The sequence below is a fragment of the Pongo pygmaeus genome, chromosome 3, assembly GCF_028885625.2.
Source record: "Pongo pygmaeus isolate AG05252 chromosome 3, NHGRI_mPonPyg2-v2.0_pri, whole genome shotgun sequence".
Taxonomy (NCBI): domain Eukaryota; kingdom Metazoa; phylum Chordata; class Mammalia; order Primates; family Hominidae; genus Pongo; species Pongo pygmaeus.
The window spans coordinates 131,843,948-132,420,663 of NC_072376.2; the positions used below are offsets into that span (position 1 = coordinate 131,843,948).

At 36.8% G+C, this 576,716-nt stretch overlaps 7 protein-coding genes, 1 long non-coding RNA gene and 1 other non-coding gene across 38 annotated transcripts; 5 read left to right on the plus strand and 4 right to left on the minus strand.

Moving 5' to 3' along the window:
• The first annotated feature begins 4,949 nt into the window (after positions 1-4,949).
• On the plus strand, positions 4,950-57,976 carry MYOZ2 (myozenin 2). The gene is made up of 6 exons (XM_054486072.2): positions 4,950-5,879; positions 6,408-6,497; positions 20,783-20,952; positions 27,902-28,031; positions 34,092-34,275; positions 56,130-57,976. The coding sequence occupies exons 2-6, from the start codon at positions 6,422-6,424 to the stop codon at positions 56,362-56,364; spliced, it is 795 nt and encodes a 264-aa protein (XP_054342047.1). The 5' UTR covers positions 4,950-5,879; positions 6,408-6,421; the 3' UTR covers positions 56,365-57,976.
• A 24,946-nt stretch (positions 57,977-82,922) lies between these two features.
• Positions 82,923-162,621, plus strand: USP53 (ubiquitin specific peptidase 53). Of its 5 annotated transcripts, XM_054486064.2 has the most exons (18): positions 82,923-83,276; positions 84,465-84,623; positions 87,969-88,092; positions 109,675-110,360; positions 115,788-115,880; positions 118,940-119,074; positions 126,417-126,530; positions 126,612-126,694; positions 129,999-130,104; positions 130,698-130,844; positions 131,950-132,099; positions 137,576-137,738; positions 138,212-138,364; positions 139,634-139,780; positions 141,231-141,969; positions 143,564-143,640; positions 154,996-155,092; positions 156,169-162,621. In XM_054486064.2, the coding sequence occupies exons 4-18, from the start codon at positions 110,217-110,219 to the stop codon at positions 157,040-157,042; spliced, it is 3,222 nt and encodes a 1,073-aa protein (XP_054342039.1). In that variant the 5' UTR covers positions 82,923-83,276; positions 84,465-84,623; positions 87,969-88,092; positions 109,675-110,216; the 3' UTR covers positions 157,043-162,621. The 5 variants fall into 5 exon arrangements, with proteins under 5 accessions (XP_054342039.1, XP_054342040.1, XP_054342041.1 ...); XM_054486065.2 differs by lacking the exon at positions 130,698-130,844; XM_054486066.2 differs by lacking the exon at positions 109,675-110,360.
• Positions 160,905-164,487, minus strand: C3H4orf3 (chromosome 3 C4orf3 homolog). Its single transcript, XM_054486073.2, has 2 exons — positions 164,182-164,487; positions 160,905-162,623 (listed from the first exon to the last, which is right to left on the minus strand). Coding segments are annotated over exons 1-2 (201 nt in total). The 5' UTR covers positions 164,382-164,487; the 3' UTR covers positions 160,905-162,622.
• Positions 164,055-276,786, plus strand: LOC129035560 (zinc finger protein 283-like). 23 transcript variants are annotated; one of them, XR_010126107.1, is made up of 13 exons: positions 164,639-165,036; positions 213,547-213,619; positions 219,330-219,420; positions 222,564-222,803; positions 237,209-237,309; positions 237,449-237,562; positions 237,907-238,007; positions 244,405-244,508; positions 253,810-253,859; positions 256,372-256,493; positions 268,799-268,891; positions 275,143-275,207; positions 276,649-276,786. XR_010126107.1 is itself a non-coding variant. In XM_054486075.2 (6 exons), the coding sequence occupies exons 2-6, from the start codon at positions 237,965-237,967 to the stop codon at positions 270,876-270,878; spliced, it is 414 nt and encodes a 137-aa protein (XP_054342050.1). In that variant the 5' UTR covers positions 237,321-237,562; positions 237,907-237,964; the 3' UTR covers positions 270,879-272,765. The 23 variants fall into 23 exon arrangements, 1 of the variants encoding a protein (XP_054342050.1); XR_010126109.1 differs by adding an exon at positions 218,236-218,341 and having other exon boundaries at positions 164,527-164,725; positions 237,907-244,508; positions 253,810-256,493; XR_010126113.1 differs by lacking the exon at positions 244,405-244,508 and adding an exon at positions 218,236-218,341 and having other exon boundaries at positions 164,576-165,036; positions 219,330-222,803; positions 237,907-238,015.
• FABP2 (fatty acid binding protein 2) lies at positions 179,401-186,035 on the minus strand. Its single transcript, XM_054486077.2, has 4 exons — positions 185,933-186,035; positions 184,566-184,738; positions 183,440-183,547; positions 179,401-182,994 (listed from the first exon to the last, which is right to left on the minus strand). The coding sequence occupies exons 1-4, from the start codon at positions 185,997-185,999 to the stop codon at positions 182,944-182,946; spliced, it is 399 nt and encodes a 132-aa protein (XP_054342052.1). The 5' UTR covers positions 186,000-186,035; the 3' UTR covers positions 179,401-182,943.
• Positions 219,300-353,308, minus strand: PDE5A (phosphodiesterase 5A). Of its 4 annotated transcripts, none has more exons than XM_054486069.2 (21): positions 352,916-353,308; positions 331,107-331,695; positions 320,730-320,819; positions 291,521-291,592; positions 289,838-289,927; positions 287,350-287,487; positions 284,817-284,884; positions 278,385-278,493; positions 277,306-277,393; positions 267,522-267,697; positions 264,017-264,076; positions 250,653-250,799; positions 246,037-246,162; positions 244,152-244,246; positions 236,119-236,206; positions 232,549-232,649; positions 230,804-230,881; positions 229,487-229,550; positions 227,535-227,609; positions 226,105-226,188; positions 219,300-223,632 (listed from the first exon to the last, which is right to left on the minus strand). In XM_054486069.2, the coding sequence occupies exons 1-21, from the start codon at positions 353,065-353,067 to the stop codon at positions 223,495-223,497; spliced, it is 2,628 nt and encodes an 875-aa protein (XP_054342044.1). In that variant the 5' UTR covers positions 353,068-353,308; the 3' UTR covers positions 219,300-223,494. The 4 variants fall into 4 exon arrangements, with proteins under 4 accessions (XP_054342044.1, XP_054342046.1, XP_054342045.1 ...); XM_054486071.2 differs by lacking the exon at positions 352,916-353,308 and adding an exon at positions 352,391-352,523; XM_054486070.2 differs by lacking the exon at positions 352,916-353,308 and adding an exon at positions 351,545-352,132.
• LOC129035976 (small nucleolar RNA SNORA11) lies at positions 294,145-294,271 on the plus strand. The gene has a single exon (XR_008502451.1). It is a non-coding gene; the product is annotated as a small nucleolar RNA SNORA11 (small nucleolar RNA).
• Positions 352,186-352,922, plus strand: LOC129035559 (uncharacterized). The gene has a single exon (XM_054486074.1). The coding sequence runs from the start codon at positions 352,197-352,199 to the stop codon at positions 352,626-352,628; it is 432 nt and encodes a 143-aa protein (XP_054342049.1). The 5' UTR covers positions 352,186-352,196; the 3' UTR covers positions 352,629-352,922.
• A 175,080-nt stretch (positions 353,309-528,388) lies between the features above and the next one.
• LOC129035824 (uncharacterized) lies at positions 528,389-533,800 on the minus strand. The gene is made up of 5 exons (XR_008502346.1): positions 533,735-533,800; positions 532,051-532,219; positions 530,651-530,693; positions 529,924-530,049; positions 528,389-528,525 (listed from the first exon to the last, which is right to left on the minus strand). It is a non-coding gene; the product is annotated as an uncharacterized LOC129035824 (long non-coding RNA).
• Positions 533,801-576,716: the final 42,916 nt, after the last annotated feature.

Genomic DNA, 576,716 nt, shown 5'->3' on the forward strand with positions numbered 1-576,716 from the left:
CTACAGGCGCCTGCCACCACGCCCGGATAATTTTTTTGTATTTTTAGTAGAGACGGGGTTTCACCGTGTTAGCCAGGATGGTCTCGATCTCCCGACCTCGTGATCCGCCCGTCTCGGCCTCCCAAAGTGCTGGGATTACAGGCGTGAGCCACCGCGCCCAGCCTGTAGATACTCTTTTTTGAACAAACAGCTTCACGTTTTCTTTATTGAACTTTTTAACTTAATTAGGTCATGCTAAATTTGTATGTAAGAAAAGGACGAGATTTTCTTGCAGGTGAGAAAACTTAAAAAGTTTCAGTATTTTGAATCTGTACTATATAGGAAAACTACAGCCTGGCTCTAATTGTGAAAGGAAATGTGACAAAGTTCTGGATAAGTGTTGGGATTATGTAAGCAAAGGAAAAAAGTGACTTGCGGTTTGCTTTGGCAGCTTGTTTCTTAATATTCCTGTATTTGAAACTTTCTTTCCAAGTTCCCAACCCTATTACGTTAGCTCGTGTCCTCGACAAGCTGGTCATCAGCCTCTGCTTATCCCTTCTTCTCCCTAGCTTATCTTAAGGCTTGACTTAAGAGCTTAGAAGGAAACACTTCGGTAAAAGAAATAAATTTACAAAGAAAGACATGGGGCTTCCATATGAACAAATTATTTGGATGGAGTTAGATTTAATTCTCATTGTTGGCAGCGAAGATGGTAAATGTGTTTGTGATGGTGTGGTACACGGGCCAGGAAAGGAAGGAGAGGTCTGCACAGCAAATGGCTTCCATTTGTTTATGTTAGGCATTTTAATCACTTTAGTATTTGCACAGCTGAAGGAAAGGAAAGCACCCTGAGAATAGACACCATGAGGAACTCTAGAAGTTTGCAAACAAGAAAAACATGAGTTGGAAAAGAGCCACAAATATTATAAGTAAAAAGCACCTCACCCCAAATAAACCTAATATTAGGATGTCAGATTCTAGAGGAAATTAGTAAGGAGCACATTGCAATAATTTTTCTGACAATTCTCAACTCTGCTTCATTTTTGTTATGTAGATATCAATACAGAGGTATTTAGAGAAGATGAGGGAAACAGAGATGTCTGCACAATATGGTGAAAAAAACAACAACCTTCAGATCAGACAGAACCAATTTGTAATTCCATCTCTGTAACATACAAGTATGACACTTTGAGGGTTTTACTTACTCTCTCAGAACTTCAGTTTTCTTATCTGTAAAACAGGGCTAACCGTGCCTAGCAAACATTAACTGAATAGTGGTTGGAATTTTTCCTCTTAACACTCTTGTTACCCTTAGGCATTTATGGTAATGAGACCAGTTGAAAACTCATCTGTCTTTTTTGTACTGTCCCACATTAGCTGGTAGAATGATTACCCCGTCAATGCCTATTCTTATTCTGCCCTTGCTATGGCCTGCTAAGGAGGTCAGTTATAGGCTGGATCCTCCTCAGTATAGGAAAATAGAAACCATGGAAGACACAGCAGGCCAATTAGGCATCAAGAAGAAAGCACAGAGTATTTTGCACAAACCAAAGGCCATGCTTCCACAGACAATCTCACCAAAGGTGAGTTGTTTACACCACCTTTGTTATATTTTCAAACAGATTCCTTCCTCCCAGAGTTAGCACTGTAACTGAGGCCCTGAAGGCTGGTAAAGAACTGATGGTCCCCTCAGACTGGTCACTCAACACTGGTCTGGCGGCTGTCCTGTTTGGGTTATGTGTGCCTCAGTCCAGAGCCGAGCCTCACTAATGGCAATGTTTTGTCTGCCCACCTAGCAAACAGTGAGTTCCCACATTCTGCCTACCTCCCCAATCCTCCCCTAATCTCTAACTGCCCACAGCCACCTAATATAGACTGTCAATGGTACAAGAGAAACACAGAATTAAAAAACAAGTGCTCAATAGAGGAAGGTCGATGTAGACTTTGTTTACCAGTTGGCTAAAGTGCTCATGTTTACCACTGGCTGAATAAGGTTGCCTTTCATGAGTCCTCATGGTGTGGATTTTTGTTAGGTAGCAATATAGCAATAAAGGTCACTTTATTTAATCTTTTTTTCTCTTTTGGCAAGTGGTGAAGGAGTTGGAAATGCAACTGTGGCCAGCCCCAGCAGTGGAAATAGTTTGGTTATAGAGGTGTTGAAAATCTCTGTCAAAAACTTCTTTCTCACTAGCCTCCTAAGGCACAAGTTTCTACCATTAGAATCCTATTATTTTGCCTGTAAGAAAAGATCGTATCTTCTGTCTTTAGCACCAGTTATTTTAAAATACTTTGGGCCTTGAAAGAAAGATAAAGTACTACTCTGCTTAAACTGGGGTGAAGGAGAAGCTTCAAGGGAAGGAATGAGTAGTAGGACAAGCGTAGGAATCGAGTCTCTGGGGATAGGAGACATCCTTTTCTAGTCTATAGTGTGTGTGTGTGTGGTCATGGGGAGGAGGGTGTGAGCTGAGGACCAAAGATGATCTCAGTATGATGAATTTGGGCTGAATTTTAATTTTGTCTAGTACCAGATCTCTGTGCAGATGAAATAGAAATCGATTAACTGTGACTTGATTTAAAATTAAAAGGCATTGGCTTTCAGTATGGACCACCTGAAAATGCTTTGTAATAACCATTAAAGTTCTGTTTAAAGTTCACCATTTGTGCTGTGAAGCACATGGATAGCATATCCCATCTTAAGACTGCAACATCAGTGACTTGTTCTTTCTTCTTTTTCAGAACAGATGATAACTCAGAGACCAGAAAGCTAGATATGTATAAATGAACTTACAAAATAAGGCAAGAGAATTTTAAGTACAATCTATTTGAAAAATAGACAGAAAGGTGTAAGACCTTATATTCAGTAAAACTTTTACAGTCTTTTAAAATACAGTATCTATTTTCATTTTGGACAACAAAATTAATATAACAATGATTATCTGTTGAGGACACCATTTCAACCTTTAGAACTGTACGTAACATAAAGTTGGAAACATATGAAGATGATCAAATAGGAAAACCAGAACTCTCTTAATCTATGGTTTTTTTAACTGAATAATGCAGTTGATTACTCTAAAATTCTAAATCCTACCATATTGCAGAAATAATAATAGCAAAAGGAAAAAAAATCATTTATTAAATTTTTACTAAGTATAAGGAATTTCTAAATTGTCCCATGTAAAATGTCCATGACTTTATGTGATAGATACTGTAATCACCATTTTACAGATGAGAAAACAGAGTTTAAAAGACTTGTCTAATAGCATACTATGGTAAAGGCTACAGCCAGGAACATACGGACACTCAAGGGATTTTGAGAGATAATTTAAATTTATTTGCTTTGGCAAAACAGTTTCTCATTTGATACCTAATTATAATTTCAATGCAAATGTTTGCTTAGAAGCAATTGCAATAGGTTAGCTAGATTAGCTTAAACCTGCTATCTACAACCTTTAGCTTTCTCTCTTTTTTTTTTTTTCAAACAAGGTCTGGTCTTGCCCAGGCTGGAGTGCGGTGGCTTGATCATGGATTACTGCAACCTCTACCTCCTGCACTCAAGCAATCTTCCCACCCCATCCTTTGGAGTAGCTGAGATTATAGGTGCATGCCACTCACCTGGCTAATTTTTGGGTTTTTTGTTTTTGTTTTTGTTTTTTTGGTAGAGGCAGAGTTTTGCTAGCTGGCCTAGGCTGGTCTCAAACTCCTGGGCTCAAACGATCCACCCACCTTGGCCTCCCAAAGTGGTATGATTTACAACCTTAAACTTTCAATCCTATGATCAGGCACCAAAATGTATAACCTATTTCAATCTTATAAAATACAATTCCTCCCACAAATAGCCACCACCTTTGCATATTCAAGCGACTGTTCATTTGAATTCTAAACTCATGCCAAACCTTTAAGGCATTCTGCAGTTAATCTCCAAGCTACCATTTATTCATTCATTCAATGAATATTGAGTGCTTACCATATGCCAGATACAATTCCAACTGCTGAAGATACAAAGCCCAAGCCATTATAGGATTCATAGTTTAGTAGGAAAAAGAGATATCACATAAATAGATGCAACCTCTACCTCCTGGACTCAAGCAATCTTCCCACCCCAGCCTTCAGAGTAGCTGGGATTACAGGTGCTAGTAAAACTGTTGAGGATGCCATTTCAACCTTTAGAATTGTACATAACATAAACTTTTGCTAGATAGATAGATAGATAGATAGATAGATAGATAGATAGATAGAATAATGTTGACATGTTCTTAGTGAAAAAACTGAGTTGTCACTCAGCAGCAATTATTTCCTTTGTTAGTAAGTTATGTATGAATTTTAATTGGGCTCATGACCACTTAGAATAGAAGCTACACTTCCCAACCTTTCTTGAGTTATGTACGGCTGTATGGCTAAGTTCTGCCCAATGGGATGTAAACAGAAGTATGAACAATATCAGACATGTTCTGAAAAGAAGACAGTGTTCCCTTCTCACTTTTTCTTTCTTTTTCCTGCTGGTTGAAATATATGCATACTGACTGGAGCTGGGGCAGCCAATTAGGCCCAAGGGGTCTGCATTTTAGGGATAGTGGAGCAAAAAGTTAGAGGGTAACTGAGCCCTTGATAATTATGTCAGTCATGCAAACCCTCAATTACTTACCTCTAGACTAAGCTTACCTGTGACAGAAACATCTTCCATCTTTTTACAGTTCTGTTTTGGGGGGATTTCTGTCACTCCCATTTGACTTTTATCTTAACTAATACAAAAATATAAAGAAAATGAAGCAGAGTAAGGGACTAGAGAATGGCACAGTGTGATATTTTAGACAAGGTGATAATTATCAGGGAAGGATTTTATGAGGGATTGTTATCTCAGCAGAGTCCTGAATGCATGACTGTGCCATGTGAGCAGAGTTTGGAAAGTATGGAAGGGGGAAATAGTAAAAGGAATACAGTATCTATTTTCATTTTGGAAACCAAAATTAACATAATGATTATCTGTTGAGGACACCATTTCAACCAGGGAAAGGGGGAAATAGTAAAAGGAAAAGGCCAGAGGTGAGAACATGTTTTTGTGTCCAGGGACCATCAAGGAGGCCAAACCTTTTGACAGGCAAACCTTTCAAATCTTGTCATGCCTGCAAATGAAAATCCTTGACCCTAGACATTGTAGAGACTGGTCAACTTTGCAGGGACTGGTCTCTGTAGGCCCTTCAAAAAGCATGACCCAGTTATGAGTCTCAGGTTTTACCCAGCTTCGTGGCTCGTCCTCTGATGGTGCATTTCAAAATGCTTCCTGAGTTCACTATTCAAATATTACATACTTTTCTGAACCTAGCATGAGTTCTCACTCCAGCTTAAGAACTGGCTCTATTGATGCACCCCACATTACTTCCTTTCTTCTTGAGTCTACATAGATATTACTGCCTATATTGTTCATTTTAATTATGAAAAATCTATCATTCTGTTCTGATTCATGCATGTGTCTCTCGCCACCTCAATTAACATGTAACATAAGAGCTAGATGTTTAAAAGTGTTTAAAATCCCTTTTGGCTACTATCTGTTCAACAGAAAGTGCTCACTAAAAACTTTCTGCATGTCCAATGAACGTTTCATTTAACCATCTCACAAACTAGAAACACAATGGAGAGAGCCTAATCTTTCCCTGTTCCTCCCTTTCGCCAGGAAGATATGAGTAGCTAAAGTATTTGGTGCTATATATAGCCAGTTGATGTCAGCTGAATGCCAGTCTCTTCAGAAAAGCTCAGTCCCCAGTTTGAGTCAGAGTAGGGACCATGCTGTCCCAGGTTCAAGGATAAAAACCATCAGGCTGAAGTGCCATCCATAGTCCATCTCCAGAGTCTTCCTCCACAAACTGGGATTCATCCCCGCTGAAAAAGCACAATCTAACAGCAAGGTGAGTATGTTGTTTCCTAAAATGTTTTATTAGTCAGTTGTCCAAGGAGATTCAGAGTTGTGACTCATAAATGGGCATTCTCTGCTTTAAAGGGCAGCTGTTGCCAATATTAAAATGCTACCACCAGAGAATTCTGGTTAGTCTAGTGTCTTCCTCATTCTTACGGTTTGCTGGAGTTGATGGAGTGTGATGCTGGTACAAATGAAGGCCAGTGAGGAGGCAATGATAGACTAAAATACCGTGGAGAAAAGAGAGGGAGGGGAAAGGAGACCAGCAATTTCATTGTTTCTCACTGCCTGATGATCATTGTATTAATGTCCAGACTGGGTCTCTGTTCACTGTGACATTGCCTGTCAATGAATAACATACTCTGTCACCAGATAAGGAATGCATATTGAAGTCTTTCAGTAGCAAGTGATAATAACTTTTTAATAAAGAACAAAGATGTTGTCTTTCAAAACAGTGATTATGAGACACTCCAAATGAGTTCTTCACATTGCCTCAATAATGTCCCTTTGTTTTTAACAGCGAACAAAAAAACCATGCTATCACATAATACTATGGTGAAGCAGAGAAAACAGCAAGCAACAGCCATCATGAAGGAAGTCCATGGAAATGGTATCAATAAAAATCCTTCGTAGCATTAATATAGCACAGCATGAATGTGGCTCCATCCTGACATTGTTCAATATTCCCTAGTTTACTTCCTTTAGATTCTTGCTGTTCTGTCATAACAAACCTGGAGCTCTAGGGGGTGTAGAAAAGCCTATGGTAACTAATCTTTTTGTAGTCATCCTTTCTCATTTGGAAGCTATTTTCAGAGGAACAACTGCTGTAAAAGGCATGAAGCAATCTGACAGCTGATGTACATTCTGCTTGGCCTGCCTTCCACATTATAAGTTAAGATCACTCTCGATTCTTTTTTTTTTTTCTGGACAAGTCTTATACAATCTTGTCTTCATTGTCCATCCCACATGGTTTAGCTTGATTTCTTTTACCTTACATTGTATAAATCACTCAAAATAAGTTCTATCATCTTTTTTATCAAGCTGTTAAGTTGGAATTCATATTTATTGCTTATTATTTAACTCCATTTCTATTGCTTATTTATTTAACCCTTCATATTTGTTAATTGATTTACTAACATATTTTGTGTGCAAGGTCTACTTTTATTTGTAACTTCTGAGAAAATATAAAGTTATTGTAGTCTCAAAGCATATGACTCAAAAAAATTTTAATATATATTACATGCAAAGTAATATTTCACTCTCTCCTTTTCTTTAAATTCTAGCAAATAACTTGAGAAAGCAATGCTTTATAACTTGCATTTTGATTCTTAGAAAGGAAATTCAACTTTGTTTATAAGCAAGGTATAGCATCAATTTTAAAAGTTAAGAAAAAATATTCAGGTCCTCTTAGGAGCTGATTTGAGCCATTCCAGATATATTTGTGGAATTTTCAGAATGCCTCCTTATTCTCCTGTATTGACAAGGAATGCAGCCTTTCACCACTACAATATTGAGACCTAGAAGCTTGAGACCTGGAAAGAGTATTGAGCATAATGTTTTCATATTACACCTTCCATAAAGCAAGAGGAACAGAATCAAAGACTTTTAGATGCTCCCCACACAATGTAGTCACAACTAAGAGGTCCTGTTGTTGTTTTCTATTTTCTGCAATACAAAACCACTGTACTGGATTCAACTTGGTTCTCATGTTTTACTGTAATGTCAAATTAGTTTGGAATAAAATGAGAATAATTCTGAATCAGATACCAGAACTGAATTCATACCAATCCAAAGTTCCAAAATTCATGCCTCATTTAAAATTTCATGCATCTTTGTGTTTCCAGCTTCAAGTAGTTTACTTGAAATTATTTTATAGCTTTTCTGATCAATGTGGCAAAAATCAGATGATCACTGGAGTTTGTGACAAAATTGTTTACCTTAAAATAGACCTTTTATGTTATTATTTTCTAATGACATCCTAATCATAAAACAGTCAGTCCATTTAATGTATTCCAGCCTAAGTCATGTGTTGGAGTCTACTCTGTTAGCTCTGACATAGATCTATAAGGGTAAGAAGTTTTTTTTTGTTTTTTTAAATAAACATAACTATTGTTTTTATGAAAAATATTTGGGAGAAAACACAAAATTATATATCAAAGTGGGGGAAACCCTCAAAACCACTATCTCAACACCAGTAAAACCTAGCCAAGTCAAGTCAGCTGAAGCCCTCCCTCCCATGTCACTGGATGAGTACCAGCTCCCTTAAGAGGAGTCACATGCTCTGTCTTTGTTGGAATGTCAAGTATTTCAGATAACGTGGGGATAATCAGACTCTTTCCAAGCTCATCCCAGATGAAATAACTTCAGTACTTTATGAAACAGCTCAAATATTTTTCTTCTCTTATTTCCTCTGACATTTTATATGGAACTTTACTATTTGTTTACAGCATGATGTTTAGAGATCTGGAGCTAGGGGAGTATAATTTTTTCTTAGGATGCATAATAAAATGGACTTCAGAGAAACTTTTTTGGGAATGATCCTCCAAACTTTCAAACATTTTACAGGAGTAAAAATCTGGATAATTTAAGATAAAACATGCAACTGCTTTGATCTTAATTGTAAGACTAAATAAATCAAATTTTGACTGGATTGTCCTTTATAAAGATAAATTGAAAAGGATGTTCCAGTGGAAATCCCCTTCTCCTGCCTTCTCTCCTTTCCCCTTGTGCATCAGAATTTTTTTTCAGCATCATAACTCATTTAATTTTTATTACTACTTACCAAAAACATTTAGCTTGGAGGAGTATAAAATGTGACAATGAGTTGGCTAAATCACTTGTTGTCCTTTTAACGTGAGATGGAAATTCAATCCCATTCTTGTAGGGGAAAGAGATTGCAGCCGGTGAGTCTTTAAGATAAATCACTAGAAAAATATAAGAACCAGAAATGGAGAGTTTTACATCAGAGCCCTCACTCCATCAGAAGGAGTGATAACCTCAAAGAATTATTGAAAAATTCTCTTCATATAGATTATAATGCTAACTGCATAGAATGAGTAAGAGGTGGACAACTCCCAGCCTCCGCTAATCACAACCACAAATTGTTGCTCATTTTGAATCCATTATGATTTGGTTTCAAATTATGTACTAGAAGCAAATATACCACACTCCCAACAAATGACTAATAAAAAGCATCCCAAACATGAAGGCTGCCTGCTTTTAGATTTACCTTCCTCATTATATCACAGTTATGATTACCATCATCATCACCTTGGCAGGAAGCAGAGCTAATGGTAAAGCTGTCCTGGTTACTCTTGTGAGACAAACCTCTGTGCTTTATATAAAAGTATCTCAGCCACAATTGTTACCATCTAACAAGGGCTATTGTAAAAGGCAAAAAATAATTTGCCATTATCTGTGCATGAATTAGTTATGGAGACAAGAAAAGATGGCCTCACAGTCCCCACCCATGAGCCCTGTGCAATTTACCCCTAAATCTGTACATATTTTCCAGTATTAATCATATTTTTCTCTTGTTCAGTACCTCATGTGAAACTTGAAGTCTGAATGAAGAGAGAGAGGTAGGAAAGGATAAAAGGATAGGAAGTATTAAACTGATAAAGAGATGGGGCAATCAGAATGAAATAAGGAGAGGCACTCTAGAGAAACTGGCATCTGTTTAGAAATGCTGGGGGAAAGGAATTGGAATTTTAAAAACCATAAGAAGAACTGGGAGTATGATGTTCCCTGACTTTAAGCATGGATATTGCTGACAGTTTAGAATAAGAGCTTCATAAATAGAGAAGACCACAGTGCCTCCTAAGTAAGCTTCAGTCACCTTACAGTCCTCTCACCTGGGTTCCAGGAGGGCTTTTTTTGGTATGTTTTTTGTTTGTTTTTTTCTCCTCATGACTGGGCAACAGCTTTCCCCAGCACACAGAAGAGAACTGGGCAGGTTGTTTTTTTAACTTCAGGAAGAGAGCTTAGCTTTGTGGTCTAAAAACAGGAAGCCCAGGTTCTAAATGGAGTGCTGTTGTTAATGTGGTACCAGGGGTCCTGGGTTCCAGACTAGACATCAGGTTTCACACAGAAAATGAGGAAGGGTGGATTTGCTGATACAGCTAATTATAAAATTCCATAATTCTAATTTACTGAGCTATGTGCAGAAACCAAACATCAATGTGTTTGAGTTCCTCCATCAGTAACAAAGGAAATGATAATATTGACATAAATTGCAAGGACTCCTTGAAAAAGTACAAAGTCTAGAATTTCAGATGAAAGATTACATGAAAACCGCTTTTACTTCTCTTGTAGGAGCGTACCTTAAACTGTAACTAATCAAATCTTTAAAATCAAAATGAAGATGCCAAAAAGGCCTTTCATACCTCCTATCAAATATATAAAGTTTATAGAAGAACTTAATGATTCAGTGTACAAGTTTGGTAATTTTCTGTGGTTTGTTTTAATTTTCACATTAGCATTCTCATAGCCCCAGGAAAAATAAGAGCTAGAAAGGTTTGCATGTTTTATTTTGAAAACTGGTGTGCAGTCATATCTTGTAAGTTCATAAGTTTTCTGAGCATCTAACCTCTAATAAGGCACTCCAGAAAACAAGTACAAGAGAACTAGGCTAAATTGTATTTTACACTGAAGCTGAAATTGCAGAGTTCAATTCTAGCTATATTATTCCATCATCCTAACTTTCTTTGAAGGCTTTTTCACTCAAATATGTTTTAGACATACATCCTATAAACAGAACTAGATTATTCTGTTTGTATAATTCAATACATTGGTAATGTCATTTTTTGAATGTTTATAGATTTATAGTTTTTAAATAATATTTTTATTAATGACAATTTTGAAAACTTTATAAAATAGCCTTAGAACTCAAATCAAGACAAAGACATATAAAATAAGAAAATAAAGAATCACAGATGGTATTCAAAATCAACTTTTTTATTTAGAGATAATTATCACAGAAGTTTTTATCAATTGGAGTTTTAAGGCATTATCCAAAGTCACAGTCTGGACTATGATCTTACATGTTATATGTAATATGTACATACATGTTACTTTATAGAAGAACATATTTTATGGACTATTATTCAATTACATAGGCCAACTGTCCAGGGACAGGAGGAAGAGTTCTGTGCAAATGCAGGTAATCAATAAGCCCACCCTAAAGCAAATAAGCTTCAGCTAGCTACCCTCTAGTAATTGCAGTTGCCAATCATGGTAGAACAGTTTTAAAAGGTCTTTTGCCGTACTACAATTATTTGTAAGTGAGTGTCTTTGCAAACTATGGATTAGATTAACTCATCTAACTGAAGTTCTGGATCAGTATAAATGACACCAATAAGAAAGTACACCTAGCCATATTATTTTTTTTCTTTCTTTCTTTTTTTTTTTTTTTTGAGATGGAGTCTCGCTCTGTTGCCCATGTTGGAGTGCAGTGGTGCAATCTCCGCTTACTGCAACCTCCGCTTCCTGAGTTCAAGTGATTCTTCTGCCTCAGCCTCCTGAGTAGCGGGAATTACAGGTGCCTGCCACTACGCTCGGCTAATTTTTGTATTTTTTAAGTAGAGACAGGGTTTTGCCATGTTGGCAGGGCTGATCTTGAACTCCTGACCTCAGGTGATCCACCTGCCTCAGCCTCCCAAAGTGCTGGGATTACAGGCGTGAGCCACCATGCCCGGCCTTATTTTTAATAGATGATCTAATGCCACAAAGACAACTTTCTAAGCCATAAAGGCAAGGATATGTATTCTAAATAAAACATATCATTTATCAAGCATCAAGATTAAACACACCATTAAGAACCTGTGCAAGAGTTTGCAGTGAAGGGCAGGCAACAGCTGAAATTGGAATCTGTGTGCTCAGCTGACAGCGTTCTTGACTCTGAAAGTTTAAGTAATGAGAGTGATCATGCATTAGGTTCCTTAACTCACAAATGGTTCTGAAACCCTTGCTCCAGTGACATCATAAATTTAACTATTAGAAGGGAAGGGAAGAAAACCTTGGAAAATTTTGTTTGTGTGTTTTATTTGTTTATGCAAAATATCCCTGACACTGATGGATGTGTCCATTAGTATGCTATTATATATTTAACAATTGGTTCTTGAATGGGGCAGCAGAAGGGATGTTTTGATTTGTAGAATTTGCAAATTTCTGTGGTATAAATGCTTCCACCATGGCCGAATTCAAGCTACCACCATGGAAGCACTAAATGCAGAGTTGGAAAGAGATATGCAGTAGTAGAACATTACATATTTTCCCCATACAGTTACAATGGATATAAATAACCTCAAGAGCGTAACGTCTCTTCTATCTTTTATAATCTAAATGGAACTTGCTATTTTGAATCCAGAATCAAAAAGTTGAAGTATCGCATCCCCATCACACTGTCTAGTATGTTGAGGGATATCATAGACACATTAAAAAGTAAACTTGCTCATCCTTCCATGGTCCAAACACATAGTGACAGAGACTCCAAACACTTGCAAATAAGCAAGGGTGAATATTCCCTGTAGAACTCAGCAAAGCTGACGAGCAAATCCGGGGAAATTGTTGTAAAATACCCTCATGTACTCTGCTCTGTTTTTCTTATGCCTTTTCCATAGGCTATTTCTACCATTCCTGGGGACTGTGAAGTACAGCATTTTGTTATGTTTTGTTTGGGGATACTAGAGAGCCAGACAGAGCTGTTCTGCATTGCATTAGGAAGAGGTATAAAAATTTTTAAACATTTTTAATAATAGACTTTGTTTTTTAGAGTTTTAGATTTGCAGGAAAGTGAGGGAGAAAGTACAATGAGTTGCTATATAAACTTCTTCCCTGCTGCTGTTTCCTCTATTATTAGCATCTTGCATCAGTGTGTATTTGTAACAACTGATGAACCAATATTGATAACTGTCACACTCCATTTTGTGCTGCTATAACAGAATACCTGAGACTGGGTAGTTTATACTGAAAGACATTGATTCATGGTTCCAGAGGCCAGGTAGTCCAATATCAAGGTGCCAGCATCAAGGGAGGGTCTTTTTCCTGAGTCATCACATGGCAGAGGACAAGAGAGAAAAGGGGGCTGAATTCATCTTTTTATAAGGTCACAAATCCCACCCATGAGGGTGGGGTACTCATGGCTTAATTACCTTTTAAAGGTCTGAGCTCTTAATACTGTTACAATGGCAATTAAATTTCTTTCTTTCTTTTTTCTTTTTTTTTTTGAGATGGAGTCTTGCTCTGTCGCCCAGGCTGGAGTGCAGTGGCCTGATCTTGGCTCACTGCAACCTCTGCCTCCCGGGTTCAAGCGATTCTCCTGCCTCAGCCTCCCGAGTAGCTGGGATTACAGGCGCACACCACCACACACGGCTAATTTTTGTATTTTTAGTAGAGATGTGGTTTCACCACATTGGCCAGGCTGGTCTCGAATTCCTGACCTCATGATCTGCCCACCTGGGCCTCCCAAAGTGCTGGGATTATAGGTGTGAGCCACCGTGCCTGGCCTGGCAATTAAATTTCAACATGAGCTTTGGAAGGAACAGACATTCAAACCATAGCATTAACTAAAGTCCATAGTTTACATTAGGATTCACTCTTTGTGTTATGCACTTCTATGGGCTTTCACAAATGCAGTGGCGTATATCTGCCATTACAGCATCACACAGGATAGTTTCTCGGCCCTAAAAATCCTCTATGCTCCACTTATTCATCCCTCTCTCTACCTCCTTCCAAGTCCCTGGCAACTACTGATCTTTATGCTACCTTCTAGTTTTGTCTTTTCCAGAATGTCAAATAGCTGGAATCATACAGTAAGTAGATTTTTCCGACTAGCTTCTTTTACTTAGAAATATACATGTAAGAATACTTCATGTCTTTTCATGGCTTGATAGCTCTTAATTAAATTTTTTATTTTGAGTTTTTTAAGATAATCATCGTTTCACATGCAGTTGTTAAGATATAATATAGGGCTATCCCATGTGACCTTTCCCAGTGGTAACATCGGGCAACACTATAGTACAATATCACAACCAGAATATTGACATTGATACAGTCAAGAGACATAATATTTCCATTCCCATAAGGGTCCCTCATGTTGCCTTTTCATAGCCATACCCACTTCTCTCTAGGCCCCATCTCTCCTTAAACCCTGACCAATCACTATTCTGCTCTCCATTTCTATAATTTTTCTGTAATTTCAAGAATGATATACAAATGGAATCATACAGCATGTAACCTTTTGGGAATGGCTTTTTCATTCAGTGTAATTCTCTAGAGATTCACCCAGGTCTTGTTCTCAATGATTTGTTCCCTTTTGTTTCTGAATACCATGCTGTGGATGTACCACAGTGTTTTTAATAGTTTACCCATTGAAGTACATCTGGGTTGTTTTCAATTTTTGATTATCAAGAAGGAAGATGCTATGAACATTTGTGTATATGATTTTTCAAGAACACAAGCTTTCATTTCACTGGGATAAATGTCCAGTATTGCTGGGTAGTTCTGCATTCAGTTTATAACAGAATTTATTAAACTGTTTTCTAGAGTGTCTGTACCATTTTACATCTTCAGCAGCTATGTACGAGTGACCCAGTTTCTCCACATCCTCACCAGCAAATGGTGCTGTCATCATTTTTCATTATAGACATTCTGATAGGTGTATAGTGATATATCGTTGTGATTTTAATTTGCATTTCCCTAGTGACTGATGATGTTTACCATCTTTTCAAATGCTTATTTGCCATCTGTATATCTTCTTCAGCTCAAATGCCTCTTCATGTTTTGGCCCACATTCTAATTGGATTATTTGCTTTTTTAATAGTGAATTTTGATAGTTCTGTATTTATGCTAGACTGTTTTCAAGGTTACATGTTTTGAAAATATTGTTTCCCATTCTGTAGCTTGTCTTTTCATCCTCTTAGTAGGGTCTGTCTCAGAGCAAAAGTTTTTAATTTTGGTGATGTCCAGTTTATCAATTATTCCTTTTATGGATTGTGATTTTGGTGTTGTTTAGCAACTCTTTGCCTAGCCCTAGGTCCCAAAGATATACTAAAGTGATTTTTCTTCCTTAGCCCATTAACATGGTGAATCTTTGCCTAGCTCTAGATCTCAAAGATATAGTAATGTGATTTTTCTTCCTTAGCCTATTAACTTAGTGAATTACATTGATTGATCTTTGAATAGTGAAACAGCCTTGCCTCCCTGGATTAAACCCCACTGGCTCATGATATAAAATTCTTTTTATATATTGCTTAATTATATTTGCTAATAATATGTTAAGGATTTTGCTTCTATGTGTATGTGGGATATTGTTTTGTAATTTTTGTAACTTTTTCTGTGTATGTGTGTGTGGTTTGTTTTTTTTTTTTTTGGAACTTTTTCTGTGTATGTGTGTGTGGTTTTTTTTTTTTTTTTTTTTTTGAGATAGGGTCTCACTCTGTCACACACATTGGAGTGCAGTGGCCTGATCTCGGCTCACTGCAGCCACCTCCCAGGCTCAACTGATCCTTCCACCTCAGCCTCCCAAGTAGCTGGGACCAACGCACCACCACGCCCAGCTAAATTTGTGTGTGTGTGTGTGTGTGTTTGGTAGAGACATGGTTTCACCATGTTGCTCAGGCTGGGCTTGAACTCTTGAGCTCAAGCAATCCACCTGCCTCAGGCCTCCCAAAGTGCTAGGATTACAGGCGTGAGCCACCCCGCGTGGCCTGTCTGTGTGTGTCATCTTTCTCTGGCTTTGGTATCAGAGTATTATTACCTTAATGAAATGAACTAGGAAGAACTCTCTTCTATTTTGGGGCAGAGATTATGTGGCATTGGTGATAATAGTTCTTTAAATATTTGGCAGAATTCTCCAGTGAAATCATTTAAGTCTGAAGCCTTTTGGGGGGTGAGGAGATTTTTAGACTATAAATTGAATTGCCTGAATAGTTATATAATTAATCAAGTACTCATTTCATGTTGGGTGAACTGAGGTAATTTGTGCTTTTTGAGGAACCGGTCAATTTTTTCTAAGTGCTCAAGTTTATGTGAATTTATATGTAGAATTGTTTGTAGTATTAATATTCTTATTATCTGTTTGCTATCTGTAGTGTCTGTAATGATATCTCTTATTTTGTTCCTAATATTGTTAATTTGTGTCTTCTCTATCTTTTCTATGTTAATCTTACTAGAGATTTATCAATTTTACTGATCTTTTAAAAACCAGCTCCATACTTCATTGATTTTCTCTATTGTTTTTCTGTTTTTTATTTCATTGGTTTCTGCTCTTATCTTTATTATTTCTTTCCTTCTGCTTGCTTTGGGTTTGTTTTGTTCATCTTTTTTTTACATTTTCTGGGGTAGACATTTAGTTTATTGATTTGATACTTTTTTCTTTTTTAACTGTGCATTTAGTGCTATAAATATTCCTCTCAGCACTGTGTTAACTGTTTCCCATAAATTTTGATATGCTGTATTTTCATATTCATTTAGTTCACTGAATTTTTCATTTCCTTTGAGACTTCCTTTTTGTCCCATGAACTATTTAGAAGTATGTTGATTAGTTTCCAAGTGTTTGGAGATTTTCCTGTTATCATTCTGTTACTAATTTCTAGTTTGGTTTTATTGTGCTCAGTGCTAACACTCTGAATAATTTAATAATTTTAATTTGTTGAGGTTTATTTTATAGCCCAGGATATGATCTTGATATATATTCCATTGGCACTTGAAAGAAATGTGTGTTCTATTGTTGTTGAATAAAATATAAATGTCAATTAAGTCCTGTTGGTTGCTAATATTGTAGAATTTTGTATTCTTACTGCTCTTCTGCCTAGTTGTTCTATCATCTGTTGAGATGGGGGGATTGAAGTTTCCAACTATAATTGTAAATCTGTCTATTTCTCCTTTTAGTTCTACATTTTTTACTTTAAATATTTTGTAGCTCTGTTTTTGGTGCATATACATTTGGGATTTCTAGGTAATCTTTGTGGATTTGCACTTTAATCATTATATAATGCCCTTCTTTGTCTCTGGTAATTTTTGTTGCTCTGATTTTATCTGATATTAACATCAGATAATATTTGGTTGATATTGCTTGATATGTGTTTTTCCAATCTGTTACTTTCACTTGCTTATAATGTTATTATAGGCAGTGAGTTTCATGTAGGCAGCATAGTTCAACAAACCACAGTTGGTTCACTTTTAATCCAATCAGACATCAATTGATGTATTTAGATTATTTACATTTAATTTATTAATGTATTAGATCTTAAGTATGTAATTTTATTTTTAGTTTTCTGTTTGTCATCTCTGTTTTACATTCCTGTTTTCTTTTTTCTGCCTTCCTGGAGATTACTTCAGAGTTTCATTTTGGTATAGTGTTTTCAAATGTATCTGTTCATATAGCTTTCAGGAGTTGCTCTAAGTATTGCATTATATATGCATAACTTATCACAGTCTACTGATGTTGTCATTTTACCAGTGCAAGTATAGAAAATTTATCTACTTTTGGCCAGGCACAGTGGCTCATGCCTGTAATCCCAGCACTTTGGGAGACCGAGGTGGGTGGATCACTTGAGGTCAGGAGTTCAAGACCAGCCTGGCCAACATGGAGACACCCCGTGTCTACTAAAAATACAAAAATTGGCTGGGCGTAGTGGTGGCAGGCACCTGTAATCCCAGCTACTTGGGAGGCTGAGGCAGGAGAATCACTTGAACCTGGGAGGCGAAGGTTGCAGTGAGCCGAGATCGGGTCACTGCACTCCAGCCTGGGTGACAGAGTAAGACTCTGCCTCAAAAAAAAAAAAAAAAAAAAAAAAAATCTACATTGATGTCTTTTTATCCTCTCCTGTTTACAAAATAATTGTCTTAAGCATTTCTTCTACATACATTTACATCAGTCAGTGTTATAATTTTGGCTTCTGCAATAAAATATAATTTAGAAAGCTCAAGAGGAGAAGGGAAGCCTATTGTATATACCTATATTTCTGCTTACTATATACCTTCTTTATCTCTGATGTTCCAGGCTTCCTTCTTTTATTGTTTCCTTTCTGTTTTAAAAAAACTTCATTTAGCCATTCTTTTAGGGTAGGCTTTCAGGCAACAAATTCTCTTAAGTTTTCCTTCATCTGAGAATGTCTCAAGTTCCCCTTTATTTCTTGCAGGATATTTTTCACTGAGTATGGGATTCTGGGTTGACAATTCTTTTCTTGCAGCACCTAGAAAAATATGGTACAACTTCCTTTTGGCCTCCATGGTTTCTGATGAGAAATCCACTATTATTCTAGTTATTTTCCCCTTATAAGTAAGTTGTTTTCCTCTGGTGGCTTTCAATATTTTTCTTTGTCTTTAGTTTTCAGAAGCTTGATTATAAGTCTTGTTGTGAGTTATTCAGGTTTATTATGTTTAGGGTTCTCTTAGATTCTTGAATCTGTAAGTTTATATCTCTTGTCAACTTTAGGACATTTTTCAGCCATGATTTCTTTAAGTACTTTTCCAGCCTCCCCTTATTTTTCCTCTCCTTCTGGAACTTCAATGACATGAATGCTGTATCTTTTATTAGAGTCCCATGAATCCCTAAGGATACCTTGTTCATTTGTTTTCAAGTCTATTTTTCTCTGTGTTGGTCTTATTGGGGAACTTCTATTATTCTAACAGCTAAGTGATTTTTCTCATTTGCCCCCTCTATTTTACTACTGAGCCCATTCACTGAGCTTTTTACTCAGGTTATTATATTTTCAGCTCTAAAATTTTTATTTGGTTCTTTACATCTTTTATTTCTCCGCTGAGATTTCTTTTTTTTGCTGCTGCTGATGGAGTCATTGGCAAAAAAAACCTTTCCATTTAAAGAATTTGTTTCAAGTGGTTTCCTAACTGCTTTCTGAAGCATTGTTTTAAATTATGGGTACTTTAAAATCTTTGTCAGATAGTTTTAATATCTCAGTCATCCCAGTGTTGGCATTTGATTCTTTTTTTATTTTTCATTCAGTTTGAGATTTTTCTAGTTCTTTGTATGATAAGTGATTTTCAAATTTAAGCCTGGACATTTTCACATTATGTTCTGAGATGCTTGCTCTTTAAATAAACCTTCTTTTTCATCTTTTCTTATCTGACACTGCTCCAGCAGAGAAAGGGGAGTGCCAACTCATTACTGCCAGGTGAATGTAGAAGTCTGGGTTCCCTATTTGGCTACACTGAAACTTGAGGGGAGCCTCTTTGTTACTGCTGGGAGAGGACAGGAGTTCAGACTCCCACATAGTCTTCACTAAGACTGCGGAGACAAGGAGCTAGTTACTGGCCAAAAGGAATGAAAATCTCAACTTCCCACTCGGTCTCTCTGACACCACCCTAGTGGGAGTATTGGAGAGATTTGTTACAGCCTCACAGGGTGAAATTCTGGGCTCCCCACAAGATCTTAACGTGGGTGAGAGCGAAGTCAAAGTGTTTTCTGTGGTGCTTGGCTAAAGTAGCGCAGCCATTGTCTAAACATTTTCTGTCTTGCAGAGGCAGCTCCTTTCCTGGTCCTTTAGCTGGAGAGAACAGCCTTTCGTTGGTGCTTTGTTTGTCTGGACCTCTTGGTGTTTCTGGGTTGCCATCATCTTCAGCTTCAAGTCTGAGATTTAGGGGCTAAAAGAACACCCAGAGTATTAACCACCATGTTGTTCCTTGGGTCCTGGGGTCCCTAGCTTGTCTGCCTATTTCTTTACAGAGTCTTTTATTTATTTATTTATAATGTCCAACATGTGAGGTTGTATTTAATAGCTTTACAGGAAAAAACACATCTACTTCATCTTCTCAGAAGCAAAAATCTTGATATTGTGACTTTTATAATTAGTGGACTCCTCTAATTTTACCTGTAAAAACAAAACAGGTAAACTAATTTTTCTCTCAAAAGAAAGTGGGGAGAAAATTTAACAAGTAATTCTGTTGTTTTATTCTAAACATTCCCAAAAGCTTAATTGTTATGGTTAACATATCATCAAAGAATGTTGCCCCAATCAAAATAATTATTTATTTTCCTAATGGCCCAGTTTTTCTTCCTATGCATTTAACGGTAGTCAACAGTGGCAAAAAAGACTCTGTGGGTATTACAGAAATATATTAGTGAGTAAAGAAGCAAGTGGAAAGATTGTATCTCTTTTGGATTTTGGAAAAACTGTTTAGTAATAGAAATAGGAAATAACACTCATTTACTGAATATCTGATATATTTAAGGTATGGGAGACACAGAAAGTAAAACCTAAAGAAAATGCAAACCATAAAACAAATAAAGCAAAATCAAATATATGTGATTCAGTGTTATGGGAATATAGAGAATGAATGAGTAATTATGAATAAAAATTTTAGGTAAGAAATTAATATAAATGGCATTTGAGCTGGATTGGGGAAAAAGTTCACTCAATACTTATCATCTGCCTACTTTATGGAGGTTACTCAGTGCTAGATGCAGAATAAATAGTATTTTGACCGAGTCTGGGAAATGGGGTGGGGTGGAGTGGGAGGGTAGGCATTTCAGTAGGGGGATAGCTAAAGCTGACACATAAAAATGTGGGGAGCAAAACAGAGTTTATGAATATAACTATGAAGCCATGCTATTTGAAAGCTCATTCTATATGGAAAGACTAAATTGTACTAGTAGTAATTACAGCTAACTTTTTTATTCACAACATGTGCCAGGTACCAGGCTACATGCTTTACATGAAGCATTTTTATTTCATTCTCATATTAATGCTTTGCAATAGGTATTAGTATTATTAGCTCCACTTTAGAGATGAAGGAACTGAGGTTTAGAGAAAATAAGTAACACACTTATGATCATGCAATTAGAAAGTGGTGGAATTTTAGAATTAAGAAATTTATAAAAGCATTAAAAATGCTTACCTTGGGATTTTTACTCATATGAATATTGTTTTACAGATGTTGATGGCATGGACCTGGGCAAAAAGGTCAGCATCCCCAGAGACATCATGTTGGAAGAATTATCCCATCTCAGTAACCGTGGTGCCAGGCTATTTAAGATGCGTCAAAGAAGATCTGACAAATACACATTTGAAAATTTCCAGTATCAATCTAGAGCACAAATAAATGTAGGTATAACTTGAATGGGTAGTATCCAAATGAATGAGCAGTATTTCTAAATTTGTATGTATGACTAGTTTCTCAAGCAAGTATTCTATATATCTTCTTTCAATTTATTGTTAGGCTTTTTTTTTTATCATAATGAATAGTTTAGGTGGGTAAACAAAAGAAGCATTATGTATGATATGAGTATGCTTTTAGTTCAATAGGGACATTGTAAGCTTGTAGATTTGGCACTGAGGAACTTGTCTGTTCCACTAAGAGGACGGAGAAGGAATGGAGAGAAGTGGTACTAAAAGTTTCCATGGTCTTATCACAACCAGTTAAATGTTTGAGATGGAAACACTTCCAAAGCACATAGCGCTCCACAGGCGAGGATAAGCATTTTATTCGCTGAGTAAATCTTGGCACTGAAACATGCCTGGGAACTACAAACACATTCAATGTCCTCTCAAAGCATTTATTCCACATTGTGTAGGGAAGTCTGGTACTCACTAATGACAAAAACTAGTTTGGATATAACTCTTTGGACAGAGATTTCCCCAACTCAAAGCTAATAAACAAACAAAAATTAAACTACATTTTACATTTTGTATTAATATTACATTCACTTAAACTGTCATTTAAAGAGAGTGTAGAGGAAAAAGTTGATAGTAGAAAGGCAACCAGCTTTGGGAAAATGGCTTTAAAATTCAAATGGCTGGTGTGAAGAATCAAAAACGAATAGTGCATTCGTCCTAAATTTGAAAAGATCATAATGACGTCAACAAACATGTTTTATTTACTGAGAGTTTCTTCCTAGAGCTATGAAAGATTTACTTACAAATTTAAGCCGAAAACTTACCAGCTCCCATCACTAATAAGTTGTTTTGAATGGACAGCTCACTTCTTTACAGCAAACAGACTAATTTCCCTGATTTATTTTATCATAATTACTAAAACACATTATAGAAACTAATATCTACATCCACAAACACCAAAATTTTGTTTCCCATATTTCTATTTTCCTTGTTATGTTTTTTCTTAACAAAAAATGTTGAGAGGACACTTAACAAATTTATTTTCATATTTGTGAGCATTCTTTAGCCATCCACTGATTAAATCTAGTTTTAATTGTGAATTCAGTTAGCCATCAAATCTTACTCAACTATAGTATTTATACTTGTGAGGAATGATTTTTTAATTGAAGTCAATGTACCCTATAAGTATGCCCAGTAACCTCTTATCAAAAACATCTTGTAAGTATGAGTCAAAAATAATCCCTACCCCATCTGCTGGAGTCTATGTAATCATATTCTTTCAATAGTGACAATAGAGAAGGCTCTCTATGGAGTAGTACAAAATAAGGTGGCTTAAGGAAGTCTTTGAAAAGTCATCTACAAGTTTAGACATTTGAAAAAATGAATAATGTCAGTTTTTATAACTTCCACTTACATCTCTAGGAATAATGCTTTAACTACAATTCTGAAGAAAGGTACAATAAGATTTAAAATGTCCCTATGAACACAACATATTGTCTTACCACCAGTATTTCAAATTATTGATTATAATTTTATACACCTGTGCTCGAATGTGTTCTGGTTACACACAATATATATAAGAACATGTCTTGACAATTTTTCACTATTCCCAGAAGACTGGGCACTGAATAAATAAAATGACCCCAAACAGGTTTATTGAAATAAATAATTAAATATTGATAAATAACACAAAGCAATAAGCAATAATAATGCACGCAATAAAGTCATATTTTATTGAGTTACATACATATTCTAAAGTGTGATGAATTTTACTCTTCTTTCAAAATAAGGAAAGTAGTATTCAAGGAAGTATGTTCATTTGACTTAAGCAACACCATAATAAAGAAGATTGATACTCAGCTGTCAGAATTCTAGAGTTCTTGGCACCAACTTCTCTCATGGTGTAATTAAAGGAAAATCTTGCCTGGGAATCAGGAGACCAAGGTTTGGTCCTGGCTCTCCCACCAGCCATGTGATTTAGCGTTAACTCAAAAAGGTTGCTTTTTTTTTTTTTTTTTTTTTTTGCCTTTCCGAATTTTCCCCCTCATTTTAAAATTAAAGATACGTACTCCAAGGCTCTCTCAGGTGCCTTCTGTCTTTAATGATCTGTGTGTTGCCTGATCTTAATTCAAAATATTACCTGCACAATAAATCATTAAGGAAGATAGTGAGCCACGTTGTACAATGATACATTTACTGTCAAGGCTGTAGATTGTAACTTGAAACGTTAATATGACAGGAATTCAAAAATATAATTAGACTCAGGTCTATTTCCATTCATATTCATTTATACTTTTGGCAAATATTTATTGGGTGCCTATTATGTTCTAGATACTATGCTGCAAGCTCAAAGATAAATAAATACAGGCTTTATCTAGTGATAGAGAGACCAAACGACATTGAAAGATAAGAGAGCTTTTATTTACCTATAATCTAGTTCTTGAATGATCCTTATATGATTTATACCACATTAATCTAATTTATTGACTACATTTTCTGGAACAAGCTTTTACTGCTTCCCTTGAGCAATAGATGTTGTCAAAGTAATAATTTAACTCAGCTTTATATATTTCTTATTCTAGTATAATGTTGAAGACCTCATATAAATGAAAATATAAACCACCCCCCTGGTAATTAATGCCATTTGTTCAAATACTACCATTTTAAAAACAGAAAAAATAAGTGTAGCTTTGAATTCTACTGGTGAGGGACACTGGCAAATTCAAGCTACATATACTTTCTATGACACAAACAGTAATAATAGTAAATATGTGTTCCTAAAAAGAAATGAACATTGCTTGCTACATGAGCCAATTTTGAAGCTCTAGTTCATAAACTATTTTTTAACCAAAATGGCAAAATGGAGATGGGTGAAGAAAACAGGCCACCAAAAATAAAGTAAAATGGAAGAATGCTTCATGATAATTAAAATTCTCTTCTTATAAGTTACTGCAAAAGGATATTATATTTTTTGAATCACTAGAAATCTTAAATACTACTGGGAAAAGGGGAAGTATACTATTAAAAGTAAATCTGAAATAAGACCACTCTAAATAATTGGAACTCTAAATATATATTTGCTTTGTTCAAAAAATAACTTCTACCATGTATTTGGCACAAAGCATACAACAAAGAAGCCTTCTTTTTATTTCTATTGATATTTTAACAGAAATCATGTAAAGCATCTTCTATATGTGTTTAATTTACATAGTCATAATCTATAGGATATGGCTCTAGTTTTGTTTTCTTTACGGTCAACTTAACCGAGGTAAAAAGAGACATATTTTCATTTGTCTTTCCAACTTTTCTGAAAGGAATTGCAGATGATGGAATGCTATGATGTAAAGCTTATAATTATTTAGGTTACTACCTAACTATTGTAAGGCTCTGCTTATTTTCTTAATGATGATGTACAGGTACTGGGTGTCTCCTGATAATTAATGACTAATGAGAAAGAGTTGATTTTCCTGCTCATCATTAATCCCCAGGAAGAGGTTACAGAAAGTATTACAATTCCTAGAAATTAATGTAGGTAGAATTATTTGTAAGTTTAGGTGAAATTCATTTAATGAACACATTCTAGGAACTTTGAAAATGTTATTCTTTGTGCATTATACATTTAAACTTCCTAAATTTATCTCAAATGCCTTTTTATTTATAATTAAAGTTATCAGGAACTTTACACTTTTTAAAGAGGTAGTATAGGTTTAGAAGTAAAAACATAAAGATACTAACCTAGTCAATTATTAAGTCCAACACTCAAGATAGGAGCTGAGTTCAAAATGCAAAATCTTATATTACACACACACACACACACACAATGCCTGTCTTAGTCCATTCATGTTTTTATAAAGTAATAGCTGAGACCAGGTACTTTATAAAGAAAAGAGGTTTATTTGACTCATGGTTCTGTGAGGTGTACAAGAAGCATGGCATCAGCACCTGCTTCTGGTAAGGGCCCCCGGAAACTTCCACTCATGGCAGAAGGGAAACGGGAGTTGGCATCACATGGTGAGAGAGGAAGGAAGGAAGAGAGAGGAGGGAGGAGGTGCCAAGTTCCCTTTAACTATCAGTTCTCATAGGAACTAATTACTGCGAGGATGGCACCAAGTCATTCATGAGGAATCCACCTCCACGACCAAACGCCTCCCATTAGGCCCCAACTCCAACACTGGAAATGAAATTTCAACATGAGATTTAGAGGGGACAATATCCAAATCACATCAGTGGCCAACTAGACTTCAACCAGATTATAAATAGGGTGGGGACTCCAAATGACATAAATGCAATACCAGAATCCAGGTAACAGGAACAAATAAAGAAAGAGCATGAGAAGGTGGCATAGGTTTTATTGAAGTATTGAGATAATACAGAATATGGAGTCATTTCCAGTAGATTAAGTTAGTTAGAAAGAAGAGGGAAATTCTAAGATGGGTCTTAGAGGAAACCTAGGATTTGGTTTAGTAAAGAACAGAAAGGAGGGCATTCCAAGCAGGTGAAACAGCTTGTGGGGCTGAGGAGGGACTGAGGAACTGGCTTTGGAAGTTTGCAAGGGATGAGAGGTAATGTTTATGAGGTGAGTACGACGTCTACATTACCAAGCAAAAGAGTTTGCATTTTATTCACTAGGCAATTAGGAACAATTTCTAAAGATTGGAGTAATGCCATACCAGCATTTGTATTCGGTCTGACTGAAAGGAAAATGCTTGGTGGAAAATGAACAGAAGGTAGATGATGACATGATAAAGTATGAGCAATGAGGATAACAGGCGCATGAAAACTAAAGTGAAAAAGGAAGATGGCATTTTAAAAAATGTCATAGTGAAAAAGAATCAGCTGGGTTTGGCTATTTATTCACTAAAAATTCAGCTAATATTCGCTGACTGCTTGTGCTATATAAGGCACCATCTTAGGCTTTGCAAAAGACATATGGGCAAAATGAAATTCCCTGTTCTCAAGTAGCTAACAAACTAGTAAATGAAACAGGACACAAAATATTATTTTAAAGGCGAATTATAGTAAATGATATGGGAGCAGCAAGAAGAAAGACAAAAAACTTTTTATTGGAAGGAAAGGAAGAATAAGGGAAGAGGTGTTTTTTAAATCAGGACAGATCTGACCATGGTAATGATGGAGAGGGGGCCTCTTGCTAGGGGAACTCCTATGATCAAAGATCAAAGGTAGAAAGGTGGAAAAGCATACAAGATAATGGGGGAATCTTGATCTATGATCAAAGGTAGAAAAGCATACAAGATAATCGGGGAATCATACGTGTTTTGGTTTTAAGCTTAGGGTACATCTTTAAAAACTGATGAAACTAGGTAGGCAGGTCTCAGTGCAAGGCTAAAACATTTAGGCTTATTCAGTATGCAATAAAGTGTGAACATGATGATGAGTTTGCAATTAGGCATGTGATGTTTAAAGTTTTAAAAATGTTTAAAGTTGTAATATTTTTGCTATAAGTTTTAACCTCAGGCAGAGACAGCTCTAAGAGAATTCCTTCCCAAAACAGATCTTTTAAAATTCTAATAGAGATTAAGTATTTTTGTTTAAAAAGCTATTCGTTGAAAATATATATATGTTCCTGGGAAGTTAGTATATCATCAGACTATCACTATTTTATAAGTATAATTTATTCATGAATATTTTATTTTATCATTGGCATTTTCTGCCCTGTCCAAATGCGGCTTTGATGAAGCAGATGAAAGAACAAAGGCTCAAATTTGGACTACTGCTTTGAAAGTAGGCTTTTTTGGGATGCTGCAGAGATTAACATGAATGCAAAAGCCCTTGGGGAGGGGCTGTGTGGGTGAAGCATAAAAATGGAGATAAACTTTTTTCCTTCATAATTTTATTAGGTGAGGATCTTAATTTATGGCCTTTAGTTACGGTAAGTATTTAAATTTTAAAACAAAATTGTATTCTATCCTGAAATTGCTATAAAGTTAAATAAGTGTTAAAATGTAAGGGTATATTTCATTACAGAATCTTACAAACAAATATAGAAATTAAAAAATGAAAGATTTTCTGTATGTCACACACAAAAGAGTCAAAATCAGTGTCTAATTGCTATGCTTTTTACTAAATTTTTATTTTTGAAGTTAAAAGATAATTTGACCTAATCACGTCTTTCTTAAAATACACATATTTCCTATATGCAATTAAAACAATGATTTATTATGAGAATAAAACTTGGCTATACTTTTGAGGACATAACCTACTACGATGTCTATTTTTTTTCTTAAAATGCAAACTGAACATTTTAAGGTGCTACATTATTGCCATAGAATAAATCCTGTAATAGTAAAACAAATTTATTGAAATTTAAAAGACAAATGCCTTTTTTCAGCATTTTATTTTCTAAAAATCACAAATTTTTCCTTTTGCAAGTCTATGCAACTTAAAATATAAATGATTTTTGGGTTTTTTTGGAGTACATATGATTGCCGTTCAAATTTCAGGTTAGATTTTTAAACTTTCTATACTTGAAAAGATCTAATTAAAGCCCAAATATAAATACAACGGAACATAAGATTTACTAGGCCAAATGCTTGGCCAATATGCTCTACATTATTAGATTAGTAAGGATTCAAAAATTAAATACATTTATCTCATAGGGATGTTCTGAATTGAAAATGAAATGATTGGTATGAACCACTAGACACAGTGCCTGGCACACAGTAAGTCTCAATTAATTTCAGCTCTAATCATTATTAAGTGGACTGTCATCATAAAATAGATCTTAGACTGATATCAGTAAATCTCATTCAAGTGCACAACCATCTTACTATGAAAAAAATTATTGAGGTCCCAGGAAGTAATGAAGCGACATTGCATTTAAATTATAAATACACAATTGAAGTTTTGCATATATAGCTCCTATTATTGGGCTTACATTTTTGAGTTTTCAGCAGAGTTTACTTTTGATTAAATACAGCACAGTATTGCTATGCAGAATGGGAAAGTGGATGGAAGTAACTTGGAAGGTGGTTCGCAGCAAGCCCCCTTGACTCCTCCCAACACCCCAGATCCACGAAGCCCTCCAAATCCAGACAACATTGCTCCAGGTAACCAATCCCCTTACCAATAGAGCAATAAAATTTCTGTGTACCTAATGATATGACTCAAGGCATTTAAAGCCTTTATTAAATAGTATTTAAATAATATATCTTTTCTCATTAAGTATGTTTTTTGGGCCCCTGGCACGGTGGCTCACACCTGTAATCCCAGCACTTTGGGAGACTGAGGTGGGTAGATCACCTAAGCCCACAAGTTTGAGACCAGCCTGGATTACATGGTGAAACCTAGTTTCTACAATAAATACAAAATTTAGCTGGGTATGGTGGTGCACACTTGTAGTCCCAGCTACTTGGGGGGCTGGGGTAGGAGGATCATTTGAGCCCAGGAGGTGGGGGCTGCAGTGAGCCATGACCACACCACTGCACTCCAGCCTAGGTAACAGAGTAAGACCCTGACTCAAAAAAAAATTTTTTTTTTGGATAAATACAAGATAAATGCAAAAATTCAGACCTAAAGGAATCACATAAAACATTTATAGTAGCCATACGTTCTTTGCTTTAGATGGTCGTTAATCACCTGCTATATTGAAAATTATAATAAGTAATTTGTAATTATATTGAAATCCTATTTGTATAGGACTGTACAATATATAAAGTGCTGTGATATATATTGTCTTCTTTAATTTCGCAGTAACTCTATGACATATTAATTACAATCCTCATTTTATAAATTAAGACGTTGAGGTTATGAATGTCTATGAAGCAGCAAAGAATGAATAAGACCTAGTATTTGACAGCACAACAGGGTGACCATAGTGAATAGTAACTTAATTGTACATTTTACAATAATTAAAAGAGTATAACTGGATTGTTTGTAACATAAAGGATAAATGCTTAAGATGATGGATACCCCATTTATCCTGATGTGGTTTTGCACATTGCATGCTGTTATCAAAATATCTAATGAACCCCATAAATATATACACCTATTATGTACCCACAAAAGTTAAAAATAAAAATCTTTTAAATTAAAATTACAAGAGAAAAAAGAATTAGGGCCAGGCACAGTGGCTCACACCTATAATACCAGCACTTTGGGAGGCTGAGGAGGATCACTTTAGGCCAGGAGCTCGAGACCAGCCTGGTCAACATAACAAGACCCTGTCTCTACAAAAAATAAATAAATAAAACAAAAAAGAATTAAGCCCAGATCTGGTACCAAATTTACAAGTGCCTCATGTCAACAGACCTTATGGAGATTGTTTTTGTTTTCTCTGTTCCCTCAAAGGACTTTCAATGCTGCTCCTAAAGAGTATACATTTGTTTATCATTTTAAAAGAGAATCAACTCCTTATTCAGTCAGTTTATAGTCTTTATAAATAATGTTGGGTATTAAAATAGGACATCTTTCAAAAAATTACATTATCTAATTAGAAAACTTTTCAAAGTAACCTATAGTGTCTTTGAAAATTCAAGCATTTCCTCAAGAGTAGTGTATAGATTTCAAAAATTTAAAATAGTTATATCTTGAAACTAAAGATATATGTCTAATTTTTGTAAAATAAACAGTAAATTTAGCAAAAGTACTCCTAGCATTCTTCTCAAATGTAATACTATTTTTGAAAATATGTAAATATTTTGAGATAATGTTATACAGGTACAGCACCTGTACAACATTAAATATTATTTTAAAATACGGTATTAGAGCATTCTTAATGAGCACGATGAGAAAAACTATGGATAGACTTAGCAAAATAACACTGAAGGAAACCAATTAGGCACAATTAAAATGCATACAATTCTGAAATGGATTATTTTAATAAAGTTCTCTGGTAGCTTTCAACAAAAGTTATGGCAGAAAAGCAGGTAATAGGGTCTGTATCTACATCATCAACCACATGAGAAAAGAAATAAGGTTTAGAATCAGACAGATCTGGGTTCAACCCTATGGCTCTTCCCGTTTTACTACCATGCTGGGAAAGGAAATACATCTCTTTGGGCCCTAGTTTCCTCAATCTGTAAAATAGAGAAAAGAAATCTCACTTTACAGGGTCACTGTGCAAAGTAAGTGTAATGGTATGCGTATAGTTCCTAACATATAATAAGCACTCAGTTAAAGTTAATTCTTTCCCCATCCACCTTTACATCCTTCTTATGCAATAGAATACACAGATACTATCTGAGCTCCAACCACTGTACTACAACCCCTGCTTACTTTTTGGAGTTTTTTTTTTTATTAAACAGGAAAGAGAGAGGACATATGGAAAAGTGAATGTTGATACAATTTAGTGCTGTCATCACTTAGAACTTTTATTATGTAGTCTTTACTGTACACTATGGAATCACAAAATGAATAGAAGAATTAATCTCTATCTTCAAAGAATTAATTGACATAGAGAGATAGAGCAAATGTCCAAAGAATATTTATATTTTCACTTTCTGTGTATATAATTCAACATCATACGTGCATTTTATTGACCATCAGGAATAAATATGTGTGTGGTTGTATATGTATGTTTATATATATCCAGAGAGAGACTTTGTGGGGGGAAAACTGCATGCTTTATTAAATGGTATATTCAACACACTTTTCTGTATCTTAATTTTCTCATTTAACGGAACCTCAAAGATGTGCCTCCAACGCAACTCTTATAGCCCTAATTAATATTGTTTAAATTGACGTGTAATAATTGTACATATTCTTGGGGTACATAGTGATGTTTTGATACATATCCATCATCTCAAATATTTATTATTTCTTTTTGTTGGAAGTATTCAATATCCTCCTTCTAGCTATCTGAACTATATATTATTCTTATTTATATATAAATTTATATATAAATAACTATGTATTATTCTTATAACACCCTACAGTGTTATAGAGGACTAGAACTTATTCCTCCTGTCTAGCTATAATTTTGCATTCTTTAACAAATCTCTCTTGTCCCCACTTCTCTCTACTGTTCCCAGCCTCTAGTATGCTCTGTCCTACTTTTCACACCTAGGAGATCAACCTTTTTTAGCTTCCACATGTGAATGAGGACATGCAATGTTTAACTTAAGAGAAATTTTTAAAGCACTAATTTATGTACCTATTTAGAGCTAGTATCCAATTATTAAATATTAGAAAATGTTTATGCAATATAGAGTAAGAAAACGGGGAGTTTGGTTATTATGTACTTTACTACGAGGCAAGAGTACAAATGGATTCTTTCTTCTGAGTAGATAAGTTGAAAAGTACAATAAGCTCAGTAAACAAACTATAATTATTCCAATTTAGCAAATTAATTTGTTAGTGATTAGCCAACTATGTATCAAAAAGCCAACTTTTTTCATACATGAATAAATGAGTATGAAAATGCCATAATACTGTAAAAATAAAATTTATCTAAATTTCAGTTATATTAAAACATATTTAAAAATCAAACAAGAAATGTAGACATATGGCATTGCTGAATTGTAATATTTCTGTGAGGTTAAATATAAGCACATTCTTTTCTGTAGATAAATGAGCATATCAAAAAAGAAAAAAGTTGTTATTTAATGATATCTATAAAAAGAAATTAGAAAACCTTGCATGTTCAAAAATGGGAAAAGATTACATAACCATGGTTCCTTAATTTAATAGATTATTGTGAAACCCTTAAAATAATTATGAACATGATACAGAAACATTTAAAAGTATTTTAAACAAATTTGGGGGAAAAACATAATATTACACTAGATGTTCTAGTTATGTGATCATTATGTTTATGGGTGAAGAAAAACTGGAAGAAAATACACAAAACTAAATACTTATGTTAAGGTGGTAGGATTTTGAGGAATTTTAAACAAATTTTATAAAACTTAAAATTTTCCGGTTTTTAAAGGTCTTACCTCTGTTCAACTCCAGGAAAGGAATAGGAAATAAAATGTGGTAGTTATGGTTATAGAGTTACATATAATATACAAAGACAAGACACAGGAAAGAGAACTCTTTCCTTGGGGAGGTAGGAATGGCTGCATCGAAGGGTAACCTGAAGCCAAGGCTTACAGTAGAAATTCGCACATGACAAGAAGTAGGGAGAACAGTCCAGGCACAGGAAATGAATGGACCAAGTAGGGGGGCATAAGGGGCACCCCAAGCAACAAGTAACTAGATCCATAGTCCTGGAGCAAAGAGTGTGAAAGGAGAAAGCAGGCGGTGAGGCTGGACGGGCGTAAGGGCCACATGGGTCATGCTGAGCGGTTGCGATTTTGTCCTGGGAGGCATTAGGGTCCCCTGAGCAGGGGAAGAGCTGGCCAGTTAGGAAGGTCTCCTGGGGCAGCAGTGTGGAGGGTGGCTGGGAGAGGGTTCCAGCTAAAGGATTAGTGTTGAAGCTGTGGTGAACACCCAGGCAAGAGACAACCTGGGCCTGACCCAGGGCAGGCGTAACGGAATGTAAAGAGAATTTTTTAGAGCAATGTTCCTCGTTGTTCTGTTTGTAGACCACCTGCATAAGATTTATATGAGAGTTTGCTAAACATTGGAGTTTTAGGTCATACCTGAGACTCACTGAAGCCAGACTTCTGGAGGGAGGATCCTATTATCTACATTTTAAATACGTATCCAAGATAATTCAGATAAACAATAATATGAGAGCCACTATTTTAGACATCCTTAGGTAGTATAGTTGGTAACACTTTGTGATTTGTTGTGGGGATGAGGGAGACTTTCGGATAATGCTCTGTCTTGGGCATCTGAGAGTAAAGTGATAACATTTGCTAAAATGACCAATATAAAAAAAGAAGCAGAATATATTAGAAAATGGCTGCATTTAGGTCTAGACAAGTTATAAAGGGTGCCAGTGGATCATTTATTTTGATAAATATAGTAAATAATTGAGTAGACGGCTTAATTTTTTTTTAAAAGTCAGAATTATCAATACATAGGTCACAAATGAAGCTATGAATATAAATGGAATTTTCTAGGTAGAGTGCATTGTGTAAGAAAAGAGCTTTGAGGAACAACAGGATTTAAGTGGTAAGCAGAGAAAAGGAGCCTACCCAAAAAGACTTCTATTAGATACTGGAGGCAATCTGAAGAAAATTAAATAATCACAAATAACTGTTTAGACATGGAATTATCAGGAAGGGGCTTTTTTTTTTTTGGAGGAGACAAACATTTTAGTGTAAAGAGAAGATAGGCATGCTTTGACAGAAGAAAATCAAAATTATTGCAGAGATGGGAAAGAGCATCAGAGAAATCTAAAAGTAGAAGTCATCAAATGGTAAAGGGATTTGACATGGTGGAAGAGAGAATTGCAGGGATATAATTAGGTAATATGGCAGTGTAAACAGAAAGTAGATAACTGTGCCTTAGAAAACTGGAAGAGTGTCACTCTATGCATGTGAAAAAGGTTTAAAGATCCATGCCAAGAATTTCCGTGACTTTTAAACAGTATTTACAGAAAATTCCCAGCTGTTATGGGAAGAATAAACTGGGGAGGTGAGATCAGAAGCAGAAAAGCTAGGTAAGAAATCTTGAGGAACAAAATAAACAGGGGATGGATACATTGGGAGATAAGAAGATCTGGGCCTGAATAAGGCCGTGGGAACAAGTTACTTCATCTTCTTGAAGCTCAAACATTTTACAGAGCACTCAGCAATTGAAAATAGACAAGACCCAAACATCACCTCTAAAGAATCAGCTCTGGGAGGAGGGAGATTTTGTCTGCATTGTGATTTCCCCTACCTTTGACTACAATAGGCACTCAATATTAACATTTTTAAATTAATTAATTGTGGTATCTAAAGTCTAGTGTGAATTAATGCAAGGAGCACAATTTTTAGAAAACTAAATGAACAGTTTTACTGGAAAAATATATATACTAAGACAGTCAAGAAAAAACTGTATAATTTGGAAAAATTAAACATTAAGAAAAATGGTTTCTTTTTAAAGTTCCATAAGTTTACAGGAGCTCTAAAATGTCTAACACTTGAAGACTGCTGTTTTCTAAGGGATCATGAAAAGGATGCATACTTCATAAATTTATCCCAGCATGAAAAATCAAACATGGTAAAATGTTAGGTGGAGGTTAGTAACTCTCGGGCACAGTGTTTACTTACTTTTGCTATATTTTTCCAAAGGATATTCTGGACCACTGAAGGAAATTCCTCCTGAAAAATTCAACACCACGGCTGTCCCTAAGTACTATCAATCTCCCTGGGAACAAGCCATTAGCAATGATCCGGAGCTTTTAGAGGCTTTATATCCTAAACTTTTCAAGCCTGAAGGAAAGGCAGAACTGCCTGATTACAGGAGCTTTAACAGGTAATTCAATGATCCTGGGTGACACTGTTGGCATGCAATACCAAAATTTTTTCATCATGGTACAGATAACTGAATTCCCTGGTAGAAAGCAATTTTTTATTTTGAGAAAAGAATCTAAATAGCAATATAGGATATCTTCTAAGCCTAGGCAAAGACTCATTTTTGTAATATTACTATTATTTTCAAACTTGGTCATTTTAGTATAAAAATGAAGGAAATGATTCAGAAACTATCATTGGTATAACATCAAGATTATCCCCTCATACTTTAAAAATGTTATTTTAATAATAGTTTCAAATCCAAAGATTGATCTGGGTTTATGCATTGTTTCAAATGGCAATATTGTTCAAGAATTTAGTAAATAATTCACATGCAAGGCTATGAGAATTACTGTGTAACTCCAGATTCCATCTTATATTTTTGCAGGCTTTAGGATTAAAAGTAATTTAGAGACTTAATGGCCCAAGATTCCAGAAGAGGTACAACCCAAAACTTATGTTATCAAAAATATCACCAAATGATATCTGTAGTATAGTTTATAGAATGGGCATCTATTTTTCTCTGTTATTCAGTTTTTATAATTTCCATGGATATTTTGAATTTTTAATAGTCTCATAATCCATTATTTGGTCACTTGACCTTCATTTTAGAGTAAAATATCTAATATCTAGTATGCTGTCTTGCATTCAAAAAAAGATAGACTCAATTTATAGGCTGCTTAATAACCATTCGTTTAAAAATGAATAAATTAATGAGTAAATTTTTTTATTTAAAAAAAGAATGCCAAATAGACTGCATTTAAATAGTGATCTTCTTAAGTGTTTTTAAATATTGTGATCGGATGTGGTGGCTCATGCCTGTCATCCCAGCACTTTGGGAGGCTGAGGTGGGTGGATCACTTGAGCCCAGGAGTTCAAGACTACCCTGGGCAACATAGCAAGAACCCTGTCTCTACAAAAACTACAAAAATTAGCCAAGAGTGGTGGCATGTACCTGTAGTCCCAGCTACTTGGGAGGCTGAGGTGGGAGGATCACTTGAGCCCAGGAGGTGGAAGTTGTAGTGAGCTGGAATCACATAACTTCACTCTAGCCTGGGCAACATAGTGAGACCTTGTCTCAAAAAATAATAAATAAATAAAATAAATAAAAATAAATATTGTACTATTAAGATTTTAGTTTTTACACGCTACCATTATTAGTAATACATCCCTTGCATGAAAGAGGTGTACCATAGAATTTAAAGAGGGGTTGAGGAGTGGCAGGGGAAAAAAAGTTGGAGGCCCATTCTGATCAATATTATAATTTTTTTTTCAAAATGAGACTGTAGAAAATTATAACAAGTAAAACATTAGGGGAAAATGGAAATTAATGGAATAACTTGGATTTGTTTTTGAGATTAAGTGCTTAAGACATGCTGTAAGACTTCTCTGTCTTGTGGCTTTGGTGCCCTGTGCCTGCTGAGCAGCTTGCCTGTAGTTCTACACACACTGGTGTGGTAATATTTGAGTTAGTTATAAAGAGATGCCTATTGACTGTATAAATACCAGGTGAGTACTATATCAGTGAGCACAATACCATTCAATAGGAAATGTAGCTCCCTGTGTTAATCAAAGCTTTTGTAAATATTACATGCTCTGTGTGTGTGTGTGTGTGTGTGTGTAAGAGAGAGAGAGAGAACTTAATCTGCTAATACTTCTCTTTTACTTTAGAACATTTTATTCCTCTGCATATCTATATCAACATAGAAATAAAAACTTAGGAATTAAATTCTTTCAACATGATAGTATATTCTTAGACTTCTTATTATTAAATAACATTAACAGATGAAACAAAACATGATGTAATACATAGACAGCCCAAACAGATAGCTGTAAGATCCTTTCTAACCTTGAAGCATATGTAGGCCAGGTGCGGTGGCTCATGCCTGTAATCCCAGCACTTTGAGAAGCCAAGGTGAGCTGTGCCCAGGAGTTTGAGACTAGCCAGCACAACATAGTGAGAACTCAAAAAGTGAGGCGAGAGGGTTGCTTGAGCCCAGGAGGTTGAGGCTGCTGCAATGAGCTATAATTGCACCACTGTACTCTCACCTGGGCAATGGGAGTGAGACCCTGTCTCAAAAAAAAAAGTATATGCACAGGGATACACAAAGTTTAAGTCATTGTCTAGTACATGCATTGCTTTAGAAGTCCACGTAAAAAACAACTAAACAGTGTACAGGCATACCTTGTTTTATTGCACTTCACTTTACTCTTCTCTGCAGATACTGCATTTTCTCACAAATTGAAGGTTTGTGGCAACCCTGTGTCAAGCAAGTCTATCAGTGCCATTTTTCCAACATCATGTGCTCACTTTGGTAATTGTCACAATATTCTGGTTTCATTATTATTATATCTGTTATGGTGACCTGTGATCAACAATCTTAGATGTTACTATTGTAACTGTTTTTGGGACGTCATGAACCATGCCCATGTAAAAAGGTAAACTTAATCAATATATGTTGTGTGTGTTCTGAGTGCTCCAATGACCAGCCGCTCCCCCATCTCTCTCCTTTTCCTGGGCCTCCCTATTCCCTGAGACACAACAATATTGAAATTAAGCCAATTAATAACCCTATGATAGCCTCTAAGTGTTCAAGTGAAAGGAACAGTCACAAGTCTCTCATTTTAAATCGAAAGCTAGAAATGATTAGACAGTGAGGAAGACATGTCAAAAGCAGAGATAAGCTGAAAGCTAGGCCTCTTGTGCCAGTTAGCCAAGGTGTGAATGCAAAGGAAAAATTCAGGAAGAAAATGATAAGTGCTACTCCAGTGAACACATGAATGATAAGATAGTAAAACAGCCTTAGTGCAGATATCAAGAGTTTGAGTAGTCTGGATGGAAGATCAAACCAGGAACAACATTTCCATAATTTAGCCAAAACGCAATCCAGAGCAAGGCCCTAACTTTCTTCAACTTTATGAAGGCTTAGAGAGGGAAGGGAGTTGCAGAAGAAAAGTTGGAAGCTAGTAGTGGTTGGTTCATGAAGGCTGAGGAAAGACACCGTCTTCTTAACTTTTACAGTGCAAGGTGAAGCAGCAAGTGCAGATGTAGAAGCTGCAGCAAATTATCCAGAAGATCTAGCTAAGATGATTGATGAAAGTGGCTACACTAAATAACAGATTTTCAATGTAGATGAAACAACTTTCTATTGGAAGAAGATACCATCTACGACTTCCATAGCTAGAGAGAAGTCAATGCTTGGCTTCGAAGCTTCAAAGAACAAGCTAACTATCTCGCTAGAAACTAATGTAGCTGGTGAATTTGAGTTGAGTTGAAGCCAATGCTCATTTACCATTCTGAGAATTCCAGGGCCCTTAAGAATCATGCTAAATCTCTGACTGTGCTTTATAAATGGAATAACAAAGCCTGAATGACAGCACATATGTCTACAGCATGGCTTACTGAATATTTTAAGCCTACTCTTGAGACCTATTGCTCAGAAAATATTCTTTTCAATTTATTACTCTTTATTGACAACGAACCTGGTCACCCAAGAGCTCTGATGGCAGTGTACAAGGAGATTAATGTTTTGTTTTCTTTTTTTTGAGATGGAGTCTCACTCTGTCACCCAGGCTGGAGTGCAGTGGCATGATCTCAGCTCACTGCAAGCTCCACCTCCCAGGTTCATGCCATTCTCCTGCCTCAGCCTCCTGAGTAGCTGGGACTACAGGTGCCCGCCACCATGCTCGGCTAATTTTTTGTATTTTTAGTAGAGACAGGGTTTCACTGTGTTAGCTAGGATGGTCTCTATCTCCTGACCTCGTGATCCGCCTGCCTTGGCCTCCCAAAGTGCTGGGATTATGGGCGTGAGCCACTGCGCCCAGCCTAATGTTTTTTATGCCTGTTGACAACATCCATTCTGTAGCCCATGGATCGATCAAGGAGTAATTTTGACTGTCAAGCCTTATTATTTAAGCAACACATTTCATAAGGCTATAGCTGCCATAGAAAGGGATTCCTCTGATTGATCTGGGCAAAGTAAATTGAAAACCTTCTGAAAAGAATTCACCATTCTAGATGCCATGAAGATTATTTGTGATTCATGGAAGGAAGGCAAAATAATAACATTAACAGGAGTTCGGAAAAAGTTTATTCCAACTCTCATGGTTAACTAAGGGCTTCAAGACTTAATTGGAGGAAGTAAATAAAGATCTGGTGGAAATAGCAAGACAACTAAAGCTAGAAGTAGAGTGTGAAGATGTGACTGAATTGCTGCAATCTAAAAAAAGAAACAAAACAACAACAACAACAAAAAATACCTGAGCAGATCAGGAGTTGCTTCTTATGAATAAGCCAAGAAAGTGGTTTATTGAGATGGTATCTACCCCTGCTGAGGATGCTGTGAATATTGTTGACATGACAACAAAATATTGAGAATATTCCCTAAACTTAGTTGATAAGGCAGTAGCAGGATTGGAGAGGATTGACTCCAATTTTGAAATAAGTTCTACTGTGGGTAAAATGCTACCAAACAGTATCATATGCTACAAAGAAATTTTTCATGAAAGGAAGAATCAATTGATGCAGCAAAAATCATTGTTTCCTTATTTCAATGAATTGCCACAATCAGTCCAACATTCAGCAATCACTACCGTGATCAGTCGGCAGCTATCAACAATATGGCAATCACTCCACCAACAAAAAATTTCAACTTACTGAAGGCTCAGATGACCATTAGCATTTATTAGCAATAAAATATTTGAAACTAAGTCATGTACTTTGTTTTTCAGACATATTGTTCTTAAAGACACAATGCTATAGATACTTAATGGACTACAATACAGTGTAAACATAACTTTTATATACGCTGGGAAATAAAGAATTTCATGCAACTTGCTCTATTGTGATACTCTATTGCAGTGGTCTGGAACCAAACCTACAATATCTCCAAAGTATGCCTGTAATTATATCTTTGGCTTAAATGCTTGCTAAATGAATAAGATCAAAGAACATAGGTAAGATTTTCACATCCAGCTATGGCAGACTACTTTATATCAGAACAACTTCATAAAAATAACCAGAAAAGCTAGTTTTAAAAAATGAGTTTTAAAAATGGTTTAAAAGCTACCAAGGACGTGAGTACTTGAGGCCAGGGTTCTGGAGATGAGGGAAATTTAGAGATTTTAACCCAACATGTGGTACCACTTTTCTCCTTGAGGCACTTGTTGATTCATCAGCAGCACTAAAAGGCTAAAAAGCTGAGTAAACCTTTTGGCAGCTTCAAGTCTGGGAAGACCAAATAGGAGTATAGGGTCTTCCAGGGAGGAGGGGTCTTGGTAAATATTCCATACTTCCAGCTGGAAGTCCTAAAGGGCTATACCATTGGAATAAAGGTGAACGAGTAATACTTCAGCCTTCATAAAACTAAATATTGCTCTCAACCAACAAAATCTTAGATTGGATAAAGGCTATCTCCCCTAAATCAAACTGCCTGCTCTGACAAAAATGAATCCCTTCTAGAAAGAAGATGACACCTCTTAAAGACTTAAATCATCCTACAGGTTTTTTTAAAAATATATTTTTTGTTGTTGTTGTCGTGGTGGTGGTGATATACACATAACAGAAAATTAACTATCTTAATCACTTTAAGCATACAGTTCAGTGGTATTCAGTACAATACTTCATAATGTCGTGCCACCATCACCACCATCCCCCTCCACAACTCTTCATCTGGTAAAACTGAAACTCTGTACCCATTAAACAATAACTCCCCATTCCCTCTCTGCCACCATCAATTCCTGACAACCACCATTCTACTTTCTGTCTCTATGATTTTTACCACTTTAAGGTCCTTGTATAAATAGAATCCTACAGTATTTGTGTGTGTTTTTTTTTTTTTGTGGCTGGCTTATTTCACTTATTATAATGTCCTCATGCTAAAAAAAAATTTCGTAAGTTTGTATTACTATAAAAGTCAAAATATTGACTACCACTAGGGGCTAGAGGGTATTGTGATTGGGCAGGGACCATGGATAGAGCTGGAGTGGCTCTTGATATGTGTAGTCCCTTTCCAAGGTTATTCATTTCATAGACATTATGTATAGTTTCTTAAGTTTTCTGTACTTGTGTTATATTAAATAATATAAATGTTTTTAAAATTCCATAAATGGAATTAATAGCAGATCAGACATAGCTGAAGAGAGAATTGCTAAATTGAGGCAGAAAGTGTTCAAGCTGCAACATGGAGAAAATAGGATTTAAGATGCAGAAAAATAGCAGAAGACATACTTGGAGCAGTAATAAAAATGCCAATATATGTGTGTGGTTGGAGCCTCAGAAGGGAATAAGAGAGAGAAGCAATATTGAAAGAATTCATGGCATAAGATTTTTCAAAATTGACAAAAGACATCAAGCTTCAAGTTCAAGAAGTACTACAGCACCCAAGAAGGGTAAGTGCAAAGTAAACCACACAAAAGGCACATGATTGTAAAATAAAGACAATTAAGAAAATCTTAAAGTGAAGGAATAATAGACACATTATCTTAAAATGAGTAAAAATAAGACAGTTGATTTTCCAACTGAAATGATGGGAGAGAGTGGATTAACACTTTTAAAATAATGAAATAAATAACAGCCAGCCTGTAATTCTATATCCAGTGAAAATATTATTTCAATGTAAAAGTTAAAACATACTTACATAAATGTTTTCAGAGAAAGATGCTGTTTGTTTACCCCTGCCAAACAATAATACAAGAGTAATAAATAAAAGGGGTAAGTATAGGAAAAGAAAAAGATGTCATTATTCACAAATGACATGATTATATCCATAGAAAATTTAAAAGAAGCTACCAGTAAATCATTAGGATTAATAAGTGAACTTAGTGAGAGCACAGAATAAAAGGTCATCATTAATAGTTATTTTTATATACCAGCAATAATTAGAAAATAAATAGTATTAATTAACTTTTACCTTATGTTTTGTGCACTTTCTGTATCTTACACTTCAATAAAATTTTTATTTCAAAAAAATCACATAGGCAAAATAATCTCAACAGGTATCTGGGTCTTTATAAACTAAATGTGACAAAAGCCATTCTTTGAATTAGTCCAGAACAAAATCTAGTCATTTAAAATAGAGGCTAAAATAATTTTCAGGTATAAAATAATTTTCAAGTTATTATTTTAAATTTATTATTTTCCCTATTGTAGGTTAATATGATTTTATTTTATCAAACTACTTAAAATTATAAGAAAGCCATTTGGCCAAAGATTTATTTTGTCATACAACTATTATACATATATATTTTTAATAAAATATTTTATTTTATTTTCTGATTATTAAATAATTTAACATAATATTACACGAAGACTTTATTCTGATATATCTATTTTTCACATTTTTTCCAAACACACACACACACACCCCCCCACGAAAACAAAACAAAACAAAACAAAAACAGAAGAAAGAGACAAAGAGAAAGAAGCAAGCAATTTCCAGTTATTTCCAAAGTCCTTGCAAAGAGTAAAATAATATTGTTTGGTAGTTTACATTATGATAGGTAATTATTAGATATTGCTGATAAAGCCTAGAGAGGTAAGATATAGTCAAATGGTATTCAGCAATGATAATGAGTGGATGAAAATTGGCTCCTAAGTCTAATCACAATTTCAAAATGGCCCAGAGTTTAGTTCAACTTTGAATTTTTGTAGTTTCTCTGAGTGTATTCAAATTTTATGTTACATTCAGATAATATTCCATTAAACCCATGAGAAAAAGTAAACCAGGAGCAAGGAGGCTTGTAACCCCCCCAAAGGGTTCTCCTTGCCCACTGCCTAGACAGAGCTGATTTATCAAGACAGGAGAATTGCAATAGAGTTTAATTCACGCAGAGCTGGATGCATGACGGGAGACCAGAGTTTTATTATTACTGAAACCAGTCTCCCTGGGGATCAGGCTTTTTAAGGAAAATTTGGTGGGTAGTGGGGACAGTGAGTCAGGAGTGCTGATTGGTCAGGTGGGAGATGAAATCATAGTGAGTCGAAGCTGTCCTCTTGCACTGAGTCAGTTCCTGGGTGGGGGCCACAAGATCAGATGAGCCAGTTTATTGATCTGAGTGGTGCCAGCTGATCCATCGAGTACAGGGTTTACAAAATATCTCAAACACTGTTCTAAGGTTTTACCACAGTGATGTTATCCCCAAGGAAAAATTTGGGGAGGGTCAGAATCTTTCAGCCTCCAGTTGCAAGACACCTAAACCATAACTTCTGATCTTGTGGCTGATTTGTTAGTCCTGCAAGAGCAATCTAGTCCCCAGGCAGGAAGGGGATTTGTTTTGGGAAAGGGCTGTTATGGCCATTGTTTCAACGTTAAACCATAAGTTTCTCCCAAAGTTAGTTTGGCCTATTCCTAGGAAAGGAAGAGGAACAGCTTGGAGGTTAGAAGCAAGATGGAGTCAGGTAAGATCTCTTTCACTGTTATAATTTTCTCAGTTATAATTTTGCAAAGGCAGTTTCGGATTCCCAGTTCTGCTTCAAAAAGCTGTATGACTTCGGGTATGTCACTTAACCTCTTATCTTAATTTCCCCATCTGCAAAATAAATTCTATAATGATATGATTAAGTACATTTAAATATAGTACATTCATTAGCTACTTAGTAGAATATTTTAACTTTTATACAATCATTTCACCTACTTCTTTACCTTATAGAATAATTAGTAATTATTATAGGTGTATTATATATCCAGTACTATTAATTTTCACAAATGTAATCCATCACTGACCCATCAAAATAAACAAGAAAGTATCTACTAACTGTGAATCTGAATGAAACAGGCTTATTTTTCACTACATAGATGATGAAATAGAAAAATCATTTTAAGTCAGACCTATGTTTGAAGAATTTCTATGTTATGGGAACTGGGGGGAGAGATGCACAGGTATTTTTCAGTAGACTATTTTAAATCTTTCGTTGGAAACGTTGGCTTCACTAACTTTGACTTAAACTTGAAACTATTTTCAGGGACCTTAAAAATCTTATGAGTAGTCTCTCGCTTTGAAAACTTAACATTTCTATTAATGGACTCTCTTTTAATTTGTGTGTTGAGGGCAATCAAATTCAAACAAACAGGATGTAGCCTCAATGACGCCAAAGAAAAGAAAACTGCTTTCCAAACATTAGCTCTTCATTGTATCTGTGGTAGTGAGAGGTGACAGCGTGTTGGCAGTCCTCACAGCCCTCGCTCGCTCTGGGCACCTCCTCTGCCTGGGCTCCCACTTTGGCGGCACTTGAGGAGCCCTTCAGCCCACCGCTGCACTGTGGGAGCCCCTTTCTGGGCTGGCCAAGGCCGGAGCCCACTCCCTCAGCTTGCAGGGAGGTGTGGAGGGAGAGGCGCCAGCCGGAACCGGGGCTGCGTGCCGCGCTTGCGGGCCAGTTGGAGTTCCGTGTGGGCGTGGGCTTGGCGGGCCCCGCACTCGGAGCAGCCAGCCGGCCCTGCCTGCCCCGAGCAATGAGGGACTTAGCACCCGGGCCAGCGGCTGCGGAGGGTGTACTGGGTCCCCCAGCAGTGCCAGCCCACCGGCGCTGCACTCGATTTCTCACCGGGCCTTAGCTGCCTTCCCTCGGGGCAGGGCTCGGGACCTGCAGCCCGCCATGCCTGAGCCTCCCACCCCCTCCATGGGCTCCTGTGCAGCCCCAGCCTCCCGGAGGGGTGCCACCCCCTGCTCCACGGTGCCCAGTCCCGTCGACCACCCAAGGGCTGAGGAGTGCAAGTGCACTGCGCGGGACTGTCAGGCAGCTCCAACTGCGCGGGACTGTCAGGCAGCTCCACCTGCATCCCTGGTGCAGGATCCACTGGGTGAAGCCAACTGGGCTCCTGAGTCTGGTGGGGCCTTGGAGAACCCTTATGTCTAGCTCAGGGATTGTAAATGCACCAATCGGCACTCTGTATCTAGCTCAAGGTTTGTAAACACACCAATCAGCACCCTGTGTCTAGCTCACGGTTTGTGAATGCACCAATGGACACTCTGTATCTAGCTGCTCTGGTGGGGCCTTGGAGAACCTTTATGTCTAGCTCAGGGATTGTAAATACACCAATCAGCACCGTGTGTTTAGCTCAGGGTTTGTGAGTGCACCAATCGACACTCTGTATCTAGCTGCTCTGGTGCGGCCTTGGAATACCTTTGTGTCCATACTCTGTATCTAACTAATCTGATGGGGATGTGGAGAACCTTTGTATCTAGCTCAGGGATTGTAAATGCACCAATCAGCACCCTGTCAAAACAGACCACTCAGCTCTACCAATCAGCAGGATGTGGGTGGGGCCAGATAAGAGAATAAAAGCAGGCTGCCTGAGCCAGCAGTGGCAACCTGCTGGGGTCCCGTTCCACATTGTAGAAGCTTTGTTCTTTTGTTCTTTGCAATAAATCTTGCTACTGCTCGCTCTTTGGATCCACTCTGCTTTTATGAGCTGTAACACTCACCACGAAGATCTGCAGCTTCACTCCTGAAGCCAGCGAGACCATGAGCCCACCGGGAGGAATGAACAACTCCAGATGCGCTGCCTTAAGAGCTGTAACATTCACTGCGAAGGTCTGCAGCTTCACTCCTGGGCCAGCAAGACCACGAACCTACCAGAAGGAAGAAACTCCGAACACATCCGAACATCAGAAGGAACAAACTCCAGACGCGCCACTTTAAGAGCTGTAACACTCACCGCGAGGGTCCGCGGCTTCATTCTTGAAGTCAGTGAGACCAAGAACACACCAATCCTGGACACAGTAGGAGATGGGAGGTGTATGATAAAACGGAAGGAAATGTTTTCATTTATAAGAGAAGAAAATGACCTACAAATCGGTAGGAAAAAAAACAAAACAGAACTGGATAAAAACAGGAAAAGCAATCCACTAAATGCCAACCCAAATTCTGTATTTTAGTGCAGAGGGATGTATCTTCTTTGATGTAATTCAGAAAACAAAATAACTGAATAAATTCATTTCTGGAATAAATAAATGCAAGATTAATTGATCAATTTTACTTAAATTTAGAAACGTTCAATTGCAATCTATTGCATCTAATGGATAACTATTCATTCTTAAAAACTAAATAATGGGCCAGCTGCAGTGGGTCACACCTATAATCCCAGCACTTTGGGAGGCTGGGGCGGGTGGGGTTAGGAGTTCAAGACCACCCTGGCCAACATGGTGAAACTCTTTCTACTAAAAATACAAAAATTAGCCAGGTGTGGTGGCAGGCGTCTGTAATCCCAGCTACTTGGGAGGCTGAGGCAGGAGACTCGTTTGAACCCAGGAGACAGAGGTTGCTGTGAGTCGAGATTGTCCCACTGCACTCCAGCCTGGGTGACAAGAGTGAGGCTCCATCTCAAAAAAAAAAAAAAAAAAAAATTCCAAGTAATGGTTGTGTGACCTGTGCAATTGCATGGGGCCCCACATTTATTTATTTCAAAGGGCCATGTTTGGTTTGATGCTCTGCTGTTTCTTTCTTCAAATTCCTAATAATTTCTAAACAAGGGGCATTGTGTTTTCATTTTGCACTGGGTTCTAAAAATTAGGTAGCTTGTCTGGGTCTTGAGCTCAAAAGTGAAGCAATGTGTTCTGACCTGCCAGGTAGGCTAAGGTGCTTTTTACCCTAGGCTCCTCTGCACTCAGGACATTCTTCTCTTACAGTAACTAGCTTATTCCATGTTGTATTTTTTCCTCATGTTTCACTGTCTTTGAGTTCATTGAGGTTAAGACCTACAATTTTTTTGTGTTTGATTCCCTAACATGCAGCATTGTGTCTAGACATGCTAAGAAATCAGTAATTTGTTGCATGAATAAATGGGTGAATCAACCATTGAACAAACTTTTTTTTTTAAACAGTCTCACTCTTGTCGCTCAAGCTGGAGTGCAGTGGCGTGATCTCGGCTCACTGCAACCTCCACCTCCCAGGTTCAAACGATTCTCCAGCTTCAGACTCCGGAGTAGCTGGGATTACAAGGGCCTGCCACCACACCCAGCTAATTTTTTTGTATTTTTAGTAGAGACAGGGTTTCACCATGTTGGCCAGGCTGGTCTCGAGCTCCCTACTTTGGGTGATGTGCCCACCTCGGCCTCCGAAAGTACTGGGATTACAGGCGTGACTCACTGTGCCTGGCCCTGAACAAACTATTGATATACAATGGCAAGATTTTAAAATGATAAAATATCATCTTGAACATCTTGAACATCTGAGATAAGAAGGGTTCTTTTGTACTGAATCAAATTTGAGTCGTAAAGACCCCTCAGTCACTAAACCAGATAACAAAATGTGGGACCCTGAATCATCTAGTGTGTAAGAGAGATTAATTTGAAAAAGAACTTTAAGAACTTAGATTATCATTCAGGTACCTTGTGATTATTAAACTTCATAAGGCATAGTAATGATGGAAGCTAATTTATTGAGTGAGTGCTATGTATCAGGCACGGCTTTAAGTGCTTTTCAAACTCTATTAGTATGGGAATTATCTTGAGCTCTTGTCAAAGTGCAGACGCCAATTCAGTAAGTTTAGGTTGTGCTCTAAGATTCTGTAGTTCTAACCAGTTCCCGGATGAAGCCAGTGCTGCTATCTGTGACCACACACTGAGTACTGGGAGGCAGAGGTTGCAGTGAGCCGAGATTGTGCCACTGCACTCCAGTCTGGGTGACAAGAGCGAGACTCTGTCTCAAAAAAAACAAAAAAGTTTGTTCTTTATTTCAATAATGCTTCAGTTCCACATACCAAAATGACGCCATTTTTTAAAGTCCATCAATCCCTTTGCTCACAATTTCTACCTAGACAGATTTTGTAGTTCGCCATTATGATCATTCCATTTTACACACATCTCATCTTCCTCTCGTCTCTCTCCAAATGTTGTACCCAACTTTTAAAGCTCCAATTCTGATTAAGCCCAGAATCCATCTACTTTGCACTCATATTTAAGCAGCTGAATGTGGCTGGATAAAAACACATAGTTTTGCCATCTCCCCTTGAAGTGATTACCACAAATCTCAGCACTGCCAGACAATCCAACAACATTCTCTAGCAAATTTGGTCTGTCAACCTCCTAGAAGACAATTCACACTTTCTCCTCAACATAGGATGTTTCAACAAACATCCTATAGCTCACCCTACTCCTCACTGTCAACCAATGGGATCACTTTTTATTTTTCAAAAAAAAAGTGGAAGCAAATTGGAAAACACCTACCTTACCTTCTCATTATCAAATTTGCCAGTTGAGTACATTCGGAACCACATAGCCTGCCTTTTCTCTTAAAAGAGCTGATAAGTTGCCTGCCTTGTTCCTAAAGTCAGCCTCTCTAATTGCATACTGATTCCCAATCCCTCTCATCCACTCTAGGGTTATCCTGCAATTATTCCTTCTCTTGCAGCATCACTTGTTTTTCTCTCTATTGGGTTATTCCTATCAGCATATAAACATATTAAAATGCTTCCAATCTTTAATAAAAATATCTTTTCCCCAGGCTCTCTTCCAATTACCTCAAATTTCTATGCTTTTTCTTGACAGTAAAAAGTTCTTAAATATTTGTCTATATTTATTGTCTCTATTTCCTAATGTCACATTCTCTCTTGAATTCATTTTTTTCTTTATTATTATTTATTATTATTATTATTATACTTTAGGCTCTATGGTACATGTGCACAACGTGCAGGTAAGTTACATATGTATACATGTGCCATGCTGGTGCGCTGCACCCACCAACTCGTCATCTAGCATTAGGTATATCTCCCAATGCTATCCCTCCCCCCTCCCCCCACCCCACAACAGTCCCCGAAGTGTGATGTTCCCCTTCCTGTGTCCATGTGTTCTCATTGTTCAATTCCCACCTATGAGTGAGAATATGCGGTGTTTGGTTTTTTGTTCTTGCGATAGTTTACTGTCTTGAATTCATTTTAATCAGGACTGCATCCCACCATTCCACTTAAAGAGCTAATCCCCATGTTGTCACATCCAATGGTGAATTCTCAGTGATCAATTTACTCAACTTCACAGCAGTATGTGAAATGGCTGATCATTCCCCCTTCCAAGAAATAATTTTGTTCCTTGGCTTTTTGATCATCAAACTCCCCAGATCTTTCTCCTTCTCAGCCTTCATTGCTGGCTCCTCCCTTTCCAAACTCCATATGTTAGGCACCAACTTCTCTTTATTTACACCCATTCCAGGCTGTGATGGTATGCAGTTCCAAGGTTCTAAATATCACCTACATGCTGATAATGCCAATGATATACTCAGCCTGAACTCTTCCCTGAGCTTCACTCTGCCACCGGACATCACCCATAGGATGGGTAACAAACATATAAAAATTAACATGTCAAATGAAACTCAATCTCTAGCTCCAAACGGGCTCCTTTTCCAATCTGCCTCATCTCAGTAAATTGCATATTTATATTCCCTGTTGCTCACATAAACAATCTAGGGCTTACCCTTAATTGCATTTTCAGCTTATACTCTATACCATCAGCAAAATCCTATTAGGTCTATTATTTATTTATTTATTTGAGTCAGAGTCTCGCTCTTTCGCCCAGGCTGGAGTGCAATGGTGCAATCTCAGCTCACTGCAATCTCTGCCTCCCGGATTCAAGTGATTCTGCTGTCTCAGCCTCCCGAGTAGGTGGGACTACAGGCATCCACCACCTCGCCCGGCTAATTTTTGTGTTTTTAATAGAAACGGGGTTTTGTCATGTTGGCCAGGCTGGTCTCCAACTTCAGACCTTAGGTGATCCACCTGCCTCGGCCTCCCAAAGTGCTGGGATTACAGGTGTGAGCCACCGTGCCCGGCTATTCGGTCTATTTTCAAAATACATTCACTCTAGTACGAACTGCCATCATTTCTTATTTTGATACTGCAAAAGCTTTCAGACTGGACTTGGTGCTTTCACTTTTGCCCTCCTTTAAGCTGTTCTCCATAGAACAGCCAGAAAGAAATCATTTAGAAATGAAAATCAGGTCATGTCCCCTTCCACCTAAAAACTTTGTAACTGTTACACGTAAAATACAATCCAAACTTGTTATCATGGCCTGGAAGACCTCACAGTGCTGGCTCCTGTCTGTCTCCAGCTACATCTTGCAAGGCTTTCCTCAAGCTCACCCAGCTGTATCCACACTGGGCTTCCACTGTTTCTTACATAATAGACTGCTTCTCACCTTGAGGCCTTTGCCCTTGTTTCCTTAGGCCTGAAATGCTTTCCTCAGATTTTCAGTAGATCATTCCTTCACATCTTTCAGAGTTTTGCTAAAATGTCATCTCACAGAGCACTTCCTGAAAATTTATTTAAATAGTACTCTTTCTTCTGGACTAAAATTCAACAGTGATATGGATACGTAGAAAAAACTCTCATCTACTCATTCTCCTTTATTTTTCTTCATAGCTCTTTTTTTCTTTACCTTATAATATTATGAATTTATCTATTCCTTTCCTAAAAGTGAGTGTCCCTATCTACAGGGTAGGCACCCACAGAGAGCTGCAACTTTATCTGTTTTATTCAACATTGTGATCTTAGTGTTTGTCTTAGTTTGTGCTGCTGTAACAAAATACCTGAGACTGGATAATTTATAAAGAACAGAAATTTATTTCCTCACAGTTCTGGTGCTTGGGAAGTCCAACATCAAAGTGCCAGCATTTGGCGTCTGGCAGGGTCTTCTTGCTGTGTCCTCACATGGCAAAAGAAGTGAACACTGTGTTCTCACATGATGGATGCAAGAAGGGCAAAAAAAGGCTTAAGCTAGTTCCTTCTAGCCCCTTTATAAAGCACTAATCCATTCATGAGGGCAGCACCCTCATGACTCAGTAATTTCCCAGAGGGCTCCACCTCTTAATACCACCACAGTAAAGATTAAGTTTCAACACATAATTTTTGGAAGACATTCAGATCATAGCAACATCTGAAACAGTACCTGGCACATAGTAGGCACACATTAAACACGTATATTAAAAGGTGAATGGATTTTACATAATGACTGGGGAATCATGTGCTGTGTATGTCAAGTAGTTTACCTTTGATCAAGGTGGTGTTTCAGGCTAGCTAGTCTGACTCCTGAATCCTATCTCTTAGACTGTTCTATTTTATTTTTTGTCCAATGCTCTATAAATTCTACCTTGTTTACTTTTATTGCCTGTGGTGATCTGGAGGGAAGAAATCCTGTTTTAACTTCAACCCATCATTGTTGTTAGATCAGTCAACTGTATATATGAACAATATACCTAATAATTAAATTCAAGAACAAAGCAATAACTTCTGATTCCCACCTATGCATGGGAGGATGAGAAATATGTCCTCTTTACTCCACCCTCATCCCCTGCCTGCCAGTTAATACTTGTTAATTTAATCTGCATACTACTATTTGCCTTTCTGTCATATATTTTAAAGTAGATAAATATTCTTTTCCAGGAATAGCAGCTTGCATTTGTATTTAATTTTCATGATTATATATATTTTTTGAGATGGAGTTTTGCTCTTGTCACCCATGCTGGAGTGCGGTGGTGTGATTTCAGCTCACTGCAACCTCCGCTTCCTGGGTTCAAGCGATTCTCTTGCCTCAGCCTCCTGAGTAGCTGGGATTACAGGCACCTGTCTCCACACCCACTAATTTTTGTATTTTTTTAGTAGAGATGGGGTTTCACCATGTTGGCCAGGCTGGTTTCGAACTGCTGACCTCAGGTGATCCACTTGCCTCGGCCTCCCAAAGTGCTGGGATTATTGGCATGAGCCATTGCGCCCGGCCTATGACCACATTTTTAAAGTGGCTTTTATTCTTATTGCCAGTACTTTTTATATTATGCTACTTGAGTTATTTATCCAAAAGTTATCTGGAATATGTCTTCAAGTAATTCTCTTAGGAAGGGAACACCAATATGAGTCCATGCACATCTGTAATACATATATATTTTTTACCTTGGTACATGAATAATTACCTGGTCACAGTCTTTTCTCCACAACACCTATTCAATACTATTTTTTGGTATGTACTGTTTTGGAAAAGATTATGGACAGCCTCATATTCGTTCGTTTTATACATTCCTTCCGGCTTCCCTCCCTGTATGGCTCATTATATTAAAAACATTAAAATTCTGACAAGGAATGCCCAGGTAGCATCTTTTTATTTTTTCTTGTTAACTTTGTCTAGCACTTGGTAACTCCTTTTCCTCTATAATTTCTTCTTCCTTCAACTCAGGAGAGTTGTTTTCCATATCTTTGGTTCATGATTGTGATCATAATGTTCTGTTTTCTTCCTCTGGAAGCTTGAGTATCCTCATCTGGACTCTAGTTTATTTTACTTTTCATCATATTGTCTGCTCCCTGTGCATTCTGGGAGAGTTATTCTACATAGTTTAGTATGCCTTTCTTATGAAAAATAACATAACATTTTATTATCTTCTCAATAGATTACAAGTTCTTTGAGAGTAAAAACCATGACTTTCATTTCCACTTACTTGCTTCCAGCATATTCCTGGAAAATAGTGGCTATTCAAAATAGCCATTTGGTTTCCTTAGATGGATAAAATATATGTGATGGAGGCATATCAACTTAGTACAAAAACTATGGCATAGTACTGAAGAGGTGGAATTTGGAGGCTATCTTGAGGAGTATATATGTATTAAACATTCTGCAGGCAAGAGCCCAGAATTTAATACATACAGAAAAGAATGAACAACTATAAGTTACACACATGATAAAAAGAACATAAATTTAGCAAATTTGGAATCTGATTTAATTTATATAAACTGAATTTTAGAAATGTATTATTATTATAAAACTGTAAATATTGCAGAGTTCAAAGAGTACACTGAAGAACAGAGTATCCAGTAAATATTATAAAACAAGATTTTATTGTTTTAGAAGTTTGATAGTAAATTTTCAAATCAACATTATAAAATTTCAAATTTTAGGCTTCTGACCTAACCTAATACAGTATTCAGAAGCTTTTGGGATTATTTTCTCCACTGTGCATAATAAAAACTTTTTAAAAGAGGAAAGTGTCAAATTATATTGCAAGTTAAAAGCAAAAGAAAACATTTCTCATGCCACTGAAATAATTTTGAAACAAAATGTGACACAGTTCACCTGCAGTTCTCACTGGTTATGGTAACTATTGTCAGCAACTAACATATTTAGCTTCTAGCAAATTGGCTGGATAAAGGATGTAATGCCTGATGCTTGAAGTATTGTTGGCTTTACTCTACTTCTAGCAGTCTGAGTGCTTCTTACACAGGGCTTTCTAGTGAATTAAGTCTCCTTCTGCATCCCCAACCTGGATCATGGTACCTCAGGAAGGACAGAGTAGTTATCAGTCACAAAAAGGCAACTTCTAATAAGGAAGTTGCATGACACTGTAATACAATGGTCCTCAACCTTTTTGGCACCAGGGACCAGTTTCGTGGAAGACAATGTTTCCAAGAATGGGGGAAGGGGTGTAGCGGTGGCAGCGTGTGGGGAGATGGTTTCGGGATGAAACTATTCCACTTCAGATCATCAGGCATTAGTTAGATTCTCATAAGGAGCCTGCAACCTAGATCCCTCACATGCAAAGTTCACAACAGGGTTTGCACTCCTATGAGAATCTAATGCCCCTGCTGACCTGACAGGAGGTGGAGTTCAGGTCGAAATGCTCACTCACCCTCTGCTCACCTCCTGCTGTGTGGCCTGGTTCCTAACAGGCCATAGATGGTTGGTCTGCGGCCTGAGGGTTGGGGACCCTTGCTGTAACAGATGCAATGGGAATATACAAATGAAATTGAATATGACTTTCCTTTTTACAGACTAAAATCTGTTTGGGGAGGGAAAAATTTAATTGAAACGAAAGTAGTAGAATCAAATTTGTAGCAGACTGTATATATTTATGTTTTTATTAATTCTTTAATAAAAAACACACAGAAATTAAGGTAGTCAAGAAAGATAGCAGAGTGATTGAACTATAAAGAAAATAAGATCTCTTCCAGGTTTTAAATAATCACAATATTAGAGAATCTATATAGTCTTGCCAGGTCCTGTGGTACAATGCATTATATAAGTATATTGCAATGAATTACAAACATACATCAAAGAGAATTCCAATCTTCTTAGAGTACAGTCTGGTGAGAAAAAAGGCAGACATACAAATGGATATAATGAAAGATATAAAACAGGATCGCAGGGGAGATGAAAATAGAAGTCATGGAAACTTCGGAGTGGAAAGCTTACTTCTGGCTGTGGGAAATTGGAAAAGCTTCAAGAAGAAAGTTAAGTATGAATTAGGGCTTAAAAGGGATTTAGAAACGCAGTTGTAAATATCAGAGTACTCCAAGCAGAGAGAGAGAGAAAAAAAAAGAGTATGAGTAGAGGCCAGTGAGGTAGGAGAGCATAAATGCAAAGAGCAAGCAGTTAAAGGATGCGTGAAAGTGAATAGGGCAAAACCTGCATGATTGACCTCTCCACTGGGATGTCTAATCGTGTTTTCCACCCACACACCAACTCTGTTCTTTTCTGTCTTCCGCCAGCCAGTTGCTACAACTCTAAAGGTAGGAGTTTTCGTTGATTTTTCTATTTTCCTCATGGTTTTAATCTAATTTATCAGCAAATCCTGTTGACTCTACCTGTAAAGCACATCCTGACCCACCCACTTCTTTCCATCTTTACATAAAACACCTGAAATACAAGTCATCATTTCTTGCCCGAGTTACTACAATAGCTTCCCTCCTTCCACTGTTGTCTTTTTTTTTTTTTTCAAAACTGAGTTTCGCTCTTATTGTCCAGGCTGGAGTACAATGGCGCGATCTCGGCTCACTGAAACCTCCACCTCCTGGGTTCAAGGGATTCTCCTGCCTCAGCCTCCTGAGTAGCTGGGATTACAGGCATGCGCCGCCATGCCCTGCTAATTTTTTGTATTTTTGGTAGAGATGGGTTTCTCCATGTTGGTCAGGCTGGTCTCAAACTCCCGACCTCAGGTGATCCATCCGCCTTCTCCTCCCAAAGTGCTGGGATTACAGGTGTGAACCACTGGCACTGTTGTCTTCTTATAATCTGTTCACAAAGCAATAGCAGCCAGAATGACCCTTATAAAATGTAATTAGGTTATATACTCTCCTGCTTACCATCCTACAATGATTGCCCTTCACATTTAGAAGGAAATCCATATTCCTTATTTAGAAAAAGTCCCACACAAGTTTACCTCTCTGTCTCCTCGTCCCTCTGCCCCACCCTCACCTGCTAGCCTAGGAACATAAGCCTTCTTTGTTTCCTTGAACATGCCAACATTATTTCTGCCTTAGGGTTCTTGGCGTCAGCTATCCTGTCTACTGGAAGTGCTGATGTACCTTAGCCATACTGTACATGTCTAACTTCTGACCTTCAGATGGCTGTTTAAATGTCACCTCTTCAGAGAAGTCTTCCCTGGTGATTCTATCTGAAGTAACTTTTTAGTAATTCAGTTATTCAATGTTATAACACCCTATTTTAACTTTATGCATAGCTGCTATCACCATTAGATATTTTTGTATATGGTTATGTTTAGGGTCTCTTTCACTAGAATGTAAGAACTAAGACTTTGATTATACTGCTCACTTGAAACTATGTCTGGCACTGAATGAGTAATCAAATGCTTAAATCAAACAAAGCGAAAAAATTATGTGGGCTCTTGAATGACAAGATAAAGAAGTTGGGCTTTATTCAGAAGACAAATGGAAGAATGCTAAGGTTTTTGAGGCAGAAAGATGCAACAGACATACTGCTTGCCCTAAAAGAGTTTGTAATTCACAGATAACCCAAACAGATAATCCACATTCTTAAAAGGAGAAGCTCAATACAAAGTACCATTTCATTAGTAGCAAATGACTGACATAGAACAATTGATGCTACAGGAATGTGGCTAAGAAAGTGGGCAGGGATAGTTTGAAGGAAGTTAGAACTGCAAGACTATAGGACATACACAAGTGGAGAAGTCAGGGAGGAAATTGCCTCTCTTTTATTTTCCTTTTCTTTCCTCTTCTCCCCTCTCCCTTCCCCTCCCCTCCCCTTCCCTTTCCTTTCCTTTTTTCCCTTTCGTTTCCTTTCCCTTCTCCTTTCCTTCTTTCTTTCTTTTTTTCTGAGATGAGGTCTTGCTATATCACCCAGGCTGGTCTCAAACGCCTGGGGTCAAGTGATTCTCCCGCTTCAGCATCCCAAGTACTTGGGATTACAGGTGTGAGCCAATGCACCTAGCAGGGAATATCCTTTTTTTTTTCTTTTTAGACAGGTTTCACTTTGTCACCCAGGCTAGAGTGCAGTGGCATGATCTTGGTTCACTGCAACCTCCGCCTCCTGGGTTCAAGTCATTCTCCTGCCTCAGCCTCCTGAGTAGCTGGGATTTCAGGCACCCGCCACCATGCCCAGCTAATTTTTGTATTTTTAGTAGAGACAGGATTTTGCCATGTTGGCCAGGCTGGTCTTGAACGCCTGACCTCAGGTGATCCTCCTGCCTCGGCCTCCCAAACTGCTGGGATTATGGGCATGAGCCACCACGCCCGGCCTAGAAATATCTTGAATAGGGGAAATATTGTTGGTAAAAGTACAAAGGCAAGACATGTCTGTAATGAGCTCAGTGTACAGGGAATAGATTAGTCCAAAATTAATAGTATATACAAAGGAACTTCAATGAATTTGTTATCAATATTTGGTTTTTCATAAAAACATGGTCTTTAAAGCAGAAATGCTTGCCTCAGAGGTAAGAAAATGACAGTCATTCATAGAATGAGTAAGCCCATAAAATCATGAATTAAATACACCCATAAAATCATGCCTATAAAATTATGAAATTGTTTTCTATTTTGACAAATAAATTTGAATATTAATTGAGATCTGTTTTATTTTTTTATTTCTCACAGGGTTGCCACACCATTTGGAGGTTTTGAAAAAGCATCAAGAATGGTTAAATTTAAAGTTCCAGATTTTGAGCTACTATTGCTAACAGATCCCAGGTTTATGTCCTTTGTCAATCCCCTTTCTGGCAGACGGTCCTTTAATAGGACTCCTAAGGGATGGATATCTGAGAATATTCCTATAGTGATAACAACCGAACCTACAGATGATACCACTGTACCAGAATCAGAAGACCTATGAAAAGAAAGTTGTATGTGCCACATAAAACTCTGAATATAAAAGTTGCTGTTCTACTATTTTAATTACTGGCAAAGCCACTTGCATTTTTCATTAGTAGCAATAATAGCAATTTAGTGATTTTCCTTTTGTGACATTCAATTTCAATCTCAGATCAAATACTAATAAACAATTAGAAATCTTACTTTAAAAAACTTATAACTCACTTGTCTTCATTCATAATTTTGTTTTCACCTGGTTTAAAGAATCTAGACATTTTATTGCAAAAGTTCAGATGGAAAAGTAATTGCAAACAGTTTCACCTTTGTCTCATTTTATATGATTTATTGCAGGGTAAGTTTTTCAAGTGGAATCTAGAATCAAAATACAGGGAGAGATATGAAGACCTATTCAGAGTTTCATCTAGGGATGAAAGCTATGGAAGATGATGTACAAATGTTATTGATGGAGAAAATGGTTGGGTGTGTCCTTTCTGGTGACCATGAGAAAATAATATGTCTTGATGAAGTCTTTTCATTAGTCACTCTTAGAATTCTAAAGTGCTTTGCACTTTTCAATATGTTTTGAATCATTAGGTAATTTATTCTGGATGATATTCTCCAAAGTTCAATTCGGTTATTATATTCATTTAGCATTAAGTCAAGGAGACTGAGAGACAATGACTCAAGGGACGTCATAGTACCATAGTTTTAAGGACCAAGGTGTGCCCAGAATTCAAGTTTCACAAATCCCAATGCTGTGCATTGATTATGTTCAACTTTACGTGTGCATTTTTAGAAGAGTAAGAACAAATAAAGTACACACTAATATACATATAAATACATACATATTTGTGAGAGAAGGAAAGAGTAAGTAATTTGAATAGGCAGCTTTCTTTGCTAAATCTTTAAATTCTGTTAAAATCCTCAAGTAACTGGGGAGTACATGCTTTAGGACACAAACAAAAACAAAGGGCATGAAAGTATCTGAAAGCAATGTAGCACACATCTATCATAATATATGTAATATATTGACATAGAAGACACAAACTAAACTAATATAAAGTTATAGTTATATCTTAAAATATGATTGAAGAAGTATATGACATATAACTTATAGAAATCAGTATCAATTCCTCCCATTTCAATTCAGTTAAGACTTCTGTGATAGATGTTTATAGCAGAGAAGAAATGTCTCATCAATAGAAAACTATCAGATAAAGTTTAGGAGATAGGAAGACAGACTGTGTATAGTAATGAAAATACCAAGTTGCAACATTACATATTTACAAAAAAAAAATCTGTGTTTGTAGTGTGGAAATTGGTGACTGTTTTAATCATCATCTAGACTTGTAAGTAGAAAAATTCTAAAAATTTGCTTATGAAAATATAACCCTCAGAAAGTAACAATGACAAAGTATTATATTTATACATATTATTGTAGAGAATTTGTATATTTTTAAATATGTCTTAAGATATCTTAATTTTATTTATAAGTTTTGGTGTTTACCTGTTTTAAAATGATAATGTTGGCATCTGTGATAAACTATCAATGAGGCTCCCATCATGCCATTTTTTGTTCATTTTAATCTTTAAAAAATAAAAATTAGGCATATTCATTATGCATTTTGATGAAATGGTTTAGTTCATTATTAACATCATGAAATGAGTCATTATTTTTAATGAAAATGAAATATTTTTGCATTATTTCAACCATTTCCAAATATAAACTATATGATCACTGTCCCTATTCTGCCAACCACTGAAAGTAGAGGCCAGCAATTAAGTATGTTAGCTACAGAACAGTACTCCCCAGTATCATAAAAGATAATTTAAAAAGGAAAATCCTGGCCGGGTGCGGTGGCTCACGCCTGTAATCCCAGCACTTTGGGAGGTCGAGGTGGGCGGATCACAAGGTCAGGAGATCGAGACCATCCTGGCTAGCACGGTGAAACCCCGTCTCTACTAAAAATACAAAAAAATTAGCCGGGCATGGTGGTGGGCGCCTGTAGTCCCAGCTACTTGGGAGGCTGAGGCAGGAGAATGGCATGAACCTGGGAGGCGGAGCTTGCAGTGAGCTGAGATCACGCCACTGCACTCCAGCCTGGGCAACAGAGCAAGACTCCATCTCAAAAGAAAAAGAGGAAAATCCTAAGTGATACTTTTTTTTTTTAACAGATTAGGTAGAAAAAGAAAAAATAACCCTCTGTTCACTATTTTATTTCTTTCTTTCTTGGAAGTGTCTATTAATTCTAGCTCAGCTGACACCTTTAGAAAGGCCAGCATTTCACTCTGGTTGTTACACAATTCAGAATTCAAAAGGAATTTTGAATGGGTTTTCCATTAACCTGAAAAACAGCTAAATCTTTCAAAGTAAAAGAAATATGATAGTCTCTTTAGAACAACAGAAAGACTGTGACATTTTTTCCACCTGCTTTGTATAAATAAGATATGGAAAAAAGGAGAAAAAAAATTTTTTAAAAAGGTAAAAGAATAAAAATTTGTTGCTGGAGTACTAAATGTCAGACACTCTAGTCATTTCCTTATAAAGGCAATTTAATATATTTAATATTGCATTTTCATAATTATTCTGTAAGGATGGCATTACAAATAATCTCAATTTTATATTGAAAAGACTGAGCCTCGGAGAACTAACGTGACTTGAAATAAGCCTAGCTCATAATTGGAAGAACTTGGTGAGTCTGGCTCTAAAGTACATGCTCTAAGAACACATGGTTCATAACTTTTCCTAAGAATAGAGTTCAGCCTTAAAGTATTTAGACAAAATAATTAAAATTCTCTGTTATCTTAATTTTAAGCAAATACATCTATTCGCTGAGTAATTTTAGAGTCACTATCCAAAGTTATATAGGCATTCATAAAGAAACTGAACTTTCAGACTGTGTTGAAAGCAAACTAAATAAAACAGCAGTATGCAGATTTAACTTTGAAATTGGAGAAACACAAAAGTGCACTCTGATTAAACCTGCTCATTTCTGCTCAGTATTGTACACCTGTTTGATCTATGTAATCTTCCTTTTCTAAGGAGAAAGAGTGGGGAAGCAGGAGAAAGAAAGTTAACAAATGCATGACATAAGGCTGAAAGAAATCATCTAGTTAATAACATACCAAAACCACTCCTTGAAAAGAAAACATTTTCTACTTTTTAAAACGTTAGAGGAAATTCTCTCAGTTTTCATTATACTGTTCAATAGACTTCTGGGTCATGAAATTATATCTTCTATTTTAAGCCAATTTCTTCTAATATCATTGGCAGGACTGATGATCAACTTGCCAACTGCCCCCTGGATGATAACTACAGCTACATTAATAACCCAAACTATGGTTAGAAAGACTGTCTTTGGCTTTTAACTCTCCACTTCCTTTCATCATTTCTCAAACGTTTTATTTTTCATCTCGTAACTCAATATTTAAGAGGACTTGACAATTAAAAATAACGAATTATTGGTTATTACAAAATCAAGCCAAATATAGACAAAATTTTTAGTCAAAATGATCATTTATTGCATCTACTTTAAATTTTACATCCTCTAAATAGACCCATTTATAAATATTTTAGCAGCTTGGAAGTGGAGGGAGCCAATTAATCTTGCAAAGGCTAATAGGGAGCAAAATGTCCAGTCGTGAGTATGAAAAGAACACCCTGAACTTTTCAACTAAGGGCACAGCTGTACCAGCAGGCTTATTAATTCTGGAATTTCTTCACTCTGCTGCTTATGCAAGATAAAACTTACATGACATGATTGCACTTTTTAAGCCACAACTGTCTTTTATTAAGCTTAGAAAAGTATTACTTTGTCCCTTTTCTTATGAAAAATAATTTTGCCCTCCACACTCTATTCTGTAGGAAGAAGGGTCGTTCACTTTCTATGAAAGGAAGAAAAGTGCCATGCTTTTACCAAAAGACAAGCAAAGGGAATCCATTTCAAACTAACTGATCAAAGCACACTGCAAATATATAAAATAATTTTTTAAACATTATAATGTCTTTTACAAGTTAAACTTTCCAGAACTAACAAAAAAGGAAGTAAAAGTGTATAAGAATTTTAACAGCTTAAACTAAAATGTTATTAAATAAAAGTAGGGGTTCTTATTTGAATTTCTTAAATGGAGGAGCTAGATTGCAACCCAGGATATAAATTTGCCCTGACTTCTTAATGTAATGTGATTTCAGTGGGAAGATTTGGTACATACAGGCAAAGAGAGAAAAAAAGCTATTTGAAAAAGCTTATAGTTCAGATCAAAATAAGAATGTGCTTGTTATTTTGTATTGTGTAATTTTTTTTAAGAGACAGTTTCTCATTCTGTCACTCAGGCTGGAATGGAGTGCACTGGCCCAGTTATAGCTTACCACTGCAGGCTCAAACTCCTAGGCTCAAGTGACCCTCAGCCTCTTGAGTAGTTGGGACTATAGGCATGCACTACCACAACTGGCTAATTTAAAAAAAAAATTTTAAAAGATAGGGTCTTGCTATGTTGCACAGCCTGGTCAAGTGATCCTCCCACCTAGGCTTCCCAAAACATTGGGATTACAGGCATGCACCACCAAGCCCAGCCTGCATTGTGTGATATTTTGAAAAACATTTTAATGACAACTCAGGGCAGTGGAGATGTTTCAGGAAACAGGACTGGAAAGTTAGAAGGAAAAAAATATAAAGTAAATGTCATTCCCTATTTTGAAATTACTCATTAAAGAAGTTGCATCACTAACAAAATAAATATAAAAGAAGGGGTGTGGATAGGAGGGAAAGGAAGACCAGAGTGAAGTAGGCTGGAAGGAAATACAATTCAGGCTGTACAAAAGCTAAATGCGTTATTTTATGGTTTCTGAAGCCTTTTATTCACCTCTTTTAAAGTAATTTTGGTCTACATAGATACAATTATTTGATGTGGATTGTTATCTAAACAGATACTCTCATTACATTTATCATCACTCACAAATAATATATTAAAGCAGTTTTATTTAAAGATTCTAGCTTCACAGCAACAAATTTTCATGCTGATTTACCACAAATCAATGAATAATCTCAAGCAACTTACTTCACTCTGTAAATCACAGTTTTCTCCAACCATTTATATGGCTCAAACATCACCTCCTCCTAAGACCTTTCCTGACCACCCTTATTTAAAAGAGCACACTTCTAATACCTTATTGGGCTTTTATTTTTCTTTACAGCACTTATTACTCCCTAACATGTGTTAGTTCAGATCCTCTGAGAAGCAGATGTCAAGATGGGATTAAACATGCAAGAATTTTATTAGGAGAAATGCATGTGTGAAAGAAAATAGGGAGGGAGTCAAGAATGTCTTGGAGATATATATATCCACTATGTACCCACAAAAATTAAAAATTAAAAAAAAAGAAAGCGTGGGAGAGCCAGCAGGCCTAAAATGGAAATGTGTGCAAGTGTTCTAGGCTGTCATGCAATCTCAGGAAGATTCAGCAAGGCTGTTGGGAGATCCTGAGCCAGTCAGCCATCCTCAGAGGGGTCCTGTGTTTCCTAGAAACAGTCTACCTTAGTGGCACTGTCACAGTCATTAGCTACGAGTGGCCTGTGAAGGCAGCCTCTGCACCAATGCATCGTGGAGTTCAGAATACAGCAGAACTGGGGCCCCTGGCCAATTATGTTGCTGGTGTTCTACAAGGAGCATTCCAATGACTGCCACACATATTTTTAAATGTATTTATTTCTTTATTGTTTAATTCTTTCACCAGAATGAATGCTCTCTGAGGGCAGGGATTTGCCTTATTTATTTATTTAACTGACAAATACAAAATTGTATGTTAATCATGTATGACATGATGCTTTGAAATATGTATACATTGTGGGAATAGTTCAATTGAGCTATTCCAACAATTAACATAGGCATTATCTCATATACTGATCATTTTTTGTGGTGAGAACACTGAAAATCTCTCTTCATGATTTTCAAAATACAATGTTATTATTAACTATAGTCATCATGTTGTACACTAGATTTTTTGAACTTCCTCCTACGTAACTGAAATTTTGAATCCTTTGATCAATATCTTCCCAACTGCTGCCCCCTTCCCAGAACTACGATTCTACTCTCTACTTCTGTGAGTTCAACTTTTTTAGATTCTGCATATAAGTGAGATCACTTTTATTAACTGCTATATCCTGTATGCTTGGCCATTCTAAATAATAATATTGGCCGGGAGCAGTGGCTCATGCCTGTAATCCCAGCACTTTGGGAGGCCGAGGCAGGCGGATCACGTGAAGTCAGGAGTTCGAGACCAGCCTGGCCAACACGGTGAAGCCTCCTCTCCACTAAAAAATACAAAAATTAGCCGGGCGTCGTGGTGGGCACCTGTAATCCCAGCTACTCAGGAGGCTGAGGCAGGAGAATTGCTTGAACCCAGGAGATGGAGGTTGCAGTGAGCTGACATGGTGCCACTGCACTGCACTCCAGCCTGGGTGACAGAGTGAGACTCCATCTCAAAAAAAAAAAAAAAAAGAACAATATCTATTTGTGAAATAAACATATCTGAATTATGGCAATAACATAAGCTTCTATATTTAAAATAATGCATTATAAAATGCATTACCCAATACTTGGTTAAGTGTCCAATAAATGGAAGGTATTTTTATTAAAAAAATGAAAAATTCTTAAGATCACACAGTAAAAAAGCAATGGTATTCAGAACTAAGTTAGAGATGACACTGGAATTACTTTGGGATAAATATACCAATATGATCTGGCTCTGTGTTCCCACCCAAATCAAGGGACGGACCTGGTGGGAGGTAAGTGGATCAAAGGGATGATTTATCCCATGCTGTTCTCATGATAGTCAGGGAGTTCTCACAAAATCTGATGGTTTAAACGTGTTTCCCAGTTCCCCCTTTGCTCTCTCTCTCTCCTCCCACTTTGTGAACAAGGTACTTGCTTCCCCTTTGCCTTCTGCCATGATTGTAAGTTTCCTGAGGCCTCCCCAGCCATGTGGAACTGTGAGTCAATTAACTCTCCTTTCTTTATAAATTACCCAGTCTCAGGTAGTATCTTTATAGCAGCATGAGAACGAACTAATTCATATACCTAGCCTGGATTTGGAATATATGTTGGAACAATGAGTATATTAAACATACACAGAGAATCAGAAACACTAAATTAGCCTAATTTTTAGGATAAACATTAGCATTAGCTCCATTCTCCAGACTCAAAATTGTCATTAAGATAGCCTATTTACAGGTCAGGCATGGTGGCTCATGCCTGTAATCCCAGCACTTTGGGAGGCTGAGGCAGACGGATCACATGAGGCCAGGAGTTCCAGACCACCCTGGCCAAGATGGTGAAACCCAGTCTCTACTAAAAATACAAAAATTAGCTGAGTGTGGTGGGGCGCACCTGTAATCCCAACTACTTGGGTGGCTGAGGTGCAAGAATCCCTCGAACCTGGGAGGTGGAGGTTGCAGAGCCGAGATTGCACCACGGCACTCCAGCCTGGGTGACAGAGTGAGACCCTGTCTCAAAAACAGAAAAAGGTAGCCTATTTAGGAGCTTGCTAAAATGGTCTTATTTCTTGTGAGCATTCACATTTTGTATGTTATGTAAGAATTTTAAAAAATCAATATGGTGGATACTTTCCTTGATCAGTATACCGTAACTCTTTGGGAAGTGTATTACATAATCACAAGGGAGTTCCCATGGGATTGACACGTAGTACAGTACTGCCTCTTTTTTTAATACCTAAAATGGCTTTTCATGTAAATACCTGTTTGGAATGTTTTGAATCAAGAAAAATATTGCACCTGGATTCTGATTCCTCAACACAACAAAACAAGCATATAGTGGATAAAAACAATAATCTCCAAGTCCCTTGCTTTAGGGTGTTTCCACCTTGCTTAAGGAAAGTAGGCACCTGGAAGTTATAACCAATGAAAGAAGGTGACTCCTCTGTCAGCTGAAATAATGACAAATGCATTATTTAACCAACCTGAAATAATGTTTTTTTCTTCCCCATGTTACCTTGAAAAAGCAAGCAGGAATACTGATCAATTTCTACATATATTCCACTCTCAAACTTAATTTTTAAACTCGGTTTCTAACATCCATTTTTCGTTAATCCTACCTATGTAAAATATAAGGGTTCATGAAAGTTCTACAACATAGCTAACTGGCCTCAGGTCCCATGCCTCCTGGAAAAGACCTCTTCTAGGTCCTGTAGCACTCCAGGATCAGTATCTATTTTAAAACATAAAGTCAAATATGAACATGGGCCACATTTATTTAAGAAATACACATATATAATATTTTGATTTTTTTTATTGTTTACATTTTTAACATACCTAAAAATTTGTAAAATATTGGATATAAATCAACCTGAAAGAAAACTAACCATTTTTCAAGGACACATCATCAACAAAGCTGCTAAATATTTCTGGTTTATCAAGTTCAATCAACTTGTTTTTTCTTTGATCTTCCCAAATGAAATTTACTTTAATGACAAAAGCAAACCAATTTTCTTCTGGGAAACAGAGGGTCACCATTATTAACTATTTCCTTACTCTCTCCTAGTCACTCACACTTTACTGGCCATTTGAAAGTTAGAGTTCCTTTATTAAAAAAAACTAGATCAAACAATAGACTTTGAATATGAAATTATTTTTCACATTAATTTTACAAATAGTGTAACACAAATATATTTTACAAGTTTAAATAAAGTACCTTTCCACCTTCTTAAAAGATTCCTCACCTCCTAAATAGAAATCACATGGGAAAAAATGCTATTAAGGATCATATATAAGATAGTAGTGGTGCACCTGTAGTCCCAGCTTCTCAGGAGATTGAGATAGGAGAATTGCCTGAGCCTGGGAAGTGGAGGTTGCAGTGAACCGAGATCGCACACCACTGCACTCCAGCCTGGGAGACAGAGCAAGATACCGTCTCACCAAAAAAAAAAAAAATTAGAACGGATGAAAGGGGCCTAACAGATAGTAGAGACTGATTAAAATATAACTAATTTAATTATTTCCCAGAAGCCAATAGAAACACTGTAACATTTATTTTCTGGGTAGATCTCATGAATCGATCCTCAAAGGCAATTTAAAAATCTGTCGTTTGGAGGATCTAGTTTCTTAAGACATCTGTGATACTGCCCATGAGGATACCAGGTGTTTAGTAGGAAAGAACATTTTGCCAAGTTGTTCTGTCATGGGTTTCTCAAGATGCTTACCTTTATCTTCCAATATAGTTTTCAGCACTTGAACATATGTTTCTTCATTATTATGCACAGAATCTGGTTGAGGGTTTGTTTTGTATGCTCATATGAAATGTCCACAGAATGGTGGTAGTACACTATTGTTCTGCCATCAGATATCACAGCAAGCTCTTCTTTGCAATTATAGTCACCTGGTAGAGAAGAATATGGAGATTTATGACAAACAATATAAAACTCTGTTTTGGATTGGTAATATTGGAACTATTCAAGATAGTTCTTTTTGATAGCACCCATTTTGCTGATGCTACAGCCATGGTGTTTCAAGATGCTTATCAAGTGGTATAAAAAAAATGTTCTGAAGAGAAACTGCTTTTAAAATCTGCTTCTATATTTCCTTTGAAAACCAGCACAAGACAAGGATGCCCTCTCTCTCCATTCCAATTCAACATAGTATTGGAAGTTCTGGCCAGGCCAATCAGGCAAGAGAAAGAAAGAAAGCGTATTCGAACAGGAACAGAGGAAGTCAAACTGTCTTTGTTTGCAGATGACATGATCCTATATATAGAAAACCCCATCATTCAGCCCAAAAGCTTCTTAAGCTGATAAGCAACTTCAGCAAAGTCTCAGGATACAAAATCAATGTGCAAAAATCATTAGCATTCATATTCACTAACAACAGACAAGCAGAAACCCACATCATGAATGAACTCCCATTCACAATTGCTGCAAAGAGAATAAAACAACTAAGAATACAGCTAACAACAGAAGTGAAAGATCTCTTCAAGGAGAATTACAAACCACTGCTCAAGGAAATCAAAGAGGACGCAAGCAGATGGAAAAACATTCCATGTTCATGGATAGGAAGCACCAATATCGTGAAAAATATTCCCATTGCACTACCTACCATTGACATTCATCGCAGAACTAGAAAAAAAACTATTTTAAAATTCATATGGAACTGAAAAAGAGCACACATAGCCAAGATAATCCTAAGCAAAAAGAACAAAGCTGGAGGTATCAAGCTACCTGACTTCAAACTATACTACAAGGCTACAGTAACCAAAAGAGCATAGTACTGGTACAAGAACAGACACATAGACCAATGGAACAGAATAGAGAATCCAGAAATGAGACCACACACCTACAACCATCTGATCTTTGACAAACCTGACAGAAACAAGCAATGGGGAAAGGATTTCCTATTTAAAAATTGGTTCTAGGAGAACTGGTTAGCCATATGCAGAAAATTGAAACTGAACCCCTTCCTTATACCACATACAAAAATCAAAACTCAAGATGAATTAAAGACTTAAATGTAAAACCCAAAACTATAAGAACCCTAGAAGAAAATCTAAGCAATACCATTCAGGACATAGGCATGGGCAAAGATTTCATGACAAAAACACCAAAAGCAATTGCAACAAAAGCAAAAATTGACAAATGGGATCTAATTAAACTAAAGAGCTTCTACACAGCAAAAGAAACTATTATCAGATTGAACAGACAACCTACAAAATCGGAGAAAATTTTTGCAATCCATCCTACTGACAAAGGTCTAATATCCAACATCTATACGGAACTTAAACAAATTTACAAGAAGTCAAAAACAGACAATTTCATTAAAAAGTGGGCAAAGGACATGAACAGACTTTTCAAAAGAAGACATACATCTGGCCAACAACCATATGAAAAATAGCTCAACATCACTCATCATTAGAGAAATGCAAATCAAAACCACAATGAGATAACCATCTCACAGTAGTACTAGGCGATGGAATGATCTGTGCAGCAAACTACCATGGCACACATTTACCTATGTAACAAACCTGCACATCCTGCACATGTACCCCAGAACTTAAAATAAAAATTTAAAAAATACAATAAAATAAAATCTGCTTCTAAGCATACCAATTTGTATTCCTTGACAGCTCCTCACTGTGAGACCACCATCTTGTTTCAAGAAATATATTCTTTACTTTTGATATAGAGAAAGAGATGTGAAGATAGTATATGATTAATCACAATACATTTCCTCACAAACTCATTGAAACCTATTAAAAATTCTTAAAAACTCAAAACTTTTAACTTTGTATTAAAGTACTGGTCATTATAGTTACACAGAAAAAAATATGTTTTCAGATGAATACATGTATAAATGTATATATTATAGTTAATGACCACAATTATCAGAATATATTAGGCTATGCTACTTGTACAACTCCATACTTTGTTTACTTAAGTGTCCTCTTGCTAGCATAGCAAAAAGATATTAATATTTTACAAATAGTAATAAGAATAAACAAAGAACAGAGTTCCAAGATGGCCAAATAAGAACAGCTCTGGTCTGCAGCTCCCAGTGTGATCGACGCAGATGATGGGTGATTTCTGCATTTCCAACTGAGGTACCTGGTTCATCTCACTGGGACTGAATGGACAGTGGGTGCAGCCCACGGAGGGCGAGCTTCAGAGGGTGGGGTGTCACCTCACCCAGGAAGCACAAAGGGTCTGTGTATATCCCTTTCCTAGCCAAGGGAAGACGTGACAGACTACCTGGAAAAACGGGACACTTCTGCCCAAATACTGCACTTTTCCCAAGGTCTTAGCAACCGGCAGACAAGGAGATTCTCTCCCATGCCCTGGCTCCACAGGTCCCACGCCCATGGAGCCTTGCTCACTGCTAGCACAGCAGTCTGAGATTGAACTGCAAGGCGGCAGCCTGGCTGGGAAGGGGCATCCACCGTTGCTGAGGCTTGAGTAGGTAAACAAAGCGGCCTGGAAGCTTGAACTGGGCGGAGCCCAACGCAGCTCAACAAGGCCTACTGCCTCCACACTCCACCTCTGTAGGCAGGGCATAGCTGAACAAAAGGCAGCAGACAACTTCTGCAGACTTAAATGTCCCTGTCTGACAGCTCTGAAGAGAGCTGTGGTTCTCCCAGCACGGCGTTTGAGCTCTGAGAACGGAGACTGCCTCCTCAAGTGGGTCCCTGACCCCCGTGTAGCCTAACTGGGAGACACCTCCCAGTAGGGGCTGACAGACACCTCATATAGGCAGCTGCCCCTCTGGGATGAAGCTTCCAGAGGAAGGATCAGGCAGAAATATTTTCTGTTTTGCAATATTTGCTGTTGTGCAGCCTCTGCTGGTGATACCCAGGCAAACAGGGTCTGGAGTGAACCTCCAGCAAACTCCAACAGACCTGCAGCTGAGGGACCTGACTGTTAGAAGGAAAGCTAACAAACAGAAAGGAATAGCATCAACATCAACAAAAAGTTCATCTACACCAAAACCCCATCTGTAGGTTACCAAATTCAAAGACCAAAGGTAGATAAAACCACAAAGATGGAGAGAAATCAGAGCAGAAAAGCTGAAAATTTTAAAAATCAGAGTGCCTCTTCTCCTCCAAAGCATCACAGCTCCTTGCCAGCAACAGAACAAAGCTGGATAGAGAATGACTTTGACAAGTTGATGGAAGTAGACTTCAGAAGTTCAGTAATAACAAACTTCTCCGAGCTAAAGCAGGATGTTTGAAACCATCAGAAGGAAGCTAAAAACCTTGAAAAAAGATTAGACAAATAGCTAACTGGAATAAACAGTATACAGAAGACCTGAAATGACCCAATAGAGCTGAAAACCATAGCACGAGGACTTCGTGACATATGCACAAGCTTCAATAGGCGATTCAAACAAGTGGAAGAAAGGGTATCAGTGATTGAAGATCAAATTAATGAAATAAAGTGAGAAGACAAGGTGAGAGAAAAAAGAGTAAAAAGAAATGAACAAAGCCTCCAAGAAATATGGGACTATGTGAAAAGACCAAATCTATGTTTGATTGGTGTACCTGAAAGTGATGGGGAGAATGGAACCAAGTTGGAAAACACTCTGCAGGATATTATCCAGGAGAACTTCTCCAACCTAGCAAGGCAGGTCAACATTCAAATTCAAGAAATACAGAGAACACCACAAAGATACTCCTCGAGAAGAGCAACCGAAAGACACATAATTGTCAGATTCACCAAGGTTGAAATGAAGGAAAAAATGTTAAGGGCAGCCAGAGAGATAGGGCAGATTACCCACAAAGGGAAGCCCATCAGACTAATGGTGGATCTCTCTGCAGAAACTCTACAAGCCAGAAGAGAGTGGGGGCCAATATTCAACATTCTTAAAGAAAAGAATTTTCAACCCAGAATTTCATATCCAGCCAAACTAAGCTTCCTAAGTGAAGGAGAAATAAAATCCTTTACAGACCAGCAAATGCTGAGAGATTTTGTCACCACCAGGCCTGCCTTACAAGAGCTCCTGAAGGAACACTCAAGATGGAAAGAAACAACTGGTACCAGCCACTGCAAAAACATGCCAAATTGTAAAGACCATCAATGCTATAAAGAAACTGCATCAATTAATGGGCAAAATAACCAGCAAACATCATAATGACAGGATCAAATTCACACATAACAATATTAACCTTAAATGAAAATGGACTAAATGCCCCAATTAAAAGACACAGACTGGCAAATTGGATAAAAAGTCAAGACCCTCAGTGTGGTGTTTTCAGGAGACCCATCTCTTGTGCAAAGACATACACAGGCTCAAAATAAAGGGATACAGGAAGATCTACAAAGCAAATGGAAAGCAAAAAAAAAAAAAAAAAAAAAAAAAGCAGAGGTTGTAATCCTGGTCTCTGATAAAACAGACTTTAAGTCAACAAAGATCAAAGAGACAAAGAAGGCCATTACATAATGGTAAAGGGATCAATTCAACAAGAAGAGCTAACTATCCTAAACATATATGCACCTAATACAGGAGCACCCAGATTCATAAAGCAAGTCCTTAGAGACCTACAAAGAGACTTAGACACCCACACAATAATAATGGAAGACTTAACACCCCATTGTCAATATTAGACAGATCAACAAGACAGAAGGTTAACAAGGATATCCAGGACTTGAACTCAGCTCTGCAACAAGCGGACCTCATAGACATCTACAGAACTCTCCACCCCAAATCAACAGAATATACATTCTTCTCAGCACCACATCACACTTATTCTAAAATTGACCACATAATTGGAAGTAAAGCACTCCTCAGCAAATGTAAAAGAACAGAAATCACAATAAATTGTCTTTCAGACCACAGTGCAATCAAGTTAGAACTCAGGATTAAGAAACTCACTCAAAACTGCACAACTACATGGAATCTGAACAACTTGCTCCTGAATGACTACTGGGTAAATAATGAAATGAAGGCAGAAATAAAGATGTTCTTTGAAACCAATGAGAACAAAGACACAACATACCAGAATCTCTGGGACACATTTAAAGCACTGTGCAGAGGGAAATTTATAGCACTAAATGCCCACAAGAGAAAGCAGGAAAGATATAAGATCGACCCCCTAACATCACAATTAAAAGAACTAGACAAGCAAGAGCAAACAAATTCAAAAGCTAGCAGAAGGCAAGAAATAACTAAGATCAGAGCAGAACTGAAAGAGACAGAGACACAAAAAGCCCTTGAAAAAATCAACGAATCCAGGAGCTGTTTTTTGAAAAGATCAGCAAAATTGATAGACCACTAGCAAGACTAATAAAGAAGAAAAGTGAGAAGAATCAAATAGACACAATAAAAAATGATAAATGGTATATCACCAATCCCATAGAAATACAAACTACTATCACAGAATACTATAAATACCTCTACACAAATAAACTAGAAAATCTAGATGAAATGGATAAATTCCTGGACACATACACCCCCCAAGACTAAACCAGAAAGAAGTTGAATCTCTGAAGAGACCAATCCCAGGCTCTGAAATTGGGTCAAGAATTAATAGCCTACCAACCAAAAAAAGTCCAGGACCAGACGGATTCACAGCTAAATTCTACCAGAGGTACAAATTGGAGCTGGTACCATTCCTTCTGAAACTATTCCAATAAACAGAAAAAGAGGGAATCCTCCCTAACTCATTTTATGAGGCCAGCATCATCCTGATACCAAAGCCTGGCAGAGACACAACAAAAAAAGAGAATTTTAGGCCAATATCCCTGATGAACATTAAAGTGAAAATCCTCAATAAAATACTGGCAAACCAAATCCATCAGCACATCAAAAAGCTTATTCACCACGATCAAGTCGGCTTCAACCCTGGGATGCAAGGCTGGTTCAATATACACAAATCAAGAAACATAATCCATCACATAAACAGAAACAATGACAAAAACCACATGATTATCTCAATAGATGCAGAAAAGTCCTTCAACAAAATTCAACAGCCCTTCATGCTAAAAACTCTCAATAAACTAGGTATGATGGAATATATCTCAAAATAATAAGAGCTGTTTATGACAAACACACAGCCAATATCATACTGAATGGGCAAAAACTGGAACCATTCCCTTTGAAAACTGGCACAAGACAGGGATGCCCTCTCTCACCACTCCTATTCAATATAGTGTTGGAAGTTCAGGGCAATCAGGCAAGAGAAAGAAATAAAGGGTACTCAATTAGGAAATGAGGAAGTCAAATTGTCCCTGTTTGCAGATGACATGATTGTATATTTAGAAAACCCCATCATCTCAGCCCAAATCTCCTTAAGCTGATAAGCAACTTCAGCAAAATCAATACAAAATCAATGTGCAAAAATCACAAGCATTCCTATACACCATTAACAGACAGAGAGCCAAATCATGAGTGAACTCCCATTCACAATTGCTACAAAGAGAATAAAATACCTAGAAATCCATCTTACATGGGATATGAAGGACGCCTTCAAGGAGAACTACAAACCACTGCTCAATGAAATTAAAGAGGACACAAACAAATGGAAGAATATTCCATGATCACAGATAGGAAGAATCAACATCATGAAAATGGCCATACTGCCCATAGTAATTTATAGATTCAATGCTATCCCCATTAAGCTACCAATGACTTTCTTCACAGAATTGGAAAAAACTACTTTAAAGTTCATATGGAACCCAAAAAAGAGCCCGCATTGCCAAGACAATCCTAAGCAAAAAGAACAAAGCTGGAGGCATCACACTACCTGACTTCAAACTATACTACAAGGCTGCAGTAACCAAAACAGCATGGTACTGGTACCAAAACAGAGATATAGACCAATGGAACAGAACAGAGGCCTCAGAAATAACACCACACGTCTACAGTCATCTGATCTTTGACAAACCTGACAAAAACAAGAAATGGGGAAAGGATTTCCTATTTAATAAATGGTGCTGGGAAAACTGGCTAGCCATATGTATAAAGCTGAAACTAGATCCTTTCCTTATACCTTATACAAAAATTAGTACAAGATGGATTAAAGACTTAAATGTTAGACCTAAAACCATAAAAACACTAGAAGAAAACCTAGGCAATACCATTCAGGACACAGGCATGGGCAAGGACTTCATCACTAAAACACCAAAAGCAATGGTAACAAAAGCCAAAATAGATAACTGGGATCTAATTAAACTAAAGAGCTTCTGCATAGCAAAAGAAACTACCATCAGAGTGAACAGGCAACCTACAGAATGCGAAAAAATTTTAGCAACCTATCCATCTGACAAAGGGTAATATCCAGAATCTACAAAGAACTTAAACAAAATTACAAGAAAAAAGTAAACAATCCCATCAAAAAGTGGGCAAAGGATATGAACAGACACTTCTCAAAAGAAGACATCTATGCAGGCAATAGACACTTGAAAAAATGCTCCTCATCACTGGTTATCAGAGAAATGCAAATCAAAACCACAAACAAATACCATCTCATGCCAGTTAGAATGGCAATCATTAAAAAGTCAGGAAACGGCTGGGCGTGGTGGCTCATGCCTTCAATCCCGGCACTTTGGGAGGCCAAGGTGGGCGGATCACGAAGTCAGGAGATAGAGACCATCCTGGCTAACATGGTGAAACCCTGTCTCTACTAAAAATACAAAAAAAACCCCCAAAAAAATAGCCTGGTGTGGTGGCAGGTGCCTGTAGTCCAGCTACTTGGGAGGCTGAGGCAGGAGAATGGTGTGAACCCAGGAGGCGGAGCTTGCAGTGAGCCAAAATTACACCACTGCACTCCAACCTGGGCAACAGAGTGAGACTCTGTCTCAAAAAAAAAAAAAAAGTCAGGAAACAACAGATGCTGGAGAGGATATGGAGAAATAGGAATGCTTTTATACTGTTGGTAGGAGTGTAAATTAGTTCAACCATTGTGGAAGACAGTGTGGCAATTCCTCAAGGATCTGGAACTAGAATTACTATTTGACCCAGCAATCCCATTACTGGGTATATACCCAAAGGATTATAAATCATGCTATTATGAAGACACATGCACACCTATATTTATTGTGGAATTATTCACAATAGCAAAGACTTGGAACTAACCCAAATGTCCATCAGTGATAGACTGGATTAAGAAAATGCGGCACATATACACCACAGAATACTATGCAGCCATAAAAAAGGATGAGTTCATGTCCTTTGTAGGGACATGGATGAATCTGAAAACCATTATTCTCAGCAAACTATCACAAGGATAGAAAACCAAACACTGCATGTTCTCACTCACAGGTAGGAATTGAACAATGAGATCACTTGGACACAGGGCAGGGAACATCACATACTGGGGCCTGTCAGGGGGTGGGGGGCTGGGGGAGGGATAGCATTAGGAGAAATACCTAATGTAAATGATGAGTTGATGGGTGCAGCAAACCAACATGGCACATGTATACCTATGTATCAAATATGCACGATGTACACATGTACACTAGAACTTAAAGTATAAAAAAAAGAATAAACAAGAACAAGTTATTATTTTGCTAGGTACAACCAACTAGTACTATATTAACAGCATGAAGAAGGCCAGTGCAGTGGCTCACACCTGTAATCCCACCACTTTGAGAGGCCGAGGTGGGTGGATTACCTGAGGTCGGGTGTTGGAGACCAGCACCCAAGATGGCAAAACCCCTTCTCTACTAAAACTACAAAAAAATTAGCTGGGCATGGTGGCATGTGCCTATAGTCCCAGCTACTAAGGAGGCTGAGGCCGGAGAAACGCTTGAATCTGGGAGGCGGAGGTTGCAGTGAGCCAAGATCGGGCCATTGCACTCCACCCTGGGCAACAAGGGTGAAACTGTCTCAGAAAAAAAGAAAAAAAAAGAAAGCTACTGTTCTTTCTTGTGCTAGTTGCTGCTTACAATTTAAATGTCAGCACTGTTTTTAGCAACTGAAATGTCTTCCATCACATTAACACTATTAAAACTTGATAAAGAGTTCTTTAGAGTTAAAAGTATTTGAAACATTAGCAGAATAAAACTTGTAGAAAGCAATTTAATCAAAACACTTTGATTTAATAATGTCTAAAAAGGCTTTAACACACATACAAGGGATTTTACCTGCTAAGAGTTGGTTTGTGTTTTTCCTCAGCACAATTTAGGGTTTAGGGCTTGTTTTACAGATAAGAAAATGAAAGATTCAAGAGCACAGTTAAGAATTGGAAAAAAATTCAGTACTCTGGTATTTCTGCTTTTATATATACATATAAGTCTTGAAAATATTTTTGCCACTGAATATTTTCCGACAATTTTATTACATTATTTAAAATTAAGTGTTATTTTACTTTTTTCTTTTGACTGTGAAGTGAATTTCAACAAGGAAGTTCAACTTGAAAACACTGTGCCCTGAATATTTTTGTCATCTTTACAAGAAAAGTGCTCTCCAGGGCAACTTCCTTTGGGTGTAGTATTTCAGCCAATACGCTATGAGCAAAAGACACTGTGTTACTTTACTACTGTATTTCTTAAAGAATTACTTTAAAAACAAGTCAGTCCAAGGTGTAAAGTGAGTGAGTGTGTGTGTTTGTGCATACGTGCAAGTCACACAGGCTTGGATTTGTTATATTTCCAAGGAGTGGGAAAATAAGTTTGATAAATTTGCAAACAGGATGGTTGTTTTTTATACAGTCAGAGAACTACCACGGATATCACAATTCAGAAAAAAGAAAATATTCGCCTTTGAAATACTCTTGACCTCCTTATGTTCTCTTTCCTTTGTCTTATAAAAGGGTACAAAAGTGCCAAGTATGTTTATCAATATTCCAATATTTGAATATATAAGAAATTTTACTGTACTTTAAGAAAGAAAAGAGTTCCATCTTCTATGAAACTTCAGAATACTTCATGGAAAATTGTTCACACTAGGCAAATTCCAAATGTTAAGGAATTGGATTTCAGTTCTGGTTCTGCCAGAGTCTAGAATGACCTTGGGTAATTTTTCTTCCCTGGGCTTAAGTTTTCTCATATGTACAGTGAGGGATTTTAACAAACTAATCTCTGAGGTCCTTTCCATCTCTAAGATTCTAAGGCATCTTATATATAAAATAATTTTATAAAACTAGTTTTATAAAAAGTTGAAGAGAATTGATGTTCATAGAAAGGAATCCTAGTGAATAACTTTATGACAATTAAACCTCCAGATATTTTTGGCCATTACTTCTGGACCTATTATTAGTACAGTACATACTGGCTTTGTTCATTTCTACTTACTCTACTGTATTTCCATGGCTGTAACTTGACAGCATATTTAACTGCTATGGTCTTTTATTTAGTCATTCATCTTCTGTTTATTGAGTGCTTCCTATGTTCTAGACACTATGCTAGGTACCTCATTTTCATTATTTCTAAAATAAGGATATTAGTAATATCTAAATATTAATATTTAGGGTCACTGAAAAAGTTAAATAAAATAGCCTGCATAAAGCAGTTTGTTTCTAACACATATTTAGGGATTAAATAACAACTGAGAAAAGGCACTTTCATGCATTTAGAACAATGTACTCTAATTCTTTCATTTAAGCATGAGGAAAGAGGTTAAAAGAGGTTAAAACTGACCTGCCCAGTCATACAACTACTTGTTGAGAGCAAAGAACATTCAGTGTTGTTTCTATCATATGCACATTGCCTCTGAGCACAAATAATTCCACAATTTGTTTTTTTTTTTCATTCTTTTGCTCAGATTACAAAATATTGCCAGAAAAAAAAAATTACAAAACTAGGCAAATAAATGTCCAGAGGGGTTGGCAGTCCTACTTAATCCTGTTAACAGCAATCCAGTTAGCTAGGATACCCTGCTACACACAGATGAAGAAACTGAGATTTATGGAAGTTAATAACTTTTCAAGATCACACAAACAATAAATGGCAATGTCAGGATTTAAATCTGTTTCTGTCCAGGTACAAAAACCATACTATTTTATGACACCATATTGCCCTTAAACATTTCTTTTCTTGGCTTTCTAACAGTTTTAGTTCTGCCATTAGGATTAATTTCGGCTGCAGCTGGGGCAGAATGTCAGGAATCCAGCCTTTGTCAACATTTTCCTTAATGACATAGCTGAAGACAAAGAAGATATTACTAATTTTTGCAATACAAAAATAGAGGAAGAATAGTGAATCTTATGAGATAAGATGAAACTTATTGGCATGAAACTTCAAAGCAAAACAAGATACTTAAAAGAAATGAAGAAAACCAATGATGGGGTTGCTTGTGCTCTGAGACAGCATAAATATTTGTGTCCAAAAAAGAATAATGGCATTAAGATTTGGAAAACCTGGCTTCCTATCACTTTATAAAAGAAAAATAAATTAAAAATTAAGTATTTTGAACATAAACTAATATTGGTTAACAAAGTGACACAATTGCAAAACAATCTCGTTTAAACTATCCTGATAAGAAAACAGTCTCTGAACTATGGGAGGAAGTAATTTCTCCAAACCACAATTGGGGTAATTGGAAAAATCTGTTTTTATTTTTGGGCACCACGTATTTTTCTGAAGTTGACAAGACAGCATCTTGAATTCAGTCACATGGATGGTATGTGAGGCTTGTTACTGCATTTGCCAGGAACATGTTGATGAAGCCATTGTCAGTGAACATAGATAAGGGTCTCCTTAGATACAGGCTCACATGGGGGAGAAAAGCATTTAAAATGATGACAGAAAAATGTTTTCCTGTTACTGATAACTTAAATATCTCATTCACTTTTGGTTTTAGAACATAGCCAAACTGAAGTTTAAGTTACAGGCTCATGCATATTTCTGTTCTTTTGCTCTCGTTCTTTACCTTTTACTCTTATTTTAATTCCTGATAGCTCTGATTGTTTTTTCTTATTTATATTTGACCTCCATTTTTTATTATATGCTAGAATTCATTTAAAATCATTTAAATCATTTGTAGGATGAGGTGAAGTACTGTATAATAAATGAATGAATATGTGGATTAGTGTAATATTTACTAGGCTTTCAAAAATTGTTGCTAGAGTGGAGTATTTTAGCTTAAAAACACAAAGATATTTTCAGTGTTAACTAGTGTCTTATGAAAAAGGAGAATATAGATTTCTGTTGTTTCAAAGGACAGAAATAAGGCTAGTATGTGGAAATTACTAGGAGATAGATTCCAACTCATTGTGATGAACATTTTTTTAACAGTTAGTCTTAAAAGGGCAATAATAGGCTGCCCTGCAAAGCATTAGGTTTTCTATCACTGTTACCATATTTGAACAGAAGCTGATAGCCCACTGGTGAGGATGATCCTCCATTGAGTGGGAGCCTGGACCAGATGAAATCTAAAGCTTTCTGTATTTTTGAGATTTTAATTAAATACATATCATTGTCATCAATGATAATGGGATTCTATAAGAACCTTTTTTTTTTTTTTTTTTTTTAGTAATCAGTGTTAGTAATCACAATAATGGCACTAATGGCCATCATAACCTAGTGTGGGACTTTACAGTTGCTTTCATCTAGGGCCTTATAAAAAGATATTTGTATAAGTATTTCTTCTCACCCCAATTTTACTGATAAGAAAATTAGAATGTTTCAATGTGACATTGCAGGACAGCAGTTGCTCCCAGAAAATTTGTAGTCGGGAAAGTCACAACAAGGATTTAAAATATATTAACTCTTACTATTTGTCCTTGAGGGACATGTGTATGGGTTTGATTCACTAGTTTCTGACTGGCTGGACCGAAATTTGTGAAGACCAATCTCTGCACCTCACACAGGTAAAGAGATCATGAAACGGAGCAGGCTTGGCATGCCAAAGAATACCCTAGATGGTTCAGCTGAGGCTTAGATCATACAAGGGTAATGAAATTGCCTACGCTGACCCTAAGTCAGCAAAAATTAAAGAGGCCACTAGTTAAACCACCAGCAGTGATTTACTAGCTAATGATGACCTTGTTATGGCAGAGCCTTAGAAGGTCTGGGATGGATGGCCAGAAAAGTTTCAGCCAAGGAAGAGCTAGCTAAGACATCATGGATATTGAATTTGAACTTCCAGTGTTTAACAAAATGTCATGCTGCAGAGCTTTGAGGAATCCAGTAAATACTCAAGTCCAGAATTCCTTGTAAGAGGAGAGAGGATCCTCAGGAACTCTCTCCTTCCCACTTCATCTCTGCCTTATTCGTTCAGACCAGCTACTTTCAATGACAAGGCACATTACTACAGCAATCACTTAGAGACCCATGGGAAGAATGTTCTAGGCCAGTAATTCTCAACCTTGATCCTACTGACATTGGGGACTGGATAATTCTTTGTTGTGGGAGACTGTCTTGTCCATTGTAGGATGTTTAGCAGCATCCCTGCCCCCAACTGTGACAACCAAAAATGTTTCCAACCACTGCCAAATGTCCATGGGAGAGAAAACCACCCCTAGTTTAGAACTAGTCTTCCAGACATAGGGAATAGAGAATGCAAAGCCTTGAACAGCATATGTTGTTGCGGAAGTAGGAACAGATCATTCAGGGGTCTATAGGCCTTGGCAAGAATTTTGGATTTTATTCTATGTGAATGGAAAACCATTGAACAATTTAAGTTGGGGAGTAACATGTCAATATTTTTAAAAGACTATTTGGCTGCTGTGTGGGAAATAGATTTAAAACCATGAGGATAAATGACATCTCAGGATCAGGCACTAAGGCACATCAACATTTAAAGTAGATTGAAAAGTATAAGAGAAAAGGAGGCTGAGAAAGGGAAGCCCATGAGGCAGGATGAAAGCCATAAAGGAATGATGTCACAAAAATTGAGATGAAGATGTCAAGGAGGGAGTGGTCAATTGTGACTAGATTTTTCTGGTTGGCTCATTCCTGAGTCACAGCCTAGAGATTTCTCTTCTTGCCTAGCTATAGTTTCCCCTACAGTTCTTCTGTATCTTATTCCAAATGAATCATTCTGCCCCAGAACTTACAAAGGCTTCCCATTGTAGTCCTGTACTGGCCTTGTTCAATCCTGTTTCTAAAACTTTGCTCTTTTAAGTTACATATCTTCCTCAATGCCTTCAAATATACTTGCTTATAACCCTTCCAAGCTGAAGTTCATATTTGATCTCCCACAGAAGCCCTCTCCAACTTTAGCCCACACTGATGGCTCTATTCAAAAAAATCAACAAAACTTCCAATTTTTACTCCATCCAATAAACACTACTTGTTAAGCATCTGTGCTAGGCACTGTGCTATGACTTCGAAATATGAAAAAACAGAGGGCTCAGGTAGTAAGGAAATTCACTTGTCAGTCCTCATGGATGCATTTAGGAAAAAAAGGATTCTGTCCAGTATCTAACCCCGAGTCAGTCATTCATCTACTACTTCCCTATGCTATATTTCACTCTACCCCACCCATTCACTCTACCCCACCCAGCTCAGTCATGGTTAAGCTGTTGATTACCTCCTGGAACTACTGGGTTACAGCTCCGCAGGACACAATGTTGCTATTCCTACCAGACATTAGTGGCAGGGTGCATCTAGTCACAGGGTAGCACATTTCTCAAAGTATGAGTTATAATCAATCCAGAGTAACACTAAGAGGTGTGTATATGTGCTGGTGGTGTGAACTTTGGCTAAGCCTCAGCTGAACCATCTAGGGTATTCTTTGGCAAGCAAAGCCTGCTCCCTTTCATGATCTCTTTGCCTGTGTGAGGTGCAGAGATTGGTCTTCACAAATTTGGGTCCAGCCAATCAGAAACTAGTGAATCAAACCCACACACATGTCCCTCAAGGACAAATAGTAAGAGTTAATATATTTTAAATCCTTGTTGTGACTTTCCCGTCTACAAATTTTCTGGGAGCAACTGCTGTCCTGCAATGTCAATTTTCCATTTTTTCATGTTTGCTTCAGACTCTGCCCTCTTGATGCTTAAATTGGGTCCTATTACAACTCTACTATTTAAGGATCGGTACACAGATATGCTAAAAACTGGTAGAAAGTATGAAATTATATAATTTTAAAAGTTTATAGTCAGGGTTTAGTCAAATTCTTGAGCAGGGTGAACAGAAGGGTATTCTTCTATAATTGCTAAAGAATGGAGGTAGTATAAGCCATTATTATCCACAGTTCAAATTATTTCTCAAGGGTGGAGGTGGGGGTTACTCTGTCAGGTACATTTGCATAGAAATAAATATAGTACAACATAATTGTTATAAAAATAAGTCCCAAAAGGGATGACAATTTTGTCTCAGAAAGTTATGAAAAGATCCATGGAGATAAGCATTCGAGAGAGAACCAAAGGATCTTGAGAGAACCAAGAACATAGAAAGCAAGGACTTTAGAAAGAGTAATGTGGAGGAACTGGAGGAAGAATGGCGATGAGTTTAACAGTGTGATCATGAAAGGCCCTGCCGGTAAGTAATGAAAAATTCTTAGCAGAGAAGCATAATGATCATATTTTCACGTTAGAAAAATTATTAATAGAATGGAGGTTGGATTGGTGTGGGAAATAACTAGAGGATATCTTGTGAATATTGCAATAGTACGAGGAAGATGAGTCATAAGGGATGGTGATTACTTGAAGGACTAAGACAGTGAGAGTGGAGGGGTGGATCTGAGAGATACTTAAGGAAATAAGAGTCAAAATTTCATATTAGAAAAGCGGAAATGAAGGAAAAGTAACAGGGGTACTTATAGATTTCTGACTTGGGCAGTTGCGTGTCATTTTCTGAAACAGGGAATGGAAATGGTGTAGGTTCCAGATGGGTGAAGAGGGACATGGCATCAGGAACAGATTAAAGATGTCCATGCCAATTTGGGACATATTTAAGGTACTGTGTGAAATCCAAATGATGTTGCTTAAAAATGTCTGACGTATAGATATACATCTGAGAGTTCTTGGTGCACAGGACACGTGGTAGGTAAGTCCATGATGGGAAAGAGACTGCTCAAGGAGACATGGATTAACATTAAACAGAAACAGCAAAAGAAAATGGAGTGCTGACGAACAGAGACCACGCAGCAGAAAAACAGTATTTAAACTGCACCAGAAAAGTAGCTGCAGAATGAGGAGAAAATGACATTAGAGAAACGGAGGGAAGAATTAATGGTGTGCTCTTATTGTTTTAAAAATGCAGAGTAGGATCTTCTTTTTCCCCACCCCTCCCAAAATTTTTAATATTTTGAGGGCAGAAACCACGGCTTCATTTCATCCTATTTCCTACAGTGCCTAGTTCAGTAAAGGGAACATAGTAAATGCTCAATAAATTCTTAATGATTCAGCCAAAGACATTACAAACGGGTCCTATTTGTCTCCTGTATCAACGTCCAATATTTCTTCCCCCTATTTCTTCAAATAAACTTTTAGAAGTGCCTCTGGGTTTACTGAAATCCATTTTTACAATTAGTATGTTCAACTTACACCAGCTTCGGAATGAGTTCCAAAACCTTCTTTATTTACTTGAGATATTTGGTATCAGTGACGATGGGTTTTTCTTTTACTACTATTCCTAGGAAACGTTTTTCAAAATCAAAGTTTAGCCCAATTCCCAGCAGTACCTTTTAACTTAAAACCTGTTCGAAAGCACGGCAAAGAGGCGGACAGACTTTTCTGACAATCATTAACCAGGTCAACAGACTTATTAAAGCTATCTAATTAAAGGCAAGAAACAACTGCTTGGGGAATACACATTCACGCCACAGGAAGCCATTTAACTGCAAATAAATCGTCTAACGACTCACGGAAATCTAAAGGAAACTGCGTGTCCGCATGGGGTTCTGATGCCAAACTACGGATTGTTCTCTCAGGTAACACCTAACCTAAGTGAAGTCCTTGGTGGATCCGCGTTCTTGAGCTTAGAAAATACCTAATGAACTACCAAGAGCACCAGAATAATCGCCTGCTCCTAAAGAACTAGCCTCTTTCTCGCCACACCAGACAGCACGTCCTACAACCACCTTACCCCCAACAACCAAATTCCAGCGCCAAGCTGCCGCTTTTGGGGAAATGTTCTATCTCTTGGTCTCGCGCGATCTCGCGCCTCCGAGGAAGCCAACTGTATCGCGCACGCCATCAAATCCCCGCGGGAATAGAATTCCGCAGGTCCAGAAAGCCGGGAAATCGCGAGCGGAGGCGGAGTTACCTCGGTGAGCGTGAAGGCGGAGCCCGCTCCGAGGGGCGGGCTCGAGGCGGGGAGAGGGGCGGGGCTCCAGGGACCTGTTGATCGCAGGTGTCACTGGCCTGACTGGTCCCTGGGTATTGGGGCGTATGCGCATGCTCCGCTCACAGGGTCGGGCTCTGGGCGGCGGAGACCAGCCGCCTGTGCTCCAGTTCCCGGTGAGCCTCGGTACTGTGGCAGCAGTCAGTGTGTCTGGCGGGTGTCGGCGTGAAGCGGGGCTGGGCCAGCGGGAGGTAGCTCTGTGGGAGTGGAAGGCCTGTATTTCTCTACCTGGATCGCACGCTCCTCGCGCAAGGAGGGTAGAGCTCAAGGTAAGTCTCCGAAACTAGCCCTCTGGTTGGAGATCCAGCGACCTGCGACCCCGCGGGCCTGACCGGGACACTCTCATTCTAGCCCCAGAGCTCGTCTCTCCCCTCGCAGCCCGGTTACCTCCTCCGGCCCCGGCCCTCTGGGCACACACACACTGTCTTTGCTGGGCGGTTCAGACGCCAGAGGTCACGCAGCCCTCTCGCCCCTTCTCGCCGTGTCTGGCGGAGATGCCTCTGACCAGGCTGGAGGCGAGCGCGAGGCGGGAGGAGGTGCTGTCCTTGTTGGGTCCTGGTTGTTATTGCTGCCGTGTTTGAGGGCGGCGACAAGCTGGAGTCTTGCTGGGGTTGTGAATATTACCCTTACTTGGCTCCTGCCCCTGGCTGTCCAAGCCACATTGCCTCGCCTGAGCACACAGTTTTTTACTTAAAGGGGTCCAGGATGGTTATGCTCCCTCCTTGGAGAAGAGGGATGACTGGACTCGTGAGATTCTTGGGGTGGTGGTTTCTCAGTGGTAGTGGTGATGTATATAAAGTTAATGTTTAGCTTCTAAAGGGCGGCTTACGGGGCATTTACCAAACTATTTTTAAACAGTGCTGGAGAACAGGAAGTACTTGCACAGGTGTAATAGGGAGGGTTTCTAAAACCCGCAATCTGAGGATGTTTTGAGGTTTGTAACCCTGCTACAAGGTTTTCTTTATCAATGCAAAGTATGCAGGGAATTACCAGTTGGACAGCAAAGTTTTCCGAACGTTTCCTTATCTGGAAATAGATATATATATATGTGTGTGTGTGTGTGTATGTATAAATATATATATTTTGCAAAGAATATCTAAGGCTATTTTTGAGGTAGGTTTAATAGTAAACTTAACCTGTAGTCCCAGCTACTCGGGAGGCTGAGGCAGGAGAATTGCTTGAACCGGAGGTTGCAGTGAGCCGAGATCACGCCACTGCATTCCAGCAGGGGCGACAGAGCCAGACTCCGTCTCCAAAAAACAAACAAACAAACAAAAAAACGCAGTACACTTAGGAAGGAAGGTTTTTGTGATTAAGATCTGATTCACTTTTAGTTATTTAAAGAAAAGGCTTGCTGGTTTTCACTATTTAAAATGAGTAGCAAGTGCTAACACAAAATGTCTGTTGGAAATGAACTTTTAGTTACGTTGATAATTGTTATTTTCTGTTCTTTTCAGTTCCGTGATGATGGTCTAAGCAAAGACCCTTCGTCCTGTTAAAGATAAATTAAAAAGAAAAAAACAACAAAAAAACCAAAGGGAACAAAACTTACTCTGCAAAAGTAATATATGATTTATCTGCTGTTGTCATAAGAATTCCAAATAGACAAACTCGGTGTAAGTAGGAGTTAATTATAGTCTGAGAAATAAGGTTTTTGTTTTGTATCTCAAAGGCTTTTAAAATAAGCTCCTTGATACAATTTGTGCAGGTTCGTGTTTACTGCTGATAAACCATGAAAGTGATTTATTAAGATTTTTTCATTAATGAAATTGGGAGGTGTGTGTATTTCTTCCTAACGTGTAAAAAAGAGACTAAGAACTGGCCTTTCCTTTTTCCTAAGAATTTTAAAAAATATTTTAAAAAATGTATGTGGATTGTGTAAGTTCATGGAATTTGACACTAATAATCAATTCGTTAATATTATTTTCACTAAACGATGCACAAGATAGTTTTAAAAAAGATATTTTAATGGGAAGGTAGACTTTTCCAACTAGTATATTCTTTTCCTTAAAAAAAAAAAAATCACAATACTCTTAAGACCTGCCATATGTGCTGTGATTCAAGTTCTTTTATATTGTTTAGTGTTAGATGTTTATTTTAAACTGCAGTATCAAGAAATACAACTTTGGTACCATATGGTTTACAAGTTTATTTTAGCAAGACAAAGTTTAAAAGTGAAAATTTTATCTCATTTAAAGTTATATATAGCTTTAAAAGCCAAAATCAGAATTATTTTCCCTCCTGGAATTGTTTGGAACTCTCTTACTTACTGGGGTAGGAGGGGGTACATTGCTTTACCCTACAGCTTTCCGAAAACATATTTGATCTTTATGAAGTGATGGAATAAACTATCCTACAAAGATGTTTAGTTACTAAAATACTTAGAAGATCCTTTTTGACAGCTTTAACTACAAGGTATTTCTTGTAGAACTCAAAAACAACCTGTAGAAAGTTGGGTAGTTCATATATTGCATCTGGAAGCATTTTTAACACAGTGTGCTAGGCGTGCTAGGGCCAAAATGATTGCCAGTTTAGCTTACTCTGCTCATGAGCTCTTGTTTTAAGGAAGGAAGTATGCTGATTTATGTCATCTTTGCAGAGCTAGGTAGAAATTAATGATGTCACAAATATAGTATTATTATATTGTTAATTTTATACTGATGATTTTAGAAAATTTTGCATTACGGTATTTGCACATAATAGGAACAAGAAATGGATGCAACCTGCTCTACTACAAGTAAAAATCCTCAAAGGTTAAATTTTAAATAGCTTTATGTAATATCGTAATCTTTGCAGGTTATACATTTTTCAAAATTAATAATAAGAATACCATAGATACCATGTACAGTATATAGAATATTTAGGCAAATAATATTCTGTGCTCTTCCAAGTTAACTCATGTCCTCTATCAGGAATTGTTGAACTAAAAGCCCATGATTAGAACTGTGGTCTGTGGTTAGAACTGAGTTTTAATATAATTGGTTTTCTTTGTGATCTTAGTATTTTTTTTCTTTTTCTTTTTTTTATGCTATGAATTTTATTTTGTTCATTTACAAACATTATTCATAGGGGGCTTCATTAGGCCACCAAAGATGTCCATGATACAAGAAAAGGCTACAAACCATTGCATCTGGCTAAAGAATTATGATTTTACATGAGACTTCAGAAGAGTTGCTTCATATACTCATCTTTGTAGTTCATCAGAATTTTTTCTGCAAAATAAACCTTATTCCAATATCTTAGCTATTTTTATGAACAAAATCAGTTATTTGAGGTGTCATGGTATTTTTTAATTAATTTGAAGATAATAACATTAGTTTTCAATTTTACACATATTACACAAAAGAAGTTTTAAGAAATACCCTTCCTTTGGAAGTTTTTTACTGCTGCGCTTCTCTGAGTTAGAAGTATTGAATAAACATTATTGACCTCCTATTTTATGCTAGGCATAGTGCTAAACACTAGAAAGTCAAAAGTTAATTTAGACAATGTTGGCTGGGTGCTGTGGCTCACGCCTGTAATCCTAGCACTTTGGGAGGCTGAGGCAGGCAGATCACTTGAGGCCAGGAGATTGAGACCAGCCTGGCCAACACGGTGAAACCCTATCTGTACTAAAAAATACAAAAATTAGCCAGGCATGGTGGTGCACACCTGTAGTCCCAGCTACTAAGGAGGCTGAGGCAGGAGAATCACTTGAACCCAAGAGGCGGAGGTTGCAGTTAGCTGAGATTGTGCTGTTGCTCTACAGCCTGGGCGACCGAGTGAGACTCTGGCTAAAAAAAAAAAATTCATTAAGTAGTTATTTTTCTGAAAACTTGTACATTGGTTGAAAATTTCTAAATCAGATCTCTGTTGCTGACATTGTTATTTCAGTCACTTTATCTTTCTTTCTGATCCATTGGCTGTTAACATTTTAACTCATTTTCTCCTTCTCTCCTTTCTAGTCCAGAAAAGTTTTGTAAATGAACATTTACAACAATTCTGTGGTGGAAATCCACTTATAATGTGAAGTATTCCCAAACATTCATTTTATAAATTAGGTTTTTCATATGCTAGTTTTTCTTAAACTAGGATAACTCCATAACAAAATTGCTTATCATTTACTAAGAACCGTTACTAAAATTTTAAAATTAAGAAATTGATATTTCATTGAACAATTTATCTGATCTCATTAATCTGAATTAAAGCAGTGGTTAAGTTTAATATATCAGTTTAAGGTATTTCCTTAAAGATAGCAAAATGGAGTATAAAATATATAATACAGTGTCTGCTTTTTTCTAAATCCTTGTTGACATTGTTAAAAATCATTTTATGTGGAAGATAATGTTATTATAATTAGCCTGCATTCGTTGAATGCCTATGTTTTGGCCATTTATTAGGTATTTTATACATGGTTTATGATTCTCACAATAGCCCTATAAACCTTTTTATATTGATTTTGATTATAGATGATGAAACTGATACATTTTTAATGATTGAGTAGTTGAGCAATGTGCTGTAAACTTTATATCAGCGGAGGAATAAAATATCTATGGGAATTATAAGGTCACTATCAGGGTATGGATTCCATCCTTGTCAAGAAGCCATCGGGGTATTCTTTGCCCATCAGATACCTCATTCTTTGGCTTTTTCTTAACTCCTCAGCCTGTATAATAAATTGTTGCCCCTCTCATGGTGCCCCTCCCCACACTTAGGTGAGCAGATTGAGCCCTATATTTTTCCTTCTATATGGTGCTACCATCTAGGCATGAGATAATGCTCCTCCTTTGTCAGTGTGGTACTGACACTGACCTACATGCCAGATGGTAGGAAATTGTCCTATACTTTAGTGCCTAGGTTGTCTTTGTTAGTAACACTGTTTTTTTCCAAAGGGTTTGTTGTTTGAGATTTTACTTTATTTCCTGAGCTTCCTTTAATAAATATTTGATGAAAACTTAACAATGCACTGTGTTCTGTTCTAGATACTTGGGATTTGCTTTACATTCTAAGTGGATTTGAGGAAGAGACAATAAAGAATAAACAGTCAATTCTATAATATATTTAGAAGGAGAAAAGTGCCAAGGAGGAATGAAAAAGTAGAGCAAGGTAAGAGGAATTTGGAAAGTGTGGTAGAGATTGTGATGGTTTGCAATTTTAAATAAGTGTAGGCCTCATTTAAGTGATTTTTTTGGCAAAGCAATTATGAAGGGAGGGAGGGCAAAGCCATGTGGGCATCATGGGGGGAATGTATTCCAGGCAGGGGAATGGCCAGTGCAAACAATATAGAGAACAGAAGTTTGTATAGTGTGCAGGAATGAGAAGGAGGCTGATGTGGCTGGAATGGGAAAGCCAAAGGTTGAGTAGTTAGATGAGGGGCTGGGCAGATAGTGACATTATGATTTAATTTTAGAAAGATCTCTGTCTACTCTCCAGAATAGACTTATATGTTACTGTGTAAAGGGTAGAAGCCAGGAGACAAGCTGCTATTTTTTTTAATCCGCACAAGATGTGATGATGGCCAAGACTAGAATTGTTGAAGTGGAGGTGGTGAAAAGTGGTCAGATCCTGAAATATGAGAGAAAAAGGAGTCAAAGATGACGTCAAGATATTTGTTCTCAGCCACTGGAAAGATAAAGTTGCCATTGGCTGAGATGGGGAAGAAGGTATAGATAAAGTAAGAGTTCAGTTTGGGGCTTTGTCAAGGCAAATAAATATTAGGTTATTGCTGACTTGACATAATTTTCTTCTGGAGATCATGTCTTAAAGTAGACTGCCGTAAGCCATTTTCTTTAATGACCATGTCCTATATTCTGGATACATGTGTATGCTTGTCTTTTGCTAGTTAGTTACTAGTGGAAACTAGTGAATAGGTAAAAGCAACATGAAATATAGCATGGTTTTTTGTTAGACACAAAGAAATAGAGCAAAAAAGTGGAAACATTGAAAATTACTTAAAATTTACTGTTTTTTTGTTGGCAGTATTATAGTCTTTTTTCTTATTAATTTTATTTTCTGTCTTTGTTTTATAAATTTTCTACTGTAGTCTTCTCTAATTCCTCCATTTCTAGAGTGACAATGGTTTTACACATCAAAGAATATTTATTCTTCAATTATACCTTCCTTACTATAATCCTTTAGCTTTATAAACACAAAGTTACTTCTGTAATGAAAGATATATTTTTTCTTTTTTCTGACACTGTCTACTTGAAGATAAAGAGTTTTTTTGTATTACTTCAACTTGGTATAACTCTTCTGTTTGCTATCTAGTTATCTAAAATAAAATCTTAAATACTTCTAGTAAGATGAGCAGTTGTAGCATATCATCAGAAAGTCCTCAGTGTATCTCTGAGGTGCTATATTGTTGGTGAAAAGATGTTAATATGAAGTTTTACTTTACAGTTTGATGGCTAGGACTGTGTACTATTAAGAACATATTTGCATAGCAGTGATTCTCTGCTAATATGGAATTATGGATATTTCTAATTTTCTTTATGTAGTATTTCTGTGGTATTTCAGAAATCTAATGAACAAGTACTGTTTGATAATCAAAAAAATCCATACACATAAAAGAACAAAGAGTCTCATGGCTTTATCAACTATTATATTAGTTTCCTAGGGCTGTTGTAACAAAGTACCACACACTGGGTGGCTTAAATGACAGAAATTTATTCTCTCACAGTTCTGGAACTAGAAGTCCAAAATCCAGGTGTCAGCAGGATTGGTTCCAACTGAGAGCTCTGAATAGAATCTTTCCTTGCCCCTTCCTAGCTTCTGGCAGTGGCTGTTCATCTTTGGTGTTCCTTGACTTGCAGAGTCATCCTTCCAGCCTCTGCCTCTGTCATCATTCTCTCTCTTTCTCTTCTTATAATGACTGCTACCAGTCACATTGGATTAGGACCCACCCCAATGACCTCATCTTAATCTGATAACATTTTCAAATACCCTGTTTCCAAATACATTGACATTCGCAGGTCTGGGACTTGGACATATGTTTTTGGGAGACACAATTCAACCCATAATAGGTATAATGAATCAGGTTTAAGATGCCATTATCATTTACCCAGACCATTCTAGTAGCCTGATAAAGTTATTAGATGTTAGAATTTGAACAAATTCCATATAGTGTCATCCCCTTTTGGGGGAAAACACGTATTAAATAATTTATATAGCATGGTGTAGATTACCTAACTAATTATGTATTGGGCTTAAGTTTTGGAAGGAGAAAAGATAGTTTGATAGTCTTGTCTAGGGTAATGAAGGAGAGTGGCCCTGGAATCTTGCCTTTTGGGATAAAATTATTGCTGGTAAAGCACTGACTCATAAGAAAACAGCAGTGACTGATTTCCTTTTCTTTTCTTTCTCTCTCTCTCTCTTTCTCAAAACTTCTCGTTCATTTTAAAGTTCAAATTTTTTTATTTTAAAATATTTTATTGGAAAGTATTAGTAACTGATATTAAGCACTTAATAAAGTTAAACATTTTGTTTTTTCTTATTTAAGCCTTACAGAAATTTTAATAACAGTAAATGTTGTAATTATCCTTATTTTACAGGCAAATGTGGATATATGTTTATAACTGCACAAATGAATTCTGAAGGGACACATAAGACATTGGTATTGGTTGCCTATGGGGAATATAATTGATATGAGGGAGACCTGGTTTTCCTTATATGCTCTTCTATACTGTTTAAAAAATTATTTATGAAAATTAAATATATACTAAAAAAGAGAGAAATTGCTGAGTTTTTCCTTTTAGCCGGACTATCAACTCTTTTAGGAAAAAGCAGTGATCTATCAAATTGTATTGATATATTCAGTAGATCTGCTACTGAAGTACTTATTTACATTGGAGTTAAAAACACAAATGCAGTTTGACAAATATAAATTCTTAGAAAAAGTAAGTTCTACTCTTTTATTTGGGGATATAATATTTTACCTATTTCATATTTGCAGTGTTGTAGGGTAATGCAGTTGCTTTTAACAAGCCGTAAGTGAACTTCTGAGAATTTCATTCAAAGTAAACAGTTTAGGAGAATATAAGATCCTTTGAAGTGATTCTGCCATTTTTCTAATTTTTTTCTTTAAGAATTTCTTAAGCATTGTGAAATATATTTATGTATTTAAACTTTTAGAAATTTATGCTGTTAAGGAAAAAATTATTCATGACAATTGTTAAAGATGGTAAGGAAGACACTTGTTAAAGATAGGTACAGGGAGCACTGCAGTGGAGTCTCGCAGTTGGGGAGAGAGATTGGGCTCTACTCTATATACTACAAGTAAAAGCGGGAATTTATAGACAAGGATGTGGGTGTGGTTGGTGGATGGAAAATTACTAGGGGGCAACATTAGGAATAAGAGAGGATTCTGGCCAAACTGACCTAACAGGATTCTTGTTGAAGGCAGGCCAGGGTGATCAGACATCACCTGGAGGATGGTGAAGGATGAGGAACCTAATTAGATATGAGGGTGATCAGATAAGGAGAATGGCTGACTTGACTTAGTAGGACTCTTGCTAAAATTGGACAACATAGAGACAAACAAGGAAGTCCAAAAGTTGAGGAATAGTTGAAAAAGAACATGGAATAGCTCGAGTAGAGTTTGATCAAGGAGAGAATCTTTGTTAATATTTTCTGACACCTGTATCTGAAAATATCAAATAGTTACTTGTATTAGGCCCATTCAGAAAATCAAAACTGTTGTATTACATTAGAATTAGTATTAGTGGCAGGGGCACAGTGGCTCATACCTGTAATATCAGCACTTTGAGAGGCTGAGGCAGGAGGATCGCTTGAGCCCAGGAGGTCAAGGTTGCAGTGAGTCATGATCAGGTCACTACTCCAGCCTGGGTGACAGAGTGAGACCCCAGCTCAAAAAAAAAAATTAGTACTAGTATTGAATTAGAAAGAATTTAATATAAGAAAAAAATTTAAAAAGCTGTTAGAAGACCTTAAGGAGCCACCAGGGGAAGATAAATTATCTGGTGTTGTAAGTTGCCACTGTCCCTAGGCTTAAGTTCCAAAGACAGGAGCCCAAGAGCTGGAACCACCAAGCCTGACCTAGAGCTTTAGAGGCCTTGCTGTAAACGGGGAACTTGAGCCTTCGAGGAGAATATGCCAGAGATAGCAACAGGGCAGAGAGAAAAGGGGAGAAATACCTTGGCTTCTCTCCTTTGTCTTCGATTTTCTGGCAGTGCCTCTGATTGGCTGAAATGGGCCAGAAATGGATTCACAAGGGATCCTGGGAAATGGTGTTTGCAGAGATCAGCTCTGTATGGTCGTCCCATACAGAGCAGAGCAAAGGAGAGAGGGGGATGATTTTGAAATCAAACATGGACATAAACTGCGTTGCACTGAAAACTTACCACGATACAATAGCACCTTGTGCTTCTCTTTCCTTATAGTGCCACCCTGAAGAAGCAAACACTTTTAAGTCTTTCAGCTGATTATTCTATAGTTTTATTTATATTTCTAAATATGAATCTGTATTGCTATTTGGTGATTTTTCAAGCTTAAATTAACATTAATTTTCTATGATGATGGATATAGATTTAGTTTTTTTATTTTCTTCCCTATTCTTGCAATAGAATTGTATCTTTTTTTAATTTTAAATTTCATGGATATGTAATAGTTGCACATCTTTATGGGGTACATGTGATATTGTGATATAAGCATACAATATATAATGATCAAATCAGTGTTGTTGGGATGTCCATCGCCTTAAGCGTTTGTTTCTTTGAGTTAGTAACATTCTAATACTATCCTTGTAGTTATTTTGAAATATACAGTACATTACTGTTTAGTCACTGTATTGTGCTACTGAACACGAGAACTTATTCCTTCTAATTGTATTTTTGTACATTGACCAACCTCTCTTTATCCCTTCTCTCCACTTCCTTTCCCAGCCTCTAGTAATTGTTATTCTACTCTCTATCTCCATGAGATTATTTATTTATTTTTTAGCTCCCACATATGAGTGAGTACATGGGATATTTGTCTTTCTGTGCCTGTCTTATTTCACTTAATATCCTTCAGTTCCATCCATGTTGTTGCAATTGACTGGATTTCATTCTTTTTTATAGCTGAATAATATTCCATTATGTATACATACCACATTTTCTTTATCCATTCATCCATTGGTGGACTTAGGACGCTTAGGGTGATTCCATATCTTGGCTATTGTGAATAATGCCACAATAAACATGGGAGTATAGACATCTCTTTGATATACTGATTTTCTTTCTTTTGGATATATACCACTAGGGATTGCTGGATTTTGCATTGCTCTTTTTTCTCCTGGAACACATGTAATACAAAAAATAATGAATATTATATTCCCACTATTTTTATAATTATTTTTATGATTTAAATCATTTCAATCACTTTATTACACTTCTTTATAATAAAATAACAGATGTATATTTTTCCCTTGTGGATTATGTTATACATACAATTACTTTGGTAACCAGTAAATCTGAACTTTCACTGTCTCTATTTTCAGTATCTATATGCACATAATAAATTTTGAGAAATAACTAAAACCTAAGAAGTTAAAAGTTTATTATAAATGTATCTTTTAGTGAGATAAGCTGAGCATGAGTTAAGGTGCCCAATTAAAGGAAGCTTAAATTGCACCAATATTTTGAGTTGTTCCTTTATTTGGCACCTGGAGATTTTTGTAATAAACCTAGAAAATAGAACACAGTAAGATGTAGGACAGGTGAGGGGTATATGTCATTGTTTTATAAAGTAGGAGGAAAGCAATTGTGAAAGCAGAACTGGGAAAGAACTACAGACTAATCGTTAGCCAGATCAATTCTAGGAAAGTGTACATTTGGAAGTGGCAGATCTGTAAATTAATTCCTTTAAATCTAACCATACCTTTAATCTCTGGGAAAATCATTATGTTTTCTTTGATGTGCATATCCCAATTTGAAGATTGCTGCCTTTAAATATAAGAGAACCAAGATTGTAGGATTGGTGAAAAGTCAAAAAAGGAGAAGGTGACTTGATAGAGGACAAGTTAGAAATCCCGACTAAGAGTTTCCTCCCTGGTACTTCTGTGTTCGTGATCTTCCTGATGTGCTTCTGGAATCTTTACCATCCACATTATTTTTCTTATTGCTACCAGGGTAATCTTAAAACAGGTCTGATCATCATAGGTGGTTTGGTTAGAGGTAAAAGTGTTAAATTGGCCCTTAAAGTATATAATTCCTAATTTTAGCTCTACTACTTACAGTCTCTAAAAACGAGTCCATTACTAAACTTCTCCTGACCTGATATTTCTTACACTGTCAAAAGAAGGAAAAAAGTTAGTTTAGTTTAGTGGTTTTCATACTTTTTTGACCATGACTCAAGGTAAGGAAGATGATTTGCATCACAGTCTAAGTACCTATATCCACATATTATTTTATTGGAGACCTGAATTTCTTTCTAAATATTTTTTATTTATTTTATTTTATTTTTTGAGATGGAGTCTTGCTGTGTTGCACAGGCCGGAGTGCAATGGTGCTATCTTGGCTCACTGCAACCATCACTTTCTGAGTTCAAGCAATTCTCCTGCCTCAGCCTCCTGAGTAGCTGGGATTACAGGTGTGTGCCACCACATGCGGCTGATTTTTGTATTTTTAGTAGAGACAGGGTTTCACCATTTTGGCCAGGCTGGTCTTGAACTCCTGACCTCGTGATCTGCCCACCTTGGCCTCCCAAAGTGTTGGGATTACAGGCGTGAGCCACCACATCTGGCCTGAATTCCTTTAAACAGAACCGATGTATAAATGCTACATTAAGCCCAAAGCAGCCATGTTTTATTATATTACACAGTGTTAATAATGAACTGTTAGAATGCAAATTACTGTATACTAGCCAAAAGAATATCACAGCTATCACATTTTAAACTTGTGTTTCTTAGCATGTATGAGGTTTAGAATTATTTAACAATGTAACTCAGTGCATTTAAATGTTGTGGAGTTAGGGAGGGAGGTTAGTTCTAAATATCTTTATAGATCTGATTTAAAGCTATGGTTGGGGAGGCTGAAGTGACTAGAATTTGTGGAGCAGAATGCTAGAAGGGAAATAATTTCACAGAGAGGAAACTCTGGCAATCTGCATAAGAGTGCCCTTGAATCTCTGGCTGGGAACTGGGTACAGGGAGAAACTCCAGGAGGCTGGGGAAAGGAGTACTTGAACAAGGGAAATTTGAAACTATGTTGAACAGAATAAAATTGAAAACAGTATAGCAGACTGTGTGGGATTTAAACTAAGGCAGTGTGGAGGGAAATTTATAACACGAAATGCTTATATTAGAAAAGAAGAAAGCTTTAAGCTTTTATCAGAAAACTGGAAAAAGAAGAGCAAATTAAGCCCGAAGTAAGCAGAGAAAGAAAATAATAGAGTTCTGGAAAGCAATGAAAGAGAAAACAGGAAAGCAACAGAAAAAAAAATCAGTGAAATGAACAGCTGATTCTTTGAAATTATCAATAAAATTGATAAAATCCCTAGCCAAGACTGATCAATAAAAGAGAAAATACAAATTAACAGTATCAGGAGTGAAAGAATGGACATCATTGCAAACCTTACCAACATTAAGGGGATAATACAGAGTATTGTAAATTTTTTTGCCAATAAATTTGACAACTAGGTGAAATGGGAAAAGTCCTTTAAAGACACAAACTATGAAAGCTCACTCAAGAAGTAAAAACCTAAGTAGCCCTTTCTATCAAAGAGATTGAATTTGTGATTTAAAATATTCCCATAAAGAAAATTCTAGGCCCAGATAGTGCTATTGATGAATTCCACCAGCCTTTTAAGAAGAAATAATAGCAGGTCTACATAAACTCTTCCAGAAAATTAAAGAGGAGAAAACACTTCCAAGTTCACTTTATGAGATGATTATAACTCTAATAACAGTCAGGCGTGGTGGCTCACGCCTGTAATCCCAGCACTTTGGGAGGCCGAGGCGGGCAGATCACAAGGTCCAGAGATCAAGACCATCCTGGCTAACACGGTGAAACCCCATCTCTACTGAAAACACAAAAAATTAGCCGGGCGTGGTGGCAGGCGCCTGTAGTCCCAGCTACTCAGGAGGCTGAGGCAGGAGAATGGTGTGAACCCGGGAGGTGGAGTGAGCCAAGATTGCACCACTGCACTCCAGCCTGGGCGACACAGCGAGACACTGTCTCAAAACAAACAAACAAACAAACAAAAACTTTAATAACAAAATCAGACAAAGATATCACAAGAAAACTACAGACTGAAAATCCCTCATGAATACAGATGTAAAAAATTATTTAAAATTTATTAGCAAATTAAGTCCAAAATGCATAAAAAGAATAGGTTTTGATAAATTGGCATCATCGACAGGAATACAAGGTTGATTTAACACTTGAAAATTGTAATGTACTGCATTAAGACTCAGAATCATATAATCATCTCAGTATTTACAAAATTTAAAAAGTTTTGACAAAATTCAACAACCATTTAAACTGTCAACAAATAGAATCATATAATCATCTCAGTATTTACAAAATTTAAAAAATTTTGACAAAATTCAACAACTGTTTAAGATAGAAGTTTCAACAAAGTAGGAATAAAGGGGAACTCACCCAACCTGATACAGATACCTGTAAAAATTTACAGCTAACCCTATACATAAAGTGAAAGACTGAATGATTTCATCTCAGATTGGAAGCAAGATCAGTATTTCTGTTCTCACTTCTTCCTTTTGGCATTGTACAGGACGTCCTACCCAGTTAAATAGGGCAAGAACAAGGTGAAAGAGGCATACAGATTAGAAAGTGAGAAGTAAAAGTATCTGAGAAATCTATACAATAGCTCCTAGAACTAAGGTTGCAGTTTTTATTGTCAGTACACAAAATCAATTATATTTCTGCATGTTAGTAATGAAAAATTGGAAACCAAAACTGAAAACATCATTTACTATAATGTCAAAAAAAGATGAAAAACTTAGAGATAAATTTAAAAATATATACATATAACCTGTACACCTAAATTGGCAAAACACTTCTAAGAGAAAGAAGACCTAAAAAACTGTAGAAAGACATAATATTCCTAGATTGGAGGTCTCAATATTGTTAAGAGGTTATTTATTTTTTTGAAAGAGTGTGGTTTTGGTATAATTGTAGACATACCTGAAATATTTATAATTCATTTAAAGTCATGGCAAAAACCACAATTACTTTTGCACCAACCTAGTAGAATAGAGAGACCAGAAATATATCTACTACGTAAGTAATCAATTAATTTTGTTTTTGTTTTTGTTTTGAAACAAGGTCTCACACTCTGTCACCTAGGCTGAAGTGTAGTGGCACAATCACAGCTCACTGCAACCTCTACCTTCCAGGCTCACTCGATCCTCCCACCTCAGCCTCCTGAGGAGCTGGGACTATACAGGCATGTGCCACCATGCCCAGCTAATTTTTGTACTTTTGTAGAGATGGTTCTCACTGTGTTGCCCAAGGTGCTGTCAAACTCCTGGGCTCAAGTGATCCTCCCACCTCAGCCTCTCAAAGTACTAGGATTGCAGGCATGAGCCACTGTGCCTGGCTATAATCAATCAATTTTTGACAAAGTATTCCAAAGCAATTTAGGGAAAGCATACTCATTTTAAAAAATGGTGCTGGAAAATTGGATTTTGTTTGAACAAAATTAATCCAAAGCCTTGTCTAACACTATACACACACATACACACACACAAACTTGAAATGAATCATAGAGCTAACCATAAGAGCCAAAACTTTAAAACCTCTAGAGGGCCAGGCGCTGTGGCTCACGCCTGTAATCCCAGCACTTTGGTAGGCCGAGGCGGGCAGATCACGAGATCAGGAGATTGAGACCATCCTGGCTAAAAGGATGAAACCCCGACTCTACTAAAAGTACAAAAAATTAGCCGGGCGTGGTGGTGGGCGCCTGTAGTCCCAGCTACTCAAGAAGCTAAGCCAGGAGAATGGCGTGAACCCGGGAGGCGGAGCTTGCAGTGAGCCGAGATCGCGCCACTGCACTCCAGCTTGGGAGACAGAGCGAGACTCCGTCTCAAAAAAGAAAGAAAAAAAAATTGCATAGTGTTCAAAAACTTAGGAAAGCACTTTGGCAATTTTCTATAAAGTTAAACATACATTTACAATACAACCTAGCAGTCCCACTGCTAGGTATTTACAAGAGAAATGTATCCACAGAAAGACTTGTACTTGAATGTGTATAGTTACTTTATTCATAATAACCCCAAAATGGAAACAACTGCAATTAATCTCCCTACTGGTAAAGAGATAAGCAAAAGAATATTACTCAGTAATAAGGAATGTACAACTACTGATTTGTGCAGCAATACAGATGAAACTCAAAAGTATGAGTACATTTATGAGAAATTCTAGAAAAGTTGAAACTAGGACAGAAAGTGTATCAGTGTTTTCTTGCAGGTTGAATGTATTAATTTTCTATTGCTATGTAACAAATTACCACAACAGCTTAAAACAATGCACATTTATTATTTCACAGTGTTAGTAGGTCAGAAGTCTAGGTCGTCTTTAACTGGATTCTCTGCTCTGGATCTTACAAGAGTGGTCAAAGCATCAAATGGGCTGGCTTTTTATCTGGAGGCCCTAAGGAAGAAGAATCTGCTTCTGGGTTCATTCAGGTTGTTGGCAGTAGTATTTCCTTGTAGGAGTGAGTTTCCTGTTTCTTTGTTAGCTGTCAACCAGGATCTGTTCTCTCATGTTAAGGCCCCCTCCACCTTTAAAGCAGCAATGGCACATCAAGTCTTTCTCATGTTTCAAATCTCTTTTTCTGTCACCAGCCAGAGAAAGCACTCTGCTTTTAAGGATTCATGTGATTACATTAGGCCCAACCAGATAATCGCCATATTTTTAGGTCAACTGTGCCATATAAGATAATGTGATAATGGAATAGATATCTTGTCATATTTACAGGTTTCTATAGGGTATGAAATCTGGGGATGGGGGCGTGGGTGCACTGTGGTAGAATTCTGCCTACCACAGTGGGGAAGGTTATTGACTGTGAAGGGGCACAGGAGAGCTTCTCAGGGTGATGGAAATGTTCTATAGCTTGGTTGTGGTAATGGTTACATGACTGTAGGTTTGTCAAAACTTACTGAACTGTACACTAATGGGATTAATTTTATTGATTGCAACTTACACCTCCAAAGCTGGTTAACTTAAACATCCTACGTACAAAAATATTGTATATAGGAAAATTAGCTGTCACTGAGATACTAGTGACCTCTGAATTGTTTAATTTGGATCTTATTGGATAGAAACTAGACTAAAATATAAATAGAAAAAATAATATAAAATAGAAGGAAGAGTAAGGAAAACTACAGTTGTGTGTGTAAGTAGATTTAGATGAATAAAAGGGAGGAAGGAGTTAATTACTAGCTGTTCCTCTAGACCTTCTGTTAGAGTTAGATTCCCTCTACTCTGCCTTCCTTTTTGCTACCCAGGTATTCAGCCTGGGGATTATAAATCTGAATGGTCTTAGCAACATCAGCTCTAGACCTCTGTCAGATACAATAGCAACTGCGTGCAACATAGACTGTAGTGGCTATCTGCTGTCATCCATCCAGCCATCTATATATGGTGCTATTATGTGAAATAAAGACTAAAATATTGTCCTTTTGGCTCCAGTATAATAATTACTACCATAAACCTGGTGTTTCTGATATTCTTTCAGGCTGCCACTTTTCTCGCTCGCATGCCCTTTCTTTACCATTTCATCTATTCTTATGGTTTCTTATGTTTATATGTTCATGACTTGAAAATCCATTATGTCCAACCCTAAACTCTACCCCAGGATTACCTTTTGAATCTAAATGTTTACTGGGTCTCTCCCCTTGAATGTTCTGTAGAAACTCATTCATTTTATCCCAAATGGAACTCAATATTTTCTCTCAAACAAGCTCATTTTCCTATAAATACTATTTGAGTATTTATGCGATACTCAGTATATATAACAGTCCTACTACCATTCATTCTAGAAACCTGGGAACTTTCTTTACTTTCCTCTCTGCTTCATAAAGAGTGTCATATTCATCCCCTGTTTCTGCTACCACTGCCTTGGTGCAGGCCTATGCCATCTCTCCTCTGCATTCCTTCACCAGCCTCCCAATTTACCCCTTCTACTTGCAGATTAATTTACCTCAAATTCATCTTATTCATTGCCATGGTCTATTTATACCACAAGTCTGATTGTAATTTCCCTGCTTAAAACCAACAAAAGCTTTTTGCCACCTATTAGGTAAAGTCTAAATTTCTTATGTGACCTTCAAGACCAGCCATGATCTGACCCCTGGTTCTGTCTACTTCGTACTTTATTGTGTATATTACTTGATTACTTGGTTCATAGCATTTCTTTGAAATGCATCTCGTCCTCCCAACATACACATGAAACTTATGCTCATTTTTCAATATATAATAAAATGTAACCTCTCCAAGAAACCTATTCTGCTTCCACATGGATCTTATGCTATAATATGCATATCTCTGGTTTTGCGTATTTACATGTTTTGTTCTTTTTTTCTTTGGGCTTCAACTGCACATAACTGAGTTAATCTTTTTTGTTGTCTAAGTTGGCTGTCTAGCCCTGTTTCAATTATACATATATACTCCTCCTTGCTCAAGTGATCATATAAAACATATATGTTTTCACACATACATTGTTTTACCAAAGTGAGATCATATTAAATTCCTGTATTTTGCCTTTGTCACTCAAAAACACTTGTGTTTTCCTCTAATGTGGTCCTGTGGTCTGTCTTTGGAGAGTGGCTATAAACACTACCCCTTCCCTGCCAGGGCTTCGGGAGATCTGGTCATGAGTGTTTACAATGTGCCTTTCACAGGATACTTCTTTATCCTGGCATATGACCTAATGCCTTAGTGTCCATGACCCTTGATAGGTGTCCCTCTCACAGGAAACTTGTTTATACTGGCAGATACCCTTGTAGCTCTTGTCTTACCTGTGTTGAGTTTATTCCTATCAAGATAGCCATTCTCTAGGAGAGTCCTGACCAGAAAAGAAGTTGGATTCAGGTGTAACTGGGCGAGACACACAGGATACAACTCACCAAAACACATGAAATAACAGAAGCAGTATTACTTACAAATCGAGAGAGAAGAGGGCAGCACGCCTCCTATGGCCAACTGGAAGTGGGGAGCCACCGAGATATGCACGTTCAACCACTGGGTGGGGAGCAAGAGACAGTGAGGGGAACCTGTGGGCCAAAGCCTTTATTGGGGTCCAGGGTATTACCTAGGTGGGTTTCCTGCAGGGAGGTCTAATTGGTGGGTTTAGAGTAAGTGGGTACATGTTCCATGAAGTCACTGTGACTGAAAGGTGGTCACTGTGGCATATCTGCACAGCCCATGCAGGCTGTGTGAGTCAGTAGGTCAAGTCAAGTGGGTTGTATTTCACTGACCACCTATAAAGAGGTGGTAACTAGGAAGCAGTTATATAAAGTAGATATCTGGATTGACCATATTGAGGAACTAGGAGGAGGTAGAAAACTGGAAACTGTCAGGGGTAACTGAGCACTGCTTCTGGAATGAGAAAGTCCAACTTATGTTCAAAGTGGATGCAGAGGTAACATAAAATTATAGGAATTCACTGTGAATACCCTGTAGCAATTATGTTCCTACTGATGGATATTTACTTTATTTCCTTCATTATTTACTGGTACAACCTAATATATCTCAATAAAAATCTCAATAAATCTCAATAAATCTCAAAAATCTCAATAAATATCTCAATAAATATGTACTTTTATTTCTGGAGTATAGATTCTCAGTATTGGGTTTTGGAGGTTGAAGTGTGTTTTAATTTTTAATAGTTGTTGCCATGTTGATCTAATATTGCCAGAGGGTATAATAGTATGATTACATTATTAGCAGTGAAAGAAGGTACCTCTTCCCTTTTATCCTCACCAACAGTATTTTAATATTTTTGCCAGTCTGATAGAAACGAAGCTGCTTTCAACTACTGTACTATAATGCCTCTGGGTTGGAGGTCCCCAAGATCCCTCCCACCTGACAGATTTGTTGATTCTCTAGCAGGACTCATAGGGCTCAGAATATAGTTGTATGCATTGCTGTGATTTATTACAGTGAAAGGATGTAAAGCAGGATCAGCAAACAGAGAAGGAGCAGGAGGTGAAGTCAGGAGGAAACCAGGCACAAACTTCCAATTGTCCTCTGCCAGTGGAGTCACACAGGGCACACTGATTTCTCCAGCAATAGATTTTGTGATGACATGTGTAAAATGTTGTGTACCAGGAAGCTCATTAGAGACTCAGTGCTTAACATTTTATTATGGGGTGGTCACATATGCATCCTCTGCCTGGGACGTACCAAAATTCCAGAGTTCCAGAAGGAAAACAGGTGTTCAGGATAAACATTTTGTTTGTGCAGTTTAGGTGCAGTGACCCACTCTTATCAGGGTGGTAGAAAGCCTCCCCAAATCTTGAATTCCCAAAGGTCAGCCCTGCAAGCAGACCACTGTAAGGATGGCAGTCTCAGGGGTGCTATGTAAAGTCTTTTCTTTTGCTCTTTTTAAAAAACAGCTTTATTGAAATATAATCACGTGCCATACAATTCACCCTTTAAAAGCATAAAATTCAGTGATTTTTAGTATATTCACAGAAATATATGTACATTACCACAGTCAATTTTGGAACATTCTTACTACCTCAGAAAGAAACTCTACCTTTAACGATCACCCCTCATGCTCCTATAGCCCCCACTTCTCCAGTCCTAAACAAACATTAATCTACTATCTATCTTAGTAGATTTCCTAGTTGTGGACATTTCATATGAATGGAATCATGTAGTATGTGGTCTTTTGTGACTTACTTCTTACACTTTGCTTAGTTTTTTTAATGTTCATTCATGTCATAGTATGTGTTGCTACTTCCTTTTTATGGCTGAATAGTATTCCACTGTATGAATATACATAACACATTTTGTTTATCCATTGATTGGTTGATGGACATTTGTTTCTGTTGTTTCCACTTTTTGACTGTTATGAATAATGCTCTGTTAGCTATTTTCTTCACAGCCTCCCAAATATTTATTGAGAGAATAAATACAGACTCAAGTTTGCATTCTCGTAATAAATTGCAGTATTCTTTTCAATAGTATGTTATTCCTTTGACATATTGGTAGATTCTGTTTGCTAGCATTTTATTTATAATTTTTGTACCTATAATCATGTCACATTTGTATGAGGTTTATCATGTTTTGATATTAAGGGTATGTTAGCTTTATGAAATGATTTGGGGTTACTTTCTATTTCATTTTCCCTTTGGCCTGCAGTGATCTAACACTAGAATTAACTGTTATTTGAAGTTTAGATAAAAATTTAACTTTGAATTTGTCTAATCCAGATGCCATTTAAAATGGGAGAACTTTTCTCTCTTTTCCATTTTCTTCTAAACTAGCCTTTTTAAGCTTTTCATTTTTTCTTGTATTAATTTTGGTAATTTGTATTTTGCTAGGAAATTACCTGTTCCTTTTAAGTTATTGCCATAAGAAAGAAAGTAATATTCTTACCATTGCTTATGTGTTTGGTTATTTCTCCTTTAACAATTTCGTTAGTGTTTATGTTTCTCTCTCTTCTTTTTTTTTTAATCTTAATCAGGCTTTTTGTAAAGATTTTGTCAGTTTTTGTAAAATTTTAGTTTGGGATTTATTTTTTCTAGTGTTTGACTATAAATTGACTTGGAAATCTCCTTTCTTCTTTTTAGTATAAGGTTTCACAGTTTTCATCTTACTTCTCTTTTTTCCTACATCATGTTTGGATTCTTTGAGTTACACATCCTGTTTTTATCTGAGTTTCTCAGTCTCTAATTCTGGCAAATTCTTAATCATTTCTAGAGATATTTATTTATTTCCCTTTCTGGGAATCTTATTAGATATTGACATTTAAATATTTTAACCATGTCTCATAGCTTTTGAGAAGTGTTTATATTTTCTACTTCCTTATTCCTTTTTTAATGCTTTGTAGGAGAATTGCTTGACCTGAACTTGTTGCTCACTAGCATATTCTTGCCCTATATTCAATTTGCTAGTTAACCCATCGGATTTTTTATTTCAGCAGTTTAAAAAATCTATACATATCTTCAATTGGTGAATATTATGTTTGTTTTAAATTTGTGATCTCTTTAGTCTTTTTTCTTATGGTATAGATTGTTCATTTGTTGCCTTTGTTTCATTGTGCTCATACTCTCCAAGTGTCTGGTTATATTTTTCTTAGAAGTTCCAAGTTATGAGCTAGTAATATTTGCCTGGGGAGCAGGGTGGAAGACTAGGCTCTAACATGTGTCTTTGTGTAATTTGATGAAGTAGAGGTGGGGGTGTATGGGCTGATTCGGGATGATGCAGTTCGACAGTTGGTGCCAAAAAGGAACTTCCTATTGACCTGCCTAGAGGCATGATCTTCTCCAGGACCTGCTATCCTTTTTGTATTTATGCAGTGCGGGTGAGGACAGAACACACAGGGGCCTTGCAGGTCACCTAAACTTGTTACCATTTCCCAAACTGTTTGTGCTCTGGTGCTTTCCTGATATAATAATCTCCTGTACTCTTCAGATGGCACTGGGGTGGTAGCAGAGCTTTTCTGTCTCATTGCATCCTGTGGGGTAGAAATTCTCTGCCCAGAGCAATGTAAGGACTGGAAAAGGTCACAACTAGGTCTTTTCCAGTTGGTAGCATTTGGCCTGCTCCATCTCTTGGTTGCCATTTCCTTAACACTCTAGAAGCCAGTTGCTTTTAGTGTCCCCAAGGTTTTTCCTTTATTAGACTGCTTTTTGCTTTTGTGTAATCTATAGGGTTGAGATGGAGGGAGGGAAGCAGGAGTTTGAAATCTTGTGCTGGAATGGAAGCCATAATATTTTTAAATTATCTGTTTGTGTCTGTGCCCCTCAGCAAACTAAGCCCCTTAAGGGTAGTGATTTTTATATATACGCTAAAGTGTATATAAAAATAGTTCATGGGGCAGACTTGGTGTCTAATAAAGTTTATTGAAAATATTTCAAAAAGATTTTTTCATTAAAAATAAAAATGTACTACCAATACAGAACTTCCTTAACATTATAAAAACATGATTAAATTTATTAAAACCTTAATTCGTATGCAAGGTTTCAGGATCATTTAGATCACTTTAGAAGAGGTTATAAACTGTAGAGTAAAATAAAAAGAAGAAAACAACTAACATAATACATTTATCCCTCAGTGGATTGGTTCCAGGACCTACTACAGATACCACAATCCATGGATACTTAGATCATTCAGTGGGCCCTGAGGAACGCATAGATACTAAAAGTTGGTCCTCCACAGCTGAGGTTCCGTATCCCAGAAACACTGTATTTTTGATCCGTGGTTCTTGAATCCACAGATGCAGAACTCGTGGATATGGAGGGCTGACTGTATAGTGTTTTATAACTCTCAAAACATTTAACCTATGTTAAAGCAGGGCTGTTATTGTTATCCCCATCTTAAAAGTGAAGAAACCATGAATCAGAGATGACAAGAATGTATCTAAGACTAAGCAGCCAATAAATAGGCCTGGAAACAAAGTCTCCTGACTTGGATTCTTTTAGAGACTGATGCTTCTTTATTTTTCAGTGCTTCTCTAATGGCTATTTGATTAATGACATTGAACTAATCTGTGTCATTCTGTCTCTCATCTTTTTGTACTGTGGAACTCAAGGACTGTTACCCAGAGTTTTTGTTGTTGTTTGTTTTTAGAGACAGCGTCTTGCTGCCACTCAGGCTGGAGTGCAGTGGTGCAGTCTTAGCTCACTGCAGCCTCAAACTTCTGGGCTCAAGTAATCCTTCCACCTCAGCTTCCTGAGTAGCTGAGATTATAGGTGTGTACAACTGTGCTTGGCTAATTTTTTCTGTTTAATTTTTGTAGAGACAAGGTCTTGCTATGTTGCCCAGGCTAGGCTTGAACCCCTGGTTTCAAGTGATCTTCTGAACTTGACCTCCAGAAGTGCTGGGATTACACACGTGGACCACCCTGCCCAGCCATCATCCAGAGTTTAAAGCCAGAGTTCTTAAAAAGGGCTTGTGAGATCTCACATGATCTGTCTTTTTCCCATTTACTTTTCTCTTTGTTCACATTTCTCCTGCCACACTAGGCTTTATATTACTATTTCTCCACTATACCAGATATGCTCCAACTCTCAGTATCTTTGAGGTTTCTGTTCACTGTGCTTGGAATTCCTTCTCTCAGGTGGCTTCTTCATCCCTTCCCAATCTTTGTGCAAATGTAACCTCAATGAGACCATCGTTCATTATCCTATCTAAAAGCACAAACCATCCCACATTATATATACTTCCTATCCCCTTTTCTTAGATTGCTTTTGTTACTACGTATCATGTAACCCTTCTGGTACACTCTATAATTTATTATTCATTAAGGTATTGTCTGCCTTTCGTCATTATAATGTTAGTTCCAGTGACTGGTTCAATACATGGCTCAAAAAATGTTGAATGAAATAATTCGTCAACAAAATTCAGTTGATTAGACAAAACTGTTAGTAATACAGGTATACCACTGAGGTATTGCAGGTTTGATTCCAGACCACTGCAATAAAGCAAGTTGCAGGAATTTTTTTGTTTCCCAGTGCATATAAAAGTTATGTTTACACTGTACCACAGTCTATTAAGTGTGCAAAATAGCATTATTTCTAAAAAGACAACTTATATATCTTATTTAAAAACTATTGTTAGAAAATACTAATGATCATTTGAGCTTTCAGTAAGTTGTAATCTTTTTGCTGGTAGAGGGTCTCGCCTTGATGTTGATGGCTGCTGACTGAATCAGGGTGATGGTAGCTGAAGGTTGAGGTGGCTGTGGCTATTAAAATAAGGCAACAATGAAGTTTGCCACATTGACTCTTCCTTTCACCAAAGATTCCTCTGTAGCATGTGACACTGTTTGATAGCATATTCCCCACCACAGATCTTTCAGAATTGGGGTGGAACCCTGGCTCTGCAATAATGATTCTAAACCCTTTGTTGTCATTTCAACAATGTGCACAGCATCTTCACCAGAAGTTGATTTCATCTCAAGAAACCACTTTCTTTGCTCAGCCATAAGAAGCAATTCCCCTGTTCAAGTTTTATCATGAGATTGCAGCAATTCAGTCACATCTTCACACTCCACTTATAATTTTAGTTCTCTTGCTATTTACATCCAGTTACTTTCTCCACTGAAGTCTTGAGCCCCTCAGAGTCATTCATAAGTGTTGGAATCATTAACCAAATATCCTGGTAACGTTGATATTTTGCCCTCCTCTTGTGAATCCTGATTGTTCTTTATGGCATCTAGAATGGTGAATCCTTTTCAGAAGGTTTCCAGTTTACTTTGCCCAGTTCCATCAGAGGAATCTCTTTCTTTGGCAGCTGTGGCCTTATGAAATGTGTTTCTTAAATAATGGGACTTTAAAGTCAAAATTACTCCTTGATCCATGAGCTGCAGAATGGTTATTGCAGGGATGAAAGCAACATTAATCTCTTTGTACATCACCATCAGAAATCTTGGGTAACCAGGTGCATTGTCAATAAACAGTAATATTTTGAAAGGAATATTTTCTGAGCAGTAGGTCTTCAACTGTGGGCTTAAAATACTCAGTAAACCATGCTGTAAACAGATGTGCTGTCATCCAGGCTTTGTTGTTCCATTTGTAGAATACACTCAGTCTAGATTTATCATGATTTTTAAGGCCCTAGAATTTTCAGAATGGTAAGTGAGCATTGGCTTCAACTTGAAGTCAACAACTGCATTAGGTCCTAATAAGAGAGTCAGCCTGCGGCCGGAAAGGTGGCCGCCCCCTCGCCCGTCACGCAACACATGTTCGTGGGGAACTTGGTGCTAAACCATTCATAGATGACCTGCTTCTGGGTTGGGGTTTTGTATGTAGCAGAGCAGCTCCCTCGCTGCGATCTATTGAAAGTCAGCCCTCGACACAAGAGTTTGAAAAAATTAAAAAAGAAAAAAGAAAAAAAAAAAAGACAGAGTCAGCCTGTCCTTTGAAGCTTTGAAGCCAGGCATTGACTTCTTTCTGACTGTGAATGTCCTAGATGGCATCTTCTTCCATCTGTCAATATCACTGTCAGTCTTCAATTGTTTCTTCAACAGATGACAGTCTTCATCTGTCAAACAGTTGATGACTGTTTCTTCAACACTGAAAATCTGTTAATTAGTGTAGCCACTTTCATCAGTTATCTTAGCTAGATTTCTGGATAATTTGCTGTAGCTTCTCCATCAGCATTTGCTGACTCACCTTGTATTTTTATGTTATGGAGATGGCATCTTTCCTTAAACCTCCTGAACCAACCTCTGCTAGCTTCCTACTTTTCTTTAGCTTCCTCACCCTCTTTTTCTCAGCTTTTGTAGAATTAAAGAGTGTTAAGGCCTTGCTCTGGATTGGGCTTTGGCTTAAAGGAATGTTGTAACTGGTTGGATCTTCTATCCAGACCGCTCAGATTTTCTCACTATCAGCAATAAGGGAGTTTCACTTTCTTATCATTCAGGTGTTTACTTGAGTAACACTTTTAATTTCCTTCAAGAGCTTTCCCTTTGCATTCACAACTTGGGTTACTTACTGTTTGATGTAGGAAGCCTACCATTCTGCCTGTCTCAGCTTTCAACGTGCCTTCCTCACCAAGCTTAGTCATTTCCAGCTTTTGACTGAAAATGAGAGACATGCGACTCCTTTTACTTGAACACCTAGGGGCCATTGTAGGGTTATGAACTGATGTCATTTCAGTACTGCTGCATCTCAGGGAGTAGGGAGGCCTGAGGAAAAGAGAGAGTTGGGGAAACAGATGGTCAGTGGAGCAGTCAGAATACACACATTCATGGATTATGCTTGCCATCGTATATGGGAATGGTTCATATTGCCTGAAAACAATTACAATGGAAACATCAAAGATAACTTATCACAGATCAGCATAACAGATACAGTAATAATGAAAAAGAATTACTGAAGTGTGACATAGACATGAAGTGGGCATATGCTGTTGGGAAAATGGTGCTGGTAGATTGGCTTGGTACAGGGTTGGCACACACCTTCAATTTGTTAAAAAGGCAGTATATCTGCAAAGTGTGATAAAGTAAAATGCTATAGAACAAAGTATTCTTGCATTTGTTTGTTTTTAATTCATAGGTTTAACATTTAAAGTCCTTTTAATCAGGAGTGTGCATTTGTTGATACCATGGAAATTTAATTCACCAAGATTTATTTATGACTTAAAGGTTTCTTTTGAATAATTATACATATCTATTTACATAAAATCTGTCTTTTTTTGGAAAAATATAATTCTGTGTAAGAAGGATAACAATATATTCTAGAGCAATTTAGTGTTGACAGATATAGCATACCAGCTGAAATATAATTTATTCTAGATTTTTGGATAATATTTTCCTTATGAAACCATCTTTTGAACATTGAGCTTAAGGTACATAGGGATTGATGTCATATTGATATTTTAAAAATGTAAATGATGAAATTTTTTAAAATTTATATTAGAATGCTATCAGTTCTAATCCTTTTTATGACAAATTTTAATTCTATATTCAATATTTGTGTTCAAATGGTAAAGTTAAGAATTTTCTTATTGCATTTGCTTTTATTTAAATTTTTTTTTTTCTTTTTTGTAGATTTGCTTTGAGGTCACATTGATATGAAATATGGAGTCACCTTTCATAACTTCACCTGGGAAAGAGAGAGAAAATTTTCTTGTTAAAAAAACATAAGGAAAACAAACAACCAAAGGAATCATGCCAAATGCCAACTCTACATCTTTTTGTATTATTAACATATTTTATGCATCAAGACAAATGGCTTACGCATTAAAGGGGATGATTCGTTCATCAGTATTTTTAGCCATTAAAAAAAATTGTTTTCATATTAACCTTATACAGCTCCCATAAAATTTAACACATATAAACATCTTTAACGCCTTGTTTAAAATAGCTTTCTTTTTTAGTGCTTAGAACTTCAATGTTTATGCACCCTATTGTTACTTGTCAAAGTCTTTAAGAGTTTATAACATCAGGAAAGATATGGACTTGGAAACTTACATTATTAAAAGAGACTGCAGTGGATTTAAGTGGACAATTCAAGACATCCATTTTATTGTCCAAAATATTACATAAAAGTGTACAGTTTTTAGCCTAAATGCAAACAAAGTTGCTTAAAAATGGCATGGGTAAAATTCTTACGCAAACCTGGTGGCAATCTTGGAAAAGTTTATCAGCCTGGAAGTATGCTATCACTAGCCCCTACCAAAGGCTTGCTAAATGAACCAGGACAAAACAGCTGCTTTCTTAATAGCGCTGTACAGGTGAGACCATAATTACTTATTACATTAAAAAAAATACTTTTCAGAAAATCCTTTGTTTAATACTTCTTTAGCTCATAAATTAAAAATAAAGTTACTATAGACTAGAATGACTTTTTAATATAACTTTTAATGGGAGCAAAAGTGTTTTGGCTGGTCATTTTGGTTTTTATAATAAATGAAAATGGTTTTTTTCAACAGACTGATGTATCACTATGATATAAATAATCTTATTTAAAAGGTTTATTTAGTAAATTAAGGACATTTTTCTAACATACACAAATGTTTTGGTTTTAATCAGCTAACACCCCTCCCTTAAAAAAAATCCAGTATATGGATCCCTGTAGATAGAATAAAAAGACATAAGCTGCTTGGATTGAGATGAGAATGCAGAGTTTTTTATTTCAGTACTCAAACTCCCTTCACCTCCCACTGTGGTCCTTAAATTACCTCTGTGGAATCATCATTTGGGCTGCACTGTTTTGGTTAAATGGAAGGATAATCCATTTTGCCTCAATCCTTGTTGAAAATCTTAATTAACCTGCTTTTCTGCCTTAAATAACTATACTTTCTTATGCATAATAAAGTTTTTATTCAGCAGTTATAGAATTTATAGATCCTGTGTCCTTCTGACCATTGTGGAGTACTAAAGATGAGGAAGATTTAGAATACTGATAACTTTTTCTATTAACCTTAGAATATACCTTAGAAGAATTCATATATAATGATTCACTTTTCATATGCATTGTTTTTTCTTTAGAAAACTAATAGAGAAAAATATTTGTTGATTAGCTCATTTGACAAATAAACACATGTAGAATGTGTCGAGTGCACAGATAACTGACTCAGAGCTGTATTCTCAGTTGCCTTCTACCTGAGACAGATGCCAAATTTGAACGTTCTCTAACTCACCCAGGGAAAGAGAAGCAGTTGGTATTAAGAAAGCATTTATTCTAATTTACTTTAGGACACTTAAATGCTAGTGTACTGCCCTGGCTCAAAGATCCCACTGACATTACTGTGACAAATGCAGAAAAATATTTGTTCAGTGGCATTGGATATAGTGAAATATTAGATACCAAAAGACCTGGAATTAAATGATTTTGATAGAATCAGGCTGTGAGAAAGGGTTTCTGGCATTTCAGATATTTTTCTGTTTACCCTTTTTCCTATTCTTTTTACCTTTTATATTTTCCCCTCTGTTTCTGTCCTTTTCATTAGCACCCAAAATACTATGTATAGTTCAGAGAAACAAAACGCATATTAGAACAGGTGAAAATTTTGAGTAAGGAAACTTACATGGATCAGAACATTGAGAAGTATTCCTATGGTGATGTATTTTTTTAAAAAAGAACATTCTGCTGACATTTACCATGAAGACTGTTTACTTATACATATCTGCATAGTTGCCATTTCTGGTGCTCATCACTTTTTTGCATAGATCCACATTCCATCTGATATCCTTTTCTATTGCTTGAAGGATCTTTCTTGTAATACAGGTTTATTGGTGATGAATTCTTTCAGCTTTTGTATGCCTGAAAAACATCTGTATTTCACCTTTATTTTTGAAAGATATTTTCACTCATTAAAGATGGTCCAAGTTGACATTTTTCTTTCAGTACTTTAAAGATATTGCTTCTCTGTGTTTTAGCTTGCATTATTATAATGAAAAATCTAATATTCTGATCTTTGTTTCTCTGTATGTAATTTGTTCTTTTTCTCTGGGTGCTTTTAAGTTTTTCTCCTTATCATTGGCTTGAAGCAATTTAATGATGTTTCTTGATATAGGTTTCTTCATGTTTCTTGTGTTTGGGTTTGTTGAGCGTCTTGGATCTGTGGGTTTTGGATTTAAATCAAATTTGGAAACACTTTGTTATTTCTTCAAATAATTTTTCTGTCTCTTCCCTCCTTTGGGGTTTTCCAGTTACATATTTAGTGAGTTGCTTGAAGTTTTCCAGTTGTTCCACAGCTTACTGATGCTCTCTTTATTTTCTTTCTCAGTCTTTTTTTCTCTTTGTGTTTTACTTTGTGTGGTTTCTGTTACTCCATTTTCAAGTTCATTAGTCTTTTCCTTTGCATTGCCTATCTGCTATTAATCCCATCCAGTGTATTTTTTTGTCTTAGACATTGTAGTTTTCACTTTGAGAAGTTTTATCTTGGTCTTCTTAAAATCTCTTTCATGTCTTTACTTAGCATTTGCTAGTCTGTTAAACATGTGAAGTATAGTTGTAATAATTGTTTTTATGTACTTATCTACTAATTCTGTTATTTGTATAAATACTGGGTACATTTCAATTACTTTGTTTTTTTTGTTGTTGTTGTTGTTGGATGTCAGACAAGTTTTACCTTGTCAGGTTATGGATATTTTTATATTCCCTAAAAATAATCTAGAACTTTGTTCTGGGACAGAGTTTATTTATTTGGAAGCAGTTTGATCATTTTACTTTTAAACTTTGTTAGGCGGGACAGAGCTATGTTTATTCTTGGGTTAATTTCTCTGCTATTGAGACTCTTCTTTTTCAACCATTGCTCTGTGAATTATGAAGTTTTCTACTTTGGCTGCAGGAATAGGCACTATCTTGGGCCTGTGAGCTCTGGGCACTATTCCCTCTAATCCTTTTGGGTGTTTCTTTCCCAGGCCTCAGACAGTTTCCTCATAGTACACCCCCAAATACTGGAGGAGGATCCTGTACTGATCCCTGATGTTAACTCTCTGTGCAGCTCTCTGCGGTACTCTGCCCTGCCAACTCTAGCAGCTTTGGGGGATCTGCTGGTCTCTGTTGTCTGCCATATAAACTAATTTACAAAGCCAATTCTTCCTGATGAAACAACTATTCAAATAGATTTTCTATGAGATAAGACCTTTCTTTTTGAAAATTCAGAATACAAATGTTGATTTGCAATTTGATGAATACATTTTCAAAAATGCTGAGAAATAAATTGTAGAATATGTCTTGTAAGAATTTACTAAACACAGACATTAAAATGTTTGGATCTAAGACAGAAAAATGAATTTATATGCCATTTCTTATTAATATTTAAGCTATTTCTTACATTATTTTCAAGTAAAGAATGTATGATGAAAGGTTTGTATTTAATGTGTGTATAGATAGGTATCGATCTTCTGGGAATAATATAAGAAATATGTATAAATATTCAAAAATAACTACATTAATTTTGTTAGGCACCATTTAAATTGCTACATGCAAATAATGAAAAAGTGTATATTGCTAGAAACTAGTTCAACAACTATCTTAAACCTTAATTTTTTAAAATAAGTGATAGAATATAATCAACATTTTAAAATGAAATGGGACCAGGAACAGTGGCTCACACCTGTAATCCTAGCACTTTGGGAGGCCAAGGTGGGTGGATCACTTGAGGCCAGGAGTTTGAGACCAGCTTAGTGAACATGGTGAAACCCCGTCTCTACCAAAAATAAAAAAATTAGCTGGGCGTCGTGGCAGGTACCTGTAGTTCCAGCTACTCAGGAGGCTGAGGCACGAGAATCGCTTGAACCCAGGAGGTGGAGGTTGCAGTGAGCCAAGATAGCACCATCACACTCCAGCCTGGGCAACAAAGCAAGACTCCATCTAAAAAATAAATAAATAAAATAAAATGGATGAAGACTCACTATAATTAGGATAATTATTTTGTGATAGCGATTTGTTAAAGTAGCCTTTACACTATTGTGTTAAAGACAGTAATGTACAGGGAACTTGAAATAAATCACATAAAACATTTTATCTGTAGTTTGATCCAGTGTAACTCAGAGTTTTTGTAATCGTAGAAAATATTCTGGTTACATTTGGAAGACTTCACTAAACTTTATAAACAGATTATAGAGGGTATTCTATTTTAGCTGAATATTTTAAACTTTTATCTAATGCAAAAACAGTACAATTAGGTATAACATATTAGTGTGATTTTAATGTCTGAGAAGGAAAGTTATTTAATACTATAATACTATTTAATAGCTCACATTTATTGTGTTCTTACTGCTTGTTTCAACATTGCATATGTCACCTAATTTAATCCTTACAACAGCCCTAAGAGGTAAGTACTACATTTATCTTTATTTTACTGATGAGAAAACTGAGTCCCAGAAAATATTTTGCCTCAGTCAGTCCAGGAGTTGGTAAATAGTAAACCCAGAATTAGAACAGACACCTGCCTTCAGATGTTTTTTATTAACCTCAGTGGTACATTGCTTCTAAAGTTGTGCTGTCATTAATCATCTTCTTTGTTGGTAAAATGGATTTCAGTGTATTTTTTAAAATATGCTAGGATATGATACTCAAGAAAGTTATTAAACATCATCAAGTGCTTTGCAAAAACACTGAGTTATCTGTGACAGAAAAATTGATCCTATTCATTATGCTTTAATAAAAGGCAATGTTTAAAGAGGAATTTTGAAATGACCTTTAGTTGTGGAGTAGTTGAAAATATAGGAAATATTAAAACCAGTTTGTTTTTATTAACTTTTTGTTTTTATTTGGGAGAAAGGAGAGATCATGAATAGATTTTCTTAGTTACGTTATTTGAGGACACGACTAAAAGAGAAATTTGAAGATCTTATTTGTTTGTTGTAATAGTAGTAACAGCCCCAAATAGCAGCTGGTACTCATTGCATGCCAGTTGAGTACCATACCCTGCTCTAGAAACATTACATATTATTTAATCCTTACAAGAACTCTATGAGATGCAAGTACTATTCTTATCCTCATTGTCTAGAATTCAGGTTTTTCAGAATGATTTTAAGTATTGGACTGATTTGTTTTGACAGTTGCTGTCTTTTTGGGTTTGTATTGTCTTTGTCTGTGTCTTTTAGTAGCAGAAGATAAGTGGATAATTGCAGCAAGTATATACTTAGGTAATTTATTAATGGCTGCTGCTTACTATGCTGTACCCCCATTACCACACAGGTACCCCCTTTCTTGTTCCATGTACAGTGACCACATACACCTCTGCTCACCCCTTTTTCTTGCCATAATGTGCAGACCCCAATTTAGTACACTCTGGTTTTAAAGTCTTATTATATTTCCTTTCAAAATTTCAGTTTGTTCCAAATATTATAATCACTTCCTCTTTCATGTCTCTGCCAACTTCTCTGTTTAGTATTCCTTGTTTCCTGCTCAGACCAAATCTTTAATGAGGAGTTGGTTTTTCCCTGCTCCATGCTTGTCATAGTTTTTCATGTGTACCATTAAGAGTATCTTCTGAATCCAACTTTTATATATGCACAACATGCATGTAGCAATTTTATACTTGCTGTTATTTCCAGTGGTTATGTGTGTCTGATTATGTACAGGCGATTAAAAAAAGTTACTTGTTCGCCTTTTGCAATTTGTAAAATATCTAAATCTGTCTTTTGTTACAGTAAGAAAAATCTGTTTGTTTCTTTTTCCTTAACATCTCCCTGTTTTTTAGGTTTTATGGCAATTGGATATATTCCGACGAAGCTTGCGGGTTTTGACTGGGCATGTTTGTCAGGGAGATGCCTGTATATTTTGTGCATTGAAGGTAAGCTTTTAATAGCTCTGAAAAACTACTATCAATTGTTCCTTCAAAAATTTAAGTTTGATATATTGGGTCAGTTTGTTGTAACTAAAGTTCACTGTCAGGTGATTAACAGTTTTGAAGATGAATTCTTAACAGTATGACTTATTCAGGTTTGTGTTTTCATTTTCCTCTTTTATATAAGACAGTTAAAAATTAATATTCTAAGTATAAAATTGTTAGGAACATTATCTTTTTCATTATTTTGCAATTATTCTTATTCATTTTAACAAATGTTTTTGGAGCTACTACTGGGTTCTGGGTACCAGTGTAGTTACTGAGGATACAGCAGTGAACAAAACTGATAAAAATCCCTCTTCTCATAGAGCTTGTATTCTTATAGAGGAGGAGACAATAATAAGAAAGCAAAATATTATAGAGTATGTTAGATGGTAATAGTTGTAACAGTGGAAAAATACATCAGGGAAAGAAAATAGGGAGTGTTGTATAGGCAGGAAAGCCTCACTGAGAAACTGATATTTGAAATGACACCTTGAAGAGCCTTCCAGGTAGACAAAGAAACAGCAACTGCAAAGGCCTTGAGGTATGAGTATATCTGACATATTTAAGGAACACCAAGGAAATATGGATGGCAGGAGCTTTATGAGCAAGGAAGAGAGTGGTGGAAGATGAGCTCCGAGGTGAGGGTAGCCGAGGTGGCTTTAAAACATGTCTGTGGATTCTTTTGCATGCTTCCTTATCCAAAATCTAATTCCTTGAATATAGGCTGGCCTTAATGACTGATTTCTGTCAAATAGACCATGGCAGAACTGAGGCTGCAAGCAAGATATCTGAGGTTAGGTTAGTTTAGAAAAGGTGGTATAGCTCTCACCCCGCTCTGTCTCTTGAGTTGCTCAGTCTTGGAAGTGAGCCACCATGATGAGGAAGCCAGGTGGCCATGCAGAAAGACCACGTGGAGACATTCTGGACACAGCTAGAGCTGAGTTCCCAGCCCACAGCCAGCATCAACTGCCAGACATGAAAGAGTGACCTTCAGGTATTCCAGGTCCCAGCATTCAAACTGTCCAAAATGACTTTGAGTGGAGCAGAGACATGCTGTCCCCACCCAAATTGCAGATTTATGTAACTACATTTTGGGGGTGGTTTAGTTACAGAGCAATAAATAACTAGAACAGGGGTTTAGATTGTGTAGGGCCTTATAGGCCTCTGTAAGGATCGTGGCTTTTTCTCTGAGTGATTTAGGGAGATGGGGGATTTGAACTAGATCCCTGTGGCTGCTCTGCTGAGGAAAATAGAAGGAAGACAAAGAAACAGAGCATCCAGTATATATTAGCAACTCATTCTTGTCACTGAAATCTTTTGCCAGAGAACTTAAGATTTTGTTATACATTTTAGAGATAAATGTGTCATTTTTTTACATTCTTGAATATTCATAATGAACACACACACATAGACACACAGAATTTTTTTTTTTTAATGTCTGTGCCTTAATTTCATTATGTTCCTGAAAAGGCTGTTTGAGTAAATCACCAAAGGAAGAAATTTTATATTCTCTTTTTCTAAGAACATGGCCAAATAGGGTTATTATTAGGAAATGAGGAATGAACCTAGATCACATTACAGTATCACATTTTATTTATTCCACAGTAAATTTTGAATGTTTTGTCTAATTGTAAAACCTAGGATTATTAATTTCCTAGACCAACTCTCTTGTAGCCCTGCACAGTCACCTGCCTCTTTCCTGTGCTTGCCTTCCTCTCCTTCCCTGTCAAAAACACACAGAAATACATTGCATTTTAGCCAAACTAGGCTCTATTTCTCAGAGCTGGTCCCCACCTCAAAGTCTCCTCATTGTTATTCCTTTTGTCTGGAATGCTTTTCTTCCAGATGTCCTCATGGCTAACACCCTTATTTCCTTTATGCCTCTCCTCAAATATTACTTTTCCATCAGTGAGGCCTTCCCCAACTACCCTAGGTAAAAGATAAGCTGCTTCCATCTGTAATATCCCTGCCATTCCTATCCCCATTACACTGCTTTATTTTTCTCTCGTGTATCTCTTTATTTTTCTCTACTGTACTTATCACATTCTGATGTTATATAATTACTTCTTTGCCTTCTCATTACTATAACTAGAATATAGTCTCCATGTGGGCAGGGTTGCCATCCATTTTTCTAGGGTAGAACAATGCCTAACATATACTAGGGAGGCAAAAAATGTATGTTGAATGAATGAGTGACAGTCTCGCATAGGATTAAAAATCTTAAACATTACCTGGAAGTTAATTGCCTAAATAAGAGATAAAATCTGAAAGTTATTTTTCATCTTTTACTATTCATAATTTTAGCTATTATAATGGCTAAAATAATTATAGTTCTGGGTATCTAATATCAGTTGACATCTGTGTTTTTTAATTTCTTATTTTATTTATAAATTGTATTTTTTTGCTGTAGTGAAACAGATTTGTGAAATGTTTTCTTTGTATGTTGATCTTAAAAATATTTTTTTTGAGATGACATGACCCTTTGAGCTAACATGGGACTGAATGTGACCAATACTACTTTGGTGGGCTGTCATTGAAAACTTTTCTTTCTTCCATGTAAGATGATTGTCATAAAATTGGAATTTATTAAAATGTTTTTTTCTTGCTTAAGTTTAATAAGGAAAATTGAAAATCAGATTAACAACTATAATCTCATGTTTCCAGTTTCTTAGGTTTAGATTAGAAACTGAATGATGTTTCCAGTTTCTTAATTTAGATTAGAAATACAGGTTGGGTATCTCTTGTCTGAAATGCTCAGGACCAGCAGTGTCCTCTGAGGGTAGGACCTGGGAACCCTACATGTTTAATTCTTGTGTCTGCTAACATTTGATTTAGAGGCTGGTGCAAACATTTCTACACTTGATGATACAAATAATTAATTTTTGTATGAAATTTTAGAGCAAAAGACTTCTGTATTATTTTCCAAGTATAGTGTTTTGAGTTTCTCTGTGTTGTAATGAAATTACTGAAATGTTTTTAAAGCTGGCATTAAACTTACTGATTTTCTTGTTGATTCCCAGACGATATTTGCACAGTTCCAACACAGTCGAGAAAAAGCACTTCCCTCAGATAACATAAGGCATGCTCTTGCAGAAAGTTTCAAAGATGAGCAGCGATTTCAACTTGGCCTCATGGATGATGCTGCGGAGTGCTTTGTAAGTATTTCTGATATTCCTTAAGAAGTCAGGATAGTAGTTTTCATTCCTTAGATGGTACAAATGTTGAGACAAATGAAACAAAAATTTAGAACAATAGAAAAATGTCAAAACTGGCCAGTAGATCCATATCTTACCCATCCTTCAAGCCTCAACTTCAATCCATCTGTGTTTTGTGTTGTACTTTTGGTTTTGATTATTTGTGTTGCTCTAATTTTTACTCTTAGGCTACTAAAATATTTTAAAACTTAGTTGGAGTAATAAGCTTTGCTGAATATAAATGATATCACTTAAATCAGTGTTCTGCCACTATAGGGTTCACATATGCAGCACATTCCTAGCAGTAATAGTTTTCATTGCATGCAATGATTCTCATTGGGAGAGAAGGGGATTTTGGTGGGATTTTGGTGGGTAACAGGGGCAACAGCCTGTTACCCACATTCCAGGTTGAAAATCACTGAGGTTGATGTTCTCAGGCTCTGTGTTACCACCATATTAGTAAATAGAGCATTCCTTTGATCAGGTACATACTTTATACATGTAAAATAGGTATGTTAATTATTAAATGTCTCATTAATACTGATGTCACCTATAATTAAGTTGTAACCATTTCTTCTCTCTTCTTTCTGTTTCTAGTCAGCAAATTTTGTAAATTCTTTAATCAGAAACCCTTTCAAAAGCTTTTTCTTTCCGTATTAATCCCCTACCACAACTTCTTCCAGTTCAGTATATTTAAGCCTCCTACTGATGTCCATTCAGCCTGTTTATTTATGTCCTTTTTTTTTGTTTGTTTTTTTTGAGACGGAGTCTCGGTCTGTCACCCAGGCTGGGGTGCAGTGGCGCGATCTCGGCTCACTGCAAGCTCCACCTCCCGGGTTCACGCCATTCTCCTGCCTCAGCCTCCCGAGTAGCCGGGACTACAGGCGCCCGCCACCACGCCCGGCTAATTTTTTGTATTTTTAGTAGAGACAGGGTTTCACTGTGTTAGCCAGGATGGTCTCTATCTCCTGACCTCGTGATCCGCCTGCCTCGGCCTCCCAAAGTGCTGGGATTACAGGCGTGAGCCACCGCGCCTGGCCTTATGTCCTATTTTTTAAATAACCACCATATTAATATGATTTTATTCAGGTTAATGCTTACTCTTCAAATATTTCTAAGATTTAAATCTAGACTTTTTATTCTGATATTTAAGGCCCTTTAGATTAAACTCCACCTTCCCTCAGTGCTTCATCCCTGGATTTTTCTTCCTAGTGAGATTATTCCATTCTGTTCCTCACATATATTTTTATATTCCTGTTTATACTCCTTATTTATAAGGCTGTTCTACTAGCAGCCTTTGCTCAAGTTCCTGAAATACTCAAAACTTTAAAAATCTATCATTTTGTCAAGGTTCAGACTAAGTCTATGTCTACCAGATAACACATGACCAAACCACCCAATCCATTCCCTGTAGAATTTACTGTCTGTAGAATTCATTTGGCATTTTTATATTATTAATTGCCTTTTTAAAAATGAGCATCTTCATGGTTTCCTTAGATGGAAAGCTCATTGACTAGCATCTTGCCTAGCACACTTGCATGTTGATTAAAATATCAATAATGGCACACACAGTAATGAAATATACTTTCCATATTTCTTCTGTTTATAATTGATTTTTTGCTTAAAACAAATATATTTTGAACAATGCTAAACTTTATAGTTTTACTTTCACTTAAATGAATTATTCTAATACATGATGTGATAATTCACAAAATGTCTAGAAATCTAGGCTTAAATTATTAAATGGTCTTAAATATCCTGGGGCAGAGGAGAGGGAAGTTAGCTAATGAATAGAATCCATTGGTTAAGCTTTGGTAAAAAGAATTCTGTTAAAGAAATAAATGCCCCTTGTTGATCTATATTGTAAATCAACATTTATATGAAATTCACGGCAGATTGCATTGCCTGCATTATGGTGTTAGTGTAGATACAGAGCCTTTGTTTTGCTGTTATTTGTACAGACTACCTAGATGATTCAAGTAGGATTTTTTTTTTTTAATTATACTTTTAAGTTCTGGGTTACATGGGCAGAACTTGCAGTTTTGTTACATAGGTATACATGTGGCATGATGGTTTGCTGCACCCATCAACCCGTCACCTACATTAGGTATTTCTCCTAATGTTATCCCTCCCCTAGCCCCCCACCCCCCACAGGCCCCAGTATGTGATATTCCCCTCCCTGTGTCCATGTGTTCTCATTGTTCAACTCCCACTTATGAGTGAGAACATGTGGTGTTTGGTTTTCTGATCTTGTGACAGTTTGCTGAGAATGATGGTTTCCAGCTTCATCCATGTCACTTCAAAGGACATGAACTCATCCTTTTTTGTGGCTGCATAGTATTCCAAGGTGTATATGTGTCACATTTTCTTAATCCAGTCTATCACCAATGAACATTTGGGTTGGTTCCAAGTCTTTGCTATTGTGAATAGTGCCACAATAAACATACCTGTGTATGTGTCTTTATCCTAGAATGATTTATAATCCTTTGGGTATATACTCAGTAATGGGATTGGTGGGTCAAATGGTATTTCCAGTTCTAGATCCTTGAGGAATCTCCACACTCTCTTCCACAATGGTTGAACTAATTTACACTCCCATCAACAGTGTAAATCTTCCTATTTTTCTGCAACCTCTCCAGCATCTGTTGTTTCTTGGCTTTTCAATGATAGAGTTTTCTAAATATACAATCATGTCATCTGCAAACAGAGACAATTTGACTTCGTCTCTTCCTATTTGAATACCCTTTAGCACTTTCTCTTGCCTGATTTCACTTCGTCTCTTCCTATTTGAATACCCTTTATCACTTTCTCTTGCCTGATTGCCCTGGCCAGAACTTCCAATACTATGTTGAGTAGGAGTGGTGAGAGAGGGCATCCTTGTCTTGTGCCGGTTTTCAAAGGGAATGCTTCCAGTTTTTGTCCATTCAGTATAATATTGGCTGTGAGTTTGTCATAAATCTCTCTTATTATGTTGAGATACGTTCCATTGATACCTAGTTTATTGAGAGTTTTTAGCATGAAAGGCTGTTGAATTTTGTTGAAGGCCTTTTCTGTATCTATTGAAATAATCATGTGGTTTTTGTCATTGGTTCTGTTTATGTGATGGATTACATTTATTGATTTGCGTATGTTGAAGCAGCCTTGCATCACAGGGATGAAGCCGACTTGATCGTGGTGAATAAGCTTTTTGATGTGCTGCTGGATTCAATTTGCCAGTATTTTATTGAGGATTTTTACTTTAATGTTCATCAGGGATATTGGCCTAAAATTCCCTTTTTTTGTTGTGTCTCTGCCAGGCTTTGGTATCAGGATGATGCTGGCCTCATAAAATGAGTTAGGGAGGATTCCTTCTTTTTCTATTGATTGGAATAGTTTCAGAAGGAATGGTACCAGCTCCACTTTGTACCTCTGGTAGAATTAGGCTGTGAATCCATCTGGTCCTGGACTTTTTTTGGTTGGTAGGCTATTGATTATTGCCTCAATTTCAGAACCTGTTATTGGGCTATTCAGAGATTCAACTTCTTTCTGGTTTAGTCTTGGGAGGGTGTATGTGTCCAGGAATGTATGCATTTCTTCTAGGTTTTCTAGTTTATTTGTGTAGAGGTATTTATAGTATTCTGTGATGGTAGTTTGTATTTCTGTGGGATCGGTGGTGATACCCCTTTATGATTTTTTTATTGCATTTATTTGATTCTTCTCTCTTTTCTTCTTTATTAGTCTTGCTAGCGGTCTGTCTATTTTCTTGATCTTTTCGAAAAACCAGCCCCTGGAACCACTGATTGTTTTGAAGGGTTTTTTGTGTCTCTATCTCCTTCAGTTTTGCTCTGAACCTAGTTATTTCTTGTCTTCTGCTAGTTTTTGAATTTATTTGCTCTTGCTTCTCTTGTTCCTTTAATTATGATGTTAGGGTGTCAATTTTAGGTATCTCCTGCTTTCTCTTGTGGGCATTTCATGCTATAAATTTCCCTCCACACACTGCCTTAAATGTGTCCCAGAGATTCGGGTACATTGTGTCTTTGTTCTCATTGGTTTTAAAGAACGTCTTTATTTCTGCCTTCATTTTGTTATTTACCCAGTAGTCATTCTTGAGCAGGTTGTTCATTTTCCATCTAGTTGTGCGTATTTGAGTGAGATTCTTAATCCTGAGTTCTAATTTGGTTGCACTGTGGTCTGAGAGACAGTTATTTCTGTTCTTTTACATTTGCTCGGGAGTGTTTTACTTCCAATTATGTGGTCAGTTTTAGAATAGGTGCTGCAAAGAATATATATTCTGTTGATTTGGGATGTAGAGTTCTGTAGATGTCTATTAGGTCCACTTGGTCCAGAGCTGGGTTCAAGTCCTGGATATCCTTGTTAATTTTCTGTCTTGTTGATCTGTCTAATATTGGCAGTGGGGTGTTAAAGTCTCCCATTATTATTGTGTGGGAGTCTAAGTCCCTTTCTAGATCTCTAAGGACTTGCTTTATGAATCTGGGTGCTCCTGTATTGGGTGCATGTATATTTAGGATAGTTAGCTCTTCTTATTGAATTGATCCCTTTACCATTATGTAATGCTCTTCTTTGTCTCTTTTGATCTTTGTTGGTTTAAAGCCTGTTGTATCAGAGACCAGGATTGCAACCCCTGCTTTTTTTTTTGCTTTCCATTTGCTTGGTAGATCTTCCTCCACCCCTTTATTTTGAGCCTATGTGTGTCTCTGCACACGAGATGGATCTCCTGAATACAGCACACTGGAGAATCTTGACTCTTTATCCAATTTGCCAGTCTATGTCTTTTAATTGGGGCCTTTAGCCCATTTACATTTAAGGTTAATATTGTTATGTGTGAATTTGATTCTGTCATTATGATGTTAGCTGGTTAATTTGCCTGTTAGTTGATGTAGTTTCTTCATAGCGTCAATGGTCTTTAAATTTGGCATGTTTTTACAGTGGCAGGTACTGGTTGTTCCTATCCATGATTAGAATTTCCTTCAGGAGCTCTTGAAAGGCAGGCCTGGTGGTGACAAAGTATCTCAGCATTTGCTTGTCTGTAAAGGATTTTATTTCTCCTTCACTTAGGAAGCTTAGTTTGGCTGGATATAAAATTCTGGGTTGAAAATTCTTTTCTTTAAGAATGTTGAATATTGGCCCCCACTCTCTTCTGGCTTATAGAGTTTCTGCAGAGAGATCCACCGTTAGTCTGATGGGCTTCCCTTTGTGGGTAACCCAACCTTCCTCTCTGGCTGCCCTTAACATTTTTTCGTGCATTTCAGCCTTGGTGAATCTGACAATTATGTGTCTTTCGGTTGCTCTTCTTGAGGAGTATCTTTGTGGTGTTCACTGTATTTCCTGAATTTGAATGTTGGCCTGCCTTGTTAGAGGTTGGGGAAGTTCTCCTGGATAATATCCTACAGAGTGTTTTCTAACTTGGTTCCATTCTCCCCATCACTTTCAGGTATGCCAATCAAACGTAGATTTGGTCTTTTCACATAGTCCCATATTTCTTGGAGGCTTTGTTAGTTTCTTTTCAGTCTTTTTTCTCTAATCTTGTCTTCTTGCTTTATTTCATTAATTTCATCTTCAATCACTGATATACTTTCTTCTGCTTGATTGAATCGGCTACTGAAGCTTGTGTATGCTTCAAGAAGTTCTCGTACTATGTTTTTCAGCTCCGTCAGGTTATTTAAGGTCTTCTCTACATGGGTTATTCTGGTTAGCCATTTGTCTAACCTTTTTTCCAGGTTTTTAGCTCCCTTGCGATGGGTTAGAACATGCTCCTTTAGCTCGGAGAAGTTTGTTATTACTTACCTTCTGAAGCCTACTTCTGTCAACTCTTCAAACTTATTCTCCGACCAGTTTTGTTACCTTGCAGGTGAGGGGTTGTATTCCTTGAAGGAGAAGAGACGTTCTGGTTTTTGTAATTTTCAGCCTTTCTGCTCTGCTTTCTCCCCATCTTTGTGGTTTTATTTACCTTTGGTATTTGATGTTGGTGACCTACGGATGGTGTTTTGGTGTGGATGTCCTTTTTGTTGATGTTGATGCTATCCCTTTGTTTGTTAGTTTTCCTTCTAACAGACAGGCCCCTCAGCTGCAGGTCTGTTGGGGTTTGCTAGAGGTCCACTCCAGACCCTGTTGCCTGGTTTTCACCAGCGGAGGCTGCACGACAGCAAATATTGCTGCCTGATCCTTCCTCTGGAAGTTTTGTCCCAGAGGGGCACCCGCCTGTATGAGGTGTCTGTCGGCCCCTAATGGGAGGTGTCTCCCAGTCAGGCTACAGGGGGGTCAGGAATCTACTTGAGGAGGCAGTCTGTTCGTTATCGGAGCTCAAACGCGGTGCTGGGAGAACCACTGCTCTCTTCAGAGCTGTCAGGCAGGGACATTTAAGTCTGCAGAAGCTGTCTGCTGCCTTTTGTTCAGATACGCCCTGCCCCTAGAGGTGGAATCTAGGGAGGCAGAAGGCCTTGCTGAGCTGCAGTGGGCTCTGCCCAGTTCAAGCTTCCCTGCTGCTTTGTTTACACCGTGAGCAGAGAACCAGCTACTCACGCCTCAGCAATGGCGGGCACCCCTCCCCACAACCAAGCTCCCGCATCCCAGGTTGATCTCAGACTGCTGTGCTAGCAGTGAGCAAGGCTCCGTGGGTGTTGGACCCGCTGAGCCAGGCACGAGAGGGGAACTCCTGGTCTGCTGGTTGGTAAGACCGTGGGAGAAGCTCAGTATTTCGGCCGGAGTGTACCGCTCCTCCAGGTACATTCACTCACAGCTTCCCTTGGCTAGGAAAGGGAAATCCCCTGACCCCTTGTGCTTCCTGGGTGAGGTGATGTCCTGCCCTGCTTTGGCTCGCCCTCCGTGGGCTGCACTCACTGTCCAACCAGTCCCAATGAGATGAACCAGGTATCTCAATTGGAAATGCAGAAATTACCTGTCTTCTGTGTCAGTCTCGCTGGGAGCTGTAGACCAGAGCCATCCAGGATTTTTTTTAAAGCTATCTATTTTTTCTTCATTTGAGAATGTTGGGAACACAGGAAACTGTTTTCTAATATTAAATTCTAGATGTCAGTCACCATGGGTTTTTAGAAGGATTAAAAATAACTTTATTAAAGATCATGTTATAATGTTTGTTTAAACAACATTTTCTTTTAAGCTAGTGCTGTAAAAGGTGAATAATTGAACATTCGATCAGTGTTGATTAGAGAGGAAAGCTGAAAAGCTAACAATATGTATGACACTCTTAAATTTACACTTTGGAAAATCTGCAGGTAAAGAGTTACATTTTGCTGTGTTCCCTGCAAGATCAACAACTCATTTATCTATTTTATTTTTAAATTAGGAAAATATATTGGAGAGGATTCATTTTCACATAGTGCCAAGCAGAGATGCAGACATGTGTACCTCTAAATCTTGTATCACGCACCAGAAGTTTGCTATGACTCTGTATGAACAGGTGAGATGGCTTGATTATTATTTAGATATTATAGTTCTGTTTTATGATTGATAGATTAAACATACGTTTTTACCTATATAGTGTGTGTGTCGTAGCTGTGGAGCATCATCAGATCCTCTACCTTTTACAGAATTTGTGCGGTACATTTCTACAACAGCCTTATGGTAAGAACCTATTAAAGCTTAATTATCAAAGACATTAATAACATATTTAAGCACATTGAGCACTTATTTTATAAAATCATAGCATACATGAATTTCCCCTCTCTGTCTGAGGCTACCAAGTATGCTGCTGTGAGATGTATTAAGTGATGTCTATCAAAGTTGGATGTTTGTAATTTGGCCTAATATATGTGTTACTTAGTGAAGTGTACATAATACTAGTTAAATTTTATACCTATTTAATTTATAACAAATTTAGAACTGTGAAGGGGAGCATGAAATGATAAACTGAATGTTAAATGGAACTATACATGGTTGCTTCATTTATGAGATGTTCTGTTTGTAATGGCCATATTTTCAGTCAGCTCCACTATGTCCCTTTCTGGTGATAAAAGCTAGGATAAGCAGAGAAGAAAGAAAAATGTGAGCGTAATTCTCAGGTTATTGCATTTGAGGACTCAACATTCACTTTAAATAAAAAATTTGCCATGCTTGCCTGCTCAGCTGCCCACTCCCTCTCTCCCTTTCTGTCCATGAAAGATTAGCTAGTTAAGGATCTAAAAGTTATCCCTAGACCTTACATAATGTTCTTTGAATATTTTCCAACAGGTATTGAAAGTATAAATATTTGGCATGTGGCCGGGCGCAGTGGCTCATGCCTGTAATCCTAGCACATTGGGAGGCCAAGGCAGGTGGATCACCTGAGGTCAGGAGTTCAAGACCAGCCTGGCCAACATGGTGAAACCCTGTCTCTACTAAAAATAAAAAATTAGCTGGGTGTGGTGGCAGGCACCTGTAATCCCAGCTCCTCAGGAGGCTGAGGCAGAGAATGGCTTGATCCCACGAGGTGGAGGTTGCAGTGAGCCGAGATTGCCCCACTGCACTCCAGCCTGGGTGATAGAGCAAGATTATGTCTCACAAAACAACAACAACAACAAAAAAGTTGGCATGTGGTAAACATTGAGTAAGATCATAAACATTTACATACATTTTAATACAAAATATATAATATGGATCAATAATTATCAGTCAGAATATGTTAGTGCAACAGTTGATAAATGCTGCCAATATTTGTGTCAGTGTGCAAAGTGAATATCATGTTCATTCATTTGATATTATTTATCTTCCTGGCTTTATTGAGTATAAAACGTTATTTCATAAAGATTATTGAATAATAACAATTTCGTTATTTGGGTGTGTTTACTATCTTTCTTACATTTACAGACAAGTAAAAAACACTGATTTAGAGAAACATTCCTAAACTTCAGTCAAATTGTAGTCAGTCGTCAGTCATTTTTAAAAATTTCTATGAAAAGTAGGATGGTGTTCAAAGACAGACAATAAGTTAAAAACTAAAATTTTAATTCTACTTTAAAACTCTTGAATGAAATGACAGTGTTCTGAGGCAGAATGTTAGATAATAAGAATTACAGCCCCATCATTCTCTGCTTGGTAAACACTGCAAGTTGCAGGAGTGCACGCTTTGAATTCTAATTATAATATCCTTATTTGTATTGGTGATCAGTGTTGAATACCAGTTACTGAATGCTTACCATATTCCAGGCTTTATGTTAAGTTGTCACTTTTAATCTTAACCAAAATTCTATTTTGTTGATGAAGAAATAGGTTTAATGAGGTTAATCTAGTAAATGGATGAATTAAGATTGAAACCCAGATCTGTCTGACTTCAAAATTTTTCTGGCTAACCACTACTCTAATGCTGTAAGTTTTGTAAAAGCAGTATATGCAATTTGAATGAGCTTATCAGATTTAGGGCTTTCTAGTGTACTCTTGAAGTGTTTGGATGGGTAAATTTAGTTGTTACCAAATGCTTGGAGATTATTTAAACTATTGAACTGTAAAATATATCCAGCTCTAGAATAGTTTATATTACCGTTAAGTACAATCAGAACATCTAGAATGGAAACTAGTTAGTGTTTCAGCTTACATTACATTCCTTTTTGGAAATATTTAAATAGTTGTTTAAGTATTAGTCTGTTCTCATGCTGCTAATAAAGACATACTCAAGACTGGGTAATTTATAAAACAAAGAGGTTTAATTGACTCACAGTTCTATGTGGCTAAGTAGGCCTCACAGTCATGGCAGAAGGCAAGGAGGAGCAAAGTCACATCTTACATGGTGGCAGGCAAGAGAAGGGAACGAGAGCCAAGCAAAAGGAGTTTCTCCTTATGAAACCATCAGATCTTGTGAGACTTATTCACTACCACCAGAACGGTATGGGGGAAACTGCCCCCATGATTCAGTTGTCTCCAGCTGGGTCCCTCCCACAACACGAAGGAATTTTGGGAGCTACAATTCAAGATGAAATTTGGGTGGGGACACAGCCAAACCATTTTAGTTACTTAATACCCTGATACGTAAAAATATGTCTTTTAAGGAGGTTGAATAAAAAGTATCACAGTTACCCTGTAGTGTATTAAAAGGCCTGCCTGGGCTCTAATAAAATGATTAGTATCCTGGCTGAGCGCAGTGGCCCACACCTGTAATCCCAGCACTTTGGGAGTCCAAGGTGGTTGGATCACTTGAGGTCAGGAGTTCAAGACCAGCCTGAGGAACATGGTGAAACTCCATCTCTACTAGAAATACAAAAATTAGCCAGATGTGGTGGCACGTGCCTGTAATCCCACCTCCTCGAGAGGCTGAGGCATGAGAATCACTTGAACCTGGGAGGTGGAGGTTGCGGTGAGCCAAGATTGCGCCATTGCACTCCAGCCTGTGCGATAGAGCGAGACCCCTTCTCAAAAAAAAAAAAAAAAAAAAAAAAAAAGGGAGTAATATTCAAAATAAGAACAAAAGGAATAAGTCTGGCTTTAAAATCTTTGGTTGTGACTTCTGCATTTAATCAGCAAAGGACCTTCTCCTAGCTGAAATTGATAACTTTGCTTCTAGGAGCTTTGGGCCAGAGAGGGAGCCTTTCGTACAGTTTGTTGTTCTTGTTAGGGTAGGGTTTAAACTTAAGTTTCTACTCATTAAGTAATAGTATAAATAAAACATTTGCTTAGAATTACCTCCAGACAGAGCATCTTAGCCTCATTCATCTAGTTCCAAACATATAATTTTGTGTTACTTTGTTCTCTTTATTTGAGCTAATTTTTTTCGTCATATACTTGCCAAATTTAATAATTTTTCACTTTATGGAAATGTACTTTATGGTTAGTTTTTCAGTCATGGTCATGTTTTAGATAGAAAAAGTGATGCACATCTAAACTGACAATATTTTTCGTGTGTAATTTATTAAGGTTTTAAGTTCATAGGCCAGATTTGGGATTGCTTCTTTTTTTGTAGCAATGAAGTTGAAAGAATGTTGGAAAGGCATGAACGCTTTAAACCTGAAATGTTTGCAGAATTGCTACAAGCCGCAAATACAACAGATGACTATAGGAAATGTCCTGTAAGTATAGTTTGGAGAATATTAGTATGCTTCTTGTTTTGTAAATTTGAAAATAGACATTCAGATATTATCATGTAAATATTGATTCTATATATAGAATTAGCTTTAAGAATTTTTAAAAAATATTATTTCAGATTATACCATGTATACCATTTATCTTAGCATAATTTGTTTAAAAACTCCTAAGTTTGTGAAGGTTTGAAGGTAGCACATATTGATTAAATTTTTTCAAAGTTCTGAAATTTGTCATTTGATTAAAGAGAAAGTTTCTTTTCAGTAAACTTGATGAATGATGAATGATACTCTTTTCTCATCTAATATATTTGTTACTGACTTCAAGGGTTTTATTTCTGCTTTTTTTAGGTTGAATTCTTACTTTAACAGATTTACAGAAATATCAAAGAATACTTTTATTTAAAATAAACTTCTTTTTTAATCAATAATTAAGACAAATAGCTTGTTAGAAGTCAATTTTTAGTATACTGAATAAATTGCAGATATGTGTTAAAATTGTCATTATATAATACAAACTGTGTAAGGCTTTGCCTGGTTTATCTGTGTTCATAATTTTAAACTTTTATGTTTTTCTGTAGAGTAACTGTGGCCAAAAAATAAAAATTCGCCGTGTTTTAATGAATTGCCCAGAGATTGTTACAATTGGTTTAGTCTGGGACTCTGAGCATTCTGACTTGACCGAAGATGTTGTTCGGAATCTAGCAACACATCTTTATCTTCCTGGGGTATCTTATCTATTTTCATTCCCTTCCCTTTTATTTTCAAATTCTTCTAAAACATCATTCTGATGTTTTATCTGATAAAGACAAGTTTAATCAAATCAGGCTAACTGGAATGCCTTTACTACATAGACTAGGAATAGCTTTCAATTACAAACTAAACTGTCTCATGACTTTTGCTTCTTTCACTGTAAAATCATGATGATTGATGATTTTTTATGTATGGCCATGATTGTAAATATAAATATTGTTAACTTAGAAAGGTTTAATATTTAAAATTCATCTAAAGCACTGATCTCTTTTTTTTTTTTTCTTTTTTTTTTTTGTGGCAGAGTCTTGCTCTGTCACCCAGGCTGCAGTGCAGTGGTACAATCTTGGCTCACTACAACCTCTGCCTCCCAGGCTCAAGCAATTTTCATGCTTCAGCCTCCCTAGTAGCTGGGATTACAGGCATGCACCACCATATCCAGCTAATTTTTTGTATTTTTAGTAGAGATGGCTTTCACCATGTTAGCCAGGCTGGTCTCAAACTCCTGGCCTCAAGTAGATCCACCTGCCTTGGCTTCCCAAAGTGCTGGGATTACAGGCATGAGCCACCACACCCCGCCATGATCTCTTGATATGCTTGTTACTTTCTTGGTATATTTTGAATTGGTTCATGTTACAATTAAAGTTTTGGATATTTAGATAATATGTTTATCTAAATAAATATCTAAATATATTATCTAAATAAACATATTTAGATAATATGTTTAATGAACATTCAAATATGTGATTCAGTCAAGAATTACCAGAAATGTGGAATTTATCTCATATTTTGAATTTCTTTATGAAAAGTGTCAGTCATGTGTCATTAGAGATACTCTATTATTGCTAAACTAATTTGTAGTGAATTCGTTTTATTGGACTTAAAGTTTTATGAATGAATTAAAAGTGGTAATTCTGTTAACAATGTGATGTCAGTGGTGCCTTCAAGTAATAATATAATATTAGATTGGGGCAGTATGCATGAGAAATATTTCATTATGTGTCAAATACATGATTCATCTAATTATTTCTCATTTTACAAAAGATTTAGTATTAAGTGTACATTACCAATTTTTTTAAACAGCTTTTTTATAGAGTTACTGATGAAAATGCCAAAAATAGTGAACTTAACCTTGTTGGTATGATCTGCTACACCAGCCAACATTATTGTGCCTTTGCATTTCACACCAAAAGTTCCAAATGGGTATTTTTTGATGATGCAAATGTGAAAGAGGTAAGTGACACTTTCTTTAATTGAAATAATTACTGTGATTTTTACTTTTTGTTAATCAATGATATATTGATATTAATAGTCAAAAGGATGATATAATTATTATGTAAAATAGTAATAAATGAACATGATGATAGCATCATTAAGTTCAAACTTTCTTTTGTTATTCTTGAAATTGGCTTATTTTGAAGCCAGCTTTTGAACCAGTCCATTTCCAGAATAATAATAAGTAGACTAATGAATATTAGTATACAAATATGTAACTATCAGTGATCTGTATGTCAGTGATGATCCTTTTTGCCTGATGCATACTTGCTATATTTACTTTTTTGTGGATGATTCACAGTAGTTTTGTATAACTAGTGATGAAAATATGCTTGCCTTTATTTTTATTATGACAATTTTTTCAAATTTTGTGTGTGGAATACGGAAATAGATATGTCAGTTATATCTTTTGGTAATTACAGTTGACCCTTGAACAACATAGGAGTGCCAAGCCCCTGTGCAGTTGAAAACCCACATACCACTTTCAACTCCCTCAAAACTTAACTGCCAACAGCCTGCTATTGACAGGCAGCCTTACCAAACACATAAACAGTCAATTAACACATATTCTGTATGTTCTATATATTATATACTGTACTCTTACAGTAAAGTAAGCAAGAAAAAAAGTTACTTAGAAAATTATAAGCAAACGAAAATATATTTACCACTCACTAAGTGGAAGTGGATCATCATAAAGGTCTTCATCCTTGCTGTCTTCACGTTGAGTAGACTGAAGAGAAGGAAAAGGAAGATTGCTTTTGCTGTCTTGGGTGACAGAGGCAGAAGAAAATTTACATATAAGTGAACCTGTGCAGTTCAAACCTGTGTTGTTCAAGGGCCAACTGTAATTTATTTACTCAAATAGTAATAATATTGTCTAGAAAAGTAGTGAACAGTAGTTCTTAATAAGGAGTATTGGAATCACATGAGGAGCTTTTAAAAAAACATATATTCCTGGATTCCTAAAGTTTTGATTCAGTGGTGTAAAGCCAGGTATCTGAAATTTTAAGTTCTACGGGAAATTCAGACATAGCGCAGTTGAAAACTATTGGTCTTGTCAAGGCTTACTGGCTTTGGCAATCTTTATTAAGTAGTAAACTCATTTAAAAATACAAGTTCTTTGGTTGTTATAAGCAAATGATGTAGAATTCTATTTAGTTCCATTTTATTAATATATAAGAAAAGGCCATTTATCAGCACTGTGATTAAGACAATACAAATTCAAATATTTGGTATTTAGTGGACTTCTGATTCTACCCATGAAGGATTAACTGCTATAGAAATAGCCATTTCACTGTTTAAAACTAGGACATAGGTGAAACAACTCAAGACATTGAACAACATGCAGTTGAACAGAGAAAAGGGAAACAAATGAGGTCAGCTCTATAATTACCCCTGCTTACTGCCTAGAGGTAGTTTCTGGGTTGCAGTGCAGGCAGTGGGAGCCCGAACAAAGCCTAGTAGTGTCACTGAGTTCTGGAGACTGAAACTGGTGTTCAGGGAGGCCTAGATGGCTAAAATTTGCAGGACAGAATACTAGAAAGAAAACTGCACATGGGAAAAGTTCTGGAAATTGACAGAAGGGTTCCCTGGAATTTTTGGCTAAATTGTGATTTGTGCATGTGAGGGGTGAACCCACACACGTTTGGGGTTAGTTGGGAGAGATGGGAAGCATCACTGGAAAACAAAAGGTAAAACAATTCTCAAAAATCATACAAGGTTAGTAATAGTTTGTATCCCCACCATAAAGAGTGGAGAGATGATATAACATGTAGGCATTAGCTGGAGCCTTCAGAAAAGTATTACCTTGATAATGGGGCTAAGTTATTCCTAGGCTGAAGATTCCTCTGGACCTGATATTAAAAAGCTTAAAACAAGGCCGGGCCGGGCACAGGGGCTCATGCCTGTAATCCCAGCACTTTGGGAGGCCAAGGTCGGCGGATCATGAGGTCAAGAGATCAAGAGCATCCTGTCCAACATGGTAAAACTCCGTCTCTACTAAAAATACAAAATTTAGCGTAGTGGCACCCACCTGTAGTCCCAGCTACTCAGGAGGCTGAGGCAGGAGAATTGCTTGAACCTAGGAGGCAGAGGTTGCAGTGAGCCAAGATCACGCCACTGCACTTCAGCCTGGTGACAGAGTGAGACTCTGTCTCAAAACAAACAAACAAACAAACAAAGCTTAAAGTCTTGAAAGTTCAAAGCTAATCCCACTTTTAAAATAACAGAACAAAATTCAATACCCAAGACTACAAAGTTCAATGAAATTCAATATGCCATTTCAAAATAGCATTCAATAAAAAAATTACCAAATATTCAAAGAACCTGAAGAAAAATTAATAAAAACAGACCAGAAATGACTGAGATGGGAATATCAGGGAAGGATAGTAAAACTACTATTTATATATAGGGATTTCTTAGATAACATTTAATAAGCATGAACCATAAAAATAGCTGGTAAATTAGACTTCATTGAAAGTTAAAATTTTTGTTCTTCAGTAAGATACTATTAGGAGAATAAAATGACAAACCATATACTGAGAGAAAATATTTGTGAAGCATTTATCTAATAAAGACTGTATCCAGAATATTGAAAGAACTCTTAAAATCCAATTAAAAAATCAGCAAAAAATGTTGACAGTTCACCAATGAATATACATGAATGGCCCTTGAAATGATATTCAGTACATCATTAGCCACAACAGAAATACAAATTTAATTCATGATGAGATTGTAGTACTCACCTGTTGTGATGGCCAAAATTAAAAAGACCAATAGTTGGTGAGGATAGGAACAGCTAGATCTCTCACACGAGGTTGATGGAACCACAAAATTGAACATTCACTTTCAAAACTGTCAGTTTCTTATAAATTTAAACATGTATTTTCCATATAACCCAGCAAATCCACTCCTGTGAAAATGTAAGTCCACGTAAAACGTGTACTTGAATGTTCATGGTAGTTTTCTTCATAATGCCCAAACTAGAAATGACTCAAATGTCAACAGTAGGTGAATGGATGAACAAATTGTGGTATAGCTATACAGTGGAATATAATACTCAGCAAGAAGGACTGAACTATTGAACTGATACATGCAATAATGTGAACAAATCTCAGAAGCATTATGCTAAGTGAAAGAAGTGAGATATAAATGACTACATGCTATGATTCCATTTATATGAAATTCTAGAAGGAAAAACAAAGGTGTGGAGGGTAGATCACTTATTTCCAGGGACTGCAAAATGGGGTACAAGGTAAGATTTTGGGGTGAGGATTACACGATTGTATTGTCAAAACTCACTGACTTGTACACTGTAACTAGATAATTTTACTTCATATAATACACCTCAGTACAGCTATTAAAATTTTTTGGTATTTATATTTAAAATCAGCACTTTGCTTGAATTACTTAGTACTTTGATGTAGGAGTTTATTAAGTTTCATCTTGAGTCGATGTGTAACAACATTTGCAGCTTCTACTTTGCTTTTACGTAGTTTAAATTGTTCAAAATTTGGAGGAAGAACTGGGTGTATTAATCACCCTGTGAAGTTTTTTATTTTATATTCACATTGACTCCACAAAGCCTGGCCAACATGGTGAAACTCTGTCTCTACTAAAAATACCAAAATTAGCCAGGCGTGGTGGCACATGCCTGTAATCCCAGCTACTCAGGAGATGGAGTCATGAGAATCCCTTGAACTTGGGAGGTGGAGGTTGCAGTGAGCCGAGACCGTGCCACTGAACTCTAGCCTGGGCGACTGTGAGACCTTTTCTCAAAACAACAACAACAACAACAACAAAAAAAAAAACAAATGGACTCCTCAAGTCTCTTGGAATCCCCAGTGAGGGGGTAAACAGCTGAATATGTGTAGTTCAAAAAAGCTCATCAGAATTGTTCTTAAAAGTCCCCTTCCCTGCAAAAATACTCTAGAATGCTTTGTGGTGTTTTTGTTTGGTTGGTTTTGTTTTGCTTTTAAATCAATTTTATAGAGGTATAGTTCACAAACATTAAAATACACCCATTTTAAGTGTACAGTTGGAGTTTTGATAAATGTATTTACCTATGTAACCACCATAATCAGTACACAGAACATGTCCATCACGCTAGAAAAATTCTGTCAGGCTTCTTTGTTGTCATACTCCCCACACCACCCCAGGCTGAGGAAACCACTGGTCTCATTATAGATTAGTTTCACTCATTCTACAATTTTATATAAATGGTCTCTTACAGTATGTACTACTGTGTATCTGCCTCCCTTCCTTTAGCATATTGTCTTTAAGATTCATTCATGTTGTTTGGATTCACACTTTATTTTTATTGTGTGTTTTATGGCTGTACAACAATTTATCCGTTTACCTATTGAAGTATGAGTAATCTGTTTGTGAACATATTTTTTTCTGTTGCTGTTAGATAATACCTTGAAGTGGGATTTCTGGGTTGTGTGGTAAGTGTCTGTTTAACTTTACAAGAAACTATCAAATTGATTTCCAAAGTGGTTATACCAATTTGCATTCTATGAGAGCAATGTATGAGAGTTCCTGTTGTTCCACATTCTCAGCAGCACTTCGTGTTGGTATTCTTTTTAATGTTAGCCCTTCTCGTGTATGTATAATATTATCTCACTGTGGTTTTCATTTGCATTTCCCTTGTGATTGGTAATGTTTTGAGCATCTTTTCATGTGCTTGTTTGACCATTCTTACATCTTTCTTTTGGTGAAATGTTCAATTTTTTTGCCAGTATTTCGCATTGGATTATCTTCTTATTAATGTGTTGTAGGAATTCTTTATTCTGCATACCAGTCCTTTATTAGCTGTATGTTGCTTCTCTTTTTTCAGTTTCTTAATGGTGTCTTTCCAAGAGCAAAAGTTATTAATTAATTTAGATTAAGTCCATTTTAAAAATATTTTTCTTCTATGGTTTGGTATGCTAAGAAATCTGCCCTTCCCCAAGGTTGCAAAGATTTTATCTTTTGTTTTCTTCTGTAAGTTTTAGTTTTTGTGTGAGCCATTCTGAGTTAATTGTTTTTTGTTGTTTTATATGAAGTCAGGTTAAAGTTATTTTTCTCATAGTAAAAGTTCTTTTTCTCCAGTTGTAGCACCATTTGTTGAGCTGACTCTTAATATTTCTCCATTGAATTGCCTTGAAGTCTTTGTCAAATGTCAGTCAACCACATATTTGGAAAGCTTTTTAAAATTTAATCACCTTGATGTTTATAATCTTTGCCCATCAAATTTTTAAATGATAATGTTTAAAATATTTTTGTTTAGACTAGTTACTAAATACAGTTAATTATATGATACATACTTGAACTACTAGCAGCTGCATATCTAAATTTTTAAAAAATATAAAGTAACTCAGAGTCTCTGTCTTTTCATGTAACACATTGATTACAAGGTTTTGTTTTGTCTTTATTCATTGTGTTTTTTTGAAAGATTGGAACTAGATGGAAAGATGTTGTCTCCAAATGCATTCGATGCCACTTTCAGCCACTACTTTTGTTTTACGCAAACCCAGATGGCACAGCAGTTTCTACTGAGGATGCACTCAGGCAGGTCATCAGCTGGTCACATTACAAATCTGTTGCAGCAAATATGGGTAATTCTTTCTTTTAAAAATTCTCAATGTTTTTCTATTATCACAGTCAACTAGGAATACTAATACTCTGAATATAAAATGAATATAGAGGATAATTTCAAATTTGACTTTCAATAGAGCTGAGGAAATTTTAGTAATTTTTGTTAGTATTTTGGAATGAACCTTTTCTCATCGGTGGCCTCAGAAGCACCTTCAGGAGTTACCCACTACTGTGGTCACACAATCACAGAAGAGGCTTCATTAGTAGCTCTTTCTAGAAGTACATTTTAAGTGATTTAGTAAACTGGAAAAGTCTGAAACAGCTAGGTCATTTTTGGATGCATTATAAAGCATTTCGAAATTCTTAAATGATGTCAATCCTCTTAAGTTTTAAGTAACTTTTTTTACAGTTAAAAATAATCTGAAAAAAATGATTCAAACATCTCTTCTCATGGGATGGAAAGGAATGATACATTTTTGCTTTTCTTTTTAAGGATGTGAAAAGCCTGTAATTCATAAGTCAGATAATTTAAAAGAAAATGGATTTGGTGATCAGGCAAAGCAGAGAGAAAATCAGAAATTTCCAACTGATAGTATTTCATCATCTAATCGGAGCCACAGTCACACAGGTGCAGGGAAAGGACCAGGTATGTGTTTAAATTGTCATTTTTACATAGTTCCAAGTGAGTGTCCTCCTTTCTTCACTTATCAGAGGATGCTTACCTAGCTTTCCTTGGCTATGAAAAGATAATAACAAATAGATAACAAAATTCGTCTTTTGATTTATGCATTTCTCTGAGAGCTGTAGTTTTACCTGACCAGTTTGATTCCATGAGTTGTTTGAGTTTCTTCATGCACTCAGACTGTGGTAGGCCTGAGGCAATCTGGACAGTTACCAAATAAAGCAATAATGTGGCATTTCCTTCAAGGAGTTAATTATCAGCTTGGAGCAGAAAAACATGAGTTAGTAAATTGACCTAAATGCCAAAATTAAATTTACTGGTAGTGAATGCAACAGCAGTTCAAAGTTACTATTGCTGTAGTTTGTTCTTAACCTCGTTTTTATTCAACTCTGTCTTGTTACTGTTATCCTATAACTGATTTTCACGAGCCAGTTTCTGTAACTTGGGTCCAAAATGAGACCTCACAATACTGTGTACCATTACAGTTTAGAAATACATATAACTCTTGTGTGGATGTTCAGGATGATTTTGTAAGCAACCTTTAAATATATTAATGAAATAATGTGTAATCATAAAAGTAACTCATTTAATCAAGGGTAGTAAGATTGAGAATTAACAGTTATCCACAAAAAACTAAAATAAAGGCTTTTTAAAAATTCTTAATGAAGCTGTTTCTCTTTTCCTTTCACAGATTATTGATATTCTTAGATTAAAACATTTTATGTTTTTCAAAAGACACCTAGTTTTAAGCCCAGAAATAGTATATATGTGTGTAAGAATAGAAGCATTGGAACCAGACAACTTGGGTTCATATTCCTGGTTCTAAACTTAGAAACTTCTGAACCTGGGCAAATTTCTAATTTCTCTCTGCCTCAGTTTACTTACCCAAAATAGAGACAATAATTGTACCTCAAAGAAGTAAATGAGTAAGACACCTGGCAAATAGTGACCATTCAGTTACCTTTAGCTCTTATTATTTTAATGGCAGATCTCTTTCTTTTTTTATACTTGTTTTAGGGGCTATACAAGGAGTTTTAAAAGACAACATGCATCTCCAGTGTCAAGAAAAATCACATCTAGTTTTTAATCATAAAAATACCATTGTATACTATATATCTACGTATCTATGCTCTTTTTAAATATATCTTAACATTTTTATATAGATCAATTTTTATTTTTATTGGGCAATTTGAAAAATGATCTGTATCCTAGTAAGAATGATTTCTTTTACAGCTAAGTTAAGTCACATTGATCAAAGGGAAAAGATAAAAGACATTTCCAGAGAATGTGCTCTGAAAGCTATTGAACAGAAAAACTTACTTTCTTCACAAAGGAAAGATTTAGAGAAGGGACAAAGAAAAGATTTAGGACGACATAGAGGTAAGTTAAGATCTTGTACTATTGATTTTAAAAGGAGCTTCTAGAAATCTTATTTTAAAACTGAATTTTATAACTTTAATTTCTGTATATGTTAAATTATATTAAAAATACATAAATATATAAGTTATATATATATCTCTCATAGAAATATATAAATTATACATATTTCTGTATATGTATAAATCTATAAATTATATATAATTTCTATATATAGTTTATATATAGAAATTAAATTATATTAAAGTTATTTTTAATAACTTTATTTTTAAGAGGTGAGAGTTCACTCTTGTCCAGCCTAGAGTGCAGTGACCCAATCATAGCTCTCTGCAGCCTTGAACTCCTGGGTTCAAGCTATCCTCACATCTTAGCCTCCTGAGTAGCTAGGACTACAGGCACATGCCATCATACCTGGCTAAATTTTTAAAAGTTATTTGTAGAGATAGGGTCTTGCTATGTTGCTCAGAGTGGTCTTGAACTGCTGGCCTCAAATGATCCTCTTACCTCAGCCTCCTGAAGTGCTGGGATTACAGGGGTACCCAGACCTATTATATTTTATGTATTTATTAATATGAGTTCTTTAATACACCTATACTAAATCTAAATATGCAAAATATCCTGGTTCGTTCTTAATTCTAACCTGGGATACTTGTATATATGTGTTTCGATGTTTTAACTTAGTTACAGATATAATTCACTCATGGCACATTCAAGTAATAAGGAAGTTTATAAAATTAAGTGAAGGGACTCCTTTTCTGGCAATCCCTGACCTTCCCCCTCTTTACTTAGTATTTCCATTTCCACATTATAAGCATGTCCCTTTATGGTTCTATGCTTTTTTCTTTATGGACAGAGCATAATTTAACTGATAGTGATAGACTTTACAGGCTGATTTAAGATTTTTGCTTCAGCAACATCTTTTTTCACACATACCTTTGTACATTTTTGCCTATAGCCATAGCATAAAATTCCTTCAGAGGAATTGCTGGGTCAGGATATGTTTACTTTTAATTTTGACAGATGTGGCTCAGTTGCCCTCTTCAAAGACTGAACTAGTCTGCACTCCCACCAACAATGATTGGATGTCTGTTTGTTCACACTCTCAGCAAAAATTGGTTTAACAAACTTTTAAATCTTTACCAATATAGGAAGTGGAAAATATTTTTATGATTTTTGTTATGAGTGAGATAGAGTGCTTATTTTTTTAAAAACTGCCTCAATTATGATCTACCTTAGAGATCATTTTTTAAAGTTTCTTTTATAAATACCCCTTATTAAGCATACATAAGGACTGGAAAAGCACTTTTTAATCTCAAAGCATTATGTGATATGTACTTGTAATTACTATTTACCTAAAACTGTTTAACATTTTATCTCTAACAGGTATCTGCCTTGTGACTACAAGGTGGCTCTGAGGAGTAATTCATGTGTATCTTTAATTTTTTTTTTTAAGATTTGGTTGATGAAGACCTTTCACATTTCCAATCTGGATCACCTCCTGCCCCAAATGGTTTTAGACAACATGGGAATCCACATCTATATCATAGTCAAGGAAAAGGATCATATAAACATGACCGAGTTGTACCTCAGACTCGAGCTTCTGCACAAATAATAAGTTCAAGTAAATCCCAGATTCTTGCTCCAGGAGAGAAAATAACTGGCAAAGTTAAGAGTGACAATGGCACTGGATATGACACAGACAGCAGCCAAGATTCTAGGGATAGAGGAAACAGCTGTAATAGCAGCAGTAAAAGCCGGAACCGAGGTTGGAAACCTATGAGAGAAACATTAAATGTTGATAGTATTTTTAGTGAAAGTGAAAAAAGACAGCATAGTCCAAGACATAAACCAAATATCAGTAATAAGCCTAAATCTAGCAAGGATCCAAGTTTTAGTAATTGGCCAAAAGAGAATCCAAAGCAAAAATGTTTAATGACCATATATGAAGATGAAATGAAGCAGGAAATAGGAAGCAGAAGTTCCCTTGAATCTAATGAAAAAGGAGCAGAGAAAAATAAAGGCCTTGTAGAGGGTAAAGTGCATGGTGATAATTGGCAGATGCAAAGGACTGAGTCTGGATATGAAAGCAGTGATCACATCAGTAATGGATCTACTAATTTGGACTCACCTGTTATCGATGGAAATGGTACAGTAATGGATATCAGTGGTGTTAAAGAAACAGTATGCTTCAGGTAATGTAAAAGTTGAGTGAATCGTTTTTCCATCACTCTTCTTTTTTGTTAATTGCATGAAGTAATTTTCGAAGTTTGGGGTCAATTAAATAGGATGGAAACAGCATGAGCTGTTTTAAAGAGCTTTAAAAAGTTTGTTTCTTTTAAACACAAATATGTTTCTGTAAAGAAACCTAGGATATTGTAGTTTATTTGATATTTTAGATTTCCATTTTTAATAGTTATTTCCTGATTCCAAAAATAGCAGCTTTTTATTTTTAGAAAATTTGGAAAGTACAGAAGTTTTTTATCATTGTTGTGGCACTGTCAACAATTGATTGGTTTTAAAGCACAGACTTCAGTTGGTATCATCTAAGTCATTAAGTTGGTTGTTTAATTCTTCTTTTTTTGGTGGGAGGGGAAGGAGTCTCACTCTGTTGCCCAGGCTGGAGTGCAGCGGCGCAATTATGGGTCACTGCAACCTCCACCTCCCAGGTTCAAGCGATTCTGCTGCCTTAACTTCCCAAGTAGCTGGGACTATAGACACGCACCACCACGCCTGGCTAATTTTTGTATTTTTAGAGATGGGGTTTCGCCAGGCTGCTCTTGAACTCCCAACCTCAGGTGATCCACCTGCCTTGGCCTCCCAAAGTGCTGGGATTACAGGCCTGAGCCACTATGCCCAGGCTGTAGTTTAATTCTTCAATCTATATAATGTTTATAATCCCATCTCTAACATTTGTAACTCAGAACTGAAGCTAGTTTTTACTGTCATACCTCATTCTCATGGAAGAGATATTTTCCCTTTAGCAAATATAAAAAAAATCAGCCAAATAACTTTGTGTTCAATTAATTCTAAATACATTTATTATATTACTGTTTAATCCTTCTAACAATGTGTTTGTTTGATATTAGCTGATATTTGACCACATTTGTTATTAAAAGGTAGATTTGCAAAAATCAACTGCTCATGTTTTATGAAAATGCTTGTTTCAATAAAGACTTAAAGAAAGGGCCAGGTGTAGTGATTACACACCTGTAATCACAGCACCTTGGGAGGCTGAGGCAGGAGGATTGCTTGAGCCCAGGAGTTCAAGACTAGCCTGAGCAACATGGAAAGATCTCACCATCTCTAGGAAACAGTTTTAAAATATTAGCCAGGTATTGTGGCATATGCCTGTGATTCCAGCTACTTGGGAGGCTGAGGTGGGAGGATCTTTTGAGCCCAGGAGGTCGAGGCCGCAGTGAACCATGTTTGTACCACTGCACTCAATCCTGGGCAAAAGAGCAGAAAGTCCTGGCTCAAAAAAAAAAAGACTTGACAAGGTAATTTTATAATTCTTCGTGGAATGGAGTAGCCTAGGGTAGTAGAAAGATCAGGACTTTATAACCAGATAGACTTAGATTTTAATTATTGGGCAAATTAATTTGACTTTTATAGTCTTTATCTTCTGTAAAATGAAGATAACAACTACTTTTAAGTATTAAATAATGTACATTAAGCCCTAGAACAGCACATGGCATATAATAAATGTTTAACAAATTTTTTTTTTTTTAGAATAAACAAAGGCAGTCCATAATAACTGATGTGTTTTGTGTGTATTTTATTTTCTAGTGACCAGATTACGACAAGCAACCTAAATAAAGAACGTGGGGACTGTACCTCCCTTCAGAGCCAACATCACTTAGAAGGTAAAAATCTTATTTGAATATAATAGTTGCTGTAAAAAATGAATTATAGTAATTTATTGTTTGCTATTATGTATCTGAGAGAAAATCCTATATGACTATAAAAATTATTTTTAAATAATCCTAAAATATCAATAAACAAATTTTATTAAGTTAATGTATGTTTTAATGAAGTACATGTGGAAAGAAGGAAATCAGCATTCTTTTTTGTATGTGTATTGTCATACAAAAGAAAGCATACTGTACTTTCCACATTGACTTCACAAAGTGTTAATAATGGTTTTGTATCTTACTTTTTATTTGATTGGATAACTATTGCTTTTGAAGTTTGCAGCCTTTTTTAATGTGCTGTTTGGATATGTCTCTGATTAAAGATAGCGTTAGATTGCTTCCTTTTTTGATTTAGATGATGAAGTCTTTCAATTTTTTTTTTTTTTTTGGTAGCAGTTTGCATTTTAAGTGTCCACATTAGGGACCCTTGAACACATTGCTTTTGATACTAGCCCTTAAAACTGTGATTTGAGACCCAGATAGGCAGAAGTATCTGTCTATGGTGGCTTGTTAACACTTTACTTTTACTTAACAGAAGGTATATTTCTATATTTGCAAAGAAAAATGTCATGTTCTGATAGTTTAGAAACTGTCTGTAGACTGTTGGTCTTTCTGACTTTATTTACCCCCTACCTTTTATGCCTATGGGAAATAGGCATAAAAAGAGAATGGTCCATTGAGGTAAGAGTAAAGAAGATAAGAATGGTCCTGTTACTGATAAGTTTATGAGTAATGATGAGGGAAGTTGAGCATTCATACTTGAAGGCTTTTAAAAGATGGGAAAGCTATGAGAAAAGGGGAAACTCTATCAGGATAGGTAGGTTTTAGATTATGCAATGGTAGTATCTTCAAAATCTCAAGGTGTTAACTCAAGTTTGTTTCTTGCTCACAATACAAGTCCAGAGGTGGTCAGTGTAGTCTCTTCTTAGGAGTCACTCAGGATCCCAGGCTAAGGGGATATGGGTGAGGAGGACATAAAGGAAGATTTATTGTGGAGAATCACCTGCCAGCTCTTAAAACTTCAAACCCGAAGTGACACATGCACTTCCACTTCTGTATCATTGACCAGAGCTAGTCTTCTAACCAGGCCTGATTTCAGAGAAGGTAGAAAAGTGCAATTTTACAGGTGCTTGGAATAATGGAAGTATGTGTGAACAACTCTAATGACTGCCATAGTAGTTAAGAACAGATAGAAAGATTGATAAAGAGCCTTCTGGAAAAGTTCAGTTTGGCACCAATAACTATGCAATGGTGTGGGATTATTATAGGCGATTTGTTAGCAACACATAACAGCCCAGAAGCAAAGAAAGTTAGATACTTGAATGTATACAGGATTCAGGGTTGCTATTGGGAGTATATACCTGAAGAATTTGGGTGAGAGAAGTCAAGGAAGATGATTAGCAAAGGGATTATTATGTTGCAATCAAAGACAATGTTTTCAAATTTTATAATTCAGAGGAGTAGAAGGGATATAATTTTTCACAATATAAAAGAGCATTGAACAGCAAATTTTAAAGTTTTTTAGTCTTTGTTATGCTTAAGGCTTTTATGGGGATTATTTTTCAGTTTGCAGACAAAGAATGTGATTAAATGTTAAATTATTTTGTTTTCATCAAATGGTATACTATCAGAAGGAAACACTTATATTAAGGAAATAACCTTCTTTTCCCATATTAGAATGTCTCGCCTGATAAAATCTGATAAGTTTGGTAACCAAGTATTACAGGAAACAGTAAAGGGTTGGCCAGAAATCATAGCAAAAGTCAGTGAGATTGAACAATAACTGCAAGTTCAGTACTTGTTACAAAATGATGCTTGCTTCCTGATAGTTATAAAAACACAAGATCGTAGAGATTTTGATGGTCAGAAGTACATTGCTATAAGAACTTTGCAGGTTTCCTCATTTAATATGAAAGTGTGTGTGTGATGCACTTAAAAATTCTTTTTTGTGATAAAATATGTATAACCAAATTTACCATTCTATTTTTAAGTGTACAGTTCAGTGGCATTAAGTATATTCACACTGTTGTGCAACGATTACTACCATCCATCTCCAGAACTTTTCTATCTTCTCAAACTGAAGTTCTCTACACATTAACAGCTCCTCATTCTCCCCTCCTCCCAGCCCTTGGCAAGCACCATTCTACTTTTTGTCTCTGTGAATTGGACTATCTTAGGTACCTCATATAGGTGGAACCATATGATATTTGTCCTCTTGTGTGTGAGTTATTTCACTTAGCATGATGACTTCAGGGTTCATCCATATTGTAATGTATCAGAATCTCATTCCTTTTTAAGACTGAGTAACATTCCATTGTATTATATACCACATCTTGTTTATGCTTTCATCTGTAAGTGGACATGTGGGTTGTTATTACCCTTTGGCTATTGTGAATAATGCTGCAGTGAATATTAGTGTGCAAATGTCTGTTTGAGTTCCTACTTTGAAGTCTTTTGAATATATACCCAAAAGTGCAGTTGCTGGGTCCTGTGGTAGTTGTATGTTTAATGTTTTCAAGAACTGCTGTACTATTTTTACAGCAGCTGCACCATTTTACATTCCCACCAGCAGTGCATAAGGACTCCAGTCTCTCCATATCCTCACTAGCACTTGTTATTTTCTGTTTTAATAGGTATCGTATTGTGGTTTTGTGTAACCCACTCTTTATTTAACTAAATAAATTATACTATTTTAAAGTTATTTCTGATTTCATAAACTTTCTACTTCAAAGCCTACCACGGTTCTCTAAGCCAGTCTTTGACTTGAGAACATCTGTTTGTGTTGTGTCTTATGGTATTATGTATTCCCTTCCCCCAGTCTGGGACTGAGAATATGTGGAAAAGTGATATAGGAATTTTTTTCCCAAATTAAAAACTTGCTGTGCATGTTTTTTTCCCCCAATAAGGGACAATTTATTATAATTTTGTGACTATATATGATTTTCTTGGTCATTCCTATTTCTTATTTATAAAATGAGGGCACACTTACATTACTGACCTATAGAATCATTTTATATCAATAGCTAAAAGACTTAAAATTTAAAGAGCCTTAGAAATTTCTTACTTTCATATTTTCTTGACATTTTGTCAATTTTTAATATTAGTCTATGCAAGTATATTTAATGGTAGAGGACCAAAATCTATAATAATGCCACCATTATTTCTGCTTTTTTTATTCCATTAATAGAGATATTATATAGGCTTGTCTGCCTATGTCATGATGAATTCTGCTGCAAAAATCCATCCCTACACTGCCTAAAGTTGTTATATTTGGGAACATTGTTTAAATTGCCACAATGCCATTTGTAATGTTTTAGCCCCCTTTTTAAAATGGAATTGTAGTGGAGGGATTTCACATGCCTTAAATTACATTCAAGACAGAAGAAATGATATGTTTAAAACACACTGTCAGGAGAAAGCATCACATATTTGAAGAACACAAGTAGTTTGGTATATGCAGGGCAGAAGTGCATGCATGGAATTATGGGATAATGGCAACAGGGATAGATAGAAGCCACATTATGATGAAAATTTGTGCTATTTTTTAATCATAGAGGAAATGGAGAGGCACCAAAGGATAAGAAAAATGGTATACTGTAATTTGCATTTTGGAAAAGACTGTGGTGGTGGTAGTATAGAGGATAAATTTGGGACAGTGAGAGAAAAATTAGTTAGATGATGATTGTAACAGCCTAGGAGAGAAAAGTTGGGGGCAGTACCAATGTCAAGAAATATTTGAGAGATGATAAACATATGTGGGCAGGATAATTAGTTAGCTTTTGTGACATGTACCAAATGAGAGAAAGGGAAGCAGGGATAGATGTATTTGGGATGTATACAACTAGATTTACCATTTAGCAAAATGGGGAATATAGGAAGAAGGAACAGATTTTGGGGGTGGAAGGATGCCAAGTTTATATTTTAATTTGTTGAGTTTATCATCTGGGTAAACAGCATTATTAGGCAGTTAGGAACATAAGTCTAAAACTCAGGAAAGATTATATATTTAATAACCATCCACCTATATAGGAATTGAATGCCATAGACACAGACAGGATCCTTCAGGAAAATTGGAGATCGAAGGGCAAGAAATAGACAAAGTAAGGAACATTGGCTTCGCTGAGGAAGAGAAGTGAGCTAAAGCTAGAGAGAAGGAGCAACTGTAGAAAGGGATGAGAAGGGGGAGCTGGAAAGATATGAGAAAATATTGGAGACGGGGTTATCAAAGGAAAACCAGAGAAGTGTGGATCTTTCAGGGGAAGAGTGTCCATAGATTAAGCAGAATAAGGATTAAAAAGTGCCAGTTTGATTTAGCATTTATTAGTGGTATAGTAAAAGCAGTGTTTGAGGAACATTAGACATAGAAGCAAGATTGAAGTAGAATTGAGGTATTTAGAAGTAAAGGGCCATGTTTGTAACTTAATCTCAAATGGTCCAGAAAAAAAAACCCCTATTATTAAAATGTTAATAATAGCTGAATCTGGAGAAAGGATATAATATATTGCTTTTTTTCCATTAATAGAGATATTATATAGGCTTGTCTGCCTATGTCATTATGAATTCTGTTGCAAAAATCCATCCCTAAACTGCCTAAAGCCACTATATTTGGGAACATTGTTTAAATTGCCACAATGCCATTTGGAACGTTTTAGCCCCCTTTTTAAAATGGAATTGTAGCAGAGGGATTTCACACGCCTTAAATTACTTCAAGACAGAAGAAATGATTTCTTCTTACAAAAATGATTTCTTCTTATAAAAAGTATGTTTTAATACTTTTTAAATCTTTCAACTTTTCTGAATTTTGAAAATTTATTTCCAAGTAAAAAGTTAAAAGATTACAGTAGACTAATGGTTGCACAGCAGTGTGAATGTACTTAATGCCACTGAACTGTACACTTAAAAATAGTTAGAATAATAAATTTTGTTATGTATATTTTACCACAATAAAAAACCCTTGGAGTGCATTACTTACTTTTTCATATTAACTGAGGACACCTATTGCAAAATTCTTAGAGCAATGTGCTTTTGACCATGAAAATCTCTATGACTTTATGTTTTTATAACAGGAAGCAAGAGAAGTAAAGAAATGAATTTTTGTCTGTCTTTCCAAACATTTACAGTGAATAGCATACCTAGAGGAGAAAATGAAACTAAATGCTTAGTTTGCGTTTTGTTTTGTTTGTTTTCAAGTGGACATGCTTGGTATTTATATTGCAGAAGATAAGGAACTAATGATGTACAGAGGGAGAGAAAGGCATGAAGAATAGAACAGAACAGTGATTGATGGAGTAAGACCCTTGAGGCAGAGTGAGAAGGAAACAAGGTAGAGACAGGATTTGAATGAAAAGGATGGCAGCTTTTCTGTGATGAAGGAGAGAAAGATGAGAGCAGATACTGATTAGTGTGTATTTGTGTTAGGTAGAACAGTTGAAGTGTTTATACCTAATGGACTTTTTTTTTCTATGAGGTACGGTTATCTACTGAGGTAAGTACATAGTAGGTTAGGGTATTTATAGATCATACATAACAGATCACAAAAGAATTATTAGGTCTTTCAAGAACTTTTGCCATTTGCTTCTGGAGTCTGCAATATTTGGCTTAATCTCAGTTGATCCTAGAAGTCAGGATTAGTTAATGCTGAGAGTCATGATCTGGGACATAACAAATAGGAGTGAAAGAAGTTAATCAGTGGTTTAAAAATCTGTTAAGTCCCTTATTTCTTCTTGTACAAATAGTCTGTACCTCCACTTTCTTAAGTGAAATATACTGTCCTTAATGTTGTTACATCCTAGAATTAAGTCAATAAAAAATTTTGTCAGAAGTGTTTGTACATATACATAAGTTTTCTCTAAGATGTTTTTTGGCAAACTACAGAGTTTGTTCATTTAAGATAATTACATTAGAAAGTATATTTAGAGAAGTACTTTTGTCAGCCAATTTTTTTTCTATGCATATTAAACATTTTTTCTCTAAGAATTTTACAAACTGGTAACACATAATCTTCTCTTGCTGTAGCCTACCCAGGACCACCAAATGGCTACCTATGTACTTTTTTAAAACTAAACTTCTGGGATTGACATTTACTTTGTAGCAAAATAGCAATATTTGCTTTTCCTTTAAATTATAATCCAAGTGCAAAAAGCAGTTATTGACTCCTGCTTTATTATTTTGTAAAATCCCCAAATTTAGGTTTCAGAGAGTATAGATTATTACTACATATTAAAGTATCCTCTACTTCTTTTAGTATGTAGTAAATTTAGCCATAAATATTTATCTAGTTAAAGTTTTCTGATTTTTCTAAAATATTCAAATTTATTTCAAATGTATTTTTATTGTAAATTCAGTCATTGATTTGATTATTGCTGTTGAATGTTTAGGGTTTGTAAATATATATATATATATATATATGTCTTTTAAACGTAGGTTTTTTTTTCAGATGAAATATATATTGTGATTTCTTGAATACTCTGCTTTGGGTTTTTTTGTATACAGAATCAAAATGGGCATCATTAAAGTTTCTTGCCTTGATACTGAGGTTTTTTTTTTTCTGTGTCAAAGCGTTAAAATTGGACTTAGATTTGCGAATAACCTGGAGCCAAAATTCCTCACAAAGACACATGGATGTCTATGTCAGCAGAAGAGAAAAATAACATATCTATTTTTAAGTTAGTTGGAATTCTGAAGTCAAACCACTTGGTTGAATGCCTGCCACAGTGATATTAAAATTTCAAACATGCTCATAAAACCTATGCTGCCTCCTGCTGCCCATTGTGTGAATAATTTATAAAAGTAAAGATTTACTTAAGAACTAAATATTTACTTGTTTCTTGTTTGTGAATATTAAACTTGAAATTATGAATTGGCAAATAAATTATGAATTGGCTAATAATATGAAGTTAAAAATCACACTGGGTAGCAAATTACATTTCAACTTAAAAATTAAGCTGTAAACATTGACAAATTATTGAAGTTCTTTTTGACATCTTATTTCTTGTCACATCTTTTTTTAATCATAAAATAGCTGTTGAAAAGATTGGCAAAGGTTTCGAGCCTCAGGCAGTGTGTCAGGCTTACCCACAGTGATTTTCTTAAACATGAAAAATAATATATTCCTTCTAGAGAGACTCTGGGATAAATTTTACTGCTTTTTAAAAGTGTTATGAGTATAGCACTTATAGACTTGAGATAAGTGGGAGAGAAAGATAAGATTTATCTCAATTCATACTTAACTTGTCTTGCACCACTGAGTTGGGAACATGATGGGCAGGGTGGAGGTGACTTAAAAGAAGTAAAACTGTGTTTTTGAGGCAATTGTTTATTCTGTAGACCTTCATTTGAATGTCTTTTGTGTGCTAGATACTGTGCTAACTTCTGGGGAAATTTTTTTTTTTTTAAAGGCACATATATAATCAGAACGCTTACTGCAATTTAGGGGAAGTAAACGTGTTAAATCTTAAATGAATGCCAGATTTATAGTTCCTCTCATTCTACCACCTTAAGTTTTTATTATTTACTATATGGAGCGATGTTGGCATAGAGGGTATTAAATTCCCATGTATATTACATGACTCTTTCTTGGAAATTGCTTCCAAGATTTAACTTGCAGAGCCTGATCATAATCAAATATAGATTATTTTTCCCCTATAGGGCAATACCTAAAAAATATCTAAGATAAAGAACACTTATTGTTTAAAAAAGAAAATCACTGCTTTAATAACTTTGTTTTCTTTGCAGTCTTCATAGATTTGGTGTACAGTAAAGTAGAAGCAGGAGAATGAGAGGAAAATGAGATAAATGAACATGATGAAAATGTCAACTAAAAATACAGGAGAATGCAGAAAAACTTACTAGAAATGTTACAGAAGTGTAGACCACTAATTGACAGTTCATGCTAATGCCATATATTTTGCTATCTTCTATGGGCATCAGCATGTTATTTGATGTTCATACTAGTGGCCTAGTTTCATCAGAAGGAGATTTAGTATAATGACTTTGTATATTAATGGCATAGTGCAGTGGCATGAGCACTAGCTTTGGAGTGAACCCTGGATTGGTTTAAATGCTCCTACTTACCAGATATATAGAATATTGATTAGGTCACATAACTTCCCTGAGCCTAACTTTCCTCAAGTGTAAAAAGGGGAATTGTTTCACAGAACAGTTGTGACTGATGTTTTAAAAGACAACTATTACCAACTAGAACAGTAGTTTTCAAACTTTTGGGCCTCAGATATCTTTATAATCTTAGAAAAGGATTTATGACCTAAAAGAGCTTTTGTTTCTATAGGTTATGTCTATCAACATTTGCTAGATTAGGCACTAAAACTGAAACTTTCAAAATATTTATTCATTTAAAGAAATAAACCCAGTACATGCTAACACAAGTAACATTTTTAAATGAAAATTAACTATTGAAAACAAAAATTTAGTGAGACGAATGGCATTGTTTTATGCTTTCAAATCTCAGTTAATGCCTGGCTTCATGTAAGATGACTGGATTCTTGTTTTTGCATTCAGACTGTTGTGATGTTTTCATGTATGAAGAAAGCCCATTTACACACAGATAATACAGTTGGAAATAGGAATATTTTAATAGCTTTTCCTAAAAATTGTGGATATTCTTCTTTGACACTACACCAAGTAGTAGTTTCTTTAATGCAGTGTGAAATCTGAAACCATAGTATTTAACTTTTCGTCCTCCATTACATTAAAATACATTAGTCTGTCTTGCACTTTGAATGGATACTTTACTCATGCATGATTTTGTAACATCCATGTATGGTCATTTAAAAAATACTGGTTTGCGGCCGGGCACGGTGGCTGACACCTGTAATCCCAGCACTCTGGGAGGCCGACGCTGGCGGATCACCTGAGGTCTGGAGTTCGAGACCAGCCTGACCAATATGAAGAAACTCCATCTCTACTAAAAATATAAAAAATCAGCCAGGCGTGGTGGCGCATGCCTGAAATCCCAGCTACTCAGGAGGCTGAGGCAGGACAATTGCGTGAGCCTGGGAGGCAGAGGTTGCAGTGAGCCGAGATCGTGCCATTGCACTACAGCCTGGGCAACAAGAGCGAAACTCTGTCTCAAAAAAAAAAAAAAATACTGGTTTGCTGAGTTATGCGGGGCTTCTAAGTGTTGATACATTTCACTAATATCTTTCTAAAAACTACTTTTGTTACTATCACCATAGATACTAGCAGAAAGTCTTTATAAGTATTGGGAAGTTGCAAAACTCATGGTGGTGGATACAAGTTTTCTTCAAACAGCTGTCATGCTTAGTGTTACCACAGCAAAAGTGCTTTATGCATATTTCCCATTTCCTCATATAGAATAATAAAAAGATGTGCAAATGAAGTAAATTAATTAATTAATAAAATAATTGTTACTGTTTCATCAAGCATTCTTTAAGTAAAACTGGCTTAAAAAAACACAAGTATATGGCAATGAAGAATACAGTTAGTACAGTTTAGTGTTACTGCCTTGAATTATGCTAACAGTTTTATCCATTATTGTTTTTGTGCCATCAGTGTAAATGGCAACACAGTCAAAAAGTAAAGTAACATCTTAATATTATCATGAAAATAGTTTGACTTCATAGACCCTCTGAAAGGGTCTTGGGGACCTCCAGGGGTCCAAGGCCACACTTCGAGAATTGCTGAACAAGAATAATCTTAAGACTTGGTACATATTGGGTATTCCATAAACTGTAGCTATCATTATTGTGGTGGTACATGACTAAAATAATTTTATACAGTTTTCTACTTCTCATTTCTACGATAAGCGGGTGATGATGTTCACAAAGTAATTAAAGATACTTTTGTGCTTTGTTGATACATTGGTGGTTGTGACTTTTCTATCAGTATATTGGTGCCCCAGGACCCTTGTGCCTTAGTAAAGGAAAAAGCTCCCTGTAGACCTTCAGGTTCTCAGATATAAAGCACTTGCTCTCCCATAAGGGGGAATCAAAAACTGAGATGGTGTTAGGTAAACTGTACAAATCCAAATGTCTTAGTTCCCTTTTCTTCATCTCTACCTTTTAAAATAATTTTTAGTTTTCAGGGTTTTGTTTATTCAGTTGGGCCTACTTTATCTGTAGTCTGGACATTAATTTCATTTAATTGTATTAAAGATTAGAGGACAATAGTCGTTTTTATTAGAGCTGTTTTAGTTAAGGTCATGTTTTGTAGAGAGAAATCCAAATGTAGATAATGTTTTACTCTGAACATTAATATTGTTAAAGGCTCTCCAGAGAATTCTAGAATCGTTGTTCAGAGGGAAATAGACCTGCTGTATTTTATGTGGTGCCATATTGACCTTTAGGCTCTAATCAATAGCTAGCTATAATTAGAGAGAAAATGGTTAATTTGGTATCTGAAATCTCATGTAGCAGGCTTGGAAGACACTTGGAAGTAACAAAAGTCACACTGTAAATTAGTATAACTTTTTTCATAAGACTTCATTAAAATTAAATTCAAAAACTATTTGGTGCCTATTAAATGTCAGAACCAGGGGAGAAGTTAAGTATCAATTATTAGGAAGTATTATGGCATCATGGTTAAGAGCACGGACTTTGAGTCATAAAGATCTAATTCTGTAGTATATCGATATATATACTTAACCTTTCTAAGCCACTGTTTTCTCATCTGTAACATCAAGTTGATAGTCATTTCTTTATAAGGTTATTGTAAAGATTAAATGAAATATCCATTTCTCACAACTTGAGTAAGCAGTCAATAAATGGTAGCTAATTAGTAGTGGTATATTTTATATGCTATCATAATAACCTCCTACCAATTTTAATTCAGTTTAAATTCCTAATATTCCCATGAGGTAGGTAAAATGGATTATCATTATCCCATTATATAAGTGAGGGAACTGAGATTTTACGAGGTTAAGAGGCTTGTTTACTTACCCATAATTAGTGAGTCCAAACTTCAACTCAAGCCAGCGATCTTCAAATGCAGGGTTTTTTCACTGTTAACACTTAGTCAGTAAAGATCTTGTCTCAAGTAACAGGAAAAACACATACACAGATCTGCATGACCCAGCAGGAACAGCACTATTCCATCATGGATGACACCCTCAAGTGATAATAAACTGAAGAAAGTTTGCATGAAGCGTTCAAAAAAGAACTGTTATTTTGAGTTGGGTCTTAAAGAATTCATTTTTTTAAATTGGAAGAGATTACCTGTTTATAGAAAGCTTTATGTAAATATAGAAAAGTATAAATGAAATAAATTCTGTAACATAATTTAAATAATTTTGTTTTCCTCATCTCTTCTCCCCACCCCACCCAACCCTAGGCTTTAGAAAAGAACTCAGGAATTTGGAAGCAGGCTATAAATCTCACGAATTCCACCCAGAATCACATTTACAAATAAAAAATCATTTGATAAAAAGGTAACCATATTTTTTTCCCCTAAATACATGTGTTACAGGCACATTGCTTATCAGAAGGGTGTAAATACATATTATTACTTTGAAAGCAATGGGTCTACAGTATTAAGATGCCTTTCTTATTGGGAATCATTAATAGAATGTGGATCTAAGGATAGAGAGCTTACAAAGTACCAGGTACAGTATCTGATTGTCTGTTTCAATCCTCACAGCATTCTTATGAGGTAGGTGATATTTTACAAGAGAAAATTTGAAGCTTAGATTAAGTAATGTGACCAAAACAATCGAGCTGAGATTTTATTATAGTTCCATCTACCTAGCAAAGCCTCAACTCTCTTTAACCATTGCATTCAAATTCAATTCCACGTAATTCATATGAGAAAAATAATTTGCAATATGGCATCATTTACCCTCACCTTAGAAAGTAACTATTACCTAAACGTAATCTTGATTACATTATTTTAAACTAGTATACAGCCAGGTGTGATGTGGTGGTACATGTCTGTAATCCTAGCTACTGAGGAGGCTGAGGCAGCAGGATCACTTGAGGCCAGTTTAAAGCCAGCCTAGGCAACGTAGCAAGACCCTCAAATATAATATAAATATATTTGCAAAATATAATAAAGTAATTAATATACTATACTGCTACATATCAAAATTTAAGTACTTCTACCTCTATTGCCTTTAAAGTTTGGAATGTTGGTGGGGAGATGTTTTAGAGTATTGTTTGACTGTTAACACTTTCCTCAAGTTCCATATATTGTTACAAATAAATGTAATTTTAGTGTTTTGAGTTGAAGTGAGTTTTTAAAATTACATTTCTAATTATTAGAAATGGGATTCTGGTAATGATGGGTGTTTCTGGTAAACACTCACATATTCTGACATAAAGAGTTTGGATTTGGAGAGAGTTGAAAATGTTAATGGTTGCAAATATCTTTCCATTTTTGTGGTTTTGTTGTAAAAATAATATAAACTGTATTTTGGGAAAATCAAACTACAAAACAAATGTTTATTTTCCCCTAGTTTCATATATTTGCATAGGGTGTTCTAGCTTTGTTTTTATTTTCATATTTCAGATCACATGTACATGAAAACAATGGAAAGTTATTTCCTTCATCCAGTCTACAAATACCCAAGGACCATAATGCAAGAGAACATATCCACCAGTCAGATGAACAGAAACTTGAAAAACCAAATGAATGCAAATTTTCTGAGTGGCTTAATATAGAAAATTCTGAGAGAACAGGTTTGCCTTTTCACGTTGATAACTCTGCTTCTGGGAAGAGAGTGAACAGTAATGAACCATCTTCATTATGGTCTTCACACCTAAGAACTGTTGGGTTAAAGCCAGAAACTGCTCCTCTCATCCAGCAGCAAAATATCATGGATCAATGTTACTTTGAGAATTCTCTATCCACAGAATGTATAATTCAGTCAGCCAGCAGATCTGATGGGTGTCAGATGCCAAAACTTTTTTGCCAGAATCTACCACCCCCTTTGCCACCAAAGAAATATGCTATAACCAGTGTGCCACAGTCAGAGAAAAGCGAATCTACACCTGATGTCAAACTTACAGAGGTGTTTAAAGCTACCTCTCATCTTCCGAAGCACAGTTTAAGTACAGCTTCAGAACCAAGTTTAGAAGTGAGTACACATATGAATGATGAAAGACATAAAGAAACATTTCAAGTGAGAGAATGTTTTGGCAACACACCAAACTGTCCATCCAGCTCCTCAACTAACGATTTTCAGGCAAACTCAGGTGCCATTGACGCATTTTGCCAACCAGAACTAGACTCTATTTCTACCTGTCCAAATGAGACAGTTTCATTAACTACCTATTTTTCAGTTGATAGCTGCATGACGGATACATATAGATTGAAATACCATCAGAGGCCCAAGCTCTCTTTTCCAGAGAGCAGTGGCTTTTGTAATAATTCATTATCTTAGAGTGAAAAAGGACTAGACCTGTGTTACATAATAATCTTGGTTCAAGCTGCCCTTCTGAACAAAGATATAAACCTAGCATACATTCTAATAGATAACTGGTAAAATTGACCAACTTTTACTTCTGAGAGGCCATTTAAATAAAATAGGAACCTACTGACCAAACCTAGTGATACATAAAATTAAAGCCCGTGGCATTTTTAAAGTTGTTAATCACTATACATACGTATGTGTATATGTGTATACACATATATAATTTTATGATCAATATATTAGATATTTTAGAAATTCTCTTTGAATAGTCTTGGCGTGCTGTGAAAAATAGAAAATCAGGGAGATATAATAATTCATTTGTCATATGCTACAGTTGAATAAAAATTAAATTTGTCACCCTATTTTGTGGCCAGTAGACTAGGAAGTATTAAACTAACCAGTACTCATCTATGGAGATTATAAACTATGCTAATTGAAAAGTACCAGGTGATATGTAGCCTGGTACTTTTTTGTCAAAGAATTGCTTTATGAAGAAGCACTTTCTAATGGGTAACCAGAAAAGGGCTTCACCCATTTGTTTTTGACTTCTATGATAGTCACTGCATATGATCGCTTTAAGTGTCTTAAAAAAAACGACTTATGAATTTGATAGCATTTGGGGAAAAAAAAGCCTTATATGATTAACAATTTGTAAGTTTTCAAGATCAGATGGAATTTAATTTTGCTCCTAGAACTTTTGTCTTCAGAGTATCTAGTTAAGATAAATTAGGCCTTTGACTATTATAGGTATTCATAAATGCTACTTTAGCCATGTAAGTTAAAAAGTTAAAATACTTAAACTTTAGTGTATTTATTTATCTCGTTACTTTTTTTCTAATTTTGTATGAAATGTGAAAGGTCTTTATTTTGGTTTGGTTTACTTTGGGCTGCTAACCACCAGTGTTAGGAATTAATGTAGGGCCCCCTCTTATTGGGAATGTCACTGTAATTGCCTACATTTTCTTTGCTGTAATATTACCTGCTTATAGGTTGTCAACCCATTTTATCTGAATTTGAAAATCTATCTAGGTTTCCAGATTAAATTTCTACCTTTCATATAGAGAGTTTAATTTTAATAAAGTGTTTAATTAGAGCATCCTTCCCTTTTATTCTACTTTGAACAAATAGTAATTTTACCCCAACTACTTTTCATGAAGAGTGCTTTGAAAATTAAAGGAATTTTTATTATTATGGTAACCTTATGAGTAAAAATAAGTTACTTTAATTGCTTTATTTCATTAGTTGTCATTTTATTTTGTACTATGCTGGTAAACTAATTGTGGTTTAGAATAGTTTTATGTTCACTCCTGATAACTGAGAAACAGAACTAAAGTTTTCCTTACATTCCTAAATGGATAAACCTCATAAATATATTCAATAAACTAGTAAATGTAGCCACTTGACTGATTGCGTAAATCGTGTTAAAACATTCTAAAATGTTGTAAATAATTTAATGTGAATACTGTTAGATAAACAGAAAATAATTGCTTATAAAAGTCTAACTTCACCCAGTTACGAAGTCTTGGCCAAATTTTATCTTCTGCCTATAGTTTTTACTAGCCTTTTTTAACTATAATAGTGAGTGATCATTACTTTATATTCTTGTAAGTTAGAAATACTTGAATGCTAAATTAATTTTATCTTTTAAGAAAGCTTATTTTTAACATAATTTTTTAGTATGGAGGGTTTGTAAATAATGTAAAGTTTGTAAACCTGTATTTAAAATACCAAAGTTTTTACTTCTTTTATAACATTGTAAGATACTAGAAAAATGGGCTTCAGGTTTTTTAATAGCTTTCACAAAGTTTGTGTAGTTTTGTTTTTTTTCTATTTGGTTAAGATGTGAGTTGGAAATGTATTATTTGAAACATTTAAACTAACTTTTGTATTTAACAGCAGTCTCAGAGATTTGTCTTTTCAACTCAGTTGAGTTGTAGACATCAAATAGAAATGTCCAGTTTTGCCTCTTTTAAGTACTGTCCAGTTGAAACCTCCTGACTCATGTAGTACTACACAAACTAGAAACTGACCATTTATTTTTATGTTGATTCAACACTCCAAATACAGATTGATACATATATACTAATCATTTTATTTCATGTAAAAGTTTTACATCTAGGGTGCCTATTTATTTTTATAGATGTTTTCATCCAGTTATAAGCTTATTATAACTTTGTAAATAATTCAGCCAACAGTTGTAATGTTTAAAATACTTACCTTCAGAATGTTATATTTTCATGTGAAATTAATTTCTTCTAATTCAAAAAAATTTTAAGATAAACTGATTTTTAAGTTTATATGATTGGACTTCTCTTTGCATTCATGAACTGTGTGTCACCCTCCCACCAATGTGGATTATTATGGGACATGTTAAGTCACGGGTACTTGAATTTCACTGATCATAAAATGTTATCTATCACAGGAGATCCTAGGAGTTAAACTCCAGCAAGGTCTAAAGCACAGCTCCTTAGAAAAGGAGTTGGCAAACTTTCTATAAAGATAGAAAGTAATTTAGGCTTTGTGGACCATAATATTTCTGTAATAACTACTCAACTCTGCCTTTGTAATGTGAAAGCAGCCATAAACAATATGTAAATGAATGAACATGGCTGTTTTCCAGTAAAACTGTCAACATAGAAATCCAGATTGCATATAACTTTCATGTAAGTTTTTTTTTCCCCCATATTAAAATGTAAAAAATATTCTTAGCTCACAGGCTGAAGTCTCCAAATGTACTCCCATGCCACTTATGGACTGAGTATTTGCAGCTCCTTACATCCTAAAACGTTCAGGTTAAGCTCCCTAAAAACTATCCCTTGCAACGGCTAATAAGCCAGTTCATTTCAAAAGGAACTACTAAAACAATCATTTCACTTTATATAAAATGGTGTGAAATTTACAAAAGAATTTATCAGAGTAAAGTCACATTTTCTTTTGATGTCTTTTATGTTTTGTTATCTTAGCAAGTTTGCAACTTTTCTTGGTGTTCCATTTATCCACTTCTTAAAAGCCTTCAAACTGAGGGCAATGTAAGCAGTCACTATACTTGCTATGGCACAGTTTAATGGTAGGTACAATTTCTTATCTATAGGAAAGATTCAGCCTTCATACTGCCACCATTTTTAAAATGCCAGTTACAGTCATGTCATATTACTAAGTCAGGGTTCGCCATAGAAAGAGAATCAACAGGATATATATAGAAACAAATTTATTATGAGGGATTGGCTCACGTGATTATGGAGGCTGAGAAGTCCCACAATCTGCTTTCTGCAGACAGTAAGCCCAGGAAAGCCAATGGTGTAGTTCCAGTCCGAACCCAAAGGTCTGAGAACCAGGGGCCCTGGTCCATGTCTGAAAGCCAGAGAATAAGGAGAACCAATGTCCAAGGATAGAACATGGATGTCCCTGTTCAAGCAGAGAGAAGACAGAATTTGCCCTTCCTCTGCCTTTTTATTCCAGCCAGGCCCTCAAGGGATTGGATGATGCCCACCCGCAGTGGAGTGGGTGGCTCTTTTTTTTTCAGTCTACTGATTCAAATGCTAATCTCTTCTGGAAACACCCTCATGGACAAACCCAGAAATCTGGGCATCTCCTAGCATAATCAAGATGACATATAAAATTAACCTTCACACCAAGATCTCTCCATCTTCACCATACTAGAAATTTTCAGAATATTTGGTAATTGTGGTAGTAGGCTGATTTTAGGCTCAAAAAGGCAGTATGGATTATGATCGGAAGTCTGTGTGTGACCTAACAGTAAACTATGTGAGAACTGTTAATCACCTCACAATTACACCACGAGGTAATTTGTTACAATAAAACCAAACTCAGCTATGTAAGTAAACATTTATTAGATGAAACCATTAGCAAGCAGTGCAGAAACAGTTCACACAGTTGACTGGGTAAACTCAGTGAAATCCCAGTTCTGTGTTCCTACAGATGTTTCAACCATACCTTCCATAGATGGTTCTCTTTAGCTTGATGTGACAACTCCTTAAAAGCATAATTGCTAACTTTATAGTCAGCAATTATATTCCAGACTTGACTAACCCTAAGAATGATTTTGAAAGGTAGGAAGATATACAGAGAGTTTACCAGATCTTATGCCCTGTTTAAAAGCGGGGGGAATATCCCCAAAATATTTAAGACAATTCATATATACTGAATGCAACTATTTTAAACAAAAGACCACTTCTACCATTCCTCATGTAAAGCCTTTAGGGCTAACAGGAATATTTTCTTTTTGAGACAGGATCTCTGTTGCCCACGTTAGAGAGCCCCATCTTGGCTCACTGCAACCTCCACCTCCCGGATTCAAGCAATTCTCGTGCCTCAGCCTCCCAAGTAGCTGGCACTTGCAGTGAATGCCAACATGCCCAGCTAATTTTTTTGTATTTTTGTATTTTTTAATAGAGACAGGGTTTCACCAGGTTGGCCAGACTGGTCTCACAACTCTTGACCTCAAGTGATTCACCGCCCTTGGCCTCCCAAAGTGCTGGGATTATAGGCGTGAGCCACTGTGCCCAGCCAACAGTAATATTTTTTATTAGTCAGTACAGCTTAGAGTAGCTGCTATGGGAGTGTAGCCTTTTTGATTAAATACTAGCTGATCAACCCTAGAATATAAATTCTTGTTTTATAACATTTAGATTTAAATAACAATAAGAATGTAAGCTCCATGAAGGCAAGAATGCCTTTTTGTTTTGTTCACTGCTGTGTCTAAAATAATGCCTGGCTCAAATATTTGTTGAATGAGTAAATATGCTGACTTTGCTGAAGTATTTAAGCAAGTTACAGATATTATACAAATAAATGTTTTGGGTACAAGCACACTTAATGAAACAGTAATAAAAAATAGGTTTGAAACACATAATCCTTCGTTATAGGAGGCTCAAGAGTTTAAAAGGAAAAAAGGGGGAAGATGCCCAGGTTAAGAGGGCATGCATGCTAGCTTTCCAATACTTTGATATTACCTGCTTTTTCTAAGACTGTATCAACCTGTCGCCCACCCATAACCTATCTTTTCATAACAGAGTCCAACTAAACCTAAAAATTAAAACTGGAACCTAGCAGCGTCTATGCAATCTAAGAATACTTTGTTCCCTCTCTCAAAATCTTTCCCTGCTTTTGAATAATTGACTTTTGAATTCATAAAAACCTTCCCTTATTAATCATCCTATTACTTGCATCATAGTAAATCCTGATCAACTCTTAAAACATTAAAAGACATTACTATATTTCTTAATGAATACACAAGACCTTTAAGTACAATGCTTTTATATTCAGCCCCTGTAAAGCCATCAGATGTTTGAAAGTTTTTAAACACGAACCAAAGGGTTTAATTTTAAGAACTTAGCTAGGAATGGGTAAAATCCTACTCATTTAATAGAGTTCTGCAAATTAGTAACAAAGTGTAAAATGAAAGGAAGGGTCCCTTGGAGATGTGAAATTCTTCTGTTGAGAGTCCTGTCTTCTTTATTCAAGAAGTTTGTAGCCATTTTCAGAATTCACTCAAGAACCAACTTCTTAATTTAGATATCAGCGAACAAGTCTGTAAAAAGCAAGTATTTGTCAGCAATATGTACTTTATCTTCCCAGTTTTTAACACTTTATGCCTATTTACATATTGATAAAAGAAAAAGCCTAGAACATTTCTTGTAAGGCCTCTATTTTCTATCCAGAGCTGAAAATTCAGGTCATAAAAACAAACACACACACACAAAAAACCCACTGTATTTGAGATTATCAGTCTCTACCAAAACAGGGAGGGAGAGTAAAACTCTCCCTTTACAAATGGCTTGACAGATAATTTTATAAAAATCCCTATCCCTTTTGCCATCCTCACATTAATCCCTCTCGCTCCCCTGCCCCCCTTTTTTTTGAGACAGGGTTTTGCTTTGTCTCCCAGCCTGGAGTATAGTGGCACGTTCACAGCTCACTGAAGCCTCGACCTCCCCAGCTCAAGCAATCCTCCTATTTCAGCTTCCCAAGTAGCTGGGACTACAGGCGTGAGCCACTGTGCCTGGCCCTGTCTGTCTTCTCTAACTTAGCACACAATCCAAGAAATCAGACAGTGAGGCTTAAGACACCCAAATCTTGGTGAAAATATAGGATGGGGGTTGGGGGTGCGGAAGAAGTGACTGCCTATCAAGAAGTGAGAATTTCAGAAGTAACTCATAGGCATGGTGACTAACAGGAGTTAACAGTGAGTGAACAATCAACTCCAAAGTCCAGGAGAGCTGTCTAGATGGGCTACACTGCTCTTCTCCCATAGGAGCCCTGTTTCATCTCACTGCTTCTCCTTAGCTTGTCTCTTACCACCATCTCCATTCGATGTCTGCTTTCTCCTGCCCTATTCTCTTAAGTTCCCTTCCTTTACCCTCTGCCAGAATTGTCTTTTCAGAGCGAGTGGCGATGAAAATGGAGAGCATGAGTTTTACAAGTAAACTCTACAGAATTTTGTGACTTGGTGTTTTAGGATATGTGGATGTGTGTAAGAAAAGGGCAAAGTGTCTCAGGTTTCTGGGAGGTAACGGTGGATAAAGTTGGCGTTTACTGAAATGGTAACACTGCAAGGCAAGTAAATTTGGGTAAGATGCTGCTAAGAGTTCAGTTTTGTACATGTTTTGTTTGAGACAGCTGCGTGGTCTGCTCATGGTTAAACAGCTGTATAGTAAAAATATCTTTCGTTGAGCACTTACTACTGCCAGGCAACATGCAAATCACTACGATCTCAATCTTCACTACACCCCTATGACCTGGGTTACTAATGGTCCCAAATGGCAGATGAAAAAACTCCAAAAAGCGAAATAACTTCTCCGATCGCTTCATGGTGCTGCAGGAAGTCAAGCCTAGCTGGTTTCATTCCAAATCATGAGAAAATATGACGCCAACTTTTCTCCACACTTCTTTGGAGACTCCCACGGACGTGCTAAAGAAAGACATTTTACTCCTAGTCCTTCTCCCCCACCCACCCGACTGCGCCACTCACCAGCTGTGTGATCTTGGACATATATAAACTCTCTGGAATTCAGTCCCCACCCCGCCCAAAAGGGAACAAATGATCTCTAAGCACCTTATCACCCCAATTTTGCATTCAAGATACTCACCATGGCAAAAAATACACAAAGAGAAACACCACCACATCGAAAAAGATGAAAAGCCAGAGGTCCAACCAGTAGGAGTGTTTGGGAAGCCCATTTGCCCCAGACTGAGGCCTCACATCGAGGTTCTGCCTCCCTCCCTCGCTCAAGCCTCGCCGCTCCCGCAGACCATCTCGACCATCAACACCCGGTACGTCCACCTCCATCTCGCTCCTGCAACTTCGTAACAACCCTAGAAACCGAAAATGCTTAAGTTCCCGGACTTCGGTGTCCGCCGCACCGGAAACTGAGCGGAGTCTGGCCGCCTGCGCACTCCGCGGCGCCCCGGGTTCCGGAACGGACTCCGAACCTACTCTCCCCAGCGCGCAGGCGCCTGGCTCGGCTTTCCGCTGCCTCCGTGACCGCGGGCATGAAGCGCGGCTTCCGCCTTGACACTAAGTTAATGGGCCCGCCTACTTCTGCCTCGCGGCGTCCCAGGCCGAGAGCTGGTTATTCAGGTTTCTTTGGAAGAAATACACGCTCGTCCCACTGAAAGGCCCAGTCCAGTCAGGTGATGGACTCCTCTCTGAAACTGCCCAAGGTCACCTCTCCTATCCCTGTATTCCGTTTGGATCCTTATGCCAACGTGTTAGGAAGGCCCCCTCTGGTGGGTTTTGTACTGTCTCTAGCATTTAACACTTAATATTTAAACACCACCAATGAGGTGGACGTCCTACTCACGGGACTGAGTTTCCAAACGGGCCAGAGAGCAGCACGTGAGCATTTTGCAGGTACTTCAAGGGAGCGGGTTTAAGAATAACCTGGCCGCGCCCCGCTGTAATCCCAGCACTTTGAGAGGCCGAGAAGGGCGGATCACCTGAGGTAAGGAGTTCGAGACCAGCCTGGCCAACATGCTGAAATCCCGTCTCTACTAAAAAAAAAAAAAAAAAAAAATACGAAAAATTAGCCGGGCGTGGTGGCAGGCGCCTGTAATCCCAGTTACTCGGGAGGCTGAGGCAGGAGAATCGCTTGAACCCGGGAGGTGGAGGTTGCAGTGAGCTGAGATCACGCCACTATTGCACTCCAGCCTGGGCAACAGAGCGAGACTCCGTCTGGGGGGAAAGGGGGGTGGGAAGAATAACCCAAAGGTTATTTGACTTCGAGTGTGAGCCTCAGCAAGAATAGAATGCTAGTAGGAAGAAAATGACCAATACTGCCTGGATTTTACCTCGTGGGTCCAATTTCAAATATTCTCTTTCTTGTCACATTATGATTCCTGAATTGTTCAGAAAATACGGGCACCCAGACATATAAGTGGTTCTCTTAGTGCATGGTAAATGGAGATAAGACTGTAGTTGTGTTTTTACAAAGTCATTAAATCGTCGTAAAACCTCTTTGAAGGGGCAGTACTCCATTTTATAGAATTAGGAAATGAGACACAAAAGGAGTGAATTGTCCAAGGTTACTAAAAAAATTATAAAGCCTTAAATTAACTCCAAATCCAGCACTCTTAAAGCTGTTCCGTAGCTTCCTAACCTTGCTCCAATTTGCCTCCAAATCAATTGCCGGGTTTTAGAGACAAAGATAGTATATGACCTTTCAAGAAAAATGCTTTGTAGATTCTGGGATGAGAGGGCCATTACCTGAGAATTAATTAGATTGTGTGCTGTAATGCAGATTGTCTGATGGTAGTAGGCAAAAAGACCCTGGGCTTAAGTGGCATTGAATCTTTACAAAAATTAGGAAAGGCAAGTAAACAATTGCCCCTACCAGAGATGGAAGCATTCTTCTCGCTGACGAGGTAGGATCAATTACTCCTAGTTATTGAAGTAGGATTGATAAAAAATTATTGAGATTATTAGTGTTGAAGAAGCATGACATAAACTGAACAGGTCTTGAAATGGTTTTAAACTTGTCTTTGGCCCAGAGTCACATGCTCATCATGAGGGGATGTTGATAGTATGATCTGATCTTGAGTCAGGAACGTCTGTCAGACTTGGAAGAGCAACTAATGCAAATAAGGAGGGGTTATTTAAACTAAATTCAGTTGAAAGATTCTATTTCTGACTTTACCCTTGTAAAAGTCCCACTGATTGTTGATTATTCCACATTACAGAAATGAGTTTAGAGTGTGTTGTGGCTGGTTCTGAACTACTGGCCTCAAGTAATCCTTCTGCCTCGACTTCCCAAAGTACTGGGATTACAGGCATGAGCCACCTTGCTCAGTTGGCATTTGCCATTATCAAAGCAATTTAAATTTTAAAAAGTACTGTACTGAAATCCAGGTTCACTGTCAGTCATGCAATACCTCTGCACTTGTCCAACCACCTTGAACTTTCTACTTCACATGTTCAAGTGAAAAATATGCACCAGGGACTACAGATTGAATCATTGCACTGCAACCATGATCCAACACTTCCATAATTCTGTCAGCACAATTAATCTGATTGGGCTGGGGTGGAGAAGGTGGTGTATGAAAATGCTGTAACCATCAGGCCAAAGACAGCTAAGTGTTTTTAAGAAGACGTTACAGATCTTCTGAACTTCAAGTGCAATAAGTTTTCAGGAGGGAGACGATGATGAATTTTGCTTTAACCTAAGGGATAATGCAAATTTTTTGTATGCAGCTCTCAAGCCAGTATGTCCATGTGATAAAGCATCCTCATGATCATCCTAGGAATTAAATTAATTTTATAGATAACCTCTCCAACAGTGGAGAATTTGGTTACTGTAATTTTCATCTGGAAATATATGTGTTTATCTGAAATTATTCTTTCTCATCTTAACTTCATCTTTTCCTCCTTTTCAAATTGAGTACCTGTCCTAACAACAGCCCTGTTGATTGGTACCACAGGTTATTTCTCCATCTTCTGGGTCATTTTATTTATTCATTTTGTTGTTATTGTTCTCTTCAATTCTTTTTTTTTTGGAGACGGAGTCTTGCTGTGTCACCCAGGCTGGAGTGCAATGGTGTAATCTTGGCTCACTGCAACCTCCACCTCATGGGGTCAAGCGATTCTCCCTGCCTCAGCCTCCTGAGTAGCTGAGATTTCAGGCGCCTGCCACCACGCCTGGCTAATTTTTGTATTTTTAGTAGAGACAGAGTTTCCCCATGTTGGCCAGGCTGGTCTTGAACTCCTGACCTCAGGTGATCCGCCTGCCTTGGCCTGCCAATGTGCTGGGATTGCAGGCATGAGCCACTGCACCCAGGCTGTTCTTTTTCATTCTTACTCCTTTGTATATCTTCGATAGTTTTCTTTGTTTAAGAGTTGTACTATCTGCTGGGCGCTGTTGTTCACACCTGTAATCCCAGTGCTTCGGGAGGCCAAGGTGGGTGGATTGCTTGAGCCTAGGTGTTCGAGACAAGCCTGAGCAACATGGTGAAATCCCATCTCTACAAAAATTAGAAAAGTTAGCTGAGTGTGGTGGCACACACCTGTAGTCCCAGCTACTCAGGAGGCTGAATTGGGAGGATCACTTGAGGTCGAGGCTGCAGTGAACTGTGATCGTGCCACTGCACTTCAGCCTGGATAACAGAGCAAGACCGTGTTCCCTCCACACTCTAACAAAGAAAGAGTTGTACTATCATCATAACTAGGTTGCAGCTTCTCTTTTATCTTCATCTTGGCTTTAGCAGTTCCCACCTTTATACCCACTATTAATCTGGCTCCACTCTACTCAGCCAACCTGGTGCCCAGGAAACATTCTTTGCTCCAGTCAGAGTGCTTTCTTCCATCTTCCTCATGGAAACTATTCTCTTGGCCTCTGGGCTTTGGTGCATGTTTTTCCTGTTAAACTGGAATGCTTTCTCACCTGTCTAAATCCTACTCATCCTTTGGGGCCCAACTTAAGTGCCAACTTCATAAAATTTCCTTTGCTACAATTCACATTGATCTCTCCATTCTTGGTATTTCTAACATACCAATTGTGAAAACTTCACATTTAACTTGTCTCCACCTTCTATGTCATGTTTTCTTCTTGGGGAGAGGGTTATTTTCTCAAGATCAAGGCAGTGAATGAAGTATTTGTTTCCATAGTTTTTTGCCTTCCTTTGGCACCTATTATTTCCCTCTACATTCTGTAATGGCCTCCTATTAATGGGGCTATTTATTAGACTGGTCATCTTTCAAAATTTCCCTACCTCTGACTCAAAAAACACTGAAATTTTCTTGATATTGTCTGGCACATTGGCTTGCTTTGTAGCAATTTTATGTAAATTTTCTCCCCTGTTAGAGTATTAAGTTTTGTTCATTTGGTTTGAGACAGGGTATTGGTCTGTCACACATGCTGGCGTGCAGTGGTGCAATCACAGCTCATGGCAACCTTGAAACCCTGGGCTCAAGCAATTCTTCCACCTCAGCTTTCCCAGTTGTTAGGACTACAGGCACACACCACCATGCCAGGCTTGCTTTTTGTTAATGTTTATTTTTGTAGAAATGGGTTTTCACTATGTTGCCTAGTGAAACTCCTGGTTTCAAGTGATCCTCCTGCTTCAGCCTCTCAAACTGCCAGGATTACAGGCATGAGCCACTGAACCTAGCAATTATTAAGTGTTCTTTAAAGGAGAGACAGTATTTTTGCCATCTTTGCAATCTCCACAGCTCTTTAAACAGTGTCTTCCTCATGGAAGAAATTTAGTACGTATTCAACAATATTTTGTTATATTCTGCAACCACTAACACAATCCCAGTCAAAAAAATACTTGTAAAATTGTGTGTTTTAGAACATAATAGTGTATGATACCAGTGGGATCTAACACTATTGACCTATACTCTTAGCGGGGATACTTTCTGAGGTGTTTTGAAGTACTAGTAATGAATATGTGCCAATCCTTTCCCCTTTGTGGATTTTCCTTCTTTAATTTCAGTAAATACATTTTAATACCTGCTGTGTGTCAGGCATTGTCCAAGGAGCCATAAGAGATACAGAAGCAATACCAACCGATTCATTAAAAATACTGACTGAGGACATATAACAGAGCAATGAAGTTTTCAAACAGTATCACAGAGCCTGGGGTTCTGCATAATGATTTGGGTTTTGAAAGGCTGAGCAGAACTGGCTGTGAACATACTAGTCAGATACAATTAAACCTCTTTATGCTTATACATGCACATGTATTATACATGTACATGTACATGTCTGTACTTATATGTGTACAGATAGACTTCAACCATAAAAACTTAGTTTTGTTTATATTTTAGAGTTACATACAAGATTTTATTTCAAAACAAAGCATCCTTCTGCTTTTAAAAGTTTAAAAACAACTTCAGTAGAGCAGAGTTTAACTAGTAGGCACAAATGACAAAGATGTTGAAACCTACAACTTTGAAATTTCATTAAGCTAGTCATCAGCAATCAACCTGTTGTTTGTTTTATTGAAAGATGTTAGAGAGGCAGTCATTGAGGATGGAGTCTCAAAGGTTAGTCAATACATGACATGTTTTTATCTCATAAGATTATAGGTTTCCAAGCATAGGAAACCTGTGCTTGGAATTAAAACCTATGCTTGGAATTAAACAGTTGTTAATTTAGAATAAATAAATGGATGCTAAGGTGATCATTGCGATATATAAAATATTGACCAGAATTAGACTTATAAGTGTGACAAATGTAACCGTGTTAACAGAAGTTATCCTTGGAAGATGGGATCCCCGATAGTTTCATTCTTTGTGTTTTTCCATATTTTTCAAATTTTCTCAATGAAAATGCATTTTATTAACTAGAAGTTGGAAAGTTTGTTGAAAAAAAGTAAATTAGAAAATAAACAAGACACAGTCTAGTCCAAAATTATTATTTAACTGTTTATGGCATCAGATCACAGACAGTAGACGCATAAGTATCAAGGGGCTTTAATGATTTATAATAGTGCTTTTTAAACTAAATTTCATGGAATGCTGTGATTCCTCGGGGATTACTCAAGGACCAACGTGGAATGGAAGAGATAGATGCAGGGAATGTGGCTTAAGGCATCTACTGGAAAAGCTCAGCTTTCTTGTTCATATCTATAAATATGCCTGTTGGAGAACAGATTTATTGTTGTTGTTCTTGTTGTTTTTTCTGTTCTAGTGAAAGCTAGTGTCAAAAAGTCACCTTGGGTGACCCGTGTCCAAAATGGTGGAATAGCAGCTCCAAGTTCCTGTCCCTCCACAGCAGCATTGAAAAACAAGCAAAAGCTGTCTGAAATAACTTTTTCAGAATGCTGGAAAACAGTCAAAAGTTTACAGCAACCAAGAAAATACTGAATCAAAATATATGAAGCAGACATTGACAGAATTGAAAGGGGAAATAGACAGTTTCACAAAAGTTTTTGGAAACTTTAATACTTCACTTTTAGTAATGGGTATAACATTTAGACAGAAGAGCAATAGGAAAATAGGGGACTTGAACAACACTATAGACCAACTATACCTGACAGGCACATACAGAACTCCACCCAACAGCAGCAAAATATCAAGTCTTATCAAGTATACATGAAACATTCTCCAGGATATATTATATATTAAGGCATAAAACAAGTTTCAATGAAGTTTTAAAAATTGAAGTCAGAAAGATCTGACAACAATGAAATGAAGTTACAAGTTAATAACAGAAGGAAAACTGGAAAATACACAAACGTGGAAATTTAACACACTCTTAAACAACCAGTGGTTCAAAAAGGATATCATAAGGGAAATTAGAAAATACTTAGAGACAAATGAAAATGAAAATGCAACATAGGGAAACTTGTAGATTGCAGTGAAGACAATCTATAGCTATAAATGCCTATGTTAACAAAGAAAGATCTCAAATCAACCTAACTTTACAACATGAGGAAATAGAAAAAGGAGAGCAAAGTAAACTCAAAGCTATCAGAAGACAGGAAATAATAAAGGTTAGAGCAGAGATAAATGAAATAGTGAATACAAAACCCATAGAAGGAATCAGTGAAACCAAAATTGGTTCTTTGAAAAGATGAACAAAATTGGCAAACCTTTAGCTACAGGAAGAAAAAGGTGAGAAGACACAAATAACTAAAATCATAAAGGAAAGTGTACATATTACCACCAAACTTACAGAAATAAAAAGGATTATAAGATAATACTGTGAACAATTGTATGTCAACAAATTAGATAACTTAGATGAATAGAAAAGCTGAACAGACCTATAACAAGTAAAGAGATTCAATCAGTAATCAAAACATTCCAACAAAGAAAAGTCCAGGAGTAGATCACTTCTCTGGTGAATTCTATCCAACATTTAAAGAAGAATTAACACTGTTCTTTTTCAAACTCTCCCGATAAATAGACCTGAGGGAACACTCTCTAACTCATTCTATTAAGCTAGTTCTCTGATACCAAGGCAGATAATGACATCACAAGAAAAGAAAATCACAGATATTGCACACCCATGTTTATAGCAGCACTTTTCACAATAGCCAAGAGGTGGAAGCAACCCAAATATCCATCAACAGGTGAATGGATTGAAAAATGTATTATATACATACAATGGAATATCATTCAGCCTTAAGAGGAAGGAAATCCTGTCAAATGCTACAACGTGGATGAACCTTGAGGTCATTATCCTAAATGAAATAAGCCAGTGACAGACAAATACTGTATGATTCCACTTACATGAGGTATATTAAGTAGTCAAATTCCTAGGAACAGAAAGTAGAGTGGTGGTTACCAGGGGCTGGGGACAGAGGGAAAAGGCCAATTGTTTAAAGGGCGTAGAGTTATAGTTTTGCAAGATGAAAACGTTTTGGAGATCTGTTTCACAACTGTTTGAATATGTTTCACACTACTAAACTGACTTTTGAAAATGATTAATATGGTAAGTTTTATGTTATATGCTTTTACCACTATAAAAAAATTGCAGACCAGTATCCCTTATGAATATAGATACAAAAATTCTCAAAAAGGGCCGGGCACCGTGACTCACGCCTGTAATCCCAGCACTTTGGGAGGCCGAGGTGGGTGGATCATGAGGTCAGGAGTTCAAGACCATCCTGGCCAAGATGGTGAAACCCCGTCTCTACTAAAACTACAAAAATTAGCCAGGTGCAGTGGCAGGCACCTGTAATCTCAGCTACTTGGGAGGCTGAGGCAAGATAATTGCCTGAACCCGGGTGGCAGAGTTTGCAGTGAGCTGAGATCGTGCCACTGCACTCCAGCCTGGGCGACAGAGTGACACTCCATCTCAAAAAAAAAGAATCCATCTCAAAAAAAAATTCTCAAAAAGTACTAGCAAACCCAAACCAACAGCATATTAAAAGGATTATATACCATTACCACGTGAGGTTTATCCCAGGAATGCAAGGGTAGCTCAACATAAGAAAGTCAATTAGTATAATATGCCACATTAGTAAAACAAAGTGAAAAAAGACAAACATTTCATTTCAATTGAGCAGAATAGGCATTTTATTCCCTAATAAACACCAGCAGAAAACTGGGAATAGAAGGGAACTTCCTCAACTTGATAAAGGGTATAATGAAAAACCCACAGCTAACATCAAGCAACAACAACAAAATAGATAAATTGGATTTCATCAAAATTAAAAACTTTTGGGCTCAAAGAACATTATAAAGAAAGTAAAAAGACAATTTACAGAATAGAAGAAAATATTTGTAAATCATATGTCTGATAAGGATTTAACATACAGAATATATGAAGAACTTCTACAACTCCACAACAAAAAGAACCCAGTTAAAAAAAGTACTGATCAAAGGACTTGAACAGACATTTCTCCAAAGAAGATATACAAATAGCCAACATGCAATTGAAAATGTGCTCTACACCCTTAGTCATTAGGGAAATGCAAATCAAAATCACGATGAGATACCATTTCATATCTACTAGGATGGCAATAATAATATAATATTAATACAGAAAATAACAAGTGTTGGCAAGGATGTGGAAAAACTTAAATCCTTTAACGTTGCTAGTGGGAATGTAAAATAATGGAGCCATTATGGAAGATAGTTTAGAGATTCCTCAAAAAGTTAAAGAAGAACTATATGACCTAGCAATCCTGCTTCTAGGTATATATCCCAAATAATTTAAAACAAAGACTCAGATACTTGTACACCAAGTATACACCAAGTATGCTGCTTCATCGCAGCACTATTAACCATAGCCAAAAAGTAGAAACAACTCAACTGTCCATAAATGGATAAACAAAATGTAGTTATACATATCTTGAATTATTACTCAGCTATGAAAAGGAATGAAGTTCTGATACGTGCTACAACATGATGATTCTTGAAATAATGCTAAGTGTTTTAAAATAATGTTTGAAAAAACACTAAATGAAATAAGGCAGACACAAGTAAAAAGACAATCTATAGAATGGAGGAAATATTTGATTTTTCAGGGGTTTAGGAGATGGGGGAATTAGGTGTTACTGCTTAATGGAAAGTTTCTGTTTGTGGTTATGAAAAAGTTTTGGAAATAGATGGTAGTGATGATTACACAATATTGTGAATATAATTAATAGTCACTGAATTGTATATATAACATAGTTAAAATGGCAAATTGTATATTATATATATCTTACCACCTTAAAAGAACCCCCCTCAGAAAGAATGTTAATACTTGACAGTCTTCACCTTCCCCACAACAAAAAGTCACATTGGTCTTCATTAGGGGACTAAATCAACCTTAAAGTTCTAAAACAGATAATTCCTGTAATTTATTAAGTTGGACTCTCTGGAAGCAATCAGGGTAGCAGTTCTTAAGTAAATAATTCTCTTTATGTATTTTTATATATAGAGAGAGGGAGAGACAGGGTCTCACTGTTGCCCAGGCTGGTCTCAAACTCTCGGCCTCATGTGATCCTTTCACCTGGCCTCCCAAAGCACGGGGATTTCAGGTATGAGCCACCACACCCGGCCCTTGCCTTTATGTCTTAAGTGGGGCTCTTTAAGGTCTTAAAAGGTGAATTTTTTAGATGCTGAGAAAATTAAAGTAGAAAAGCTTAGAAGACATTGGGTCTGTGAGGTAGAGGACACTTAAGCCCTTTTGTCCCGCATGTTCCAGCTGATAGCCAAAAGGTAGCGATAGATGTGAAAGGAGGAGGTTCTGCTGCCAGCTAAACCCCAATATTCCAGGACCTATGGTAAGACTTTGAGGACACCATCTAGTCCAGTACTTTGTTCTCAGATCTGATTGAACAAGTCCAGATGCTTCAGATAATTGCTTCTTGTGACAACTTCAAGTTATGCCATTCTTTACTTCTTGAAAGGAATATTAAAGTGGAAAACCTCAAGTACTGTTGCATTAAGAATGAGCTAGTGTACCCTCTTCTAGGTGCAGAAAGTAGAGTTGACAGTGTAGGTATTGTTAGGCTTCCATGAGGATTTCTTTTGAAAAGATGTTCCCATGCTTAAAAAATAAATGACAAATTTAGAGTATTCTCAGAGTTCAAAAGAAAAAGTTTATTTTCCCCTATTTTCTATGTTGGCAAATGGGCCACATAAAGGTGTAGTTCTGTTCATTTAAGCTGTTGGAGTATTGCAACAGGTACCTCAAAGTTGGGGAAATGTTACTTGATTTTGAAAAGCATGAGGCATAGGAGGTAAAAGATGACACCAAAAAGCTAACCTAAATCAACTTAAGAGGGATACAGGCTCATGGTTCGTTAGTGGTCAGAGTTAAAGAATGTAGGAATAGTACAGCTGTGGTGTTTTTCTCTTTCTTCATCATTCCCATGCACACTAAATTTCATAAACAACTTTATTTTCATAGAGTGACTCTTGGCTGGGGATTAAAGGTACTCCCTAGGAACCTAAGGGAATGAGTAAAATGACACCCACAGGAAGACGGCTACTCTCCCTGGTGTGAGAATGACTTCATCAATTTGTAACCCAGGCTGACTAAATGTATCAGTCACGTGTTGTTTTTATAACAGCTAGAAACTGGGAATAATAGAGTTCATAAAGTTTTCAGTATTGTTACCTCACAAAATAATCCTTCAGAAATTCTGGTTCAAAACATAGAAGGAGTCTATTGTTTGTTTCATAATGCTTATTTTGTTACATTACTCTGTTCTTCCTTAGCTAGCAACTTTGAGCCCCCATAGGCTATGCTAATTAGGCTCTTTATTTATTTTTTTGAGACAGAGTCTCTCCCAGCCTGGAGTGCAGTGGCGTGATCATGGCTCACTGCAGCCTTGACCTCCTGGGCTCGAGGGATCCTCCTGCCTCAACCTCCTGAGTAGCTGGGATTGCAGGTGTGAGCTACTGTATCCAGCCCTAGGCTCGCTGTGTTACAGAGCCCAGAAACACTCAGTGTAATTCCAAGGCTCTTTTAAGACTGTCACTGGCTCAAGGATCCAAATCCAGGGCTCTGACTAAAACGTATTTAGAATGGCTCATTCTCTTACTCCCTTCAAGGTGTTGCTCAAATGTTACCTATTCAGTGCTACCTGACTCTCTATTTAAAACTGCACCCATGATCTCACCTCTGACGCTCCACATACCTCTTTCTGGTTTTATTTTTCTCAATAGCGCTTATATCATCTAATGTACTATATATTTTACTTCATTCTCTTGTTTATTGTCTGTATCCCTTCTATGATGACAGGGATTTTTGTCCGTCTTGTTCTTTGTTGTATCTGTAACACCTAGATCAGCACCTGGCACATAGTGCCTGCATAGAAGACATGCTTAATATATATTTTGATGGATGATATTTCGAATGAAAATTTACCTACATAACCACAGTAAGTAAAATTGAATTCGGACTCTAGGACGACTGCTTGGGTCCAAATCTTGGTTCAGCGACTTATGGCTGTTGACCTTGGGCAAGTTATATAACCTCTCTCCGCCTCAGTTTTCTCATGTGTAAAATGAGACTAATAATAATTGTTCTTATTCTATAGACTTTGTTGTGATGATGAACATGAATTGGTATTATAAAGCACTTTAAAAAATACCTGGTACATTGGAAACACCATGTATTAATAAATGTTAACTTGTAGTGGTAGAAGGAGTTGTATTTAACTGTATCTGAGTTAGTGCTATGTTTTATAAATAAAGCATTTATTTAGATTTTATGATATCCCCCTTGGGTGTAGGAACCAATTTGTATGAAAATAAAGATGACAGGAGTCTGACATGTGAGTTAGGCCCTTTAATAATTCAAGAAAGTCTGTACAATCAAGCATCTTATGAAAAATAGTTCGATGGAAAATATAATTCAAGATAGCATATATTTCTCTGAGAGCCTACCCTTACTCCTTTATAATACTTATCACAATAATTTTTACTTGTTCAATATGTCTTCTATGTCTAGATTCTAAGCTAAGCAGATTCAAAGTTCCATGGTAACAAAATAGATTTGTCTTGTTCACCACTAAAACTCATGTCATATTTAGCACATGGTAGGTGCTTGATTCATATTTGGTTAAAGGAATATGTATTCTTGGCTACTCAGAATATGAGGAGCCTATACTGAACAAGTTATCTTTTTATCCACCAGAAGCAAGAGTTCATTATTTCCACATCTAAAAATGTTATCTCACCCCTCTTCTACCCAGTTTTTGTTTACTAGAGCTCATCATGACTGCTTTTACCTCATGGCCTCTGTTGTTTGCTTTTCCATCTGTATCTTTTAACTTTTGCCCATCATTACTAGCTAATGACTTTTTCTGTGTATTGAAGTCAAATTCTCAACAGAGACCCTACCTGGTTTTAATTAATGAGAATTATTGGTCTTGTACAAAGTTCTCCTATCATTGGCTGCTCTCAAGTATAGCAATTGACTGCCCCTGGGTCAAGTGGCCATTTTTGACCTAATCAGATATGGCTAGGGTGATCTGGTTCAGAATAAGTTTATCTGTTTGTAAAGAACAACAAGGACTTACTCCCTCAGTAGATCTTCTGGGTTTAAGAAAGAATGGGGAAAGCTGGCTTTCTGAGGCTGGGGCTGCCCAGCATGCCCCAAATTACAATCATTAATATTTACTATGTGTTAGAGGGATACAGTGTGGGGTATAGATATAAGACCCTATCCTTGCCCTCATATAGCTCACAAACTAGAGGAGGCAGGCAAGCAGATTGAATACAGAGTAATGGTATTGCTGGAGTTGAACACCTTGTGCCATAGGAACATGCAGGACAAACACTCAGTCTGGACTGGGATTGTGAAATAACCTCCATCTTCACTGAGGTTTCTCTGTTCCGAGTATATGTTAAAGAGAGGAAGTTCTGTGTCACATTGATGCCCTTCAGTATCCTTTTTTTTAAAAAAATTTTGTTTAAAAGTTTCTAAATTAAAACCAAGAAATGGCATTGAGCATATACTCCTTTACCTAAAAGACATTTTGTTTTCAAGTTTAGGATGTGTACTGTTCTTTGACTTTCAGGTGTTTTCTCCAGTGAATATAGTGAGTGTGCCAGAATCATTTGATAAGAACCAGTTACACTACCTGTAATCTGAGGGATGTGGCTTTGAAACTGGGCTGACATTTAGGGAGCACTTCCTTGCCTGTCTTCCTTCAGAGTTCTACTACTCCTTCACTTCACAGCAGTCCTAACTACTAATTGTTTAAGCTCCCTCTTTCATTCCTGGAAATCTTGATTACATGGCAGGGAGGACATCTTGCAATCCGTCATTCTAATGGAATCTTCAATGAGGATATATATGGATGAGAGAAGCCCCCGGAACACTATGCTTTATCCATGACTATTGATTTCCACCATTTGCTTCAAACTTTCATCTTCTGCCACTGTCTTGCATACTCTTCTTTTCCAGTCAATTCTCCAGTAAAATCTGTTCCAGACAATAGCTTGAAGGTTGGTCATCGGGCCTGAAGGCAATATACACCACCCTGCATATTAGCACACACTGAGTGAAAGTATAACCCTATTCTAGATGACCATCCAATGCTGAAGATGATGATGCTATTCTTGGTATTTTGATTCAGACCCAAGATGAGCCTGAGAGTTTGTATCCATTTGGGGAAATTCTTAATGACCTAAATATCTCTACCAATAGTGTTCATCGTTAAATACTTGCTGTCTGGCACATAGTGCTTTTTTAAAATTATCTTTTGTTCAATAAATGAAAGCAGTTTTAGTGGATCGGTTCAAGAGGAGTCTTTGTATTATCTTTGTTTAGTGTGGATTTTGGAACTGAAGAAGCATTTAATAATTAACATTTTAAAGTGTAGAATATGGTATATCAGACCTTTCTGGAACACTCCCTAGACACTGAAATGCAGCAAAGACACTGCATTGGAAACCTCTGAAAGAGTCTATATCCTTGGCCAGCAGATGGCATTCTTATACTATAGTTTAGAGAAAGCAAGTAGCAAAAGGTAAAGAAGCACTTCATAATGATGAAGTGACCATTTACCTCCTTTTTCCCCTCCCCTTCCCCACATAACCTTATCTCACTTCCATTTTATCCCAGGCAACTATCTTTTCCATCCATCCATTCACCCCTCTTTAGGTGCCTAGAGATATCTTGCTACCATTCTCTCTAGTTGTTCATAGGAAAATATCTTTTGTACTTATTAATAGTCAATCCATAGAAATAGAACAAGACACATAATTTTCAGGGCCCTGTGTACAATGAAAATGCAGAAGTTGTTCAAAAAGCATTGAGAATTTTAGGACAGTAAGAAAAGAGCATTAAACCAAGCACAGGGCCCTCTGAGCCTGCACAAGCCGTACACCCAGGAAACCAGCCATACTTTATAATGTAAATATTTCCCTCTTCCCATCCTACCTTCCATTATTCTAATGTCCTGTCCCCTGTGACCCACACCAAAAGGGCTGCTTAAGAAAGGAAGGAATCACTAAATGTTATTCAGACATCATAGAATCTTAGCACTGAAAGAAAATTTAGAGATCTAGTTCAATCCTCTCATTTTAAGGATGATTAAACTACATTCCAAAGAGATGAAGAGACTCTCCCAAAGTCCCCAGCTAGTTATGTCACAGACTGGACTGGAACTAAGTATTCTCATCTACCAGGCCAAGGCTCACTCTCTCACGCAGACTCCATGAGAGGTATTTTAAGAAAAGAGTTTTCCCGTCTGTTCAGGATATACTTTGCCCCATTTTCTCTACAGGAGAAGGGTACATGTTTGTGTTACATTTGAGTACCAGGTATATGCCAGGCATTACACTCGATGTTTTATACGTAATACCTCAATTAGCAACAAGCTCAGAAAATCATTACATTTTCCCCATTTTTCAAATGAGAAAAATAGAGAATCAGAACTTGAATTTTAGTCAGTAAATGGGCAGACAAGAATTTGGGCAAGTCTGTGATTCTAAAACCCGTTCTCTTTCACCACATCATTCCTAAATTTTAGGAAAGCTGAGTCAGCCTGTATTTCCTGAACATTGGTCTTGTTTTTGGTCAGCTTTGGGTGATCTTGGGGTCTCTTTCCAGGCTATGTTCTTCAAATTTACCAGGTTTGCTACTGCCTTGATGTCTTTGCTCCAGGGTGTTTCCTCTGCTTGAAACACTCTTCCCCCAGATATTTCATGAAAAACAGGACCACGTGTTGGAGAGGTAACAGGGCATCTGATCATATAGGGTCTTACAGGTCATTGTAAGAACATTGGCTTTTTCCTCTGAGTGAAAATGGGAGCCATTGCAGCAGTTTGAGCAGATAAGTGATGTGATCAGATTTAGATTTTTAAAGGATCCTTCTGGCTGCTGTGTAGAAAAAGAGACTAAAGGGGTGGAGTAGGGAAGGTAGAAGTTTGTAGGCTTTTTAGAGAGTTATAACAGTAATTCAGGAAAAAGATAATGGTGGCTCATACTAAGGTGATAGCAGTGGAAGTGATGGGAAGTGGCTGGATTCTGGAGTTATATGTGTATGTAAATACTATATTTTTAACTTCTTGTTATGGAAAATCTCAAATACTTACAAAAGTACAGAGATGAGTTTAATGAATTCCTATGTTCCTATTCAGTGAACCTATCATATTTTATTATGTGTCAGGCACTTTGCAACAGCTTCAAGAATTGCCAACTTGTATCAATCTACCTCCCCAACCCTAGATTGGGGAGAAAGCAATTTGAAGCAAATCCCAGATACCATATTGCATGTGTAAATATTTCAGCTTCTACTACTCCAACTGCTTCTGACTGCCCCGACATTCTGCTATCTACCTTATGGTTTCTGCTTGTTCGTAGTATCAGGTACTCATGACTTCTACTTATTGTCTGCTCTATTTGTCCTCCTTAAGCCTTTTTCCTTGCTATCAACTACTAACTGTGTACTTCTCAAATTCAAACTCCCTAAAAAGAGGTTTTTGCAGGTTCAGTTAGTTGTCATTTTTCCTTCTACACAGAGCTTGCAGGTTCAGTTAGTTGTCATTTTTCCTTCTACACAGAGCTCATCATCTGGCCAAATTGTGGTAGATTGGCTGCTGTTGGGTCAGGGACCCTCTTTTGGCCAAGCAGGGTGGTGTAATGACAAGGTTAGTTTTCCCGAAAAAGGGTTGTTGAAATGGAAGTCACTTAACAAATAATAGGCTGCTCTCCAATACTAATAAATAGTGGAAATTTAATTCTAGAAAGGATATAAATGGTGAAAAAAGTCAGCCTGCAATAAGACTAGAAATAGATAAGTGTCTAATCACTGAACACCATTATTTTGCAGTCTGACCTGACTCATTTAGAGTGTATTCTTGGGTGCCACTGAGGAATTAAGGACATTTTTTTTCTTAATATATTTTTGTTTATAACAGGCTGAGTAATAGCATAGATCATAATGATCTAGGCTGAAAGTCAAGACCTACATTTAATTCTTCCGTTCATCATGGACTGTACAATATTAGACAAGCTAATAAACTTCTTTGTGCCTTTGTCTCTCTCAGTTTTTGTATTGAGATTAATACCTACCTTTTCCTGATTCATATATGGTAGACACATAAGATTAGAGGGATAAAAGTACCTTGAGCTTTTATGAAGAGAAGCATGTGAAAATCTAAATAATTACTATTTCCTATGTGAAGATTTTTATGAAATTATAAAATGAACATAGATTTAAGGTATTTTTGTATAAATTTAAGGAGTACAAGTATAGTTTTGTTACATGGATATATTGCATAGTGGTAAAGTCTGGGCTGTAACCATCACCCCCTGAATAATGTACATTGTACCCATTAGGTAAATTATCATTGCTCCCCGCCAACCCTCCAACTCTTCCAAGTCTCCAGTGTCTATTATTCTACACTCTGGTGTGTCCATGTGTATACATTATTTAGCTCCCACTTATAAGTGAGAACATGCAGTATTCAACTTTCAAAGATTACGTACTCTCTAATCTATTCATTTTCATCAGGTACTCAAACATTTTTCTTCCTGCATTTTAATGTATATGTCATATGTTTATACCACTTAGAACAGTATGTGGCAAGTAGTAAGAACTATGTAAATGTTAAGCTGTTATCTACATCAGTGTGAAAAAGAATTTGTCAAAAGTCTATAGAGTTGCAGCTGCAAATGCTTAAAAATTTGACCCCTCTCTCCATCCCCTAATATATACCCTGCTAAAATACAATTACGTGAAGCACATACAATTTTACGTCATGTGAAAATATGAATAAAAGGAAACTTTTTGAGCCCTGGGAAAATTGGCAATGTGTGTGTTTATGTGAAAAAACCCACAACAACAAAAAAGAAGGGGGTGGTTAAAAATAACATTGATAACTGATATCTCCATTGTTCTCAGAGACAAGTTAGTGATCAGGCTGCATCAGAATCACCAGGAAATTTTCTAGAATTCTTGGTTCTATTAGCAATTCTGATATAATAGAATAACAGTGGAGATTAAGAATGCAGAAATTGTTTAAGTTTCTCAGATGATCCTGATTTTCAGCCAAGCCTGGGAAAGACTGATGTGTACAAAAATGTAATACAATAATTTAATTTAACATAGTACATCATTTATTTCCTATCATCCTATTCAAAGTGGTATGTATTGGGAAATATCTACCCCTAGGGAAGAGGGCTGGGAGGATATCTATCAAAATCAGAATGGCAATTATCTCTGGATTATGAGTTATGGAAATACTTATTTTACATTTGTGTTTCTTATTTCTAAGTTTTCTGGTTGAGCAGATATTATTTTTATAATAATAGATATTACTTACAACCAGTGCCAGAAAATTATTCACAACCAGTGCAAGATGTTAAAGACTCATATGCAGCCTATGCTTTTAGTTTATCAAATGTAAAGAAAAAGAAAACAACTTGAGAGGCTGAGGCAGGAGGATTGCTTGAGGCCAGGGGTTCAAGACCAGCCTGGGCAATATAGCAAGACCCCATCTCTAAAAAAAAAATAAAAAGAAAACGAAACAAAAATTAGCTGGGCATGGTGGAATGTACCCATAGTCCTAGCTACTCAGAAGGCTGAGGCAGGAAGATTGCGTGAGTCCAGGAGTTTGAGGTTACAGTGAGCTATGATCTCTCCACTACATTCCAGCCTGAGTGAAAGAGTAAGACCCTCTCTCTACCAAAACAATCTGTCAATTCATATTCACATACTTTTTCTTTTAAAAGGCAAGGCTACATATAAAGCAACATGGACACAATATTTATTTTTGTTTTTTAAAATGTCACAAATTCTTTTAGTAAATATATATCTTAGAGAATATAAAACAAATTAAATCCTAATTAGCTTTTACTTCTTTTGCTTTGGCATGAATGGAAATATGCCAATGTTTATAAAAGTACCAATCAGTCAGTAACCTTATACTTGTTGGGGTGAAAGAAACAGTTCTGGTACAATATAGATCTTCTGTCCAATTTGTATTTTGGGCTGTGCTCCAAGAATAATGCTCAATCCTTTTTAAAGATCCTTTTGGCTTCTACTCCTTCATATACGTAAGTCTGAAAGGTGTTAACAAACAGAAGAATTTATCTTTAAGGTTTACATCTAAATTAAGAAAAAGTAGTATTATAGTTTTATACTATATGAGTTTATACTATTTTTATATTATATATTCATATATATTATGTAAGTATGAGTTTATACAATTTTTTCTTGTACTTGATAGCAAGATTTTATACAGATATAGGATACAGCCATTTTAAAACACATGTTGGTTTGTAGTCATTTACATTTTCAGTTAAAATAGGCATTGATTATTTGACATATATAAGTTCTCTTTAGTAAATAGGCATCAGAAAATAGCTATACAATATTTTAAAAATCAGTAAGATTTATGAGAAAAGAAGTAGTCTGTTTACTGAAGATCTGGCTCAGCAGTGACAAAAATTATTGTTTTGTAGTAATTTTTGCCTTTTGAAAATAGCTATAAATTTTACAACTCACCTGGACTAGTTCATCACCTATAATTTCTCGGACAGTATTCAGTTCATTTCCATTGTCTGTCCGTTTGAATTTTCCAATAAGTTTATTTCCCTCAAGGCTCCAGGTCCCCTACATAATAATAATAATGATAATAATAATAATGGCATTTATTAGGGTCTTACACATGTCAGGCACTGTTCTGAGTTCTGTAGACACACTTTTTCATTTAATCATCATGGTGACCCTATGAAACTGATACTGTTATCTCTACTTTACAGAAGTGGAGACTGTAAAATGGCACAGTGATTCACCTAAAGTCACAGAGTCAGGATTGAACCTAGGCCACTGGGCTACAGAGTATGTGTTGACAACCCTTATGCTTGTTCTCTTCAATAATTTCCATATGCTGATTTTTAAGGCAGATGAGCAGCACTTCTTTCTGAATCTTTCATGTTACGTGTCCAGAAATATAGTCATGGTTAAAATTAGTTTCATGGAGATGTTAAAAACCCTATGCTTGTTTTAATTTGTGTGATTGTGGAACTAATTAAAGAAAGACATAACTGATAAAACATGCAGTATTTAAATTGTCGTTACAAATGTAATTTAAATAGAAAAATTTTAAGGCTAAAAAAAGTTTTTAAAAAATTTGTTGAAAATGATGACTTCCTAAAATGTGTTATCTTAAACATGAAAAGGTACACTCCCAATGACCTACAATACATCAAATCTTTCCATTTGGTAACTCACTAATTTGTTCATTTATTCATTTCTTTTATTATTTCAACATGTTAAATTGCTATTACAGTTAAGTTACATATTAACTCTAAAGGCTTCTTTTGCTGTACTGTTTAAAAACACAGTTTTAAATTTCTTTATGAATAAGTCTATACTCAGTCATTCAAAAGATAGTTTTCTAATTCTTATTGTTCAATTCAGATTCTTCGCAGATGCATATAAAAATAAAAGCATATTTAAATACCCTGCCAATCTGTGCAATATATAATTCGACAAATTGCATTGGCTTCTTCAGTTAATAAAGGAGACCTGCATTAATTAAACCATCCAATGAAATAGAGCAGAGATCATTTTAATATTGGGTAGAAAAATCAAGAATGCATTGCACATAAAAAAAAAAAATTCTTACCCTGAGTTCAGTTCCGTCTGCTAGGTTGTAATTAAAGGTGACACCAAGTTCAAAAACAACTTCAGTGTTTCGAAAAATGCTTGATTCTTTGACTGTGAATTTATTTCCTTCTTGTGTAATTGTCAGCTTCAAATTGTCATGAGCTGCAAGCTTCCTTTTCACTATATTAACACCTGCAAAAGGTAAGACAATGGAGAAAATAAAGTCAAATCCCATAGGAAGTGTTTATTTTTCCATGTTATGTTTTGTTTGTTTATTTTGAGGGTGGGAAGAAAACTCGGTAGCATTGCCTTTGCACAAGAACATTCAGATTGCTTCTATAGAAGTTCAGGTTCAATCAGATCAAGAGAACTGATTAAAGTTGTTTTTCCAAAACTTGAGAAAAATTAAGTAGAGTACAGAATTATAGAATCTTAGAGCTGAGCAACTTTAATAAGATTAACAAACTGTTCATTTCAGTGTTAAGTAAATCAAATTCTAGAAATATCAAATGAAGGATTAAAATGTATATTCATATATTTATAAGGAAGCACATCTTTAATTCCACATATACAGTATTCTTTTTTCTTAAATGCCCCTTTGTTTTTCATAGTGGCTTTAACATTTTGAACTTTATAATTCTCTTTGTTTCTTGTGGCATTTCTTTCTGACACAAAAATGAGAAAATTAGCAAATATTAAGCCAAAATCACTATAAGAATCTACAAATTTTATAAATCTAAACTTAGAGTTCCTAAAGTGTAAGCTATAAATGATGCAGATTTTTCTTTTAGGAGAATGACACAAATTTGTTTGCCTATCTTGTATAGTATACGGGCTGCCAGAGTATTGGTATCAATTTATATATCAGTTAAATTAAATGCCCTGAAGAAAACTACATAGCTTCTCAAGATTATTCCAAAACTTTTTTAAGTTAGAAGAAATGAGAATTAAATCTAACTTATTCAGAGCTATAAATTTTAAGAGAACCTTTTTCCATTACTTTCTTATATGGTGTTTGCTTTTCCATCTCCTAGAATTTAACATTTTCAGATCTGGAAGTTATCATTACACGCTGCCATTTTCTTACTGTAAACAACACAAAAAGTCGTTTTTCAGTTAAAGAGTGAAGGAAACATATCTGGATCTTTTTGGTGTGTTTCAGAGGACAGCACTCAAAGAATCTTTTCTTCCATTAGTGAGATGGTGGATTCTTCCTAATGTAAGAAGGGAGAATATGGTTTCCCTCCTCTGAACATCTTCTGGATCCTCACTACCACATCAGGAGCTATCCGTAAGCTATCTGTAATCTCCTAGAGATTTAGGAGTTAGAAAGAAAAATGTTTGTAAGAAAGCAAAGAATGAGCCACAAAGAAATAAAGTCTTTACCCATTTTTTCCATGAACTTGTCATAGTTTTCACTCCGGTCTACCTTCCAAGTGCCGTCAAACGCCATGATTTCAGTTGAGTCAGCCTCCAGGCAACTAGAGATTCAGGTCTGTCCTTGGGTGAGAATTTATTATATTTCTTATCTTAGAACCAACTTCATACTGTGATGTGGAAGCTTAAAGTTCAGGAAATCACCTAACTAGTCTATGTCAAGCAATTAATTAATTCTTATTAATTAATTAATTCTTATTAATTAATTAATACTTATTAATTAATTAATTCTTAATTAATTAATTCTTATTAATCAATTAATTCTTAATTAATTAATTCTTATTAATTAATTCTTAATTAATTCTCATTCTGTACATTCCTGAGATCTTCTGAAATTCAACTGAATTAAAACATGAGAAGCATACCTATTCTGTCTTAAACTACAGTTTGTGGGCATACTTATTTCAAGAATTAGAATGCGTGCTGTCTGAAGATTGTTTTTCTAAGTTCAAAGTGCAGATTGTGTTGGAGCTAATATAATTTATAGCATATATCAAATAACATCTGGGAAATGAGACCATGACCTATCCCTTTTTCACAACAGCAATTATCTTGTAAAGTAAGGCTTTATGATGAAATACAGTTGAGAAGTTAAAGTTAATAAGATTCGTTTTCTAATATGTCTTTTTGCATTGTGTTTAGCATTGCCAGGAGTTTGGATAAATATCCTGGCACTTTGTACAGTGCATGACACACAATAAGTGCTCATTGATTTTTGTCTTGATCCTGAATGGTGATAGGCCACTGAGCAAAATTTCAAGAGGTACAAATGAGGCTGGATAGTGTAAAAACTTGCATAAAAGAAAGAATGAGCTTTAAACATCTGCCATGTGCAGAGAGAACAAAATTCAGTTTTAGCTGTGCCATTAATTAAAACCACTCCTTCATTTTACTCTCACTGCCCCTCATCCCCAAACCCAGTAGAGTCAGAAGCCACAGCTCAATATGTATGTGGGGTCAGGATATAGAGGGTAGCTAGAAAGGTACAAAGAAAAGGTCACCATATCTCTCCTTTCCCTACTTCAGGCTGCCAGCTAGGAACAGGCCAAGCTTGGGGAGGAAACTTGGTGTGAAGTAAAGAGTTTTAATTACTAGTCTTAATATGTTAATTACTAAAATGAGTCTATTATTGTGACTGAATGTGACCCGATAACATCTTACTAACTAAGGGTCAGGAAAGAAGCTCTAGGGCTTGCCCAAGATATTACTTAGGGTCAAGGAAAGATAAATCTAACAGATTTGAATGGAACTTTGGGGAACAGAATCCCAGTTTTTAAATTTTGATATTATTTTATATTTTGATTTTTAAAAATCTTTTAAACATTTTAGATATTGTTTGATTTTTTTATTTCGAGTTGCCCACTTTTTATTTTATTAAGTAAGCACTTTAAAAAGCAAACTATTTTCTACTAGCTCTATTATTTCATTAAAAAAGAAAAAGAGTTGCCTGGTGCAGTGGTTCTTGCCTGTAATCCCAGCTATTAGAGAGGCTGAGGCAGGAGAATAACTTCAGGCCAGGAGTTCGAAACCAGCAGTTTGAGGCCAGCCTAAGCAACAGAGTGAGAGCCTGGCTGTAACAATTATAATAAAATAAATTAGCCAGGTGTAATGGCACGTGCCTGTAGTCCCAGCTACTTGGGAGGCTAAGGCGGGAAGATCTCTTGATCTCAGGAGTTGGAGATGGCAATGAGTTGTGATCATGCCAGTCCACTCCAGCCTGGGCAACAGAGAGACCCCATCTCTAAAAAATAAATAATTTTTTAAATGTCAAAAAAGGAAAGAAAAAGAACACATATACACACTCATGAGTTGGCGACAAAGGTCATAATGGGAAGTCTTTTACATTCATAATTTAGCTTTAGTTTCAAAATTAGGTACATTGTGATTTTTTAATCTTTTTTCAAAGAATTAAAACCATATCACTTGGGAGCTATCAACCTAATACACTTTCTTTCTTTCTTTCTTTCTTTATTACACTTTAAGTTTTAGGGTACATGTGCACAACGTGCAGGTTTGTTACATATGTATGCATGTGCCATGTTGGTGTGCTGCACCCATTAACTCGTCATTTAACATTAGGTATATCTCCTAATGCTATCCCTCCCCCCTCCCCCCACCCCACAACAGGCCCCGGTGTGTGATGTTCCCCTTCCTGTGTCCAAGAGTTCTCATTGTTCAATTCCCACCTATGAGTGAGAACATGCGGTGTTTGGTTTTTGTCCTTGCGATAGTTTGCTGAGAATGATGGTTTCCAGCTTCATCCATGTCCCTACAAAGGACATGAACTCATCATTTTTTATGGCTGCATAGTATTCCATGGTGTATATGTGCCACATTTTCTTAATCCAGTCTTTCATTGTTGGACATTTGGGTTGGTTCCAAGTCTTTGCTATTGTGAATAGTGCCGCAATAAACATACGTGTGCATGTGTCTTTATAGCAGCATGTTTTATAATCCTTTGGGTATATACCCAGTAATGGGATGGCTGGGTCAAATGGTATTTCTAGTTCTAGATCCCTGAGGAATCGCCACACTGACTTCCACAGTGGTTGAACTAGTTTACAGTCCCACCAACAGTGTAAAAGTGTTTCTATTTCTCCACATCCTCTCCAGCACCGGTTGTTTCCTGACTTTTTAATGATTGCCATTCTAACTGGTATGAGATGGTATCTCATTGTGGTTTTGATTTGCATTTCTCTGATGGCCAGTGATGATGAGCATTTTTTCATGTGTCTTTTGGCTGCATAAATGTCTTCTTTTGAGAAGTGTCTATTCATATCCTTCGCCCACTTTTTGATGGGGTTGTTTGTTTTTTTCTTGTAAATTTGTTTGGTTTCATTGTAGATTCTGGATATTAGCCCTTTGTCAGATGAGTAGATTGCAAAAATTTTCTCCCATTCTGTAGGTTGCCTGTTCACTCTGATGGTAGTTTCTTTTGCTGTGCAGAAGCTCTTTAGTTTAATTAGATCCCATTTGTCAATTTTGACTTTTGTTGCCATTGCTTTTGGTATTTTAGTCATGAAGTCCTTGCCCATGCCTATGTCCTGAATGGTATTGCCTAGGTTTTCTTCTAGGATTTTTATGGTTTTAGGTCTAACGTTTAAGTCTTTATTCCATCTTGAATTAATTTTTGTATAAGGTGTAAGGAAGGGATCCAGTTTCAGCTTTCTCCATATGGCTAGCCAGTTTTCCCAGCACCATTTATTAAATAGAGAATCCTTTCCCCATTTCTTGTTTTTGTCAGGTTTGTCAAAGATCAGATCGTTGTAGATAAACAGCATTATTTCTGAGGGCTCTGTTGTGTTCCATTGGTCTATATCTCTGTTTTGGTACCAGTACCATGCTGTTTTGGTTACTGTAGCCTTCTAGTATAGTTGAAGTCAGGTAGCGTGATGCCTCCAGCTTTGTTCTTTTGGCTTAGGATTGACTTGGCAATGTGGGCTTTTTTGGTTCCATATGAACTTTAAAGTAGTTTTTTCCAATTCTATGAAGAAAGTCATTGATAGCTTGATGGGGATGGCATTGAATCTATAAATTACCTTGGGCAGTATGGCCATTTTCATGATATTGATTCTTCCTACCCATGAGCATGGAATGTTCTTCCATTTGTTTGTATCCTCTTTTATTTCATTGAGCAGTGGTTTGTAGTTCTCCTTGAAGAGGTCTTTCACGTCCCTTGTAAGTTGGATTCCTAGGTATTTTATTCTCTTTGAAGCAATTGTGAATGGGAGTTCACTCATGATTTGGCTCTCTGTTTGTCTGTTATTGGTGTATAAGAATGCTTATGATTTTTGCACATTGATTTTGTATCCTGAGACTTTGCTGAAGTTGCCTATCAGCTTAAGGAGATTTTGGGCTGAGACGATGGGGTTTTCTAGATATACAATCATGTCATCTGCAAACAGAGACAATTTGACTTCCTCTTTCCTAATTGAATACCATTTATTTCCTTCTCCTGCCTGATTGCCCTGGCCAGAACTTCCAACACTATATTGAATAGGAGTGGTGAGAGAGGGCATCCCTGTCTTGTGCCAGTTTTCAAAGGGAATGCTTCCAGTTTTTGCCCATTCAGTATGATATTGGCTGTGGGTTTGTCATAGATGGCTCTTATTATTTTGAGATACGTCCCATCAATACCTAATTTATTGAGAGTTTTTAGCATGAAGTGTTGTTGAATTTTGTCAAAGGCCTTTTCTGCATCTATTGAGATAATCATATGGTTTTTGTCGTTGGTTCTGTTTATATGCTGGATTATGTTTATTGATTTGCATATGTTGAACCCGCCTTGCATCCCAGGGATGAAGCCTACTTGATCATGGTGGATAAACTTTTTGATGTGCTGCTGGATTTGGTTTGCCAGTATTTTATTGAGGATTTTTGCATCTATGTTCATCAGGGATATTGGTCTAAAATCTCTTTTTTTGTTGTGTCTCTTCCAGGCTTTGGTATCAGGATGATGCTGGCCTCATAAAATGAATTAGGGAGGATTCCCTCTTTTTCTATTGATTGGAATAGTTTCAGAAGGAATGGTACCAGCTCCTCCTTGTACCTCTGGTAGAATTCGGCTGTGAATCCATCTGGTCCTGGAATTTTTTTGGTTGGTAAGCTATTAATTGTTGCCTCAATTTCAGAGCCTGTTACTGATCTATTCAGAGATTCAACTTCTTCCTGGTTTAGTCTTGAGAGGATGCATGTGCCGAGGAATTTATCCATTTCTTCTAGATTTTCTAGTTTATTTGCGTAGAGGTGTTTATAGTATTCTCTGATGGTAGTTTGTATTTCTGTGGGATTGGTGGTGATATCCCCTTTATCATCTTTTATTGTATCCATTTGATTCTTCTCTCTTTTCTTCTTTATTAGTCTTGCTAGCGGTCCATCAATTTTGTTGATCTTTTCAAAAAACCAGCTCCTGGATTCATTGATTTTTTGAAGGGTATTTTGTGTCTCTATTACACTTTCAACTTGAAGGGAAGTAGAAAAGTTTGTTTGAAGCTGAGGACTAAATAGTCTCTCAGGTAGTTGACTGGCTATGGTGATTTGTGAACTCAGAAGCCTATGGATAATGAATCCAGTCTTTCTTTCTAGGTCGGAAAAATACATGTGTCTGGTCACTGAAACAGAAATATGGTAGAGTGAAAAGAACACGTGTTTTAGAAACAAGACCCATTGACTTGGGTTTCAGTGCTGACTAAACATACATTACTCTGCAGAATCTTTGTCAGATTACTTACTCAATCTCTCTGAGCCCCAGTTTTCTCATCAATAAAATGAAGACAGTAATAATACCTGATATGTATATTTTATGAACAAATTCCATAAAGCACTCACCTGAATAACTTATAGATAACAGGTCCTCAATAAACCTTTGTTTCTCTCCTAATTCTCTGAGAAAGGAAATCTGGGAGCAATAACAATGTTTTAGAAGCATCCTAGGGCTCAAACCACTGTGATATTTTGTTAAGAAAACTCGTGTCATTCTGGTGTTTATGAGAAAGTCACCTAAAAGTTACTTAGGTATTTTATGATTTGCACTAGTGATCAACTTGGGACTGTCTATGCCTTGGATTTGCCTGTTAATGATAGTATTACACTGTATCACCCTCTGGGAACACATGTTTCCACTATGTGATCTCATAGCAATTGAAATGAAAGTGCCTGATTCAAGAAGGAAGGTTGGCAGGAAGAAACTAAAATGGCTTCTTACCATTTTCACCATGACCTCACCCGTGTCTCATGGCCACTTTAAGCTTCGCAGAAGGATCCAAATAGGATCAATGTAAAGCAAATAGCCCTTGGGCTCACAGAAGGCTGGTAACGAAATAAGCATTTTAAACTTTCAGTCTTAAATTTATCAGTGGCAGTGACCTAATTTAACCTTAGGTAGGACATCCTGTTATCTCTGTTAAGTAGCATCATTCTTTTTTTTTAATTAATGCTCAGATTACATTTTTAACATTACACTTTTCCTTCCCCAGCTACCCAATTCTGTAGCCCCTCGGTTTTTATCACTTATCTGTAGTCCATCTAGAAAAGAATATACGGAACTTAGGGACCAATTTCTCTACAGACCTTTTCTACTGATGATATGATTGAGCCAACCAGCTAAAGGCAGACCCAGCCCTTTCTTTTCCATTTTGATAATGTTAAAAGACTTGAGTATTGCAGTTTGGGGTCGTGAGTGGACTAAGTATATGTGTGCATGTGGATGCAGATGCTATGGAGGTAGAGCTATAGCTGTACCCTCTCTCTCTGAGCTCTACAGTCAACATCAGCCACGGAGTGATCTGGAAGAAGTGGAGATCAGTAGAAACTCCTGTGGATCTCTATTCCATTCCTCCAAGGGAAAGTACAAACCACAATCCTTAGCATGGTTTACAAAGCCATTACTTAAATCTCCAGTTGATTTTTCCATTCCCTACTGTGTACTGCAAGATCTAGATCTATTAAACTTCTTGCAGTCCCCAATCCCCTGAATGTCCATGCCTCTGTTGCTTCAGATCTCAGCTTGGATGCTGATTGCTCAAAGATTCTTGCCTCGAACTACCAAGAGTGAGTCAGGCAACCCTTCTTCTCCCAGGTGTAATGACCTTCTAAAGGTCTTAGAGTAGCTCATAAAAGACAAGAACAGCTGATTCATGATAACCAAAGGAATATTGTTATCATGAAGCCCAGCGACATCATTAGCAAGGGCAATAGGATGTTAAAATCTCATCTCAAAGGAATAATGTTCTAGAGATCACAAAAATCCTTTTACCACATTGTATAATAGAAGGGAGTGTTTTTGTAGAGTATTATTCTTTATATATCCTTATTGTGAAATAGCATTTTAAGGCATATTCTAATCATCTCAGAATTTATGTATCCTATTTTTTGATCTTAAGTTGTTTAGCTTTTTATATGTCAAAAAATAGAGGTCTCTATCAGAGATATATGAGAGAAGGATTTGAGGGACAGATAGAAGGAGTAACAGGAAAGTCTTAAGGTTGCTGTCAAATCCCTAGCAGTGAATGGGGAATGAGAGAGAATTCTGAAGTTTGCCGACAAAGCTTATTTCATTCTGTTTTAATGATTAGCCTCTAAATTTTAGAAATATTATGACCTATTTAGGTTTTAGATTTTGTATCTGGGATGACTGGTTGGTTTTCTTCCAAAGAGATTGTAAGTGTACAGCAGTGTGCAGGAGAATGTCTACCATAGAGTGGTGAGTGTGGCTTGCTAATTCTCATTAATAACAAAACAGCCTAAGAAAACCGCCATTTTAGAAGATTCATGTGTCCATTGAATGATCTTGCATGAAGGATTTATGACTCCTTCTTAGTCTGTGTTTATCCCCAAAATGATGAGCCCCTTTCAAGCAATGTAGATAAGAGGTTGTTCATCTCCTATGCCCCTCATACCAGAGGTAGAAAAAGATGGGTTTGCATTATCACAGCTCCCTACTGCCACATCCAAACCATTATGTTTCTGCCTTTTTTAAAACAAAATATTGTTTTCAGAGACCACTCCAATTTGGCTGTGGTCCAGCCTACTTCATCATTGTTATCTACCATCCACTCTCTTTAGCATTATCATCTACCATCTATCACTGAAAATCTTGGTACTTGGTTCACCATCATCTGTGTTCTGCCATCATCCTGGGTGACCTCAAAGTCCATGTGGATAAGCCACTTGTCAGTCTGGCTTCACAGCTCCTTAACCCCCTCATATCTAATGACCTTTACTTCTTTTATGCTTTATCCACTTACATCCAGGGCTGTGTCTTGTGATCTGTCATCATTAAAGCTGCTCCTTCTGTTGTATTTAACATGCCACTCTGACCACAGCCTTCCATGCTCTCATCTCCTTTATTTTCTTCTGCACATTAGTTATTGGCTGGGAGAGAAATTTTCTCAGTTGTTGCCTCTATTTCCTCTCAAGTTAAAGCCCCCTCCTGTTTGTTTAAATTCTTTATTCAATTGATATCCTGTTTCCAATTTTAAAACTCTCTCACTTTTTCCTGCACTGACCTAGGTGCTATTAGGCATGCATGGTTTCTAGTCTTAGAGTAATTATCAGCACTCCCTGGCAAGACTTCTGTGTATTTCGATCAACTTCCTCCACATTTGCGACAATGGCTGTGCCTTTAATCACCCTCCTGTAGCCTTTTACCTTTGCCCTCAGCAGACAACCTGCACATTACTTCACATAGGAAAGAAACCATCAAACAATTCCCTCAATTTATGTCTTCTCAATTACAAAGTTACCTACTATTACTTTCTTTACTCCTATTAATTGTTACACTCACGTATAAGGTTGTTTTTGCATTGCTCTAAAGAAATACCTGAGACTGGGTAATTTATAAAGAAAAGAGGTTTAATTTGCTCATGATTATGCAGGCTATACAGGAAGCATGGTGGCATGTGCTTCTGGGGAGGCCTCAGGAAGCTTCCGATCATGGTGGAAGGCAAAGGGGGAGCAAGCACATCACATGGCAAAAGCAGGAGCAAGCAAGAGGGGGAAGGTGCCACATACTTTTAAATGACCAGATCTCGTGAAAACTCACCATTGCGAGGACAGTACAGATGGAATGGTAAGCCATTCATGAGAAATCTGCCCCCATGAGCCAATCACCTCTCACCAGGCCCCACCTCCAACATTGGGGATTACATTTCTACGTGAGATTTGGGTGGGGACAACATCGAACCATGTCAACCCACTTACTCTTTCAACGTGTATTTTAATTCCTGCTATGGCACAGTGCTAGGCACTGTGCCACATTATGAACAGAAAAATAGACACAGTTTCAGTCAAGGGAAAGCAAGGCTTGAAATTGCAAAAGTGTGTCACATGTAAAGTTTTTTTGTTTTTTTTGTTTTTGTTTTGTTTTTCCTGTTTCTTCTTATCACCCTCTCTTTTATTTATTTGCTTATTTGGGTGAGGTAGGATGTGAAGACGATCAAGTCTCTCCCATTATAAGACATGAAGATACCTAAATTCTGTTGACATTTCTAGAACCTACTCAATCTTTCTCCTTCTCTTTATAGCCAGGGTTCTTGAAAAAATAATTTGTACTTTTTGTCTTCACATGCTTATCCTTCATTAATACCTCAATCTACTGTAACATGGCTTTCATATTCACCAGTCCACTGAAACTACTCACTAAGGTCATAGATGAATTTTTAGTTGCCAAACCCAGTGCACATCTTGGCCCTTATTTTATGTCATTGTAGCATTGCATACCATTGACTCTTCTTCTTCTTCTTTTTTTTAATTTCTCTTTTTCTTTTGCTGACTTTTTTCTTTCTTGACATTCCTCTTCTCTGGATACTTCTTTTCAGGCTCTTCCATAAGCAACTTTTCCTTAACTGACAGATACCTTAAATGTTGGAATTGCATCTTTAAATCACTTTTTATTCCATACAGTCTACCTTGATCATCTTTTTCATTCTCATGTCTTAATGTTCAAACCATATGTCTCTAAAATTTAGAGATCCAGCCCAGACATCTTTCCTACTTGGTACCTATTCCTTATAAGGTACCTCTACATGCGTGCTCTATAGGCACTTAAATTCCACACAACTGCAAAGAAGCATTTCTCCAAAACGTGTTGTGTGCCCTTATGTGTCCTGTGTCAGTGAATGATGCTGCCATTCTAGGAATCATTCTATAGTCTTTTCCTCTCTTTTACCTTGTGTATTCCATTTTATTAACAAATTAAGTAAGTTTTACTCCTTAATTTCATTGAGTTATATCCTGTCTTCTTCATATTTGCATAGTCACCATTCCTCACGTAGATTACTACAATAATCTCCTAAATGTTTTTCCCTTCTTTTTGGCTCCCAGAATCCATTTCGTCCAGAGAATCATCTTTATAAAATACAAATCTGTATCATGTCCTTGCTTATTATCATTCAGTGATTCCATACAGCTATCAGCATAAAATTTCAAGTTCCTTACTTCATCTGTCTACATCCTTTATACCCTTCTGGTATACTAGGAACTATGATCTCTTACATCTTCTCTGTCTTTTTACGTCTTCTGTCTTCTGCCTGGAAATTTCATTCCTCAGCCCATGCACTTCCTGACTGAACCCACTGAGCTTTTAAGAATCAGCTCAGTGTCATCTTTTCCATAAGTCTTTTTTGCCTACTTCCTTCTGACCAGGACTAACTTTCTTCACCCGTTTTTTTCATATGTGTACTTTTTCATATATACCTATGTACGTGTGTATATATGTGCACATGTATACATGTTAATGTGTAGATACCCACACACTTACATTCTTTTGATCAGATTTGTATTTTAGAAAGCTCCATTTGTCACCAAATGTGGGTGATACTTGAGGGACCCCTTGGAGGAGAAGGCTAATTAGATATTACTGTAACCTTGTTGAGAAATGAGTACTGAAACTAAGATGGTAGAAGTGAGACTGGAGAAAAGAGAACCACAGAAATGTGGGAACACACTAGGTGGCTGTCAGAGATTTAATTAGCAAACAAGACAGTAGATGTCAGCTGTGTTAGATGGGTGTGTATCTCCCAAGAGCATCAGGGCACAGAATTCCCTTTTCAACTGGCTTATCTATATGGGATGTCAGCCACTGAAATATAGATAAAGTCCCTTAATGGCATCCTGTCCATCAGAGATTGAAATTTGCTTCAGTAAATGTGTCTATCCTTTTCAATAGGAATTTGCCTCTTAAATCATCTCACATTTGTTTAAGTAGGCTCACTCTCTTTAGTAACTTAAATTGACTTTTTAATATCTACATTTATTCATTCATCCATCCTTTTCTACCCATAAGTCGAACAGGCACAATTTATGGAGTTTAAATGAAATATAAATTATTTTTCATCTTTATCTTTCACTAGGAGAAGTTTTATTCCTGGGCCTGCATTAAAAACCTAGGCAGCCCTATGACTTTTCTGGTCATTCAAGTAATAAATGTTTTATCAGAGCCTCTGAGTTGCACAACTCCAGGGGGCAACATTTGCATTGTAATCTTTATAAATGGAGTCTCCTGGAGCCCAGCTTCAATAGATTGTAATGGGATGGTGCCTGTATGGTTTTGCAACATAGTCCTTGTGGCCTAAGTTCACTTTAATATAAAAAAACCAGTCTTAATTCAGTATTTAGTATATTTGTCGAATATATTCAAAATTAAGAGTTCTCCTCCCCAACCCACTACCTAGCTGTAGGCAGACCCCAAGACCTGGCTATAGGCAGGCCAGCAGTCTTCAAGGAAGAATATGCCATAAACCTTCATGCTTAACCCCTCTAGGATTGAAGGGTAGGGTAGAGAGCAGAGAGTTAGGGGCCCTGCAACCACCCAGGCTCTCAATCTAACTCTCCAAGTGTGGCAGTGCCTCAGTTTCAGTTGGCCACTCTCTGTGCCCTTCAATTTCTGTCTTGCAAGAGTATATCCCAAAGCCATTTATTTCTAGGTTGCCTCAGCCCTCACAGACTACACTCTTGGACAGAAAACCTTTTTAAATAACCCTAGGCTGATATTTCTACCTCTTGTTCTTCATCTAGTTCCTAGAATTCACGTACTTTTGACCCACTATTAAAACAGCGTACACTACCTTCCTGGTCTCCCACCTCTAGCCTGCTGTCGTAGGCTGCTTTATCAGGCTCTGATAAGGGTCAGGCATTACCTTGTATGCCCCCAATCGGGGCTGGGACTAGGGTGAAACTAGTAATACGTTTCTTTTGAGTGCAAAATTTAAGAAAGTACCAGAAAACTCAGTAATTAAGATAAACATATCTTTTTTTTTTTTTTGAGATGGAATCTTACTCTGTTTCCCAGGCTGCAGTGCAGTGGCACAGTCTTGGCTCGCTGCAACCACCACCTCCTGGGTTCAAGGGATTCTCCTGCCTCAGCCTCCCAAGTAGCTAGGATTACAGGTACACCATGCCCAGCTAATTTTTGTATTTCTAGTAGAGACGGGATTTCGCCATGTTGGCCAGGCTGGTCTTGAACTTGCAACCTCAGGTGATCTGCCCACTTTGGCCTCCCAAATTGCTGGGATTACAGGTGTGAGCCACTGTGCCTGGCCAAGATAAACATATCTTAAGAAAATTTTTAAAAATAATTATTAATATAAAAAACCATGATGAACAAGATACCAAAAATTTAAATACAAGATTGTGCAGGAAGTACTTATGGAGTTCAGTGACTATCTTGAGATGTAGTACATACAACCATCGTCACTGTTCCTTCACAGTACATTTATTTTTCCACTGAAATAATCCTCACAAAATTCTCTCAATTACCATCATGTTTCATATCTATGTTGTGGGTATTAGAACTTAATATCAGTCACCATCCTTGAAATTTAGGCTCTCTGGTCCAACACTTTACTTTGAAATGTATTTTGTATATTGTTGTATCAGTCAACATTTCCAATTTAAATTACAGTTATCCATCCATCCATCCATCCATCCATCCATCCATCCATCCATCCACCTATCCATCAATCCGTCTGTCCATTTATTTATTGGGTTTGTGTATGAAGGAGAAAAAATAGAATCTTCAAATGCTAATGATTAATCCATTTTAGAGTTTAAACTAACGACTATAAAATGGAAATGTGTACAGTTACAAAGGCATACTAAGTTGGTCTGCCTCATCAAATAGGCCTGGGCAAAAATTGGTAGGTAAAATTAAAGGGAATCACAGTGCATTTTACTCTCATAATCTCTGTTAGAAATGTCCCACTAAACATGTTATGTTACCAACTCTTCTATTATGCCCTCATCTCTACCTCTATAGATTTAGCCTTTGTGAGCTATTCTGAAACAGCTTATTCCACAGCTTCTGGCCAGTTTGTAGACAATGTAAATAGAGATCCACCTTCAGATACAGACTGGTGAGTCTGGTCTTGTTCAGAGAAAAATTAAGGACCTTCAAGCTAGTGAATTGTCAATTCCTTTGTAAAAAGTGTTTTATTAACCTTCAGCTACCTTGGAGGTAGTTGTTGACAGAGCATTATATTAAAACTTGTATTAAAGAATACAGATATGCATTGTATTGGAGGCTTTAGGTTTTTTTCAAAACGAATCTTGAAAAACTTTTTCAATTTTTTTTTAAAAAAGCTGTTCTATTAAAGGGGTAATATAGTGAATAAATATTTGTTGTGTGTTTAACTTACCTTATGTAGAGCTATTGGCTCTAAGGATTTTGAAAGGACAACAATAATCCTCTAAATATAATTCAGGCACCTTTGACCATTTGTGTAACCAGGTACAAATTACCAAGTTTCCCAGTTTCCCCCTTGAGTCCAACTGTAATGTATTGTTCTGTAAAGTATAGTCCAGTTGTCAGCTCTGTTTGCCTTGGTCAATTGAATGTTCCTCCTCCTTAAGCTTAGCCTATAGTGCATTTGGCTTAATAACCGAAACTGTAACATGCCAGCCACAAAATAGAGGATTTTATAGAACTGTTTCTGCTTGGAATACTATAATTGGAATTTGAGTTAACCATAATTAAAAAAGCTTTCATAGCCCATGGTATATGAACTCTGAAACCCCAAATACCAAAATCCTACTATATAAAAATGATCCACATACTAAAAAAAAAAAAACCAGACACATAAATCGAGTTTAATTTCATATCATGCTATTTTCCTAAAATATAGTTTCTAAAGTTATTGCAAATTAGTTCCTGCTGCTTGGTAAAATACCATATTTAAACTTAATTACAACTGCCTTCCTGCAATGAAGGGCCAACTTTTTCAAATAATGTGTTACAGCCCAGTGACTCTAGGGAGTCTGTGGTCCCATTGCTGCAAATGAGCAGATCGGTGAAAACAAAAACATATTAAGAAGTCCACATTTCTAACAAACACCTTGCAAAGAATAAAATGGTAATTTAAGGAATATGTATAAGTCCACTTAATATACATTTCATGTATATAGGACACATAATACAATAAATACCCTTTTTACTACCCCCAATTTAAGAAGTAGACTAGTATAATAGAAGGCATATCTCCTTGGTACTCAGTGTTTCTAAAAGGCACTAATGGCTGTCTCCTCTAAGCACCGGAGATGATATGCCTCTGTGCACTCTAGCCTTAGAAATATGCTTATCTCCTGCAGGCAGAGCATGCTGGAAGTGCCAGGGAGTTAAGGCTACCAGGAACAGCCCTCGACTAATAATGGGGAAAAGCTGGTGGATAAATATCCAAGCCCCTTGCCTTCAGGTAGGAACACTGATATTTTATTAGATTGGTGCAAAAATAATTGCGGTTATATAGTCTCAAAGAGGAAACAGTCTCCAAGTGAAATTGAGCCCCAGTTGTCCACAGTAATAACCCGCTTATTAACTTAGCCTGTATAGATTTACTTTCTTCTCATCTGTCTTCCCTGCTTTCGCAGGGAAATAAGTAGTTTACTAGTGTTTCCTGTGATAACCTCCTGAATAAACTACTTATGCTCAAATCCTTATGTTGGGGTTTTCTTCTGGAGAAATTGCCAAACTGTTGAAGTTCCCTGTGTTCATCCCCAATCTCAGCTCTGTCTGTCTCCCCACCAAGAGTTACTGTTTTGATTTTTTATGTTTATTGTTACTTTCCTGTTTGTAATAATTATACTAATATATTAAAAATATTAGTAACTACACTGGTTTGCTATAATAAGGTATATCTTCCCCCAGAATATAAAGTCCTTGGAGACTTTCCCTAAAGAGTCTAGACCTTGGCCATTATGCGCTTCCCAAGCTGTGGCTGATGCACTTAACATTTTCTTTCAAAATTGGGCAAGGAATTACTAAAAGATGCTCCAGTAGATCATCTGGGTACCAAATGTATTTCTTTCTGTACCCAGTGTGGAACAGCAGCCCTACCTTTTTCTAATGCTCTGGGTCAGTTACTCTTGCCAGGATAGTGACTTCTTTCCTTGGTCTCTCAGCACACAGACCCCAAAGTGACTGTGTAGCAGCCACAGCTTAAGTTTAATGGAATTTCTGCTGTGTCTGCTGAAGGAAGCATTTCCTTTAAAAAAATAGGATTTCTAACTCACAGAGCCCAGAGTTGAGGGAGTGAGAAGTGATGGCAAAAGGATAATTTCTGCTGTTACCCTTTAGTTTCCAGATCCATGTATTTTGTCTGTTGAATACAGAGTACCATATAATGATTAGTAATATGTGTATACTTCATCTTGGAGGATGCAGCCCTACCCTTGAAGTATATCAGCTCCAATCTTGCTCTTCAGCTGTCCCTTCAAAAGGCCAGCTTCTGGGCTATGTGGCAGGTTACAAATCCAGTGGATCTTATGATCATGTACCCAGGGGTGTACCGTTTTTGCTGTGAGTTCTTTGGTCTGATGTGATGTCACGCAGGATTCCATAACAATGGATCAAACACTCTGTAACCCCCAGATGCTGAGGCTTTGCCAGCAGGAAAGGCAAAACCATACCTTCAAAATGTGTCTGTTCCAGTCAAGCTTAATTGCAACCCCTTCTAGGGTAGGACAGGCCCAAAATAATCAACAGGCCAGAGATCTCCTCCAGGGATGATGTTATTAGGAGCTCATCGTTGGTCTCATTTGGACATTTGACAGAGGCAGCACTGTATCAACTTGGAGAGTGGGAATCCACGGACCCATGCATAGCCTTCATCCCTCTATCATGACTGTTTATTCGTGTGACTTAGTTTTGTCCCAGACTGAAACTCTAACAGTCTAGATAAGAACTTATCTTTCATAATATGAGTTGGATTCCTATTGCATACTACCCCTAGGCCTGCCTTGATGCATGTCTGGACTGATAAATTATTTTCTTTATTAATGTATTTATTGAGACAGGTTCTCACTCTGTCACCCAGGCTGAGTGCAGTGATCATGGCTCACTGCAATCTCTGCCTTCTAGGCTGAGGCAATACTCCACCTCAGTCCCAAGTAGCTGGAACTATAGGCACGTGCCACCATGCCGGCCTAATTTTTTATTTTTTGTAAAGACAGGGTCTTGTTCTGTTGCCCAGGCTGGTCTCAAACTCCTGGGCTCAAACAGTCCTCCCACTTTGGCCTCCCAAAGTGCTGGGATTACAAATGTGAGCCATCAGGCCTGACCTTATTTCTTTAAATTTAATCTGCCTACAATTTTAAAAAATTATGCATTCTTGACAAAATTGTATTTAGGCATTTTTTAAAAAAATATTTATTTCTCCTTCATTAGCAAGATAAACACTATTAATTTATAGCTTTTCCTATAAATTTCATTTCTCCTATTCTTTGGAATAATCCCACAATCATTAAGCCTTGTTTCTGACATGGAGAGATGAGGGCAGATTTTTTTTTTTCCTTTTTTAGATTTGTTGTGTTAATTAAATCTTATGGTACTATAACATGTATTGGTTAAAAGGGTTGGAGAAATCACCTTGTTCAAATTATAGTAGAAAATTTGTAGCTAATTGAATGACCTGAGGCTAGTTACTTGACCTCTTTGGCCTCCAGTTTTATCATATCTAAAGGACAATAATGTATATCTCAGAGGGTTTTTGTGGAGATTCAAAATGTATGAAATGCCTAACACAATAGCATATGCCTGGTTATTTCTGGTTAGAAAACCAAGCCTCACAGTGTGTAACCAAATGGGAATCCCGCTTCTATCAGAGCATACTTTCATTTTGAGAGCCTTGATAGGCCAGAGGAGCCAGGAAAGTCAAAATTTTGAAATTTTCTTTCACCAGTGACTCCTATAGACTTGATTATGGTCAGAGTGTCATACAAGTCTAGGCTATACACAGACATGTATCCAAACTAAAGTGATAAGGTGTCTAAAATGTTTCTTAGTCTGTGTTGAATTAATGCTGCAGGAGGTCATGGATGAGTGAATTACTTTCAGGAGGGAGGAAGCAATAGCAATAGTGAGCAAACTGTGTATGAGGAGACCCTATGAAGCAAGGGCATTCTGTGTTGAATATCGCAACTCCAGGACCAATTCAAGGTTCCCTCTTGGGAACTTTTACAGAGAGACACAGACCATAAAAGAAGGGTACAGAAATTAAGATGTCGAGAGAAACAATACTACCATGCCAGTTTACATGCAAAGAGCTATTTCTGTCTTTTGGTTCAGATGGGAACTATGGGAATGAAAGCTGCTAGTGTTTTGTGGAATCTTTTCCAGAATATTTTTATTGTTTTTCTCCTATGCTGATTATGAAATCAATATAGGCTTATCTCAGAAAAATCAGAATATGTAGAAAAGTAAAAACAACTCCAACAAAATCACAAAAAATTTTCTCCATTCAGAGATAGCCATTATTAGCAACTTGTCTATCCAATCACATCCTTTTTTTAATTAAAAAAATTCTATATAATAGGATTTTGTAATCTGTTTTTTTCACTAAATACAGTCATCTCAATAGAGCTTATTTTTACATGATTTTGAAATATGCCTGCATGGTATTCTTCTATAGGAATGTATTATAATTTATTTAATTAGTCCTCTAAGGGATGGTCATTTATATCATTTGAAACTTCCATTATTATAACATTGTACAGGTTTTTTTATCCACATCTTTAATTATTTACTGATGAGAAACTCCTAAAGTTGATTTGTTGGAGAAATAGCCATGGTACAGTCAGCCGTCTCACAGATGAGGGTGAGTGTTCCTACCTCTAGGACGTGTCAGAACACCCTGGCTGCCTACAAATGCTCTCCTCCTATTTCATTTCAGATTATTTGCTCTGCCCTGGCATGTAATACCCTGGGTTAATGTTGCCTAGGAACTCTGCTCTGTAGGACTGGATTCTATCATCAAATTGTTTTGGCAAATAGCTTATAAAAAGAAAGATAAAATTGTAGTTGACAAATACAAAGTGAGGTATTCTGTAATGGTTAAATAAACCCCCAATGGGGAATAATAGATACATATTCTAGGAAGAAAGGAGTTTGTTTCCACAAGGGATTAGTTTGGCTCACTTGAAAATGATGAAACAAACTTCACAGAAAATCATTCTCCTGATTTAGGCCATCACAAATGAATGATTAACTGGCTGAACTATCACTGAGGTTATATATCAAGCTTATATATATATCAACTCTGTTATATATCAAGCTTGTTCAGGGCAAAAGAAAGAGCACTTAGAGGATTATGCTGAGGCAAGCAGATTGCAGCAAGTGCTCTCTGATTACCTCTGTAAAAGGGTTCACCTTAGTCTTTTTTTCCCTCAGGAAAGAGATAATGGAAGAACACTGATGCTGGACTTCTGTTTAACTGGGATGTATGGTGGTAGTATAGAGAAAGGAGATTTCAATGGAAAAAGAGGAATAGACAACATAAAAAAGGGTAATTCATGAGAAAATTTCTGACTCAGCTGTCTTTGTTAGATGGTAGAAGTGCATAACAGTTCTCTCTTAATACAGCATAATTAGTATGTATGGTTTGCAGGCTAAGAAAGATGGCACAGGTGATGTCAACACTGTAATTTCCATTGATAACTGGGTAGCAACCCACATCAAAAGACTTAAAGTGACTTCTCTCAGAGATGGCCAATTAGCATATGGGCCCTTTCTACTGTGAACACACAGTAGTTAGGAGAGTATGGACTTTGGAGCCACACCTAAGTTTGTATTCCAGCTATGCCTCTTACAAACTGTGTGATTTGGAGTAGTAACTAACCATCTCTGCCTTGTTTTCCTTTCTAAAAAATTGGTGTAAAATCACCTACCTAATGCAGTTATCATGAAGATTAAATGAGTTAATGTATGGAAAGGGGCTGGCACATAGTTACTGCTCAATAATGTTGGCCTCATTCTCTCTCCCTGCTTTCTGTAATGCAGAGAATTATCTTCTGGTAACTTCATTGAAAAGGCATGAAATCACCTGCCAGCTGTGCTGAGGACAGGCTCCACAGAGCTCCTGGAGGCTAATTAAGGTGCAGAGTTCAGAGCAGAAAGATGCTTCACTATGCTCATGGCAGGATGGCCACCAGGGCCTGTTCCCTGGCCAGAGTAAGCACTCTTTCCCTAGGGATTTGGAACAGCCCCATTCTCACCTAGTGTTCATCCCAGGTTTTGAAGAGATTCCAAACTAGAGCAGCAAGCAAAGTCTAGAGCTGATTGGGGAACCAGCCGTACCCTGGATATTGGCCTCTGATGAAAGCACCACTAAACCTCACCTTCTCTCCTAAATCTCTTCAGAAATGCTTACTCTCTGTGATAGACATGGAACAGATTGTTTTTCCTCAGGGATTTATTGATTGATTTTGCCAAAGTCTTTCCCAAGGCTCCTTTCAAAGCTGGACTGATCCCTTGGTTCTGGGAATGAGTGGTGAACATCAGACCTCTGGAATGGTGGCTGGTCGATGTCTTTGCCCACTCAAGTTGCTCTTGAATGTTGATTCAACTCATTAGGACATATTTGGATGATGAATTAGAAAGAGCACCTTTGCCCTCTACTTACAGATCCTAGGAACAATTTGTGGAATTATCAGTAAGCAATATCTGTAACAGATAAAATGTCTGCTCTCCCTTTGCCCCTCTTAGCCTATGACATGCCACATCCAATTTGTCTTCGTTCCAACTGTGAGAGGTCTTAATTTCATCATTCTGGCCTTTTGCAGTTAAATGTTCTCCAAGGATATGATCTATGGGGAGAGGACTGATAATGGAATTAATCTTTCAAGGTTATGCTTAGGCAATTGTAGATAACATAGGAGAAGAAACTCTGGAAACAATTATGATTATCCTAGTTCTGCCCCTGTGGAAATTCAATCTGAAACCCTTCATGTTTTTGCTTCTCTCTTCTCTACATGGACGGAATATGTTACACTTTTTTGAGCTGAAAAATCTGAATAATTAGAAAAAGACAAAGTTGTAATGAGTTTTCTATTTAAACTTATAGGACCCTTTCTAATAAAGGTGTTATTTTAATCATTGAATCGTTAGTTAACTGCTTTGTGTGGTTATGTCTTGTCTCTCTTTAACCAGGGACTGTAAGCAACTAGGCAAAAAACCAACAAAGAAACCAATGTTTTATAAGGATGGTTCTCAAACTTTAAAGTGCTGATTAAAGCACAGATTGCTCAGGCCTCACCCTCAGTAGATGGGCATGGGGCCCAAGAACTTTCAACAGGAGATACTGCTGCTGCTGCTTGTCTAGGAACTACACTTGGAAAATTACTAATTTGTGTAATAAATACCTGACCATTTGGAATCCTTAGAGGATGGAAATATTTTGTAATGCTGTTTGCAAGATTTGATATAGAAAAACTTGGGTTCAAGTGGCAATTCAGCAAATTACAAGTGGTGAAACAACTGAGTTTCTGAGACTCAGTTTTATTATCTGAAAGTCAGGAATGAAAATAATGCCTATATGGCAGAACTGCTATAAAGATCAGACAAGGTCATGTATGGGAAAGGCCTTGGTAAATGGAAAAGCACAATCTAAGTGTAACTTATTCTAGATGTGCTTTCAATAGGCAAGTTTTGTATACCTAAGACTAAAAGCTTGCATTTTAATCCCTGGGATTGAAATCTTTCACCATCATCACCATGATGGTAATAACAACAATAACAATACTAGTGCACTATTTATTGTATTTTCTGGAATGGGCACTTAATATGTTTTGATTATATATTTCAAAAACCTCATGAAATCTATTTTATCATGTATATTATTTGCTTACCTAAGAGTATACTGGACATAATTTAAATTTTTCTTGAGGGCTTAGGGCAGTGCAGTTCTTAGGGTGTGTGATGTCTCTGTCTATGTAGACAATTTGATTTAAAAATGTTTTATATGTGATACATTTATGACGTAATATTTTTTGCTAAAAAGAAATGAGCTACCAAGCTATAAAAAGATATAGAGGAACCTTGGATGCATTTTTCTAAGTGAAAGAAGCCAATCTGAAAAGACTATAAAACTGTATGATTTCAACCATATGACACTCTGGAAAAGGCAAAACTATGGAGATATTAAAAAGATCAGTGGTTGTCAGGGGTTAAAGGGGAGGAAGGGATAAATAGGCAGAGCACAGATGTTTAGGGCAGTGAATTATTTTGTATGATACATATTGGTGGATACATGGTCATTATACATTTGTCAAAACTCATAGAGTGTGCAACATCAAGAGTGAACTCTAATGTAAACTATGGACTATGGGTGATAATGATGTGTCAACATAGGTACATTAATTGTAACAAATGTACCACTCTGGTGCCCAGTGTTAATACTGGGAGAACTGATGTGTGTAGAGGACAATGGTATATGGGGACTTTCTGTAATTTGGGAACTGAAAACTGCTCTTAAAAGAATAAAGCGTATTAAAAAGGATCACACCAAAAAATGAATTGCAAAATTCATGAGCTCATGTGAAAGATAGTAACTGTGGTAGATAGAATAATGGCCCATAAAGATGACCACATCCTAGTCCTTGGTATCTGTGAACCTGCTACTTTACTTGGTAAAAGGGGCTCTACAGATATGATTAAGTTAAGGATTTTGAGATGGGAAGGTCATCCTGGATTATCTGAGTGGGTGCAATGTAATCACAAGGGTCCTTTAAAGATGGAGGCAGACTGTCAGAGGAATTGGCACAAAAGCAGAGGTCACATACACACACACAGGGGGGGGAGAGAGAGAGAGAGAGAGAGAGAGAGAGAGAGAGAGAGGAAGATGTTACACTGCTGGCTTTAAAGATGGAGGAAGTGGCTATTAAGTCAAGCAAGGCATGCAACCTCAAAAGCTCCAAAAAGCAAGGAAATGACCCTCAGAAGGAATTCTGCCTTATATTCCTTGCTGACCCATTTTAGACTTTTGACTATCTGAACTTTAAGTTAATAAAGTGCTGTTGTTTTAAGCCAATAAATTGGTGGTTATTTGTACATCAGCAATAGGAAACTGGTATAATGATTTTTCAATGAAAATTTAGACAAGATTAGGAAAAAAAAAAAGAATAAAAAGGAACAAACAAAGCCTCTGAGAACTATGGGACTATGTAAATAGACCAAACCTATGACTAATTGGAGTACCTGAGAGATAGGGAGAATGGATCAAAGTTGGAAAACACACTGTAGGATATCCTCCAGGAGAACTTCCGCAACCTAGCAAGATAGATTAATTTTCAAATTCAGGAAATCCAGAGAACCCCAATAAGATATTCCTTGAAAAGATCTACCCCAAGACACAAAATCATCAGATTCTCCAAGGCTGAGATGGAGGAAAAATTGTTAAGGGCAGCCAGACAGAAAGGCCAGGTCACCTACAAAGGGAAACACATCAGACTAACAGCAGACCTCTCAGCAGAAACCCTGCAAGCCAGTCAAGATTGGGGAGCAATATTCAACAGTCTTAAAGAAAAGAAATTCCAACCCAGAATTTCATATCCAGCCACATTAAGCTTCAGAAGCAAAGGAGAAATGAAATCTTTTTTCAGACAAGCAAATGCTGGGGTATTTTGTCACCACAGAGACCTGTCTTGCAAGAGCTCCTGAAAGAAGCATTAAACATGGATAGGAAAAACCATTACCAGCCACTACAAAAAAACATTGAAGTACACAGACCAATGACACTATGAAGCAACTACATTAACAAGTCTGCAGAATTGACCAGCCAGCATTATGATGACAGGATCAAATTCACACATAACAGTATTAACCTTAAATGTAAATGGGCTAAATGCCCCAATTAAAGGATTCAGAATGGCAAGCTGGATACAAAGACAAGACCCATCAGTGTGCTGTATTCAAGAGACACATCTCATGTGCAAAGACGCACATAGACTCAAAGGAATGGAGAAAAATTGAGCAAGCAAATGGAAAGCATAAAAAAGCAGGGGTTGCAATCCTAGTTTCTAACAAAATAGACTTTAAACCAACAAAGGTCAAAAAAGACAAAGAAAGGCATTACATAATGTTAAAGGGTTCAATTCAACAAGAAGAGGTAACTATCCTAAATATACATGCACCTAATACAGAAGCACCCAGATTTATAAAACAAGTTCTTAGAGACCTACAAAGAGACTTAGACCCCCACATAATAATAGTGGGAGACTTTAATACCTCACTGTCAATATTAGATGGATCAATGAGACAGAAAATTAACAGTTTAGACAGATCAATGAGACAGAAAATTAACAAAGATATTCCGGACTTGAACTCAGCTCTAGACCAAGTGGACCTGATAGGTATCTACAGAACTCTCCACCTAAAGACAACAGAATATACATTTTTTTGACATCACATGGCACTTACTCTAAAATTAATCACATAATTGAAAGTAAAGCACTCCTCAGCAAATGCAAAAGAACTGAAATAATAACAGTCTCTCAGACCACAGCACAATCAAATTAGAACTCAAGATTAAAAAGCCCACTCAAAACCACACAACTACATGGAAATTGAACAATCTGCTCCTGAATGACTCCTGGGTAAATAATGACATTAAGGCAGAAATCAAGAAGTTCTTTGAAATCAATGAGAACAAAGAGACAATGTATCAGAACCTCTGGGATGCAAGTAAAGCAGTGTTAAGAAGGAAATTTATAGCACTAAATACCCACGTAAAAAAATCTAGAAAGATCTCAAATTGACACTCTAACATCACAACTAAAAGAACTAGAGAATGAAGAGCAAACAAATCCCAGAGCTAGCAGAAGACAAGAAGTAACTAAGCTCAGAGTGGAACTGAAGGAGATAGAGTCATGAAAAACCCTTCCAAAAAAATCAATGCATCCCGTAGCTTTTTTTTTTTTTAATCAATAAAATAGACCACTAGCGAGACTAATAAAGAAGAAAAGAGAGAAGATTTCAAATAAATACAATCAGAAACGATAAAGGGGATACCACTACTGATGCCACAGAAATACAACCAACCATCGGATAATACCATAAACACCTCTATGCAAATAAACTGGAAAATCTAGAAGAATGGATAAATTCCTGCACTCATAAACACCCTACAACGACTGAACCAGGAAGAAGTTGAATCCCTGAATAGACCAATAACAAGTTCTGAAATTGAAGCAGTAATAAATGGCCTACCAATCAAAAAAAGCCCAGCTCCCGATGGATTTACAGCTGAATTCCACCAGAGGCACAAAGAGGACCTGGTACCATCTCTTCTGAAATGGTTCCAACAATTAAAAAGGAGAGATTTCTCCCTAACCCATTTTATGAGGCCAGCATCATCCTGATACCAAAACCTGATGGAGATAACAACAAAAAAAGAAAACTGCAGGCCAATATCCCTGATGAACATCAATGCAAAAATCCTCAGTAAAATACTGGCAAATTGAATCCAGCAGCACATCAAAAAACTTATCCACCATGATCAAGTTGGCTTCATCCCCGGGATGAAAGGCTGGTTCAACATACACAAATCAATACATGTCATTCATCACATAAACAGAACTAAAGATAAAAACCACGTGATTGTCTCAATAGGTGCACAAAAGGTCTTCGATAAAATTCAGCATCCCTTCATGTTAAAAACTGTCAATAAACTACGTATTGAAAGAACATACCTCAAAATAATAAGAGCCATTTATGACAAACCCACAGCCGGTATCATACTGAATGGGCAAAAGCTGGAAGCATTCCCCTTGAAAACTGGCACAAGACAAGGATAACCCTCTCTCACTACTCTTATTCAATGTAGTATTGGAAGTTCTGGCCAGGGCAATTAGGCAAGAGAAAGAAATAATGGGTATTCAAATAGGAAGAGAGGAAGTCAAATTTTCTGTGTTTGCAGATGACATGATCCTATATCTAGAAAACCCCATCATTTCAGCCCAAAAGCTTCTTAAGCTGATAAGCAACGTCAGCAAAGTCTCAAGATACAAAATCAATGTGCAGAAATCACAAGCATTCCTATACACCAACAACAGACAAGAAGAAACCCAAATCATGAATGAACTCCCATTCACAATTGCCACAAAGAGAATAAAATACTTAGGAATACAGCTAACAAAGGAAGTGAAAGACCTCTTCAAGGAGAACTACAAACCACTGCTCATAGAAATCAAAGAGGACACAAGCAGATGGAAAAACATCCAATGCTCATGGATAGGAAGAATCAATATCATGAAAATGGCCATACTGCCCAAAGGAATTTATAGATTCAATGCTATTCCCATTAAACTACCATCGACATTCTTCACAGAATTAGAAAAGACTGATTTAAAGTTCATATGGAACCAAAAAAGAGTTCACATTGCCCAGACAATCCTAAGCAAAAAGAACAAAGCTGGAGGTATCACACTATTCCACTTCAAACTATACTACAAGGCCACAGTAAAAAAAAAAAAAACAGTGTGGTACTGGTACAAAAACAGGCACATAGACCAAAGGAAGAGCATGCAGAACTCAGAAATAAAACTGCACATCTACAACCATCTGCTCTTCGACAAACCTGACAAAAACAAGAATGGGGAAAGCACTCCCTATTTTAAAAATGGTGCTGGGAGAACTGGCTAGCCATATGCAGAAAATTGAAACTGGATTCCTTCCTTACACCCTATACAAAAACTAACTCAAGATGGATTAAGGACTTAAATGTAAAACCCAAAACTATAAGAACCCTAGAAGAAAATCTAGGCGATACTATTCAGAACATAGGCATGGGCAAAGACTTTATAATGAAATTGCCAAAAGCAATTAAAACAAAAGCAAAAATTGACAAATGGGATTTAATTAAACTAAAGAGCTTCTGCACAGCAAATTAAACTATTATCAGACCAGACAGACAACCTGCAGAATGGGAGAAAATTTTTGCAATCTATCCATCTGACAAAGGGTGAATATCAAGAATCTACAAGGAACATAAGTAAATTTACAAGAAAAAAAACAACACCATTAAAAAGTGGGCAAAGGATATGAACAGACACTTCTCAAAAACAGATACATGCAGCCAGCAAACATATGAAAAATAGCTCAACATCACTGATCATTAGACAGAGGCAAATCGAAACCACAGTGAGATACTACCTCACACCAGTCAGAATGGCAATGATTAAAACGTCATGAAACAACAAATGCTGGTGAGGTTGCAGAGAAATAGGAACACTTTTACACTGTTGGTGGGAATATAAATTAGCTCAAACATTGTGGAAGACAGTGTGGCAATTCCTCAAAGATTTAGAACCAGAAATATCATTTGACCCAGTAATCCCATTACAGGGTATATACCCAAAGGAATATAAATCGTTCTACTATAAAGATACACGCATGTGTATGTTCATTGCAGCACTATTCACAACAGCAAAGACGTGGAATCAACCCAAATGCCCATCAATGATAGACTGGATAAAGAAAATGTGGTACATATACACCATGGAATACTATGAAGCCATAAAAAGGAATGAGATCATGTCCTTTGTAAGGACATGGACGAAGCTGGAAGCTGTTATTCTCTGGGAACTAATGCAGGAACAGAAAACCAAACACCGTTAAGTGGGAGCTGAACAATGAGAACACATGGACACAAGGAGGGGAACAACACACACTGGGACCTATCGTGGGAGGGTGCTGGGAGGAGAGCATTAGGGAAAAGAGCTAATGCATGCTGGGCTTAATACCTAGGTGATAGGTTGATGGGTGCAGCAAACCACCATGGCACATGTTTACCTATGTAACAAACCTGCACATCCGGCACATGTACCCCGAAACTTAAAAGAAAACGTAGAAAAATGGGTAGAGAAGAGCGATTTACATACTTCATTTTCCAATTAGTGCATGTGAAAATAATTCATCTTGGTAGTAGTGTCCAGATACTATCTCTTCCTGTTTAGGTCCAGGAACAGTCTGCTTGTGTTTTTTATTGTCAAATGTGTTGTTCTGTAATTTCATCTCTCACTGGGAGAAAAAGAATAACAATACTCATACTCACAATGCTGTGGCTCTTTAGAACCTGTTTATATGAAAATAATATAGATCTTGCCTCTGCAGTTCCCTAATACCATTCATTGATGTTGTTTATATTATTCGTGATCCTGTTTCATCCATTGTGTTGCCTGTGAATATTGGTTTCCAATGACTAAAGGTTTGTTAGTGTGCTTTGTTGATGGTCATCACAAATGCAAGTGTTCCATGGAGTAGGAAGAAAAAAATGGGAACGATAATTTCTGGTCATGTTAAATTTATTTTTCAGAATTTTATAACTTAGAAACACATCTTTCAGTTATACTTTTGTTGAACTCATTAGATCATATTCACTGCATTCCTAAAATGTGATCCCTTTCAATGTTGACCTCTCTCCTGTCCCCTATTCCCCCATACAGCCATCAGCAGAAAGGAGAGATGAGTAAGAATGTTCTCATTGGCACAAGGAATGTTTGTCCCTAGAATGGCACAGCTTAAGACAGAACCAGGAAATCACAGATTTACCACATTGATCAGAGGCAGGAGAAGGCTTGATTGGAAAGGCCCATTGGTGTTGTTGATCAATAATCTAGAAAGCCCTTAGAGGACAGGCATAGTTAACCTCAGAAAACTGTGTGACATTGGCTAGTGTGCTTTGTGGAGGGAGTCAGGTAAGTAAGGGGTTTGGAGAACATGTTTAGGTTCAGGAACATTCTACACTTAAATGGGCTTATTCTCACCATCTGCTTCAATCCCCATCCGTTCTGTTTTACAGGTTAGATCTTGGGACAGCCCACATACCTAGACAAACTTAGGCTTTCCAGCTTGCACTGGACCAGGGTGGAAAGGTAAGGAAAAGAAACACATCCGCAACATTTTACTGCTTTTTTTTTAGATCAACTTCACTCATTTAAGGAGTGTGGACTGATGGCTATCACACTACAAACAGACTGGGTTGAGTTAGAGGTGGAGAAAGAGGCTGAGAATGTCACTTTAGGGGTGCTCCTCCATATGGAGACACAGGAGTGAGGAATCAATGATTTCTCCCAGCTGCTTCAAACAAATAGATCTATTGTGTGAATTTCTTGGGGATCTGATCTTAGTCTTGTGACTTCTGACTTCTTACATGGTGATTGTTTCCTCATGTGTCTTGAAATTATGAATTAATAATTTTTCTTAAGTAGTGTGATCTCTGTGGAAATTTGATGGGCCTGTTTGAGGATGTGTTATTCCAAAGACATTCTGCCTTTGCTTTTGCCAGATGTACAGAGGACATTACTGGCCTGAGACTTCTTTTTGTGCTTACAATTTAATGTGGGTAGTTCTAGATCATATTCAAACTCAAATCTGTGTGACTATGAGGATAAACCCAATGTAAATTTTTTTGTTAACCAGGGCCCAGATTAAGACAGACATGCTTCCTTTATGTTTCCCTGTGAATCTGAGTGGGTTCTTGCCTCCCCATCTCACACATATGCATTGAGGATGTAGCTCTTCAGAGGTTTCAGCCTTACGTGGAGGGCCATTCCTTAAAGGCTTCCTGGGGTCTCAAGACCATGTTTCCTGTGTGAAAGTTGTCTGTACCAAAATGGAATCACTTATGTCAAACCATAAGGAAAGAGAGCTGGGAGACCATGAAGGGAGGACCTTCTTACATGTTTGCATGATAACAGAAACTATCACAACAGATTGTCAAAACCACAACCTTGTACAAAGATTACATCTATAAGGATGTCTGCCCAGCAGCTGCCTGTCCACTAATGAACTGATGCCACTCTTGTTATTAATCCTTGTAGCCAAGGATATCATTTCAAAACAACGAATGTAACCTCCTTCGTTTTGCCTTTATTTTCATATTGTTTTGAATTATGTGTAAGTAATAATATAATTTCTGGGTTATACCGAATTCCCTTTTGTAAGTTATCCTTAAGTTATTTCGCACACTGTTAAGTTTAATTTAACCTTGCTAGTTTTGTTTAATAGGTTAAAAGGAATTAAATTGGTTTTAAAATGAATTATGCCGTGAATAATAAAAACGCTAATAGGAAATATATTCCATTAAAAAAAACCCTTGTCTTCTTTACCTCTCTGGATGCACCTGTGGCCCTCTATAGCATGTATATCTGATTACAATCCCCTGCTATTACCAAATAAACTCTGATCTGGAAGCCAGTCTCTCTGCTGTTTATTTTAGGTTGACACCAGCTGGGGTGGGCATTAAACCCTTTATGATAGAGGTCTGCAAATTGTCCCAGGTCTGTTATAGCATCAGCTTACATGCTTTCTACTTGGATATTTAATTGTCTTTGTTTTGGCCCCTGGGAATTTCCCTTACTTTCTTAAGAGCTATGTCAAAGGATATTTGCTTTATTTTATAAAACATAAGTATATAATATTTATACTTTATAAATATACTTTTAATACTCATCATTCATAAGTATAATAATTTTGTAAGTATTTAAATAAGTAGTAGGAGATGTTTCAAGTTCTTTAGTCTGCTACTTTTAGGTCTTCAGATATTCTAATTCTTCTGCCTGGAATGCTCTTTTCCCTTTTCACTTGACTAAACCAGAGGTCACATCCTTAAGGAAGCTGTGAGCCTCAAGTTTGAATTAAATACCCTCCACTCTTTACCCTCAGTGCATAGATCTAATGGCCTGTTTGCCCTCGTATGTTTCCTTCACTGGACTGCAAGCTCTGTGAGCCCATGCCTATTTAGTGTACCCTAGCTTGACACTTAGTAGAGAACCAACTATTTGTGAATGAATGCATGTCTTCTGTTGACTTGTTTGCTTATTATTATTTTCTTAATCCTGCCTCTTGGCTTGAAGTTGTTTGTCTCCATAGATTTTTGGCCTTTAGCCTTTATGAATTTTTCATTGGTGCCTAGCAATAAAAGCTCCCACTGGGAGTAACTTCACACTGGTTATCAATTTATTAATGAAAGGCTGGCAACTAACTTGTTTTTCAAAGTAGAAACAGAAATATATTTTTCTAAAAACTTTTTTATTATTCAGTCGGTTTTTTCATGTTGCATTTCAGCTCTTGTTCAACTGAGGATTCTTTTAAAAATGCTATATTGATTTTTCTATTGCCCTTCACTAAAATTACCTTCTTCATTGTAAAAAATTCAATTTTATGTCAAATAAGAAACAATGGGAATCTATTCTTTTACTCCATAGGTGTTTGTTGAGTCCCTTCAAAGTACATGAAAGAATGCAGAGAGATGCTGGTAGTTCAGGAAGGCTGTGTAATTCAGGTGGGGTAGGGGAGAACTGAATGTTTCTTGAGGATGGAGCCAGAGTAGAAAAAGAGCAGCAGAGGTTCCAAAAAACAAAGTTACTAATGATGGGCACAGTCCTCTCCTCATCTTCCAAGAAGTGTTACTGATTTACTGATTCTTTTCTATAGGTTTTATTTTTAATTGACACCTAGCAATTGTACATATTTATGGGATACAATGTGATATTTCCTTACATATATATATGTGTGTGTATACATATATATATATACAGCATAATGATCAAATCAGGGTAATTGTCTAATCCATCATCTCAAACATTTATCATTTCTTTGTGGTGAGAACATTCAAAATCCTCTCTTCCAGTTATTTGGAAATATAAAGTACAATATTGTTAACTATAGTCACCTTAATGTGCACTAGAACACCAGAACTTATTCCTCCCATCTCTCTGTAATTTTGTATCTGTTGATCAATCTCTTCCCCTTCCCGACCCCCAACCCCAGCCTTTGGTAACCGTCTACAGTGTACTTCTATGAGATCGGTTTTTAAAAATTCCACAAATTAATGAGATTATGTGGTATTTGTCTTTTTGTGCCTGGCTTATTTCACTTAACATGTCTTCAGGTTCATTTATGTTGCCACAAATGACAGGATTTCATTCTTCTGAATGGCTGAATAGTATTCCATTGTGTATATATACCACATTTTCCTTATTCATTCATCCTTTGATGGACAATTAGGGTGATTCCATATCTTGGCTATTGTTAATAGCTGCAATAAACATGGGAATGCAGGTATCTCTCTGACATTATTTTATTTCTTTTGGATAAATACCCAGTAGTAGGATCACTGGATCTACTTATTTGTTCTTTATTTAAAATTATTTTATTTTTTAGCGATAAAGGTCTCACTCTAGGCTAGAGTGCAGTGGCTTGATCTTAGCTCACTGTAACCTTCAACCCTTGGGCTCCAGCAACCCTTCTGCCTCAGCCTCCGGAGTAGTTTGGACTAAAGGCGTGAGCCACCGTACCCAGCCAACTTACTTATTCTCATAGGCTCAGTAGAGCAACTTTAGTAGCTATTTCTATAGGCTTTTCTGGAGAGAGAAAGAAAGAGAGACAGATAGAGAGCAGTTGTAGCTGAGGTAGAGTTGATGATGACCACGTTTCATGGCAGATCAGTGAGACCAGAGAATTCCTGACTTTCAGAACTGGGTGGTAAAGGGGGAAGTTTGCTTCTTACAGTTACATGCTGATTGGTGTCATATAAAGCCTTAAAACACTCCCATTGGGTAAGACAAAAATGATATGAAGTGAAAATGTGAAAAATAGCTTTGCAGGTAGTTAATATCGGGTATATTAAAATTAGAAACTATTATGAAGGTTGGCATGGTGGCCAACACCTGTAATTTCAGCACTTTGGGAGGCCGAGGTGGGTGGATAGCTTGAGCCTAGGAGTTCGAGATGCTGTCTCTACAAAAAATGGGTGTGGTGGCATGGGCCTGCGATCCCAGCTACTTGGGAGACTAAGGTGGGAAGATCACTTGAGCGCAGGAGGCATAGGTTGCAGTGAGCCGAGATAGCATCACTGTACTCCTGCCTGAGCAACAGATTGAGACCCTGTCTCAAAACAAAACAAAAAAACCCAAACCCTATTATTATAGTTCATGTTCAGTGTTTTTTTCTTTAGCTATGCAAGCCTGTCCCTCAGATGCCAGTTTAGGAAGAGGAATACTAAAATTGGGATTGCCGTTAGATAACTGAAAGAACCAACTTAGTTTCTGTGGCTACTGCCTAAAATCCCTTTGTCCACTATAAACACACCTTTGCACAGGTGTGTGCACATGCACACAAACACACATACTTAAAATGAGGAAAGCCAGGAAATCACATATGCTAGTCAGTCAGACTTCTTTTGATTAAAATAATCATGATTTTTATTCTATTGGTAACTTGTGGGTTTTTATTTTGAACAAATGGTTTGTGAACTGGAAACATGTTTTTCTGAGCTATAATCTGAATACAGCTTAAAACTGTAAAGAATATTTTCTTCAAGTTTTAAGTATTTCTTCTAATTTAATGTTATGTGCCTTAAGAATAGAAAATCATAGGCTGACATTTCCATATATCAAATGTAAGAATCCTTGTTTGCTAAGAATGCTACAGAACTAGTAGCAACAAAGCAGGTTCAAGAGTTGTCAAATGTGTCCCTTTTCCATAGGAAGGGTAGATGTCTACCCAAATGGAATATTGAGTATCAGAGACTTCAAATGATAACTTATTGTTTGTTTGGAGAAAATCTTGAGGACATGATCACTGTACAAAAGGTAATAAGCAAGTCTTAAAAAATTTTCCCCCCTACCTTTTGTCTATTGACTTTTTCCATTTATTTTTCTTTAGTCACTAAAAATCTTAAAAAAAAAAAAACAGTTTTATTAGTTCTTTATGGTCAGGAAGGAAGATTACTTCTTTAAATATAACTAAAACTCTGGCACTCTCTAGTGGTCAGAGAATCTAAAATATTGTTCTAGATGAGCTTATACTTTACTTCTTACTTTAGCTTTATGAATTAGACATAACCTAGATATTCTGCCCCACATGAAGAAGGCTTGTCTAGTGGCAAAATAATGAAATCAGAAATTCTGCATTTACTCATACTTTCACACCTCTAGACTAGAAGCACTGAGATACAGTGGTGTTGGAGTCTGTGAAGGCAGTTTCTTAGCTATTACCAGATGAACTAAATTAAGAAGTGTTAACTGTAAAAACTCAGACAAACTAAACCTGCTGGGTGAGGGAATTCCTGTCTCTAATGCTTCCAGATAGCCCATTTGGCTTGTAAAAGTGGATTTGAGACCTTTATAAATTTAAATTCAAAAAGAGAACTAAGGAATAGACCCTTGCTTTGCAACTAGACGGATCTGGGCTCAAATTCAGCTCGTGCCATTTGGCCAAGTATTCAGCTCCAAGCCTCAGCTCCTCATGGAGCATCAGGCTGGTAATAATCACCCTCCAAAGAGTCATTATTGACTTGAAGTGAGAAGGAGATGGAAAGTATTGCCCCCAAATTGGCAGCAAAGAGTATTAATAAAAGGAAGACTATTATTGAGAAGAGTCTAGGCTAAGGAAAGGATTACTTTTCTTCAGCTAATAGGATCACAGGTTAGCTTGATTAAAATCTCTCAAACTATTGGGCCCATTCTCTCTGCCTAAAATCCAAACTCCCCTATTAATTCCCCACCATTAAAATTCAGAGTCCCCTAATAATCACACAGTATTCATACCTACTTGTTCATTCTTTTTATTTTTACAAAGCATGGCAAAATGAGGAAACCACTGACAGGTGAAGAATTTGCACAATGGAAAACCACCTTGACCATCTCATGACTTTATACAGGAATTGGAGGTAAGTGTTCCTTTAAAGTGATTTTGTCATAAAAGAGTCATCTGAAATGACTCTCATGATGGAGGAAAGGAAAGTAATGAAATCAACATTCATGGTTATTTAAAATGCCTTAAAAGCTAAGCATAATATACATAGTAACTCCTTTTCCTAGTATAAAAATAGTGCCAGAAACTATATTTGTTCAAATATATTGAAAAGGTATAAGAATACAAATAGATATTAACAGTGGCTAGTGATGCCTCATAAGGTTTTCTTTTCTTAAACTGTAATATAAATTTATATTTTCAACTATTTACATTGCTTTCAACAACATTCATTAAGACATGTTTACACAGGCTTTTAGTAAGTATATGGAATGGTAAAGTGAGCTTTAATACTTTCTTCTTCACTCTCTGTAGTAGAGCAGAAGGGGTCCAAAACCATGCACAATTTAACAGTCCAGAAGAACTGTGTAATCTTTACCTGGCTAGCACATGGAAAAAATAAACTATATACAAGAATACAAAACTCCTAAAGTGTTCTTCAACTATCAACAGGTTAAGTGATTCATACTTGCAAAAAGACAGGATATTTGTTCACTGGTAGATTCTTAGTAAGTTTCAGGTAAAGAAGGTGCATAAAACATATGTTATTGATGAAAATGGAAGTGATGCAGTATACCCCACGTTCTCACGTTAAATCGGCAGTATCAGAAGCTAAGTCTCTTCTCCAGCACCTCCTTCAGGGACCGTGAGCTCCTTGAGGTCACTGCTCTGTCTTCACAGCAGAGCACAGTACCTAACATGTGGCAGGACTCAATAAAAGGTGGGTCAATGTATTTCTGACACAAAACAATTAAATTGTGCCACCTTATTTTGACTACAGTTGTTCATAAGAGAGGATAACGATGACATTTTGTATCCTCTCATATTAAATCAATCTTGTAAACAAAAGACAATTGCTTGTGATGGCCTGTGAAGTTTTAGGAGTACAATCTGGTGAAAAACACAGAAAAAAATTGTAAATCAAATTGGAACAGGTCTAATATTTATTTGCTATGCTGAAAATAAAGGCACTTCACTGCTAGGCAAGAATATATCTGTGACTGAACAGTTTTCTCCAAGACTCCAATATTTCCAGTATATTTTTATATACTTTCTTATCTCTAATACGCCTATTAAAGGAAACTATTATTCAAAATTAGGAGACAGTGGTGACAACATCATCATTCTGGGTTTGTAGCTTGAAGCAATGTACTCAATGAGCTCTAAATCTCACATTCACTAGTGATCTGCAAGTGAAGCTGAATAAATATATTCTCTTTGTTCAGTCTTGGAAACTCAACATTAGAAATGACATGTGGGAATAGATCACCTTCTCTCTAGACTAATATCCCATTTCTAACAGTGGTCTCCACGGCCCTTTGGGGCTTATAAAGTAGCTGCCTTCTGTGACATTCTGCTTGAAGACAAAGGCTTTGTCCAAACATAACTCCTTTTAAAAAAGCACAACTTGTTTAGGCACACAGAGGTTAAGTGACTTACACAAATCCACCCAGGATTGTGATTGGCACGGTCTAATCTACTGAAAAATATAAGGCCAGGCAATTATATAGATATCTTTTAACAAGTTAGTAAAATAGTGGGGACTTTTCTGGCTAAAAATTGAAATTAAATGGTATGTTATTCTGTTATAACTAAAGAAACAAAAAATCTAGAACAAGAACTTCTTGCTAGTTATGGGTAATATAAATACAGAGTAAGGTGAAGGAGGACTATATGTATATTTTTCCAACTTGAGAAGATACTAGAAAGGAAATTAAAAATTATTTGAACAAATTAACCAGCCCTAAAGAAGTACTCTGCTTTGTATTTACTAAAATATCCAACAAAGAAATAAAATAGGCATTGCCCAGCTTCTTTTAATGTCTCAACTAGTAAAGTAAAATAAACAATATTCAAAGGCAGACCAAACCATTTCTAATCTAAATATATATTCTTGCTTATTAAAATGACACACATACAAAGCCTCTAAACACGATCTACCATGTCTTTAAAAAATTTCTCAGTGACACATACTAGAGGGGACCAAACAAACTACTAAAGCATAAGTACATATTTTAGCATAACTGCTAAATCACAATGTAATAAAAAGGTTTATTAAAGATTGCTATTCTTTATGCAATTTTTCTATACTAAGGATTTATGTATGCATGCATAAGTATACACCTGTATGTATATAAAACTATTATTTTAGTGATAGTCTGTGTATTTTACACACCAGTGCCACCAAGGGGCAACCTGACAAATTTTATCTGTATGGCAAAAAAAATAAAATATCCTGAAAATACAAGTATACAATACATATAGCATTAAACAGTTGGTAACTTCCTAGATTAACCTTTACCAAATACAAAATAATGGCAATACAATGTGTTTTGCCTCTATTTTTTGTTTTTTTACCAGAATGATAAAAATAAAACTGCATTATGTCAAGATATTTGTACACACTCAGGATTTTAAAAACTTAAAGAACATACTGAATTTTAGGCAAAATTTAGGGGAATCGGGACATAGATGGAAAACACATTTTGGCGAAAGGTCCTTGAGAATGCTGGATTACCATGTCCCTAAGAAATTTTCTATCCAAATTAGTGATAGAAACTCAGATCAAGTATCTTTTTTGTGGGTTGGAGGTAGAAGTTAACAAATCAAGCAAATCTCTCCTTCTACTCTCCCCAAATCCAAACATTCCTGCATATTTGAAACAAATTTTCCTTTCCTAGACCAGTTGGTTAATTCATTATCTACTTCTCCAATATTGAGTAAATGTGTCTTTAGGGGCACACATGTAGAATATTAATCCACTTAAATGGGCTCAAATTCTAAGAAAATATTAACTATACTAAATGTTATGGGAAGAAAATACATTGAATATGAGTTAAGGGCCAGTGTTTAGCATTCACATCCAGCATTCTCTGGATCTCAGTTGACTTGTCCTATACATCAAAATATGGTAATTTTTCAATCACAATACTGCTAAATGTTATTCAGGCATAAAGTTTCTTACCCACTGTTCCCTCAAATTCATTTTTGACCCTAGTATTGGCAATAGCCCTTTGCTATTTATATAGTTAAAACTTTTCTTTAAATTTCAATTGACAGGAAAAAGAGTCATTTTGTACTCTCATCTATAATCATGTCTCACTTCAAGTCAATGCTACAAGTGTCACTTTTATTTTGAAAAGGAAGCTCAGAAGGAAAAAAACTCTTAGAGAGATCTTCTAACAGAACATTTTTCTTCACTGATAGACATCCAAGGCCATTCCATTTCTAGATCACACTTATCCCTCAATCAGGTCAGTGACTGGATCATCTCCTAAGGTTTCACCTGCTTTGCATCAGGTAAGTGAGATGAAAGTGATTTTATGGGTAGCCTTTAGAAAAATGTACTGCACTGAAGTGACAAAGTTCTCTCTTGCCTGTTCTCTCACAAAACAGCAAAACAATTAAATAATGTTTTCTTTACAGTTTCATAGGACTTTCCATTTGTTTCAGAGTGCCTTAACTTTTTAAAAAAGACACTGTTAACAAATACAATTATTTCTCTTAAAATCCACTCCGCCAGCATTTTTCACTACCCTATAAAGGCTTTAAATGTCACAGAATATATGATAATTTGCTCTTAACCTACTTTTGAAAAAGGAAAGATTCCAAACATTCTTGAAAAAATGGTAATTCAGAAAACACAAAAACCAATTATTTAAAATAATCCCCAAGCAAAAAAACCTCAGTGCAAGAATACTGCTTACACTTTGCAGTACACGAAATATCACAAACAATGCTTTTATCAATGTGCTAACAGTGGATGTTGTTGATCCTTTCAGTTCAGTAGCATAAAACAAATATACAAAAAATATGTAATAGTCCTCTAAAAACATTCATGCTATACTCTCAAAAGTTGTGCAAAAATAAAAATACAGTAGTGGCAAAGTATGTACCAAATACAGACACTATACAGACAGTGTGTAAGAAACTAGGCATATTGCAGAACACACCATCTCTGTAAACTTCAACTCTGCATGAAATAGGCCACTCAGTTCCGCTTGGCCTGGCCGCTTTCCCCATTAATCAGCATCTTCTCTTGCTGTTCTGCAAGGGCCTGCCATTTCTGCCTGTTCTTTCTGCAGCCATCTAGCAAAGGGAAACAGTCCTCTGACACGTGGGTCAGGGCCTAAAGAGAAAAAAGAAAGCAAACAGCTAGAGGGAAGCCAGGAAATAAGCCCTCTCCCACAGGCCTGTTACAAAGGGCCACATCCCACACTCATTTCATGAGCAGACTCACTGTTGAAATTTTCACAAGCTGTGTGAGCACATACACAGGTCATTTACGCATGATTCTTCTAAAACACTACAGATAATGAGTACATGCTGAGAGACAGAGCAAACACACACATTCCAAAATAACATTACTGTGCTAGGGAGACAGATCTGTGTGGAATCCACTTTTAGGGGAAAAAAGACATTTTGTTTCTATGTAGTACAGTTGGCTCTCCCTAAGTGTGACTGCATCAGGGAACTGCTTAGTTTTTGCGTTTTTCTAGGGAATGGTTTCATACAATGTACTTAAATAGGCTTTTATCCAGGATTATATTATAATAAAGATTCATAATTCGGTGTGGCATTATTATGTACCAATTATAGTGCCATAAATATTTAGCCACAAGAATGTTCATTTCAGATTTCTTCCTAATAGTGAACCACTTAAAATGACAAATACCCAACAATAGGTTGTCACTGGAAAACCTCCCACAGAATAAAAAAAAAAAAAGAAATCTCACAGAAACACATTTGATACATAAAATATGGATATAATGACATTATGGATTGCAAAAGGCAATTACTGAATTATTGCTAAATGAAAAGTATATGAAAATGTCATAAATCATATACATTGATATGTTATCTGTAGTTTTCTCTGGGTAGTGGATTGTAACTGGTTTTATTTTCCTTTTTGCTTCTCAGTAATTCTGATTTTTCTCTTTCTTCTTTTTTTTAGGGCAGGGTTCCACTCCCACTGCCCAGGCTGGAGTGCAGTGGCATGATCTCGGCTCACTGCAACCCCCTCCTCCCCTATTCAAGCAATTCTCCTGCCTCAGTCTTCTAAGTGGCTGGGACTACAAGCGCGTGCCACCACACCCAACTAATTTTTCTAATTTTTTGTAGGGATGGGGTTTCACCATGTTGGCCAGGCTGGCCTCGAACTCCTGAGCTCAAGTGATCCACCTGCCTCGGCCTCCCAAAGTGCTGGGATTACAGGTGTAAGCCACCATGCCCAGCCTCTGATTTTTCTATAGTGAGAACATAACTATTTCTGTAATAATAATTCTGTAATAATGACATGTAATAAAAATACATGTCAGTATCACATAGAATTTTCAATAGCAGATTCAAATAAAATGAATCCTTGTATATATATATATATATATATATATATACACACACATATATATAAAAAATGTAGAAGGATAACATCTATAATAGGTGATTACTATGTTGACTGTATTTACAGGGATGCAGAAAACTCAAAAGAGCCATTAGTATTTTTAATGGAGAAACTCTTAATCCAATCAATAAGGAAAGCAACTGTTATGGAAAGAATGAGATGTCCAACTGTTTGAAACAACGCTCTGAACACACTTCATACTTCTGAGGAAGAACTTTGAACAAAGGAGTAAACAAGTAGAATGCTGAGAAAAATAGGGAGACGACAGTGGCACATGACACCTAGTTTTTTTTTTTTTTTCCTCCATGGTTCTTTTGGTATCTCTCCTTCCTTTCCCTGTCAGCCACAGTTCTTTATTAAATTCTTTTGATGGCGAGAACCCTGGAGTAGGAGTGAGAACTGGACTGTAGATGCACCTCTCCCACTAACCACCTGTTTGGGGCAAATAGTCTATCTCGTTGGGAGATGAACTTTACAAGTTCAATTACTAAATCTGAAATATCTGGATTAGAATATTTCTAGGTTTTTTTTTCTGGTCTTGACATTCTATGATAACTCCATGACAAATGTTCTTTTTCCAAATAATTAAAACTTCTTAAAACAGTTCCCTGTTTAAACTTTCAAAGACAAAGACAACCTCTTCTTTCTGCATTTGAGTCATAAACATCTAAACTAATAAATTAGATGTTTTAGGGAGAATCTATTTGCCTACAATAACCACCCCACCTCCAAAAGCCAAGCCAGCAGATACGTGGAAATGGGAACCTGCAATATTCTACCTCCCTCCTTTTAATCCTCAGAAGAATTTGTATAACTAGAGTAAAGCCACATTATGACAATGAGAAAAAGTTGGATTACTTTTCTTTATTTAGGCTAAAATTTAGACTTAAAAAAAAGAATATGCCAACGCACAGTATATACAGTATTGCTCCTTGAGGGTAACACTGGCACATAATTCTTCTTAGCATCCCCAAATCAATTTGTTGGAGATTAGCACATAGTAGGCACTCAATAGATATTAGTATGTGTTCCTTGTTCAATACAAACTGTTCATCAGTAAAAGAAACCATACTACTAATAATTTTATTTCTTGATTTAGAAGCAAAAAATAGGCGCCTAATATTAATCTCTTCAATTTACTTTAGGTTCTAATTCATAACAGTTCAAGTTTAGCAAGTCTAGTAGTTTTCATATAAATACCTCATACAGTTGCAAGCAGATGGCATCTATGAATCCAACTTGCATACTTGGGATTTTGTTTTTCTTCTCCCTGTTCATTAGATCCTGAAAATACAAATACAGACCAGACACACAGATGTGCATTTATTTATTTAGTTAGTTATTATTTTATTATTTTTTGAGATGGAGTCTCACTCTGTTGTCCAGGCTGGAGTGCAGTGGCACCATCTCAGCTCACTGCAACCTCTACCTCCCAAGTTTAAGCTATTCTCCTGCCTCAGCCTCCCGAGTAGCTGGGATTATAGGTGTGCAGCACCACACCTGGCTAATTTTTTATTTTTAGTAAAGACGGGGTTTCACCATGTTGGCCAGGCTGGTCTAGAACTCCTGACCTCAAGGATCTGACTGCCTGGGCCTCCCAAAGTGCTGGCATCCCAGGCATGAGCCACTGTGTGCATTTATTTCAAGAACACAATGAAAGCTGGCTCTAGAAAGGTGAATCAGTGGGTTAGCCTAGGAAGGTCAGACAGCAACTAATACAAAAAGAAAAAACAAAGAAAGAGGAAAACTCTATGTTTCATTTCAAGGAAACTCATTCCAAAAAACAGAAGTGGGCTGAGAGGAATCTTTACTTGTATCTGAGATCCATACTTTATGTAAAAAGGCAGTATGTATCAAAGACCTTTAAATTCTGTTTGCCCTTCAACACGACAACTTTGGGAATTTATGCTAACAAGATAATGAAGAATGAGGTTTGGCAGTTTATCAATTTCCTTGGTGTAATGTTTGCAGTGTTCACTATTACAAACAGCACTGTGATAAACATCTATGATAGATGAGACACTGCTCTGAACACACTTCTGAGGAGAACTTTGAACAAAGGAGTAAACAAGTAGAATGCTGAGAAAACTGGGGAGACTGTGGTGGTGGCATGACATCTGGTCTTCTTTCCTCCATGTTTCTTTTGGTATCTCTCCTTCCTTTCCCTGTCAGCCACAGCTTCTCTATTAAATTCTTTGATGGCGAGAACCAAGGAGTAGGAGTGAAACATCTATGATAGATGTTTATCACAGTGCTGTTTGTAATAGTGAACACGGCAAACATTACATCAAGGGAAGTAGGTAAATTATGGTTACATCTATTTCATGTAATCATGATAATACATAAGAATATTTGTTAAAATGAAAAGTGGTTTGTAATACTTAAGCGGAAAAAACAAATTACAAAAAACACTGATACAATATGATGAACCCAAGAGTCTTTTTTATGCCTTTTATTGGTTTTGCTTTCTGTAATGAACATGTATAATTCTTCCAATGAGAAAAAAGTTTTAAAAAATAAAATGAGAAATTGTGGTCCTAAGGAAAGATCCCATAGAACCATAAAAAGGAGTGTACAATTAAAAAAAAAATCAATTTGAATAATTCCTACCAACAAGGTTTCATACTTACAGTGGGTTCTATGTTGAGTTCTTTTCTCTCTCTGTCTCCTTGATCAAAAAATTCAGTTGCTACAAGTTCTGCTATCTGAAATAAATAACAGACTCAGTTTTGACAATGAAAAGCATATCATTCTTTAAAACAGAGACCGTGAATGAAGGCCCTGTTAGGAGCTGTAGATCTCCATTTTATAGCAAATAAGCAGCAGCTTGATACCTGAAGACAAGTAGTCCATGTCCAAAGCGTGCTCTCTTGACTATTACATTATACTCTTTTTCACTTAGGTACATCTCTCTCTCTTTGGTAGCTTCCAACATTTTTCCCTTTTAATTTTATTTAAAAATGTTTTCTTCCTTCATTTATTTTGCCCCCATAAAACAGTATGTACAAGGGTTTGATTCAGGGGAAAGAAAGGATATATGAAGACACATTCTTCCCTCTTCTATTCTCTTCCCTGGTTAGAAATAGGCATATAGTCCCATTTATTATGGGGCAGGAAGGTAGGTAAAGATCACCTAAGTGCTTATGGCATGTTGGCTTTGGCACATGGAGAATGAGTTTTTGATCTTGTTTTCTCGGCATGTCTGTTTCATGAGATGAGCCTGTAGGAAGAGTTACTAGGCTCCCTGACTATGCAGCCCAGAGCCTTGACCAACAGCAGGCTGTCAACAATCCTAAATAGCACATTAAGGACTCAAAATGAAATCTTGAAAAACAAAAACACAATATATATGTCACTGCATGGACATCCATCACTTTTTCTGAGCCTGTATTGCCTCTGCAAAACATTATAGCAGTTACTTAGAGGGAAGGATTTTTTTCTAGCCTCCTGGTAACAGGCTGTGTTCAGAACCTTCTTGACATCTTATATCAATACTTCCTACATCTACAAGCCCCAGAAATCTCTATGTTCTACTTGTTAATGTCTATTTAGAGCTGAGGCATAGCGTAGAAGGCTAACCAAAAGAAAAGTAATTTTGCTTCTTCTAATTTTCAAGGTCATTAAAGGGACCTTAGGAAACAAGTAAGCCAGAAGTATAAGTTATATCCCAAATCCAAAAATCTGAAATCTAAAATGCTGGTCCAATGAGCATTTTCTTTAAGTGTCATGTCAGTACTCAAAATGCTTTGAATTGTGGAACATTTTGGGTTTTTGAATTAGGTATGCTCAACCTTTCACACTGAAATGAAAACTGTGCTAATGTAGATGCTCTCTTAATATATCTTACAAATATTATGTGCAAATGCATCTTCTAAAAAGAAAAGCCTTTGTATGTCCAATTATCTGTTTTTAATACTACTTAAAAATTCCAAAAAAAATTCCATACTTACTTCAAAAGCTACCTTTAAGAGTAAAAACTTAAAAAAAAAATTTGTTTTATTTTAGATTTAGGGGGTATATGTGCATGTCTGGTATATATGTATATTGCGTATTGGTGGGGACTGGGCTTCTAGTATACCCATTACCCAAGCAGTGAACATTATACCCAGTGGGTTGTTCTTCACCCCTTGTTCTCTTCCCACCTTTCCCTCTTTTGGAGTCCCCAGTGTCTATTATTTCCATCTTTATGTCCGTGTATACCCACTGTTTGGCTCCCACTTATGAGTGAGAATGTGCAGTGTTTGATTTTCTGTTTCTGAGTTAGTTCATTAAGGATAATTGGCCTCCAGCTCCAATCCAATCATGTTGCTGCAAAGGACATGACTTGATTCTTTTTATGCCTGCGTAGCATTCCATGGTGCATATGTACCACATTTTCTTTATCTAATCAACTGTTGATGGACACTTAGGTTAGTTCCATGACTTTGCTATTATATAATAAATGGTGCTGTGATGAACATATAAGTGTCTTTTTTATATAGTGATTTATTTTTCTTTAGGTAGATATCTAGTAGTGGGATTGCTGGGTAGAATGTTGTTTTGACTTTTTAATTATTATTGTTATTGTCACTAAGTAACATACCCGTTGTTGAATAGGCCAGGGTTTTGTAATTGCAGAAAGATCACAAGCTGTCATCAGCATTGCCCTGTTATGGAAAAAAGAAACCCAAACTCCTATTTACTTTTGTATTATTATATACCCTCAGTAAATAGTTACTAATAAAAAAAAGTTAAAACCCTCTAAACAATGGAAATGGCAGTTTATAAAGACCAAAGAAAAAGAAACACTTTATATGAAAGTCTAACTAATACAGTGATAACAGAGCATCATTGTTTCAGTTTCCCTTTGAACTTCTGGAATTTGTCCTCAAACTGCCTCATTTAGCTCCAGATTGGCAGACTGAAAAATTATTAACCTTGGGTAAAATCTTGCCTGCTTTTATTATTTTTGTCACCTTAGTATTCCATTCTTAGAGACAGTATGATGAAAGTACATTGATTACTAATAACCATTAAAGTACAACATCAGGTATCATACTGATAAAAGTCTTATATCAGAAATTATAGTAGGTCATCCTAATTCACTCAACACACATGGTAACTTCTACATGAAAAGCCTTTGAATAATTAATCACGTTTTTCAGCCTTTTCCTTTATTGTTTCTGCATGTTGAATTATAGTTAGGAAAGTTTTCTCACTCCTAGGTTATAGAAGAATCCACCTATATTTTTATTTAATGCTTGTATGATTTAATTCTCTACATTGAACTCTATGCTTCAGTTGGAATTTAAGTCTGTAGAGTAGATCCAATTTTGTCTTTTTCCATTTGGTTATCCACTCATCTCTCTCTTTCCTCCAGTCACTGGAAATGTTATCTTTATTATACACTATATGTCTTATGCAATTCTAGATTTTCAACTGTGTTCCACTGGTCTGCCACCAATATCGAACTGTTTTAATCATAGAGACTTAATAGTATTGCTTCCATGTCTGGACCCTGACCTCACTGCTCTACCTTTTCAGATTTTCTTTAAGAGAAGTAAACATTTTGCAGCTACATCTTACTTCCACAACATTTATAATTCCATTTTCAGCATTTCCATTACAACGAATTAGGAAAATGAATAAGGGAAACCTATAGCCATATATTGAAACTCTACCACATTTTAAAGGTTTTTCTACAACAAAGGAACAATTAATTCACTTGGATTTGCAAATGCATTTCTTTTCAAGTAAATATTCAAATTTACTCTTTGTACAACCCTTTGGAGAAATCTGACAGCTTTTAAGATCATCATATTGTAACAAATAATTGCAATAAAAACTAATAGTGAGAAAAAATAGTGAGAAAATTAACTGGGTAAAAAACTTCAGCTTTAAAGATAGTAAACCTACTTACAAAAACAACTCCTTTTGATGAGGATCTTCCAAATTGAATTGATTTTTTCTTATAAGTTCAAAAAATTCTCCTCGCCTCCTACAATGTTTAAAAAAAATTGTTAGTTATAATGAGTACCCAGGCTCTTATCCCTTTGGTCTACAAAGACTCATGGACTAAATTTTTGGTTAAAAAAACCTCTGATTTTTTTTTCCCATCTTAAAGCCCACTATAAAAGCATCATTTACAAATCTTTAATACCTCACTTTCCTCCTTCTATCATTTGCTTTTGATAAAACATTAAACCTCACCTAATTTTCAACTATAGATCACAAATTATGGTAATTTCAATTCTTGAATATTTGTTATTTTAAGAAAAATGAAACAGTATGAGTTAAACATTTGATGCTGAGAATGATTTCAGGTATTTTAAGTGCATGGCATAATAAGATCTATAGGTTTCAGTTTAACTATCATTTATTTCATGGTAGAGGATAAAAATATATAAAGTTGTGAAGTGCTTCTGAAGTAAACAAAGACTAGGTAAAGTTTAAAATAAAATAATATTTGTTATTATTCAGTGAATATAATATTCGGTGTACAGTGAATACCTCTTATGTGCCCAGTATTGTTAAGCATTTTGAGAAGGCATAAGACAAAAATTTGTCTTTTTGCAGTGTTTAATATCTACCTGGAAACACAAGACTCAAGAAAAACTTATGTAATAAAACTGATAGTATATGATTATAAAAAATGAAAAGTATGTTTCATAAGGGTTCAAAGGAGAGACCTATATGGCCTGTAAAGGTTAGAAAGGCATTGTGGTTACAGGTATTTTTCAAATTCTTGGCAATTTGATAATCCTTATTCTGCAATTATTTTTAATAAACTGAAGTTTACTATTAATATATATTATTTTGTCTTAACCTCAAAATGCTCTAAAAACCAATTAAGTAGGCACATGCAGTTACTTCTAGATGTATAACAGTAGATATCTGGCAGATGTTTTTGTGTTTGTTCTATGTGTTTTTACTTCTCCTAAGAGTAACTACAACCATGAATGTGAATCCCTTATGGAGGGAGACAGACTCATGTTACAAGGAAATCCTGAGTGTGATTCCCTGACTCCCTCATTCCCACACATGCATCAAAGATCTCAGCTAGGAGTTGGAAACTTATGATTGCTCAAATGCAGGAAAGCATTTTCTAGCTTTTAGAAAGGCAGTTTAATCATGAAAATGCATAATCACAGAGACGACTCTAATGTATACTCTTATTTTAGAATCAACAACTTCAAAGTTCTACATAAATATTCTTCTTCTGCCAAAATCAAATAAAAAGAAACAAGAGTTACTTGCTTGGCAGTAACTCCTTTTCCTGCCCAGCTAAGCTTGAATGACGGTATAAAGGAGTCATGAAATGGTCAGAAGTTGGGAGCAAGGGAAAGGAGGAAAAGCAAATGACCTATATAATCTTTGGACAACATGGCTTGGAATGACAGACCTTGAGATGGCTATTAGATTTGTATATAGTTTCAGAGACACAGTGGTGGATAAACATCAGAAATAATAGGTATTCTTAATTTTCAGCAGTATAAGCCAAAGGAGTAGACTTTTCTGGCTACCTTTTCAGAAACTGCTCCACATTCTGATAAGCAGTTTTGCCAGGACATTTGTGCTTTGAAATTTCTCAATATGGATGTCAAAAGTTTGAAACAATGAAAAGACTTCAAATACCTATTTCTCAGGTTATTTCTTAAAACTTACTTAATGTACAGTGCTAGGTCTGTAGCTAAAATAGCTTGCTTGATTATTTTCAATGTGGTCTTGTATTCTTCAATGGAGAGGCCACTGAGAATCTGATTGCCCTTTATAAAAAAAGAAAACCAATATTAGCATCCTGGAGAAGCTGCTGAGAAGAACAAAATCTGGAAATATATTCACATATCTTAAACACATGCCCAGTATTCTAAACTCATTAATGTGAAGGGCACACTTAAATACCATGAAATAAAGTTTCCCCTCTATGCTCCCACCCAACCCCTCTGTCATACATGTAAACCGCTTCATAATGCTTCATCTGCCTACATACGCATGTTTTTCCAACTCTTATACTCCTTAAACCTTAGTCCAGACTTAAAATCTAATGCTATCCTTTTCCGCAGACTAATCGCTATAATTTAACAGCATGTAAAACTTTGAAAAAAATTAAAGCCATATTAATGGATATGAAGAAAGAAGTGGTAAAATTTTTAAACTTCTCTATGGCATTTTAAATAAATCCAGTAACATTTCTGGTGCAAATTTATATAATTTTAACTTGGTCGGTTATGATAACAGTGCATATTCCTTAGGAACATCTTAATATGGATGGGTAAAGGGCATAAGCCAAAGGGTGCTTACTGGTCAGTGGTGAAAGAAAGCCTGGGTTGAAACATCTATAAGGAATATTTAAAAGGTAGCTAATCCATGTGCAAATCATTCAAAGTTTTCACTATGTAACCATTTTTTATTTCTTATCTGTAATTTAAAGCATAGTGGTCCTCCAATCTTGAACCAAGTAAAATACACAGACCATGCACTCAGAATACAATCAAAACAACATCTATAAGTTGAGTCAGATGTGCTTCCTATATCTTAGGGCCAAGAAAAAATCCAGATGCTTAGGAATGAGATCTGAAGGCAAGGGATTTGTTATGAAGACAGGAGAACTTCTGGGTATGTTAGGCTGGGGCCAAAACACATTGGTTAAAGGATAACTAGATGCTGAAATTGTGGCATGGATCTAATTAATGACAATAATCTATAATTACAACCATAAACATTATTTTTAAATACTAAATCATTTTAGATTCTAGGCTAAACAGAAAACTATTCAGAAAATACCTTCTGATACTTATTTTAAGATAAAATAATTTCAAGTGGAAGATGAAATGTCTTTTCGTGCTATATTTTTATTTTTTACTCTCAAAAGCTGAGGATATAACTTCTTGTGTAATTATGCTTACAAAGATAGAATATATAGATAGGTCTTATAATTTGAGCCAGCCATAGAGATAATCAGATTCCTTATATATTAAGTAACAACATATTACATAATAAGTTATATAGTAACAGGTCAGTTGATAGGAATACTGTAAAATATGCTTTTAAAAAAGTTAGCATATTTTCTTTCTTTGGAGCTAAATTTGTAATGGGATACTGAAATGAAAGTTTTAGTGGAAACACACAGATAGCAAAAGTACAGATGTTCCTACTATAATATGACATATACATTCCTGAGAAATTTCAGTTCTGAAAAACTGTACACTAAAAATAACATGGATTATGTGAAAAAATGGTATTGGGAAAGACCACTCAACACCTATGCAACTTTGTAACCAGAGCACAAACTAAACCAAGAATTGGCTCCTCTGGAAGTAACTTGGACAGGCCAGTCTGGCAGGTCTGGAGGCTGCCTCTGAGGACATTAAAGATGGACAAAAACAATCAAGTAGAAATGCTGGTTTGAGGGGCCCTGCAATAATGCATATAGAATTTATTGTTGAGACAGTAAGTCTGCTATTAAGGTGGGCATTGAAAGAAGAGCAAGCTACCGAGAGGCTACAGCAGTCCAAAGCAAGGGAGAGAGCCTCAGGTGCAAGTGCTCATTTTTAATAGTCCTAAGATAGAATGGAAAGGGCTGTATATGCACGAGCCAAAGGGAGGGCTTTTTTCTTTATTGCTGAAGGTCAGAATTCAACTTCTATAATTCTGGCACCTCTTACCCCAGAGAAGTTGTGTATGAAATGATAGAACGTCTATAGTATACTGATACCATTCTTCTGCCTCCCAATCACACATGATATAATTCACATTAAACAATCACATGTCGTAGAAAAACAATCTGTACTAGACCATATACAGACTTTATAAGGAGGTTGCCAAAACAGGCTATATAACTCTTAACTCCTCCCCGACACTGAGGTGTTGAGGGAGGCGTGAGAGTGAGTTCCCCTTTACCTCAGGTAAGAGAGGGGCGTGGAGTTCCTGTGTATGTCTCCTATCATTTAGTGGGTGGAGGTGGGGCTAGAGTAGACTTGTGTCTGACTCTTGTCTGGAAAGTCTAAAAGGCAAGGGACTCATATCAGTACCAGTCTGTTAAGAATGTTTTGATGTTTCTTACCTATTCTCCCTTCCCATTCTCCAAGTATGAAGAGGTAAGAAACTACATGGAGGTTGGGGAGAGAGGAGGGAGTTAGAAGAAACACAAAGTAGGGAATGGGAGAGGCCTACCAGTGCAGTAACAGAAAACCTGAAACTTTAAATCATGTTCAAAATTTGGACTGCTACCCAGGAGTACACATTTTGGTTTCTGATTTGAGAACTCTATACTATATGTTGGAACCTAAAGTAACTAGAGGGCTTTTACTTATAAAATAGTGACCAGAAAAGTGATGGGAATCCCTGAATTTTTTTCCAGGGCTCAGGAAAGAACTAGCCCCACTGAGTAAACTTAGCAATATTGTGGTAAAATTGCTTTAAGATTATATGTCATGCATTGTGTATGTTCAATGTAATAGTTAAAACTTTCATTTTTTCTTATTATTAAGGTAACACATACACACAGCAGATAATGTAAATAATGAACAACCATCCCCCCCAAAAAAAGATTAACAATTTCATTACACCAGCACAGCCATTGTTAATATCCTGGTGCATATTATTTTAATCTTGTTTTCCTTAACATAAGTATGTTTAACATAGCATAGCATATGCTTTCTTATGTTGATATTCATTTCACCAAGTAGTTAAATAGCTTTATTCTTTAATAAAATTCTTTCTTAGTGAGTGGAAGTTTCAATAAAAAGAAGAAAAGGTATTGCTTTGTGAAAGCAAATGCTTGAGCTATAGAAACCACTTCATTTGATTAAACAAAAAAGAATTTTTTAAAAAAGCAGAAACTTTAAAAAAAAAAAGTTTCAATAAAAAGAAGAAAAGGTATTGCTTTGTGAAAGCAAATGCTTGAGCTATAGAAACCACTTCATTTGATTAAATAAAAAAAGCAGAATTAACTGAGAGCCACAAAATACACATTTTGTTTGTTTCTAATTTGGAATAGCCACATAGAGTAGAATAACCAAATTTCCCTTATTGGGCAACATGTAGACAGTTCTGGTTGTCTAGAGAAGTGAGGCTGTGAGGATCTCAAATGTTTTGGCTTTGCCTTCCTTACCCAAAAAGGAATAAAGTATGTGCAAGAATTTATGATGCTGGGAATAAATCCAAGAACTAAAAATAAAACTGAATTTATAAAGCTCTCTTTTAAAATTCCACAACAATAAATTAGGTACTTACTGGACTATTAAGAATCATCAGGCACTGGTCAAAATGATGGTGTTCCATGATTGAATGGCAGTAAAGCTGGGCAAGTGGATGTTCACTTCTGAAAGTATTTTGTTGAAGAAAGGAAAAAAGATCAGTTTCCTTAATATGCCAGTTTATCAGTACAATTTTATTCCTGTTTAATTAAAAAAGAGGCTACTTCACAAAATTAATCAACTAACAATTTTCTCTCCTTTTACTGAGAAAAGTGTGAGGTAATCTCTGGGAAACAAATACAGAGTCAAATTGTTTTCAAATACCAATGTGACCATTGCCAGAGTAAAGTATGAACAATTTCATTGGTTTTAATACTGATTAAAATAGAAGTAAGGAGTAAAGACAAAAAAATTAATACCTCCAAACATGGAAAAAAACCCTCTGAAATAGTTGTACCAATTATATTTTTCAATTTCAAAACTGCAATTGATATAAAATCTGAAACAAATTCATGTTAGCTTTTCCTCTGAAATAATGTTCAGGCTAAAGGTCAGCTTATTCATGTGTGCCCACAAATAAGAAAAGGACTGACTGAGATGGAATTAACTGAGGTATGATTGATGAAAGGCAAGAAAAAGAGGGATAGTCGGTGCACATGCTCCCTTGGAAGGAAGGAAGGAAGGAAGGAAGGAAGGAGATGGCTGAGTTGGAAAGTTCCCCATGTGGGATCCAGGTCATTTTAGTGCAGAATATCCTGCTAGTTCTGCTAATTGAACTTGGTGAAGCAGTAGAGACCCTTTGGCTGAGTGAAGAGAAAGGAAAGGATATTATACTCAGTTCATTATATCTCTGAGACAGTCGCAAATAAAGCTTTAAAGCACGACAAGCACAATCCTCCACCTCATGTTTCTCATGACCCTTCACATGTGAATATTAAGCATAGTTTTCACTATCTCATCATAAGAAAAAGATGACGTTTCTGAAAGCCTCTATTCATAAAATTTATAGGAAAGGGGTTTGTGAATTGTAAAGCTCCATATACAAGTGTTGGATAATACAACTGATTTGTTATTTCTTCCTATTACTATCTGAATCATTATTTTACTTTGCATTTAATTTGTTGAAGATAGAGAAGCTACCTAAGACTGAAGAAATGTAATGTGGGGGAAAAATGGGTAAACTGAGAGAAACCTGAGGGAAAAAGAAAATAGTAAAGTGAAAATAAAGGTAAGAGGACAGATAATCTCATCTATTCTTATTGTTTAAAGTGTTGTCTATTTTGCTGATTTACCAATGTTACTGTTGTCCTAACCTTTCCCAAATTAATTCTTGCCCTTCTTGTCATCTTTGCTCCTTCCATATTTAGTGAGTTGGACTATGGATCAGCTTCTGTGCTCAGCATCAGAAAATGGGATGACAATGAACAGAGTAACACGAGTATATTTCTGAAAAAGGATGAACTTACTGGAAACAGGATTGCGTATGTATCGAGACTATGGGAGTTAGGAGACTACTGGGAAACTTCTAGTAATCTAAGTAAGAGAGAGCCTGGATTAGAGTGGTAGCAGCCCAAAGGAAGAGAAGCAGACATCTGAGAGCTGTTAAAGAGTAGATCAGATAGGAACTGGTAATGACTCCTCACTAGGAGTGGGATGAGGGAGATGAGGGGATGAGAGAGATAAAGGGAAAAAGTATGAATGTTAAACTTTTTGCCTTGGGATGCTGACCTCATTTACTGACACAGGAAAAGGGAGAAGATGATTAAAGATGGGGGATGAAGCAGGGGAACCTGACTAGCTGAATGTTGGATCTGTTCATTTTAAGGTGCCTGAAATAGACCCAAATGGATATAAATATCTGAACTCAGTTCTGGGCTGGAGATATGGATTTGGAATGCACCAACATGCAGATGGTAATCCTGGCATGTGAGTAGGTGAGATCATCCATGGAGATGGCCTATAATGAGAGCCTATAACATGTCAGGTAGTTTGCTTTAATTTTTTTTAGTTTATTATATTTAATTTTTACAATAACCCTGTGCAGGGCATTCCCATTTACCACATCAAAACCCTCAATCCCACCTCTTACTCATCCACTGATGTAGTGTCCAGTTTCATGCACGCTGTAACAGACTTCACGCAAGTACCAGTTAGAAGGTGTTTTGTCCCAGCCTACCTTTAATACCTCTCACTTCTGCCTTAGAGCTTTCTGACCCCACAGCTGGTGCCCAAAGGAATTTTCTCTGCACTCATACTTGTTCAACCTGAAAGTGTCAAAGAGTGAAGGCCTGTGGACCACCTTGGACCAGGGGGGTACAAAGACCTAGGGACAACTGCCTTTGTCTTGCCAGTCAACAGTTCTGGGTCTTATTTCATAAGACTCCTCAAAAGCGCCTGGGAAGACTAAGCACCAGTATGGGTGGACATCTGGATAACTCATCCCTCTACTGCCTTTCCTTTCTTCCCTGCTTCCTTCCCAGTTCTGCATTCCTGCTCCCTGGGGTCATATTCACAAATAACCTATATGCACACTGACTTTCATCTCAGGTTGTGTCTCCAGGGTAACCTCAGCTGAGACCTCTCTAAAGTTGCCACCTTTTTGCTTTCTAGACAATCAAAGGCTCAGTGAAAAATAATGTGCTCAAGGTTGATATAAATGGTAGAGCTGTCATTCAAGTATATCCTCTTCAACACATCACACTGTCTTAGGATACCAAAGTACTTTAAAGGCACACAGTATCCACTCATTGACCTACTTAGGGGCTGGACTACGAAATGCAATTAGGTGGATATAACACAAACAAGTTAGAACTTCAAACACACATTACATTTTTAGATGATGCAGAAGGGACTGTTTCACATTAGAGAAAATTCTTGGCTTGAGATAGATGAATGCAAACTGTGTTTGCCTTTACTTACATTCTAAAAATACAGATTTATGAATCCATAACAGAGTGACAAATGCCTCGAATTTCCTGTATATAAAAACATTCATGGAAACCAGTGTATTCTCTATCTGTTGCATTTTCCTCTTTCAAACACGAGGCTATGTGGCTTCTTTATTTAAGATTGCATCAGAAGGACCCATTTAAACCACCACTGCTACAGAATTTTGTTCTCACACTGCTGTCAGTGAGCACTAATGGAACAGCATACTCACTTTGCATTTTCCTCTGTTCTGCACAGTTGTTGGTCCATCTCTGACAGTAGTATTAGGATGTCCAATGCAGAAATCAGACCAATATTTTAGAAATAGAAAGCCTTAGAAATCTATAGAAGATGAAAGCCCCATGGGGGTGGGGAACCATATTGCTACCCCAGTCTTCCTATGTCACCAAGAACAAACAACGTCCTTGGTTCTGCTTCTTAGCCATATATATTACTCTGGGCTCAATTCTCTAACAACCTCTTTGTAACCTTCAATCCCATTTAGTTCTTTACTTCATCATTTCTCTTCAAATCATCACTATTGCCTTCTCCCAATCAACCTTTTTTTTTGCCTTCTCATTGTCTATAATCATATTCAATGACATAAATATTCATAATGATGATTCATTTCACCTTTTGATCTCAGAATTCTCTGACCTCCTTGACACTACTGATTATCTCTTTGCACATAATGATGGACAGGGCTCCGCTTCTTTGTTCCACAGCTACTAGGTTCTACTGGGCACAGTATTTTTGCCACTCCCTTTATTCACCACAGGACAAAGCAAGATCTTGAACTCCTGTCTGTTGCTAAGAACATTCCCCTGTGAAAATAGCTAAAACCTGTAGAGCATTTAACATGTGCCAGGAAATGTTCTAAGCACTTTACATCTATTTATACCCCTTTAATCCTTATGAAAATCCCAGAAGATAGGTATTTTCATTATTCCGTTATACAAAGAAGTAAACAGGGACATAGAGAAGTTTAATGACTTGCACAAGGTCACAGAGTAAGAGGAGAGAGAAGCCAAGATTTGAAGCTAGGCATCTGGCTCAAGTTGGCTCTTAACTACAATAACCATCACAGCCACTGCATGGTGGTATAAGGACTAAATGAACTAATATATAAAAAGTGCAAAAATGTTTCAAATGGCGTAAGGCTTATATAAAGTTTTAGCTTCTATTATTAGTATTTACTACTGACATAGGACTAATTGAATTTAACTTTCACTTTATTCATAGTCAGATCTCCAGGCTCTCAAGATCTCCAACCTGACCAGAGATCATCTCATTCATGTTTAAAATGGACTTTACCCAGTTTGAACTTCACACATGATTTTGTGCTGTGTGTAGTGCCCTTTTAGGTCTCTCAGATCCTGCTGACCCTCTATTCCCACTGTGCCAGACCATGACTTCAGCTCACTTCTGTCCTCTATTAGAGCAGAGAAGACAGTCATGGGATAGAACAAGTTCTCCCAGGACAAATATACAGTGTGATTGTGGCTACCAGGAGATTTTTTTCCCCCTGATTTTATTGCATCTCTAACCTTGAAAAAAACACTTCGCTTGATCATTTTACCACTTCTAACTACCACCCTATTTATTATCTTCTACTGGACTTATTGCCAAAACTCCCATAACCTCCATTCTTGCCATCCCTCTCTCTCAATGCACACATATACATATTTCCCAGCTCTTTCATTTTCATCAATGGCACCATCACTGTTCCAATTTCTTGGACCAGAAGTCATATCTCCTTCCTTCATGCTTATATATAACTAGCTGCTCATTATTAAATTAAAATTTTTTTTTCCTTCAGTCTCTTCCTCTCTCTAGCCAATATGTGATTTTTCAGCTTATACCTGACTTGCTGTAACAGCTTTCTAGTTGAGCTCTGTGGTTCTAATTTCTACCCATTCACCTAGTAGCTTACATTCAGACTTCCTTCCTAAAACTGTGTGTTTATTACACACTGCAGTGGCTCCTTTTTCCCACCCATATCAAATCTATAATGCACTGCTTAGTTTTATAACCCTGCGTCAAAAAGTTTCCATTTGTTCATTCTCTTCTTTTTCATTCCTAATCAGTGTGAACCTTCTAACTCTAGTCAAGCTAGCCATCACCACTATTCCAAGAACATGCTTACCTCATGGTGCTCCTGAAATATATTTATCCTTTCTCCTTTCTAAATCCTACCCACATTTTAAGACCAAGTTTAAGTCTCATTTCCTCCATTAACAATGGAGATGTACTACATCTGTCTTGACCAGTTTTCTCTGCTGAAGACTTACAGTCCATGCACTAAATGACTCAGGACTAGATACTTTCTTATAGTGATCACTATTACTTCATGAGACTATGACAATTCTTAATGGCAAGAATCACATTTTATACTTCTATCACTCTCTTTCTGCCTTGCAAAGGGCAAAAGCCCTAGTATAATAATTATTCATTATCTATCTGCCTAGAATATAACATAATTTCACTGCATTACTTATCAACACAAAACTTGAATCTAAGCAAATAAATGCGTCTACAACAGTCTTCTTATATTGAATGCAGACCTAATGCAGGTAATCTCTCTACATAACCCAAATGCTACAATTGTGTTTTCTCTAGTGGTTGTCTGCACTTTAGCTATTTTGTTCCTATTACTGCCTATTTTTAAAATAAGAATTCAGTATCTATCTGAGATCATTCTTTTTTTTTTTTGAGATGGAGTCTCGCTCTGCTGCCCAGGCTGGCATCAGTGCTGAGATCACAGCTCACCGCAACCTCTGCCTCCTGGGTTCAAGCGATTCTCCTGCCTCAGCCTTCCAAGTAGCTGGGACTACAGGCACCCGCCACCACACCCGGCTAATGTTTTTTGTATTTTTAGTAGAGACGGGGTTTCACCATATTGGCCAGGCTGGTCTCGAACTCCTGACCTCGTGATCCACCTGTCTCAGCCTCCCAAAGTGCTGGGATTACAGGCGTGAGCCACCGCGCCCAGCCCTCATTCTCTTCTTGATTCACCCAAGTGGGAGAAGTAAGCATGAGCAGTGAACTCTTCCCTCATATATGCCACTGGCATACCTGTAGAACTCCTCTACAATGGTAGTTTCCTAATCAGAGAAGGCATAAAATAATCAAATGATGACTCAAGGGGCAACTTCCTATTGAAGAAATATCTTCCTTCAAGGTAATTTCAGGGTAATTTTCTGAAAAGATGTTCAAGAATGAATGAGGAAAATCTCAGTTTCTAACTTTGCTACCACATGACCATTTTTTCTCTTTTTGATAAATTACTTTCATCTCTGTGCATTGTTTTATTTTTTGATTTTCTCTAACTATTAGTTTGAATATCTGATGAGGGCTGGACACAGTATACCTTTTTAGAAGATAGTACTTTACATGGGAATATTTATGGTACTCATAGTTTCCTGGGTCCCCTGGCTAAGAAAATTCTACTTTAAATATCACTCATTTACCAGCAAGGAAGGAAAAAAAAGAAAAATCCCTGGAAAATTCTTGGTTTCCTCTACTGAAACCACAGGGATGTAGGAAGAAATAAAAATCTTTGAAACTGCTTTAACTTTTTTTTTTTTTTTTTAAAGTTGAAGTCTGCTTTGTGGTGTGTTGTGTGAAAGCAAGATTCTGCAGTCAATGACTTTTTCCCAGGACGTTTTCTTTTTCTTTTTCTTTTTTTTTTTTTTTTTGGAGAAGATGACGTTTCTCCAGATGTTTTCGGGGTAATTATTTTTAAATAAACAAAGGAAAAAATAGTTGAGTGTTTTTTTTCACTCTAAAGCAGGGCAATATAGCATCTTAGAGCAATCCATACACTAATAATCCACATACCAAAAATATTATGTTCAGTGTAGCACATACTTATTCTGATCTTTAGGTTGTGCTGACTGTGGAGGGGCATACTATGTGGCTTGACTCTGTACTATACATCTTTTCATATCAGTGTCCCCTTTCATAATTATTCTGTGTCTATGTGAGGCTCAGGATTGCAATCACATGACAAAGCACAGGGGACAAAGGACATTTCACCCAGTCAGTTCTCCAAAACATGAGATTTTTCAAGAGGAAACAGCCAGACTCTGATACTCAGGCAAGAGCTTGCTATCTTTTCCCATCAAAGGTCAGCAGAGGACATGGTTGTTACATCACTACAATTCTTTCTACATGAAGTTTTCCGTTTATTTAGATAAGAAGAATGTGATTAGAGAGCTTTCTGAAATTCCCTCTAGATATCAGACATCTGGAATTTCCTTGAGAGATCTGTCCATTAGTTGAATCACTTGTGTACTTAAAAAATGCTCAGTAGTAAGAGGTCTTGCACTTAAAATGTAGACCTTTCAACTAAATTCCTATAAGAAAATAAAAATATCACAGTGGCTCAAACATTTGATGAAAAGTGATGTCACTTTTATCCTCTCATTTGTCATCTCAAATGCCACTTAAGTATGGCTCTTAAAGGAGCCTGAAACACTTGTCCTAACGGATAGTGTCTCACTCTCAAACTCAGCCAATGAGCAGACATCTGATGATGGTACATCTCTAGCATCTGCTTCTAATATTTAAGACTTAAATAGGTACCAAGCATTCTGCTTGGTATTGATGTGCACTATCTTTTACAACTATTATCTCCATTTTACAGATCAGGACATAATGGTATAAAGAAATTAGACAGAGGCCCAGTTTTCCAACAGAGTGCTATGTAGCTTCCACTAAGACCAAAAGCCTCCTTCTACTGAGCACTTAATAAGTATGTAGGGCCAAGCTAAGCACTTTTCAAATATTATCTTTTCTACTGCAGGGTGAAATGTTACCTTTTCTAAACTAGTCTTAATAGTTTTCTAAGGAAGCTGTTAAGCTGGATGTATATAAACTAAAGTAAAACTCCTGGTAATTATCTAATGAAATAAGATTCTCAACATAAATATGTTTTGAACTTCAGGGCTGAAAAATTATAAACATAATACTTAACCTGCATTATTTTTTCCATTTCCTTTAAATATAACCAGAGTATGTTATGGGACCTTGACCAATTGCAATTTTGTACCATCAAACTTTGCTGTGGCTTTAACTTAAAAAAAATACAGCCCTACAATTAAAAGAAAACATTTTCTTGCTTTACTGGGAAAGTCTTACCGCTGTATGTAAGAGTTATTCACACCACGGTGATCCAAATCGTGGCTTAGTGCAGCAATCAGCAATGCAAGTATCTCCAGGTCAGTCAGCTTGTTCTGCATGATCAAAGACATTGGAGGAAAGAGAGAACAAATATAATGTGGTGAAGAACATTATATTACCTCTTTTCAGTAATCTTTTTTTTCCCCTCAGTGCTTTACATACGTACTTCTCTGTAGTCACAAAGGACTAACCCTAGAATCCTATTCTTCAGGGAATCAGTTGTCCTTTGTCATTCAGCATGGGATCACCACAAATGTCACTTATCAACAGGAAAAGCTGAAATGCCTCAATAAATTAATAATCTGTCCACCTATAGTAAGTATTGCTAATTCTTAATTATTATGTGAAATAATCATAATAAACTTTAAATAATTGTTTTTTTCCTCTTTTAATTCCCTGCAGATTCTGTTCACTCTCTGCTATCAGTTGCTGTGTCCTTAAGGAATGCAGACAATGTTAATTCAAGCAAAACAATAGAAAGAAAATGATTTGAAATGAAAACTTGGCTTTAAAAAGTTACATAATATACTCTCAAGCTAAATATAGGTTATTTTTTAGTATCTGCTATGAGTATTATCATTAATACTGTTCCCCTTCATTAGCAAAAAAAAAAAAGTTAAAATTATCATCAGCTATATTTTCCTAGAACTCTCAGTACTCTAAATAGGTTTTACAACAAACACAAAAGTCATCATTTTGTTATTCCTCACAGAAAACAAGGATAGTTTTCAGTGTTGATAATCCTAATGACCTTCCCTACCCCAAAATAAGTTTACATGATTTCTTACACTGGTTGAGTATCCCTAATCTGAAATCCAAAATGCTTCCAAATCTGAAGCTCTTGGAGCACCAATAAGTCTCAAAGGAAATACTCATTGGAATATTTTGGATCTTCAGATTAGGTATATTCAACCAGTAAGTATAATGCAAATATTCCAAAGTCTGAAAAAAATCTGAAGTCCAAAATACTTCTTGTCCCATTTCGGATAAGGGATACTCAACCTACACATGTTTGCTAAGGTAGGAAAATACTACTATTGTATTTAATTTCACCTCACTTCTTTAATAACAATCACTTCTTTTAGATTTAGCCAGTTAAAATGTGCACACTATGAAAGTAGAGACAGAGAATAACATTTTAAGAATTTATTTACAACAAGAAAAAGGCAGGGAAGCTCTGAATTAAAAACAGTTATATGATGGATGCCTGGAATCACTTACCTAGAATAACTAGTCGATTCCCACTGAAGTTAGAATCTAAGGACAGAGATATGGATAAAATTTGGCCTGGAAAGGAACGAATTACTTGAACGTTTTCTGCATTGATCTTCCTTTTAAACAGTCTCTGGTCAATGTATATGAAACCAAAACCCTTTCTATGAAACAGTACTTACAAAATTTACTGAGTGCTCCAGAGAAAATGCAATAGGGACCCCTAACTTATCAATGAAGCAAGTTCAGGACTTAGGTGGTTTTTGAGGAATTCTACTATGAAGCAGGTTGAATGTGAACAAGAGAAATGTGATACTTTTTCTTAATAAGGCAGTGTTTTCCTCAGAAGGAAATATTTATTTGCCCAAAGACTATTTACGTGCAACATGAAGTTATTTTAAAGGTTTTCTAATATGCCATATATATCATATATGGAAGAAAATTAGCAACTAAGTAGTTTTGCCAGATTAGTCCTCTTTAATTAACAAAATATAACTTATTATGTAAGTGGCAGCAAATATTATTTTAAATCATTATCTGTGCACCTTAAAGTGAAATTGAAAGAATATGCTATAGATTTTACTACTAAGCAACAAAATGTATTAGACATATGAATGGCTCTAAAAAGTACCTGAATTTTGCCTGCTTTTAGAGCAGCAAACATGCACTGAGCTGTATTAAAGGCATGTCTCCAATTATGATAGGCAACATTCTTCCGATAATTCTTCTTAACACTTAAAATCCATCTGCAAAGAACCTTTAGGGAATAAAACATAAGTAGTAACAATAATTGCCAACATCTTCACACATTTACTATGTTCCAGACACTGTACAAGGCATTCACATTTAGCCTGATACTCCGATTTGGATCATCTTACAGACAAGAAAACTGACACTCAAGAGAGGTAACTTGCTGAAGGTCATATTGTTAGTTAGGGATGGGGCCAAAATTCTGACTTGAGCAATTTGACTTCACAGCCTACCATGTTAACCACCATGCTAATTAAATTGACATAAAACACAAGACATCCCTAAGAAGGGTATTTTTGGCAGGGTATAGGGCACTGAGTAGGTTTTTTTTTTTTAAAATAAAAGGTCCATGTGTCCATGTGCCATGTCCATGTGTCACCAACTAGGAGAGTCCAAAGGGTCACATAGGTATGAATTCACCATTAGAGAGCCATAAAAGTGGCCACTCTCAAGTTCTTCCCATGCTCTCATGTTGTATATCTGTGAAAGTATTTAGTGCAAGGCCCTGGGGGTGGACTAGTAACAAGGTATATAGCACATGTCCAAGGACAAATTGGAGCTACAAGACAATGCCATCATTAGCTCTTTGTCCGTTTAAATTATACTTATTCAGGTAGCTACTGCCTGGTTACAAAGAAGTAATTTAAAAAAAAAATATGTGCCAAATAAAGCCCTGGGGTCCATATAAAAAACACTTTAAAAGATGGCCGGGGGCAGGATAGACTTCAGCAAGTCTCAAGAGTTGGGTTTAATTCAACTTCTAAGTGGTGTATTAAATAAAATCCCCAGAGACTCATGGGCCCTAAACATGGTCTGTGTTAGCATCAGAATCTGCCTCTCTTCAAATCTGAGTGATTTACTCTACTTTTGGGGATTTGTAAAATAAATATCTGATTCTCCCTACGTGTATCACTGGAGTTGCTTCAAACACAAAGAACATTGCCCTGGGAAATGGAAAAAGTACCAGGGAAAAGAATGTTGCTTTGACAATATTCAACACAATACGATTAGCTACAGAAGTAGGCCAAAAACAAGGTTTCTTCATTGTTGGTAGAAACTGCTTATAAAGAACTTGGTAGGAAATCAGTGCTTCCATATCCTCCCTTTTCTTTTCAGGTCATTTTATTCCTGTCCTATTGCTCAGTTTACAGGAAATTCTGATAACAAAGAACCCTAATGTCTCCTAACCTTTTTACCCACTGAGTTTCCATATTTCAAGCGGAGGATTTCTGTGTGCCTAAGATTGAATGTGTTCACCCCAAGCATACTGCAGCTTCTTTCACCATTTTTTCATATCTGAATAGAGTCTGTCAGGAAGGTGATGAATGAATCTTACTGGGAGACTAATCTTACTCAGAGACTTTTAAGTAAGATCTATAAACTCTCTTTGATATGTTTAGAAAATATGTTGCAGAAAATTACTGGTGATTAATTAAAGCAGCAAGAAAAAAAAACAGGAAAACCCAGAAATTTAATCTTTGGATATATCTTTTTACTAATCATAAATGTACAGATATAATTAAATACATAATACCATATATTGTGAAACAATGACCAAAATGACTCTATGAAACATAATTCCTAATGGACTACTCTATTTTCCTTTTATTAAGACGGACCTAATAGAATTGGATAACCCAATGGACAAAGTAGTTAGTACCTATATTTAAGTACAGTTTTAGATTCTGTTAACCAGGATGTTCTCAATAGCATGCAAGAAAATTATGGTCATATCTGGTAAGTTCTCAGTGGATATGCTGGACACCATTAAAATTTGTAAGACAGTATTTTGTACAGGACCACTGAGTAGTTATTTGCAGTTTAGATGACTCTAGAGAGCATGTTCAATACGTTGAATCAGTCTCCAACAATTATGGAAGGTTTCCTGAGTGGTGAACTCAAGATGCCACCGGAGAAAAAGAAGAAACAGAAAACAGCTTAGCTCCTGCTTCAAGAAACTCAATCAGTAGTGAAAATAACAAAATTGCATATATAAAGGAAATAAGTAAATAAACATAAAATTGAGAGCAAGTTTATACATTGCCAAATAGCAACTGAAGCAGCATGAAGTCAAGCCTAGGGTTCTCTTACAAACAGATATTCTTGAGTCAGGCTCTGAAGAAATGTTTGTTGTGGCAGAGAGTGGAACAGACATTATTCAGGGAGGAATGAAATGTAAAAGATAGAAAGTGAAAATAAGCACAGCACATGCAGATTTGCTTGAGCAGAATGAAGAATCTGTTTCAGAGATCAGCAAGAGGCAATGGTTACAATCATTATAGGAAGTAACTAAAGATTTAGAAGCCATGCAGAGAACATGAAGATCTGTCTTTCAATATGAAATATTCTTAGTCACAACAGCTTCATGATGTTAATATCCTCTCTAGCATTAACATTTTAATTTCATCATCCTAAAATTATACTGACAATAATATCTGAAAGAAACAAAACAGAAGAGGCACTAAGGAAGGAAGGCCAGCCAGAATGATTGCAATGTTCAAGTTTGATGTTGGCCAGAATTAGAATAATAGTTATTCAACCAGAAAAGGTAGGAAAATGATGAATCAGACATTAAGAGGAAATATTTTCCTCATGGATAAAAACCCAACAACTGGTAAGAATAAAGATTTCTACAGAAACTTTGAGTGATTATCTTCATTACCTAACCCTCGAATGCTATCTAAAGGCCAAAGAGAAATAAATCAACTTTAATGAATTTCATTTAAAAGTACAAGAATCACATTCCTCTGCTCTAGCCAAGTCCTTTCAACAGAATCATTATTAGTTTCAAGAATGGGAGTACTCAGGAATGGAAAAGGATTTGAGATACTATATAGGTTTATAAAGTCCTGTAACTAGCAAGAAGCAGAAGTGAGATTCGCATAGAACTTCTGGCTCCAAATGAGATCTTCATCTCATCAATAGATATGGCTTTAAAAAATGAGCCTTATGACCTACTATTGAGAAATCTGATGAGTGATGTAACCAGTCAAACTTGGCCTAAGAATGGGATAACTGACATGGACTCCATACCTGTTTGTTAAACAGAATATTATAGATAAGTACATACATACACATGCATACAAATAGATAATCACAGATGCATGTATAATTCTCATAAGACTCCCATGGGGAGAATAATACCATTATCCCTAATAACAGAAAAGGAAACTGAGAATATGAGTGATTAATTGCCCAAGGAAAAAAGAGCTAACCGGTAGCAGAGGTATGACTCAAAAATCCATGATCTTTCTACTCTACCATGCTGTCTCAATTTCATTTGTAAAATGGGGATAACAGTAACCCCAGTAACAGCCTTTCTAGAGAACTTGTTGAAATAATTAAATGACATGATATCCCTTAATCAACACACTCTAACAGGAGTAAAGTAGTATTAGGTAAGAGCCTATGGACAATTGTTCTTTATTTTCACCTAAGAAAGGGTAACATAAACTTTGGTTAAATTCAGGAAGAACCACATTTGGGCCTCCAATAATGCCATAAATGACAATGTATTAATCTTAGCTATATTCACTCTTAGTTTTCATTTCTGTGAGGCCTTTGAGAGCAGGGACAACTCATCGCTGAAATGTGCACCTGGCATAGTCCTGAATTAATACAATGCTAAATAGTGGAGGCCTTCAAGATATTTAAATTTTCAGATAGGAAATCTGTACAAGGAGACTAGACATTCAACTGATGAGAAAAAAAGGCAAGATTACTGAATTCTTTTTTTCAAATAGTCCTTTCTGCTGCTGCTTATTCTTTGGTGCTATATATTATAATACATAGCCATTATGAAACAACAGAATTCCCTAGTTTCTCCAAACTGATATCAGAAGATATTTATTTAAGTTTTTCTATTTTCTGAGAAGTGAATAAGGTAAGCAACAGAGGTTAAAATCAGTTTTCATCTTCACCCATATGGGTGACCCTGTTCCAACTAAAAGCTTGGCCTCCCATCAGGCCCCTTTATTTCCTCCCTCATTTTCAAAGGAGTTCACTCTGCTTCAGTCCTTCCCTGTACACTATTGTTATAACCACTGCAATGAGATCATGCTACTTCTCTGCATTAAATTCCTGTGACTCACCATTGTTTTCAGGGTAAAATCCAAATTCATCTGTACGGCTTACAAGGTTCTGTATCATTTGCTTCTCACCTTCTACCATTGCTTCTCTTGCCATTCTTACCCCTCAACAGTACTCCTGGCCCTCACCCCCAATCTCTTCTGTCATGCCTTTGAACATCTTGCTCCTATTTTTAGGAACACTCTCCCTTAGTCTTCACCCTGATACTTGATACACGCTAAGAGCCCATTAAATGTCTTTTTGATAATGATAATTTTTCTTTAAAAGTCTCAGGTATATATTAGGTGACAGTATATTAATCACTAAAATGTAAAAATCCCTATTCCATATTTGCATTCAAAACCAATTCTCTCTCTTACATACACACACACACATAGACTTTTCCAAAGGACGTTGCTGCATTCCTACCTCATGTTTCATCTGGAAGTTCTGCACAAGGTTGAGGTCAGTAAACATCCGAATTGTACATAGTGCTGTTTCCAGATCAGACAGCTCAAAGTCACTGAAGCTAAAGTCAGTAATTTTAAGGGTCTGGGCAGATGGCACCACAGCAGCCTTAGGTAAGGAGAGAAGAAAAAAAAATAATGCTGTTAATTAAAGCAGCAGTGGTTCGTAAGGTTTTCTTGTTTTGCTGCAGAAAAATAGCATATTGTGGCTTTTTTTTGCTTTTTAATGAAAGACACTGGAAACCTTTTTGTACAGTGGCAACTCCACTCTCTGCATTTTTAAAGCTGAGCCACATAAGGGTAACTAATATGGTTCAAAGTAGGCTAAGTGGAGAAAAGGGAGTTGTCACCCTTAGACTGTACCTAGAACAGTGAACAACACTAAGAACTCTAGTGATCTGGCTCCTTTATACCTCCCCAGTCTTATTCACTCAAAAGAAATTTATAATTTATTGAGTAAATATTCTGGAACCATCCCAGTGCTCTGGGCTGCAAATCATCTGGTAAGAAGGGTAATGATAATGTTCTAAGCATTTTATGGTTAGTTCTCAGGACAACCTTATGAAGTGGACACTCTAGCTCCATTTTTCAAGTACAGGAACTTAAGCACAAAGAGGTTAATTTTCTTGCCAGTGGCAGCCCAGCTAGTTAAGGAATGAGGATGCCAGGCCTCCAGTCCAGGAAGACTATCCTGTGCCCAGACTAGCAGAACCTGCCTCCCACCATACTTGCCTCACACAAGCCTGATCATAAGAATCACCTGGGTGCCTATTAAAAAACATTCATTTGGACCAAGGAGCCCTGGCTCCCTCAGACTGAGCAGAGCGCACAGGCTTCTCTCCTAGATGTTTTGCTGGGCCCCGTGGAATGGGAATTTAAAGGAACCTCCACTCCTCTGCCCTTGGACCATTTACCCTGTCAGCACTTTGTTAACTGTTTTAGCTAGATCAGGCTCAGATTAACTGGACCAACGGAGGCCTTTACGTGGTTTGAAGTAGAGGGAAGAAAAATTAAGAAATTTCAGCCAGGTTCTCAAACCCCTTAAGTTTCCTGTGAGTATCTGAGATAGCACTACTTTGCTTTTGGGAAGTCAAAAGGTCAAAATAATAAAATCTTACAGAGCAATCTAAAGTAGATTTCCCTACAAATCTGAAGGCACTTGCACATTCTCCTTTTTACTCTGGACTTCAGATTTCACTTACATATACCAGACTTGTTTAAACTTTCCATGAATGTCACCCTCTTCATTCAAGCTAAGAATTTTTTCCCAAGACCAAAACTGACCAGAAAATATGCATTCTGTTAAGTCAATTCCATAGGCTAATGTGTGGGCCAAAATAGGGGAAGAAACAAAGATTTAAAATGTTTAGATGAAGGGCTTAGTTGTTTATACCAGCGTCCAACATCAGAGATGGAGCGGTAACTCAAGTTTGGGAAGTGTGGAGGTGGGAAAAAGCCCACCTTTTAACTCAAAGCAGATAACAGCTGCTTTCCTTAAAATGCAGTGCAATGGACAGGAGAACAGATGTTTTTTCCTTAGGGCATCATTATTCTTACAGCAGGAAGTTTTCTTTCTTTCCTTCCACAAAGAACATTCTAAAAGCTACAGGATAGAAGCCAGCACAGCTTGTGCCTCTTTCCATTATCTACTGTAATTCCCAATCTCTCTCTCTACTAAGAGAAAAGAATCTTTTCTTTTGCTTGTTTGGTCACACCACACTACAACTCAAACATTCTGAGCTGACACAGTGGGGACATGCAAACATTTTCCATAAGAGCCTTGTGGTCAGTGATATACAGGTTCAGAATTGTGGGATCTATTATTAACAAGCCATGAGAAGTCAGAAATCCTTTCAAGCTCTTGTACTCTGCTTCTTTGACCATCACTTTCTGTTTAACTTAGAAAGGCTTGGGATAAAGGTGATTTTAAGTAAAACATAATTACCTATTATTTTTACTTATCACGTTGTAGGATAAAATATTGTACATTTTACTAATAGCAGGAAATAAATTTACTAATAGTAGGGAATAAAGTGTGTGGTATTTCTGGCATAGGATGTATATACAGTTCCAGATTTTCACAGTTTCTTGTTTTAGTGACTTTTATTCATTAGAATTAGCAAAATGAGATTTCTGAGTTTGATTTTCTTCAGGGGATTTTATTATTGCATTACGGTTTTGAAGCCTAACAGAAAGAACATATTTTAAAGAGTCTGTAAAACAATAAGGTACTATAAATATAAATATGTATATGTATTTTTATGGTTGGGTAATCCAATTCAAAACCACTGGAACTGTGATACCACCTAATACCACCCAATATTGCTTATTTATATGAGAGCACAATGTCTCTGAATTCTTGGACAAAACAGTTTAGATATTAGTGTTTAATTCAAATATGGTTAAGCTCTTACAGGACTATGGTTTTAATGTCAAATTAACCAAATATGGAATGCAAAAAAATAAAAAAACAAAGCTCATTGGGTTAAAGATTCAATCTGACAAACAATTTGATGGTATATGTATTCTTCTGGGTTCTTCAATTGTATCTGCCACTCAAACTAATAAAGAAACTAGTTGGCCTCTAGTGACTCTTTAAAGGAATTATATCATAAGTCTTTTTATGATCCTTTTCTAATACCATGGCCCTCTTTTCACCATTCTTGCAAAAATTAAAAATAAAAAAAAATTCAACTCTGGACATGAAAAGTCACTAAGAGTAGAACGAGAGTTAATCTTTGAGTGCAGGAATGTCTTGAGTTAAAGCAGTAGTCAGAGTTATAAAAATATTTTAATTTTGCAGTGACCTGAAAACTAATTGTTCTAAATACCATCTGACTGATAAGGAGCTAAATAGTAAACTGATGTCCAGCTGACAAAATGCTAGATCAGCTACCATATTTACATTTCAGCATGAGATGATGATCACAAACAGAAACTTAAAAGCAAGGTGAAGGGGGGGTGCTAGTCCAGATGTTCCACTGACTTTGTCACCCTGAACAAGATGTTCAACCTCTCTGCCTGCTTTTTTGAATGTGTAAAAGAAGGAAGTCGGAGTAGACTATCTTTAAGGTTTAACATTCTCTGATATATTAATACATTTATCTCTGTATCCACAGGGCTCAAGCACCTCTTACTGCCTCTTCACTCTGGAACCAAATGCCATACTGTAAGTGGCATCTAGATCTTGCCAGTGACTTTCCTGTACAGGGCCTAAACTCAATCTCTAGTTTTCTCAGCATTTAAGGTACATGGATGGGGGCACCTTGGCAGTTATGATTATGTTGTATTTTTCATGCTCGATTCCATACACATCACTTTGGTCCTGCTTCCTCACAGGTAGGAGGAGGGATATGTCACAGCTCCTGGCTTAAATGGAGGACTCTAGCCTCTACTGGGTTAAAGTAGTGGAGGGTTAGACTCAATATGTGGTAGCCTCTCTTCTTATTGCAATAATGTTCTAAATTTTAAAAACTGACTTTTCTGAAATTGTCATTTTTTTTTTCAGGGATGGGGGAGGTGTCTATATATTTGCCATCTGTTTTTAAGGTTAATTAATAATCTCTCACAAGAGAGAAAAAGAAGGCTCTCTTCCAGGCCTCTTTGTTTCTTCTCTGCCTAGAATGCATATTCCCATGTTTTCACATAGCTAATTCTTTAACTTTTTTTATGTCTCAGCTGCGTCAGGGAAACATTCACTAGTCCTTGTGATAGCAAGGCTCCATGAACATCTGTTTCAACCTTTTTTCTAGTGAGTCTTAATCTTCTGAGTAGGCTAGACAGCTAACAAAAATACATTTCCTTGACTCCCTTGCAACTAGGGTTCCAGATAGATTTGGTTTCGGCAATGAGGCAAACTTGAGTGAGACTTGAATTTCAAACTAATGTAGTGACACATGGGAAACTCATTATTTTGGGGGGACGCGACTCTAGAGGGAATACTGCAGTCCTGCAGCTTGCGGTTCTGCTAGCAGCTTTCTGACTCTGGCCTATGTACGTAGAGGTTTCCATAGTGAGTCAGAACAGCAATTTTGTTCTAGGACTTATTCCTGGGATGACTTACCTACCCTTTACAATGATTTGAAAGTACTTAGTTAAATTCTTTTCTGCTTAAAATAGCTACAGTGGTTCCTACTACCTGCAATTGAACCCTGTTGATGCTCTATTTTGCAGCAAAAGCATGTGTAGGCAACAGACTCTCAAAAGTTTGGATATTTGACCTGATGAGTTTGAAGGCAGAGGGGATCCGTTTCCATTAGAGCAGTGGTTCTCAAAGTTAAGTTCCTGGACCAGCAGCATCAGCATCTGGGAACTTGTTAAAAATGCAAATTCTTGGGTCCCAACACAGACCTACTGAATCAGAAACCCTGGGAGTGGGCTCAGCAATCTGTGTTACAAAAACCTTCCAGGTGATTCTGATGAATGCTGAAATTTGAGAACCACTGCATTAGGGATAGGTTATTGGTAGCAAATAGTAGTTAACAGTCATTTTAAGTGAACAGTTTAGAACAAAATGCCTTTTTGTGGACCCCGTGGTGACTGCCATATCACAGTGTGATGGGCAGAAACTGTAAGTGGGTTGGCTGCTTCTTGCTGTGTCAGAGAGATTAAAGAAAGAAAATGAAGGGCTCTGGGCTTTAAATTTTTGGCTCAAATAATGGTCTGAAAACTAGGGAAGTTTTATGGCTTTCCTAAAACAGCCTATTTCTTGTAGCACTGATGTAGCCAAAACCCAAGTGTAGTCTTATCCTACAGGTTGGTGAATTACAGTGTAGGTTGAAATCACAGACTTGCCACATCTCCTATGTGAAAGTTAAAGCACTGATTAGGAAGGAGTGGAGCACCAAGAAATGGAATTGAGACATATGAAAAGATCTGGATAATGACATGTATCTCAGACCATTCACTCTAGAAATATGTTTCTATGTAATTTCACAATGTTTTATACTTTACAGTCCTACCTCTATTTCCTAATTGTAAATATACAAATTGTATAATTATCTTATATATGACTTTTTATTCATTGTTATATTTGGAGCACCTAATATAATGCCTGCATAGAATAGGAGTTAAATATTGAATGAATAAATAAATGGGTTTTTAAATCACCTAGTACCTAATCAGTTTCTCCATATTATGCAGAACTATTTCATATAAATTTAATTTGGCATAGAGCTATAGTATAGTAGTCATATTAGTAAAGAACTATACTATGGCAGAAACAACCAATATGTTGTGGTACATGCCTTTTTCTCTTAAAGTTCAATTATTCAATTTATTTTCTTTTGAAAAATTTTTAATGATAATTGAGTTTCTTCGTCCATCTGCACAACAAATACTCCATTGCTGTAATTTTAAAAAATCAGTTACAGCTTGTCTTAATAATCATTAAGATTTGATTCTCTCACTTCCAACAACACTGAAAACCCAGGATGAGAAAGCAGTGACCAAAAAGTTTTCCAATTTTTAGCTGCTTTCGTAGGAAGTTACTGAAAATGGTGAATTCGAGATTGCTTCCCGTAAGTAAAGAACTGGTTATACATTATGAATAAAAGGTTTACACTTTTTTGTGCTTACAAAATATGACATATTTTCCCCCAGTAAGCTTTCCACCTACCTAATTCAACTTAAGCTAATTTAAACATGAGTGTATAATTTCTTTTTTTTTCTTTTTTCTTGAGATGGAGTCTCACTCTGTCATCCAGACTGGAGTGCAGTGGCACGATCTTGGCTCACTGCAACCTCCACCTCCCAAGTTCAAGGGATTCTCCTGCCTCAGCATCCTGAGTAGCTGCGACTACAGGTGATGCCACCACGCTAGCTAATTTTTTGTATTTTCAGTAGAGACAGGGTTTCACCATGTTGGCCAGGCTGGTCTCATACTCCTGAGCTCAAGGATCTGTCCACCTTGGCCTCCCAAAGTGTTGGGATTACAGGCGTGAGCCACTATGCCTGGCCAAAAAAATGAGTGTATAATTTTTTGAGTGCTTATTATTGGAATGGCTAGTGCAAAAAGGCTTGGAACATCATAGGAACATAAAGATTTCAATGGTATTGCTACTAGATATTGAAAATTGACGTTCCCTCCCCCACCTATTGCCACTATGAGCAATAACTAATACTTAATGGAGCAAATGTACCAGGAACACATTCGCTCTGATTCTGTGAGGTAAATTATTTTATTATCCTAATTTTGCAGAGAAAGAAACTGAAGCACAAATAAGTCACATATTTGCCTGAGATCACACACCTGGAATTTCAACCTAGGTATTGCTCTCTCTCTAGTACCCAATGCTCTCCATCTTGCTACAGTCACAAATATGAAAGCTGACAATGAAAACGTTATCTCAGTGTCCCTCAACATGGCTGGCTCTATCACCAGTTTGTAGGCTGTTTTATATATTTAATCAACTCTCAAATTATTTCTAGTTTCTTAATCATTTTAAGGGAAAAGAAAGCAAAATCTTATTAAATTTATTGAAGGAGCTTGATCTGTGTTTCTTTTTCCTTCATCCTAGATTATAGGCTTTCTAAAAGTCTGGGTTTTCCAGAATCCATTCATTGATTCATTCATTGATTCAATAATTCGACAAAACACATAAACCAAGTTCATGTTAAGCAATCACTAAATGACAGCTATTATTATTATCACCAAGAACTAACAGCCTGAAGGGAAAGATAGATACATAAATGAAATACATATTTTTTAAGTGGAATAACAGAAGGAAGTATGTTAGTAGCTTGCCCAAGTGATCCCTAACAACACAATGACAGAGAATGTGAGTCCACATTTTACTTTTTTCATTACAGAGAATCTTTCCTGAGCTTTATCAATGCCTCACTTAAGACAAATGACAGCCCTTCTTTTGTTAAACTTTTTATCATTATAATGACCATTCACACAACAAAAGGGACATACTTGTGTCCCTTTTACACAAGTATAGAGAGTGCCTTTTTGTTTATTCAATAGAGAAGAAACTTTATAGAAAATAATACATTTATAAAATGTATGGTCTCCTTGAAGACCATAAAGTATGTGTTTGTAGAAAATAATATACTTGGGTAAAGTAAATATAATGATCATTTAAAAATTATTACGTTTCTAATTTTTAGTGGATGCCTCATGAGAAAGGTCTATATTTAGGCTACAGCAAAGTCTCTGGTAACTTCAGCAGAAAATAAAGACATGTGGCTACATGGCTACGCAATTTGCTCAATTGTGTAATCTTTGTACAAAAAAAGGTCATACTGCTATCAAAGGCATTCTGCTTGCCTTAGGTCTGAAGCGTGAAATCTTAAGAGCCAAAATAAAAATTACGGAAACTGGAAACAATTCCTAATAGTCAACTGCTAAGAAAAGAAAAGGCTCTTTATTCAGAAAGTTATTTATTAAAGTAGTGTGAAAAGAACGGCAGTGACAGAACTTGGTCTTTCATAAAATGTCAAATTCTTCCAGTTAGCCTCAGTGTTGTATAAAGGTATTTTGTTATATTGCTCCTTGGTATTTATTCAATATTAATGGTCCACAGGAAAAAAGGTTTCAATCTCAATAATCCATTTTTAAAGAAATTATTTTTATTAGATATTTGATGGGTTATATCAGTGGCTGTAAGGAGACAGTTCCTGTCAGGTGTTTTAAGCCCTTCTTATCAGCTCTGACCACCACCCCTATCTCACAGGATACTTCTTAATGGAGAGCAGTTTAATTCCAGGTCTTTGAATAAAGCCACCTTGACAGCTGCCACATTACACCTTATGGAAGACCATTATCTCTTTTCTCCACTTTCCACATGCACAAGAGGGGTGTTTTTAAAGAAGAAACCACACAATTAGTTTATAAGGCTTTTAGAATTTATCTTTTTCCAAGAGAGAAGTGAATCCAAAGACAGATAAGAAAGAAGACTACTTTTAAAACAGGAATGAGTATGAAACTCAGTAAATCTTGCAGACAGTAAAGAAGTGAATCAAGCACAGTGGGACTGGACTAGTATATTTTCTTTAATAACAGCATCAACATGTTATATGATTTTTCCTTTTTTTCTAACATTATATAAGTGAATCCCTTTAAATCTCAATAAGAAAGAGGCACCGACTATAGAAAGTTTTATAATGTGCTTATAGTTTTTCAAAATCATATAGAAAGCATGTTAAGATTCTGATATAATATGCATACATTTATAAGAAAACTTTTAGAGTAAATTTATGATTGCAATTGGGAATAATATACACAGATCTGATTACCATCTTGGTTATTGAGTTCCAAATAAAAAAAATGATACTAAAACTATGGTGTTTAGAACTATACACAGTAGTTAGTAAAGAAGAAGCTCAAGAATGGTGCCCTCATACTTTGGAGCTAAGCTTATCATTGGAAGTAACCCACTAGTAAAATCAAATCAAAACAGACAAGATTAGCTTGTCACATGAAGGCAGGAAGAATCAAACAGAAAATCTAGTAAGTCTTGCCAATGTGAAAAACATGTAGCCCAGTTAATGTTACATACGTCTACAAAAATCAATGTCTCAATCAATGGTGTACAGAAAGTCCAAAGTATTGTTTCAGAGGATTTCTAGGACTGTTTGAGGAAGATGATGCCTTGGGGCTTCCCAACCACTGAGTTGTGGACTGGTACCCGACCATGGCTGGTTAGGAACCAGGCCACACAGCAGGAGGTGGTGAGCAGTGGGAGTTAGAATTACTCCCTGAGCTCCACCTCCTGTCAGATCAGTGACAGCATTAGATTCTCATAGGAGCATGAGAACTGTACATGCGAGGGATCTTGGTTGCATGCTCCTTATGAGAATCTAATGCCTGATGATCTGAGGTGAAACAGTTTCATCCCAAAGCTATTCCCATACCCACTATGTCTCCATTCTGCCCGCCCCCCAACCCAACCCCTGGAAAAATTGTCTTCCACAAAATCAGTCACTGGTGCCAAAAAGGTTGGGTACCGCTGCCTTACTGGATGCCATAGGTAATTAAAGTTCAGTGATAGTGGTTATCAAGATAGTAGGGCCAGTACTTCTTTGTTAAATTATCTGCTCAAAATTTTTCCATTTATAATCTGGCCATCTATACAGAGTTTTTAAAAAGTGAAGGAATATGATGGTCATCTTGACATAAGGAACTTGATCAGTGCCATAACACTGACTTAGGCATCAGAGATTTGGGTCAGGTACCTGGCTCCGCCCCTTACTGCTGTCACCTGCAGCAATCACACACATGCGTGATCAAGACAGGGTCATCGGAAGTTTTTGGCTCTGAAAGGTTAAGGTCAAGATGAGGAAAATTCTGGCCTAAGAAATCCTGCCTAAATGGTCAGCTAAGCTATAAGGACTGAACTGAAACAGCACTGACTCTGTGACAAAAATGAGAAGCTATTTTATAAAACCAAACCCTAGTATACATTTTTCTGTTCTAACAAGAAAGGAAGGCTGCCGGGTCTGACCCACAGACCCTGACAGAGTGACAGATGAGAAAATGCACTCTGACACAGATATCCAATGAAAGAGCAGGCTAGGGGACCAGGTAACCCACAGAAAGAGTTGTAGCAGCTGCAGCCCTGACAAGCTGGGGCTGCAGGCATTTATTTAGTACAGATTTAATGACAGAGGCCTTGAGTCAACACACTTGTGGGTAATTAACATGGTCACCCCCCCACCTCCTTTTTATCTAACCTAAGCTTTTAGGCACCGGATAAGAGAATCTGGCTGCCTTCAGCCAAATCCTTTTCCGAAGCTTTTGTAAAACCTCCTAGCCTTCCAAGAAGGTTTGCATCTTTCTACAGTTTTTCCCGCCACCCTGACCGATCTCCTACAGAAGGCAAAAAAGGCTGTCAGTCAATCAATGAATCAAATATTTACTTCCTAGTTTTTCAGATAATAAATAAGCACTTATTATATTCTGATAATTAATTAACTTTCTAATAACCATAACAGGTCAGCTGAGGTCCTTTTATTATTATCTCAGCAACCTGCAACTAAGGATCATTAAAAGGTATACGCAAAATGCTCAGTTTAATGCCTAATTTATGCTACACCCAATTTTAAGCCAAGAGAAGGTTAGATTTATAATGGGATACAACACTCAAGCAACAGAAGTGGAAAAAGTAAAGATTCTGAATTTCCTATCCACTAATTAGTTTGTTATAACTGTAGAACTTTTTCTGGACACAGGCATAAATATTTAGTAGATTTAATTCTCTTAAGAATAAATTTGTTAAAATAAAAGTTAAGAAAATATTTGATAGCTTTTCCATTTATTTTGGGTTTTAAATTGAGATAATCAGACAAATGACAGCAATTTTGGTGATTGCTGGATGATACAAACACCTGTGTAGCTAGGGCTGTACAGGCATTTTTATTTGGTTGACAGACAAACTAGAACTGAAATCAGTTGCTGAATTTCAACCAATTTAAGTGAATTACTTGACCTACAAGCTATGTAACCCTAAATTTCTCAATGCAGCTGCCAGAAATCTATTTTCTAAATGCAACAACAGCTGGTTTTGAACAATACTGCAATATAGCAATTTTCAGTTATTCCAAAGTATTTTTCTCTTGCTAAAATTATAAACATAGAGAAAATAATTTTCAGATTTTTCTGAAAGACTATTTTCAAAGTGAAAAACAAACTTGAATATCATCTTTAGAAATTACTTGTTAGCTTTTTTATTTTAACCTAGAACAACACATATAATGGTAGAGTGTAACCCTCACCTTCATTTTAGAAATAACTTAACCCTGCAGGCGAACTTCAATATGTAGATAATTTCTAAATCACCAAACATATTGCTTGAAAACTACGTCCTTCTAGGAAGAATAGACAAATGGGCCAATTAAGCCTGAGGTGAATAATATTTTAAACCTGTAAAGCTTTGTAAATAATTGAAAAACTGTTCATCACTTCAAATACTGTCATCAACACACAAAATAAATATAGACAATTCCATATGAGGTTAACTCAAAAAGGACCTTAACCTTTCAGGTGCAGTTAGTATCTAAAGTTCATAGAATTGTTGTTCTTGGCAGTTAACTCAGTTTCACTGGCAAATGACTCAGTTTCTTACTCATGGATTTAACTGAGAATGTTTACAAGTCCTCATTTTACTTTGTTCTGTCTAACTTACTCTCTCTCCAGTGCTGTGCAATCTTGCGTGGGCTCTGGATCCAGACTGCCTGGATTTAGTACTGGCACCATTCCCTCCTTACAACCTAATGAGATCCTGAGAAGCACAATAGAAACTCTCTAAGCCACAAATTCCCTCTTACAAAATGCTAACAATACTGATCATTTAGGTTGTGGATTCAGTAAACTTAGTTGACTTACACAAAGAACTTAAAACATGCTCCGTATACAGGAAGTGCTCAACAAATGTAGTTATTATTATTATCTGTATCCTCTTGTTTGGGCAAAAGAAATGTTGCTCTTTCATGCCTAGCCCTCTTCAAGGTCCTTATCTCTTCACTGTCTTGCATTGTTATTCTCTCACGGACTCCTGTGCCTCCGCCTTTGTCTAAGAACATTCTGCCTCTCTTGCTTGTGAGCAATGCCAGCTCACATATTCAAAACCTAACCAAACAATAAAAAACTTCACATGATTCGGGCAACATCCTTCATAGCTGCTCCTCCACTCTGTTTTACACAAAACATTACAATTTTTGAATAGTCTATATTCATTTCTTCCACCATTTACTTTTACCTTTTGCAGTTCACTTCCCTGAAACTGCTTTCTCAAGTCACTTAATCAACGAATCCACAGCAGCTTTTTCACAATCCTCATATTTCTCATCCTTCCTACCACTGATGAGATCTCCTCCCTTTTTGAAACTGCTTTATTTTGCCTTCTGTGCCACTGCACTATCCTAAATCTTCCTCCTTGTTTAACTACCACTTCTCTACCTTCTTAGCTGTTTTCTTTTCCTGTTCCTTCCATCTAAGCCTATATTCACAGGAGTTCTGTTCTCAGTCTTCCTACCTCTCTGCACTCTCTCCCAATTGATTCACCCCTATGATTTCACTACCATGGGATATTAACTCCCAAATCTCCACCTCTAGTTCTAAATACCACCTCCTCATCGCTCGAGTCCTGCCTTTTCTGATTGCTGAAGATGTTCACTTAGTTGTTCAACCAGCACCTCAAACTTATCTTGTCCTAAATCAAACCTGCAGTTTTAGGGAAGTGAAACTGCAAAAGGTAAAAGTAAATGGTGGAAGGAATGAATATAGATTATTCAAAAATTATAATGTTTTGTGTAAAAGAGAGTGGAGGAGCAGCTATGAAGGGTGTTGCTTGAATCATGTGATTCTTAATATTCATCTTAATATTTCCACTTTTATGAATTAATGTCACCATCATTCTTTGAATTGCCAAGGTCAAAATATTTGGATCATCTTTCCTCTCTCAGCACAGTGTTCTGTGCACAAGCTCTGGATGGTGAACTTGTATCCTCATTCTTTCACTGGATGGCAGTGACCTTTAGCAAGTCACTGGGCTTCTCCAGGCTTCAGTGCGGCCTTCATAACATAGTTATGAAGTTTACATGAGAACACAGTTGTGCAGTTTACATGAGAAGATGTACGTAAGGGTACAAAGAGTTTAGCATGTGGCAAACTATGATGAAGATGACAGAAAAAGAATCTCAATGATCTGTTCACACTTTTCTCATTCCTTACATAACTCGTCACATCTCACATGGCCCTTACCTATGTCATCGCAAATACATTTAAATACAGGAGGACAACCTAGGTTATAAAGTGTTAAAGTGCCTCAAATTTTCATTAATCTCAACCAAGCCATTCCAAACCAAGACCTACAACATACATCTACTTACATATCCATGTGCTTTTCTCTCATTGTATGCTAAATAATGCAAAGAGAATTCAGGAACTGACCTTATTTGACCCCAATTTCAAACAGCATTTTATAAGCCATATGGTCAGAAATTAAAATCACTCTCAATTCTTGATAATAAAGAGTAGGTATCAGTAACAAACTATAAGTTGTTTTGTTATTACCCTAGCAAAACAACCACCTCGTGGTCCCCATTTCCCCAGGAACTAAAAGAAAAGTAAATTTAATTTTGGCCCCAAAAAGATGTAATGATTATAACAATTACTAGAAAACAATATCAGAATCATACACTATATTACACAGTCAGTATGTTATTTAATGCCTTTTGCTTTGTATTATCAGTGACTTTGCAGCCCTGCAAGAAAGCAGAGTTAATTAAAGATTTTTATAAGTATCCATCTAAATATTTACCAAATTTGGTTAAATTAGGTGTCTGTAATTAGTAATTTTTAAAAAGAAAGAGGATAATTACCGCTAACGACTGTAGCTCTCTTGTTTCTTCCTCTGCTGCTGAAGCATGATACGACAGAACCTACAGGGTAGGAAAGGAAGTCCAGGTTACACAGGAGAGAACTACCAAATGTAGACTAGAACTTCATGCTTGGAATGCTGCTAAATCTTCTTGGAGAGATAATTAGACTCCTCAGAATGCCAAATCTTGTTTGCTGTTTTCTTTAACAGTGAAAAACCCAGATTTAGATTCCATTGCTTGTTTTGGAAAACAAAAAGTTATACTCCCTATGTTTAAAGAAAACTCTTGTAACTTCCAGTCTGACATTATTGCTATAACAAACACATTATTTATAAGCCAGCCTAGAAATAACTTTTGGCTCAAACTTGGCAGAAAATTTATTTTGTTTTTTTTTTTAAGACAATATTGACTTTAGTTATTTTTGCTTGTGTACAGAATTAAAGAGAAAATCTTTGCATAATCTGACATTTTGATGTTAATATTTGGAAAGAAAATAGTCTAGAAGTGGCTCTCAGATGAGGCCTGTAACCATTCTAGAATTCACACAGAAAAACTGGATGCCTGGGACACAGTCATACAGATTTAAGGATCCCTTCACACTCCTACAATTCAAGAGCTGAGAAGAGAGTAGTGCTGGCCTGTAAAGCCATCCATTGACAGTTGGGGACACCGAGCCTCAGGGAGTCTCATTATTCGGCTGTAAGCTCACACCTAGTGAGAGGACAAGGAGATTTAGGACCCAGCTTTCAATTCCTAACCTATATATGTTCATTATTTAGTAGAGTTAAAAAATCAGGCTTATTAACTTAATTTCCATTTCCAAAAGCAATCATTTCTAAGTACAGGTTGAGCATCCCAAACCTAAAAATCTGAAATCCAAAATGCTCTAATGAGCATTTCCTTTTGAGTGTCATGCTGCTGCTCAGAGAGTTTTGGATTTTGAAACATTTTTGAGTTTGAGATTTTTGGATTTGGACTGCTCAACCATTAAGTATAATGCACATATTCCAAAAATCTGAAAAAAAATGCAAAATACAAAACACTTCTGGTCTCAAGCATTTCATGTAAAGGTTACTAAAACTGCAATGGGATTTTTTTTAAACATTCTTTTAAACCAAGGTAGTGGTTGTATTTAAAATATCTATCGTGCTTTGAAAGCATATTTTTTTAAAGTTCATTTTTGACAGAGACAACACAGATTTACAAAAAAAAACCCAAAAGCTTAAAAATCACTGATGAAAAGGTAGCTCATTTTCAGACTTTAAATGGTGAGTAAAGTAATTCAGCAACCCAAACCAGTATTTCTTGAACCAGTCTTTAAAATTTTAAGTAATTAAAAATTTAAAGCCAAATGATACATATTTGTACTATCTTATGATTTAGAACTGTTACCATACTGCACTACATTGCATCTTTCTTGCCATTTGAACCATTAATCACTAGGAAACCTCAAGAAACTCACAGCTGCTCTCTTCTGCACGTGTGAAATTGATGGGTCATGGCTATAACCTGTTGCTACTGAGACTACAGTGGTGGTTCCCCAAGAAAAGCTAAGACTGTGTCCATTAATTAGACTAATATTAACAAGTGCAGTGCAACATGGATACATGAATAAAGAAATGACAATACATTCTAAGTTAAAAAAAATTTTATCACACACAAAAGATAAAAATAACATCTTACACATGGGGCATAAGGATTAACTTTGTTAATACATGTAAGCATTAGAATACAATTGAAACATCGGATAAATTTAGTTATTTTTATTGTCATCATTATTTTATTGTTATTAGAATGATCACAACTTCCAGGTCAAAATAATTCACTGTCTTTTGAAGACCTGAGGGGTTTGTGCCCTTGGCTTTTGTCCAATGGCCTCATAAAGAAAGGACCATTTTTTTCAAAGTTATATCTATGATCATAGAAATGACTACACATATGACCTGAAATCAAAAACTTTTTATACTAGGTAAAAGCCTAATTATCCACATATTTAACTGAAGGAGAGCTACAAAGATAGAAATAAGTCTCAATCAGGAAAATATTCAGAGATCCTGAACAAAGTAATACAATGTCTGAGATTGCTTCAAACTAAGCCAGTGGGAAGGGAAGGGAAGTGCAGAGGAGTGCAGTGGGAATGGATGGAGTGATAATGGCCATGGGTTGATAATTACTGAATGGATGATAAGACATGAGGGCTTACTAAGCTGTTCTCTCTACTTCTGTATATGTTTGAAACTCTCCATAATAAAACATTTAAAAAAAGAAATAACTTCTAATTGATAGCTTAGATTCAATTTTTCAATGAAAAACCATGGAACTGAAAAAATTAGATTAAAAATTATATCTATATATTTTATAATATATAAACACATATATACAGATATATGTATATATGTGTATATGTAGATTTAAAGCTATTTGTACACATATGTACATGTGTATATGCACCTAATTGAAACTATATTTGAAATATATATTTGTGTGTATATGTGTACATATATATTTGAAACAGATTTCCACTGGTTTATAATTCAAAGTCTTTTATATAATACTATAGCAAACCTATTAGTATAATATATTCAGCATAGAAAGTAAAGGGTACCATCTGGTAAATTTTATATAATATATGTCCATCTAGCTCTTTAGGTTAGTTATGTACTTAAGAGAGATTGAGGGAAATGTTATTATATCCCAAACACTGATTTTCTCTAATTTCAACTAGATAAGAAATCTCCATGTTACATCATTTGAATAATTTCAAGGCAGTTAGTGAAACATATATAGAAAGGACTGACCCTGTTCGAGTCGGCCGGTCCTTTGTGAGAAAGTGTTCCTCGATCAGTCCCTGGGAGCCAGTGGTTTCTTCACTCGCTACCTGCACATTCAGAGTCACCTGGGGGAGCTTGGTAGTCATACAGATTCCCAGCTTCTACCCAAGACTTGCTGAATCAGAACTTTCAGAAGTAGGGTATATAAATTTGTAGTTTGAAATAGTTTCTCAGATGATTCCAGGAGTTAAAACTCTTCCTGCTTTTCGTTGATTTTATTTTTTCTTTTCCTCACTTCTAATTCTCTTAAGAGTGCCTAGGGTTTCTGTTTTTTGTTTGTTTGTTTGTTTATTTTTAATTTTTTTCCACAACTGTTCTCACGGAAAGATGGGGAGGCTCAGGCAATGGGAAAGAGACAGATAAGTGGCAGTAGTCATCTGTGTCAATGGATTATTAAAGTCAATATTGCTTTCTGCAGAAAAAGCAAAGGCCTAAAGGGATAAACATCCTGAGTTGTGGTTTGGTTATATGACATTTGACAAGTTTCTTAAATATTCTGAGTCTTAGTTTCTTTCATTCTTTAGTTGAGGTTAATAAGGATCTCATCATCTAAATCACATAATTTTGGTGAGGACACAATGACAGAACACACACACACCATGAGTGATTATGAGGGAAAGGTAAAAGCTGAGGGTTTGGCTGTACAGTGTGAGAGGTCCCTAAACTTCACCCACCTCCAATGTGACCATTTGTTTGGCCATGGCTCTCTCCACTGCTTCATACATCTGCGTGTTCTGGATCCCCAAGCCACAAAAGATGACAAAAGCTTCCAGAAACTGTTCGTCATTTCGGTTGAAAGGCTTAACCTTGCCAGTATTCTCCTCCATCTTATTAACAAGTTGGCAAACCCCTATAACAATCCGAGAAATTGAGCAAATGTTATTGTCGATTATCATAGTTTTTGTGGACTTTAACACACACACCCAAAGACTGTCTTATACTTTTCTCTTAGGAATGCTTGGTATGTCAAAATAAGCAAATTAACCCCCACAAATATAAGCTAGAGAAGTAAACAGAATTTATATGAGAACTAGTTTCATGTAGTTCAAAATGTACATTGCTGGCGTTCAAAAAATCCTAGAGTACTATTTTCTTCCAGACTCGGTCACGAATTTTAGATCAGTTGAGTCCCCAAAGACAATTTGTCCTTTGGAAACTAATTGGATTTTTGTACACTTGCCAAGAGAACAATTTTGATGCACATCAGAATTTTGGGTCAAACAGATCTCCTTTCCTTACTGAGAAACCAGAAGTTAAACACACACACACACACACACAGTTACATACAAAATAGAATGCAGAAAGGAGGCAACTGACATAAGCAGTCTCAAATTTCAAATCTACACCTCTGTATCCAACAGAATCATATTTGCAGAAAACTTTTGATTCTGCAAATAATTATGCAAATAAAAATGACTACTTAGAAATGAAAGTTAAACACGTAGTCAATAAAAATGAAAGATTACATCAACATTAGGATAAATCTTTACTGAACTGGTTGTTCTATGAGTTTCTGAGCCTAGTGGTCTCTGTGAGGAGTGACCTCACAGAGGTCACTTTGATGACCCAGCCTACCTCTGTGTAAACAAAGTGTTTTTAAAGTCCTTATCACTTCTGTCTCTGAGTATATAATAACAGACTTCTACCATGTGCCCACTGTGGGATAGGCATTGTGCTAAATACTTTGGTAGATACATGATCTCCAGTCTTCACAATTTATTCTGTGAGGTAGAGGTGACCATCCTCATTTTACAGATGAGGAAACTGAATCTCAGAAAGTTAACATCATTTGCTCAAAGCCACTTAGCTGGTATGTGTGGGTCTAAAATTCAATCCCCAGCTCAGCCTGCCAAAGGGCCACTCTCAACTGCCATATTACCTGTCAGATCTTTGCTATCAGTGCCCTGGTTGCATCTTGCTTGCCCACACCTTTGCTCATGCTTTTCCACAGGTCTGCACTGCTCCCGATTGCCTTCCCTCCTGCCTCACCAGTTGATCCCTATACCTCCTTCACAATGAGCTCCAGGAGGCCTCTAACTTACAGGTGAGGCAGGCATATTTCTATTCCCTTAACATGACCAGTTGGTGTATCATGGTAAGTTTTATTTCTCTCTCTCTTTCTAGACTGTCAGTATCTTGGGCTTAGAGTTTTATTTATTTTTTTCAGCTCCACTTCAGCTGGCAAAACACCTAGCATATAGTAGGAACTAAAAAAATGCTTTCTGAATTAATGAAAGAATGTAGAATTGCAGCTCTGACTGTAACTAGTTTCCCATGAAGACTATAATAGTCTATTATCCTTTATTTTTCCTGGAGCACAAAAGGATTTCATAGAGTCTGGAAGACGGTTGCACATTAAGCCCCTTTACCACCATCAATGTTCACCTTCTTTACTTTTCATACTATAAATGATCTGGACTCTCCTTTTTGCTCTTTTTGTTTGTTTATCTACTTTAAACAGTAAAGACATCTACATGCTTATCTATTTGCATTAGTGCTGCAGAAGTTACTTTATCAATTATTCCATAGTCAAGGGAAACTTTAAACAAGATATAATGAATTTGGACACTGCAAGTAAAAGCCATATACTAAATGGCAATCAGCATTCATTATCTTAAATGTATATATCCTGTGTGTGGCAAAAAACAAGAACAACAAAAAGCAAAAAACAAACCAAGGGTTATGTCCTTCAACCTTTGTGAATCCCCAAAATATAAATATGGAACTGTTTATACAGGCCTCTGTCTCCCAAATCATATTTTCTTGAGAGTGACGTTTCATGCCCTTATCCTCACATCACAATGGAATTGCCTTTCAGTTTTACTAAAGTTTTCTCCTACTTGGTAGCCTTTTTCATAAACAAGATTTTAAAAATTACTTCGTAAGAATTACTACACGTATAGCAAGAAAAGTACAACACAGAGGGGTTGAGATGTGAATACCAGGCAATCTGCGAGGCTTATGACCTAGCTAAGTATCTCTCCAGTACAGCAGTTCAAATCTATGCCTTGGTCAAAATTCACTGAATGAATATAGTAAGAGTCATTAAATTATACCTTTGGAATTGCCCGCAAGTCCTTTAAATGGAATGTTATGTGTAGAAATATCAAGGTTCTGCTATAACAAATACAGCTCAGAGCAGAACATCTAAAGTATATCCATGTTATGATCTACCATTACAGATATAGATCTATAGACACAGAGTTAAGCTCTGGGGAAAACAACAACAACAACAACAGCAACAAAAATGGGTACTGAAGACAAATCATCCATCTAGGCATATAAATTAATTCTCTTTTGAAAGTGAAATGAGCAGCCATATTTAAATAGCATTTATGATAATCCCATTGATCTCTTTACACTCTTCGGAAAATTTAATTCTATCAAGCAAAAATACCCATGTAAAAACAAAAAGTTATAAAGAAAAAGAGGGCTTATAACAAACAGGGTTCCCTGTTTAAGAAAACTAAAAACCTGGGCACATTTACAGATAGAGTGTTCACAACTTCTTCCTTAATGATGTGAAAGATTAAGGAGTACAATAATGAAATTTAAAACTGAAATTTGAGATGTCACATTACTCATAAACCATACAAACTCAGAATCATTTATATTTAAAAATGAAATGTTTAATGCAAAACCAAAAATAAAAGAGAACCATTCAGCAAAAACCCATTAATAAGTGCAATCACAAAATAAAACAACATTCAAAAATGTATTAGGGGGAAACCAAGAAGTAGTGAAGTTAGACAGCAAACTATCAGTGTTACCTGATATTATGATAGAGTTCATAAAGTACTCAGAATGTGGTCATCACAGTAGGTCTGAGAGTTGGTTAGCATTGAAGGCACCTCTGGAAATTATGCTGAAGGGACTAGATGGCTTCTAAAATTAAACAGTTATATTTTCTTTTCCATAATTCCAGGGATCGGATGTTGTTACCAACCACAGTCTTCCTCCTGGCTCTTTGGCAGAACAGGGGGTCAATGCTCATACCCTGCTTGCAGTCTTATGTCCTCTCTACCACATAACATGGACTCCAAAATTAGCATCCTGCCTTCTTAAAATGTAAAATGAACCTTGACCTATCTTGCAAATACTTTTGTTTCTGCACTTTTCATTTGTCAATCATCTTAATTTGGAGAGGTTTTTGCTGTATAAAAGATTTAATTTTTTAAGGAGCCAAAATAATTATCCTTACAATATTCAACTATAGTGCCTTGCTTTTAAAAGAGGCTTCCTCATTTTAATATTATATATAAACCTATATTTTCTCTAGTACTTTTATAGATGTATTACATTTAATCTTATAATCCAACTTAATTTTTCCCCTAACTGCTATTGGAGTCTTATAACAATCTGAAGAGTTATCCATTCTCTGATGATCTGAATTGTCACCATATACTAAATTCATATTTGTTTCAACAATTACATATTTTTTCCACATTTTAATATTTTTGAAATCAGTATGCATGTTATGATCAATAGCTTGACATAGTAAATTGAAATCATATTTTACTTTCTTGGAGATACATAAAATGGTGTCTTTCATTCAAAAGTATCTTACTTAAAAATAATGAAATATACCCTACTCTGTTACATACAATAACACAATTATATATGCCAGATGATGGGTCTACATTTAGACTTTCTGTTCTGTTTCATCAATCTTGGCATGTCTTTTAGCACCTATACCATACTTTTAATTATTTTACTTTTATATCATTTTAATTTCTGAATTAAATCTAAATTTAATTTCTGAAAGGGCAATAACCATCAGCTATGATTCTTTTTACACCTCCAGTTGTAAGTATTATCAATGTTTGTAAATGTTGATCAGGAACAACCTCCCCACCCCCACCCAAGTCTCACAAGGATACATAATAAAACTGATGCAAATCTAATCTGGGGTGACTTGATATCTCGTAAACTAGATTTTAATCATTTCAGAAATGTATTCACTTCTTAATGATTTTTAAGTCACTCAGAATTTTGTAGCTTTCCTCATATAGATGGCATATATTTCTGGCCAAGTTTATTCTTTGTTACTATAGTAAATGGTTTTATTTTTTTCCATTGTTTTCTAACAAATTTGTCTTGGCATATATTAAAATTATTTCTCTTTAATAATTTGATAATTAGGCTTCTTATAAAACTCTTACTAGACAGGTACTTTCAGCTAATTCTTTTTGGGTTTTCCAGTTAACACTAATATAATTTGAAAGTTATTTTATTTTGCCTCCTTTTTTTCTGTGTCTCATCTTATTTCAACCTTGCCTCCCTTCTGATTGCTTTGGTTAGAATTTCTTTGGGCAATAGTTTTTTTTTGTTTGTTTGTTTGTTTTTTTAATAACAAATTCTTTCTCAGTTACTCCCATGAACAATTCTAAAATCCTCTTGAGTTAGTGTTGGTTATTACCAATTTTTATAGAAATTCTCCATTTCACCAAATGTTGATTCCTATTTGCTACACTGTAATATCAAGTATCTTTTAAAATGTCTTTGGTATCTGTAGTTACATTCCCTCTCTCATTACTATTTGCGTTTCTCTCTTAATATCCTCATTATCTGTTGGAGGTTCGTCTATTATTATTGTGTTTGCCCATTATCTCTTATTTCTTCTCATTTCGTAAGTCTATTTTTTCAATTTTTTCTTCTACTTTCTTTCTTCTCATGTATATATTTATTTGGGGAAGGCAGCAGAGTGAGAAAGAGAAAGGTGCTGTTTTTCTAATTTCTACGGTTCAATGCTCAGTTAAAATTTTTTCATTATTTCTTAATAATAATAAAATATTTAAATCTACATAATTTCCTCTGAGTATAGTTTTGACCATGTACCTTCAGTTTTCATGTTATGTTGATAGAACAATTACTTTTCTAAAATGCTGTAATTTAATTATGACTTTTGATTTCTTCTTTGTCATTTAGGAGAATGCTTTTCAGGTTCTAAGTGAGTTTTTTCCTTCCAATTTATCATTTTATTATATATTAACAGTTTTAATGCACCGTGATCTGTGAAAGTGACCAACAATTCTGCTTTTCAGAAACGACTGACTTTGTGTTGCATATCATCAATATTTGATTTCTGACATACATTTGAGAATAATTTATATTTTTAATTTCTGAAACATGAAAGTAAAGCTATATATGTCAATTAAATCCACTTAATTTTTATCAATTCTAATGTTTCTTTATTTTTTCCTATAATCTAACACTGACAAGTATATTTCAGGCCCACTGTGATGATCATTTTGTCCATTTCTCCGTGTATTTTTAACAGCTTTAGTTTTTGTATGTCAATGATGCTATTTAGTTTATTAGCAGTCACGGCAATTACATTTTCCTCTGTGAGTTTTAATTTTACTCAATGAAAGGTGATTCTTTACATTATGTTTTACCATAAATTCTACTTTGTTTGATAGAAATATTGTTATACCTATTCAATTTTTGCCCATGTTGTATAAAATGTGTCTTTACAAATGATGTATACTTCACAGGTTCCAGGAATTCCTTAGTGTTTCTGATCCACTAAAGACTACTTATCTGTTTTCTAGTGCTACTAAAAAGTTTTCCTTATTTTTGTCTTTCTTCAGTCAATTATTAAATCTGTAATCTTTACATTGTTTTTATTATATAGATCTTCACTTCTGTAATTCTAAACTATAATATCTTAATTCTATTCTTTTCTAGTTTTCTTCCACCTATTACTGCCCTTACACCCTATAGTCTTATTTCCTTGTGCTTATTGTAACTAAGCATAATTTACAATTCTCTAACTGGGAAAAAACCTGGATACTTTAAGTAATACAAGCAATGTATACCATGGAAGACAATGTACAATTATAAACAAATGAATAGTGATATTGCCAAGTGATAAAATTTAATATGAAAAGTACAATGAAGTAGTAGTCAAACTTAAGCTGATATAACATTAGAATACTTATTTATGCCTTGGAATTCTACTGCAACACACAGATGAGCAGCTTGTCTCTCCATGTATTCACCTATTTAAAGGTCCACCCCTGAGTAATTTATTAAATAAAGCCAAAATAAATTAACAGAGTAAGATAAGATGATGTGGTAGTGACAATCAATGATTCAAAAATTTATTAAGGCCTACTCAAAAAAACTCTGCAGGCATGCAGGTCTCCCAAATTTTATTGATAGAAAGGAACTAAAATGAGGTGCCATTTGGAGCATCGGAATGATGTAGGTGTTTAGCCAGTTCAAATAGGCTAACAGAACAAGTTTGAAAGTGTAAGAGACTCAGAAAATTCATTGTGGAAGTAAAAAACAGAACCTTCTTACAGTGTACATGAGAAAGGATTAAGATAGTAACCAGTTGACAAATACATATTTCTTTCTCATATTTCTCTGTCAAACAATGTGTGGTACAGCACTGTAATTTTTATTTTTGTGCTTTTATTTATTAACAAGGAGATGAAAAAGTAAGCTATTTAAAGTGGAGATGTTCTAAGTATCTCTTTTTAAAAAAATTTTTCAATGAGAATAGGACTAATTTCTGCAAAAGTTATCCTGAAATTGATATGGAAAAAATAGGCATAAAAATGTCTGGTAAATATGATATTGGAAAAAGGCATTTAGCATAATAAGCAGGGAAAATAATTAGTTAAAATAAATGAACATTCAATGAGAAATATATTTCCTTAAAAGTACTGGAAGCAAAGTAGTGGAAACACTGTGTATTAGCCAGAGCACTAAGAAAACATTTGATAGGAAACAATACCTCAGGGAATAAATGTGATGGGACAGCAGGCCCCATACTGGTCTAATGTCTATAATTCCATCTAAATGTCAGTAATGGAAAAAATGAGAGGAAGGAAGAAGATTACAAAAAACACATGTGTCCGTCTGTCTTTCTGCACGTAACTCTATAGGGATTCTCTATTAGAATTACATAATAGTGGAATCTGGTCTATGACATGTAAGACAAATTATCCACAACCATGACATTTTCCATGCTACAACTGTAGGTACATAAGTATAGTCCAGAAATCAAATTCTTAGTTTTGTCATCTTTGTAAAGCAGCAGGAACACTGGAAATTTCCCCCCTTATATTTGGGATCTACTTGAGAACCTCCCTTCACCCCACACAAAACCCGACTAAAGAAATCATTTCTTTTTCCTTTCTTTTTATTTACAAAGAATTTTTCTCTCCAAAATCTACATTTGCCTACTTTTGGCTCTGTCATCAAGTAGGGTGATACAAAATATATGCCAAGAGAAGTCTGATTGTTTCATTTTTTATTTTTTTGCTTACTTGTCTGACACAGTGACAGGATCCCAGAATGTGAATTTTGAACAGATCTGAAAAGTTATTAAGTTCAACTCCACAGAGGTGAGTAATGTGCCCATAAGTGTGGTTGAAGATGAGTGGCGCTAACACAATGCTGTGAGTCCGACCCCCAGTCCAGCGCTCTTTCCATGTTGTCTAACTCGCTCTCATTTACCTTCACATAAAGTAACAAAGGGGCCTGATGCGTGATTTCCTCCAGCCACTCCCCATTCCCAGTTATTATTCCAAAGAAATGTTGCTGGGGAAAAGTGAAGATGTGACTTGATGGGGCAAGCTGCCACTCTGCCTTCCTTCCTATGACAACTTACTAGTAAATAATGCATTCCTTCTGGAATTTAATTTCACATTTTCAAAGGCCATAGACAGCTTGTAGTAAATCTTTACACTTATAAAAAAGCATTTTAAACAGCATAACATTTATAATATAGTTTTCCCCTTGACCTCCCTGAGAAATAAAATTTTATAACATTTACTTGGTATCATATTGTAAGGCACCCTTGGCAGTTTTCTTTTATTGCTTATGTTAGAGATCTGATCAGTGACAATCTTTAAAAAAGATCTCACAGATTCATTAGCCTCCACTTTTTTCTCTGAGAACTGTAGAAGAGTTGACTCAACAGCCCAGCAGGGGGTTGGCACGCTGGTTTCTAAGCGGCTTTAATGCACAATTCACCAGGGTCAGAAGCTGACCCTCCACCTTGTAGCTTAGGCACTAGATTAGCATACTGAAGACTGCTGGGGTGGAGTCACAGTAACTAAGTTGACAAGACTGATTTATAAAACCAAAATAGTATCAATATTCAAAAAGGAACAGATCTGTCCCAGAAACAGAAGTATAAGCACCTGCAGCTCCTGCCCATTGCCTCAAGTCCAGTTCATACAATAAGAAACAACTGTCAGGGCAACCAGTATATTTGAGAGGACATGAATAATGCATTCTCTTCCCATGAGCTAACCTACACTGGAAAAGAAAGTAATCAGTACAAGTTGGATTGGTGGGACTGGAATCAGAACAAGGGAAATCAGAGTCAGAGAATGTTGAATTGTGCTAAGCTGATGTATTCCTTTCACAATAAAGATGCATTCTAGGCAGAGGGACTGGGAATTGGAAAGATAATTACTGGCTATAATCTGAGGCATCCATTGCACCTAGTGAAGGCTCACCATATGGTCAGAATACTCGATGCACACTGATACAACTCTCTACATCCATCTCTGTGTTAGGGACAAATGTTACTTTACTCTTGCACAGAACTTGGACAGTCACTTTTAATATCTGTCTTTTCTTTTTCTATTTTTATTACTGATACCTTCTGCCCCTTCTTTCTGACTAAAACTCTCATTTACAATCATTTACAAAATCTTACAACTGGAAAAGTATTCAGACTTTTAAAGTTATATTTATATATCTAAATGTTGCTCCATTAGGGTTTTAATTCTAAATTTAACCTTTAAAAAGTTATCATATTTTCTTTATTTCCAGGCTCCTGGGAGAATGTTAACAGTCCAGACCTTTTTCACTACATCAACCATGGATGACTGGCATATAAAATCCTACTTAACCTTTACATAACTGCAATACCAGGAGACAAATATGTCAATAAAAGGAAACATCATTCAATTTTTCTGAGAATGCATTCTTCCATCATTCCTGAAGTAGAGGTTTTTCTATAATCATGTTAAGAACATAAGCTCCTGAGGGCAGGAATTTCTGCTTTGTTCATTGATTTATCCCCACTGCCAAGAACAGTGGAGTGCTCAATAAATATTAAATGAACAAATAAATATAATCTATAATCTAAACTACGTTCTTAAAAAAAGTCAACATCCAGGAAATAAGACTCTAAAACAATACACATTATCTACTTAATATCTCTTGTACAGTCTACCAAATTTCAATACATCACCAATCATTCTTAAACAAAAAATTCTGCTGAAATAGGATAATAATTATAAAAGTGCACCATAGTTTATAAGATATTTAACAAATGTCTGTTGGTATTTATGAATTACTTTAATTATTCTATCATTCCAAATTTTATCTTTTTTAAAACATTTTATTCTTTACATTTGAAAGAAAGAAGTATAGCTGGGAATACATTTTTAAAAATTAGAGCATAGGTTAAAGGAAAGGCTTTACCTATAACTTTATTCTTCTTTCCATTTTTTATAGGTGTACAAAGCAAACTTCTAATGCACTGCTGGTTTACATTTCCTGTATTTTCAGTCTAAACAAAAATAAAAAGAACAAAACAGCTAAAATGGTAAAGAGATTGATTTGTCCATTAGATGACATATAAACTATATGACACATTTGAAAGCACTATTATTCAACTTTTATATTAGCAAACATTGGAAAGCAGAAAATGTATAAATTATAATGAAGTTCACATAAATGCAATATAAAGCAATGTCTGCTTTGTTAAAAATATCAGAATTCTTTTCACTTTAAACTTTCCAAGCAGCTTAATAATAAGTAAAATGTAAAAATAAGTAAAAAAAAATAAGTAAAAGTACAGTATCTACTATACTAGTGTAGTAAATGCCCCAAATAATTTAAGGAGAGGGGCAGAATCTAAACGCCACCTAAAATGCACCGTGTTACAAACCTGTCCTTTAATAATACCACTGTTGCTATTGCTAAAGTTCTAACAATGTCTCCAAATAACACCCAAATAACAAAATCATCCAAATAACAAAATCAAGGTAGCTGCCTCAAAGTGCAATGCTTTCCTGAAAAGGTGAGAGAAAATACTATAATTCAAATTTTTCACTGTCTGAGAACCAGATATCTGTAGCTTTGAGGTCAAGAAAAACAGACATCCATTTTCCCAGAGCTACTCACTCTGACAGATTACCAATTGCATCAGTTCAAGCCACACGGAAACTAATTTTTGCAAATAAGACAAAAACTCTAGCAATATTATCTAAGGAATGTTATTGACATTATGTAGGTAATAGCTAAATTACTTCAAAAACAGTATGGTAACTTATTAATAGACGTTTAAAAAGGTGAAAAAAGTACAAAGAAAAATACCCAAGTACAGCTCTCAATAGATGTTACGATCTATTTTATTCTCCTTCCTCAGATGAGGGAAAGCACAGATCATTCCTAAACAGTCCATTCTAGAGCCCGTCCTTCAGCTCAAGAATAACTGTAAGTACAGATGTGATGGGAAAACAGCCTTCTAGCTTCAAATCTAAAATTGGGTTACTTACTGTCCAGGGAAATCTTTTATCCTTACTGACATCTGGGATATTAAGTGGTTCCATAGTATTTTTGACATACTGAGCATACATGTAATTGATTTTGTTTGCATCATGTTCCCTGTGAAAATAACAGATATGAGTTCCCTCTGTGCAGTTAAAAAAAAGCATGGGCAAATAGTTAAATAAATGATTAAGGGAGAAAAATACCAGCCTTAAATTATAAGGCATATATACTTACGTGGAAAATGCAGCTTTAAATGTGTTTGATGATTTACAACTTTGTCAGTTACCATAATTTAAATGTTTTAAAAAACAAAATCCCACAATTTTTCAACAAGTTTTATAAGTGTGAATGGCCTTATTCTCATTGCAAATGGGCATGGTGATTTTTGGTGTCATTTAATGTAAACTCATATGTCCCCTCATATCTTATTTTCCCATCAGATTATAGAATGCCAAAGGTCTAGTGCTTGTTTTACTTCCTCATTATTTGGTTTCTCTATCCATCCCAATAAAACAGTATTTTACACATTTTAAGACCAAGGGAAAAATCAAACAGCTTAGAAAAAATTTTTAAAGCTCTTCTCTCTAGTTAAGTCTATTTTCTTTCTCCTTCTGTCTTTTTGTCGTGTCTTCCTTAGCATCTTTCCCTTTGTTCAGTTTCCTCTCTACACCTTTTTTCTGCTTTGAGATGCTTTAAGATACTTTTAAAATTAAAAATTTATCTTCCTCAAGACATTTTTATGAACTTACAATATTTTTACCAGTTATGTTCCAGTCTCTTGCTTAACAGAGTGAACATGAAAGATTAATCGATGCCAGGGGGTACAGTATCAGTGCAAGGGATGGAGAACAGAATGGAACATGTTTTTTCATCAGGAAACTCCGTATGTTCCCTTGTGGTGATGATAAATTCAGCAAAGAGGGTCAGGTTATGGAAATTTACTCTATCTATAAGGACATGCTTATTTTAATGGTAATAGCACTAAAGAAGTAGGAAAACCTAACAATAGTAGACATTTCAAAATAAAATACAGTTGGCCCTCTGTACCCACAAGTCCACATCTTTGGATTCACCCAACTGCAGTATCGAAAATAAGCCAAAGAAAAAAAAAAACAAAAATAAAAAATAACATAAATTTAAACAATAGTACAACATAACAATTATTTAAATAACATTTACATTGTATTAGGTATTATAAGTAATATAGAGTGGATGTGCATAGGTTATAGGCAAATACTACATCATTTTATACAAGGGACCTTAGAGTCTGCAGATTTTGGTATCCGTAGGGGTTCCTGGAACCAATTTCCCAAGGATACCGAGTGACAACAGCATACATCTCAGGAAAAATGTCCACTTGTTCTAAGTTTCCAAAGTTCCAATGTTTTGCTATCTTCTGTCCTTCCCACCCAACCTGACCCAGCTGCTTCTTGGGACAGTGGTTTCATATGGCGTCCTTCAGCGCTAGTGATTCCACGAAGATTCCTGAACTCTGTGGCCTTGTTCCTGGTCAAAATATTTCAGTCTTCCCTTTGTTGTACATTTTACTTTAAGTGTAATTTGGTCAAACCAAGTACTGACCACTTGTCTAGTATTATGTATACATGAAAAAGAATGAAAAGGAAATGACAGAAGAGTGACATAATAGTAAATGAACTTTAAATTGAATATTTCTTGAGACTAGGCTGAGAGTCTGCGAAGGCATGCCAGTTATCATACACATCAGACCTAGTACACTCCTGAGGTCCTACTTCATACATATTATCTGGGTGACACTCAAGAAAAGGTTATATAAATGCAGGGTTTAGTTTAATAAAACAATGTTTAAAACTACAAATATTTTATAAATAGCAACAGCCTAGAGAGAAGAAAATAAGAAGCTATAGTGAAAAGAAGAAAAATGAAAAGGTGACCACCAGGAGAATGAAGTATATTGGAGAAGTAAGTATCCTTGTAAAATCTCTTTTAAAATGATAATTATCATATCAATAACTATTATTATTCTTCATCATCATTATTTTAATTATCATCATCATTATTTTAAGAGTAGGAGCCAGGAAAAAATCCAAAATGGTCGAGCAATTTGTCAGAGATCAGAAATTCAGACTTATACTAGTTAGTATAGAGAAGGAGAAGTAGAAAAACTACTTCTAAATCAACAAATACCTGATACCTTATTTAACTCCTTGAAATTTTTAGGTTTTCCTGATGGCTACTTTAAGTGAAAAATGAGCATTAGATTTATTAAAGTTACATGATACTATGTTTGTTTCTTACTCTATAAGAAATGTTGATGAATTTTTAGTTCCTGAACTCAATAAATACAGATTGAATACCTTCTCCATCAGAGGCACCCTTAGCAGTATATGGGAGACAAACTTACATAGGTTAGTAACTGTCATAGGAGCTTACAATCTAGTAGAAGACTGAAACAGAATGAATAATGTGTTTAAATTACATGGACTATTTGGGTAGAGTCTAGTGCAGAGACTGCCAGTTGTCCTTCAATAATTCTCCTCCCCTTCTGTTTGTCTGGACATATATGGCCACCCAGAATAAAGACCACATTTCTCAGCCACCCTAGTGGCTTAGTATTGCCATCTGGCTAAGTTCTAGACAACAGGATGTAAGAGTAAATGTCTGTGATGGCTTCTAGTAACCTTCCTAAGAGGTGATACGTGCTGTCTGTCCCTTCTTTCCCTGTCCCCATCCTACTGTTTAAAATGTGGATATAATGACTGGAGCTGCATCCTTGACCCTGAAGGAAAGGGCCATATCCTAGGGATGTAAGGTAGAAAGTCCAAAGGTGTCTTGGTCCCCAAGGCCTTTGTGGAGCAGAGCTACAGCACCAAGCCTGATCTGGCTACCTCTGGGCTTTTACAGGAGAGAGTAATAATACTGTGTTCTTGTTTAAGCTATTTTTATTTTGGGTTTTCATGATCCACAGTTAAGCCTAATCCTAAGTGATACGGTGTAACAATGTAAGCACCACACATGTGGAGAAGATGGACAGGTAGCACCTAAATGGAGTGGAATAGGGAAGAGGTAGCATTAGAGAAATGAATTCACAGTTGGCTGAGAATTTTTAAAGGAGAGACATCAGGAATGAAAGGTAGAGTATTCCAGGCAGGAAAAAACAAACAAAACAGTATAAAACACATTGCTGACATGGAAGAGTTCTATCTGTAATTGGGAAACACTCAATAGTTACAGATTGTCAAGAATAAAATGATGATTTCAAGCTGAAAATGTTAGGCTAGGACAGATAGTGAAAGATTTTGAAAGTGTAATACAAGGAATATGGATCTCATTCTTTTACTGATGGGAATATTATAGTGACCTTTAGAATGTGCCTCAGAGCTCCAATTGTAGAAAGAGTAGCTGACCAATGTCTCAAGTTGCTGTGCTCTGGAAGCCATCAACAAGTTTGCACTGAGGTCACTTCTACCAGGGCTGGTCCCAGAGAAAAAGACTGAGCACACTAGGGACACTAACGTAGGCCTAATCCTGGGAGGCCCAGTATTCTTCTCACAGTAAATTTCAGCTAGAGGACTTCCCAGCAGCCTTGCCAAACCTTCCTTAGAACTGTTCAGCTGTCTAGGATACTTCTGTACAACTTTCCTTCCTTCTTCCTCTCCTTAACTCTGGGTCAGACTTTCGTGTTGGTCTGATGGCTTTCCTGGCTCCTTCCCTCTGGTTCTCACAGGGTGTTTTCTCTAATAAATTTCTGCACATTTAATCTAATTTTGGCATCTGTTTCTTGGAAGACCTGGACTAACACACATCTAAGGCTTTTTGTACAATGTGTATCAATGAACTGTATATGAGTGCATTGTTGGGATGACAGAATTAGGTACGTGGAGCTTGAAAAGATAAATTTCTGTGCTTTAGAATTAAATGGGAGTCACTGCAGGCTAATGTAAACCAAAGACAAATAAAAAAAAAATCAAAGAGACACAGAAATAATAGCTAACACTTACTGAACGCCAGAAATTTTCTGAAGCATTTTATATACATTATCTCATTTAATTCTTAGTACAATCCTACTACCACTACAGATGAAGAAACTGAGGCTTTGAGAGATTAAATAATTTACATGAAGTCTCACAGCTAGTAAGCCCAGTATGTGGTGCAGCTTAAATACTTATATTTAAATACAATCAGTCTGACTTCTACATTCTTCTATGCTGTATCCACACTTTTTTAAAGTAGTAGTCTTTACTTATTTAATTACACTTATATTTTCTAATATGATAACCAATAACAAGTATAAACTAATATGTATATTCCAAGAAAGTGACCTAAAAGGATTAATTCTATGTATTTGTCATTTTATGACACAAATGTTTATTTGTGAATGAACATAAAGTTAATTAGTATGGAATTATAGCACTAAAATATCTACTTCTCAAAATAAAGAGCTAACATAAACTGCAAAACATTATACTCATTTTTTTCCTTCTAATTGGGTGGCTCTTGAATTGAAGCACAAAAACTCTAAAACTTCCCATCATGTGGTAATGAGCCTCCCTTTGGAAATTCCTGGGCAACTCAACTCCCAAGAGCTTATTATGCTTTATCCCTTTTATGATATGCTTCTAATAATTATGTGTAATGTTCACCCTGAATATGTTGTTTTACATTTAACATTTCAAAACCATCTTCAGTATATTAATTTATGAGGTCATTAGTGGATTGGTTGGAAAAATCTCGAATGAGCTATGCTTTTTAATTGATAAATAACTTCCTGAAAAGAATGATTTGCTTACTGCTAACATCAAATTGCCTAGTATTTCATCAAATTGAGAGATGGCAAAGTTTGGATTGGCAAAGTTTTTAATAATGAGAATTGGAGTCCTAAATCCTACCAATAATCAGTTTTAGAAACATAATAAAGAATTTGCTGGTGAAAAATAAGTATCAATATTAGTTTTGCCCTTTTTCAAAACGTTAACATTACTAAACACCATTTTAAATTCAGTTATTGCAAAATTAGACCTGTTACCTAATTTTTATTAAAATAAAAAAAATCTCAGAGGCCTTTTACTGTATCACTATAATAAAAGCTTACTTTAAATGTTTAGTTAACATTTAACTAAACATTTAAACTATTAAACTATTACTGTTGAAATGATTTTCATTATTGTAAAGTCAATTAATAAATCAGTTAAAATGATCCATGTAAATTAGTCTTTTAAGGTAATCACACTGACCTATTTATCCTTTATAAAAAATATCTTTATACTAAGACTGTCTTCGAATCATTAAATCAATAAGTGGAAAGATTCTTTCCATTTTGCCTACAGAGAGGGAATGTGGTATTTAGAAACAAATAGCAAGACATTTTTGTGTTTTTTTAAATGCATATTTACCAGTAGAGGTCACTGTCACACCAATTCACTGGATTTGTCCAGCTACTGCTAAAAGAAATTAGAGGGCCTGGCTGAATTTATAAGAAAAAAATCAAAAGCCAATACCTAAAATATAATACACAGGGATATGCTGCTGCACAAATATTAAAAGATAATGTAGATAATTCATCATTTTGGACTTTTAATATGATTATCATACTGATGTTCCTGTTGTCCCATGGAGATAAAGGTAAATATATAAACACAGATGTATATATTTCTATTTATATATAGTAACTCATTATTTATGCAAGCCAAAAAGTAAAATATTCAAATATTTACATGTGTCCTACCTAGAAACTTTCTAAAATCTTCTTTTCAAAAAGGAAAAAAGGTATTACAGCATCATAAAATTAAAATAATATATATTAATGTGCACATTTTCAGACATTTCAAAAGGATTCAATACTAACTAAAACAATGTCAAATCTGCTAGAAAATGCAGTGGCACAGGAGCTTAGGATAGAATAGGTGTGGAGACGGGCTATAATCTTCACTGCATGATCAGCAAAGCCAAGAAGGAAATAAAGGTCAGCTATTCAATTATGACCATGTGAACCCCAAATTCCAGGACATCAGAAAACTCTCTGGTTAGAGAAACCATGGTTTATCTCCCTTGACTACCCCTTCATGCCCAAGTCAGCAGTCAAGGCTTAAAGTCAGGTCTGCCTTCTGAGTCAAATGAATTCCCCATCTGCCTCCAAGTTACACCCCTGCCCTTTGCTAATTCCTAAAATCCTTTAATAGGAGAAAAGGCCCTTCCTTCTACCACATTGTCAAAATAATAATCTAGTAATGAGTTTTGATTTAAATATAAATACTTAACAAAGTAACAACTTTAAGTCACTGTGGTCAATAGTCTCTCCATCTTGATGGAGGACGACTTAGGACCGGAAATGTGAGAAAAGACAAGAGACAATAAAATAATCTGTAGCTTATATTTCTTAAATCAAACTGATCATGAAATAACTATTTAGCCAATATTATATCATGTGATAAAGACAAGTAGAGAATACGTGCTTTTACCTTGTTATTGTATCAGATGATTTTTCTAATTCCTCACACTCCATGTGAAACACACTAGAAAAAGAATCCTAAAAACAGACAACACAGACTGAGAAATAAGTTTGACAAGGTAATGAAAACTATCTAGATACAGACATACATGCTATGGAATTGACAAAAGACCCCAATACTTGTAATATATTTTTACTTATTCTTGGACAAAATAGACCCAAGTACTCATTTTATGACATCCTCAAAACTGCTTCCCATTTAATTAAAATAAAAGTTTCGTTCATATAATTTCTGATTTTCTCTTGGAAGAATGATTATATGAAGACTATTTGTTTTTTTTCTAGGTGCTGATAGATTTATTAGTTTCAAAATTTTTTACACTTATTGAAAATTCTCAAGTTTTGGCTTTTAAGCTTAAGTACATTGATTGTTGTTAAATCCCAGGTAAAGAATCCCTTCTTAAAAAGATATTTCATTCAGTAATACTTTATGTGATTATTAAAATAACTGTGAAAATTTTAACAACATAGAGAAATACTTTTGAAACTACATTAAAGGCGTGGTGGCTCACGCCTATAATCCCAACACTTTGGGAGGCCAAGGTGGGTGGATCACTTGAGGCCAGGAATTTGAGACCAGACTGACCAACATGGCAAAACCCCTACTCTACTAAAAACACAAAAATTAGCTGGATGCGGTGGGCATGCCTCTGTCATCCCAACTACTGGGGAGGCTGAGGCACAAGAATTTCTTGAACCTGGGAGACCAAGGTTGCAGTGAGCAGCGATGGTGAGATCGTGCCACTGCACTCCAGCCTGAATGATACAGCAATACTCTGTCTCGAAAATAAGAAAGAAAAAAAATTTTTTTAAATCACATTAAAAAGCAGAACAGCACATTATGCCCATGCTCTATTTATACAGAATTGGAAGAAAACAGGAAAAAAAATGATAGTTTAATTTGGAGATGGAAGAAATCTGTACATTTTTTTCCTCCTTACATTTTCACCTTTGCTTATGTTGTTGACGTACTTTTAAACACCAAATAAATGTAATACAAATGAATATAAAGTCACCTAATTCCTTTTCTAAATCCTACAACTTAAGTAGTCAAAAACTGAGCAAAATATCTTAATAAGCATATTGTTGTGCTATACTTCCAAGTAGCACTGATCCAAATCAGTGTACTCTCATAACAGGTGTTAACTAGTAGAAGTATCCATTGAGTGTGAATTAAAGTGATATTTAAGTTGTCTAAAAAAAGGAGTGCTTCACATATAACTTTCAAAAATTAAATGCAAAAAGTGGGTCATAGAGCAAAAATTACAGATTAAGTGACATACTGCATTAAGGAATTCTGACCTGAAGTTTAAAATGATGGCATGGCTACTATATTAAAATCACCTCTATATTAAGGATTTTATAACTGATTGAAAAATATGAAATAGTATCTATGAAAATACTGATTACCTTTTAGCCTACTGAGTTCTCATTTGATATTAACGAGAATTTTGTATTAAATAATGCATTCATCTGACACATATCACATCCCAAATGGTTGAGATGTTGGGTCATACAGTATAGTCCTTATATCTAAATCAACTAAAATTTCTTAATATAAATTAAGTATTGAATACCTTTTATTATTCTACTTTGCCCCACAACATAACTTCAGATATCATATGTAGATTATAATTGTCCTATACAAGTGATAGTGCACGCTCTCTTTCCTATTAATCCACAAATGAACAACCTATTCTTAGGGACTAAGGAAAAAGAAAACAAACTACAGCAAAAAGAAATATTCCAGAAACAGTGGTTCATAGGTTGAGAAGGGAGAGAAAGTGCATAAAGAAAAACTGTCTTAGGCCAGGGGCCCTGATTCTACTGGCAAACTCAAGACAGCTGGCCTGGTTGTAACTAGCACTCTGTGACAACACTCTTATCTTTCCCCAGACACCTGAAAATATATCTTCACATTACAAAATCAATGGACTGAAATCTACCAGTTAGAACAGTTTAGTGGTTTTCCACTGTTGGTAAAAATATGGGACTTATGGGGACCATTAGTAATACTCCTACTGGGCTATGCCTTTTGGTTTCTATACAATTTCTGGTAAGAAGAAATTTTTATACCCAACCCATTCAGAATGAGGAGTCTGGTCTGCCTGTTCATAGCAACTAGGGCACCAGTATTCCTGACCATGAAAAGTCAGCACACTGTAATGACAATATATTTCTCCATGAAGACAGTGTCGCCATTGGTAGAAGCAGCACACAGACATTCCCATGGTAACTATTTTCAGGATGTTGGGATGGGGACATGAACAGAGGTAAAAAAGGCTGATGAAGACACCCTTGACCCTCCACCTCTACCTGTCTTCAACCAGAAAAGCTCATACCCTGATTAGTTTTATATACATATTCATACATATTTGGGTTTGAGAGAGGGTTCTAAGACCAAAATGAGGTTTAAAAGTAGTACTTACAGAAATATAAGTTTCTGTCTTTCTAAAAATAAAAAAATCATACTCTGTACTCACGGAGCAATCTTCATCCACTATGAAAATTGTGCATTTCTGCACTTGCATGAAAGAGATAATAGTGGCAGCTATTTTCTTCAGAATTACTTCTAATGATTGTTGTTCTTCAAAAATTAAACTAGCAAGGTCAAGCAGCACCTAGACAAAAAAATTAAGAGCTTATTATTTAGCAATTATTTGTAATTTTTAAAGCACAATTATTTATATGGGTTATAAATTGTTTATATAACCTAGCAGGTTATGATCAAGTCTGCATTCAAATATAAATATATCTCCACTTATTAACAAAATCCTTTATTGACTGTTAATATAGTTAATATAGTTGTTAAGATCACAGCCTCTGAAGCCAGAGTAATCAGTTTTTAATCCTGACTTCCTTTCCTGCTGGCTTTGAGACTGAGGGCAAATTTCTTGAACATGGGGTTATTAATAACATTAAAATCATAGGGCTGTTAGGAGGATTAAGATAATATAAAGTATTTTGAACACTATCTGGTACATAAAACACACTGTTAATGTTGTTCCAAACTTTTTAGATCAACATTTGTCAACATTATCAATATTTTTACAGAGCACAGTAAATATTACCCGTCAAAGTAAACAAAGTTTTAAGAATTTCCTTTGTGTTTTTTTCTGGTAGATTTCTCTTTCTTCTGAACCTCATAAGTATTACCGAAAACTCAGTGGAGGTGACGCTATCCTAGCTGAGGTCTGAAAGATGAGCAGGAAACATTCAGATGAAATAGGGAAGAGAAATATTTCAGGCAAAAATAATAGAATTCAAAGAAAGTAGTATACTGAAAGTTTTGATCAGATTTTATAAGAGCACAGACTCTAAAGAGAAGAACTGGGAGATGAGGTTGCAGCGTTAAGCAGAAAAAGAACCTGAAAAGCACTGTTTGTCTTTTGAAGCAGTTTAGACTGTGATGCACTGCAGGAAGAAAGTGGTGTGATCACATCTGTTTTTAAAAATGGGGACTGGATGAAAGGATGGCAAGAATAGAACAGGGAGAACACTGCAGTTAAAGTGAATGGAAGGTCCCATATCTTATTAACACAGATTCTAACCAGAGAAAATAGACGGTAGAGAAGATGAATTATCAAAGAAAACATGAAAAAAGAATTACACAGAAGTGAACAGTTTGCTTAAACCTCCAAAGAGATGAACCAACATACAGATATCAGCATGATGAATGAAAAAAAATACTGTGAAATTAAGTTACAAAAGCAAATATAAATAATCTGAAAAGCTTATAGACACATAGACAAAAATAGATATAAATAATAATATAAAAATACAAAATATGTATTATATGCCATGTTATATATTTATATTGTAGATAATAAATATAAAATAGCTACAAAAGAGCCAAGAATAAGGACAACATGGATGTTAGTTAGAAGACAAAGCACTACTTCTAAATTCTGAGAAATTGATTTTTCAATTTAGAATTTTATACCCAGCCAAAGTGGCAGGATGGTACAATACATATTTTCATACATGCAAGAACTCAGAAAGTTTACTTTACCAACACCCTTTCTTAAGTAGTTAATTGAGAATGTGCTGCAACAAAATAAGGAAGTGAGAAAGAAGTAGGGGATCCAAAAGATAGTGGAATCTTTCTAAGAAAGCAATGAAGAAAAGTTCTATGATGACACTAGTTCAGCAGGCATAGGGCTAAATAGTTTAGCTTGGAAGAAGAAAGGTTGGAGAACCTCAGTTTGGAGCTCTGCAAACAGAAGCAGAAGGAGAACTCAACAGGATGCCTAATATAATAGAGTTTGAGGAGGGGAGGAACCAAGAACATGAGGCTATACTAGAGAAAAGAGTTCAAGGAAAAAAAATTCAGAAACATCAGGAAAAATGAAAAGTTCTATAACAAAGGTAGTATGAACAACATTTACATAATTATAGTGCTTATAAATAGTTTCTTTAAAATTGCAACTTTAGAATTAACCCAGACAAAGCCCAGGAAAAGTTCATCATGGTTGTAGAAGAGTATATATTACCAACGTGGGCAATTGTAAAAGAAAAAATCCAGATGGGAAAAGCAGGGCTAAGGAGTGGTAGTTGGGAAAAAGAGATAAAGAGAACAGGGGATGTTAACACACCCGTCTTACAGAGTATGAAATCAAGAGTAATATCTACAGTTGACAGAGCAAGAACTAAAACCATTATTTAACAACACAAGTGCAACCCATACAGTGACTTAACACAGTGACAGAATGATTCCAGTAGGATAAGGGTAATGGCAAGTAACGTGTGGTGTAAGTCAAATAAATCCTCATCTTCCAAGTTAATGAACATTGTCTAACAAGATAAACAACTAAGCATGGAAAATAGGAAATACAAATGACTACTAGAAAAAATAAAGTATTGAGAATCTGTACTATCTAAATTTTTAATCATCTGCATACATTACTTGGATAAAAATGTAACAATTTTTAAAAAGTATTTCTATACACTTTCTTTAGTAATCAGACTGACCTGATTTCTCTTGTTCTCCAGCAGTGAAGTCTCATAGAGCTGAGCATTATGAAGAACAATACCACAAAATGCCAAATAAGCAGCAAAATCCTAAAAAACAGATAATAGACAAATAAAAACTGTACATAAAACAGTCTAGTTATATTGCCTGAAATACAGATCCTCAAATATTTACAGTTAGAAAGCCAAAAGAGTAGATGTTTGTTCTACATAAAATTAGGATGATATAAACCAAGTCTTAGCTAAAGGTGTTGGAATAGTCTCCTAAGGTATAAATTAGTATAAATCAATAAGGAGAAAAAGGAGAGGAACTAAGATAAAGACCTCTTTATACCACTTGAAGTTACAATTTATTCTATGCAAAATTTGGTTTAGCCTCTCCATGATATTAAGACTTGGATCTATGCTGAAATTCTTATATAAACAGCTTGTAACTCATTACTGCAGCAAATAACAGCTTACGTACTTGTTAAAAGAATATTCACAATAAAAGCATAAAGTTAAATATTATATAAAGTTGCAAACATTACTTTAAATATGTCATTTTTAACATGGATCTATCATCCTCATTATACTATACTAGGGTAATGTGTTTCCAATTATATTACTTATTGATTGAAATAAATATTTAGACAGCATATCTTATCCACAATGTGATAGAGCCTTAAAAATTCAAATCAATTCAAGAGGGAGTTATATTAATGGATTATAGACATAATAATGGAATTTAAAGCCAATCCAGGAACCACGTTTTCACACCAAATATTCTCAAGTGCCATGAACAGAACAGGAGCCTAGATGTCTATTACTTGATTTAAAAAGTATTTGCTATGTTCCGAAGCAATTATAACAAGGGGAGCAACACAGGCGCCAACCTAGCCTATAGCATAGAGATAGAAATAACTGTCTTGTTTGAACGTCTTCCAAATTCAAAAGCTCCTACTAATTTTCAGGGGAACAACATAAACAGCAATGGGCTTGGAATAGGAATAACTCAGTAGGCTATGATATACACATAATTACTTATTCAATAGGAGAAATAATGAAACCTACTCATAGAATGAATTTATCAATAGGTTTAAGGGCTTTTGTCCTTAAATAGAAAGCATGTCAATGAGGCGTGTGGAAGGTATTCCTTCAGAGTTGAACAAGAAGAATAATAAAATAATGCTGGCTGTTGTTCTCTCTGAAGCCAAATTTACATCATCCAGCCTGAATTCATACCTTGGCGCCCCACTGTCTGTGTGCAAGACTTATAAAACATTCAGAAATTTGCTACACCAGGAGACAATTCCAATTTTTAGCCAACCAAAAGTGCTGAACTTGGAGCAGTGTTTTTATGGGGTTTTACTCAAGGTTGGACCTCTATAGCAGTGATGAAAGGTAAATGATATAGTTAAAATACCATAAGTCACCCTCTGTGTGGCCCCAACATGCCCAGTGCAGGCTTGGCAGCACAGCAAAGAGGGAATTTGGGGGTTTCTGCTGACTGAATAACACAAGTACTCAGATGTGAAATCATCGCTCTATTTAGCCTAAGATACACTTGAACATTTCAGATTATTTTTAACTCTAATTTTTTTTGTGACCAACAATTTCAGCAACAGCTAAACCTAGAGGTGTATATACTATAAAGAGAAGCATCTTCCTAAATTGGCTCATGTCTGACATAAGTTTTGGTACCTTTTCATCTTTTTCAGTAAATGTCCCACCATTTCCTGATTTCTTGTTGATGGCCTGGGCTACACCAACAACCTGGTATAAGGAGAGAAAAGTGACAATTTTTTTATTGACTGAAATTTCTTGTAAAAATTCACCAAAATGTATTTATAGAAGATATCCTGCATATGCTTTAAAATAACACCAGTCTACAAAACAAAAGCAAAACCCCTCATCAGCATTTGAGCAAGCTTTACATCATTTACCACATTCTTTCATCCTAATAAGAATTTGAATGTTTTTAATTTATTAGGGCCCAAACTATGTTTGATCCTGTAATTTCACCCTGCATTTTGAATGAAATTATTTTAGCAATCACATTTTAAGTATATATTTTCCATAGTTTTTAAATATAAACAACAAATTTTGATTACAGTTCCAATAAAGTATATAAGAACATGAACATTTTATATGGGTTTTAAATATAATATTTCAAAACGGCTAAATGCTCTTTTACTAAAAATGAAACAGGACCTAGTGGCCAATCATGGAAAGAATGCAGGAGGATCATTAGGGCAAAAATAATTCTTAATGTAGGTATGCAGTCCAAATTCTTTTGAAATTTCTGCCCTTGAAAATTATTTTACCTTCAACAGACTTATTTTTGGGAAAGAGGGTACTGAAAAATCAAAACAGGAATTAACATGCTGAGGCTTATTTCAGATAGATCAGAAGGCATTTGGAAGTTACTTACCTTTTAGTTCCACCTTCATTTTGAGTTATACCTTAGTCCTATAAAGACCTTCAACTTACTCTTCTCTCCTCTTTATTACTTATTAATTCTACTCTTTCATTTCTTCTGCTATTTAGTATCAGTGGAATAAGCTATTATCCTCTAACTGGCTATACTTCAGAAATATGTATCTTTAATTCTACGTGGATGGTTCACTTTGTTTTCTCAGCTCACTATAGTATCTTAGCTTTAAGAAAAAGATATAAAATTCTCCTCTAGGATAGCAGAACAAGGAAGGGGAAATACCTTCTTGTCTTATGTAGTTTTGTAGTCTTCTTAACATTTTTCTCTCCCTCTTTTTTTTTTTTTTTTTGCCTGTATGGTAAAGGGATATTAATTGTTTTTAAAAGCAGAATTATGCAATTATCCTATATCTTTTCATTTCCCTTAGAGCAACTCTCTCTTATTTTTACATACTCTTTAGCTCTTGAAAACAGTGGCAGATTTCTAGATGCTCTAACTTCAGTGACTAAATTTCTAGTAAAATTCCTCTAAGGTCAAAAATGTCTGGATTGTAGTTAGGAATGTTCACTGGAACTATAATAACAGCCACTTGAAAGTCATTGGGGTCTAATATACAGTAGTATAATTTGGTTATTTTAAATGCTCAGATATTCATTCATCCTCTCAACAAATACTGAAGTGCCTATTATGTACCAAAAAGTAATAAAAAACTGGGGAAGTGATTACTCTGAAGGAGCTCAGAATCAAGAATGAGTGATACATAAACATAGACTTGTAGCATAGTAGGATGGTGGGATCAGTTTCATGATACAGTGGCCATGGATTGCTAGGAGCACTGAAGGGGCACTTAATGTGGGTAAAAGAGAAGGAGTCTCAGAAATGACATTTAAATTTTTTTCTCTAATAATTGGTTTTACAAAGTAAAGACATAAACATTAAATCTGTGTTTTAAGAAAGATGAGTTTCAAACAGATATAGAAAGTATTATGCAAAGTTTCTGATAAATATGCAGTACAAAAAGTATACATTGATATGCTATCTATACCTGGAACTGTGTGAAGCAATGTACTAAGCAAGAAAATAAAGAGAAAGCTCCTGCTCACTCAAAAATATAAAAAGACAAAAAATCAGCTGCTTATTAAATGATCACTAATCAAACTATATTAACATTTTAGTCCATCATCATATCAACATAAATTTACAGTGAGATGATGATTCCTTTCAGTCTTTTTTTTTTTTCTTTTTGAGACAGGGTCTTGCTCTGTTGCCCAGGCTGGAGTGCAGTGGCACAATCACAGCTCACTGCAGCCTTGATCTTCCAGGCTGAGGCTATTCTCCCACCTCAGCTTCCAAGCAGCTGGGACTACTTGGAAGGCATGTACTACCATGCCTGGTTAAATTTTAAAAATTTTTTTGTAGAGATGAGGTCTCGCTATGCCCAGGCTGGTCCCAAACTCCTGCGCTCAAGCAATCCTTCTGCTCTGGCCTCCCAAAGTGCTGGGATTACAAACATACAGTAAGATAGAAGAAATAAATTAAATGTTTTATAGTATAGGAGAGTGACTATACTTAACAAAAATGTATTGTATTAGGGGTAATAGACACCAGAAATGCCCTCATTTGATCACTATGCATTATATACATGTAACAAAGTTTCACATATACCCTGTAAATTTGTACCAATAAATAAATAAATATTAAAAAAAAAACAAGTTCTGTCAAAAGACTATTAGACCAGGAAAATATAGTTGGTCCTTTGTATCCAACTGTGATAGAAAATGTTTGATAAAAAAATTTTAAAACCCACAGCAATAAAGAGAACATAAAATAAATATAGTAGGACAATTATGTACAGAGCACTCACATTATATTAGGTAGTATAAGTAATCTAGGGGTGTGCTAAGAGCAGGGGGCTAAAGAATGGCTCCTCTGTTTATAACACATGGAACAGGCATCTGGGGTCACTGTGACAAGGGGCAGAAAACTTGTGACTCCCTAAGAACAAATGTCCTACACGTGTAACAAAAAAAGTAATCCAGACATGATTTACAGTGTATGAGAGGATGTGCATAGGTTTTATGCAAATATTATGCCATTTTATATAAGGGACTTGGGCATCCACAGACTTTGGTATGAGGGGATGGACTGGAGTCCTCAAATCAATCCCTCTTTGTATACTAAGAGACAACTGTGTATCCAACATGTATATGTGCCTCTATCCCCAGAAGGATGACATTTGAAAAATGACATTGATAAAAACAGACAAAAAATAGAAGAAAAGGCATAGTGTTCATCCAGGGTTGCATACACAATACAAGACAAATAACAGTTTAATTCTCTGACTTTAAGGATCCTGAGCAAAACTGGCACCCTCTGCCCTCATGTTCATATAAAGTCAGTCCTTCTTTCTGCTGTCATCCATTGCTTCTTTCAACAAATTAGATCATTGTCTTTAAATCAAGTAACTGCTAACTATAGGCTTTGAAATGTCCATTTTTAATGACAGCTTTTACTCTAAGTATATGTCAGACTTCATGTGAGAGGCAGTACCCCTAAAAGCATTAGCTTCCATATCAGAATGTCCATTCACTTTTGCCTACCTGCTGGCTAACTGTACTCTCAGATACGGGTACTCCACGCTATTTCTGTAAAAGTGCAAAAAAGCCTTTCTGTTTTCTATTTTACTGGCACTATGCACAGCACAAATGGATGTTATGTCCTCACAGGGTCGAGTGTTCTTTTAGGAATGCAAAGGCCAAGACTTGACTCTCACTGGACGAGCAGTATGGAATGTGACAGCTGGTTGTTTCAGGGCAACTGATCATTGCCACAGTGAGCAATTTCTTCTTCAATAAGCAGCTGCCCCAGACATTTACTGAGGCCATACATCAATCCCAATACATTTCCCCATCCCCAGTTCAGGGGATGCTCAGCATGGAAACTAAAAGCAAAGGAGGAAAGGACAGACTACAAATCATAGCCATCCCTCTCTCTCTCAGCCTCAGAAGATCTCCATTGCAATGACAGGACTCTAGACAGTCTAATCTGAGCCAAATACAAACTTTACTAAGAAAACTAGAACTTAACAATATATAGAGGAGTTAGGGGAGAATTTTCCCTAGTGCTCTTTTCAAACATTTCTTTGACTCATTTATTCATTCTGCCATAAATACTTTATTCAACAGCTAACTACTAAGTGCCTTTATGTACCAGTAGTGAACAAAACAGATGAAAATCCCTGTCCTCATGGAGCTGACATTCTAATCAGTGTTAGGCTTGGGAATCCCACCCCCATACCCTCTCCCCACCTGCTTTACAGATGAGAAAACTGAGAGTGAGAGAGTTGACATAACCGATCCAGGCTTTCTGACTTCTCTTCTGAATCCTAAGGAATCATCAAGTTATGGTAATATTCCATGTGGTAGGCAAAATAATGGCCCCCAAAGATGTCCTTGTCCTAATCTCTGGAACCTACGAATATGTGACCCTTAAATGACAAACGGGGTTTTTGGCATGTGATAAAGTTAAAGATCTGCAGATGGGGAGATTATCCTGAATTATGTAGGTGGGCCCAATGTAATCACAAGGTCCTTGTAAGGAAAAGTGGAATGCAGGAGAGGCAGAGTCAAGGAAACATTTGACGATGCTATTCTGCAGATTTTGAAGACAGAGAAAGGGGCCATGAGCAAAGGGGTACAAGGCAGCCTATGGAGGCTAGAAGGGGCAAGAGAACAGGTCTGTTTCTAGAGACTCCACACAGAAACACAGCCCTGTAGATGCCCTGATTTTAGCCCACTGGGAATTATTTTAGACTCTGAAGTCCAAAGCTTCAAATAATACATGTGTGCTATTTTAAGTCACTAAATTTCTGGTAGTTTTTTTACAGCAGCATTAAGAAACCAATACATTCCATTCAGTTATGATTCTTATATTGCATTCTTTTTCTTCTTCTCCTCACCTCACTTTATCTCTTCTGTTTCACTATGTAAATCCTCACTGTCTTTGAAGAACTTGACATCTCATTCCTAATCATCTTCCTTCAGTCCACCTTTGACACTTTAGCCAAATTTATATTCTTGGGGCACTGTTGTGCATACACAGATCATCTCATTTCTCAAAAATTTTAATGGTTTCACCCATCTACAGCATAAAAATTAAAGACTCTACCTAACATTCCACACTCTCAACTTAACTATATCACTTACATGGATGTCTTTGGGTTAGAATACTGCAATGTCCTTTGTTCACATAATTCCTTGAAATACCAACTTCTCTACTGAGGCCAAATCTCCAAAAAATCTTCCCTTCAAACCTACCCCTCTGAAACTCCGTGTGGCAGTTGTATATGCCCTATACCAGGCAGGGTATTCCTTTTTAACCTTTTAACCTAATTTTCTTTACTCACATCCTAGCCCTGCAATTAGATTGTTTTCTAAGGACTTGATTTATATTTTATGCTATTATCAACACTTTGCATTGTTTTACATGTACTCAAAGTTTGAATAGTATGTGTTGTTGATGATAATGGGAGAAATGCCAGAAAGAATAAAATTTTTTAGGGTGATGTACTAACTGAACAATGCACATTCAAATAATAATTAATTATGTCTTCCCATTTTTGGCTCTAGCCTTTGCTTAGTATTAAGAAACCCATCCATATCTGAGAACTTTGTGTGGCAGTAAAAACTTTATCTTCTTAATACGCCATTAATTATGGAGTTGAAACTTATAGCCTAAGGCGACACTGGAAGAGAGAAGAAAGAAAAGCTTGAGATTCTTTAATTTTTAACTTAAAAAGTATAGAAAATCACAAAGAATGAGATAGTAAACATCCATGCCTTTGCCATCTAAAACAGTGGTAGTGTGTGACTTGTTAAAACAGTTTCGTAGGTCTACCCCCCAAATTTCAGATTTTGTAGATCTAGACTGGGGCCTGTATTTCTAAAAGTTCTCAGATGATTACAAATGCTGCTGGTCCAGGGACAAAAGATGCATTGACAACTACTGATATAGAATTACTAAATGTTAATATTTGGTGATGTTTCCTTTATTAATACTATTAAATTAAGATAAAATTAAATTGGACTTCCTCTTTCCAGTCTCATTCTTCTCCCCCCGTTCCTCCTACCATAGTCAACCTTCTTCATTATACTGTTAAAAATATATAAATCTATACACAAAACATAGTACTTTTATCTTTCAAAAAGGTTTCTTAAATGAAATAATATATAGGAATCATTTTGCAACTTGCAATTATATTCAATGTTGTTTTTTAAGATCAATTCATATAAATCTGGTTCATTCATTTTATATACAATATTGCATTCCATATCAAACTGTATTCATTTGATCTCCAAAGAACGGATGTTTGGGTTGTTTGCAACTTTTTGCTACTACAATCTTTAAGAAACATCTTTGATTTTCTTCTTGTGCACATGTGCAGCAACTTCTCTGGTTAAATCTTCAAAAAGATTACAGAAATTTATACCTTTACTAGCAAGGCATAAGAGTCTCCATTAACCTCACATCCTTATCAGCATCTGGTGTTATCAGACTTTTTCAATGTTTGTCAATCTGATGGGTATAAAATTGTATATCATTGTTGCTTTAATTTGTATTTTCCTGATTACTGGAGAGAATGAACATCCTTTTTATTGTTATTAGCTAAGATGGTATCCTCTTCTATATTGCCTACGTGTACATTAGCCAATTTTGACCATTTTAGTTATGGTTTTGGGGTGGCCTCTTATTAATGAATTTTAGAATCAAAGTTAGATATTTCTTTAAGTGACTGGTAAGACTGATTTTATCCTTCTGTATATACAGGCACCTTTATACCTACGATTTATCTCAAGAGAATGTTTACAGATATTCCATGGTTGGGGGATGAGACAAGTATAAACAGAGGAGAATGATGCTTTTAGTTTACTCTCACAGCCTTCGTGGCTACGAATGGGCAGCCAAGTAAGTTGGAGAGAAGCTTCTAAGGAATTGCAAGATATAAGAAAGCAGTGCTCTGAAGATAACTGGCGTCAGAAATAACATGATCAATGCCATTGTTGCTAATTCAGTTAAGAAATCTCCTCCTCACTAAAACCAGAAAAATTCAAATGCTAAAAAGCTTGCCATTAAAAAAAGGAGAAGGGAGGGCTTGCCATGTAACAGGCACTTTGTAACTGTTCATTCATTTAATCCTTGGCATAATTCTTTAAATTTTTATTCCCATTTTATCACAGAGCAATCTGATGTTCAGAAAACTTACATAACTAGTTCAAGAATATGCAGACCCAGACACTCTCCAGACTTCATCCCAAGAGCTACAATTCTTTCTACTACTTCCCAAAGGAAAAAGTGAAATCAGCCCTAGTATAAAATATAGGCTTTTTTTTTTTTTTTGAGACAGAGTCTCGCTCTGTCGCCCAGACTGGAGTGTAATGATGCGCTCTCAGCTCACTGCAACCTCTGGCTCCTGGGTTCAAGCAATTCTCCTGCCTCAGCCTCCTGAGCACTGGGATTACATGTGCCTGCCACCACACCCCGGCTAATTTTTGTATTTTTATTAGAGACGGGGTTTCACCGTGTTGGTTAGGCTGGTCTCAAACTCTGGCGATCTGCCCGCCTCGGCCTCCCAAAGTGCTAGGATTACAGGTGTGGGCCACCACGCCTGGCCAAAATATAGGATCTTATGGACTCCTCTTTTATACTCAAGGAATCATGGAGACCAAGGGTCCTCCAGTACATACTAACGCTTAGTCTTTAGATCTCATAAGGATGCTTATCTTCTTAATGCACATTTTCATCAAAGGGAATGGAACAATTTCAAAATTATAATACTAAGAAACAAAGACAATCCAAAGTGGCTGCTAAAAGTTGGTTTCTTGGACTTAGATTGTAAGTCTTGTAACAAGTTTTCACAGCCAAGAACCACTTATGCACATTAAAAAAAAAATCCTATGTATCAAGGAAAAGTGAATAATAATGCAGTATCAAAAATAAGTAGATTCTTCAAGAAAAAGCAAAAACTAATTTGTGGTTATAGATATCAGAACAGTGTTGCCCATGGGTGGTGAGGACTGATTAGGGAATTAGTTATACAGATATATGTACATTTTTCAAAACTCATCAAATTGTACATTAAGATCTGATGAATGGCTAACTAGAATAACGAATGCAGAGAAGTCCTTAAAGGACCTCATGGAGCTGAAAACCAAGGCACGAGAACTATGTGATGAATGCACAAGCCTCAGTAGCCAATTCGATCAACTGGAAGAAAGGGTATCAGTGATGGAAGATCAAATCAATGAAATGAAGTGAGAAGAGAAGTTTAGAGAAAAAAGAATAAAAAGAAATGAACAAAGCCTCCAAGAAATATGGTACTATGTAAAAAGACCAAATCTACGTCTGACTGGTGTACCTGAAAGTGATGGGGAGAATGGAACCAAGTTGGAAAACACTCTGCAGGATATTATGCAGGAGAACTTCCCCAATCTAGCAAGGCAGGCCAACATTCAAATTCAGGAAATACAGAGAATGCCACAAAGATGCTCCTCGAGAAGAGCAACTCCAAGACACATAATTGTCAGATTCACCAAAGTTGAAATGAAGGAAAAAATGTTAAGGGCAGCCAGAGAGAAAGGTCGGGTTACCCACAAAGGGAAGCCCATCAGACTAAACAGCGGATCTCTTGGTAGAAACTCTACAAGCCAGAAGAGAGTGGGGGCAATATTCAACATTCTTAAAGAAAAGAATTTTCAACCCAGAATTTCATATCCAGCCAAACTAAGCTTCGTAAGTGAAGGAGAAATAAAATCCTTTACAGACAAGCAAATGCTGAGAGATTTTGTCACCACCAGGCCTGCCCTACAAGAGCTCCTGAAGGAAGCACTAAACATGGAAAGGAACAACCGGTACCAGCCACTGCAAAAACATGCCAAACTGTAAAGACCATCGAGGCTAGGAAGAAACTGCATCAACTAACAAGCAAAATAACCAGCTAACATCATAATGACAGGATCAAATTCACACATAACAATATTAACTTTAAGTGTAAATGGGCTAAATGCTCCAATTAAAAGACACAGACTGGCAAATTGGATAAACAGTCAAGACCCATCAGTGTACTGTATTCAGGAAACCCATCTCACGTGCAGAGACACACATAAGCTCAAAATAAAGGGATGCAGGAAGATCTGCCAAGCAAATGGAAAACAAAAAAAGGCAGGGGTTGCAATCCTAGTCTCTGATAAAACAGACTTTAAACCAACAAAGATCAAAAGAGACAAAGAAGGCCAGACACAATGGCAAAGGGATCAATTCAACAAGAAGAGCTAACTATCCTAAATATATATGCACCCAATACAGGAGCACCCAGATTCATAAAGCAAGTCTTTAGAGACCTACAAAGAGACTTAGACTCCCACACAATAATAATGGGAGACTTTAACATCCCACTGTCAACATTAGACAGATCAACGAGACAGAAAGTTAACAAGGATATACAGGACTTGAACTCAGCTCTACACCAAGTGGACCTAATAGACATCTACAGAACTCTCCACCCCAAATCAACAGAATATACATTCTTCTGAGCACCACACCATACTTACTCCAAAATTGACCACATAGCTGGAGGTAAAGCACTCCTCAGCAAATGTAAAAGAACAGAAATTATAACAAACTGTCTCTCAGACCACGGTGCAATCAAACTAGAACTCAGGATTAAGAAACTCACTCAAAACCGCTCAACTACATGGAAACTGAACAATCTGCTCCTGAATGACTACTGAGTACATAACGAAATGAAGGCAGAAATAAAGATGTTCTTTGAAACCAACGAGAACAAAGACACAACGTACCAGAATCTCTGGGACACATTCAAAGCAGTCTGTAGAGGGAAATTTATAGCACTAAATGCCCACAAGAGGAAGCAAGAAAGATCTAAAATTGACACCCTAACATCATAATGAAAAGAACTAGAGAAGCAAGAGCAAAACACATTCAAAAGCTAGCAGAAAGCAAGAAATAACTAAAATCAGAACAGAACTGAAGGAAATAGAGACACAAAAAACCCTTCAAAAAATCAATGAATCCAGGAGCTGCTTTTTTGAAAAGATCAACAAAATTGATAGACCGCTAGCAAGACTAATAAAGAAGAAAAGAGAGAAGAATCAAATAGATGCAATAAAAAATGATAAAGGGGATATCACCACCGATCCCACAGAAATACAAACTACCATCAGAGAATATTACAAACACCTCTACACAAATAAACTAGAAAATCTAGAAGAAATGGATAAATTCCTCAACACATACACCCTCCCAAAACTAAACCAGGAAGAAGTTGAATCTCTGAATAGACCAATAACAGGCTCTGAAATTGAGGCAATAATTAATAGCTTACCAACCAAAAAAGTCCAGGACCAGATGGATTCACAGCCAAATTCTACCAGAGGTACATGGAGGAGCTGGTACCATTCCTTTTGAAACCATTCCAAACAATAGAAAAAGAGGGAATCCTCCCTAATTCATTTTATGAGGCCAGCATCTTCCTGATACCAAAGCCTGGCAGAGACACAACAAAAAAAGAGAATTTTAGACCAATATCCCTGATGAACATAGACGCAAAAATCTTCAATAAAATACGGCAAACCAAATCCAGCAGCACATCAAAAAGTTTATCCACCATGATCAAGTGGGCTTCATCCCTGGGATGCAAGGCTGGTTCAACATATTCAAATCAATAAACATAATCCAGCATATAAACAGAACCAACGACAAAAACTATATGATTATCTCAATAGATGCAGAAAAGGCCTTTGACAAAATTCAACAACACTTCATGCTAAAAACTCTCAATAAATTAGGTATTGATGGGATGTATCTCAAAATAATAAGAGCTATCTATGACAAACCCACAGCCAATATCATACTGAATGGGCAAAAACTGGAAGCATTCCCTTTGAAAACTGGCACAAGACAGGGATGCCCTCTCTCCCCACTGCTATTCAACATAGTGTTGGAAGTTCTGGCCAGGGCAATCAGGCAGGAGAAGGAAATAAAGGGTATTCAGTTAGGAAAAGAGGAAGTCAAATTGTCCCTGTTTGCAGGTGACATGATTGTATATCTAGAAAACCCCATCATCTCACCTCAAAACCTCCTTAAGCTGATAGGCAACTTCAGCAAAGTCTCAGGATACAAAATCAATGTGCAAAAATCACAAGCATTCTTATACATCAATAACAGACAAACAGAGAGCCAAATCATGAGTGAACTCCCATTCACAATTGCTTCAAAGAGAATAAAATACCTAGGAATCCAACTTACAAGGGACGTGAAGGACCTCTTCAAGGAGAACTACAAACCACTGCTCAATGAAATAAAAGAGGATACAAACAAATGGAAGAACTTTCCATGCTCATGAGTAGGAAGAATCAATATTGTGAAAATGGCCATACTGCCCAAGGTAATTTACAGATTCAATGCCATCCCCATCAAGCTACCAATGACTTGGAAAAAACTACTTTAAAGTTCATATGGAACCAAAAAAGAGCCTGCATTGCCAAGTGAATCCTAAGCCAAAAGAACAAAGCTGGAGGCATCATGCTCCCTGACTTCAAACTATACTAGAAGGCTACAGTAAACAAAACAGCATGGTACTGGTGCCAAAATAGAGATATAGACCAATGGAATAGAACAGAGCCCTCAGAAATAATGCTGCGTATCTACAACCATCTGATCTTTGACAAACCTGACAAAAACAAGCAATGGGGAAAGGGTTCCCTATTTAATAAATGGTGCTGGGAAAACTGGCTAGCCATATGTAGAAAGCTAAAACTGGATCCCTTCCTTACACCTTATACAAAAATTAATTCAAGATAGATTAAAGACTTACATGTTAGACCTAAAACCATAAAAACCCTAGAAGAAAACCTAGGCAATACCATTCAGGACATAGGCATGGGCAAGGACTTCATGTCTAAAACACCAAAAGCAATGGCAACAAAAGCCAAAATTGACAAATGGGATCTAATTCAACTAAAGAGCTTCTGCACAGCAAAAGAAACTACCATCAGAGTGAACAGGCAACCCACAGAATGGGAGAAAATTTTTGCAATCTACTCATCTGACAAAAGGCTAATATCCAGAATCCACAATGAACTCAAACAAATTTACAAGAAAAAAACAAACAACCCCATCAAAAAGTGGGCAAAGGATATGAACAGACACTTCTCAAAAGACATTTATGCAGCCAAAAGACACATGAAAAAATGCTCATCATCACTGGCCATCAGAGAAATGCAAATCAAAACCACAATGAGATACCATCTCATACCAGTTGGAATGGTGATCATTAAAAAGTCAGGAAACAACAGGTGCTGGAGAGGATGTGGAGAAATAGGAACACTTTTACACTGTTGGTGGGATTGTAAACTAGTTCAATCATTGTGGAAGTCAGTGTGGCGATTCCTCAGGAATCTTGAACTAGAAATACCATTTGACCCAGCCATCCCATTACTGGGTATATACCCAAAGGATCATAAATCATGCTGCTATAAAGACACATGCACACGTATGTTTATTGCAGCACTATTCACAATAGCAAAGACTTGGAACCAACCCAAATGTCCAACAATGATAGACTGGATTAAGAAAATGTGGCACATATACACCATGGAATACTATGCAGCCATAAAAAATGATGAGTTCATGTCCTTTGTAGGGACATGGATGAAGCTGGAAACCATCATTCTCAGCAAACTATCACAAGGACAAAACCCAAACACTGCATGTTCTCACTCATAGGTGGGAATTGAACAATGAGAACACATGGACACAGGAAGGGGAACATCACACACCAGGGCCTGTTGTCGGGTGGGAGGAGGGGGGAGGGATAGCATTAGGAGATATACCTAATGTTAAATGACGAGTTACTGGGTGCAGCACACCAACATGGCACATGTATACATATGTAACCAACCTGCATGTTGTGCACATGTACCCTAAAACTTAAAAGTATAATAATAAAAAAAAGATCTGTGAGTTTCACTGTACGTGAATTTTAAAACATTTTAAAAGCAAATGGATATGTAATTGCTGAAGGTATGTGAAAGTGGAGGCCCATGTGCCAAGTTCCCAGCTGTCTGGGTAATGCTGAAGCAGGCTGAAGTCCTGATCATTTGTTCTGTGCTATTAGGGAGGATGGTCACTCCCCAGACGGGGCCAGGGCAAATCCAGCTTCTAGGGGTCAGTAGCTGTCCTGCCCCAGGAACATCCTGTGGGAATAGAGTCAACCTGAGACTGGGGTTCTTCCCCACGAGTGAATGCTTGGCATAATTATTGATCCTAGTGTTTATCCTCATCCCTTTGAACAATTAAAAAAAAAATCCCCCTCCTGCCAAATACTAAACTCTCTGCCACACTAGCTTTTAAGTAATGAGGTAAAGCTGTTAAACCTAGAACTAAAGGGACTTTTTGCCTCCTTATTAGATCTTTCTGTCCCTTGAGATACAGAGATTCTGTCCAGAGACAGAACAGCGCATAGCCATTGTGAGCAAAGTCTCCATATAAGCCCTTTAAAAACTGCCACAGACACAAAGGTTACATAGCAGAAAACAGCCTGCTGTCTTTCCCATGGCAGGGTACATTCAGTGTTTACTGTTGTTGTTTAACTTTCCATTCCTCCATTTGTCTGACTTTGCAACATTCTCAGAAGGAGGAAATGCACATTTTCTGACCCCCCACGAGGTGAGAGCTCTGCAGTAGGCACTGTCACATTCCTTATCTCACTAGGAATTCAAAACCACCCTGTGTGTTTGCACTTTATGCTGAAACTTTACAAACCAGTCGCCTAAAGCATAGGGAGAAGAAACTTGCTCAAGGAATCACTGCTCCTAAGCCAGCACAAGACCAAGTCACTTTTGCTACAAAGTCAGACCTCTTTCTTTCCCACTCCACCTCTCTGCTTAAGTGAGAGTAAGCCCAAAATGTCAATAAAAAATTTTGTATATCAACATAGGTTATACAAGTTGTACTTCATATCAGAATAATTCCACCACTGTTTATGTTCACCTTTACACAGTACATTGCCAAAAATTACTTCAGAGCCCTGGATCTATTTAATAATGAAGATTTATTTTAAGGGTGGTATCCTGCCTGACGCCAGGTGTTGGCCCGCAAAGCATAGGCTTACCCTGGACAGTGTTGTTGGATTTGGAGTCTGTTAAGTCAGGATCAAGCTTGTTCCAGCATTGCCTGTACTTATTATGAGTCCATGTCTCTATAGCCTTGTAAAATGCCCTGCCAATAAAGCTTCCTGATAATTACAGTATAGAGTGGTGTGCCGATAATGGGCACCCAACAAACAGAAAAGAAGTAACATAGCAAAAATGGTAAAAAGCAAGTTTTGTGCATCAAAACACTAAATAGGCTGAATAGAATTTAAAAATTAAAGTTGGTATCAAAGCGGTTGAGAGAACGCCTTCTTTACTAGAGCTGAACTAAGTGTTTGGATCACTGCTGTTGCCTCTACTGGTCTAGCTAACCACATATATAGCCATTGAAAGCTAGATATCCATATAATTTAACATAAGATATTCAAGAAAAACGTGTGTGTGTGTATATATATGTACATACATAATTTCTTTACATTCTAAGTCCTTCATATGGAGAACATAGTTTATTATGTTCTCATAGCCAAAACATAATTTCATTTCGAAATATTTTCCCTCCAAATGGAAGATGTGCCTGAGAAGCTAATCATGTATGAAAGCACAGATGCAGACATCTGTCTCACTAGCGAAACTCCTAGTTGTAGGTGTCACCAGCAAAAAAAGACATGACCTCTTCTCCATAGCTGGTGCCAGTTAATATACAATGAAGTAATTGTAGGCATGCCTCAGAGATATTGTGGGTTTGCTTTCAGACAATGGCAATAAAGTGAGTTACACAGATATTTTGGTTTCCCAGAGGATATAAAAGTTATTTTTAGACTATACTGTAATTTCTTAAGTGTGCAATAGCACTATGTCTAAAAAACAATGTACATACCATAATTAAAAAATACTTTATTGCTGAAAAATGGTAACAATCACCTTAGTCTTTAGCTAGCTATAAACTATTTGCTGGTGAAGGGTCTTACTTTGATGTTGATGGCTGCCGAATGATCAGGGTGGTGGTTGCTGAAGGACGGGGCTGCTGTGCAAATTTCTTAGCATAAGACAACAATGAAGTTTGCCACCATGGATTGACTCTTCCTTTCATGATAGATTCCTCTGTAGCATGTGATGCTGTTTGATAGCATTTTACCCACAGTAGAACTTCTTTCAAAATTGGAGTCAATCTTTTCAAGGTGTGTCACTGCTTTATCAACTAAGTTTATGTAATATTCTAAATCCTTTGCTGTCTTTCAACAATATTCACAGCATTTACAGCAGGGGTAGAGTCCATCTCAAGAAACCACTTTCTTTGCTCATCCATAAGAAGCAACAGTTCATCTGTTCAAGTTTTATCATGAAATTGCGGCAATTCAATTACATCTTCTGGCTCTATTTCTAATTCTAATTATCTTGGTATTTCCACAACATCTGCAGTTACTTCCAACAGTGATGTCTCAAAACCTTCAAAGTCATCCATGAAGGCTGGAATCAACTTCTTCCAAATTCCTGTTCATGTTGATAATTTGACCTCCTCCCATAAATCACAAATGTTCCTAATGGGATGTAGAATGTTGAGTCCTTTCCAGAGGGTTTTCAATTTACTCTTCCCAGAGCCACTAGAGGAATCCCTATTTATGTCAGCTATGGCCTTACGAAATGAATTTCTTAAATAATAAGACTTGAAAGCAGAAATTAGTTCTTGATCCAATGGGCTGCAGAATGGATGTTGTATCAGCAGGCATGAAAACGACATTGATTTCCTTGTGCATCTCCATCTGAGCTCCTGGGTGACTAGGTGTACTGTCACAGAGCAGTAATATTTTGAAAGAAATCATTTTCTCTGAGCACTAGGTCTCAATAGCAGGCTTAAAATATTCAGTAAATCATGCTGTAAACAAAGGTGCTGTCATCCAGGCTTTGTTGTTCCATTTGCAGAGGACAGGCTGAGTTGAATTAGCATAATTCTTAAGGGCCCTAGGATTTTTAGAATGGTAAGTGAGCACTGGCTTCTACTTAAATTCACCAGCTGCATTAGCCCATAACAACAGAGTCAGCCTGTCCTTTGATGCTTTGAAGCCAGACACTGACTTCTCCACTCTGGCTATGAAAGTCTGAAATGGCATCTTCCTCTAATAGAAGTCTGTTTAGTCTACATTGACAATCTGTTGTTTAGCATGCCACGTTCATCAATGATCTTCACTAGATCTGGATAACTTGCTAAAGCTTCTCCATCAGTACTTGCCCCTTCACCTTGCACTTTTGTGTTTTGGAGATGGCTTCTTTCTGTAAACCTCATGAGACAACCTCTGCTAGCTTCTACCTTTTCTTCTGAAGCTTCCTTACCTCTCTCAGCCTTCACAGTATTAAAGAAGTTAGGGCCTCACTCTGGATTGGGCTTTGGCTTAAGAGAATGTTGTGACTGGTTTGATCTATCCAGACCATTCAAACTTTGTATCAGCAATAAGGCTATTTGACTTTCTTAGCACTCATGTATTCATTGGAGTGGCACTTATAATCTCCTTCAATAACTTTTCCTTTGTGTCCACAACTTGGCTAACTGGCACAAGAATCCTAGTTTTTGGCCTGTCTCGGCTTTCAACATGCCTTCCTCACTAAGCTTATTCATTTCTAGCTTTTGATTTAAAGTGAACACTTGAACACTTAGAGAACACTATAGGGTTATCAACTGGCTTAATTATAATACGGTTGTGTCTCAGGGAATAGGGAGGCCAAAGGAGAAGGAGAGAGACAAGGGAACATGAAGAAGGTGAAAGCTTTGGTGAAGTATGTTCAAGAGAGAATGGAAGGAAATGAAAATGGCAAACATGGCCTGTATAACTCTTTCAAAGAGTTTTGTTCTGGTTATGATCAGAGAAATGAGGTGGTAAAGCAGATGTGTGGTCCAATGAGTGTTCTGCTTTTGTTTTCAAGATGGGTGAAATAGCAGCATGTTTGTATGCTGATGAGCAGATCTGATAGCCGGGAAAACTTTAATGATTCTGGACATAGAGGAGAGAACTGCTGAGCTAATTTCTTTGACCAGGCAAACTGAGATGAGATCTGGCGCACAAATGGGAGGCTGGCCCTTGCTGGTTCAGATAGTTCATCCCAAGAACTAAAAGGGTAACCAGAGTATATGGACTCAGATGCTGGAGCAGGAGAAAGAAGTAGGAGAAGTTATCTTGTGGAAATATTCTTCTAATTGTGTTGGCTTTCACTGAAACAGTAAGCAAGGCCATCATCTGAAAGCGGGGATGGGGAGGCAATGTAGAGATTTCAGGGGAGAAGAGAAAGGATTAGAGTGTAAAACAATACATGCAAAAGAAAAAGAGCTAACTGTTTTGTTCCCCACAAACCAATGACTTATTTTAGGAAATATGACAACTCTCCCCCTTTATAACCTATCTACAAAGCTAGAAAGTATTTCAGATTCTTCCCTCTCCCTCATTCCTCCATCAAATCAATCACTAAACCTCCTAAACAGAAGTGTAACAAATCCACAAAAACCTCTTTAGCAGCTTTCCTGCCTCTAAACAAAGTACTCTCTCTGCTTATGAACAAATATGGAAGTTAATTATCAAAATATATCAAGTGTCAAATTATGTGGCTCTGGGTTAGAAGTGAAGAAAATGGTTCAAACTTACTGCTGTAGCCACCCAGATTTTTAAATAATAGCAAATATTTCCTGGCATTAAAAAAAATTCAGTACCTCCTTTGCATGACATTATAAGGCTCTTCTTGATCTTGCCTCTGTCTACCTGTCTGACCTCATTTCCAGGCACTTCCCTCCTTCTAGTGGATGCTGAAACAGTGTAGCAAAGTAATAGACATATTCCCTCTGCTCTCAGTCTGTCAACAGAGGCAGAAAACGATGGTACAGAAAGATATAATAGAGACATACCAATGAGCATTTCCTGTGAATATTAAGTAGTGAGTACTTATATTACGTGCAAACAGAGATCTTATGTAGAACTGTTAGTATTTGTGGCATAATATTTTAAAAGTCTTGGCCGGGTGCGGTGGCTCACGCCTGTGATCCCAGCAATTTGGGAGGCCGAGGTGGGCAGATCACAAGGTTAAGAGTTTGAGACCTGCCTGGCCAACATAGTGAAACTCCGTCTCTACTAAAAATACAAAAAATTAGCCGGGTGTGGTGGTGGGCACCTGTAATTCCAGCTATTTGGGAGGCTGACGCAGGAGAATCGCTTGAACCCGGGAGGCGGAGGTTGCAGTGAGCCAAGATCATGCCACTGCACTCCAGCCTGGGTGACAAGAGTGAAACTCCGTCTCAAAAAAAAAAAAAGTCTTTTAATACCTCAATAATTTGCCACCATACAAAGAGGCAGACATCTTCCTCTTTTTCTCCTTAGTGTTCCCTTTGTCATGCTCTACTTCCTCTTTTCCCTCTGATTTAAGACAACCTTGAACACCAATTTTTGTGTAAACCTTTGTGTAAAGCCAGTCTATATCGCCTCTCCTCTGGTAGTTCATATTATTTTTTTAGTACATGAAAGGTGAGAACTCAAAATGATTTTAAGAGATCATTTTAATTAATGAGCAGAGTTCCTCTTTTATCCTCTGGCTAGTTTTAAGGAAAGAGAAAAATAAATATGGTTATATATGTTCTATATAATAAACAATGAAAGTACATTAGTACTATGTCTGGTAGGTTAAAGTGTCTCCACAAATTCTCTGATACTACTCTTTTCAAGAGCTGGAACCTAATTCCCTTCCTCTTGAGTCGGGTGTAGAACTTAAAGCCTCACTGCTAAAAAACAGAACGCCGGGAAAGTCTTGGTGATGGACAACTTTGGAGACGAGGTCATATAGAGCACTACTGCTTCCTCCCTGCTCATTTTTTCTCAAATTGCTCACTCTGGAGAAGTCAACTGCCATGATATGAAGAGCCCACATGGTGAGGAACGAAGCATTTCTCCCAAGAACCTCTTGAAAATGGATGATCAAGCATAAGTCATGCAGCCCCTGTCCACATCCTGACTGAGTGAGATACCTGAGCCAGAAGGAACCAAGCTTGCTAAGCCACTCCAGAATTCCTGAACCACAAAAACTGTGAGATAATAAATGTTTGTTCAGAATCACTTAGTGTAATTTGTTATGTTGCAAGAGATAACCAATATGGCATAGCACTCATGATTATCAAATAATTTGTAATAATCAAATAGATCTAGAATTCTAAATCCAGGTCATTTTCACCCCATTTCATTACTATAAACTGATGCAAAAAAATTTAAAAATTTTTGTAAGATCCTCATCTCTTGCTCTTTGATTTAAATTCAGCCTGGACTATTAATTTCCATTCTATGATCAAAAGCAAGTGGAGATTTAGCATAGACTATTAATTTCCATTCTATGGTAGAAGAGAAGCAAATGGAGATTTTTAGATAAGCATTTAATAACAAGGAATACAGGGTATTTAACAGTTGATAAAGCACTTTACCTGTGGAATCTTAGACATTAATGGATGAGTATAGATGTTTGTACATATCTATTGAGAGCAGCAATTTCATTAACAATCACCTTAACTCTTCAAGAATGCATGAAAACATGAAAATTATTTTATAGTCAAAATCCACCCCAGGGTGCAATTATATGATGTCGGGTTAGATATTATACAAAGAAATGTTTTATACTTATCTGGTTCCAGACCCCTAATATCCATTATTCAGGGACTATGTAAAACTTCTCAAAATTAAATTTAAAAATCATCTATTAAATTTAAAATGTAATGCATTCCAAAAAGTGCTGGAATGGTTATCTTCAAATTACCAATGAAGATAAGCTTCCTATTGAATAAAATATAGCACTCAGTATGAACCAAATTTTCTGATCATTAAAAATAGGATAACCATTTGGGTACACAAAGCCTACCACATTAATTTAATCTTCAGTTTCAAGTTTTTATTCACTCTTTCTTTTTCTTCTTGATCAGTAGTGTAGACTTGGGGATTTCACATATTAGCACTATGTTTTTCATCTGCTGCTCTTAAGAAACATTCTTCTTTTAGGAAAGCAGTTAACACCTTCATAATATATACTTTGTTATTTAAAGGGCAGTGTGCAGAAGGAAAAAGAAAGGATCGTCACTATCACAACCTCCAGTCCAGAACAAACAGAAACTTTGCGGAGCACTTTTGTTTCTAAAACAAAACTACAAGAAAGAATACTGTGGGGAATAAATGCAGTGAACAATTTGTAACTTTTCCTTTTTTTTTTTTTTTTTCAGGCTGGTGTGCAGTGGCGCGATCTCGGCTCACTGCAACCTCCACCTCCCTGGTTCAAGCAATTCCCCTGCCTCAGCCTCCCTGAGTAGCTGGGATTACAGGTGCATGCCATCACACCCAGCTATTTTTTTTGTATTTTTAGTAGAGACGGGGTTTCACCATGTCGGCCAGACTGGTCTCAAACTCCTGACCTCAGGCAATCCACCCGCCTCGACTTCCCAAAGTGCTGGGATTACAGGTGTGAGCCACCACGCCTGGCCAATTTGTAAGTTTTCGAAAACATGTAACTAGCCAATTATTTAAGACCAAAATAGATCTAGATCAACTGGCAGTCTGCTATTAAACTCTGCTTATTTTTGCAGTTATATTTTCATCTATTTTGACTTAAAATTGAAGGATTATGAATAAAACTGTAACATTTATTTCCTCCAAGTTTTCTTGCCAAATTTAAGAAAGCCGCAGTCAGTACTGTGAGTGTGAGAGATCATAGACGAGGACTCCTTGGCCTCCACCCTCCATGGAGATCAAGCATCAGGAGCATTTATGTGGTTCCTCTCTTGAGGCTGTGAGATAAACACAGCAGGGCACTTTCATCTCTCCCCAGGGATTTCTCTAGCTTCCCCAGTTCAGTCTTTCCTTCGAACTTGTGTGTTGAACGTTGGACTCATTTAACATTTATCTTGTCAGCTTATATAGATATTTAATTTTTGGTGTACAAGAGCTACCTCTCCAATTTTTTCTTTTTTTCTTGAGACGGAGTCTCACTCACTCTGTCACCCAGGCTGGAGTGCACTGGCACAATCTCAGCTCACTGCAGCCTCCGTCTCCCAGCCAGGTTCAAGCGACTCTCCTGTGTGAGCCTCCCGAGCAGCTGGGATTGCAGGCGCATGCCACACACCCAGCTAATTTTTGTATTTTTAGTAGAGACGGGTTTTCACCATGTTGGCCAGGCTGGTCTTGAACTCCTGGACTCGAATGATCCACCCCCCTTTAGCCTCCTAAAGTGCCTGGATTACAGGCGTGAGCCACCACACCCAGCCTACCTCTCCAAATTGAAAAAAATTTAAAAGCAAGTATCTTCTTTGCTTCATTAAAAAAAAAAAAAAAAAAAGAATCTACAAAGTGCAGTGATTCAATAGTTACTTGTCAAAACAAGATAATTTAGGAGAAATAAATGAAAATATTTTTAAATGAGCAGACAATCATAAAACTTAAATTCTAGAAAACATTTATTTTTGTATTTTGTAGTTGGAATTACATATCTGATTTCATGAATGCCTCAATTTATGAGTTTCGGTAGGTGTTAATCACTTGGATTCACCAAAGTATAAATCTCATAAAAATTAGCTGATACTTTTTGAATCTTTTTAGTTTTTAAAAGGAAGATATAAGCTAAAGTGCTAAGATATTAGCTAAAATGATCCTTTACCACGTTGTAATGAATTTATCCTAAATCCTTGATTTTAACTGCCATACTTGCATCAAAGAATTGCAAGTATATCACTAAGTATGATAAAATAAAATCAAGATGATAAGATAAAAAGAGAGAAGGAGGAAAGAGCTCTGATTCCAAACTGAATTTCTACTTAATAAATGGAGTTGACATTCAACAATGGTGGTTCAGCCTAGCCTGAAAGACATTATTGGATATAATCTCTTGTTCATATCAATAAGAAATTTTCAGAGAAAATTCTTGAGAAATTCAGAGAAATTTCAGAGAATTCAGAGAAATTTCAGAGAAATAAGAAATTTGCATTATTTCATAATGTCCTGCTTTCTACCCCTTATCTTCTCCTCCCCAAATAATCTACAGGAAAAAAAAAAATCAGTAGGCCCTGAGTGACAAATAGGGCTCTGAGTAAGAGTTAATATTTAGGGTTGGTTATATCAGTGAAGCCACTATATAAATAAAAAAGAACATTCATCTTCACTATGTCATAACAAGCAATACTTCAGGGAAGGGCAGTATTTCACAAATAGGTCATCTGAGCTAGGGGGAAAGATCTGAGCTTCTCTGTAATTCTTTACTAAACAAAAAAAGAATTCTGTCTTTTTATAGAAATAATTAATAGAAATGACAAAGATAAAAACTGGTCTAAGTGCCCAGGTCTGAAAAATCCAGAATTAACTTTGAAATAAATTTAATAGCAGCCGTAAAAATTCACGTACCTGTAACTTTTTTTTCATTATGCTTCATTTGTAGTCATGGTTCTTCTCTGGAGCAGATTGGCTCAGATTAGTATGAAACATGCTCCTGTAACTCTTTTATCTCTGGTAAAAATTTTCTTATAGATTCCTCTTAAGGCAATATAGAGGATGTGACTATGATCTCTCTCTTGTTCTCTGTCATCTCATTTTTCATCTTAAAAAGTCTGTCTGCAGAGCAGTTTAAACACTAACATTGAAGGGCCAGCAGAATACAGCCAGATCTCCTTGTTGCCCACTCAAGTCCTGCTTCTGCATGTAGCCACATTAAACACATCGGTGTACCTTCCACTCCAACAAAATCAACAATAATTTAAGTGCTTACTGCAGAGTCTCAAGAAAACACCAATCAGGAGGGAAGCAGAGTGCAGCCATCATCCATAGCAGACTTTTAAGAAATGCTCTTCTCTCTATTATGACCCCTACAGTCCGAATGCCTGGGTTTGAATCTCAGCTTTGCCAGTTTTTAGTTATGGGACTTTGAGCAAGTTCCCTAAATGTTTCATGTCTCAGTTTCCTTTTTTGTTAGGTAGGAATAAGATAATGGGTTACCTCTTATGGTTGTCATGAAGATTAAATGAACTAATACTTGCCAGATCATTAGCACAGTTTTCACAAGATTTGCTCAATAAATATCACACATGTTTACTGTCTCCTACATGCAAGGCAGTTATTTCCAAACTCCTACCCCATACTCCTCAAACTACTCCCTCAAAGACACCCTGGACTGGCTCTCTTCTCTCCCTTGATCACATTTTTCTTTCTGTCTTTATTCATTTTCTCCAGCCAGTAGCTCTTTGACCTTCCAAAATAAATTATTTTAGCCTTCTCACACTTCTCCAGTTTCTTTTTCCACTTTGCCCATTAACTCCATTCTCTAGAAGGGAGTAGGGAGAGGGGAAGATTGCAAAAACTTAACCTGTATGATTTTTTTCAAAAATTACCATCACAAATGTTTAGTAATATCTATGGTCCTTACTTGTAAAAAAAAGCACTGCTGTATCTATAACAGTTATGGTTATAACATTAATGAAAATAACTCCCAAACACTTCTAATTAGTTGAAATACTTTACAAGAATAAGAGGCAAATAAAGAGCTTAGATATTTCAGTGAATCTTAAAAATCTTCCTGCATTTTCCGGCCTATGTTATAATTCAGACTTTAGTATTCATTAGTCAACTACTCCATTCAAATAGCTTTCCAGAGTTGGTACCAATGTCTTTAAAAACCAGTGCCACTGAAAGGTACCAGGATATTTTGTAAACGATCAACACTTAATGATTCAATAATCACAGTTCTTTTTAGGTTCCTTGGTAATTAGTCGGAATGGGTATTGGCTTACTCGATAAGGCTGGACTTGGAAAAAGAGAAAACACCAAATTCATTTTGCCTCATTTATGAGGAAAAATAGAGAAAAACATGTTTCTCTTAGGTTTAAAGTTTCTTAGAGGGTAATCAATAGACTATGTCAGGGGCTGTGTTGGGATCCCAGTTAGCTGAGTACTGGCTTTGGTCCCAGTTAGCTGATTATTATGTGGCTAATGACCTCTTCATGAAGCTCTTATTCCTTGTCTCTCTTAAAAGCTCTATTAGTTCTACATCTCCTTTTAAAGAATAGTAGCCAACGCACTTCCAGTATGCCAGAAACTACGTTAAACCCTTCACTCACAGGAATGCATTTAATCTTCCCAATAACCCTTTAAGGCACATCCTTTTATTGCCCTCATTTTACAGATGAGGAAACTGAAGATCAAAGGGATTAACCAGTTCCATCCTGGTTTGTCAGCCAGCAACTAAGTGGTAAAGATGGGATTCAAGCCCAGAGCAAGCAATCTTAATAATTAGTCCCAAAAGCCTCCCTGCAACTTTCCATTTTGGTTTAAAATTATCATGAGAAAGAGTAGTTATGTGTACATACAAAAGCCAACACTACTCTGAGTTTGTTTATACAGATATAAATTTAAAGATAATTCTGGAAGTCAAATATTGCACCTTGTTAGTGGCCTGGGTTTATTTTTTGGCCAGCCAAATTACTTTTTATATTATAACAGCCACGCTTGATAGTGTGTCTGTTCTGTCTCTCTTCATTCTTTTCTCTGAAAACGTTAATTCTCAGAAGAAATAATTTTGAACTTGGCAGTGTGAACCTGGGAGGAAAGGGAGCAAGATGAGAAGGAAGGAGAATGGGGAGGGTCAGCAAGATGTTTAAAAAGCTGTGTTCTGGGGTGGGCGCGGTGGCTCATGCCTGTAATCCCAGCACTTTGGGAGGCCAAGGCATGCGGATCATGAGGTCAAGAGATCGAGACCATCCTGGCTAACATGGGGAAATCCCATCTCTACTAAAAATACAAAAATTAGCTGGGTGTGGTGGCACACGCCTGTAGTCCCAGCTACTCAGGAGGCTGAGGCAGGAGAATTGCTTGAACCCGGGAGGCAGAGGTTGCAGTGGGCCGAGATCATACCACACTGCACTCCAGCCTGGTGACAGAGTGAGACTCTGTCTCAAAAAAAAAAAAAAAAAAAAAAGGCCAGGCGTGGTGGCTCATGCCTGTAATCCCAGCATTTTGGGAGGCTGAGGTGGGCGGATCACGAGGTCAGGAGATCGTAGCCATCCTGGCTAACACGGTGAAACCCGGTCTCTACTAAAAATACAAAAAAGAAATTAGCCAGGCGTGGTGGCGGGCGCCTGTAGTCCCAGCTACTCGGGAGGCTGAGGCAGGAGACTGGTGTGAACCCGGGAGGTGGAGCTTGCAGTGAGTCGAGATTGTGCCACTGCACTCCAGCCTGGGTGACAGAGCGAGAATCCACCTCAAAAAAAAAAAAAAAAAGGCTGTGTTCTGGAAGCCCTCTCTTGAATAAAGTTACAGATTGAACATCCCTTATCTGAAATGCTCGGGACTTAGAAGTGTTTCAAGTTTTAGATTATTTTTGGATTTTGGAATATTTGCATTATTATCAGTTGAGCATCCCTAACAGAAAAATCCAAAATGCTTCAATGAGTGTTTCTTTTGAGGGTCATGTTAGCACTCAAAAAGTTTCACATATTGGAGCATTTTGGATTTTCAAATTAGGGATACTCAACCTGTATTTAGTCCCCAGTGAAGCTACTGAAGTTTTTTTCATCTCATGAAATGCTTAGTGTAAGAGTCCAAGCCTCATATTAAGTCAACACAAGGTAAAACAGACACCAGCAGGAGAGGATGTGAGAGCACAGAGAGAGCCATGAGAAAGCTCAGGAACCCAGCAGAAGTCTAAAGGAGAGCTTCAGGCTATTTGGGGATCTGTGGCCGAACCCACTTCAATCAGATCTGTAAGAAGGCAGCAGGTCCTTGGCTAAGAGTGGGGTTACATATTCATGTAATGAAATTTAAATCATCTCTCAGTAGAATGCCTAGAATTAAAAAGACTGATACACCATGTGTTGCCAAGGATGTGATGTAAGGGGAACTCTCATACACTGCTGATAAGAATGAAATACGGCACAGCTACTTTGGAAGAGTTTGGAAGTTTCTTATCAAATTAAATAAATACCTACCATATGACTTAGCAACTGCCCTCCTACGTATTTACCCAAAAGATGTGAAAGCATAAGTCCACACAAAGGTGTGTATGCAAACACACTGACAGCAGCTTTTTTTTGTAATAGACACAAACTGGAAATAACTGAAATGTTTATCAACTGATGAATGCATAAACAAATTGTAGTACATCCATACCATGGAATAAATCATTCAGCAATAAAAAGGTACAAACTACTGATACATCCAACAGCAGGGCTGAATTTCACACCCATTAGGCTAAGTGAAAGAAGCTACATACAAAAGACCACATACTGTATGATTCCATTTAAATGACATTCTAGAAAAAGCAAAACAATAGTGACAAAAAGCAGATCAGTGCTTGTCAGGAGCTGTGGGTTAAGGGAGGAGGAGGAGATGAACTGCAAAGGGGTACAGGGGAACATTTGAAGTGACAGAAATGTTCTTCTATATCTTGATTGCAGTGGTGGTTACATGATCGAATATACATATCCCAAATTCATCAAATTGTACACTTAAGCTCGGTAAATTATATGTGTACTAATCTGTTCTCACACTGCTATGAAGAAATACCTGAGACTGGGTAATTTATAAGGGAAAGAGGTTTAATTGACACACAGTTCCTCATTGCTGGGGAGTCCCCAGGAAACTTACAATCATGACAGAAGGCAAAGGAGAAGCAGACACCTTCACAGAGCGGCAGGATGGTGTGAGTACAAGTAGGGGAAATGCCAGATGCTTATAAAACCATCAGATCTCATGAGACTCACTCACTATCATGAACAGCATGGGGGAAAACGCCCACATGATCCAATTACCTCCACCTGGTCCCGCCCTTGATACGTGGGATTATGGGGATTATAATTCAAGGTGAGATTTTGCGTGGGGACACAGACAAACCATGTCAGTATGTAAATTATATCTCAATATAGCTGTGTTTTTTTTATTTTTTATTTAATTTAAATCATCCTCATTGGCAGTCATAATATGGAAGAATGTATATCCTGAGGATACTTTCTGTATCCTCTCTGTAGAAGGGGCCATCCTACTCCCTTCTTCCTAGTGATTCTGTTGCATTCTCATCAGTTCCCCCAATCCTGACTGTTGGAGAAACTGTTCACGCTATCTAGAAAGAGAAGCTTAATCAGGGCATAATTCAGGCTGAATCCCTTTGCCGGTACAAAGCTGTTTTGGGGGCCACCATGTTAAAGTATCCTTAATAACTAAATGCTGAACATTGTCTTCCTAAGTGCATGAGTCTGTGGTTTATAACTAGGCCTGCCAGATGAAATTTGAGTTGGATTTGAGTTCAGATAAACAACAAATAATTTCTTAGTATAATGATGTCCCAAATAATGCACAGGACACATTTTTTTTTAAAATTTGATATACCTGGCAACCATATTAATAACACAATAATGATCAGTCCATGTATGGCCTTTTCAATTTTATGTCTTCATTCACATACTTAGTTAATTAAACTAATTAATTAATCTCATATTATGTCATTGCTGCAGACATTTTTAGTTACTACTGCTGGAACTACACTTTTTAAGAAACCACATGGCAACTCTAAGGCACCGAGAATGACTACTGAGAAGTAACTGACTTAGGGCCTTGTTAATCAAATTGTGATCAGCAGACCCAGGTAATCATCAACTTGGTACTTGTTAGAAAAGAATCTCAGGTTCTACCCAGACCTACTGAATTCAGAATCTGCATTTTAACAAAATCCCCAGGTGATTCCTATGCACAACACAGTTTTAGAAGCACTGATTTAGAAAGCTGTGTTTTAGGCAAATTTCCAGGCAGTGATATGTAGAATGGACTAAAGGGAAATTGACTGCAAGGATAGAAACACCTTACAAGAACATTTAAAAACCTCAGGCATTATTTCAAAATCTGAATCATGGTGCATGCAGGTAGCACGAATAAAAAGAAAAAAATATTGAAATCAGAAACATTCTAATGAAAAAAATCAATGGGGTTTGGTAACAGATTAGATGGAGGAAGGAGAATAAATGTCAGAATTTGAATACAAATCAAGTAGAAGCATCAAGTACTTCTAATATGATTGGCAGTGGTTCTCAACCTTGGCCACACATTGCAGTCATTTGGGAGCTTTAACAAATACTAATACCTGGGTCCCAATCCCTGAGATTCTGATTTAAGGTGAAACCTCGGCATTAGAATTTTTAAATGCTATACCCAGATACCTGGTAAAACATTTCCGCGTGTGTCTGTGAGGGTGTTCCCAGAAGAAATTAGCATTTGAATCAGTAGACTGAGTGAAAAAGATTCTCCCTCACCAATGTAGGTGGGCATCATCCAATCCACTGAGGGCCCAGACAGAACAAAAAGACAGAGGAAGAGCATATTTTGCTCTCTCTTCGGAAGCTGGGACATCCATCTTCTCCCTCCTCTGAGACAACAGAACTTCAAATACTCAGATCCTTGGACTCTAGGACTCACACCAGCAAATCTCCCAGTTTCTCAGGCCTTCGGCCTCAGACTGAATTACACCACAGGCTTTCCTGTTCTCCAGCTTGAAGATGGCAGACTGTGGGACCTCTTGGTCTCCATAATTGCATGAGCTAATTTCCATAAATAAATCCCCTCATATATCTTCATATATCCTATTGATTCTGTTTCTGTGGAGAACCCCAATTAATACAATTGGTAATCTTTTAGACTTCTCCAGTTGGTTGTAATACACAGTCAGGATTGAGAATGCTCAATTGAAATAAACAGTTTAACTGATAATTTATTAACTCTTTTTTCCAAATAAGTGTAAAATGAAGAGGGAATTCAGTGATAACAGAATCCAAATCTTCTAGTCAGGTGAAATATAAACTAACATATTTTCATTTGCCTGTTAAAATTTCAAATTGAAATTTACATAATTAGAATTAGCTATGATTTCCATTTTTTTCAAAACCTCAATTTGAATGAAATCAGTTAATGACCACTGTAGTTGGATGAGCATTTATGAATATTACTCATACTCCTAAAACATAATATGCAATGAATTGATCCTAATCACAATCATAATTACATATCTTAAGATAGAATAAGGCCTTCAGGAAGAGGGGAGGTAGAATATGACATGCATAAAATTTATTTCCAAGTAAATGGCCATAGTAAAGTAATTATCAGAATTAGGCCCTGTAACTAAAAATCTAAATAAAAAAAAAAAATCAAGCAGGACATTTAAGAACTTTATAGCTAATTTGTCACTAAAGCATTATTTCATATATATGCAAAGTAAATACAAAATATTTTTCAAAAAGAAAAATATTTCCAATGACCTTTTATAAAATGGAAAATTGGCTTACCTCTTCCCTATGATTCTTAATTGGCATACAAAGAATGCTTTGTGTCTTGTAGCCTGTAATTTGGTCAACTTCTGCATTGAACCGAGGATCCTAGTATGGAAAAAGAAATTCAATTTAATGACTGACCTGTTCAAAGATTGATTTGATTTTTCTGATTTATTAGATTAGAGAAATCTAACCTTGGACTTACCTTGTTACTCTGAGTAACAATTTTATTGTTGTGAAAGGCATCATCATGTAAGTACATATTATATTTGACAAAGATAAATTTAAGTTGCTGAGCTTTTTTATAAGCAGCTAGTGTTTAAGAGAAAAAAATACAGACTTGAACAAATGTTCAGAAATAAAGAAAATTCAAAATATTAACCACTTTAGATAGCTGTACTTAAATTCAGGAAAAAGTGGTATCTCTTCACCTCTGTAATATCATCTCACAACCTGATTCTATTGTGCCTCCAGAACAACCTTTTCAATAAATGACTTTACTTCCCTTGTAAGGGCTCTTTTACAGTTCTTCAGTATTCTGTACTTCTATCTCAAGTATTCCTAAGAATTTAAATTATACACATATATACACAATCTGATTGAGTCAGATTGTAAACAATCCTATAATCTTTTGAATTTCCCCTTTTACAAGGTACATTATACACATCCAATAATCATAAAGGACTTCTGAGGTGTTAAATTTCTAAGTATGAATTAAAGAAACAAAGGTAAAGTTTAATTTTCCATTACACTTTAGATTGGGAAGATCTCAAATTAGGCTGTAAACTCTATGAGGGTTTTTTTTCTTTTTTTTTGTTCATTACTGTATTCTTAGCACAGGAACTCAATCAAAAGCATGTGTTAAATCAATGAAGGAATTCATTAACAAATAATACCACGGTTATCAAATGTTATCATTTTTACCTTACCATATAGTTTAAAGCAAATCTTGTCAGTAAAGGGAAAACCAAAGTAGAGGAAATCAGTAGCTACAACTACATGAGGTAAGAGTGGAATGGAAACAAGCATTCCAGAACATAAACATCTGAATGAGTGCTGTTCCCTTCAAAGCGATAGCCTTGGGGAGTTACATGCTCAATCTAATAATAGCATCACTGCTCCAAAAACTACGCAGTTGGAATTCCCTTCAGAGAATATGGAATATCCACACTGGAAAAGCTCATCTTTTGATGAGCTTTGAAGGTCATTTTTTTAAAAAAAATAAAAAATAAATTAGTCACAGGAAAGCTGTGAATGAAGTGATTACACTAGATTCCATCAATTGGGGTCAGAAATGAGGCCAATTTTCAACTCAGAGGGCCCAACTTAGCTTAAAGATAATTTCAAAAGAAAAGCTATAAAATGGTGAAAAATCAGCATAAATATTTTATATTATAAACACTACATTTTTGCTTTTTCTGCAAACATGCTCAAAGTTATATGAATTGAGATGCAGAGAAAAACTTTAGCTGAATCTTCCTAATAAAATTCTTATTTTATCTTTAGATATTGTCTAAAGGAAGCAGACAAGGTAATGATGTTGATGAATTAAAGAAGTGAAAACTTATTGATATATAGTGAATTATTTTACAAACCAATAAGTAAAACATGAATAAAAATACATCCTCAGTGTTACTTTATTAATAAACATTTGAATTATGAGACAATTTATAAAGAAGACTTAACCCAACTACCTAATCAAAGCAGTAGAGTTTGACAGATTAAATTTAGTAGGACTTTCACATCTTTTTTTTGTCTACTGTTAGTTTAAAATCAACAGCAGTTCTGAATTTCACTCTCCAGTGAGGTGGGTGGGAATAAATACATCCTTCAAATTTCATTTGAGGTGAAGTTCCAAACTCCTGACATCTCAAGGAGTTTTCCTTTAATAATGTACTCAGTGCAAAGACAATATACATAAAGGAGTTCTAACCCCTCTAGGTCCAGTAAACATCAAAGAAAAAAATGGAACACTACAATCATTGTGATTATTCCTTTCACTGTTTGTTTACAAGAACATGACAGTATGAAAGAATACAAGCCTTGGATGTCCACTTGCCATAACAAAGTATCAGGTACCCGAATTCCTTCCTGCTGAAGACATCTATAAGACTACACAAGCAAAGAGAAAGACAACATACGTCATTGCCATTCAACATTCTGGCTTTCTGCCTGAGGGCATTTTCCTGCTTTAGAGAAGGCAGGTGCTACCCAATGAGAGCAACACTTTGAAACAGAACTGAATGGAGCTCCAAACTTCTGAAGTGGTTGGAAAGCATAAAGCACAGGGGCTGTGCTGGGGGGTGGAAGGAAGATGGTTAGGAAGCGGTAACCAAAAGATACTGAGTTGCTAGTCACTTTGGGCATGTATAGGGCAAAAAACCTAAAGGACTAGCAAAAATTACCTGCTGAAGGCTAAAAACTGAATGTGATACCAATTAGTGAAGTGTTTGGAGACAATGGAGTTCCAGCCCAGCCAGAGTAGAGAATTCATTCAGCAGCTCAGGCATTGAGACAGGGAAAGACCACTCCTTAAGAGTAAGGATTATACCATATAGTTGGGTATAGTCCACTCTAACAAATAATAAGACCAAGCCTGACAGGATCAAAAGAATCTGCCAGTAATTTTGCTGCCTGCCCAAACAAATCTCATCCCTTTTTTAAAGGAAGAGGATATAATCCTAATGTAGTGAAACAGACTATGACCAGCAGACAATACAAAATCACCACATACATAAAGAAACAGGAAAATGAAACCCATAGTGAAGAGAAAAAGTAGTCAATAAAAAATAACCCCAAGATGATTCACATGTTGGACTTCACAGATAGGGACTTTAAAGCAGCTATTAAAAATTAATGTAGGGATTTAAAGAAAAATATTGTAATAACTTCTTTGCAGAGATGGGAATCTCTGCAAGGAAAGAAAAAACTATTAAAATAGTCAAATGAAAATTCTAGAACTGAAAAGTATAGTGTGTAAAACACCAAATTCATTAATACATTTAACAGCCCACTGAAAACAGCTGAAGAGTCAGTGACCCTGAAGATAGATCAACAGAAAGTATCCATTCAGAAGGATTGAAAGGAAAAAGAAAACAAACCATAAAACATTAACAAAGTTTCAGTGTCTTTTAGGATACTATCAAGTGTGTATACACACACACACACACACACACACACACATATATTTGGAGTCCCGAAGATAATGAAGCTGAAAAATATTTAAAGACTTATAAAGAAAAATTTCCCAAATTGATGAAAACCTTAAGCTTACACACATGGTGTGAAAATGATATGTAGGGTGAAACATGTAAGTTGAAAACGATACAAAGGATGGCTGACCTCTCCCAAGAAAAATGAAGACAAGAAAAAAATGAGAAAAATCTGTTTTAAAATGTTGAAAGAAAACTACTATCAACTGATAATGGTTCATCTATCCAGTGAAAATATCCTTCAAGAATATAGGCAAAATAAAGGCATTTTCAGATAAACTAAAACTGAGAGTATTTGTCAGCATTGTATGTACTATAAGAAGTGCGAAAGGAAATTCTGTAGTCTAAAGAGAAAGATACAAAAATCTAGAAAGAGCTAGAAATGTGGCTTGAGCACCTGAGTGTATGTATGTATGTATATATATGTATATATATGTATGTATATATATATGTATATATATGTATGTATATATATGTATGTGTATATATATATGTATGTGTATATATATATACACATACATACACACACTCAGGTGCTCAAGCCACATTTCTCTCTCTATATATATATAAATATATATATAGAAATATATATATAAATATATATGTAGAAATATATATATATTTCTATATATATATAAATATATATATATTTCTACATATATATATATATATATATATATATATATATATATATAGAATAAGGAAGCCTAGTCTTTCATTTTTGGAGAACAAAACACCCAACAGAGGAAAAAAAGAAGAAAAATAATGCATCTTTAGTTGTTGGATGAAATTGGAAGTATCAGTATGAATTCAGTTGTTTTTATTATAATAAGTAGATAGATATAGAAATAAATACAATATAGATGTGTATTTATATTTATATGTTATTTTCCTAGCTCTGTCTGCTAATATACCAGCAACAATGAGCACATCTAGTGCCTTAATCTTGGTTTCTTAATACCATTCCTCCCACTAAAAGAAACCAGGGCTCCTTGGGAAAAAAGAATGATTCTAGGGCTAGGGCACGGAAAGTGTAAGATAGGCCTCAAACATTCTGATTAGCCAGAAAATGAAAAAAATGCCCCAAAAGTAATGAGGACATAACAAAAAGACACAGGACTCAGCAAATTTGTTATAATTTGAACATCAGCATAAAGATAATAAGAGAACATAATTGACTAAATAAAATATTACACCATGAGTCCATAATGATGTGAATGCATGAATGAAGGAGAAGGCAAAACTCTCCCTTACATAAGAATTTCAGCTAATAAATATAAGAGGTATGATGGAGTTAGAAAATCAGTGGATGCTAAAGGTGGTCAATAGGTTGTTGATGAACAGAGTATTTACACAGTCTCAAAGTATCTGCCCATATGATACTTACTAATTACAATGGGAAAAACTATTGGAGAAACCTGGTGGATATCACTTTTAAAAAGTTATCAAATTTAACATCATCAATACTCACATCACATAAATATGCCTCCTTATAAGATACACTAAGAAGGTGTGTGGTATAATTAAACATGTTTCTGATCTTTGTTCCCAGTTCCTGACACAGACCTCCTAAAGGCCATGGGATTTCTTGAGTGATACTAGTGTATTTACATATTTGCAACAAGCCCTTTTCAACCATACCCGAATTCACACTGATGAGGTGAGCCCTAGAAGGCTTCAGGATTAGGGGTGGGAACCAGAAAACCCAACCTTGTGATTAGAGGTTTAGAACTTCCAGTCCCACCCCCAACCTCTGGAGAGGGGAGACAGGCTGGAGATTGAATCCACTCACCAATGGCCAATAATGTAATCAATCATACCTACATAATAAAACCTCAATAAAAAGCTCAGAAGAATGAGGTCTAGGGAAGCTTCCAGGGTGGTGAACATATTGATGTGCTGGGATGCTGGCATTCTGGAGAAGGCATAGAAGCTCTGCGCACCACCCCACCCCCCACCACCTCCCATACCTTGCCCTATGCATCTCTTCCATTTGGCTGCTCCTGAGTTGTATGTAACCTTTTCAATAAAACTGTAATCATAAGTGTAGTGCTTTCTTGAGTTCCGTGAGTCATTCTGCCTAATTACTGAACCTAAGCGGGGGTCACTAGAATCCCTGAATTGCTAGTCAGCCTGGAAGAAGTGTGGTAGCCTAAGGATCCCACTTGCGGCTGATGTCTGAAGTTGGGGCAGGCTTGTGGGATTGAGCCCTTAACATGTAGGGTCAGTGCTAACTCCATGAGGTTAAGAATCAGAACTGAATTGGGTTGAATTGGGTTGCAGTGTCAAATAACTGGAAAATTAAATAGTTGTTGCTTAGTTAAGGTGTCAGCATTAACATATATGGTATTCCAGCTAAAAGGGCCTAGCTTGAATCTATTTGTGAAGGACACTCTACAAAATAACAGGCCTGTACCCTTTAACAATGTCTAAATTTAAAGAGATAAAGAAATGCTGAGAAACTGTTTCAGATGGAGGGGAGACTAAAGAGACATTACAACTATGTGCAATATGGGATCCTGAATACTACCCTGGATTGGGGGAAAATAACTGTAAAGCTTATTAATAGTATGGGACAGCTGATGAAATTTTGACTATGAACTGTTAATTGTCTTGTATCAGATTAGATAATAGTATTGTATCCATATAAAATTTCTTGATTTTGATAATTTTATTACGGCTGGGTAAGAGAATATTCTTATATAGAAAATATACACTGAACTATTCAGTAAAAACATATCTTTAGCTTATTAAATCTTTCAGAAATAATAAGCATATATTACTTATATGCATTATAGAGTGAAAAAGAGGAAACGATAAAGCAAATGGGGCAAAAAAATAACTGGAGAATCTGGGTAAAGGGTGTATGGCAGTTTCTTATACTGGTCTTGCAACTTTTCTGTGAGTTTAAAATTATATCAAAATAAAAATAACAGAAAATTTAAAAAAGGAAACAACACAGATGACTTGACAAATTATAAGGCTGGTTTTCTTCCACAGAGTGGAATTTTTAAGACAATGCCTGAAACATTGAACAAGCATAGACACAGCAGTTCCCAAACTGTGTTCCCAAGGGCACAGTTACACTTTGATTAAGAGATTTGTCTAAATTACAACAATTGCTAGAGGTTTTCTTTTTCTTCTAAAATTCATCTGGAAATAATCACCTGAAATTCAGTTGAAACAGTTCATATTTCTTTAGAAAAATATATTGATAAATAGTTGAAGCAGAAAGTAAGACCTGCATGGTGAGAGAAGGTGAAAATTTGTTTCTCTGGAGAAAAAAAATGAAAGAGAAAGATGAAGTGGAGAAGGAAGGAATAATAGCTACATGGTCAAGTCCACATAAGTGGCAATTTGACTCTTCCCTAAGACCCTCCAAGTTTTCTCTCTAGAAATCATGGTTCACATGGAGTGTCTGTCCTGGAGTAGAAACAGGACATGAGTCTGAGTTTTGCACTCTAATTGACTTGGGAGAAGGATAGATGTTTTGACAATGTAAATCCTTAAGACATAGGAATCATGGGAAAGTTTAAGACTTCCTTAGGACATGGAATGGGGTTCAGGGCAATCCTGTGTAGTTATTGGATGTTATCTGGTTTTCCTATAAAAGGAAAATACCAAGCACATTTATATAGTAGTTCTGATTATATATCTTACTATTAATAGCTTCTTAGTATAAGTGTTAATATCTTATTAATAAATGTGTTAATATCTTCTTGTTATTCATAAATGCTGTGCCAAGCCGGTTGCAGTGGCGTGCACCTGTGGTCCCACCTACTCAGGACCATAGCCACTTCTCGTGCAGTTGAAGTGAGTGGATCACCTAATCCAGGACTCCAGCTTGAGCAACACAGTGAGACTCTGGCTTAAAATAAATAAATAAATAAATACATACATACATACATACATGGTGTGGCACATTGAAGGTAGTTGCATGATTGTGGGCTGATGCATGAGACCATGTGTGACTGAACATCAATGTACAGGTAGCATTTACCAACTAATCTTTTCATTGGTATTTATGGGTCTACATGAGAATCACTGGTCTGAGTAGTAGATCTTGTCTTGTATTTTGAATATATGAATATGTTTTCTTATCAGTAATAAAACAATAGAATTTTTCAAATTTATATCACTTTATATCATTTTCTGTTACAAAGTTTTAAAAGTGAACTAAATATAGGTCATTTGTTATAATTAACTTTATGAGACTTTAAAAAAAATTCTCAGCATCAATCTGAGTATTATTCTGTTTCAGACACCTCTCTTGGTTTCCCACCGTGACATTACATCCTTTAAAGTGGTCTACGGTCAAATAAGCTTAAGAAATACTGCCATACAGTGTCATTTTTACAGATGCATGTTTAAAGAGCTAGGACTCAGAAAACATTATAATATATTTTCATATCCTGACTACTTTCAAAAAACATAGTATTTTAATTATTCAAATTACGGATGGTGCTTAGTAATGAATTATCCATTAGCCAACTGACTTCTACTGCTAATATCAATGTAAATTAGATCACAGATCAATCCTCACAAGTTCTAATGAAATTCTTGGGGCATGAAATAACTCCTGCAAGGCTACCATAAATACAGATCAAGGGTCCCAAAGGTGAAGTAGCAACATGAGAAATCCACAGGCTAAGAGGCATCACTCTGGGAGCAGTGCAAATCAAGGATACTAGCTGTTTCAAACAATAGTACAAGAATTAAATCATTATCAAATGCAAAACAGAAAATACATTGTCAAAACTTTGAAGATGGTAGGCAGATTAAATAAAACGCATATAAGTGAAGAATTCTCAGGGCTGGAGACACTTAGGACCATGAAGACAAATAAAGGCTTTCTCAACAAAGCTGGAGAATATTTATGATCCTACTGTACTCTTGGGACCATAGTGCCATTGAAAAGTGGATACCCAGCTGTCACTTAAGACAGGAAGGGGATTCTGCAAACTTGGCAGCAATCCTTCAGCTGTGTCCTTAATACCCCTCTTGGAATCTGCTACAGTGTGAAGCTACTACAGAGCTCAAAGAGGTCATAGAGATACTCTATGAAGACCAGTAAATTTTTCCAAGAGAATCAAAATTGAACACATTGCTTATATAGAATGGATTCTGAAAAAACATTTCAGGACTTAACCTAGATGAACTATCACACCCCAAATCCCGGCCCTCGGTATTACTCACTAGTAGTACCATTATTCATTTACCCAACTTCAAAACCCGGGTCATCTTCAACTCCTCTTTTCCCTTCACTTGCATCTCCTATTAGCTGCCAAGTTCAGCAGATTCTATTAGGTTGGTGCAAAAGTAATCGTGGTTTTTGCCATTAAAAGTAATGGCAATTACTTTTGCACCAACCTAATACTTCTTCATCTGAAATCCATTCCCTCCTTTTGATCTTTAAGGCCAGGTTCCTTGTTAAGGTCCTTACTGCCTCATACTTACTTAGACTATTAAGATAATCTTCTGTCCTCCCAACTTGTAGCATTTTCCCCTCTAATTCATTTTATGACTACTGTAAAATTAATCCTTCCAAAGCACAATTTAAATCATACTGGTTCCCCTTTCAAAACATCTTCAGTTACTCCTCATGTTTCTAAACCAAATATATATTCCTCAGCCTGGCATTCAAGACCTCAGTAATTTCCTGGCTGTGCTCCCACAGCTCCTTCATGTCCAGATTCTTATCCACATATTTACATGGTCCTACTTGCCTATCTCTTCTAACTTCTCTTTACCTCTGGATCTCGCCATGCACAAATCTCAATTTATTCAATTTATTCAAATTTTCCGGGATCTGTATCAGACATTGCTCCCTCAAAGAAATCTTCCTCTGGCCGGGCATGGTGGCTCATGCCTGTAATCCCAGCACTTTGGGAGGCTGAGACAGGAGGATCATCTGAGGTCAGGAGTTCGAGACCAGCCTGGCCAACATGGTGAAACTCCATCTCTACTAAAAATACAAAAATTAGCCAGGTGTGGTGGCGGATACCTGTAATCCCAGCTACTCGGGAGGCTGAGGCAGGAGAATCACTTGAATCTGGGAGGCAAAGGTTGCAGTGAGTCGAGATCGCATCACTGCACTCCAGCCTGGGTTGCAGAGTGAGACTCCATCTCAAAAAAAGAAAAAAAAGAAATCTTCCTCCATCTTTCCCACTAGATGTCCTATCCTGCTTCTCTGAACCTTATCACATTTTTCTTGGCATCTGTTATGACCTGCTCTCTATGCTATTTATCTATTGCATGTACTATTATTTTAATTCAACCAATATTTACTAAGCCCTACGTGCCAGGCACTATAAGGCACCGGGAACACAATAAAACAGCTATGACTCTCTGAATCAAATAAACTGAGCCAGAATTACCACTGAATCTTTATAGTGTACCACACAGTAGAAAGCTAGAACAATTGTTCTATCAAGATGCTGTAAGATACCTCATAAACATATAAAGTGCCATTCAGTTAAGATGCTTGGTTTTAAAACTAAAATTCCATTAATAAAAAGGATTATTTTAAATGGGAAATTTGAAGAATCTTACAGTGTAACCTTTAAGCCCTTAATTAAAGACTTGTGCATAGGTATAGCAAAAGTAGAAGAAATAACAAATCTTTTCATTGAAAACTTTTTAGAGCAAAAATTTCCATTTTTTTGAAGACATCTGTAAGTTTATCTGTTTAAAAAATGAAAGAGAGGATAGAAGGAAAGAAAACCAGACTCTGGTATCAATGGGACTTTGAATGAATATGATTAATTGAATGAACGAACGAAAAGAGACTATGAGGTTTTTTTTTGTTTTTGCACCTATCGTTTTAGAATCTCAGTAAAATCCTAAGAGGTTTGTGTGGGAATAACATAGATGGGGATATACATAGTCAACAGATAAAAAGATGGGAGAATATAACCATGAGATGAGCTATATTAAATTATCATTAAGGAGAAAAACAAGATGAGATTTCCTTAAGGCTCATATCCTCAACTGAACCACCAGGAAAGAAACTCTGGCAATTAAAGATGGGAAAATTCTTAGCATACATTCCAGTCTTAAATAAGTATGCAAATTATTACATCTCAGTTTCAAATATCCCCACCATTCATGATTGCTATCCAATGCCCCAGCCATAGTACCCTCCCCAGCACCTGTCCTGCTCTCATGGTCCCCCGTTTACCTCATATGCATCTTTGATGTTCAAGGGCTCACCAAGTGCTGCCACATGTCCCACAATGCCTTTGTTCCATTCTAAGCGGATACAGTTATTTGAAGCTTCTTCCAGTGTTGAACCTTCAGCAACATCAAAGAGGCGGCTGATAAGAAACTTGTCATTGGAGCTGTCTTCACAGACAAGGAACAGGGAATAGCGGTCAGCAGAGATGAGTCCATGGATATGCAAGAAAATTTTGTGACATAAGGCTGTGACATCCAAATGACTAGAAATATCCTTCACTAATTCCAAGAGTCTTGAGCACTGGTCCCCTTCATCATGATCAAACCTTGGAGGGGTTAGAGGCATCTGTTCCTTCTTTTCTGAGTCAGAGAGGAAGCTCACAGTTCCCTCAGAATCCTTGACAACAATGGGTCTAAGAGGCCGGTCAAATTCAGAGGCAGAGATTTTCCTGGTTGGTGTTCCAGGGGCACTGTTATCTGCACGAGGACTCTGCTGCAAGGGACAAGAGCAAGATTCGGTGTGGCCTCTGATACCTTCCTTGCACACAGGGATGGTGTGAACTCTCTCAGCAAACCATGCATTGACCATTTCTCTGCAGAACAGAACATGCAGACACATTAGATACTTGAAGAGGAAGGGTGCTATGCCTGAGAGCTCCTAAACATCTTCTCATGGTAAACTGATGAGACAATAATTTGATATGTTATAGAAAATAAAAACAAGATGGTTTACTTAAGACTTATGATTTTGGCCAGGCACAGTGGTTCACAACTGTAATTCTACCACCTTGGAAGGCTGAGGTGGGAGGACTGCATGAGGCCAGGAGTTGGAGACCAACCTGGGAAACCTAGTGAGACCCTGTCTCTAGAAAAAATTAAAAAATTAGCTGGGCATGATACATTGTGCCAATGATCCTAACTACTGGGGAGACTGAGGCAGGAGGGTTGCTTGAGCCCAGGAGTTCGAGGCTGTAGTGAGGTATGATCACACCACAGCACCACTGCACTTCAGCCTGGGTGACAAAGTGAGACTCTCTCAAAAAAAAAAAAAAAAAAAAAGACAATTTTATTTTGGAAAACAATAGAGGACAATTGCTTTAATGAACTTCTTAATAAAGGCTGACTTCTATATACATAATTTTATATATCTGATTGCAGCATACCAAGCATAAAGTCTGCTTCTCTCAAAATTAGCCTTGACACTAAATTTGCCAATAGTTTTAGGAAAATATAAATATGCACATTAATTTGATGTTTAAAACACATAACTTGTTCTGAAGTTAAATATTTGAAAACTAAATCAAATATTTGTCTAAATTTGGCTTGCTACTATGCCTATTTTAGATAGTTATATCTATATTGCAAAAGTAGATAAGTTTAGAAGGATTAATGAAAGAGGCAAATAATTTAATCTTGTATAGAAAAATCAGACTTCTGTAAATATTATCCCAATAATGTTTTTTTAATAATGGTAAAAAAAAGATCTCTTTTTCTAGATTATCTACAACTATTTTAAAGTAGGCTTTATCTAAGTTTAAAAATGCAGTCCAAGAAAACTGAAGGCATTTATGCTTTTAATGTACCCTCCTATGAAAGAAACTCATTTGAGCTAAAGCCGTCACAGTAGGTGACTTTTTAAAACAAACATACCAGATCATACACAATCCAAAGCATGTTGTTCAATTCAAATAATCCCCCTTAGAATGCTGTAATCTTACACCAATTAATGGTGTCATTACTCTAGACATTTTTGGAACTCTTCTTTTGAAACAAACTTCTGAAACAATTTATAATCCAAATAAAAATACTAATTTTATCTAAAAATTAGACCTTGTTTCTCACTAACTTCTCCTCCCAAAATGAACAAATAAAACAAAACAAAAAAAAACCTATGGTAACAGCTAACTTAATTCTCTATCTTCTGATAAGACATGACCCTTTAGAAAACTCAAACTTACCTTCAAAAGATAAAAACTTGCTATAAGTGAGGATATTTCAAATAATTTGCCTATACAAAAAGCAAGGTAATCTCAAATCTACAATGACATAATTGACTGTTTATACCAAACAAAAGGACAGGATAAAAGTTTGACAATGTACTATTCTGGAGATGGTATAGGGATGTAGTCACTCTCCAAAGCTTTTGGTTGTAGTAACAATTGATATTACTTCGGCCGGGCGCGGTGGCTCACGCCTGTAATCCCAGCACTTTGGGAGGCCGAGGTGGGCGGATCATGAGGTCAGGAAATCGAGACCATCCTGGCTACATGGTGAAACCCCGTCTCTACTAAAAATACAAAAAAAATTAGCCAGGCTTGGTGGCGGGTGCCTGTAGTCCCAGCTACTCAGGAGGCTGAGGCAGGAGAATGGTCTGAACCCGGGAGGCTGAGCTTGCAGTGAGCTGAAATCATGCCACTGCACTCCAGCCTGGGCTACAGTTTGAGACTCCGTCTCAAAAAAAAAAAAAAAAAAAAAAAAATTCGGCAATATCTAACAAATTTTAAATGTATCTATCCTTTGTTCCAGAGATTTTTACACATGTGACAAAGGAAATACAAGGGTATTTACTGTATATAGTAAGTACGTTTGCTATAGCAGATAAGAAGCAACTTAATGTCACCAATAGAAGGCTGACTAAATACATCATGGCACATTTATACAAAAGAACACTAGGCAGACATTAAAACATGATTATATGTACTGACATGTATGATATGAATTAATTAAGTGAAAACAGAAGATGTAAAAGAGTTTGAAAAGAACACACTGTCTTATTTCTGAGTCTTTACTAAGTCTTTCATTTATGGGATGTTCCTCTAATTATTTCATTTTGAACAATGATGTATTCTTTGTTAAATATACATTACTCTGAAATGATACCCCATCTAGAAAGTAATGGGTCAAAATGAAAAGATAAAAATATTACCTCCCTTATAATTTCAAGAGTTGAATACAGTTATAGAAGTCTCCAAAAAGTTTAGGAGAAATAAGTTCAAGAGGTCCATTGTAAATATGGTGACTATAGTTAATAATAATGTATTGCATATTTAAAAATTGCTGAAAGAGAAGATTTTAAGGGTTCTCACCACAAAAAACGATAAGTATGAGGCAATGCATATGTAAACTAGCTTGACTTAGCCATTCCACAATGTATACATACATCAAAGCATCATGCTGTACACCTTAAATACATAAAATTCTTGTCAATTAAAAAATAAATTTAAAAATATCCAATGAGTAATTTAAAGGAAAACAACCTTACTGGCCTTATGAATTGACTGACTTTCTAATACAGAGGTATTACAAATTTGAAGAAGCACGAAAGCAATGTGGTAGGTAAGTGTATTGTACAAATCACAAGCATATACCTACACAGATTTTTAAAAACATATAATTGTCCTAATGTTTCATAGATGCATGCCGTGACTTAGGACAAAATTTCCAGTGAGGACAACATACATTAATTAAAATAATTCAGTATCTCAAAACCTTAGAAGTGAAGGTGACACACTCTGGGATTTGCTTATGTAGCCCCCAGAATTGCACTAATAGTGCCAAAGACACTGATGCTAAAAATGCATGTGAAGCTGCCAATAGTGCATAGGAAGCTTTCAAATAAAACTGTGTTGGAAAAGATAAGACAGGAAAAAGGCAATATGTCTAAGTTAACATATCTAATGTGATTTTAAATATGGACATGTTACTAAACTGTTAAATCAATATAAAAATAGACATTTTAACAATTTCAGCCACAAACCCAAAACTTAGCCCCAACTTATTTCTTATCTTCTCAATGGGAAATGGAGATCTCCTTTTGAATTTTAAATTAAACTGCCTACTTGACAACTCCACGTGGATATCTACATCACTTAAAATGGTGAAAACAGAATTCCTAAGACCCTACCCATCTCACCTTGCCTCATCTTACTCCCTGCCAGTTTTCCCACATATGAAGTACCATCACCTCCAGTTACTCAAACCAAACACGTAGGAATTACTCTAAATTTGTTTCCTTCAACTATCACATTCAGTTGTGCAGTCAAGTTCTGTCAACCTGACTTCCAAAATCCTATATCCCAATCTGCTTATTTCTATCTCCGTTACTAGCACCTTGGTCCAAACCCTACTATCTCTCAGATGGATTGTTGCCACAGTCCCCTAATTGATCTCTCTGATCCTATACTTACCCCCCTTGCAATCCCACTCTCCACACAGCAGCCACAGTACATTTTCAGCAAAGTATGTCAACATCTTAGCTACCCTACTTGGCTTTTCATTGAACTGAGAATAAAACCTGAGCTCTTGTAATCCCCTACAAATAGGTTCCTCTTGCCCATGCCAGCATCCTTGGCGCTCCTGAAGCACACCAAGCTCTAACTGCCCTGTCTGGGATGCTCTCCGCTCATTGGCACGTGGCTGATCTGCTTCCACATCCCCTGCTCAAACAAGTCATCTCTGACTGCTCCACCTAAAGTGGTCCTGACACATCATGTTCTTATTCTACATAATTTGAATTCTCACTATCTGCTATTTTTCTTATTTATCAATCTGTTGTTATATCATCTATCCCCTCTGACTAGATATTTCATTAGTGCTATGTGTTCACTGCTGCATCTCCTGTACTTAGATTAATGCTTACCACATACAGTAGTAGAAGTAAATAAATGAAGCCTCCTGAAGCATCAAAAGGTACAACAGTCTTTTGAATATCTAAATGCTGGTGTGTTTATTACACAAAATCAACACTGTGTTTTAGTGATTACTGTTCATCACCCCTTGGATGTGTAAATCTCACAACTGACCATGACTAATTTACGCTTGCATACTTGCAGTGCCTGGTGCAGCATATGTCTTAAGCAGAGCCAGTGCCTAAAAATTCTACATTATGTGTTTGTGATTACTCTATTTGTCTCATGATTGTTGCTTACAGATATTTTCTTAGAGACATTAACTCAATATTAAATGACATAGGAAAAGCAGATGTAGCATATTCAGTCAGTCAATCAACAATCTGTATTAACCACCAGTGGTAGGGAAAGAGAGTTCTTATGACCACATTATTGATTATCTGAGTCCCTGTAATTACATGCTTGCAGAGGAAAACATACGTTATCATAACATCAAAATCACTGATGAACCAACCACAAATAAAATTAAATCATTTCTCACACATCTTTCCCTTTGAGCATTCCTTGGAGTTCTGCAGTGCACAATCTATATGGCCAAATGAAGTGGGCCTTTGCCCTTAAGACTAATATCTATACTCCGCTGATTTTTAAAAAATACTTCAGTCTGTATGCAAATACAAATCACCTGCAAATTGAAATTAAAATTCTTATATAAGACATACACTACGGTCTAAAATGTATGTCCCTACAAAATTCATCTCTTGAACCCTAACCCCGAAGGTGACAGTATTAGGAGGTGGGGCCTTTGGGAGGGCTCTGCCCTCATAAATAGGATTAGTGCCTGATGTAGTTTGGATGTCCCCTCCAAATCTCATGTTGAAATGTAATCCCCAGTGTTGGAGGTGGGGCTTAGCGAGAGGTAATTGGATTATGGGGGCAGATCCCTCATGAATGGCTTCACACCATCCCCTTCATGATGAGCGAGTTCATGGCCTTGTTTAAAAGTTGGTTGTTTAAAAGTACATGGCACCTCCCACCATCCCGTCCTTGTTCTCATTCTTGCTCCTGCTCTTGCTATAACTTTCTCACCATATGATATGCAGGTTTCCACTTCACTTTCCATATGATTGAAAGCTTCCTGAGGCCTCCCCAGAAGCTAGGCAGATGCCAACACCATGCTTCCTGTAAAGCCTGCAGAACCATGAGCCAATTAAACCTCTTTTCTTTATAAATTACCCAGCCTTGGATATTTCCTTAAATCAGTGGAAGAACAACCTAATAGAGAGCCCTTATAAGGGGCCTATGGGAGCTTGTTAACTCCTTTTGCCCTTCTGTGAGGACACATAAAAGTTGACATCTATGAGGAAGAAGCCTCCACCAGAATCTGCTGGTGCCTTGATCTTGGACTTCCCAGCATCTGAATCTGTGAGCAACAAATTTGTGTTTATAAATTATCCAGTCTAAGCTATTTGTTACAGCAGCCAGCATGGACTAAGACAATATAGATTTTCTAGACACAGATTAAAGTGATGTTGGAGAATCCTTCTAATATTACACAAAGCCACTGACAATTAAGAGTTATGCCCAATTAAAGACCAGCTAACAACTGAAGAAACAATCAATAAGGATAATGACAAAGAGAATATTAGTCAAATAATTATATTCTGAATTAAGAAAGCCCCTTGGGCAAAGCTGATGAAACCTTCAAATATTAATTCAAAAAACTAGTTTAGGGAGAAAATTATCTTTATGACCCTGCTGCAAAAGCCAAACATGAACTGAAGATAATTGTTTATGGCTACACTCTGTTACAATTTATTTAACAGAATTAGCAGAGTTTCATCCTAAGAATTAGCAGAGTGTCATTACAATCTCAATTTTATTATTAATAGCTCAAATATAAACTTATTTTCATAATCTGTGGTTCTATTTTTCAAGATAAAGCTCCAATGAAAACCTTCTCATGAACTTTTTTTCTATTTTGATAGAATTAACTTTAATTGTCTTTTGTTTTCTGGAATGAATTATTCCCATAAGACAGAGATTTCCACAAGGTACTATGTTGGGCACCAGGGACAGAATAATGAGCAACTCCAGAAAAATTATCACGATCTTTCCTTTCAAACTTAAACGTTTATATTGTGTTCAGAAGTTATATACATATTAAATGTTCCTGGCATATGAAGTTAGGTAAATGTACACAAATAAGTAACGGAAAAGATGATTGTGAACATGTCCAATATAAAAGTAGAAAGCAACAGATGGAAATCCAGAAACCTTAGTAGTAGTTCTGACTGGGTAATCACTTCGATGGTCTAGGATAGGATCTCTATTTTCCCTTCCCTTTATTAATTCTAGGGGGTTTTGAAAAATATTCATATTAGTGCTACTGAAAAAAAACCCGTAATTTTATTTAAACCTGGTGAGGCAGGCATTAATGATCCTACTTTCTAAAATATGAAGCTAATTAAATATCTGAACCACACCCATTCTACTATTTGGTGGCAACACCAGGAATCAAATCCAGGTTTCCTATTCCAGGTACTATACCCTATTCAGAATATAAAAGTTCCCAGAGCATCAGTGCTTGTCATGAAGAAGGCACTCCGTAACATCTAGCTGAATCTAGAAGTAAAAATCAAATTCAAGCAGAGAAGGCATAGAGAAAGATGACTTTATGACACATGTTCAAATGAAATCCTTTACCTCCAGGTCATAAAAGGACCACACACTATTCTCTTAAGGTAAAAACACTATTTCTAAGGACTCAGGGAACAAAGATTCTTAAGGATAGTGTCCATAAAAAAAAAAAATCTAACTAAATTCCAACATATCTATGTTTCTCTGAAAACAGGTCACATTTTATAAGTCTAAAGCAATATACTGAAAAGAAATATAATAAATGTGTTCGAGAAAAAGTCATCCCCAGAGTTGCTAGATTTAGCAAATAAAAAAGACAACCTGCTAAAAATGAGTTTCAGATAAATAATGAATAAGTGTTCAGTATAAGTAGTATCTGAAATTCAAGATGAACTGGGTGTCCTGTATTTGATCTGGCCACTCCAGTCATTCTATATAGCTTTTCCTAACTGAAATTGTTGGTGGATAGGCAACAAAGAGAAGGCAGGTTCTATGCAGCATACTAGTAAGTTCCAGGCTATCAAATCACTCATTTTATCACTGAGAGCGCACAAAGGACTACCACACTGTAATCCAGTGTATGATAATTGAACCTTTTGAAAGCACTTGGATTCATAATTTGCAGTAAAACTAGAGCATAAAATATCTCCTTAAATCAAGTTCATTCATTTTGCTCTAAAACCATCCCACATAATGCATTGCATAGGGACAAAACAAACCGCAATCTACTTATAAAAGGGAGATTTACTAATTGACAAAAATTCTTGGGATTACAAAGCATTGAGAGGCTGCACTTTCAGCCATGAGTCCTGGGTTCCAATCTTAGCATTTGTTACTAATAGGATGTGTGACTAGCACTAAGCAATTTTCTTCCCGAGTTTCCATTTTATCCCTGACAAAACAAGAAAAATAGCACCAGTTCTGGCCTTTTATGAAGTGTAAGGTGCTGACTGTCTTCAGCAGAGTATAAAGTCAGGAATATCAGACTAACAATCAGGTGATAATTCTAGTTCCAGCTACAACACTACATGGATCTGATGCTAAAACAATTACAACTTCTCTGGAGTTCATTTTCACTGGAGTTTGAGATCTTCAGTGGTAAAAACGGGCTGCTGTATTAACAGGCTATTAAGACTCCCCACCACAGCTTGCAGTATGAATAGGACAAGAAGTGGTCCTTGGGTCTGTCAACTTAACTTATTTTTGCCCTTCAACTTCCTCATTTTTAAATAGGGGAAAAGTCTTCTGGCTCCTTCACTCACTGCACAGGGTTGATGTGTGAGTCAAATCAGAAAATGCACATGGAAGCATTTCAAAATCTCTTCAACATATCTAAGAATTTGCTATCTCTTACACCCTTAGTACTCATTCCAATGAAGACAACGGGCTGGGTTAAGGAGCAATGGCTGTTATTTCCTCAAAAAGGTCAGCCAAGAGAATCAGAAAAAGGATGAGAGTAAAAAGGTTGTTTTTGGTGATACAAGCCCACAGGTCGAGGGGCCTTAACTGGGTTTGGATATAGGCCAGCAACATGCACCATGAACACTTGAAGTCCTTGGCCAAAGCAAATACTTCAGAATGGCATTCTTGACAGAATCCTACTAAGTTTTAAAAAAAAAAAGAAAAAAAAAAGAGAACAGTTTAAACTGCATCATAGCCATCTGAGCAAAAACAACAAAACAGAAACAAATTCCATTGAAGTATCTGTAGCTTTTACCACAAGTACTAGTAATCTGGACTCTCCACTTTCATGTATAAGTGTATCTTTGCTAACTGCCCTGCAAACCTGGAAGCAATCAGAAGAAAGCCTAGCTGCCCTCTTGAAGTCTTTCAGTTGATTTAACTTTTACAAAGCTATTAATGAAAGACAACAAGCCTGCCACACTTCAAAGAAAGCCACAGCCATGGAAAATGCAATGAACATTGAAGCCAATAATTTATAGTCAATGATAAGAGCCTGAGTTTTACATCACATCCATATCTTCCTCTCTTCTCACCAAAATCTTTTATTATCCTCCAATCACTTATTTCCTACATATTTTATTACACAAAAAATTCTTACCCATAAATGAGTTGTATTACATACCCTTTTAACAAGAGTGAATTTAGTTTTGCTTTTAAACTTTTACAATACTTCCTGAGATATGAAGAAACCCTGGTGGGCACCCCAAAATCACTGTTGGAAGTTATTCCTTTCAGATAACACTAATGTCAATACAACCTGTTGTTTCAAACTTGCATATTCCACAGATGATACTTAAGGCTCACGAAGATATCCTCTTCCATACTGAGCAAGCAAAGAACCCCAAAATTCATATTAATTAGATGGTAGGAAATAAAACCAAATGGAAGTTGCCTAAAACCTTCTATGAGCTCTTGTCATAAATGTGACTCAAATCTTACTCTCAAAACTTTTTACACAATGAATCAAATCAGAAGTTTATTATCCAGATATTCTACTTTACAGAAGACTCTTGCGGCTCAAACTGCTTATAAAATAATGATTTAATATAAAAATCAGTGTCATTAAGCATAATGTTTAACACATTTTGATTTCATGAAGCTAACAGCACTGCACCCATCAAGAGGGTGATGTTATTGTGTGAGTGGAGCACCCAGCAAAACTAATGAGCATGTGCACTACCCTGGTTCCAGCAACTGCTGCAGGAAAAGGCGAAAGTTGACAGACATTTTGTGTCTTTAGTAATACAAAGGGATGAACAAATTCATTCATGAATGATTAAAAAAAAAAAAAAAGGAATTCTGGAGGTTAGGAAGCTTAGAAGGTGAATGGTTATCAACTTTTACAATAGTTTTAACAAAGAGTTTATTTTATCAAAATTACACACGGCAAAAATACAATGCTATTTCATTTTACACATACTATGTGCTCATATTTTGTAACTAAATGAAAAGTGTGGCACTCTTAAAATGATGGACTCAATTAAGTTAATGATTAAATTAAATAGTGCCAAGTTAGTATTGTAATACATTTTTATGGATATTTAAATAGATTTGTATTGCATATCGGGTACATTTCATCTCATAGTCTCTAAAAAGTTTATAAATTGATTAATAATATTCATGGAAAAAATGAAACATAACTATATGGCATATAATCTGGGAAGAATCAAAACCTTCCCCCCTTTCCAATTTATCGCTTCCACTCAAGATTATTATAAACCTATCACAAGATAGAAAACTACAACTTATGTTTTGGGTTTTTAGAAATTTTCCACTAATCTACACAAGTCATGGCTTCTTCCAAATGCCCTCTATCTAGAAGTATTAAATAGGACTACAAAACTTGTTGACAGGACGGAGGGATGCAAGCCCTGGAACTAGATTTCAAACATAATTAGCTAAAGGGACACACACACACACACACACACACACACACACGTGTCTGTGTCCGAAGGGTCTCCCTGTGGCAATAACTTTACTTTCTACCAAAGTGGAACTGCTCACTTACGTTACAAAATGAATCTTGAAAAAGACAGAAAGGCTTTAAAATACATATTCAATATTCCAGATGTCTTGAAATGGAAAATTAATTAAAATATTTTATAAGGTTTACAGAATATTTCTTGGCTTCTAGAAAAGTAAGGAAAAGAGAAGAAAAATTGACAAGGCAAAGTAAACTTTTGATATAAACATAGTAACCCTCATGAGTTAAAAATATAACTAGGTGAAACCTACTCGTAGAGCAACTAGTTTAATACGTTTTGCACTCTGGCCTAAAATAATGTATCAAAGGATAAAAATCCTTTGAAAATACACTGTACTAGGGTATTTGTGTTCTAATGCTAAAAAGATAATTATAATGGCCTAGTACCGAAATTTTCAACCACTCTATTTTAAAATGTCATTTGAGATTTCCCAATTTTTATACTCTGAAATTATATATGGAAACTAAACTCACTTGGGCAAAGTCTTTAGGCACATCATTAAGTAACGTGCTTCCACAGAAAGAGGCCGTAGAAGAAAACATTAACCTCTTCCTGAGTTAGAATCTTCATGACATTAAATCTATGAGCCTTTGCTTTGCTTGCATTAATATTGACACTGACCTTCAGTATAGCACGGTGAGTAAGGGCCCTAGATGAGACAGACTTAGGCTTTAGCCCCAGAATCACCTCTTTCTAAGAATATGACCTTAGGTACATTATTTACTCTCTTTGTAAAATGGAGAACATGATAAAGTAAAGGAAATGATGCTGGAGTCAGATACACAGCGTTTCATTCATGATAGTTATTGTTTTTAAGTTAACTGAATATTAAGTGGAGTATATTTTTTAAACTGATTAAGTTTTTGGTTTTTTTAAATAAAGAAAAATTATTTAATGGATTTGTACAGCAGAATAAGTAGATGTTGGCTCTTGCTTCTTCCTAAGCTCCTAATTTAAAAGCAATAACTTCTCTACAGAGGTATTTCATTTTAAAATAAAAGAGAGAGGGTTGTTTTCATGTATTTTTTCAAATTACACCTTAAAAAATGGATTCCTCAGACTAATATCTACACTTACATATAACAAAATTTTCTGACTTTTATATTAAGATTAGGTGATAAACATTTAACTGACAAAAATAAATGCAAGAATATAATTTGTTTTTTTCAGTACTACTTAGAGACTTTTTTTTTTGTCAAAAATAAGTTATAGATTTGGGGACTATTTTTTCCCAAAATATAAAAGTTAAACTGTTTGACAACAAATGTAAAAAAAATACAATAATTACTTATGATGAACACCATAGCAATATTTCATAATTAATTCTATACTGGAGCACAGTTTTAATATCTGATAAAACAATGCTTTAACACTCTGCTATAGGTAATTTATGGATTAAATTGACTGTTTTAGTTCTTATCCAGGGGTACTTACTTGGGTAAATCCTAAAAGTAGGGTGATACCAATCCTTGGACCTCAAAAATGTCCATATAGCAAGTCCATTGAGCAGTAACTTTTGGGGGAGATTTGCAGGGTGTATTTTTGTGTTTATAAGTCAGCTACTAAAATGCCATCCTCTTTTCTCTTTTCAATGCCTTTTTCATTTGTCATGTGAATTAATCACTAATACCGGCATTGCAAAGAGTATACTAAATTTTTTGACTGGAATGTATGATTGATAACTTATATGGAAATCTGCTAAAATTATCTGTAGGGAAAACACAAAATAACTCACATAAAAAATCATGTTGGCTACTTTTCCTGCTCTTGGATCCTTATTTTATACAGTTTCAGTTACATTGTTTGCATAATTTGATCTGGATCCACTACTCAAATTTGGAAAAATACTTAAAAGAATGAAACTATTCAATCTGAGAAATTGATACTCGGCTCTCCTGGTGAGAATAAAGAACTCTTACAGCTGAAAGAGATTTTTAAGCTCACTTATGAATCTCTCTGCCTTGAGTCTTCACCCTCTTTCACCTCCCGTCTTAAAGTTTGAGGTTCATTAACTTGAGCCAGTAAGAAAGTTAGCTAATAGCAAAGCTGGAAACAAAATCTGGGGGTCTGGGCTCCCATTCCAGTTCCCTTTCCAGTACCTTACACAATCCCACAAAAGCTTCTGTTCAAACCATTAATAAAATTCATCTAAAAAATGAAAATGACATTTAAAGTCTATGAAATCACTATGCTGCCAGAACTTAATTCCCATCTACCAGGATAAGGAAATGCCTATCAAAGTTTGTGATTACATTTAAGGCACTGATGATGCTCAAGGTAAAATGGTAAACTACTGAAAATCACCACTAAAAAGACAAGGAAACATGCATTATTTCCTTTAATTTTCTAAAGAACACTATGAGGTAAATGACATTATCTCCATTTTACAGAGAGAGTAAATAATGCACCTAAAGTCTTCCTCTTAGAAAAGTAGGTCTGGGGTTGAAGCCTAAGGCTGTCCTATCTAGGGCCCTTCACCATAAACAGAAATCAATTTCAAAGGGTTCACAACAGTGGCTCCTAATCAAGTAGTGGTGCCAACCCTTAAGGGGCATTTGGAAATGTGTGGGAATAAATTTTCCATCACATGGATGGGGGTGGCCCTGGCATTTAGTGTCTGGAGTTCAGGGATGTTAAATGTCCTGCTATGCACTAGACAGTCTCTAACAACAAAAAAGTGTCACCACCAAATGCCAACATCTTCTTTTGAGAAGCAATGATTTAGATGATTAAGAGATTAACAGACTATTATTAAACAAAATGGGAGATTTTGGACACCTCTAAGTGATATCCTCCAATAACCTCTACTCTGATACTACAGTGAGTAGTTCGCTTGGGTCTGGCATGGTAAGGAAATGAAGAGTCTGCCCAAAGTTATTTAGTATTTCTAAGTTTGCTCCAGCTATGAAAACATCTGAGAAGCTTAAAATGCAGAATTGCTTCATATGATTTTACCTTCAAATTTGACTGAGAATTGGAAGGGACAAAATATTTTGTAATTTTCTGTGCATTCACAACACGTGGTATAAAAGAAGTTGCTTAAAGGAAAACCTACCACTTCTGGAAGAAAACAATAACTCAAATCTTTGCACTAAACATGTAAATCAGTTGGCTTTGCAGTTTAGATATGGGAGAGACTGGACTACAATGGCATTTATCTGAGGTTTGAGAGCCCTCAGAATTCAAAACAAGTATGTTTTGAAGATCTTTACTTTGTTCTATAAAATGTTCTAATTTTATATTTTCACAATAATCATAATCAAAACAAAACAAAGTGAAAGAAATTGCTTTCAATTACTGGGATGACCATCTTATTACCAACTACCGCCCTGCAATTTTAGTTCTAAGATTTATATTTGTGTTAATGAAAAAATAAAAGAGGTAAATTTAATATGCATATATGCCTTCATAGCAAGTAAAAAATGAAAGCTGGTATGCTGTGCTAGAGGAATAAAAGTTTCATGATTGTTCATAGAGACCCAGTGGGAGAAGTGAAATCATTATAGGCCAAATTGTAGCAAAGGCCAGCTGACTTACCATACTGTTTTTCAGGTAGTTAGAACCATATTTACTTTGCAAGAGTGTTTTAATGAATGCCGTAAATCTGCACTTGGCTGTGGTTTTATCATTTTGTTCGTAATTAACTGAGAATGTATTTTGGCATTACAGTTGCATAAATGTTGTAACTATGATTAAATTATATCTGCTTTTATTTATTCTACTTCTAAGAATTCCACACTTCACTAACATTAAAATAAAAGGAAGTCAACACTAGGTGTGGTAGACATCTAGAACTTCTGGGTCTGCCCACATCACTTTCTTTTGGGAATGTACCCTCCCCAATGACATATCACCTTATGGGCTACCTGCCCCAACAAAACAGTCAAACAACCTTACTCTCCTGAATACAATGATTGGTTCAGAGTTGGAATGTGACCCAGGGTAATCTGGGGAAGACTGATATGGATAAGAAGGCAGCTCTCTAATATCAGAAGTTTAAGACCCACATACAGTTAACAAGTAGAAACTCTCAGCACATGAAGAAAGCATGCAAGAAAATAAAGCCAACACAGCACAGAGCCAAAAGATACATGGATAGATGAATACATGAACAAATGGATACATGGATAGATAAATAGATGCAAGGAAGGGCAGGTTAACAGAGTAGATAGATGAAAAGATAAATAGAGATAGGTAGATGCATAGATAGATAGACAGACAGATAGATAGACACAGAGACAGACAGAATTTTGGCAAGATTATTTGATTAGCTAAATTCACAGCTAACCCAATCCCGCAAGCAATTAAAATTATATGAGTCAATTCTGTATGGGTTCAAGTTGAGTTTCTGTCACTTGCAACCAAAAGCTTTCTAATATATTGTAAATCAAAAAGAATGTCTTTCTTTAACAGGAGTACATTACTTAAGTTTGAAAAATGAGATTGGACAGGCGCGGTGGCTCACACCTGTAATCCCAGCACTTTGGGAGGCCGAGGCAGGCAGATCACCAGGTCAGGAGATCGAGACCATCCTGGCCAACAAGGTGAAACTCCATCTCTAATAAAAAAAAAATACAAAACATTAGCCGGGCGTGGTGGTGGGCGTCTGTAGTCCCAGCTATTCGGGAGGCTGAGGCAAGAGAATGGCCTGAACCCGGGAAGTGGAGCTTGCAGTGACCAAGATCACGCCACTGCACTCCAGCCTAGGCGACAGAGCGAGACTCCATCTCAAAAAAAAAAAAAAAAGAAAAGAAAAATGAGATGATATGATCCCTACTAACTCTAAATTTCAGTGATCCTGTGTGTGTGTTTTAATTATTTCATCAGCTCAGAAGGTCAGGGTCTTTTCTCTTAGTATATTTTCAGTATAGGTATTCAACTAAAAGTAGAGAAGATAATTCTTATTTTTTATAATTATCACTATGAATATGATATCAAATGGTGATCCTTTCTCTCCCGATTTTAGGTAAAATACAATTAATTATTCAGAGAAGATAATTTGCAAAAAGTTAATCTTACTTTATAATTCAGAATCAAGGGAAAAGTCTCCCCTCTCCTGAAGATTAAAAAAGCTAACAATGGTACATAAGACATTTAAAAGCATTTTCATTGCAAACTAAAAACCAGAGAAAATATATCTTTAAAAGCTTTAAAGGCCGGGTGCGGTGGCTCACGTCTGTAATCCCAGTACTTTGGGAGGCCGAGGCGGGTGGATCACAAGGTCAGGAGATCGAGACCATCCTGGCTAACACGGTGAAACCCCGTCTCTACTAAAAATATAAAAAATTAGCTGGGTGTGGTGGTGGGCGCCTGTGGTCCCAGCTACTGGGGAGTCTGAGGCAGGAGAATGGCATGAACTCAGCTTGCAATGAGCCGAGATTGCGCCACTGCACTCCAGCCTGGGTAACAGAGCAAGGCTCCATCTCAAAAAAAAAAAAAAAGAAAGAAAAAAAGCTTTAAAACATTTTTAGAATTTTTATCAAAATGATTCTTATAAACTTAACACTCAGTTTGCTTTACCTACCTTAAATATTTGGTTGGCAACAAATATAAATTCCTACCACTCAGAGAAAATGAATTAAGCACTTCATTGCAAAAAAAAAAAAAAAAAGTAATTTAAAATGAGAATATCAAGTCAGTAAATAAGATTACAGAGCTAAATATCAAATGAATGACTCATACGGAAAGACTTTCTTCAATTTTTATTCCTAGGTATGTGGCTCACAGGCACTTTTCCCTGAGAACCTGGTATAACAGATATTTCCAAGCCACATTCACCAGCTGTAATAGTGGCCAACTGAATCTACATCTATGCAGCTAAACTAATTTCATAGGAAGTCCTGCAAAATCAGTAACTAGTCTGCATCCTAAATTCACAAATTAGTCATTTTTCAACCCTTCACTATCAATCAACTCATTGATTTATTTAATTGTCCTACAGTCCTTACTAAAGGTGTTTTATCCTAGGAAGAGGTTTTTATTCCACAATTGGCTGTGGGAACAAAGAACAAATATAGCTTGACACAGCAATTATAGGTTTAACTTCTAAGTTAATTTGTATTTTCAAATCTAGAGGAAGGGGTGCCTCAAAGTAGGACACACTCTCTATAATTAGATAAGGGTGAAGCTACAAGCTTTACCTACACAACCTGAACAGAATTCCAAATATTTCAAAAGAAATGATACTTGAGACCAGAGTCAAATCATTTATTTAAGCAGAATAATTTAAAAAGGAAATTTTGTTGCATAGCATAATCAAAATACTAAAAATTTCCTCATCTTGAGGTGCTGAGGACATAAACGTGTGAAAATGTTGACAATTTCTACAGATCATCAGACGATAGGCTGAAAAAAAGCTACTGAATGATACCACAAGCCTATTTAAGTTTGTGTTATACTAAGCAAATCGATTTATTTAAAGATATCCATCTACACTAATTGCCACTGCATTAATTCTACCGCATTTTTAGGAATCATGTAGTTTAGGCTCTAACATGGGTCTGAATTTGAAACTCTGAAAACACTAGAGATAGAAGAGCAATGAGAAACATCATTTCAGGGGCTCCTATCGATTTCTCCAGGCAGGAAGAATGCAATCCAGAACAGTTCTTCAAGGACACTAAAAAGCAGCTTAGAGCTGGTTATATGGACCCTGGTTATGAACAACATAAGAAAAAAAGGCCATTATTGCACCAGAATTACCATTATAAAAATACTATAAACAATATCAAAGTTAGACTGGATCAGTGCCCAGAGGGTTTTATTATCATCAACACTAACAACTGCCTCACAAAATATGCTTACCAATTCATTTGTTTGAAAATTGTGGAAAGTTTATATTCCTATATAATTATAGAAACAATAATTTAAAAAAATACATAGCAATATTTATATACAAAATCTGATTGTATTGTAAATACTGTGCAATAAAAATGCTACAGCTTTTAGAAGTGAGAGAAGAATTACAAGGAAAAAAAATGAAAGACAGAATTCCAAACACAGGACCAGGAACCTCAATTAATTCAGCACAGCTTTGCAGTATCAAATAAAGTCTATCATAGAAAGCTATATGGGAGTGTAAAACTTCTGTTTCTGGACTTTGATCCAAGCTGTCATAAAAACTTGCCCTCACTTAATATCTCTTATTTCCAGTATATGCCAAATATTCTCAAGCTTTTGCCTGTACAAAACAAAGCAATAAAGTCAATCATGTCATCCTGACAATATTAAATGACCTAAAACATCACCCACAATCACAGAGCTGATTAGTAATTAATGAAAGCTAACTTTATTCTAATATGCTGTCAAGAATAACAACAGCTGTTAAGCAGCATTAGCACCAGGAAAGCTTCAGTTGTAAAGGCATACGCATTAAAGCCCTCAATTAACACAGTGCTGAGGCCTTTAGGACTGCAAATTGTCTACAGTAGTGACCTGGGAGTTTTCCAGATGTGATTTATTGGCCTCAAATTAATTTTTATGCCAACAGACTATGTTCCGAATCGTTCAATTGACACCTTCAAATGGACATAAACAGGTTGTGATAACTAAAAAGCTCCAAGCTATAGCTTTTTTTTTTTTTTTTTTTTTTTGAGATGGAGTCTCACTCTGTTGCCCAGGCTGGAGTGTAGTGGCGTGATCTTGGCTCACTGCAACCTCTGCCTCCCGGGTTCAAGCGATTCTCCTTAGTAGCAGGGATTACAGGTGCGTGCCATGCTTGGCTAATTTTTGTATTTTTAGTAGAGCCGGAGACGGGGTTTCACCATGTTGGTCAGTCAGGCTGGTCTCGAACTCCTGACCTCGTAATCTGCCCGCCTCAGCCTCCCAAAGTGCTGGGATTACAGGCATGAGCCACCGTGCGGGACCCAACCTATAGCTTTTAATAAGATGCGTAGCTCTCTACTTGAAGACAGTGATAGTAAACAATGTAATATAATGGCATAAATGCTTTCAAGATCAATCCAAATTCACAGGTGTTTGAGAATTTAGGAATGCCAGAACCTTGATGTTCAATAACTACCATTGAGTGTAGTTCATTTAGTCTGAGAAAAGGATGGAAAATCATGCATGAATGTCGAATGACAACAATTAAATAATGCAGAAATTGTTTTTATCAGCAAGCCTGATTACTGGTGCAGATGGACAATCTGGGTGAATATAAATATATTTTAAATCTTAAAACATGCTGCATGCATCTACAGAACTATTTTGTTTCATGGGTTTCCTGAATCACATACAATATTCATTTTACACTTACAAAGTGTAAAAAGAGGGGAAAAGCAAAGCAATGTGAGCTCCTATTTTTTTTTTAAAAAAAATCCTTAGCTGTAAAGTTAAAACGTATGCAATAAGTTTTTACTACAATAATGTGAACCACACTGGGGTTAGTGGTTTGCATTTTTATAATCAACAAATGTCCATCCTCTTATTCACATTTTAAGTCTCCTGTTAATGCTACCAAATATAAAACCAAATTGGAATACTGTTTCATGAAAGACCTCTGGCTACACACAAATTCTTAGGTTATATTCTTTACTCTGACAACTCTCAGCACTTTATTATAACTCTTAAAATTGAGGACCTGCATTATTAAATATTTTACACTTTCATTTTCCAACTTACACTCAACATAACCTCTTAAGAATATGTATACACACATATATATGTATCACAGAAAGTGTTCAGCCTGTTGCCAACATCAACTGTAATGTAAAAACCCTAACCGAAAATTTTTTTAAAGTTTTTTTAGAGCCTCAGATGATCTAAATTTTACAGTGAGCATGGTAAATTTGAGAACTAGGATTTTGATCCTATGCTGCTTGGGAGAAAAAGAAATGGGAAAAGAAATGTAACTCAGCTCTTTCCATTTATTTTCCAATAAAATGTTGCTACACTTTCAAAGTGTTGGTAGGTTCTGAATATGTAGTGTTCTTATCTATGACTAGTCAAAAACGACCAACAAGCCATCCCTAGTTTACATCTTTAAAAAAAATAGGGAACGAAGAAAGGACATTTATGCCGATTTATTAAACAATAACTTTTTTTCTTTAAACTGTTTATAATCTGTCTAAAGAACAGGTCCAATACACACTTTTAAAAATCGGCCTGGTTCTCTGGCCTCCTGATCATTCTATGCGCTGTAATTCAAGGAGAGCAGAAGGCTGGGAATGCGAAGAGTGAAAGGAAAGTGGGTGCAGATGGCCTCAGAGGAGCAGGTGACCCCTGAAAACTGTTGGTCCACAGCAACCGATCATTCTAGACCTCCATGGCCTTAATGTCTCACGCTAAACTCGCAAAAAAAGTGCCCTTTCAGGGCTATCCTTTGGGCGCTCAAGATTTAGGATTTTGAAGGAAGAAGGTGAAAGCGGGAGAAGACGATTTTAAAAGAAGCGCTGGGTTATTAAAGAGAAAAGATTAATCCCGGAGCCTTCCACTCTGTCAAAAAACCCTGAAAATGACTAAATTGACACCAACTCTGGATGTTCCTTAGGAAAAAAACAAAACAAAACAAAACAAAAACAAGATTAAAAAGGGCCCAATTTAAGACCCTCATTAATACATCTGCAAGAGAGCAAAGAATAACAACAACAACAAAAGTTATACAGTCAATTTTCAATGATACATCGTCCCACTGGTGCCACCGGGGCGCCACCACCCAGCAACCGAGACCTGCCGCGCCCCCGGAAAAAGTGGGAAGGGAGATAGGGGGATGCTGAAGGAAGTACCTTGTTTTGTCTCCGAAGGGCAACATAGCAAACGTGGCAAGTTCGTTTTCGAACTCCGCCGATCCTGGACTCCAGGAGGCTCCGTAGGGGCAACAACGTGCGCAGGTGAGGTGAGGTGAGGTCGGCGACTCAGAGCCAGCTCCCTCACGGCCCTGGCCTCCGCGCCGCCGCCCGTCGCCTCCCGCTCGCCCCGCGCTGCGCCGCCCCCTGGCGGGGAGCGACCGGCAGAGCCGCGGCCGCGCGCCGGCGGGTGGGACCCGGGCGTCGAACCCGGGCGGGCTCCTCGACCATCACCGCCGGGCGTGTGTCACACTCCCGGCCAAGACGGCCAGCACCCGCTGCCCGACGGCCGCTGCCCAAAGCAGGCGGCAGCGGGGCACGGACTCTTTCTGCAAACGGGCGCGTCCTGGAGTCCGCGCACGCCGACTATGCATCAACTCCTCAGGCTTCGACGCACCCGCCCGGCAAGCACTCTCTGCTGCACTCTTCTAGTTCCTCCGCTCCCAGTCTCAATTCCTCCCCAACTCTCCCGCGAGCGTTTCCCACGAGCACCCCGACTGCCCGCTGCGCAGCCGCCTCCAAAAGGACAGGCTCCCTCCTCCACGCCCTCCGCAAGGGCCGCCCCCGGCGCCTGGCTCTGGACCAGAAAGAGATGGCCTCTGGGGTCTCCGCTGCCCCTTGGGGTCCGCTCCGGGCGGCGCCTCCCCTGCGCCCTTTGTGTGCTCGCCGCAAACCCCTCTGCAGAGCTCTACTTTTGGCCGCGCAGCCTTCGGCGGAAAAGCGAGTGAAAGGAGGCGCGCGGGACAAGCAGGGGACTGGAAGGGGGGAAAAGGCGACCGCACTCACTTTGGGAAGGTTCCGTCATGTTGCCTTTGGGCTTCCCCGTGGTCTCGTCCCTAACCCCAGCTTCCCCGCCCAGCCAGGGCCAGGGCGAGGGGGGACGGGGGAGGAGCGGAGCCATCAAGACCGACTTGGAAATGGTGCTTCCGGAGCTGCAGGGAAGGGACTCAGAAACTGTTTGGGTTTTGCTGACTGGATTTTGGGGAACCAGAGGGCTAGAGAGGGGCTAGGGGAAGGCCCGTGAGCACGGATGTATGAAAATAATCATGTTCCCGGGGAATACCAAGAGGGGCGGGGGTGAGGGTGGGAGGTCGGCAAGTACATTTTTGTATTTGAACTTTGTGAGCAAGTTGTATCAAATCCGACGCTTGAGTTTTTCGACTGTGCTCGCTTAGAGTTGAGGTTTCTACCTCGTAACAGGACCGAGGACCTACTCCAAAAGCAAAGGGCCTGGGAAAAGGGGTGAACGAAGGGCACAATTCAACAGGGTAGAGAAATCAGCCCCGAGTCTTCCGTGGGTCCTCTTCTTACCTGGTGGCTTTTCTAACAAAGTATGAGAAGGTAAAGTCCCAGTGATCGTCCAGCCATGCTTCGACCGAGTCCTGATCCCTCTGCTGCTGCTTCTGCTGCTGGGGCTGCTGCTGCAGTAGCTGCCGCCCGAAGCTGGGGCCGGCCCGCTCCATGGTTGACACCGCGCGCCTCGGAGGCTCTCTGGTACTGCTTTTCCACCCCAGCTGGGGTCCCTGCCTCAGAAGAACAGGACTCGGCCTCGAGACCCTCCCCTTTCGTCCTGCTCCAGTCGGGCCGGCTTTCGGCAAAGCGGCCGGAGCGCCAGGCCAGCCTCCTGCCCCGCCCCGCCCCGCGCGGTTCTCCGGGCGCCCAGGTGTGGTGGGCGGGGCCAGGCGCAGCTGCCGCGCCACCCCCCCCCCCCCCCGCCGGGGTCCGGCAGTGTTCGGCTCTTGCAGGCTCTTGAGTCCCCTGGTTCCCAGGAGGCGGCGGCGGCGGCGGCTCCCGGAGAACTCTCCGGAAGCCAAGTGGCCGCGTCTGGAAAGAGGCCACGCGGCCGCTGGGGTGCGCTGTGTGCCGAGCCGGCTTCTGGGGAGCGCCCTAGGTGACTGGGTGTGTTCTCAGAGTGCCCCAGAGAGGGAAGGTCGCGATGTGGGAAGTTTTGCCCGAAAGTAAGAGATGGTGAGACCCTGGGCCCTTTTCCTGGGGCCTGGGAGTGCAATGACCTTCCCGCCTAGCTTTTCCCTACCCCTACGCTTGGGTCTGGGAGGAGCGGGACCGACCTCCTTCGGAGCCCGGCCCGCTCAGTGACTTAAAGCGCTCCAGCCACAGACCACCGCGGGTGGAGAGAGCTGGGGCGTGTGCTAACAAGACAGATTTGCAGGTGTAGGTGGGTAACTTGCAACAAAGTCATACCCGTGCTTAATGTTAATGATAACAGCAATAATTATAACTTAAGTGCCTTTAACCATTGCCTCAAACTTCCCTTTTGCATAACTGGAAAAAGATTTTCTTGGAAAAGAAAAGGCAAACAAATAATTTCCAATGCTCTGTGCATGAAGGTAGAAAACAAGGGCACCTCTGTACAATTAGGTTAATCCGAGAGCACTGGCGTAACCCAGGTGCAGTCGAGGGCAACCAGTTAGCCCAATTTTAAATTAATGCATCATTTTAATTAAATTGGAATTAACACTCCCTCAAAAGTATCCATTAAAAATGGCTCAGCCTTTTTGTCCAATCCCTATCTTGCTTCTTTAAAAAAGGAGTTGGTGTCATCCTTTGCTTTGTCTGCATTCCCATCTTCCCGTCATGCATTGGCAGTTTTAATATGGCATTTTGCAATGACCTATATTTTTTGGTAGAATTAAATCTGGAATTATGGGTTGCACAATGTGTGAATGACACCATTAGCAGTGATATACAAAAAAAAAAATGAGTTAGCTGATATACTTCTAACAAACTTCCTTCAAAATACTCTTGGCAAGAATGTAAGGCTAATTATTCACTATATAGAAACACATCATTAAATTGATAATCTGAGAACTTCTAAAAGTATGTTCTAGTCCCCCAATGCAATGGTTTATCTTTCCTTCATTGGGTAATTGACCTTTTGCGACTTCAGTTTTTCTGAAACTTTACTGCTGTACGCAGGTAGCCACAACCAAAGAAAAGCAATCAAAGCAGTAGAGTATGAACTAATGTGTGATAAATTATATTGGATTTAGAAATGAGAATTCTCTCCTAATGTGTTACTATGATAGTGATTATAGTGCTCATGGAATACAGTCATGCGTCACTGAACAACAGGATACATTCTGAGAAATGCATCCTTAGGCAATTTCATCCTTCTCTGAACATCACAGTGTACTAACACAAAATAGATGGCTCAGCCTACTACACACCTAGGCTATTGCTCCTAGACCACAAATCTATACAGCATATTACTGTACTGAATACTGTAGGCAATTGTAATGCAATGATATTTGTGTGTCTAAACATATCTAAACATAGAAAAGGTACAGTAAAAATATAGTATTATCTTATGGGACTCATATATGCACGTCTGTCGTTGACTGAAAAGTGGCACATTAATGTGGAGAGTTTCTCCTTAGTACTGTTTTTTCTTGTGGAAATCCATGCATTCCTCCTAATAGGAGATCACTTGTAATTTAAAACTCTGCTTATCTACTAAAGATGCAGTGAATTTGGGACTTGAATTATTTGCTTTTGTTGGATACTTGATTAAATAAACACATATAATCATTTCAATGTTTGTACCCCATCCAAAATTCATGTTGAAACTTAATCCCTAATTCAACAGTATTAAGAGGAGGTGCCTTTAAGTGGTGATTAGACCATTAGGGCTCTGCCTTTGTGAATGCATTAGTGCCTTTTAAAAAAAGGCCCAAAGGAGACAGTTGGCCCCTTCTATTCTTTCCACTATGTGAAGACACAGCACTGACCCCTGCTGAGGATGCAGCAACAAGTTGCCATTTTGGAAGCAAAGAGCAGCCCTCACCAGATGCCAAATCTGCTGGCACTTTGATTTTGGAGTTTCCAGCCTCCAGAACTGAGAGAAATTAATTTCTATTGTTTATAAATATCCCAGTCTGTGGTATTTTATTACAGCAACACAAATGGACTAAGACAGTGGGTAATATCAAAATGTTCATTTTTCTCTCCTAACCTGAAAGGGTTAAATTATCAGAAACCAGGAAGGTTTCTGAAAAATTGCTTCAAGAAAAACAATCCATAGGCTGGGCACAGTGGCTCATTCCTGTAATCTCAGAACTTTGGGAAGGAGAGGTAGAAGGATCACTTGAGCTCAGGAGCTTGAACCAGCCTGGGCCACATGGCATGACCCCGTCTCTACAAAAAATTTTTAAAAATTAGCCAGGCATGGGGGAACACACCTGTAATCCTAGTTATTCGAGAGGCTGAGGCAAGAGGATTGAGCCCAGGAGGTCAAGGCTGCAGTGAGCCATGATCGTGCCATTGCACTTCAGCCTCAGTGACAGTGTGAGACCCCCGGCTCTGTAACAAAAAAGAAAAAAAAAGAAAAACAGTTCATAGATTCTCTCGATAGTGAATCTCAAGTCTGTGTGGTATATATGATAGTTTGGGAGTTACTGTGAAGGCCTATTACCTGAGAAACATATCACAAGGGACTGGGGAGCAGAAGTGTTTCAAACAGTTCTAGTCTCTGGGAAATTCAGCCAAAATGTGTAACTATACCTCCTGTAAATTTAAAGTAGTTAAAGGTAAGCATATTTTGAACTGACATTACCTGGGCCTCTTGTTTTTCAACTCCATTTTATTCTTTATCCCAATTTGCCCAATTATTTTGTTTTCACTTGGCATGAATTGTTCCAAGCACCTCAAATCTTGTTATGGAATGAGTTGAAGAATAAGTAAATCATAAACACTCCCAGGATATAACTTGAAAAATGCCGTTAATGCTATTTAAAACAAATAAATGAGCAACGATGTATGTATGTGTATATGTATGTATATGTATGATATATATGTGTGTGTGTATATATATATATTTAATTTTTATAAATTACCCAGTCTGTGGTATATTGTTATTGCAATGCAAATGGACTAAGACATATATATATAATATCAATGATATGTATGTGCATATACATATATATATGTCATTGCTTATTTGTTGCTCATGAGCAACAACTTAACTAAAGACCTTCAATGTATTCCGACTGTGCTAAAATAAAACTCAAACTGTAACGTGGCTTACAGGGTTCTACATTATTTGGCTGTTACCTATCTGTACTGCTAAAGATTTTGGTCATACAAATAGAAAAAACAAAAATAACCAAAAACAAATGCAACAAAGCAAAAACACAAAAAAGAAATATAAGGCATAAAAATGAAAAAGTAAACATTCTCCATTTGCAGACATGAGTATCTATGAAGAATACCCAAAGGAATGTACAAAGCAACTATAAGAATTAAGAGATGATTCAGCAAGGTTGCAGCATAAATGGTCAGTATACAAAAATCAGTTGTATCTCTGTGTACTAGTCTTATGGGCTGATTTGTTTCCCCAGATTCATATGTTGAAGCCCTAACCCCGAGTACCACAGAATGTGATTGTATTTGGAGATAGGGCCTTTAAAGAGGCAATCAAGGTTAAATGAGGTCATGAGAGTGGTCCCTAATCCAATCTGACTGGTGCCCCTGTAAGAAGAGGGAATTTGCACACACAAAAAAGTGACACCAGTGATACTCTCCCATAGAGGGATAACCGTGTGAAGAGGCAGCAAGAGAATGGCCATTTGCAAACCAAGAAGAGACACCTTCAAGGAATCCAACCTGCTGGCACCTTGATCTGGGACTTCTAGTCCCCAGCACAGTGGCAAGATCAATTTCTGCTATTTAAGCCACCCAGTGTGTGGTACTTTGCTACGGCAACACTAACAAACTAATACAACTAGCAGTGAACAATTTGAAAACAATATGATTTATAATCGTGTAAAAAAATTAAATACTTAGGGATAAATTTCCCAAAATATATGTAAGAAATATACACTAAAAGTTATAAAACATTGCTGGGAGAAATGCAAAAAGACCTAAATAAGTGGACACATATATTCATTGATTGGCAGACTCAATATTATTATGATGTTTATTCTCTCCAAACTGAGCAATATGATCCCAATTGTACTTCAGCAGACATTTTCATGGAAAGCGAAAATCAGATAACAAATTTTCTATGGAAATGCAAGAGATACAGAATGGCAAAACAATCTTGAAAAAGAATAAAACTAGAGAACTTATGCTACCTAGCTTTAAGATTTACTATAAAGCTATAATAATCAAGGCAGTATGGCATTTGCATAAGGTTAGTCAAACAGAACCATAGAATAGAATACAGAGTTTAGAAATACCATTTATACAACTAGTTGATTTTCAACAAAGGTACCAGTTATTCATTTAAATAAAAGTAAATTTTTTTCAATAAATAATGCTTTAACAACTGGATCTTTATATGGAAAAATAGTATCCTCAACCAATATTTTATATTATATATAAACATTAATTAGGAATGAAACAGATCTAAAAGCTAAATGTGATTTCTAGGAGGCGACGTAGGAGAATATCTTTACAACTTGGGAGAAGCAGGGACTTCTTAGGAGGACACAGAAATCAATTAACTGCACAGAAACAACAACAACATCTAGATTTTATTAAAATCTTTTACTCTTTGAAAGACACTGTAAGGAAAAGGAAAATCCACCAACTAGAAGACAGTGTTTGCAAAACATTGATCTAACAGGGACTTGTATCCAGAATACATAAAGAACTCCACAGCTTAATAATAAAAAGATAAATGTCTCAATAGGTGAAAAACTAGCAAAAGACTTAAGGAGACACTTAATTAAGTAAGACATGTGAAAGTTCACTAAGCACATGTAAAAATACTCAACACCTAAGTCTTCAGGGAAATGCAAATTAAACCACCGTGAGATCTGCCTCCACGCTCTAGAATGGTCAAAATTAAAAAGACTGCTAATGCCAAATGATGTTTGGTGTTAGATATGTAGCAGTGAGAAGTCTCATACATTGCTGGTAGGAAGTTAAAATGGTATAACCACTTTTGAAAAAGGTTTTGCTTTTTCTTATGAAGTTAAGAATAAGCCCTTTCCTCTATTAATTTCATTTATAGATATTTACCCAAAATATATTTACCCAAAAACTTATATCTGAAGATAAATTATATAAAAATGTTCAAAGTGGCTTTACCTTTAATAACCAAAAGTTCCAAATCTCCAATTATTTCATCAGGAGAATGGATAAATTTTAACATAGTGATTAAATAGAATATAACTCAGCAATAGAAAGGAATGAAATATTGATACATTTAAGAATGTGGATGACTATTATAAACATTATACTATATACACAAAATAATATATATGATTGATTCCATTTACATGAAGCTCTAGGACAGATAAAGCTAATCTACAATGAAAATAATTCGAAAAATGGTTTCCTCTGGCAGAGAAGTTGACTGCAAAGAGGCATGAGGGAACATTATTGGGTGATAGTAATGTTCTGTGTCTTAAAAAATGATATGGGTTGAGTATGTGCCTTTTTTCAAAAGTTATCAAATTGTGCATAAATGAAATCACTATGTAATTTTTACCCCAAAAATCTATTAAAAATATTGAAACTAGTTAGTAGGGTTGCTTTTTGTAGGGGTATGAGTTAAAAGTTCTGAAACTACTTTCTTTATATTCTAGGCTTGAGAAAAGTGAACAAATATAGTGAGATCCAGGTTTCTGGTTGTTAGAGAAGAGGATAACATATATGGAAAGGGGAAAGACTAAAAGTTACATTGTGGTGTTGAAATGAAATTGGAGGGTAAAATTTTTAATTTAGTTTAAATTTTAATACATGCATCATGTGGGGAAAATCCACTTGACAAAGAAATATAGGCAATTTGTAAGAGCTGTGGATGGCCTCCAGCTGATAGCCTACGATGAGTTCCAGCGAGGAAGAAAATGAAGGTCCTCAGTCTTGTCAACCACAAGGAATTGAATTCTGCCAACAACCTGAGTGACTCAGAAGTGGATATTTCTCCAGTCAAGCCTCAGATGAGACCACAGTCCCAGACAGTACCTTAATCGCAGCCTTGTGAGAAGCTAAGCAGAAGACATCTTAATAATTGATGTCTTAATAATATTGAGTTCTACAATCCATGGACATAGTATATCTATCTGTTTATTCATGTTTTTAAAATTGTTGTTTTTACGGTAAATGTCTTGCATATATTTTTTCAAATTTGCGTCTATGTATATTCTGTCTATCATCAGGAAGTACTAGAAGCAATAACATTCCAGTAGCAGTGAGTAGACTTCATACCCAAATTTGGTTTCTAAATATCAGTCTCCACTAAAAGCAACCAGGAGTGTTTGGAGTAAAGATTCCAGGTCTGGGGGCAGAGAAGGTATAAGATACGCCTGGAAAATCTTGTTTTGCCAGAAAATAAGAAAGCCTTAAAGAATGATGGAAATATATCAGAAAGATAGATGATGTGTCTTGAAAAACCACTCTCGGTGAACAAGTCTGGAACAATCCGAGCATCAAAATGTGTAACAGTTAACAAATTATAAACTATCAACTAAAATAAAAAACTATGATTCTATACTGATATAAATAAATAAATAGATAAGTAAATAAGAGAGAGTGTATTGCTCCTTAGAGTAAAAGGCCCACTAATACATATAAAAGGAATCACATAGTTTAGAAAATCATTAATAGATGCTAAAAATAATAGATGAGAGTTTGATGATGAATGAGATATTTACATAGTCTTAACGTTTACAAGTCACTCATCTCCTCACAAGTTACTTATTAGTTACCATGGGAAAGTAGTAGCTTTACAGTGAGGAAATCTTGTGGATACCACCCTAACCAAGTAATAGATTTAATATCACTTAATACTAGGACAGACCAAAACTATATACCTTTTAGTAGAATGTACTGAGAAGGACACAACATCATTTCTGTTTCTGTGTTATTCATCCCCAAGATGTAAAATCTGAATCTAATCATAAGGAAACATCATTCATACTGAGGGGCTTTCTATAAAATAAATGGCCTGTATGCTTCAAAAATTTTAAGGACAAGAAAGAAAAAGAGAGACTGAGAAACTGTGTATTAGTTATTTATTGCTGTTTAACCTTACCACAATCGTAGTGGTGTAAAGCAGTATACATTCATTATCTACCAGTTTCTGTGAATCAGGAGTCCAGGCTTGACTTAGGTGGGGTCTCACAATCAAGGTGTCAGCCAGAGCTTCAGTCTTAACTGAGGCTCAACAGAAGGAAGTATCCACTTCCAAGCTCATTCAGACTGCTGGCAGAATTCAGTTCCTTGCAATCGCAGAAGTGAGGGATTCTCTTTATTGCAGGGTGCTGGTTGGAGACCTTCATAGGATGTTGGCTAGAGTCTGTTCCCAGCTTCTGGAAACCACCTGTAGTTTCGTGCCACATGGAGTTTCTCAACATTGCAGCTAGCTTCCTCAAAGCCAGCAAGGGAGGAAGACTTCAGCAAAATGGGCACTACAGTCATGGACAAGTTCTGAGAAATGCATTGGTAGGAAATTTTATAATTGTGCAACCATCACTAAATGTATTTACACAAACCTAGACTGTATATTATAACCCAGCAGCCTCTAACGTTTTTGGCATCAGGGACTGGTTTTGTGGAAGACAATTTTTCCATGGACCGGGGTGGGGGGATGGTTTTGGGATGATTCAAGCACATTACATTTATTGTGCACTTTATTTCTATTATTACTACCTTATAATATATAATGAAATAATTATACAACTCATCATGATGTAGAATCAGTGGGACCCCTGATTGTTTTACTGCAATTAGATGGTCCCATGTGGGGGTGATGGGAGACAGTGACAGATCATCAGGCATTAGATTCTCATAAAGAGCACACAACCTAGATCCCTTGCATGTGCAGTTCACAATAGGGTTTGCATTCCTATGATAATCTAATGCCCTCACTGATCTGACAGGAGGTAGAGCTCAGGTTGGTAATGTGAGCAATGAGGAGTGGCTATAAATACAGATGAAGCTTTGCTTGCTCACCTACCACTTACCTCCTGCTGTGTGGCCCAGTTCCTAACAGGCCACAGACCAGTACTGGGGGAGTTGGGGATCCCTGATATAGCCTATTGCTTCCAGGGTACAAACCTGTACAGCATGTTACTGTACTGAATACTGTAGGCAATTTTAACACAATGGTAAGTATTTGTGTAGCTAAACATAGAAAAGGTACAGTAAAAGTATGGTATTATAATCTTACGGGACCACTGAAGTATATGCAGTCCATCATTGACCTCCATGTTGTTATACAGCACATGACTATAATCGTGTGTAATATATGCACACAATCATGTACAGATAATCACATTTATCCAATCATCTTTGCCATATTCTATTTTTTGGAAGCAAGCCAAGGTCTTGCCTTCACACAAGCAGAAGGGATCACACCAGTGTAGGAATCACTGAGACCATCTGAAGAGTCTGTGTAGAATATCACTGTGTGATAAGGCAAAGGGCCTGGGACATAGCATACATTGGTAGATATTTGTTGGGTCAGTTTAAACAGACACGTGGATGTCTACTCTCTTGGAGTACCTTGACAGTACTTCTGAGTATTGTATATAAATATGTCAGCAATTAATCTTTGAGAAAGGGTTGTTTCTTTTAGTGGTCTTAGTGAGTCTTATCACACTTAATAAGATAACCCTTTACATTTAACAGCAATAGGCTCATATGAAAGAGCAGTTTTCTGTTGATAGTGCTGGAGCTCATATTTCAAGTTGTTGCACAGCAGAGATCAGCCTAATATTTTAAATGCAGCTGTATAGGTCTGTTTTCACATTGCTACAGAGAACTACCTGAGGCTGGGTAATTTATAAAGAAAAGAGGTTTAATTGGCTCACAGTTCTGCAGGCTGTACAGGAAGCATGGCTGGGGAGACCTCAGGAAACTTACAATCATGGCAAAAGGAGTGGGCGAAGCTAGCATGTCCTACATGGTTGGAACAGGAGGAAGAGAGAGAAGGGGGAGGTGCCATGCACTTTTAAACAACAAGATCTTATGAGAACTCACTCACTATCATAAGAATGGCAAGGGGAAAGGCCACCCCCATGATCGAATCACTTCCCACCAGGCCCCTCCTCCAACACGGGGGATTACAATTCGACATGAGATTTGGGCGGGAACACAAATTCAAACCATATCAGCAGCCTAATATTTTAAATGTGTGAATTTAAATCAAATTCTGATTCTCAATTTTAGGGACACCTTATGAATAATAACACTTTGTTATAGTGCAACAGTTCTGGTGAGCACACAGCATTCCCTTTCCCAAATCAAAACTGGGCTTTTCTACCCAAGTCTCTTGTAGCAACTAAGAATTCAGTTTTATATACAAGGGCTTATCCATCTGGAAAAGACATCACACAGAAGATAGTAACCAGCTGCTCTCCGTATCAACGAAGGTCACACATAGAGGAAATGAACTTGCATTAAGACAGGAGGGATTTTAGACAGATACTAAACACACTTTCCCTACAAAGATGTAATACAGATGGATCCATGATGAAAAACAACTGTGGAATTTTTCCCTGGAGACATGGACAAATGGGGTGGACAACCATCTGTTGATAATGCTTTGAAGTAGTGTCTAAGAAGCAGTTCAACCTCAGGAGCTCTTGAAGTGCCTTGCTGCCCTTTCACCTGCATATGGATTGTATGTTACACAGAGGAATTAGGTTGTTTTATGGATAAATAATATTAGCCACTCACAGAAAAACAAAGTAATACAAAACACTTGTAGCCAACACAAATCTATATTCCTCCCATCCACTTTTCTATTTAAAAAGAGATTTCATTCTCTGGAGAGAATATCTTACATTAGTCAGAATGACTAAAAATAAATTAATTAGTTTAGAAAGAAATAGCATGGAGTGAAATATTTTAAAATCAACTACATCAAGGTGTGACACACTTAACTAAAAACCAGTTTAAAAGTAGGTCATTTAAAATAGACTTTAAAAATTGGAAGAACAAAGATGTATGTTTTCAAAAGAAAATATAGAGAAACAGGTGTACTGATCTTGAATTTCTAGTTTAGAGAAGGACTTCTTTTCCTTTATATCGATTGAAGTTTATAGTTGGTGCTCAATAGTCCCATTTTTAAAATCTCAAATGGCTTTACAGACATGATTATAGAGCCTGCCCCCTCCCAAATATGTAAGGAAAAGTGTGATTGAATTATCATGCCAGAGAAAAAGAAAGAACCTCATGACTGGAAGTAATGTTTATCTTTCAGGAGTCGCCTTTGGATAAACTTTAAATTGATTGGTTTTTTTTTAATTAACATTTTATAATTCAATACAATTAATTAAAAAATCAAGAAAGACCCTCAAATTAAGTACATTAAAAGGTGTGCAAAAAATTTCCCTCAAGTTTGATCCATGCTTTGAAAATACTACACTTTAAAACTAAAGAAAATGCTATGTGGAGATCTGGATTAAGCCAAAAGTTTATTCTTTATAGATACAGTCATAGCGACTCAATTTTCTCATGTTTTCCTTCTAGAGAACTTACCATATTAAAAGGGAATAACTTGCAGCCATTCCAATCTGGAAATACAATTTTCAGCCATGCTTACAGAAAATGTTTTCTTTAAATGATAGTACTTCCAAGAAGAGTAGTCAATAAATCAATAGAAAGAAGGAACTACATCCACAGAACAGGCCCTAATTCCTTCAAGTTCATTTGTTTGCATTGTTCTCTGGCTGTGAAATCACTGAAATGGTGGAAAAATTAGAAGTGTTACACAAACTATTCTAGAATGACAATAAGGCCTGCATAATCACTTTCATATTATGGCCAAAAGTTCCCAATAAATCTGAAAAACATTTCGATAATGTTTTAAAAATCTCAAATTTATCAATGCAAGTGTCTTTTTTATTTGAAAAAATTACTTAGAAGACCATATATTTTTAAAAGTTGCATTGCCATTGCTGAAAACATTTTGGGAAATTCCTCTTTGGAATGCTTTCAGGATCTGCATTAGTCTTTTTGCATCTCTTCAGCAGTGACAATATTTTTATTTGTTTATTTTATGCTGAGAATGAATTTGTTTCTTTGAATATTTTAAACAGCCAAAAGGCACCCCACCTATGGTTTGGTGAGAAATATTTTTTTTTATTTTTCATAAAATAAGAAATGGTTATAAAGTAATGGGACTGATTTTTAGGTTGGAAGTTTATATTGTCCTTCTATTTGCTAGCTGTGCAATCATGGGCAATTTACTCAGTTGCTCAATGCTTCAGTTTGCTTATCTGTAACAGGAATAACAATAGCCCACATAGGCTTGTCGTGACTATGTAGTGATACAATAAATTCACAGTAGCAACTGCAGTTCCCAGAACATAGCTAGAGCTCAATATTCTTAGCCAGAGAGTAACTGTATGTAAGGACTTCTAGCCCTCTCCTTTTAACAAACTCCTTTCTCCATCTGTTCAAATCCAGCACATCATTCAAAAGTCACCTTGAATCCATCCTCTCAAGTTAGCTCTCCATTTTTGGTGTGACTAATTTCTTTTGTAACTCTCCTTTTTCAGTCAAAGAATCCATAAGGTTGACCTTACATCATAACTTTGAATACTATCTCCTTCTCTCCATCCCACTTCCAATACGTGTCTTTAATCCATGAATCCTTGGGTTCTCCATGTTGCAGAAAGAGTGATCTTTCTACAGTACAAGCCTAGGCTGGATACGGTGGCTCACACCTAATCTCAGCACTTGGGGAGTCTGGTGTGGGAAGATGGCTTGAGGCCAGGAGTTTGGGAAACATGGTGAGAGCCTGTCTCTACCAAAAGAAAAAAAAAAGATTTTTTAAGTTAGCCGGGTGTGGTGGTGGGTGCCTGTAGTCCTAGGTACTAGAGAGGCTGAGGTGGGAGGATCCCGGGAGCCAGGAGTTGCTGGCTGCAGTGAGCTATGATCACGCTACAGCACTCCAGCCTGGACCACAGAGTGAGACTCTGTCTCAGAAAAAGACAAAAACAACAAAACAAGCCTGATGGAGTCACTTCCATCCATTAGTGGCTCCCCATTGCCCTCTGGATATAGGATAAGCTTCCCAGTAGAATCTACAAAGATGTTCACAATCTGATCCTGGCTTGCCTATCACAGAAACATCAGTGCCACATTTCTTGAAATGTAGCATGTTCTCTCTTTTCCAGGATTATTTATTAAGTGGATGAATGAACACAAAAATGTTTCTAACGTCTTATTTGTAGTTCTTGGGACTCATTAACAACTTTTATTGTTACTAAGGATGTTTAAATTTTATTCTCCCAGCTCCTCTCTGCCTTGGAAAAGACCTGTATCTTCCTCCCAAGAGTTGCATAGCTCATCCTTTCACTTAATTTGGGCCTCTACTCACAAATCATCTCAGAAAGATGTCAGATTACATAGGTAAACAATACATACAGTCACTGCATTGTCAAACACAGCTTTATTTTTCTTCATAGCACTTATGAATTCTGTACATTACATTGTTAAATAAAGTTGATGGGAGGCCATTGTTTTGGGCTGAGCTCCTGCAATTAGGCCTCAACAGATCCAACCAAAATGAGGTCACTCATTCTAAGTCCCACATAATTAAACTGAAACTAAAAAACAGGGAAAATTCCCAAACAGGTTAGTTTTCCAAAAAACAGGAGATTCACAGCAATCAGTCAGATTGGGCCCAGTTTACTCAAGCTGAGATGTCAGGAAATTTCCTTCTGTTTTATTCCTACAAGAAAAGTAAATTCATAATGCTTTTTGTTTCTTGTTTTGGCTTTCTTCAGCCTTTTCTTGCCTGCAAAACCCACCTCCTCTGCTTAACTCATTGGAGCTCATTCTAAATCCTTTGCTGGGATGCTGCCCAAGTCATGCATTGCTAATAAAAAGCCAATTCAATCTTTAAACCAAATGTGTAGACATTTTGGTTTTTAACGATATTCTGTAGATATACATTATTTATTTGTTTATTACTATTTGTAAGCTATACAAGGTGGAATTTGTTTTTTTACCAGTGGGTCCCCAGCTCCTGTGACACACCTGGCATATAGCAGATGCTTAGCGTTAATAAAGTATTGAATACAATAAATACAAGATTACAAATTCCTTGAGAACAGTAAATTATATATATTTCACATCTTCTAAACTGTTATAGTATATAATTGATAAATATATTCATGCATATATTAACTGAAATCACCTAAAGCCTGTATCTGCCTGCTATATCTTTTCAGAGGGGTTAATTTTGTGCATGAGTAACAGGATGCCTCTTGAGGCAGACATTAATTGTGGGCACCCTTAGTGGTAGGGAAATTAAAATTAAGTGAAATTTCCAATATGTGGGAAAAGAAGGCAGAAAGTTGCTTTCAATCAAATCTTGCTCTACTAAGCATCAAGTGAAGTTTTGCCCTTAGTTATGTAAATATAGAATAGAAAGGTTTATCCCACTTGAAGGGGATGATAGTTGAAACAAAAGGCTGCCACTCTCTGAGACCTCCAGTGAGCAAAGAAGTTCCCTGAGATGGAGTTGGGTTAATTTGCACAAGGAGCCTTGTACCTCTGGAGGAGGGAAACTACGTGTGTCTTTATTCCCTGTGATTTAACACTGGGTGGGTGGGGTCTGTCAAGTTGAATCAGGGTGTCCCTGACCTAGGTACAGAGGCAGGAAAAAGCAACGGCTCCTTTGAGGAAAAATTATCTGCAAATAGGGCAGAGCCTAAAGGCTCTTCTGCATGTGAGAACAGAGTTCCTCTCTTGCCCTTCTGCCTTCTTCCCTATGAAAGTGCAGTATGAGAGAAAAAATTTCTGCTCTTTCTAATTTTTTTCAAAAGGACAGAGGTGGGTTTACCACAAAGCTACAGAAGTTTTTAGGATCTTGCACTTGCAGGGCCCCTTCTGAGTCTCTGGGCAGGTCCCTAGCAAAGTGCTCACATGGATGCATGCATTTAACTGCTGATTGATGACAACAACTGACTTTACCCCAACATTTCCTTCTCAGGTTTCTTCAGTGATAATAGGCATTTTGGAGATCCAGCTAATGGGAAGTTGAGTTAGGGATACATTTAAGTTTAAGTTGAATATCTTTATCTGGTTCAAAGCCCATTCTCTTTATCATTATGTTTTTCCTAGCTTCCCTGGTGTAAGAATGACTTGCAAGTTTTGGGGTTCAGAAAACACTACTCCAGAGTAATTTGAATTGAAAGAGAGTGGGAGGGCTTCAGAAGCAAGAAGGTCGCTCTGACTTTCCCCCGCCTTTTTGTGCGACAGCTGATGATTAAGGTCACTCTCTGACCTAGATCTCCTGAAAATCAAACCACCTTTGCAAAGATGACAGCAAGGGAAATCTAGCATGGGTGACTCTATCTTGCTTCTAGCCTCACAGACTGGCTGTCTTTGCTATTCCTGAGCATAAGCCAAACTAACCACGAGAGGAATTCAGTTTATAGTGTAACTTTGAAGCAAGCATGGTAATAGTCCCTCCCTAAAACTAACACTCTCTTTGCTCAGGGACTGAAGCCACCTTTTTAAAATGAATGACAGCCCAGAAGATGATGATTATGAGAGGGGGGTGAATTCTGCTGAGATATAGATGTAGCTTCTATAATCCCTTTCTGCACAGGAGTCATGTGGCCAGAGGTCACGAGATTTGTGACTTCCCCAATTGCTCCTATAGATAACATCACTGCTGTAGAGCTTAAGATTAGTCTTTTGAGATGTTTTTTGAACTTTGGCATTCAGGCAACTTGATTGACCATACCTTGACCCGTGACTCCTGACTCAACCTGTCTTGTGGTTCCCACTCCACCCAGAGGTGGTAGATTCAGTGCACGAGGACCTTTATCCACACCCATATGATTTCATCCCCAACCAATCAGCAACAACTATTCCCTAGACCACTGCCTGCCAAATTATCCATAAAAACCCTAGCCTTTGAGTTCTTAAGGACACTGATTTGAGTAATAACTCCAGTCCTGCTGCTTGGCTAGCCCTGCATTAATTAAACTCTTTCTCTACTACAATACTGCAGTCTCAATGAGTTGGTTTTGTCTTTGCAATAAGCAAGAAGAACCCATCAGATTATTTACAAAAGTAGGTCATAAGGCTTTAATGTGACAGGTGTCCTGCCTTACACCTAGAGAAAAGGAATGCTATATAAAGAGACCAAGAAAAATCTGAACAGACAGGCCTTGCTGAGTTCCCCACTCAGTTTATTATAACTAGGTAATACCCCCTTTTGTCCAATCATCTTTCTCCATAATTATCCAGTTATTTCATCGCACTTAGCATAAAAATACAGTTTTCCTTGGGTCTTTGGGTCTTCATTTTGGAAAACTCCAATGTTATGCAAACGTTAAATAAATTTGTTATACTTTTGTTTCTCTGTCTTTTGTTATAAGACTGTCAGCCATAATCCTTGTGACGGATGAGGAGAAGATACTACTTTTTCTCCCCTATAAAGAATATTTCTATCACCCACTCTTCAGAATCACCTGAAGGATGCTATGGTTTGAGTGTGTTCCATAAATTTCATATGTTGGAAACTTAATCTCCAAATTCATAGGTTGATAGCATTTGGAAATAGGGTTTTGGGAGTTAGGAAAGATAAGGTTATCAGGATGGGGCTCCTATGCTGAAAGTGTTGGCTTTATAAAAAGAAGAAGAGAGACCTGAACTGGCATGCTCTTGCCCTCTCATGATGTGATGCCCTCTGCCATGTTATGATTCAGGAAGAAGGCCCTCACTAGATATTGACACCATATTCTTGGACTTCCTGGCCTCCAGAACCATGAGCTAAATAAGCTTCTTTTCTTTGTGAAGTCTGTGTTATTCCATTATAGCAACAGAAAATGAACTAAGACAAAGAAGCAGAAGTTCTATTGTGGTATGAATGTACACTACATTATGTGTTGTTAGAAGTATGTGGATAGTTCAGGAGAAACAAGCTCTTTCTGATTTGGGGAATCCAGAAAGCTACAATGAGATTTACTTTAAAATGTTACTACAAGATGTTTTTAAAATCACTGGACAGATATTCAATGGTTAGCAAAAGATTCTGAAAGAAATAAAATGTGAATGTTACTTTTACTAGACTTTGCTGAAGAAGGTATTAGCTACTAAACCAAAAAGAAGAGGATGTACAGTATGATTTTTAAGGCCTTTACCTGAGACTCTACTGTTCCCTGCCCTACACACACACACACACACACACACACACACACACACACACAATTAGTTATTTTTTAACTGACTTCACAATAAAAGAGGGCACACAGTGTTCAATGTTGCTAGATTCCTGGGGTATGAGAGCACTGCATTCTAAGCCTCATCATGCTAGCAGACATAGACTAACATGTTGGAAAATCCAAATCTCTTTAGATTTTTCTTGAAGTTGGGAAATTGAAGTACCACAAATGGTGAGTGTATTCTAGGAATGAAATTCTAGCCCAAATGAAAGCTCTGAATAAACACTTATTAAGATTGCAAGAGAGAAAGACATTATAATTGGGAATACAAATGTAGATAATTAAGGGCTTATATGGGTTTCTCCTGGCTGTCATTCCTATTATCAAGAATATGCTGCTTCATAATCTGGTACAGTGCTCGAGAGCCCCAAAACAAGCATTTGGGGATTAGGAGTCATTGGATACTCTATTTCCCAGAACAGGGGTCCCCAACCCTGGGGCCCCTGACCAATACTGATCAACGGCCTGTTAGAAACTGGGCCACACAGCAGGAGGTGAGCAGCGGGCAAGCAGCATTACCACTTGAGCTCCACCTCCTCTCAGATCAGTGGCGGCATTAGATTCTCATAGATGTGGGAACCCTATTGTGAACTGTGCATGCGAGGGATCTAGGTTGCCCATTCCTTACAAGAATCTAACTAATACCTGATTATCTTAGGTGTAACAGTTTCATCCCGAAACCATTCCCTACCACCCCATAGTCTGTTGAAAAATTGTCTTCCGTGAAACTGGTACCTGGTGCCAAAAACAATGGGGGCCCCTGCCCCAGAAGGCTGACCTGTAAGGACTACATCAACAAGCTCCTTTACCCTCTGGCTATTGGTTGCCTTAGTTAATAGGGAATAACAGCAAGTGATGGTAAGGCAGAAGGAGAATGGACTCAGAGTTTTACTAACCTGGTATGTTAGACTAAACATGGTGGCAAATTCTCTGCTCTTTCTCCCATTGAGAGGCAGGACCTAATTCCTCCCTCCTTTTTAACCTTGACTGGCCTAAGCGACTTGCTTCAACACTTGAATGTGGTAAAAGTGACATTTTGGAACTTCTGAGGCTAGTTTATCACAAGAAGCCTTGGAACTCCCATTTACCCTGGTTTCCTGGAGTACCCACTCTTGGAGCTCTGAGCTGTTACATAAGAAGTCTGGCTACCCTGCTGGAGGGAGCCACAGCAAGCTGGCCTTAGGCAGAAACTGCACGGAGAGAGCAATGCTGGCCATCGCCAAGATATTCAGCCTTCCATGGAAGACATGTGAATGAGAATGCCAGGTTGCAGGAAATTCTAACCCCAGCAGATGTATCATGGAGAAGAACCAAAGAACCCAGCCAACATCAGAACTGAAGCCCAAGATATATGGTCCCATTGAGCTTTCTTAGCCATCTCCAGCTGTTCAAACTAACCCAGCAGAGGCTCCCAGCATTGTGAAGCAGACAATCTATCCCTGCTGTGTCCTGCCAGAATTCCTGGCCCACACAATTGTGAGCATAATACATGATTACTGTTTTACGCTAGTAAGTTTGGGCATGGTTTTTATGCAGCAATAAATAACCAAACATTTGGCAACCTCCCAGCTGGGCCATCCGTGGTTAGCTGAGTTCCTCTGCCAAAGTCCCTTTAAGATAGTTCTCTCCATATAGCTTTTCCTGCCATCTGGCCTGTGGGAGGTAATGGCTCCCTGCCATTGCTGGCTGTACTACTCTTTGTTACTGGCTTTCTTAAATCATGGCCACCTTTTAAAAGTAGTTCCCTAATTAAAGTCTCCTGAATTATCCAGTTTGAGAGTGCCATGTGTTTCCTGCTGGGATCCTGGCTGACATTCCAGACCTCATGTATAATTCTCAAGATGTACCTGTGGTAGAGAGCAGGGAAGACAGTTCTAGTCTATGTAAAAAAGTTCAAATTATACTTCGGAAAGCCACAGGAAAAGTGACCCTAGCAAAACTCTTTGTTTATGTATTTACATCAAGTGCTTATACCAAGTAACTAATGTGTTATCCTAAATAAAAAGCCTTAGAATACTTCAGAATAGACTAGGTTCTTAAGCCATCCATAAGGTTTTCTGGATTCAGTGAGTTGAACCTATTCTTCTGCTTTGCTTGTGAGGATAATGGTCATTTTCTGGCACACTGCATGTGTCCTGCATTATTTTATTCAACAGTTATGTCACACTTTCTGTATTCCAGGCACTCTTCTAAGGCCTTTACAAGTAATAACTCATTTAATCCTCCTACTAATCCTATCAGATATGTGTGATTATTACCATTTTACAGGTGAGGAAGCTGGAGCATGTAGAGATTACATAATTAGCCAAGGTCTCTCTGCTAGCAAGTGGCAGAGCTAGTACTCAAAGCCATGCAGTTCAGCTGCAGACTCTGAACACTTGGTCACTGTTTTATACCGTGAAGTCTTGCTCAGAAAGACTTAGAAAACAAGAGAAATGAGTCAACCTGGTCTGATGTAAGATTGGGCTCATTGAATGCTGGTGCCTCCTATTCTCAAAAGGCATCAGAGATGAGGGAGAGAGAAAGAGGTTGAGAGATCCTCAGATGATAGACACTAGAGAGGACAAGCACAGTAGTTTCGGTTGCTGTGTAACCATGTAACGAATTATCCAAAATTTAGTGGCTTAAAACAAATTTTTCTCTCTCATGGTTTCTGTAGTTCGGGAATTCAAATAGGGTACCACACCACAGAGTCTCTAACCCACTACATGTGGGGTCTCAGGTAGAAAACTTGAAGGTTCAGAATTGGAATCATCTGAAGGCTCATTCACTCCCGTGTGGTCCTGGCTGGGTCTGCAGCCTAGAATATCCTTCACAATCCCTCACCCTCTATCTGAGTCCAGAGGTGCTTGGAGAAATGCTACTCACAAAATGAAATGCAGTTTCACGTGTGGGAGTTACTATTTTAGAAAACTTCTCTTGGGTTCAGTCAAGATTTCTGAAGAAAATAGAAGGTAAGCTAAAACAAGGTGAAAGGAGTATTTATAAAAGTATAGGAGAGGGATCAAAGAAACAAAAAATAAGAAATTATTTAGAACCCTAGGACTAGCAACACCAGAGAGCCATTACCTCTCCTAGAACTGAAGAAGCAAGGGAAAAGAGAAATTAACAGAACTCCAAGGGCAGCTGTTTGTAGAGTGTCTGACAAGAGCTGTGACCTTTAGAAAGGACTGCAAATAACCAGGGATGACCCGGGGGAGTAGGAGGAGGGTGGATTAACACTGCTATCTTGCTGTCCTCTTGCCCTCTGATCTTCTGCTTTTCTATCCCAGCTGGATGCCATAAGGACAGAATAATCCATACAGGTCAGCCTCCTGGGATCAAAGGGTAGGATGGATGATGGGTGCAGGCAGGCAAACAGAAGATACCCAACACACCAACATATTCCTGGGAGTGGAGTTGGGGGTGAGCAAGGAATGTATTTTGGAAGGTCATCAATTGTTCCTTGTAGAGCTTCAGGTGAATGCTGCTGGAGTTTGTAATGCCATCATTGACAGACTCTATAATAAATTGAGCTATATGAAATTATCAAAATACTGGGCAAATATTAGCAATTTCATCTAGTTCAACCTAGTATTCTGGGTACTTTCCAATAAAGTTACTAATGAATAAATGCTTATATTAAATGACCAAAAATGTTACTCCTTATTGTTTTATTGTTGGGTATGTTTGAAGTTAGGATTGCATAAAATACTTAAGTGGAATGGATATTCTAATTGGATAACATTAAATTTTTTTGTTGTTGTTCTGAGAAAAGCCAAGACAAAAATATAAAGTCACACATGTTAATCAGCTTGATTTAGCCATTCCACAAGGTATATATTATTTCAAAACATCATGTTGTACATGATAAATATATGGAATTTTTGTCAATAAAAAATAGTAAATAAATATAAAGTCAGCAAAACCTTTGAGATAGGCATGTTGCTCAGTACAACTCGTGGTAGTATGTCTTTGGTGCCCAACTGAAATAGTTTAACCTACTTAGCAGTTTGTCCTTCAAAGGTAGACAGGCTTGAACCCAATCAGAGACCTGTAAGGGATGGTCTGATTCCTGGGTTTCAGAAGACCAAGCAATAAGTAGGAGAGGCCCAGGATAGACCATGGAAAGGGCACATTTTGAATTTTATATTCTAATTATGCCTTTGATCATAGTTTCCTCTAATTATATGTTATTTAGTGACCTACTGGATACAAAAACTGCAGTTTTGATACATTTGATACATTTTCTCCCTCTGCCATGTGGCTAAGAAAGTGCAAATCAGGATGCTGATTAATGTGAAATTTAAAGGAAATGCCCATTGAGACATATCTGATTTCTGCTTCTTCCCACTATGCCTAGGGTGGAAACAGAAAGTCTCCCTGAAGTCATCTTTGCTGTGGAAAGAATTCTTTGAGTGGTGTGGTTGACAGAAGAGTGGGCCCCTAAAGATGTCTACATCCCAGTCCCCAGGACCTGTTACCTTACGTGGTAAAAGACACTTTGCAGATGTGATTAAGGTAAGCATTTTGAGATGAGGACATTATCCTGTATTAGCCAGATTATCCTAAAGTATCACAAGCATTCTTATAAGATGGAGATAGGAGGGCTAAATTTAGGAGAAGGTGATGTAATTTAGAAATGGAGATTGGACGTAGTGGTGGTTGGATATAGAATGGAAGACCATGTAACAATTGAACATGGCCATGATCCGAGGATTTCCAGAAACCTCTGAAAGTTGAAAGAGGCAAAGAATTGAGCCTTCTTTAAAGGAATCAGACCAGCAGACACATTAATTTTAGCTCTGTAAGACTCAATTCTGACCTCTGATCTCCAGAACTGTAAGAGAGTAAGTTTGTATTGTTTTAAGCCAATACATTGCTGTTAATTTGTTACAGTAGCCATATGAAACCACTAAGAGTGGTTTCCCTAGTTATGTGAGTATAGGATGAGGAGGCATTCCATATTGTTTTTCTTTAGAAACCCTGATGTGTAGTTTGCATGAGGAGCCCAGGAGCTCAGTGAGATGGGGACCAAGACATATGTCCAGAAATTTGGAGTTAGAGGGACCTGTCAGCGAAGACTAGGATGATTCTGACCAACACATGGCAACAAAAAAGGATAATAGCATGCCTAGGTACAAAGTTTTTTTGTTTGTTTGTTTTTTTTTTTTTTTTTTTAAAAAGTGGATGGCCTTGGACAATCCAGGCTAAACTTAAGATTCCAGGTGTTGTTATGGGGAAGGACTGGTGTGACATAGCTTGTTATTTAAGCAAGAAGCCTCTCGGCCTCCAGCGGCCCAGATGTAGTATCTAGTTTTGGGGGAATAATGACTGAACAAGACATTGTGAACAAAGAGAACTCCAGGAATCCAAGTGAGAGTAATCCCTGAAGCCAGAGCAGAGGCTTGGACCAGCCCAGCAAGGGTCTGAGGAACTGACAAGACCAAGTTTCAACAGTGACACGTGGCAATGAAAAACTGGTGATAGTAGGCTGACTGGACCTCAGTTCCCTTTCCTCCTGGTCTCTGGGCAAGGATTGACCAATTCAGGATTGAACAATCCCTGAAGGTTCTCTGTAAATGGGAAAAGAAGGACAAAGATGGGGTAGAGTTTAGGAGGGTATGCTGGGCTATCTATTAAAAAGATTTTTTTGATTGAATGATTAGGATAAAATAAGAAATATGTACAATTGTTTCATTCTCTGAGCTTTTGGAGCAGGTCATACTAGCTACACACAACATTTGTTTAGTGTTAGAAAATTTACAAAGAGATTTCTAGCCTATTCTTTTTGTACTTTTGGAAATTTAAACTAGACTATACCAGTCTCCATATTCTTTACTCTTGCCCTTAATAAACACACACACACACACACACACACACACACACACACACAGAGTAATTACAGTAATTTTGTAATACAGTACTATGAAACTAAAGGACTTGCATTTATATGCCTCCTAACCTTAGAATGTTAACTTCTTTAATTGGGAGTCTCCATCAATAGGCATTTCCCAAAAGTTGCTTATCCTTTATTAAGGGAACACTTTTTATTTTTTATTTTTTATTTTTATTTTTTTGAAACAGAGTCTTGCTCTGTCACCCAGGCTGGAGTGCAGTGGTGCAATCTTGGCTCGCTGCAACCTCCGCCTCCCAGGTTCAATTGATTCTCCTTCCTCAGCCTCCTGCATAGCTGGGATTACAGGTATGCGCTGCCGCACCTGGCTAATTTTTGTATTTTTAGTAGAAACAAGGTTTCACCATGTTGGTCAGGCTGGTCTCTAACTCCTGACCTTGTCATCAGCCCACCTCAGCCTCCCAAAGCGCTGGGATTACAGGCATGAGCCACCACACCCGGCCTGTTGAGGGAATACTTTATGTCAGACATGGCCCTAAGATTTTACACACCTCATCTCATTTAAACTTTCCCACAATTCAGTGAGGTAGATTTTCTTTCCATTTTATAAATGAGGAAGTAGATTTACCGAGCTTAAGAATTTCTTCTAGATGGTTATGAGGATGATCTCTAATCATATAATTGGTTGTATAAACATCAATTAAGGTCACACACATCAAGTGACAAGTGAAGTATGAATACTACTAGTAGGATGCTTAAATATAGCTAATCTAGGGACAAAATCAAAATATAATATAAATAGAAGATGTAATGTAACAACAATTTGAATATCTCTTATTTTGCTACAATAAATCACTCATTCCTATTAGCAAGTAGCTCAGTGTATTCATCTTAAACTCCACCTCCTCTACCAATTTAACATGAATCATACATGTGTCAAGCATGTATAATAGATGTGTTTAAAAACACCCAGTATTTGGCATTAAATATAGGAAGTGCTTATTAAAGTTTGGTTGAATAAAGGTTAGCAAATAGATACTTTGAAATGCACAGTAACAAATAGGGGAAACAAATAGAATGTTTGATACCATTTCCAAAGTTACAGACTGATTTAAAAAATAGTTGCTACAGAATGACTGACCTGGTATGTATCCCCTTTCAAAAAAAGTTTAAAAGCACCCCATGAACTTGAAAGATGGAATTGCAAAAAGTTTCCCAACTCTGAGTCATTCTATAGCTACAGAATAAAAATCCTTTATATATGGAAGAGTATTGCTTTTGATTTTTGGAGGGCTACATTTTATATGTGACCGCCAATCACCGTTTGACATAGACATTTCTGCTCTCTACTGGCATTCATTATTTTCCTTCATCTAACAATATCCAGGCCTTATGCAGGTATCTTCTACTGTCTCACACCACACGTGGGCCTAAGGAGGACCTGACTTCACTGCTGGATCCAGGGATGACTTTGCTGTATCTAAGGCTAGGTTCATTCCTAGAGCCAGTGATTGGTACAGAAGATGATGTATGACCCAATTAATAATATTAGGGTGGATTTTCAAAGGATTCTCTGAGAAGCACTCATCATTGTAATGAGAGAGATTCTCAGAGTGACCCTCTTCTTCGAACATTGTCAGGATCCTTCTATAGCTGTTTTGCTGCTACCCTGAACATGATGCTTCTATTAAGAACAGAGCAATGAGCTAGAACCACAGAATAAAATCACCTGCACTCCTTCTCTTCTTCCAGAAGTAAAATATTTCCAGTCTCTCTTCTAGAAGAGAAGCCAATTAATATCTGATTGTCTAGGCTAGTTTGAGTTGGGCTTTCTGTTATTTGTAGGTGAAACTATTCTTACCGATACACCATCCACATTTTATTCTAATCAACAGTTGTGCTGTAAATATAATTCTGGTGTTGAGTCAATACAACACATTAAAAAAAGACAGGCCTGGCTCATGGTATCAAAATGATAGGACTGTCTTGCAAACCCAGAAGTTTATACATAGGGGCCTGCCAAGTCAAATACAGCCCTTCTGAAGACCACATTAGTTTAAAAACTTACCAATTCAGATATGCCTGTGCGTCTGAAGTCATCAAGTTCTAGTTCCCTAACATTGTATATTGTATGTTTTGTGAAATTATATGTATCCTGTGATAGCAGGAAACTCAAGTAATAATTTATTTGGCAAAGAAAAGTGAAGAGTGAAGATGGGTACATAATTTATGTATGAATTCCTGTATAACCTTTGCATATTTTAACACCATTTGGAATTACTACAATTTTTTTAAAAAGGCTTAAAAGATTTTAAAAAGCCAACAAATTAAGCCAAGGCCACAAATTACTTTTAATGCACTTTTAAAGACCACTAGAATCACAGCCATTAAAATTTATTTCAAGTAGGAATGATACTTTTTAGCTCAAAAACAACATTTGACCCTTAAGTAGATGATGAAAATATACATAATTTTAAAAGGACATTCTGAATTTAAATGATCACAGAGCTATCAATATGGGGTTTCAAATTGAGACTATCTTAAGCAATTAACCTAAAATGCCGTGTGCATTTTGTTCAAAGACCTAGCAGGGAAGAGCAATTAGCAATTTGTGAATTATCATTTTGTTTATATTTATATTCCAAAAGTAAGCTCATGCCTTGAATATACTATAGAGTATAAAATAGGAACCTAATTTACTTAAAAACTTTAAAAGTTTTTATTTGTTAAATGATTACTTATGGCCTATAATCAAGTTACTATATATATTTTTTAAAGCAATTTTTGGGCCAGGTGCAGTGGCTCAAACCTGTAATCCCAGCTACTCAGGAGGCTGAGGTAGGACGATTGCTTGGCATTCAAGACCAGCTTGGACAACCTAGTGAGATCCCCACCTCTTAAAAAATATATTAAAAGCATTGTAGGCTAAGGCAGGAGAATCACTTGAGCCCAGGAGTTTGAGCCTGAAGTGAGCTATGATTGGCCACAGCACTCCAGCTTGGGCAACAGAGTGAGATCCCCATCTCAAAAACAAAACAAAAAGCAATTAGTTTTTATGTCTTCTTAAGTTTGCTTATTTTCCATCCCAACTAGTATTCATGGCCTGTTTATTTGGAGTAAAGTGGTAAAAACTAATCCCGCTCTTATGAAAGCTAGAATATTGGCTTTTGGAATTCCAGAGAGATTTCGTCTTAATATTTTGCATTTACTAAAATAAACAATAAATTTATCTTTTAAATAATTCAATAAAAAGTAGGACATTCAATCTGTTGGTCAGAATTTGTTCACTGTGTTGTCCCTGATGAATCTTATAGCAACTGTTTTCCAACTCATCCTTGAACTCATAGTTCATTATGTTAAACATTTATTACATCATGTGAAATAGCTACAATCTTGAAACCAAATTAACAGATATTTATTGACTATCACTATATACAAAGTGCTTTATTTAAATACAATTATTTTCCCTGTTGGACTTAAAAGCCCAGGTTATTTAAGCCACATTATCCCCTTAAAAAAGGTAGAAACAGTATCCAAACCTTTTAATGTAAAGAAAATCTAATTATTAACTGCAAAGAAAATGTAGTTGCAAAACAAGTCAGTGAAAACCTGAATAGGTATGATAATCATATCCACTATTAAGTTTAAATTTAAGAGATAAAATATCTCCCAAATACCTTTTGAAATCCATATCACCTTGCTTGTTCAAGCCTTTCTCAGTATTTAGTAAAAATGTGACTCTACTCAGATAGATTTATCCCTTATATTATTATTATTATTTTACAAAAGCTGAAGGATTTAGAATTTATAAAACTGTTTTTGCTGCTTTAGGACCCAAACGGGCAATGTTCTAGAAGGGCAGGTAAGTCATTTACTGAGAATAATTCAACTATTCATAGGATCCAGAAAGGTCCATAATGTTTCTTTAAGATTTATTCATCTATTTGTGTATTCATTGATGAAGAATTTTGAATACCTCCTATCTAAAATCGTCATTATTTAAAAGTGATTTGTGAAAATATACTATTACTGGGAAGATAGCTATTAGACTATTTATTTTCCATTCATCTTGCAAGGAAGTGTATCCCTCTGAGCTTGTTTGATTTGGATGTGTATCCCTAAAATAAATATTGCTATGATGGCTTCCTGTTTAATGTCAGGCTAGTCAACTGACCATAGAAATCCTGCAGTTGTATTAGAAGTTCCTTCACATGGATTCCCATGTAAATGCTTTCATTATTTGGTAGGTTAAAACCAACTGCCTCCACCTATATTCAAACTTTTATAGCATTTTGTTCTTACACTCACAAAGAGACTAGAACTACTTTACAAAGATAATGCTATTATTTTTAAATAATGATACTATGTCCCATTTAGATCAACATTTAACATATGCCACATTAATTTTGAGATGGATATTAAATTAGCTATTCTGGTTTCCTGGTTCTTGGCAAGTTATTTATTACTCTTTTTTTTTCCTTATCTGCAAAATTACATTCCCCCGAATCTATTACCCTTCCTACAGCTGGACCCACATGCTCTGCCTTTCCTGCCATTCTAGGGGATAAGTGTGGCTCTTGCCTCTCTGCTTGTGTACCAGGTCCTGTTCCTCCTTAATTTCTGTGAGCCTCTGCTGATCCCCTGCCTCTTCTGTATAATCACACTTTATTTCATCCCCAAAGCATTAATACATGCTGTGATATCTTCCAATCTTTTATATATATATGTATGTGTGTGTGTATATTACACGTAATATATATTATATATATTTATTTATATTTATGAAGAGCCCTCCCTCCACTCCACATCCCACCTCAGCTTTGCCCATTTTTCTGCTCCCCCTTTATGGTAGAATTCCCTGTTTTCTCTTTTCTTCTCCTCATTCTCTGCCTGGGTCTTTTACTTGAACCTCCTTGATTTTTTTTAAGCAATATTTCTACAAAATGTTTTCAAACAAATATCTTTCTATACCTGTCAGTTTGTAGCATTTTAATAAAATCTTACATAATCTTATCTGGATATGTAAATCCCATTTAAGCAAAATTGGAGTCCAGCTACCTATTTACCCATCTATGTAACTTTTAAAATATTCTGCTTTTTAAGGTATTTGCCAAATTTATTTTACTCTCTCACAGAACTCTCTCTCTGGAACTCACTGCAGTTAGGCTTTCTTCCCTTTCCATTCCACAGAAAAGCACTCTTTAAGGTCACAAATGACCTCTGTCTTGCCACATCCAGCATAAAATTCTCAGTCCTCATCTAACTTGACCTATCAGCAGCATTTGGCACAGCTGACCATCCCTTCACCATTTTCTTCATTTGGTTTTCAAATCACTACACTGATCTGCTTTGAGCCCTATTTCACTGGCTGCCTTGTCTGTCTTTGTTGCTTGAGCTGCCTCTGCCTCCTGACCAGGACTCAGTCTTCAGCTCCCTTCTCTCTATTCATACTTATTTTTTGGCAATCTCATCTCTGAGCTGAAAACTCCCGACATTATATGTCCAGACAATGTTGAGAAAAATGGATTTTATTTCTCATTGTGATATACAAACAATTAGAAAAGATTTGATAGCACCTCTTTTGATTCCATATTCCTCCCCTCACCCTGTCTGCTATCCTTGGAAACAAATATGATTTTTATATGCTCATTTATTTGACAAATACTTATTGAGAAATATGTGCCATCTCTGTCTTACCTCTAATCTGGGCTTCTGATGGTTTCTGTCCTTCTTTCTGTTTTTCCTGGGCAACCTCATTCATTCCCATTACTTGAGGTATATTCTAAACCCTCTCAAATTCATATCTCCAGCCCAGACTTTCTTCACTAAACTGCAAACTCAAAGCTCTGCCTTCTAGGTTTCTTATACCTGGAACAGACACCTCAAATTCCATATTACAGTTTAAATGCAATTTTATTAGAAATTCAAAAAACACAAACAAACCTTGTTCTTCCTGCCTAAGTCAGAGATGAGTCATTCTTAATTCCTCCTCTTTCCCCAGTTCACAATGCCTTTCTAAGTATCTCTGTAGCTGGTCACCTTATCTTTATTCCACTTCATCATTTACTCGCCTTAACCATTTATTCTCTAAGGATCTTCTGGACTCCATTCTTGGATTCCTCCAATTCTTGCCCTACATTTCTGCCAGCATAATCTATCTAAATTGAAATCTGAATATTTCACTTCCCTGAACAATATCTTTGATGACTCTGTCTCCCATGAGGGAGGTTATGGTTGCTTTCATTGTAAGAATAATACGTCTTAACCCTCGTCAGCTCGTCTGCAAAAGCTCTTATGTTCTGGCCCAACAGAAAGACTTGCAGATCTATGAAGCTGAAATGCTCTTCCAGATCTCTGTCTTGCATGTGTTACCACAACTTGAAATGCTTGGCCTTCACCTTGTGTGTCTGGTGAATATGCGTTCTTTCATCAAGACTCAGATGAAATTGTACTGTCTTTGATGCTTCTTAAGCCCTGATGCCACTCAGATGTATATCACTCTCTCCTCTGTTATCACACCTTGTATAGATCTCTTTATTTATTTCCATGTATCTCATGTCATGTCGTTATTTTTCTGTATGTCTGCCTACTCCACTGGACAGGAAAATTTATACAGGAAGAAACCATGTATTATGAAGCTTATAATTTAATGTTTTTATTTTTATTTCATCTTTTCTATGGAACAGGGAACAGCTGATGTGCACTATCCTTTGATGGATATTTTATAAGCTGAAGAAGTTTAGATTATAAGACAAAATTTCTTTTCCTAAAAGATAATAGTTATTTTTCTAAAATTAGTTACTTCCCACATATACAAGTTTTTCTGTTAAATTGAAATATAATTCATATACCACAAAATTCACCTTTTTAAAGTGTATGATTAAGGCTGAGTGTGGTGGTCCACGCTTATAATCCCAGCTCTTTGGGAGGCTGAGGTGGGTGGATCACTTGAGGTAAGGAGTTCGAGACCAGCCTGGCCAACGTGGAGAAACCCTGTCTCTACAAAAAATACAAAAATTAGCCAGGCATAGTGGGGCATGCCTGTAGTCCCAGTTACTCTGGAGGCTGAGGCACAAGAATCACTCGAACCTGGTGGAGGTTGCAGTGAGCCGAGATCACGCCACTGCACTCCAGCCTGGGCACTCTATCTCAAAAATAAACAAACAAATAAAGTATATAATTTAATGGTTTCTAGTAAATTCTAAAACAAAATCATGCAACCATCACCACTATCCAATTTCAGAACATTTTCATGACTTCCAAAATAAATCCTCACCCAGTTAGTTGTCACTCCCCACTCCCTCCCATCCAGCCCAACTAATCGACTTTCTGTCTTTATAGTTTGCTTATTCTGGACATTTAATATAAATGAAATTGTACAATATGTAGCCTTTTGTGTCTAGTTTCTTTCATTCAATATAATGTTTTCAAGGTTCATCTATGTAGTAACATGTATTATTTCTTTTTAGGACTGAATAGTATTTCATCATAAGAGTATACCACATTTTGTTTATTCATTCTTCAATTGATTTTTCCACTTTTTGGTTATTATGAATAATGTTGCTATGAACATTCATTTGCAGGTTTTTGTGTAAACATATATTTTAAATTTTCTTGTATATTTAGGAGTAGAATTGATGGGTCATATGACAAATCTATGCCTAACTTTTTGAGGAACCACCAAATCATTTTCCATAACAATCACACTATTTTACATTCCCACAAGCAATATATGAGGGTTCCAATTTCTCTACATCCTTGCCAACACTTGTTATGGTCAATCTTCTAAATTATAGCTATCTTAGTATGAACTGGTATCTTATTGTGGTTATACAGGATTTGATAGCATCCTCCCATAAAAGGGTTATAAAGAGTTCCACTCTCTCTAAAATCAGCAAGTGAATATTTCATTTTATATTATGCTGAAATAAGTGGGAGTTACACATTTCAGAAAACAGAACAATCCTTTTTCTTATCTAAGCATTTTTAATGTTTCATAGAGCTTGTCATATTTTAAATTATTTCTTATTCTTCCTAAGATTGTCACCTATATTTCAATTTTTTTTTTTGCAGTATAAGCCTCCCAAATGCAAACTTCTGAATTAAGATTTAACCTATGTTAATTTAGAGGGGAAAATATTTTCTAGCTTTCATCTTCCCATCCATCCTACTTGTAAGTGTTATATGACAGTATATAGTTAGCGATGGGGATAACACAGTTAATTTATAGTCCCTTGTGACTCTTTAGACTATTTTTATTTTGTATTCATAACCAATCTTTCCTGGTAATTAGCTTGTTTTTGTCAATGCTTAACCCACCCAACTTAGTATTATTTGAGAACTTAATTTTCTGCTCCCCAATATGGTGTTCAGCATTTGTAGTAGGTTTTAAAAACTAGGTAAATTTATTTGAACATGTGGTAGGGTGGAGTGACATTTGTTATAGTGGCTGTTTGTACTTTTCTGCACACATTCCCTTGGTTGAGTCTTACAAACCACAAATGAGGTGACAGTGATTGTAGCCAGCACTTTAGTTTCTAGTTAAAGAGAGGATTATTCCAGTTTACATAAAAAATGACAAGAATGATTTGTCCAGATGGATTCTGCAAGCTGATAAGATATGGCCAGATGCTTCAGGCCATTATCTGCTGTGTTAGGGATTTTGAGAGTCTTCTGTTGACATTTCCATGTATATTCTGATGAAGTGGTTGCTATGCGTTTTTCCATGCTTATGTAAATATTCATCTAAAGATCTTGCGTTCAAACACTTTAAGCATTTCTCAGTTTTGTTTGGAGGCTTTTAGCTTAGTCATTGACTGAATGTTTCATTCATTGATTTACTATTTATTCACCCTGGAACTATATTGGTATAACTGTAATTTTCATTATTGTTATTATTATTATTGAGACATTAAACTATTCACTCCTCAAAGACTCTTTGACCCTTCCTTTAAGCTATCATGTGCTTACATAGTTGTGTATAACCTAATCTATCCATTCTACACAACCTTACCTTCAACATCCTAGCTTAAATATATCTTCACTCTTATGAGTGTGCATAGCTGAATATTTAGCTTAAATAGTGTTGTCATCATGCTCATAAATATGTACAACTAAGCATTAAACACCATATAATTTTTACTAATATTCACAATTATTTTAATTTTGTTCTAGCGTTCAAAAGTAAAAAGCATTTTATCTATCTATCTATCTATCTATATATATATATATATTTTTTTTTTTTTTTTTTTTTTTTTTTGTGAGAGAGAGTCTCACACTGTCACCCAGGCTGGAGTGCAGTGGCGCGATCTCGGCTCACTGCAAACTCTGCCTCCTGGGTTCAAGCGATTCTCCTGCCTCAGCCTCCCAAGTAGCTGGGATTACAGGTAACTGCCACTATGCCCAGCTAATTTTTGTATTTATTTATTTATTTATTTATTTAATAGAGACAGGGTTTCACTGTGTTGGCCAGGCTGATCTCAAACTCCTGACCTCGTACTCCGCCTGTCTCGCCCTCCCAAAGTGTTGGGATTACAAGAGTGAGCCACCGCACCCAGCCAGCATTTATACTTCTGCCTGTTAATATACAGTGAGGAAAAGGGGAGTAAAGAGAATTATGTATGTGGAGGAATAACTCATATAACAGATAAAGTCTTGGGAGTTATTAGCTTAAATATGTCTCATCAGTGATGTATGGTTACCCACCTATCCAGACTCATGCATTTTTATTATAAAACACTTTATTTTGTGTTTTGCAATTTCTTTGTTACAACTCTGACTGTTTTAAAGAAAGGGGCTGACATTCTTAGTTATTCTCTAGACTGATGTTAGCAAGCAACTAGCCCTTCCAGTTCAAGCCTATCTTTCTTACCAGTAAAATTTCTTGTTTTTGTTCTCTGCATTTCTAGCAAAATTACATCCAATTTGTGTGACAGGAGCTTGTATAATGGGCTATAAAAATAGTTCTCTCCCCCGTCCTCCCAAGGATGTGATATTATGCTTATTCAACTAACAATTTGAGGAAGATTATCTTCCCTCAAATACATGAAGAGGAGCAATGAACAAAGCCATGTGTTTTAGGAACTAGAATTAAAACTAGTGAAGCCTAGTGCATATCCCATTTATCATGCAGTTTATATCATAAAGGAACTTATCACTGCTACAATTGGCATGTACATTTGTAAAGTCTAGGACTCACAGATATGTCTGTAAATGGAAGATCAAATCCAGAGTTCCTGCTAGTATTGCATCATTTGTTTCCATTTGGATGTATAAATCAATCACATATTCACAGTCCATAAAGTTGATCAGAGTGCAGCCTGGAGGATAAGGTTTTATGGTTCCAGATGTTGTCGAATCTTTCAAGTTTGCTTTGTATTAAGTGATCCACTGAATGTCATATTTTTAGAAGAATTTTTCTTTCAGTGCCAGTTGCATTCAATTTCTGTATGGGAGAAGAGGCATTCTAACCCTAATTAATATATTCAGTGAGTTCCATAGGTCCTATGTAATATAATATATTTTCATAATAACTTTCAACAACGTTAGAAGTCAGGGATTTAAAGTTCTTCTCTCTCATCTTGTTTACTTCATTGCACAAATTCTTATTATTAGAATGATTTTAGAACTCTAATTTTGGAAGTAATACTTTCTAGGACCAAGACCAAATTTTGCAAAACAGATGCCTGGCTGTGATCTTGGTCAAATTATGGAATCATGTAAAATCTCAGTTTTCCCATATATAAAATGGGTAATAATAAAACAGCAAAGCCTCCTTACTTGAGCAGGATTGATACTGGAAGAAAAACCCATTTAAAATGTATCTACCTGAAATAGCATAAAAATTGTAAAGCAAATTGTAAAAAGTTTGAAAACTCATCTTAAAAAATTTGAGCTAGACTATATGAAAATGAATTCATTCTAATTTATAGCTGACATTGCAAAAGGTATGTTATTTCTTAGCAGAAATGAGAATGAATCAGATATTAATTTTTGCTTTTTTTTGGGATAAAATTATATGATATGATAGACAATCTTCACTTGAGACTTCGCTCTTAAAGCAGGATAGAAATCTCTTAATATTTAAATTATTCTTTGTGAAGAGCATATCCTGTCGACAATTTTGATTTTCTCTTTTTCAGTAGTTAGCTACTTTAATCTCTGCCAGATCCTCATTTGTCAATGCTTCAGCCAGTGATGTGAACAGAATCCCAATATATTTTTTTATCCATTTCATGAATCTCCTTCTTTATCAAGACCTGCAATTGTGCCTTGCTGTTGGATTTCACTGTGTTTACTGGATGTTTGATACAATGAAGAAGAAACTGAGGGACAAAAACTTTGGCTCTTGCACTGGGATAGATGCAGGCATTAAGTGAGAGTGACGTATGTTTGAGTAGGAAGCCATTCTACAAGTGGGGAAGTCATTAGTTAATATCTCATGTTATAGTAACTTTTACTTTCCTCTTAACCACGGGGACCCAGTAAATGATACTAATATAAGGTCTCTGTAACTCACCTAATTATTGATATGGTTTGGATCTGTGTCCCTGCCCAAATCTCATGTCAAATTGTAATCCCCAGTGTTGGAGGTGGGGCCTGATGGGAGGTGAGTGGATCATGGGGGTGGATCTTTCAGGAATGGTTTAGCACCATCTTCTCTGTGCTGTTCTCGTGATGGCAAGTGAGTTCTCGTGAGATCTGGTTGTTTAAAAGTGTGTAGCACCTCCCCACCCCAACTTCCTTCTGCTCTGGCCATGTAAGATGTGCCTGCTTCCCCTTTGCCTTCCACCATGATTGTGAGTTTCCTGAGGCCTCTCCAGAAGCAGATTCTGCCATGCTTCCTGTACAGCCTGCAGAACTGTGAGCCAATTAAACGTCTTTCTTTAGAAATTACCCAGGCTCTGGTATTTCATTTTAGCAGTATGAGAACAAACTAATACAAGTATATTACTGAGAAAACTAAATGAGAGAAAATGTCTAAGACACTTAGCACAGTGCCTGACATATATTCATTAAACCATACATATTAGTGATGGTTATTACTATCACTATTTTACAAACATTCTCTAACGAAGGCAGTTAACTATAAATGATTAATCTTTGGGGGACTCACTTAGCAGAGTAGACATAACTATCTAGTACTTCACAAACTTTTAGATTCACAGATCACTACAGTGACCTGAGTCACCCGCTTCAATTATTTAGCTCACCAGAGTTTACTGCAAGAAACCAACAGACAAAAAATACTTTTCAAAAACCCAACCTATTCACGCTGTAGCCCAACCTATTCATGCTGTTTTTCTCTTTAAAGGGAGGGCATAGAAGGCAGAGATAGTTTAGGATTCTAAGTCAGAGACTGAGAAGGAGAATGGCTTTGGGCTAAATCAGTGACTGAATGAGGGATCCAGACAGTGTGTCAGCAGCAATTTCTTTTACAGACTTTTCCTCCTTCCTTTCCTCTCCTCTTTCTTTCTGTTTCAGTTTGTCTGCAGTCCTCGGAGCTAAGATAAAAATCAAAAGTAAAAGTAAGATTCAATAACAATTTTTATTATAATGACTTTTATTTGAAGTTGTGGAGAAAAGAGGCAAAAAATGAAGATAATTGGAAAAACAGATAATCCAGGCTAAGAGCACGCAGTGCTCAGATTCTGGATGTGCAATCAAAATGACCTGATAACAGATAAATTGAATGTGATATAGGATGGTTATCACTTATTTAGTTTGACCCCCCTTTCTATCCTTACTCTCACTCCTAACTTTATTTTTAAAATGTGGGTTATCAGATCAGTAGATATTTTAATTGTCTGGTTCAGTGCTTCTCAAAATTAATGTGCGTAAGATTCACCTGGGGATTTTGGTAAGATGCATGTTCTGACTCAGTAGGTCTAAGTCTGTCTTTCTAATAAGCTCCCAGGTGATGTTGATGCTACCGGTCCTGGGCCAAGCACCACACTTTGAGGAACCTAAGAATCTAGTATATTCGCAGGAACGTTTAGTGGGGTAAAATTAAAGGCTTTCTTGATGTATAAAGAGATTAAATGTAGTACAGTTTTCCCTTTATTCCCTTTATCAACATTACTTTGCCATATATCAGGAAAGGAAATTAAACTGTTCTTTCTAACACTATTTGGACTTGTAAAACCATGCTAATTACTCTATTTTTGGCCCTTCAAGGACATTTCAAAATGATGATGTTCTACTTTCTTTTTGGGGTATTAACATTAAGCTGACTCATCCAATTTTGCTTAGACAAAATTGTGAAAGTAAATGGTCTTTGGTTTTCCTGGTTTCCAGGTTACCTTATGATGTCTTGCCTTTTCTCCTCAATGATGGCTCTACACTTGTTCTAATTAGAGAGCAAAGAATTAATAGTAATAGTGTAAGACAGAGGGGAATGCAGTATTAAGTTCCTATTGTGTGACATACACTGCTGCAAGTGCTGGAGACACAGTGATAAAACAGAAATGTGTCTAACTGCCTTTTCACTTTAATCCAGTGAGATGCATATTCTTTTCATGATACGAATGAGAACTCTGTGAGGTAAATAACTCAGCAGTGCCACCTGGTAAGTGGCAGAGCAGAGCTATGAACCCAGTTCTTTTTGAATCCCAAATTCTTGCTAAAGCTCCTGAACTCATTCTGAACAGGAATTTGCCTACCCCCTTACCGCAATAAATAACTTAGAGGTTTTGCGTTTTTTACCATTCAAAAAATTTTCTGTTTCTCTTTCTTATCCTTTCAGAATAAAACTGCTGATGCTTTAGTGACAGGTTTCAACATGTTTTGTAAAAAACGATCCAAGGAATTCAAACATAGAGTATTTTCAGATTGCTTTACAATTCAGTTGTTTTTCTCATTTTACTGTGATTTCCTATGTTTGATATTTTTTAAAAGACAAAGGAAAATCCTACTATACACATAAATCAATTCAAAGTGGTATTGTAATCTAAATGTGAAAGGTAAAATAATAAAGTTTACAAAGATAACCCAGAAAAATATCTTTATATATGTGGACTAGAGTATGCCTTCTTATGCAGGATACAGAAACTACTCATCATAAGGTAAAGTATTGATAAATTGAATTATATTACATCTTCTGTTGATAAAAACATAGTATTAAGAAGTAGAAAGTCAAGCCACAAAATAGGAGAAGATATTTTCAACACATAAACCAACAAAGGACTCTAGCTGGCATATTGAAAATAAAAGGAATATCAAGAATTAAAAAAATTAGCCAGGCATGGTGGCATGTGCCTGCATCCCAGCTACTCGGGAGGCCAAGGCAGGAGGATAGCTTGAGCCCAGGAATACAAGGCTCTAGTGAACTCTGATGGCACTGCTGCACTCCACCTTGGGTGATAGAGTGAGACCTTGCCTCAAAAAAAAGAAAAAGAAAAAGAAAAAATACAACAAATCAGTTAAAAAAACATAGAAAACAGAAGATGTTGCAAAAGTCTTGAACAGGCACTTCACACACACAAAAAATATTCATATTGCCAGGAGGCACGTGAAAATGTTCTCAACCTCATTTGTTATCAGGGAAATATAAATTGGATTCACAATAAGATACCATTCCACACCCTCCAGAATGGCTAACGTAAAAGATTGACAACCCCAAACTCAGGCTATGGTGTGGAGCACCGAGAATTCTTATACATTGATAATGGAAGTAACAATTGGGACAGAAACTTTGGAAAACTCTTTGACAATAAATATTAAAACCGAACAAATGCACACTGACTCAGCAGTTTTATTCCTAGCTGTATATGTAACAGATGCATGAGCAACACAGTAATGTACATGAATATGCATACTCTTAAACACTCATCATAGTCAAAACTGGAACAATCCAAATGTCTATAAACAGAATGAATAAATAAATTATGCTTTATTCATTGAAGGACATACCATTCAGCAATGAACATGAATTAAACAACTACTACATGTAACAATATGCATAAATTTTATAAACACAGTGTGCAGCAAAAGAAGTTAGACATAAAGCACACATTGCCTGATTCTGTTTATATGAGGGTCAGAAACAGGCAAAGCTGATCTCTAGTTTTAGAAGCCTGAATGTCACTTTGGAGAGGAGTGGGTAGCGACTGACAGGGCACGAGGCAGACCTCTAAGATGCTGGAAATGTGCTATTTCTTTATCTAGGTGGTAGTTACCAGGGTGTGTTCACTTTGTGAAAATTCGCTGACTTGTATACTTATGTATGTGCAGACATAACGCATATACTTTCCTAGATGTAAGTTATTTTTTTCAATAAAAATACAATATATGAATGGATAAAATTATTTAAAAATCCCTGTTTCAATGCCATCTGTTACTGGGTTTTCTCCCTCTATAGCAAAGAAGCAATAATTTTCTTGATGTCATTCCTTTGCCTTGCATAACTGAAATCTGTTTTTTAAACACATTTTTTATGACACTCGTAAAATACATTTCTATTTTTTTTTTTGTCCCCAGCATTTGCATTTTCTACATAAAATCCATTCTGAATTCTTTTTGGAGTTCTAACCTGACCCTGCTTTTTGTCACTTTTCCATTTGCCTTTTATGTTTCAGCAGAGTTCTGGTAATAATCCCACTTGACCTTAAGACAAATGCATTATCAGACATTAAACAAAGACCAGTCATGCTGGGCCTGATGTGTGACCTCATTCCATCTAACATTTAAGGAAACAAAGGTCCCCTAAGAATGATGGGACACTAGCTTGCTGAGGATGTGAGGCTTAGGTCTGAACAGATGCCCTTTGAAAAGCAGTCCAGATGATGGGAGTTTAAAAGAAGCTTATCCTGTCAGCAGGGAAAAACCACTCTGTCATCACAGTGTGTTGTGGATAACTTCACACACTTTCTATCACCACCACCCAGGGTAGCCCATGGCAGCATGTTGGGAATGGTTTGGAAAAGACTTGGGTTCTGGGGTGGCCAGATAAGTATTCAAACTCTAGGTCTTACTAACAGTGTATTCTGGAACGAGGGATTCAATCTCTTTGAACTTCAGTTGACTTCCCTATAAAAATGGGAATAAAAATAACTACATTACAAAACCTTTGCAAAGATTTATATTAAATAGATATATAAATGTCTCTAACATAATACTTAGCACATCTAGATGTTCAAATGATGAACTCTCCTCTCTTCTCTTTTCCATCCTTTTCCTTTTTAGGCAAAATATGTCATTGCAACCATTTGCTGTCTAAGTATTTCACATAGCAATCTGGCTTTGAAGATAATGGGCTGTGGAATATTTATTTCATGAATTCATGTTGGATCCACCTATCTTTTCCTACCATTGTTTTGTCTTTTGAATTTTCCAGAAGAAACTTATATTTCAAATGGGATAAGAACATAATAAAGATGTTTGTAAAATTCCTTTAATAGAAATGAAGACACTTGACTTACTATCTCAAAGGAATACAAAGAAATAGATGAGGATTTATTTTGTATTTTTAATTTCTATATGTAAAGTGTTACAAATTTGGACAAACCTCTGTTGAAGACCTGGACACAATTATATGTGTTTTTAAGGAAATGCACATATGGCTACTTTTGATTATAACCAGTTGAACCTGGCTTTTTAAAAATGTATTACCTAAAAAAGTTGTAAATGAAATAGCTGTGGGGGACTTCAGCAGTGATCAGTCTCCTCATTTTGTATCTGAAAAATTTAGGGAAGTGAAGCAACTTGCCTGATGTGGCCATTGAAAGTTAGGAGTCAATGAATCACCCCTTCTCTTCTCTAAGTTCTGTGCAGCAGAAAGTAGTCACAAATGTTGAAGAAATGACCACTGTGTTAATGGCAGATAAAGTCAGATTAAAAAAAGCAGCTGGGCTGGAGGTTAAAGTGGCAGCGTGCTGTAACCAAGCCTCCAAATCAAGCCCTTGGAGCCGCCATAATCAGAGCTAGCTGTGCAAAGCTGACTCCACATATGATTGCCCTGCCAGCCCTGTGAAGGAGACGAGGCCTGCCTGGCCAAATCAGACACCACAGAGTGCAGTTCAAGGAGAAAGGTGAGCCCTTGTGGCTTCTGTCTGAAAGAATGCCTTGTTGATGGGCAGATGCTTTCAAAATGCCAGAAAATATTCATTTTAAGTACTATTTGCTCTGTAATTATATCTAGAGTATTAATTTGTTTAGCCTGCCTCTTTCAACCATTTGTATCTTATCAGGGAAATTGCTAACCTAGTATCTGCCTAAATTATCATGATTAATTTTTTTTTTGGTTATCACTTTTCTTATTGTTTTGTAGATTTCTCCCTTAACATCAAACAACTTAGTATAATACTTCACAAACGAAGGTTCTTGGAAAATTCTACAGAATGTTGTTGCTGTTGCTTATTCAAATTTCTATGGAGTTAGTTCTCCCAAGTCTCCAGGAGCTAGTTCACAGTTCCGAATTATAAAACTGCAAAGCCCAAAGAGAAAGGAAGAAAAGTGATAGATAAGGTTGAGGGCTTTTTACCACATGGTAGTCACGATAAAATTAGGAGGCAGAATGAGTTTCTGGACACAAATAGCAGCTTATTCCCTAAAGTTAAGAATCTAGTAATGAAATATAAGGAACTACCCCTTTCTTAAGTCACCTCATTAAGCAAATTAGTTTGATGTTATGGCAGGAAGAAACAGGGGCAGGCTTTAAGGACATATATTTTTAATTCAGTTCTTTATATGCCCATCACGCCACAAAGAATTTGATGCACGTAAACCATTATTGAGAAGAGGATAACTCTTTTTTTCCAGGAATTTGGCACCTAACACATTTGCATCTAGAAGTGTAGATAAGAATGAACTATGCAATAAAGGGCTCAGTGAATAAGTTACATATTTCAAATTTGTTAAACTCTTTTTGCATTTGGAAAACTCCAGGAACAAAAATAATTGGGAAGGTTGACAATGGAAGGCACATTGTCAAATGTCTCTATGTGGAATCAACAACCCTTAGGGGAAACACACATTGGTTTATTGCTTGCTAATACTTTGTTCAGCTTCTTTCTCTTTTACTCAGTCTTTTTCTTGCTCCTTTACTCCCTTGCTCTTTCCTCCAGATAAAGCCTGATTTTTGAGTACAGAGTACATTAATTCAGTACCTTCAGTCTCTGCAATCATCTATCACAAATTAAAGTCATTAAAGATATTTTGCATAATGTTGACTGCAAAAGTAGTTTTAAAAGGATATACTTGTCTGGGCAGGGTGGCTCACACCTGTAATCCCAGCACTTTGGGAGACCAAGGCAGGTGGATCACCTGAAGTCAGGAGTTCAAGACCAGCCTGGCCAACATGGTGAAACCCCAACTCTATTAAAAATACAAAAATTAGCCAGGCATGGTGGCATGCCTGTAATCCCAACTACTAGAGAGGCTGAGGCAGGAGAATCCCTTGAACCTGGGAGGCGGAAGTTGCAGTTAGCCGAGATCACACCACTGCACTCCAGCCTCAGTGACAAGAGTGAAACCCCATCTCAAAGAAAACAAAAACAAAAACAAAACAAAACAAAAAAGACATTCTTTTTTCATGCAGTAAAAACAGAAAATGCAGCAGTACTTTAGCTTGTCTTACAATGTATTTATTTCCATTTCTACTAATGGAACAATGTAAAAGAGGTGTGGCTTGATCTGTCTGCATTCGCCTCTGAGCTATTTCTATGTTCTCTTGAATATAGATGATAACTTCCTACTCTTGCAAATGGTGTGTCTTTTTCTACTCAGCAGAGTGCCAACGTGGGGCCTGTACACGGCTTGTTTCTTTGAGGCATGATTTATTATTCTCTTGGCCATTTTATTGCTATGACACTGCCTTTATGGTAATCATTTTATATTCCAAAGATTTTGAAGAGCATGCTCATAATATGGACTATTCCTTTAAAGTCATTGCTGCTCTTTAGTTTATGAACAGAAACCAATGGTTCATTTATTTCAGTGGTTCTTAACCCAGGGTGCAAGAACAGAATCACCTGGGAGGCTTTTAAAAAATTTAGACAATAATGTCTGAGTTGGGCCTGGGCTCAGAAGTGTTTTTAACCACCTCCCACCTTTCCCCAAGATGATATCACTGAGCCTTCAGAGTTCAGAATCAGAGAGCTGTGTACACAGCTGTCTTCTGCTGTCTGGAGAAGTAAGGCTGCAGAATAGCATAAGAGACCCCATAGCCAGCCTGTTTGGCTTCAAACCCTGGTTGCCACTTTGTACCAGTGTGACTCTAGGCAAGGTAGTTAACCACTCTGACCCTCAATTCCTTGTTTGTAAAATGAGAATGGTGATAGTAATAGAACGGAACAGAGAATTGCTAAAAGGATTACCTGAACTGATGTATATACAGCAGCTAGAATAGTGTCTGGCACATGGCATATAGTTTATAGGCTATTAATAAATACTTAATTCTCACTTCCAGCATTTTTTTAATTTAAAAATATCTCCCATATGTTAAGAAGAGCCTTATTTGTGATTTATGCATTTTAAGTTGTTAACAAGTTGGTGCTCCTAAGCAGTGAACTAGGATTTTCTATTTTTCCGTTGTTTCCTCATCCCCATAATCACCCAGCTCAAGACAACTCAATTAATGATGATATTATTTCAATAACATTTGATTATTTGTACCCACACTTTATTCCAAAGTGACTTTGGGTAGATATCTTACAAAGATATATGTAATATATAAAGTTAAAAGAGCTGAATAAAACAAGACCAGAGGAGAAACAAGGATAGAAAGACAGATTAGCTTTTAAAGTCTGGCTCTCAAGAAGGTACCCTATAAGGTCCTGTACTCTTTTAGCCCAGGCCCACATTGCTGAAGCCTAAATTCATATCAAAGTGATACTTTGCATGATATGTGCAATAGTTTTCTCGCTAACACAAGAAATAGAGAAAACACTTTTATTGTTGCTGTTTTTGTAAGTGGGAAAATTTAGGCTCCAGAAAATGAAGCACATTTTTCTTGTTGATTTTACAGTCAGTGACATTGAAACACCAATTCAAATACTATTTGTTTTACCTGGAAATGATATAATTTATATCATAATATTAGATAAAATAGAAATTCTTTAAAAATACCTGTTAGACATTACTGCCTTACAAGAGACAACTGTTTATATTCATTGTCTAAAGAAATGAGCCAAAATTGTGTGCCAGATAATGCATTTATTTCCATTTCTATGATTCACATTTATCAAAGTGTGCCACTGCATGTGGTTAGCCCTCAAGTCTATAAAAGGAGACTAATGAGGAGTTGAGAAGTTTGGCCTAACATTCACCCACAATCTCCTCTGGACATCCTTCCTCTGTCTTTATTACATACCCATGTATATAATTACATGCATATAACCCTACAGCTGGATATGCAGGACACCCATCCTGATGGCTGCCTGGCAGATGGATAGGTTGGCCTGTATTCCCTGAGTAGCCAGAGAATATGGGTCCTTCTTAAGTATGAATCTGCTAAGACAAGAGAAAAACAAAGTAACTGTCAAGTCTAAATTTGTTAGAAAGCCATTTAGTACTCCAACACTGTTAACTTCAGGCTTGATTGTGGAAACATTTCATTTTCTGTGTCAGAGGAGGCAGGTTTGTCATGTTGCACATTAATTAATGATGATGTTAAACTATCCTGGACTGTCTTGTTCCAAGACTAAAATTTTCCAAGGACCTTCAAATTTACAATGCTCATCAAGACTTCCCAGGGGTGTGTATAGCTGTGTGTGTGATGAATATATATATATATATATATACACATACACACTATTCTTCCCATTTAGCAAATACTTAACCCCATTGAACATGATATGCTGGCAGACAAAGTGAGAATATAAGGTGGTATCTCTGGGCTAATCTAATTTTGGTTTTGGTCTTAAGATTGATAGTATCTATATTTCTGACTGATAGTTTTTCAATTCTCATATTTTTACCAAAAGATGAAGGATGTTAGAGTATAAAAACTCCATCTGTGTTTTTTTATTCAGCACATAGATAATGATAGCTTTTAATTTCTTTCTTTAGCTGCAGGGTAACTGGTGGGTTGTACTTAAAAATAAAATTATCCTTCTTTATGTACCATTTACTGCCTTATGGGATTAGTCATTATCACCAGAAGCGCTGCTCATTCATTCATCGGTTGGTACATGGCCCTAGGCTAAGTGTTGTGCAGAATATAGAGAACAATGGTAACCAAAAAAGACTTACATGGTACTGGGGAAAGCATGGATTTTTTTTGTCTAGTCTAGGTTTGAATCTCTATTATTAATTTGCTGAGAAAATTCTCAGTTCTCTTCCTTTACATGTCTATCCTTTTGCCTGTTTACACTGTCTTGATTAATGTAGTTTTGTAGCAAGTTTTGAAATCAGGAAGAATGAGTTTTCTAGTTTTGTTGTTTTTCAAGTTTGGCTTTACTGTTTTGGATCTTTTGAATTTAAAGATTAGCTTGTTAATTTCTGCAAAAAAATGTCAGCATGTATTTTGATAGTGACTGTAGTGAATCTTTAGATCAATTTGGGGAGCATTGCCATCTTAACCACATTCAGTCTTTTAATCCAGGAACATAAAACGTCTTTCTATTTAGGCCTTTATTGATTTAATGAAATTTTGTAGTTTTCAGTGTACTCATGTTGCACTTTTTTGTTAGGTTTATTCCTAAGTATTTTAGTCTTTATAATGCTGTTATCAATGGAATTGTTTCCTCACATTTATTTCTAGTTTGTTTATTGCTAGTCTATAGCATTACAACTGATCTTTGTATATTGGTATTATGTTCTGCAGCTGTGCTGAACTCATTAGCTATAGTGTGTGTGTGTATGTGTGTGAATTTCTTAGTGTTTTATATATGTAAATTATGCAACCTGCAAATAAAGATTATTTTATTTCTTGCTTTCTGATCTGGATACTTCTATTTCTTTTTCTTGCCTAGTTTCCCTGGCAAGGTATAGAAGTGGCGAGGGTTGAAATTCTTTTGTTACTGATTATAGAGGGAAAGCTTTCACTCTTTCACCATTATAATGCAAGCTGTGGGGGTTTTTTGGTAGATGTCCTTTACCAGGTTAAGGAAGTCCCTTAGTATGTTCATTTGTTCAGTGTTTTTTTTCAATCATAAAAGGATTTTGGATTTTGTAAAATGTTTTGTTTGAAATTATTGAGACAATCCTGTATTTTTATCTTTTATTCATTTAATATGGTATATTACAATGATTGATTTTCAGATATTGAACCAATCTTACATTCCTGGGCTAAACCCCATTTTAAATATCATTATTTTCACATCACCAGCCTACAGCAATGATTTTTAAGTGTAAGCTTCAGAACGTTAATTCCATGCAATTCTAATAGTTGCTCCATGAAAATAAAGAGATTTGTTAAGTAAGTTTGGGAACTGCTGGGTTAGTGTTACAAAGATTGTTTTACAGTGGAATAGACGCTCCAAGAGAGAGGTATGGTCTGCCATGTATCATAAGCTTATTTGGCAAGGATATTCTGTGAGATTATTTTTCCATCAAATATACTTTGAAATACTTTGGTCCTAAGAATTTTGATTAATCTTCTCTATCAGGTGATAGTGAACCAGAAAAACTTAAACTTGATAGGATCATCAATTTTTAAACTATATATTTCTGTTTAGAAAAATCCATTGAACATTCAATAAATATTTATAGAGCATCTTTTATGTGCTAGGTACTCTTCTAGGCTCTAGAAGGACAGCCCCGGGAGGAAAAAAACTACAAAAGAAATCTCTGCTCTTGTGGAGCTTACATTCTGGAAGAGAGGCAAACAGTAAACACAAAGAAGTATGCACAATATAAAGTACGTTAGTAAGCATTATATAATTACATTAAAAAGGAAAATAAGTTTAAGAGGTTTTGGAAATTCTGGATGGAAGGATGGTTAGCACATTGGACTATTTAATAGGACACTCAGGATAAGCCTTATTGAAATGGTGACATTAGTCATTAGTAAGGAAGGTGAGAGAATATCTAATTTGTCCAAAAACAGCAAAGACGTCAATATGGGTGAAGTGGACCATGTGAGGGAAGAACAGTAGGAGTTATCTCTTACCTGAATTAGTGCAGTGGTCTCCTAACTAATTTCACTGCTTTTACTTTTGCCCCTCAGTTGAGAGTAGGGGTGTGTGTGTGTGTGTGTGTGTGTGTGTGTGTGTGTGTGTGTGTGTGTGTGTGTGTGCATGTTTAGGGGTAGGAATTACAGACACAATAGTATTTAGGAGGCTATTTCGTGATCCATGTAAAAAATGATGGGGGCTCAAACCAGGAATGAGGATGAGGAGAAGTGTTCCTATTCTGGGTATTTTGTTTTTTTAATTTTTATTATTTAAAAAATAGAGACAGGGTCTTGCTATGTTGCCCAAGCTGGCGTTTATTCTGGGCATTTTGAATGTACAGTAAACAGGATCTCCTGTAAGCTTGGATAAGAGGTCTGAGAGAAGGAGAAGAGTCAAAGATTCTAAAGTTTTGGTCTTGTGCAACTCTTAAGACAGAGTTGCATCAACAGGCAAGGGAAGAGATGAGGGTGGAAAAGATTTGTGGAGGAAAGTCAAGATTTCAGTTTTGGAACGTGTTGCATTGGAGATTTCTATGAGACCTCTTATATATGCTAACCCAACATAGGAATTAAAATACAGTGGTCTCTCATTGGCTTGATAAAGTGTGCCTTTTACCCAGTACCAGCAGAGACACTAACCTACTAATACTGTACATTGAGAATATCTAAAGAAATGAGAAAAAACTCAGAATTGAGTAGATGTTGTTTATAATATTTATTCTTTAATTTGTATCCTTTCTCTCTATTTTTTCTTTCTTTTTTTTTTTTTTTGAGATGGAATCTCGCCCTTTCACCCAGGCTAGAGTGCCGTGGCGCGATCTCGGCTCACTGCAAGCTCCGCCTCCTGGGTTCACGCCGTTCTCCTGCCTCAGCCGCCCCGAGTAGCTGAGACTACGCCCGCCACCACGCCCGGCTAATTTTTTGTATTTTTAGTAGAGACGGCGTTTCACCGTGTTAGCCAGGATGATCTCGATCTCCTGACCTCGCGATCCGCCCACCTCGGCCTCCCAAAGTGCTGGGATTACACGCGTGAGCCACCGCGCCCGGCCCTCTCTCTCTATTTCTAAGAAACGGACTGCTTTTTAGAACTTGCCTTATTCATGAACTAAGTAGATCTTACTTAAAATATTTTTGGATCCTATCCTACCAAAAACAAACAAATAAATAAAACACCCCTCCCCCGCGCAAAAACAAAAAACAAACAAACAAAAAATTCCTCCGTTTGTCTTTTTATGGAGTGAGTAATCATTCTTCAAGCCCTCTGCTTTTAAAATGCACATCCAGGGCTGACACATAACTGTGAATGAATTAATGGGATGGATTTCCTCTAGCAATTAAAGAGGCAACAGAGGCATCTGGGAAATGACTAATGACTAAGAAGAAACTATATTCTGTAGGCTTATCAAGAATCATATGGCACTGATGACTGTCATTCTAGGAATATTTTAAACTAATTTCCCAGCTTCCCTTACAGTGAGGTGTGGCCGTATGACTGAGTTGCAGCCAATGGAATATAAATGGAAGTGATATTTGTCTCTCTCCCAGGTCTGGTCTAGGAAATCTTTCTACTTGAACCACTTGTTATTTGCTTTTTTTATTAGATGAAGACAAGGATGGCCATATTGGAAGCAACATGTTGAAGACAGTGGAGCCAATACTGGAAGAAGCTTGGGTCTCTGAATTTCTGCTTAAAGGAGATCATCTGTCAGTTAAGAACTCCTATTTTGGACTTTACATGAGTGAGAAATAAACTTCTGTATTTGTAAGTTTATTTCTTATAGCAGCTAATGTTCTCAAAATTAATACAAAGAGAGAAATGGGGATTCAAAAGCACACTTGGCTTACTGCTCACATTTCCCTATTTAGTTCTGTAGTTTGGAGGCAGTTGTTTCCTTCAAGTCTCCTACAAGACTAAAGTTAAGTAGTGGAATTACAAGCATGTGCTTTTAAATGCAAGGTTTAAATGGATCTCATGAAATATTGCATATTCCGTAGTATTGACTTAAGCATTACTTCAAAGATGTATATCTTTGAGGCCTGAGCAAATTGACATAACTGAGATGTTCAGTTTTTCCAATTTAATTTGTGTTGTCAGCTAAATCTGTTTACAGAATACATGGTGGTATTTAGAAATCTAACTCAATGCTCTACTTGAAAATCTCTGATCATGCTTTTGGATGAGAGCTTTTCTCAAATATTACATCCTTTCTAGGATTGTATTTATTTACAAAAGCATTTCCTTAGAAGTTTTAAAACTGTTTAATATATTCATTCTTTGTTTTTGTAGGCATACTGAGTAAAGCCCATATTTTCAATTTCATATACATCTCTGCCAGCAAAAAAATTGTTTTCAACATGGGACACATCTTCTGTAATGACTCCTTGTCAAATATGTACTCTTCAAAATAAAGTACAAAAGGTTGTGAGTTTTCCAATCTTAGAGGAAAAGAGTAAGTAAATTAACATTCTATAAGAAAGTAAAGATACCAGTGAGTAAAAATTTTCCAGTATTTAAACCCTAATTTAGTTTTGTGTGTAGTCAAATACCACCTGGTATAGTATACATTGAGCATTGGCAAGCTCCTCCTCCACTATTACCTTGAGGAAGGTGACATAGGGTCTCAAATCTATTGTTTAGCTTGCAATATTTTTAATAATAATAATAATGAAATTTTATTGAGCACTTAGTATGTATCAGGGGCTATGTAAAGCACTTGTTATTAATCTTTTAATTTAATTATCAATATGACCCTATAAGGAGGCTGTAATTATTTTCCACTTTCCTAATGAAGAAATTGAAGCACAGATAAGCTAAGGGTTGCTCAGGGTTGTATTTGGTATGTGAGAAAGCTAGTTACTGAATAGTCTGGCTGTCTGGCTCTATAGCCCATCATCAATATTCCTGAAAAAGTTAACATTAATTTTCATTAAGTATAAATCGAGTCATCAATTTTATTAATAATTGTACATATTAGGTGTACATATTAGGTGTGCTAAGGCTGGGCATGGTGGCTCATGCCTGTAATCCCAGCACTTTGGGAGGCCGAGGCGGGCAGATCACCTGAGGTCCAGAGTTCGAGACCAGCCTGACCAACATGGAGAAACCTGGTCTCTACTAAAAATACAAAATTAGCCAGGTGTGGTGGCACATGCCTGTAATCCTAGCTACTCGGGAGGCTGAGGCAGGAGAATCACTTGAACCCAGGAGGTGGAGGTTGCAGTGAGCTGAGATCGCACCATTACACTCCAGCCTGGGCAGCTAGAGCAAAACTCCATTTCAAAAAAAAAAAAAAAAATACTAATGCAGGAAATTAAAAGAAGAAACTATTAGTATTTATCCTTATATTAGTCATATATTAATACTTATGTTTATTCTTATGGTTATATAAATATATATAAAGTTACACTATACCTTATATGGTTATACTTATATGAGTATAGTTATACGACTTACTATAAGTAATGCCGTATTTATATTAGTATATATACTTATATTAATATATAAATGCTATATGCTGTAAAAAAAACTAAATCAGTGTTTAAATACTGGAAAAATTTTAAACTGTTACCTAAATCTGTAAAGAAAATTTAAAACAATTATATATGTGTTGTATACATACAGATATACCATAAGATTGTACTATATGCTAATATAGTATACTAAAATAACTTATAGTCACATAAATAATAATCACTGCAAAGTTCCATTAAATACAATGTTAAAAACGTCATTATTTTGTACTAATTTGGGAAAAGTTCAGTCCTATTTATATAAAAAGTATGAAATATAAAATACATTAGATAAAGCACTAATGATATCTTTAAAAATGTAAATGAGCTTCTTGATGGCTAGTCTTTTTAAAAAATCTGCAGCACTAGTCCCGTGTCTGGCATATACAGTTTAAATAAATAAATAAAGGATGTCTTCAAGTTTCCTTTAGACCTGCTTCACATTAATGAATCACTAATGTGATTCATTATCTAACAAATTTATTATCAATTATCTATATTAATTTATAAATAATTCCAATAGTTTTATGCTAGTTCTTATAACTAGCTCAGGCCTTTATGAAAGTTAAACTTTTAATCTATAATGGTTTTTACATTATTAATGCAATTATCTGACATTTTCTTCAAAGTACAAATGTCAATGGTAAACTAGTTCAATCCATGTGAAAAGACTATGGTTTTCAAAATAGTAAATTTGGAGTTTAGGAAATTATATTGTACTGCTGGATGTGATAACTAGAAAGGCATATTCTAGAGCTGCACTGTCCTGTCTGATAGCTGTTAACTATGTGTGGCTATTTAAATTTAAATTTATTAAAATTAAATTAAATTAAATTAAAAATTCAGTTACTCAGTTGGACCAGTGAAAACCACATTGAATGGCATAGATACAGAATATATCCAAATGCTCCATTAGACAGTGCTGTTCTGAAAAAAGGGAGAATTGATCACATGAATCAATTAGACTTGTGGATAATTTACAAAACTCACTTTTGCTTGTAAACTCTTGTTTTCTGTTTCGTCCTCAAAGCCACCCACTAATAAATACCATGACTAGACTGAGTTTAAAGCCTTGCTTGTCCCCTTTCTTTAGCTCTGGAGAAGGTGCTAATGATGGGCAAAGCAAGCCTAAAGGAGGCAAAAAGGAAAGCAAAAGCAAGAAGCGGGATAATGCACAAATTGCACAGTAAGCTTTTCTGTGATCAAGAAAGTTGTCTATGATACATCGTAGATGAGTTATTTCATTTTATAGCTTTCAGTGAGTAAAAATGTCCTTAAAGGAGGTAGAATAGTACTGGGGAGTACTATGTGATTCATCAGTTGAGTGATTAGCCTAAAATTAAATGCTGCACCTAGAAAAGGAAATTAGAAACAGCAAATATAAGTGGACAAAGGTATATTCCAAATTTTTAAATAACAATACAATTTAACTGCTGCAGAAGATTGAATTTTTCCTTGACGTTTACACACTTACAGGATTAGAATTTCTGGTGCTTTCTTCCCTTCAGCGATCAGCCCCTTCAATTGTCTCTTGATTTCTAGGTTTCCAGCACAACCACTAGCTCTCCCCTAGATGCTAACATCCTACCCTGAACTTTTCAACTTGGGATTCCTGTCTCAAACGTAGTCTAAAAAAATGACTGATTACATCTGAGTGGGTTTCCAAGGCCATGGCACAGTATCAGCTATGTTCCAGAAAAGTTCCCATTTCCATTATAAATGCATTAATTCTTACCCTCTTGCTGACCCAATTGTGTTAGGTCACTGTAATTAGATCTCTTCCAGTCACCACCTTCTCTTTTTCAAGCTTCACTTTAATCTATCTCTTTTTCAAACATGATGTAATAAATATCAGACTTCACAAATTTGCAAGGACAAGCAAAAAGAAAAAGGTGTTTGCACATTGGTGCAGACATAATTCACTGCAGTGTTTAACCTTTGTCTTATTAAAACAAACTCTAGCTTTGGGAAAAATACTACAGGAAATAATGTCTCATATTTGCTTCTAAGTGTAGTTGAGACATTTATAATAGAATATTTAGCCATTTAAACAAAGCTTTCACTTTTCAGCACCAAGTGACCCTAAGTTTTACAACTTACTATGAATTGTTCATACACTGCATTGTGTAAGATGCGTTAATTTTATCTTAGTAGAATTAATAGAGAATATTTACCAGAGTATTTTAGGAGGTCTTGAATCATTTTAGTGCCACAGTTTGAACTGAGCAAAAAATAAATATAGAAAATTACAATTTCTAATAATATCTTCTTAGGCTACTGTGTCCAGTTACATACTGGTCATCACCTAGCCTAAGGCATGTTCAAGCCATAATGAGTATAATCTACAGAAGAACTTTGAGCCTTCCTGGAATTACTTAATTTTTGGCACATGTTTCTTTAATAGCCACAACATTTTCTAGACATGAAAAACTTATTGTAGAGTTAAGCTTGGGAGCATGATAATTTTTTCAGAAAGTCAAGAAGTACAGACTTGACTCAGAGCTAGAACAAGACTTCAATATTTATCTGGCATGGAGGAATAGATAACGGAATAGAATGAGTGGATAGAGTGTAGTAGAAATCCATGCTTGGGACTAAGCTATGCCTACTGCTAAAGCTCAGACTTTTGCTGGACATTGTATACAGATGGTCTGAGTCTATTTGAATGACGAACTCAGCAACCTCCTTGGAGAGTCATCATCTTAAAGAGAAGAGGGATTAAGGTATAACTAGAACAAAATCTTCATTACTAGGGTTGAATTTCAATTTTGAGTACAGATATCCTGATCTGGCTTCTATAATCTTAACTCTGAATTCTTGGGGTTGAGAGATGTCTTCTCTGCACCTTCCAGTTTGCTTAGTTTTCTATTTTCTTTTCTTTTATTATTATTATTTTTTTTGGTCAAGTACTTCAAAGCTAGATTAAGGTGCTTTCTTGTTCCTTCGAAGGGCCACAAGTCAGTGTTGTATATGTTCAAAGTGCAGACAGACTGATACTTACGTGTAGGTAATCTTCCAATTCTTTCTTTTTCATTTTAGGTGACACCCTTAAGTAAAATCAGACAACATTAGAAGCCCTTAATCTATGCCAAGCACTAGGGATACAACGAAGAGCAAGACAGATAGTCTTTTCCTTAAAATAATTATAGTGTCATGGAGGACCTCAAAAACACGTACTACATTGGGAGGCAGAGGCGGGCAGATCATGAGGTCAGGTGTTTGAGACCAGCCTGACCAACATGGTGAAACCCCGTCTCTACTAAAAATACAAAAATTAGCTAGGCATGGTGGTGTGCGCCTGTAATGCCAGCTACTCAGGAGGCTGAGGCAGGAGAATCGCTTGAACCCGGGAAGTGGAGGTTCAGTTAGCTGAGATTACGCCATTGCACTCCAGCCTGGGCGACAGAGGGAGACTCCGTCTCAAAAAAAAAAAAATAATAATAAATAAGTACTACATTAATTACATAATTACAAGACTGTTTGTTAAAGCATATGTGGGGGAACCTAATCTGATGGAATTCAGGTAAAGAAAGCCTCTTAGAGTGTGATTAAATGGATAGTTAAGGGACAGGTCGAATTAGGTAAATGAAACCTAGCGAAAGCATTACAAGAACAAAAAAGAGCATGTGCAAGGACCCTGGGGGCAAGAATGAATCTGCAATGTTTGAAAAGGAGAAAGAAGCAAGTGTGGCTGTTGCAAATAGATTAAGGAGATCTGAGAGAGATGAGGCTGGGTAATAGCCAGGGACCAGGTGGTAAAGGCTCTCTCAGCCATGGTGAAGGTTTTAATTTTGCCCTAAGACTAACGGGAAGCCATAAAAGTGTTTTGAATAGAAAATGACATGACTAGAATTGCCTTATTAAAAGCTCTGCTTGGCTTTCATTGGTAAATGGATTACAAGGTAGCCAGAATGAATTTAGGAACCTGATTAGGAGGCTACGGCAATAACCAAACCAAGACGTCTTTGTGACTTTGGGCTAGGGTGGTGGTTCTCCAAGTGTTATCTGTGGGTCCCTAGGGGTTCCTGGAGATCCTTTCATGAGATCTGCATGGTAAAAATTATTTTCATAATCACACTAAGACGTTATTGGCCCTTTAAATTGTTTTGACATTTTCACTGCTGGTACAAAAGCCATAGTTCTGGAAATTTAGCTCTAATCAAGGCTGAGGCACTAAACTGTGTTTACAGTCATTAAATTCTTCATCTCTACATATTCTCAGTGAAAAACTGCAAGCATTCTTTAAGGATATCCTTGATGAAGCAGAAACATTTATTAATTTTATTAAATCTCATCCCCGACTATATATCTTTTTAATATTCTGTGTGACAAAATAGGGAAGCATTTTGCTGAAGTAGCTCAAAGTTATTGCCAGCTTCCCAAAGCAGAAGCTACTTTTCTCTTTACAGTAACAGAGGTCAGGTGCTTAATGTAGCAGAAGGCTGAAGACAGCCAGGATATGGGAGTGAATGCTCTAAAATCCAGAGAAGAAAAGAGATAAACATAATGGGGTCCTATATAAATATGTCTATGGGCAATTATGAGTCACTCTGCAAAGCTATTCAACCTCTCAATCCTGACTGTTAGGTAGTCATAAATAGAGTCATAGGGTGACCCTAGAAAGCCATTGTCTGGTGGGTACTAACAGTGATATGCTACAGCAAGCTCATAATGGATCAGAGAATGCTTTGTGTGCATCTCTTTCCAACTCTGCATTCAGTAATGTCAGGTTGGTAGCTTGAAGTCAGACATTGTGTTCATATTTACACCATGCAAATTCGCAAACACTACAAATCAGGGTAGTGGAGAATGGGTTGTAAAACATTTACCAACACACCTCTGGTCCTAGTTAGACCTCTGAATTCTTTCTCCCTCTGATGTTCCCAAGGCAAATCATTGTCTTTCTCCATGAATTCTCATTTATTTAATAATCTTTGTTTCAAAAGAAAATTTGAGACAAAAGTTGGCATTGTTTAAAATGTAAGTATTTAACATATAATATATGATCAATAAATGTTTGTTGAATATCAAGTGTTAATTGAATAACATGTAAGTCATATAAAGGCTAAGAATGTATATTTTCATTACCACTGATAACATTTTAAATCTGTCTTCTCATAACATGTATTTTGAATATAGCACTCACATCATATTAGAATTATTTGTTTATATTTTAATGCCAAAAATCTAGCTATTATGCCAAGGAACAGAGTCACTGAATTTCCTTTTTTCCATTTATTTTCATGAAACTATATCTAGAGAAGAAACTAAAATTTTACTAATTCATTTTCTCAATGATACATTAGTTTAAACAGTTCTAGTGTTGACATTAATTTAGAGAAAAAAATAGGGACTTCAGAATTTTGAGAGAGACTTCATTCCATCATGCTTTACAAAATTTTGTAAAGCTACTCTTCTTTAGCTGTCAATTGAAACAAAAAAATAAGCTCACTCATAATCCATTTTCTGTCATTCATGGATTAATGGGCGAGCTTGTGGGGTTGTTATGTCATCTTTGCTTTTCTTTATTCTCTTTTTAGCTTCCTGCCATTGAATCTTTGCATTATTCGTCAGAACCCACACTACTGCCTGACCAGGGGAAATAAAGAGCTCTGAAACACAAGTATTTCTTTTACTACTTTTTTAGCAGTTCTCCAAAAAGTGTTGTCGTAGGAGGAGGAGGTCAAAGCAACTAACTTAAAAGGAAAGTGTTTATATTTATTAGTTTCAAATATCCATTTACCATAAAGGTGGATCTGTTTAACTTTATACACAAAAGAGGGAATAGAAATGCTACTTCAATAAAGTTGAGTTTGTTTAAAATCTCTAAGAAACTTACATATTGTCCACTTCTACAGAGGAACAGAACTTTTTAAAATTAGGTAATAACTCCTCTTCCTCCAAAAAGCTTTCACATTTCACAATCTTAAAATACATTTCCACAGCAGGTACTTTGTCATGATGAGTGCATTGGAGCATGCTCCTTGGAAGATAAACAGTGGAAGATAAACAAAATGTTGGGCTTCAGTTATAGCACAGCCTTCCAAAAGAAATAAAGTGACTAGTTAATCCTTAGAGCACTGGAATTTGCTGGACTGTTAGCCAAACGAGTGTGTACATATGTTCAAATCTTGAATCTCTGATCTGAGGAAAGAGCAGAAGGAAGATAAATGAAGGACCACTGACTGACCTTGTCCAGAGGGTGTTAAGTATTGTAGGGACCATTCCTATTCATGAATGTGTCTGTTTGTGCATGTGCATATGTGTGTGTGGTGGGAGATGGGAGTGAGGTAGGGAGGAAAACAGATAAGGTTAGCATCACCTTTTTTTTGACAGTTGAAGCTAAGCAGACAGTCTCTAAAAGTCTTTTTCTGACAATTTCTAAGGCTTCTATGATAAAAATCACTTTGGGTACCTCTACCTTGGGTGAGGTTTCAGGCAGTCTGATTCTGAAGATTTTTTTTGCTGATGGTGATGCCATCTTTTTAGTTTGAAGATTCAACTAAGCTTTACTACGACTCACTTGGTCTATTTGTCTCTCCACTATGTACAAGTACCCGTGTGTGTATTTTTTTTAGCAGTCTCTCAGGATATTGGAAAACACCTAGTTCATAAACAAATACATAAAACTAACATTAAATTTCCAATGCAGCATCTGAGGAAAGTGCAAATATGTACTGTATTGGGCACAGAAGAATCTAGCTCCCTGAACCCATTCTCGATGATCAGACTTTAATTTAATCCACATCACCATGTCCCCCAATCACTCATGTCTACAGCAGCCACATTGTTGGTTGCACTGGAACTAGGAAAAAACTCTCTGCACTGATTTGCATAGAAAAATAGGAGCTGAAAGAAAGAAACCAAGAGGTGTAGGTGCAATTTCCAAGAGACTCATCAATGCTCTTTAGCTCCCAGAATAACTGTTTCCTACTCTTGGCAGGTCGACCTTTGGGGCTATGTGTGATTTCTCTTTCTGGGCCAGTAAATAGTGAAGGTCAATTCTATCGTGTGGAATAGGGGTCAGGAAAAAGGGAGAAGAAAAATGGCTTTCTGTATTAGTATTAGTTGGGGGAATTTTACCTTTTCTTTTTAATCTACATACTTGCCTCTGAATAACAATGCTATTTCAAATATTTAATTCAAGACACACATTGGTGTCAAGTTGCAGTAAAGTACCACTTTTGATTTTTCAGGCCCTTAGGAGTGTTATACTTTATTCCTAAAATTTCCTTGAGATCTTAGCATGTTTCTATTCTTTTTTCATGCCCTTCAGTTTATTTCTTACTACTACTTCTGGAGTTTGATTTGTGGATCAAGCTAATTCACACTGAGTCAATAGAGATATGCATTTTGAAAACTTACCTTTGAGCAGCTGTTTTACCATGTTATTTTTCCTGTATCAACCGACATCCTCTAAAGGAGAGTTACGTTCCTTTAACCTCACAAAACACAGTTTGATATTTCAGAAAAATGTATGTTTTACAAATCAAAAGTAACATGAGGCAGAAACATCCTTTGTGAAAACTAAAAGGAGGGACAATTAAGCACAGTTCTTAGTTTAAGAAGACCCTATGTGTATAATTAAAGTCAGAATTCAGAATCATGTAAATGGCTCTGCTGGAATTATATCAACACATGTAGGTAAAAAGGAGAACAACAATAAAAAGTTACATCACATTGTAGTAATTATTTCTTTACTTCCTAAAAGTGCCACGAGAAGACTTTTAAAGGACCTACTCTAAGTCGCAACAAATCAGAAATAGTTCACTGCTCAATCAACAAATAATTTTTAGTATTTATCATTTGCCAGTCAAACTGCTAGGTCTGCTGCTTTTTTCTTCTTGTCCATCAGAATGAAGTATTTAAGATTCAGTGTCTTCAAAATGACATGTAAATAATTTTCTTTTAATTTAGTAGATATTTAATAATCATTCTAAGTACTTATATATAATTACTTATAATTTTTTTTTTGAGACAGAGTCTTGCTCTGTTGCCCAGGCTGGAGTGCAGTGGCACAATCTCGGCTCACTGCAACTTCTGCCTCCTGGGTTGAAGCAATTCTCCTGCCTCAGCCTCCTGAGTAGCTGGGACTACAGGCATGCACCACCACGCCCGGCCAATTTTAGTATTTTTAGTAGAGACCGGGTTTCGCTATGTTAGCCAGGCTGATCTCAAACTCCTGACCTCAGGCAACCTGCCTGCCTCTGCCTCCTAAAGTGTTGGGATTACAGGTGTGAGCCACTGCACTCAGCCACTTATAAATATTAATTACAGAATATGATTCCTAAAAATCTTAGTTTGAAAATTCAGATCAATAAGAAGCAGTCAGCAACTGCATGACTACTCTAAAGCATTCTAGATAAGAAATAAAATCTCCCAGCCTGGCAATATAGCAAGACCCCATCTCTACAAAAAATTAACCAGGTATGGTGGCACATGCCTGTAGTATCAGCTACTCAGGAGGCTGAGGTGGGAGGATTGCTTAAGCCCAGGAGTTTGAGGTAACAGTGAGCTATGATCAGCGTGAAAAAAAGAAAAAAAAGGAAAAATGAAAAAGAAAGAAAAGAAAATATCTTAGAATTGCATTTTAACAACATAATGAGGTATATAGTTAAAATTAACAAGACTTGGTCTATATTATCTCTCTTCTCCTACATGCATCTTTAAGTAAGGGTTACTCTCATGCCTTGGTACCAGCTGATTGATGAAGCTGTACAACTCACACTCTAATTCCATACCCAGTAATCCCAGGACTTTCTGCATGCTCCCATTCCAGTCCACTTCTACCTATTATTTGCCCCTTGGATTATATTCTCATTGCCAGCCCTGATCCAGGCTGTGGTTCTGTTGTTCATACTTGGTTTCTACATCTATGACTCTTCATGCTTTTTAAGACCAATGATTTGGACCCTCCATTTCCTTTCTGGTTTTGGCTCCTTCTTGCAGAATTCCTAGCCTGGTTTTAACATGTCAGGCTCTAGTCCCCAAGCTTTGTGATATCTGGCCAGTGCCCTGGGTGACCCCATTCAGGTTATATTGTAGGTTATATTTTATATATTTAAAATGGTGAATGAAATAAGATTCACAGTAGCCATGGTATGTGCATTTTTATCTTCAAATGAGAAACCACTTTTCTGATGTATGTGTTTAAAACCTATGTTTATTTTTCTGGTAAAATGCTCTATTTATTTATCAGCAAAATGCTAATAAGAGTTATTTGAGATATAAATATAGTTTTGGGGTGTTTTTTACATTTTGACTAATTCAAAAGAATTTACTGAAGTCCATAACTATATTTGGTTAAATCATAAATGGTAATGTATATGAAAGCATTTTAAACAGTATAATTGTTCTGCACATGTTTGTGCTTATGTTATTAGGCATAGCTGGCAGTCTCAAGAACAGGCAATGCCTTTGCTTAACATTAAATCTATAGTTGAGTCAGATTTATGTAGAAAGTGGCTTTTCACTACATAAAATTTTATATATTAATATCTCAATTAGGAAATAATTTTATGAACACTTATACAAAGAATAGCATCAAAATTAGTGATAATAATGAATATTACTTTCAAATATGCTTACCTTACTTTTTAGTTTTATTTTATTTTATTTTTGAGATGGAGTCTCTCTCTTGTTGCCCAGGCTGGAGTACAATGGTAAGATCTTGGCTCACTGCAACCTCCGCCTCCTGGGTTCAAGCAATTCTCCTGCCTCAGCCTCCCAAGTAGCTGGGATTACAGGGGCCTGCCACCACGGCCAGTTAATTTTTGTATTTTTAGTAGAGATGGGGTTTCGTCATGTTTGCCAGGCTGGTCTTGAACTCCTGACCTCAGGTGATCCACCTGCCTTGGCCTCCCAAAGTGCTGGGATTACAGGCATCAGCCACCATGTCTGGCCTTTTTAATTTTATTAATATGCTGAAAAGACTTGGTTTTGATAAAATGCTGAAGATTTGGTTGAGGATTTTCATACTTTTAGAATCTCCCTCCCCACACCTCATACAAATACAGTTTCCTTTCAAATAATATTCTCTCCTGGTAGAATACAAGATTAGATAGCTATCCAAAGCAGCCACATGACAATTATCTTGAAGAATAGCATGTACTTTACCTAGCAGGAGAAACTTGGATTTTTCTACCTTTTAAAAGATAGGAAATTTGTGTGTTATTTCTGGTATTCCAAGGGAAGAAATTTGAGTGCTCTTCAAGGGATGGGTCAGCTGAACTCATGAAACATTTTGAAAATTATATTTTATTTGAAAATTATATTTCAAAAGTTATATAACTATCTGACTTATGATATAAGAATCATGTCACCATCTACAGCATTTATAATCTATATATGAATATACTCAATACATTTAATTTTAGTTCTAAATATTGTACTCAAATGAAAATAGTGCTCACTGGAAAAAAATTCTTTTCGTAGCTATTTTTTTTTCTAAATGTAAATGAAAAACATGAAAAATCAGTCACATCAGAAAAACTGACCAAGGGGAATGGAGGGAAGTTCATGTATGCTCAGAACTCATGGAACTCTATCTTTGGCTGAAGACTTTGTAAATAAATCTTTTTTTTTTTTTTTTTTTTTTTTTTTTTTAATTTCTGAAGTATTTATTGATCATTCTTGGGTGTTTCTCGGAGAGGGGGATATGGCAGGGTCATAGGATAATAGTGGAGAGAAGGTCAGGAGATAAACACATGAACAAAGGTCTCTGGTTTTCCTAGGCAGAGGACCCTGCGGCCTTCTGCAGTGTTTGTGCCCCTGAGTACTTGAGATTAGGGAGTGGTGATGACTCTTAAAGAGCATGCTGCCTTCAAGCATCTGTTTAACAAAGCACATCTTGCACCACCCTTAATCCATTTAACCCTGAGTTGACACAGCACATGTTTCAGAGAGCAGGGGGCTGGGGGAAAGGCCATACATAGATCAACAGCATCCCAAGGCAGAAGAATTTCTCCTAGTCAGAACAAAATGGAGTCTCCTATGCCCACCCCTTTCTACACAGACACAGCAACAATCTGATCTCTCCTTCCTTTCCCCACACTTCCTCCCCTTCTCTTCAACAAAACCGCCATCGTCCTCATGGCCGGCTCCCGATGGTCGCTGTCTCTTCGGAGCTGTTGGGTACACCTCCCAGACAGGGCAGCCGGGCAGAGGCGCTCCTCACTTCCCAGACAGGGCCGCCCGGGCAGAGGCGCTCCTCACTTCCCCGACGGGGCCGCCCGGGCAGAGGCGCTCCTCACTTCCCCGACGGGGCCGCCCGGGCAGAGGCGCTCCTCGCTTCCCAGACGGGGCCGCCCGGGCAGAGGCGCTCCTCAGTTCCTCCCAGACTGGGTGGCAGCCGGGCAGAGGCGCTCCTCACCTCCCAGACGGGGCGGCCGGGCAGAGGCGCTCCTCCCTTCCCCGACGGGGCGGCCGAGCAGAGGCGCTCCTCACTTCCCAGAGGGGGCGGCCGAGCAGAGGCGCTCCTCACTTCCCAGAGGGGGCGGCCGGGCAGAGGCGCTCCTCACTTCCCAGACGGGGCGGCCGGGCAGAGACGCTCCTCACTTCCTCCCAGATGGGGTGGCGGCCAGGCAGAGGCGCTCCTCACCTCCCAGACAGGGCGGCCGGGCAGAGGCGCTCCTCACCTCCTAGACGGGGCGACCAGGCAGAGGCGCTCCTCACTTCCCAGACGGTGTGGCGGCTGGGCAGAGGTGCTCCTCCCTTCCCAGATGGGGCAGCCAGGCAGAGGCGCTCCTCACTTCCCAGACGGTGTGGCGGCCGGGCAGAGGTGCTCCTCCCTTCCCAGATGGGGCAGCCAGGCAGAGGCGCTCCTCACTTCCTCCCAGACGGGGTGGCGGCCAGGCAGAGGCGCTCCTCACTTCCCAGAGGGGGCGGCCGGGCAGAGGTGCTCCTCACTTCCTCCCAGACGGGGTGGCAGCCGGGCAGAGGCACTCCTCACCTCCCAGACGGGGCGGCCGGGCAGAGGTGCTCCTCATCTCCCAGACGGGGCGGCCGGGCAGAGGTGCTCCTCATCTCCCAGACGGGGCAGCCGGGCAGAGGTGCTCCTCACTTCCTCCCAGACGGGGTGACGGCCGGGCGGAGGCACTCCTCACCTCCCAGACGGGGCGGCCGGGCAGAGGCGCTCCTCACTTCCTCCCAGACGGGGTGGCAGCCAGGCAGAGGCGCTCCTCACCTCCCAGACGGGGTGGCCGGGCAGAGGCGCTCCTCCCTTCCCAGACGGAGTGGCCAGGCAGAGGCGCTCCTCACCTCCCAGACGGGGCGGCCGGGCAGAGGCACTCCTCACCTCCCAGAGTGGGCGGCCGGGCAGAGGCGCTCCTCACTTCCCAGAGTGGGCGGCCGGGCAGAGGCGCTCCTCACTTCCCAGAGTGGGCGGCCGGGCAGAGGCGCTCCTCACTTCCCATAGGGGGTGGCAGCCGGGCAGAGGCGCTCCTCACTTCCCAGATGGGGCAGCTGGGCAGAGGTGCTCCTCACTTCCTCCCAGACGGGGTGGCGGCCAGGCAGAGGCGCTCCTCACTTCCTCCCAGACGGGGTGGCGGCCAGGCAGAGGCGCTCCTCACCTCCCAGACGGGGCGGCCGGGCAGAGGCGCTCCTCACTTCCCAGAGTGGGCGGCCGGGCAGAGGCGCTCCTCACTTCCCAGAGTGGGCGGCCGGGCAGAGGCGCTCCTCACTTCCCAGAGTGGGCGGCCGGGCAGAGGCGCTCCTCACTTCCCATAGGGGGTGGCAGCCGGGCAGAGGCGCTCCTCACTTCCCAGATGGGGCAGCTGGGCAGAGGTGCTCCTCACTTCCTCCCAGACGGGGTGGCGGCCAGGCAGAGGCGCTCCTCACCTCCCAGACGGGGCGGCCGGGCAGAGGCACTCCTCACCTCCCAGACGGGGCGGCCGGGCAGAGGCGCTCCTCACCTCCCAGAAGGGGCGGCTGGGCAGAGGCGCTCCTCACTTCCCATATGGGGTGGCAGCCGGGCAGAGGCGCTCCTCACTTCCCAGACGGGGTGGCGGCCAGGCAGAGGCGCTCCTCACTTCCCAGATAGGGCAACAGGGCAGAGGCGCTCCTCACTTCCTCCCAGACGGGGCGGCCGGGCAGAGGTGCTCCTCATCTCCCAGACGGGGCAGCCGGGCAGAGGCGCTCCTCACTTCCTCCCAGACGGGGTGGCAGCCGGGCAGAGGCGCTCCTCACCTCCCAGATAGGGCGGCCGGGCAGAGGGGCTCCTCACATCCCAGACGATGGCGGCCAGGCAGAGACGCTCCTCACTTCCTAGACGGGGTGGCGGTGGGGCAGAGGCTGTAATCTTAGCACTTTAAGAGGCCAAGGCAGGAGGCTGGTAGGTGGAGGTTGCAGAGAGCCGAGATCACACCACTGCACTCCAGCCTGAGCACCATTGAGCATTGAGTTAGCGAGACTCCGTCTGCAATCCCAGCACCTCGGGAGGCTGCGGCAGGCAGATCACTCGAGGCCAGGAGCTGGAGACCAGCCCGGTCAACACGGCGAAACCCCGTCTCCACCAAAAATACAAAAACCATTCAGGCGTGGCGGCGCGCGCCTGCAATCCCAGGCACTCGGCAGGCCAAGGCAGGAGAGTCACAGGAGCCCGAGGCAGGGAGGTTGCAGCAAGCCGAGATCCCGGCAGTACAGTCCAGCTTCGGCAACAGAGGGAGACCGAAAAAAGAAGGAGAGGGAGACCGAAAAAAGAGGGGAGAGGGAGAGGGAGAGGGAGAGGGACAGGGAGAGGGAGAGGGAGAGGGAGAGGGAGAGGGAGAGGGAGAGGGAGAGGGAGAGGGAGAGGGAGAGGGAGAGGGAGAGGGAGAGGGAGAGGGAGAGGGAAAATAAATCTTGTACAACATAGTGGACTGGGGTTAGAGGCTATTTAGTATGAATAAAACAAGGCTTGCATTTGGCATATTATATTACATAAGACTGTCTCCCAAGATTTTTAAATATTGGAATTCATAATAGAAAGCCAAATATGTCTTTGGAAGTCTAATGGGTTGTTAAAAATGCTCTTCAATTATATGACATTTTAAAACATGTATGTTGGGACCATGAACTATGGAGTATTTGAAACATCCTTATGATACTTGTTCTAGGGCTATGCCTGCAATTTCCAAATTTGGGAGATCATTGAACTTTATAAAGAGAAAAAGTATATGCCTCCTGTGTATAAGGTTTTTCGTTTATATCTCTGTTTCTTATAACAACAAACAAGGTAGGCATTCTACCCACAGATTATGGATAAAGACAGATAAGCTTTAAGGGTACTTCTCAAACTTCATTTTTTCATTTCTTTGTGTATCTTCAAGAAACAAGTAAACTTAAGCTTCATTCATTGAGAGAGTTGAGAGAGATATGTTTATCTACTACAGGTAGAAGAGGAAATGGTGCAATTCACACACCTGCAGAAACTCCAGGGGTGGTTGAGCATGTGATGGATGATTGAACCAAAGGCTTCCTTTCAAGGGTAGAAGTTTAAAATATGGAGAAGATCAGTGAAAGAGCAGAGCATAGACGTATGCACTTGGAAGAAGGTACTGTATATATACATATATATGTGTGTTTCATATCTTCATTTGGAATCTCAAGGTGGGTGCTGAGGAACACGATTTTCTTTCTGTATTGTGTGTTCTTTATTCTTTATTCTACTCCCTTTTCCAATAATTGCTGCACATGCAGGAACTAGCTCATTTACTGGCTTTGTATATATACAGATCCTATATATATATTTAGGAGCCACAGAAAATACTGTAAACTTTTCACTCCTCAGTGTCTTGACCCTCAGATTCTTGTGGAGGAAAACCCTAGAGACTCCTTCAATTCAACTCAGTTCAAATCAATTTAAAAAGTATTACCTTTCTCAGAAGACCATCTGTTATGCCTCTTTCTGATTGTTCTTCTCTCTCTTCTTCAGGGTCAACTTGAAAAACCTGGCCCCTGAGTTTCACCTTTCAAACTCCTTTTCTCATTAAAAAATAAAAGTGAGACAAAGATGAGATGAGGGGTGCTTATATGAAATCTCTTATGTGAATTTGTTTTAAGGTAACTTATTTGAAGCTCTGACTCTCTTCTTTTGATCCCTCAGCCTGAACAATCCACCAGCAACTCATGAGCTAGCAGAAGAAAAGATGACAGAGCTGAGGCTGGCAGAGCGAGGTATGAAGACAAGTGTGACTTTTATCACCTTTGACATAACCTTATATGAGTCATATTTGTGTCCCTCTGGTTCCAAATTTTATTACCAATGGAAAACCCCCCAAAAAATGACATCAAGTTTAAAATTTAGGTACATTCCAGCTTCTTTGCGTAATGTAGAATCATAGAAGTTTAGAGCTAAAATGAACTTTGTTTCTCCATTGAGTCCCATGTCCTTGGCTGCCTTAGAAAGAAAAAAGATAAGCATAATTCCTTCTGACATATGCCAAGCGAAGTACAGCATTAGACTTTTTATATACATATTCTCTAAACATATATTTTATAATCTTTCAAATTCTTACAATAACCATCAATTTAGGAATCATTATCCCCAACTTATAGTTGAAAACTCTGACATTAAGAGAATTTAGGAAGATTTTAAGATTTTTAAGGGCAGAGGAAGCAGATATTTTTAAAAATTATTCTGATTGTACCAGAGAAAACATTTTCAGGGTATAAATGCAGATACGAGAAAATCAGCTGTGGCTTATTGCATTAGTCTCAGCAAGTCATGATGTCAGCCTGGATTAGAGTCAGTTGAGATGAAGAGAAAGAGATAAAATCAGTAGAAATTTAGGGTGTAGAACTGATTGGACTTGGTTATAGATTTGTTGTCAGAGGAGAGGAGAAAGGCAAGAAAGCCAAATTTGACAACCAGTGTTTGGCTTGAAGAACTGGCTGGATGGTGGAGTCATTTGCAAGATGAAAAATCCTAACAAGAGGATTTGGGAAGTGGAAATGAGGCAGGGAGCAAAGGATGGGGAAGGAGATTGTGAACTGCTGCCATGATACAGGGAATTTTTCAAATAGGTTTTATTTTTTGGATTGTAGATCTGGGAATATGTATTCTATCAAATTCCCGCTCAACCCCTTTTTTTCTCCCCTCATCCGTGTGGCAATCCCAAGGGTTCTTGAGCCTTGAGTTTGAAATTGCAGATGCTAACTGCATTTTCTGGATAGCTATAGAGGTTGACATTTATCAACTCACTTGATCTAAGACCATGTTGTAAGGAAAAAGGCTTTGCTGCAGCCAGGCAGGCATAGGCAGAGGTAAACATCCTGCATGACTCAGCAGGATTGGAGTGCAGGTGCACATTCCCATGCTTTATATAATCAGAGCTATGTAGACATAACATAGAGAAGCTTATCACCTGGTTCTCAGCCACTATGGTTTGTGAGGTGTATAAATGTAACACAGACACTGTGAAGGAGCTGCTGAATAAAGCCATGTCTCATCTACCTGCTATCTCTTGAGTGTTCCTCTAGCTCACTGTGCCCCATCCACCTACTCCCCTCAGACCTCAGCTGGGGCTTGAACCTGACGCATGTGATCCCCTTAGACATAGCTAGATTTTGGTACATTGAAAGAAAGGGTATTATTTTAGAAGACTAATGTGTAATAAGGATATCACCTCAGTTTAAACTGGGATTTTAAATTTTGGTGTGTGTTTGATAAAAAGGTGCAGATAAAAGCTCAAAGAGGTGATTTGAGTGAAATAATTTACATAAGTAGGAAAGTGTCTTCAAATAAAAGGGTGTGTGGGGGTAGAGATGGAAAGGGATATGAATGGACAAGAGGCTCTCTCCTTTACTGATGGGTCTCATGGTCTCAGGCTGAACCCTGATGGAGGCAGGGGCTACAGGAGGACACTGAAGATTCCGTTTTCCCAGGCATGGAGTCACCTATCATGTGGCTTAGGGGCCAAAGGGATGAAGCAGGTACAGGTTAGGGAAGAGCACCATTTTCACCGTATCTGGGGATAATACAGCCTGGTTCTGAAGTGATAGATGTTGTTTCAGCTTGAGGGTTTGCACTTTAGGTTTGCACCAGGGTAGGTGTTGGTACTATGAACAGGGAGCTAATGTTAAGAACCATTCTCAAGTGTTTCTGCTAGCCCTCAACAAGGGATGCCAGGCAGAAAGATCTCGGAGGAGTTCTTGCCAACTCTGTTCTATGTATTTGTGGACTACAGAAATATATAAATGAGACTCTGCAATTATACATAGGGTCATGAGATTGAGCTATGCTGTATTGTGGTTCTGTTTGTAAACACAGAGTGGTGAGGCCTGGGGTAAATGGGGATTACACTAGAAAAGTAGTATGCTTCAGAACAACTGATGGGACTTATTTTAAAATGACCCATGCCCATGCCCCACCTCCAGAGATTCTGATTTAGAAAGCCTTGGGTAGCATCGTGGCAGCTGTGTGGTGCCAAAGCTCCATGAGTAGTTCCAATGCTTATGCTTGGTTAAAAACCACTGCATTTAATTTATCAGCATTGAGTCAGAGGTGGAAATGGCTAGCAAAGGAGAAGAAATTTAGATTTTTGGAGGTATTTCCCTTTTTGACTTTGTTTTATATTCTTGTCTCCTTCTCCCTAGCTTTCCACATTCCTATTAAAATAGCTTCCTTTCCCTAATATTGGTTTTCTTAATTCCTCACTGAAGCTTTCTCTGAATGAGAATTACTGGAAGATGCAGCCAGCCTTAGTCTCTTCATACTTGGACTCAGTTGAAAAGAAAAATTAACATTGCGAACATCCTTTTTTCCTTCCATAGAAGAAAATGGCTCACAATCTTATTTTGTTTGATCAGCTCAATGTTAAATAATTGTGTGAATATTTTTCTTGAAACATACTCTCTCTTCCACTACTATTTCCACAGCACACTCTACTGTTATTTTTTGCTTAAAAGTTATCAATGGAATTTAGACATCAATGCACCTTCAACTTTATTTCTCCAGTCTGGTTCCACAGGCTGGAAAAATAACCCTCCAGAGTTGTAAGCCACAAAAATGACCCCTCACCAAACACACCTTAGCCCATTCCTATGTAAGCTAGGGAAGTATGTCATTCTTTTGTAGAATCTATATCTATAGTATTAAAAATAAACTGGGTTAGTGACTTAATTCTTGTTCAATGATTCCTTTATTTTCCAGTGTTATTTACAATTTTCAATACAATGGCATGCTTGCTTTCTTGAAATAAAGCTGAAATACAATAACTGTAACCATTTTTTTAGTGCAAAAATTCAAACGTCCATTCTATTAACTGAGACAATAGAGGTCAAAGTCAAATCAGGAATTAAACATATCTTTCTCCATTTATTCCCAGGAATGAAAGAGAGAAAACAGATCAGTGTTCAGTTTGAAAGAGCCATAATTCAGCAGTCTTTCTACATTACCTCTCAGAAGAAGGAGCCTGCATGTCTAAAGAGAGAAGTGAAGTTTAAGTACTGGAAAAAAGGAAAGTCTTCAGCCTTGGGAATGTAATAACCTGGGGTCAGCTGAGAACCCTGAGGAGGACTGACCCAATCAGCTGCTGGGAGAAGCAACATAACTGCTCTGCTGGAGGGAGAAACAAATTCTAATCAGATGTGAGCCAACCATCCAGGGAGCTTCTGTTATCATGAGAAAAGGAAGTACTCTTCCTTTCAACTGGAAAACTAGAATGTGCCACTTTTTTTTGTTGTTGATGCTCCCTCTTTTCTTTTTTTATTAGCTTTGTAATAAAAATTTAATTTAAAAGTTGACAAGCAAACAAGAAGTGTGTAACAATCTGAATATTTAACACTGATAGATTTATCTATTTTAAAAAATTAAAGAGAATATATCTGAGTTTTAGAATTTAATGTTTACTGCACACAGGATGAAACAGAAACTAAACTTTGTTACATTTAAAAAAAATTATTTAACTTATTAAGTTTGGATTTACTATTTGTAAAGTGAAAAGAAACTCTTCTTCTCCAAAATTTTTGTCCTTTACTGAGTGACTTTAGAAAATTGATTTTACTATTCCAAGTTTTAGTTTTTTATTCAGAAATTAAGAAATATGTCAGTATGTGTCTATTACTGTAGATCACTTCTTAGCCTTTTGGCTAAGATCAAGTGTATTATTATTATAGAATGGGTTCTCAGATAAAGAAAAAAACTAAGAATTTTCTCAGATTTTTGGGACTATTTCATTATAAAAACAAAAACTATATATGATTAAATTGATATTACCTTTTCGATGGACTCACTTGAAAAAGAGTTACAAGATGCAATTTGAGGAGTTTTACGGGCCAATATTAAGGCTAGGCGTACATTTTCTATTTTGAAATCTCTGGTGTCTTTGTGGTACCCAGAATATGTAGTGAGGTAAATAGATATCACCTTAAGAAATAGAAAAAAGAAAGAATAAAAAGAAACACCTTCTATTTCTCAATGCTTATTAACTAAAAATGCAAAATTTATTCACATTTTTCGATAGAGGGGTTGTATGGTTTGACACATCAAATACCATATAAATAGTGGTAACACCAAAGAGAGGCTTGAGGGCCTCTTTTAGTGCCCTGCTTCTTCCTACAGCAGCTCCACAAGATTTCATAATACTTTTTCCATCTAGACAACTGACGTTTTCTCAGTTATATAAAAATTATCTTTTGAAACACACTTCTATTTTCATTGATTTGTGAGTTGTGGTCTAATTAAAAACAGGTAAGACACGTTCCTGAACTTTCCCACCCTCTACTTTCTTCTGCCCCTAAATTTCTCCATGTGAACATGAGATTCCAGCAAATACTTCAATGAATACGGAAACATAAATTTGAGTGTTTATTGTCTTCGAAGAAAGCAAAAACAATAGTGCCAGTGTATTATAAAGACTCATACTTTCACGCAAACAAACTCCTTACTGAAGGAAAAGGGACAAAGATCATTTCTGGAGAACGGAAAGACTCAAATAATTTTACCATCCATGTTCCACAGATGATTGAGATGAAGTCATATCATTATAACTAAGCTTTTGTTCTATCACTTTTATATGTGTGTTTCATAGAAAAGCTATATGAGAAAATACAGAAATGAGGGGGATTGTCTGTGGATTATTATTACTTTTTAAAAATTCTCGCATTGGCAGCCAGGTGTGGTGGCTCACGCCTGTAATCCCAGCACTTTGGGAGGCTGAGGTGGGCGGATCACCTGAGGTCGGAAGTTCGAGACCAGTCTGACCAACATGGAGAAACCCCATCTCTACTAAAAATACAAAATTAACCAGGTGTGGTGGCCCATGCCTGTAATCCCAACTACTCAGGAGGCTGAGGCAGGAGAATAGCTTGAACCCAAGAGGTGAAGGTTTCGGTGAGCTGAGATCATGCCATTGCACTTTAGCCTAGGCAACAGGAGTGAAACTCCATCTCAAAAAAAAAAATTATCGAATTGGCTTGGGTTTTGATAGTTTCTATCCACCACTGACTTCTATACATCTAAACTTCACACATGCAGCCTGGCCAACATAGTAAGACCCTGTCTCTACAAAAAGAAATTTTTTTTTTTTTTAATTAGCCAAGGATGGTTGTGCACACCTATAATCCTAGCTACTTGGGAGGCTGAGGTAGGAGGATTGCTTCAGCCCGGTGAACTAGAATTGCACCACTGCACTCCAGTCCACGATCGCACCACTATCACCCAGCTTGGTGATAGAGCCAAACTCTGTCTCTAAGAAATAAATTAAATAAATGAATGAATAAACAAACAAAACTCACACATATTGGGACTAGAGGAAAAACAGAGTACATTTTTTGATCTCAGAGACTGGTAGATAGGAGTAATTAAGCAGATATTAGCCTAAAGAAATACTTACTCTGTTTAAAATTTTCTTTTACAGTTATTTGACAAGAAATCTTAGAGTCCTCACTTTCTGGGAGCTCAGAGAAAGGTAAGAGCCTTAGCTGAATTTTAATCTTTCAATCGTGTCCTTATTGTGAGAAATAAGGACACAACTGAGGTTGAAATGCCCATCTGAGATATCCCTTGAGATATAGCTTTAGTTCTGTTTCATCAAAAGCATATTAAGAAGTCACAATGTGTAAAACATTGTAGTTTGGGGATGGATAGAAAGAGGAATTAAACATGGCCTCTGGTTTAAAAGGAGATTTTAATCTGGTGAGGAGACTGATTGGAGAGAGTACACAATCAGATTTAGGGAGTGAATGAAATAGAAGTTGTGGGGAAAATGCTGAAAGTGGTCTAAGTAGCCAAGGCTGCAACTGTGGTTCTGATAGGCAAAGTGTTATTGTTGGGGATGTCTTTTAATCCCTCTCTTTGCTGAGTGACCTAGGAGCTACACTGCCTAGGTCTGAGGGGGAGACTTGTAAAGAAATCCCATCTGAATTGGGAATCAAGAGCACCCATTAGTCTGCACAAATATCAAGTATTTTTACAACATCTATAGTCTCAGTGGTTCTTAAACCTTGCAACAGTGTGTATCTTTTAGAAAATGTAAATAAACTAAGATCTTTTCTCATAGAAGGGGACAAAAAAAAAAAAAAAAACACACACGAACAATTTCAAGGACTTCTTCCTAAAGTCTTTAGGCAAATAATCTAATCTCTCTGTGTCTCGGTTTCTCAATCTGTAAAATAAGAGTGATAATACCTGCTTTATTAAGTAGTGGGGAGAATTAAATGGGAGAATTATATAAAGTATCTAGCACAGATCCCAGGACAAATGTGCAGTAAATGACAGCCATTATTATACTCTTTCTTTCTTCCTTTTTGCTATGAGACTATGCTGTTTCCTTAACTGTGACTGATCCTATCACAGAGACAAGGCTGGGGAGTCAAATAAGGGACGGGTCACCGAGGAAGGCAAATGAAATAAAGGGGATAGATGAGATTCATGCCCAGCCAAAAATATGATAGAATAAGGAAATCTGAAAACTTTTATAGGAAGTCATCTGGGGAAATGACTAGTAGAATATGTAAAATAACAATGAAGATGCTGTTTTAACTGTAGCTATTTTGTGGATTTAATATAATACTAATGCTAATGGTATTAATTTCAAAGTCGATGGCAAATACACACTTATGGAGAGCTTATTATATGCCAGGCATTGTGCTTAGCTTGGCTTACATAGGTCACCTTCTTTAATTCTCATAATATAAAATAATACAGCCCAAAATACTCCATCTGAAATTCTAAAATAAAAATCCTCTGAAAACTAACATTTTGCAATGATTGATTCAGTAGCAAAACCTGAACTGAACTGCCAGAGGGTGTTTTTAGTCTTTATTTATCTCACTTAGAGTGAATATTCATGCATTTTGAGGCAAAAATCTCAATATTTGGTCATGGTGTTTTCTGTGACCTCACTGGAGTAATACTCCAAAATAGTCCAAATTCCAAAATTCACCTTGCCGCCAGGATTTCTGATAAGGTAGGGTGGGCCTTTGAAAACAGTAACATTTATTGATCACTTGCTGTGTACTAGGCTTTGGTTCAAGTCTTATGTTTATTTATTTTATCCCCATAATAATCTTCAGAGGAAAATACACTTATCATCTTTCCTGCTTTACAGTTGAGGTACAGAGAGGTCAGGGAACCCAGGGTTACCAGACAGTAACTCAGAAACATAGAATTTGAACCCAGGCCATCTGGATCTGGGAAGCTTTTGCTGAAATACTATACATAATACCTCATTTATATTATTGTAATTGTTATCCTTACTTTATAGCTGAAAATGCTGAGGATTAAAGATCCACTAATTTAACCAAGATAAAGTGTCTGTATGATCTTGAGCAAGTTACTTAATCTCTCTGGGCCTCAGCTTTCCATTCTGTAAAGTGAGGGTAATGATAACCCATACTGCATTGTTGTGGGGATTAAATGAGTTTAAAGCAATGGGAGCAGTGCCTGACATACCTCACGTAATCTACACATCTTAGATCTTACTACTTTTTACAACTAGGCCATGTGAATGCTAGGAGAAAAGAGAAGGATATGATGGAAGTCAATCCTTATGCAAAGATTTACTATAGAAAAGGTAAAAAATAATATTTTTCAGGTGTTAAATCAGTGTTTTCTTTATTTTTTTGTTCCTTAGTCCTTAGGTGTATGGTAGCTGCCTGATTTGTTGAATCAATCACCTGCTGGATGGCATATATTGATTCAGGGTGAGGGTAGACACAGAACAAACAGGTCTTTTATTCTTCTCTGAGTCCCCAGGCTGACATTTTTTAATCGATTGCAAGACTCTAGTCATAAAGCTACTCTTTGTTAAAGAACAAAAGCGTTTTATGAATCCCCCATATTTCCCTTTACATTCAAAAGCGTGGGCTTGGTTCTTTCAAGTCTTAGGGTATTGTATTTACATGACGCTAAAGCATAAAGAGAACAGAGACTATATTGCAGGGGAAGTTTCTTTATGATAAGAAAGGAGAATTCCCTTTCACTAAGGGAAGTAGAATTTAGAAACTAGAGAAAGAGAATGGGAGAGTTATAGGTATGAGTGACTTGACTCACCTGTTTGGATACTAGTGCCCTTGGGAGAGAGAAGGGGGAATGTGGTAAACTCTTTAGCAAAGCCCTGCATTTAGACTGGTGTTGGTACTATGTGGCCTCTAGGCAGAAGAGCAATGCCTGAGGAAGTGTTTCAAGGCCAACAGAAAGAATTCTGCATTCTGTGTTGTGATGAGGAAAATCAGCTGATGGCTGCAGGGTCACCCACAAGGGTGGTAATCAGTAGAGCAGACAAAAGATTTAGATAATCAGTAGAGCAGACAAAAGCCACTATAGGGACTTTAGAACTAGGGAGCATGACAAGATCCAGAGGCATCCACAGATGACACCTCAAAAACATAGGACAGGACCAGACTAGTCAGACCTCAGAAGGCACTGGTGTAGGATATCTAAGATGAGAGAGGGAAGGGAAAATCGCAGCAAAAGACAGCGCATGGACCAAAGGTCTCTCTCTTTGCTACCATGCTGACTGGGACCCCAATGTCAGTTACAGAGGAAAGAGAGTTAGGAGAGACTGTGTAGTGGTGGAGAAACAGTTGTGACTAATTTATATTGACTGATTTCCTCCCCCAAATATTTTAAAATCAAAACAACCTCAGTTATTATAATTTTACTTAGTCAATTTTATTCATTTTTCTGGCTAGTAGAAGGAATTGGACTCCAGAGAATATGAGATCAAATAATAAACGCTTTTTATTATTTTTACAGCTGAAGGTACATTTCAATTTTATTTTTATATTTCAAAAGTATGACAGGATTTTCTTTTTTTGTATTATACTTTAAGTTCTGGGATACATGTGCAGAACATGCAGGTTTGTTACATAGGTGTACACGTGCCATGGTGGTTTGCTGCACCCATCAACAAATCACCTACATTAGGAATTTCTCCAAATGCTATCCTTCCCCTAGTCGCCTACCCCCTGACAGGCCATGGTGTGTGATGTTCCCCTCCCTGTGTCCATGTGTTCTCACTGTTCAACTCCCACTTATGAGTGAGAACATATGGTGTTTGGTTTTCTGTTCCTGTGTTAGTTTGCTGAGAATGATGGTTTCCAGCTTCATCCATGTCCCTGCAAAGGACAAGAACTCATCCTTTTTTATAGCTGCATAGTATTCCATGGTGTATATGTAATACATATGGGCATTTGGGTTGGTTCCAAGTCTTTGCTATTGTGAATAGTGCTGCAATAAACATATGTGTGCATGTGTCTTTACAGTAGAATGATTTATAATCCTTTGGGTATATACCCAGTAATGGGACTGCTGGGTCAAATGGAATTTCTGGTTCTAGATCCTTGAGGAATCACCACACTGACTTCCACAATGGTTGAACTAATTTACACTCCCACCAACAGTGTAAAAGCATTCCTATTTCTCCACATCCTCTCCAGCATCTGTTGTTTCCTGACTTTTTAATGATCGCCATTCTAACTGGTGTGAGATGGTATCTCATTGTGGTTTTAATTTGAATTTCTCTAATGACCAGTGATGATGAACTTTTTTTCATACATTTCTTGGCCATGTAAATGTCTTCTTTTGAGAAGTGTCTGTTCATATCTTTTGTCCACTTTTTGATGGGGTTGTTTTTTTCTTGTAAATTTGTTTAAGTTCCTTGTAGATTCTGGACATTAACCCTTTGTCAGATGGATAGATTGCAAAAATTTTCTCCCATTTTGTAGGTTGCCTGTTCACTCTGATGACAGTTTGTTTTGCTGTGCAGAAGCTTTTTAGTTTAATTAGATCTCATTTGTCAATTTTGGCTTTTGTTGCCATTGCTTTTGGTGTTTTAGTCATGAAGTCTTTGCCTGTGCCTATGAGTATGACAGGATTTTCTAAAATGAAACTCCATTCTAAATTATGTCAGAGTTTGGCCACGGGAGATAATGGTGATGCATAATCACCCTTCATCCATAAACAACTAGAAAACTAGATAAGTTGAAGAAATAACTGTTTTATGATATTTGATAGTAGGTAGCATGAGAGGGTGAACCTTGAGGAAAGAGAAACAAATGAGTTGAACCATACCTTTGCCCAGACTTTCTACCTGGAGTTAATTTCCATTGCAGCATGCACAGAAAGAGAAATCCAAACAAAGCTTGGTGATGTCAGTGAGTTGAGGAGAGAGAAATAGGCATCTGGGGAAGGTAAGGCAGTTAGGATTTGTGGAGCAGATTACTGAGAAGGAAGAAGTTACGCAGAAAAAGTGTTCCAGGAAGCTTCATAGGAATTCCATTGAGTCTTTGGCTGAATGTCAATCTACAAAGACATGACTGGACGTGAGCAATTTCAGAGAGAGAAACAACTATGAAGGAGCTGTAAGCTGAACAATCCCTGGAGCTTACAAAGGTCTGGGAATCATCTGAATTCCCACAAGCCAAAGTGAAGAGACCTGCATGAATATATGATGCATGCGGCAGAAACCTAGAAGAACCTCACATTAAAAGTGAGGCTAAAAGAGCACTACAGTAAAGGTTATCTAGATCCACACTAAAAGATATAACAAAACACAGCATCCTAAAATGTAAAACTACGATGTACAACATCCGGTAAAAAAAATTCCTGCATATGTGAAGAAGCAGGAAAATGAGAACCATATGCTGAAGAAAAGTCAGTCAATAAAATAAACCCAAAATTAAAAAGATGGCAAAAATCATGTATGATTTGTGCTACTTTAAAGTTCTTGTCTGTTAATACTTTGTTTTATTGTTTTACATTGTTTTATTTTACATCTGTGTGTAAAAATATGTATCTATGATGCTATATGTATAGCTCTATATATCATCTCATATATATATAGAAATATATATATACCAAATATCTATATGGGGTATATATACATATATATATTTATATATGGTATATATATATAACCCTGAATAAAATGAGGACAGAAATGGAAAACATAAAAAAGACTCAAATGGAAATATTAATGACAAAAATGAAACAATTTTTGAAATGAAAAATTTGCTGCATGGGATAAACAGCATATTTAGACACTGCAGAAGGCAGTATCATGGCACATAAAAACGTAGTGATAAAAGTATCCAAAATGCAGCACAGGGAAATAAAGACTGAAAAAGATTCATCTCTCTTGACCTATGAGAAAATATCAAGTGTCTTAATGTAAGTACAATTGGAATTCCAGAAGAAGGAAAGAAACATAATAAATATTTTAAAAAGAAATGGCCAAAATTTTCCCAAATTTGATTTAAAAAACTATAAATTCACAGATAGAAAAGGCAAAATAAAGTCCAAGTAAAATAAGCATAAATAAAACCTTGCCAAGTTTCATTAGAATCAAGCTGCTGAAAAACTGTTAAAAAGGGAGTCTTAAAATTAGCAAGAGAACAAAGACACAGCATCCAGAGAAACAAAGACAAAAATCACATCAGATTGCTTGTCAGAAATTATGCAAATTCAAAGACAATAGGTTTAGCTCTCTAAAATGCTGACCAAAGAAGGTGTCAACTTATGTTTCCATATCCAGTAAAAATGCCCTCCAAAAATGAATGCAATTAAAATTGACAAGCTTACTGAATAATTTACATGGAAATTCAAAGGATCTACAATCTCTTAATAATTTTTTAAATAATAAACCTGGAGGATTTACACCATCTGATTTCAAGGTTTATAAAGCTACAGTAATCAAGGCAATACAATAGTAGCAAATAATAGACATTTACGTAATGGAACAGCAATGACAGTCCAGAAATGGGACAACAATTACACACAGTCAATTGATTTTCAAGAATGGTGTAAAAATTTCATGGAGAAAAGATAGTCTTTTCAGTAAATTATGCTGAAATAACTGGATAGCTGTATGGGAAAAATGAATCTAGGCCCTTTCATTAAACCATACACACAAAAAAATTCAAAATAGATCATAGACTTAAACATAGAAACTAAAACTATAAAACTTTTTAGAAGAAAACGTAGGAGAAAATATTTATGACCTTGGGCTAGGCAAAGATTTTTGGGTAAGACAATCATAAAACACAAATTAAAAAATTTATGAATTGGACTTCAAAGTCAAAACTTTTACTTCCAAAAAGATACTGTTAAGAAAATGAAAAAGAAAGCTACAGAATGGGAAAAAATATTTGCAAAACGTCTGTCTGACAAAGAATATATATACATGTATATGTACATATGTATATATAAATATATGTAGTATGAAGAACTCTTATAACTCATTAAGAAAACCAAGAACCCAATTAAGAAATAAGCAAAAGATTTGGACATTTCATAAAACAAGGTATATAAATGGCTAACAAGCTCATAAAAAATACTCAACATCATTTGTCATTAGGAAAACACAAGTAAAAAATAAAACACCACTAAATACTGCTATACACACATTAAAATGTCCTAAATTGAAAGGCTGAGAATTCCAAGTGTTGACAAAGATGCAGAGAAACTGGAACCCTCATATATTGCCAGTAGGAATGTAAAATGTCACATCTACTTTGTATAACAGTTTGACAGTTTCTTAAAAAATTAAATCTACACTTACCATAGGATTCATTGCATCTAAAAAAAAAAAGATAGTACTATATTGTGTTTTTAAACATATGTAGATGTAAATTGTAAGAAAATTGTAACACAAGGAATGAGAGGAGAAAATGAAATTATATTCTTGAATTTATATATTATATATGTTAGTATAATTCTAATTAAAAGCAGACTGTGACAATTTAAACATGTACACATATTATAAATCCTAAAGCAATAACTTAAAAAAGAAAAAACATTATCCACCTAATAAAGAATAGTGCAGATAATATGGAATTATGAAAAAATTTTAGTCTGAGAAAAGGCAGGAAAAGAGGAAAAAGAAAACTAGAACAACAAAGCAAGTGGGAAAAATAGAAAACAGCAAGATGGTAAATAAACTCAACCATACTAATGATTCATTAGCTCTGTGTGGTCTAAAAACACCAGTTGTAGAAGGGATTAATATTTTCCAACTGACTATAAAAACAAAACCCAATTATATGTTATTTAGTAATTTATGCAATTTAAATATGAAGACAAAAGTATGTTAAACCTATAAATGGAAAATATTCTCCTGTAAACAAGAACCGTAGCTGGAATGCTCATATTAGTGTCAAACCGAACAGATTTGAAGATAAAGGAGTATTGCTAGAGACCAAAAGAAAACTTCATAAAGGCAAAAGGATCAATGAATGAAGAAAAACTCTCCTAAATGTGTGTATGTTCACCTAATAACAGAGCTTCAAGATTCGGTTTCAAGAAACAAATGTGGACGGAAGAAAAATGGACAAATCCACAATTATAGTTGGAGATTTTAACGTTTCTCTTCTAGCAACTGATAGAACCAGTAGAAAAAAAATCAATAAGACTATAGAAGACTTAAACAACACTGTCTTCTAATCCAACCTAACTCGCAGTTACTGAACACTCCACCCAACAATAGCAGAACACACGTTCATCTAATAAATATATTCAGTATTCAGCAAGATAGACCAAATGCTAGGCCATAAAACAAATACCCAATTTAAAAGGATTGAGATTATAAAGCATATATCCTCTAATCATACTAAATTAAATAAATCAATAAGAGAAAGATACTTGAAAATCCCAAAGACTTGGAAAATAAATAACATACTTCTATATAATCAGCAGATCAAAGAAGAAATCACAAAGGAAATTACAAAATGTTTTGAGTTGAATGAAAATAAAAGTGCACATAAAAATGCATTAGATTCAGCTAACTCAGTGCTCTCAGGAAAAATTATAGTTCAACTTCTTATATTAGGAAAGATCAGTGATCTATCCTTACAATTAAAATGGAAAAAGACTAAAGAAGAAAAGTAAAATATAACAAAGCAAATTAAAAGAAGGGAATAATAAAAATAACTAAAGAAAAGAATAAATTGGAAGGCATAAAGTGAATGAAAATAAAAGCTGTTTCTTTTTTTAAAAAAAATCCATTAAATTGATCCATCACTAGCTAGACTGATCAAGGACAAAATACACATAAATTATCAATATCGGGAATACAAGAAGGGATCACCAGAAATCCTACCAACATTAAAAGGATAATGAAAGAATATAATCAGAACTTTTTGCCAATAAATTTGATAATTTGGATTAAATGGCCAATTTCTTGAAGGACAGAAATTAACAAAATTGACGCAAAGAGAAATAGCTTCAATAAGCTCATATCTATTAAAAAATTGTATTTGTAACTAAAATGTTCCCACAAATACAACTACAGATAGATTCAGCAAAGAACTTTATCAAACAATTAGGGAAAAAATAATACCAATTTTACACGAAACCTTTCAGAAAATAGAGGAAGGAGGACTTTTCAACTCATGTTATTAGAGCGGTATTATCTTGGTATCAAAACCAGACAAAGATATTGCATGAAAAGAAAATTATAAAGCAATATGTCTCATGAACATGGACGCAAAAATTGTTAATAAAATACTAACAAATTGAATTTAGCAATATACAAAAATGATATTACTCTATGACCAAGCAGTGTTTGTTTGTTCCAGGGAACAGGGCTGATTTAACATTTCAAAATCAGTTCATGTAATTCTAACCATATTAGCAGAATAAAAGTAAATCCATACTATATTCTCAAGAAATAGATGTAAAGCATTTAACAACATTCTACATCTCTTCATGACAAAAAATAAAATAAAATAAAAAACTTCTCAGAAAAGCCAGGCATGCTGGTGCACCCCTATAAGCCTAACCACTCTGGAGGCTGAGGCAGGAAGATCTCTAAACAGAAAGTCAAAAAAGAAACAATGAATTTAAACTATACCCTGGAACAAATGGACTTAACAGATATTTATAGAGCATTCTACCCAACAACCACAGATTATGCATTCTATTCATCAGCGCATGAAACTTTCTCCAAGATAGACTATGTAATAGGCCACAAAATAAGTCGCAATAAATCTAAGACAACTGAAATTATATGAAGTACTTTTTCAGATCACAGTGGAATAAAACTGGAAATCGATTCCAGAGGGAACCTTCAAACCCATGCAAATGCATGGAAATTAAATAACCTGCTTCTGAATGATCTTTGGGTCAACAATGAAATAAAAATGGAGATTAAAAAATTCTTCAAAGTGAACAATAATAGTGACACAACCTATCAAAACCTCTGGGATACAGCAAAGGTGGTGCTAAGAGGAAAGTTCATACCCTTAAATGCCTACATCAAAAAGTCTGAAAGAGCACAAATAGACAATCTAAGGTCACACCTCAAGGAACTAGAGAAACAAGAAAAAACCAAACCCAAACCCATAAGAAGGAAGGAAATAACCAAGATCAGAGCAGAACTAAATGAAATTGAAACAAACAAACAAACAAACAAATTACAAGATATAAATGAAACAAAAAACTAGTTCTTTGAAAAGAGAAATGAAATTGATAGACCATTAGCAGAATTGATGAAGAAAAAGAGAGATGATCCAAATAAGCACAATTAAAAATGAAATGGGAGCTATTACAACTGACACCACAGAAATACAAAAGATTATTCAAGGTTACTATGAACACTTTTATGCACATGAACCAGAAAACCTAGAGGAGATGCATAAATTCTTGGAAAGATACAACCCTCCTAGCTTAAATCAGAAAGAATTAGAAACCCTGAATGGACCACTAACAAGCAGCAAGATTGATATAGCAATAAAAAAATTACCATAAAAAAAAAGTCCAGGACCGGATGTATTCACAGATTAATGGATGACATTGGTTAGTGATAACAATGAGGAAGCTGAAGGGAGGAAGATTTGATTATAAAAGGGTCACATGAGGGATCCTTGAGGTGATGAAAATGTTTAGTATCTTCACTGAGGTGATGAATACATGAACCTATATATGTGATAAAACTGTACAGTAGTCCCCCCTTATCTGCAGAGCATATGTTCCAAGATGCCCAGTGGGTGCCCAAAACTGTGGATAGCACCGAACTCTATATATACTATGCATTTGCCTTGATATGGTTTGGCTGTGTCCCTACCCAAATCTCATCTTGAATTGTAGCTTCCATAATCCCCACATGTCATGGGAGGGACCCAGTGAGAGATAATTGAATCATGGGGCGGCCTTTCCTCGTGCTGTTCTCCTGATAGTGAGTAAGCCTTAGAAGATCTGATGGTTTTATAAAGGGCAGCTCTCCTGCATATGCTCTCTTGCTTGCTGCCATGTTAGACATGCCCTTGCTTCTCCTTCACTTTCTGCTATGATCATGAGGCCTCTCCAGCCATGTGGAACTGTGAGTCCATTAAATCTCTTTTTCTTTATAAATTACCCAGTCTCAGGTTATTTCTTTTCAGCAATAGAAAAATGGAGTAATACATGCCTATACACACATACTTATAATAAAGATAAATGTGTAAATTAGTCACAGTGAGAGATTAACTACAATAGCTAATACTAAAATAGAACAATTCTAACAATATACCAGCATCACTGCTCTTGTACTTTGAGGCTATTATTAAGCAAATTAAGGGTTACTTGAACATCAGCACTGTGACCCTGTGACAGTTGATCTGATAACCAAGAAGGCTAAGTGACCATAGGTGCGTAGCATATACAGCATGTATACACAGGATGATTCACGTCTTGTGCAGGACAGAGAAGGGTGGTGCAAGATTTCATCATGCTACTCAGAACGGTGTGCTATTTAAAACTTATGTCTTGTTCATTTCTGGAATTTTCCATTTAATATTTTGGACTACAGTTGACTATGCGTAACTGGAACCGCAGAAAGTGAAACTCCAGATAAGGAGGGACTACTATATAGACCTAAATCCACAAACACATGCTCAAAGTTATATAAATAAAACTGGGAAATCTGAATAGGATGGGTATATTGTATCAATGTCAATATCCTGGTTGTAATATTGTATAAAATTTTTGCAAAATATTCTCATTGGGGGAAATGGGTAAAAGGTACACTAATCCTCTATTATTTCTTACAACTGCTTGTGAATATATAATTATCTCAATAATTATTTCAATTAAAAGAGTGTTAGTGGGTTGTCCTTGCTAGGCAGATAAAGAATGAAATCCTTGCTACACCATAGAGGGATGGCCTGCCACCTGTTTACTTTCCAGTCCCATCTTACACCAACTCTCTTTGCACTCCACCCACAATGGACTTTTAAACTTTTCCTTGAATGCGTTACATTCCCTCACATCATAAGACCTTTGTACACATTGCGCCTAAGGTGAATCCAGGTCATGTGGACCTAAAACTTACTCAGTTTTGGAGGCAGTTTTGCATAACAACAACAACACAAAAATTATGAATACAAAATTAATTACAGAACTTTGGCAGGGACCTGAGAAATTGAGGGGCACCAAAAACTTAGTTCTGATAGCTTTACAGAAAATCCATTTCTAATTATACCCTTTACTTGAAAGTTCTCACTCCTTCAACCTCCCTACCATCCATCCCAGGTATGTATCCTCACAGTGCTGTGTCCCTTACCTCTTAGCATTCATTACAATTTTTAATTATACATTTATTTTTGTGACATTTGACTAATGTCTCTCTTCCTCACTGCAGTCTAGGCTTCATGTGGGTAGGGGTTGGGTTTGTTTTGTAAACTATTTTATACCAGGAGCCTAGCACAAAGCCTGACACTTTTTAGTGGGGTGGGAGGTGGTTGAAGAAACAGGCCAACTTTTCAGCAACTAGGTCACAGAAGCAGAAGGAGCAGAAGCCATGCCTGGCAAAGCCAAGGAGAGAAAGACCCAGTTATAAGGCATCTATAGTCCAGGTTCAGCTCTTTAATACCTCCTTACCATGTGGAGGTAGAGAACAGGAGGGGTAAATATCATCAAGGCAAATCATTAAGTTTAGTAATAAATATAAGCTAGGTAAGATAAGGAGATATTCTAACAATGAATTTGACCGAATTGGAACTTATATGAACCAAACAGCAGTTTGCAGCAAATAGGTCCATATGTAAATAAGCTATTTGTAAATAAACTGCAACTTCTTGGTTTGTTTTTCATTTTTAGCTTCTAGAAATCATATCAACAAACAACTAGGGCTATATTCTTCTCATTGCTGTAGTGATGACTTCATGTTTATGCTCTTCCCCTCTCCATTGGGCTTAAAATATCATAACGAGATAGAATAGAAATAATTTTAGAAATAAACACCAAGTAAAAGAGTATGTCTGGATCTGTGTTTCACAATTTATATATTTGTTATTATTTTTCTACCGTATGTTATATTCAGAATTATGAAAAATATGGATTTTGTTTTCTCTATTCCAAAACCCTAATGAATGGCTTACAATGTTGGGGAATTGCTCTCTATAACACCAGAAAATGCTTTTTTTAGTTAACACCAGCAAACTAATGTTTGTCAGTGAACCTGCTCCTTCAGTGATCCCTGGGGACAGAAAAGTCTGAGGCAAGTGAACAAGGAGAGCTCATAAAGATCCATAAGTGCTTTGTGAACCCATTAGTCCAAGCTGCTCACACATAGCTCTAATGCAGCCATTGATGGTGGATTTGAGGAGATTGCAAGTTTTCCTCAAACTAAGAAAGAGTTTTTAAAAAGGTCTGCAGAATGTAGGCTAATAGTAGACAAAACATCTTCGAATGAGATCTTGGAAAGTCTTACACTCTGCATTTTGTTTTTGAGTAAAAGTCAGACTGCAAGAGTCATTCTCATCTGAAAGGCATCTTGTTTCCTGCGCAATTTGAATTTGTTGTGGTCTGGGTTCAGGCAAGTCTTCGTGGAATCATGAAGTTCAAAGATGGGAAAGGCCTTTAAGAAGTGAACTAGGTAAGATGAGGGGTCTGGTCTCCAACAAGATCCCACCTTCCCTTCCAAAGCCAGAGGAGAGAAAGTAACTGATTAAAGCACACCTGTAAGGAGTGCCTTTTGTCCCCATTCCCCCTTACTTTTAGAAATACCAAAATGCTCTTTCAGATTCCAAGGTCGTAACACTTTGTATAAATAAAAATATACATAATCTAACGTCTTACCTGACTGAAAAATATAAGTATTGTTAAATGCCTTTTAGAGAGAGGAGAAAAAGTTCAGTAACTTGGTAGTATCTTTTTTAGCTACTTTCCCAGTATTTAGTTTTTCCCATCCAGATAGAATCCATAGTAATGTATTGAATCAAGGTAAGTAATCGATTTTTTGAGCTTGATGATAACTTGATAGTTTAGAGAGTTTGACCCATATGGTTATTGTGTGTATAAGTGATGTGTTTTATGAACCTTACTGGTATGCAATAAAACCTCATAAACATCTATAGAAGCACTCAAATTACCTTAGATTAGATAGTGAACTTTTCATTAGAATTTCCCCACATTTGCTTTTAGACTGCCTGGTTGATTTCTTGGAAACCTGGCAGCTTCTGAGCAACAGTTTTCTCAAGGATCTCGGCCTATTGTTATGCCATTTAAGAACCCAATTAGTAATTTTGTCCTTATTCTCGACGTTTCCATTATAACTAGTGTATGCATGCACACACACACAAACACACACAGGCCCATATGTAATATATTCCATTTCTCAGAAACTGTTTTTGTCTTATTCATAAGCTAAGACTAAATACTATCAAAGATCAGATGATTCTTTGAAAAGCTATTAGGGAACAACTTTGAATTTAAAGACAAATAATTATTCATTAAACCTTCAGAAAATTCTCAAGCTACAATTCATCCTTAAGTTTTAAAAAGGTGAAATTTAATATCACGAATTCTTATCTTCACATTTTCTTTTCTATTCTATTTAGAAAAAAATGAGTAGAATTAATCTGGTACCATTTTGATTATCATAATACAATTACTTTAATAGATCACTTACCTTCCTATTTGTTTACACTACATTTCTGAGATCATTTGCAATGTATCCATGTTGTGGTTTTTCAGTTTCTCATGGATTGTGCTGTCTTGTTTCTAGATATTTCATCATATTTAAGTGACTTATTCCTTCCTGTTCAAATAATAACTTTGTTTTTTGTTAATATTCCACAGAAAAAGTAAGCAGGTTCTTATAGGTTGAAATGTTTAAGCATGTCCTCAAAACATTAATTAATTCTGTCACATTTTTACTGGCTAAATACTTTTTAAAAAGGCTTCCAGCAAAATTACTTGTTGTGAAGTCCACTAAGAGATATTCCCATCCTAAATTACTCACTGTTTAACTACAGGAATTAAAAAACAACAAAACATAACAGGAAAGCAAGATAAAAACTATCTCTGAAACACATCAGGTCATAATATATATTAACAAATATCAGTCCATGTATAACTTAGACTTTTAAATTACAAAAAGGAAATTTGTTTGAGAGTCTTTATATGTTATAATTAGAAGACATAGAATAATTTTAGAATAGATTGTACAGTACTTAGAATAGGTTTAATATCCGACTTGAGGAAATTGTGTAGTTGAAAAAACAAAATAGGAATTGTCTGCCTTCCCACTTTACCAGCTGGGTCACAGAAGCAGTGATTTGTCCTCCTGAAGCTTTCTGTAGCCAGGCTGACCCTGAGGGTGGACAGTGAGGGATGGATAGAAGAGAATGTACAAACTTTTTTTCTTATTGTAGTCATCTGTCATCCATCAGCCACAGATTCACAAGTTTTGTTTCTTCCCTCTTGCAGCACCTTGAAATGCAGCTGTAAGAGAAATTACCACTAATAGTCACAGATTGATGCCTGCAGTTCTTATTGGAGTGTTTTTCCTTTTTAAAATTCATTTTGCTTTATTTATTTTTATTTTTTGGTTGCTGATATGGTTTGGCTATGTCCCCACCCAAATCTCACCTTGAGTTGTAGCTCCCATAGTTACCAAGTCATGGGAGGGACATGGTGGGAGGTAATTGAATCACGTGGGCAGGTCTTTCCCATGCTGTTCTCATGATAGTGAATAAATTTCACGAGATCTGATGGTTTTACAGAGGGGAGTTCCCCTGCACATGCTCTCTTGTCTACCACCATGCAAGACATGCCTTTGCTCATCCTTTGCCTCCTACTGTGATTGTGAGGTCTCCCAAGCCATGTAGAACTGTGAGTCCATTAAACTTCTTAAACCCAGTCTCAGGTTATTAGCAGCATGAGAACAGACTAATACAGTAAATTGGTACCAGTAGAGTGGGGTGCTGCTGTAAAGATATCCAAATATGTGGGAGCAACTTTGGAACTGGGTAACAGGCAGAGGTTGGAACAGTTTGGAGGGCTCAGAAGAAGATAGGAAGATGTGGGAAAGTTTGGAACTTCCTAGAGACTTGTTGAATGGGTTTGACCAAAATGCTGATAGTGATATGGACTATAAGGTTCAGGCTGAGGTGGTCTCAGATGGAGATTAAGAACTAGTTGGGAACTGGAATAAAGGTCACTCTTGCTCTGCAAAGAGACTGGCAGCCTTTTGCCCCTGCCCTAGAGATTTGTGGAACATTGAACTTGAGAGAGATGATTTAGGGTATCTGGCAGAAGAAGCTTCTAAGCAACAAAGCATTTGAGAAGAAGCAGAGCATAAAAGTTTGGAAAATTGGCAGCTGGACAATGCAATAGAAAAGAAAAATCCATTTTCTGGGGAGAAATTCAAGCCAGTTGCAGATATTTGCATAATATTTGCATAGGTAATGAGAAGCCAAATATTAATCACCAAGACAATGGGGAAAGTGTCTCCAGGGCATGTCAGAGACCTTCATGACAGCTCCTCTCATCACAGGCCCAGAAGCCTAGGAGGAAAAAATGGTTTCATGGGCTGGGTGCAGGGCCCCCCTGCTGTGTGCAGCCTATGGACTTAATACCCTGTGTCCCAGCCACTCCAGCTGTGGCTAAAAGGGCAAGATGCAGCTTGGACTGTGGTTTCAGAGGGTGCAAGCCCCAAGCCTTGGTAGCTTCCACATGGCGTTGAGCCTGCAGATGCACAGAAGTCAAGAATTGAGGTTCGGAAACCTCCACCTAGATTTCAGAGGATGTTTGAAAATGCCTGGATGTCCTGGAAGAAGTCTGCTGCATGGGTGGGGCCCTCATGGAGAACATGGAGGGCAGTGTGAAAGGAGAATGTGGGGTTTGAGGCCCCACACAGAGTTCCCCCTGGGTCACTGCCTAGTGGAGCTGTGAGAAGAGGGCCACCATCTTCCAGACCCAAGAATGGTAGGTCCACTGACAGTTTGCACTGTGTGCCCAGAAAAGCCACAGACACTCAATGCCGGCCTGTGAAAACAGCAGGGAGAGGCTGGGGACAGTGGCTCATGCCTGTAATCCCAGCACTTTGGGAGGCCAAGGGCGGGGTGGGGGGGGGGGGCTTATCACAAGGTCAGGAGTTCAAGACCAGCCTGGCCAACATGATGAAACCCTGTCTCTACTAAAAATACAAAAATTAGCTGGACATGGTGGTGTGTGCCTGTAAACCCAGCTATGCAGGAAGCTGAGGCAGGAAAATCGCTTGGACCTGGGAGGCAGAAGTTGCAGTGAGCCAAGATCACACCACTGCACTCCAGCCTGGGTGACTGGGTGACAGAGTGAGACTCTGTCTCAAAAAAAAAAAAAAAAAGAAAGAAAGAAAGAAAGAAGAAAGAAAGCAGCAGGAGCAGGAAGGGTTCTGTACCCTGAAAAACCACAAGGTGGAGTTGTCCAAAACCATGGGAACACACCTCTTGCATCAGCATGACCTGGATTGATACATGGAGTCAAAGGAGATCATTTTGGAGCTTTAAGATTTGACTGCCCTTCTGGATTTTGGACTTGCATGGGGCCTGTAGACCCTTCATTTTGGTCAATTCTTCCATTTAGAATGGGTATATTTACCCAATGCCTGTATCCACATTGTATCTAAGAAGTAGCTAATTTGCTTTTGGTTTTACAGGCTCATAAGTGAAAGGGACTTGCCTTGTCTTGGATGAGACTTTGGACTATGGACTTTTGAGTTAATGCTGTAATGAGTCAAGACTTTTAGGGACTGTTGGGAAGGCATGACTGGTTTTGAAATGTGAGGACATGAGATTTGGGAGGGCTTAGGGGTAGAATGATATGGTTTGGCTGTGTCCCCACCCAAATCTCATCTTGGATCATAGCTCCCATAATTCCCATGTGCCATGGGAGGGACCTGGTGGGAGGTAATTGAATCATGGGTGCAGGTCTTTCTCATGCTCTTCTTGTGATAGTGAATAGGTCTCATGATATTTGATGGTTTTATAAAGGGGGGTTCCCTTTACATGCTCTCTTGCCTGCCACTGTGAAAGATACGCCTTTGCTTGTCCTTTGCCTTCCACCATGATCGTGAGGTCTTCTCAGCCAGTGGAACTGTAAGTCAATTAAACTTCTTTCCTTTATAAATTACCCAGTCTTGGGTATGTCTGTATTAGCAGCATGAGAACAGACTAATACAGTTGCTCATTTTGAAGCAAACTTTGTATTGAAGTGTATATTATTCTTTAATACAGAATAATATACAAATCAAAGTATACAGCTCAAGGAGTTTTCAAAAAATAGGCACATTTATTTAATCAGTACCCAGAATTTACCAATATGGTCAAATTGGGAGATTACTACATAAAACATTCAGAGTTCTGATTTCTCCTGAAAAGTTAGAAAATCTCACCATCCTGAGCCCACATTTCCACTAGCCAGCAGGAAAGCAGCTGGTCCCTTAGGTGGAGCATATGCTCTCTATTTTCCACTGTAGAATTGTGACCAATAAAAGGGACAATAAGACAACAAAAATATAAGAGAAAAGCAGGAGTCAATGAAATGTTATTAAAATAGCAAGCATTTGACTGAACTAGATAAAAGGACCTTAAAAGAGTTCAGATTCTAACTCACTAGCAATTATATTACTTGGAACAATTATATGTTAAAGAGAAAGTTGGCTGGAGCCTGGGTGGAGGTTGCAAATTCCATCTACTTGAATCAAATGATAGATATTGCTCTGCTAAAAGGTGTTAGGGTTAGGCTTTGACAATGTCTATAGCTCTTCTTTGATTGTGGTATGTGCCTTGAATTTTGTAATTATGTTTCTGTTGCTTCTTACTACTAGTTACTTCCAATATTTGGGTTGTAAGGTCACATTAGAATTTCTTAATGGTATCTACTCCCTGAAATTTAATTAGGTACCTTCAAATTAACTCTGGCTAATAAATGGGGTAGCTTTTATTGGTAACAACTTGCTAAATATTAATTCTGGTTGTAGAATTTGAGTATTGTTTTACTACCCAATAACAACTCCCCACACCTCCCCACTTCTTCCCTTCTAATAGAACACTGATTTTTGTTCAGGTAATTTAACTTCCTTCACATGGCCATGTGGTTTCCTAATGCAATCGTGGCAATCTCATTCTTCTTGCCAGTTCGAATTTTAACAACAGGTGTCATGTATTTCAATGAGCCATGAAAGAGAATCTACTGCAGGGTTCAGGGAAAAATTTTGCCATGATTAAAAAAAGATGGAGAAGATTTAAAGAGTACAATTCAAAAATACTGACAGGAGGCAAGACTAACTTGCAGCTCTGACTTGGATGGATGGATGAACAGGGTGCAGAGACTCACACTGTAAACTTTTACTCCAAGAACTACCACAGGAACATACCAGGAAAACTGAAAGAATTCACAGACCGTTTGAAAGAAGTGGCTTGCTGCTGCAAACTCCATGAGACAACTAAGAACTGTGAGTGTCCAAAGTGTGAGAGGGGGGAAATGTCTACCTCCAAAGGTACGTCCTTACTGGGAAACCTGAAAATCCAGATCACAGGAGAAGGATTTAACCTTACTTAGAGCTGAAACAAATTTAGAGGGCTGAGCGAAATATAAAAGTAGAAGTGGATCAGGCACGGTGGCTCATACCTGTAATCCCAGCACTTTGGGAGGCCAAGGTGGGTGGATCACCTGAGGCTGGGAGTTCAAGACCAGCCTGATCAACATGAAAAAACCCCATTTCTACTAAAAAATACAAAATTAGCCAGGTGTGGTGTCACATGCCTGTAATCCCAGCTACTCCGGAGGCTGAGGCAGGAGAATCACTTGAACCTGGGAGGCGGAGGTTGTGGTGAGCCGAGATCACGCTGTTGGACTCCAGCCTGGGCAATTAGAGCAAAATTCCATCTCAAAAAAAAAAAAAGAAGCAGCACGAAGAGCCCTTTAGGCACTCCTGGTCCCCAGGGAAGCCATTTCTGACTTTGTCTCACAGGAGTCCTTGGGGAGGGCAGCTAGTGGAACTGGGGAAGTACCACAGGGAGAAAGAAACTTCCAACTCAATTTGTAATAATTTCGATTGAGTGTGAATTTTGCTGGCCAGAATCCAGTGGCAGGTAAGGGGGTGAATGCAAAGTGCAGCTAGGAGCACAGAACCTACAGCAGGTGGGGAGGGTGGAGCCTGAAAGCCCTGCTTGCTTTCTCAGCAAAGGAGGCTTGTCGCCTGGAGCAAGATCTCAGCCCTGCTTTCTGGCTGCCTTGATATAAACTTGGTACTGTTGGTGGGGCACAGTGGGAGTGAGACTGGCCTTGCTGGCTATGTGAGAGCTTGGTGAGGCCTGTGACTGCTGGCTTTACCCCACTTCCCTGGTGACCTTATGACACAGCAGAAGCAGCCATAATCCCCCTAGGAACATAACTCCATAAGCCAGAAGACCATCCCCCATCCCCCACAGCAGCCACAGCAGCCACAGGAAGCCCCACCCAAGGAGAGTTTGAACTCAGAAGAGCTTAACTCTGCCCCAACCTGATGGTCTTTCTTTACCTACCCTGATAGCCGAAGACAGAGGACATAATCTTTTGAGAACTCTATGGACTTGCCCACTGTCTGAGAAACCCAAATACTTATCCAGGTGACCCTAGTTCAAGCTTGTATCCCCTTTATACTACTGCAGCTGATGCTGTTTTGAAAGCACCACCTCTTGGATGGAGGCCAACAAACTCAAGCCATTTTAGCACCTCATAAAAAAATAACCTCACTTCAAGAAAGGAGAAAACAACAGCTAACTCCACTGCCTTTAACATCCTGGCTAACCATAGGTCCTGAGTCTGGCCATGTGACAACTTCAATGCTAGCACAGCAAGCATTTGAGAAAACCAGCATTCTAAACTACATAAACAAAACTACGAACAAGGATTTTCACAGACTCTATTTCACTCCCCTGCTACCTCCCAGTGGAGCAGGTGCCGGTATCTACGGCTGAAAGACCTGAAGATGGATCATATCACAGGTCTCTTAGCAGACACTCCCCAGTATCAATCTAGAGCCCAGTAGCTCCGCTGGTTAGCTAGACCCAGAAGAGCAATAATAAACACTGCAGTCTGGCTCTCAGGAAGCCCCATCCCTAGCAGAAGCAGGGGAGCACCACATCAAAGGATCACCTCGTGGGACAAAAGAATATGAACAGCAGCTCTTAAGCCCTAGATCTTTCCTCTGACCTAGTCTACAAAATGAGAAGAAACCAAAAAAACAATTCTGGTAATATGACAAAGCAAGGTTCTTCAACACCCCACAAAGACAACACTAGCTCACCAGCAATGGATCCAAACCAAGAAGAAATCTCTGAAATACCAGAAAAAGAATTCAGAAGGTTGATTATTAAGCTACTCAAGGAGGCACCAGAGATAGGTGAAAACCAACTTAAAGAAATTTTAAGAATTGGGGAGGGGAGAAAAAAGAAAAAAGAAGAAAAATAATACAGGATATGGATGAAAAAAATCTCCAGAGAAAGAGATAGCATAAATTTTTTAACAAATCACAACCTCTGGAAATGAAAGACATGCTAAGAGAAATGAAAAATGCACCAGAAAGTTACAATATAATTTAAAAAGTAGAAGAAAGAACTTCATAGCTCAAAGACAAGGCTTTCAAATTAATCTAATTTAACAAAGACAAAGAAAAAAATAATTTTTTAAAAAAGGAACAAAGACTCCAAAAAGTTTGGGATTATGTTAAATGACAAACTTGAGAATAATTGGTGCTCCTGAGGAAGAAGACCAACCTAAAAGTTTGAAAAACTTATTTAAGGGAAAAATCAAGGAGATTCCCTGGCCTTGCTAGAGATGTAGACATCCAAATGCAAGAAGCTCAAAGAACACCTGGGAAATCCATCACAAAAAGATCATCACCTAGGCACATAGTCATTAGATTATCTAAAGACAAAGGGAAGAATTTTAAGAGCTATGAGGCAAGAGGATTAGATAAACTATAAATGAAAACCTATTAGATTAACAGCAGATTTATCAGTAGAAACCCTACAAGCCAGAAGGGATTGGGGTCTTATCTTTAGCCTCCTTAAACAAAACAATTATCCGCCAAGAATTTTGTATTCAGTGAAACTAAGCTTCATAAATTAAGGAAAGATAGTCTTTTTGCAACAAATAAATACTGAGAGAATTTGCCACTATCAAGCCAGCAGTACAAGAATTGCTAAAAGCAGCTCTAAATCTTGAAACAAATCCTGGAAACACATCAAAACAGAACTTCTTTAAAGCATAAATCTCACAGGATCTATAAAACAAAAATACAAAAATAAAATTTTACAAACAACAAATAGCATGATGAATAGAATAGTACCTCATAACTCAATACTAATGTTGAATGCAAATTCCTAAATGTTCCACTAAAAAGATACAGAATTGCAGAATGGATAAGAATTCACCAACCATCTGCTGCCTTCAAGAGACCCACCTAACACATAAGGACTCACATAAACTTAAGGTAAAGGGGTGGAAAAAGACATTCCATGCAAATGGACATCAAAAGGAGCAGGAGTAGCTATTCCTATATCAGACAAAATGAACTTTAAAGCAACAGCAGCTAAAAAAGACAAAGAGGGACATTGTATAATGATAAAAGGCCTTATCCAACAGGAAAATATCACAATCCTAAATATATATGCACCTAACACTGGAGTTCCCAGATTTATAAAACAAATATTACTAGATAGACCTAAGGAAAGAGATAGATAGGAACACAATAATAGTGGGGGGCTTCAAAACTCCACTGACAGCACCAGACAGGTCATTAAGACAGAAAGTCAACAAAGAAACAATGGAATTAGACTATACCCTAGAACAAATGGACTTAACAGATATTTACAAAACATTCTACCAAACAACTTCAAAATATGCATTCTATTCATCAGTGCATGGAATATTCTCCAAGATAGACCATGTAATAGGCCACAAAACAAGTCTCAGTAAATTTAAGAAAATAGAAAATTATATCAAGTACTCTCTGAAATCACAGTGGAATAAAATTGGAAATCAACTTCAAAAGGAATCCTCAAAACCATGCAAATACAAGGAAATTAAATAACCTGCTCTTGATCGATCATTGGATAAATAATGAAATTAAGATGGAAATTAAAAAGTTCTTTGAACTGAATGATAATAGTGACACACCTATCAAAACCTTTGGGATACAGCAAGAGTGGTGCCAATATTAAAGTTCATACATTAAACGCCTTCATCAAAAAGTCTGAAAGAGCACAAATCTAAGGTCACACTCAAACAAACTAGAGAAACAAAAACAATCCAAACCCAAACCCAGCAGAAAAAAAAGAAATAACAAAGATCAGAGCAGAACTAAATGAAATTGGAACTAAAAAATACAAAAGATAAATGAAACAAAAACAGGTTTTCTGAAAAGATAAACAAAATCGATAGACCATTAGCAAGATTAAGAAGAAAAAATATCCAAAGAAACTCAGTTAGAAATGAAACAAAAAATATACAACCAATACCACAGAAATACAAAAGATTATTCAAGGTGACTGAAGCAGAAACTCTGAATAGACCAATTACAAGCAGTGAGATTGAAACAGTAATAAAAACAATTGCCAAAAAAAAAAAAAAAAAGGCAAGGGCCAGACATATTCAGAGCTGAATTACGTCAGACATTCAAAGAAGAATTGGAACCAATCCTGTTGACACTATTCCACAAGATAAAGAAAGAGGGATATTCTCTAAATCATTCAATGAAGTCAGTATCATGGTAATTCCAAAACCAGGAAAGGATATAACAAAAAAAAAGAAAACTATAGACCAATATCCCGGATGAACATAGTTACAAAAATTCTTAACAAAATACTAGCTAATGGAATCGAACAGCATATCAGAAAGATAGTCTACCATGATCACGTGGGTTTCATACCAGGGTTACAGGAATGGTTTAACATACACATGTCAATAAATGTGATACACCACATAAACAGAATTAAAAACAAAAATCACATGATCATCTTAATAGATGCAGAAAAAGCATTCGACAAAATCCAGCATCCTTTATGATTAAAACCTTCAGCAAAATCAGCATAGAAGAGACATACTTTAATGTAATAAAAGCCATCTCTGAGAAACACACAGTCAACATTATACTGAACAGGGAAAAGTTGAAAGCATTCCCCCAAGAACTGGAACAAGACAAAGATGCCCACTTTCACCACTTCTATTCAACATAGTACCGGAATTCCTAGCCAGAGCAATCAGACAAGAGAAAGAAATAAAAGGTGTCTAAATTGGTAAAGAGAAAGTCAAATTGTTGCTGTTTGCTGATAATAAGATTGTATATCTAGAAAACCCTAGACTCATCCAAAAAGTTCCTAGATCTGATAAATGAATTCAGTAAAGTTTCAGGATACCAGATCAATGTATGTAAATCAGTAGCACAGCTATACACCAACAGTGACCAAGCTGACAACCAAATCCAGAACTCACCCCCTTTATAATAGCTGCAACAAACAAACAAACAATGAAAAAAAATCCCTTAGAAATATATCTAACCAAGGAGGTGAAAGACCTCTACAAGGAAAACTACGAAACACCATGGAAAGAAATCATAGATGACACACACAAATGGAAACCATGCCATGCTCATGGGTGGATAGAATCAATATTGTAAAAATGGCCTTACTGCTGAAAGCAATCTATAAATGCAATGCAATTTCTGTCAAAATAACATCATAATTCCTCACAGAACTGGAAAAAACAATTCTAAATTTCATATGGAACCAAAAATAGCCTGCATAGCCAAAGCAAAACTAAGCAAAAATAACAAATCTGGTAGCATCACATTACCTGACTTCAGACTATACTACAAGGCTATAGTCACCAAAACAGCATGGTACTGTTATAAAAATCGGCACATAGACCAATGGAACAGAATAGAGAACCCAGAAATAAAGCCAAATGCTTACAGCCAACTGATCTTTGACGAAGCAAACAAAAACATAAAGTGGGGAAAGGACTCTATTCAACAAATGGTGCTGGGGTGATTGGCAAGCCACATGTAGAAGAATGAAACTGGATCCTCATCTCTCACCTTATACAAAAATCAACTCAAGATGGATCAGAGACTTAAATCTAAGACCTGAAATGATAAATATTCTAGAAGATAACATTGGAAAATCCCTTCTAGACACTGGCTTAGGCAAAGACTTCATGCCAAGAACACAAAAGCAAATGCAACAAAAACAAAGATAAATAGATGGGACTTAACTAAAAAGCCTCTGCACAGCAAAATAATTAATCAGCAGAGTAAACAGACAACCCACAGAGTGGGAGAAAATCTTCACAAAGTATGCATCTGACAAAGGACTAATATCCAGAATCTACAAGGAACTCAAATAAATCAGCAAGAAAAAAACAAAGAATCCCATTAAAGTGAGCTAAGGACATGAATAGACAATTCTCAAAAGAAGATATACAAATGGCCAACAAGCATATGAGAAAAATGCTGAACATCACTAATTATCAGGGAAATGCAAATCAAACCACAATGCAATACCACCTTACTCCTGCAAGAATGGACATAATTAAAAAAATACAAAAATAACAGATCTTGTCTTGGATGTGGTGAAAAGAGAACACTTTTATACTGCTGGTGGGAATGCAACTAGTACAACCACTATGGAAAACAGTATGGAGATTCCTTGAAGAACTAAAAGAAGCTCTATCATTTGATCCAGCAATCCCGTTACTGAGTACCTACCCAGAGGAAAATAAGTCATTATATTAAAAAGATACTTGGACACACATGCTTATAACAGCACAATTTGCAATTGCAAAAATATGGAACCAGCTGAAATGCCTATCAATCAATGAGTGGATAAAGATATCTATCTATCTACCTACACACACATACCATGGAATATTACTCAGCCATAAAAAGAAATGAAATAGTGGCATTTGCAGCAACCTGCATGGAGTGGAGACCATTATCCTAAGTGAAGTAACTCAGGAATGGAAAACTAAACATCATGTGTTCTCACTTAAAAGTGGGAGCTATGCTATGAGAACACAAAGACATAAGAATGATACAATAGATTTTGGGGACTCGTGGGGAAGGGTGGGAGGGGGTGAGGGATAAAAGACTACACATTGGGTACAGTGTACACTGCTCAGGTGATGGGTGCACAAAAATCTCAGAAATCACCACTAAAGGACTTATCCATTTACCAAACACCACCTGTTCCCCTAAAACCTATTGAAACAAAAAACAGATTGAAAAAGAGAATATTTTGTCAGGATATTACCTTGTTTAATTATGATATAAGGTAGTTAGCTTAAGGACAAGCCTAAAGAATGCAATATGGAAAAATGAAAAGACACTTAGTCTTTGATAATGTTTTTAAAGCATTGAAATAAGCAAGCCTGGAGTCACTTAATCTCAACATTTCTTCTATGAAAGAATAAATGCCATCATGATTCAGCTAGTTAAGCCAAAATTTTATGTTTCTTATGGCTGAAATCTTTCTAACTGCCACAGCTTGTGGAAATACTTCATTAGTGAATCATTTACAGTTAAAGGATTTGTCAGGGCTGAGTGCCATGGCTCACACCTGTAATCCCAGGACTTTGGGAGGCCAAGACAGGAAGATTGGTTGAGCCTGGGAGTTCAACATTAGCCTGGGCAACATGGCAAAACTCCATCACTACAAAAATGAAAAAATTAGCCAGACCTGGTGTTGCACATCTATAGTCCCACCTACTTGGGAGGCTGAGGTGAGAGGATCAATTAAGCCTGTGAGGTTGAGGCTGCAGTGAGTTGTGATTGTGCCACTGCACTCCAGCCTGGGTGACAAAGTAAGACCCTGTCTCAAAACAAATTAATTAATTAATTAAATTAAATATATAACCATTTGTGTACATGCACATTAATAAAGTTCCCTTCATTCCTACAATCTCTTTTATATACATGTATATGTATATTATACACTGTCTCTGAGAGAATGAGCTAAGGGAGATATGTAGATAGATAGATAATGCACATATATATGTTTTGTTTGGCCTGTGAGCTATAAATGGTTATTACATTTTTAAATGGTTAAATAAATAAAAGTAATTTTGTGACACGTAAAAATTATGTGAAATTCAAATTTCAGTGACCATAAATAGTTTTACCGAGATGGAACCATGCCCAATTATTTACGTATTGTCTGTGGCCACTTTCCAGTTTCCAAGGCCTAGTTGAATAGGTGCAACAGAGACATAATTGCCACAAAGGGTGAAATATTTACTATCTGGCCGTTTACAAGAAAAGTTTGCCGATCCTTGGCCTAAACCAATGCTTCTCAGTGTTTACTGTGCATGTGAATTACTTGGGGATCTTGTGAAAAGACAGACTCTGATTCAGGAGCTGTGAGTGGGGCCTGAGTGTCTGCATTTCTACTGAACTCCCAGATGATGCAGATGCTGCTGGTCTGAGGACTGCACTTTAAGTAGCATAGATTTAGAGTAGGGTCAGCAAACTTTTCCTTTGAAGAGCCAAGTAATAAGTATGTATTTTAGGATCTGTGGACTATGTAGTCCTTTTTACTACTCAAATCTTCAAGGTGAAAGAGCTGCCACTGCACTCCAGCCTGGGTGACAGAGCGACACCCTGTCACGAAAAAAAGAAAAAAAGATTTGTCAGACTAAGTAGCTAGGCCTTTACTTCAGGCTTGTATCCTAAGAATAAATTATCCTAGAAGGAATAGAGAAAACTGGATGATGACAGAAAGATAAAATAAACTCATTTTCATTTTTACTCAAGTGAAAAAAAAAAAGAAAAAAATATATGTACAGAAAGAGAGAGAGGGAGATGGCAGTAACCTAGACCAGGAGTCAGAACCTATTCTAGCAAATCCATTTAGAATAAAAATTTTAAAAATACATATTGCGTACATATATTATACACATATACACACACAAGATTGTGTATATATATACACGCACACATTTTTTCATATCTATATATATATACACACATAATATATAGGAAACATATATATATGTTTCCCATAAGATTATATATAAGATTATATATAAGACACATATATACACACAATATATAAGAAACATATATAGGAACATATATATATGTTTTCTATAAGATTATATATGATTCCTATAATATTATATATATTTCCTATAAGATTATATATATATATAATATACATATTTCCTATATATAGGAACATGTATATGTATTTCCTATAAGATTGTGTATATATATTTTATATAAAGTGCACTTCTGAAAAATATTGGGCACTTTCATGTTTCTTAAATTGGTTAACCTAAATTATTAATGTTGTGTTAATTCAATAAAGTCCTTTCATCTACCCATCGTTAGTGACAGGTCTTCATTTTGTGTCTCTAAAGTTAGCTTTGATAAAGTTTGAACATAAAGGTTTCTATAAGCTAAACTTCTTTTCTAATACTGATTTATTAATAAGCTTTGTATATCAAAAGTTTTGCCTATCAATTAAAGAGACTTGAACCCTGCCAGCATATTTAGAAAGAGTTAATATGGTTGGTTTGAATTTGGGGCCAAAAGAGTTCTTAATTGTGGTTAGATTCCCCTTCCTTCAGAACCAGGTATGTGTATGAACAGATAGGTTTGCTGACCAACATACATGTATATGAGATTGTAGGGAAGAAGGGAAAGTTTCCCCTTTGCTCTCTGAAGGTCCACTGAAAAGTCAACTCACAAAAGGCATATTAATTGGAGAAAAAGCATACAAATTTATTAACGTGTACACGAGGAGAATCACAGAGTGATTACACAATATCCCAATGGGGTACGAGTGCTTATATACCCTACTTCTCAGGGAAAGGGAGATGGGAACTGTGGATGATTTAGAGGGATAATAAATGGTTTTGAGGGGAAGTCAATGGGCTTGAAGAACATAACAATGCTGGGACAAAGTCTGCTGAGCCCACAGCACAAACAAAGGTATGTAACAAAAGCCTGTCCAGGTTTTTGACAGATTTCAGTCTTTTTTTTCTGTGGTATGAGTTTAATTAATGAAAACTCAAGGAAGGAAACAGAGATAATTATTTTCTTCTTTGGCAGGTCCAAATTTTAAGCAGATAAAGAACTTCAGAGAACAGCTTCATCCCGTGCTTTGGGAGACACAGAGGATCGAGAGCCAGGAGGGGTGAGGGGGAATAGGTCAGAGACCTTGAGGTTTCTTCTTCAATTCATCATGTCAAAGCAAGTCAAAGCACCATATTGTAGGGTATCTGTTTCTGAGCCCCAAAAAGATATACATATGTACATTATATATATATATATGCATAATATATCTATCCTCCTAGTAGTCTCTCTGTACTATGTTTTTATTCTGCCAATGAAAAATATGTAGTACACCATCACATCATTTGACTGAACCTTTATTACAAGTTAGAAATTATACAGGAGGAACAGAAACATATTCTAGGATAAATCAGATAAGTAATTAGTAACTGATCTAAAGTCACATGTACTAGAAAATATAAACTAGGCCAGGTGCAGTCTTTCATGCCTGTAATGCCAGCACTTTAGGTGGCCAAGGCAGGAAATCACTTGAGCTGCAGGAGTTCGAAGCCAGCCTAGAGAATACAGCAAGACCTTGTATGTACAAACAATAAAAATTTAAAAATTAGCCAGGTTTGGTGGCATGCACCTGTTGTCCTAGCCACTCAGAAGGCTGAGTTGGGAGTATTGCTTAGCCTAGGACTTTAAGGCTGCCGTGAACTATGATCACCCCATGGCTCTTCAGCCTGGGTGACAGACAGAGACCATGTCTCTTAAAAAAATAAATAAAGAGAGAAAATAAAAGAGAAAAGAAAATATAAACTAGGTGTTTAGAGTCTTGGGGAGAGTGAAAAGGGAGGCAAAGTATTGGCTAAACAATGATGTGGCAGTAAATAATGAGGCAGTATCCTAGACTAGATCTCTGCAAACTATGGCTTGTGGGCCAAATCCAGCCTGCTGCCTGTTTTTGTGTGGCAGGTCAGCTAAAGAATGATTGAAATCATTACATTTTTAAATGATTGAAAAAAATAAAAACTAATAACACTTTGTGATGTGAAAATTACATGAGATTCAAATTTGAGTGACCATAAATAGTTTTATTGAGATAGAACCATACCCATTTATTTATGTATTGTCTGTGGCAACTTTTCAGCTTCCAAGGCCGAGTTGAACAGCGGCAACAGAGACATATTTTCAAAAAGGTTAAAATATTTACTATCTGGCCCTGTATAGGAAAAGTTTGCTGACTCCTGGCCTTGACAGCCTAGACTAATGCTTCTCGATGTTTACTGTCCATGTGAATTGCATGGGGATCTTGTGAAAAGGCAGACTCTGATTCAGAAGATGTGGGTGGGGCCTGAGTGTCTGCATTTCTACTGAGCTCCCAGCTGATGCAGATGCTGCTGGTCTGAGGACTGCACTTTAAGCAGCAAGAGCTTAGAGAGGGGTCAGCAAACTTCCTTTAAGGGGCCAAGTAAGAAGTACATATTTTAGGATCTGTGGGCTATGTGGTCTTTTTTACTACTCAAATCTTCCGGGGAAAAGCAGCCATAGGCAACATATAAAAGAACAGGAGTGGCTGTTTCTATAAAAGTTTATTTGCAGAAGCAGGTGTTGGGCTGGATTTGTCCCATGGGCTGTAGTTCACCGGTTGCTAGGCTAGAGAATTAGTAAGTGATTTCTATTAAGAAATAAGCATTGTCCTTCCTTCAACGTGCTTCCTGTTTCCATTAACCCCCAATAATAATGGTGATGAGTTTCAGAGAGCAGTAATTTATCCAAAACTGCCACAGAAAATCAGTGGTGAACCTGGAATAAAACATAGCCATGATTAGTGGATGACTGTCTGGAGAACATGTACACTGGGATTGTGACTATTCTAGTTTCCTTCATTGTGGGGCCTAGCGCTTGCAGACCTAAACAATAAAAGGTGAGACATCTATTTAGGGCCAAAATTAAGTGTAGGTGTCAGGAAACTGGATGTTTGGCTCAGGGAGGGCAGAGTTCTCTATTTAATAACAAAGTTTACGCCTTCACTGCACGTTCTTGAAGTTAAGGCTCAGACAAATCTCAGAAAGCAAATGTTTCATAGTCTTGAATTTCTCATGCTCTAAAAATGAAATTGCTCTACTTTATAATAATGTGTTATTTTAGGCACCAAGTAGTGTGGCATTCTGCCTTCCCAGTGTACTGTGGAATTTTTAATTATACTATGAATGCCCTTTTAACCACAATGACTAAAATTACATTTCTCTTTCCAAATTCTTCTAGAATTATTTCCCTCTGTCTAAGCTACAGTTACTGAAATAGGGAGTAGACCTTAATTCTGGCCTAGAATATAAGATTTATTTTATCTTTCTTTATGCTGTCATTTCTGGGTAAATTAATGTTTGTTGATAAGGCATGAATCAGCATAACTACACGTAATAGATTAATAGAACACTAAGAACATATATGTTATAAATAAAAATGCTTAGGAAAAATTTATCTACAGCCTCAGACACAATATCCTTAGATTACAGATAACATATAGATATGAATAATTGTGTCATTTTTATGAATCATGTGTTGAGAAACTTAACGTCACTGCTTTGATGATAATAATAATTTCCATTTTACAGGCAATTAGTGTAGATTCCTGAGCAAGGAAGAATATAATCAGCTTTCTAAGTCCTAAGAATCTATCATCTCAATTTTAGATGGAGCAGGAAGTTGAAATATGACATTAAATAAATATGAACTCACACAGAATCAACAACTCTTAGAGCTAGAATTTTTGATGGTCTAATTTAGCAATTTCATGCAATGCTTCTATGTTTCCACGTAAGTCCATATTGAATAAGTTAAATTGTTAAAGCCATTTTCTTCTTCAACACAAATATATTAGCATTTTTTCCCTGAATGTAGGGATATGTATTAGTTTCTCAGGGCTGTCATTAACAAACTGGCTGGCTTAAAACAACATAAAGTTATTGTCTTACAGTTCTGGAGGCTAGAAGTCTGAAATCAAGGTGTTTGCAGGGCTATGCTCCCACTGGAGGCTCTAGTGAAGAATCCTTCCTTACCTTTTCCCAGCTTCTGGTGACAGCTAGCAATCCTAGGTGTCCTTGGGTTTGTAGAAGCCTCACTCCAATCTCTGCCTCCATCTTCATATGCATTTTCTCTGTGTCTCTGTTTTCACATAGCTCTCTTCTGAAAAGACATCAGTCGTATTGAATTAGGGGCCTACCCTACTGCAGTATGACCTCATCTTAACTAATAAAAACCCTAGAAAAAAACCCAGGCATTACCATTCAGGACATAGGCATGGGCAAGGACTTCATGTCTAAAACACCAAAAGCAATGGCAACAAAAGCCAAAATTGACAAATGGGATCTAATTAAACTCAAGAGCTTCTGCACAGCAAAAGAAACTACCATCAGAGTGAACAGGCAACCTACAAAATGGGAGAAAATGTTCGCAACCTACTCATCTGACAAAGGGCTAATATCCAGAATCTACAATGAATTCAAACAAATTTACAAGAAAAAAACAAACAACCCCATCAAAAAGTGGGCAAAGGACATGAACAGACACTTCTCAAAAGAAGACATTTATGCAGCCAAAAAACACATGAAAAAATGCTCACCATCACTGGCCATCAGAGAAATGCAAATCAAAACCACAATGAAATACCATCTAACACCAGTTAGAATGGCAATCATTAAAAAGTCAGGAAACAACAGGTGCTGGAGAGGATGTGGAGAAATAGGAACACTTTTACACTGTTGGTGGGACTGTAAACTAGAACAACCATTGTGGAAGTCAGTGTGGCGATTCCTTACGGATCTAGAACTAGAAATACCATTTGACCCAGCCATCCCATTACTGGGTATATACCCAAAGGACTATAAATCATGCTGCTATAAAGACACATGCACACGTATGTTTATTGTGGCACTATTCACAATAGCAAAGACTTGGAACCAACCCAAATGTCCAACAATGATAGACTAGATTAAGAAAATGTGGCACATATACACCATGGAATACTATGCAGCCATAAAAAATGATGAGTTCATGTCATTTGTAGGGACATGGATGAAATTGGAAATCATCATTCTCAGTAAACTATTGCAAGAACAAAAAACCAAACACCACATCTTCTCACTCATAGGTGGGAATTGAACAATGAGAACACGTGGACACAGGAAAGGGAACATCACACTCTGGGGACTCTTGTGGGGTGAGGGGAGGGGGGAGGGATAGCTTTAGGAGATATACCTAATGCTAAATGATGAGTTAATGGGTGCAGCACACCAGCATGGCACATGTATACATATGTAACTAACCTGCACATTGTGCACATGTACCCTAAAACTTAAAGTATAATAATAATAAAATTAAAAAAAAATCTTCAACAACCCTATTTCCAAGTAAGGTCACATTCTAAGGTACTGGGTATTAGGACTTCAGCATGTCTTTTTTTTGGGTGGACACAATTCAACCTGTAACAGAATACAAGGATGCAAAGACATTATTGTTTCCCATGCAGCCCTTCGAGTACAGAGGAGAAAGCGAATGTGTAGATTTTTGAAGATACAGTTTATAATAATTTAATACATACAAAATGCTGTTAAGAATATTGTGGTGGTGGCACTATCTTTTTCTAAATGAAATGGTAAAGGAAAAATTTTAAAGGCAGTTGCCATTTGAACAAGATTTTGAGAGACAAACAGGAATTCATCCTAGAGAAAAGAATTGCCAGATGTGGGGACATATTAGGAAAACAGTTTTGGGTAAAGGCATGAAAATAAGAATGAATAAAGTGTTTATTTCCTGTGATTAACACTAGCAATCTATTGAGTATTAGTATGTGTCATTTAACATTCACAACAACTCTTTTGGTCCCCATTTTGCAGATGGGAAAACAGAAATTTAGAGAAGCTAAGTACTTTGTCTCTAGCTTATGCATCTAAAGGTAGTCCTACTGGGTAACCATATGGTCTGATTACACAGCTTGTGTTATTAGCCATTGAGATAAAAATTATAGTTTAAAATATTTGGAAGTACATATGGGATGGCTAGAGATAAAGCTGAAGAAGTAGACTGAAGATTAATTGTAAAGAAATTGGTTTATCAAATCAGGAGTTTGAACGTTGAGGATTATAAGCAACTGGACAATGACCAAAGCTTTAAGTAAAGCTGTCAAATGACCACACTCATGCAGAGTAAAGGGTTGATTGGGGGAGAGGGAGATTGGAGGCCCAGGGTCTAAAAAGGAGGCTACTGTCTCCAGCTATGTTAGAAATAATGAAGATAGGAACTTAGACCATGATAGTGAGATGGAGAAGAGTGATAGAATCAAAAGATATTTTTCCATTAGTATCAATCAGACATGTTCATGCCCAAGTCAGTATATTTTCTTGTAATCACCTAACAGGTTCTTCTTGCCTGCTGCACAGATAGAGCTACTTCACTGAGACAGTGCTATTGCAGTAGAGAAGGAGTTTAATAATTGCATGGCTAGCCAAGCGGAAGGACATGGAGTTTATTACTCAAATCAGCATCCCCCACAATTTGGAGGCTGGGGATTTTTTTAGGATAGTTTGGCAGAGAGGGCTAGGGAAAGGGGAATGCTGATTGCTTGGGTTGAGGATAAAATCATAGGAGGTCAAAGCTGTCTTTTTGCACTGAGTCAGTTCCTAGGTGGGATCACAAGACCAGTTGAGCCAGTTTCTTGGCATGGGTTACTAGTCTGGGTGGTACTAGCTAGTCCATCAGAATGCAGGGTCTGAAAAATACCTCAAAACACCAATCTTAGGTTTTACAATAGTGATATTAACTTATAGGGGCAATTGGGGTGGATACAAGTCTTGTGACCTCTGGCTACATGACTCCTTGTGTTTAGTTTTGCAAAGGTGGCAGTGGAGTGTGTTTAGTTTCAGGAAGGGGCTGTGATCATCTTTGTTTTAAAGTTGAACTATAAATTAAATTCCTCCCAAAGTTAGCTTGGTCTGTTTCCAGGAATGAACAAGCTTGGAGGTTAGAGGCAAAATGAAGTCAGTTAGGTCAGATTTCTTTCACTGTCATAATTTTTGTAAAGGTGATTTCACTCTGTTGCACTGCCATTCCTCTCCTTTGATTCAAGCGCCAAAAGTAGAACTCGTCCCAACCCAAGTGATTACAATAACAATTTCAATCCATAACCCTAAACTTAGAAAGAGTCTGGTAAGTCCATGCTGGGGGTATTTAAATAATTATGTGTAGAAGACATTAAAATATGGTTTAAAGTTCTAAAGACTAAACTAACATACTTTAAAACAAACTATACAAAATTAGTAAAGAATATTTTGTCAAAACACTTTGATACAAATCTCATTTATCTTTACTAAGGTGTTAACCCCTTTGGGTTAAATTCACCCCAGGGTTACTGTCATTATAGCCAAAGGTCTACATGTTGGCTTATTCCATAAAGCCTGGTTATTTTTTTTTAACTCTTGATTATTTCTTAATAACAGTTTTAAGTTTCTTACCAAGTTAATGCAACAACGTTTTGCACCTATTTGAAAGCAAGGCATCAACCAAAGTTTCCCAGTTGCTTTTGTGTGGGACAGAGAAAGTCAGCTCTATGTCTCCTTGTGACTTTTGGCCCTCATCTAAATTAACTGGGGCGTTTAACTGAAAATCTGCCCAAACAGTTATGAATATCCAGCAGGATATTTTTGGAATTTCATGAGAAAATATCAATTACCAGAGGAAAATTTATTAACACAAGCTGTACTTCTCTTAAGTGAATTTCTTTTATCTTGAATAATTACTTCATGCAGGTATCTGGTGTCACCACAGACCATGCATTATAACTTGCTTATCTTTAGGGATGTTTGGCCTGTCTGTGTGTACTTGGCAGCTTTCCCTACGCATTGGCCAGGGCCATGTGATACAACTGCCATTAGTCAGGCAAAAGCAAACATAAACAATGTTTGTGAATCATTTTTCCAATTTTAGCCTGTAATTTAAAAGCACAACATCATAAACTTGGGAAAAATGAGAGATAAGCTGACATATTTAATGAATTCTATAGCACACTAAAAGATTCCACTAGGTCATAAAAAGAATCCTAAAAATTCTGTTTAATTGGTTATACATTGCATGATGGACATGGAGGTTACCTGAAAATGGTATAGGGGCCGAGGGAAAACTTTCCCTTCACCTTGTAAAAGTTTGTTGAAAAATAACTAACAAAAAGCAGATTAATAAGAGAAAGGTCATACAAATTTATTAGTGTGCACAGGGGAGAGTCACAGAGTAATTACTCCAACCCTTCAAGGGGGCATGGAAGCTCATATACCATCTTGAGGTTACTGAAAGAATGAGGGCTCAAAGCATGGCGCCAAAAAGGTTGTGGTGCTAAATCAGGTTTTAGGAGGGCAGGAGAAGAAGACCTGGCTAGGAAAAGTGGTTTTGTTATGTAGAAGAACCTCACAGGTAGCAGCCTTCAGGGAGTATAGATGGCAAATATTTCCTTCAGACCTTTAAAAGTATCAGAATCTCAGTGAATCTTTCCTAGATCTGCACAAAGGAGGACCTCGGAGAAAGCCTTGTTGCATCAGTGCAGATTTTCTCTCCAAATGCAAATCTCCCTGACAGAAGTCATTTTTTCATCTATTTGTGTATTTCTAGCTCTTCTTAATAGCCATCTTTAAATATGTCAAATAAATATATTTTGGGGTGAAATATTTTGATTTCCTTCAATGGCAAATATTTTTTCCTAATGTTTTCCCAGGTACCTGAACACAATATAAAACGAACCCTAAATCATGTGGGAATAATGTTATGTCTTCTTGTGATTGACTTTCAGCTTGATATTTTGCATCATTGCTAGATAAAAGAATGCTTGAAATGTTAATATGGAATGTTGAGCACTAAATTAGAATTCAGTGTTGTAAGATTTGAAACAAACATAGCAATTAAGAGGTTTTAAATTCTTGTATTTCATCACTTCTGAGAGACCATTTCTTTATAGAGTGTTCTACAAAACAACAGCCCAAATGACAGGGAGATGGAGAAGGAAAATGGAAAAATAGGAAAAATTATCCTTCTTCTTTTGGTTCAAAGGCATGTTTGAAAAAAATATTAGGGGTAAATAGTGACAAAAAAATGCTGACAGTGTGAACTTACTGGTGTTGACTAAGCAGTACAAACACATCAGTATAGTGATTTTAACTTACTGCTAAAATATGAAAAACAATAGGAGGAAAAAAACCTGACCTATTCTCAGTATCCATATGACAGTAGGTAGGTAGGCAGACATGAACAGGGCACAAGAGGCTCCCCACAACCAGAAATGTCAAGTGACCATCAGGTGATGGTCAAGCAGTTGTTAAACTGTCTCTTTAAAATAATTGGTTGCAGCCAGCACCAGAAAAAGGCAGTCTCCCTATAGATAGAAAACAACTGAAGCAGATGACCAGCAGCTTCCTGGTAAGATCTCAGGAGCTGGGCGAGTGGGCTCAACCCTGCATATTAAAAGGCAAAATGGTGGAGTTTAATTGTTATATGACCTCCCTCTAGGAACACCCAACTGGTAAGGGAAAAACACCTCAAATAAGCACATGCACAACTTCAGTAAACACACTATGCATGCGGCCCCTCCCAAGTGCTGGCAGGCCAGTGCATGTGCGGAATGCCAATGTCTAAAACCCTAAGTCAAAGGTCAAATCAGACATTCGAATCTCTCAAGTGGCCCACTTGGCCCTCTTCCATGGTGTACTTTATTTCCTTTTATTCCTGCTCTAAACTTTTTAGGAAACTTTCACTCATGTTCTGAAACATGCCTTGGTCTCTCCCTCTGCCTTTTGCCCTTAGGTCGAATCCTTTCTTCTGAGGAGGCAAGAATTGAGGTTGCTGCAGACCCATAGGTCTTCACCACTGCTAACACCCAGACTGTCACTGTCAATGTGAAGAAAGTCTCTGCATCACATACTATATTAATGGACATAGTGTGACTCAGGTCTATGGGAGCATCTAACACTAACATACCTGCATCAGAAGGTAAGACCAACTGTGAGGGGCCTCTTCATCTGCTTCCGTAATATTCCGGGAACTTAACAGGAAACCAACCTGGAATCAAGTGGTGAAGTGGGATCTGTGATGGTTTTTTTCATAGTGAAGAACCCAAACACACCCAGAGAATGATCATATAGTTACATGGTCCATATAGATATGTAGTCTACCCAGAGTTTCCTAGCAGTTTAAAAATGGATCTGGGGATAACAGTGTGATCTGAGAGACCAAAATAAATGCCCCTTTATTAACTAAGATGGACTCAAAGGTTAAGGAAACAAAATTACCTTTGGGTTGAGGGTTCAGGAATTGGCTGGCATGGCTACTTCCTAAATTCCTACAGCTATAAGAAAAACCACACTCTTGCTACACTCTCTAATAACAGGAGCTATCAAGCAAATTGTCAGAACCCTCCTAACTTTGATTTACAACCCAGACCACTGCAACTCTGGTTGGACAGAGGACTAGCCTTATAGACACTCCTTCCTGATAAGCTAGGCCAGTTTCAGCCAGTTCGTAGAGACTGCATACAAGCTGTCTTTGTATCCATGTTTTGACACAAAGAGCCAAATTCCCCCTCATTTTAATGCTAAAACCCCACCCCAAAGTGAACATGGGGTGGTTGTTATATATGCTTACCCAGTGCACATGCTCTTGGCTTCCCTCTTAAATATGTATAGCCTTTCTCCCAAACCTGCTGGATAGATATAATACAGGCCCTGTGAGACATTAAACTCAACCTATCCTTCCCCTCTTTGAAGAGAGAGCACCTTCAATTCACTTTGGAGACTGTCTCTTCCCAGTTTGCAAGCTGATACCACCAGTAAAACTTTTCTTTCTAGTATTTAGGCATCCTTGTGATCCTTTGCATAAGAGAGAGCGAGAAGAATGTAGAGAGCTCTAAGTTTTTAGACCCTGAGAAAGGGATGGAAAGGGTTCTGCTTGGTCTACTTAGAGATTCATTTGATTAGGCTTTCATCTGGGCTAGGCTACTTCATATCTGGATACTCTGAGGTTATACAAAATACAGGGCTTCAAACTATTCAGAATCAATGGTATGTGAATAGGGAACCCTTGCATTTCAGTCCCCCTCTGGGTAAATGCAGTTCACTGCAGGAGAATTCAGCAGTGGTACTTGACACTTGGTCACTGCTCTCACAGAGGATAAAAAGTGGTGGACACAGCCTGATCACACCAACTAGCTTATAGGCTGTCTTAATACATTCTTTAGTGATTACACATGCTCAAATTCATGAACATCATTGGTTCACAGAAAGCAACAGTGTTTCTAGTATCTTGTATGTTCTAAGAAAAAGCCATTTGCCATTGGAAGGGCCAAAGTAAAACTTCTTCTTCCCTCTCTGAAGGTTCACTGAAAAATCAGCTCACAAAAGGCAGATTAATTGGAGAAAAGGCATACAAATCTATTAACATGTATGGGAGACAATCATAGTGTGATTATCCAACTTCCCAATGAGGTACAGATACTACTTTTTAGAGGAAAGGGTGATGGAGAAGTGCAGATGATTTTAGCAGGGTAGTAAATGATTTTTAGGGGAATTAAATGGACTTGAGGAACATACAATGAACTGGGACAAAGTCTACTGGGCCCACAGAGCGGGCAGCAGTTTGTGACAAAATCGTCCAGGTTTGTTGACAGACTTCAGTCTTATTTTCTGTGATGAGCTCAGTTAATAAAATCTCCAGGAAGGGAACAGAGGTAATTATTTTGTATTTGTCAGGTCCAGACTTTAGGCAAATAAAAAACTTCAGAGAACAGATTTATCCTGTGCTTTGGGAGACACAGAAGATTGAGCGATAGGAGGAGTAGGGAAGAGAAGGTCAGAGAGACCTTGAGCCTCTTCTTCAGTTCAGCATGTCAGAGTGCCATATTTTGGGGTATTGGTTTCTTTTTTCTTTCTTTTTTTTTTTGAGACAGAGTCTCAGTCTGTCACCCAGACGGGAGTGCAGTGGCGCGATCTCGGCTCACTGCAACCTCTGCCTCCAGGGTTCAAGCGGTTCTCCTGTCTCAGCCTCCCGAGTAGCTGGGATTACAAGCTTACACGGCCACGCCCGGCTAATTTTTGTATTTTTAGTAGAGACAGGGTTTCCCCATGTTGGCTAGGATGATCTCGGACTCCTGACCTCAGGTGATCCATCCGCCTCAGCCTTCCAAAGTGCTGGGATTACAGGCGTGAGCCACCTCGCCTGGTCTTGGGATATTGGTTTCTAAACCCCAACACCATTTATAACTTTTCAGAGTTAAAGTCAATAGAGTAAAATTTTAGCAAATTGAAGAAAGATAATAGTGTCATAATGTCTACAATCTTACAATGATACTTGATTCATATTTTTATTAAAGAGCCAATTTAGAGAAAAATTGTAAATAATGGTGATGATGTGAATCAGAGAAGAGGCAAGAGTTCAGCAATCTGGAGGCCTTTCACTGCCTATAGTGAAAACCCTGTTCTTATGTGTCACATGGAGTATAGACACCAGTGCTTAGGGGGCTGGAGTCTCATTCTGATGCTGTAAATTTGGTTCTGAGCTTAGATTATTTGTTTAAAGCAGTTATCTGAAGTGAGACAACACTTACAAATAGATAATAGGACTGCTGTTTAAAGTTTCTGAAAAACTACAGAACAAGACAATGCATTGAAAAGAATAAACAGTGGGGATTTGGAATGATCTTTCTGAATCAATAACAAGTGACAGAAAAGAAAAGAATTACTGATTTTCTAGCTATTTGGAATGACACAACACTTTCCGGGATTCACATTTCATATCAGAGTTGTTTAACCAGCAAAATGCTGAAGTGGTTAAATATGAAACCACGCAGCTGAAGCTGGAGAAAACTGTTTGGTCAGAAATGCTTCTGGAATGAGACTGCAGCTTTAGTTATTTTTGTTTGGTTGGTCAGTGATGAAATGTGCTATACTCAGCCTGCTAAAGTTATCCACAGAGGAAGGTTTACTTTGGTGGTTTTAAGGTATCTCCTTTCAGAATTTTGATGTGGCAGCACATCCCTTAACAGCTCATTTCCTGAGGGATACTAAACAAGAGCCAAACCTAGGAAAAAAAGACAAGTTTAAGATCTCTCACCTCACTGTGAACTCTTTCCATGTTTAAACATAGAAGACACTCTCATAATCTGGCTTCAACTGAACACTGCCACAAAGGCCCTAAGTATTTATTATGCAGAGACCCAGGGCCTATTTTTCACCGGAAAAATAAGAGAAGATATCTTTACTAGTTTCGTGCCTTGACCAAACATGAAACTGAAGCCAAAATGAGTGAAAAGACTTTGTTTTTCCTATAACAATTTAGTTAAGAGAAAATTTTTATAGGTTTATGTGCAGTGTCAACATCTTTTGGTTATCCACTGGAAATTTATAACTATACTAATTTATATCACTTTATTAAATATCCATAAAAATCAGGCTGTTAGTCATTGGAAAATAAGGAGCTCACAGTTTGAAAGATGATATGCATGTGATATTTTTAGTTATATCTAAACTTATAAGTCAGGGGAAATGGTAGATACAGTTTCTAGTGTAAAGCTTAGGTTGAGATTGAAAAGGTAGCATGATTGGTCAGGGCACACATTGGGGTTTAACATTTTGTGGTGTCTGTTGGGTGCCTTGGACACTGGAGATCTTGGAACTGTATCCTGGAATTGCATATAGAATACAGCCATCACATATGCTTACAGAGTTAGCACTTCATGGCATGTCATGGATACGCTGTTGGTTGTCATCTGATGTTTTTGATTTACTTCAATAGTATAATACAAAATGGCTGATAATGTAAATTTTTTTCAAATATAAAATTACTTATAAGATACACATATTCTTAAGAAGCCATATTACTAAACCAAGCAAGCTAAATCCTCAAAACAGAAGACGAACAGCAGAAAGGGATTGGAGCTACAGGGAGAGACTCACCAATGTGTCTGAATAAAGTGACTATATATTTTTGAAAGACATCATTTCCAACTGTAAAATGAATGGAATTACCTCCTGCTAAGCCTAATCCGCTATAATTTGATTGGTCCATATTCTTTAAATGTAATAGCACCAATTCCTGAAATTCTTAAGTTATTCAAGATACAATATTTTAAAGGTTCTTTTGATCACAGTTAAATTACAGAAGATTTTTGTTTTTCTTGGCATTTTATAAAAAAGTTAAAAAATAGCTCTTACCAATGGTGTGCTGGTAAATGTTTACTACCCAGCTTTCAGGGCAGGGTTGGGGATGTCCTGATTCAAAGTATTTGACGATCAACCGGTATGCAATACTCCCATAATGGCCAATTTCAAACTACCAATGGGATGTCAACCAACTAGAAAACCTCCAGAAAGTTTAGCAATTGGCTCTCACAAAGCAGGATGCACAGCTCCAGCACACTGGCTAAGACTATTTTTGTCTTAGCCGAATATAAGAGCAATCGTCATAACTTAGGAGTTTATCAAATTAGTAACCAAATGTGAATATGGAACCTCAAACACTGCCATATGATCCTCCAAACACCTATAAAGAGGAAGGGGAAACATAATAGGAATAAAAGTAGAAAAGTTCTACTATATTTGCTATTCAGAGTCTTACACCAAATATAATTTAAAAGCCTATTAAATTCTGTGAACAGCTTCGTAAGACTTTGGATAAATATTAAATGTGCTTATAAAATATAAAGGTTTTTAGTATTACTTATAGCATGTTGTTGTTAGAAGTACAATGTCAATAAATGACCATGAATAAACTTTTTTACGGCCAGTTGCTAAACCTCTTCCTTGTGCTGCTTTTTAACTTATATTCCTCTGTTGTTTCCTCTTTGGCATCATTTTTCCTCAAATTAGTTCCTCTAGGACAACGCCAATTTGTTTCACCAAGACAAATATCCTTGTGAAAGCTCTTTGTGAGCTAGACTGTTTATAATACAGAACTAAGGTGATCTTATTTTTCTTCTTCAATACCACTCCGTAAATGAAAACAACCTTATAGAGATGTTGCCAACCCTCTGCCAGAGGTTTAAGAATTTTTTGAAAAATAACCTCTGAATAATCCCAACATACCTGAAAATGTTAATAATTTAGGGAAAAGACACTTAGTTGTTTGTTTGATCTACCAGAATCTAAAGTTACAAGTAATAGCTTCTTAACTTTGTTCATTGCTTTCAGCAGCTCAAGCTTGGGATTCAGAAGCTCTGTGCTGATTAAGCCTCTGAGATTTTTTTTTTTCTATTGGCAGTTGATAAAGAGTGCTTTCATGATAAATTGACTCTAATATAGTTCTCGATTGTGAGATTTTTTTTTTTTTTTTTTTTGGTCAGGGGCGGGTATAGTTAAGATACAGACTTACCAAAGAACACATAATTCGATAACCTTTACCAAGTCTTTTTTATTTTTTTAAAAAAAAGCACTTAATATATTTGAACTTGCTAAGTTGTCTCTCATCTTCTATTTTTGTTTTTTGTTTGCTTTAACACAGTACATGTGTAAAGGTGATAGTTAAGAATAATGAAGAGGTAAGGTAGTTCTAAATAGAATTATTAAACAAGAAAAATTTTAGAAAAATACTACTTCTCTTTCTTGGGCCTTAAAAAGGAATCAGGCAGGATAAATAAGTTGCATGCATCTTTTTTTTTTTAATATGTTTTTTTCAAAGCACTGGGAGCTCTCCCTTCCCCAAAGACTTAAAACTACTGGCAGAAGGACTGTCTTGAAACACATCACGAGTGACAATTTTTCTTCCTATCTACAAGGCAATCATTATCCTTGTTCTTCCTAATCCTTCTGCATTGGGTGCCCATTGATGAGTAGGTGTTAAAATAGGAAGGGGAGGGAGAGCATTAGCACAAACACCTAATGCATGCAGGGCTTAAAACCTAGATGGCAGGTTGATAGGTACAGCAAACCACCACGGCACATGTATACCTATGTAACAAGCCTGCATGTTCTGCACATGTATCCCAGAACTTAAAGTCAAATAAAGAAAACAGCACATTTATTAAAAAGAAAAATCAATACATATCTTAGAGAAGTCAGCCAGAGTCACAAAATGCACTGTTGGGAAATTTCCATTTACTTATGTTTTAGTTTCTATGTACATCGGGACTGTAATTCTTCAAGGAACTGTTTTTCAAATTACCTTGTTAAACAAAATAGTTTCCTATCTGTGGTTACTTAGGTTAAAAAAAAAAGAAAAGAAAAACAAAACTTTTATTTTTTTGGCAGATGTCGGAAGATCATGGTACCACATGAACTTGTTTAAAAACGAAGAAGGTGGTGTGAGCTGGTACAGTCAGCCTGTACCCCAAAACCTCTACCCCCAAATCTCTGAACCTGTTTTTAACAGGATACAAACTTCCTGAGGACTTTCTTGTCATTGAAGGCCCCTGCAGTGTAAAGCATGATGCTTTGTATTTGGTTAAGTGGCCCATGAGCTTTCCTTATTTCCTTGAATTGAGCATCTTGGATACTTAGAACTGTACCCTCTCTACAAAAACAAATGAACAAACAAACAACCCAACCATGGAGATTTCTAATCTGGTGGTTGGCAGATTATGCTGTGTATGTGATTTTGTTCCCTTTTAACGTTACTATCAGATTTCCTTCTGAAGCATCGCTCATTATTCTGTAATATCTTTTAAATCTCTGTGTCTCTGTGGAGTGTCATCAATTAGCAAACTATTATGTTAGCTGATAACAGCCTGATCCTTCTTATATCCGCATTATGCTACAGACTTATGAAGACGGAAAGCCTTCATTCCTCTGCCCAGTAAGGTACATAAAACCAAAACTAGTTGTGTCTTTCAATCCCCAACCTTCTGCTCACCATGGATGAGATGAAAAAGATTAAACAAGGACATCCCTATTTCTAAGAGTTTGTTAGTTCCTAATCTAACTTCTTGCAGACTTAGAGAAAAACACTGCAGTTCAGATTTTGAAAATATTCTGTTAAAGGAGAAGAATCTCTATTTTCCAGGTTTATCAATAAATGGAGATTAAATAATAGGAAAGGTAGTTCCTAGAATAGTAGGGTCTTAGAACACTTGGGGGCAAAGAAAAAGGCAAAGAAATAGTCTCTTTTGCTCTCCTCTGCATTTGCTTAAATATTTTACAGTTCTGCACCCAGATTTGTCTCAGTTGCAGTAAGGACTACATAATTCCTTCAGGTTTTTCGGAAGCCAGATCTCTAGGCTGATCAGCAGATAAAATGTATTGAAAAACCATAGAGTAACATGCAAACAAGAGAAAACCAAAATTGCCCAACAAAAAACCGTTTAATCAAGTGAAATTTTCCTGATTTCTGCTTTGCTGAGTAAAGGTGTCATTATTTAAACAACATGCTCTTTTGTATAATTATGTGTTCGATTGCATCGCTCCATGGACCTTAATCTTCAAATATGGTGTTTCCTTTAATTTAAAAGGGTTTCAATGTTCCCATTCCCTTATTTTCTAACAGACTTGCTGCTGGGAGAGATTAACCGTTGCCCTAGAAACACTAAAAACATCAATTTCCCTGGAGCAATATCTCACTAACCTCAGCACTTAAGTCACAATGTTTAGTTAGAGTTTGTTCAGTGAGTACTTTAAGATTGATTAAATGACCATTAAGTGTCTGAGAGCAACCAAAGTAAAAAGCTCAGAAGCAGCAGATCACCCATGTAGGAATGCAGCTCTCTCCACTCAGAGACTAATTTTGTCAAGACCACCTAGAAGACACACAACTACCATTTACTAATGGTAATTGCAGACTTATAATTACTTACAGTACAGGTAATCCCATGCTTGATTCATGTCTAACCTACATAAAGTTCTCTAAAATTTCCTAAATGTGGCATTCAGTCAAAACCTAGATAAACATTCAAGTGTGTATGTGTGTGCATCCTCAATGTGCAGAATCTGTCTTTTATTTGCTTACCCTCTCACTTGTTGTGGTGTCTTTTTCTCCTTTTTATTGTTTATCATCTCTCCAGGGAGGGGCTTGGCAATTTAGATTATGTCTCTTGAGGAACGCAGAGAGCAGATAATGAATTTTTTTTGAGACAGAGTCTCACTTTATGGCTCACTGCAGCCTCCAAACCCTGGGCTAGGCGATCCTCCCATCTCGGCCTTCTTAGTAGGAAGGACTACAAGTGTGTGCCACCACACCTGGCTAAACTTTTATTTATTTTTTTGTAGAGATGGGGTCTTGCTTTGTTGCCCAAGCTGGTCTCAAACTCCTGACCTCAAGTGATCCTCCAATCTCACCCTCTCAAGGTGCTAGGATTATAGGTGTAAGCTACCACACTCAGCAGAGGATAGATTTGAGAGGTATCTTCAAGCTGTTTGATCTCCCTGGAACAGGAATAGGGTTGGGTTTTGTATTACAGTTTGAATCAGGGATTAGATAACCTTCTGATAGAAAGTAGAACATGATTAGAAAAATGCAGTTTTGGCCAGGTGCGGTGGCTCACGCCTGTAATCCCACCACTTTGGGAGGCCGAGGCAGGCGGATCATGAGGTTAGGAGATCGAGACCATCCTGGCTATCACGGTGAAACCCCATCTCTACTAAAAATACAAAAAATTAGCCAGGTGTGGTGGTGGGTGCCTGTAGTCCCAGCTACTTGGGAGGCTGAGGCAGGAGAATGGTGTGAACCTGGGAGGCAATTGCAGTGAGCAGGGATCACGCCACTGCACTCCAGCCTGGGCGACAGAGCAAGACTCTGTCTCAAAAAAAGAAAATAAAAAAAATAAATAAAAATAAAAATGCGGTTTCAAAATATGCCTACAAATTAATACATTTGCTCATAAGAGTTCCTGGAAGAGAAAAAAACAAAACAAAAATAAAGCAAAACAAATAAGAACACCAACAACAGCAACAAAACTCAGAAACTCGATTCATAAATCAGGAGTTGATCAGAGATTTTGGAGGATCCCAGTAAAATTCACATGAGTCATCAAAGGAAATGCCATTCTATCACTTTTGAAATGACTTTCATTAGCTGCTAGACCAGTGGTCCCCAGTCTTTTTGACACCAGGGACTGGTTTCAATGAAGACAATTTTTGGATGGTTTCAGGATGATTCAAGTGATTACATTTATTTTGTGCTTGCACTTTATTTCTATGATTACTACATTATAATATATAATGAAATATTTACACAACTCACCATAATGTAGGATCAGTGTGAGCCCTGAGCTTGTTTTCCTGCAACTAGATGGTCCCATCTGGGGGTGATGTGATGGGAGACAGTGATAGATCATGGGCATTAGATTCCCATAAGGAGCGTGCAAACTAGATCGCTCACATGCATAGTTCATAATAGGATTTATGCTTCTATGAGAATCCAATGCTGCTGCTGATCTGACAGGGGGTGGAGCTCAGGTGGTAATGTGAGCCATTAGGAGTGGCTGTAAATACAGATGAAACTTCTCTTGCTTGCCCACTGCTCACCTCCTGCTGTGTGGCCTTGCTTCTAACAGGCCACGGACAGGTAGCAATCTGTGACCTGGGAGTTGGGGACCCCTGTGCTAGACATTGATAGTTACTCCTAATTCCTATTTCCAATCTGCCTTGGTGGAGCATACTACTCTTCTATGAAGATTTAGAGGAATATGGTATTACTGTATTCCCATTTCACAAGTAATAGAACTGAGGCATGAAAGATCAATGTGTTTCCCTGGACTTGTACAGTTTCCTGAAGCAAGAATATACAGCTGGGTTGGAGAAGTACTTTCACAGAAGGCTACTTTAAAAAAACATATAATGCTTTGAAATTCATTAAGCCTATTTTCAATAACTTACATACTTTAGCATTATACAAACATATATGTAAGCTCATTGGAAATTTTGGCTGTTATGAATTAAAATCTAATCTGAATGTGTAAAAATAATTTGTAGGAAGGCTTTGCTTGCTACAACTGAGATTTGCATGTAAAATGTCTTTCATTTATAATATACTTTGCTTTATTTTTTTGCCTACTTGTTAAATATTTTGAAATATAATTCTAATGTAAAGTTTCATTTCTGTGCCTAGGAAACTATGTGAATACTCTTCTATATGACTTAATTTTGTATTGACTCTGGCTGCTAATTACAGTCTGCTTTCCTCCAGTTAGTGGCCACCAAGATGCTGTTCCAAGATGTTTTAAACTCATGTTTTCACAGTGCCCTCTTTCATGTAATACAGCTATTATATTTTAAAGGTGATTGTCCACTTTAAAAATAAAAGATGCCAAAGTAAATAAATAGGAGACACTACGTTATTTATTCCACTGGATAGGAAAGCTGGAAGAAACTTGTGGGATCGTCCATTTGGGCTCCCAATCCTTTCATTTGTTTTTGTTTTTTTGAAACAGAGTCTCGCTCTGTCGCCCAGGCTGGAGTGCAGTGGCCAGATCTTGGCTCACTGCAACCTCCCATCTGCCAGGTTCAAGCGATTCTCCTCCTTCAGCCTCCTGAGTAGCTGAGATTACAGGTGCCTGCCACCACACCCAGCTATGTATTTTTAGTAGAGATGGGGTTTCACCATGTTGGCCAGGCTGGTCTCAAACTCCTGACCTTAAGTGATCCTCCTGTCTTGGCCTCCCAAAGTGCTGGGGTTACAGGCATGAGCCACCACACCTGGCTCCCAGTCCTCTCATTTGTAAAGATAAGGATGCTGAGTCTAGTGAGGTGGAGCAGCTTGCCAAGCCCACACAACTAGTTAAGGCAGAGCCAGCATCGAAGCCCACATCTCTTGGCTCTCAGTCAAGTCCTTTCCACTGTACTAAAGGAGAACATATTTAGAAAAGATTAAAATGCTGAAATTTTCTCTCCACATCTGTATTTTAAAGAAATGGAAATCTCTAATATGAATTACAGTCATTATTTCCAGTGTTTAACTGAAAAATACTGGAGCTCTGAAAATTTTCAGGTTTGTCCTTCATAAGCCGCATGGAAAATAATGAAAAAGTCAACTCCACCTCCCGCTATGAACATACTGCTCACTGTCTGATGTACTGGGTGTATAGCTGCTCTGAGCCTTTCTCTTGAACACCCTTCTATTTACTTTATTGCAAAGTTATTGTGGATTTTGGAATCAACTGAAGTATTTCTTAGTTTACAACAATGTTGTTTAAGGTTCACCATTAAAAATCATAATGGTAAAAATACTAACAGCCCTTTCCTCTATTAGAAATCATTTTAAAAGTACCTTAAGATAATATTTCAGAGGAACATTTCAACTTACAGCATATCTGACATACGTCATCTTAATGCCCGGAAAAGAATTCTTGTCAAGAAGGATTTTGTTCTTTTACTAGTAGGAAGTGCATTACTCTAAGTATATATGCTTGCTTCAGCTCTCTTGAGGATCAGAGTAGTAATAATAATATATTTCTTGAGTGCTTACTAACTGCTAATCTCTGGAATAAACCTTTACATGCATTATCTCATTGAATTCTCACAGCTACCTCATGAGATGGTTATTATAATCCCTACTTTACAAGTGAAGTAATTAAAGTTGAAGGGTCAAGATCATCAGGTTGATAAATGGCAGTGATTGAAATTTAAGCAGTCTCAGTTCAGGCCCTAGCTCTGTGTTAGCATGTGAAATCTCCTGAGGAAGAGACTGCTTCCCAGGCTCGACACTATTTGGTTAGGGCCTTGGTCAGAAAGGACTTTCTGCATGGAGTAATGACCAGGTTAAGACCTGAAGAGACTACAGTGGTGGAGTACATGGGCACTAGGCACAGACGGCTGGGGTGAGTGTCTGCTTTGATACTTACTACATCTTTCTCCACGTTTTCATTTCTTTGTATAATGGGAAATTCTTCATATATCCATAGGTTTGCTGTGAGAATGGGATAAGGTCATCCTTGTAAAGTGCTTTACACAATCGTGGGCACATAATATGCACTCAAAAAAGCTTAGCTCTACATATACTTGATTGGTACTAAAGACAAAAATGAAATTTTTAGTCCATTGCCAATTTCTCTATTAATTATTGAGTCCTTACTCATAAAGTATATTTTTACTGTTATTCTAGTCCTCAAGGGAGATGAAGCAAGCATATATACTTCTTTCTCAAGAGAAAAGAAGTTCCCAATGGTAATCTGGAGGCTAGGGGTGAGAGAGATTTGCTTTTTCCTTTGAAAAGTCCAGCCTCTCATTGAATCTTACTTGCAAGAAAATGAAGCAGCCAGTCAGCAGGTATTTGTGTAGGGTATGATAATAGAAACTACAATAAGATGGAACATAACTTGGATATGGTCCTAGCTCTCAAGAAGCTGAGGAAGAGGCATGCTAGCAAGGGATACCATGGGCAGAAATGTGCACAGTCATTACAGAAGCTCATCATTGAGGATGAGGTGTGGGATTCTGGGCAGAGAGCCGCTGACTAAGAGGGAGTACTTCAGGACAGCTTCCTGGAGATGATCAAATGGTTATTATATGAAAAGATGGGGGAGCCCTATTGAGAGTCAAAAAAGCTGTTCTCTGCACCTAGGATATTTCTGGCAAAATGTCTGGGATAGGAGTTACAATGAAAAGACAACAGCAACACAACACAGATCTTTCCTAACACAAATGAAGGCTGGTGGTTAGGGTACAGAATGAAGTGATGGAATGAGATGAGAGTGGTTGGATGAAATATAAGCATAGGTTAAAGAGTCCTAGAGAATATGGTTTAAACATGGCTTGGAGCCAGAGGTAACTAGCAAACAACTAGAGATCTAAAGAAGATTTCATGATCGGGCTGTCTCTCTCTCTTGCACCCAATTCCAGGGTTTTATGTTTGGAATACCTCTCTTCCCACTTCTTCCTATTCCCTTCTCCCTCCCTGGACTAATTCATGCAGAGTCTTCAGGTCTCAGCTTTACGTCTTCCTTTAGGAATTCATCCCTGACCATAGAGACTGGGTTAGGTATTTTCTTGTAGGTCCTAATGATGGCCTCTGCTTACCTCATCAAATCTGCTTTTGTTTTCTACAGCTGTATAATAAATTACCACAAACATAACAGCTTTAAGAAACAAACTTCATCCTCTCACAGTTTCTGTGGATCAGGAGTTCAGAATGCTTTAGCTATGTCCTCTGCTCAGGGTCTTAGAAGGCAAAAAGCAAGATGTTGGCCAGATGGGTCCTCATCTGGAGGCTTGACTAGGGAAAGATTGGCTTCCAAGCTCCCTCAGGTTGCTGACAGAATTCATTTCCTTGCAGCTGTAGGACTGATGTCCCTGTTTTCTTCACAGCTGTTGTCTGGGGCCCACTCTCAGTGCTGGTCCTTGCTGCATGGCCCTCTCTTTAATATGGCAATTTGCTTCTTCAAGGCTAGTGGGAGAATCTCTCTTCTCAGCCTTCTATGACAGAGCGACATTACATAATCACAGGAGTGACTATCCATTACCTTTGTCATATAATGTAACCTAAGCAAGGGAGCAAATATCCTATTATATCCATAAGGCTTGTCCACACATAACAGGAAGAGATTATACAGGGTATGTATACCAGGGATAGGGGATCTTGAGGGCCCTCTCAGAATTCTGTCTACCACAATATCCTTTGTCACATTGCATTATAGTTGCCAGCTGACTGAGCTCTCCGAAAGACTATATCTTGGTGACCCTTATAGTTTCTGCTTTGCATAGTGCTTAGCAGATACTCTCTTCTTAGTAAAAATTTGTGGAGTCACTTAGTAAGTGTTGACAGGTCAGTTTAGATAGTAGAGAGTATGGAGGCCTGAAGAGGACAGATTTCAATAATTTATACATTTAGTAGAAATAGGTGAAAAGATGCTGTTGAATGGCAATGAAGAACACAGAAACTCTGAACTAAGTCCAGAGTCCATAAAATCTGTTAATGAAGATAGCTATGGTGGTGGGGAAATTGAGTGCTCTAATTTTGGAGGTAGTGGTTATGTGACACTCAGCAATTTTGGTCAATTATATTACATATGCCATCGAATAGGTAAGAATGAACAGTTCCCAGTAATTGTGCTAAAGTGTGGAAAGCCGTCATAATCATTGCTTTAAAAAACTGTATATTTAGGCCAGGCATGGTGGCCCATGCCTGTAAAGCCAGCACTTTGGGGGCCAAGGCTGTGGATCCCTTGAGGTCAGGAGTTCAAGACCAGCCTGGGCAACACGGCAAAACCCTGTGTCACTGAAAATACAAAAATTAGCCAGGTGTGGTGGCACACTCCTGTAATCCCAGCTACTCCAGAGGCTAAGGCAGGAGGATTGCTTGAAACCTGGGAGGCAGACGTTGCAGTGGGCCAAGATCATGCCACTGCACTCCAGCCACGGCAGCAGAGTGTCTCAAAAAAAAAACCAACTATATATTTATTTGAGCTTTTTCTCTAATCAAAGCACATGGCTAAATCTGTCGGAGGGTGTGTCAGGGCTCAACCAAAAAACTATAGAGAATTTAAAGCAGGGAATTGGTTTATGCAAGTGATAGGAACTCTGAGAAACCAAAGAGGGAGCAGTGAGGTTAACCAGAGGTTAGCAACACCAGAAAGCCACTACCATCTGGGAGTACAGAAGGAGGAGGCTGTCATACAGGAGTTTAGGGACCCTAGTTACAGGCAGATCCTGGAACTAGAGTAGGTCGTCCTGAGTAAGAACTGGGATCATAGAAGAGAGTGGGCTGTCTCCAGAGATGCTGGCTGACTCAGAGAGAGGGGAGGAATGCCCTGGCTTCTCCTTCCCTCCTACTCTTCAGTCTTCAACTATTGCCTCCTAGTAATTGAACCCAGCTGAGGCAGTCAATGAGGGAGCAGAGAAAATGCAGGCAGCAGACAGCCGTCCTCTTCCCGGGCATCTCCGAGATTCAGAGCAGAAGATGAGAAATAGACCCATTAGCAAACAAGCTCAGGACCAGCACAAGGACATAAAGATGCATGCCAGGCATCTGTCCTCAAGGGCCTTACATTGTAGAAGAGGAAAGGAGGCATGCACACAGTTAACCATAACACAGGGGAAATCAACACTTTCTAGAATAGTAATTGAAGACTTTTTGCAATGGCAGTCTAAGTGGCATCATAATTAAAAACAAACAAAAAACAAAAGTGTAGGCATTCAAAATGGAGTTTGTATATGGAATTAAATCAGGTATTGAGTTTGTATTTCACATTATAATCAGCAAAAACAAAAAGTAAGTTTTAGAGGAAACTTTGGAATATATGTTTATATGTATGGCTTAAGGGAGGAGATTTAAAGACCGGCAGCCCAGAAGCTATGAGATAGATACAACTGGTTATACACAATACATTAAAATTATGACAAAATATATAAAACCATATATAAAGGTAGAATACACATACTAAATTGGGAAAGAATGTTTCTAACAAATGATACAAAAAGAATCAACACCTATAATGTGTCAACAAAGTAAGAGAAAGGCAACCAAATAAAAAAGTTAGCAAAAAATATTGGCAATTCATACAGCAGAGTAAGAGACTATGGTTCAATTTTTGTAAAGCAAAGCATTTTTTTTTAAAGTCCCTCCTTTCTGGTTTATGAAAATGCAGAGAAATATGACAGATGGCATACCTGGCTGGCTTTTTCCATTATTTACTGGAAGGGAAGAGCAGAAGGGTATGGAATGGAGGACCAGCTCATGGGAGAGACAAGCAAAAGCCAAAGGAGTCAATAAGACAAGTTTGTACAACACATACAGTGTAAACATGGTCCAATTTATGGGAAATTGTGTAACTATATGGCCATATGTGTATGTGCACATACTACTTCCACTGTCCCCACCCTAATTCCGGCATCATCGTCTCTCACTTAGATTCCTCCTAGAGTCTTCTCTCTGATTTCCCTCTTCCACTTTCTCCACCTTTTTATTATTTTTTATTTTATTTATTTATTTATTTATTTAGACAGAGTCTTGCTCTGTTGCAGTGGCTTGATCTTGGCTTACTGAAACCTCTGCCTCCTGGGTTTAAGTGATTCTTGTGCCTCAGCCTCCCAAGTAGCTGGGATTACAGGCATGCGCCACCATGCCCAACTAATTTTTGTGAGATAGGGTTTCACCATGTTGGCCCAGCTGGTCTTGAACTTCTGAGCTCAAGTAATCTGCCCGCCTCGGCTTCCCGAAGTGCTAGAAATATAGGCGTGAGCCACTGTGCCTGGCCCACCTTTGCCTTCTTATCGCCCATCCTCCATGCAGAGCAGCCAGAGGGGTTCTTTCAAAAGTTAAATCATATCATGACTCTGCTCTGATCAATACTCTTCTGCAGCTTTCCATCTCAGTAAGATCTGGCTCCTCATGTTGTACTGTTCTTCCCTTCCCTCAGCACACTCCAGCCCCTTGGGTCTCCCTGCCATTTCCCAAACATCCTGAACACGATCTCACCTCACAGCTTCAGTTCTTGCCATTCTCTCTGTCCAGATAGCTTCATCTTCCCACCCTCCCTTCCAAGCCACTGCTCAAATGTTACCTTATCAGAGAGGACTTCCCTGATGATCTCATTTAAAATAATATTTTCTTTACTCTCTAACACTTATAGACTCTATTTTTCTTCATAGAACCTATTACCACCTGACATATGACTAGACTCAAGGACTAGCACCTTCAGGACATGGACTGTGTGTCAATGGCACACAGTAAACACTCAAAAATTATTTACTGAATGAAGGAAAGAATGAATAAATGGAGATGAGTGGGTAAGGATAGTCACCACAATATTAACAGTGATAGGTTTCAGGTGCTTTTTGTTTTTTCTTACAATTTTTCTATCACTCAAATATTAATAAGTAACAGAATTTTTCAGCATTCTTTTCCTCATGAGAAATCAGAAGATTTGGCTTGTGTTTATAGGAGTCTGTGATAAGTTCATAGGAAGAAGGACTCTAAGGAAAAATGTACTTACTGCCCTTCCTTTTCATCTCAGAAATGCAGGATTATTCATAATCTCTGTAGCGTTCATTTTTCCAGAGACTTCAAGATGTTACTTAGCTATTTCTCTGTGTATTTTCTAAATAAGGGCAGAAAATTGAATTTGCAGGAACCCAGCTCCTATGTCAAATATATGTGCCCTGCATCTGACAGTCCTCTGCAATGGAGATAAATGTGTTTGTTGTTCGTGTTTAAAAAACAAACAAACAAACAAAAACACTAACACTTGCTGAGATAGGAAAAAAGTGGACTGATATTTCAATTCATTTTGAAGTGCATAAAACAAATAAGATGGATTAATGGATGAATGGAGGAACTGGTAGATGTGGAATAAAACAAGATAGTTAAGATGTTAATGGTAGAATCTAAGTGCTGATGGTATACGTCTTCACTGTAAAATTTTTTCAACTTGTAAGTATTCAAAAAATTTCATAATAAAATTTTGTGCATTAATTAAGTACAACAGAACTTAAATTGTATAAGAGGGAACTTCAAAAATTTTGTGGAAAAATGGAATTAAAAGGTAAAGGTAAACAATTTAAACTTTATATCTCAACATAAGCTCCATCAAATTTAAGACACTTGTGTAAGTGATAAGATCAGTCATTTAGTTTATCCCTAAAGAACTGAGGGTCCTGGGAATTTAACCATGTCAATGCAGTCTTTTTTATATTATAAACTGAAGAAAAATAAGTGCCTTTTAAAGATTTTTTTTTTAAGATTAGAAAACAAAAAGTAGTGAGAAGGAGCCAAATAAGGACTGTAAAGTGAATGCCTAATGATTTCCCACTGAAACTCTCACACAATTGCCCTTGAGAGGAGTGAGCAGGAGCATTGTCATGGTGGAGGAGGACTCTGGGGAAGCTTTCCCAGCTATTTTTCTATTAAATCTTTGGCTGACTTTCTCAAAACACTCTCATAACCAGCAGATGTTATCGTTCTTTGGTCCTCCAACAAGTTAACAAGTAAAATGCCTGGAGCATCCCCAAAACTATTGCCATGACCTTTGCTTTTGACTGCTCTGCTTTTGCTTTGCCTGGACCACTTCCATATCTTGTAGCCATTGCTTTGATTGTGCTTTGTCTTCAGGATCATATTGGTAAAGACACGTTTCATCTCCTGTTACAGTTCTTTGAAGAAATGCTTCAGGGCCTTGATCTCACTTGTTTAAAATTTCCATTGCAAGCTGTGCTCTTGTCTGTAACTGATCTGAGCACAGCGTCTTTGGCACCCACAGAGTAAGAAGTGTACTCAATTTTAGTTTTTCGGTCAGAATTGTGTAAGCTGAACCATTTGAGGTGTCTATAGTGTTGGCTATTATTTAGGCTGTTAGTCATCAATCCTCTTCAATTAGGGCATAAACAAGATTAAATTTTTCCTCCCAAATTGGTGCAGATGGTCTGCCACTGCAGGCTTCACCTTCAACATCGTCTTGTCCCTTCTTACAATGAGTTATCCATTTGTATACTGCTGATTTCTTTGAGGCACTGTCCCCATAAACTTTTTGCAAAACGTCAGTCGTTTCACTGTTCTCCCATCCAAGCTTCACCATAAATTTGATATTTGTTCTTGCCTCAATTTTAGCAGAATTCATGTTGCTCTGATAAAGACTCTTTTAAAGCTGGTGTCTTATCCTTCTTAAGTGCCTCAAACTAGATCCTAGATGTGCTATACAAGTTAGTACAAATTTACTTTTGTGCAAAAAATTTTTAAATCCATTTGTAGTTTTCTTATAATACGCATTTTGCATAGACTTTTTAAAGACTCTTCATAATATTCAAAGACCCCTCATAATATTCAAAGCTACCTATTTCTTTTTGATGAGTGGGAAAAAATAGATATTCTGATAAAAGCACTAATAGCGTTTTAGACATAGTAAATATTTTAGTCCATTTATTGTCTTACTTAGGATTTGCAGTTGTATAAACCACATTTATTTGATTGGGAAAAAAATCCATTTTGATCATTTGGTAGTAGGGTTTCATCAAATATCTTTTGTGCTTTAAGAGTTTATATAAGAAACTATGAGAGTCTGTTTTTTCCCCCCAATTAGGACTTTCAAAAGCTTGCTGAAAAACACCCTTCTAAACTTGACAGCCATTGAGAGCTGTTGTGCTGAACTACAATTAGCACTGTTAATAATAGCTTTTCCAGGAAAAGAATTTAATGACTGTGCAGAATCAAAAACTCTAAATAAAGTATCATTGTGTATATCACTTCAATGTTGTCTTTGTTTTCCATGTAATAAACAGGCAGAAAAATTGGTCTCACTGCTAAATACTATAACCTTTGAAAGCACAGCTCTAAAAATATATTCATTCATTCATTCCAATGTGCCACACTGTTCGTTACACAAAGGCCATAGAGAGCTAGGAACAGAATTTCCACTCGTTTTTTTTTCTCTTTCTCCTGCTTCTTCTTCTCCATCTCCTTCTTGTTCTTCCACCTCTTCTCTCTCTCTTTCTCTTCTTCTCACTTTTTTTCTCCTAATCTCCTCCTCTTTCTCCCTCCTGCCTCTTTCTCTCTCCTTTCCTCCTGCCTCAGGCTGCCAGAGATGCCAGGCCATTTCTACATGCTCATTTCTGCCACTAGCGAGATCATACTGAGGCAAAATATAGAGGGATAGAGATGGTTTAAGGGCAGTAGCAGTAGCCAAGGGTTAACTATGTTCCAAACACAGAAACAAGCACCTTGTAAGTTAAAGCTTATTGACTCCTCAAGCCAATCCTAAGAAATAGGTGCATTTTACAGAAAAGAAAACTAAGATCCCAAGAAACCATTCAGGGTCACTCAGTCAGTAAAAGGCAAAGCCAGAATCCTATACAAGAGAGTAGAATGTGGCAGAAAAAGCCCTGGGCCAAGAATCCCAGGTTTGAGCTTTTGTACCACCAGCCATCAGCCATGTGGCTCTGGGCAGTCATCCACACCTCTGTAAGCCTCACTACCCGCTTGATAAAATTAGAAATCTAGATTAGTCATATGTGAGATGTTTTTCTAGCTTTGACATCTTGTTACTCAGTAATGCCCAGTTTCTTTATCCACAAATCCTCTTAATCCTGCTATTCATAGACTCTCACTCCCTTTTTAGATTCATACATTGTTTTGTTTTGTTTTTAGAGACAGGGTCTTTCTGTGTTGTCCAGGCTGGAATGCAGTGGTGTGATCATAGCTCACTGAAGCCTCGAACTCATAGGCTCAAGCAATTCTCTTGTCTCAGCCTCCTGAGTAGCTGTAACTGCATGTGCACACCATTATTCCCAGCTAATTAAAAAAAAAAAGTTTTTTAGAGACAGAGTCTCTCTGTGTTGTCATACATTTTTTATGCAATAAATACTGAACAATTCCACATATATGTTGAAATTAGACAAGCTATCTATATAGTGTATATAGTCATTGAATAAATGGCATAATTAATTGGTAAGTGCTGCCTCAGCTGCAGAAAGAAAGCCATTGTGTTTGAGGATCAGGTGGTATCACACAGGACTTCCTGAGTTTCAAACAGGGAAGGCCATTTGTTAAGGATAGATAAGAGTGTGTCTTGGAATGTTAATGTCCTGTTGAATACAGTTTGGGAAATGCAGTCCCGGTATTCTGAAATTTGATTTTAAATTATTTTTAGGCATATACTGAAACACACATGTAAGATTTACATAGATGCATAATAGAATCATGTACATTATTTTCCTATAAGTTTGTTGTTGTTGTTGATTTTCCCCTTATGCCATTAATTGTGCATCTCCTTCCCTACCCTCCCACTGTGCTACCAGGGAAATTCATATTAACAACTTAGGACATACCAATTATCCATACTCATATAATAATAGAAAACACATGCGTGTATTTACATGTGCATATACATATAGAGAGAGTTTTCTTGTCATGGATTTAAAATGGAATCATAGGATATGCACCCCTTATAAGCTTGCTGTTCTCACTTGATAATATCTCATGCAATTCCCTCTAAGGAATTTGGCTTAGTTCTAACTAAATTTCTTCTAAGTGTTTTAATAATGTTCCATAGCGTATATTGCTATTTTATTCAATCATTCCTTTTGCTGGAAAATTATCTTCTTTTCATTTTTTTGGTCATTGCTAACAATGCTGTAGTAAACACCCTACTATGCACATCCTTATGCTCTTGTGCCCTTTTTTCTTATGGGTCATATTCTCAGGGTGGAATGGAAGGTCAAAATTATATGTGTTTTAAATTTGAATAAACATTAGTGAAAGTATTGTAATAATGAATATTTCCTTCAGCAATGTAGAAGAGTGGTTGCTTCCACTTATTCTCACCAGTAATGGGTATATTGTTTCATTTTTACCAGGCTGAGTGTTACAAAGTACTATCTCCTTCCTAATTCAATTTACATCTTCTTAACTGCCGGTGAGCAATTTTCTTAGATGTTTATTATCCATATGATTTGCTCTTCTATAATTGCCTATTCCTATTTTTATTCATCTTTGTTTTTAAATTTTTGTTAGTCATTTTGTTGTCAATTTGTAAGAGCTCGTTATATATTACAGGTAATGAACATTTGTAATCTGAGGGGCTACCTTTATAAAAAAATTAATTGTCTTTATCTTTTGTCATAAAAATTTTGCAATTTTTATATAGTCTAGTATACCTTTTCTTTCTTTTGTAAATTCTAAGTTTCTCATTTTGTTAAGATTTTTTCTACGTGTTATGTGCAGAGTCTTCTAATTTTCTTCTAGGATTTTTTTTAATATCTAAGTTTTTAAAAAATTATTTGAAGTTTATTTTTAAATAAAGTGTAGGATAGTATCTAACTTTATTTTCTTCCAAATGAATGGTCATATTAGACAGTATGGCTTATTAAATAACCCAGCCTTTTAACACTAAATTAAAATACTAACTTTGAAGTGGAATGCATTAAATTTTCTAATGCACCCAGATATATTTATAGATTATCCATGTTGTGCAATCATCTATTTGTCTGTTTCTTGATCAATATCATACTGATTTGATTACAAAGTTTAGCTAAAGATTCTGGTACCTGGAAAGTCAAGTCCTCTCTCACTTTTCTTTTAGAAATATTTCTTGGCCCTTCTGAAGCATCTATTTTTTCTTCCAATAAAACATTAAGACTATTTTAAATTAAAAGAAAAATAGTGAAAAATTCTCTTTGGAATTGTAATAAATTTCTAATACTTTGGTAATAATTAATATTTATATAATATCAAATATTTCATTTAAGAATACAACATACCTTTTCATTTGTTTTTGGTATTTGTCCTTAAAAATTTTCCTCAAAACTTCATAGATATGACAATATTGTTATGTTTATAAGATATGTGCTATTTTTTACACTTTCACTTCTAAATGCTTATTAAGGATAGAAAAATGTAATTGATTGTTTTATATTTATGAAGTATCCAGCTACCTTTTAAAAATTTCTTAATAATTCTAGTAGGGTTTCTTTTGTATTTTGTCTTTTTGAGACTCCTTTGTTAGATAAACAATTCAAACTTCAAAAAAATGTTATTTTTTCCCACTGTTCAAATTAATAATTTTATTGTTAGCAGTATTTTCATATTGCTACATACTCCACATCACTATTGTATAGCAATGTGATAAAAATCCCTCTCTGATTTCTGATTTTAATTGAAATTATTTTAGTGTTTGGCAATTTAGAATAATATTTGATGTGTTTTCTTTAATAGGTAACATTTTAAAGTAGCTTTCTTCTATTCTTATTTTTATTAGTACCTTACTTAGAAATGGCTGCTGAATTTTGAATTTTTCATTTTCTATTTATATAATCAAAATATTTTTCTATTTAATTGTTATTTAATGGGTTATGTTGCCAGATTTCCTGACATTAAACAGTTCATTTCTAGAATAGAATTATACTTGTGACTGGGCATGATGACTCATGCTTATAATCCCAGCACTTTGAGAGGCTGAGGCAGGATGATCACTTAAGCCCAGAAGTTCGAGACCAGCCTGGACAACATAGGGAGACCCTGTCTCTACAAGAATAAAAATAAAAAGAATTAGCTGCATGTGGTGGCTCATGCATGTGGTCCCAGCTACTTGGGAGGCTAAGGTGGGAGGACTGCTGGATCCTGGGAGGTCGAGGCTGTGAGAAGCCATGATAATGCCACTGCACTCCAGCCTGGATGACAGTGAGATCTTATCTCAGAAAAAAATAAATAAGTTATACTTGATCGCAGAGGGTGGACTTTATCTGCTAATATTGTTAATATTTGGAATATATGTTTATAGGTGAGTTTTGGTACAGTTTTAATTATATTTTGATATTTAAGAGTGCTAATTTCATAATATTAATTGGGCAGCATTTAATCTTTTGCTGATATCTAGAATGGTTTAAATAACATTGGAATTATTTGTTAATAAGATTAGATAAAATTCAGCTGTGAAACCATCTGGTACTGGTGATTTATTCAGTTATGAATAAATACTTTTCTAATTTAAACAATTTTCTAATCTCTTCTTTGATAGTGTATTGATGTTTTCTTTTTCTTGAGTTAATTTTGATTATTTATATATTGCTAGAAAAATGTCCCTTTACTATAGATTTTCAAATTTGTTGCAATCAAATTGCATGTTATTGTCTTATAATTCTTTTATTCTTTTCTATATTTATCATTGCCTCGTTTTTAATATCTTCTTTCCAGTCTCCGACATTTTGCTTTCTCTTTTCTTCTTTTAGTGAGATTTACAAAGGGTTTATTTAGTCTATTGATCTTTTCAAATAACTAGCTTTTAAATGTATCTATTCTTTCTTTTTACAATTCTGTTTTTTGTTTCATTACTTTCAACTTTTATATTTACAAATTCTCTTTTCCTTGTTTCAGTATTTGTTCTTTATTTTACATTTTAAGTTGAATGTTTAGTGTCTTTAATGTTTATCTTTTTAGAAAATAATGACTTAAGGCTATAAATTTTCCTTTGTGTACAGCTTTCACTGGGTTTTACAATGTGTTCTTTTTATTGCTTCATGTGATTGTTTTCCACTTTAATTTTGATATCCACTTTGATTCAATAATTAGCAAAAAGTATGTTTACAAATTTGTAAGTAGTTACAATATTTTGATAATCTTTTTATTATTTATATATTAAATTATTGCATTACAATGAAAATAAAATGACTTATGAAATCTCTTCTTTAAAAAAAATTTTAAGAGCTTTGTAGTCAAGTATATGTTGAATTTTAGTAAATATTCGATAGATTTGAATATCTACATATAGATATAGATATTCAATTCTCCATTTAAGAGTTATAAGTGGTAAAGTTCTCTCTATATATATATTTAAAATACATAAATTTATAAATATTTGTACATTAATATATTATATAACATATATAAATATATATTAATATATCTATTTTGGAGACGGAATCTAGCTCTGTTGCTCAGGCTGTAGTGCAGGGGCTCTATTTATTTTTAAATTGAGTTTGTTGGTTGTTCTTTTCAATTTCTCTGTGCCTTACTTTTTTTTTTCTATTAAAGCTCTGTGCTTGATTTGAGAAGAGGTATATTTGTCTGCCACGTCAATGTTAAGCACCCCTCTTCTGCTGCTCATAGTCAGACACATTTCTCTGCTCCTATTTATAAACAAGATACCATTTTTTTTCCACCAAGGCATTCCACTTCTAATTGTCATCCCACTCACTCCACTAAAATAAATTATTTAGCATACTTTCACTTGCTTATCTTCTCTGCTTTATCCCATCAGATGAGAAATTTAGAATGTTTTTATTCCTCAATCTCCTCTCTACCCCAAACCACCACAAGCTCCTATGTTTTGTCAACACAGTGAAACACTTTTAATTCTAGACTCATTAGGCTTTCATTTCAGTGTATCTTTTTATTTCAAGAATCCTCATTTAGCACTTAAACCCCACATTCTCTGATTCTCATTATACATTTAGATTTAAATTTATATTTATTTTTATATATAAATATAGATAGATATAGTTAGGTAGCTGGATTTTGTGTGTGTGTGTGTGTGTGTGTGTGTGTGTGTGTGTGTACTGTATTAAAATGCTCTTCAATTTCTTTGTTCAACTGATCTCCCCAGCAGCTCTATTCCACTGGGTACATGTATCCTTTGTTCTTCTTATTTCAGGTTGTTATTGTAATAGGTTATTTTTCTTTGTGGACTCATGGGGACCTGGATACAGATTTTGGAGTGCCAGTGGTCCCGTAAGTGAGGGAAAGCAAAGCATCCCCTGCCTAACTCGCTGAGGAATTGTATAACAGGGAGGCAGACAGACTCTGTCTAAGTAATGAAAAGAACATTCCTATTCCTCTTTCTATTCACACTTTTCTATCGTCAAAAATAGGGAAGTCTCAGACCACCAGACATCCCTCCTTGGGCTTTGTGGAAGTCAGACTAAGAACCCTCACATAAGATCAGGTTGAACTTTGCTGCCTGGAATGCACAGAACTCTGAGGCTTTTCCCAGCATTCATCAAGCACAAACTTTATTTTGAGGGTATCTATGTCTGGTTTTCAGACAAATGCCTAACCCATGTTGGGACAGAGCCCCACATTTTCTCCTCTATCAAGACTTTTTGGAACTCAATACTTTACACTCAACAGCTCACCAATACAAATTGCTGCTTGTCTCAACATAGACAAATAAATTCAAGCTAGGAAGGGATAGCAAATAAAATACTGAAATTCGATCACTGTCTTTCCATAATCCTCTTAGAACAGAATCACAGATTTTTAATTAATTAATTATATGACTGATTAGAACACCTTTAAAATGAAGGAGTAAGCAGAGAAGAAAAAGGGCAGGATCTGGTCATGTGTAATAGAATGTGGTGGAAGCTATTTTTATGGACTGCCCAAAATCCTTCAAGTAATCACTGCCTTTCCTATGTCTCAGCTCATGTGATGCCAGCCTTGATAAATTACATTATTAGTTAGAAACATTTCTGTTGCAAGTAACAGAAAAATAAATATATATGGCTTATATAAAAATGGAATTTATTTGCTCATCTAACTATCTGGAGCCAAGCCAACTCTGGGAAGAATAGGAACATTGGACTTTGGACAATTACTATTCAATTATGTTATCGGTGACTAGTTTCTGCCTAACTTCTATTTTTTCTGTGGCAAAAATATTCCATCTCAAGAGTCTAAGATATCTACCCAAAACCTCAGGGATATTGGGTTTCTTGGTCATGTCCAATGGCAAAGAAATCTTTTCCATTAGCTCACCAAGAAGAGCATGTGAACTTCTTTCCCAGAAGCTCCCAGCAAACATCAACCACATTTCATTGGCCCTATGTGGATCAAATACTGTAATGGACAAAAAACTGTCCTATTCTTTGGCTTGTACAAAAGTGATCAAGATAACATAAAAACACAGATAGTGTCCACCAAAACTATGTTTGTCAGGGTCACCAAAGATTTCTCCTTTGACAAATCTAGGGATTAATTCACATTGCTCATTTTACTTGATTCATTAGTAGTATTTGACACAGTTGATCATCCACACCTTCTTGAAAGACTTTGTTCCCTTTGCTTCCATGACTGTACGCTCCTGGTTTTTCTCCTACCTCATTGGCTGCTTGAGTTTAGTCTCCTTTGCCGGTTCTTCTTCAAGGTCCAATATCTTATAGACGGAGTGGGCTTGAAACAGTTTTTAGACCTCTTCTTTTTTCTATCTATACTCACTGCCTTCAAAGTCTTAATTTCATGGCTGTAAATATGAACCATACAAACATGTACAATAAACATCATCATCATCTAGAAGATACCAAATCAGGGTCATCTTTCTTATCACTAAATGCAAGGGAAATGTTATTTGATTTACTGCTAGCAGAACCCTATCATGTAGATTCTGTTATTATCCCCATTTTACAGGTGAGAAAATGAGACTTTAGACAATGTAAATAACTTGGGCAAGATCACACAATGAGAAAGTGATAGAGCCAAGCCTGGAATCTCAACAGATACATTCCAGAACTGTTCTTAACCAGCACATGTTACCGTCTCCATGGTGTCAATAATTTCTTGATACGTGTCACTTCTGACAGGCATTTATGTGCACATAGTTGGTAATCTGAAGTTATTAGGATGTCTTGCTGTCAGGAGCCTATTTCCTTGATGTCAAGGATTTCCTAAAATTTAAAAATTTCTACTGTTTTAAATGACTTCAGAATTTTCAGTAGTGAATTTTCCTGCTCCTGGGAAAATTTTAAATGCCAAATTACCATTGATTCTATTTTCCTGAAAAAAAAAACTTGCTCAACACACTAAAAAGAAGAAGCCTGAAACACTCTTTGAAACGTATTTCCCTGGCTTTATTTTGTTCTCAACCATCTTATTGAAATGATAACTTTGAAAAGTAAAGCATAAAAATAATAAAATAAATAAGGTGATAAAAAACAATGAAATAAAATAACTTTGCTTTCTTGTCCTCCTTTTTAAATCTGCATTCCATCTTCCCCATTCCATTAAAATAACGTCTCAATTACCAAATTCAATAGACATTTTGCAGTCTTCGTTTTACTCAGTTCTCACCTGGTATTTAACAATGCTGATCATTCTATCCTTGAAATATTTTCTCCTTTGACTTCCATGAAATTATGCTCTTCTGAATTTCCTACTTCCATGACATTTTCTTTAGAATACTACTTACGCAAAGTATGTTTTAAGCTTGGTTTTCTTCAGAGTTTTAAGTCCTCTTATCTCCCTGGATAATGTCATCCATTTACATTGTCATTAAAAAACAAATCACCCCTGGGAGACCGAGGTGGACCGATCACGAGGTCGGGAGTTCTAGAGCAGCCTGACCAACATGGTGAAACCCCTTCTCTACTAAAAATACAAAAATTAGCTGGGCGTGGTGGCACATGCCTGTAATCCCAGCTACTCAGGAGGCTGAGGCAGGAGGATTGCTTGAACTTGTGAGGCAGAGGTTACAGTGAGCAGAGATGGCGCCTCTGCACTTTAGCCTGGAAGACAGAGCAAGACTGTCTCAAAAAAACAAAACAAAACAAAAAAAGAAAGAAAGGAAAGAAAAACAAAAAACAAACCGAATCAACCTAAATATGTATCTTCAGGAAGAGGTGTTCAGTCCAGCTAAACATGTATCTTTGGCTTGAGGTCTTCAGTCCAGACTGAAGGTAAGTCTATAAGTCCTTCATTCAACATATGTAGAGCTAAGTAATCTGGCTCCCCCCTCCCTATGTGCATTAGTGATATATCGCAATCTCTACCCAAATCCTAAAACTACTTCCTCTGTTTTTTCACTTTCAACAGCCAGTTGGTCAGCAATTGTTATATTGCAAGTCTGCCTTTACAGCATCATCACTCTGGCCTTGTAGTTCAAGCACTGTTCATGTTTAGCCTGAACTGTTATAATAGTTTACTGTTGGATTTTTTCTGATTTCAGACTTGCTCCTGCAATCTTTTGTCCATATTGTTACCAGAGTGACCTTTCCAAATTGCAAATCTGACCATATCATTCCCCAGATGAGTTCCTTCAGTGACTCCCTGATGGTCAGAGGGTGACGTTCAAACTCAACAAAGTCATTTGTAATATGGTTCCATCCAGCTTCTCCAGCTCAAGCTCTTTCTCTTCTCTTTCTCCTTTTCATTCTCTTCCCCTCTCTCCTTTATTTTCTTTTCTTCTCACACCCTTTTCTTCCTCTTTTTTCACTGTTAAACTGTTCATAGTTCTTTGAAGACCGTAGGATTGTTTTATAGGCCTAGAATATCTGAAACATCTTTTCCCATCTTGTTTATTCATTGAACTCCTATTTATTCTACCAAGGTTGGCTCATATACTATGCTTAGTATATATAATTTCTCCAAACTGAGTTAATTACCTACTTTCTTTTACTACTTTTGGAACTTGCTCACACTTTATTAAACATAAAGCTATCTAGTTACAATTTATTTGAACTCTTTGGCTCTCAGTAGATGGCAAGTTCCCTGAGGATAGTAATTCTGTTCTTATCTTTTTATTCCTTATCACTGTGCTCAGCACATTATATAAAGTCAACATTTGCTAAGCTGGGCTTAACTGAAAGTGTAAGTTAGAAAAATTCCCTTGAAATATTAATAGTACTTCTAGAAGTGATATTATACATTTTAATATCCCCTTACTATGTACTGAGCAGTCACTTATTTAAGTGCAGGCTTCTATTAAGTCTAAGTAATTTTCAACTAAGTTAACCATAATGGAAGTCACATTTATTATTCCATGGCATTAAGACAGCATTTAGTATGACTAACAAAGTATATATATTATTTTGTGCTAAAATTCTTAAATTTTTGTATGGAAAAATGACTTCTGTTTTCTCATGGAAATGACAGCAAAGGCAGTGCCATCTGAGGTAACATTAATAGCTGAATCCAAATAAATTTGATTGCATTATTTTGAAGAAATATGTTTCATATTCTTGAGACATCTATTTTTGTAGTTTCAAATTTATAGCATATATACAGATTATTTAATAATGATAAGAATTAATTCTGATTGATATTGGAAATAACTCAGTTAAGTTTAGCTTTTTAAAACAGATTTAACAACTGCAGAAAAATGAAACTTGCAGTTCTGTTTTTGTAGTTAGGGCATACCAAAAATTAATTGCTGTAGATCTTGTCTCCCAATAGTTCTGTCTTTAATTTCTGTCATCTCCCTCAAACCTTTAAACTTGACAAAAATAGAATGTGGTAAAGATTTTACTTCCCAGGAATAAATAAGATTTTTATTATATGCTAATGTTTTTCCCTTTTAGTGCTTGGTCTAGATGGGAAAGACTTATAAAATTTACTCCTGTGTAACTACTTCTGCCTTTTCTTTAAGTCATAAGCTGTTGGTATATATTTTTTATTGTGGTGAAATTCGTGTAATATAAAAATAACCTTTCTAAAGTGAACAATTCAGTGACACTTAGTACAGTTACAATGTTACGCAAACATCAGCTCTATCTAGTTCCAAAACATTTTTATTGTGCTAAAAGGTGACCCTCTACATACTAAGCAATTACTCTCCATCACTCACCCCCTTATTCCCTGGTAATTCTGTTTTCTATAGATTCACCTATTCTGGAAGTTTCATATAAATGGAATCCTACAATATATAGCCTTTTGTGTCTGGCTCCTTCAGCTTAGAATAAGGTCTTTCAAAGTCTATCCACTTTGTAGTATGTATCAATACTTCATTCCTTTTAATGACTGGATAATATTTTATTGTATATGTATATGTCACAATTTGTTTATCCATTCATCTGTTGAACATTTGAATTGTGTCCACTTTTTTGCTTTTGTGGATAGTGCTGCTATGAACATTCATATACAAGTACATTTTAAGTACCATTTTCAATGAGCTGGCATATTTTTGACAAGTATATAAGAGTAAGTTTCCTGACTTTTTGAAAGCTATTTGAAAATGAGACTGAATATTATAGACAATTTTCCTGTCTTGGGATGTATCTAAAGAAACCAAATTTTAAAGCTTTGAGCACTTTTTTTCTCTTGAAACTGACACTTCTGTTTCTTACAAAAAGTGTCAGGACTGATAGTCATGGGGGAATTCAATTCAACTATTCATATTTGTTGAACCAATCTCTGTGAAAATTAATTTCTATTATATGTCAGGTACTGAATTCAGTTGGTAGTATAGAAACAAATTTCACTTTCAAAAAAGCATATAGATATTCAGAGAGATAGTCAAACAATATATGACAAAAACACATTGGTATGTGACCATGCCTGAGAGTCTGCCCAGGATGCTACAGAGCAACAAGAGGGAGCACCTCATCCAACCCAGGCAGCTCAGCCAGACTTCCAAGAGGAGGGATCTGAACTCTTTTCAAATATTATGAAGGTAAAGTACAAATTTCCACAATAAATTATTCTTCTGTCTTACTCCCCAGAGGCAGATAATGTACACTTCTGGGATATTATTGTGTACAAAAAAAGGCATACATTTGGGTTGAAAAGACACACAGACAAATATGTCAGTAGGCATATAAATTTTAAGGTGGAATCAAACTATTCATATTGTTTTGTAAATGCGTTTTGCACTTAACTGTTGTAATTTTATTCCTCAGATACCGATGAGCTGAGCCTGAAAATGTATGAGTTATTCTGGTGAACAAAATTGTGAGGATATTTTATGCAAGCAACAGCAGGGGTAAAGATGTGGAGATGAGGAAGAGCACTGTATATCCTACAGCTCTAAATAATTCAGTCCTTTCAGAGACAGAAGCAGAAACTAACATCTAAACTTGATAGAGATGAAAGTGGAAAAGACTGATGATTTTAGATAATCTTTAACTAGATTTGAATGATTTTATGATGATCAAACTCTACTTTTTAAGTCTTTGCAGTTTCCTTCTTTTCTTCTTATGTCTCCCTTTCAGGTTCTTAGCGAAGCCTCATCTAAAACAGATTTTAATTTCCCCCAGAAACAACAATTTCACCTTGTTTGTTTACTTATCCAGGCATGGCCCTGAATTCTGTGCAATTTCCCAAAACTTCAGTCTAGTTCAACATTGTGTGTGTGATGATGATAGTCCAAGCACTGTGATAAAGTGCGGGTGATAAATGGATACATGGAAAAAAATCCATGTCTTAATGATATAAGATAATGGAGGATCTGTAGATATGGATAGGGAGATATTGTATGGATAATTTAGAACTATACATCATGACCCTCAGCTCTCAAACTGTTGATGCCAGGGAAGCCTTCTTGGAATAAATGAATACAAATTATTTAAGACAAGAAGTGTGGGCAAACATTTTAGGCAAAGAAGCAAAATAAAGATAGCTAGGTTTAGAAAACTACAAGCAGTTTCATCTTTTGGAGCATAATATGGCACATTGTGTTGGAAGAGGCAGAGGTGAAAGTGAAGAAGTGGTGATCATAGTGTACAGTGTTAAAGAGCTTGAACTTGATAAGAAGCCACTGAAAAATATTTAAAGGAGATAGAAATGGTTGGAGAGTGTGGATTTGAAAAGAGCAAGATTACAGTTGAGAAGACAAGTTAACAGGCCATTACAACACTCTGGCTGAAAGATTACGGGGTCTGAACAATAGCAGTGGATGGGAAAGGGTTGGTGAGAAGAGAACTGAATTAATAAATGTCTTAGAATTAAAATCAGAACTTAATGCTAAGAAGAAGAAATGCTAAGAGGATAGAAGAAACAATGGATGTAACCTAGATTTGTACTTCTGGTGATGAGGAAAATGCCTGTGTTGAGCATTCAACTCTGTATCCAATGAATATGTTGTGCAGAGACTTGAGGGCAGGTTAAAACTGGAGAAATAGCCTGGGCAACATGGCAAGACCCCATCTCTACAGAACTGCTTGAACACAGGAGGTCGTGGCTGCAGTGAGCTGTGATTGTATCACTGCACTCCAGCCTGGATAGTTGAAGCTGTCATGCAGAGAGAATCTATGGGATAAAAAGGGTTCAGAATAGAAGTATGGAGCAGAAGAGTAGTTAGCTTACAAAAGGGAATGTCAAATAATGACCAGAATATTAAAAATAGAATCAGGAGTGAGTGTCATGGAGTGCAGTAGGAGGATAGTAAAGCACCACAGAGAAGACCACTTAAAGACTGAAGCCCAAGAGTTATCCTTTGGATATTCCCCGGTTGCTGTGAATTCTTAGGTGAATTATAAATAGTGTAAGGCCACAAAAACTGGTAATGAAATGATAAAAATAATAAGAAGAATAACTAATGTGACGGTTAATTTCATGTGTCAACTTGACTGGCCCATGGAGTGCCCAGATATTTGGTTAAACATTCTGGCTTTGTCTGTGAGGGTGTTTCTAAATGAGATTAACATTTGATTCAGTAAACCGAGTAAAGAAGATTAACCTCCTGAATGTGGTTGGGCCTCACTCAATATATTGTAGGCCTGAATAGAAAAAAGTAGCAGAGTAAGAGAGAATTTGCTCTCTCTATGCCTGTCTTCAAGCTGGGACATTGGTTTTCTCCTGCCTTTGGACTCTGACATGAACTGTAACTTACCTCATCAACCATCACTTCTCCTGGTTCCCAGGCCTTTGGACTTGGATTGAAACTATACCATGGGCTTTCCTGGATCTCCGTCTTGCCCACTGCATGTCTTGGAATTTTGCAGCTTCCATAACCATGTCAGTCAATTTCCTACAATAAATCTCTTTATGTCATTCAGATATACACGTATGTCTTAGCACTTCTGTTTCTTTGGAGAACCCAGATTAATACAGATTTGGGTACAGAGAATGAGGTGCTACTGTAACAAATACCTGAAAATGTGGGAGCAGATTTGGAACTGGGTAATCAGTAGAGGCTGGGATAATTTTGAGGTACATTCTAGTAAAAGCCAAGATTGCTGTGAAGGGACTGTTAAAGGTGATTCTGTTGTGGTCTCAGAAAGAAAAGAGGGGAGCTATGCAGAAAGCTCTCATTTCCTTAGAGAATACATAATCATCATGAACAGAATGTTGGTAAAAATATAGATGATAAAGGCCATTCTGGTGACGTATCAGAGGAAAATGAGGAATATGTTATTGGACAGTGGAGGAAGAAAGATCCTTGTTATAAAGTGGCAAAAAACTTTACTGAATTGTGTTCATGTTCTAGTGTTTTGTGGAAGATAGAGCAGGCAAGCAAAGAAATTCAATATTATCTGAGGAAATTTTAAAGCAAAGTGTTGAAGTAGTGGCATGGTTTCTCCTGGTTGCTTATACTAACATGCAAGAAGAGAGAATTACTTTGAAGAAGGAATTGTGAAGCAAAAAGAAACCAGAACTTAAAGACTTAAAATATTCTCAGCCTATTCATATTGTGAAAAATGAGAAAGTGGGTTGGGAAGAGAACACTAAGGGAGGGGCAAAGAACCATTTGATAAAGAGATTAGTATGGGTGTGAACTACAGACCTAATAGCTACTCTAGCAGAAACACTTCCAGTTTGAAGGAAATAGAGATGGGTTGAAATGAAGGATGGCTGTCAAACTTATTAGATCTTACAGGACCGGACCATAGAACCATTCGGCTGTCAACATACACTGTTCTTCCAGACAAGGGAAGAATGGCACCAAAGGCAATTCAGAGATCATCAGTTCTGGCTCCTCAGTTTTAAAGGGTGCATATGGGGATATCTTCTCAGTTTTGATAGTCCAAATGGTGACCAATCAGAGCCTTGGGGGCATGACTCCTTCATGGCAGAGCTGCAGAGGTGGGCCCACCACCCCAAGGGGGCTAGAAGGCAGGACCACCACCCCAGTAGGTCCAGAGGGGAGGGCATCAAGTCAAAGCAGATTATTCTTGAGGTTTTGATCCAATAAAACTTGGTTTGTTGAGTTTTGGACTTGCTTTGGACCTGTCACCCCTTTCTTCTTTCTGATTTCTTCCTTTTTAAATGGAATGTCTATCTTATGCCTGACCCAATGTAGTATTTTGGAAGGACACATCTTGTTTGGTTTCATATGTTCACAGCTGGAGAGGAATTTTGCCTCAGGATGAATCCTGCCTCGAGCCTCACCCATTTGTAGTTTAGATGATATTTTAATAAAACTTTTAGACTTTAGACTTGAGAGTTGATGATGAAATGAGTTAAGACTTTTGGGCTGTTGTGACAGAATGAATATATTTTGCATGTGAGAAGGACATGCTTGTTGGGGTGCCAGGGTGGAATGTTATGAACTGCATATTTTTATTCCCCCCCAAATGTATACATTGAAACCCTACTCCCCAGTATATTTGGAGGTGACGCCTTTGGGAGGTAATTAGGTTTACCTGAAGTCATGGGGGTGAGGTTCCCATGATGGGATTAGAGGAAGAGATCAGAACTCTCTCTTCAGCATGTGAAGACACAGCAAAGAGGCAGCTATCTGGAAGGTAGGGAAAGGGCTCTTGTACTCAGACTTTTAGCTTCCAGGACTGTGAGGAAATAAAGATCTGTTGTGTAAGCCAACAAGTCTGTGGTATTTTGTTGTAGCAGTTCGAGCAGACTAGGGCAGCTAATATTTGTGAGGACTTGCCATATGCCAGTTGTAGTTCTAAATGTTTTGGAGCTTATCTCCAAGTCTCTTCATTTGGACTTGAGTTCGTTTTAGACCTACTTCTTAGATATCACTGGGAATTCTCTATAGTCTTTGAAAATTATAGTCTTGTTTCTGACACATTTTTCTTCTCTTTGGCCAATCTGAAGCATACGCCAGTTGGTGTTGTCGTGATTCTAATCTTATTTTCTTTCTCTTTTGGAAACAGAGGACAGCTCTGCTTCCTTGAACAATAAACACAACTTTTTTTTTAGTTTATGAAAATTCAATGATGTATTACAGTGGTTTTTCAACTTGGCAAGCTCTTTTGTAACTGTCAAAATTTTTATATTGTTTCTTTTCTCCTAAAACACATAATGCTATTCCATTTACCCTACATAATATCATCCTAATTAAATATATGTTTTTGCTTTAACATCTTTTATTGATCAGCCTATTATACTTCTCTCCAGAAAAATTACATGTACTATATTGAAGTGGAATTTAAAAACAATTTCTGTGGCCATAATGCCATTAATATTTATATTCTGGATTATGTTGTATTATAATTATTAGTAGTGTACAATTGATTAGTGCAACAAGTTATAAAGCATGAAAAATAATTATTAAACATAAAAACATTATTGGAAATGAATATATATCAATGAGTTATACAGATCTGGGTTGATAAGTGTTACTTATTGCTATATTGGGACAGGTTTCACCATCATTTTCCTATTTTTTGTTTATATAGATAAGCATTTCTCAAACCTACTGGACTCAAGATCCCCTAACACTCTTAAAAATTATTGAGGGGCCCAAAGAGCTTTTGCTTATGTCTGCTTTATTGATCAATATTTACTGCATTTAATTTCATTTCTCAAATTTGAGATTGAGAAATTGAAAAAAAATTTTTCATTAAAAAAAAAAGTAATAAATTCATTGCATGTAACCATAAATAACATGCTTAATGAAGAATACCTCTTAAAAAAACAGTGAGAATATTGGCATTGTTTTCTATTTTTACAAATCTCTTTAATGCCTGGCTTAATAAAAGGCAGTTGGATTCTCATATCTCCTTATGCAGTCAATCTTTTGCAATATGTTGTTTTGATTGAAATATATAAGAAAAGTCTGGCATCATGCAAATATGTAGAAAGAAAGAAAGGATCTGATGGACCCTTAAAAAGAGTCTCAGGGACTCGTTAGATATTTTGGGACCACATTTTGAGAATGACTGATATAGAGGTAAGTGCTTAAAAAAGACTTGTTCCCACAAAAACTAGATGAGAGTGGAAGGAGTATATTATTATAACCATTACATACATTCTTTTTTGGAATTCCTTATGTGAGTTTTTATTATTAAATATTATTTTTAAATTATTTACCAGCTAACAATTCAATTAAGTCCTCTTTCAATTTTATTGAAAATAAATTATTTGAAACCATCCAAGTTGCAAATGAATTTGTTACCCAGTATTAGGGTCATTCATTTTCTCAATATTTAGGAAGTATACTAAAAGGATCTTTCAGAGAATTAAATGACAATCATGGCTATTACTCTTCTTCTTAGACTCACCTTTGCTTTGACTTTTAACTCAGAAAGAATTTGAAAAATTGAAGTATTGTCAATTTCAATACAACTTTGATAGTATAGTTTTTTAAATTTAAATAATTATATGCAATCACAATACTGTGTGTGTGCATGTGTGTTTTCTCCTCTAATAGTCGGAGTTGCAGTTAGTTTGTTCAATTGATGGAAAATATTGAATCAATCATCCAAATCAGATTTACACATTAAAAGAAGTAAATTTAAATAAATGGGTTAATATTGATGTTCATGAAAACTGTCTTATCTGAGATTCCTAATTCACAAATATAAAAAAATAGTTTGAGAGACAGAAATAAGTCAGGGGTTGGAGCGACACGTGTAGATGAGTTTATCACCTGAAAATAAGCTTTCCTTCTTTAATGATTTTATAATATCAAATACAGTATAAATAGCAAAAATAACACCCAGAGAGCAGTGTATCTTTTTGTTTTTGTTTGTTTGTTTGTTTGTTTAACCTACTGCTTGGGCTACAAAAGAAATGTCTCTTTTCCTTTAGGCTACAGAAATCTTTCACTCTCTTTTGAAGCATTGATTTAGGGGTAAACTGAATACAAAACATAGCTCACTAATTTCAGGTCAGTCTTAACATAGATTGAAAGAAATGTATTTCAATTATGGAGATTAGATCTACAGCATTGTGTGTGAAGCCCCATGCTATAAACTCACATGATTTTTTTTACTATTAATATCACAAGTGAGCTAACCATTCCACTGCCACCTAGACAAAATAGATACTTTCATTAGTGACACTTTAAACATATATTACTCATTTAAAATGAAGTTCAGTAAAACTATTTAGAATAAACACTAAAACTGGAAATGTGCTAGTTAAAATTTAACTTGTTTATCATGTGCTTATTGTAAGCGAATGTTTAAATACACTGAATTAGCTAGAACAATTAAAATAGGGAGATACAGCTTATGGCTCTTCTTCCTAACACACCCCCATGACCTCATTTAAATGACTATTGACCATTGGCTCCTAATAATAAATAAATAAATAAATAAATAAATAAATAAATAAATAAAGGACCAAGTCTATTTATTGGGTGCAATGAAAAGAAGTGAATGTAAAAGAACACCAATTCCTCTAATCTTGTGCTTTTGGCCTCAGGGCAGTACATGTTCATGAGTCGAGTGTGATCCATTGGGATAGATGTGGGTGGTGATAGATACATTGTTAATTACTTTAGCTGCATCTTTGCCAAGGATCCCTTTCTCTGTAAAAGCCAAAAGTGTGAGGATGGTTTGAACTCTGACTAAGCAAAATATGCACTGTGTGTTTTCTTTGACCAGGCTTGGGCCTGGTCCTTCTTTGCTTCTTGGTCCTGGTTTCCTTCTTTGCTTCTATAATCGGGAGCAAGGCCTGCTCCTGACTGGTCTATCTTCTCCATGGCTGCTCCATTAGAGGGGAAATTCCATTTCTCCTGAGAACTGCTCTTTACAAGTTAGATTGCTAATATTATTGCCTCAGTTGGAAAACAATGTTTAGAAACTGCTGGAATAAAATCATTCTTACAGCCAGGTCAGCAATGTCCCACACAAAGTTGTTACTTCTTTCTTATGAGGTTATAAACACACTTGATATTTATTTTCCTACTCTCCTCTCCCAAAGTAAAATAATTACAAAAAAAAACCTTTAAAAAATCTCTACACATTCATTATTTTTATCTTGTTTTTATTCCTATAGCTATTAATTGAAACCACTTGAAAAAGAGTTGACTATATAGATTAAAACATAATAATCTCCAGATTAAAGGTAAAATGTGTAGGAATATTTTCCTTCAAATTGATGCTGAAAAAGAGAGAACTTCCAAGCTTCTTAAGGTATCTAAAAAATGTATCTGGGCCGGGCGCGGTGGCTCACACCTGTAATCTCAGCACTTTGGGAGGCCGAGGTGGGCGGATCATGAGGTCAGGAAATCGAGACCATCCTGGCTAACACGGTAAAACCCCGTCTCTACTAAAAAATACAAAAAAATTAGCCAGGCGTGGTGGCAGGCGCCTGTAGTCCCAGCTACTAGGGAGGCTGAGGCAGGAGAACGGTGTGAACCCAGGAGGCGGAGCTTGCAGTGAGCCAAGATCGCCCTACTGCACTCCAGCCTGAGCGACACAGCGAGAGTCCGTCTCAAAAAAAAAAAAAACAAAAAATTATATCTGAAGAAATTCTAGATAATAAGATAAAAGATGGCTTTACTAAGCCATTTTTGAAAAGGATTTGGGGTCTGAGACAAATGCAACCTTTGACCATATTATACCAATTTTTATTCATGTGAAATATGTATTAATAACAAAAAACTTTTAAAAAATGAATAGAGATGTTTCACAGAATAGTAACAAAGAGCCTGAAGGTGTATCCTACCTAACGGTCAGATCTGGTTCACCTGTGCTGAGTTTGTTTACGCTATTTGTGCCTTGGGTCACTTTTGACATCCACTGATGAAATCACCTCTGTCAGGACAGTAATTGCTCTGTCCCTCTTACCTCTTTCAGCTTTCAACTCTTGCTGTTATTTCCCTATAGTGGCATTGAATTATTCAAATTACAGGACAGAGCAATTACTGTTCTGCACCCTCCTGGAGCTATGGTCTTTATATATAGTTTGGTGTTCCCATAATTCAAAAACAATCTGCGAGAAGGCACATAGTCTTGTTCTCTGTAGTTAAATATGTCCTCTCTCTATTCTGCAGCCTCCTTTCTTATTTCTCTAATTAGTAGATTGTCTTCACACACCCAAGCCCTATTAGGGGCTTCTTTCATACACCCTATTTTTTATTGCAGGTATTTGATTCATTTCAGTTACATGAATATTTACTGAGCTAGATTCAAGACACTACGCGAGGTACCACAGAAATCCTGAAGTAGGTAAAGCAAAATTATTGACCTCAAATATCTTGCAATTTGTTAAACGATTTTAATACATAGTAAAGTAGTGCCCTAAGATTCATATAAAAATTCACACTAAAAATAAGGGACAGATCATATCTGGTTTGGAGGATAAAGAAAGGGTTAATGGAGTGAGAGCACAATGTTTGAGATTTGCCCACTTGAAGGAAAGAGGGTAGGAACAACTGAATCCCTTTACTGGATTACCTCATTTAAAGCTTAAATTATAACTGTGAGGTAGGAATTATGCCCATTTAACAGATCATAAAACAGGATTAGAGAAACGAAGTACTTTGCCAATGATTACACAGCTGGTTAGTGAGAAATGGAATGCAATGCAACATGACTCCTGACTCCAAAGCTCCTAGCCCTTCTCTCCACCACGTTTGCTGCATTTTAAGTGTCAGGAAGGGAAGGACACCTTAGAAGGATGAAAGCACAGATTCTATTTGGAGGGGCAATCAGATTTGAGGGAAAGTAGTAGCAAATAAGATTGGGAATGTGTGCCAGGCCTGTATATTTTGAAGGATCTTGAATCCCAGGGTGTAAATGTTTATTTGGCAGGCAGTGAAGAGCCCTTGATGATTTTAGAGCCACAGAGTAAGGTAAGACCCCATGGATAGGAAAGAATAATCTGGTAGCAGTGCTCAAGATGGACAGGAGGTCTCTCTCTCTCCTACTATGGAGCTTCAGTTAAAAATAATAAGGACTTAAACAAGGTGGAGTAAATGAGGATCACAGGAGGAAGAATGCAAGAAACACTTTGGAGATAGAATCTACATGACCAGATGTTGACAGATTTTTGAGGCGAAGGAGAAAGAAAAGCTGAAAACAACTTAGCTGTTATGAACATGAACATATGAAGAAATGGAATTCCCGTTACCTACAAACCACAGAAGGATCTCATTTGGGGGAGAAAGTTGTTAAACTAGTTTCGGATTATGCTGAATTTATGGTTCAGATAAGTGATTTAGGAAATAACAGCCAAGAAATAGCTGAAAATGTGAGTCTGAAGCTCCAAAATAAGCCCTGGGACAGAGATGTAGATTTGTAGTCATCTGTATGGAAATAATGATCAGAGCTGGGAAGTGAATAAGAAGAACTTTGAGAGAAGAAAGGTATAGTGAAATTTGGGAAATTATGATGAGGAAGAAGTTGATTATTAAGTTTTCTCAAACACTTTGAAACACTGCATCTGAATTATTAATTTTCATCTAGATCCTGCAAAGGCAAACCTTTTTTTCCATACTCGTGTGTGTCAGCCATTTGCTGAAATTACAGACTCCAAAGTATGCATGTTTCAATCGGTACTTCTGCCTTATTATTTAATCATCTTCTGAGCTTCATCTTTTGCTATCTGCTTGAATAATAATTGGTGATGTCAAGCATAAAAATGAACCCTTTTGAGAGTACAGCATGTTTAATATATATTTAATACTGAAGTTCATCAAAGATAATTAGGCATATGTTTGAGTTTCCATCTAGTGACTTCAAAGCATCTTAAATTTGTTTCAGCTTCTTGTTAGATTAAAGGCTTGATTTTTTTTTAAACTCACTGTCTGTGATGAACAAAGAATGGGGTAGAAATCATATACAAGTGACATTAGGGAACCATGGTAAAAATATCATGAGAATAATTAAAATACAGTTTAAATAACTTGTTCTCTGTTTCTCCTGTCTTTTAATCATGCTATTCTTTTAAATATTATGAATCAGTGATGTGTTTTAAGAAACCCAACTCCTTAAAAATCTATGAAACATAATTTAGAAGTGCTGATGTATATTTGAAGAGAAGTATTTGCTTCATTAATTTATTTAGCATTGCTAGGTTGGGATATTTAAGCCTTTATTGGCAGATTCTTATTTTCTGGGGAGAGATAGGGTATTGAGGCTTAAAACAACAATAACACAAAATGGCCTCAGTGGAAGGTGTTCTCGTCTGCTGGTGTCTGGCTTCCTGTTTCTGGAGGCTTGCTAACTACATCACAGCTTGGGTCCCCAACCCTGTCTATTCCTCAGCTTCTCCTACTCTTGGCTTTTGTTTGGCTTACCCAATAGGTTCCTTTAAGCATTGCCTCCTGCTTCCACAATGAACGTCTTTCTGAATAGTTTCCTATAAGTTTGGCCCTTGTTGGAGTATACGTTCTCTTTTTATTGAGGACTTCCACAGAATCTTATGCTGACCAACTTTATTCAGGGCTGGATCTCAGCTATTCTGGCTTCCATATTGGCCCCCATTCAGAATGACCCTACCCAAGTAACTTCACTTCTCTCATTCCAAGTGCAGGGTGGGAAACAACCCTTTTTCTCTATTTATCCTGGGTTCTTCAGTGGGAGCCCTGTAAATTGGACTAATAAAAGACAGACAAGCAGGAGAAAAACAAAACAGGAGTTCATTAGTGTATTAGTCAGTTCCTGCAGTCTTATAAAGAAATACCTGAGACTGGATAATTTATAAAGAAAAGAGGTTTAATTGACTCATGGTTCTGCAGGCTGTACAGGAAGCATAGCAGCTTCTACTCCTGGGGAAGCCTCAGAAAGTTTCCAGTCATGGAGAAGGTCAGGGGAAGTGAGGCATCTTACATGGTCAGAGCGGGAGCAAGGGGGTGGGGAGGTGCCACACACTTTCAAACAACCAGATCTCATGAGAACTCACTATTGCAACCACAGCACCAAAGGGGATGGAGTTAAACCATGAGAAACCACCCCCGTGATCCAGGCCACACACACCAGGCCCCACCTCCAATACTGGTTGCTACAATTCAACATGAGATTTGGGTGGGGACACAGATTCAAACCCTATCAATTAGTATGTGCATAACATTTACACAAGTGAGTGCTCACCATGAGTAACTTCTGGGCATATATAGCATCTTAATAAAAGAACAATAAATGTTTAGAGACATGATAAGACAAAGGGTAAAGACTTTGAGTTTCTAGGTGTGGCAAGTTGTGGAAAGGCAATTATATGGGGAAACTAATGGCAGATAAGGGCCAATTTTAGCAAGGTTTGTTATGTAGATCTCACTGGTGCAGTCTTCAGGCTGATAAGGGTGTAGGTTATCTCTAGTGAGTAACTTCTGTCCTCGGAGAGAGGGAAGGGGGACACCTTTACAAATTTACGTCGCGCTTTTAGGCAAACAGGCGGAGGACAGAGGGCTTTTTGTAAACTGCTTTTTTTCAGTTGCTTTCAGCTCAAAAGAAGTCTTCTGACAAAGTGGCATATTTTGCTACTTTTCACAAGCTGTCAGCTGGGACTTGAAAGTTACTGTGAGTTAAGCCTGAATCATAAAATAAAATATGTCTAGAACTGCATGTAAGTTAATGGGAAGATAAAATGTGATCACATTAATTTTACTTATTTTCAGCTGTTCAAGATTACAACAATTATCTAGACTAATATTTTTTAATATTTATCATTTCTTAAAGACTCACCTGGGGTGTTTGGTAACATAATCCAGACCTCCTTCTGGAGACTTGGATTCAGTGGATTTGGAATGGGACCTTGGATCTTATTTTTTTTTAACTGGAACCCTAGCTCCTTGCTACTCAAAATATAGACAATGTACCAGCAGCACTGGTATTATTGCGAACTTGTCAGAAATGCTTTTAGGTATGCCAAGAATGCAAGACTGTTACTGGAAAGGGGTCCTGATCCAGACCCCAAGAGGGGCTTCTTGGATCTCACACAAGAAATAATTCAGGGCTAGTCTGTAGAGTAAAATGAAAGTGAAGCGGCATTGTTTGGGGTAAATACTCAAGGTTTGTCTCCTCACTCCAAGGAAATCAAGTACGCAGATACACAAGAAGTGGGTTTAGGGGCAGAGGTTTAATAGGAAAAAGAAAGAGAAAGGAGAATAGCAAAGTGCACTGGATTTTATAGACTGGCTTAAGGAGGCAGTGTCTGATTTACATAGGGACCAAAGATTGGTTGGACCAGGTGTGACATTTACATAGCACCCAAGGAAGATGGCTGCCCTACCCTAAACTTCTATTATGCAAATGGAGTCTTTACCTGGCCAGCAGCATGTTGCCTGCTCCTTACTGTACGCATGGTTTGGAAGGAAAAGGGAAGATGGAGCCACTACGTTGAAAGTGCCTAGCCCCCAGGTAGCCTTTTCCTATTGTTTTAGCTGCTGGCATTCACCCCTGCAAGCTTCCAGCTTGCTTATCTATGTTTGCAGCTGAATTTTACAGGCTGCTTTTTGTTACAAAAGAAATAATTTGGGGGCTGTTTTTTACTAAAAGGGAAATCTTATGGAGGACTTCCTTATCCTTACTATTGGCCTAAATAATTTCTGTTTAATTCCTATATCAAAAGCAAGTTTATTAGGAAAGTAAAGGAATAAAGAATGGCTACTCCATAGACAGAGCAGCCCTGAGGGCTGCTGGTTGCCCATTTTTATGGTTATTTATTGATGATATGCTAAACAAAGTGTTGATTATTCATGCCTCCCCTTTTTAGACCATATAGGTAATGTCCTGCATTGCCATGGCATTTGGAAATGGTCAAGGCGCTGGTGGGAGTGTAGCAGTGAGGACAACCAGAGGTCACTCTCATGGCCATCTTGGTTTTGGAGGGTTTTGGCCAGCTTCTTTACTGCAACCTGTTTTATCAGCAAGGTCTTTAGGACCTGTATCTTGTGCTGACCTCCTATCTCATCCTGTTACTTAGAATGTCTTAACTACATGGGAATGCATCCCAGTAGGTCTCAGCCCTGTTTTACCCAGCCCCTATTCAAAATGGAGTTGCTCTGGTTCAAATGCCTCTGACAAGACCATCAGTACTCTTCACCTGAGACACTTCTTAGGATTTTATTTTCCAGAGCAACCTTGAGAAATGAAGTCATGTTCCTCCTGGAACAAAGAGGCACATTTGCCTATCTCTCACTATAAAGTGGTAGGTTCTCCAAGACCAGAGTTTTTGTTTTGTTTTGTTTTGTTTTTTCCTGTAATACAACATACAGCACAGGCAAGCATCCTCCTAGACCCTCCTTCACATTTTTTCCTGTGGGCTTGCCCAGGGGAGCTGATGCACACACAGCTTGCTGTCCTGTGAGAAAAAAAGACCTTTATTTCTGACCCGGGAGTACCATGTCTTCCACCAGTAATACATGAAATAGTTTCAGACAAAATTTATGTTTTTCTTTAAACAAATAAATGAATATATGCATGAATTTAGAAATAGACAAAGAGATGAAACAAGTTCCATATTTGTGGACATAGGTAATTGTGATGGTTAATACTGAGTGTCAACTTGATTGGATTGAAGGATACAAAGTATTGATCCTGGGCGTGTCTGTGAGGGTGTTGCCAAAGGAGATTAACATTTGAGTCAGTGGGCTGGGAAAGGCAGATCCACCCTTAATCTGGGTGAGCACAATTTAGTCAGTTGCCAGTGCGGCTAGAATATAAGCAGGCAAAAAACCTAGCCTCCCAGTGTACATCTTTCTCCTGTGCTGGATGCTTCCTGCCCTCAAACATTGAACTACAAGTTCTTCAGTTTTGGAACTCAAACTGGCTCTCCTTGCTCCACAGCCTGCAGATGGCCTATTGTGGGACCTTGTGATCGCATGAGTTAATGCTGAATAAACTCGCCTTTATACATATATCTAGTCCATTAGTTCTGTCCCTCTAGAGAACTCTAATACAGTAATGTTCCTTACCTCTGTGAGAAAAAGTACCTAAATAATATTAACCATCCATTATCATCATCCTATTTGTCATTGTCATCATCAACAACAGTATGTTGTTTTGATAAAATGGTTCATTTTCTTTGTTTTTAATTTATAAAGAAAAGAGGTCTCATTGTCTCACATTTCTGCAGGCTTTATGGGAAACATGTTGCTGGCAACTGCTTGGCTTCTAGGGAGGCTTCAGGAAGGTTACAGTCGTGACAGAAGGTGAAGGGGGAGCAGGCACATCACATGGTGAAAGCAGGAGCAAGAGAGTGGCAGGGAGGTGCTATACACTTTTAAATGACCAGATCTCATGAGAACTCACTCACCATCACAAAGGCAGCACCAAGGCATGCGGGATCTGCCCCCATCATCCAAACAACTTCCACCAGGCCCCATCTCCAGCACTGGAGATTACAATTCAACATGAGATTTGTGGGGGGATAAATATCCAAACTATATCACATGTTATATAGCAAATAATACCTATTTTCATATATTTGTGATAAGAAAAACCTCTATCATGAGTTGATATGCTTTAAGTAGCACCTAATGCTTACTAAGGCTTTACTTAGATGCTTACTATTATACATGAGGGTCTTGACTCTACACAGGTACTAATTAAGAATCAATCTGTCTGCTCTGTTTCTTGCCATACAGTTATTTGTCCAATGTTTTCTTCAGTCCATTTTTCTAGCCCACAGATAGAATAACAGCATTGTGAACAAACGTGAGCCTTTAATTCTAAGAAAAAGGCTTTGCCTCCACGTCCTGGAGGAGGTATTTTGTTTGTTCATTTGCTTGTTTTCATTTTGAAGGTGTCAGGGCTGCAGTTTTCTTCCTTTGAGAAGAAGCTGGTAAAGAAGCAGAAGTTCAGCGTGCCATAAAATTAGTACACAGGCAGAACGGTCCAAGGCCAGCAAACTGAAAGCAATAAAAAAAATGTAATCTCAGCTTATGGCCTATGAGCATAATTTAGAAAAGAAAATCCATTATGAAAAATGAAATTCCTTTTTTTTAACTTTTAAGTTCAAGAGTACAAGTGCAGGTTTGTTACATAGGTAAACTCGTGTTATGGGGGTTTGTTGTGTACATTATTTCATCACCCAGGTATTAAGTCTAGTACCCATTAGTTGTTTTTCTTGATCGTCTTCCTCCTTCTACCCTCCAGCCTCCAAAAGGCCCCAGTGTGTGTTGTTCCCCTCTATTCGTCCATGTTTTTTCATCATTTAGCTCCCACTTATAAGTGAGAATATGTGGTATTTGGTTTTCTGTTCCTGCATTAATTTGCTAAGGATAATGGCCTCCAGCTCCATCCATGTCCCTGCAAAAATCAAGATACTGTTCTTTTTTATGGCGGCATAGTATTCCATGGTGTATATGTACCATGTTTTCTTTATCCAGTCTATCATTGATGGGCATTTAGGTTGATTGTATGTCTTTGCTGTTGTGAATACTGCTGCAATGACCATACATGTGCATGTGACTTTATAATGTGACTTTGGGTATATACCCAGTAATGGGATTGCTGAATTGAATGGTATTTCTGCCTCTAGGTTTGTGACAAATCGCCACACTGTCTTCCACAATGGCTGAACTAATTTACACTCCCACCAACAGTGTATAAGCATTCCTTTTTCTCTACAACCTCACCAGCATCTGTTATTTTATGATTTTTTAAATAATAGCCATCTAACTGGTGCGAGATAGTATCTCATTGTGGTTTTGATTTGCATTTCTCTAATATCAGTGATGTTGAGCTTTCTTTCATATGCTTGTTGGTTGCACATATGTCTTCTTTTGAAAAGTGTCAGTTTATGTCCTTTATCCACTTTTTTATGGGGTTTGCTTTTTTCTTGAAAATTTTTTTAAATTTCTTATATATATATATATATAAATTCCTTATACATTCCTTGCAGATGCTGGATATTAGACCTTTGTCGGATGCATAGTTTGCAAAAATTGTCTTCCATTCTATAGGTTGTCTGTTTATTCTGTTGAGATATATATATATATATATATATAGCTGTGCAGAAGCTCTTCAGTTTAATTAGATTTTTTGTCAATTTTTGCTTTTGTTGCAATTGCTTTTGGTGTCTTCATCATCAAATATTTCCCCATGCCTCTGCCCTGAATGGTATTACCCAGGTCATCTTCCAAGGTTTTTATAGTGTTGGGTTTTACATTTAGATCTTTAATGCATTTGAGTTAATTTTTGTATATGGTGTAAGAAACAGGTACAGTTTCAATCTTCTGCATATGGCTAGCCAGTTATCTCAGCCCCATTTATTGACTAGGGAATCCTTTCTCCATTCTTTGTTTTTGTCAATTTGTTGAAGATAAGATAGTTGTAGGTGTGTGGTCTTATTTCTGGGTTCTCTATTCTGTTCCGTTGGTCTATGTGTCTGTTCTTGTACTAGTATCATCTTGTTTTGGTTACCATAGCCCTGTAATATAGTTTGAAGTCAGATAGTGTGATACCTCTAGCTTTGTTCTTTTTGCTTAAAATTGCCTTGGCTATTTGGGTTCCTTTTTGATTCCATGTGAATTTTAATATAGTATTTTTCTAGTTCTGTGAAGAATGCCAATGGTAGTTTAATGGGAATAGCATTGAATCTATAAATTACTTTGGGCAGTATGGCTATTCTAAAGATATTGATTCTTCCTATCCATAAGCATGGAATATTTTTCCATTTATTGGTGTCATCTCTGATTTCTTTGAGCAGTAGTTTGTAGTTCTCTTTGTAGAGATCTTTCACCTTCCTTGTTAGTTGTATTCCTGGGTATTTTCTTCTTTTTGTGGCAATTGTGAATGGGAGTTTATTCTTGATTTGGCTCTTGGCTTGACTGCTGTTGGTGTGTAGGAATGCTAGTGGTTTTGCACATTGATTTTGTATTCTGAGACCTTTCTGAAGTTGTTTATCAGCTTAAGAAGCTTTTGGGCTGAGACTATGGGGTTTTCTAGATATAGAATCATGTCATCTGCAAACAGGGATAGTTTGACTCCCTCTCTTCTAATTTAATGCCCTTCTTTTTTTCTCTTGCCAGATTGCCCTGGCCAGAACTTCCAATACTATGTTGAGTAGGAGTGGTGAGAGAAGGCATCCTTGAATGGTTTATTTTCTTCTCTTTAAAGAATCTTTATGTTATAAAGCCAAATGCATATTATGCATATTATGAAGTTAGTCAGCAGCCTTTATTAGCTACACTAATTCATGTATGGCTTGTCATTTTATCTTTTTGGATTGTTTTTCCATTTTATCTCTTTGAATTTGAACCGTTAATCCTTAAAATAATGTGCTGATAACGTATAAGAGGGTGATTCACAATTAGAGATCAGTGACATCTGCTTTCCAGTGTTGTCAGTGCACCCAGAGTACTCTGTCACACTATCACACTACTGCTGTCAGGGAGACCCTGCTAGGATAGGCTGCTCTAGCAGTAGGCCACCCATCTAAATCACACACAGGAGTGGTTTCCTCATGCTTGGGGCTAAATCGGGGAGAGAAATTGGAGTTCAAGAAAGGTGATGTCTCAGTTAACCTTCACTGCCCTACACCAAGATAGTTTGGAAAGGATGGAAGAGGTAAAGACCATCTGGGTTTAGCCCACTTCTCTCTTATTTATTTATTTCTTCCCTCCTTTCACCCTCAGCTCTAAACTTGAGTTTATTTATGTATCCTGTTACAGGATTATTCTTATACAAAAAATAAAAAGGGAAGTAGAACAATTAAATAGAGCATTTGATCAAGGAACATAATCTGAAATCTCTCTTTATTGTCAATAATAGAATTTTGCTTCCCATTAATAACCTGAATAAATGTGCCAGGTCTTCACTTTTTCAGACACAGATAAAAAAGCAGTAGACATTTAATGGACTTAGGAGGAGTCCAACTGTGAACCCTGACACCAGCCTACTTAGTGTGTTTCCTCAAGAAACAATTGTGCTCAATACTTTCAATTGAAGAATTCTTCATAGGTTTTGACATTAAAATGACAAAATCTTTAGCCATTTTTGGGAAATATTCTTTATGGTTTTGTTGTTTGATGTAGAAATAGTAAAGGGGTTAAGTTTCCTTTAAAAGGTCTTTAAGTTGCCATTGGAAAGATGGGTGTGTTTGAAAAATGTAACAAAGTGCATTTGGGAAATTTGGATTCCATCCTGTGAAGAGGCAGGATGAAAGAAGGATAAGTATTTTCCACACTACAATGAACATGAAATGGTTTCAATGATCAGAGGGGATTTTTGATTGACTAAGAGAATGTCATGTAATCAAAATTTATTTCTAATAGTGTTTGGTGAGGGAAATTCTTTTTTAAGTTAAATAATCATGGAGATAATTGCAACAAAAAATAAGGGTTGATCTATATAATCCTTCCAAGTACAGTATGGAGCAAATAAAAAGATGGGGGACCCCCAAAAACAAACCTCCAAAAAGTGAAAAATTGCATTATGCCTTATAGAGATACCAGAGACTCTGCAGGCAGAACAGGAAGATAAATTGAAAGCTATGTACCACACAAATAGAGCCACCGTTTCTTACATGATGAGCAGCTGTAGCACGAATTTACAGCACACATTGGATGGGAGGAAAGCTCATTACTTTCTATACAACTAAGAACAAATCCAAGAGCTGCAGGAATTGTTTACAGAGAATCTTTAAATAAAGCAGAAACTTAGAACAACTGTAGTTGGAGAACCTAAGAATATTTTATGTTGATTTCAATTCTGATAAAAGAGAGGAAAAATTCTAGCAAGTCTCATAGGAGATATAAATGATATGGAATACAGAAATCGGTTCACAATAAAACCTCTGTTTAATAAGAAAGAGAAAATATTTAATTTCTAAAACATTTTCTTAGCCCCCTGAGATATAATTTGTTCCTTAGTTTGAAAACATTGAAGGAAATGTCAGAATCACACAATATTATTTATAAGGTTTTGGCCCAATAAATAATTATACTCATTAAAACTTTACTATATATTTTTCTTATTCCTTAGCTCGAATTCAGTTACTATCAATGTTTTAGTTCAAAATTATACAAAGAAAACAATTACTTTAAGTACTTTAAATACAGAAATTGAGTGAAACCAGCTGATAATTTCAATAAAAATTTGTATCCAGAGCAGTCAGAAGTGGTAGGTCAGCCCCCAAACCTCTCTTGATTGTAGGGGCCTAAAGGCTTTTCCTCTATGGGTATGCTTCTTCTTATCACAGCTTTTCTCAAAGCAAGTTGCACTTGCCTATGTTTGAAAGGCTGTTCTCAGTACGCCAGTTCTTCATATCTTATATAAACAGGTTTTCAGTGATTAATTTCCAGTTTCACGTGATACTGCATTATAAAAATATCTCCATGTTTCTGATGTTTTAAACACTTCTCATGTCCTCAATTAATAATTAAGCATGACTCCCTATTCAGTTTTCATAGCTTCTAATATAAAAGACTTTATAACTTTTATAAGGAAAAAACAGTATTCAGAATATGATACTCCATAGAAAAATATTGTATTATTCTGTTTTCACACTGATATAAAGAAATACCTGAGACTGAGTAATTTATAAAGGAAAAGAGGTTTAATTGACTCAGAGTTCTGCATGGCTAGGGAGGCCAAAGGAAACTTACAATCACTGTGTAATTCAAAGAGAAAGCAGGCACATTCATTTTTTTTTTTTTTTTTTTTTTGAAATGGAGTCTCGCTCTGTCACCCAGAATGGAGTGCAGTGGTGCGATCTCGGCTCATTGCAAGCTCCGCCTCCCAGGTTCATGCCATTCTCCTGCCTCAGTCTCCCGAGTAGCTGGGACTACAGGTGCTCACTACCACGCCCGGCTAATTTTTTTTTTTTTTTTTTGTATTTTTAGTAGAGACGGGGTTTCACCATGTTAGCCAGGATGGTCTCGATCTCCTGACCTCGTGATCCGCCTGCCTCAGCCTCCCAAAGTGCTGGGATTACAGGCGTGAGCCACTGAGTCCGGCCGCAGGCACATTCTTCACAAGGCCACAGGAAAGAGAAGCATGTGTGAAGGAGGAATTGTCAAACACTTATAAAACCATCAGATCTTGTGAGAACTCCCTCACTATCCCAAGAACAGCATGGGGGAAACTGTCACCATGATCCAATTTCCTCCCTCCTTTAACACATGGGGATTACAGGTCTCTCCCTTAACAGGTGGAGATTACAATTTGAGGTGAGATTTAGATGGGGACGCAGAGCCAAACCATATCAGTCTGCCCTGGCCTATCTCAAATCTCATGACCTTTATGCATTTCAAAACTTATCATGTCTTCTCAACAGTCCCCCAAAGTCTTAACTCATTCCAGCATTAACTCAAAAGTCCAAGTCTAAAGTCTCATCTGAGACAAGTCCCTTCCACCTAGGAGCCTGTAAAATCAAAAGCAAGTTATTAATAGTTACTTCCAAGATACAATGAGGGTGCAAGCATTGGATAAATGCTCCTATTCTAATAGGACAAATTGGCCAAAACAAAGGGGCTACAGGCCCCATGCAAGTCTGAAATCCAACAGGGCAGTTATTAAATCTTAAAGCTCCAAAATAATCTCCTTTGACTTCATGTCTCACATCCAGGGCATGCTGATACAAAGGGTGGCTCCCACAGCCTTGGGCATCTCTGCCCCTGTGGCTTTGCAGGGCTCAGGCCCTGCAGCTGCTCTCACGGGCTGGTGTTGAGTATCTGTGGCTTTTGCAGGTGCATGGTGCAAGCTGTCGGTGGATCTATCACTCTGAGGTCCGGAGGACAGTGGCCCTATTCTCACAGCTCCACTAGGCAGTACCCCAGTTGGGACTCTGTGTGAGAGCTCCTACCTCACATTTCCCTTCTGCACTGCCCAAAAAGAGGTTCTCTATGAGGGCTCCACCCCTGTAACAGACTTCTCTCTGGACATTCAGGCATTTTCATACATCCGCTGAAATCTAGGCGGAGGTTTACAAACCTCAATTCTTGACTTCTGTGCACCTGCACACCCAACATGCAGAGGCTGCCAAGGCTTGAAGCTTACACCCTCTGAAGCAACAGCCCAAGCTGTACTTTGGCCCCTGTTAAGCTGGAGCTGGAGCAGCTGGGACACAGGGCACCAAATCACAAAGGTGCACACAACAGTAGGGCCTTGAGCCCAGCCCACAAAACAGTTTTTCCCTCCTAGGCCTCTGGGCCTGTGATGGGAGGGGCTGCCATGAAGGTCTCAGATGTGCTCTGAAGACATTTTCCCCATTGTCTTGGCTATTAACATTTGGCTACTTGTTGCTTATGCAAATTTCTGCAGCTGGCTTGAATTTCTCCCCAGAAAATGGGTTTTTCTTTTCTACCACACGGTCAGGCTGCAAATTTTCCAAACTTTTATGTTCTGTCACCTCTTGGATGCTTTGATGCTTAGAAATTTCTTCTGCCATATTCCCTAAATCATCTCTTTCAAGTTCAAAGTTCCACAGATCTCTAGGGCAGGGGCAAACGGTCACCAGTCTCTTTGCTAAAACATAGCAAGAGTCACCTTTACTCCAGTTCCCAACAAGTTCCTTAACTCCATTTGAGGCCACCTCAGCCTGGGCTTCATTGCCCACATCACTATCAATATTTGGTCAAAACCATTCAACAAGTCTCTAGGAAGTTCCAAACTTTCCCACATCTTCCTGTCTTCTTCTGAGCCCTCCAAACTGTTCCAACCTCTGCCCATTACCCAGTTCCAAAGTCTCTTCCACATTTTCAGCTTATTTTTATAGCAGTGCCCCACTACGTTGGTATCAATTTCCTGTATTAGTCCATTTTCACACTGCTATAAAGAATTACCTGAGACTGGGTAATTTAGGAAAGACGTTTAATTAACTCACAGTTCCACATGGCTGGGGAGGCCTCAGGAAACTTGCAATCATGGCAGAAGGCGAAGGAGAAGCAAGAACCTTCTTCACATGGTGGCGGGAGAGGGAAGCATGAAGAAGGAACTTTCAAATACTTATAAAACCATCACATCTCATGAGAATTCACTCACTATCATGAGAACAGTATGGGGGAAATCACCCCCATGATCCAACCCCATGATCCAAGCAGCTCTTTTCCTTAGACATGTGGGGATTACAGGTCCTTCCCTCGATATGTGGGGATTATAATTTGAGATGAGATTTGGGTGGGGACACAGAGCCAAACCCTATCAAATATGCTAACTTAAAAAACAGAAGTTTGCATAGGAGATACAATTTTGTAGAATATAAAGGTAATATTCATCAGCAAATTGCTATTGCATTTTAATTTCAAAGGGACTAAATTATATGTGGTTTAAGTTTTTACCTGAAGACGTATATTAGAATTAATTATTTTATTTTTTAGTTTTAATGAGGAAATTTTAAATACCTGTTTTTACAGTCTGCATTAATACCTGTTTTATTCTAATAATATCTCTCAGCTAGCAGTACTGTTTTTTAACAAACCTTTCTTTTCTGAATACCTATTATGCATGGTCAGTGCTAAATTGTCAATGGGATAGGATCCAAAGGTAAATTTGATAAAAATTCCTATCCTCGGGAGACATAGAAAAATACATGCGCTTTTTTTTTTTTTATTATACTTTAAGTTCTGAGATACATGTGCAGAACGTGCACGTTTGTTACATAGGTATGCATGTGCCATGGTGGTTTCTTGCACCCATCAACCCATCATCTACATTAGGTATTTCTCCTAATGCTATCCCTCCCCTAGATCCCACCTCCTGACAGGCCCCATTGTGTGATGTTCCCCTCCATGTGTCCACATGTTCTCATTGTTAAACTCCCACTTATGAGTGAGAACATGTGGTGTTTGGTTTCTGTTCCTGTGTTAGTTTGCTGAGAATACATTTAATTAGAGTTAACTAACTACTTAGAGAAGTACTTCTAAAATTATTTTGGTCTCAGGACTCCTTCAATCTCTTCAAAATTATTGGGGATCCTAAACAATTTTTGTTTGTTTAGCTTATATCTATCAATATTTACATGTTAGAAATTAAAACTGAAAAAATTTAAAATACAAGTATACAATAATAATACATTCCTTTAAGTGTCAGTATGATCATCTTATCCCGTGTCATGTAGCCTCTGCAAAACTCTACTGTATATACACTTATGAGAAAATGAGAATGAAAATGCAAAAATGTCTTAGCATTAGTAATAAAATATTCTTGACTTTACGAAGCCTCTGAAATGGTCTTCAAGACCCCCAGAGACTGTAAGTTATCAACAGTAAACTAGAGGAGATGTTTGATGCTATAGGTGATATGTCATCAAAACGTCATGATGATACAGGAAAGAGAGTAATTTATATCAATCAATGATTAAAATTGTTAATGATTACCACCTCGCTAATACTAGTCTCCAATTGATCCTAGATTTCAATAAAAAGCAAATAAATGAAATAAATAGCAACAGTAGTTTTTACCAAGTAGTTCAGTTCATGAAATGAAGGCATTCCCCTGCCACCTGGTGGCAAGGTATCCTAATTAGGTATTAAGGGTTTTTTTGTTTGTTTGTTTTTTTGAGTGGCACACAATTACAATATATCTTAGTTGCAAATTTAGAGTTTTTTGAATGTTGAGTCTACCACTAAACATTATAAAATTATATTTGGAACCTCTGAAACATGCCAACCTAATGCTAAATAGTTCTTCAGTACAATAAAAGCAAATAGGCTAAAATCCAACTGTGTTTTAAAGAACCGATCATTATGCAAGGTTTCCATAGTGCTTTGAATATGGTTGGACTTCAAAATTTCAAGGTGACAAAAAGAGAAGTTTTCTTTGTTATTCTCGAATGCATTTTCTCACCGTGTAGTAAAAGAAACAGTAAGAGGAGTCTACAACTGCTACTACATTTAGGTTTTGTGAGCTCAGCCTGGGGTGGGAGGTTGAGAAAATGTCCTAGAAAAGATCACTGTAGCAACTCCGATTCCACTCTGCACAGGGAAGTTCCTAAGGGAATGTATGTTGCTGCAGCAGATGAAATACATCAGTACATGGATACCTGGAAAGAGCAAATGGGGCAGCAATGGAGGACCAAAAGAACTTCAATCCTGAGAAAAATGGTAGGATGATACGAAATTGTCTAATGCTATTACTCTTTCTTGGGTTAAATCATATTATCTTCCTTATGTCTTGTTTCTAACCATGACAATAAGACTAGATTTTATTATTTTACTGAGGCACTTTTGAGCTTTTGTAAATCAGTAACTTACTAATGATAATTTTCATAAGCTTTTAGCATCCTTCTCAATCTTGAGAGGTACAATATAGCATAGAGTAGTGGTGCCAACCTGGGAGGATGTGAACATTTTGCAAGATACCTAAACATGAAGAGTTTTAAGGGAATCAATTTTCTGACACTTTACTTCCATATGTAGCTTTCCCCAAAATTGTTCTGCCAGAAAACAAGCCTATATACACAAAAGCCCAAGTACCACTTTATGAAGGATATGCAAATTCCTCATTCATTTTATAAGTTACTAAGGTGCATTACCCTGAAGGCTAAACAAATCTGGCTGCCTAAGGAAGAGGAAGTTTTCCCAGTGATTAATCATAGCACCACGAACCTAGAGGGCTTTAAGGCTCTCCCAGCTTCATACATACTTTTGTTAAGGATAAAGCCTAGAGGTAGAAATGATATTTTTGCCACTTAAGAATGTGGTGAATTCAGGTATGTATAAAGGTATAAATTTTAATTTAGCAATGTTGCTTCTTTCCTTCTTTTGGTGTTTGTTTGTTTGTTTGACAAGGTCTTGCTCTGAGACAAGTTCTTGCTCTGTCACCCAGGCTGGAGTGCAGCAGCACAATCTTGGCTCACTGCAACCTCTACCTCCAGACTCAAAGGATTCTTCCAAGTAGCTGGTACTACAGACACACACTTCCATGTCTAGCTAACTTTTGTATTTTTTATAGAGATGGGGTTTCACTATGTTGCCCAGGCTGGTCTCAAACTCCTGGGCTCAAGCAATCATCCCCTCTCAGCCTTTCAAAGTGCTGGAATTACAGGCGTGAGCCACTGTGCCCAGACTTCTTTTGTCTCCTATTTCAAAAAAATTCTTTTTTGAACTTCCAGAAGGAAGTTCATTAAGGAAATAGCAGAAAGAGCATCAGTAACAATTGTTAAATGCTTAAAAATAATATTTTCTGCATATTTAAATGACAGGAAAGCTTTCCTATTCTTCTCAATATTATTCTCTAGTATTTGAAAGCACCAAAGAATAACCTAAAAACATAGAGTACTAAAGCTTTGTTTTAAATATAATTGATTATTTTCTGGAAATATTGAAAATTTTAAAATATATTAGAAAAAACCGTGGATTAAATTTTAATGCAATTTCTTTCAGACTTAATGCGTTTTGCTCAATAGTGATTAAAATCTGTTTTTTCAAGTCATGTCATGTGAGATTTATCCTGATTACCATGAATTCTCCTCCTACTTGATCATAAAAATGTTAAATATTTTCTATCTCTTTTTAATAAAAGTTAAAATTATAAACTAGCCATCAGACCAACTGTCATATCTGTGACAGCTTTTGTTTCAAATTATGTGTCGAGAAACGTTTGTGTAGCAGAAAACCTTGGAAAAAAGAGATAGTGTCACCCCTGGGCACAGAAGGCAGAATTGTTTTTGACCAAGATAAAGAAAATATTCCCCTTTGGGGAAAAGGTTGAGTGGGTTTACTAGCAGACCCTTTAAAAGATTGAGAGTTTCCCAAGCTTGGGATTTCTCTGTTGTTACAGAAACCTACTGGGAGCGCATTGTCCCCCAGGTGACTTGGTGGACAAAGGAAGCCAATGTAAACAGGGAGTTCACACTACTCACTGCCTGCTGTGCTGTGAGTACTAAAGTTCTTTGTCTCTGACCCAGAAGTCTCATGTTTTCTTGTCAGCATCTGTGAAACTGTAGCAGGCTCATTTGGTAACCTGCAGGCAGGGTAAAATTTCAGGCCTTTCATAGTTCTTGCCAGGACTAACACTTTACAAATGGAAGGTACAAGCCTAAGGCAGCAAAGAAAAGGGAAGGAAGGAGAAGAGAGGCAAGCAGTATACTATACTGATTACCATAACAAAACCACAAAGAGACATAGCAAGTTATTTAGCAGTCACAGTCACTCTGTGTTTTAGACCTTTCTGGAAGGGTTTAAAGGAGGAACTTCCATTCTGAGTCATCCATAAGAGAGAGAAAAAGGAGGGGTAAATTTTCTCCTTGGCTCCCCTCCACATCCTTTTCTCCTTGATCAAAATTTACATCCACAGTGATCTAGCTCCCCCATACTTCTTGGTTGCATCTTGGTGGCTGCTCAGAAAACCAGGTCCTGTTCTTTAAAGTATAGTGTCTTATTCAAATATGAAAGTGGAAGAGTGACTTTGTGCAAGTAAAGTGCTGACCATGGCAGAGAAAGAAGGGTGTAGCCAAGAGAATTTGAGATGTCCAAAGTTTCTATTTTAATATAATGTGTAACAAATTTACTTGCATGTCAAGCAGTTCCTATGTTTCTTCTTTCCATAAAATTAAATAGGAACCTAATTGAGTTTTCAGCTGATTACTTCCACACACACACACACACACACACACATACACCACCACCACCAACAAGAAACGTTCATTTGTGTGACCTATGTTACTTAGTAATTCCAAGTAGGAATTACTGGGCAAAACATGTGTAGATCAATGCAGAATCCTGTCCATTTATACATAAATAGTGAAACTGGGGAAAATAACCCCATTCATCCCATTAAGATGTACATTTCTAATAAAATTAAACTTTCAAATTTAATGGTTATTTACCAAAATTTGTAACAGGTGTTCTTTTGATTAATGATGAACTAATAATAGTTATAAAAATAACCCAGGAGAAACTGTTAAGTATGTAAAGTCTTTTAGTTACAAGGAGGAAAACAAAATTTAAATTTTAACTTCTATACATATTTTTGGTATGGGAAAGCATGATAAAATGATCATTAATAAACTTTTAAGTATAAGATATTGTATAATTAGATTAAAATTCTGTGGAATGAAATTACATGGTAGAGTTATAAAAAAGAAATATGTAAATTTCCACAGCTGAACAACAACTTTTTCGTGTATGTATTTTTTAGGGGGTTATTACATATTATTGGTATTCAAATTCCATTAGATTCATTAAAAAGAGTTAAGTATTTGTTTTATTCCCAATATTAGAGAATTGGAGAAAGTATATTAATTACAGTTATAATGAAACATTTTAAATCAACTAAAAATGTGATTGAGTGTAAAATTTACAAAAAAAATTTCTAGTGGGCAAGCAAACAAAAAAGTTTGAAGATATCTGTTTGAGTGACCAGTAGGCAATAGGGCAAATTCAGATGTCATTTGAGTAAATTGACAAAGTAAGAAATGTCACCTAGTGTCATCTGAGCAATTCTGTGGTAGGGGTGACATTCAAAAGTAGGTAATTTGTCAAAAGTACAAATGTTTTCAATTATAAGCATGGACGTATGTGCATAGTAAAAAGAAAATAATGCTATAATCACTAGAATTATTGACTAATTTTACTTTTTCTTTTACAAGTCTATATTTTGTACATTTTTTTTTTGAGGTAGGGTCTCTTTCTGTCACCCAGGCTGGAGTGTAGTAGTGCAGTCACAGTTCACTGCAGCGTTGATCCCCTAAACTCAAGTGATCCTCTTACCTAAGCCTGTTAAGTAGCTGGGGCCACGGGCGCATGCCACCATGCCTTGCAAATCTTTAAAAAATTATTTTTGGTAGAGACAAGATCTCACTATGTTGCTCAGGTTGGTCTTGAACTACTGGTCTCAAGCAATCCTCCTGCCTTAGCCTCCAAAAGTGTTGGATTATTGGTGTGAGCCACCATGCCTGGCTTGTATTTTATACAATTTCAAAAATAAGCTTGTGTAACTTAACTAACCAGAGAAAGTACATGTGCATACCATATTTCATCAAATCTACAACAACATTGATTATGAGATACACGATTATCTTTTGTTTCACTGGGAAGAAACACTGCCCATTGGAGCAATGACATGATATTGATTGCCTTTGATTATAAGATGACTCACAATTTCAGAAGTGTTAAAATGTAAAGAAATTGCTTTAGAATGAATGGATTACAGTATTTTGTATAATAAATGTTTTTAATTTTCCTATTAAAGTATCATTCGCATACATGAAATTCACCCATGTTAGTGTATAGTTCTGTGAGTTTTGACAAATGTAAAGTTATATAATCATCCTGCCACCAAAAGAAAGATGTAGAACAGTTCAATCACTCTCTAAAATTCTCCCATGTTCTTTCGTAGTCAATTCCTCCCCATGCCATGAGTCTCTGACAACTATGAACCTGTTCTTTATTCCTATAGTTTTCCCTTTTCCAGAATGTCATATAAACATACTCATATAGTATGCAGCCTTTTAAGCTTGGCTTCTTCCACTTAGCATGATACTTTTGATGTTTATCTCTGTTCTTGTGCATATCCATAGTTCATTCCCTTTTTTTTGCTGAGTAGCATTTCATTGTGTAAATGAAACACATTCACACAATGTGTAATATGTTGGCTTATTCATTCATTAGTTAAAGGATATTTAGACATTTAGGTTGGTTTGAGTTTTTGGAGATTACAAATAAAGCTGCCATAAACATTTATCTACATTGATTTTGTTAGAATATAATATTTGTTTGTTTCTTTTATCTATTTATTTATTTATTTTTGAGACAGAGTCTCGCTCTGTTGCCCAGGCTGGAGTGCAGTGGTGTGATCTGGGCTCACTGCAACCTCTGCCTCCCGGGTTCAAGAGATTCTCCTGTCTTAGCCTCCCGAGTAGCTGGGATTACAGGCATGCGCCACTATGCCTGGCTAATTTTTTGTATTTTTAGTAGAAACAAGATTTTACCATGTTGGCCAGGCTGGTCTTGAATTCCTGACCTCAAGTAATCTGCCCACCTCAGCCTTCCAAGGTGCTGTAATTACAGGCGTGAGCCACTGTGGCTGGCCAGAATATAATTTTTTATTCCACTTGAGTAAATATTGAGTAACAGCTTGCTGGGTCACGTACTAAGTGTGTGTTTAACGTTATTAGAAATTGACAAACTGTTTTCCAAAGTGGCTACACCATCTTGCATTTCCTCCAGCCACGTTTGAGAGTTCCAGTTGCTTCGCATTCTTCCTAGCAGCAGTGGATATTGCCAGGTTTTGTTGTTATTTCTATTCTGACAGGTAAATAGTTACACTTCCCAGTAGTTTTCCTAGTGACAAATTGGGTTGAGCATCTGTTCAATTGCTTATTTGCCATGTGTACTTCTTCTTTGGTGAAGTGTCTGTTCAAATATTTTGCCTGTTAAAAAAAAATTGATCGGTTGTTTGCTTAAAATTGAGTTTTGAGAATCCTTTATATATTCTGGTTACAAGTCTTTTATCAGATAGTGATTTGCATTTTCAGCAAGTTCCCAGGTGCTGCTGATACTACTGTAGTTTTGGGAGTAGAAATAGCTACCCACAGGGCTTCTTAAACTTTAACATCCATAAAAACCACCTGGGGTGGGATGGGACCCAGTAAGTCTGGGGCACACCTGAGATTCTGCACTACCAACCAGCTCTTAGAAGAACTCTGATGCTTCTGTGTTCACAGCTTTGGCAGAAAGGGCTTAGGGGAATCACAGAAGGATTCCAAGAAAGAGTTACATTTCAGCCAAGATTGAACGATGAGTATATTTCTCTGGAAAGATACAGGGTAGAGAAGAATAGAAGGTGAGAGAGGAAGAAAAGAGAAGAATAATTTTGCAGAGGGTATAACATAAGCCATGCCAGGTTGAATGAAAAAGTCACCATTGGGGATGGAAGATGACCTCTTACTGAGAGGTAAGTCATATTGCAAAAGACATGTTTGAATTTTCTTTCCTGTAGGTGGAAGTGCATTGAAATATTTCAATCAGGAGAGTCACGTGATCAGACTGTCAGTACAGAAATACGTCTCTGACCATGGAATAAAAGTATGATTGGAAAAGAAACTGGAGGCTGGAAAACCAGTTGTTGCAACTGTGCAGTGAGAAATGACAGATGTTTTAATTAAGGAGGTTACAATAGGGTGAAAGAGGAGGAGCCAGATTAAGAGATGTTTAGGAAGAACAATCAACATGACTAGGTAAAAACTGGATGTAGGGGAGAGAGCAGGGGAAAGCTAGATGCAAACTGGGTGGTGTTATTTACCAGAATAAGGAATGTGTGTTTAAGGACTAAGGTTTGTGCAGAAGATGAACAGGTTCATCAGATATGCTGAGGTTAAGGTAATTCCTGTATAGCCACCTGCAAATTTCTACAAGATCTTTGTAAAAGAATGGAGGACAGAAGAGACAAATGGGTTGAAGTCATGAACTTGGTAGTAATCTGGTTCTGAGTGTTAATTGAAGTGAAGTTCCTTGATGAAATCTACAGAATGCAAAAGAGATTAAAAGAGCCAAAGTCTCTTTTGCATCCAAGAGACACTCACATCTAAGAGGCAAATGAAAGAAGGGATCCAGTGAAAGAAAGGGAGGCATTTCTTTCAATAGGGGAAATTATTTTAATTTGAAATTCAACGAGGAGACAATATCAGTCTCAAGGAGTTGATTTGAAATTTTTTCTTTTAATATTTAATATATATGTTCACCCCTTATAGGCAGTAGATAAAATATTCTCCATTTTCTTGATTTTCTTAAGGTAAAAGATAATGATCACTTAATGTATGTTTAACTTTTGGTTAGTGGAAGGTCTTTCATGCTTTGTTTTCTATTTAAGTCTTCAATTACTTCTCAATAGAGAGCATAACAAGAAAAATTCTGATTTCCTTCCTTGCATCTGAAACTGTATTTAATAACTGAATGTCTGTAAACAGTACCAGGCAATGCAGTAATTATACGATTACTAAAGGGCATTGTTGGTATGAACATATTTCATTTAGATGCAAACTTTGTGCTGTATTTCAGACACTTCAGAAATACAGTGATCCACTCTAGAAATTAGCAGAGATCTACAACGTATCGATACTAACGGTTTATAACATGTTTACAAATATTTCTCCATTATTTGCTCCCAAGATGAGAATTACTGTAGGTTTACGAAGGGGCATGATCTAGCTCTTCTGCCCCATATTATGTTTCAAGAAGGACTATGCAATTGAATCTTTAACCACATAGATTAAGTACCGATTCTTCTACTTCTTAGGTGTTATTCTTGGTCAAGTTGGTTCAGTTTATTTCAACAATTTTTTTTACCAAATTTCTATTATTACTAAGTACTGGAGAAACAAAGCTAAATGAAATATAAATATGCATAGAACATTTCATAATAATAAGAGAAGTAGGCACAGGGCGCTGTGAGTTTGAAAGAGATTCTTCTCATTTAGCTTGAGGAATAAGAGGTGGCCAGCATTTCTGGAGGAGAAGGTGTCTGAGATGATTTTTAGTCATAGAAGTCATCACCTTTTCTCCACCCCAAACCTGGTCACACATGTTCGTGTCTAAAATTCTCTTATTCCACTAAAAGAGAGCAAAAATGCAGTGCAGAATGAATAATAGGGTGTGCCTGGGGAACCAAATGTAGTTTCGTATTACCAGAAATTAAAACAAGAGATGTGGGTTTCTCGAAGTTCAGGCAGATGTCATGGAGGCTTCACAGGCTGGGATGAAAGCTTGGCATGTAATTGAAGTGATTTGTTGACATAAGAAAAGCAGTCACAGTTAAATTTGCATTGCTGTTATATAACTCTAGTGGCAGTGTGTAGGGTGTATTTGAAGGGGGCAAATCTGGAACCATTTTTAATGCTTCAATGAGGCATGATAAGGGCTTGAACTTGGCCATGATAAAGTCTGGGAAAGGAAGGGCACAATTAAGAAAAAGTAAGGAGGCAACTACTTATGACAGTGCTTGTTGAGCTAGAGAAAGCACAGCTTTAAGAGTGAGTGAGGCCTGAACTTGAACCCTAGCTTAATTACTTAAAAGCTTGAGCCTTTTACAAGTTACTGTAATTCTTGATTTTCTGTAATCCTGAAAGCGAGGATGACTTTGCTTTGTGTCATCCTAGGGATTAGGCATAATTTAAAGCACCTGAAATAAATAATTACCAAAGGTCGGCTCCTGGTTAACATAAGTAAACAAGCCTGTTTCCCCTACACTTCCTTTTACCTAAATTCCCCCTGTACCTAATTCCTTGTACCTAAATTCCCCTATACTTCCTTGTACCTAAATTCCCCTACACTTCCTTGTACCTAATCCTTGCCCTCTGCCTTAGGGTAAGACAACAGCTGCCTTCAGCTTATTCTTCCCCAAAGCTATGCAGAGCCTTCTGACCTTTCAGAAGGTTTGCACTCTTTCCCTATAATTTCTCCCACCACACTGACCAATCTCCTACATGACCTTTTAGGCTCTTAGCTTAAATGCCATGTGAATAGGGTCATTGTTTTAGGTTATGGGTTTCTTTTTATTAAGGGACACTATGTAAGAGTCCTTTCAAAACCATCATAGACAGAAATACTTGTTATAAATGACAATAATAATAATATTAGTAAGCAGGGTGAAAAACAGTGGCTGGAAGAATGTCATCTGTCAGTGGATGTGCTCATCCACGAGCAGGCTGTACTTTTCATGTGTTAACTCTTCCCATTTTACAGATAAGAACATGTAGAGAAAACCATGGAAATTAATAAGCTTTTCAGAGAAATATATGCTCTCCCACCTCACATTCAAAGATGAACTTGACATGGATGTTGAGGACTTGACTAGAAAGAGAAGTAACAATTTCCTGATTTCTACTTCTCAAATGCATTTTGAGATCCTTCTCAGTCCCCAAGTGTGATATCAGGTGTTATATCCTGAAGTGGCATAGCCTTGGTGGAGTCTTCTCATTGGGTGAATTACCACCAAGATTAGCAATTATCATTAGAATTATTGTGATGGATAAATTCAGTTGTAATTATCATTATGGTTTATCTACTTTTCTCTGCTGGTTTGTATTAACACATTTTGGTAAGACTACAAGTAACTGTCTCTAGTTAAAAAAGAAAAGTTAAATGGACTCCGAGAATTGTTTCATATATATCTATTATCCACCTTCACTTGTGATACCAAAGAAGTAGTTAATAGGGCACAGATGCTACAGCAATGTTTAGTATACACGTCATACATCAGTTGGAATAGAAAGGGTTTTGAAATTCTCTAAAACCAACTCAGACTGATACTAACTTATGAATAAGCAATATCATCTTTTTTGGACAACTATTGACTATCATGTCCATATGTGTTTTTCTAAAGGCTTTTATGTGGTGTTTTGATTCTTAATGTCAATTGCTGCATTTCATCAAGTAACTGCCACAGGCCCCTGCCCAAACATAGCAGTTTTGATGACTCTGTTACCAATAAGCAAGATTTAAAAACAAAACAAAACAAAAAACTAGCCATCAGTCAGAAGTTTGTCTGTTGGTCTACTTTCTAAAGGGTCAGCAAATGAGTTGCAGACGGATTAGTATTTACTTTCCCTGACATGTCCTGAGGGCTTGGTGGATGTTTCCTTCAGTGTCACCACAAAACAGCATTTAAGGCTTCCATTTAAAAGGAGCCCCTGCTTAAGAGAGAGTAGGGGGAAGGGGGCTCCACATGGAGCCATAGGACTGTGAGTAGTTCAGCACCCTTTTCTCCAGGTGAAGGTTGCTGCTCATTGTTACAAAGGGTGGACTTTGTAACACTCTTTTTAACACAGAAGATCTGTGTTTGTCTGGGGTGGTTGTAGCCAGCCTCACTGGCTTGCTTTCAGCTTCTCCTTTCCCTCCTCAGAGACTTGTCCTGCCAGTGACACTCTGACATGAGTCTTCAGGTGGACACTGTCCTCCCATTCTATAGGGCTTGGCCCAAATATCACCCCCCTTTTACTTTTTTTTTTTTTTTTGAGACGGAGTCTCGCTCTGTTGCCCAGGCTGGAGTGCAGTGGCATGATCTCGGCTCACTGCAAGCTCCACCTCCCGGGTTCACATCATTCTCCTGCCTTAGCCTCCCGAGTAGCTGGGACTACAGGCGCCCGCCACCATGCCTGGCTAAATTTTTGTGTTTTTTAGTAGAGACGGGGTTTCACTGTATTAGCCAGGATGGTCTCGATCTCCTGACCTCGTCATCCACCTGCCCCGGCCTCCCAAAGTGCTGGAAATATCACCTCTTTACAGGCAGTTTTTCTGACCATCTTCTCCAAGCAGATGCCACTTACTCCATTTTGCCATTGCACTCACCTATTTTCTTCACATCATCTCTTGCAAGTTCTGTGTATGTAGACTTTAAAAAAATGACCAGTCATCCCTTTTGGGCTATAACCTCAAGAGTCCATGTCTGTTTGGTCCTTCACTGTTCATTTACTACAGATCATTCCACATAGCACTTAGTAAATGTTTATTAAATAAATGTTGAATGAAGGGTTTTATGGAATGAACGTATTTCCCACTTAAGTCTCTATTTATCTCCCTGATTAACGTGTTGTTTATGATAACTTTTCAAAATTAATTAAATTTAACAAAATTATTGCTATTTTAGTGGAAAACATTATCTTCCTATCTTTAAAAACAAAAGAATTAGCATCAGAGTTCCTTTTGGAAAGAGAACTTCCCCTCTAGAAAAACAGCTACATAGGCCACTTCAGTTGGGTTAGGAGAAACACCAAGAGTATGGTTTATAACATTAAAATGGAAAAATGCTGCTAGGTGAAATGTTCAACTGAATATGTTCGTCGTAATCTGAGGTTGGAGGAGGGAGCCATGTCACGTGGTGAGACTCTGAAACTTTCTAAGAAAGGGCTTAACAATTAAGCAGATGAACAGTTTCTTGAAGCAGGGTAGTCAAAATCTTTAGAGAGCACAGTTGTTTAATATCTGCTTTAAAGTTGTTAACATGTTCCGACATAAATTGCTTTTATAGCATCAAACTTTGGAAAAATCTGCATCTCTCTTTTGGGGCAGATTCTCTGGAGTATTGTTTCTCATTTTTATTGTCACTGAGAATGTGACTCATATGTCTGCACCTTTTTCAAACCCAGTCAAGTCTGGGAAAACACCTGCTAAATATAAAATCCACACACTTAAGGGCATTTACTTGTTCTCAACACACCAAACATACAGTCAAGAAGTGAATGTCATGAAGTGGACATTTGAAAAAATCATTCCTTCCTTGAGATGTAAAAATTAGTAAGGAAAACTCAAGTTTGTTTTACCTTTTTGGTTCAAAAATTATAGGTGGGTAATACCTTGTTAAAATATATAAATTCATAAATTATCATGATTGCCAAGCCGCACATAAAATTATGCTTTTGCTTATACAAAATGAGCCTGATTGTATGTTTACAGTTCTGTGGGCTTGATGGCTTGCCCTCTTAAACCTCAGAGGAGAGAAAATTCTCCTCCAGCTACCATTTTGCAGAAAAAAATCTCTTTCTTTGAGATGCCTGTAATGCATGGCTGCAGAACAGATTCAAGGAGGGCTTTCGAAATGGGTTTAGAGCAGGTTCATATCTGGTTTTTCAGCTGATTTTATATTCATATATTTTCTTTTGAATTACTCAGTTTTGCTTCAGTTGTCCAGTGTTCTGCACCGGGATTATTTATGTTCAGCTGAGCCTCAAGAAAGAAATGTACAGGGAGATGGTGATGATTAGAGGAAAAGAGCATGGGATTTGTACTCTGGAATCCACCACAATGGGGATGACTTAGTCATGTTGCTTAACATCTATGAAAATCATTTTGCTCAACTGTAGAACAGATTTATTTAGGATTACTTCTGCTATATTAGGGCCTGTGGTTTACATGGCAAATAAGGGTACGTTTTGAGAGTTGAATGGTTGCAGTATGCAAATTAACTTTTAGGCTATTAGCTTATTCTCATATCTGCAACTCTCTGCATGAAACATCTTTCTCTCTTCTGTTTATTTACTTGGTTAAATTCTTGTCCTTCAAAGTGCATTTCCCTTGACAGAGAGCCTTTCCTGACTTGCTAGTGTCTATTACATGCCCCTTCTTTCATGTCCAGTTTCTTGACTTAACGTATGATGTTAAAAGTGTTTCTTGAGTTGCCCATTTCCCACATTTGTCTCTGAGTTCCAAGAAGGCAAGAATCTTACTTTTTAAAATCATTTTGCCCTCCATGTCAATTACAAGCATCACTCTGATGGAGAGTCAACTCTCAGTAAATATTGACCTAATGGTTTATTTGTTGATGCTTCATGTAGTATTTACATTTTCAAGGAGGAATAATCAACTATGTTTAAAAATTTGGCATTACAATTACATACTTTGTTTCTGGTTTTATGTTATCTTTTTAAAAGAGGAATGATGGAATGTTAGATCAGAAAGAAGTCTTGGAATTCATGTAATTCAGTAACAGAATTTTGCATAGGAGAAAATTAAAATCAAGAGAAATTAATCAATAATTAATAATTAATGACAGAACCAGTATTTCAGAGAGGGAGGCACTGTTCAAAGGTGAATGTTTATGGGTTTGAGGTCAAATGTGTATTAAACTCTGAATTAGCCACTTGGCTCTGGCTAAAGTCTTCAGTTTCTTCACCTGTAATACAAAGAGGATATTCAGAAAAAAGGGTGTTCTTGTGATGATTAAACAAGTTAATATATGATAAAGTGTATATAATTGCACAGAGCTATATAACAATAGTCACAACTAGTTATTCTTAGGATTCTTATTCGAGAACTCTTGATGCTGCCTCTGATTCCAACAGAAAACACTTAACCAAAACTCTGAATGACTACTTAATGCCACAACAGATAGGTGTGAATAGCTTTTCTTGTTTTAAAAAGGACCTTTGCAATTAAGTTATTAAGTGCTCCTGCAAATACCTATTAAGAGAACAACTACCCATTTGATTTCTATCCAGTCTCTCTTTTTTCCTTCAGTTTAATTTTCCAACTTCAAGATTGTTAAATAGTACATGCTGTTTTGATTCTGACCTGCAAATAACGAGCTGTCATTTGTGAATTCCTTCCTAAATTAAAGATAATTAGAAGGGCTCATTTCTTGTGATTAATGTCTGGAAGAGAACTGGGACTAGAATATTCTTGGCTTATTATTTTGCCATTCTAAAATAATGCCGACATTTGATTGTCACACTAAGATATTCTGAACACTTCTTAGCCATCAGACATCTAATATGTGAGAGCTTGTGCTAACACCTAAATGTTTAGGGTTGACATTCAGAGTTAAATCTTACTGTTGCTTAGTGGTAGACAGTGACACTAAGGGGAAGGAAAAAAGAAGGCAGGAAGGGAGTGCCCTTGTGTCTATACCTTTTCTTATCTGAATAATAAATTCATGCATAAATTTTATACATGAATTCTATCTGCAGAAACTTTTCTCTTGGGTTCCTAAAGTAAGGCAACCCTGGTCATCTAGATGTTGTCACAGCTATGACTTCTTTCTTATTAAAGATAAGGACGACTGTACCTCACCAATGGAAGAGGCTGTTCCTTCATGCTGGGCTCACCCTCACGTTTTAGGTGACATTCTTAACAATTTTACTTCTGCATGCAGCTACTTTTGCTCTCAAGTCCAAAGCAAAGCCAAAGGATTAGTAGTTCACAACACTTCCAACTCCTCTGAAAGATATATAGAATTGGTTTTAAATTAATGGCTCTAATTTTTAGAAAATTTTCTAGAGGATATAATTCACTTTCTTTTAATTACTCTTCAGTTTTAATTCTTTGCTACAGAGGCAAAAATTTAGTCTAATTTTCTGCCATCTGAAGGTCTTGCAGGTGGCTACAGTCTTTATACAGCTTCTGATCTCATTTGAACATGAACTTGCTGTAGTTCGTTAGCCAATATGTCTCCCAGTTCCTTCACTAACCTGCTTGTCTCCTTTTAGGTGCACATCAGTTTTCCAGTGTTTCTCTAAAAGGGTAGAGGCTACAGACACAGTATTTGAAGCCCTTGACCTCATGCTACTCATACCTGAAATTAATGTTTCTATTTCTCTCTTTGCTGACTCTCTTTCCAGGGTTCCTTGTCTCTTTCTTGGCTTCTTCATTGCTTTCCTTTCCTACTGAATCTTCCTTCTTTTTGTTATTCTCCTAGAACCTAGAAAAAATTACATTAAGTAGTTTTTCTAGCTTGTACTTTTTAGTATGTTCCTTGTTAATTGTTAACTACATTTTCACAAAATAATCTATACTTTGTGGAATAAATGAATAAATTACAAAAATATTTAACTTAACAGAAGTTTCTAACGGGAAAATAAAAGTTCATATTCCCCGCTACTATCCTCCTGTTCTACTCCCTAAAGATAAACACCATTAATGGTTTGTTGTGTGTTCTTCCAGACATTATATATATGTGTATATATACACATATATACTTTCTAAGTATATACATACACACACACGTATACATATGCATATATATACATATATGTGTATATATACATACAGATTATAAGATATAGATCTTATATACAAGGCTACGTATCTTAGCCTTGATATAATTATATATGATACATTTATATAAATATGTTTGTTTATTTATATGAAACAGATACATGCCAGATCTGTATTAGTCTGTTTTCACACTGCTATAAAGACATACCTGAGACTGGGTAACTGATAAAGAAAAGAGGTTTAATAGGCTCACAGTTCTGTGGGCTATCAGGCTTCCACTTCTGGGGAAGCCTCGGGAAACTTACAATCATGGTGAAGATGAAGGGAATCAAGCATGTCTTCACATGGCTGGCAGGAGAAAGAGACAAAACAAAGCGGGAGGTGCTACACATTTTCAAACAACCAGGTCTTGTGAGAACTCTATCATGAGAACAACAACGGGGAATTCTGCTCCTGTGATTCAATCACATCCCACCAGACCCCTCCTCTAACACTGGGAATTACAGTTCAACATGAGATATGTGTGGGGACACAGAGCTAAACTGTATCAAGGTCCAAATTGTGTGTGTGTGTGTGTGTGTGTGTGTGTGTGTGTGTGTGTTTTCTTTCTTTTTTTTTTTAAGACAGAGTCTCACCCTATCAGCCAGGCTGGAGTGCAGTGGTAAGATCATGGCTCATTGTAGTTTCGACCTTTTGGGCTCAAATGATCATCTTGCTTCAGCCTCCTGAGTAGCTGGGACCACAGCTTCATGCCACCATGCCCAGCTAATTTTTCATTTTTTGTAAAGATGGAGTCTCACTATGTTTCCCAGGCTGGTCTCGAACTCCTGGGCTCAAGCAGTTCTCCCCTGGGCCTCCCAAAGTGTTGGGTTTACAGGAGTGAGCAAATATGCCTGGCCCCCAATTTCAAATAAGAACCTCTAGTTGTGCAAATATCGAAGTTTAATTTTTATACATGAATTTAATTTTTTATGGAACTCCTATTATTCTGATTGCCTCTAAGTTCTGGGAGATCAACTAGCATCAAGGAGATGGGGTCAGCTCATCTGTGTCACCGTCATATTTCTATACGGGCCGCTACCTTTCACTTTTTGTTTGTTTGTTTGTTTCTTGGATCATCAGCATGGCCCTATCTGGTCATTTATTCTCCCCAGTTTTTTGCCTTACACTTGAGCATTTGTTATTGAACACCCAAAGCCAACAAATTGATTTTTTAAAAATAATCTTGTATATTTTTCTGCATTATCCTCTTCTGGAGACATAGAACTCACTAGCTGCTGCCTAAATGAAGATAAATGTCAGAGTAACAGCATGTATATGAAAAAATTAAATATATTATCCTAATAACTATATAAATATGTTAATTGAATATTCAGTGGGAATTTCCTGTTTTTGTGGTATTTTGACTGAAGCCTGGAAGATGAGAATAATATATTATAAAGTACCTGCACATTTTCAAGGGAGACAGAAAATCAAAGGGCTTGCTAAGAAGTGGCTAAATTAGTCTGTGGACATCCAGCTCCCCCACCCCCACCACCACCCTTACCATCCAATCTATATAAACATAAAAGCAGAAATTTAAGATAATGTATTGAAGAAAGGGAATTTATAGAAATAAGGAGTGCTTTGGTCTTTTCTCTTTTCTTCCCTATGCAGGTGTTGCCATTATTCCAGGGTAGGTAGGAGGAGATATCAATAAAATCACTTAAAGAAATTTGGGAAGGTTCTTGCAAAGAAGCAGTGGCTTCTCACTATCCAACTGGAGTCTTTTTGAGCTGCTGAGACTCAGGGCCATTTCTGAGGACACCGGAATGGAGCACTGCAAGAGTTCTTGGGAGAGCTTGAAATGCATCCTTTGTGTCTGCGGCCAGGGGCTGTAGGGAGAATGTCAATGACAGTTGCTTCAGAAGTCATGGAAGTGGGGGGTGGGAGGAAATATTGGAGCTGCTCAAGAGGCTGCAGACAAAGAGAGAGAGAGAGAGAGAAACAGAAAGGCAAGTCTACTTTCCCACTATTTTATGGAGCCTATAAGGCAAGGGGAAGCAGTGAGGTTGAGCTGCCCTGATGAGACACTGCCCCAGGTTGCTGCCTTCTCCAGAGAAGAGATCCTAGGAGTGAGGAACTGTGAGGTGGGTAGGTCACTGGGGGCTGAGGCTAAGGGAAAAATTAAGAGATCAGTCAGTACATCAGCCATGTAGAGAAACTATGAAATGATTCTTTTCCTCTAATCTCCATTCCAGTTGCACTGAGTGTGGAAGATTCACAAATAGGGAAGTTGGAGTGAAAAATCAAGGGAGGGAAGGAAAGGGGATGTATGTGTGTGTGTGTGTGAGAGAGAGAGAGAGAAAGCTGGTTATGCTGACAGTAACCTACTGTCTTGCAGTTCTCCAAACCCAGCTCTGAGCCTAAGTTGGATGGGGCTGGGGATAGTTTTGTTACATGAGGCAATAAAGGATAAAATTGGACTTGTCTGGACTTTGTAACACATAAAAATGAGTTGTAATTAATGAAATAAGATTTGTGCTTATAACTGGAATGACCAGAAAATTAAGGGAGCATCCTCAGTAGATTATCGTGGGAGGATGACGGGGCTTTGTTTTGAAGGCAGTGATGAGAAACAAACTTATTTGCCACCACATTCACAGAGACTCATTCCATGTATTAGTTTTGTATTTCTCTATCAGTTTTAACAAACACACTTCTGGGATTTAGAGTTTTACTTAATAATAATAATAAATATATATTTTTTCTTCATAGAAATTGGATAATCAGTTAACATATTTTGGGCAGGTTTTATTATTAACACACATAGATTAGTATAATTATTTTTAGTGACTCCACAGTAATCCACATTATGGATTTTCATAAATCCTTCAGTTGAAGAATATTTTTGTTTCTGTTTTATTACAAGGAATGCTGCAGTGAATGCTCTTGCACACATAACCAAGCATTTCTATGAGCTATCTATAGGATAATTTGATAAGTGGTATTACTGTTTCAAAGAGTATGTGTACAAATAACAGCAAGTGTACTTAAAATTTTGAAAGCTATGGCAAATTAATTTTTTGAAAAGTTTCAAAAATGGTGTATATAAACCTGTTTTTTATGCTTTTATCCACATTGGATCTTATTCAACATTTTAATCTCTATAGGTATCATAAGGAAAACTATACAGTGCCTTTTTGCTGTTTTGACGTTGATGTTTTTGAACAAGGTTGATCATATTTTCAAGTATTGTCGTTTTCTAAATATTTAATGATTTAGGTAATACGTAACTGCAAGTGGCTCATAAAAATTGAAGTGTGACAGAGAAGACTAAAGTCTCTTATGATTATGAACTCAAATCCTAGTCCATTTGCTATCCTTCTCTTTTCACACCCCCATCTCACCAAATATTCCCTGTGAGGACCACATCTAATTCTTTAACCTGTTTCTTCTGATGTTTTCCTTCATATTTCTAAATGCTGTGCTTCTAACAGCTGTCTCTTTATTAAATTGTGACATCATCTTTTGACTTCTTTTCCAGGCATTTTTGCCCATTGACACCATCTTCCTAATTATGACATCATTATTGTCTTGTTTATTTATTGATTTCTGGCTTACATTGGTCTTCTTTCTCTAGTTACATTAGGTAGTAACTTAGATGATTAAATTTTTATCTTCCTTCTTTTCTTCATATGTATTCAATGCTATAGATTTCCTTATGAGCACTGCTTTTGCTATACTCCACAAATTCTGATAAGTTGTATTTTTATTTTATTTTACTTTAAAATATTTTTAAATTTCTCTTGAGATTTCTTTGACACATGTATTCTTTAGAAGTGTGTTGCTTAATCTCCAAATATTTTGGGATTTTCCATCCATCCTACTGTTATTGATCTCTAACTTAATTCCAACGTGCTCTGAGAGCATATTTTATATGATATCTATTTTTTAATTTGTTAAGATAAAGATGTGTTTTATAACCCAGAATGTGGTTGACCTTGGTGCATGTTACATGCAAGCTTGAGAAAAATATATAATCTGTTGCTGTTGCATGAAACGTTCAATAAATGTCAATTAAATCCAGTTGATTGATGTCCAGTTGAAGTATATCCTTATTGAATTTCTCCCTGTTGGATCTGTCAATTATTGATAGAGGGAGCTCTTATTAATATCTGCAGCTCCAGCTATAATAGTGGATTTATCTATTTATCCTTGAATTTCTGTCAGTTTTTGCCTCACTCACTTATTTTGATGCTTTTGTTAGATGCATATACATTAAAAGTTGTTCTATCTTTTTGGAGAGTTTATTCCTTTATTATTGTGCAATGTCCTTCCTTATCTCTGGAAAGTTTCCTTGTTTTGAAGTCAGCTTAATTTGTGATTAGTACAGCTACCTTAGCTTTTGATTAGTGTTATCATGGTGTATTTTTCTTATCCCTTTACTGTTTATCTGTGAAGACATGTTTAAAATGGGTTTTTTGTAGACAGTTGATCTTGTTTTCTCAACCACCCTGGTAGTCTTTTTAGTTGGTATACGTAGATATTTACATTTTAAGTGGTTATTGATATCACTGGATTAATTCTACAATGTTTGTAACCATTTTCTATTTGTTGCCTTCGTTCTTTTTCAAAAATTTTTTTCCCACATTTTATGCCTCATTTGTATTTTTCTTTATTGTGGTAAAAAATGTATACTATGAGATATACCCTCTTAAAAGTTTTTAAGTGTATAGTACAGTATTGTTAACTAAAAGCACAGTTTCATACGGCAGATATCTAGGACTTTCTCATCTTGCATAATTAAAACTATACCCATTGAATGCAACTCCCCATTTCTCTCAACCCCCAGTCTATGGCAACTATCATTCTACTCTGCTTCTGTGAGTTTGACTATTTATTTACTTACTTTAGGGATAAGGTCTTGCTATGTTGCTCAGGCTGGAGTACAGTGGCTATTCACGGGTGCAATTACAGGGGACTACAGCCTCAAACTCCTGGCCTCAAGTGATCCTCCTACCTGAGCCTTCTGAGTAGCTAGAACTACAGGCATGTACCACCATGCCCAGCAATTTTGACTATTTTGTAAACCTCATATAATTGGAGTCATGTAGCATTTGCCTTTCTGTGACTAGCTTTACTTAGCATAATGTCCTCAAGGTTCATCTATACTGTTGGATGTGGCAAGATTTCCTTCTTTTTTAAAGCTTGCTATAGCTTTGATATTTGTCCTCTCAAATCTTATGTTGAAATTTGATCCCCAGTTTTGAAGGTGAGTCCTAATGGAGGCAGATCTCTCATGAATTGATTAATGCCCTTCCTGGTTGTGAGTGGTGGGTGGCGAGTCAGTTCTCACTCTATTGGTTCCCACAAGAGCTGGTTGTTAAAGAGAGCCTGGCACCACCCCTCTTGCTCTCTCTTGCTTCCTTACTTTCCATGTGATCTCTGCATATGCTAGCTCCCCTTCACCTTCCTCCATGACTGGAAATAGCCAGAGGCTCTCACCAGAAGCAGATGCCGGTGCTGTGCTCCTTCTACAGTCTGCAGAATTTGATCCAAATAAATCTCTTTTCTTTATAAATTATTCAGCCACAGGTATTCCTTTATAGCAACACAAAGTGATTAAGGCAAGGCTGAATATATATATATATATATATATAAATATAATGTTTTCTGTATCCATTCATCCATCAATGGACATTTAGGTTGATTCTACATCTTCTTTTTCTTTTTGAGACAGGCTCTTTCTCTGTCACCCAGGCTAAAGTGCAGTGGCATGACCGTAGCTCATTGCAACCTCAAACTCCTGGGCTCAGGGGATCCTCCTGCTTCAGCCTCCTGAGTAGATAGGACTACTGGCACTTGCCAACCACACCTGGCTAACTTATAAAAATATTTATTGTAGAGGTGGGGTTGTGCTTTGGTGCCCAACTGGTCTCCAACTCTTGGGCTCAAGTGTCCGTCCTGACTTGGCCTCCCAAAAGCTGTGATTATAGGCATGAGCCACTGCACCTGGCTGCACATCTTGAATAGAGTGAATAATGCCACAATAACATGGAAGTGTAAATATCTTGTCAAGAGACTGATTTTAACTTATTTGAATAAATATTCAGAGGTGGAATTGCTGGATCATATGATAGTTCTTTTTTAATTTTCTGAGGAGCCTCCATACAATTTTTTAAGCAGCAGCACTATTTTACAGGGCATAGGGTTACAGTTTCTTCACCACTTCACGGAAACTTGTTATTTTCTTCTTCTTATTTTTTTTTTAATAATGACAATTCTAACAGGTGTGAAGTGATATGTCATTGTGATTTTGATTTGCATTTTCCTGATGCTTAATGATACTGAGCACCTTTTCATATAGCTGTTGCCATTTGTATGTCTTTGTACAAATGTCTGTTCAGGTTCTCAGGCCATTTTTTAATTGAGTTATTTGCTCTTTTTGCTATTGAGTTGTAGGAGTTCCTACAAAATATACTGGAGAATGTATTTTGTAGGAAATCCTACAACTCAATAGCAATATACACACACACACAGACACACACACACACACACGCACACACTTTAGATACTAACCCCTTATCAGATGTATGCTTTCTAAATATTTATCCCTATCTGTAGGTTGCTTTTCACTCTGTTGTTTCCTTTGCTATGCAAAGCTCTTTTATTTGGTGTAATTCCACTTAACTATTTTTGCTTTTGTTGCCTGTGCTTTGGATGTCATATTTAAGAAATGCTTGCCAAGGCCAATCTAAAGAAGCTCTTTCCCTATGAATTCTTCTAGGAATATTATAGTTTCAGTTCTTATGTTTAGTTTTTAAGCCATTTTGAGTTGATTTTTGCATGTGGTATAAAATAAGGGTCCAATGTATTCTTTTGCATGTGAATATCCAGTTTTTCCAACACCATTTGTTGAAGAGACTATCTTTTCTTTCTTGTGTATTCTTGGTACTCTTGTCAAAAATCTATTGGCCATATGTGTGTGAATTTTTTTTTTCTTTTTTGAGACAGAGTCTCACTCTGTTGCCCAGTCTGGAGTGCAATGGCACAATCTTGGCTCACTGCAACCTCCGCCTCCCAGGTTCAAGCAATTCTCCTGTCTCAGCTCCCCAAGTAGCTAGGACTACAGGCACCCACTACCACACCCAACTAATATTTGTATTTTTAGTAGAGACAGGGTTTCATCATATTGGTCAGGCTGGTCTTGAACTCCTGACCTCAGGTGATCTTCCCACCTCGGCCTCCCAAAGTGCTGGGATTACAGGTGTGAGCCACCATGCCTAGCCATAGATGAATTTATTTCTGGGCTCTCTAATGTCTTCCATTAGTTTCCATGGCTGTTCATGTGACAGTTTCAGTTCCACACTGTTTTAATTACTGTAACTTTATAATATGTTTTGAAATCAGAAAGTGAAATGCTTCCAGCTTTGTTCTTTTTCCTTAAGACTGTTTTGGCTATTCAGAGTCCTTTGTGGTTTCAGAGTGGTTTGAAGCCACCATGTGAACAAGAGTGTGAGCCACAATGCTCAGCAATCATGAATTTTGAGATTGTTTTTCCTATTTCTGCAAAAAATGCCAACGGGATTTTGATAGGGATTGAGTCAAATCTGTAGATTGCTTTGGGTAATGGGGACATTTTGACAATATCAAGTCTTCCAATCCGTGGACATAGATGTCTTGCTATTTATTTCTTCTTCTTCTTTAGTTTCTTCCAGCAATGTTCTATAGTTTTGAGTGTATAAATTTTTTCTCCTCAGTTAAGTTTATTCCTGAGCATTTCATTTTTTGATGCTATTGTAAATTGGATTGTTTCTTAATTTCCTTTTTAGTTATTTGGTTGTTAACATATGGAGACACAACTGAGTTTTGCATGTTGATTTTGTATCCTGTTACTTTAATAAATTAATTTATTAGTTTTAACAGTTTTTTCTTTTAAAAGAAAACCTTTAGGGCTTTCTACATATAAGATCACATCATCTATAAACAAAGATAATTTTATTTCTTCTTTTCTAATTTGGATGCCTGTTACTTTCTTTTCTTGCTTAATTTCTCTGGCTAGCACTTCTGGCATTATGTTAAATAGAAGTGGCAAAGTGGGCATCCTTGCCTTAGATCCTCTAAGAACAAGGATCTTAGAGGAAAAGCTTTCAGTATTTTTACCATTGAGTTTGATGTTAGTTGTGGGATTTTTATATGTGGCCTTCACTATGTTGAGATAATTTCTATGCTTAATTTATTGAGTGTTTTTATCATGAAAGGGTGTTGAATTTTGTCAAATATGTTGCTGTATTTATTGAGATGCTCACGTAATTTTTTTAAAAATTGAGATAGGGTCTTGTCTGTTGCTCAGGCTGGAGTGCAGTGGTGCAATCATGGTTCACTGCAGCCTCTACCTCCTGGGCTCAATTGATCCACCTGCCTCAGCCTCCTGAGTAACTGGGACTACAAGCATGCGCCACCACACCCAGCTAATTTTTGTATTTTTGTAGAGATGGGGTTTTTCCATGTTGCCCAAGCTCATGTCAAACTCCTTGGCTCAAGCAATCCACCTGCCTCAGCCTCCCAAAGTGCTGAGATTACAGGCATGAGCCACCACACCCAGCAATCATGTAATTTTTATCCTTCTTTCTGTTAATGTGGAGTATCACATTGATTGATTTTTTACATGTTGAACCACCTGACATCCTAGGATAAATTTCACTTGGTCATGTTGTATGATACTTTTAATGTGCCATTGAATTCAGTTTGTTAGTACTTTGTTCAGGACTTTTGCTTCTATATTCATCAGGGATACTGTCTGTAGCTTTCTTCTTCTTCTTCTCCTTCTCCTTCTCCTTCTTCTTCTCCTCCTCTTCTTCTTCTTCTTCCTCTTCCTCTTCCTCTTCCTCTTCTTCTTCCTCTTCTTCTTCTTCTTCTTCTTCTTCTTCTTCTTCTTCTTCTTCTTCTTCTTCGTCTTCATCTTCTTCTTCTTCTTCTTTGCAATGTCTTTGTGTGGCTTTGGTATCAAGGTAATTCTGGCCTCACAAAATGAGGCTGTAAGTATTCCTTTCTCTCCAGTTTTTTGTAAGGGTTTGGGAAGGATTGGTTTCAATTCTTCCTTAATATTCTGGCAGAATTAACCCATGAAGTCATCGGATCCTGGGCTTTCCCTTCTTGAGAGGTTTATGATGACTGATTCCATCTGCTTACTTGTTATTCATCTGTTCATTTTTTTTATTTCTTCATAGTTCATACTTGGTAGGTTGCATGTTTCTAAGACATTAGCCATTTCTTCATGGTTGTCCAATTTTTTGGCATATACTTATTTATAGTAGTCTCATATAATCCTTTGAATTTCTGTGGTGTCAGTAAGTTCTCAACTTCTACTTCTAATTTTATTTATTTGAGTCTTTTTTCTCAGTTTAGCTAAGGGTTTACCAATTTTGTTGGTCTTTTCAGAAAACCAACTCTTAGTTTCATTGACTTTAAAAAATTTTTAATTCTCTATTTTATCTATTGCTGCTCATCTTTATTATTTCCCTCCCTCTGCTAACTTTGGATTTTGTTTTTTTTCTAGTTCCTTGAGGTGTGCCATTGGGTTTTTTTATTTGAAATATTTTTTTTCTTTTAGAGTGTAGGCATTTATCACAATAAACTTTCTTCTTAATACTGCTTTTGCTGTATCTCATAGGTTTTGGTATATTGTGTTTTAATTTGTATTTTTCTCAAGATATTTTCCAATACTCTTTTTGATTTATTCTCAGACTCACTGGTTGTTCAAGACTGTTTTGTTTAATTTCCACATATTTATGAATTTTCTAATTTTTCTCCTGTTATTGATTTCTAGTGTCATTCCATTGTGGTTGGAAAAGATACTTGGTATGATTTCAGTTTTCTTAAATTTCTTAAAAGTTTTTCATGACCTAACATGTGATGTATCCTGGAGAGAGTTGTGTGTGTGCTTGAGAAGAATTTGTATTCTGTTGCTCTTGGGTCAAAAGTTCTGTGTATGTTTGTCAGAACCATTTGGTCTATAATGTTGTTCAGTCATCTGTTTCCTTATTGACTTTCTGTCTGGGAGTTCTATCTGTTAGTGAAAGTGGGGTACTGAAATCTCTTAACATTATTGTGATGTATCTCCCTTCAGCTCTGTCAATATTTCGTCATATATTTAGGTACTCTGATGTAGGATATATGCATATATATTAATAATTGTTACATGTTCACAGTGAAATAACATTTTTATAATTATGTATTATACCTCTTTGTCTCTTGTGACAATATTTCACTTAGAGTCTATTTTGTCTGTTATAAGTATGGCCACTCCTGCTCTCTTTTGCTTTCCATTTACATGAAACATTTTTCCATCTCTTCAGTTTCAGCCTATGTGTGTGTCTTTTAATCTAAGTGAGTCTCTTATAGGTAGCATATAATTGGATCATGTATCTTTAAGTTCATTTAGCCACACTATCTCTTTTGATTGGAGAGTTCAATCCATTTACATTTGAAGCAATTATTGTTAGGGAAGGACTTTCTATTGACATTTTATTAATTGTTTTCTGTCTGCCCTTGTAGCTCTTTTGTCTATCTCTTCCTCTCTTGCTATCTTTCTTGGTGTTTTATTGATTTTTTATTGTCATGCTTTGATTTCTTTCTTTTGTTCATCTACTAAAGGATTTTTTTTTAGGTTACCATGTGGCTTACTTAAGACATCCTTTAGTTGTAACAGTCTATTTTGGGTGATAATGACAACTTCAATTGCATAAAAAAATTCTATACTTTTACCTCGACCTCATGCACATTTTATGTTACTGATGTCCCGAAATACATTTTTAGTCGTGTATACATTAAGATATTTTAGTAAGCATAGTTTTAAAAATATTTTTTCTTTTAACTCCTATGTTAGAATTAAGTGATTTACACACTAGCATTAAAAGATTACAGTATTCTGTATTTGTCTATATTACTTAGCTTTATTAGCAAGTTCTATGTCTATATGTTTTCATGTTGCTATTTAGGGTCTTTTTGTTTTAACTTGAAGAATTTCCTTTAGCATTTCTTGCAAGGTGGATCTAGAGATTATGAACTCTTACAGCTTTGGTTTATCCAGTAAAGTCTTCATATTTTATTCATTTTTGAAGGACAGTTTTGCTGGAATAGTAGTCTTAGTCAGCAGTATTCTCTTTCAGTACATTGAATATATCATAAATTTCCCTCTGGCCTGTGAGGTTTCTGTTGAGACATCTGCTGACAGTTTTGTAGGGCCTCCCTTGGATATGATAAGTTGTTTTTCTCTTATTGCTTTCAAAATTCTCTCTTTGACTTTGGGTTTTGACAATTAAATTATAATATGTCTTAGTGTGAACTTCCTAGGGTTCATCTTACTGGGGCCCACTGGATATCCTGGGTCTGGATATTTATTTCCTTCTTCAGGTTTGGGAAGGTTTTAGCTACTATTTCTTCGAATAAGCTTTCTTTTTCTTTATCTTTCTTCTTCTCTGGTACTTCCATAATGCATATGTTGGTCAGCTTGATGGTAACCTATAAGTCTCTTAAGCTTTCTTCACTCTTTTTTATTCTCTTCTTTTTCCTTCTTTGCCTGGATAATTTCAAATGACCTGTCCTGCTGAATTTGCTGATTATTTGTTCTGCTTGCTCAAGGCTGCTATTGAATCCCTTTAGTGAATTTTCACATTCAGTTATTATTTTCTTTAGCTCCAAAATTTCTGTTTGCTTCTTTTTTATATTTTCCTTATCTTTTTAAAAATTTTTAGTTTGTTCATGCATCGTTTTTTCTGAGCTTATTGAGCATCTTTATGGCAGATTTTTTTTTAAATTTGAATTCTCTGTCAGGTAATTCATAAACTTCCATTTCATTAAGGTCAGATCCTAAAGATTTGTCTTGTTTTCTCCTTTAGGCCATGCTTTTCTATCCCCATCCCCCATCCCCTTGAGTCTTTTTGTTTGTGTCTGTGCATTAAAAAAAATAGCCACCTCTCTCAGTCTTCAAGAACTGGCCATGTACAGGTAAAGGCCCTCACTATCACCTCAGCCAAATATTCTGGGGGTCTCTCAAGCCTTCTTTGTGTATGCATCTTTTCTGGACTTGTGCATGTAAATTCCCAATTGGAGCACTTTTTGGTTTTATTTTTCAGGAATTTATAATCTTTTGCTATTTCTGATGTCCATCTGCTCTGCCGTGGGCTTTTTAGAGAAATAGCATGCCCTGAACTCTCTTTGTTATTGTTGTTGTTGTTCTCAGAGGCTCCCAGACATCTAGAGTAGCCAGATCCTGTGAGCACTCCAAAACAGGCAAGATAGAATTCAGTCTGGCTGAATTATGCCTTCAGGCAGCCCCCAGAAAAGTTGGAATACTGGATTTATGGTCTAGCTTCTTTCTTCCCCAGAGAGAAGCTGGGATTTGGGGATTTCTGCTTGCTCACTCTTTGCTGAGCCGGAGAAGCTGTGGCAAGTGTATGCATGCTAGTCCAGGCTTCTGCCTTTGTTCTCAGCTGCTTCATATATGTGGCCTTTTGCTGTCAGCATTCAGGTTCAGGCAAGACAGAAAGTAGTTCCTCAGGATGCCTGCAGAAAAGTTAGAGGGTTGAACATACAGATCAGTCTCTTTCTTCTCTCCCAAGGAGAAATCTGGGAGTTGAAGGATCATGTGGCACTGTGGCACTGATCATGTGGCCCTGCTCATGGAATAGAATTTATTGTGACAGGGTGCCTCAAATTTTCTTATTGGCTTTGATGATACTGGTTTGCCTTTGCCTGTGGTACAGGAGCTTCTCAAGTGGTTTCCAGATTTCTCACAAAGGGAATTTGTCTGGGTGTTGTTGTTAAATTTGTGTGTCCATGGAGGTAAGAAAGGTCCAGGCTTCCTATTCTGCTATCATGCTCCTGGATGATTTTAAACCAGATATTTTTTATGGTTCCATTTCTCTCCTCTCTTAGGATACTGATTATGCATTTTACATAAAAATTTTAAATGATTGTCATAGAATTTGCAACTAATCTAAGCCAACTTTCAAATAACATAATACTGCTTTATGAGCAATGCAGATAGCTTATAATAAAATAATTTCAATTCCTCCCTCTTGTTCCTCATAATATTCTTGTCATTGAATTGTCAATATACTACAGTCATTCAATGTATTATTGCTATTATTACTTCAAACAGTTATCTATTCTATCAGTTAAGAATAAGAAGAATATAAGTGTTTTTATCTTAATTTATTCCTTCTCTGATGCTCTTTTTTTCTTTCTATATATCCAAGTTTCTGATCTGTAACATTTCTTTTTCTCTGACGAACTTCTTTGAACATTTCTTACAGGGCAAGTCTGCTGATGACAAATTGTCTCAGAGTTTACTTGTTTGGGAAAGTCTTATTTCTACTTAATTATTGGAGGCTAATTTTGCTGCTCATAGATTTCCAGGGTTTTTTTTTCTTTCAAAACTTTTAAATAATTTACTCCTCTGATATTGTGAAATATACATTTGGTCTTCTTCCATGTTTCCCAGTATATAGATAGCCTTTAAAATCCTTGCAATCTCTTAAGTAATAAGTACCTTTTTGAATGCTAATGAGATGACTGGTGGCTGGGGACTTCTAGATAACCTAAGATTGGGGCTGGTTGCCAGGGGAATCAACCATACGATTAGAGGACTGGAACTTTCAGCCTACCCCCTAACCTCCAGGAAAGGGAGAGGGGCTCAAGGTTGAGTTGATCACTAATGGCCAATGATGTAATCAATCATATGTATGTGATGGAGCTTCCATAAAAACCTAAAAGCACTGAATGGGTTCAGAGATCTTCTGGGTTGCTGAACACATGAATGTTTCTGGAGAATGGCTCACCTGGGGGAGGCATGGAAGCTTTTCCCACATATCTTTTGCCCTGTGCATCTCTTTCATTTGGCTGTTTATCTGTACTCTGTAATATTCTTTATAATAAACCAGTAAACATAAGTGTTTGCCCAAGTTCTGTTAGCCATCCTAGCAAATTAATCAAACCCAAGGAAAGGGTCTTGGGAATACCCAAAAGAGAGGAAAGATAGAGAGGGCTGGAGTTCACTAATTGCCTTTTCCTCAGATCACATAAGGCTCTGAAGGACAGATCCTTGTTACAGAGAGCATTCTGAAAAATATTTCAAAACAGTTACATCTCCCTCCTCTAGCCCAAAATGTGAGGGGATTTTTCTTTGATCTGCACCTTGAAAATCTGTTGGAGTTCCTGGAAGTAAAACCATAAAAATGGGGCCCTTCTAAAATTAGGCCCTTAGGAGTTTTTAGCACTCAAATTAATACTCACTAAATTTCAGTGATTCAGCAAAATTACCATTTAAGTGTTCCTGCCAGTTACTGAATCTAGTGGCTTCAGCTTCAAGTAAGCTGATTTCAGCCATAACTCTCTGTATTAGCTTGTCTCTAGATTTCAAGGTGTTGATTAGCCCTGTCACCTTAATTCTCTGATTAAACTAAGAAAAGTCATTAATTTGCAGTTTGTACAGCTTTTGTCCTGTGAGGATGGGAATAATGACTTCAAATCTCTTTATATATCAGAGTTCAAACTGTAGGTCTCTCCTCATTTTCTTTTAAAACTCTTCATAGTATCATGAAATTCCCCTTTATGTCCCAAACTTGCCTCCAGGGAGTTGCATCTTGTGCTCCTCCCCATGCTAGTTGCTCTCTCATCTTGCTTCACAGCTGCCATCTCAGTGCTTGGTGCTTTCTTCTTTGCTTTTCTGGATTTATTCCAACATATTTTTTTGGTTCTCATCCTCATTTTGCTATAGTTTATTTTCACAGATCTCTAAATAAAGGAATATGGGAAATAACTATCTGAGTCTGTATCTGAAAATGTCTCCCAGCACTCAATAATACTGATACAAATTTTGATGTCCTTCTGATTTTTGTTCTGAAAGTTTATATCGTTATGTCTAATCTTTAAAAAAAAAATCCTCTGGAATGAGCACTAAGTATACTCTTTCTTCTACAGATTTATGTACTTTAGCATTGGCATATTCCCTTGAATTCTTCGATAACCTTATTTCTGCTTTCTTGGATATCTCCTTCTGTGACTTGTATTGTTCTGGTTTTAGACTTTCTGAATTCATTCTCTACCTGGTTAATCTCTACCCATTCCCATCTTTTTCTTCTTCCTGTACTTTCACAGAAACATTTTCTCAATTATATCTTCCAAATATTCTACTAAATTAAAAAATTTTAGTAATCATAATTGAAAATTCCAAGAATTGTTCAATCTTCAATCAGGCGTTTTTTTTTTCTTTTCTTTTTTTTTTTCGATTGGTCCTTTGTTTGTTTGTTTTTGTTTTGTTTTTGAGACTGGATCTCCCTGTTACCTAGGCTGGTCTCAAACTCCTGGGCTCAAGTGATCCTCCCATCTTGTCCTCCCAAAGTGCTGGGATCACAGATGTGAGTCACCATGCCTGGCCTAATTTTTCCTTTTCTGTAACATATTTTGTGTGTTGATGCAATATCTCCTCTAAACTTTTTTGTTCTTCCAGTAAGAGGTTTTGTTTAAGTTTTATTCTGTTCCTTTGGATTAAAGGATGCAAAATATAAAATAAAAAATAATTGTAAAATATTATTAAAAATAATAAAAATATTATTTTTAAAAGTTTTATTCTATTCTTTAAATATTGTATATTATTTAGGATAATATTTTTCCATTTTTAAATCTTGGTCTTTCACTTTCATGCTGAAGCTTTCCTCAAATATTTGGTCATCCCTGGTTGTTTATTTATATATTATAATAAAGCAGTTATATGTGTTGATGAGACTTTTGTTCACATTATAAGAACATATTTGTTCACAGATGGACTTTGCTTTGAGGTGGCCATGCAGGGAGGTTAGTGTTAAACTGGAGAACCTCTACATTATAGTTGCCATATTTAACAAATAAAAATATGGGACATACAGTTAAATTTGAATTTTAGATGAACAATAAACTATTTTTTAGTATAATGCCATTATATGAAGGTATTTGCTCAGGGCCAGTCAGTTCCTTTTGAGAGGAACCCTCTAATTCTTTGCCTAGGGGCAGAAACTTGACTGTTGTTGAATTTGTGTATGTATAAGAGTGTACATGTGGGAAAGAGGGGTAGGGTTGGGAGTTGAATGTTCTGTATTTACCCATTTTCAACTGATCCGTATTTCTAGTACCATATCTCACTCCTGTCCCCTGCAGACCTTACATTTCCAAATATAATGTGTCTCTGTGATTCTATGACTATGATGGGTTACCATCTCAACTGCATCTCCCTGAATGCATCTTTTAGGCCAGAGCTTCCAAACTAATGTGCCCAGGTAGATTACAAATATATCGCAAGATATTGAAAATTTTATACTTTTTATGATGACAAAAGTTTCAAAGCATTTTCACTATCTTTTAAAAAATTTACAGCAGTTAAATTTTTAGCTAACATTCTTTGACTTTCTGCTTTGGGTACTTGTTACTTTAATGCATATAACTCTATGCAGAGCACTGTTTGTCAGAGCAACAGAACATCCAAGTTGTACAAAATTACTTTTGTAGTGATTTTTTTTTTCAATAAGTTTCTTTATTTTGAGTCCAAGTATAAAATTCCAATACTATAGCAGACCACTTTTGGCTAGTGTGGCATATCATGCAGACCCTTTGGCAAACCAGGCTCAATTTTTTTCTTCCTCAGTCAACTAGCCCTAGGAAATCCCTAGGAGGCCCTGAGTGGAATTACTGAAAGAAGAAAAGACAGCACAGCAAGAGCAGAAACTGTATGTTAATAGGACTTACTTGTGCCTTTAGGTCTTGCTGTAGACCTAAAGCTTGTATATCTCATTTTTACATGCCACCTTTAGGGCTTCCCAGATCACATAACACACAGTTTATGATGAACAGTCTCATCTCATGCTATGCATCTCACTATTAAGTCTCAGCCTCTATTAAGAAGATTGGCAGGAAGAGCCCACCTGTTTTGTATAAGGAAGATATTTATCTTCTAAAAACAGGCTGGTGTGGCTCCAAAATCCTAGAAGTTTATTATGAATCTTCAATCAGGGATTGTCATTGGGTGAATACAAGTCTGTTCTTCCATAGACCTTTGGATTAATAATAGATCTTCTGGATTCCCCACTCCAATTTCTGGGTTAGGAAGAAGCTTACACTGTAGACTGAGTTTGCGTGAATGTCTTATTGTGGCCTGGCTTCTACTTAAAGTCGGCAGATATATATATTATTTATTTAATGAGCTGAAGGAAGACACGCATGCAGATATTTTCTCCCAAATTCATAAAAGCCTACCCAATGTTACATCTCTGTTGTAGTGATAATGAAGTAAGGTGCAGAACCATTGTCTTTCACTATAGAGGGGATATCCAGGTATGCCTCAGATTCTGAACTCCCTGAGGCTTCAAAGAGCTATTAGGAAACTTAATTGCCCAGGGAATTGTCTCTCCAAGTGCCTAGGGTTCCTAACACTCTCTGCTTACTATCTAGGGTAACTGCTACTCCCTGCTCATCAGATTCTACCAGCATTATGTCATTAATATAGAGGATCAGCATGATGGCTTATGGAATGGTGAAATAAGATAAGTTTTTGAAGACTAACTGCAGCACAATGCCAAATTGTTGAAAGGAAGCAGTCATGACCTTAACCTTCTGACTCTACTGGCTGAAGAAAAATATATGTGTGTGTGTGTGTATGTGTGTGTGTGTGTGTGTGTGTGAATTGTAGCATACAAGGTACGAGGAGACTAGTTGATTTGTTCCATTAAAAAGCTTACATATGTATCAGCAGCTATAAGTGAAGTCATCATCTGATTAAGTTAATAATAAGCTGTTGATTTTTTTTTTTTTTTTTACTAAGGCTAATCTGTTTTCTACATGATACAAAAGCACAAGTTAAATGGGGACAGAACAGGATTTACAACTTCAGGATTTTTAAGTACTTGATAGAGGCACTAATATCTGAAATTCTCTCAGGAGTGCAGAATTGATTTTGATTTACTATTTTAGTAGTAAGGACTCATTCCTGAGGCTCTCAGTTTGCTGTTTCTACCACAATCCTTTTCTTCTTAGTTCAGGGATCCAGTGTTGGGATTCTGTCAGTAACTAAGTATATCTCTTCCAATTTAGCATTCATGAACAGCGGGAATAAACACAAGTATGTTCTTAGACACACAAGGCCCACTTTGAGATGAAGTTGAGTCAAAACTCTGGTTATCAGTTGACCCCTAAGTATTTCCTTCCTTTCTTTTTTTATTGTGAATGTTATTTATTTATTTTATTATAAATTGATAATTTATAATTATATATATTTATGGGATACAAAGTGATGTTATGATTTATGAATACAATATGGAGTAACTAAATCAAGCTAACTGACATATCTATCACCTCAAATACTTACCACTTTTTGTGGTGAGAACATTTGAAATGTATTCTGTTAGCAATTTGGAAATATTTCAAATACATTATTATTAATTATATTCACTATGCTGTGCAATAGACCTCAAAACCCCTAACAACACCTTATTCTGAGGTTTTGTACTCTTTGTTCATCTTCTCCCTATTTCCCCCACTCCCAGCCTCTGTAACCAGCATTCTACAGACTCTCTGCTTCTATGAGGCTAATTGTTCCTGATTCTACATATAAGTGAGAATATTCAGTGTTGGTTGTTTTGTGTCTGATTTATTCAACTTAACAGAATGTTCTCTAATTCCATCCACGTTATTGCAAATAACAGAATTTCCTTATTTTTAAGAGTGAATCACGGTCTATTTTGTGTATGTCCTCTCAGGAAATCTAGTTGGGAGGTGGGTTGTACTTGGTTAGTCTATTTAACATTTCTATTTTCTTAAAACATGAAATTCTTTCCTGACAGTAGGATTTTTGCCATGTCTAGTTTATTTAGTGAAAGTATAGTTATACGTATAAATTCATTGTGATCTTTAATTCTGTTTCTTCTTCCCTGGCATTCTTAGAATCCTTTTTCTTGATATTCTCCAGGTTAACAACAATGCAAAATAACAAAACAGTTTAATTATTTTGATGCATATGTTGTTGACTTTCTGTGTTACTGTTTGTACCATTCTCACCATAATATTTGGGTTTGATTTTGGCTATTAATCTCAAAGCAATGAAAGATGTAAGGAATGAAGCATGAGAAGACTCAACAGCCTATTTAAAATATGTCTTGCTCAGGTAAAGCCATTGAAGACTCTAAGGTAAGGCAAGTCTCTACTCATCAGACAGAGGAAGAACTGTTTCTGCTAACCAGGGTGCCCCCTCCCTGCCATTTTAGGCAGTTAGAGACCTGGAGTACTCATGGTTATTTTAGTGTATCCAAATGTCTACATTTAAAATTATCAGGATACCACTCTTTCCCAATTAATATGCTAAATTTTCCAGGAAGTATTTTCTTAAATATATATTTTTTTAATTTTAAAAAATTATTTTTAAATTGATTATACAATAAAATGTGTATATATTTATCACGTATAATATATTGCCTTGAAATACATATGCTTTGTGGAATAGCTAAATTGAGCTAATTAACATATGCATTACCTCGCAAAGTTATCATTTTTTGTTAGGAGAACACTTACAATCTACTCTCTTAGCAACTTTCGAGAATAGAATACTTTATTATTAACTATAGTTACCATGTTGTACAATAGATCTTTTGAACTCCTTTCTTATCTAACTGAAATGTTGTATCTTTTGACCAGCATCTCTTTGATCCTCCCCTCCTCTCCCAGCCCCTGGTAACCACCATTCTATTTTTTATTTCCTTAAGTTGAACTTTTTTCGATTCTACATATAAGTGAGATTATGCAGTATTTGTGTTTCTGTGCCTGGCTTATTTCACTTACCATAATGTTCTGCAGGTTGGTGTATGTTGTTGCAAATGACAAGATGTTCTTCATTTTTTTTAGGCTGAATAGTATTCTATTGTGTATATCTACCACATTTTCTTTATCTATTCATCCAATGATGGACATTTAGATTGTTTCCATATTCTGGCTATTGTGAATAATGCTACAATAAACATGAGAGTACAGACATCTCTTTGACGTACTGATTTTATTTCTTTTGAATACATACCCAGTACTGAGATTACTGGATCCAGAAAGGCTAGATAATGTTGTGAACTGGCTTATATTAATCATAACCTGAACTGGAATTTTAAATCCTAAACTAGTTGTTTCATTTTTTATTAGTCTCAATAATGTAGTTAAAAGTAGAGAACTTCATGAACTTTACATTCTTCATTTTTACCATAGTATTTTATTTTAGTGGCCATTTGATTCATCGAGGCATTGACTCCAAAAGACACTTCATTCCAGGTGACCACGGGTGATAAGTAATTGCTTTACCAATGCATATTATGGATTTCTCTAGATCCCATCATTTAGTTTTAGTGGAAGACTGTCTCTATTGAAGCCTAGTTAGATCAGATAGCGAATCTTAGATTGCTCTTTCTTTGATACTCTGTTGTAGAGATATTCAGTTGCAAAGAATAGAATCTAGCTTGTTTAATAAAGGATTTACTGTAACATTATATAAAATTCAGAAATATTGGAATAATTGCAGAAACAAGTTATACTCTGAGCTTCCAGAAAGGATTCATAAAGGCATGGAACAGAGCTGGCTGCAAGTATAGCTCTGTTAAAATGAGAAAACTGCCCACCAAATTGGGAAGCTATCACTATAGGTACTAGCTTCAGAACAATGCTGCAGCTGGAATAATCCACACTAGCAAAATAAATGCTTCATTCTATGCTTCTATTTTTACTTCCTCAGTTCTGAGTTCAAGTTTCAAAACAAAACAAAACAAAACAAAATGCATGACTTGGTGGAACTTAAATCATACCTGGAACTGTACATACAAATTCATTCAGGAAATGTCATTTTTATCATATCTGCCTCTGTAGTACACTACGGGAAGATCCAAGCAGAAGTTTAGGAAGCCACTTGTACATCAGCAAAATGGTGGAATAGAAGAGTCCAGTCCTCACCCCTTCACAGAAACATCAATTTCACAGCTACCCATGGGTGAGAATACATTTTGGGGAACCCTAGAGTCCAGCTGAGAGAATCCAGCATTTGGGGACGTACTCATTGAAGAGGGTAAGAAAAGTAGTTTCACTTTACCTGCATCACCACCTCTTCCCAAAGGTGGCATAGCTCAGTACTGAGAGAGATTTCCTCAACCACAATTTTATCCATGAAGGAGAGCAAGAGTGAAGTGCACTTGTGGCTTCAGAAGTCTTACAGGACACTACCCTGGAGGCTCATTTCTGTTTTATGCCAACCAAAACACTGAAGGAATTGGTACAGCTACATGGTCTAAGGGTAGCTAGGAACAAGGACACATGGATCTCAGCAACTGGCTATGGTTCCTGTTAACTGGATCATGGACTCTACCAAGAGACACACCTATGAATTCAGCAAAACAACTTGCCTACGGACACCCCCAAACAGCCAACAAACAATATCAGCACCTTGCATGTGCCCCTATATCAGTGCCCTGGATGTCCCCATGAATGGCATCCCATGGTCATTGTGCATGAGTCCCTTCATACAGCACAACAAATTTCAGGAACAGAATTTCAGTAGCCAGCTTGACTCTGTAGGACTGGGATAATGGCCACAACCTTGAAAACTTCAGAACACCGTCTTAGGGAAAATAAATGAGAGACTCTCAGTATCCAGCCTGGCTTTGCGGAATTGAGAAAAGGCACATAATCCAGGGCTTCTCCTCCTAGGATTAGGAGGAAATTTTTGAAAGCAAGAAAAAAACCACCAGCCACATACAAAGGAACCTCAATAAAACTCTCAGTGGAATTCTTAGCAGAAACCATGCAGGCTAAAAGGGAGTGGGATGATATATTCAAAGTGCTGAAAGAAAGAAAAAAATCTGTCAAAAAGAATGCTATGCTCAGCAAAGCTGTTCTTCAGAAATGAAGGAGAGATTAAGACTTTTTCAGACAAACAAAAACTAAGGTAGTTTATCAACACTAGACTTGTCCTGCAAGAAATGCTAAAGGGAGCTCTTCAGTTTGAAATGAAGGATACTAATTTGCAACATGAAAACATATAAAATATAAACTCACTGGTAGAGGTAAGTATTTAGTCAAATTCAAAATACTCTAATAGTGTAATGGTGGCATATAAATCACTGTTTAGCATAAAAGTTAAAAGACAAAAGAATTAAAAATAAATGCACAGTCATGCATTGCTTGACAAGGAGCATATATTCTGAGAAATTCATCGTTAGTCAATTTCATCATTGTGTGAACATCATAGAGTATACTTACACACAAACTTAAGATGGTGTAATGTACTACATACCTAGGCTATATGGTATAGTTTATTGCTGCTAAGCTACCAACCTATACAGGATGTTATTATACTGAATAATGTAGGCCATTGTAACACAATGGTAAGTATTTGTGGATCTAAACATAGAAAAGATACGGTAAAAAAAAATGTTATAAAAAATGGTGCACCTATATAGGGCATTTACCATGAATTTTCAGAACTAGAAGTTGCGCTGGGTGAGTCAGGAAGTTAGTGGTGAACAAATGTGAAGGCCTGGGACATTACTGTGAACTATTGTAGAGTTCATAAACACTGTGCACTTACACTACACTAAATTTATTAATAATTTTTTCAGTAATAAATTAACCTTAGCTTACTGTAGCCTTTTTACTTTATAAACCTTTGTTTTTTTTAACTTTTTGACTCTTTTGTAATAACATTTATCTTAAAACACAAACACATTGTGCAGCTGTACAAAAATAGTTGTGCCTTATATCCTCATTCCAAAAGCCTATCTATTTTAAAACCTTTTTTTTTTTTACTTTTAACTGTTTTTATTGAAAACTAAGACACAAACACACACATTAGCCTAGGTCTACATGGGGTCTGGATCATGGCTATCACTGTCTTCCACCCCCACATCTTGTCCCACTGGAAGGTCTTCAGTGGCAATAACATTCATGGATATGTTGTCTCCTATGAAAAAAATATCTTCTAGAATACCTCCTGAAGAAACTGCCTGAGGCTATTCTTGAAAATGTGTCACTCCTCTTGGAAATAGGTCCATGATGGTTTGCTTGGTTGGTTGCTTTTTTTTTTTCACTTTAGATTTCCTTGTAAACAAATAATATACCTTGAGTATTCATCTCTATTAATAAAAACCTTTTATTAAGAGTTAGAGTCCATGTTTTCAATCTTTTTAAGGATCTTGTTGAGGTTTGCAAAAGCTCCTGCTAAACCCTTCAGTGTGAATTTTCTTGGGGTTCTTCTTTTTCTTCTACTACAGTTTTTCTTTCTCAAGCTCTGTGTTCCTGTTCCTGTTCAAACCATTCCTCATTAATCAGTTTGCCAGAAACCACCTCTAGGAGCTCTTCAATGTCATCCTCATCCACACCCAGGTTAGAATTGTTTGCCATCTCAGCCACACACTTTTTTTTTTTTTTTTTGAGACAGAGTTTCGCTCTTGTTGCCCAGGCTGGAGTGCAATGGTGGGATCTTGGCTAACCACAACCTCTGCCTCCCAGATTAAAGCAATTCTCCTGCCTCAGCCTCCTTAGCAGCTGGGATTACAGGTGCCCACCACCATGCCCAGCTAATTTTTTTGTATTTTTAGTGGAGACAGGGTTTCACCATGTTGGTCAGGCTGGTCTTGAACTCCTGACCTCAGGTGATCCACCTGCCTTGGCCTCCCAAACTGCTGGGATTACAGGCATGAGCCACTGTGCCCAGCCTTTTTTTCATTTTTATAACGTCCTCATCCTTGGCAAATCCTTTGACATTACAGATGAAACTTGCATGTCTTCATCCAGGGGCCATTCATATATAGTCCATGGTGACATCACCCAAGCCCAAGCAAGGTTCTTGACGCAGTCATAGGTGTTGTAATTTTTCCAGAATTTCACCAGTGTCTTCTCTGTGTCTTCCTCAGTTGCAGCAGTAACCTTGGCAAAAATCCTCCTCAAATAGTAGGCCTTATAAGCTGCTATAACTAGTTGATCCATTGGTTTGCTTAAAGATGTGGTACCTGGAATCACCACTTTGGCTTTGGGATAAAGATCACCAATAAAAAGAGAATACGCAGAAGCATTCTCAACAACAAGCAAAATGTAGAAAGGCATATTATTCTTTAAACAGTATTTCTCAATTTTGCGGCATAGCAATTTAGGAGGACATTTTGAAAGAGGAGGTGGGTCATCCATGACTTCTTATTGTTCCTGTTGTACACAGGCAGTGTGTGTTTATTGATATGTTTGAAAGACTTGGGGTTCTCGCTGCACAAGATCACAAAGGGCTTCAATTTGTAGCATGCAATATTGCCCCCAAGCAAGACTGTTATCCTCTTTTTAAAAAACCTTGAAACTTGGCATTGACTTGGCCTCCTTAGGATGAAAATCTTTTCAGGCATCCATTTCTGGAATATGGAGATTTCATCTGTGTAGAATATTTGCTCTGCAGGAAATTTTCCTCCACAATCAGCTTATCTAGAGTTTCCCAAATTTCCTCAGCTGCCTTCACATCAGCCCTTGCAGACTCACCACTCACTTTCACATTAGGTGATGAATAACAATTTTTCAATAATTTAAGCAACCCAAAGCTAGCACTAAATCTACCAACATAGTCAGGCCCAAACTTTTCCTTCAATATTGCAAACAAACCTTTTGCATTAGCCATGAACTTCATGGGACTGAGAGGGATATGTTTCTGTGTCTTGTCTTCAATCGAGTTCATTAGAAGTGTCTCTATATCTGATATATACCCATATTAAAGTTTTGTTAGTTTCCTTGCCTTCAATGAAGCAGATTCTTAAACAGTTTGTCACTTTTTTCTTGTTCTTCAAGATTGCACCTATGTGGGAATGGAACATGCCTGACTGGTGAGCAATAACCATCACTGATTTTCCCCCTCTATAATCCTTAATCACTTTTAATTTCATTCCCAAGTCAGTCAGGTCAATCACTTGATGTGGCTTCTACCAGTAGCATTATTTGTAGATTTTGTGTGCTTAAGGGCCATGATGAACAAAACAATACTAGATTAAATTAACCACAACATACAACAATGCAATCAAAGGACACAATAAATGCAAGATATATGAGGCTGCTGCTAGCATAATATGGCACACTGTTTTACAGTAAACATTTTTTTAATAAGTGGAAGAAGTACATTCTAAAATAATGATAATAAGTATGGATGGTAAATACATTAAATAGTTATATAGTTATTTATTATCATTATTAAATAGTATATACTGTACATAATTATATGTGCTATATTTTTATATGACTGCCAGCACAGTAGGTTTGTTTATGCCTGCATCATGATGTATACATGAGTAATGCATCGTGTTATGGTGTTATAACAGCTGTAACGTCACTGGGCAGTAAGAAGTTTTTCAACTCTATAATAATCTTATGAGGCCATCATTGTATATGTGGTTTGTGGTTGATCAAAATGTTGTTATGTGACACATAACTGTACCTACAGTAATTTGGTAATGAACACAAAATATAAAAAGATGTAATTTGTGACATTAATAACATAAAATTTGGGGGCAGAGAAGTAAAAGTGTAGAATTTTTGTATGTGATTGAAGCTAAATTGTTATCAGTTTAAAATAGACTTTCATAAGTATAAGGTGTTTTATTTATGTAAACCTCGCGGGTAATTATAAAAAAATCTGTACTAGCTACATAAAGATATCATGAGCTAAATCAAAATATAACAATATAAAATCATCAAATCACAAAAATAGACTGCAAGGGAGAAAGAAAGAAAGGAACTACAAAATAGTTAGAAAATAATTAACAATATGGCAATATCTAGTCCTGCCTATCAATAATAACTTTAAATGTAAATTGATTAAATTCTTGTATCAAAAGACAGAGTGACTGAATGGGTTAAAAAAAAGAAAAACCATTTATATGGTATCTGCAAAAGACTCACTTTAGCTTTAAGGACATGCATAGGATGAAAATAGAAAGGTGGAAAAAGATATTTTATCCCAATGATAACCATAGTAGTTGTATTTATATTAGACAAAGTAGTCTTTATGACAAAAACTATCATAAAAGATATGGCATATAAACAAGCATATAAACCAATGGAGCAGAATTGAGAGCCCGGAAATAAGCTCATGCATATATGCTCAACTAATCTTCAAGAACAGCACCAAGAATAAAGTAAGGGAAAAGATAGTCGTTTCAATAAATGTTGTTGGGAAAGCTGGATATCCACATGCAAAAGAATAAATTTGAACTTTTATCCTACCCCATACACAACAATAAACTAAAAATGGAATAAAGAAGTACATGTAAGACCCCAAAAGAAAACATACAGAAAAAGCTTCCTCACATTGATCTTGGCCATGGTTTTTTTGGTTATGACACCACAAGCAAAGACAATGACAGCAAAAGTTAAGTGAGATTGCATCAAACCATAAAGCTTCTACACAACAAAGGAAACAATCAACATAATCAAAGCCAACCTAAAAAATGCGAGAAAATATTTGCAAAATATATATTTGATAAGGGGTTAATAGTCAATGTGTGTATGAAACTCCTATAACTCAATAGCAAAAAAGCAAATAAGCTGGTTAAAAAATAGCCAAAGGACCTGAACAAACATTTCTCTAAATGTACAAATGGCCAACAGGTATCTGAAAAGGTGTTCAATATCACTAATTATTATGGACATTTAAATTAAAACCACAATTTGCTATCACCTCACACCTGTTAAAATGGTCATTATTAAAACTGCAAAAATTAACAAGTGTTGGTGAGGTGTAGAGAAATTGGAACCCTGTGCATTGTTAGTGAAGATGTAAAATGGTGCTACTGCTATGGAAAATAGTATGGAGGCCTCTCAAAAAATTAAAGATAAAGTTACCATATTGTATTAGTCTGTTCTTACACTGCTATAAAGATGCTATCTGAGACTGGGTAATTTATAAAGGAAAGTGATTTAATTGACTCACAGTTCCACATGGCTGGGGAAGCCTCAGGAAACTTACAATCATGGTGGAAGGTGAAGGAGAAGCAAGCACCTTTTTTACAAGGCAGCAGGAGAGAGAGAGTGCACAAGGAAAACTGCCACTTTTAAACCATCAGATCTCATGAGAACTCCCTCACTATCACGAGAACACCATAAGGGAAACCGCCCCATGATCCAGTCACCTTCCTCCAGCACCCTCCCTCAACATGTGGGGATTAGACTCAGAGATGAGATTTGGGTGGGGACACAGAGCCAAACCATATCAGATATGATCCAGCAGTCTTGCTTCTGGGTATATATCCAAAGGAATTGAAATCACGATCTTGAGATATCTGTACTTTTTTGTTCATTGCAGCATTTTTCAGAATAGCCAAGATATGGAAACAAGCTAAATGCGAATTGATGGATGAATAGATAGAAGCTGTGATGTGTATATATATTATGTGTAGAGGGAAACATGGAGCATGATCTAAGGCAGCTACCAGCATTGATTTGTGAGTTTTGTCTCAAAACCCTTCTCGCATATTTTCTGTGTCTTATTTTTTGGGGGCACATTCTCCTACACTTAAGCATACATACAGGGAAATACTATATGTTAATGGTTTTCCAAATTATGAGTTTGTTTTTATATATTTAGTTATTTTATTAACTGAGTCTAGTATCTACTGCAACTATGATTATATATTTTCCTCATTCCTACTCCACCTGTTGGGTTAGGAAGCTATGTCTTAGGAAATAAAAGCGGTGGATATAAATGGTTCCTTCTTTTGTCATTTCTACTCTATGATTCTGTGTGGGTGGAACTGGGTATCTGTAGAACTTGATGCAAATAGCTGCTGAGGCTTCCAAGGCTATGTCACTTACCAAACTCCCTTCTGGGCAAGAACTCTGGAGAGGTATGTATCAGTTTGCGGCATGCTCTTTGGTTTTGGCAGGTATTCTTCACAGTTTACAGTTTGGGACTATTCGTAGTTTGACCAGTTTTCTGTCCTTTATTCTTTGTTATTTTGTAGGCGCAGCAGCGTAGTGAAATCAAAACAGTTTTATCATGCCATGTTTTGCCAGAAATCCCGTTTTAATTAGGCAAGAGATTGAAAGGGTTATTTTATATTTATTTCTTTCAGAGTACTTGCAATGAAACAAAAGTAGAGTTACTTTTAACTTATATAGCTTTTCATTCTTTCTGCATGTCAATGGGGCTCAATCAATAACAACATAAAGAGAATGAATTTAATGAATCTAAATGGATGATGCTCTAATTTTGGATATAACTAATGGAAAATGTAAGTGACAGCTTAAACCTCCACATTGTTTATTAAACATGTGACAAATATAGCCTTTTCCCTGCATAGTACTCCTGAGGAAACTTCTCATCTGGAGACTCATATAAAATTATGATAATATTTTCCCTTTTCTCTGAACAATCTTCTCTTTAAAAAATCCTTAGATGCTTAATAGGCTCAACAGTATATTAAGAATAAATGGCTTCCCTAGGGCTATGGAGCGGAAATGAAAGTATTATGAGTATTAGGACTAGCAGGAATATTTAGGTCGTAAATGGAAATGTCACAGTCTCCTGGAACTGTTTGCTTTGCATATTTATGATTTTACTTATTTATACCTAGCTTTGTTTTTAAAAGGATTTCAGACAGCTTACCAAAATATAGAAAATAAAAACAAATAAGTGAGGGAATCAAGGTAAAGAGAATATATTATGGAAAAACAAGATGAAGCAAAGAGTGAGTGAATGTAACATTTGCCGCAAGATTCAATCTACTTACTGAAAGTGGGCTGGCTATTTGGCTCAGAGCTTTCTAGCAGCCAAAGTGAAGAGGGAAATGTAATTAGTTTCAAGATTCACAAACTCATTAAGAGGTAATCCAGGCTGCCTCTCAGGAGACCTGCCCAGTAATCCTGGTATTAAAGTACCAGGTTTAAATGTAATGACTTGTTTTCTTAACAACATATGTAGGGTAAATAAAACAACAAATTTCACAGAGAAATTTCTTGGAACCTCCTTTAATAAAGTTCAATAGCATAACACTAAAGAATTCATTTAAAATTTATTCCAGCAGAGACTAGAATGGTACCTTTCAGGTACAGACTCCTACTGGTCTGTAGAGTTTTAGAATATTCAAAGGAAGTGATGAATTATGTATTCATTTCATAAATGATATCTTTAAATTTTAATAATTGTTTTAAATTCAAATATGATACATGTGCATTAAAAATCAAGTAATATGAATTAAATTTTAAAAACCCCACCCACCTTTACTCTCCAGGAATACTCATTATTAAAAATTTGGATTTTTTTCTTTATATAAACAAAAATATTAATGTACAAGTGTGTGTGCACATGAACACACCGGCACACCCTTGAGACTAGAGTTAAATTCTGGTTTCCACCACTCACAAATTTAGAGGCATCATTTTTTAGTCACATACTTGGTGTAGGATGCAGCTGCTGGTCCACATGGACCAACAGGATAATTTTGTTCAGACAGAGTGCTCTTCATGCAGATGACTCCAAATAGACACCTGCCAGGGCATTTGCTTAGAGATGCTGCAGTGGAGCAGCTGGTGAGGTCAAGCTCTGTTTCACCTACGGTCTGAATGTTTATGTCCTCCTAGAATTCGTATGCTGAGATCCTCACCCTCAAGGTGATGGTGTTAGGAGATGGGGCTTTTGAAAGATGATTAGGTCACGGGGGCAGAGTCCTCATGAATGTAATTAGTGCCCTTACAAAAGAGACCCCTTACCCCTTCTACCATGTGAAGACACAGTGAGAAGACAACATCCATGGAACATGAAACAGGCCTTTGCCAGACATTGAATCTGCTGGTGTCCTGATCTTGAACTTCCCATCCTCCAGAACTTGAGAAATAAGTTTCTGTAGTTTATAAGCTACTCAATTTATAGTGTTTTGTTATAGCCACTCATAATTGTAGTAGGATTTACTTACAAAATTCATAGTCAAACTTCCTAATTTTAAAATTCTTTATTGTTTAAATTTTTTTAAATTACTAATTTCTTTGCCCGTGATTGGAAGTTTCAGAACATGAAACGTCTACGATGTCTGCCTTTCAGGGCAGATAGCACAGTAGCAATAGTGGATCAAAGGAAGTTACAAATGTAGAGATTGAAAAATAAAAAACGAACAGAGATTAGGAAAAAATAAGTTAGAGGGAAAAATAAATATCAAATTCTAAGGGTAAAAATATTTTTAAAGAAAATAAAAGCAGGACAATAAGGTTTTTAAACATTTCTTTTTTTATTTTCAATCATGGGAGTACCTGTGCAAATTTGTTACAAGTGTACATTGCTTGGTGCTAAGGTTTGGGCTTCTATTGATCCCATAACCCAGATAGTGAACATAATACCCTATAAAAAGTTTTGTGGCTCTTGGCCCCTCCCTCCTTCCATTATTTTGGAGTCCCCTGTGTTTATTGTTCCCATCTCTATGTCTGTATGAGCCAAAGGTTTTGCTGCCACTTATAAGTGAGTAGTATTTGCTTTTCTGTTTGTTTGTTATCTTGTTTAGGATAACGGCCTCCAACTACATCTGTGTTCCTGCAAAAGATATGATTTCATTCTTTTTTGTGGCCGCATAGTATTTCATGCTGTATATGTACCATATTTTCTTTATCCAATCTACCATTGATGGGCACCTATGTTGATTCTATGTTTTTGCTATTGTGAATAGTGCTGTGATGAACATGAGTACATATGTATTTTTGGTAGAATGATTTATTTTCTTTTGTATATATATATCCAGTAATGGGACTGTTGGGTCAAATGGCAGTTCATGTTTTAGTTCTTTGAGAAATCTTCAAACTGCTTTCCACAGTGGTTGGACTAATTTGCATTCCTGCCAACAGTGTATAAGCATTTCCTTTTCTCTACAACCTCACTGACATATTATTATTATTATTATTATTTTACTTTTCAGTAATAGCCATTCTGACTGGTGTGAGATAGTATCTTGTGGTTTTGATTTGGATCTCTCTGATAATTAGTGATGTGGAGCATTTTTTCATGTTCATGTCCTTTGCCCACTTTTTAAATGAGGCTCTTTATTTTTTTCTTGTTAAGTGCTTTATAGATTCTGGATATTAGGACTTTGTTAGATGCATAGTTGGCAAATATTTTCTCTCATTGTGTAGGCCATCTGTTTACTCTGTTGATAATTTCTTTTGCTGTGAAGAAGCTTTTTAGTTTAATTAGTTCCCATTTGCCTATTTTTCATTTTGTTGCATTTGCTTATGGGTTCTTCATGATAAACTATTTGCGTAAACTAATGCCTAGAAGAGTATCTCTTAGGCTTTCTGCTAGAATTTTTATAGTTTGAGGTCTTACATTTAAGTCTTTAATCCATCTTGAGTTAATTTTTGTGTATGGTGAAAGGTAGGAGTCCAGTTTCATTCTTCTGCAAATGGTTAACCAGTGGAAAATAAAGATTAAACAGGCAAATAGTTACTAAAGTAAGGATAAAGAGATAACAAATATTACAATATAAATTAAAAGGAAAAGTCATACAAAAATAATGCCAAGTAAACAAGCTAGAGTTTTAGAAATCAAAACAAAACAAAAAGTTAATATTTTTTGGATAGAAATTGTATTCAAGCAAGAAAAGAAAATAGAAAAATGTAAAGAATGGGAAAAAAGGAAAAGACAGACAGGTGACTACTGTAGGTAAGTAATTACAGTTCTTAAGAAAATCCTGAGATGGCTCTCTGGCTAGCTCCTTCCAGGGAAAGAACAAAGATGACTGACTCTAATATGATGCCCTTGAACTCTGGCACTTTAACTCAAACCCGCAGGCACAAACTTGTAGGCACTCTCTCATAATCTCAGGGGTGGTGGTTTTTTATTTCAAACAGGTGGCAGTCTGTTGTGGTGTTTCTGGGTGGTCCATGTAGCTATTAACATTGCCTTTAAATACCTTTCACATAATGGTACTATTGGAGTATTATAAGAAGTTGGAGAAAAATCACAAACATCCATAGAATTTATAAGCTGTTCAGTAATCCACGGCAAAGAATGTCACTTCACCATTGACAGTAACAGTTGGCATATTCATTGGAGTTGTCTCTAAAGTAAATGTTAGAGCAATCTACTTTGGATTTCTCACTTTATAAAAATGATTCAGTATTTTTAAAATATAGACCAGAAAACAAAAAAAAAAAAGAAAGAAAGAAATGAGAAAAAAGGAAGGAGAAAAAGAAAATGAAAAAAAAGAAAGGAAGTACTAGAAAATGCCTTTTCAAGGCCTTGGTTCTAATCAGTGTACATCTGTAGAAAGTGATGTCATTTTTCCATTATTGATTTTCATATTGGGGGACAACATTCTTGAAGGTACAACTACAATAGTAAGTAAGTATGACTGCAAAATTCAGTAACCCTTGCTATGCTTTGCTTCTGAGTCTCTGCTTTATTTGTTCTAAGAATTGCCCAAAATAACATATGAGAGAATAGTATCAAAAACTACTCAGTGTGGACTTGAATGCCATAAAACTCTAGACAGATAAACTGTTTTAGTGAAATTTGTCATAACACGGGCAAACCAGTGAAATTTTTCATAACATATTCTCTCCAATGTGGACTGATACTTCATCTGTGGTGTGGTCATACATGTGCGTGTGTAGCTTCCACCTTGGTATGCTTATGCTTTATGGACTTTTGTACCTTTGGCAACAGATGTTATTACATCTACTTTCCCATGGCTTTCCCCTACTGTGAGTGGAGTGGGAAATAAAATATGCTTTTTTAACTTCCCTTGGGCTTTAAATAAAGTTAGATTATGACTAGGCAACCAGCAACGGGAAACAATGAGAAACAAATGGCAAATTCGCGCAAGTCAAGTCCTTCCTTTAAGGTCAACTCTAGCACATGCACTGCATAGCAGCTAATAATAATAAAAAAGAAATAAGCAAAGCCCTGCAAGCCTTTTGCTATTTACTGCTATTTCCTCCGCCCTCCACATCCCGGGCTTTGTATCCCTGGGACATAGGTGGTTGTCAATGTTAATCTTATTTAGTAGGTGAAAACATGAAAATTAATGTAAACTGATTTACATAACTGTGAGTTCCTTAAGGACAGGGATTGTATTCTATTGGTACTTTGAATCTCCAGACAGAGAACAATGCTTAACTTATGTTAGTTGCCTAAGAACAACATAATCCCACCTTCATATATTTGTAGCACACATATATACTGTTCTGCCAACCCCTATCATGGAGAAGATAAAAAATAGTGCTATAGGCACAAAACTCTGAACTCCACAAAACATATAGCTCTTTCAGAGTTGTCACCTCTCTACTTGTTCCAGGTTGGGAAATGTTTTGGAGAATATGAAAACATCTTGATTTTCAGATGATGCAAGAAACCAAAAAGATTTGTATGGGAAATAGTAATATGGGACCAAAGTATCCAATCAGGAAATCTTATTATTTTATCTTTAATATTTTTTACTTTGGGAATTAATAAACAAAACAATTTTCAATAGAATTAATGATCCATGAGATGCAACATAGTGAGTGAAAAAAGCCTGGAGTCATTTAGAGTCACCTGATATTTATTGAATTGTCTATTATATGTCAGGCTTGTACTAAGCTTTGGTAATATTGAAATGAGTTAGACAAATATGGTCCCTGTCCTCATAGAGCTGACATTTTAGAGGAGGAAATAGGCAAAAGCCAGCCAACTAAACAATATCTTAAGTGGTTCACAGGAAAGAAACAGGGCGCTGAGATGGGGCAGGGCAGTGGAGGAGGGAGTTCCAGAGGGAACCTCCTAGGACCTGACTAGGTAACAAAGGCTGAGATCAGAAGGGATCACAGACTCTGGAGAGGAATATTCCAGAACCATGAACTTACAGAAGCAAACGTTTTGAGATGGGAAATAATTTGCACGTTAGATCTAGGTCTGCATATAAACATGGTCATTTATGAGCATAAGCAGGCAATTTCCTTTATCTAAGACTCTTAGTTTCACATTTGTAAATTCAAAATAATAATGCCTATGTTGAAAGTTGACGTGAAAGTTAAAGCTTTCTGTGGCAAAGTGCCCAAGACATTGTAGACCTTCAGAAAATGTTGTTTCTCTTTTCTGCCAACATTTTATAACTTCAGATGAATTCCTTACAAAAGTCATAGCAATAACAGCAACAACAAAATGTTAACACTTCCCAAAGTTGTGTCATTTTTTTTTCCAAGTAGCACTTACTGTAAAAAAAAAATCCAACTCTTGGAGGCTTTAAACAGGATTTAGCTGTACCCTAACAACTGTGAAGGTCACAGATTACCATGCCTATTTTTTAATCCAAGTATATTTCAGTGACTGCAAAAAATCAAGAAGGAAATGTAACAGATTGAATTCCTCACTTGGTGAGTTTTCAGCAATAGATTAGTGTGTATTTAATGGACTTTTCAGCATGAGCTAATTTAATCTCTTTTACATTAAACAGACTCTTATACAAGACTTCACAATGCTGCTGTATCACCACCAGGATTATTTTATTATCCATAGACATTTTACGTTTTAAACAGCCCTACAAAAACATGTGTCTGTTTATATGACCTTTCATAACTATTTCAGTTGGGTTTTGTCAACCAATTGTAATCCTTGTTTTCTCAACAAGCAAGTAACCTTCCCATTCTCGGAGCAAGTACATTTCATGCATTAAACTATTAGAGCAATTTAAGTCTTGAGTGAACTCTGTTCACCAAAACATATTCCTCTGAGACAAAAACCACAGCCATAAATTGACCCACAAAAAAGTAATCCCTGGGATTAGTATCTGTATAGCTTCATGTTCTGCTGAAAAATAAATGAGCAAACAGAAGCGCTCCTCATAACATGCATCCTCAACACACACACATACACACACACACACACACACACACACACACACACACAGGGGGCAGTTGGCATAAACCAGAACTGACATGGTGGCTGTCATGATTGCATAAAGGGTTGAGGATAGAAATCAGCTCTGGGTTCACAGGACCCTAGATCCCTTGAGTATCTGGAAAAAGACATGCTTTTTCCTAGGAATGTTCTACTCTGTGTTGGATGTAAATTGGAGGTAGCTATGTTCTCTTGCCACTGAGACCTCTAGTTAGCAAGGTTGAGGTTGCTAGGAAGAATTAATGGGGGAGAAACCATATAGGTTTGCAGAGGAGTGAAAATTGCAATTTGGAGCTTGTGGTGGTGCTAAAGAGAAGAAAAGTGGAAAACAAGAAGTTCGCTTGATGAGAGAGCATGGAAATTCAGCAGAAACCAAAATTGTGGCATAGGTAAAATAAAGCAAACTGAAATAACTCATTGTAGGCAAAACTAGAGTGAGTTATCTGGGTTTAAAAAATACTATTTTAAGAGAATGAGAAAATAACATATTTGGTTTAAATTATTCCAAGGAATGCGGAAATTGTTTCTAATAAGGGAAAATGAAAGGAGATACCTGTGGATTGAGACTAAAGGTGATTTTTTTTAAAAATTGGATACCTGTGAAGAGTCAGGGTGACTGAGTGAGATAAATATTACCTTTGTCTTTGGTCAGCCAAATTTATGTTTCCATTTTTTCTTTACTAGTGACATTTCTTTCTTGAAATTCTTGCCTAGAATGCCCCTCATCTCTCCATTTATCTAAATTTCTTACTTCTTGTTAAAATCTTTCCTCCTCTGTTAAATTTCTTTTACTGACTCTATTCTCAGTAATCTTGCCTTCCTCTGACTTTCCTTAGCTACTCTTTATTATTGAGCTGTAAATCCTTGCTGAATCTAAAGGTGAAATAGACTGGTTGTGAAATTGGTAGAATGATGATCCCTTTTGGGTACCATGTGCAAGAATTGTTAAGTTTTTGTTTTGGGAGCAGCAGGAGGGAGGAGTTTTGTGAAAGTTAAGTGGTGAAGACATGATTGCTGTGTAGGGGATGGGATTGAATTTTTGTTCTTCTAGCCTTTAGGATAGATTTTGAGCCCAGTGGCAAGAGAAGTGGAGGCTAGAAGCTGGAAGAACTGTAGTTATGAAAGATTTGTAGAGACATTAGATACATGCAGCATCGCTTTGTGGCCCATCAGATCATTATAGCATAGATTTTTATGAGAGGACAAGCTCCAATCATGCCTTCACCTCCTTCTCCAGCTACAGAGTCCAGTGTTGTGTTGTTACTTTAAGAGTCAGAAGGCCATTGGTGTGGGGTTGTTGAGCAGGACAGATTGTGCTCCATTGGATAGCAACAGGAGCAGAAGTGATGGAGTGGTACTCAGATGAAGAAGACAGAGCTAAGGCACACAGTCAGGTGGGTCCCAAAAAAATGCAAGACCTCAAAGAAGACTCCCAGAAATGTATAGGGGAGATTCAGAAATAAAGGAGAAGGGGATGGGGGAGGGTCTTAATATCTGCATAAGCAAATACAGGCTGCAAACCCTAATAATTTGGCATAAATATCAATATAATTTTATTTCTGAACATAGGCTAGTATAGTCATTACCGTCTATTTCATTTACAACTTGCCAACATAATACAGTTTTCTCTTAAAGAAAAAAACCTTTAGGATCAGTGGCACACGTGCAAGTTTGTTACATAGATAAGCTTGTGTCATAGGGATTTGTTGTACAGATTATTTCATCACCTAGGTACTAAGCCTAGTACCCAGTTGTTATTTTTTCTGATCTTCTCACTCCTCCCACCTTGCACCCTCAAGTAGACCCAGGCTCTGTTGTTCCTCTCTTTGTGTCCATGTGTTCTCGTGGTTTAGCTCTTACTTAAAACTGAGAACATGTGGAATTTGGTTTTCTGTTTCCCTGTTAGTTTGCTAAAGATAATGGCCTCTGGAGGAAGGACATGACCTCATTATTTTTTATGGCTGCATGGTATTCCATGGTGTATATCTAACACATTGTCTTTACCTAATCTGTCATCAATGGGCATTTAGGTTGACACAATGTCCTTCCTACTGTGAATAGTGTTGCAATGAACATATGCACGCATGAGTATTTATGGTAAAATGATTTGTACTCCTTTGGATATACACCCAGTAGTGGGATTGCTGGGTTGAATGGTAATTCTCTTTTTAGCTCTTTGAGGAATCACCACAATGCTTTCCACAGAGGTTGAATTAATTTACACTCCCACCAACAGCGTATAAGCATTCCTTTTTCTCTGTAATCTTGCTAGCATCTGTTATTTTTAAACTTTTTAATAATAGCCATTCTGACTGGTGTGAGATGGTGTCTCATTGTGGTTTTGATTTGCATTTCTCTAATGATCAGTGATGTTGAGCTTTTTTTCATATGCTTCTTGGCCGCATGTATGTCTTCTTTTCAAAAGTGTCTATTTATGTCCTTTGCCCATTTTCTCACAGGCTTGTTTTTTGCTTGTGAATTTGTTTATAGATGCTGAATATTAGAACTTGGTCCTTTGTCAGATGCACAGTTTGCAAATATTTTCTCCCATTCTGTAGGTTGGTTGTTTGCTCTGTTGATATTTTCTTTTGCTGTGCAGAAGCTCTTTCATTTGATTAGATCTCATTTGTCGATTTTTACCTTTGTTGCAATTGCTACTGGCATCTTCATCATGAAATCTTTGCCAGATCCAGCATCCAGAATGGTATTGCCTAGGTTGTCTTCCAGGTTTTTCACAGTTTTATGTTTTACATTTAAGTCTTTAATAAATCTTGAGTTTTGTATATGATGTAAGGAAGGGTTTCAGTCTTCTGCATATGGCTAGCCAGTTATCTCAGCACCATTTATTGAATAAGGAGTCCTTTTTCCATTGCTTGTTTTTGTCAGGTTTGTTGAAGATCACATGGTGATCTGATCAGATGGTAGGTGTGTGGCCTTACTTCTGAATTCTCTATTCTGCTCCATTGTTCTATGTGTCTGTTTTTGTACCAGTACCATGCTGTTTTGGTTACCATGGCTCTGTAGTATAGTTTTAATTTGGGCAACGTGATGCCTCCTGCTTTGTTCTTTATGCTTAGGATTGTCTTGGCTATTTGGGCACTTTTTTAGTTCCATATAAATTTTAAAACTTTTTTTTCTAGTTCTGTGAAGAATGTCATTGGTAGTTTCATAGGAATAGCATTGAATGTGTAAATTGCTTTGGGCAGTGTGTCCATTTTACTGATATTGATTGTTACTATCCATGAACATGGAATATTTTTCATTTGTTTGTGTCTTTGATTTCTTTGAGCAGTGTTTTGTAATTTTAATTATAGAGATGTTTCACCTCCCTGGTTAGCTGTATTCCTAGGTATTGTATTCTCTTTTGTAATACATTCTTTAAAAGCCAGGTTCTATTAATTGTAATTAAAAGTAGCCAAACATGCATTTCTTTAAAAACACTGTAATTAGGTTCAGGTCTTCACCAGAGATTTATCCAAGTTAGTGACTGTATAAGGTTTCTAGGTTTGCCATTAGGTGCCACAAATTGGGTGACTTAAACAGCAGAAATATTTTGTGTCCCAGTTCTGGAGGCTAGAAGGTCAAGATCAAGGTGTTGGCAGAATTTGTTCTGTTTGAGATCTGTAAAGGAAAAGTTGTTCCATGCCTCTTTCTAGCTTCTGATGGTTTGCTGGCAATCTTTGGTGTTCGCTAGTTTGTAAGTCTCTGTTTTCATCTTCATATGACCTTCTTCCTGTGTGACTGTGTCCAAATTTCTCCTTTTTATAATGACATCATATATTTTGGATTAGGGGCCCACTGTACTCCAGTATGGCCTTATTTTAAGTAATTACTTCTGCAACAACTCTATTTCCCAATAAGATCACATTCTGTGGTACTGGGAGTTAGGACTTCCATGTGTGATATTTGGGGCACACAATCCAATTTATAATAGCTAGACATAGTTACAAACTGTAGATGAATTAGAATCTTTGGTCTGAGAATCTATGACTGGTGGTGGGGTTGGCAGAATGCTGTTCTTAAAGATGAAGTGCTGTAGGAATAGTTATGTTATTGGCTATACCTCTGACCCAGTTTATTTTTTTCTTTCTGGTGGCAGGAGAAAGAGTAATCATATAGGAAACAGACGTTTTCTGATTATTAGCCATTATATTTTTTGAAATCCAAATGAGAGCACATGGTATAACACACACACAGACTGGTAATTGATAAAAATGTATGAAATTGGGCATAGACAATCTGGGGGCCCATGATTATCAAATCTGTAGTAGGCTGTTCATGAAAAAGAATTGTTTGTGATTCACGTGATCCCAGGTATGGCAGGCAATCCCCAACCCTGCCCTCCCACCCCCCCGTATCTTTATCCTAATCTCTGGAATTTTTGGATATATGTTACATGGCAAAAGGGCTTTTCAGATGCAATCGAGATTAGGGACCTTAAAACAGGTAGATTATCCTGGATTATTCAGGTGAGATCAATCTAATCACATGAGCTTTCAAAAGCAGAGAATTTTCTCTGGCTGGAAGTTGTAGAGATGAGGCAGAGAAGGTCAAGGAGATTTGAAGCATGAGAAGGACTCAACCCACTATGCTGACTTTAAAGGTGAAGGGAGCCAAGGCTGTGTGGGTGATCTCTAGATATTGAGAATGACCCCGAGCTGGCAGACAGCAAGAATATGGTACCCTTTACAATCACAAGGAACTGGATTCTGCCAACGACATAATTAAGCTTGGAAGCATATTTTTCCTAGAGCATCCTGATAAAAACCTAGCTAACAAACACCCTGATTTTGTGAAATCAGAACAGAGAAATGAGAGAAGCCAACCCAGATTTCTGACCTACAGAACTGTGAGATAATATCTTTATGTTGTTTTAAGCTCCTAAATTAATAATTGTTACAGCAGCAACAGAAAACAAATACACTAGGTATCAGCTTGGGTTTCCCTGTCTTTAATGTCAAGATAAGATTGGCTTCAATGTTCCTTCTGGTGTCTTCACCAATATTTCTACAAGGCCTCAGGTCATGTAGGATAATGTGTACTCTCAGGTCTTCTCTGGCTCTGAGCTCCTGTTTCTATTTGATAGTCTTGTAGAATATTTGTACAATTGAGTCGGCTTGCTCTTGCCTCTCTGCCATTGCCAAGAAAAGAATCCATGGCAAGCCTAGTCAAGATCAGAACTCCCTAATGTCCCCAGATGTGTGAGCAAGAAATGCTCATTGTGTGTTACCAAGACTTTGTGATTATTTGTTATATATCATTATGGTGGCAATAGATAACTCACACTGACTTGAAGGGAACTATTGCTCCCTTGACAGTATTGGCCTTTTACTCTTTATCTTCTTTCTCATGCCATAGCCACCCTTTTTCTAGCCTCATTTTTGTATGTTTTTTCTCTCCCTGTTTTTCTATCTCCCTCTTGTTTCTATTAATATTAACTTCTTAGTTTTAATAATAATAGCTTCTTTCAGCAGCCTTTTTGAAAACTCTATGAAAGGGAAACTCTATGTTTCATGTAGTAGTCATCTGGGGAACTGAACAAGAAGACTCCTCCATAAAGAGTGAATCATAGCAGGAAGTTATTTCTGAGAATGTCCTGAATGATGCCACCAGGAGCCTGGGTGACCAGTGAATGCTCAGGTTGCCAGAGTGGTTTTCAAACAGGGAGGAGTAAGGTATCTGGTCAGGGTTTCCTAGATTAGATAACATTATTCAACTTCAAAGGGCCTCACACCAGTCCCAAACTACCTTGTATTGTTATTATTAAAAATATATATATCACATAGCCTCAACAAGATTGTAAAACCCTTGATGTAGGCTTTGTTTTCGGTCTCTTTTTGTAATCAGAGTATGTTGCCCAATATGACCTGCATATAGTAGACCCTTAATCAGTGTGTATTAATAATGATGATAAAGAAAAATAAAAAGCTGAAGGAAGAAGAGAGATTGTGTGAAAAAAATCTCAAATTAGTTTTCAGCATCTCTTAATTTTTTTATTTTAACCTGGGGAGATACACTCTAGATTTAAAAAGGAATAAATGTAAGTACAATTTCTTTAAACAGTCATTCTTAGAAAAGAGAAATAAATGTGGAATGTACAAATCAAAATGAATAGTGGATTGCAAACTGGAGACTTTGAAACTATTAAAGTCCAAAAGTATGAACCCAACAACCACCTACTGATTATTAGGTTAATAATGATTATAATTCATCGAGATAAGCAGTAGCTCCATATGCCTAAGACAGAAAGCTTACTAGAAGGCAGCTGTTTACGTGAAAATCAGCCACCGGGCGCGGTGGCTCACGCCTGTAATCCCAGCACTTTGGGAGGCTGAGGTGGGCAGATCACAAGGTCAGGAGATCGAAACCATCCTGGCTAACACGGTGAAACCCCGTCTCTACTAAAAATACAAAAAATTAGCTGGGCGCGATGGCGGGTGCCTGTAGTCCCAGCTACTCAGGAGGCTGAGGCAGGAGAATGGTGCGAACCCGGGAGGTGGAGCTTGCAGTGAGCTGAGATCGCACCACTGCACTCCAGCCTGGGCAACAGAGCAAGACTCCGTCTCAAAAAAAAAGAAAATCATTGCTTAACATTAAATTTGCTTTTCATAATTCCTTGGCAGAATCCTACTAGCAATTATAACACAAAGCAGAATATGTTGCAACAACACATGTGAAAATATCAAGAATCTGAAGTTCATTTTATTTAGAAGTCTCACCTTTTGACTTGTACTTGGAATTTCCACTGATTCCTGTATTCATTTAGAATTTGCACCATTTCTCTCGACTGGTAATAAAGTTTCACTATGGGTTCAAAGAATTTTACTTTTAAAAACAACTTTTATCTTTTTCTTAATACAAAAGTAATGTATACTTAGAATAGCCTACATGGCCTGTTTTAAACTTCTAAACCTACACACAAAAGTTTGGCATTTGACATTTTAGGTGATTAGCATAACAGCTGGCCTTAATATATTGGGCTTTGAAATGAAAAAAAAATAATTTAGTTGAGGGTCCAAATAGCTATTGAGTAGTATATTTCAACCTAAAGATAAAGAAAAGAGATGTACTATTGCTTTAAACTCTCAGTCTTGTAAACTCCTTGCTCTCACACTGGTTCTTGTGATACCAAGTATGGTAGATTAAACATGGCTCTGCAGATTTGTTGCTACTCTTCCCATTTAGGGATGGAGTTTAATTCCTCTCTACTGAAATCTGGGCAGGCTTTAATGACATGCTTAACCAATAGAACATGGTGGGAGAGACTTTCTGGGACTTTTGAGGGCAGGTCCTAAGAAGCCTTGCAACTTTTACCTGGGGCTAAAAGAATACTCTTTGATCTCTAACACGTAAGAACACATAAGACTAATTTGAGCCTGCAATGCCTGGGAAGTGCTCAGGTTGTAAGTCACATCTTCAAGCCGCAACTTCCAGGATGTTGGACATATGAGTGAAACTGTCAGACTCTCCAAAGCAGACCATTCACTAGCTGACTACCTCTGAGCAGCATCAGTTAATGATATGAGAAACAGAACAGTTACCCTGCTGAGGTTTGCCTGAATTCTTGGTCCATAAAACTGAGCTATCCTAACTTTATTTGGTGTTTTCAGAAGTCATTAAGTTTTGGGGATATGTTCTAGTTGTCTGTTACTAAATAGCAAATCACTCCAATACTTAATGACTTAAAACAATTACAACCATGATCTTTCAGTGTTTGTGTGGGCCAGGAAGTTAGATGGAGCACAGCAGGGCTGGTTATCTGCTCCGAATGTTCTGGGGCCTGAGCTGGATATATTTGAAAGCCAGGGTGATTTGGTGACTGAAGGCTTGTATCATATGGAGACATGTTTCTACTATGTCTGGTGGTGGATGCTGGCTGTTGGCTAGGCTCTCAGCTGGACTATTAGCTTGGACACCTACCTGTGGTTTTTCCATGCATCATTTCCACATGTACCAGTCAGGGCTTTCTCAGAGCATGGTGCCAAATTCCAAGAAGGCTCTCCTGCCTATTATGACTTAGTGTTGGAAGTTGCATATGTCCTTTCTGATGTAGTCACAAGCCTACCTAGATTAAGGAGAGGAAAGGGGAGTTAAAAGCCATATCCCTCCTCTTGTTTAAATAAATGAAAGTGAGGAATACTGCATCTGTTTCAGAAAACCTGCAAAAAAAGAAGACAGAAAATTCCTGAACTGGAAACTCAATCTTTATATAGGAATAAAAGTTAAGAAAAGTTAGGAAGGGATGTTCAAGCTTTAGATCAGATTCCTTTAAGAACATTGCATGAACATTGCAGGAAACAAAGGGAAACAAAAAGTATTCATAATCACACAACACAGAAATAAACCTTATTTGTATACACAAATACTTATATTTTATATTAAATTAAATTTATTTATTTATTTATTTTGATACAGGGTCTCGCTCTGTCGCACAGGCTGGAGTGCAGTGGCACAATCACTACTCACCGCAGCCTCGACCTCAAGGTTCAATCAATTCTCTCACTTCAGCCTCCCAAGTAGCTGGGACTATATACAGGCACATACCACCACGCCAGGCTAATTTTTGTATTTTTTGTAGAGATGGGGTTTTGCCACGCTTCCCAGGGTGGTCTTGAACTCCTGGAGTCAAGACCTTGGCCTACCAAAGTGTTGGGATTATAGGCGTGAGCCATAACACCTGGCCATTTTTATATTTAAAAAAATTATTTTTACTTATAAACTACTTACAATAAATAAAATTTTATTTAAAAATATTTTACATATTGAAATCTGTTTTTTTCACTTAATAATTATCATAAGTATATTATCTTCTAATTTTAATCTCATTGAATAGGCTATGAAATAATTAGAATAATAGACTCTGAACACTGGAAGTACTCATTCTTTACTTTATACTGGGATTAATATCTGGGACCAATATCTAAGATCCAGATTCTTTTTGGTGAGCATTACACATAAACATACTCTGAGAAATATATACTTCCCTTTCACATTTTCAAAACAGTCTTGGTACTGGGGAGTAGGAATGTAATCACATATCATCTGTGGAAAACTCGCCTTCACCTGAGAATGAGAAGGACTCACCTCTAAAAGTTTCATAGGAACACACTGGTTTAGAATGTGCTGGGAGAAACTATCTTTTATTAAGGATCTACTATATACCAGAGTCTATATTAGGTACTTTCTTTGCAACAACACTGAATTTGGTTTTACTCGTCTCCATTTTACAAAAAACCGAGAATCAGAAATATTAATGTCACTTAACTAGTAAGGGTAGAAGCCAGAATTTGAACTCAGATTCTTCTGACATCCAAGTTATGCTTTTCAAAAATATTACCATTCTTTTCCTTTAGTCACAAAAGGGCCAAATTGTTCTTCTACTCAAGATTCTGCAATAATACTAAGAAAATGCATACACATTAAGTATGAAAATCTTTGATATATAATAGTCTTTCAATAAATAGGGGGGATATTACTAACAATAATAAATATGCCTTTCAACACATTATATTTATCGTTGGTAACAAAAAAATGGAATGATTGATGGTGGTAACCAGCCCAATAAAACATTACATTTATACATTCGGTACTCATTGCTACCTTTTATTGTATGATACCATTATATTTCTGTTATAACATTCAGCTCAAAATATCCATTTTGAACTCCACATATCATTGGCCTTTTGCATTTTAGGTAGCAATAAAGAAACTATACTATGATTATTAAGTGTACACCAGAATGCATGGTAATGGGCAATAGGAAATAATAAAATACATTTTCTGACACCAAAAAGTTTGCAATCTATTTAGGGAGAAGAGAGTAGTCCTAATGAAAAAACAATGACTGATAAAAGACAGAATATATTTTAGTATTAGATTATATGATATCACCTTTAAGTTTTCTAGGTCAGAAACCATAAAGATTTGAATTGAATTAGAAGCTGGGGATTTAAATAACATAAAGAATGGTGAGTCCTTCAGGCACATAGCACAGTATATGTAAAGTTCACATGGTGAGAGGGAAGCAGGCATGTTTCCAACAGGAAGATACTGATCTTAAAGAATGAAGCACTCTGTTGAAAAATAATGCGAAAGGAGAGGGGTTGGTAGAATAAAATTAGAGGATGAACTAATCCCATTACTGGGTGTATACTCAAAGGAAAGTAAATCATTTTACCAAAAAGACACATGCACACATATGCACATGGCAGCACTATTCACAACAGCAGAGACATGGATTCAACCTAGATGCCTATCAATGGTGGGTTGGATAAAGAAAATGTGGTACATATACACTATGGAATGCTACACAGCCATAAAAGAAGAATGAAATCATGTCCTTTGCAGCAACATAGACTCAGCTGGAGACCGTTATCCTAAGAGAGCTAACTCAGAAACAAAACAAATAACACATGTTCTCACTTATAAGTGGGAGGTAAACCTTGGGTTCAAACAGACATAAGGAGAGGAACGTAGTCACTGGGGACTCCAAAAGAATGGTTGGAGGGAGTGGGGCAAGGGCTGCAAAACTCCCTATTGGGTACTATGTTCAGTCCCTGGGTGACAGAATCAATAGAAGCTCAAACTTCAACCCCATGCAATATAACCACGGAAAAAACCTGCACATGTAACCCGTGAATCTAAAATAAAAGTGAAAATTAAAAAAGAATAAAATTAAAATGAACACAGAGAAAGTTTTTAGAAAAGTCACACCAAATAATTTTTTCCATATTGCAAAAAGGTGACTTTTCCTTTACTTTTGCCTAGAATTACCGTTTTTTATATTATTTATGCACAATCTCTATCATTCCATAAATTTTCTTAATTCTGAAGTTTATAAAATATCCTGTAAAGATGTATAAAAGGCTACTTATGTGCAGTATTCCTCCCATTGATGCTAAAATGAGAGATTAGATTTTGAATTTATTTCCAAAATAAAATAAGGTTAATTTCCATAAAGCAAGCCTATGATTAAATATGGAATCATTCCATATGGGCCATGAACACTGCTGAGAGAATATGTTATAGTTCTGAATAATTCTGGTATAGATCACAGATAAATGACAGAAAAGTTTCTAACTTAGTTACCAAAATGAATTAAAGCCACTTGAAAATAAACATCTTCCATACTTTCTTATTTAAAAACTATTCTGAATCTAGAGTTGTTAAGTAAGGTAACCCTATGTTTCAACTTTGTACAATATTAGTAAATTCTTTGCTATGTGAATTAGTCCATTTTCACGCTGCTGTTAAAGACATATCCAAAATTGCACAGTTTATAAGAAAAAGAGGTTTAATGGACTTACAGTTCCACACAGCTGGAGAGGCCTTACAATCAGGGTGGAAGGTGAAAGGCATGTCTTACATGGCAGCAGACAAGAGAGAGCCAGGTGAAAGGGGTTTCCCCTTATGAAACCATCAGATCTCATGAGACTTATTCACTAACATGGGAACAG

What these genes read in the sequence shown, in the direction of transcription:
- LOC129035559 (XM_054486074.1), top strand. Translation starts at nt 352,197, where the DNA reads ATGGCCTCTGGGGTCTCCGCTGCCCCTTGGGGTCCGCTCCGGGCGGCG.
- USP53 (XM_054486064.2), top strand. Translation starts at nt 110,217, where the DNA reads ATGGCATGGGTAAAATTCTTACGCAAACCTGGTGGCAATCTTGGAAAA. An exon ending in TTCTTAATAGCGCTGTACAG is followed by an intron (nt 110,361 to 115,787) that starts GTGAGACCATAA and finishes CCTGTTTTTTAG; the next exon opens with GTTTTATGGCAATTGGATAT. An exon ending in AAAGAAACAGTATGCTTCAG is followed by an intron (nt 141,970 to 143,563) that starts GTAATGTAAAAG and finishes TTTATTTTCTAG; the next exon opens with TGACCAGATTACGACAAGCA.
- C3H4orf3 (XM_054486073.2), bottom strand. Translation starts at nt 164,381, where the DNA reads ATGGAGGTGGACGTACCGGGTGTTGATGGTCGAGATGGTCTGCGGGAG.
- PDE5A (XM_054486069.2), bottom strand. Translation starts at nt 353,067, where the DNA reads ATGGAGCGGGCCGGCCCCAGCTTCGGGCGGCAGCTACTGCAGCAGCAG. An exon ending in TTACTGAAAAAGATGAAAAG is followed by an intron (nt 289,928 to 291,520) that starts GTACCAAAACTT and finishes TCTGTTTTTTAG; the next exon opens with GATTTTGCTGCTTATTTGGC. An exon ending in TAGTGGATGAAGATTGCTCC is followed by an intron (nt 284,885 to 287,349) that starts GTGAGTACAGAG and finishes GTCTGTTTTTAG; the next exon opens with GATTCTTTTTCTAGTGTGTT.
- MYOZ2 (XM_054486072.2), top strand. Translation starts at nt 6,422, where the DNA reads ATGCTATCACATAATACTATGGTGAAGCAGAGAAAACAGCAAGCAACA. An exon ending in GAAGGAAGTCCATGGAAATG is followed by an intron (nt 6,498 to 20,782) that starts GTATCAATAAAA and finishes ATTGTTTTACAG; the next exon opens with ATGTTGATGGCATGGACCTG. An exon ending in GATTACAGGAGCTTTAACAG is followed by an intron (nt 34,276 to 56,129) that starts GTAATTCAATGA and finishes TATTTCTCACAG; the next exon opens with GGTTGCCACACCATTTGGAG.
- FABP2 (XM_054486077.2), bottom strand. Translation starts at nt 185,999, where the DNA reads ATGGCGTTTGACGGCACTTGGAAGGTAGACCGGAGTGAAAACTATGAC. An exon ending in CAAGTTCATGGAAAAAATGG is followed by an intron (nt 184,739 to 185,932) that starts GTAAAGACTTTA and finishes TACCTTTTGCAG; the next exon opens with GTGTTAATATAGTGAAAAGG. An exon ending in CAGACGGAACTGAACTCAGG is followed by an intron (nt 183,548 to 184,565) that starts GTAAGAATTTTT and finishes ATTATTATGTAG; the next exon opens with GGGACCTGGAGCCTTGAGGG.
- LOC129035560 (XM_054486075.2), top strand. Translation starts at nt 237,965, where the DNA reads ATGGATTTGGAATGCACCAACATGCAGATGGTAATCCTGGCAT. An exon ending in CTGGAACCAAATGCCATACT is followed by an intron (nt 253,860 to 256,371) that starts GTAAGTGGCATC and finishes TTTTTTCTTGAG; the next exon opens with ATGGAGTCTCACTCTGTCAT. An exon ending in CTGAGTAGCTGCGACTACAG is followed by an intron (nt 256,494 to 268,798) that starts GTGATGCCACCA and finishes GCTTTTCCACAG; the next exon opens with GTCTGCACTGCTCCCGATTG.